This window comes from Grus americana, chromosome 2, assembly GCF_028858705.1.
Source record: "Grus americana isolate bGruAme1 chromosome 2, bGruAme1.mat, whole genome shotgun sequence".
Classification (NCBI taxonomy): domain Eukaryota; kingdom Metazoa; phylum Chordata; class Aves; order Gruiformes; family Gruidae; genus Grus; species Grus americana.
In genome coordinates this window covers 168288431-168842402 of record NC_072853.1, presented here as the reverse complement: position 1 = coordinate 168842402, position 553972 = coordinate 168288431, and the positions used below count along the sequence as shown (strand labels likewise).

The 553972-nt window shown below is 51.7% G+C and overlaps 22 protein-coding genes across 85 annotated transcripts; 15 read left to right on the top strand and 7 right to left on the bottom strand.

Moving 5' to 3' along the window:
* The first annotated feature begins 1866 nt into the window (after positions 1 to 1866).
* LRRC61 (leucine rich repeat containing 61) lies at positions 1867 to 3241 on the top strand. Its single transcript, XM_054818433.1, has one exon. The coding sequence runs from the start codon at positions 2005 to 2007 to the stop codon at positions 2833 to 2835; it is 831 nt and encodes a 276-aa protein (XP_054674408.1). The 5' UTR covers positions 1867 to 2004; the 3' UTR covers positions 2836 to 3241.
* A 253-nt stretch (positions 3242 to 3494) lies between these two features.
* Positions 3495 to 5554, bottom strand: RARRES2 (retinoic acid receptor responder 2). Its single transcript, XM_054818436.1, has 5 exons — positions 5282 to 5554; positions 4577 to 4678; positions 4214 to 4318; positions 3989 to 4118; positions 3495 to 3657 (listed from the first exon to the last, which is right to left on the bottom strand). Exons 1-4 carry the CDS (start codon positions 5444 to 5446, stop codon positions 4005 to 4007), a joined length of 486 nt encoding a protein of 161 aa, XP_054674411.1. The 5' UTR covers positions 5447 to 5554; the 3' UTR covers positions 3495 to 3657; positions 3989 to 4004.
* A 2004-nt stretch (positions 5555 to 7558) lies between these two features.
* On the top strand, positions 7559 to 18064 carry LOC129203612 (zinc finger protein 585A-like). Of its 4 annotated transcripts, none has more exons than XM_054818357.1 (5): positions 7559 to 7796; positions 10384 to 10552; positions 12128 to 12236; positions 12917 to 13030; positions 13392 to 18064. In XM_054818357.1, the coding sequence occupies exons 1-5, from the start codon at positions 7588 to 7590 to the stop codon at positions 16136 to 16138; spliced, it is 3348 nt and encodes a 1115-aa protein (XP_054674332.1). In that variant the 5' UTR covers positions 7559 to 7587; the 3' UTR covers positions 16139 to 18064. The 4 variants fall into 4 exon arrangements, with proteins under 4 accessions (XP_054674332.1, XP_054674333.1, XP_054674335.1 ...); XM_054818358.1 differs by lacking the exon at positions 7559 to 7796 and adding an exon at positions 10153 to 10232; XM_054818360.1 differs by lacking the exon at positions 7559 to 7796 and having other exon boundaries at positions 10525 to 10552; positions 12876 to 13030.
* A 3003-nt stretch (positions 18065 to 21067) lies between these two features.
* LOC129203635 (gastrula zinc finger protein XlCGF49.1) lies at positions 21068 to 24848 on the top strand. Of its 2 annotated transcripts, none has more exons than XM_054818435.1 (3): positions 21068 to 21171; positions 22117 to 22936; positions 23713 to 24848. In XM_054818435.1, exons 2-3 carry the CDS (start codon positions 22152 to 22154, stop codon positions 23717 to 23719), a joined length of 792 nt encoding a protein of 263 aa, XP_054674410.1. In that variant the 5' UTR covers positions 21068 to 21171; positions 22117 to 22151; the 3' UTR covers positions 23720 to 24848. The 2 variants fall into 2 exon arrangements, with proteins under 2 accessions (XP_054674410.1, XP_054674409.1); XM_054818434.1 differs by lacking the exon at positions 21068 to 21171 and adding an exon at positions 21345 to 21480.
* A 2222-nt stretch (positions 24849 to 27070) lies between these two features.
* Positions 27071 to 31063, top strand: LOC129202414 (GTPase IMAP family member 5-like). The gene is given in 5 exon segments (XM_054815073.1): positions 27071 to 27605; positions 28479 to 28614; positions 28616 to 29087; positions 29089 to 29118; positions 29120 to 31063. Coding segments are annotated over 5 exon segments (1395 nt in total). The 3' UTR covers positions 29342 to 31063.
* A 3121-nt stretch (positions 31064 to 34184) lies between these two features.
* Positions 34185 to 38635, top strand: LOC129203626 (uncharacterized). 2 transcript variants are annotated; one of them, XM_054818415.1, is made up of 5 exons: positions 34185 to 34384; positions 35040 to 35166; positions 35998 to 36111; positions 36588 to 36692; positions 37085 to 38635. In XM_054818415.1, exons 1-5 carry the CDS (start codon positions 34322 to 34324, stop codon positions 38302 to 38304), a joined length of 1629 nt encoding a protein of 542 aa, XP_054674390.1. In that variant the 5' UTR covers positions 34185 to 34321; the 3' UTR covers positions 38305 to 38635. The 2 variants fall into 2 exon arrangements, with proteins under 2 accessions (XP_054674390.1, XP_054674389.1); XM_054818414.1 differs by having other exon boundaries at positions 37040 to 38635.
* An 8722-nt stretch (positions 38636 to 47357) lies between these two features.
* On the bottom strand, positions 47358 to 54089 carry KRBA1 (KRAB-A domain containing 1). Of its 7 annotated transcripts, none has more exons than XM_054818386.1 (8): positions 53636 to 53795; positions 51929 to 52085; positions 51641 to 51790; positions 50813 to 50995; positions 50033 to 50224; positions 49131 to 49283; positions 48561 to 48722; positions 47358 to 48478 (listed from the first exon to the last, which is right to left on the bottom strand). In XM_054818386.1, the coding sequence occupies exons 1-8, from the start codon at positions 53651 to 53653 to the stop codon at positions 47721 to 47723; spliced, it is 1773 nt and encodes a 590-aa protein (XP_054674361.1). In that variant the 5' UTR covers positions 53654 to 53795; the 3' UTR covers positions 47358 to 47720. The 7 variants fall into 7 exon arrangements, with proteins under 7 accessions (XP_054674361.1, XP_054674362.1, XP_054674356.1 ...); XM_054818387.1 differs by having other exon boundaries at positions 51929 to 52049; XM_054818381.1 differs by lacking the exon at positions 51929 to 52085 and having other exon boundaries at positions 53636 to 54089.
* A 243-nt stretch (positions 54090 to 54332) lies between these two features.
* On the top strand, positions 54333 to 66945 carry LOC129203616 (zinc finger protein 282-like). Its single transcript, XM_054818377.1, has 7 exons — positions 54333 to 54444; positions 54833 to 55129; positions 55410 to 55536; positions 56568 to 56765; positions 58467 to 58721; positions 59482 to 59595; positions 64485 to 66945. Exons 1-7 carry the CDS (start codon positions 54421 to 54423, stop codon positions 65594 to 65596), a joined length of 2127 nt encoding a protein of 708 aa, XP_054674352.1. The 5' UTR covers positions 54333 to 54420; the 3' UTR covers positions 65597 to 66945.
* Positions 66946 to 72590: 5645 nt separating this feature from the next.
* Positions 72591 to 77445, bottom strand: LOC129203624 (zinc finger protein 777-like). The gene is made up of 5 exons (XM_054818408.1): positions 77353 to 77445; positions 76676 to 77071; positions 75899 to 76019; positions 74982 to 75101; positions 72591 to 74170 (listed from the first exon to the last, which is right to left on the bottom strand). Exons 1-5 carry the CDS (start codon positions 77374 to 77376, stop codon positions 73119 to 73121), a joined length of 1713 nt encoding a protein of 570 aa, XP_054674383.1. The 5' UTR covers positions 77377 to 77445; the 3' UTR covers positions 72591 to 73118.
* Positions 77446 to 79263: 1818 nt separating this feature from the next.
* Positions 79264 to 83946, bottom strand: LOC129203629 (zinc finger protein 777-like). The gene is made up of 6 exons (XM_054818418.1): positions 83728 to 83946; positions 83090 to 83216; positions 81705 to 81818; positions 81257 to 81385; positions 81035 to 81169; positions 79264 to 80510 (listed from the first exon to the last, which is right to left on the bottom strand). Exons 1-6 carry the CDS (start codon positions 83827 to 83829, stop codon positions 79723 to 79725), a joined length of 1395 nt encoding a protein of 464 aa, XP_054674393.1. The 5' UTR covers positions 83830 to 83946; the 3' UTR covers positions 79264 to 79722.
* Positions 83947 to 83982: 36 nt separating this feature from the next.
* Positions 83983 to 103632, top strand: LOC129202413 (zinc finger protein 777-like). The gene is made up of 14 exons (XM_054815071.1): positions 83983 to 84307; positions 84556 to 84993; positions 85486 to 85615; positions 85856 to 85963; positions 86152 to 86268; positions 86500 to 86613; positions 88773 to 89681; positions 90473 to 90536; positions 95299 to 95684; positions 95851 to 95958; positions 96878 to 96973; positions 97979 to 98095; positions 98274 to 98387; positions 100979 to 103632. The coding sequence occupies exons 2-14, from the start codon at positions 84616 to 84618 to the stop codon at positions 102022 to 102024; spliced, it is 3687 nt and encodes a 1228-aa protein (XP_054671046.1). The 5' UTR covers positions 83983 to 84307; positions 84556 to 84615; the 3' UTR covers positions 102025 to 103632.
* A 319-nt stretch (positions 103633 to 103951) lies between these two features.
* Positions 103952 to 112975, top strand: LOC129203630 (zinc finger protein 436-like). Of its 8 annotated transcripts, none has more exons than XM_054818420.1 (4): positions 103952 to 104048; positions 105022 to 105970; positions 107169 to 107289; positions 108851 to 112975. In XM_054818420.1, exons 2-4 carry the CDS (start codon positions 105605 to 105607, stop codon positions 109690 to 109692), a joined length of 1329 nt encoding a protein of 442 aa, XP_054674395.1. In that variant the 5' UTR covers positions 103952 to 104048; positions 105022 to 105604; the 3' UTR covers positions 109693 to 112975. The 8 variants fall into 8 exon arrangements, 7 of the variants coding, with proteins under 7 accessions (XP_054674395.1, XP_054674397.1, XP_054674401.1 ...); XR_008576093.1 differs by lacking the exon at positions 103952 to 104048 and having other exon boundaries at positions 104336 to 105970; positions 108851 to 110634; positions 110800 to 112975; XM_054818422.1 differs by lacking the exon at positions 103952 to 104048 and adding an exon at positions 104336 to 104687.
* A 3656-nt stretch (positions 112976 to 116631) lies between these two features.
* LOC129203622 (zinc finger protein 282-like) lies at positions 116632 to 121292 on the top strand. Its single transcript, XM_054818404.1, has 7 exons — positions 116632 to 116885; positions 117951 to 118352; positions 118442 to 118568; positions 119045 to 119158; positions 119710 to 119820; positions 119965 to 120084; positions 120209 to 121292. Exons 1-7 carry the CDS (start codon positions 116646 to 116648, stop codon positions 120931 to 120933), a joined length of 1839 nt encoding a protein of 612 aa, XP_054674379.1. The 5' UTR covers positions 116632 to 116645; the 3' UTR covers positions 120934 to 121292.
* A 2127-nt stretch (positions 121293 to 123419) lies between these two features.
* Positions 123420 to 129648, bottom strand: LOC129203619 (uncharacterized). 5 transcript variants are annotated; one of them, XM_054818392.1, is made up of 4 exons: positions 129465 to 129648; positions 126922 to 127320; positions 125408 to 125611; positions 123426 to 125088 (listed from the first exon to the last, which is right to left on the bottom strand). In XM_054818392.1, exons 2-4 carry the CDS (start codon positions 127307 to 127309, stop codon positions 124061 to 124063), a joined length of 1620 nt encoding a protein of 539 aa, XP_054674367.1. In that variant the 5' UTR covers positions 127310 to 127320; positions 129465 to 129648; the 3' UTR covers positions 123426 to 124060. The 5 variants fall into 5 exon arrangements, with proteins under 5 accessions (XP_054674364.1, XP_054674367.1, XP_054674363.1 ...); XM_054818388.1 differs by having other exon boundaries at positions 125408 to 125722; positions 126922 to 127556; positions 129465 to 129642; XM_054818390.1 differs by having other exon boundaries at positions 125408 to 125722; positions 129465 to 129642.
* A 3462-nt stretch (positions 129649 to 133110) lies between these two features.
* LOC129203617 (tigger transposable element-derived protein 3-like) lies at positions 133111 to 136383 on the bottom strand. 2 transcript variants are annotated; one of them, XM_054818380.1, is made up of 4 exons: positions 136261 to 136383; positions 135980 to 136085; positions 135583 to 135708; positions 133111 to 135450 (listed from the first exon to the last, which is right to left on the bottom strand). In XM_054818380.1, exons 2-4 carry the CDS (start codon positions 136011 to 136013, stop codon positions 133616 to 133618), a joined length of 1995 nt encoding a protein of 664 aa, XP_054674355.1. In that variant the 5' UTR covers positions 136014 to 136085; positions 136261 to 136383; the 3' UTR covers positions 133111 to 133615. The 2 variants fall into 2 exon arrangements, with proteins under 2 accessions (XP_054674355.1, XP_054674353.1); XM_054818378.1 differs by lacking the exon at positions 135980 to 136085 and having other exon boundaries at positions 136086 to 136377.
* Positions 136384 to 136636: 253 nt separating this feature from the next.
* Positions 136637 to 158627, top strand: LOC129202412 (uncharacterized). Its single transcript, XM_054815070.1, has 13 exons — positions 136637 to 136778; positions 136955 to 137353; positions 137997 to 138123; positions 139916 to 140029; positions 140258 to 140368; positions 142587 to 143502; positions 145965 to 146094; positions 150667 to 151047; positions 151819 to 152211; positions 153464 to 153590; positions 154374 to 154487; positions 155472 to 155726; positions 157534 to 158627. Exons 1-13 carry the CDS (start codon positions 136755 to 136757, stop codon positions 158625 to 158627), a joined length of 4185 nt encoding a protein of 1394 aa, XP_054671045.1. The 5' UTR covers positions 136637 to 136754.
* Positions 158628 to 165236: 6609 nt separating this feature from the next.
* On the top strand, positions 165237 to 170527 carry LOC129203628 (E3 ubiquitin-protein ligase TRIM7-like). Its single transcript, XM_054818417.1, has 7 exons — positions 165237 to 165713; positions 166777 to 166863; positions 167216 to 167446; positions 167834 to 167856; positions 168175 to 168290; positions 168629 to 168661; positions 169830 to 170527. Exons 1-7 carry the CDS (start codon positions 165306 to 165308, stop codon positions 170339 to 170341), a joined length of 1410 nt encoding a protein of 469 aa, XP_054674392.1. The 5' UTR covers positions 165237 to 165305; the 3' UTR covers positions 170342 to 170527.
* A 1547-nt stretch (positions 170528 to 172074) lies between these two features.
* Positions 172075 to 185340, top strand: CDC25A (cell division cycle 25A). The gene is made up of 16 exons (XM_054818416.1): positions 172075 to 172503; positions 175177 to 175262; positions 176731 to 176785; positions 177258 to 177293; positions 177443 to 177479; positions 177858 to 177959; positions 178354 to 178470; positions 179356 to 179475; positions 180109 to 180183; positions 180856 to 181008; positions 181478 to 181570; positions 181970 to 182032; positions 182162 to 182260; positions 182896 to 183026; positions 183369 to 183480; positions 184815 to 185340. The coding sequence occupies exons 1-16, from the start codon at positions 172352 to 172354 to the stop codon at positions 184953 to 184955; spliced, it is 1572 nt and encodes a 523-aa protein (XP_054674391.1). The 5' UTR covers positions 172075 to 172351; the 3' UTR covers positions 184956 to 185340.
* Positions 185341 to 211799: 26459 nt separating this feature from the next.
* Positions 211800 to 377331, top strand: MAP4 (microtubule associated protein 4). 25 transcript variants are annotated; one of them, XM_054818314.1, is made up of 26 exons: positions 211839 to 211932; positions 243062 to 243119; positions 254597 to 254650; positions 265492 to 265748; positions 275457 to 275522; positions 308959 to 309090; positions 313015 to 313125; positions 313734 to 313862; positions 314379 to 314453; positions 315732 to 315872; positions 317718 to 318350; positions 319318 to 319461; positions 320265 to 320435; positions 321569 to 325903; positions 350678 to 350778; positions 351691 to 351903; positions 353376 to 353553; positions 357040 to 357099; positions 357264 to 357586; positions 360063 to 360191; positions 361743 to 361835; positions 366458 to 366539; positions 368489 to 368601; positions 371224 to 371401; positions 371578 to 371598; positions 371684 to 377331. In XM_054818314.1, the coding sequence occupies exons 4-25, from the start codon at positions 265511 to 265513 to the stop codon at positions 371583 to 371585; spliced, it is 7653 nt and encodes a 2550-aa protein (XP_054674289.1). In that variant the 5' UTR covers positions 211839 to 211932; positions 243062 to 243119; positions 254597 to 254650; positions 265492 to 265510; the 3' UTR covers positions 371586 to 371598; positions 371684 to 377331. The 25 variants fall into 25 exon arrangements, with proteins under 25 accessions (XP_054674292.1, XP_054674288.1, XP_054674301.1 ...); XM_054818317.1 differs by lacking the exon at positions 254597 to 254650 and having other exon boundaries at positions 211800 to 211932; positions 357267 to 357586; XM_054818313.1 differs by lacking the exon at positions 254597 to 254650 and having other exon boundaries at positions 211800 to 211932.
* Positions 377332 to 378452: 1121 nt separating this feature from the next.
* On the bottom strand, positions 378453 to 415511 carry DHX30 (DExH-box helicase 30). 8 transcript variants are annotated; one of them, XM_054818346.1, is made up of 20 exons: positions 415494 to 415511; positions 410510 to 410561; positions 398735 to 398865; positions 396433 to 396543; positions 394038 to 394393; positions 393160 to 393286; positions 392328 to 392477; positions 391396 to 391548; positions 389092 to 389913; positions 387858 to 387936; positions 386434 to 386538; positions 385152 to 385327; positions 383915 to 384121; positions 383448 to 383529; positions 382756 to 382949; positions 382514 to 382673; positions 382076 to 382233; positions 381556 to 381659; positions 381267 to 381406; positions 378453 to 380586 (listed from the first exon to the last, which is right to left on the bottom strand). In XM_054818346.1, exons 2-20 carry the CDS (start codon positions 410538 to 410540, stop codon positions 380351 to 380353), a joined length of 3522 nt encoding a protein of 1173 aa, XP_054674321.1. In that variant the 5' UTR covers positions 410541 to 410561; positions 415494 to 415511; the 3' UTR covers positions 378453 to 380350. The 8 variants fall into 8 exon arrangements, with proteins under 8 accessions (XP_054674321.1, XP_054674319.1, XP_054674318.1 ...); XM_054818344.1 differs by lacking the exon at positions 415494 to 415511 and adding an exon at positions 414450 to 414517; XM_054818343.1 differs by lacking the exon at positions 415494 to 415511 and adding an exon at positions 414393 to 414477.
* A 6476-nt stretch (positions 415512 to 421987) lies between these two features.
* LOC129203615 (KAT8 regulatory NSL complex subunit 1-like) lies at positions 421988 to 453674 on the top strand. 5 transcript variants are annotated; one of them, XM_054818374.1, is made up of 14 exons: positions 421988 to 422448; positions 429797 to 429938; positions 432586 to 432768; positions 434796 to 434926; positions 441185 to 441380; positions 442969 to 443134; positions 443999 to 444163; positions 446807 to 446976; positions 448461 to 448579; positions 448810 to 448864; positions 449363 to 449459; positions 450688 to 450760; positions 451523 to 451679; positions 453165 to 453674. In XM_054818374.1, the coding sequence occupies exons 1-14, from the start codon at positions 422078 to 422080 to the stop codon at positions 453384 to 453386; spliced, it is 2247 nt and encodes a 748-aa protein (XP_054674349.1). In that variant the 5' UTR covers positions 421988 to 422077; the 3' UTR covers positions 453387 to 453674. The 5 variants fall into 5 exon arrangements, with proteins under 5 accessions (XP_054674349.1, XP_054674347.1, XP_054674351.1 ...); XM_054818372.1 differs by lacking the exon at positions 453165 to 453674 and having other exon boundaries at positions 451523 to 452832; XM_054818376.1 differs by lacking the exon at positions 453165 to 453674 and having other exon boundaries at positions 449363 to 449475; positions 450691 to 450760; positions 451523 to 452832.
* Positions 453675 to 456244: 2570 nt separating this feature from the next.
* On the top strand, positions 456245 to 550566 carry SMARCC1 (SWI/SNF related, matrix associated, actin dependent regulator of chromatin subfamily c member 1). 6 transcript variants are annotated; one of them, XM_054818352.1, is made up of 29 exons: positions 456245 to 456515; positions 464476 to 464595; positions 470491 to 470576; positions 471940 to 471966; positions 474203 to 474284; positions 475443 to 475535; positions 478652 to 478721; positions 480956 to 481025; positions 482777 to 482852; positions 484745 to 484870; positions 485589 to 485707; positions 486961 to 487085; positions 487873 to 487932; positions 488574 to 488611; positions 491203 to 491324; positions 496669 to 496740; positions 500164 to 500277; positions 500925 to 501078; positions 501383 to 501496; positions 503550 to 503609; positions 508179 to 508437; positions 509107 to 509268; positions 521003 to 521058; positions 522910 to 523024; positions 523905 to 524056; positions 528151 to 528285; positions 533347 to 533605; positions 546790 to 546966; positions 548533 to 550566. In XM_054818352.1, exons 1-29 carry the CDS (start codon positions 456249 to 456251, stop codon positions 548616 to 548618), a joined length of 3396 nt encoding a protein of 1131 aa, XP_054674327.1. In that variant the 5' UTR covers positions 456245 to 456248; the 3' UTR covers positions 548619 to 550566. The 6 variants fall into 6 exon arrangements, with proteins under 6 accessions (XP_054674327.1, XP_054674326.1, XP_054674329.1 ...); XM_054818351.1 differs by having other exon boundaries at positions 523902 to 524056; XM_054818354.1 differs by lacking the exons at positions 546790 to 546966; positions 548533 to 550566 and adding an exon at positions 535366 to 535606 and having other exon boundaries at positions 523902 to 524056.
* Positions 550567 to 553972: the final 3406 nt, after the last annotated feature.

Below are 553972 nucleotides of genomic sequence, written 5' to 3'. Positions count from 1 at the left end.
ACCCGCTTTGTCTGTTCTGTTCTCAGTCCTGGTGCGGGCCTTTCCCTCTCCCTTTGCTGTCCCAGTAAACTGTCCTTACCCCGACCCACCAGTTTTACCTTCTTCCTCAGTTCTGCTCCCCATCCTGCCGTGGCGCTCAGCTGCCGGCTGGGGCTGAACCACAACACCCGGTACATTGTCCCGGCAGAGGCAGAGCCGTGCCGCCCGCGGGTGCCCGGTGGCCATCGGAGCCGCGCCGGCACCACGTCAGCTCTGCCCCCACCGCGCTCCCCAGGCTGTTCCCGGCAGCGGGGTCCGAGCTCCCCGCCCGGTGCCCGGCCCTCAGCGCGGCACAGCACCGGTGAGAGGTGCGGGGCCTGGAGCACAGCGCCGTCCTGCCGGCCTTCTGCCCATCTGCCCTGCCATTTGTCCTGCCATCCATCTGTCCGTCCGTCCATCAGTGTAGCCATCCCTCTCTCTGTCCCATCCATCCATCCATCCATCTCTCCCTCCATCTCCACCCATCTCTACCCATCCGTCCGTCCATCCATCTGTCCATCCACCCACCCACCCACCCACCCATGTCACAGAATCACAGAATGGTTTGGGTTGGAAGGGACCCCAACGACCATCTAGTTCCAACCCCTGCCACCCACCCACCCATCCCTCCCCCCCGCCTCCCTCTGCCTGGCCCCCCCTCTGTCCGTCCCTCCCTCCCGTGGCGGCAGGAGTGCTGCTGGGGGGCTGGAGCAGGGGGGGACAACCCCGTGTCCCTGGGGTGTCGCACACGTGGGGCCTCTGGGGCCAGCAGCGCTGGGGGGGGGGGGGTGTGGGTGTGTGAGTGTGTGAGTGACACAACCTGGCCATGAGCCGGCAACGTGCGCTGGCGGCCCAGAAAGCCACCCGTGTCCTGGGCTGCGTGTCCAGCAGCGTGAGCAGCAGGTCGAGGGAGGGGATTCTGCCCCTCTGCTCCGCTCTGGGGAGACCCCCCTGCAGTGCTGCGTCCAGCTCGGGGGTCCCCAGCACAAGAAGGACACGGAGCTGTTGGGGCGAGTCCAGAGGAGGCCACGGAGATGCTGCGAGGGCTGGAGCACCTCTGCTCTGGAGACCTCAGGCTGAGAGAGTTGGGCTGGTTCAGCCTGGAGAAGAGAAGGCTGCGGGGAGACCTTAGAGCCCCTTCCAGTCCCTGCAGGGGCTCCAGGAAAGCTGGAGAGGGGCTGGTGCCAAGGGCAGGGAGTGCCAGGCCAAGGGGAATGGCCTGAAGCTGCAGGAGGGGAGATGGAGATGGGATGTGAGGCAGAAATCCTTCCCTGTGAGGGTGCTGAGGCCCTGGCCCAGGGTGCCCAGAGAAGCTGTGGCTGCCCCTGGCTCCCTGGCAGGGTTCAAGGCCAGGTTGGATGGGGCTTTGGGCAAGCTGGGCTAGTGGAGGGTGTCCCTGCCCATGGCAGGGGTGGCACTGGGTGGGCTGGGAGGTCCCTGCCCACCCAAACCAGGCCGGGGTTCTGCGTGGGGCCTCTGGGAATGGTGAGGCTCGGGGCTGGAGTGTGCACGTGTGTGTGCGCGCGTGTGCGTGTGCCGGGGCGCTGGGTGACATTATCCCACACACGTGCGTGCAACGGTCCCACGCGTGTGCGCGTGCCGGTGTGCCCCGCCGGGGAGGTGCCGGTGCCCGGGCTCGGCCGGGGGGGGGGGAGGGGGGGGGGGGGCCGGGGCTGCCGCGCGTCTCCATGGTAACGGGGGGGCGGGGCCGCGGGGGCCGCCGGGAGCCGCGGTCCGGTGAGTGCGGGCGGAGGCACCGGGGGGGGGAGCGCGGGCAGCACCGGGGCGGGGGCATCCCCACGCGTGAGCTGTACCCGAACCGCGCCCGGGACATCCCCCCCCACCTCCCTCCCCGGCCCCCGCAGCCGGGGCGTCCCGGGGAACGCGGGGCTGCCCCCCACTTCCCCCCGCTGGGCCCGGCCCTGCCCCCCGGGTCGCCCCCGTAGCCGCGGGAGCTCGACGGATCCGCGGGACCCCCCGGCCGGGATGGAGGGGCGCGGGGAGGGAGGCGAGGAGGAGGAGGAGGAGGAAGAGGAGGAGGAGGAGGAGGAGGGCGGGGGGGTGCGCATCACCCCCCAGCTGCTGAAGGCCAGCACCGGGGAGTTCGCGCTGGAGTCCATCCTGCTGCTGAAGCTGCGGGGCCGCGGCATCGCCCACCTGGGCTGCCTGGGCGACTGCGCCAACCTGGAGTGGCTGGACCTCTCCGGCAACGCCATCGCCCAGCTGGGGCCGCTGGCCGCCCTCAAGGCCCTCACCGTCCTCAACCTCTCCCGCAACCGCATCGCCAGCTTGGAGCCGCTCGGCTCCTGCCACAACCTCCAGAGCCTCAACCTGGCCGGTAACCGGGTGAGCAGCCTGCAGCAGCTGCGGTGCCTGACGGGGCTGCGGCGCCTGGAGAGCCTGCGCCTGCGCGACCCCCTCGCCCGCCTCGCCAACCCGCTCTGTGCCGCCCCGGCTTACCGCGCTGCCTTGGCGGACATGTTCCCCGGCCTCAAAGCCATCGACGGCGAGCGGGTGTCCGGTCGGGGCAGCGAGCTCTACCGGCTCTGCCGGGATCTCGACAGCTCGCTGGGGCGCGGCGGCAGTGGCAGCGCCGGTGCCGGTACCGAACCGCCCCGCACGGCTCAGCCCTGGGTGGACGCGGGGTTTTGGGAGCCGCGGCCGCCCCGGCGCAGCTCCATCATGGAGGAAGCCTACAAGCAGTTCGGGGAGGTGCTGCAGGAGTGCCGGGAGCTGAGCCGTCGTGCCGACGACACCATCGCCCAGGCGGAACGGGCGCTGAGCAGCCGCCCAGACCCAAACTCCTTCGTCTTCTGAGCCGCGAGCCCCCCCGGTCCCATGAGAGGAGACCCCACTACGCTGCTGCCATCCTGGCCCGGCCTCGCTGGAGGAGCTGCAGGGAACCTGGCCTCGCCTGCGTGCTGGGGGGCTGCCCCAGCCTCACGCTGTGCCGGAGCAGCACCCCACACGGCTGGGGGTGCCCGGGCTGGCCCCCACCGTGCTCCATCACCTCGGGGGCTCCTGGACGGGAAACGGGGGTTCCCTGTCCCCTGCAGAGCTGCGGCAGGAGCAGGGATGTCCCCAGGGACTTTAGAGCCATCCCAGAGCTCTCTGGCCCGGAGCAGAGACTGTGGGGTTGGGAAGCTGCACGTGGGGACCGGGGGACATGGTGGGGACCAGGGGACATGGCGGGGCTGTGCAGTAAAGGCGTGCTATCCTTGGAGATCCCTCTCTGCTGCATCATCCCGGGCCCCGAGCAGCCGGGGGGGACTCGCCTCTACCCACTGCTCAGCCTGGACCCACCGTGGCCCCGTCCCTCCTCCTGGGCAGGGGACAACGGGCAGGGGGTGACGCACCCAGCGCCAGAGGGATAGCTGACACGGACCCCCCACCGCTGGAGGGACGTGGGGCTGAGCCCACCCCGGGCCCCCCACCCGCAGCGATCCCCGGTGGGAATAACAGTGGTGACAGCGGGAGCCAGAGCCGGGCTTTACTGGGGAGCTGGGGAGCAGGGCGAGGGAGAGTGTCCAGGACCATCCTTTGGCGACGCGGTGCTGGGGGGGTGGCAAGCAGGAGGGGCCGGGCCGGGCCGGTCCCCCATGGCAGCGTCCATCTCCTCGGGCTGGCGGAGGCGGTGGCCTGGAGAAGGGACATGGGGGGGGCTGGCTGTGGGAGGAACCCCCCACACGCGTGTGCACTCCCCCCCCCTCCCCATGACGTTGTCCCTGTCACCCTGTCCCCAGGGCCAGCGTGCCCCGCCGGCAGCAGAGCTGTCTCGAGATGTCCCACCGGGTTTCTCCTGGCCAGGGACAGTCCCCAGCACCTGGGGGGTCCTGGGGGGGGTACCCTGGTCTGGCTCCACTCTCAGTGAAGGCGCATCCACATCCCACCAGCGCTGGAGATGCCGGAGCTCTGCCGGCAGGAGAGGGCTGCGTGTCCCCCACCCAGCCCCGCCGTCCCCGGCACCTACCGCGTGTGGCCGGCCCCTAGGCTGGCAGCCCCTTGGAGAAGGCGTACATGCCGGGGAGGTAGAGCACGTCTGCCGACTTGCCGGCCTCCTCCACCGCCCTGCACTCCGCCTCGTCCCGCTGTTTGATCTCCTGCGGGGCAGAGCGCACGGGCTGGCACCCACCACGGCACCGCGAGGGTCCCGGCAGCCGGTGGGGACCTGTGCCGGTGCCTGGGGACAGCTCACCTTCACCGCCAGGTGATGGCTGGGGCCGCAGTTGTGGTACTTGTCCAGCACCTTGGGGACGTCGCCGCCATCAAATTTGTAGCAAGCCAGGCAGGTCGGCTTCCTCTGGGGAGAGAGCGCGGCCCATCACCACCCGCCCCCAGGGACCCCCAGAGGGGGTCCCGGCCTCCCCCTGCCCCGCCAGGCCTGGGCACATCCCTGCTGCTCGCCCTGGCACGGCCACATCGCCACCGCCGGGAACCGTTGTCGCCTCCAGCCCTCCCCGGCACGTGCGGCACCATGGCGGAGGGACGGGGCAGGCGGGGGGCATCCGGAGGGGAGGGGGGACAGAGGTGCCGTGTCCCCACGGCAGCCCCGACTCACCCGGTTCTCCAGGGCCTTGCAGTTCTGCCGCGGTGCCCTCTTCCTGCAGGCCGTCTGCACCAGGCTGACCCGCAGCTGGACGAACGTCCCCGAGGGGTCTTCCTGCGGGGAGAGGGGGACAGCCCATCAGCCAGGGGGGGACGGGAGGGGATGGGGCCGGGGCACTGGGCGCTGCCGGGAGCTCATGCTGTGCTGCGGTCGGTGCAACGCCAACCCTGCACCGGGAGCGCTCGGGGGCTGCTCGGTGAGGCGGCCGCGGGTGGGGGGACGCCAGGGCACGGCGGGCAGGGAGGGGGGGCAGAGGGACCCTCTCCGGGTCCCTACAAGGTGGCTCCAAACACAGTGAGTGGCCCAAATCAGAGGGTCCCCGGAGCCCCCAGTCCCTCCCGAGGAACAGCCACGTCCGATCCGCTGCCGTCGGTGTTCCTGGCTGCGCCGGGATGGCCGGACACCAGCGGCACAGTTAATGAGCAGCCGAGCTCTGCCAGCCCCTGCCTGCACGTCCCCAATGACCGACCTGCCCGCACCGTGCTGTGCCAGCGGGTCCGTCCCCATGCCCAGCCGCCCCCTCCTCCGGGACACCCCAATCCCCTCCCCGCTCGCCCTCCCGCCCCCGCCGGCTGCCGTCTCGCCCCACCGGCAGCAGCAGCCCCCCCCCCCCCCCCCCCCAGGGGACCGAGGGCACCCGCAGCCCCCGGCGCTCACCCGCTCCACCGCCCCTTCCACCGCCTGCTCCTTGAAGAGGAAATGCACGTTGCTGCGCCCGTGGAAATATTCCAGCACATCCTTCACCACCCGCCGCTGTAACGGGGACTGGCTGGCGGCGGCCAGGGCCACCAAGCCCAGGCAGAGGGCTAGCGGGAACTTCATCCCTGCGGGGGGGGGCTGCCGGGGCTGCCTGTCCCCAGAGAGCCTCGCCGATTGACCCGCTGGTGATTTTGGTCTTTCATTAACCGATTTCCTGGGAACTGCCCTCTTTCCGCCCCCGGGCCGGCCCCGCAGGCTGCTTGCGCAGCCCCCCCAGGCATGGCCCCCCCCCCCCCCCGGCACGGCCACGGGGAGGAGGGGCTGGACACGGCTACTGCCGGCTGCGCAACGAGCCACACCAGACCAAAGCAGAACCGCGGCCCGTGCCCCGGGGGTCCTGGTGGCCGGCAGCGTTGGGCACTGGGGGGTCACACCCTCCCGGTCACCCCCCTCTGTCTGCCCTGCCGAGCCCCCCTGTGCCTCCAGCGTTCCCTTCCCACGTCCCGCTGTGAGGACTTAAACGCCCCGTTGTACCCAAAAGGTGCCATGCGGGGTGGGGGGGGGGGCTGCTCCCCCGGAGCAGGAGGTGGGTGCTGGTGGGTGTCAAGAGGATGAACGTCCCCAAAACAACGTCAACCGGCCGAAGCCTGGCCACGGCCCGGGTGTCCCTGTCCCCCACTGCGGGACACAGCCCCCCGCACCCCGAGAGAGGGGCCAGGGAGGAGCAGCCGGTCACCGCCCGCCCCACTGCTGTCCCCAAACGGGGCCCGTCACCCGGCGTGCAAAGAGTCGAGAACACCCGGAGCCGAGGTGTGTGTTTGTTCCACGTCTGCGCAGAGCGGGGTGCGCGTGGTCACTCCACAGCGCTCGCACACCTCGGGTGTCAGCCCGTCAGTATTGACACGTTGCAAGCGACCGTTATCAGCGCTTTCACATCTGGTTTTGCCATCAGGCTTGGTGACCCTTGGGTTTATCAGCCCTGGCGATGTCCCGGCTCTGCGTAAAGCTCCAGCAGCCCATCCAGCGCTGCGGGGGGGGAGCGGGGGCTGTTCCTCCTCCAGAGCTGCGGTTGTACCCTTTAGGATAGTTCACTCACAGTTCAAACAGCTCTTTGGCTTTACCAGGAATAGAATTCCCCTCGTGCTTCTGCTGGTGTTTCTTTGGGTTGGCGTCGTGGTTTAGCCCCGGGCAGCAGCTCAGCCCCACGCAGCCGCTCGCTCGCTCCCCCGGCGGGACGGGGAGAGAATGGGAGGAGTGACAGAACTCGTGGGTTGAGATAAAAACAGTTTAAGAGGACAAACACAATAATAATAATAATAATAATCAACCAAACCAAGTGATGAACAGCACAACTTCTTACCACCCGAAGCTGACACCCCCAGCCCCCGCACAAGCAAACCAAGGGATTCCTTCCCACGTCCCACGGCACGGAGGGGTTCAGCCACCCCGGGAAAGCCGGGCTCCATCACGCCTAACGGTGACTTGGGAAGACAAACGCCATCGCTCCCGACGCCGCTGCGCAAGACGCCCAGCTGCCAACACCTGGCCCCCGGCTGTAAACGGGACATGACGTCGCACGGTACAGAACGTCCCTTTGGTCACTGGGGTCGGCTGCCCCGGCCGTGTCCCCTCCAGCATCTTGGGCATTCCCCCCTTCTCCTCGGCAGGGCAGCGTGAGAAGCTGGAAAGTCCTTGACTGCTTGGCAACAACTAAAGACATCTGCGTGTTATCAGCATTATCCTCACCCCAGACCCAACCCGCAGCACCGCGCCAGCTGCCGGGAGGACACCGATGGGCCGCAGCCCTGAGCAGCCCGGCTGCCTGACGGCGTCACCCCCTCCCTCCTCCCAGGGCTGTGCCTCGCTGGCTATTTAGGGAGGCCCCGGCAGCACCCCAGCAGCACCCTTTGTGGCATTTCTCGCGCCTCCCCAATACACGGGCTCTGCGGCCGCCCCTCGGAGCCAGCCCCTGCGGCCGGGCCGGGGAGGGGATGGGGGGTGGCGGGAGGGGAGGCCGGGGGCCGCGGGACACCGCACCGAGCGGGGCCTCCCACCCGCCAGGGCTGCAGGGCCGGGCCCCGGGGCAGGCAGAGGCCCCCCCAGGACCCCGACGCGGCCCAGCGGGGGCTCCGCCAGGAGAAGCGGCCGTTCCACCCCCCCCCCCGGTACCGGGCCGCGGTGACACGGGAATGGCGGGGTGGGGGGACGCTCTGGGCCGCCCCGGGACACTCTATGATGGCGCCCGGGGCCGCTCTGGCAGCTCGATGGTGCCGCGCCCCGTGGCGCCGGCAGGGGGCGCTGCAGCTGCAGTACGGGTGCCGCCGCGGGACACGCCCGCTAACCCGGAAGCGTTCGCCAGAGGCATCAGGCGTGGCCGCCTCCTCCCGCCGCTGGGTGCGCGCCTGCCATCGTCGCCGCCGCGACGACGTCACCGCCGCAACTACGTCATCGCGTTGCGAGACGTCCTCCGTCCGTGAGTTTCCCCGGGCAGGCGGCTCCGGGGCCCGGCTGTGGCGGCGGCGGCGGCGGCGGCGGGGCGGGGTGGGTGTCGCCATGGCAACGCGCGGCCCGGCCCGGCCCGGAGGTCACGGTGCGGGGCCGGGCCCGGGCCCGGGGGTTGGGGCGGGTGCGGAGCCCGGGGGAGGGGGGGCCGTGCCGGGGGTCGGGCCGCGGGGCCCGGGGCGGGGGGTCGGGGCGTCAGGGAGGGACCCGGGGCGGTGGTCGGGGTGGGGGCCGGGGGTGCCGGTCCCTCTCCTGTGTCACGCCGGGGCCGGTTCGGGGCTTTCGGCTGCAGACCGAGCCCGGGCGTTACGGGGGGTGCGGGGGGGCACCCCGGTTCTTCCTCTGGCTGCTCCGGCCTCGGGCTCTTCCCTGGTGCCGAGCCGCCGCTGGGGACCGAGCCGAGGTGGGAGCGGCAGGGCTTTGCTTTGACCCGGATCCCGGTGAACCGCGTTCCGCCCCGGGAAGCCCCGCTCGGTGTTTAACGGGGCACTGAAGCCGTTCCCGGCACGACGGGCTCCGCCGGGGCCCCACACTGGCGGGAGCTGGGGAGCGGCGGGGCGGCCGCGGCAGCTCGGGGGGAATTTCCCTGTGAAGTCCTCGGAAAGGACGCGTGGGCCCCGGGGGGCTTTTCCCCGGTAAAACCATTTCCCGGGGACAGCCCCGCCGCGGTACCGGGCTCGGGAAGCACCGGCAGCGCCTGGCAGCCCGGCTGCTGTGGCCCCCGCAGGCGCAGGGCTCCCCGCCGCGGGGTACGCAGTGCTCCCGGCACCCCCGGGTGTCCCCCGCCATCACCGTGCCCGTGTCCTCGCTGCGTTTGCCTCCGACGGAGAGGCAGGAAAAGCTCCGTGATTTCCCGGGGCGTTAGAAACGGGATCAGGACGGGAAAACCGACGGAGCCGAGGGAGAGCCGGGCAGAGGCCTTGTTTGTCCTGCTGCGGGTAGCCCCCCCGGCCGCTGGGAAGTGCTGCCTGGCCAACTCGCTTTCCACAAAATTGATGTTGTGCCTGAAATCTGCTGAGCTGAGCGTTGGATCCGGCCTCTGTGGCCGCCGCCGTGCCTGGCTTTGCGTCACCGCCGCTGCGGGTGTCCTGTCCTTGCCGCTCGGCAGCGCGACCCAGCCGTAACCGGCCGCTCTGACCCTCTTGCCGGATTCTACCCGGCGTGCCGCCTGCCTCCTCGACCTCTCGTGCTCACCGCAGCCCTGACCCCTCTCCCCACCTGCCTGCGCCACGTGAGCCTGCCCACAGGCAGCTGCCCGCCAGCCTGGGGGCTTCCGGGCCGTGAACGGATACGGGGCCGGGAGGATTTTCATGGTTTTGGATCAGAATTCTCGCCCGTGCTGCCCCAGAGCTGGTTCTTCCCTTCGGGGTGCCCTTGTGGGGTTCACTTGCTGCCAAGGGGCTGGGTTTGTGCCGTGGATGCAGGGCTGCGTGGCTTTGAGGGGTGCCTGCCTGCACCCCTGCCGCCTTCTGCCTCAGAGAATTTCCCCCAGCACGCCGTTCCTGCCTGTCCTTGGCTGCGCCAGGTCCGTAACCAGCCCCGGGGAGCGATGCGGCTTGGTTAAACGCGTACACAAAGCGCTGGCAGGGCTGCTCGCTGGGGCTGAGCTGGCCACGGGATCATCAGCACTTGGTGGGACTTAACGATCAGGGGGCTAACGATGCCTTGCGTGGCAGAGAGCTGCATCCCCGGTGCTGTGACAGCCCCCCCGGGACGTGCCCCCCGATGGCTGTCCGCACTGGAGGATCCTGAGCCCCTGAGCGCGGTATGCTGCTGGGGAGGGTCGGGATCCCAGGCGACTCCCACGCGGCACAGCTCCGCTTCCTCTCGCCACCCAGATTCCAAAAATAGTTCTAATTAAGCCCAGGCGTTCGTCAAAGCGTCCCGATCGCTGCTGGGGCTTTTGCCGGTGATGTGGGACTTGTCCGTGGGTGGGGGGGGGCTTTTCTCCAAAGCATCATCGCTGCGTTATCCCCCTCCTCGAGGCACCGTGTCCTGCACGGGATGCTTGGGGAGGAGGGAACAGACCAGGCACCTCTAGAAGGGGCGGCTGAGCTGTTCCGTTCCCACTGAAATTGGGCAGAAAGCCTTTTCCTGGGCGATCTCAGTCGGGGTTTTGGGGAGGGAGGTTGGTCAGAGCCGGGCTGGGCGACCCTCGCTTCCCCACGGCACGGGAGCAGCCAGGGCTGCGCCGTTGCCGTTGTCCGTTTGCTGCGGCAGGGCGAGGCCGTGCCGGGGCTGGCTCCCGCCTGCCGGGAGCTGTAGTTCCCCGTCCCCGCGGCCGCAAACAGCGCTCGGCGTGCGGTGCCGGGCCTCTCGGCATGGACTACAAATCCCAGTAGCGCTGCCTGCGCTGCCTGCGGGAAAGCTTTACTGTAAACAGAATGAATCCAGGCCAGGCCCCGGGGTCAGCGCCTTCCTCTCCCCTAAAATAACTCGGAGGAGGGATACAGACGCCAGCAGAGCCTCTCCGGAGGCGGCCGAGCTCCTCCAGCTTTGCCTCTCGGCGTGCCGCGCCGCTTCCCCCGCTCACCGGCTCCTCTCTCTCGCTCTCCCAGGGACCCGCAGCAGCCATTTGGAGGAAGTCGGGGAAGATCGGAGCCCGCAACCGTGGCGGAAGGCGGAGGGGAAGGACGGCCGCCGCCCCACGCTCTCCCCGGAGCTGATGTCCTCTCCCCTCGCCGGGCGGCCCCGAGGGGAGCGATGTCTGCAGGGGGAGCGCCCCAGGTACACAGGGGTGGGGGGGCAGCGGCTCCCCCTGCGTCCCGGGGGAAAGGCGGGAGCAGGGCCAGCTCCGACCGTGTCCTCTGTGGCAGAGCAGAGCGCGCTGCCGGGGCGGTCGGGAGGAATCTCTGCTCCTCTTTCATCCCGTGACATTTTGGGGGGGCCTGTTGGGGTTTTCCTGGGGGCTGGGAGCTCTTCTGGTGCTTTTCTACTCGTCATTTAGAAATACCAACGCCCAAGGAGCCGCGCTAGCCCTGCGCGAGACTTTTTCTTTTAAATTGGCGCTTCTTAAAGTTACGGCAGCCGTCAGAGCGCGGGCTGGGCTCCGTGTCTTCTGGCATCTGCTCTCCTTGAGCTCCTGCCAAGCTACAGAGGAGTTTTGAGGGAAAAAGAGAGGAATCCTAGAGAGGGAAGACGGGTGGATTGGGTGTCGAACTTCCTGGGAAAAGCTGCTTTGGCTCCTTACAGAGGTTTCCTCCTTCGGTCCCAATCTCAGCTGGGTTGGGAGTGGGGCTGGGTGATCACACCCCGGCGAGGGATCCGCTTGGGAACCAAGTGATCGCGTTAGAGGAGGGTGATGAGCGTGTGGCTTCAGCCCTTAGCGAGTTCTGCTCGAGGGTTTCTGTCAAGCGATGCTCTTGCTGCCAGGGAAACTGAGGCACGGAGGAGAAGCAGCCTTCTTGTGCCGAAACCAGTCGGTGGCAAAGCGGGAGGTGTCCCCCGGAGCCCTGCCCTGCCGCCCCTCTGCCTGCTCTGCCTGTACCTCTCTGCTCCTGCTCCTTTTCGGGTTTCGGGGGTGCGAGGCCGTTCTGGGGGCCTGGCTGTTCAAAGCAGCGTGGCACGCCTGTCCCCCCGGGCAAGGCGCACACCTGGCGTGGGGCAGGTCTCACTGGAGGTGGCCCCTGGGTGTTGGGCGCTGATCCAAAAGCCCACTGCCCTCCTTCAGATCACAGAAGCGTCTGGGTTGGAAAGGATCACGGGGTCCAACCGTTACCTCAGCACTGCCCAGCCCACCACTAACCCATGTCCCCAAGCACCACATCTACACGGCTCTGAAATCCCTCCAGGGACGGGGACTCCACCACTGCCCTGGGCAGCCTGGCCCAGGGCTTGACAGCCCTTTGGGGGAAGAAAGGTTTCCTGATCTCCAGTCTAAACCTCCCCTGGCACAACTTGAGGCCGTTTCCTCTCGTCCTATCGCTTCTTCCTTGGGAGAAGAGACCGACCCCCACCTGGCTACACCCTCCTTTCAGGGAGCTGTAGAGAGCCATCAGGTCTCCCCTCAGCCTCCTCTTCTCCAGGCTAAACCACCCCAGTTCCCTCAGCCGCTCCTCATCAGACTTGTGCTCCAGACCCTTCACCACTTGGTTGCCCTTCTCTGGACACGCTCCAGCACCTCAATGTCCTTCTTGGAGCGAGGGGCCCAAAACTGAACCCAGCACTCGAGGCGCGGCCTCACCAGTGCCGAGTACAGGGGGACGGTCACTGCCCTGGTCCTGCTGGCCAAAAAACCAAAGGAACAAACTCCAAAAAAGCGATGGCGATCTGCTGAAACGCTTCTTCTCTCTCCTGGACCAGCCTGCCCATGCCCTGAACCTGCTCCCTTACCCCCGGCTGAGCGAGGTGCCGAGAGCCGGACACGAGCTGGATGCTGCCGGTGCGGAGATCCCGTCTGACCCCTGCACAGGTGACTGCCGAGGACGGCGGGCGGCACCGCGCCGGGCAGGCTTCACCGGTGTGGGAGGGGGGTTTGTGGATCTGCTTGCGTGTTCTCCGGTGCACAGCCAGTGCTGCGGTAACACCAAGTCCGACTGACTGCTGGGGACAGTCTCCTCCTGACCGGGCTGGGGGTGCAGGGGGCGACGCATGGATCGTACGTAAATGTGTCCAAACGCGGCACCGCTGGGAGGAATCCGCAGCCCGGGGAGGGTCCCTCAGCCCCTCTGCCAGCCGAGCTCCTCTGCTAACGCTGGAGACTCCTCTTCTGCGTGGGAGGCTCAGGGTGGAATTAATGGCATTTCTGCGGTAGCCTTTGAAATCCGATCATAAAAGCGTTTTGCGGGATCTAAGGATACGGGGGTGAGTGTGCAAAAGAGCGTGGAAAGAACCGTTTTCCAAGGAATGGCGCTCCTTCCCACCTTTCACCTTGCCGGGAGGAGGGAGCCGGGTGCCGGTATTTCCTTTCATCTTTAATTACACTTCAGGCAGCAGAAGCTTAAAATAGATGAAAGCGATGCCCCCAGGCTTCGTTAATTTTTGGCTTATTTGTGAATTAACGCAGGCATCTCCAGTATAACGATGTCTATGCCGAACGCGTGTTTTGCAGCGTGACAGTTCATGGTGACCAGCTCTTATCCCTTCAACCAGGCTACAGATTTTTCAAGCCCGGCGGTTTGTTCGGTATTAAACAGTCGGAGGAGCCGTACGCTGAAGGCCAGCAGATGCAGGAGGAGAGCAAGATCCTCGTGAGCCCCTGTGCGGGTAGGTGCTTCGCACGTCCCGGTGGAGGCCATGGGAGCGGTGGGAAACCAGCCTTGGTGGGGGGGCGTTCCTCTTGCGGCCATTTTGGGCCATTTTGCAGCCATTTTGGGCCGGTTAATGGCAAGTTTTTGCTATTGCTGCTGCCGCCAGCACCGCTTTTGGTGAGTCGGGTGTGGAGCGGGCTCTGGGAGGGGCTCTGATCCTTTAGGGTGTTACACACTGCAATGGTGTAGTTTTAGGTAGTCCTGCGAGGAGCAGGGAGTTGGACTTGATGATCCTTATGGGTCCCTTCCAACGTGAGATATGCCATGATTCTATGAAAGTCTCTGAAATTAATGTCTTGAATCTTTTCCAAATCTAGTTGAGCCCGGTCGAGTGAATAAAGTCGAGCAGCCTGATGAGAAACCCGGGGCGGCCGCTGGCTCCCTGGAGCTGTATCCCGCAGCCGCCGGCAGTTCCAGCCGCTGGTTTCACGGCGGGCAGCGTGCGCCCGAGCGGGCGGGCATGGAGAGAGACGGCGCCGCCGGCCTCAGCCCGCTCTCCACCCGGGTAGCCTGCTGGGTGCCGCAGCTTGGCGCCGGCCCTTTCCGCTGCGCCCAGTGCGGGAAAGGCTTCCGCCAGAAGCAAAGCCTCATCACGCACGAGAGGATCCACACCGGAGAGAAACCCTACAGGTGCGGGGACTGCGGGAAGAGCTTCAGCCAGCGGCCCAACCTCCTGACCCACCGCCGTGTGCACACGGGGGAGCGCCCCTTCCCCTGCGCCCAGTGCGGCAAGAGCTTCAGCCAGAAGGCCAACCTCCTGGCCCACCAGCGCATCCACGCCGCCGGGGAGAAGGCGCTGGCAGGGGGCGAGCAGGAGGACGGCGCTTCCAGCAAGCCGAAGCTGCGATCCCAGCAGAGGAGTTACCAGGAGGACACCCCCTTCGTCTGCCCCGAGTGCGGGAAGAGCTTCAGGCAGAAGCCCAACCTCATCACCCACCGGAGGATCCACACCGGGGAGCGTCCCTTCACCTGCTTCCTCTGCGGCAGGAGCTTCAACCAGAAGACCAACCTGGTGACCCACTACCGCGTGCACACGGGGGAGCGCCCCTTCGCCTGCACCCAGTGCGGCAAGCGCTTCACCCAGAAAACCAACCTGGTGACGCACCAGAGCACCCACACGGACCTCCGGCCCTACCCCTGCGGGCAGTGCCAGAAGTGCTTCAAGGACAAAGTCTCCCTCAGAGCCCACCAGAAGACTCACGCCCCGCGCCAGCGGCGCTGCCCAGGTCGCAGCCCGGCCGCCAGCCTGCCCTACGGGGCTGCGCCCACCCTGCTGCAGCCCGGGGGTCCCGAGCAAGAGGCCCCCTTCGGCCCCATGCCACCGCTGCCCGTTCAGAAGATCCCTGAGGGCCAAGAGCTGTACTCGTGTACGGAGAAGAGCTTTCCCCCGAAGGAGCCGCTCCTGCCGCACCAGCAGGCGCCCCTGGGCGAGCAGACTTTCCCCTGCGTCCAGTGCGGGGAGGGATTTTGCCAGAAGGTGACTCTCCTCCGGCCGCAGCACGGCCCCGCCGCCGCCGAGGCTCCCGGTGGGTGCGCGGCAGCCTTCGCCCACGGCCCGCACCTCCTGGGGCACCTGGGGGTGCAGCCCATCCTCGGGGATGCGACCCCCCCGGCCCCCCCAGCCCCCGGGGCAGAGAAGCCCTTCATCTGTAACCAGTGCGGCAACAGCTTCGGCCTGTGGCTCTCCCTCGTGGCCCACCAGAAGACCCACGCTGGGCAGAAGTCCTACCCGTGTCCCGAGCACGAGAAAAGCTCCGGCGACGAGCTGTCCCCCAAAGCTCTCCAGGAGAAGCAGGCGGAGGGGAGAGCCTGGGTGTGCCCCGAGTGCGGGAGAAGCTTTGTGCAGTACGAGCGTTTGGTAAAGCACCGGCAAAACCACCGGGGCAGAGGGCCCTACCGCTGCGACGTCTGCGGGAAGAGGTTCAGCCTGAAGACCAACCTGGTGACCCACCAGCGCATCCACACCGGCGAGCGTCCCTTCACCTGCGGCGTCTGCGGCCGGCGCTTCAACCAGAAGGGGAACCTGGTGACCCACTACCGCACGCACACAGGGGAGCGCCCCTTCGCCTGCACCCAGTGCGGCAAGCGCTTCGCCCAGAAGCCCAACCTCATCGCCCACCAGAAGACCCACACCGGCAGGCAGCCCTTCACCTGCCTGGAGTGTCCCAAGCGCTTCAAGAGCAAGCTCTCCCTGCGGGTCCACCAGCGCGTGCACGCGGCGGAGAGACCCCAAAGCGAGCCGGGCCAGGCTCCCGGCCTGCAGCCCCACCCCGGCAGCCCCTATCCCTGCTCGCTCTGCGGGGAGACCTTCGAGGAGCACGGGGAGCTGCAGCTGCACCGGCAGGGCCACGCCGGGGAGCGACCGCACGCCTGCGCCGAGTGCGGGAAGCGATTCCGACAGAAGGTGAATCTGGCCGTTCACCAGAGGACCCACACCGGCGAGCGGCCGTTCCGCTGCGCCGAGTGTGGGAAGGGCTTCAGTCAGAAGGCTCACCTCCTCCGGCACCGCAGGACGCACGCCGGCGGCATCCCGGCCTCCTGCTGCGAGGGGACCTGCCCGGCGCACCAGGAGGAGCCAGATGGGAGCGGCGCTCCCCTGGTAAAGGGCTCCGAGCCCCCCAGCATGCTGCTGCCCCCCTGCTCACGCGGAGCTGCTCACGGATCGCTGGCTCGGGAGGAGCTTCGGCCGGGAGCGCAGCCCCCCAACAGACCGGAGAGCCCCTCCGGGGCGGCAGACATCCTCCTGCAGCTGATGCAGGAAGACCACCACCTCGTGTCCGGCTCCCACCACCCGCAGGAGGGACCGGCGGGGCAGTGCCCCTGTAAGTGCACCGAGGAGGGGGAAGGCTTGAGCCCGAAGCCGCCGAGCCTGCCGCCGCAGTGCTGCTGCGCCGACTGCGTGAGCCAGCGGCAGCTGCTCCTGAAGCCTCAGCCCGACTGCCGCGCCGAGCTCTGGGGCAAGTACGGCGGCTGCGGCAGAAGCTTTGAGGAGAAGCGAGTCCTGAGAGTGCCTGAGAGAGCGCATGGCGAAGAGAAACCCTCGCCGTGCCCCAACTGCCTGTAACGCCTGCGCAGGCTGCCGAAAACCTGCCTCCGGGCGAGGGACTGGACCTCATCGCTCTTGCACTAAAAGACACCAAACCTAAAGAGGCAGCGGCTCACGCTGGGGGCCAATCGCTGACCAAACGAGGACAGTGCCGAGGGAAAGCCGCAAGCTGGGACTCGTGGTGCCTGCTGGGACACGGTGGTGGTGGGGACTCGGGAGGAGTGCGGTGGATTTGGGAACAGGAGGCTCGGAGCACCCTCGGTGGGTATCGGATGGGGTGAAGCAGGAGGCGGACTCGGATGCGCTGTGTGAGCCTTCTGTGTCACGAACATACCAAATCTGTGGAGGGGACAGAGCTGAGGAGCGGTGACAGGACCCCAGATCCGCAGCGTTTGCTCCTGCTGTGGCTGCACGGACCGTAGGGAGCGGAAAGAGCTGGGATCCGGGATCTGTCGGCTTAAAAACTGCTTCTGTCGTGCAGCAGGCCCGGCAGCGGCACGTCTGCCTGCTGCCGCCTCCGGGTTTGGCTGGGTGATGCACGGACCGAGAGACAGCCGTGGGGCAGAGAAGGGCCTCCGTGGGCCAGGAGCTTCTCCCAGAACCCTCCATCCTTCTCTTCCGGACTGGATGTCGTTCCGCAAGGACGTGTTTGGGATGGAGAGCCGAGGCCCTGCCGGCGTGGGCAGAGGAGAAGCAGCTTCGCTGGGCGGGAGGAGTGAGCTGCAGGAGGCAAGGAGAGCTGGGGAAGGCGCCGGGGCCCTTCTTGCCTTGGGGGTGGACCTCCTGCCGATGCTCCCCAGCCAACGCAGCGGGACCCGGCCTGTGGCTTCCCCGAGGGTGGAATGGAGGAGCTGGGCGAGCACCGGGAAAATTGGAAACAGCTGGGAAAACGGCCTGGAAGTGTCTCGGCCCACCTCTGCTTCCAGAAGGGACCCGGGAGAAGCGTCTCCTCGGAGCCCGGAGGGGCCACGCAGGGTGACGGGGGGGGTGGGGAAGGGGGGGTGTAGCTTGTGCTTCTCTACTTGCTCTGTGGATAATTTTTCTGACTAGCACCTCTTTCTGGTACTCAATTAACTTCTGAATAGGTAACCCAGGCACGCCGGGGAGCAGGAGTTGCTGTAGTCTGCCGGAGCCGTTGTGGTAGCTCGTGGTGGTGGCGTCTGCCCGTTTCCCTGCCGGCGTGGTGCCCTGGCTGCCGGCAGCAGCGGGGGGGGGGGGCTGTGGGAGGCACCGGTTGCTTGCTGGCGCTTGCCTGCCGGCGGTGCGGCAGAGCCCGTGGCACCAGGCGGCGAAGCTGGGGAGCAGCTTCATTGGGTGTCTGGGGAGGAAGGGATGTCGGGGCAGAGCTTTGGAAACGGGAACTGCGCCGGAACGATGTTCTCGCTTTGAAGTGCGCTTTATCTGAAAGGGGAAACGAACCTTGCCTGCTGCGCCTGAGGGGAGCCGTCGGCCCCAGTTGCGGCGTAGGAGCCGTGTCCTGCTGCGCTCGGCTCCGGCGCCTCGTGACTGCGACCGTTTGGCAAACGGTGAAAACCCGGGATGGTGTCACCGGAGCCCAGCTCAGTGCCGCGCCGCTTGCCGCCAGTGTCCAGCTACTCACCTGTGTTTTGGGGGTGTATCCTAAGGGGTGTAGCGTACAGAGAGGCTTTGTCACCTGCCAGGGGCTGGGGCGGCAGCCGAGGGGACACCGGGACGGTCACGACTGGAGCTTCAGCCGGGGTGAGGCACCCCGAGCCCGTGAAGCAGCCAGGTCGGAGCTGCCTGGCAGAGGGGTCCTGGCACCCAAAATCTGGCAGGCAGGGGTGGGCGTCCGTCCCTGTGCCCCCTCACCCGCTCCCCTGCGGGGCAGACGCAGCACCCTCCTCCCTTCTGCTCCTGCAGCATTTCAGGTCCTTGCAATTCTATTTTTTTGAGGTTATTTAAAATAAAAGCTTTCTCACAGCAGGCTCCTGGCTCCTCTGTCCTGGGAAGCGTTGGGGCCGTACAGTGGGATGAGCCCAGCCTGGGGAACCGGACTGGTCTGGGATAGCGGGGTCACCCTTAAGCTTGAATCCAGGCCTGAGCTTAGGCTCAGGTGAATGCGGTGCCAGCCAGCCCCAGCCACCGCGCCGGTTGTTCGTCCTCACATCCGCTTTGCTCCTCTTGTTTTGTTGCAGTTTAACTTACAGTCGTGCTGCTGGCAAAGCCGCTTGCTGAAGTGCTCTCAACTTCTGTGTCCCATGGCAAAAACCTCTGATGGGAACAGGGAAAAGGTGTGGGATTGTCAGCAAAACCTGGGACTTGCAGCGGTTTTTAGGGCTGTCCCGTCCCCACTGCCCGCTCCAGCCCCGGCCGGGGGCTGTGCTGACCGCCAGGCCCTGCTCACGGACCACCGGTGCGGCCACGGGACCAGGCCGGCGCTGGGCCCAGTTTTCTCTCCTACTGCGGGGCCGAGTGCCGGCTGGCTCCGGGGAAGCCCATCGGAGGGCATCGGGCCTCTGTTTGCAGCCATGGCCGAGGCTCCGGGAGTTTGTGGAGGCAGGAGAGTTCCCGCTTGGGGTTGCGTCAGGCTTCGTTACCGGTGACTGACGAACCCCCCCGGGGAGGAATCCTTTGCCAAAGAGTCGCCGGCCCCGGGCTCCCCTCATCCCACAGAGCGCGGCTCCCTCAACCTTCCTCCTGGCCCGAACCTGTCAAGGATGGGTGGTGCTGGGGGGAAGGTGTGGGGAGGGGCAGACCCCGGGCCGGCGAACACCCCCAGCCCTGCGCTTCTGCCAGAGCCGCTGCTGGGACCGCTCGGTTCAGCAGCGGTGATGAATCCAGCCATTTCCAACAGCTCCTCCTCGTGCCGCTGGCGGCATGACGGCTCTGCCTTGCCGGTGCAGGTCCCAGGAGCCTGGCAGCCTTCGCCCGGCCAGGTTTCCTACCAACACCTCGGAGCAGCGACCACGCCGGGGGGTCCTGCCCCAAGGATGGGTCTCCCGGGCCCCTCGGCACCAGCACGACCCCATCCCTTGCGCCTGGGGCCACAGGCGCTTTTGCCACAAGCTGTGCCCGGCTGTGCCGCTCACCGTGTGCTGGTGGGGACGTGGAAGCCGCAGCAGCCTCCTGCCATTGCCCTGTCACCACTCAGGAAGGGACGTCCCCTGCCCTGTCCCATGGCAGCCCCCGGCTCCACCACCTCCCACCAGAGCAGGAGTGACGCCAGCTCGGTGGCTTCCCAGCCACATCCCGGCTGTCCCCCCAGCCAGCTTCAACACTCATGGTCACGGTCACCTCAGGAAGGGGACACGTCCCCACTCGCCCCCCCGGCAACCCCAGCAGCCAGGTCCAGGCTTCGGCAGAGGTTCTGGGAAGGCAGGTGTGGACGGGGCCAGTTTTTGGCATCGCCCGGCCCTGGCACACCACGTCCAGGCAATGGAGCCATAGCGATCTTTGCCGATGGGCATCCCAGCCGAGCACGCTGCCCGGCTGCCAAGCACCGGCAAGCTGCAGCCTGCGGAGACCTGCTGTGCCAAGAACGGCTGCTGGGTCCCCAGCTGTGCCACGCTGCCTGTGCCGGGTCCGGTGCCCTCCAACGTCCTCTGCGGCTGCTGAACATCCCCAGGACACCACGGTCCGTGCAGCGCCAGGGTTAGTTACGGCCTGGAGGTGCTCGTGGCAGGCGCAAGGGCACCGCTGGGGCGGCTGGGGATGCCGTGGGACCACAACGGGCAGAAATGCCTCGTCCCTGGCTGTGCTGGGAGCCCAGGACCAGCATGGCCCCCGAACCAGGCACTGCACGGCCCACAGTGCCCAGCCACGGGCTTGGCCGCTCCCTTCCCCATCCCTGCAATTGCGGGGCAAATCTGTGCCGGTGCCACAGGCAGGGTGCCGGGCTCTGCACGGTGAGGTCCGCACAACGGTCACAGCGGTGGCTCGGGGACCGGTGGCACAGCCAGCTTTGTGCCGGGGTCACCATCACATCTCCCGTGCTGTCAGCAAAACGTCCCGGTGCTCCCAAGGACGGCTGGTGACTCTCGCTCCGGCACTGTCTGGCTGCAGCTCCCTGTTCTGGTGGGGGGATCCATTGGGACCCCCCGGTCCTGCCGGAGGGCAGTTCCCCGCTGGCATGGGCTGCCCTGCCATGCCGGCGCACACGAGCCTGTCCCGGTCTGGGAGAAGCCACTGCTCCCACGTGGCCCGGGGTGACTCGGCATCACCGGGATGTCCTGGCCCAGGACCCAGCCACGATGGCCACACTGCGTGTCGGATGAGGGTCCCCCGGCACCCAGGGAGCCCGGCCAGCGCAAGGGGGGCTCCTCCCCGTGCAAATGGCCCCAAACCGCGGCACAGGGGCTTGGCAACCTTGGCAGCCTTCCCGCCCACTGGAGTCACCCGCGGGCTCAGAGCCCACGTGCTCAGCACGCCGTGGGCACCGTGTGCCACCAGCCGGGCGAGTGGCCGAGCAGCCCTGGCCCCGGCTGCCCCGGGGGACACCCAGGAGTTCAAGGAGGTGAGGGCATGGGGGGCTGCGGGGGGCAGGACCCAAGGGGCTTCGCTTGTTCTTGTCCTGGGGCAAACACACACCGGGGTCACGGAACTGCCCCGTGTGCCAACGGCAGCGCCCGGGTCTGACGGGGGCCGTGGTTTGGGACCCCTCCGGTTTGGGTCCCCGGCGCTCCCCGTCCTGCTGGCCCCGCCATTCCCGCTCCTGCACCCCAGCTCGGGCAGCCGGGCCGGTTCCTCTGGTTTTGGGGCAATTTGGGCCAGATCCTGGGCCCCGGGGTGGGGTGACGTGTTTGTGGGTTGGGGGCAAGCGGCCTTGGGGGGGGGGGGGGGCCGGTTGTCCCCTGGCAGGGTGGGCGTCCTGACCGGGGGGGGGGGGGTGATGCTGCCCGGGGGGTGATGCTGCCGGGGGGGGGGGGGGGGGGTGCGATGCTGCCGAGCCCGGCCCTGCCGCCCCTCCGGTCCCCTTCGGGCGGAGCCGCCGCAAGGCCGCGGTGATGGGCGCAGGCGGGCGCCGGTGCGTCAGCCGGGCGGGCGGGGCCGGGCGGGGCCAGAGGGACGCGGCGCGGCGGCGGCTCGGGCAGGTCAGCGCCGGGGGATGCGCTGCGGGCGGGGGGACCGGGGGGACCGGGGGGACCGGGGGGACCGGGAGCCCCGGGAGGGGGGCGGGAGGGCGGGGGAGCGGGGCCGGGGACCCCCCCGCTGCGCCCCGCACGGCCCCTGCGCGGCCCCGCGGCGGCTGCGGCCCGGCCCGGCCCGGCCCCCTTCGGTGCAGGAAGCGCCGCGGACACGCGCGGAACCCGCCGGGTCGGGATGCGCCGGGAGAGCCCGAGACCGGGCCGGGCCCAGCGCATCGGGCCGCGCCGGGGCCGTACCTGCGGCGCTCGGGGCAGGTAAGGGCGGCGCGGCCCCGCTCGGCTCGGCTGGGCTCGGGCCCGCTCGGCTGGGCTCGGCTGGGCTCGGCTGGGCTCGGGCCCGCTCGGCTGGGCTCGGGCCCGCTCGGCTGGGCTCGGGCCGACTCGGCTGGGCTCGGGCCCGCTCGGCTCGGCTCGGCTCGTTCCGGCCCGGCGCACTGCGGCGCAGCCCGGCTCCCTCCCGGGCCTCAGCGGGGGGTCCCCGGTGTCCGTCCGCGGCGCGCCCCCCCCCCCCCCCCATCCGCCTGGGCCCGGTCCCGCCGGCCAAACCGCCACCCCCGGGGCAGCTGCCCGTACCCTGCCTGGACTTCGCAGGCAGCTGCCCGCCCAACCAGCCCCGGCCCACGAGGTCCCGGCCCGGCACACGCCCGCCTTCCCGCCGCGGTCGAGGCCCGGCCCCGGCAGCCTCCTCCTCGGGGTTCCTCACGGCCCCTTAGGGGAGACGCGGGTGGCACGGCACAGCCGGGGCTCGGCAGGGAACACGGACACGGGGGGTGGGAGCAGCCGAGGGGCTCGGCTGGTGCTGGCAGTCCCGGCACGCCCCGGTCCGACCAGTTCCCCGAGGTGCCGGGGCCGGTGCCGGGAGCTGCAACCGTCCCTGTCTGCGCTCCCCAGGGATGCGGGCGCCGTGAGCCCGGCAGCGGGTGCCCATGACGGACCTGGCTTCGCCCACGGGCGAGAACCCTTTCGCCTTCCCGGGCGGCGAGGAGGGCCTGGGGGATGAGAAGGCGCTGGTGATCCACAGCCAGGCGGAGGAGGAGGAGGAGAAGGAGTTCAAGTGCATCCTCTGCGGGGAATGCTTCGGCCAGCAGCCCAGCCTCGCCCGGCACCAGAAGCACCACGCCGGGGAACGCACCTTCATCTGCGCCGAGTGCGGCAAAGCCTTCAGCCTCAAGCATAACCTCATCATCCACCAGCGCATCCACACCGGGGAGCGTCCCTACCAGTGCGGCGTCTGCCAGAAGAGCTTCAGCCTCAAGCAGAACCTGCTCACCCACCAGCGCATCCACAGCGGCGAGAAGCCCTTCTCCTGCCAGCGCTGCGGGAAGCGCTTTCGCGAGCAGCGCTTCCTCCTCAACCACCAGCGCACCCACTCCGAGGACCGGCCCGGCACCGCTGCCGAGGTCCAGCCCGGCGGCAGCCGCTCACCAGAGCCGCATGAGGCGGCCGGCGGCCCCTTCGCCTGCGCCCGGTGCGGGAAGGGCTTCAGCTGCCGGAGCAGCCTGGCCACGCACCAACGCAGCCACTGCGGGGAGCGGCCCTTCGCCTGCCCCGACTGCGGCAAGAGCTTCAGCCACAAGGGCTCCCTGAAGATCCACCGGCGCACCCACACCGGCGAGACCCCCTTCTCCTGCGCCCAGTGCGGCAAGAGCTTTGCTCAGAAGGTCAACCTCACTGCGCACCAGCGCACCCACGGGGCCGAGGCCGCCCTCACGTGAGCCCCTCCACCCCGCCTCGGCACCCCCTGCCCGCGCCGGCCTCCCTCCAAGCACAGGTCCCGGTGGTGCCCACGCCACCCCCCTGCCTTTGGGGCTCTGCCCCTGCGCCCCCCCCCCGCCCCAGATGGTTCCCCTTCGAGGTGCTGTGAGAGTCCCTGGCACCCCACTTGCTCTCCCTCTTGCAATGGGGAATTCTGTCCCAGGGGAGCTGGGGGTCACTAGTCACTTCCCTGGGGTTTTAGGGCATGGGACGGCCCCATCAGCACAGCGTGGGGAGCTGCTGGCACTCCTGCTTGGGGTGCACAGCCCAGCTGGCCACAAAGGCAGCCGTCACTGGGTGCCAGCAGCCCTGCCTTGGCCTGGGAACCCCTCCAGCCCTGATCCTCACCCGCTTCCCGTCCTTCGTCCTTCTCCTGGGGTTTTTCTCCTGACAGTCACGAGGCCGGTCCTGCCAGCACCGGGGGCCTCAGGCCCTCCCGTCCCCCACGCCAGGAGGAGCCTCGCGCAGCCAGTGTGCTTCCCTGGGAGCCCTTCCTCCCTTTCGCCAGCACCGTGGCAGTGCAGCCTGGTGCCGTACCTTAAACCCCCCAGGCCAGGGCGAGAGAGCCGGGAGGAGGAGGAGGAAGAGGAGGGAGGTTTCCCCAGGGCATCCTCACATGTCCCCCTGCCCTGCTGTGGCTGCGGTCCGGCGTGGTGAACCCACTCACCACCCAGCATGGCTGGTGTGCCAGGTGCTGGCGCGGGGTAACCTCTGCTCTGCTTGCTCGCCCAGGGAATGACGGCTGCGACTGCCGGAGCGGAGCCGGATGTCAACAGCTGTCAGCTGCCGGCCACACGCCACGTTTCGTGGGGAAGGAGCTGCACCACCGTGCTGCCGTGGGCAACACCGGGGAGAGGGGCGTGAAGAGGAGAGCCCCCGCCAGCGCAGAAATCACGCAAAATAAAAATAAAATAAAACATAAAGCTCAAGGGTGGACACTGCTTCCCCACCGGCAGCAGCTCCGGCACGGAGGAGGGACTGCGGCGAGGCAGGGAGCTGCACCCCACTGCGGCGAGGCAGAGACCCCCAGCCCAGGCAGCGCAGAGGTCCCGGTGCAGTGCCGGTGGCGAGGAGCCGAAGGACAACCTGGAGGTGGCGGGGAGCACCCGCTGTGGGGTTGGGGCGGTGGGGAGGACCACAAGTGCCCAGCAGGTGGGAGGGCTCCGCTCTGGGGATGTGCCGACTCCAAACCGCGGCGGAGAGCTGGAGCCCGGCTGGGAGAGGTGAGCCGCAGCTGGGACAGGAAAACCGCCCTTCTGTTCCGTGCCGGGCACGAGCGGCTGCAGGCAGGGACCGGTGCATGGCACGGCCCTGGCTCCCAGTGACGGCAATGTCCCGGTTGCTGCTGGCTCCTGAGGGAGCTGGGCCGGGGCTCCCTCCCGCAGATCCCCCCCCCACCCTCGTGTCACCCCTTGTGTGACGCCCTACGCCAGCCGAGGGCTTCAGGATGAGCTTCCAGGGTGAACGTCCCCGTGGGGGGACATGTGGCGCTTCGTGGCACCCCGGCCTTCGCCCCACACCACCAGTGGCACCGGCAGCGCTGCCCAGCCCTGGGCAGGATGCTCTGCGTGAGTAACAACAAGCAGCCGAAAAGCATTTTCCAAACCTAGGGATTTTTCCCCAGAATGTGCCACTCTGTACAGGGCTGTCTCGGTGTCAGCTGCGGGTTACTGGCCAGCGCTGCGCTGCCCACGAGCTTCCCCTGGGCTCCGGTACCCTCAGACAAGAAGCAAAGCCCTGTGCGGGTGCCTGCACAGGGACCCCCCCCCACGCTGCCCCGTCCCCCCCCACCGCTTCCCTTGCCGCTGCTGTGTGGAAATGCAGGTACTTTGATGTGTATCATTAAATGAATTAAAGCCTGGAAAATCCCACGTCTCCATCTCGCGGGGAGCTTGTGGAGCACGGGGAGCACTGCCAGGCTGGTCGCAAACCTGGCAGGGCTCGGCCAAATCCTGCACCGGGGATCGGTGGAACATGTGCTGCACCTCCACCGTGCCAAGGGAGGGATGTAACTGGGACGGGCGGTGGCCAGGAGCAGGGAAACCCCCAACGTCAGCCGTACGCGAGCTTGGGGACCACTCCATGGGCTTGGGCCGGCGCTGCTGGCCAGCATGGCGAGCCTGGGCTGTGCCACGAGCTCGGCCGTCGCCACCAGCCCCCACTGCACCCAGCCCTGGGTGCTGCTGGCCCAGAGCACCTGGGAAATCCTTCTCATGCTTGGCGCTGCCGGAGCACCGCTCGTCGCTGTGTTTCAAGGATAATGTGCCGGAGGGGGTTCCTGGCACGGCTCGTACGGCAGGCACGGGGCATTTGCCGCCGGGGTGGGGAGCATGGCTGAAGCTCTGCCGTCGGCGCACAGGCTGTGGTGGGCATGAGGTTTCCCTTCCAGCACGTCCCGGTGCCCTACGGTTGTCTCTGCCCCACAAACCCAGGCAGCTCAGTCACCGTCCCAGCATGGCCCCAGCCCAGCACCTCCCATCCCTGTCATGTCCCTTGTCGCTGCCGGACTCTGCCTCTGCCACCCTTGCTGGTTTTATGGCAGCGGTTCCCCTTCGCCCAACTCCTGCCCTCGTGCAGCTGCCTGCACAGAGCACGCGTGCTGCCGGCGGGGAAAATCGCCAGCGGAACAGGGCCCCCGTGCAGCACCGGCACCCCGCGTTGTGCACGCATGTGGGGGCCAGCCCCATGTCCTGGGGTCCCCAAAATCCCTGGGATCTCTGGTTCTGTGGGACCACCTGGTCCTCGCTTGATCTCTGGAGTCACTGGATCCCTGGGATCCCTTAGTCCTTAGGCTCTGAGGTCCCTGGGTCCCCACGTCCCTGTGTCCTGAGTTCCAATGTCCCTGACACCCAATGTCCCAGTGTCCCATGTCCTGGGCCCCAATGTCCCTGACACCCGTGATGTCGTTGCTGTGTCCTAGGTCCCAATGTCCCCATGTCCCCTGTCCCAGTGTTTGAACACCCAGTGTCCCGATGTCCCCATGCTCCAGCCCTACTGCTCCCCATGCCGACACCGAGCGTTGTGGCTCCACTCCGGGGGCTCTGTGGCCGGTGCTGCCCCCCGGGCCCATGGTGCCCCGGCAGACAGGTACTGGGGCCACCAGGTACCAGCATGAGGCCAGAGGGTGGGCCCAGGCAGGCGCTGGGGACCAGGGAGGGTGCCAGCGTGCCGTGGCGCCTTTGAGCATCTGGACGAGGCCACGTCCCCGTGGCAGGTCCCAGCAAGCCGTGGAGGCAGGGGGGCCATAGAGAGGCAGGATGGGTGGGTCGCGCCTGCATGGATGGGAACGGGGCAACATCCCCACTGAGACCCCAGGGAGGTTTTGGGGAGAACCCCGGTTTCACAGGACAGGACACCTGCCCCGCCGGCAGGACGTCACTGCCCCGGCATGGCCGCGCTGGGATCCTGTGTACGGGCAAGGTCTCACTTTCTCCTTCCCACCCACTTTGTTTCCAGTAACAGGGGCTGAAACTCTGCCTCTTCCCCATTTCTGTGTGGTTCGGTGCTTTTGCTGCACCTGGCCGGGGCACCCACATCCTGCCAGGTGAGCGGAGCCGCAGGCAGCTGGAAGCCCACGGAGGGGGAAGCCCAGGACATGCGAGACCCCACAGAGAGCAGCACCCACGGCCCCCAGCGGTGCCTGAGGCTGAGCACCTTTCCTCTACGGTGGGCAATGGCTCCGGTGACAGCGTAGCTGTGGTGGCCTTGGCCAGCCTGGGCTGTGGCCAGGAGCTGCTGCAGCCTGTGCTGGGCTGTGGCTGTGGCTGGTGCCTGCAGCAGCGCCAGAAGCAGCACGGGGGGGCGGGGGGGTTGGCTGTCTGTGAGCAGGCATCGCCCTTGGACACCCTTGGTGAGCTCTGGCAGTGCAGGCATCGAAGCTTGGGGCTATGGTTTCTGGGTGGTGGGGCTGCTCCGCTGTGCCTCCTGGTCGGTGACAGTGGCGACACGATCAATGTCGGGAAGGGAACTGTCCCCTGGGGCTGCCCCTGTGACAGGGGCATCACCCCAACCATGCTTGGGCTCAGCTCTGCCCCGGCTTGGGCACAGCACTGGCACCCACAGCAGTGTGCAGAGGTACCAGGAGCACTGCATGGGCACCCACAGCAGTGTGCAGAGGTACCAGGAGCACTGCATGGGCACCCACAGCAGTGTGCAGAGGTACCAGGAGCACTGCATGGGCACCCACAGCAGTGTGCAGAGGTACCAGGAGCACTGCATGGGCACCCACAGCAGTGTGCAGAGGTACCGGGAGCACTGCATGGGCACCCACAGCAGTGTGCAGAGGTACCGGGAGCACTGCATGGGCACCCACAGCAGTGTGCAGAGGTACCGGGAGCACTGCATGGGCACCCACAGCAGTGTGCAGAGGTACCGGGAGCACTGCATGGGCACCCACAGCAGTGTGCAGAGGTACCGGGAGCACTGCATGGGCACCCACAGCAGTGTGCAGAGGTACTGGGAGCACGGCGCAGGCACCAACAGCAGCGTGCAGAGGTACCAGGAGCTTGCCAGGACTCCAGGGCACACCAGTCCTACCTGCCCCACAGCTTTTGCTTCCAATCATCATGTCAGACGTGTGGCCACGGGCCAGAGGTTTGTGGTCGGCGCAGGGTCACGATACAGGGGTGAGGTGTGGGGCAGGCAGGAAGCAGGGGGCTGTCTGTTAAGCATTCCTCCCCCCATGTCTGCTGTGTGCTTTTGCTCCTTTAGGGCCTGTCTTCCTGCAGCACAGGCAGCGTTTCGGCACCCCACAGCCCTGTGCCGTGGGGAGGAGCCGCTGCCGCCAAGGGTCTGCGTGCCATCCCAGCTACGGCACGAGGCCTTTGCTGTTGCTGCCATCGCTGCCGCCGTCGCTGCACACAGGCACTTCCTGATGGTTCTGAGATCTTCCAAGGGGACACGGTCTCTGCCACCACCCCCCCCCCCCCGCCTGCTTGCCCACAAAGGAGCCCGAGCTCCGGGCCAAGCCTTGCTCCCATGGGCAAGGGCAATCCCCTGTCTCGCTCCGTGCGCCGGCAGAGAGGCACCAGAAGGGACGAGCTCTGCGGCTGCAGGGGGGGGGAACTCCTGCCTCAGCGCTCGCTCCAGCCAGGCAGTGCAAAGGTACCAGGCTGGAGGTGCAGGGGAGGGAAACATGTGAAGCTTTACACTGGCTGGAAGGTTTTTTGCGGGGAGGAAGGGATTCCAGGCATGCCCAGGCAGCCAGAAGAGCCATGCAGGGAGGGAGCTGGTTTCTCCCTGCCTGAACTTCTGCCTGCACAAACCTGGTGTGGTGCCTGTTTTGCAGGCGGGAAGACCTGGAGAGGGGAAGCAGGCTGTGCGAGAGAGCTTCAAGGGTGCCCGGAGGATGTTACCGGTGTCCCCAGCTGCCCCAGACCCCCCGGCAGCCTCAGGGAGGGCCTCCTGGGGGACAACCCATGCAGACACCCCAGGGACCTGGCGCAGGCAGCACCGTGGTGCTAACAGGAGTCGGTGTATGTCTGCTTTTGTCCATGCAGCGTGGCCATGGCTGTCCAGTGTGCTGCCCGGGGATGGCGAGGGCTCAGCGACAAGGCTCTTCCTGGTTGGGAAGAGTGGAGCAGAGAAAAGCACCACTGAGAACACTTTCTTCAAAGAACACGTGTTCAAATCCAAGTTTGACCAAGCTGATGACCGTGAGCTGTGCACAAGCGCAAGGGCTCTGCAATGGCAAGGACATCACGGTCATTGACACGGCCGGTATTTTTCATCCAAGAACGGCCATCAGTGAGGTGTACAAAGAAATTACTCATTGCGTCAGGCTGTACTTGCTGGGCCTCCACACACTGCTGCTGGTAACCAAGCTGGGCCAATTCATCGAGGAGGACAAGGAGGCCATGCAGAGACTGCAGGATACTTTTGGCGCTGATGTTTTGAGGCACGCAATCATCCTACTCACCCATGCATAAGACCTGGCGGGGACGTTGCTGCACGATTACCTGCAGTATTGAGACAACAGAGCGCTCCAGGACCTCATCCTGCGGTGTGGGAGCAGGTACTGTGGCTTCAACAGCAGAGCAGTAGGTGCCAAATGGGAGCAGCAGGTTGTCAAGCTGATGGGGATGGTCTACTGCGTGGTGTGGGAGAACAGGGGCCAAGTGGTACAGCAACGACATGTACCTTGGAGCCCAGTTTAACGGAAGAGAAAGTGGAGTATCACATAGGGAGGTACAAAGCAGAGAGGAAAATGATGGAGCAGTCCAGAGCTACACCATGCAGGATAATTGTGGGTTGTGGGATAATTCTTTTTGTCCTTGCTCTGTTTTTCCTGATTTTCCTTATTTATGCTGAACTTCTTTATTTTTTCCTGATTTCCTTATTTCGTGGTAGTGATGAATCATAGAGTCACAGGAATATTGAGGCTGACAGGGACCTCTGGAGATCATCTAGTCCAACTAAAAAGCAGGGTTCCCCAGAGCTGGTTGCCCAGGACTGTGTCCACTTAGGTTTTGGACACCTCCAGGGATGGAGACTCCACCACTCTCCAGGCAGCCTGTGCCAGCAGTCACCCTCAAAGTGAAAAAAGTTTTCTGATGTTTAAATGGAATTTCACATGTTTCTGTTTGTGCCCATCCCCTCTCATCCTGGCACCGGGCACCACTTGGTCTCCATCAGGTGAGGACAGGATCGCCCTCAGCCTCCTCTTCTCCAGGCTGAACAGTCCCAGCTCTCCCAGCCCCTCCTCATCTGTCAGATGCTTCAATGCCCCAGTCATCTTCACAGCCCTTCACTGCACCCGCTCCAGCGTGTCCACGTCCATCTGGCACATGGAGCGCCACAGATACATGCTGCTCTCCAGCCCAGGGAGTCCTCATGTAATTATCACTATTTCCAAGGGAGATTATAAATTAAAATACTTCAAACCCACCATTCCTGGCCTGGCACCATCCTACCACGCTGCCACACACAGCCCTGGGCGCCCTGATTTACTGCTGTGCGTGCAGTCGCTGCTGCCACTGCTCTTGGAGAAGCCACCAAACGCTTGCTTATCAAGTGTGATAGAGACACGAGGGCTGGTTGGGAAGGGAGAGAAGAGATGGTGGCAGCCCTTCTCTGCCGGGCCAGGAGTGCAAGGGTGGCTGTGGGACCTGCACTGTTCCTCAGACCAAAGCAGTCCCTGCCCCAGGGCACGGTGTCAGGACCTATCACCCTTCCCCTGCCTCCGATGTCCATCAGGGAGCTGCAGCTGGGGTCAGCTGGGCAGGGGACATTTTGTTTTCCTCCCTAGGTCAGTGAAAATATGAGATGAGGGAAGACCCATGCAGATGGCCTGGGAAGTCTGGCAGGGCCTTTGCCTGCGGCACTGGGGTCTCTCCCTGGTGTCTTGGAGCTTTCAGCTCTGTCCCGCAGTGCTGGTCCCATGGGTGCGGACACGGGGGACAACAGTGATCTCCTCTCAGCTCCAGGCCAGTTCATCTGGGTTTCCTGTGCAATGCAGTTGCATTTCAGTGACCTCGGCAGAGCCACAGACGCCTTGAGGGTCGGCAAAAGGCTCCACAGAGCTGAGAGCATCAGCAAAGCACCAGGGTAAAAGAGGGGGGGTCCTCCCAGAGGGATCCACTGCAGAGTGGGCAAGAGATGGGTCTGTGCGGGGCCATGGCCGGGGCCAGTGCCCACGGTGGCTCCAAGAACAGCACTGGGAGTGTTTGATGCCGGCACTGGAGATGTCTCCTGAGCCAGGGAAAGTCCAGCCTGGTGGCTCAGTGGGAAACCAGCCCAGGGTGTGAGCCCGCTACCAAAGGTCCTGTGAACAGGCTTTTTCCATGGCTGCAGTGAGCTCTAGGCATTGCAGATAACAAAGCTCAGGGCAGGCGAAGGGAAGCATGGATAACCTCAGCTTTTGCAGAAAGGGCAGCTCCCCTTCCTCACCCCCGGCCCATCCTCCCTAAACAGGAAGGAGAGGGAGGATGCTGTTCCCCTGCCTGTGGCCCACAACATCCCCTGCAGTGCAGTGCCTGCTGAGTTGGCAGGGCTGAAACTCCTCTGCTCCCTGGGGAGTGGGGACTGATCGCCCTCCATTTGAGCCTCCCGGGGCTCAGCATCACAGTGAAAAACAGTTGTGAAAGGAACCAGCTACACCCTTTGTCACAAATGGGAAACACCATCGTAAAACTAACAGACCATAAATAAAACAAAAAACTGGGATAAATATTGCATTTCTAAATCCTGCAAGATATGGTCAGCCCTGAAGTGGTGAGGCAGTTGGACCAGATGATCATTATAGGTCCCTTCCAACAGAACTATTCTATTCTATTCTATTCTATTCTATTCTATTCTATTCCTAATTTCCTTTCTGCAAAATAAGCAAAGAATTAAAAATAAAGTATGTGAAAGACTCATGTGACAAGTTTAGAGGAAAAAAGCTTAAAGAACTTCATTAGAGTTAAAACAAAGGCATTTCTTTCTTCAAACACTCAGGCAGGACAGAGAACTGCTTTTTCATTCATTCGACTCAGATATTCATAGGGTGCAGATAACCACAAGAAGTTAATGTTCCTGTAAAGACCCGGTGTGTACTACTGGTACAAACAAACTTGAAAACAAGGAGTTTGTTAAAGAACCATTATGGAAATGCAATCAAAATTTCCATCTCTGTTGACTTGCAGTTCTTATTTGGAAAAAAACATTGGTCAAGCCTTATTCATGAAAATCATAACCCACACACACTAAAAGCAGGTATTACAATTTTTTTTTTTTCTCCTGGAATAATAGTAGCAGAATTTAAAATAATTTACCAAAGGCACCTGTGCATTTTATCCCAGAGTTTTAATTTTGCAGCTTCTGATGTTTATGGTTTTTTCTTCTCCAGATACACTGGCTGGAGTTTAACCATTGCCTGTGAAGTGCGGCAGGGCATGTTAGAGAGAATGTGTGTGGGAAGAGATTTCTCTGAATTGCTAATCAGCTGTGCTGAACAAACAGCCTTGTATCAGCTGACACTGAGGAGCCGGTTCTGCTCTCGAACAGCAGAAACTGCACAATAATCACAGAAATGGGCAAGTACAGAAAATATCATGTCCTCCCTATGGGATGCATTTTAGTTGGGTACTTCTTCTCCCCACAGCTCTGTGCCCACAGCCAACACATCAGCTCTGTCTTCCTCCTCCACACACGGGCAGGGCTGCCAATTTTCCTGGCTCAGCGGACTGAAGAGGCTTTTACTAGAACAAGTTTTGGCTTCAAAGTTGCCAGGCTGGGTGTCCACACAGCAAAATATAAAGGCTATTCATGAAGTAGCTGCACCTCCAGTAAGGCTGGGCACTCAAAAATGCCCTCATTTCCCATGTGAAAACACTGAATCCTGAGGTCCATCTAGTGGCTGCTCCCTGAAGGCAGAGCTGGTGGCAATCGTGCTGTTAGGGGACCAAAGGAAGGGGCCGAGTGGGGCACAGATGGAAAGAAAATTGTGCAGACGTTAAACACCATCCCCCATGGAACCAGGCCTGGGGCTTGCCCAGTCGTGGTCCTGCTGCAACAGGGATAAAGAAGAGCTGTGCAGTGGAGGCTACGGCGCAGAGAGAGCTGTTGATAAGGCGTAAGCAGGAGAACATGGCCCAATTCCCAGAGCAGAGGGAATGAGGGGGCGACTGGATCCTTTCCACTGCCTCCGTGTAACCAGTGGATTCTGCAAAACCATCCACACACAGGAGATCTCTGCAACCCACATAAACTTTACCTGAAAAATAACCAGAAAACCTGGTGAAGGAGCAGGAGTAGGTGGCAAAGAGTTCAGTGTTCACGTAGAGAGCGGCGGAGGGAACTGGGGTTGTTTAGTCTAGAGAAAAAGAGGCTGAGGGTTGTAGCCAGGTGGGGGTTGGTCTCTTCTCCCAAGGAAGAAGCGATAGGACGAGAGGAAACAGCCTCAAGTTGTGCCAGGGGAGGTTTAGACTGGAGATCAGGAAACCTTTCTTCCCCCAAAGGGCTGTCAAGCCCTGGGCCAGGCTGCCCAGGGCAGTGGTGGAGTCCCCGTCCCTGGAGGGATTTCAGAGCCATGTAGATGTGGTGCTTGGGGACATGGGTTAGTGGTGGGCTGGGCAGTGCTGGGGTAACGGTTGGACTCCGTGATCTTAAGGGTCTTTTCCAGCCTAAATGATTCTGTGATTCTTTGATTATGGCAGGGGGGCCCTGTCAATCAGGTTTTTTAAGGTGAAAGCATGGCTGTCACTCAGCAGGCGCTGGGGTAGGGTGAGCCCTCATACCTCCCTGGCCTTGCCAGAGTGTCACCATATGCAGGGATTGTGCTTCGGAGCTGTGCCCACTTCCTGAGCACTGGTTGTTCAGCCTCCAGACTAAACAACCCCTGTTCCCTCAGCCGCTCCTCATCAGACTTGTGCTCCAGACCCTTCACCACTTGGTTGCCCTTCTCTGGACACGCTCCAGCACCTCAGTGTCCTCCTTGGAGCGAGGGGCCCAAAACTGAACCCAGCACTCGAGGTGCGGCCTCACCAGTGCCGAGTACAGGGGGACGGTCACTGCCCTGGTCCTGCTGGCCACGCTATTGCTGACACAAGCCAGGATGCTGTTGGCCCCCTTGGCCACCTGGGCACGCTGCTGGCTCACGTTCAGCCGGCTGTCGACCAACACCCCCAGGTCCTTTTCCGCCGGGCAGCTTTCCAGCCACTCTGCCCCACGCCTGTAGTGTTGCCTGGGCTTGGTGTGACCCAAGGGCAGGGCCCGGCACTGAGCCTCGTTGAACCTCACAGAGTTGCCTCGGCCCATGGATCCAGATCCCTCTGGATCCCTCTGCAGAGCCTTCCTGCCCTCCAGCAGATCAACGCTCCCACACAACTTAGCGTCATCCACAAACTTACTGAGGGTATGTACCATAAAGAAAATAATTAGCAATCATTATCATGGAACAGCATTGCTAATAACGACTAGGATTGCTAAATAACTCACAATGAGGTAAAACTCGGGGTGCTCCGGGCTGGGAGGGGGCACTGCAGCCGAGGAGCCCGCACCAGAAGCGACCACACAGAAACTCCACCCCGCGGCTTCCACGACGGACCAATGGCGACGCCGCTGCCGATCACGTGAGAGCAGGGCGGTGCTTAAAATGGCGGCGCCGAGCTTACCGCGCTCACCATGTGCGCGCGGCCCGGCCCCGCCCCTTTAGGAGGGGGTGGTAGGTCACGTGCACAGCGAACACACTTCCGGTCGGCGCTGATCACTTCGGGGGGGCGGGGCTCTGGCCGGAAGCGCGTGGGGTAGCGACGGCGGGAGAAGATGCCTGCGCAGCAAGCGCGCGGTTGCTTCTGGGGCGCCACGTCACGCGGCCTACTTCCGGCACGGAACCGGCGGGCGCACCGGAAGCGCCACCGTGATGCCCCGCGCGGCGGCCCGGTGGGGAGCGGCCCTCCCGGGCGCCATGGCAAGGCAGACGCAGGTAGGAGCCGGGCCCTGGCGGAGGGTGGCTGGGCCGCCCTCCCTGCCCCTGGGCCCCTCAACGCCCGGCTCTGCACGGCCCCCTGACCCCTCACGCCTCTCCAGGGTGGTTCCCGCTGCTCCCCCTCAGCAGCCGCCATCATGGTGCTCTCTGAAATTCCCTCCTCCCGTGACACTTTCCACCCAGTCCCTCCACAACATTGTCCTTCTCCAGCCCCCCCCGTGCTACTGCCCCCCCTCCAACCCTCTGCCTTGTTCCCCGCCCCCGTGACATTGCCCTCTCCAGCCACCCCTGTCATACCTCTCCTTTGACAGCCACACGGCTGAGAGAAACCAGAGCCCCTTCCTACCTGCTCGCTATCCATAGGGCGTTGGTGGGATGGGCCCTTTGGGGTCACCGTGGACTGTCCTGAAAATAGACCCGAGCTCCATGCAAAAAGTCTTGTTAAAATGTTGTTCTCTGGAGATCCATAATTCCCCTCCTCAGGGTACGCAGTCTCCTGGGAAGTGCTGTCCGTTGGTGTTCCAAATCTCACTTTTTGGTAGCTCTCCCAGGGGTGGAAATAGCACCTGGAAAATTAAATCTATGTGAAACTCTTCTCCCCTGCGGCTGTGGGCCTCCGTGCGTGAACAAGGGTGCAATCCTTGTGTGGCAGGAACCAGTGACCTTCGAGGACATTGCTGTCTATCTGAGCCGCACAGAGTGGGACGCCATTGCAGAAGGGCAGAGGGAGCTGTACCACAGCGTCATGCTGGACAACTACAAGCTCTTGACATCCCTGGGTAAACCTGCGGTTTTAACTCCTGGGCTTGGATGTCAGCTGGGGGGGTGGAGGGGCATGGCTGGGGGGGCTTCTGTCATATTTGACTCCATCAGAACTGTGCTGCTACCAGCACTTTGAGGGGTGATCAGAGTCTTTTGAACTTTGGCTACAGGGTTGGGATAACTGCTCCAAGTACCTGCAGTCTGGTGTCCTGCAGTCTCTTTGGGAAAGCCAAGCGCAATATTTGGGTCTCTTTGAGCTGATGGCCACCTCTGAAAATGTAACTGCGGGTGAGCTGCCTGCCCTGAGGTCAGGCAGGGATCTTTTGGGGGGATCCAGGCTATGGGCCACCGACTCTGTCCCCTCTTCTGGGTGCTCAAGCTGCAGCGGGGCAGGAGTAGCCTGTACCAGGCAAGGTTCAGGGGAGCAGACCCATCATAGGACAGCAGAGTACTCTGAACCAGCAAGGTCCCTTCAGAGGACTTGCCTGCTGGCACCAGTACAGGATGGACGTGTCTGATTACCTGAGAGGACATCCCACACCTAGGAGCTACCCCTAGGATGAGCAACAGATAATTCTTTGCTGGGAAACCCTGTCAGCAGAGTTGGGAGTTGGTTCCCGTACTCCCATCAGGGCCCTACCCTTGTCCTTGTGAATAAATTTGTTACTGGCAGCAGGTCCAGTGTCTCTTTTGCTTTTTTCCCCATATTTCAGTGTTGTTTCAACTTCAGCTCTTCTGGTCACAGTGAAGAGCAGCTTGGCATGTCACAGAGAAGACCTTTGTTTTCTTGCGTTAACAATTTATTTCTACAGTTTGTGTTAGAACAACACCCTCTGCTCCACCTCCAGGTTACCCAGGCCCCAAACCTGACATTTTATACCGGATGGAGCGTGGGGAAGAGCCATGGGTCTGCACACCGCAGAGCCCAGTGAGGTGGGATGGACCCGACAGCCCGTCTCCAGGTGAGCAGGAACAATCCAGCCCCCATAGGACCACTTACCTCGATGGGGAGTGGCGGCACATTCCAAAGGCCACCCCAAGCTCCTCTTCCGTAGCTGTGACCAGTGTGTCTCTGGGGTTCCCACTTGCCCTCCTGCCCAAATCCCTCCCCTCTTCGCTGCCTGTTTTGAGGCATCTCCCCCATTTCCCTCTGGCCCTGCCGGTCTCCCTGCACAGGGCAGTAGCAGTGTCAAAGGGAAACGGAAGCCGCCTGTCTCCCTGCGCAAAGGCTGCAGCTCTGCAGAGATGTTGCTGATTATCTGCTGCTGCTCATCCCCCTCAACCCACAGAGAATCCTTCCCCTATTCAGTAACCTGCGAACAGGATTGTGGTTTTCTAGCTGCTGGTGGGAAACAGGGCTTCGTCCTCCAGCCCCATGGCTGTGGAGCAGAAGGGTTTCCTCCGCTAGGAAGGTGACATCCATCTGGTTTCCCTGCAGGACACGATGGGGACAGGAACTGGCTGGAGGAGCCTCCCTCAGGCTGGTGGCCTGGTGCTGGCAGGCGCCGTGTGTTGGAGGAGAGGACACAGAACCCCTGCCAAGGTGAGTCCTGGTCTCCCTCGACTCCCAGTCTCTCCTCGACTCTCCCTGGTGGTCCCTCCTCACCACCAGGCTCTGGAGCAAAGAGCCCGAGGTGGGCTCCAGCCCCTGTCCCCAGCTGCCTGTGCTGCCCCTGGTCATCGCTGCCAGGGCTTCTCCCACCCCTGCACAGGCAGCGTCCCTGGGCAGGGCTTGATTCTGCTGCCCATCCAGGCAGAGGCTGGGGATGTGGAGCCCAGGCAGCCCTGAACTGGGGAGAATGGCCCTTTCTCACTGGATTGGGGGCAGGCTGTCAACATGTCCCCCATTCCTCCCTTCAGCATGGTCCCCCTCCTCCTGTCCCATCACAGTGCCCCAGCCAGGAAGAAGGCAAACTCTTCCCAACCCTCTCTCAGCAGGAGGACGGTGCATGCAGTGGCGTCTCCGGTCTAGAAGACTGTTCAACAAGTTCAGGTGTCTCGGGGATAAGAGCGAGTTGCAGCCAGAGGAGGCTGGCAGAGGATCAGGGACGGTGGAAAGCCAAGATCAGTCACGGACGGTCTTCTGGCCTGGGAAGGAACGAGAAGCAGAGGATAAACAAGGGGTCACAGCAAACGTAACCCAACGCAAAGGATTCCCACTTCATCCAGTGATGGAACAGCAGAACAGAAAGGCAGATCCTTGGGAGCATCTGTGTGGTGACCACGGGGAGAGGTTTCAAAGGAGCGCCCCAAATAGTCAGTGCACCTTGGGAGAATTGACATTTTCACAGAGAAATGGGGAACTGTCTATCGAGGAGCTGAATGAGAGTATTTTGAAAGACCACTGTTACTGTGTGATAAATGAGACATGGCTCTTGCGTTGCGCCCCACGTCCATGTCCTCTGAGAGAACACGACTACTGCAGGAACCATAAGGTTGGTGTCTCTGCACTTAAGGACCATGAATACTGTCACGTGCAAAGGATTCGTTATCAGGGCAGAGTTAATAAAATTGTTCGTCTTACTGGTAAGGCTCGGGCCACGCTTCAAAGGCTGGCAAAGCGAAAATCCCAGATAGGGCGAATCATCAGGAAAGCCAAGCGAATTATGTGGCGTTACAACACTCGCACCCACAAGAGATTAGAGTTTCCCCAGAGAAAGACTGGCTGTCTTTCTGAATGCATTGCCTCAGCGACTGTCCCTCCTGCTAAGGCAAAAGACAACCCCACGAAGGGAATGCGTGGAGTGTTTTGTCGTCCTGCAAAGCAGGAGACTCTGCATCCCCAGCCTCAGAGGGAGGGCAGCTCCCAAGGGGGGGCATCAGAAGCACTTCGTGCCCCTGTGGTGTCTTTTGAACCCGTGGCTGCACCCCCACCCTCCAATGCAGCTGTGAAGGTGAAGAGGGAAGCGACGCACCCCAAGGTGTACGTACACCGCGAGGTGCAGAGGGCACAGCTGATCCGGAGCCCTGACACTAAGCAAAATGTCGAAGGACATGAACTTACTAATTCAAATTATGTATCGCTGCGTGATGCATATAAAGTGGTGATGCAGACTGTTGACCACATGTTGGACTCTGTATGCCAGAACTTTGAGCTCGGTGGCTACTCTCAGCATAAGGATGTCTGGCCCATCGTCATTCAGATCGACAGCTGATTGGCAGCAGGTCGGCAGCAGCTGTTGTGTCTGTCGAGGTGAACAGTCAGGACCTTCTTCCCTGCAGCAAAACCCAGTGAAGTGATTTGGGAGGATAAATGCTGTGAAAGGCATATGGAGGCATATTAGTGGGTATAAAACTCAGTATGCAGCACCTGCTGGGGAAACTGGGATTGTCTGGGAGGCTTCGGGGAAAAGGACAAGGGAAGCATCCGTGTGGATAAAGGAGGAAGCACAGGAAAACAGAACGAAGGGGGGAGGATGGGAAGCCATGTGTGAGCAGGCAGCTGGTCGGTGTGTTTTCTGTGCCTGATCACTGCGGTCTTTCCTGTCTTCTCATTAAACTCTCCTAAATTATTGTTCATGTTGTCACATCCCTGGTCTGTCCAGCAGCACGCGGGCTGCGCTCGCAAACAAAGGAACAGCCCCTCACCAGCCCCAGACGGGGAGGAATCCCCCAGGGTCTTCAGGGCACTGAACTTGGCTGCCATTAGTGCTTTGCTCTGCAGGCAGCGTGTCCAGCTTTACGGGGTTTCCCACTATTAATTTAAGCAGAGTGAATGGAGAGAATTTAGAGTACAATATTAAAGGAGGACTTTGGGGTTTTTTGATGAGACTTTGCAGCTATCACTTAGAAAAGGATGTGGGGACTTCGTGCAGAACCCTGCAGTGTTCCCTTCCTAAAACTACTGAAACAAAGCACCGTTCAGCAGATCTTTAACGGGGACACTGTTATGGCTGCCAGCAGAAGACTGCTCCCTGACGGGGAGGTGAAACTCCCTGAATAGAACTGTGGAAGGTGCCAGGAGGAATTGGTGGATGTGTAGGATGCCAGCGAGGGAAGCAGCAGCAGCTGCAGGCAGTGCAGCATGGGCGGCTGGGCTTTGCCAGTGGTCACGGGGAAGCTGAACTCCCTGGGTGAGGGAAGCAGGGATTGGGATCTTCTGGAGACGAGTCTTGCAAGACCAACAGTGCCCAGGGAACCACAACACTCATTCCAGAAACGCTGAGATTAGTAATATCAGAAAAGCCAAATTTGGTTATAAGTGTAGCAAAACTGGGATGAATTTGTAGTATTTTGTATCAGCAATAGCGTGGCCAGCAGGACCAGGGCAGTGACCGTCCCCCTGTACTCGGCACTGGTGAGGCCGCACCTCGAGTGCTGAACCGGTTCAGTTTTGGGCCCCTCGCTCCAAGAAGGACATTGAGGTGCTGGAGCGTGTCCAGAGAAGGGCAACCAAGTGGTGAAGGGTCTGGAGCACAAGTCTGATGAGGAGCGGCTGAGGGAACTGGGGTGGTTTAGCCTGGAGAAGAGGAGGCTGAGGGGAGACCTGATGGCTCTCTACAGCTCCCTGAAAGGAGGGTGTAGCCAGGTGGGGGTCAGTCTCTTCTCCCAAGGAAGAAGCGATAGGACGAGAGGAAACGGCCTCAAGTTGTGCCAGGGGAGGTTTAGACTGGAGATCAGGAAACCTTTCTTCCCCCAAAGGGCTGTCAAGCCCTGGGCCAGGCTGCCCAGGGCAGTGGTGGAGTCCCCGTCCCTGGAGGGATTTCAGAGCCGTGTAGATGTGGTGCTTGGGGACATGGGTTAGTGGTGGGCTGGGCAGTGCTGGGGTAACGGTTGGACCCCGTGATCTTAAGGGTCTTTTCCAGCCTAAATGATTCTGGGATTCTATGAAAAGCCGTGGCGATTAACTGGAATGTATTGGCAAACATAGCGCCTGGGCATGACGCAGATGGCATGGAAGAAGGGGTAGGTACTGTCCTGGTTTTGGCTGGGCTAGAGCTGATTTTCTCGTGAGTTTTGCTTGGGAGTGTGTAATGGGTCAGTCCCGGGGCCCGCCTGCCCCCGCGGAGCCCATTTGCTGCCAGTGCCCCCGAGGACAGGTGGGGGTGACTCCAGTGGGGTGAGCTGCTGGCCCAGCGCACCCCCAGCTGCCCCTGCCCACGTCATCCCCCACCCACGCGCCACGAGCCTGGTCGCCCCCGGGGCGGTGGCCGCGTCACCGCCCAATGGCAGAGCGCCCCCGAGGTCACGTGGGGCGCTGCGCCAATGACGGGGAGCCGCCTGGTGGCCGAGCGGTGGCGCCGGGCCGCCACAAAATGGCGCCGCCGGTGAGAGCAGCCAATCGCGCCGCCCGCCGTCATCACGTGGGATGGGGCAGCGCAGGGAGTTCTGGGACAGCGGCACGACTTCCGGGTCACGGGAACGTGACGTGTTTCAGGCACGAGGAAGGCGGGGCCCTCTACCGGAAGTGAGGAAGCGGATGTTTACGAGGTGAGAGCACACCCCTTCCGCCGCGGTTGCCATGGTACCGCGGGACGCGGCCTAGTGCTTCCGCCGGAACCGGGTGGTCGGGGCTCCGTCTAGCGGCTCGACCTGGGGCCGCCGCTCCCCGTTCGTATCCCCGGGCCCGCGGGGTCGGTGCCGGGCTCGGGCCTCCCCCACGCAGCGCCGGGGCGGGAGAGCGGCCCGGCCCGGCCCGGGCCTCAAGGCAGGCGAGGGGCCGGCGGCAGAGCGGGGCCGGGCTGCGGGGGTGGTTCCCCCCTGGGGAGGGGTCCTGGCCCCGGGCCGTCGCCGCAGCCCGTCCCCTGCTCGCCCCGGGTCGCTCTGCCGGAGCTTTGTTATGAGCCAGCCCGGAACGAGCCCCTCCCCGGGTGTGCGGGGTGTGCGGGCTGCCCGGGCACGTGTCCTGCCTGCCCTGCCTTGCCCTGCCCTGCCCCGCCCCGCCCCGCCTGCTGCCCCCGGAGCCCTGCTGCCCCCGGAGCCCTGCTGCCCCCGGAGCCCTGCTGCCCCCGGCTCTGGGCCTGCACTGCTGAAGGAGGGCGCGGTGCCTGTTTGGTGGGAGCCACTGACCCTTGAGGCCTCTTCTGAGGGGGACGCCATTGCAGAGGGAGCTGTACCTGGGTGTCACAGGGGACAACGACAAGCTCTTGACATCCTGGCTAACGGGCAGCTTTGACTCCCAGGCACAGCACTTCCATGGCGGGGGCTTCCTTCCTCTTCAAATCCATCAGGACTGTGCTGCCTCCAGCCCGTACGGGGTGATCAGCGTGTCATGAACAACTAACGGCTACAGGGTTGGGATAACTGCTCCCAGCACCCCAGGGGAGTTTTGTGCTGGCAACATGCAGGGTTTGGGTCTCTTTGAGCTGGTGATTGCCTCCGAAAATGTCACTGTGGGTGAGCTGTGTGCCCTGAGGTCAGGCAGGGACCTGGCGGGGGGGCCTGGCCTGGCCCTCCCTGGGTGCTCACACCGCAACGCTGCTGTGCTGTGTAAGAGGTGGTTGTGTCCTGGGGTTTGGCGTTTTCTTCTCCACCTTAACTAGCAATGGAAGAAGTAAACGTATAACGGGGCAGGATGTAACCAGGGGGGTGCAGGCACAGCTGTTAATGCTGAAATGGGAAAAGCCGGCAGAAGCGCTGGCATAAATCCTGCTGTGGTGCATGCACATAACAGGTGGATGGGCACAGACATGACCAACCACACAGGTCAGCACAGACAGAAACACGCAAAGGTGTCGACTTGGCCTGTTCATGCTTCACCGACCCATTTTGTCATCTTTATTCCCTCTCCCCTCTGTTTTCTTGTCCTCATTCCCCTTGGCCCATCAAGATCCCTTCCTTTCCCTGCCTCTGGGCCTTGCCCTCAATATCCCCCGATAAATCTCACGCCATCTCCAAATGTCCTTGTAGCTGGTAACTCCCGTCAGTGCCATCTCAGCGGGGCCCCCCCCCAGAAGTCACTGAGTTGGGGTGCTCCCTTCACACTGATGAGGTGACTGGCTTCCTCTGCCTGTCTCTGTTCCTCTGCCCCTTTGTGTTTGGGGAGATTAGCCTTTAATCGCACAACCTAACAGTAAATATTTCTGGAAATCAGGAAATCTGGGTGATTAGGCTGGGAAAGCCTGGCTACAATCACCCAGCTGCAGCTGTAATCCTCTGACCCAAAACTCAAAGTAATAAATTTAGATGAGGTCAGGAGAGATGTCTCCAGGGTCCCTGCCCTCCTGGGGGGCTGCGTCATGCGGAGGAAATAACCCTTATCACAGAGAAGGGCTGAATCGATCGAGCAGGCACAAGTGACGTGGGATGATGTCCCAGATCAAGAGATGCTCTCCTAGAGTTTGGGAAGCGGAGGGATGATTTACAGATGTCAGTGTTCTCTGTATTTATCTGAAGAAACAATTACATCCAAATACTTTCGTCACGAGGAAATACAGGTGCTGAGAGGCTGCTTGGGGCAGCGAGACGGGAGCAGGGCCTGGAAGCTTGAGTGGGACGTGAAGCTTCGGTGGGTTTGCAGTGGAAGGAGGAACTGGCCATGGAAGAAGTTTTCCGGAGCAATGATGGTCTCTCCATATCGTCAAGCCCCCAGCCTTAGGGTGGAGACCCAGCTTGAGCCAGACTGAGCTGTTACATGACAGGATGAAATGCGTGGGCTGATGAAAGACTAGGAGTCGGATTCAACGGATCGACGAATTGTTCTGGCATTAGTCTGCAAATCCAAGTGCTAGACCTCAACTACAAAGAACCAAGAATAATTCTGGAAATAACTTCCTTTGCTTGAGTGTCTGTAAATGCTCTAATGTCTCTGAGCTTTGGATTAAAGTGGCACGTGATCAATAAAATCTCCTTTCCTGAGGCAGCCGATCATGCTGCAGCCTCCTTTTTGTCAAAGAGGTAGATGATTCTCCTGATAATCACAAACTCTATGGTTGCTCGCTACAGATAGCCTTGGATCTAATGCAATGAGACCTCCCGGCTCAGGGTTTTTTCTAACTTATTTCCCCAGTTCCGCAGGGCTGTGCACCGAGGCCGGTGCTCGTGTTTTCCAGCTGGTCTCTCGGCAGCCTCTTTATGCTGCCTTCTGTGTAACCACTTCTCTGGATTTCTTTTTTCTTTAGTAAAGACAAACTTCCTAAAGACCCTGTGTCTCCCGTGTGTGGTTCCTCCTTAATTCAATTCTCTCTTCCATGACATTGTGTGAAGTTGTTCTCTCAATTCGTCCTCTCTCTAATTCCCCTTGCTGGTGGTGCTCCTTATTCTGCCTGCAGCATTCACATCCCAGCACCAGCAAATGCAGAGCAGATTTTGGGGGAGCTCGGGGCTCCCCTGACACCTGTAGCTGCTCCAAGACCCCGGTTGTTTGATGCCTGGGACTGTGGATGGGATGAAGAGGTGGGTAGAGGAAGAGGAGGAGCCCCAAGGTACCAGTTTTGGGGAGATGTCTCCTCCAACCCAACCTTTGGGGTAGCAGAGGGGGATCTTCCTCATCCCTTGTCCAGACAGGATGGTGCTGCCTGCACCTGCCCGTCCCTCCAGCCCCACTGAGGTCCCTTCCTCTCCACAGCTTCCTGCGGCAACAGCTTGCGGTGGGCAGCCGGACGCCGGGCTGGGCGCCCCGGAGCAGCCTCCACCACTGACATCAGGGGCCAAGGTCCAGGTGGGGGACTGTGCGGCAACACCAGGGCAGGCTGAGCCGGGCGGCCGTACCCCCGCACAGCACCATGAGGCTGTGGCTGCTCTGCAGCTTTGCTGCCGCTGTGGCACTCGTGGCCGTGGCCAGAGCCGACCACGGTGACTCGAAGAAGGTCGCACGGGGGAGAGAGGTTGGTTGTGTGTGTGGGGGGGTAAAACTGGGGAATAATGGGGCTGGGAGTGGGGGAGACTGTGGGGAGGGGAAACCTCCCCTGGCATGGCACGGCATGGCACAGCTGTGGCTCTGCAGGAAGCAAACCTTGTCTGCAGGGGACACCGGCTGCTCTGTCACCAGCACCCTGTGCTGAGCCCCCCGTACGGGGACAGGCCAAATCCCGGGAGAGCAGCTTTTCCACCCACCATGATCCCTGTGCTGCTCTGGGCAGCGTGGGGCTGAGGACAGGCTTGGGGCACCAAGGTCCTGCCGAGCCCTTCACCCCCGAGGGCCGACACCACGGGGGGGCTGTGGTCTGCAGGCGTCCCGGGGCCGTGTGCTCTGCCAAGGCCCCGCTGGCAGCTGCGGCGCTTGCACAACCAGCAAACATTTCATGGGCGGGGGGGGGGGCAAGGGGGTGAGCAGGGGAGGAGGGAGGCGGCAGATGGGCGCTGCGGCACGGGACGGTGGCTCTGCTGTGCCAATGGAAAGCAGGGGAGAGGCCAGGGATAGGGAAGGAGGGTGGGAGCAGGTTGTTTCCACAACACAGCCCAAAGCACGGCCAGGGATTGGGTGCCTGAGCAGGGATGAACCGGGGGAAGCTGGGGAGGGTTTGGGCACCGCTTGCCATGGCAGCAATCGGGTCCCCGTCCTGGGGCGGCAGTGAAGGGGGCTAGCTGGCTGTTTCCCCCTCGGCTCCTGCTCCCCTCAGCGCTCCCTGCCCAGGATCCTACCGAGATCCGACTTGGGGGTGCTTACGCAGGTACCAGAGGGACCTTGGGCAGCAGCAGGCTCCGGCAGAGCCAGTAACCATCCTTCCCTCTGCAGGGGATGAGCAGCGGGAGCCGGCGCCGGCCCCACAGACCCTGCTCGGGGTGCTTCTCTGTCCTGAGCGAGGTGAGCCGGTAGCGCTGGGTCATGGCCATGCCGCACCGCTGAGGTGGCTGCCACGGGGGCCAGGGGAAGCGGTGTGTGTGTGGAGGAGGAAGCTTGGTGCCATCAACTCCTCGGTGTCACCCCAGCGGTGTCCAACGGCCCCGTGGCACCGGACGATTCTGCACCCCCATCTCTCCCCACAGGAGTCGCGGTCGATGTCCTGGCGTGCCGGTGAGGACGATGAGGTTCAGCTGGGCAAGCGGGTGCGTATGGAGCCAGTGGCGGAGCGTGAAAGGTCCAGAGGTGCCGCAACGCAGCAGGTGGTGCTGGCCCCCGGCCCCAGAGCTGCCTGGAGGGGTCAGCCCACACAGCCCTGCCCGCAGGCAGCCCCTGGCTGTGTCCTTCCCGAGGCCAGGCTGGCCCCAGGCCTCCCCATTGCCCAGGGCTTGGGGTGATGCTGTGCTCACTCCCGCAGGAAAGAGCCAGGAGGGAGAGCAAGGACCCATCATGGCCCGCAAGACACCCTGGCAGCGTCCTGCTGTCGCGACAGGTAATGGCAGAGCCCTGGCAGGATCCCCAGCCCTGTCCGCTGGGCAGCAGCGAGATCTGGGGATGGGGACCCTGCCATCATGGGGACCCCCCGCAGACCCCGCTGTCTCTTGCAGGAGGCGCTGAGCGCCCGGACGGCACGGCGAGGAGCGGTGCCGGCAGCCAGGCACAGCTCTGTGCCAGGAGAGAGCCGGGGGCCTGGCCGCCCCCAGGCCATGCTGTAGGGCCCACCCGCCCCCTCCCAGTGCTGCGGCAGCCAAGGGGGCCTGTGCACCCCCCCCCAGGCACAAGCGAGCCTGCGCCTGTGCAAGCTCAGCGCACTGCCCCCCTCACGCACCCCCAAAGTGCTTTTCAGGGGCAGCTCCCCCTGCTTTGCCAAACCACCAAATAAAGCCAATGAGCCAGAGGGAGTGAGTGTGTCTGGGGGGACGGACGGACACGGTGGGTGACCCTCTGACGGGGCAACCCCAGCACTGGGGATGCTGCTCCCACACCGGCCCAGCTCCCACGCTCCCCAGGGTGGGGTGCCTGTCCCAGCCCACCCCAGGCACCCTCCTCCCTGGGGATCCTGCACCACTGAGGCTGGGACCCAGCACACACAGCATCCCGGGCACCCCCATGGCGCGGGGACAGGGTGGCACTGGGATGATCCCCTCCTGCTTGACCCCTGCTCACATCCCTCCTTCCCCCCATGCCGGCACTGCCTGCCCCTGCCCGCAGCTGGACCTGCCTCCCCAGCGAGCGCTGCCCCTCGCCCCCAGCCCCTGCCCTCACCCCCCAAAACCGTCAGCAAGTGGGGGAGGAACGGGAGGGTGCAGGGACAGCGTGGCCCCACGCGTGGCTCTCGGCCAGTGGCACGCTGGCCTCCACAGGTTTCTTGCCTCAGCTGAGCAGACAAGGACAGGGAGTCCCACACCCTGCCTAATTAGCGTTAATGAAGAAAATAATCAGAAGCAAATGGATGCAGCTGCACTGGTTGATGGGCTACCAGGCAACGCAGCAAACGGGAATTTGCAGCTGATCAGGCTGTAACAGGGGGGTTGAGGGGGGGACGGGCAGGGACAGGGGAACGCTGTGTGTGCATCCTGTCTGTGTGTCCTGTCCATGTGTCCTGTCCGTCTGTCTCTGGGACATGATCTCAGCTTTGCTGCTGGTTGAACCCACAACGGGGAAGGCGGCAGCCGTGTCCCCCAGCTGAGGCAGAGACCCCGGGTTCCCTGGCACCAGGCTGGGCTCCAGTGGCCAGGATGGAGGGTCCTGGCTGGGGCCAGGGCTTCTGACATCCCTTACAGGCCATACTGGGTGCTACTGGTCTGTACTGGGCTCCAGCAGCTGGGCAGGAGGGTCCTGGCTGGGGCTGCTGGCAGCAGCGGCTCCTGACGTCCCTTAAGAGCGGCCATGGGGCCGTTGGCTGTGACCTGTCCCCGTCCCCCACCTTGGGGGGCCATGGGACTCAGCACGGTGGTGGCAGTGGGGGGACACACACCGTCAGCCTGGGGGGACAGGCCGGAAAGGTCACCATGTCACTCGGCAGTGAGGGCTCGGTGCTGACGTGCCAGGCAGCACTGCAGGCCCCGCGGTGGGCTTGGTGCCGGCACAGGGGTGGTGGTGGCTCAGCGGCGCTTGCAGCCCCTCTCCTGCTTTGGCCCCACAAGCACCGCTTCGCGGCACAGTGGCAATGGCTGCCCGAGCCAAGAAGCTGCCTGGCACGGGAGGTGGGACGTGTCGGGGTCCGTCCGCTCCAATGAGCACCACGTGCTGCGGTGGGGAGTGCGGCACGGGCAGGTTGGCTGCCAGTTGAGAGGGGCCGAGCTGTGGGACCCCCATGGGTGCAGGCAGCAGCCCGCTCAGCCTGTCCCCTGCCCACCTCCTGCCCTGCACCCCAGGAACTGACCCGGCTGAGCCGTACAGAGCTTCCCAGCCCTCCCCGGTGCCCGCCGGGGTCACCAGCCACAGGAGCCATGGAGGAGACGGCGGCAGCGTCACCATCACTGTTTTAATGCAGGGATCAGGTGGGGGGACACCACGGACACCCACGGGGACTGTGGGGTCGGGGGCGAGCACCACAGCAGGGAGTGTAGGGTGCAGGAGGTGTCCCCCAAGGAAGGGTGGGCTCTGCCAAGTGGCCAGGACCAGGGCTGGCTCCTCCGGTGTGACCAGCAAGATGGCTCAGCCACCCCCTCTCCAGCTGGGGCCAAATCCTGCTGCGAGCAGCCCCTCTGCCTGGGCTCCAGGATGGTGCTGCAGGAATGCTGAGGTGCAGGAAGCCGCAAGGGCTCAGCACCACGCAGGAGCCAACATGGCACCGGGACCGGCTGCGTTGGGGAGAAGGATCCGGCACCCTTGGGCCGGGCTCGGTCACACCCCCACGGAGCCTCGGCCATGGCCGGCTGTGGGGCAGCGGGTGCCGCAGCGCAGCTCGATCGCCCTCCAGGCCCAGCGGCCAGCAGCAAAGGGTGCCTGGCGGCAGGGGGGGCAGGTGGCGGGGACGATGGCATGGCAGGCACAGGCCCAGCTGGATGGCTCGGGGCACCGGCGGCCTGCCCGCAGCAACACCAGCTTGTCGGTGAAGCGGAGCAGGCTGAAGAGCAGCAGCTGTGCCGGGGCGGTGGGGCTGCACCTCTCCATCTGCAGCAGAGCAGGAGCCAGCGGCAGGGCCAGTGCCGCCGGCAGCATGGTCTGCAGGAAGGTGACAGCGTCAGCACCTTCTGTCCCCTCGGGCAGCCCCAGCGGCCGCAGGCTGTTGTGCTGGGACCGGGTCTCCAGCACCTGGCACCGTCCCTTCAGCCGCTGGACAGCGAGGCGGAGGCGCCGGTGGTGGCGGGTGAGGGCGGCCATGTCCCGTGCCCAGCCCTGCTCCAGCCGCTCCAGGCGGCTCCGCATGCTCCACAACTCCCAGCGCACCGACCACAGGCCCTGGCACAGCCGCTCCAGCTCCTCTGCCAGGACGGCGCAGACCCAGCCAACCTCCATCATGAGGTCCTGGGCCTCACCGGGGGGCTCCTGCGGGGCCAGGGGCCTCCCCAAAGGACGCCTCTTCTTGGGCGAGCTCTCCCCGCTGCAGCCGCTGGGACACACGCCGGAGCCCGGTGGGGACGTGGCACTTGCCGGCCCTGCTGCAAGTCAGAGGGTGGGAGCTCAGCCCATGTCCCAGTGCCACCGGCCCCCTCCCACGTCACTCCCCCAGCCCCCCAGCACCTTCTGCAGAGGGTCTCTTGGTCGCCATCCCCGTGGCAGGGGGACGGGTGGGTGGCCGCGTGCTGCCGGCAGGGTGGTCGTCCCCCGGTGCAGCGGTGCCACACAACCCCGAAGCTTGGGTCTTGGCAAGGGTGCCCGGGGGCATCACTGGTGCCATCACCCCTGGGAAGAGGCACAGACACCCTGTCAGAGGGGGCAGCCCCCCAAAACCCCCCATCCCACGGTGCTGCCTGTCCCTGGGTGCTGGCACAGGGCCCCATGTGTGTCCCCAGCCCTGGGGGACGAGGGACCGCCATGCCCACCGGGTCAGGGTGACGCCGGGGCCCAGCCATCGCTCTGCTCAGTGCCATGGGGCATACGGGAGAGGGGACGTGCGGCCATGGGGTCATCCCTGCCCAGCACCGTGGCCCAGAGCCGCCAGCACCACGCACCCAGGCACGGCCATTCCCTCTGCCCTGGGGCTTCAGCCCCTTCTCCCACCCTGGGGGCCCTCACCCCCTGTGCCAACCCCCAGCAGGAGAGGGGCTGCCAGCACCCCGAGCCCCCACCACTGCCCCTTGTGCCACCCACCCGTTGCAGAGGGGCTACGGCCCCCGATGCCCAGCCCTGCAGACCCCTGGGGGCCGCCAGCAGCCCCCGGCCAGGCCGGGGTGGGCTTGGGGGTGGTGACGTCCCGCAGGCAGTTGAGCAGCCCTCGCAGGGGGCTCTGCTCCATGCACCCGGCTGGTGAGACCCCACAGCATCACCCCGATGTGTGACAGGCAGAGGGGACCTTCCGTCCTCCCTGAGCAGCACAAAGGTACCCCCAGGGACCAGACCCCAAAGGGATACCTGGCCTCTGCAGGGATCCCCCTCCCCCAGGGACCGGGCCCCCCAGGGATGCTCCTTGGGGACCTGACCCTGCAGGGGTCCCCTGCAATACCCCAGGGGATTGGACACGGACACACCCCCCCCCCCGCCAAGGATGCTCTCCCAAAGCACAGACACCCCCCAGGGATGTGCCCCCCCCCCAACTCAGACGCCTCCCAAGGATTCCCCAGGTACCAGACCCTGCAAGGATGCCCCCCAAAGCCCAGACCCCCCCCAGGGATGTCCCCAGGGACCAGACTCCACAGGCATATCACTCCCAAACCCCATCAGGATGCCCCCCAAAGCCCAAACCCCCCCAGGAAAGCCCCTGCTCTCCAGGGGCAGCACTCCCCAGCTGGGACCCTGGGGCTCAGCACCCCCACCCACATCCTCGCATGACCTTGCTGGGGGGGGGGGCTGAATTCCCAGTGATGAGGCACAATGCCCCCCAGGGACAGCGGGTTGGGCTGTGCAGGGAGGGGACGCTCCTCCCCCCACCCAGGGACCAAATCCTGCCCTGGTGTCCCACTGTGCAGCCCCAGCCCTGGCACTGTGTCCCCCAGGGCTGCCCAAGATGCACTGGGACCCCCCAAGAGTTCCCTGGAACCCCCCCAAGACCTCACCAGACGGCAGCGCAGGGCTGCAGCAGAGCCCACTGTCCCTGTCCCAGCCCGCTGCCTCCCCGGTGCAGGTGCTGGCGGAGGAGATGCCGCCCACAGAGCCGGAGCACCCAGCACCATCCCCAGATTGCGGGCAGAGGCGGGCAGCGGCTGCCGGCGACTCGGCTCGTGAGGGACCAGGGAGGGTGGCCGGGCCTGCGGGGCACACTCAGGGCAAGAGCCGACGGGACCCAGCTCATCCCACCCTCGCACCCAACACCCCCCGGCACAGCCCAGGAGCCACAGCAAGTGCCAAGCGCTGTGTGCCCGGCATCTGCCTCGGCTTGCTGGGCTCAGCACCGGCACCCCGAGTCCTGCCACCACCCCAGGGCAGAGCATGCTCATGGCACCCACCCACGAGGGACATGGGGTGGTACCCAAACCCCAGCGCCAGCGAGCACGGGGTCCAAACAGCTCCCTCCTGCTGCCTCCGCGGAGACTGGAGACCAGTGCTCAGCCCTGTCGTGCCATGCCGTGCCATGCCATGCCATGCTATGCCATGCTGTAAGGCGCCACGCCATGCTGCGCCACACCGTGCCACTCCATACCATGCTGTGCCGTGGTGTGTGCACCATGCTGTGCCATGGCATGCACTCAATGCCATGCCGTGCCCTGCCACGCCGCACGGTACAATGCCGTGCTGTGCCATGGCATGCGCTCAATGCCATGCCGTGCCCTGCCACGCTGCACGGTACAATGCCGTGCTGTGCCAAGGCATGGGCACGATGCCGTGTCGTGCCACACCTCTGAGCGAGCGTCTGCTGGGCAGAGACTGGCGACCACCGGGCTCTCCCCGCTGTCTCTCCCCGGGGCCATGGGACCTGCTCACCATGGGATGGGGGAGGCCAGACCCCCTCTCTGCCAGCTCCTCCAGGCACTTCTCCAGGCTGCGGAGTGGCCAACTCTCTGCTGGTGCCTCCGTTATAACTGCAAAAGCAAATTCCTGTCCCCGGCCGCCCCAGCAGCCGGGCATCCCCAGATGTGGCCGGGAGCAGGGGGCTAGGGACACACACAGATCCCCGGTACCGGCTGCCCACACCCCCTCACCCCCATGCCAGGGTCCCCAGCCCCGTGACTCGGCCGCTGCACGCACCGTCCCCGGCTCCACCGTGAGGCTCCGCCAGTCCCCAGCTCCTGGCACAGCCCAGCTCCACAGGGGCTGGGGTCTGCAGCGGGGGCTCATCCTGCAGGCAGGCAGAGTGGCCCCGGGGAGACCCCCCATTCTGCAGCGATGCCTGTGCCGGCATTAGGAGAAACCCCTGCTCGGGGCTGGGTGCTCCTGGGGTGCCAACGCCAGACCCCCTGCCCAGCCCTTCCACAGCTGGAGGGTGCAGCCCCCACTCCACCATCGCTCAGCACTTGGCTCCCACGGACCCTGTGCACCGCCGGGACGCACCCAGGTCCCTGAAGGCGCTGCCAGGGCTGGCGGGGGCTGTAGGGCGGCTTTGCCTCCAGCACCCTTGCACCCCCACCGTCACACACTGCTGAGCACCAAGGCAGAGCCCCCACATCCCCGGTGCCCAGCAGGGCAGGACTGGGCTCTCGCCCACCCGGCACAGCCGTGGCACTCACCGCCTGTGCCCGTCTGCTCAGAGCCCACTGTCGCGTCCTCACTGCCGGCAGCACCCAGTTCCGTGCCGGCCTTGGGACCACCGAAGAGAAACGTGGGGATCTCCTTCACCAGCTGCACCAGGGCACCGAGGGCTGGGCTGCCGGGGGGCCCTGGGGGACAGGGGAGGTGGGGGCACCAGGAAGGGCAGCCCCCCCGGCTGCCGGCTGCTGAGCTCTCCCTGACCAGAGGAGAGGGACCCCCACACCATCCCCATTCCGGCTGGGACAAGCACTGTGGCAGCACCCTACCAAGGGAGGCCAGCAGCCGGGATGTCCCCTCCGTCACCTCCCGGTGCAGCTGCCATTCCTCCAGCAGCTCCCACTCCTCCGCCGAGAACCTGACCGCCACATCCTTGAACGTCACCAGCGCCTGCGGGGACATCACCAGGGGGTCCCTGCCCAGCCCCTGCCGGGGCAGCAGAGCCAGGAATAAACCACACGTATCCGTGGGACATGGGGACGCGCTCGCTGATACTGCGGGGGACGTGCCGTGGGGCTGGGGAGCAGAGCCAGCTGGCCAGGGGAGAGGGAGAGCAGAAGCTGGCGGGTGCCAGGTACAGGACAAAGCCGCCGTACCCAGGAGCACCCGGAGTGCCTGAGCCCCTCGCAGAGCCGTGCCAGGCAGCGGCAGGACCCCCGGCCAGGCCTGAGGTGTGTGGGGACGGCGGGTGCAAGCGGCCGCACCGGGCTCCAGGGCTGGCACACGGCTGGGAAAGGGCACACCGCTGCGCCCATCCTGCGTGGGCACGGAGGCAAAGGCATCCCGGCACAGTTCCCAGCACGTGTGCTGACAGGTCCCTGCAACGTTTCACGCTCCGTCAGGGAGAGCGTGAGATAAACTGCCCTGACACCCTGGTATTTGCAGCAGGAGGCACTTCATCCAACCTTTCCCTCCCCGTGCCGGCTGGGTGGGGGCCCGACGCCACATGCGATGGGTGTTGCCGGCTCCGTGCCACAGTACCCGTCCTGCTGACATCAACCACGCGGGGATTTGCCAAGAGGGGGTTGCATTGAGTGACACCAGAAGGAGACGGTTTGCAGCCCCCCCGCCACAGCAGTCGCCCCCATCCTGCTCCCAGCCCCCATCCCGGGGGACGGGGACACCCCTTCCCCACGTCCTCCGAGTGGGAGACGTGTGTGGCTGTGGGTGAAGCTGGGCTTTGCCACCGGCCCCCCCCAGCAGCTCCCCCCTCCAGCACGGCAAAACCAGACTGAGCACACGCTCAGACTATTCACATGGGGGTGTTTAGTCCCCAGGGGAGACAGAGAGGGGGCCCCTCGGGGAGGCCGGGGCTCCCCTGGAGCTCCTTGGGTGCGTGGGGGGACAGACCTGACACCGACCAGCTCTGACGCATGCCTTGGTCGGCCCTTGCCGTGTGCCGAGCTGGGGGGGGTGAGGACCAGCCCTCAAATCACAGCAGCCCCCCAAGTCTGGAGCTGCCCACCCCCCCTTGCTTTGCCCACCTGAGGTCATGGCCACCCTAACAGCATCCTGTGGGAGCATTTGGTCCCTGCTCCTTGGGGTGGCCCCGCTCCCACCATGCCCAGGGCCACCCCGGTGGGACAGTGACCCCCCAGGGACAGGCAGCCATGGGCAGAGCCGGCAGCGCCCCAGCCCCTTGCTGCAGGCTGGACCATCTCCCAAAACTGCTCCGGAGGTCCTCCCCTCCCCGGTGCTCCTCCTCCCCGGTGCTCTCCCTCAACCCGGTGCTCCCCCCATCCCGGTGCTCCCCCATCCCGGTGCTCCCCCATCCCGGTGTCTCCCCCATCCCGGTGCCTCCCCATCCCGGTGTCTCCCCATCCTCGTGCTCCCCCCATCCCGGTGCTCCCCCCATCCCGGTGTCTCCCCATCCCGGTGCTCCCCCCATCCCGGTGCCTCCCCATCCCGGTGTCTCCCCATCCTCGTGCTCCCCCGATCCCGGTGCTCCCCCCATCCCGGTGCACTCCTGGTCCTACCTGCCGAGGCGCGGCCATGGCGCGGGGGGCGCGGGTCCGGTGTCCGCTCCAGGACGGTGGGCAGCGGCGGAGCAGCCCCGCTCCCGGCTCCCGGTTTCTCGCTGCCGGTTCCCGGCGGAGCGCGGCTGGATCTGCCGCCCGCCCCCCCCGCACGGCTCGGAGCGGGACCGCGGCGCCCAGCAGCCCCGGCCCGGTGCCCCCGCTCCGACCCCGCGGGGCCGCTGCCGGTGCCGGTGCCGGTGCCGGGGCTCACCACGACGCTGGGGCAAAGCCCCCGGCCCGGGGTGTCCCTGCAGAGGGGTGGGGGCTCGGGCAGGTCCCGCGGGGACACCATGGCACCGGGGGGGCTGGGGAGGGTGACACGGGGGGTCCGGCGGGGCTGTGGGGCTGGGCTCGGTGGCACCGGGGGGCCGGGACAGTCAGTGGGGTCCGGGGTCGGTGGCACCCGGGGGTCTGGGGGTCGGTGGTACCGGGAGGTCCGGGGGTCGGTGGTACCGGGGGGTCCAGGACAGTGAATGGGGTGGGGGGGGGGGCACCGGGGGTCCGGGAGAGCCCATGGGGTGCGGGGGGGGGGGGGGCACCGGGGGTCCGGGACAGCCCATGGGGTGCGGGGGGGGGGCACCGGGGGGTCTCCCGCCCCGCCCCGGGCCATGGCCCCGCCCCGCCTCCTCCCGACCGCCAGGGGGCGCCCCAGCCCCCTCCGCAGGCGGCTGCAGGCGGCGCCCCCTGGCGGCCCGGCGGGCGGTGCTGCCGCGGGGCGCGCGGGGCCGGTGGCGGCGGCGGCCATGTCCCGCCGGGGCCCCGCTCAGGTGAGGGCCGCGCCGGGCCGGGACAGGGCTCGGAGAGCGCAGGGTTCCGCGGGCCGGGTCCGCTTGGGCCCAGCGCCAGTACGGGCCCCGCCGATCGCGGAGCCCGCGGCCTCACAGCCCGGGGGAGCCTGGGGAGGGGGGAGCCTGCAGGGGTGCCGGTTCAGGGGTGTGGGGGTGCTGTCCCAGGGGTGCCGGTCCCGGGGGCTGGGGGCGGTGTCCCAGGGGTCCCGGGGCAGCCAGGGTCTGGGGGGTTCCCTTGGAGAGGTACGGTCTGGGGGGGTCCCTTCGGGGTGCCAGGGGGTTGGGCCCACGAACGGGTCCTCAGGCCCCGACCGCCCTTTGGCCAGGGCCTCCCCCCCACTGCCCTTCATGTTTTGCCCCCCTCCAGGACTCGGGCACCCCTAGGCGCAAGGCGGTGCAGGCCATGCGGCCACGGGCCGCTGCGGGGCAGGCGGAGGCCCAGCAGCTGCAGGAGCTACGGAGTCGGACGGAGAAGGCCGAGCGGAGGCTGCTGGCCTGCGAGAACCTGGTCGGGGAGCTGGGCAGCAACCTGGCCGCCCTGGGCAGCCTCCTGCAGGACTACGGGCACCTCCAGCAGCGGCTGGACAACGTGGAGAATCTCCTGAAGAACAGGAACTTCTGGATCCTGCGGCTGCCCCCTGGCTCTCGGGGAGAGGTCCCCAAGGTAATGACGTCTGGTCTGGCCCCTGGAAGCACCAGTGCCACTGCCATGGCTGTGGAGGGGGTTTAGGAAATGCCAGAGTGATCTTGGCAGTGGGCTTGGGTGGCTGAGCGCCTGTGAGTCCTGGACTTGCCGCACACAAGCCCTGATCTGGCCAGGCATGCTTTGCTCTGTGCCTTCCCTGAGCTCCAGCAACCAAAGCCAAGTCCTCGCTGCACACACCTGGTTTCCAGTTATCTAACTGCATCAGAAGTCACTGAGCACGTAATACTTGTGATTCCAGGTACCGGTCACATTCGATGACATTTCAGTGTACTTCAATGAGCAGGAGTGGGAGAGACTGGACCGTTGGCAGAAGGATCTGTACAGGGCTGTGATGAGGGGGAACTACGAGACGCTGATCTCCCTGGGTAAGGCACAGGGTTTGCGCCTCCGGATGAGCTGCTCTTGCGGGTAAGCTGGACTGCTTCCCACCACAGCCCGAGTGATGGCCTGGTTCAGGGGGGCTACAGGCCTGTAGCTGACAGAACCTCTGCTGGGCAGTCAGACCCACGTGTTTTCCCTCCTTCCTGCTTGTAAAGCGATAAGCAATGTAAGAAATGTCTGTAGTAAATAATAGTAGTGATAATAATACAAACTATAAATTATAAAAAATATCCATGTGAGATGTTGCTCCTAATGACTATGTAAGTGGATTCCAGGGTCAGGGGACCATCGTGATCTTCCAGCACAGTTCAGGATTTATCTGGGTGAAGTTCGATAATTGCATCTTGAACTAGTTCTTGTTTTCTGACTATTTACCCCTGTGTAAAGTGACAGCGGCATTTCCTTGTGCCATGGTAAAGAACTGACCTAATCATGCTCAGTCTTTCTAAGGGCACCCAACACGTTCTTGGATGATTTGACCTGTAAGATACTCCCCACCAAAAGCTGTCTCTTGGGCATGACTAGTAACGTGCTGCTCTGTGCAGCTACGGAGGTTGAGGCTTCACTTTTTTCAATTTTTTATAGAAGCAGAACAAACCTGTTCCTCTCGTGCTCTGTCTGATGCAGACATCTCTGCAGAGCAGGGAGTTTTCTATCCCTACTCCAGAACAATAGCTCAGAAGAATTGCTCTTCAAATCACTGCTAAAGATGAAATGGGGGGAAAATTTTAAAGACACAGCCTTTCTCTCTGAGATTTTAGTTCACATTCTGCTACTTAGATTCTCTTTGTACTTGAGCTGCAGCTGTGCTTGTGGGTGGATCCTGCCATAGGCCCAGGAAAGCAGCACCACCTTTCCAGTTAGAGCACGGATAATGTATTTGTGTCTGTCTGTACTGCCTGCTAGATCTGGGGTTAGGGAGAGCAGGGTCACTTCGAAATGTCTGAGAGTTCGACAGAATTAAGGTGTAGCCTAATAAAGCACGCTGTCCTCTGTTCCTCTGCCCCGTGAGCAGACTATGCTGTGTCCAAGCCTGACATCCTCTCCCGGATCGAGAGGGATGAAGAGTTCTGTGTAAAAGACAGTCAGAAGTCCCCGCTGACAGGCATCCGAGACGGTCAGGAGTCCCCACTGACACCAGAAGAGATGGACCAGGTGGAAGAGGCTTTGGGAGAAGATGAAGTCCCTGTGGAAGCTGACACTGATAAGTTAGGTGGGTTTAAAACGGTATAAGAAATTTACCAGACGTGAGTTGCCCTAGGTTTGCTTTATTGCAGCACTGGATGCACGGGGGAAACGGCTCCACCCAACGTGCATGCAGGTGATTACCAACACACAGGTTATATAGAATCAAAACCTACATATTCATCATTTTTCTCAGAAAAGGCAGTCCTATGATAATCATTTCTTGGAATTCATTTCCATATTCTCCTCGCCGTCACGCATGCTCAGTGATTTGAGTTGGTGGTCCTCAAGGGTCTCTGGTGGTCATCAGTGGTCTCGCACTCATGTTCGCTGGATAACCCTCTTCATGCAGGCATGCAGAGTATCCTCGCTGTGGATGCACCTGTCCATAACAACTTACTTCATAAGATTAATATTCCTGAACCTATTGTCCGGTTGGGTAGGGACTGTACATGGAACATAGCAGCATTGTACGTTGCCATGGTCAGTTAGCTTCATTACCTGTTACCTTGGTTACAAACTAATTATTCCAAGCTAATCATTCTATAGTTTCTGTCTCACGGCCTCTATCCCATGATTACATTTTCCCTTTTGGAAGTTTTCCTTCTAGGCCCTGAGTAGCTTTCTGGTTAACATAAATTTTCTTACAGCTATTTTCTACAGTGGGTGCCAGGAGGAGATGGCAGTTCCCGTCGCAGCTTTGTCAGGAGATGTCCCAGTAGTGTCTTTGTTAGAAATGTACTGCTCTGAGGGTCTGTTGACTGTATCGACTAAACCTCCATGGAGTACCTTGAGTCTTTCTTCCAAGAGGAACGTTTATGCTTGGTCAGGTGATAAAAACAGACAAAGCCTGTCAGGAGGGGCTGGGATTGAGTTGAGTGGTGCAACAGACCTTCCAGTGATCCCTTCCAGTCCTGTTTCTCTGCAGTTTGGCAATCCTTCGTCACCTGATTGCATGCATGAGCCCTAGGGCTTCCAGAGACGCTCCTACTTGCCTTGGTGAGAGAGGAGATGTTGTGGGAAGTGAGGAACCTGGGAACCTGCAGTGGGAGGAGGAGGCTGGAGCAGCTTTGCTAGTGCTGGGGGGGACAGAAGTGGTCAGGAGAGCTTTGGGGCATGGCATGGGAGAGTTGGAAAAATCAATTGTTAAGAGTGCGAAGGCTGGGTAAGAAGGTAGGAGATGCTAGAAGGGGACAGGCAGAACCTGACAGCCAGGAGAAGAAGAAATGTGTGGGCAGAGCTGTGATCAAGAGCTCCTCCCTGTAGGACTGAGGGGTTAGGGGTTAAAGAAGCCCCAGGAGAGGCCAGGCGGGCACTGGCGGGGGCAGAGGGCAGGGCAGGCTCTGTCCTTTTGGGATCATTACCCAGAAACAATACAAGCCCCAAGTGTGTGTTTGGGGGTTTGTTTGTGAAATGCTCCCAGGAGGAGAGGAAAAAGATGTTACACAGATAGAGGCTGTCCCTCTCCTTTGAGATAAAAAATGTTCTGTTACTTAGGTTTCCTCTGTACTTGATCTACAGCTGTGCTCGTGGGCGCATCCTGCCATAGGGTCAGGAGAGCAGCACCACCTTTCTGGTTAGAGCATGGATAATGTATTTGTGTCTGTCTGTACTGCCTGCTAGATCTGGGGTTAGGGAGAGCAGGGTCACTTTGAGAGTTCAACAGAATAAAGGTGCAGCCAGTTCCTAATGAAAGACACTGTCCTCTGTTCCTCTGCCCCGCGAGCAGGCTGTGCTGTGCCCAAGCCTGATGTCCTGTCCCAGATCGAGAGGGATGAAGAGCTTTGCGTCAAAGACAGTCAGGAGCCCCCACTGACGCGTATCAGAGACAGTCAAGAGCCCTCGCAGACAAGTGTCCGAGACAGTCAGGAGTCCCCGCTGACACACATGGGAGACAGTCAGGAGTCCCCACAGACGCCAAAAGAGATGAACCAGAAGGAAGAGGCTTTGGGAGAAGACAAAGTCCCCATGGAAGCTGACGCAGGTAAGTTACATGGGTGACAGGAGGACTTACTTCCCCAGGTCATTCCTGTCCCAGCTCTCTCAGGAGGTCTCCCAGCAGTGTCTGTGGGAGAGGGCATGGCAGGTCACCGTGCTTAAGAGAAACATTGCCAAGGAAAAGCAGAAGTCTTGGGGTGTGTTGTCAAGGTGCTGCCAGGGAAAATGGAAGGGGGGGGTCGAGGGCCCAAACACAAGGCAATATGGGAATACTACCTGTAGGATCGGTGGGGAGGGTTTAGGAGGGATGAGGTTGCTCTGCAAAGGCGACAACATGCAGCACCTTGGTGCCTTTTCTCCCAGCCCTCCCTCTGCTTTTTGTCTTTGTGTGCGGCTTCACTCCATTTCCTTCTAACACCTCACGTGCTTTCCATACAATCATAGAATCATTTAGGTTGGAAAAAAACTTTAGGATCATGGAGTCCAACCATTAACCCAGCACTGCCAAGTCCACCACTAAACCATGTCCCTGAGTGCCACATCTACATGTCTTTTAAATACCTCCGGGGATGGGGACTCCACCACTTCCCTGGGCAGCCTGTTCCAGTGCTTGAACCCTTTTGGTGAATAAATTTTTCCTAATATCCAATCTAAACCTCCCCTGGCGTAACATGTCATGATTTCTCAAGCCACAGCTTTCTCTGGCTCTTCTGCACACTCCCAGCACATCTGTGGTCAGCATCACGCCAAAACAGGAAGATGTGAGCTCTCTGCAGGTCTTTAAAATTACTCTTCTGTGCAAACAGACCCCCCCATCCTGGTGATGAATGTCATGTCCCTGAGTGCGCAAAAAGAGGAGCTGCGCAGGGAAGATCAGCCTGAGACAGAGATGGAAGAGGACCCGGCTGAGTCCAACAGTGGTGAGTAACTCTGTGCAGGGGAGACACTGGGTCCTGCAGGAAGGAAGCAGCTCCCAGCTCGCTAACGTGTTTGAAATGGGGAGGGAGAAGAAAGTTTCAGACCTCTCTTTTATTGCCTGGCAAGGGACAGGGCTGGTGTTGGGCATTTCAGCCCTATTGTCTCCACGGAAAGAACAACAGTCCAGTTGGGGTTCCTTCTATCAGAAGTTGGGGGAGAGCTGGTCGCAGTAGCATGCTTCCTTCCTCCAGCTCTGCTGCGTTATGGTAGAGCTGGCCTTGAGCTCCAGTGGCCTAATGCTTCCCATGGCATGGCCCTTGTCTCTGAGCCAGAAGCAGAGGGAGCAGGGGGTGTAGGAAGGGGGGGTGGCCGTTTGCGAACACCCTCTGTTCTAGTCCGGAAGCTTTGCCAAGCTAACACGCAGAGCACTTTGCTCTTCCAGGGACTCAGAGCCTGTTTCTGGCACTGGTGCATGGAGTTAAACGGCACTGGTTCTGGGCATGGCTGATGCCAGCTGAAAGGCCTGGCTGCAGGTGGGGCGTGGAGAGTTTGCACAACCGTTGGTATTGCACAGCCCTCACAGGAGCCAGTTTGCCTGCAACGTTTGGCGTTTGCTGGCAGTCCCAAGCTTGACAGAAGTGAAGAGCCTGGAGCCTCTCGCCACAGGGAGCTGCTCCAGAACCAGCCTGACCCGCAGCGGAGCAGCAGATCTCTGCACACAGGGGGTTTTCCTCAGGCAGGGAAACGCCAGGGGAGTGGAGAGACCTGCCAGGAGCCGGCAGCTCTTGTGGGAGATGCTGACGCAGCCTGGGCATTGCCAGAGCCTCGGAGGCCACCCCACACCTACACAAGGTGGCCCAGGGATCATGAGCAACCAGGAGCGCCACAACCAGAGCGGGCAAACAGGGCGTGGTGCGTCAGCCAGGGCGTGGCACGGCAGTTGGTGCGGGAGGGTGAGCAGCGAGGGCACCTCTTCGAAGGAGGGACGTTCCACTGGCCAAGTGGGAGACTTGAAGTACACATAACCCAGCAAGCAGGCCCCATGCTGTGACAGGTCAAGGGCACCCATCCTGCCTGAGCCTCGAGGCAGAATGGTGGGTGTTTGTCTGAGAGCAAAGGCTGCAGCTCCGGGTGGGGGTCTGCACCATCTACCCCAGTGGAGGCCGATGCCTCCACCCAGATGGAGCTGCTGGAGAGACAGGCTGCAGTGCAGACCTCAGGCTGCGGGAAATGCCTGGACCTTTCTCCTGGACCAGGGTCAGACCTGCCTACAGAAGGTGGAGGTGGAGGACCTCTTTCAGTGGTGGCTGAGCTGCAGGAGGTGGTGAGAAGGCTGCATAACACCAGGGAGGCTGAGAAGGAGTTAGCTGGTTCCAAGAGCAGTCTGAAGGAGACCCACAGCCAAACAGCCCAAAACTCCCCCACCAGCACAAACACAGAAGGGAGGGGGCCAGTAATGCAGAAGAATGGAAGCTTGTGGTGGCGAGGACCAGCAGGAGGAACAGACTATCAGAGAAGGGCAAGAGCATCTTTGGTCACAGGCTTGCCAAGCTGGTGAAGAGGGCTTTAAACTAAAGTTGCCAGGGGAGGGGAACCTCAGTCCATCCCACTCCTACCAGTCTGATGCCAGTGCCAGCAAGAGATGCCCAGAGCCGGGAGAAGGATCGCAGGTCAGCAGGAGAGCACCTGAAGTGCAGCACGAAGGAATTCCAGCCAGTCAGTCAGCTTCATCTGGGCCCAGCTGAAATGCCTCCATGCAAACGCCCGTAGCATGGGGAACAAACAAGAGGAGTTGGAGACATGCGCGTGCCTGCAGGGCTGTGATCTCATCGGCATCACAGAGACGTGGTGGGGTGGCTCCGAGGACTGGAGTGTTGGAATGGAAGGATACAGGCTCTTTAGCAAGGACAGGCAGGGCAGACGAGGAGGTCAATGACCCGTGGGAGTGCATGGAGCTCTGCCTGGGGGTGGGTGAGGAGCCACCGAGAGCTTATGGGCCAGGACTGAAAGGAGGGCAGGGACAGGGGACACTATAGTGGGGGTCTGCTACAGGCCCTCTACAGACAGATAGGAGCAGCCTCACGGTCACAAGCCCTGGTCCTCATGGGAGACTTCAGTCTCCCTGATATCTGTTGGAGGGACAACATAGCAGAGCACAAGGAATCCAGGAGGTTCCTGGAATGCATGGATGATAACTTCCTTCTCCAAGTGACAGAGGAACCAATGAGGAGAGGTGCTGTGCTGGACCTTGTTGTCACCAACAAGGAGGGGCTGGTGGAGAATGTGAAGCTCAAGGGCAGCCTCAGCTGCAGTGACCCTGAAATGGTGGAGTTCAAGATCCTCAGGGCAGCGAGGAGGGTGCACAGCAAGCTCACTGGCCTGGACTTCAGGAGAGCAGACTTGGGCCTCTTCAGGAACTTGCTTGGTAGGTACCATGGGACAAAGCCCTGGAAGGAAGAGGGGCCCAAGACATCTGGTTGGTATTCAAGGGTCACCTCCTCCAAGCTCAGGAGAGATGCATCCCAACAAAGAGGAAGGCAGGCAAAAATGCCCAGAGGGCTGCAGGGATGAACAAGGAGCTCCTGGGCAAACTCAAACCCAAAAAGGAAGCCTACGGAGGGTGGAAGAAGGGCAGGGACCCTGGGAGGAATACAGAGAAACTGTCCAAGCAGCCAGAGATCAGGTTAGGAAAGCTAAAGCCCTGATAGAATTAAATCTGGCCAGGGACATCAGGTGCAGCAAGAAAAGCTTCTATAGGTACATCAGCGATAAAAGGAAAACTAGGGAAAACATGGACCCTATCTGGAAGGAAATGGGAGACCTGGTTACCCGGTATATGGAGAAGGCTGAGGTACTCAATGACTATTTTGCCTCAGTCTTCACCAACAAGTGCTCCAGCCGCACTGCCCAAGTGGCAGAAGGCAAAGGCAGGGACTGGGAGAATGAAGAACCACCCACTGTAGGAGAAGATCAGGTTTGAGACCATCTAAGGAACCTGAAGGTGCACAAGTCCATGGGACCTGATGAGATGCATCTGCGGGTCCTGAGGGAACTGGCAGATGAAGTGACTAAGCCACTCTCCATCATATTTGAGGAGTTGTGGCAGTCCAGTGACGTTCCCACGGACTGGAAAATGGGAAACAACCCCCATTTTTAAACAAGGAAAAAAGGAAGGTCCAGGGAACTACAGGCCAGTCAGTCTCCCCTCTGTGCCCTGCAAGATCATGGAGCAAATCCTCCTGGAAACTGTGCTCAGGCACATGGAAAATAAGGAGGTGATTGGTGACAGCCAACATGGCTTCACTAAGGGCAAATCGTGCCTGACAAATTTGGTAGCCTTCTACGATGGGGTTACAGCGTTGGTGGATAAGGGACGAGTGACAGACGTCATCTGCCTGGACTTGTGCAAAGCATTGGACACTGTCCCACATGACACCCTTGTCTTGAAATTGGAGAGACATGGATTTGATGGATGGAGCACTCGGTGGATAAGGAATTGGCTGGTCGGTCACAAAGAGTTGTGGTCAACGGCTCGATGTTCAAGTGGAGACCAGTGAGGAGTGATGCTCCTCAGGGGTCAGTATTGGGACCGACGCTGTTTGACATCTTTGTTGGCGACATGGACAGTGGGATCGAGTGCACCCTCAGCAAGTTTGCTGATGACACCAAGCTGTGTGGTGGGTTGACACGCTGGAGGGAAGGGATGCCATCCAGAGGGACCTGGACAGGCTGGAGAGGTGGGACCATGTCAACCACATGGAGTTCAACAAGGCCAGGGTCAAGGTCCTACACATGGGTCAGGGCAATCCCAAGCACAACTCCAGGCTGGGTGGAGCATGGATGGAGAGCAGCCCTGAGGAGAAGGACTTGGGGGTGTTGGGGGACGAGAAGCTCCACATGAGCCGGCAACGTGCGCTGGCAGCCCAGAAAGCCACCCGTGTCCTGGGCTGCGTGTCCAGCAGCGTGAGCAGCAGGTCGAGGGAGGGGATTCTGCCCCTCTGCTCCGCTCTGGGGAGACCCCCCTGCAGTGCTGCGTCCAGCTCGGGGGTCCCCAGCACAAGAAGGACACGGAGCTGTTGGGGCGAGTCCAGAGGAGGCCACGGAGATGCTGCGAGGGCTGGAGCACCTCTGCTCTGGAGACCTCAGGCTGAGAGAGTTGGGCTGGTTCAGCCTGGAGAAGAGAAGGCTGCGGGGAGACCTTAGAGCCCCTTCCAGTCCCTGCAGGGGCTCCAGGAAAGCTGGAGAGGGGCTGGTGCCAAGGGCAGGGAGTGCCAGGCCAAGGGGAATGGCCTGAAGCTGCAGGAGGGGAGATGGAGATGGGATGTGAGGCAGAAATCCTTCCCTGTGAGGGTGCTGAGGCCCTGGCCCAGGGTGCCCAGAGAAGCTGTGGCTGCCCCTGGCTCCCTGGCAGTGTTCAAGGCCAGGTTGGATGGGGCTTTGGGCAAGCTGGGCTAGTGGAGGGTGTCCCTGCCCGTGGCAGGGGTGGCACTGGATGGGCTGTGAGGTCCCTTCCAACCCAAACCATTCTGTGATGATTTTATGAAATACTGCAGGCTGTCACTCTTTAATGATCTTTTTTCCTGCTATATCTTGTGGCCGTTGTTTGTGTCAGGGTTTTAGAGGTGGATTCCCTGGAGCCACTGGCCCTGACGACACTGCAGCAGACCACAGCCTGGTTCTTCCTGGGAGCAAGAGATCTGTCCACCAAGATGACATTGGGTTGCTCAGGGTGTGTGGGCTGTGGTGGCACCTGCACCTTTCTAAACTGCATTCTCGGATTTGTTTGTAACTCCTTTATTGTTAAAAGCCTGCTCAGTGCTTTGGGACTTAACCACAACCTTGGTTTGTCCTGGGAGCAGGAATGAGCAACACTTGTGTTGTTTCATTTCAGAGGAAGGCTTTTTAATGGAAAATGAAATGGCGTGTGGAGGGGCTTCTGAAAACATCAAGGTGAAGGAAGAGGAGCCTGAGGTGCTGCAAGAGGTTTCTGCACCTTCTCCTGACCCAGAGATCCAGAAGTGCCCCAAAAGTGAGCAGGCCAAGGCCAAGAGCAAGAAGAAGCCGAGCAGGTGTGAAAGCAGCAGCCTGCTGATGGGCAACTGTCGGCGCGGCTACGTGCGCGAGTGGTCGCACCCCTGCACCGAGTGTGGGAAGCGTTTCCGTCTGAAAATCAACCTCATCATCCACCAGCGGAGCCATGCCAAAGAGGGACCCTATGAATGCACGATATGTGAGATCAGCTTTGCGGACAAACGCCACCTGGACCTTCACCAGAGCATCCACATAAAAGATAGGGCCTTTGGGGCCAAGGTCTGGGGGAACGTCCACCCAGAGCTGAGGATCCGGCCGAGGAGGAAGTTCTGCGGGGCTTTCTGCGGAGGTGCCCACAGCCTGGGCAATGGGACATGTGCTGGGGGGCCCTGGCTCAGCCAGGCCAAGGAGGAGCAGGACAGAGGGAGCCTGTCCAGCATGTGTTTCTCCCGACAGCAGAGTCCTAAGTCTCGTAGGAAGCCTCTGCTGAAATGCAGTCATTGCAAAAAGAGTCTCTCTTGCACCTTCTCCCTTCAGCGGCACTTGCAAACCCACTTGCGGGACAGGCCATATTGCTGCTCCGCCTGCAAGAAATGTTTCACACGCAGAACTCACCTCTCACGCCACGAGAAAATACACGACCGCCAGAAAGCCCTGGCTGCACTCCAACAGCCTGCGACGGCCCAGCCCGCAACCGCCGTGCCAGCACCCCGGCAGCCCCAGCCACAAGGAGCCCCGGAGGCACCCGCGGGCAGGAGCATTCCTCGCTCAGCAGCTCAGGCATCCGAGAAAAACATTAGCCCTGTGGCCACCACAGCCAAAGCAGTTCCAGCAAACGTGCTTCTGCTTGGTCCTGAAGAACTCAGACCACCAGACAAGAACTGCCACATCCATGGCTGGGGTGGGAGAGCCGTCCAGCCTGTGGTTAGACTGGGAAATAGGGCAGTGGTATCAGGGATGATGGAGAAATGACAGCAGGAGAGATCCAAACTGCTTGTGTCCCTGGAGAGAAACTGTGAGCATTGATTTTGCACATGGTGGGGCACTGGGGTTGTGAACCATCTGCTGCTGGATTTTAGGAGCTTTCCTGGATCGCAGAAAGAATCAAAAGCTTGGATACCATGATAGAGAGCAAATTATAGAAGCCTCCAGTGATCCAAAATGCTTTACCATTCCTCAGACTCTTGTATCTCCTGGCTGATGCACAAAATTTTCCCAAGCTGACCTTCCTGGGAGATTACCAGATATGTCTCCTGCAGCCCAGTGAGAGGAATTGCAAACAGCAGCTGAGCTCACTCATTACTTGATGCTGGAGCTGACCCCTTGCATTTGGAAATACAATTACATGGTGAAGAGGATCGAGCTGGGGAGCCCGGTGGGATTCCTGAGTAGCTCTTCACTTCACTGACAAAGTTCCTTGACCAAGACGCCGGATGAAGAGAGCGTGGCATCTCCGAGACCACATCGCGTCCTGGCCATGCTTGTTTAATAACCCTCCCTGGTGAGGAAATGTGCTGATCCCTCGATCAGGTTGCGAACACGTGAGTGTTGCATTGGAAGATAAGTAGAACAAATCAAACCACAATATTTTCTGCTTGTGAGGGTGCTGCAGGTGTTTCTGAAGTCCAAGCAGCACTCCTTCCTCTGACAAGGCCAGCCTGTGAGAGCCAGAAACACCCATGAGAGTTCATTCCGTCAGGACCAGCCTGCACAGATGGAGAGTCACTTTAGAAACACTTCACGGGTAAGATTACACCTGCACTGCAGCAGCAGCCCACATGAGGATCCCTCCTTGGGGCTGCTGCACACCGACGCTGGCTTTTGCATGGGAGCAGCCCCTCTGCTCGGCCCCGCTGCAGAAGGAAGCCCCCACTCTCCAAACTGCAGGTGGTCTCCTTTAGTCATGTGCAAAAATCCCACCGTAACTAATCGTATGGAAGACCAGTTCTGCTAGCTACCTCAAATGTCGTGGAGAGAGACCTGCCCAGAGGCAGATGGGTAACTGGAGCCCAATAAGCGATGAAAGCCAGGCCAGGTGTGGCTCCGGTGTTCCCAGGAATCACTTGAACCACACGTGTCTGCAGCCAGAGGCCTGTGTGCGTCATGTGCGCTGCTCTCAGAAGCACGAATTGTGTGCAGATAGAGGAAATTGGTCCTGGTGGCATCGCTGTGCAGACCAAATGGAGAAGCTGTTAAGACTCTTGAGTTTAGTTTTCTGGGTGTTTTTTTTCACTGACTTGCTTGCTGTAATTATTTGACATCACTAAGTCTCTGTCCCTCTATGTGCAAGGGATGTGGGGAACCAGTTTGCTTATCAGATTTTTCATTCCTGGTCACTCATGAGGTCTGATGTGCTGCAGGGGAGGCTGCTGTGGGCAGCGTGCTTTGGGCGCTGAGGAAATGCCTGTGCCGTGTCCTGGTGTAATCCTCAGCACTGAGCGGTGCCCGGCCACCTCCCTGCCCTGCACGATGGACAGCAGCGTCAGAGCTGCTCCCTGGGGGGGGACATGACATCCCACTGCTCCTCTGGGCCAGTTTCTCACTTGATTACTGTCCCCCAGAACTGCAGAGCGTTCCTAGACTGTAGTGTTAGCCATGAGGAGGTGACAGTGGCAGACAGGGCGGCCCCGTGTCCCCAAAGGGACCATGGCGCTGCTTGCTGCCAAGGCCTGTAGGATACAGGGGCGGTAGATCCATTATGGTTCTGTGTTGACAGTGGGTCTGGCAGTGAGCCATGCTCCAGCACAGTGGCGTGGTCTGTAGTGACCAAGCTGGTTATCCCTGCCTGGGTAGAGATCCCAGTGACCCCCAGTTGATCCCAGTGACACAGTGGATGAGTCAGTTCGTGTGACGGTATTGCTGGTGGGCAATATCTCCAATGCCGGCATGGAGGGGCCGGCCACTCCCTTGGGCCAACTGCCCTGACCGGGGCATTTCTTCTAAAGTTGTGAGTGGGACCAGCTCTTCCTATGAAATCCCAAATCCCTTTCCCAGGCTATGAAATTGTTGTGGCTCCACCGCAGTCAGCAGCTGAGCACCGCAGAGGGATGGGGAGGAGAATGGGAGGAAGAAGGTAAAACTGGTGGGTCGGGGTAAGGACAGTTTACTGGGACAGCAAAGGGAGAGGGAAAGGCCCGCACCAGGACTGAGAACAGAACAGACAAAGCGGGTGATGCACAGCCCGTTCTGCCCTCCCCGGCCAGCTCCCCCTTATAGAGCGAGCATGACGTCATATGGTAGGGAATATTCCTTTGGCCAGTTTGGGTCACCTGTCCTGGCTGTGTCCCCTCCCAGCTCCTGGGGACAATTAACTCTGTCCCAGCCGAACACCAGGACAGTATCCACCCCTTACTCTGTGCCATCTACGTCATGGTCATGCCCAGACCCTACACTGTCCAACTAATCACCACCACTTTCCCTGCCTTTGAGATACAGAGAGATATACAGAGATATCACTCCCTTAGTGCATGGGCCATCTCTCTAAAATGCCCGTTGAGTTCATTTAGTCCGTGACTTCGGGCTCCATCTCTCAGAACCGTCTCTCAGGGCAGGAGCGATGGTGGGTGCTGTTGGGATGTTGCGGCTGCATCTGGAGCGCGCGGCTGGTGGATCTGGCGCGGCCTGTGCCCACGGTCTGCGGGTCGAAGGTGTCGACTTTGAGGAAGTTGCTGGGTGCCGGTTGCTGAGGCCAGTTCTGGTTCCATCATTGCTGCTCTTTGCTTGATTGCATCACAGTTCATCCTTCATTAACTGGGCGATTCTTACTGCAATACCGCTGTTATGGCATATAGCGATTGTAGTAGTGATGACATACAATGGCAGGGTATTTAGCAATTAACGTCACACAATTCAATTCATTGGCTGTTCTCACCCAAAATCAGATCCCCCTGAGGTACACATCAGACTTCCCCATCCTTCCGCATCACCCACCAAGCGTACCCAGGTCCTTGAGCCAAAGCAATCCCGCCGGATGGCTTTCACCTCCGTGAACTGGCTCGATTCACCTTCTCCTTCAGCAGTTCCACGACTCGTCGTGTAGGACTCCGCACAGCAGCCTTCCACCTCCGATGCTTTCCCACAGCGCGACAGGACCCATCAGTGAACAGGGCGTATTGCTTCTCGTTTTCTGCAGTTTATTATACAGTGGGGCTTCTTCAGCACGTGTCACCTCCTCCTCTGGTGACATCCCCAAATCTTTGCCTTCTGGCCAGTCCGTGATCACTTCCGGAATTCCTGGGTGGCTGGGGTTTCCTATTCGAGCCCGCTGTGGGATCAGCGCCACCCACTTACTGCCCATAGCATCAGCTGGACGATGTGTAGAGGGGACCCTCCCTTTGACCATCCAGCCCAGCACCGGCAGGCGGGGTGCCAGGAGGAGCTGTGCTTCAGGACCAACCACCTCCAAAGTGGCTCGAACCCCTTCAGATGCTGCCAAATCCCTTTTTCAGTTGGAGTGTAGCGGGCCTCGGATCCTCTCTAGCCCCGACTCCAGAACCCCAGGGGTCGGCCTCGCGTCTCCCCTGGTGCTTTCTGCCAGAGACTCCAGGTCAGGCCGTTCTCCCCGGCTGTGGTGTAGAGCACGTTTTTAACATCTGGTCCTGCCCGGACTGGCCCAAGGGCCACCACACGGACTATCTCCTGGTTAATTTGTTCAGAGGCTTGTCGTTGCTCAGGGCCCTGTTTGAAATCGTTCTTCTGGGTCCTGGTGCTTTTCCCAGTCATTCCCAGTTAGACTCACGTTGTCCTCCCATACAGTCGGCTGTTGGGAAGCCCCTGTCACTCCAGAAATACTGATGGGTTCTGCCCCTTCATGGCTCGATGGCATTCGGGGACGCTGTGCACCGGTGTCCACTAGAGCCTTGTCCTCCTGGGGGTCTGACGTGCCAGGCCATCGGATCCACACAGTCCAGGAAACCCGGTTGTGCCTCTCCTCCACCTGGCTGGAGGCAGGGCCCCTCTAGTCCTGCTCATCGTATTCGCCACTCACTTCTTGTGAAAATGACTTAGAAGTCCCTTCATGAGGATCATAAGTATGATCAGCCCTTCCACTTGGTCTGCGGAACTGCCTGCTGGGAAGTGGAACAGCAATTTTCCTGGAAGGATACCGTTTGTGATTGTGGTGCATTACAGTTCGCATCCTCCCGCAGGGCTAAGTCCCTCAGGGACTGGATACCTCTCTCCATGGTGGTCCACTTGCCTGGGTGACACACAACATCTTCACTGAAGGGCTACCTTTCCCTCATGCTTTGTCCATGCCCCCTTCTCTAGACAGGGATGTGCCCTGCCTCCCAGCCAACCCCTCCAGCTACATATGGAACATGACATCATATAACATGGAATATCCCTTTGGGCAGTTTGGGTCAGGTGTTCTGGCTGTCCCCTCCCAGCTTCTTGGGTGCCCCACACCTTCTCATTGGCAGAACAATGTCAGAAGCTGAAAAGTCCTTGACTGCTTGGCAACAACTAAAATATCAATGTTACCCACATTATTCTCTTCTGAAATCCATAACACAGCAGTAACCAGGTGCTAGGAAGAAAATTAAGTCTATCTCTGCCTAAACCAGGACCTTGGTTCAGCCGCAGTTCCTGTAACGGGGGTTGGGGTAGCCGCGGTGCCTGTCACTGTTGTCCCTCTCTTCCCCCTGATGGCACTGCCCAATACCGAGCAGTGTTTGGTAGATCCTGGCACAGGGTGGTGAGTTGTGCCTCTTTGGAATAGCCACAGCATTTTCCTTTCAAATGTTCTGTCCCTTCATCAGGGTCTGGTAATGGTTCGGGAGTGAAGTTCCAAACCACTGGAGGTGAGAAGGTCTCTAGATACCTGCCCATGTTCTCCCACATGCCATGCCACCAATGACAAATGGTGGGGCTGTGTTTCCACCCCAGGGCCATCGGGGCAGATCTCGGGGGGGGTAATCTTACAACAATTTTTTGTAACCCTGAACAAGACCTGGAACACATTCAGGAGACATAGCACTAGGAACGTGCTGGCCTGACCATCCCAAGGGTGTTCAAAATTCTCAAGAGCTGCTGTAACCAGTCTGAAGGGAGAAGGGGAGGTGAAAGGGGGGGGAGGGGAAGTATCCCCCACTGTCTTCACCATAGATTGAGTGCGATTATTAATCAATTCTGAGAGATGTCATCATTGTCTCAACCCTTCGGGCCCATGATGGGCACCAAAAAGGACTGTTGTGGTTCAGCCCCAGCCGGCAGCTGAGCACCACGGCAGGATGGGGAGCAGAACTGAGGAAGAAGGTAAAACTGGTGGGTCGGGGTAAGGACAGTTTACTGGGACAGCAAAGGGAGAGGGAAAGGCCCGCACCAGGACTGAGAACAGAACAGACAAAGCGGGTGATGCACGATGCAGTTCGCTCACCACCCAGAACCCGATGCCCAGCCTGTCCTCCCCTGCCGGCTCCCCCCTTATAGAGTGAGCGTGACGTCATATGGGATGGCATATCCCTTTGGGCAGTTTGGGTCACCTGTCCTGGCTGTGTCCCCTCCCAGCTCCTGGGGACAATTAACTCTATCCCAGCCAAACACCAGGACAGGAACCAATAAAGTATTTGTCTGTTTTTGGGGGCTGAGCTGGCGCCCCGCGCACTGTTGGTGAAGCAGTAGCGCAGATCACCCAGGCAGAGGGCAGCTCCAGCCTCGGGGGTTCCCTGGGGCATTGCTGGCAGCTCCCTCACACCCTCTACGTGCAGGGACGGTGCGGGGCTGTCACCCACCATCGCAGCCAGGCCAGGAGGACGGTGGCAGGCGAGGGGGCCGTGTGTGGGGCAGCTGGACCACGAGGCCCCACAGCCTCTGTGGGAGCCTGGGCCCAGCCTCTGCACTCTGTCCCGTCACTCTGAGGAGCCCCCAGCCACCTCTGCAGCCGCACAGGGCCACGCAGGGGGACGCTCCAGCCCTTTGCCGCCATCCCAGGCCTCGCTGGATGCCCCCCAGTACTTCCCAGTCCCTTGCACTGGGCCCAGCATCCTGGTGTGCTCCCCAGGGCCGGGCAGAGGGGCAGGATCCTCCCCCGGCTGCCGCAGTGCTCTGCCTGGGGCAGCCCAGGCCACCAGCCCCCCAGCTCCCGCCACCCGCCGGACCCGACACATCTGTTGACATGGCCGCCGAAGCCGCGGGGGGGTCCCCTCAGTGGATACGGGCACCACGACCTCGGCCCGTGGCGGCAGCTGTCCTGTGTGAGGGCAGAGCCACAGTGGGGGTTTCCCTGGGCTGTTGTCACCCACCACTGTCCCCAGTGTGTCCCCCAAGATGTCACCATCATCCTGGGTGCCTCCAGGGCATGCCCCAGGCTTGTAACCCACACACCCCAGGGATGTCATCGTCACCCCCAACCAGGGACCCCCGTGTCAAAGCAGGGGGACGAGAGTGCTGCCTGTGCCCCAGGGTGCTGCTGCCTGCCAGTGCTGCCCCCAGGGAGCCCCAGGGCCGGGGCGGTTCCACCAGGGACCCAGGCTGCTGGGCCCCGCGGAGCCATGCTGGGTGCTCCCACGCAGGGACGAGCACAGTGGGCGCAGGGGGCTGAGCCCTGGGGATACCCCAACCGCATTCCTCCCACTGTGGCCAAGGCGGCAGCCACCTTGTACTTCTCTTCCCTGGGATGAGCTAGCAGTGGCCAGGGCCCCGTCAGACTCAGGCTCCTGGTTTGCATTAGTCGCGAGGTCTCATCCCCAGGGTGCCTGACGCCGCTGGGCTGGGGCGAGGGCCGAGCTCTTCTCCCCAGAGCAAAGGGCCCCGCACGGTCACAGGTGATGGGAAGAAGCGGGTGACGGCGCAGATGTGGGGTAGCTGCCCATGGTGTGCCAAGCAGGAGCCGCATGCCTGGCTGCACCCACGGGAGAGGCCTAAATTATAACTTACCCCCCCCACGTACCCAAGCTCCCTTGGCTGGGTGGAGGCAGCGCGGTGCCAGCCCCCCCAAGCCTGCCCCAGGGCACAACAGGAGACCACGTCAGCCCAGTCTTTTATCTGAGTCTCTTCCCGGCTTGTCCGATGACCCCAACTGCTGCCCAGCCACAACGGCCTCTACCCGGGCCACCAAATGCCCCCACGCCACCTCCACGCTGGTAGTGCTTAAATAACCCTGAGTTCAACCACTCCACCCCCCACTCCGCCGTACCCAATACAGCTGCTCCTCAGCCGAATCCCCCCTCCACGGGGCAGCGGCACAACCCGGCTCGGCCCCAGGCACTGAACTTCCTCTGCTGCCTCTTGGGCCAGTTCCTTTACCCCCTGCGCATTTCCATGCCTGTGCAGCACATCAGCCTGCCTCCATCCTCCTCCTCCTCGAGACCCAGGTGGTGCAGAGCCCCATGGCAGTGCAGAGAGCCCCACGGCATCATGGAGAGCCTCTCGGTGGTGCAACGAGCCCTGCGGCAGTGCAACACCAGCTTCCTGGCGTGCCCCATCGTCGCAGGCTGGTGCACCTCTGCGGAGCAGCCTGGAGAAACGCCGCACCTTCCCTTCTCCAGCCCTCGTGCTACGGATTATCCTGGGTCAAAGCCTTGCAGGGGCTGGTCTTCAGCTCCCGGTCGTGGTTCGATAAGCTGGTGGCAGGAGAGCTGGCAACGGCGTGGACTTTCTGGTGGTGGTTCAGAGACTGCCGGTGCCGGAAACTCTTGCTGCAGCCATTGCACTGGAAGGGCCGCTGCTGGGTGTGCCGGCGCTGGTGCTCCTCCAGCGACGCTTTCTGGGGGAAGGTCTCCGCGCACTCGATGCAGCGGTAGAGCCGCTCCCCGGCAGCGCTGGCCCGCGCGGGCCGGCCTGCCCACCCACCCCGCAGCTGCACCCCGTGGATGCGCTGGTGCTTCTGGAGGTGGTGCTTCTGGATGAAACCCTTGCCGCAGGCGGGGCAGCGATAGGGACGCTCCCCGGTGTGGATGCGGTAGTGCTTGTTGAGGTTGGACTTCTCGTTGAAGCTCTTCCCGCAGGCAGGGCACTGGAAGGGACGCTCGCCCGTGTGCAGGCGCTGGTGCCGCAGCAGCGCGGCGTGGTGGGCCAGGCTTTTCCCACAGGCTGTGCAGATGAAGGAGCCGTTGCTCTTCCTCGCCTGGCTCTGCTGCCGCGCCAGGAGGTTGCGCTTCAGCCGGACGCTCTTCCATCCCAGTGGGAGCACGCGGGGCTCTTCCCCCATGGCGCAGGGACCCTCTAAGCTGGGCTGCGATGAGGCCACCTCTGTGGTGGTCTCTTCTCCCAGCGGCATTCCCTGAGTCAGGGCAAACGGCTGGCCAGTCCCCATGCCGAGCACGTGCTCTGTTGGAAAGGGCAAGCCCGGGGCAGGGTGAGCTTCCACCGGCACCACCATGGGCTTGACTTCAGGCTGGGCAGCCCCGTGTTTGCAGAACTCCCCTAAGCCCTCTCCTGTTGCCTTCTGTCCATCCAAGCCAGCGTGGCTCTCCCAGGGCACCGGCTGCTCCCGGCTCAGGGGAACCGCCTCTTCCAGTCTCACCGAGGGTGCCCGTGGCAGAGCCAGGATTTCAGATGCTTCCTCCTGGGGCTGCTGCTCTTCTGTCTTGATCACTATCTTCTCACCTGCTGAGAGACAGCAAGTCATTCCCGGCAAGGAAAGCTCTCCCACGCCCACAGTCCCAGTGCAGGAGCAGGAGCCGAGCTTCCCCTGCAGCACGTTGGTGAGATGAACCAGAAATTGCGCTGTTCAAAAGGGGGAAGGGAGGTTCCACCGAGAGCAAAGCGAGAGGAGGACACGTGAAGTGGAGGGCCTGTTGGCACCTCTGGGGGGTATCTGGGTGTCTGGTTGGACCTCAGGGACATTTGATGGACTGACAACGCAATATTCATAAAGAAACCAAAACAGAGGAAGCGTGAAGGGAAAGCGGAGGCTGCGGAGTCCTCTGTCCTGGAAGGAACTTTGTCAGGAATGGCAGAATTTACAGGGGTGAATCTGGGGAAAAGGATCAAAGCAAATCATCCAGGAGCAACAGGGAGTGTCTGGCTGCAGGGAGACAACTGTAGAGCCACCCTTGGGCTAAGCCTTGCCCCAGGCCTCCCTAATTTTCGCTCTTCTTGGCAAGCGGGCTCTTCTGGGCTTCCAGATTTGGTTTTAGAAGTTTTAAGGAGCCCCCAGTCACACGGCTTGAATTTCCAACAGCTTCCAACCCCATGCAAGACCAGAAACGCTCCCTGCAGGGATGTGATCAGCTCTGCTGGCCCTCTCTCTAGCAGGAGCGGCAGGGGCACTGCTGCAGGCAGGCTCTGACCCCCCCTCTGTGGGCGTGCAGCAGCGGTGTGTGGCAGCAGCAGAGCAGCACACCTGGCACAGACCGCGCCCAGGCTGTTCGTTAGTGCTCATTCTCATCGCTGCCGAGCAGCCGCTGTGACTCACCGCCACTGAGGTGCCCCGGCATCGCTCCCTTCTCCAGCAGCCCGTGGGTCCTCGTACCCAAATCCTCCCTGTCCTCAGCCAGCGGCAGCAGAACAGGTTTGGAGCTGGTGTCCCCGGGCCCTGGGAAGGAGGAAGCAGCGGTACAAACTGGGGACCAGCACTAGGTCCCCTCAATAAAGGGCTACTCTCGCACGACGGGAGCTGTGGGGTGCCCGGAGGGGTCCTGGGTTCCCAGAGCAGCGGCTCAGGCCTCCCAGGAGCATCAGAGAAAGCAGGCTGGTGTCAGCCAAACCAGGCAAATGATTTCAGTTTCCCCAAGAAAAAACAACTGTCAAGCACTCAGCCTTTGAAATTTCAGCCAAAACTGATTAGTGCTAAAATTTAGGACTGCCTGCAGCAAATCCCTACAGGGTGGTATATGTGCAGCCTGTGTCCTGGCAAAAACCTGTACAGGAATGCAGGTTGCAGGACACAGCATGGGCACGTCACCTGAAATCCCCACCACATCCTGTCCTGACCATGCAGGGAGGGCTGTCCTCTGCCCCCGCACACACTGTGCTGAGTCCCGGGACTCCAGCGGCCGCCTGCTCCTCCTGCAGTGCTCCTGCTCGCGGGGGCAGAGCCTCGCAGGGCAAGCCAGGGCTGACAGAGGGCCAAATCCTGGCAGAGTGAGTGCCCCCTGACAGCACTGCTGTGTTGGCAAGATGAGATGTTCTTCGGATGCACAGGGTGAGCATGAAGCACGGTTGTCACCCATAACGAACAAGCACCAGACCTTAAATGCGTAACAGCGTCACCTCTCACTACCTGTTCTCCCCCAAACGCCCAGGCAGCACAGCAGCCTACAGCAGTCATACGCTGGATCCAGCCCAGGGGACAATAAGGTGTCTGACACATGCGCGGAGACCGATCCTCACCAAGAGATGCCACAGCCTCGTAATTCCCCTTCATGGCGATCCTGTAGAGCTCCTTCTGCCGGCTGTCTGAGCTCCCCTGCTCCGGCAAACTGGCCCCGGCATCCTCGCACAGCGCTGGCACCTGAAACCACAGGAGGCACTGCCTTGGCACTTCCCTGCCTCGTCCGTCTTCCCCAGTCCCCACTGCTCCCCCAGGAAAGCAGACTGCGGGGTAACGCAGTGCAGGTCCACAGCTGCTACGGAAAGGCGCCGTGTCACGGCCTGAACCCAGGGAACAATTTCAGGATGGCCCAGTGAGGCTCAGTTGTTTCCCCACACCCACAACTGGGACAGGTTTGCAAGCACCTCTGGTCCCGTTGGTCCACACCAGCAGCCTGGAGCAGCCAGAGGAGCAGTAAGCCCCAATGCAGGAGCAGGACAGGTGAGAAGGCACCATCCCACTAGTGAGGTGACCAGTAGGACTCAACCAAGCTGAAAATGCTCGGGGGGATTGTGTTTTGCTCCTCCTTTTCACTGGGGACAGGAAAGAGCGGCAAGTGTCTGACTCTACCTCGGTGTGCCGGCTCTCGAGGGAGAGCACTGGAGGGGCTGCATCCATGCTGCTCTGCGCAGCTCCCCACAAGAGCCAATGCCACATCTCACCAGCCACACAGTCGCCTGGGGCACATCACCATCACCTTGGGCACGTCCCCATTACCTTGGACTCATTCCCATTAGCTGGGGCTCGTCCCTGTTACCTTGGGCACGTCCCCATTAGCTGGGGCTCGTCCCCGTTACCTTGGGCTCATCCCCGCCAGGGCCCGGGCCGGGCCTGGGGGCCCAGCAGCTGCCGTGCTGGAGCTGCCGCTCGACGTGCTCCAGCCGCCGCGTGTTCTCCTGCACCAGGGCGGCCAGGGCGGCCCATTTGCGCTCCAGCCGGCTGCCGAAGTCCAGCACCGCCTTCTCCAGCCCCGACACCTTCTTCTCGGCCGTCTCCGCTCTCCCCTCCAGGCTCAGCAGCCTCAGGGCCTGCGACTCCACCTTCCTCTCCACCGCCTGCACCGCCGCCACCACCGTCCACAGCGAGATCTCGGGCACCGCCGGCGGCTTGTCCCCCTCGGGGCCGGGGAGGGGACCGTGGCCGTGGGGCTGCGGCGGGAGCGGCTGCCAGGCCTCGGGCGCCCACTCGGGCTCCTGTTGGGGGAGGAGAGGGGCGATGAGGCGCTGTCCTGAGCGGGGGCGGGGGGCCGGTGTCTGGGGCCGGTGGGGCCGCGGTACCGGCGGGCCCGTCCCCTCCCGCCCCTCACAGCGGCGCAGGGCCCGGCCGGGCCCGCCGCCCCCAGCGCGGCACCGCGGGCAGACGCCGAGACTCGCCAGCAGCGGGGCCGGGAGCGGTTCCCTCCGCCCGGTGCCGGTGTGTGTGTGGGGGGGGGGGGTGTTGAGGGGAGCCGCCGCCGCCTCCCGCCCCCCCGTACCTGAGCGGGGCCCCAGCGGGCCATGGCCGCCCGCACTGCCACCGCCGCCGCGCCACAGCGCCCCCTGGCGGCCCGCCCGCAGCGCCGCTCCGCGCCCGCCCTCCTCGAGCGCCCCCCCCGCCCCGTGACCCCCGGGGCCAGGCCGGACCCCCCCAGTCGCGTCCCACCCCATCCTCATCCCATCCTCATCCCCATCCCATCCCCATCCCATCCCCATCCCCATCCCATCCTCATCCCCATCCCATCCCATCCCATCCCCATCCCATCCTCATCCCATCCTCATCCCCATCCCCATCCCATCCCCATCCCATCCCATCCCCATCCCATCCCCATCCCATCCCCATCCTCATCCCATCCTCATCCCCATCCCCATCCCATCCCCATCCTCATCCCATCCTCATCCCCATCCCATCCCCATCCCCATCCCCATCCCATCCCATCCCCATCCCATCCCATCCCATCCCATCCCCATCCCCATCCCATCCCATCCCCATCCCATCCCCATCCCCATCCCCATCCCCATCCCATCCCCATCCCATCCCCATCCCCATCCCATCCCATCCCCATCCTCATCCCATCCCCATCCCCATCCCATCCCATCCCCATCCTCATCCCATCCCCATCCCATCCTCATCCCATCCCATCCCATCCCCATCCCCATCCCATCCCCATCCCATCCCATCCCCATCCCATCCCCATCCCATTCCATCCCCATCCCATCCCCATCCCCATCCCCATCCCCATCCCATCCCATCCCCATCCCATCCCCATCCCCATCCCCATCCCATCCCCATCCCATCCCCATCCCATCCCATCCTCATCCCATCCCCATCCCCATCCCATCCCATCCCCATCCCCATCCCCATCCCATCCCCATCCCATCCCCATCCCCATCCCATCCTCATCCCATCCCCATCCCATCCCCATCCCCATCCCATCCCCATCCCATCCCCATCCCATCCTCATCCCATCCCCATCCCCATCCCCATCCCCATCCCATCCCCATCCCATCCCCATCCCCATCCCCATCCCATCCCCATCCCCATCCCATCCCCATCCCCATCCCCATCCCATCCCATCCCATCCCATCCCCATCCCATCCCCATCCCCATCCCCATCCCATCCCATCCCCATCCCCATCCCCATCCCCATCCCATCCCCATCCCCATCCCATCCCCATCCCCATCCCATCCCCATCCCCATCCCATCCCCATCCCATCCCCATCCCCATCCCCATCCCCATCCCATCCCCATCCCCATCCCATCCTCATCCCATCCCCATCCCATCCCATCCCCATCCCCATCCCATCCCCATCCCATCCCCATCCCATCCTCATCCCATCCCCATCCCCATCCCCATCCCCATCCCCATCCCCATCCCATCCCCATCCCATCCCCATCCCCATCCCCATCCCCATCCCCATCCCATCCCATCCCATCCCCATCCCCATCCCCATCCCCATCCCCATCCCCATCCCATCCCCATCCCATCCCCATCCCCATCCCCATCCCATCCCCATCCCATCCCCATCCCCATCCCCATCCCATCCCATCCCATCCCATCCCATCCCATCCCATCCCCATCCCATCCCCATCCCCATCCCATCCCCATCCCCATCCCATCCCCATCCCATCCCATCCCCATCCCCATCCCATCCCCATCCCCATCCCATCCCAATCCCATCCCCACACCAGGAACACAACTCCTGCCCATTAGTCCAGTCCATGACCCCCCCCCGTGCCAGGCGACCTCCCCATGCCCAGTGCAGCCTCACTCCCCCATCACATCCCACCGGAGGACCCCACCGGCATCCCCAGTACCCCCCGCCTGGCCGCAGGGCTCCCCAGGAACAGTCAGGCAGGGTCCCCTGGAGCCAGAGGAAGCCACATTCAACCATGGGAAGCATCCTGGTTTTTACAGCATCTTTTGGTACCCTCCAGAAAAGGAACAAGTCCTCCATTGCAGCAGCACCCGGTCCCACCCCCAGCGTCCCACCCGCCCAGGAACAAGGAGCAACCTGCGCACCGAGGGTCTGCACAGGCAGGGCCGGGTGCCCTCCATCCCCGTTGCAGGGCAGGAGCCAAACGGCACAGCCCACGCTCCAGCTTTCATCTGACCCACTGGTGCCCACGGTCAAGGAGGGCGAGAACAAAAGGTCCAACGGCATCATCCTGTTCCCGGGAGGACATTTCCCGGCTTCCCATCCCCTCTTCTGCTACACTTCCCGCTTCCGTGTCCATGCTTAAATGGGTGCCTGCGGCATAGGCAGCTGGTTCCTGCAGGGGTTACAGCCTCTCCTGCCACACGTGGATCCTCTGGTGCACGATCAGGTGGTAGTGCCACTCGAAAGTCTTCTGACACGTGCCACACTAGTAGGGCCGCTCACCCGTGTGGGTCTGGTGGTGGCGGACAAAGTCAGAGGCGCAGGTGAAGCTCCTGTTGCAGCAGGGACAGAGGATGAGGTGCTGGTTCGTGTGTCGTCTCTGGTGCAGGATCAGAAAGCTCTGGCTGGAGAAGTTCTCCATGCATTCGTTGCACGTATACATCATTTTCCCAGGCGACAGCGGGTATCTGTTGGGGCTGGGCTTCCCCCACACTGTGCCGCAGTCACTGCTCGGGGCTCGGGGCTGGGAGGCAGGGCACGGGGCCCGGCTGGAGCACTCCTCCGCCTCCGAGGGCTGGCAGAACCCCTTGGCCACCCGGGCCCGTAGGTGACGCCGGAATTTCTTCTTGGACATGAAGTTCCGGTCGCAGTGCGTGCAGATGTAAGGCACCCAGTTGCTGTGGCTCCGCTGGTGGATGATGAGGTTGATCTTCAGTAGAAAGTTTTTCCTGCAGACGGGGCAGGAATAGAATTTCTCGCGGGTGGAGTTTCGCTGGCAGGCCGCCGTCCGGCCCACACAGGAGCCCTCCATGGGCTCTGCCGGGGAGGCGACCGCGCAGCTGGGGTCTGCCTGTGCCGTCGCTTGGCAGACATCCGGTATCGCCTCCTTAACCGGCTCTTCGGGAATGTCTGCCACCGGAGCCTGGCCACCATTCCCTGAATCTTTCACATCCTTCTCTTCCAAACCCTTCAAGGGCATTTCAGGCACTGCCGGCTTCTCCACAGCCGCCTCCTCCTGCGGTACTTCCGTTGGGATCCCCACCTTGGCATCCGCTGGAAATTTTTCAGAACCCAAACATCACTCTTCCACATGGTTTTGAGGACAAAGCATAAATAGCAAGGGGTTTTCCTCCCACCCCCCCTCGCCTCCCACACGCTCCCCAGCCGGCAGCCGGCACACATCTCAGCCCTGCTCTGCTCTTCCAGCTCAGTGTCTTCACGCCTGGACTGCTACAGCTCATCCCCGCAGACAGCCCAAGGGCAGTTTGAGATGACAAATGTCACCTAGGTAGGATGGGGGGAGTCTTGCAGAAACATGGGGGCTCGTCCTGTGAAGTAAATTGGCTGGGTGAGCTGGTTCTCACCATGCCATGCCTGGTCCTTTACAGTTTCAAGGCTGGCAGCAGGATTCACTGCCAGAACCCTTTCTTGGCCTGTCTGAATCATGTCAAACCCTGTCCTGAAATTCCCAGGCCCAGAGAGCCCTGCGCAGACCTCCTGCTGCTCATGGAGCATGCCGGCAACTCCACGAGGCTGCTGGCCCCGCCAAGGAGGGATGAAGGGTTCTGTCCCGGTACCTGCTGCAAGGAGAGGCGATGGAGACCGGTTCGGATTCGCCGCTTCACGACAGCATGTGGAGAGAGGGCAGGAAGGGGACGGAGTTGGCTGGCTGAGATCTGCTGGGACAGCGGTGGCTTCATGAGGGACGTGTGCTGCGAAGGCAAGCAGAGCGATGATGATGCTGGGTGAGATACGGCCAGGCAGGGGCCCAGGATCCCTTGGGTTTGCCAGCCACTCACGTGCGCTGCCGTTCGCTGTGACTGCCAGGCTCCTGCTTTCCTCTGGGTCCCTACCGTTCCCCTCGCAAGACTCCTTTGTCTTCACCTCCAGCGGAACATCATCGCTCACACAGCTTGGGCGATCCAGCTCTGGGGAGGAGAAGGACACTCGGCTTTACCAGCAGCCAGCTGGGAGCTCAGAAGGGCAAGCACAGGGGCGGGTGTACCCCCAGCCCAGGCCCACGGGGCACCAAGAGCTCTGCAGCACACAGCAGCTGCCAGGTCAGGGAAGGGTTTCCAGGCTATCAATGTGTCCCAGCACATTCCCCATGTCCTCTCCCAGTACAGACTGTCCACAGCCATCACGGGAGACACCTCAATCCCTGTGGCTGAGGGCAGGGACCGCAATGGTCCCGGTAAGCACCCAGGAGCCAGGATTCTGGCACAGAAGAAACCCAGTGTCACGCACCTACAGCTGGCTCCGGAGATACATTTGCTCCCTCTAGGTCTGACTCCACTGGTGTGCACAGCTCTTCTCCATTTTCCATCCAAGACAAGAGTTCAGGCTTTGACAGGGCACAGTCTGTTCAAGAGCAAGACAGACATCAGAGGCAAGATGAGACAGTGTCTTTGCGGGTGCGCCCACAGCCAGTCAGCACAGAGCCAGTCCCAGACCAGAAAAGCTTCATCTCCAACCGGGGCAGCGTCAGTGCCAGCACACGGGGAGTTACGGACACAAAGACCAGCAGGCAGCACTTCTAGGGGGCAGTCTGAAAAGCACCCTCTGGCACGTCTGGTAACACCCCCAGCAACAACTGCTGGATTTTCTTATCCATCCCTGCTCCATATCTGGGAAATCCCTGCTACAGAAACCTCTTTTCTCCCAGAAATTCACCTTACAGATAGGAAAATAACCTGAAGTAAAGAAAAGAATTGTAAGACTCTTGACTGAACATTAGCGCAGGCACACCTCCCCGTGGCTCCGTAGCCTGCCTTGCTACCTGTATCTGCTCCAACCCACCAGGTATCGGTACTGCTGCTCATCACCAGCCAACAGCTGGAGGACGAACGGCTGACTCACCCCACTGCGACAAGAGGCACTGCCACGGGAAGGCAGGAGTCCCCTGCCCTGCTCTGGGATTACGCTCGCCCCTCGCCTCCTTGCTCTGCCTCCTCGGGCTGCGCTTGCAGGGGCGTCCCAGGGCAAGAGGGGGCAGCCCTGGCTGGGAAGTCCAGGCCCCCGCTCCTTCCTCTGAGCACTGGAAAGAATTAATAACAAGCACGAGGCCCTGGCTGGGCTAAGTGGGCTGTCATAGAATCATAGACCCATGGAATCATTTAGGAAGGAAAAGACTTTTAAGATTGAGTCCAACTGGACTTTTTGGAAAGCTCCTTTCCAGCTGTGAGGGCCACACATTTGAAAATCCAGCTAGTAGCACCCCAAATGCTGCCCCATGAGATGTCCTTCCCCGCCTAGCTCTCCCCATGCATCGAGGGAGCACGACCAGCCTCGTTCCCCACGCCAGGACAAACAGATGGCGCATCCACCACACTGGTGGGAAACCACATGAGGATCTAGCCAGACATGAAAGAGGGAATTTCTGTGATGAAAAGAGGGAATTTCTGTGATGAGAACCCAGGGAGCTCAGTGTACCTGGAGAAGACGCTGAGCACTTACTGCCCCTCCTGTGTGTACCTGCCAACCTCCAACCATTGCCAGAGGGGAGAGGGAATTGAGCGGATCATTTGAGAGCCGGAGATCCCAGTGAAACACAAAGAAGCAGAAAAGGAATCCCGAGAGAGCTCCCCGGGCCGTGACGGCAGCTGCCAAACCAGCACTCCATTTGAGCCTACACAGGGACACCAGCATCTCGTAGTTGCTCTCCATCACGGTCCTGTACAGCTCCTTCTGCCCATCGTCCAGGCTTGCCCACTCCTGCCTGCTGAAGTGCACCGCGATGTCCTCGAACGTCACCAGCACCTGGGAGCACAGGAGCTGGGTGGTAGGAGGGGGCAGCTCCCCCCAAACAGCTCCCAGCCCCTCAGACACCACCCCCCGGCCCTTCAACACCCCAAAAAGCAGTTCCCCAAAAGCCCCCGTAAGGAGTCCCACAGGTCCCTACCGGCTCCCAGCCCCCCAGCAGCCCACCGGCTTCACCCACAGTCTCCTCAAAGCCACCTCCGCCCCCTCAGCAGCCCCCCGAGCAGGTCCCAGCCCCTCAGTGGCCCCCCAGGCCCACCCCCAGCCCCCCCAGCCCCCCCTCAGCCCCACAATGGCCGGTAAGTGACCCCCCCCAGGCCCTCCTCCAGCCCCCATCGCCCCCCAACGGCCCCCTAAGTGGCCCCACGGCTCGTTACCAGCCCCGACGCCCCTCAGCCCCACAACGGCTCCACAAGCGGCCCCTCCAGGCTCACCCCCCGCCCCCACAAGCGATCCCCAGGCTCATCCCGCGCCCCCCCGGTGTCCCGTTCCCCCCCGCCCCGGTCCGTACCGAGGGAAGCTGCCGCGCCCAGAGGGGGGCGTCCCGTAGCGCCGCCTCCACCCGCTCCAGCCGCCGCTCCAGCTCCTCGAGGCGGGCGCGCAGCTCCGCCATGGTCCCAGCCGTGGGGACGGGCAGGGCCAGGGCAGCACGCGCCGCCGCCCCCAGCCCGCCCTCCCGCCGCCGAGACGAGCGCCACCCCCCGCCCGCCTCGCCGCACAGCGCCCCCTGCCGCCCGGGAGGGAACCGCGCACGACTCCGGTGTCACGCTGCGGGGTGGGGGGGTCGGCGGCCACGGCCCGGTGTCACTCCGGGGCGGGCTCTCCCCGGTGGTCACCGCGCCTTCGGGGTCACCGGCGGGAAAAGGCCGCCGTGGGGGACTTCGGAGGATTTCGTTCAAGCTGGCTGCCCCCTCAAATCAACCACTTCTCGGTGATTGACAGCTGTCAATCACTCTGGCGGCGCAGCGCTGCGGGCCGCCGGCCGGTAGGGGGCGCTGTGGGGCTAGCGGAGGCGGGAGCGGCGCCCCCTGGCGGCAAGGTAAGGCCGTGGCACCCGGTGCGGTTCAGGAGGCGGCTCCGGTCACGGCGCGGTACGTCCGGAGCGGCGGCGGGTTACGCGGCGGTGAGCGGCCCGGGGCGGCGGGGAGGGCGCCTGGCGGGGAAGGGCCGGGCTCGGCCCGGCGGCCGCACACGGGAAGGCAGGGTCCGTCCCGGTGCGCCGGGGCCTCATGTGCGGGGAAGGGCCGGGCCCGGTGTGTTGTGTCCCCGGGAGGGAGGGGAGGCCGGGCCCGACGGCCGGGACGGGGCGGTCCTGACCCGGCCCCCTCCCGCCCCCCAGCAGCTCCAGAGGACGCCCGGCGGCGGTGGGACCCGTGCTGCAGCCCGGCGGCGAGCAGGAATGGAGTCCCCGGACCCGACGAGCTTCTTCTCCGCGGTTCCCCCGCCAGCACCGGGCAAAGCCCCGAGGCCGAGCGGTGCCAACATCTCCCTGTGGACGGTGGTGGCGGCGCTGCAGGCGGTGGAACGGAGCGTGGACGCTCACGCCTCGCGGTTGCTCAACCTGGAGCGCCGGACGGTGACCACCGAGAAGAAGTACTTCGACTGCGAAAAAACGGTGGTGGATTTCGGGAACCAGCTGGAGAGCAAACTGGCCGTGCTGGGCACCCTCATCCAGGAGTACGGGCAGCTGCAGAAGAGGCTGGAGAACATGGAGAACCTGCTGAAGAACAAGAACTTCTGGGTGCTGCGGGTGCCCCCCGGGAGCGAGGTCCCCCAGGTAACCAGCGGCTCGTAAAGGGACACGCACCCACGACACGTCTCGCCTTCCCCGGCCGCCGTCTCCCATCTCCCGCGAGGCCCGAGACGGTCGGTGAGCCCCGTGGGAACGGCGTAGCTCGTAATCGCTCTCCCGTACGTACGGTTCCAGCGGGGAGCGGTTGCTCAGGTAGATGCTCGGGGTCAGCTGTAGCTCGCTGCAGAAGGACAGGGTGTTGCATTTTACCGTAGACGGGAGGTTCTTCCTCACACCGAGGGCCCCGCACAGGGGGAGGTGAGAATAGTGTGTGCATTCACAGATCGTTCCCCGGTAACTAGAGAAGTTCTTTTAAACTGAAGATCTGAGTAGTTACTTTCTTTGTGTCACCAGAATGCCCCGAGGCAGGAGGTTTGTTCTCTTTTCAGTACTTGATGCCTGGTAGCGATAATAAACGGGCGAGGAGGGTTCCTGGCCCCAGGTACCAGAGCCAGTGTGTCACTTCTGCCACTGCAGGCCCCGGCGGCGGCGTTTGAGAGCGAGTCCGCTTACTTCTCTGCTGCAGAGTGGGAGAACCTGGAGGAATGGCAGAGGGAGCTGTACAAAACCGTGCTGAGGGGGAAGAACGAACCTCTGGTCTCTCTGGGTAAGGATCGCTGGGCCCGCTCCCCGCAGTGCCTGGTGCCAGCACAGCCCGCAGCAGCCCCTTCCCTCGACCCGACGGGTTTTTCCCCGCTGGGGTGAGGTTGGGTGCAGAGGGCTCTCGGTGCTGCCGAGCGGTGTGTTATGGCCGATGGAGCCGGTTTGCGGAGCGCAGCTGAGCGCGTTCCTCACAGCGGGCATTTTGATGCAGCACAGGAACCTTCCTATCTCTGTTCCTTAACAGATAACACAGTCTCCGAACCTGACCTCCTGTCCCAGCTTCAGAGAGAAGCAGCGCCCTGCGGTGGGGACAAGGCGGCTTCGAGTGAGATGCCAGCAGAACCAAGTGCAGGCAAGAGATGAATTACAGCTTTATTCTCAGGTGTAATGTTTACGTGGTGTTGTCACCAGACAGAGGACGTCACAAGGTGATGGTCTTGATTTGCTACGGAGGGAACTTCTCACATCTTGGGAGGAGTGGCTTCAGGGGGAGTAACAGAGGGTTAGGAAAATCATAACGGGTTTGATCTTTCCTGTTAGCAGAGTCTCTGCTGTTTAGACTTGATGTGAGCAGCCAGGACAGCAGAGGAGGAGCGCAGTGCCCGACGGGACAGGAAGGCCTGCAGGGAAGAACAATGCTGGCTGAACCCGGACCCGGTGAGTGTTGTTCTGGACACACGGGCGGGGAGGATGCTCTCCTGAAATGGTGGGTAAAGGGGAAACCGCTTCGTTGCAGGGCAGAGTAGAGCTCCCGGAAGCAGGAATGGGAGATGCTGGAGAGAGGCTGTGTAGGAAAGCAGGGAAGCTGGCAGCAAACCCCCGGGCACAGCGAGGGAAGAGCCGAGCGGTGCGGTGATAACCAGTAAAGAAGTTTCCTCTTTACCTCAGCAGACTATGGCGTTCCAGAGCCGAACTTTGCGGGTGCTGTGAAGCAAGAGGAAGAGCTGTGTGCGGAGGAGCGGGGAGCCACGGAGGATGCAGAGTTTACCGAGCTCAGTGTGGGTGAGTTCTGAGCAATCCCACAGTGCGCTGTGCAGCTGGAGATGCGGGGAGTCCCCGACATTCCCGCTGTGTCTTGCTGAGATGCGGGGACTGAGGAGAGGCGGGCAGGGCAGTGAGGAAAGAGAAGGAGCCGTGCTGGAAAGAGAAAGAGCCATGCTGAGGTTGGGGAAAGTGGACAGAAAGTGTATGGACAGTTTTACTAGTAGGAAGATTAAAGAGCCAGATAGACAAGGCACTGCAGGTGAGGAGACAGGCATCCTTGGGATAAATCAAACAGAATACAAGGAATCATTAGGAATGAAGTCCAGAAAAATTCTCAAGGTCTTCTCCAAAGGTGATGTGACGCCAAAGTATCTGAGGAACTGAGTGAAGTTCTGCTCTCTCAGTCTTGAAAGGAATGCAGTAGGCAGGGATGCGGTGAGGTGGAGAGCTTCCGTATCGGGAGAGACTGAACGCAGCAGGAAGCCGTGGCAGAGGGGGATACAACACAGGCCTGTGCCTGGGTGAGCGGTGCGCAGCAGGAGCTGAAGGAATGAACCTTCACCTTTCTCACTGTCCAAGATTCAGGGAGCACCCGGTGAAACGAGCAGGCGTTTGCTTTAAACCAAGCAGGGAGAAGTCTGTTATCATACACGTGCAAGCTGAAGGACCTACTGCCACAGGGCACAGCAAGGGCTGAAAGCAAAGTGGGCTCAGCAGGGGTTTGGGCAGCTTCCTAGAATGGAATGTCACCTCCGGCTCCCATCCTGCTGTAGGGAGACTGTCCCCAGCGCTCGGCAAGGCCATGGCAGATGCAGAACTTGGCTCTTCCCTGCAGCCCCTGGGCTTCTCAGCACCTGGCCCAGAACGCTCCACTCCCTCTTGTAGGTCCTCGTGTCATCCAGAGCACATCTCCTCTTCTGGAATTTCTTCTGCTTGGTGGCTGCATCCTCCATAGAGGGAGCTATGCTCCAGAGCAGTGCCTCAACAGCTACCCAGAGGCTGGGGAAGGGACCGGTGAGCTGATATGGCTCTGTTCTTCCTAATAACAATGTAATATTTACTGGATTAGTAGACCGTCCCCAGCTCACCAGTCACTTCCTCACCCTCAGCCTTAGTCTCTGTTTATTTTCCTTATGCCACATCAGAGGTGTCAGTGGGGCTTGCTCAGTTTTTCATGGTATTTGTCCTGCTGTGACTAAATCTTAGATGCTTTTTCTCATGCCTCTCATGTAATCTCTGCGTGTTGTCACCTCTCTGCTGCCAGTCACTGCACAGCACTAGTGAACTAGGGAGTGACACTCTTCAGACAGGAGGCCAATCACTGTTTAGATTTTGCCATCACACTGTCGACAGCTTTCAAAATGGTTGTGTGTTGGCAGTTTCCATCCTTGATTTTTGACTGGTTTTCCACCAATGGGTCACATTCATGTCCAGCTCAACTGAAATTAAATGTTCAGGTAGGAATGAGACTCAAGAGAAAGTTTGAGACAGGTTAAGCGTGAAGAGACAACCCCAGACACCTAGCTCGGAGATGAAAAGCCACGAACCCTCAGAGAAAATGTACTTGTACTGTCTCAGTGAGGACTACAGAGGAGGCTTCCTCATTACATACGTATCCTGAGCAGTAGCAGGCATGTCTCGGGTCAAAACCAGCCCAAGTTCGTGTGTCCCCTACTACACAGGTGGGTCGCCACGTCCTGGGAGCGGAGGGAAGGTGAATCTCATGGAATGAGCTGGTGCTCTCTGAAGAGTGAGAAAAACTGAGTCATTAGTGCGCGGTGGGAGGCAGATATGCTGAGGGGGGAAGCAAAGGCTGCCCCAGGTCCATGAGATCTTGGCGCTTAGGAGAAGGAAGATGGCTGGAGATGATTTTGGAAACTGCTGAACTCTGCTCTCCTGGAAGGCAGCGCTTCCCTCTGTGCCCCCTCCCTCATGGCTTCTCACACTCGCTGCTCAGCCAGCTGAAAGGGAAGCATCCCTGTGCTTTTTGCTTGTATTCTCTCTTTTTGTCTTTCAGCTGGCTGTCGCTCTGTGAGCACAGCTGCCTTTCATGCTCGCTGTGTGAGAGGGGCCTGTTTGATTCAGGGGTGGCGAGGGAAGGAATGCGGGGAGGGGGGGGATTTCAGAAGCCTCTCGTGTCTCACACCAGTGAATGTCCCCTTTGTTGTTCTTGTCAGTTCCAGCAGATGAGGTGATAATGTTCAAAATAGAGCAGCTGGACTCTGAGGAATGCCCCCAAAGCTCAGAGCCCCCCGTGGCTTTATCCGAGGAGCCGGAGGAGCTGCTTTTCCAGGGTCCCAGCGAGGCGCTGCCCTTTGATAGTCAGTACAGCTCTCCTGTGCAGCAGGAAAACCAGAGCGTGAGCAGGCTGGTGCCATCCACTCCAGGGGAAGAGAGTCTCGGCGAAAGCAACACTGTCACCTTCTATGGGCAAAACTGCCCCAGCAAGAGACCTCACTCATGTACTGCATGTAGAAAGGGCTTCTGTCTGAAGAAGATGCTGATGACTCACCAGGAGAGCCATGGCACACAATGCAGCAGTGAGCATGCTGGAGATGGGGAGGGCTTCCTCCATCAGCAGCGCCAGCAGACCCATGTGGAAGACAGGACCCACGTGGAAGACAGGACCTCTGTGACCACAGAGAGGTTCAAGCAGAACCAGAATGCAAAAGCCCATGCCAGTGTCTCAGCCACAGACAAGGTGTACAGCAATCCCAGATGCATAAAAAGCATCAACACCAACGGCAGCTACAAGCCAGGTCAGAAGGGCCACCCGTGGGGAAGGCCTTACAAGTGTGACAAGTGTCAGGAGTGCTTCTCCCAAAAGAAAACCCTCATCATCCACCGGCGTATGCACTCAGGCCGGAGTGGAGGGGTCCTTTGGTGCTCATACTGTGGGAAGACCTTCAGTCACCCCTCCAATCTGATCCGACATCAGAGGATCCACACAGGGGAGAGGCCGTACCAATGCAACGAGTGCCCAAAGCGCTTCACCCAGAAGCAGCACCTCCTCCAGCACGAGAAGATCCACCTGCGTGAGAGGAACTGTGTGGTCGCACAGAGTGCGAGGCAGGCACCGCTACACAGCTTCTAGGCTGCGCGGGCTCACACAGCCCTCCAGCCCCTTGAGGAGGTAGGAGAGGAGAGAGTCTTTGCTGCTTGGCGTTACAGGCTCTCTGACAATTTATCCCAAAGATGCAAGCAAAGTAGAATTAGGATCCACCTTGGCGCCACTGCCTTTTTCTTTGTGGTGGTGATGGTATGCCACAATACCTCATAGTCTGTCCCAAAATCTCTCCAGAATAAAAGTGGTTTGGCCTCTCCAAGTTTGAGTCAGTTTGAACTGGTTCCAGCAAGGTTGAGTTTTTTGAAGCAGCTGTTCTTTTTCACCTGGAGTTTCCCTGGCTGCTCCCCTTGACAAAGTTCTGCTGCACTCAATTTCATGAGCAAGTTTGAGTTGCACATTCACAAAAGACTCCTGGCAGCTAAACACATGCACAGGATGAGGCCTTGCTGACTGCTTGTGCGGATGCCCCCTTTGCCAAGGAGGGGCAACCAGTTGGTTCCCAGCTCTATCCGTGCCTCAGCACAGGCCAAATGACATTTTCACTGCTGCTGCTGCTCAGGAAGCTAGCTGGAAAAGATAAGGTTCAGTTCCTTCTCTAGTGCTTGAAATTGGATTTAATTTGCCATAAATTATGATGATAGGGCCACATTCTGCTTGGAGTTCCGATGTGCACTGGAACATGCCCCAGCAGAGACTGGGTTTGCACTGCAGTAACTGAGGGGAATTTGCTCCATTGTCTGTCACCTCTGAGCACACCCAGAGTAGGTGGCATCGCCCAGACCCCTTCTCATACCGCTGCAATACTCCCAGTGGAACTGAATGGGGAAACCACTTGTAAGCCAGAGGTGGGGCGCATCTCTACTCCCAGGCTGAAGTGAGTGTTGGGATAACTTTCTGTGGACTGCCTGTGCATTAACACTTCTTTTCTTTGTATTTCATTATCACCTTCATCTCCCTCTCCTCCCGCTAGCTTGGGGTACAGATGTTTTTTGTTCTTGGGGATCAGCTTTCATCATATGCCAAACCGTTCAGAAAAAATCTCCTGCATACGAAATGTGTTGAGCAAATTGCCCAAATACGTAGTGCAACTTCAGGGCTGGCGTTGCTGCTTGACCTGTTTTAAACCTGCCACTCATTTTCCTCATCACTAATTGGGCTTTAGAAACCCCTCTGTCGTTCTCTGGTCCCAAAGTATCTGCCAAAGGGAGGGTGCAGGCAGCCAGCTCATCCCCATGGAGACAGAGATGTTCCTCTGGCTGCTGTGGCAGATGTTTTAGTCTGGAAACTTCTTTGGCCAAGGCATGAGGTCTCTTTCCAGGTCCTTGCTGTTCATCGTCACCTACCCTGCCAGCAGTGTAAGACAGGAGCACTCCTGTGCCTGCTTCGGCCCAGCCAGCCAGGCCAGATCAGAGCTCTGGGCTGTTTAATCTGAATCTTGCCCAGAGCAGATTGGGGTGAGCCTGTGGGAACCTCTCTGAACCCGCACTGTGGGAGCTGGCACAGAGCTACGTGTGCCAAAGTGTCTGCAACCACTGCAGCTGTTTGCAGGGTGACCAACTTTCTGCCGCCTTTTCTCGTCCTAGTGCTGCTGAGGTTTTTGATTTCACAGCTCCTGACGTGTCTGAGTAGGTCTGTGTGTGGTGAGCCCCTCTCTGTGCACGTGTCTGGGTTTTTTTTCCAAATAAGAAATCTGTGAGGACAGAGGGTATCGTGTTTTGTCATTTCTTGGTGTTGAGTTCAAAGCAGCGAACATGGACCGGTTCTTCTCTGCCATTTGGCAGGCTGAAGGAGCGTCTCTTGGCGGTTAGCAGTACGGGGCATTTGACACCCAGACAGGCAGTTTGGGTCTTGTCCAATAAGCAGGTAAATTAATCAGTTCTCCAGCAGTTTCCTGCTGAGTCCGGTTGAACTGCTTTGTTTTACACTTCTGTTATTTAGACTGCGAGCCTCCAGGGCAGGGAACTTGTTTCTATCTGTTTGTAAAATGCCAGTTAAATTTGCAGAAGTTTTGATTTTTAATATCAATAACATTAAACTTGAATGAATTAAAGCTGTGAACTTCTAAATGCTTGTCTTTTTTTGGTCTTTTTTAAAAATCATTTTACCTGCTGGTAAGTAGCAGTTTGTAGTACCTTACTGATGGAGAGACAAAAGTCTATCTTGAATCGGAAAAATAATGGGAGTAGGTTTTCATTCTTTTTTTCTTTTTTCAATATTGCGGTGGAACCTGAGCAGGAGCATTGTTTTCCGTGTGCGTCTCTGCAATCCAAACAGGGCCTGGATGGTAAGAGTATCTAAAAATAGGGTGTAAATAAGCTCACTATACAATTCTCATCCTGCAGGCAGATCACATCGATCCTGCTGCCAGCTAAAAGTTTTCAGCAACTGCAGCATTGCAGTCATTATCAGTTTAGCCCAGTTGAGTCTGGGAAGAGCAGGGATGTATTCTGAGATAAAGATGCAAAGATGCTGCCGCATAAAGCAGCAGAGGGGCACTTGCCACTGATTCCCCTGTGACCAGAACATTGTGAATCCTAGTTAGGATCACTTTGGCAGTGCTCGTTGGTTATTTTACAAACAAACAACTTCAAGTGCCTTTTCTGGGCTGATTCTGCATCTTACAAAAGGACAATAACAAGAAATGTCGAAGTCCTGCCATGTTGTAATCTCCTCCCAGTTGCACTATTGTGTACGTTCTAATGCTGACCTCCTACCACTTCATCATTATTGGACATTTTAGTTTTAAACATTAGTTAAAGAAAAAATGAAGAAGCTGTCATGCTCACATCTGAGAGAGATCTCTGCAGCCACAACTGTAAAAGAATCGGTGTTTGGATAGCGAAAAGATGGTCATTTTGGAAGTGTGAGCTGGGGAGGGTTACACCATCTCAACAGCACTCTCCTGTTCTTGACTGGGAGACTTCATATGTTAACCGCTGTCAGAGCATCAGACGCACCTGATGTGCTCCATACTTCATCACTTCCTGATGGTGCCTTTGATAATACAGATGAAGCAATATTTTGCACAGTAAGTCATAGTTTCCCTATTCTAGCCCAGCTCCCCTGTATTTCAGAGAGAAATATACATATTTATAACAAATCACAGAATTATTTTGAGATTTGTGCTGCTTAAATTGCAAAAATTCAACCCTGAATCCAAGAAGAAATGTCAAGTGACATAGAAATGCACTGCTTTTCCAAGACCAAGAGAAAGAAGAGAAATCTTTCCCTTGCACAGATAGTGACGCTTACAGGAAAGAGCAGAAGCTGCAGGGGAAGGCCAGAGAAGATGCGGTGATGGGGAAGGAGGGAGTTTTTTGGGAGCACAGTCTCCTACACCCACCCTGAGATGCATTGCGGAGTCTCCGCATCTTCCATGAACGAGCGCTGAGCTTTTATCCTCTTTGGGTAGCGCTTCTTGGCGTGCAACTTTTTCCCAACCTTCCATTACTTGGCTGCTATAGCTTAGGCTGGAGTATGACAGCAGCCTCCGCTGTGAAGCCAGATGTCTAGGCTGAGATATTCTTCACAAAAGAAGGCAAAGATATGCACGGAAAAACTGAGAAAAAAATAAACTGACCCAGGTGCACCCAGGACAGCAGCATCTCATTGGATTCTCAAGCTCCGGCAAATGCAAACTATTTTGCTTAAAAGCAGCTCAAGCTTTTGTTTGTTCATTTTGCAAGTATGTGCTGTTGTTAGCGCAACTCCATGATTTTTATTGCTTTATGACTTCAGATATTTGTTTATAGAAGCCTCTCCATGTCTTACCACATAGAGGTAGGAATTCTTTGCGTCCCGTGGAGTGCTGCATTTCGGAGAGGTACGCCGGCTCTCCCGCATCCAACTCCTCACATAATGACTAAACTCAAGAGAAGAGGAATATGTGTAAATACAGACAAGCCCTACTGTCCTCTGGCAGCCTGGCTTTTCCCACAGGTCGGTCCTTTGCCAAAGGGACCAGAACTATTTCACAATAGATGTCACCTAACACCATTCCCAGGTTCTTAAGCCTCTTTCTGTCCCTTCCTGGGGTGAGCCCAACATAACTCAGCACCATCCTGAGACTTACCTATAAAAAGAACATGCACATCAACCACATAGGTAACATGAGCAAGTGAACTTTTCACTTTGCAGTTTTGATCACCTCTTCTGGTAAGGGAGGTTCTGTTTTGTATAGCTGGTGGCCAGACAGTTCAGCAAACTTAGCAATTTAGCTGGATAAGGTGAGGTGGTGATTCCAAGTAGACTGTGGGTCACGTAGCGGCTGTCAGTCATAGAGGGAAGGCCTGGGAGTATCACCCAACCTAACTGAAGGTACCTCTGCAGGGACACCTGCAGTGCAGAGCCCAGATGCTTCTGGAAGACCTGAATTTGCTGAATTCCTCCGTGCTGGGTGTACTCTGAGCATAAGATCCAATAAAGGCTTCCAACTACTTCAGCTTTGTGCTTTTTTGTGCAACGTACCTGAGACATGAGCTTCTCCTGATGCTTGTGCAGACCAGGAGATCTGAGGGGATGCTGCAACTGCAGATGGGGCCATCAGGAGGGCTACCTCCCCAGGGAGCTCCCCCTCAGCGAGTTGGCAGAGCAGGAGCAGGGCTGTGCAGGCAGCATCCTGCAAACCACAGCCCAGGGCCAGGCTGCACCATGTGTCTGTCTCACCACTCCATCCCAGGGCCATGGTGGCACCTGGAGCTGTGCTGAGATGGACCACAGAGAACCTGCGCTGCGCCCCAGCATGGCAGGCCTGGACAGGCCTTGGGATCAGAGGGAATCCTGCACCCTCACAGCTCTGAGGAAATCCCGCGTCCCCACAGCTCTGAGAGGAGCCCAAACCCTCACAGCTCTGAGAGGACACAAAATCCTCACAGGTCTGAGGGAATCCTGCACCCCAATGGCTCTGTGGGGAACTGATCCCTCATGGCTATGAGAGGATCCCCAAGCCCTCACAGCTCTGAGGGGACCCCAGACCCTCACAGATCTGAGGGGACCCTGAGCCCTCACGGCTCTGAGGGGACCCTGCACCTTCATGGCTCTGAGGGGACCCCGAGCCTTCATGGCTCTGAGAAGAGCCCAAACTCTCACGGTTCTGAGAGGACACAAAATCCTCACAGCTCTGAGGGAATCCTGCACCCCCATGGCTCTGTGGGAACTAATCCCTCACGGCTATGAGAGGATCCCCAAGCCCTCACAGCTCTGAGGGGACACCAGTTCCTCACAGATCTAAGGGCATCCTGACCCCCTTGACTCTGAGGGGACCCCAACCCCTCACAGCTCTGAGGGGACCCTGCACCCTCTTGGCTCTGTGGGGAACTAATCCCTCATGGCTCTGAGGGGACCCCAAGCCTTCACGGCTCTGTGGGGGTCCTGGGCTCCCATAGCTCTGAGGGGACCCCTGGTCCCTCCCGGCTCTGAGGAGATCCCGGTCCCTCCCAGTCCTTCGGTGCCGCCGGCCCCGCGCTCCTCCGGCTCCGAGGTTCCCGCGCCCGCCCCGGCCCGCCCGCCCCGAGCCCTCCCGCCGGGGGGCGCCGCAGTGCGCGGCGCGGGGCGGCGGCAGGGGGCGCTGCGGTCCGGCCGCGGAGCGCGGCGGCGGTGGCGGCAGCGGCGGGCCGGTAGCGGCGGCGGGCCGGCAGCGGCGGCGGGCCGGCGGCAGCGGCCATGGCCGGTCCCCGGGGCGGGCGGGCGGAGGCGGTGGCGGCGCGGCTGCTCCGCCTGGAGGCCCGCCTGGCGCGGGCGGAGCGGCAGCTGCGGGCCGCGCTGGCTCTGCGCGGCCGCCTCCAGGCGCTGGAGCAGCGACTGGAGAGCGGCGGCGGGGCCACTCCAACGTCGGCGAGGAGCGGGGCGGCCGGCGGCGGCGGCGGCCGGGAGGCAGCGCGGCCTCGGGCACTGCGGGTGCCGGTGAGGCTGGAGGACGTGTGGGTGCACTTCAGCGAGCGGGAGTGGCGGGCGCTGCGCGGCTGGCAGCGGGCCCTGCACCGCGCCGTCATGAGGAGCAACCACCACATGCTGCTCTCCCTCGGTAAGGGCCTGGCGCTGCCCTCCACCTCGAGGCGGGCGTGTGGCCACGGCAGGCGTGTGGCCAGGGGTCGGAGCCGGAGGTGGGCAGGCGGTGGATCCCGGCTGTCCCCCTGCCGGGCCCGTGCAGGTGGGACCCCCGGCTGTGCCTCACCTCATGCCTCCCGCAGAGCCGGACGCCCCCAGACGTGATGCCCAGGCCAGGTCGGAAGACGGGAACCAGCCGTGTGCTCATGAGGAGGGGGACGGGAGAGGTGATCCTGCAGAGACTGGCACCGGTGAGTGGCTTCAGGATGACCAGGCTGTCGGGTTGTGGACTGCTGAAAAACCGGCAGCTGGGCTCTTTTTGGGACATCAGCCTCTCTCCATGGCACTTGCTGTGGTGAGCGTGGTCTTCCAAACTTGGCTATTGGGCATCTCATCCCTTCCACTCTTACCAGAATGCTACATCAAACCACCTTTTTCTCCTCTCCCGGTTGCTGAGCTGCCTGCGGTTGCCTGTGTCAAACCTGCGGTCCCCTTGCCATTCGGCCGTGTCGGCATTGCCAGCCAAAGTGGGACGACGTTCGGTTTTCCAGTCTGAAGGCTGGCTGTCAAGAGGACTTTCTGTTCTGTGTGCACAAACGCACACAACGTAGTTGTTTTTGCACACATGCGAAGTGTTCCTCTAATTCATTGATTGTGTTAGAAGTATAAAGGTAATGTGCAGAGCATTAGCTCATCTGTTTTTCCTTATGTATTTCATAGATTTTTTTTTTTGATAACTTTCATTCATAATTCTCACTAGTGCTTTTCTGATGGGTTAGAAGTGGTGTGCATTTTACCGAGTGCGACTGAAAAGGGAATGGCGTAACTCTGGCAGAGCCAAAAAAGAGAACTCGAGAATGAGAGTTGAAGTGGTGCTCTCCTCTCCCGGGGCCATGTAGAACGCGTTTTCCTTTGCTAATGGGCGCCACAACAAAATGGATATTACACTGGCGTGAAACTCTTGTGTGTTTCTGAAGCTCAAACATCTGCTGAGGGTTTCGTGACAAATATTTTAGGTCTATTTAAGAGACCTCAGTCAGCGAGAACTAGAACTGAAGTAAGGTTTTCTCTAGAACGTGAGCTAGAAAAGAGCCGCTGTGTCTGGGATGGAATGAGAACTGGAATTAATTTTGTGTATGGAATTAAAATAACGTTGGTTCCTATTAACAGAAGACAGCATAATCCATATTAAGCAAGAGGAAGAGTTGTGCACTGCAGATCAGCAACAGGGGGAGGCTGGAGAAGCTCCTGAAGAGCCCTGCCCGGGTGAGTAACTGCATACCTTGGAGGGAAAATGAAACAGAGGGATTAAATTCCACGGTGGTTTGTTGGTTTTTTTTTTTCCCACCTCTTCTCATGTATTCCAAATCTTTTATAAAAAGCTCACAAGTTCTGAACAGACTTGCTACCAGTCTTGACGGGTAAGGACTGGTATTTCATCTTTTCCTTCTCACGGCTATTTTGGAGTTTGCAGAGTATGTGGCTGGTTTTCATCCAAGCAGTGCAGTGTGGAATAGGAAATGTTTCATTCTCCCTTAAACTCCTTACTTTGCTTCCCTCAAGTTGATAGCTCTAAGCTGGTTAAATATCTGGTGCAAAGCGGGCGATCGGTCCCTTTTTGAGGCCGATGGGTTAACTTGGAGGAGGCAAAAATCAGTGCCAGAATGAGGTCTGTGGTTGGTGCCATCCACCGGACAGGGCTGTGATTGTGTGGAGGCAGCACTGTGTGCGCTCTTTCCGGCTCCAGGGGAATTGGAGCTGTGGCAGCTCCTCAGCTCCACATCCCCTGCAGCCTTCTCTTGCAGGGCCGCAGTGCCTCTCCTCCTGCGTATCCAGAGGCTTCAGGTTGCCTTTTCCCTCCTCCCTTCTTTTCTGTGGTTTTCCTGCGTACACGAGCGAGCGCACCCACTCCCTGGTGGTGCTGTTGCTGTACGGGGAGGCCGCGCAGCCCAGGGACCTGTTTCTTGTCTTCTCACGTGGTGGTACCTCTTTGCGTTACAAATAAACTATTCTGCTTTGGAGCTTGGCTGTCCTTACTCTTTACAAAGGGTAACAGGTCTACCTGTTGGCTCCACTGTCATTTCACTTGGCTTCCAGCATATGTAGCAAACTGGGATTTTTTAGACCTTTCCATCAGGTTTTATTCAGAAACTGGGCTTATGGGAGGTTGGCTTGGGGGAAAAGAAAAAAAACCCCAAGAGCAGGTTTCACCCTTGTGAAATCCTGAGCTTACGCAGTTATGATAAGCTTGTCTTGCATTTTCTCCTTTAGCAGAGCAAGCGTTTTATGAGCCTGAGGCTTCCAGTCAGACCAAGAAAGGCAAGGAGGCGTATGCCAGGGAGCTGCCAAGTACAGAGGGCGAGGACCTCCCAAGAGAACCTGACGCAGGTGAGGATTCCCTGGCAAAAACTCCCACGGCAGGAATTACCCCTCCGGTGGCTCTTTGTGTCATGTCTTCCCTGAGGCTTTGTCAGCACTTTTCTTATCTTTGTGAATTCCCGAATCTTCCATGCTCTGCATCTTTCTCTGGTATTTCTCAATTGTGTAAATTCTCCCTGATGAACAGGATTTCAGCCTTACACAACTGATGTTTTATCATGGATTAAACAAGAGGAGGAGCCACGCTGCCCTGAACGACAAGACTTGGAGAAAGAAGACATCTCTACAGATTCAAGTACAGGTCAGTAATGGATTTCTGCTGAGATTTCTGGGACAGTAAATCTAATTTAAAGTATTTTTTTATACTATATTAAATGTCATGACCTTATCATGTAAGCCATGAAAGAACTGGAACAAACCTCAGTCTGCTAGCTAATATTTGTTCACAAAAATTTCAGGTTCTGTCAATTGATGAGGCTCCTTCCTCCTTCAGCTGGCCTAAAACTGTCATAGGCGCTGTCTTGGGTTTCTATTTAGGCAAGCACAGTGGTGTGCTCAGGCCTTACGGATCAAGTTTGTACCTCCAGCTGGTTTGATGGTGTCTAAACCTGGTACCAATGAACATGGAGCCCTGACTTTGCGTTCCCAAGCAGGAGAGTTATCCTGCAGCAAGAGAGGAAGCAGCTTTAATGCAAAACAATTTTAGGACGTGCTGGTTAGAGATGTACATGCTAACATTCGTTCAGGGGAATTTTTGTACAGAATGCCCTTGGAGGATTGGTCATGCTTGAGGTGGAGTTAATAGAGGGAGATTCATCTTTGGATCGAGGTTTAACCTCAGGGAACGGGTGCGCAATTTGGGTGGGGATATTAATGAAATTTGGGAGATGTTAATGAAATACAATCTCCTGGGCCACAACCCGGGACCACTCCCCACTGAGGAGGGAATGCAGAGGAATATTTTGTGTAGAAATCAGTTGGTAGCCTGGAATTCCTTCATTTCATGTAAGTTATTTAGCCATTCATGGCACACGAGGAGGTTATTACAGAGAAAGTCAATGGATAAACTCGCAGTATGCCGGGAACTGCCAACACGAATGATTTTGCCCCACAGAAAAAGTCATCCAGGATATTGCCCTGGTGTAAGGCTGGATCAGCTCCACCTGACTCCTTCCCGAGGGAGACTTGTTCCAACTGCTCTGAGAGACCTCCCAGGGTGGGCTCCCCAGCTGTCTCTGTTCCAGACCTTCCCGTCTGTGCTTGCACATAACCTGGAGTTACTGGGGTGAGAGGACACGCTTAGATAATTACTATAGAGCAACTGGTGCCTTTTACATTCACACTTTAGCTTGGCCTGTGGTAACGTGTTTGTGTGCTGATGTCCCGGTACACAGGCGGAGAAATAAGAGCTCAGGATGTTTATGCAGCGCGGATAACTTAGGATTCAGCTAGCTGGCATTGCTGAGAGACCTGTGGTCCTTCAAGATGCTCAGTGGAGTCTTTTCTGTAGCAACTCACAGATGTTGGAAGGGTCACAGGTCTTAGGGGACAGAAAAATCACAGAGCATTAGAAAGCTGGGCTGAAGAGCCTTGGTGAAAATAATCTGGAAGATGAAACACTGCGTATTTGTCACAGGAAACAGTAGTTATAAAAAAAGAGAATTTGTGGGTCAGCAGAACAATTTTGTGCAATGACACGTCTAGAACTGTGCCTAAGTAGCTCTGGTGCCAGGTACATTTTTGGGTTGGATTATCAGGAGTCGTAAATGTTTTCTGAAGAAAGCAGGAGAGGCATCTAGGGGAGAGGCAGTCTGACCAAAACCTCTCACTCTGGGCGTGCTTCTGCATCGAGCCGGAGCTGTCTGGGGAATCACTTGTAAGGTGCGAGAGCTTCCTCCACTCAGCACTGCTCTGACCTCTCTGAACAAAGACACGGCAGGAGTGTCTCCCCGCAGAAGCCCAGTGTGCAGAGATAACGGTTCACGTACAGGAAAAGGTGTGCCCACACTGACTCGCTGAGCTGGCTTCGGTGCCTCGGCTTGGACCTTTGCTTCTCTAGGTGCTCGCTGGAGTGTCTGGAGAGCAGCAAGAGAGAGCACTGAAGTGTGATGGTGTCCGCTCTGTCAGGGAACTTAGACCTTCAGAGATTTGAATGAGAGGGTGACAATAAGACATTGCATTAGTGATTTTTTGTGTAGATTTAAAAAAAAAAAAAAAAGAAAAAATCTTCTATTTTCCTGGTGGTTTTGTTTCAGTGGAACGCTGGTACTTGCTCTCCCCCTCAGTATTAAAATCACAGAACAGTTTGGGTGGGAAGGAACCTCCCAGCCCACCCAGTGCCACCCCTGCCATGGGCAGGGACACCCTCCACTAGCCCAGCTTGCCCAAAGCCCCATCCAACCTGGCCTTGAACCCTGCCAGGGAGCCAGGGGCAGCCACAGCTTCTCTGGGCACCCTGTGCCAGGGCCTCAGCACCCTCACAGGGAAGGATTTCTGCCTCACATCCCATCTCCATCTCCCCTCCTGCAGCTTCAGGCCATTCCCCTTGGCCTGGCACTCCCTGCCCTTGGCACCAGCCCCTCTCCAGCTTTCCTGGAGCCCCTGCAGGGACTGGAAGGGGCTCTAAGGTCTCCGCGCAGCCTTCTCTTCTCCAGGCTGAACCAGCCCAACTCTCTCAGCCTGAGGTCTCCAGAGCAGAGGTGCTCCAGCCCTCGCAGCATCTCCGTGGCCTCCTCTGGACTCGCCCCAACAGCTCCGTGTCTGTCTTGTAGAGCTGGACGCAGTACTGCCACCTTATTTACTTTGTCCATTAGCATGACATGGCTGTAAACTTGGAGAGATACTCTTAAGAGGTTTCCTTGATTGAAAGACTCTGAAATCTATCTGTTTCAGTGCACAATGAAAACACAAAGAGGGACCCTTCAGCAGATTGCTTTGAAAACACGGTGTGTGACTCGGAAGTGCCAGGAAGACCTGGAGAGAAGTTTTCTGAGGATCCTAGACCCAGAGTGACATGGGATGGTCAGTGGAATTCAGAAACAATGGAAACAAACACCACCAGGAGCGGCCTTGGAGGAGACATTCAGTATGACCGAGGGCTTGCTGAGCATGCAGATTTCTTTAGCACTCAGGAAAACAGTGTCGGAAAGAGACCGTGCACGTACAATAAAAGTGAGAGAAACTCCAGCCAGCAGGAACATCTTCAGACTCCCCAGGGAGCCCAAGAAGGGGAGATGTTTCCAGGTCCTACGTGTGACAAGGGTCTCAGTGAAAGGGTGCTCCATCTGCTGCACTCGCAGCCGTGCGTTCCAGATGAGAAGGGCATCGGGCAGGGGGCTGCTCCTGCGTCCTGCGAGGGGCCACCCGCGGGGCCGCAGCTGGTGGCCCACACCAAGCGTGGACAAAACCCTGCGGGCGGAACCGGGCCTTGCAACCACAACGGCCTCGTTGGAGAGGAGCAGCCGTCTGCGGAAAGCGAGGAAAACTTCCCCGCAGAAAACCCGTTAGCCAGCCCCTGCTGGGATCACCCGCAGGACAGGTCAGAGGCCTGCACCAGGTGCAGGCAGCACTTGGCGCCCAGGGGCAGCCTGGCAAACCAGCAGCAGAGCCAGGGCAGGGGCAAGTCCTACATCTGCAGCGACTGTGGGAAAAGCTTCGTTTGCCATTCGTGGCTCGTTAGACACCAGATGACTCACACAGGAGAGAGGCCATACAAGTGCTCCGAGTGTGACAAAAGCTACAGGAGAAAGGATTATCTTCTAAACCACCAGCGCCGGCACTCAGGAGAGGGGCTCTTCCAGTGCCCCCTCTGCAGGAAAAGGTTTGTGCTCAGGAGGAGTTTCCTGAAGCATCAGGAAAGTCACATGCAAGAAACACATCTGACGCTGGCCAGTTGGCCCTGCACAGAGATCAGGGGGTCTGTAATGCACTCCATATAGAAAATCCCGGCCAGCCGGGGGTTCGCAGCCTCCTTGGCTGTCACCCTTGCTGGGCAGGAGGCATGGCCGTGGCAGGACCCCCCAGCTCCGTGCTGGACCCTGGCAGGAGGAGGAGGCTGTCGAACAGCCGTCCTGAGTCCCCTCCCGGGCAAAGGAAGGAGGTTGAGGGGTTATTTTCTGCAGACTGCATTGCAACAGTCTGTGGAGGTGTTTCATGGCTTCCAGTGGTGCCAGGAGCTCTTCTGCACATGTTGGAGTTGTGTAAGAAGTCTGCAGTGCTCAGAGTTACTGCTAGCTGTGAATCCACGCGGCAGAGAAATATGGAACAATTTGTAACACTTCAGACTGGAGAATACCTGAAATGTTATCCCTAGGCTGCTGAGTCCGGAGTCCAGGGACTGGGCTGAAAACAAATGAGTTAAAGTTACTAATTGTTCACTAAACAAGTGAAATGGCGTCAGGAAACACCCACCTGTGTGAAATGTTTTGAGAAGGGAAGTGTTGACCCTGTGGCTGTTTGAAAGAAGCCTCTTCCAGAAGTGGCAACTAGACAGAGGGGAGCAGAGCCTGAGAGCTTGTTCCCGCAGTTAAATCAGAGCTCCTGGGGCTCCCAGCTGCTGAACCCCAAGACAGGATTCCTGAAGGCTGGCATCCTCACCTGGAGTTGTAAAATGACCAGGAAGCCTGGATTGTGGTTTTAATTTTGCATAGCCTTAAAGTTGTGTTCCGCTCACTTGACCACGTTGTTATAGGTCTTCTGTGTTTGTTCAATTTTCTGAATCCTATGAAAACAGAAAATTTAGATGCTCATTAAACCTTCTCCTTCAGAGACTGTATTTTTGCTCATACTCACTGTCTCTTAATGGGAAGAGCGCTGTTGAGAGTCTGACATGTCGTGACATTGCAAGGACACGATTCATTCCTTTTCGTAATAAAAGAGTCTGGATATATCGTCTGTCACCGTGTTGTCAATGGTGTTGAGCCTCATGGAAAAAAAAACCCAATCAGCAGCACTGGCTGAGTCAGGCAAGAGCCCGTTCTGGTTCAGGGCTCCCTCACTGTCAGACAATTGTGACAAATTGTGTTACACAGCCTTTTTACATGCATGTTTCTGCTTAAGTTTTGTAAGGACGCTTTTTGTTGGTTGGAAATTTCTCTTTTTTTAAATTAAAATTGTTAGAGACATGCCATGGGTCGTTCTACGAGGGGAGGAGAAAAGGGGAGCAAGATTGAAGCAAGAGGAGAAACCCTGGGGCTGCTGTCCCCCAAAGGCCCCTTTGCAAGGCCAGGCCGTGCTTTAGAAGATGTGGGAGTAACGGACACAACGGAGCCGGGGGAACAGCGGGTTTCTCTTCAGGCTGGGGCTCGACCCGGGCTCAGCTCCGAACGCGCCCCCACCCCCGGGACGGGGACACGCAGAGCCAGGCCTGCGCTCCGGGACACCGCATCCCCCTTCCTGCCGCCGCCCTCAGGCTCCCGGGGCCCTTCCCACCGCCGGTCCTCCCTGAGGGGGTTCGGGTCTGCACCCCCCCCCCCCCTCCTGCGGTCACCGGACACGGGGCTTCGCCGCGGAGCCGCTTCCCGGGAGCCGCCGGCGCCTCGCCTCACCGCCCCGCTCCGCCGCCCGGGCCCCGCTGCGGCAAGCGCCGCTCCGCCGTTGCTATGACAACGAGAAGGCGCGGATTCGCAATCCCCACCTCTCTTCCCGGGAGGTCACGCTTGTCTCCTCCAATCAACGTCCCGTTTCTTCGTGTGCTGGCCAATAGGAATTAACGTGTCTGCCCACCCCCCCTCCTCGTGGCGGCCGCGCCGCACGTGCCCGTGGTGATTGGCTTTCGTGGGGCAGCGCGCGCCAATGGAAGGGCGGGGGCAAACGGCGTCCGACCAATGGCGAGGGGAAATGGGCCGGCCCACCCCGCCCAGGACTGGCAGCGCGTGGCGGCCGGCTCCCCGTCGGATTGGCTGCTGCCCGGTCGAGGGGCGGGGCGTGGCGCCGCGGAGGAAGATGGCGGCCCGGCGGGGCGGTGAGCGGTTCGGGGCTGGGGGCGTCGACCGGCCCGCGGGGGCTCGGGGGCTCCCGCCGGTGCCCTCGGGAGGCTCAGGGGCGTCCCCCGGGGTGCGGGGTCCCTGACGGCAGCCCTGCGTCCCGCTTCAGCACCGGCGGAGCGGAGCGGAGTGGGGTGGCGAGGGGCGGGAACGGCCGCCCTGGGGGGGGGGGGCGGTGCCGCGGGAGAGGCCTGTGCCCGCCCCGGTGTGCGGAGCGGGGGAGGCCCGTGTCTCCCTGCGGTGCCCCGGGCGCTGGAACGGGCTTTGCAGGTCACCGGGGTCCGTCGTGCGGGCGTGGGGCCGTGTCCTGTCCCCCCTTCCCCAGGCTGCCGTGGGGGCTGCGTGGGCGCGTTCCCTCGGGGCCCTGGCCCGGGCTCGCCCCGCAGCACGGGGGGGGAGCGCTGGTACGTGCCTCCTCCCGCGGTTGTGCAGCTGTGAGCGAGGGGTAAGGTGCAGACGCTCAGGGGGTGATGGCAGCAGGGCTGCTGCCGCTCCCGGTGCCTCGGGAGAAGCGAGGGGTGCCCAGCTTTCCTCCAGCCTCAGTTTACCGGAGCTTGGATGTCGGCCCTGGGGGAAACGGCGACCTCCACGACCTCTGCCTGCCCCACCGGACACTGGTGTGTGGGAACGGGTAGTGAGCGGTGCCCACAGCAGGGCTCCGAGTGGGCAGAATGCCCTGGGGCAGAGGTGCCCGATTTCCTCCTGCATCCCATACCAGAATGGGTCACCAACCGTACACGTTCCCAGAAACGTGTGTGGTGGTGAGAGTAGTTCCTAGCGTTAGGTCTGGGCTATGTTTGTTTCCAGAAACGTTCCCCGGGTGCTCTGCAGAGCCCTCTCTCTTCCTGGGTTCTTTTTGCAGGTGCGTGCCCTGATGATTTCTGTCCTCATCCTTTTCTAATGCAATGCCTCTTTGTGGTTTTCTCCTCTTTTCCATGTGCCTGCCCAAAGATCTCCTCTGTCTGACGTCCCCGAGGCTCGCCTTCTCCAGCACGCAGCTGATACCATGGGGAAGTCCTCATTCAGACCCCACGTGCAAACCCAAGTCTTCATTTTGTGGAAGTTATTTGGCTATCACCTTTTTGTTGCTGCCTTCTGAATAACTGTATGCTAAGCTTTGTTGTGGAGCGTGGGAGGATCCCTCATGGAGACGCAAATTAATGAAGAGCATACATATGTGTACATAGCAGAAGTTCCTTTAAACCTAAATCTGCATGGTAATGCTCCATTAAGCTGATTTTAAAGACTTTTCCCTTTCAGATTGTACGCTGTTGCTTTCTGTGTGCTGTGAAAGGGGACCTGGCTCCTCTTCTCCGTGTGCTGCAGACATCGGCTTTGGTGAGGTCTGTGTCTTTGGCGGTGAAGTTCAGCCCCCGCGTTTCGCTCCTCTGTGACCTCAGCGCTCTCTGTCTCTCAAAACCATGCTTTTTTCTTGAGAAGTTTAGGCCCATTTAATACTAAAGTTGATCAGAAACTCTTTAAACCCTCCTCCTGGCACATTATTTTTGGATTTATTCCTGTTTCTCCTTTTACAATGGTTTATTGCTCAGCGCTGAACTGTCAAAATGCCACCAGCGGGGTGTACAAGAACAACACCGTTACTTTCTATGGCTTTCCTTTACAAAATAAACCTCTCTTGAAGCAGTGGATTCACAACATGGGCCGGGATATGGGAACGCCATCCAAGCATCAGCGACTGTGTTCCAAGCATTTTGAGGACAGTTCTTTTGAAATTGACCCCTTAAAAATTAGAAAAAACAGACGTCTGCTGAAAGAAGCCGTTCCCAAAAAATTCATTTTGAGTGAAGACGGAAACTGGCTCGTTGGCACACCTCGAAGTTTCTGTGGTGGGATAAGTAATAAAACTCGAAAACGAATCCGGAATCCTGAGCACTCGAGGGTAATTAAGATGTTTGTTATTGTATTTACTTCCCTTAAATTAAAGGAGGATTTGCGCGTAAAGCGCTTCAAGGAAGTAGCAATCCGTGAAACGTGCTATGTGACAGTAAAGCGTTGCCAGCAACGCAGCGGGTTTTGTTTTTCTCCCTGGTATTGCAGAGTGTGGAGGTGGGAGGTCGGTGACTGGGGAAATTAAAAGCATCTTGGTGCTTTTTGTGCTCAAATTCTGATTTTGTGCCTAAATGTTAGAGATAAAATCTGCTGTTTGTTGGAAATGCAGTCCCACTTCATGCTGTAAAATGGATTCACTTCCTGCAGACCTGTATTTGTCCGTGACAGTCCTCATGTTTGGAAAAATTTCCTTTCGAGTCACTGACATGATTTGTCGGTGACGTAGTGCCCACGACGTGGGTGTCTGGGGCCGAGACAAAGGCTTGACTTCTGCTCAACCTTCTCCCCTGTGTATTTAATTTGGATTGCGATCCTATCTAGTGACAAATTAGTGAAACTTAATTATTTCTCTTGGCAGCGGATTTGTACAATTGAGTTTATACATGGTGGAAGCTGCAAAACGTCTGAACCAGTGAGACGTGCGTTAGGTGGAAAGGCGAATTAAAACATAGTCAAAGGCAAGCACGTACAAACACGGTACTCGGTAGATATAAAGTACAGGTACAACGTATGTACACAGTATGTACCTATACATTGCAAAAAATGCAGTATGCATCTTTCGGTATTCGTGGGGCTTAATTTTTTGTTTCTGTTAACTTTTATTGTTAGGGAGGAACTCTCGCAGCCAGATCGACAGGCTGTGGTACTGCCTCGGGCTTTATTTCAAATACACTCTGGAATATTTTCTGGTTTCCAGTGAAAGGAAGAGCCACGTTCCCTGATGGGACTGGGTATCGACGGTGACCCCAGATTTACTTTTGATGACTAATTTTTGACCTAGTCATTATAGTCATTCTTTCAGTTGAGTCACGTTATTTTTAAGTAATTTTACTCATTCTGAGCTACATGCAGAAATAACAGTAGAAGATTCGTATATGAAGTCCTTAATTAGTATGCTGGTTACATGTAACATGGGCATTGCTAGAAACAGCTGGCTGGTGACCACTCATTTAATTCCGTTTGAAAAAGAGGGGTTTCAAGGATTTATGACTTGCCAATGGCCTTGACTACTGAACGCTTTGGTTTAGGTCCCTGGGACATTTGATAATGCTGCAGCGCGTGAGGGGAAGGACTTGGAAGACTGGCAGAAAGAACTTCACAAGAAAGTGATAAAGGAGAATTATGAATCTTTAACCACCTTGGGTAAAGGTTAGTTTTCCCTTTCTCTAACAGATCTGTGCTGCTTCTGGTCTGGCTCTCGTCTAACAGTCACTCCTCAAATCCTTTGATTTCTAGTGGATTAATCTTTAGATAGGAATCTTTGATCCTGTGGACTTGTTAACTATAATTAAGTTTGACACTAATGCAGGCTGCCCAGAGAAGCTGTGGCTGCCCCTGGCTCCCTGGCAGGGTTCAAGGCCAGGTTGGATGGGGCTTTGGGCAAGCTGGGCTAGTGGAGGGTGTCCCTGCCCATGGCAGGGGTGGCACTGGGTGGGCTGGGAGGTCCCTTCAACCCAAACCAGGCTGGGGTTCTAGTTGTGAGGTTTTTCATCACCCCCAAATGCTGATGTACGTTGGGTTTTGTGATTCACTAAGAGCGAATGCAGAAATAGTTCAATAACTTGAATGGTGCCCTAGAAAATGAAGAAGTCTTGTTGGTTAGTTTTAAGTGCCCAACTGTACATTTGTTTGCAGTCATTGTTTTTTAAATTTGAAGGTGTGAGCTTCCACTGGCTCCAGGGCTTTCAGGCAATCCCTTGGATTAATAGAAGAAGAACCTGCTGTAATTAGGGGCTAAAAGTGCTTTTACTTGTGCTCTGGATTGGAGGCACAGAAGTGCCGTGAACCCCAGAGCCTCAGCTCTCGCATACTCTGCACTTTGTGACACTCTTCAGTTCTGTTTAAGAAACGCTGATTTAGCCTAACCTCATTCTGTTACTACTTCCCCACTTTCAAATTTGAAATTACATGAAATAATGAGACAATGTAATTCCTTTTTTTTTTTTTAATTCTTTACATACCTTCTTTTTTTTACAGTAGAAAAGGCAGAGTCTGCAGACAGCTGCCTCTATTTTTTTTGTACAGCTCTGATCTGTTAAAAAAAGTATGTGCTGTGCATTGCATGGGGAGGGATTAGCTGGGGGAAAACGAGTTTGTGTATCAGAAAGGCAGTTAGGAGTGAATCATAGCATACAGCACCAGACAGCTGAACTCTGCTTTTATGGCTGTAATCAATGCAAAACCTTCTACTTTTGAACACTTGACTTTTTGACCTTTTGGATATAATTTCTGGAATATTTTAAAGCTTGGAAAACAAATATTGCTCACTTGCTTCCCAGCCACCCTCTTAGATGCCAGAGCAGCTGTGTTTGCTGTTATCTCCTCGTTGGAGCTTTCCCCAGAGTAAAAGAGAGAGGTGCCTTTAGACAGTGGGTTATGCAAGTATTTGCTAGAAAACAGCGACACAGAGTCTTTTCTTATAGTTCTGGGAACAATTAGAAAAATGTTGTTCTTTGAGAAAGCAAAGGGCAGTATTTTTCATGTAAGTTAACAAAAAATATGTCACGTTACAAAACAAGGACGTAAGTAAACTACGGGGCTCGGAGAGGTAAAGTGAACAGGCTGACAAAGAGCTGTCTGTGGCAGCTTTGTGCAACGTAGCCTGTCTGCATCAGTACGATTAAAGTAGGTTAGGAAATATCTTGGTAATAATGGAAAACAATCTGAGGAAAATAATAACCATTATTTCCACGTTCTGTTCCTTGTGCAGAGTGTCCTGTTCCCAAAAGCACTATCCAGGCCAGAGAAGCACTGCGTGTCAGGGATCAGCAGGATTTTGAGGAAAGGGGGATTCCCGCAGGTGCGTGGTGGTCTGAGACTCACCAGAAATTCAGTTGGCAAAACTGCACAGGCTGTAGGATCAGAGGGAGGGGGGATTCTAATGCACCCCTGTTTTTTTTTACCCAGACCTTATTTTGTTTGTACGGGTGCAGCCACAGTGAACTGAGAATTTTTGGTTTTAGAGATTCGTGTTATACCAGGTCAGACAAAGGGAACGTTTGGAATCTCTCTGTTCCAGGCTGCGGTGGGACTGCGGTCGCATCCGAGTTGCAGAGTCACCCAAAGAGCGCAGAAAATACAGAACTGCATGGGTCATTTTCTGGAGGACCCCGAGACCTGACTTGCCAGATTTTGGGCAAGGGGGTGACGTCTGAGAGTCATCAGGATTCAGCAGCACATCAAGCAAATCCAGTGGGAAGCAGAAGAGGTAACAGTTCCCTTGAGGAAGGGGAACCTAATGAATTCAAAGAGATCCGTTTTTATCAGCAAACCTGTACAGGAGAAAGACCGTATCTGTGTACAGAATGTCAGAAGACTTTCAAACTGAAAATCGGACTCCTGAAACATAAGCAAACTCACACCAAAAAGAGTGGGGTATCATCGTACATATGCACAGACTGCGGTAAAAGCTTTGGTCGCCACACAGACTTGATTCGACACCAGAGGACTCACACAGGGGAGAGGCCTTACAAGTGCACGGAATGTGAAAAAAGCTTTATGGAAAAACCGAGACTCACCAATCACTTGCGAACTCATAACGTGTACATGTAATCTGTCTGCCAAAAGCTTTCCTGGGATAGATTTCCCATTCACCGATCAAAAAATCCACCTCCATCCAGAGATGATGGCTTATAGTCATATATTGATGATAGGGGAAGCTTTAGGATAAGACAGTTTTTAATAAGATTGAATCAAGTTCAAGCGTGAAAAGCATCTGGTTGGTGCCAGGCTAACAGTCATTGATTAGGAGCTGATTTTAATTAGCAGCTAGATGATTCATATCTGGGAGGAGGAGTTGTACAGAGCAGTGCTGACTGTACCAAAAGCGTTATTAAAAAAATCTTCTGGCGCACCAAACAGCACGTGCTAGAGAACGTCTGTAGTAATGCAGAAAAATGCTGGAAGCTTTTCAGGTAGGAGAAGGCTGAGAAAATGTCACGATCAGAACGGGATTGTCAGCAGAGCTGTAAGCAGGAAACGGAGCCTCTAAGAGCGTAGATTGAGGTGGACGGTTGGGTTCGATGAAGAACGGCAACCAAAAAAGCCAGTTAGTTCAGCAGTCACAGCCACAGGACAGCAGCGGCGGCAGTGAAAGCACTGCTTCATGGAAATAATGACCAGAATCAGTTGCGTCAAACATCTATTCACAATTTGATTTCTGAGATTCTGGAAAAGCGTGTGGGTATATTCTTAATGTACGTACAAAGTCTGGGTAACGTTACTCAAAGCAAGCGGTGGCTTCAGCTACAGGGAGGAGATCAGCGGAGAGGACGGGAGTCTGCAGAGGCAGCTTTTGTAGACCACGCATCTTCTCACCACAGGCTGGTGCTATTCAGCATTTTTGTGTATTCCAGCTGAGTGCGAAGAGTGAGGAAGTCATGTTACCGCCAGTTCAAGCACCTGCTTTGCAGTGAGCCCGTGAGTGAAGTCGATGTCCTCGGCTTCCCCTGAGGAACAGTAGAGCAAGAAACAGCTGGTGCTGTGGTGGAGTTTGTAAGTTCTGAAGGGGATTGGGGGAAGACACTTGGCCCCAAGGGATCCCTGCCCATCCCAAAGACAGGAGTAATGTCCCCAAGGCTATTATGAGAAGGAAATAATGAGAAGCCAGTGATAAAAGACTTTTCTGGACACCTTTTCCTTTCTTCTTCTCCCACACAGCTTAACCCCTTAGTGGTCAGAAGCACGCTGTGCGCTCCTCAGCGAGGATTCTTTGGAGCCAGGTGATTCCTTGCAGAGCAAATCCTGTAAAATGCCACCCCGCCAAAACTGCGGTTCCCTCTGTGACACAGTTGAACGCCTGGAATATCGAGGCTGAATCTGGCGTCTGGTCGCAGGCCTGCAGCGGTTCGTGGGCTGCTGGAAGTAAACCATGGATGAAAGACCTCGCGTAGGAAGCTCTGCCTCCTTCCCCCACTTGCAAGCCCAGAGCTAAGGAGCGTCCGACCAGGCAGAGTTGATCGCTTAAATCTTGAGATTTTTTTTTATGTGCTGAAAGACAAATAATCACCTTGTTTAGAGGTTTAAGTGGAGACACAGATTAAATGGAGTTGGAAAGCCCCGCAGGCAGTGTGGCTACCTGAAATGACGACAGTGTGTAGCGTTTCGCTTGCTTGAAATGCTGAGCGAATCTTAAACAACAAAATTAAGCAAAAATCTTGAAGCTCAGTAGTAAAACTCGGTGTCTCCCACGTGAGCAGCATTGGAAGATTAGCTCTTCTGCGGGCACGGTGAGGGGGAACAGCTACAGGGGTTGTGGTAGCTGCAGAGCATATTCCGTGGTCCTGTTCTTACAGCAAAAGTTCAGATGGGGGGGGGGAATCCAGAGTCAGAACCTTTGAATGACTTGTGTCCTGAGAAATGAGCTACAGAGAACCAGGAAGAGACTCTGTCTATGATTTGGTGAAAACTTTTGTCTCAGTTTTCTTTCTCCTGTAAGCAGAAGGGCTCCGGTGTGGCAGGTGGATTTCTCCCAAGATCCTGACCCTCTCACCTGAAACGCAGAGCACATGCGGAGAGAGATGTCGATGCGGAGATCCAGCAGGAAGGAAGTTTTGTTGGGTTTTGTTTCTGATATAGACCCTCCTTCCCGTTCCACTGATGCCGGTAGGAATTTTGCCTTGATTGAGCCCTGGCTTAGCCCAGGATGATTAAACAAAGAGTTTAAGTGCGAGAGTAATCGTTCCCTCCGCGTGTTGCTGTTATAAACTTCAAAAATAGTTATTTCTGAAGCCGTATTTAAAGATTCTGTTTCCAGTCTCCATGGAAAAATAACACTAAAAAGTAAACCACTAAAGATTTATGCTCAGTGCTAAGGGATGGGAAACGTTGCTGCGCAGAGGTTACTCGTTCCTGTACCCGAGGAGCATCTCACCGTAGAGCAAAGCCGCCTGCTCTCAAGACAACCGGTGACGTGATGCCCTCCCACGCGTCCGCTTTTACTGGCCAGGGCGTCTCTTCGGGTACCTTGGGCTAAGGTGCAGCGTTGTCCCCCTTGTCACCTTACCTAAATAACCTGCACGATGAACGTGCTGCTTAAATTTTAAAAAGAAGAAAAAAAAGTAGCGTTAAGGTAAGCGTCAGAGAGCGCAGCGAGATAAACAATTATTCCAGCCCAAAGCTTAGGCTGAGGGAGAACAGAGCAAACCTGACTGAAGCGGGGTAAGAATCGGGAAAGCCTTTAGCGCGGTGTCTGCTGGGGTGCCTGAGGTGGGAAACGAGCGGAAGGGATGTAGAAACTCACCGTTCCTTGCCTGAGTCACCGGGACACACATGGGAATCGTGAGATCCTCTGAATTCCTCTCTGGGAAACCATTTTAATCCTCCCGTAACAGGGAGAGTAAGAGTTTTTCATAGACTGAGCTGAGAATACTTGCCTTGAGAAATAACGTTCGTGCACTGGGAAACAAGTGACTGCCTGAACTGTTGGGTTTGTGCAGTCAGAGATTAAAAAAGGCAGATCTTTAGCAAGGTAGATTTTTTTTTTTTTAAAGAGAATCTCCAAGTCCTAAAAAAAAAAAAAAGGCAAGCTTTAGGTCATGCTTAATCTGCAAATGTAAAGCTTGCCTGCTGTGTAGCACTTTGTCAGGAGTAGCGTTGACAGAAACACATTTGAGAATGAAACATTTTTAGTTTTAAGAGCCCTTATGTTCTCTAAACGGTAGAAACAAGGTCAGGGTGTAGCATGTGAGGTTTTTCAGCCCTCTCTGGTTTAATTATGCGGTATGGATTGCCGTCTGAAGTGTCCTCCCCCTTCTGTTCTCTTCAGTTTGCAAATTGAGAGGTCTGGCGTTTCATGGTTAATGTCGATAAAAGATTATTTCCCTTTAAAGTTTCTCTGTCCTCATCTCTCCACTTACCCCTTCAGATGAAGGATCTCGTCTCGCGTGTTCGGTTGGTCCCTTGTGGGCTGCGGGTGCTGCCGGGACGCAGATAAACACAAAACTACAGGAGCTGAGGTCCTGTACGAGCGCTTTCTGGGAAGAGTGGCTTTTTAGTAAAAGCAATCAAAAAAAAAAAGAGAACCCTTTTCCCCAAAAGCTCCACCTGCCTCGGTGGGCGTTTGGCCTTACCTTGTTTATTATGCGTCGTTTCTATTCTGTTCCACGCGGATCCAGGCTGTGCCCACGTGTTGCATACCCCAGGCGCTTCCCGTTGCCCCAGTTTAGAGGCAGAACTGGAAATGGTTTCGTAGAGGTGCCTGGGAGACATCGAGTGAAACCAGTAAGCGGCGGGTTCCGAGCAAAGGGAAGGCGATGGTTCTCTACGCAGCGGCTAGTTCCGCTGGCGGCCTCCGTGCAGCACGGTGCTGCAGGTGCGGATGTTACGCCGGTTCAGAACTGGCTGGGTATGTTCCCAGAATTGAATAAAATGATAGAAATTCTTAAATACAGAGATGCCGCTTCTGGCTCAAGAGCTGCGGAGTGATGGAGAGGCTCCAACGTAAGCACAGCAGCTCGCTGGGGTCTTCCGCCCTTCCAAGGCGATGCCTTAGCTGCTCCTGGGCCAGGTCCGAGCCCAGCTGGATCTTGGACCTGACCTGCTGCCACTGGTCGTGTGGAGTTGGGTCCTCCTGGGACCTTTCGGGTGCCCGCGGAGGGACGTCGGGGGGCGAGCGGCTGCGCGGGTGCAGCATCCACCTCGAGGGAGCCCCAGGTCTGCGGCAGCTCATCCCCAAAATGGGCAACATTCACCCAATCCTGGAGACGCTCGGGGTGCTCCAATGGGGGACGTGGTGTCACAGCACCGACCCGGCCCCCAGGAGTGCCGGCAGGCGAGAAGCACATCCTCCTCCCGGGCTGGGGTGCAGCTTGGCTCGTACGGAGGGGAGCGATTCTCCTGGATCCCATGGGATGCTCCCAGCCCCTCGCTCCCCTCGAGGGGGCGAAGCCCCTGCATCAGACCATGCTTTTAATTCCCCACTGCCACTAAGAGTGAGGTCTTCAGCAAATGCTGCCCTGGGTGACCAAAGCTTCCCCGGGGGCCTTGGCATTCCCGGGGGAATATTACTTGTGTGGTAAGAGGCATTTGAAAACTCTCCGGGATAAAACAAGCCACCCGTGTGCCTGAGCTGCCACCGGCCGAATCCGTGGCTGAGAAAAAGAAACCCCCAGGTCCCAGCAGATGTTTTACATTTCTTCCCAGCGTCCCAGCACGGGAACTCTTGGTCTGCTCCAGCAGCAGCTGAGCACCGCCTCAGCGCCGGCTCCGGGCACAGGGAGTCTCCGACCCGCGTGAGCCATTGCAGGCAGCGCTGCCTGCTGCTGCCTGGCTCTCGATTTAACCTCCGGTTCCGTACGGCGCGGGAGCAGCCCTAACCTCAAATCTCACCGAAACCACGTGCCAGCCAGAGGCCTCGTGGGAGGCGAGGCTAAATCGAGGGGCTCGCTGCCCTGGGCGTGGGGTGCTGGGTGCCCCAGCCTGCCCATGTCGTCCTTTTTGGGGGGTTAGGGGAGCCTCTTCGGTCCTGTGCCCTCGCAGCGGTGGTGGGTGTCCTTAGGCATGACGGGAAACTCGGAGGAGATGCAAAGGAAACCCCGGCATGGTGGGATACACGTGGCTGTTCCCACCGTGGGGGACTTCGCAAAGCCACCAGACACGGTGCAGCCCCCAGGGACCAGCAGCAGGGACACGGAGGGTCCTTCCTCTCACCCCTTGCCCAAAGGGCTTGGTTTTGTACCCTGGTCCCTGAGGTCGCCCATGCTGAACAGCTCTGAGCAGGTTTTCTGGAGATGCTTTTTTTTTTTTTAATGCCCAAAACCACTGCCAGCCACGGTGACCGCGTGAGTCCCTGTTGTCTCCTGTATGTCAGTTTTACGTTTCCTCGTCACCCCGAGCTGCTGGGTGCGAGTGGATGGGGGGGAGCGAAAGAAACCGCAGTGAACTGCCGTTATTTGCTGGTTTCCCGAAGAAGCGGGGCTTACGTGACTGTGCCGTGTCTGTCTGCTGGTCCCCACCACCAAACCTGTCCCCTGGAGCCTTCCTGCTCCCCCGCGGTCGGGCCGGAGGCGCTGTGTGCCAAGCGCCAGGCGAGGGGATGCGGATGAATCCCGACACCTTTGGGACCAGGGTGGAGAGGGCACGGCGAGGGCTCCGCGTGCCTGAGCTGTTGTTTTTATTTTGCCGAAAACCATCGTTTCCCACCCCCTGCCTTAATTGCACAGAGAGAACGAGCTCCCCAAAAAGCTGGTAAGTGGTCCCCCTTGGCTCCCTGTCCCACCTCCCCCAGCTCTGGGAGCTCCCCGGCCCCGTGGTGCATCACCAGCTGCCCAACAGCCCACGCCTGGGCTGAGCCTGCACCCGCGGTCCCAGGGGACGCCCTCGGCCCCCCAGCCCAGGGCAGGAGCCGGAGACCCCTCATCCCGCCCCGGGCACCGGTGGGTGCCAGCTGCCCCAGCTCGGCCCTGGGGGCCGGGAGGGTGACGGCTGTGGGGTGCTGGGCCATGGGGCAGGGGCGTGGGGGCTTTAGGGGGCTTCGGGTGCCCCAGCTTGGGGACGCAGCGCTGGAGGGGATGCGGGAGCTATCGCATCCTCGAGCGAAATGGCTGCTCGGGCTCCCGTGACGCCTGCTCAGCCCGTTAACCCTTCTTGTCCCACTGCCCTCTCTGCCCGGAGGCTGGGGCCGTCCTGGTCCGTGTCCGGCAGAGGGGACCCGCTGCTGTGGCCCACCCGTACGGATCCTGGAGCACCGAGGTGCCGGAGGGGCTTTTCCTGGGAGGTTTGTTTCCGTGAGGGCAGGACCATAACGCTTCGCCCTGGTCCCACCAGCACCGGCCCCCGGTGCCGTTAGACCAAAGGGTCCCAGGGTTGGGGCAAGTGCGCAAGGGGGGTGTCCCCAAACCACGGACATCCCTGCACGGGGGTCTCCCATCTGCCTCTGCCTGGGATGGGGGTCCTGGTGTGGGTGGCCAGGGCTTCCCCTCGCACACCAGGCGCTCGCCCCACGGTCTGGGCTCACGGCCCTCGGGTGCCGCCGGGGGTTTGCTGGCAGGAGAGGGGGGGTCCCGGCAGCACATCCCGAGGGCAGGGTGGGGAGACACCCCCTCCCCCAGCCCCGACCTGCCACCCGCGGGGCCGTGACCCCAGGGTGCCGGTGGGCACGCGGTGCCCGGCTGAGTGGGGCTGCCGGGGGGCTTTGGGCTCAGGGCACCCTCCGGGCTCGGGGCTGGTGCCGGTACCGGAGCAGGGGCTGATGCTGGGGCCGGGGCTTGGTGCTGCATCTGGTGGTGACGCTGGTGCCGATGTCGATGACGGTGGCGGTGGCGGTACCAACGCTGGTGCCGATGACGGTGGCGGTGGCGGTACCAACGCTGGTGCCGATGCCGATACCAGTGCTGCCGCTGGTGCTGATGCTGGTTACTGGTGCCGGTGCCGATACTGGTGCTCGGTGCCCACACGGGTGCCCGCGCTCAGTGGCCGCTGGTGCCGGTGCCGGTAGGCGGCAGTGCTCCGCGCTCGGCGCCGCTCCCCCCCCCCCCGCCCGCTGCCGCGAAGCCCGGAGGAGGCGGATGCAATTCCCCGGCTGCCCCTGGCTCCTCGGCGGGGCGGCGGGGCCCGGCCCGCAGCGCGCAGGCACCGACAGCGGCCCCGGCCCCGGCCCCGGTCCCGGTACCGGCCCCGGCCCCGCCGCGGCGGCGGGCGGCAGCGCGGCCCCGCTCCGCTCCGCGCTCTCCCCGCCGCGGCCCGGCCCCAGCCGCCGGGGCCCGGCCCAGCACCGCGGGGCCATGGCCGAGTGGGCGCCCGCCCAGGTAAGCGCGGCCCGGCCCGGCCCGGGGGCACCGGGACCGGGACCGGAGGCGGAGCCGCCCCCGCCCGCGCCACCGGCGGCTCCTCGCCACCGCCCCGGGCCGGGACCCTCCGCGGTGCCCCCTCTGCCCCCGCCCCCCCCCCCCAACCCCCCCCCCCCCCGGCACCCCCAGCCCGGGGAGCCCCGGCGACCCCCTGCGCCCTCCGGCCCCGGGCTGCCCCCGGGGACCTGACCCGGGCTTGTCCCCGTGCCCCCGGGATGTCCCCGGGCACCGCTGACCCGGGATGCCCTCGGTACCCCCGGGATGCTCCGGTGCCCCCCGGATGCTCCCCGCGGGCTCCAGCCCCGGGATGTCCCCGGGCACCGCTGACCCGGGACGCCCGTGCGTCCCCAGGATGTCCCCGCGCCCCCGGTTCCTCCCGGCCCACCCGGCGCCATCCTCCTCCCGTGGGGGGGTTCCTGCCTGGGCAAGCCCAGGAAAACCCCCGCGAGGGGTGGGGTGGGGGGGTCTCTGCCCACGGGGCACCGTGCGCTGCCTGGCGCTGGCCGGTGTCCCACAGGACCCGTGACCGGCGCTGACCCCACGGCCACCGTGGCTTCACCTACGATCCCTCCCCGACCCTCCGGCCAAGCGGGACGCGTCCTGCCCAGCGGCACTGGCAGACCCTCCTCGTCTGCCCCTCACCGTGCCCTCAGGCCCGTCTGCCCTGTCCCCTTCTGGAGCTCAGCCCGAGCCCCAGCAGCTCCTCGCTTGCCTGGGCAGCACCGACCGCTCCAGGGGCCAAATCCTGCCCGGCCGAGTCGTTAGAAGGGGGTGGGCATGGCAGCGGCCGTAGGGCAGGTCCCCGGTGGTGGTGCCTGGGCCAGTCCCGCAGCCCCGGGCAGGCAGGGTGAGGGCAGCGCTGCCAGCTTTGGGCAGGTGGCATCGCACATGGGGGTCCCCGGCAGGGTGGGAAAAAGCTCCCGAATCGGGGGGAGCGGTTGTGCTGCCAGGGCCGGGGCTCCGGACACGACCCAAGGGATTGGCCGTGGGCCCCCTCCCACCCGCGTCCTCCCCACGGCCCAGGTGCAGGAGTGGAACGTGGAGGCCCCCCACCTGATGCCGCTGCAGCCGCCACTGCTGCCGGAGCGGGCGCACATGCGGGAGGCGCAGCTCCACTCTGCCGAGGCCTCGCTCTGGACCGTGGTGGCCACGGTGCAGGCGATGGAGAGGAAGATCGACCTCCTCGCCACCCGCCTGCTCAGCCTGGAGGGTCGGTCCGGCACGGCCGAGAAGAAGCTCCTGGACTGCGAGAAGACGGCCATGGAGTTCGGGAACCAGCTGGAGAGCAAGTGGGCCGTGCTGGGCACCCTCATCCAGGAGTACGGGCTGCTCCAGCGGCGCCTGGAGAACGTGGAGAACCTCCTGAAGAACAGGAACTTCTGGGTGCTGCGGCTGCCCCCCGGCCCCCGGGGCGAGGTCCCCAAGGTAACGGCTCCCAGGGGGGCTGGGGGTCAGGCGGGGGGGACCCTCGGCTCCCCTGGGGAGCGGGTGCCGCTGAGGGCTTGTCCCTGCAGGTGCCGGTGACGTTTGTTGACATTGCCGTCTACTTCTCGGCGGAGGAGTGGAAGAATTTGGAGGAGTGGCAGAAAGAGCTGTACAATAACCTGGTGAAGGAGAACTATGAGTCTTTGATCTCCCTGGGTAAACATCCCTTTTCGCCCCTTTCCCGGCAGGCCGGGGTGATGGCCGCGTCTCCCCGGAGGGTCACGGACGTGGGTGCCCTGGTCCCCCCGTGAGCGGTGGGTGGTGGCGCACAACCGCGGCTCCGGGGCCTCCCGTTTTGGAGGGCACCCGTGCAGCTCGTGCTGAGTGCGTGGGGACGGGATGATGTGCCGTGCCGTGCGGTGCCGGTGCCGCCGCGTGGGGCTGCCCGTGCCGCCCAGCCCCGGGGAGCTAGAGTGGGTCCTCGTCCCCCAAAATCAAGGGCCTGAGCATCTGCGCTGCGCAGGCCCCTGGCACGGACGTCCTGCCAAATTTAGGCAGGTTCTCCTCCAGGAGAGGTGCCAGGGCCTGGCAGCCCTGTGTGTCCCCGCGCGTCTCCCCCCGCCTCTCGGCGGCAGGGAGGGGCGGCGGGCGCAGCCCCACCACCGGTGCCAGCCGTGCCGTCTGCCCCACAGACGGTGCCCTCTCCAGAAGCGAGGCGCAGCCCCGCGCCGAACGTGGGGAGGGACCCTGCGTCCCCGAGCAGAGGGAGCTGGAACAGAGGGAGCTGCCGCCGGACGCCTGCGCGGGTGAGGCACCGGCCGGGAGCCAGGGCAGCGCCACGTCCCCCCCCGGTCCCGGCTGCCTCCCACCTCCTGTTTCTCCCACCCCGCTGCTCCCCTCAGTGACTGTCCCCGGTCCTTCCCCGGTGGTCCCGGATCCCCAGGGCCCAGTTCTCAAGCCGTGGCCAGACTCTGCTCCTCGCTGTGCGACCGGAGGCCACCGCGAGTGACCCTGGAAAATCCCCCCTGACTGATGCGCTGGGGGTCTCGGGCTCCATCACTGGGAGGTCCATGCGTCCCCCACCGCCACCATGTCGTGTCAGAGCCCGTGTCAGTGCCACAGTCACCCGTCCCCATCGGCTGTGCCATGGTCACCCCTTCCAACGGGCTGTCCCAGGGTCACCCGTCCCCGTGGGCTGTCCTGCGGTCACCCGTGCCCACATCTCCCCCGGGGGTGTTTGATGCCCCGTAACTGCTGTGGGATGGGGACGTAACGCAGCCGGAGCCCGGGGGTCCCGCACCCCGAGGTGCATTGGCCACGGGGTCGTGGCACCGGCCAAGTCTCTCCTTGTGAACAGAGTCGCTGATCTCCACCTCCGACATCCTGTCCCGGATCAAGCAGGAGGTGGCCTTCGTGGGGGAGCAGCAGTTCGCGGAGGAGCGGGGGATGCCGGCGGACCCCTGCGCAGGTGAGCCCGGCGCTGTGCCGCGCACCTACCAGCTGCCCAACACTGGCAGCGACCGCTGCGTTTTGGAGCCGTTGCCTCCCCAGCCTGCCCAGTGCAGGATGCGGCCCCCCTCGGCTGAGTCCCCGTCCCCATCCTTCCCTGCAGGCGCGGACGCCCTGATCACGGCGCACGACTTCTTGTCGTGGATCAAGCAGGAGGAAGAGCCCTGCGTCCGCGAGCCCTGGGAGCTGCCGGAGAGGGAGATGCTGACGGGTCCCGGTCCCGGTGAGCGATGCTGAGCCCGGTCCCATGGGACTGGGCTGGGGCTGGGGGTGGGGGAGCACCCACCCAGGCTCAGGGACGTCCCCGGTGTCCCCGGCACTGACCGGAGCTTTTCCCTCCCCTGCAGCCGGCGAGGGGCTGCTGGTGAAAACGGAGGAGCGATGCCCCCATGCCGAGCCCCCCGAGGAGGTGGGCTTGCCGGGCGGCTCCGGGGAGCTGCTCTTCCCCGGCGCCGGCTTTGGGAGCCCCGAGGGACAGGCAGCGGCGGCGGCGGCGGCTCTGCCGGCACAGCACAGACTGGGCAAAGCCCCGGGCCCAGAGCCAGGGCCAGGGGCCGAAGCGGCGGGGGTCCCCACCGCAACGCCGGGACCCGCTGAGGAGCGGCCGCACGGCTGCGCCGAGTGCGGGAAGAGCTTCAGCGGGAAGAAGAGCCTGCGGATCCACCAGCGGAGCCACGCGGCCGAGCGCCCCTACCCCTGCGCCGAGTGCGGCAAGAGCTTCAACTGCCACTCGGGGCTGGTGCGGCACCAGATGATCCACCGCGGCGAGCGGCCCTACAAGTGCACCGAGTGCGGCAAGTGCTACAGCCGCAAGGAGCACCTGCAGAACCACCAGCGGCTGCACACGGGCGAGCGGCCCTTCGCCTGCGCCGCCTGCGGCAAGAGTTTCATCCGCAAGCAGAACCTGCTCAAGCACCAGCGCATCCACACCGGCGAGCGGCCCTACCAGTGCCCGGCCTGCGGCCGCAGCTTCCGCTACAAGGAATCCCTCAAGGATCACCAGCGGGTCCACGGGACCGAGGCGGGCCCCCCGCCGCTGCCCCCCCCCGGAATCATGCCCCCCGGGGACTAGGGACCGCCCCGCCACGGACCGACAACCCCCCGGGACGGGGGCAGGCGCCGGCCACGCAGCTTCCTACCAAATACAGGCGCCCGGCCGGGGGGCACAGGGAGCCCCGGGGGTGGCCTCCGCCACGGATGGACACTCTTCAGCCCCCACCGCTCCCCCCAGCAGACAATCTTGCTGCGCTGGATGGGGAGCAGCCCCCTGCCGTGTCATCCCCCCCCCAGCCACCCCCATCCCCCCGCCTGCCGCTCTGCTCCCCGGCCCCCGCTGCTTATTTTTACTGCCCCCCGCCCCGCGCCGTCCCGCTCTGTACAGTGCTTGGGGTGTAGTTTTGTATGGACCATGCGATATGGAATAAAGTTGTGCTGGGCTGCAGCGCCTTCGCCCCCCCACACCCCCACCCCACGGGGTCCCCATGTCCCCCGGGTGCTGTGGCCACGCTCCCACCCGTCCCTGCGGTCCTGCGCCCCGGGAATGCGGCGGTGCCTGCAAGGCCAGGGATGGGGAAGGGGGGGGGGGATCGCGGCACAGCACCGCGCACGGGGCAGCGGGAACAGCGGTGCCATGGCCCCAAGGGACACAGGGTCTGCCGGCGGTCCCGGTGTCACCGGCTGCGGTGGCTTTGTGCCGGCAGGGCTGCACAGAGACCCCCAGAGCGGGGAGTGGCCGCGCCCACGCGTGAAACCCTGCAAGGTTCCGACGATGCTCCAGGGTGTGTGTGCACACGTGTGTGTGCACGCCAGCTGTGGGTGTGCGAGCGCTGCCAGGAGGCGGCTGTGCTCCCTGGGGCAGTGCAGGGCCTGGGTCCCCCCCCGGGCAGCTGCAGCCCCCGACCCACGGGGACCCCCCCCCCCTTATCAAACCCTTCCTACCCACTCTGGCTCACTGCCCACTTTCCCCGACACACGTGGGCAGCCGGCTGCGGCCGAGCCCTCCCCGGGGCACAGACCCAGCACCCACCTCCCTGCGCCCCCGCACCCCTCTGCAAGTCATTTCCCTGGCAATGAAACACAACCGGACGGCCCTGCCCCGCTCGCATCAGCTGCAGGCAGCGCAGGCAGCGCTCCCGCGTGTCCTGCCTGCACTTTGACCAGCTGACCCCCCCCCCCCCCGCCGGCTGTGCCCACCATCCCCAAACTGCTCCCCAGTCTCTCCTGCTCTCGATTTGGGGCTCTGCGTTATTTACACACGGTTTAACCGCGGCCGTGGAAAGCCGTGTCCCTACCCCAGGCACCCCGCGTCCCCCGAGCTGGGTGTCACTGTCCGCCCCCCGCCCCCCCCGAGACAGACGGTCACCCGGAGACCCCGGCCGGAGCCGGTGGCGCAGCCAGTGCCGCCTCTCGTGATGCTGCGTCCCGTGGCTGCTGCCCCACGGCCGGCGCTGGCGGTGCTGCCCCGTCCTGCCTGGGTGCCAAGGGAGCTGCCACCGAGCAGGGACGTGGCTGTGGGTCCCCGTGTGCTGGGGGGGGGGGCATCAGCCCAGGGTGGGCTTCTTACCTGTGCTGCCACCCCGACGCGCGCTGCAGCCGGAGGAGGAGGAGGTGGCAGTGTGTGCGGGGCTGGAGCTCCCTGGGGACCCTGCACACTCCTGGGGACCCTGCACACTCCTGGGGACCTTGCACGCTGCCCAGGGGACCACGCATGCCATCCCCGAGCTGCGACCGTTGTCCCACCGCCCCAGAACCAAGCAGGCAGCTGGGGCTGCCGGTTCCGAGCACGGACAACACATCCCGAGGCTGCAGGTCCTGTTCCCTTCCAGCTCCGATCCCAGGGTGCTGGGGTCCCCCAAATAAGTGGGGTGAAAGTCGGTGTCGAGCCTCGGGTCGTTCGCCGCACGCGCTTGCCCCGCGCAGCCCGGTACCGGGCTGCGCGGGGCAAGCGCGTGCGGCGAACGACCCGGTATCGCAGCGCAGCGCCCAGCCCGAGCAGGCAGGATCGGGGCAGCCCGGCACGGCAGCACCGGGGGATTTGAGCGGGGAGGAACCGCAGGCAGATGGCGAATTAACAGCATGACACAGCAGCCGAGAAGCGTTGGCACAAGCGAGCGGGGACCGGGGCGGCGGAGGAGGCTCAAAAACTTCCCCGGGGAGCAGGGAGGGCACAGGACCCACGAGCAAAAGGCAGGGCAGGGGCGTTGGGGTCTCCCCACGGGCAGGATCAGGCAGCTGCCTGTCTGTGGGGAGGACCAGAGCGGAGGATGGGGGGGGGAGCACGCAAGCCCCCCCGCCCCAGCCCCGCAAAGGGCTGCCTTCGCAAGGGCAGGATTAATCCTCAGGTGTCCAACGCGGGCGGCTCGGCACCAGGGTGGGCAGCGCTGCCGGCTCGGCACAGCACCACCAGCACCCGGCACAGCACCACCAGCACCCGGCCCAGAGGGGAGCGCGGCTTCAGCAGGCTCACGGGGCGGGGGGGGGTGTCGGGGGCAGCAGGACCCCTCCTCACCGCGCCACCCCAGCACCGAGTCCACACACAGAGACGGCTTTTCTGTTTTTTGGGGATTTTTTTTTTTTAACAGAAGTTTATGGTTATATGCAAATTAGGTCATTAAATGATTTGCATAAAATGTTCGCACATCAGCGACTAATTGTTCCTAACTCCCCGCCCCCCAAGGTAGTAATCCTACTGACTAGCGCTGTCACACGGCCCCGTTGACACCCGCGCACGCACACGCCTCCGCCGCGTGCCCGCTCGCTCACGCGCGCCTGGCCGGCCACGCTCGCGGGCCTTGCCCCGGGCTGCCCGCGCAGGCAGCGGCACGGCCGCGGGTGCAGGCAGGCCTCCCGGGCACTCGCACTCCTTACACGTGAGCGTGTATCGCCGTCTCCCTCCCCGGACACGCGCGTGCGCCCAGCACGCTTAGCACAAGGCAGGTGTGTGCAGCCCCGGCCGCCTGCGCCCCCGTGTACCTTCCCCGTGCTCGCGGGGGGCCCGGGCGTGCCGGCGGGGCAGGCGCCAACCTCGCTGGCGGCCGCACGCTCGCGCACGCCTCCCGCGACCCAGGCAGCTCCCACGTGCGCCCACGCACACCGTTCCCCGCGCGCACGCCCCTCGGTCCGTGGCCGGAGCCCCACGTGCGGGCGCGGGAGGGCCGCGGGCACACCATGTCCTCCGCGGGACAGCGTCCCGCCCGTCCCTAGCTGTTGGTGAGGAAGAGCCGTCTGTGTCTGGAGGCAGAGCCGCGCGGCCGGCCCCGACGCCGGCCCCGGCCCCGGTTGCCGAAGGGGCTTCGGCTGGGCACGGCGGTCTCTCCCCAGCCGGCGGTCCCGGCCTGCGGCTCGGGGAAGCTGGGCTCGGCTTTGGGCTGCTCGAGGAGCGGGCTGGGGTCCGGCCGGGGCTCGGCCGGCGGCGCCTGGCTCTGCCGGGCGCTGGCCCTCTCCTGGCGCAGGAAACGCAGCTCGTCGCGGATGTCCGTCAGGACGCCCAGCAGGCGAAACTGGAGCTCGCGGTCGCGGGCCCTCTCCTCGCGCTGGGTGGCCCGCTCCTCCTGCCACATGGCCAGCTCCTGGTGGTACAGCTGGTCCCACTGCTCCTCCAGGTCCAGCAGGTGATGGATGTTAGTCCTCCAGCTCTCCCGGCGGTCCTCCCGCAGGCGGGAGCAGCCCAGGCCGCGGGGCGGGCCGGGGGCAGCGGGGGCATCCCCCGGGGGGGAGGCGGAGGAGGGCAGCGACTCCTCGGTCAGGGCGCCGTGCAGCGGGGAGCGGGCCGGGGGCTCCTCTTCCGCCGTCGGCTTCTCCCAGGTGGGCCCCATCAGTACCCTGGGCAAAGCGCCCATCTCCGGGCCCGGGCCCCCCGCCTGCTCCTCGGGGTGCGAGGAGTCGAGCCCGCGGCCCAGGGGGGGCAGGTCGGACACCCCCTCGTGGCCCCAGTCCGAGTGAGCGTCCACGGGGTTGAGAGCGTCCTCGGGCAGGGAGGTGACAGAGCCCTGGGAGCTGCACCTGCGGATCAGCATGGCCTGGCGGGACAGTTTCATGTCTTCCTCCGCAGACATGGGGGCCTCGGGCCCGGGTTGCATCCCCACGGCCCCGCCGTGGCCCCTCTCCACCTCCCGGCCTTCCCGTTCCTCCTCCTCCGACATGGAGGCGTAGGAGACGAGGGACTCGTTCCGCAGGGATGGGGAAATGGCTGACATGTCCGGAGTCCGCAGCTCCGGTCCCGACTCGGCTGCAAGAGAAGGCAAGGCCTCCAGTGAGCCCCAGCCATTGCCCCGGCCCCCTGCCCCTCCCCGACACACGGACATCCCCCTCCCGGACACCCCCGACGGACGCAGCAGGCCAACGTGCCCCGTCTGTGCAGCCCTCGCACACCCCCCAGGCCCCCACGTGACACAGGGATGGCCACGGCTTTTGCCTTCCTTTGGATTTGCCGCCTTCTGCCACCGCAACCTTTCGCCGGCCGTCACGCTCCCAGCAGATCTCCAGCCAGACCCCGTGTCCTCCCTCCACCGCCTGAAGCCCCGCCGCAGCCTGTCCCGCAGCCTTACCCGAACTGCTCTGTCCTTCCCCTCGGCTGTACTCGCAGATGACGGAGGGGTCGGGGCTCTGCACCGCCAGCCGGGGCACGGCGGAGCCCTCCACGTCCGGCAGGGACGAGGGCTGCCCGTTGGTGTCGATGTAGATGCTGGGGTGGCTCACGCCGGGCTGCAGGTGCATGAAGGACTGCTTGGCCGCGCCGGGGAAGAACAGATCTGCGGGACAGAGGGAAACCAGCCTCAGCCGCTGCGACGATGGCACCGGCAGCTCACGTGCCCCCACGAAAGGGCGGATGGGGCTCCCCAGGAGAAGGGTCCCACGGAATTCTGCTGGGGAGCGACAGTGCGTAAGGGACAGTCACACCTCTGCAAGGTCAGCCTGCCTGATCGCTCACCCCCACCTCCCCCAGGACCGTCCTGAATGCGCCCAGCCCCGAGGGCATTGGCATCCCCCTAAACGTCCCGCAGGACTTCTTCCTTCAGCCCCGAGACCTTCTGCTCTGCAGCAAGACGAGCATCTGGTTCAGAGACAGCCCGAGCCCGAACTGAGTGAAACAAGACCCACACCACCCACCCGACCCCACGGAAACCCGACGGGCCGAGCTGGAATCAAAGAGGGGAGGAAGGAGCAGGAACAACTAACCCTGGTGTCCTGCGGGGACACAAAGAAGCCAGACACATCCCCTTGGTGGCAACGAAAGGGCAGGAGGGTATTTGCCTCCTGGCCAGTAACAGAGCCCAGCTGGTGTGCGCCCAGCACTACCGCAGGGCCGATGTCGGGTCTTTCACCAACACCTTCCCCCCAAGAATCTCTCGGGTGTCTGAGCTAAACAGGCGTTACACCAGAGCAGGACCAGCAAGAGGTTTGCTCTGCAGGCGGCGGAGGGGTGAAAGGCACAGCCCCATCGAGAAGGCACGGCCCGCCCCAGCCGCACACGGTGCCTGGGTACGAGACGCTGCGGGAGGACGCTGTGATTTCGTGCTGAAGCAGCTGCTCCTGCTCCCTCTGACCCCAGCTAAACATGGGGGACACTGACCCTGACAGGAACGGGGCAAATCAAATCCCATCCCGTGTTGTACTGGCTGCCTTTAGACAGTATCCAGCAAGGCCAGGCACGGAATCAAACTAAAGAAAGAAAAGGAAAAAACCCCAAAAGACCCGCTCCCACAAAGTCTGAGGTGTTCCTGGTGATCCCAGGTCATTTCCATGGTGGACTTTTAATTCCAGCACATGCAGTTTCCAACTCCGGTGGCTCGCTACTCAGATACGACAGGACCACAGCCCTGACGGATGCTGTAATCCCGATTCAAACCACGTACGAGAGCAAAACCCCAAAGTCTCCTTCCACGATCCACGCCACGCCAGCTAGCACAGAACGCGAACGCTCGGCAGACCGTGGAGCTCAGGGGGACCGCGGCCTGGTGACATTACCAGGCCGAACGTCACTTGGACAGCGCAGGTGGGGACGCAGCACGGGACTCCGCTACTCCAACTCTCCTCTCCCCGGAGAACCACCACGACTGACCTGGGTCTAAGACGATTTCGGGTTCCGAGTCGTGGCTGGCCTGCAAGAAGGTGGAAGCCACCATCTTCTCCAGGGGCGTGAGGCGCGGCTTGTGGAGGGGCCCGCCGGCGCGGTTCATGGGCAGGTGCTTCTTGGAGGTGATCTTTTTCTTGACGTCCAGCCGCAGGTCGCGCCACTTGTGCTTGAGGTCGTCGATGGAGCGTTCGGTGTAGCCCAGGAAGTTGACGCGGCTTTGGATTTGGGTCCAGAGCTGCTTCCGCCGCACGGGGTGAGCCCGCAGGGCTTCAGACCCATACAGGGCGCTGAAATGCCGGACCACATTCCAGACCAGCGTCTCAGTCTCGTCATTGGAGAAGTTGGCCTTCCTCTTCCGGCCAGACGCTGGCATCGCCTGCGAGGCTGCGGCAGAGGTGGAAGGGGCACAATTGAACCTCGGTCCCCACTCCTCTCTGTCAGCTCCTGGGGGGAACATGGGGCTGCGGGAGCCCGAGGGAGCCGCGGAGGAGGGAGCCGAAGCAAGAGCCCCCGAGGCATCCATGGCAGGGGAGGCTTGGGCCGGGGAGGATCTAAAGAGCCGCTTCGGCACACCACGCGGCAGGGGGGCACCTCATCCCCTCGCCCCGGCTCGAGAGCACCTGGGAGGGGAGAAAAGGAAAGGGCAGCGGTGGGTGGCGGCAGCACGGGGTGGCGGCAAGGGCCCCCGGCCCTCTCCAACCAGAGGCACCCGGGGACCCCCTGCCAGCTACCACGGGGGCCGCGGAGAGGGTCGTGGTCACGGTGCGTGCATTGGGACCGCGACAGAGGCCGCGGTGAGGGCCACGGCACACGCCTCGGGGTCGTGGCGAGCGCCTCGGCCACGGCGCGTGCTTCGGGGCCATGGCGAGTGCCTCAGGGCCACACAGACGGTGACAAGGAGCACCTCGGGGCCGGGCTGAGGGCGATGGGGAGCGCCTCAAGGCCACAGAGAGGGTCTTGTGGCCATGCTGACAGCAAGGGCGAGTGCCTCCAGGACACAGCCTTGGCAAGAACCCCAGGGCCAGGGCAGGAGCCACAGCAACAACTCCAGGGCCATGGCCATCGCCTCTCAGCCACAGCGAACGCCACAGCGAGGGACTTGGCCACGGTCAGCACCGCAGATCCACAGCAAGGGCTCGGTGATGGCAAGCACCTCAGTGCCGTGGCAAGGGCCACAGCCATGGTGAAATCACCGGGACTGCAGCAGGTCCATGGTGAAGGCCCTGGCCATGGCGAGCACTTTAGGTTCCCAGCAAGGGCCTCAGTGCCACGGCACAGATCTCAGCCACAGCACAGGTCGTGGGGCCATGGCGAAGGCCTTGGCCGTGAGAACATCTCAAGGCTGTGGTGAAGACCTTGGCTATGGCGCAGGCCTTGGCAAGGGTCTTGGCCTTGGTGAGACCCTCAGGGCCTCAGTGAGCGCCTCAAGTCCATGTGAGGACCTTGGAGCCATGGCAAAGTCCTTGGTCACAGTGAGCACCTCAAGGCCATGGCAAAGGCATTAGTGAAAGCCTTGGCCGTAGTGAACACCTCAAGATCCCAGTGAGGGCCTCGGGCCCATGGCAAAGACCGTGGCCACGGCAAGCGCTTCAAGACTGCGACAAAGACCTTCGCAAAGGCCTTGGCAATGGTGAACACTTCAAGCTCCCATTGAGGGCCTTGGAGCCACGGCAAAGACTGTGGCCATGGAGAGTGCTTCAAGGTATGGCAAAAGCCTTGGCCATGGTGAACACCTCAAGCTCTCACAAGAGCCTTCAGGCCATAGCTATAACCAAGACCAAGCCAAGTGCTTCAAAGCCGTGGTGAAGACCTTGGCAAAGGCCTTGGCCACGGTGAACGCCTAAGCTGCTGGTGAGGGCCTTGGGGCCACGGCAAAGACCAAGGCCATGGCGAGTGCTTCAAGGCTGGTGAAGACCTTGGTGAAGGCCTTGGCCGTGGTGGACGCCTCAAGCTCCCGTTGAGTGCCTCAAGACCCCGGCAAAGACCGTGGCCACGGTGCAGGTCCTGGGCCGGCAGCAAAGCCCCCGGCCACAGCGAGCACCTGAAGGCCACCTCACGAGCCTTGGCGAGGCGCTCCACCATGGCGCACCCCGAGTGCCACGGCAAGGGCCTGGGCCCCGCCGGTCCCCTCAGCCCCCCAGCACCATGGTAAAGTCCTCAGCCACCCTCAGCATCCCCAGGCCCCACTGAGACCCCTCCAGGGGCCTTGGCCGAGCGCCTCAGACCCTCACCCGCCCCCTCCCTGGGGCGACGGCCTCTCCCCCCTCAGCCGCGGGGGTGCCCCGGGGGGACGGGGAGGGTGGAAACCGGTTACCGGCTGCACCCCCAGGGCAGGGCCGGGGCCTTCAGCGGGCGGCTTTTGTTCGCGCTTCCGCCGGGCACCGGGGACAAAGAGGCCGGGGACGGTGCCTGGCCCCGGGGAGCGGGGAGGAGGGGGGGGGGGGGGGGCCGGGGGGCAGGCACCGTCCCCGGCCGCAGGCCTTTCCCCCCTCCCTCAACACCCCCCGGGGCAGGGCGGCGGCGCCTACCTGTGCCGGGACGGGCGTGTGATGGGGGGGGGGGGGGAAGCGGGGGAACGGCGGCGACGGGGCCGGGCTCGGAGGGGGGCTCAGCTCCGGCGGCGGCGGCGGGTAATGGCTCCCGCCTCGGCGGAACTCGCCTTCATTTCCTCCGCCTCCGAGCGGCGCGGCGCGGCGCGGCGCGGGCCCTGCGCGCGCCCGCCCGCCCTTGGGCGCCCCCTGGCGGCACCGCCGCGGAACTGCGGCGCGAAGCGACGCGCAAGGGGAGTTACGGGGGGGGGGGGGGGGAACCACACGCACACCCCCACCCCACGCACCCACCCGTGCACACTGCACCCCCGCACCGCGGTCACTGCCTGCTCCGCGGAGACACGCGCACCCCCGTGGTTGTGCATCCCGGTGGGCACTTCGCTGTGCAGCCCGTCCCTGCATCCCCCGCCCTCGGGTGCTGCGTGCACACCCGTGATTGTGCGTCCCCTGTGGGCACCCCCCCCCCCCCGGTGCATCCCGGCCCTGCAACCTACCCCCCCGGGTGCTGCGTGCACCCCCGTGACTGCACATCCCCGGTGGGCGCTTCCCTGCGCACCCCGTCCCCTGCACCCCTGCGCGCGCTTTGCACCCCCGTGTGCCGTGCACCCCGATGCCCCCACCCGCGGTACACATCGCCCCTCGCACCCCCGTGGTTGTGCATCCCCCGCGCCCGGGTGCCGCTTGCACCCCCGTGATTGTGCGTCCCCGTGGGGATTTCCCCGGTGCGCCCCGTCCCTGCATCACTGGGTGCCCCTTCCTCTGCACACCGGTGCCCCCACACTGTCCCTGCAGCCCCGGGGGGAGCCCCGTGCACCCCCGCGACTGTGCGCCCCTGTGGGCAGCCCCCCCGTGCACCCCGTCCCTGCACACCCCCGGGCGCTGCTTGCACCCCGTGATTGCACATCCCGGTGGGCACTTCGCACCCCCGTCACGCGCACCGCTGGGTGCCCCTTCCTTTGCACTTCGCTGCCCCCACCTTCGGGACTCACTGTCCCTCCACCCCCGAGGGAGCCCCGTGCACCCCCGCGACTGCGCATCCCGGCGGGTACTTCCCTGCGCACCCCTGGGTGCCCCTTGCACTCCCTTCCTTTGCACCGCACGTCCCCACCCACGGTACTCGTCCCTGCACCCTTCGGGGGGGCCTTTGCACCCCCATGATTACACGTCCCCGTGGGCACCCTTCCGTGCATCCCATCCCTGCACACCTCCCTGCTCGGGTGCCATTTGCACCCCCATGATTGTGCATTCCCGTGGGCCCTTCTCTGTGCACTCCACCCCTACAGCCCCCCCGATGCCGTTTGTGTCCCGGTGGCTAGTTCCCTGTGCACCCTTGGGTGCCCCTCGCAACCCCTTCCTTTGTACCCCGATGCCCCCACCCGTGGTACACACTGCCCCATGCACCCCCGTGATCGTGCATTCCCGTGGACACCCCCCTGCGCCGTGCAGCTTGTGCCTGCACCCGCCCGGGTGGCACTTGCACCCCCATGATTGTATGTTCCGGTGGGCACTTTCCTGTGCTCCCCAGGTGCCCCCTGTACCCCCTTCTTTTGCACCCCAATGCCCCCCCACCTCGGTACTCACTGTCCCTGCACCCCCGGGGGAGCCTCGTGTACCCTCGAGATTGTGCAGCCCCGGTGGGAACTTCCCTGTGCGCCCCGTCCCTTGCACCCTTAGGTGCCCCTTGCACCCCCATGTGCCGCGCATCCCAATGCCCCCACCTGCGGTACACACTGCCCTGCACCCCCATGATTGTGCATCCTGGTGGGCACCTCCCCGCACACCCTGGGTGCCCCTTGCACCCCCTTCCTTTGCACCCTGATGCCCCCACCCGTGGTCCAAACTGCCCTGCACCCATGGGGGAGCCCTGTGCACCCCTGTGATTGCACATCCTGATGGGCACCCCCCGTGCAGCCTGTGCCTGCACCCCCACAGTGCTGCTTGCACCCCGTGCACCCCATCCCTGCACACCTGGGTGCCCCTTGCACCCCCATGTGCCGTGCCCCCCGATGGCCCCCACCCGTGGCACACACTGCCCCCGCACCCCCGTGACTGTGCATCCCAGCAGGCACCGCCCTCTGCACCCCATCCCACGCAGCGCCCGGTGCCCCTTCCTTTGCACCCCAATGTCCCGCCCGTGGTACTCACCGTCCCTGCACCCCCGGGGGAGCCCCGTGCACCCCCATGATTGTGCATCCCCGGTGGGTAGCCCCCCGTGCAGCCCGTCCCACGGACCCCCCAGCTGCCCCCTGCGCGCCCCGTGTGCCCCCTGCCCCCCCCGGGGGGCTGTTGTACTCCTGCACATCCCGGTGCCCCCCCGGCCCCGGCCAAACTGATGGCTGCACCGTGAACGGCACCCCCAGAGCACCCCGTCCTCTGGCCCCCGTGGGTGCCCCTGGCACATCCTGTCCCACTGCACCCTGCGTCTTGGGGCGGGGGGTTGTACCCCATGTCCCATGCACCCTGATGGACACCTGGGTGCACCCTGCACCCCCGGCGGGGGGCCTGGCACCCACTGCACCCAGCTGGACACATCCTGGTGCACCCTGCCCGTGCACCCCTAAGGCTCTCAGCGCACTCCGTCCTGTGCACCCTGACGGTGCTCAGCGCCTCACGCACCCCCGGGGGTGCCCCTTGCACCCCGCCGGGCACCCCATGCACTGCACCCTGTGCACCCCCACAGGCAAAACTTAGCACCCCAGCAGGTCCCTGGGTGCACCCTGTCCCGTGCAATGGGTGCCCCTCGCACCCCCTGCCCCTCTCACCCCAACCATCACCTGGGTCCCCCTCACATGCACCGCTCGCTGCGTCCCAATGGGCACCCTGCCGCGGGCGCCCCGATGGGCCCCCCACCCTGGACACCCCAACGAGCACCTCTCGTGTGCCCCAAAGGGCACCTCCCCCCCGGGCACCTCTGCTCACCCTTCCCCTGGGTCCTGGCCGGGGTCCCCTCCGCAGGGGTGGCTGTGAGGGCTGGGTGCAGAGCACCCCCGGGTGCCACGGCGCCGTGGGGACACGTCTGTCCCCGCCGCGGGCTACAGCCCAGCCTGGTGGCCTCCAGCTGCGCCTGGTTCTCCATGCACACGTGGGGGGTCGTCCCTGCGCCCCGTCCCGCCTCGGGGACCCTGGTGCAGCGGCGGCCGGCGTGCCAGGGACAGGGTGCACGGTGGGTGCCTGTTAGGGCATGCAGTCCAGTGTACACGGGGGGGTGGGGGTGTAGGGGACCCCCAGGGTGCACATGGGTGCCATCCGCACCGCGTGGGACACGGAGGCTGGCACAGCCCGGCACCGCCGGCGTCCAGCCCCGGGTTCCTAATTAACAGCCACGACAGGGTCGTCAGCCAGGGCCCCGCCGCCCGTGGGTGCTGCTCCGTGGGTGCCGCCCGTGGCCCTGGCACCCGGGTGGGGACGACGCGGGTTGGGGTGCTGCGAGGGCCCAGGAGAGGCTGTGCTGTCACGGGGCCGGGGGGTCTGTGTCCCCAAGGCAGGGTGAGGGAGGGGAACGAGAGGTTTGGGGTGGCCCCGCTGCTCCCGGCAGCCCTGGGGGAGCACGGGGGCTCTACCCGGCCCACGGCGGGGCTGGATGTGACGTTAAAACATTACAACCGCCACGCGCGCTGCGCTTTGCTGAATTCTGCCTTTTTAATGCCTGCTGCAAACCTCCAGGCGCCACGTGGTGACAGCAGCCGGTGGCACCCGGTGCCCCCAAACGCTCACGGGAAGGAGCCACTGCCCCCGGCACGGGGACACGCCAGCACACCCCACTTCCCCCACCCCCAGCAAACACAATAACCCCACTCAGGGCAATTTCCCCCCTGGGGGCAGCTCCACGCCAGCTCCCGCCGGCTGCAGAAGCCACCCCCCGGGAGAAGGTTTCGGCAGCAGGTCCGTGCCCCCGGCGCTGCCCCGATGGATGACACCCAGAGCGTAGGGGCTCTGCAGCCCCCCCGCACGGCGCTCCCCGCCGGGCACCCCTTTGCCCCCGAGCCACGCGGACCCACAGCAATCCCACGGCACAACTCAGCTGGCAGCGCCGCAGGGGACGGTGGCTGGGCCAGTCCGGTGACGGCCCCGATGACCACCGGTCCCCAGCCCGGGCACGAGCGGGTTTGGGCACGTACTGGCCACTCCGCTCACTGCTTGGGAGGGGTGTCGCTGATGAGGGCTTGCCTGGCGCCGGCTGACACCACGTGCACCACATCCTCCAGCTCGTAGAAGGCCTGGAAGAGGTCCGGCGAGGTGGCCCGGCACTCCAGGTACCGCCGCAGCGTGGCCAGGCTCCCCCAGACCTCCCGCTCCGAGGGGCAGGGCTGCACGTCCTCGCCCTCCACCGTCCCCTCGTCCCCGTCTGCCTCCGCCGGCTCCCCGTCGCGCTCCAGCTCCTCGTCCGTCGGCGTGCGGTGCTCCGGCTGCTCCTGGCCGGGCGCCAGGGCGAGGGTCGGGGCCTCGGCGCCGGCGTCGGGGCTGAAGCCGGCGGCACGGAAGCAGCTAGCGATGAGCCCCGGGCGCACGTCACCCCAGGCTTGCGCCAGCATGTGCAGGGCATCCAGGAGGGTCGGCTGCCCCGTGCCGTGCTCCGCCGGCAACCGCCGCAGCAACCGGCGCCGGTAGTGGCCCTTGAGGTCGCTGGCGATGCCGCGGTCCAGGGGCTGGGCCAGGGCGGTGGCCGGCGGGACGAAGACCATCCTGACGTTGGAGAGCTGGAGGTAGGGGTGCGCCTCGTGCTTGGCGAGGAGGAGGACGATGCTCTTCCCCTGCTGCCGCATCCCTTCGTTGAACTCCCGCAGCCACTCGGCAAAGAGGGGGGCCGTCACGCCGGCCGGGCTGCCGCCGCGGTAGCTCCAAGGCATCTGCGCCAGGTTGACGCCACGCAGGCAGCGGGGCCGGGGGCTCTCCCCCACCGCCCGCAGCGGGACTTTCTCCGAGCCGTCGGCGTTGGCGCAGAGCAGGAGCGTCAGCCGGTCGCCGGCGCTCTCGCCATTGCCGGGGGAGGCGGCTGGGAAGAGGACCCCCGTCTCCCCGCAGACGTAGATCTCGGAGGGCACGTAGCTGCGGAGGAGGCCGGGCAGCACCACACCGGCCCAGTGCTCGGCCGTGGGCTGTTCCGCGTCCCCTTTCTCCGCCAGCGGTTTCTTGAAGGTGAGGTTGTGGCGCGCCCCGAAACGAGCCAGCCAGCCGCCGCTGGGCTCGGGGTCGGGCCGGCCCAGCGCCTCGGCGAGGTGTTTGGCCTTGAGCTGGAGGAGCGGGCCGCTGACGGGCAGGTCGGTGGCACGGGCGCCCTCCACCCAGCGCAGCAGGGCGGCCTCGAGCGCTGCGTCCTTCCCTTCCCGCTTGCGTTTGCGCTCGGGGTCGCCGTTGCGGTGCCACTCATTCAGGATCCGCTCCTTGTTCTTGATGATGCGGCAGATCTGAGGCTGCGACACCCCGAAGCGCTTGGCCAGCTCGCTCTGCGACACCTTGGGGCCCTCCAGCATCTCCAGCACCCGCACCTTCTCTGTCAGCGACAGCTCCTTCCGCTCCTTCCGCGGTGCTGCCGTCCCCCCCTCTCCCATCCCCGGGGAGCGGCCGGCGCAGTGGGCAGGGCGGCAGGGGCTGACGGCGGCCCCCAGCCTCGCTGGCTCGGCGAAGCCTCTCCCGCAGCGGCCGCAGGCGTAGACACGCTCCCCGCCGTGTGCCAGCCGGTGCCGCACCAGGTCCGGCTTCTGCCCGAAGCCTCGGCCGCACTCGGCGCACTCGAGCGGCGGCTCCCCCGGTCGGCAACGGCGGCTCTCAAAGGCGTGCGGCGGGGGGACGAATCCCCCGTTACCGGCACCGGGATTCGGCTCCGGCTCGGGGACGCCGCAGTAGCTGCAGCCCCGTTCCCGCAGTGGGGCGGGGAAGTCGCCGGGGCCGGCACGGTGGGACAGGGGGGAGCCCGGCGGCGGGGACGCCCCCTCCTCGCTCTTCACCTCCTTGCCCAGCCAGTGCCCTGCGGAGACAGGAGCGCGTTGGGGAGCGGCCCCCTCGCCGGGAATCCCGCGGGACCAAACCCCTCCGGTTCGGCAGGATTCGGCCCGCCACCCGAGCCCCGCTCCCACCCGGCCCCCGGTGTCCCGCTCACCCTGGGAGGGGCCGGCGGGCGCCGCACGCGGCTGGGGGCTCCGGTGCTCCCCGTAGCGCCCCGCTGCCGCCGCCTCCTCCCCTCGCTCCACCTCGGCCAGGATGTCCGGCTTGGTGACGGCGTAACCTGTCACGGAGACAAGAGCAGGGATGGCCGGTGATGCCGCCGGTGATGCCACCGGTGATGCTGCCGGGGATGCCACCGTGCAGCACCACAGCAGCCGGTCGCGATGGGCCTGGGCTGGCGTTCCCCGCTACGGCTCTCCCGTGGGGACGGGGACACCCACAGTCCCGCGGTGACCCCGGAGCTGCCCCGTGGCCGCCTGCTCCCGCCACCCACCGGGCCAGTGCCAGGCCGTGACCAGGGCTGGCGCCGGGCAGGACCCCCCGTGCCTCACCCAGGGCGACGGGGCGCTCGCAGTCCTCCTTCATGGCACCGGCACCGTCCCGGTCCTCGGGGGGACGCGGCGGCTGCTCCCGGTGCCGCTTCCGGCGAGGCCTCACCTGCGGGAAGGGACGGCGGTGGCTGAATGTTGCGCCGGGCCGGCAGCGACCCCGCGTCGCGGGCAGGGGGACGGGGCATCGGCCGCAGGGCCGCCTGTGGGGAGCGGCCGGGGCCGTCGAGCTCCGGTGGGGCCGCGGTGACGCGCCGGTGCCGGTGCCGATGCCGATGCCGTACCTGGGCCGGGCCCCGGCCGCTCCCGCTCGGTCGGGTCAGGCCGGGCCCGGTGCAGCCCCGGCCCCGCCGTCCCCGTCCCCGTCCCCGTCCCCGCCCCGCGCGGCCCCGCTGCCGGCGGCGGGAGCGCGCGTACCGGCACGCCCGCGCGCGCGACGCCCCGCCCCTCCCCTCTCCGCTCTACCCAGCTATTGGGCCGCCGCCAGCGGGCGCCTCGCGGATTGGCCGAGCCGTCGCCCAATCAACGGCGGGGCCGGGGCCGCGGCAGCGGTTGTCCCTGTCCCCCTCCCCTCCCGCTCCGCCGCTTTTCCCGATGCTGGGCGGTCCGCCCGCCGCTAGGTGTCGCTGCGGCGCCGCCCGCCGCCGCTCCCAGCGTGCGCCGCGCTCTCGGCATGGCCGCTCTGCCCCGCCGCTGCTGAGGAGGCGCCGGGCCCGCGCCGCTGCCCGCTCCGCTGCCGCTCCCGCCGCCGCCGCCGCCCGCCGCGCCCCGCAGGGCCATGGCCGACTGGGCCCCCGCTCAGGTAAGCGCTGCCGCCGCCACCTCCGCCCCCCACCGCCCCCTGCCCCGGCCCGGCCCCGTCTCCCGTCCCCCGGCGGTGGTCGGGCCCGTCCCGTTCCCCCCGCGGAGCCCCGTTCGTCCCGTGGCCGCCGGGACGGCGAAGCCCACGGAGCCGCGTGTGCCCCCCCCCCCCCGCAGGACCTGGAGTGGGACATGGAGTCCCAGGAGCTGGCCCTGGAGCAGCCCCTGCCCGCCCCCGAGCAGGGCCCCGCCGGGGAGGCCGAGCTGCCGGCCGCCGAGATCTCCCTGACGCTGGTCACCGAGATCCAGGCCGTGGACAGGAAGGTGGACGCCCAGGCCGCCCAGCTGATGAACCTGGAGGGGAGGATGAGGATGGCGGAAACGAAGCTGATCGGCTGCGAGAAGACGGCGGTGGAGTTTGGGAACCAGCTGGAGAGCAAGTGGACCGCGCTGGGCACCCTCATCCAGGAGTACGGGCAGCTGCAGAAGAGGCTGGAGAACATGGAGAACCTGCTGAAGAACAGGAACTTCTGGATCCTGCGGCTGCCCCCGGGGGCGAAGGGGGAGGTCCCCAAGGTAACGGTCCTCTGTCCTTGAAAGCGGGTTGTTCTGCGCATACCCTGCGCTCGCAGCCCCATTTCAGGGCAGCCGCGGTGCTGAGCGGGACGCTGTTTCCCTGCAGCGCTGTCTTTCCTTTACTGCTCGGCGAGAAGCACCAGCACTCGGGTCCCTTTGCGTTAGTTACGCACCGCTCGTTCTATTCGTTCCTTGCCAAAGCGCGTCGGCTGCTCTGCGCGGGGTCGCAGACTCCTGAGCGTGGCTGGAGCCGTGTTTCAGTCGTGCAGAATCGCGTGGCTCAGCCCCGTGTGCCTGGCGGGTTTGGTAACGCGTCCCCGGTTCCTCATCAGAGGCAATCGCAGCAGAAACCGCGTTTAAAAATGAAGTGGGAAAAGAGTCTGTGTTGGGCGCTGTGCGTGAGACGGCACCCGCAGTGTGAGGAAGCTGAGTGGGGGCGAGGTGCGGGCAGGTGATGAGGGAAAACCCCATCGTGTCCCTTGCGAGCAGGGGTGAAGCTGTCTGAGCCAGGCACAGGGGAAGGAGCGGGTGTTGCTGTGCAGAACTGTCCTGTGCGGTGCTTGAGGAGTTTGAATGAGAAAACGTTGCCGGGTGTTTTCTTCGAGAGGCAAAACAACCGAGCGTACAATGCTTCTAATTGCAGGTCCCCGTGGCCTTCAATGATGCTTCGTTTAACTTCTCTGAGGAGGAGTGGAAGAGCTTGAACGAGTGGCAGAAGGAGCTTTACAGGCATATCATGAAAGGCAACTACGAGGCCGTCATCTCGATGGGTAAAGACAAGCTGGGGTTTGCCCTGAGCCGCCCCATGCAGCAGGTTTTCCCGGGGCCTGGCGGATGGAATCACCGCTGTGCCCGGCAGGACCGGGGAGGGTGGAGGGTGTGCTGGTCTGGGAACGCGTGATGCCGGCTTTCACCAGCAGCCCTGGCCGTTAGTTCAGTCCTCCCCGGTTCATTTTGACGGTGGATGGACATCACGAGCACCGCTGCAGTGACCCCGTCCCCCTGACGGTCTCTGCGGCTGGTAGGAGCCAAGCGAGCACCTGGGTCGTGAGGAGGAGGGGAAGCGAGAGGACCCTCAGGCTGAGTAAAGATGAGGAAGGGGGGAGTTTCTTTGTCATGCAAAGGTCCACAGATCCACTGCGCTGGGTGCATCAGCCCGCTCGCTGCTTAGGGCAGTTACCGGTAGCAGGGGGGTGCCCTGCCTCAGAGCTTCCTTCCAGCCCTTGCTGTCCTTCAGCTGCAGAGCCCTTCCTAAGGGAGGAGAGCGAGTTTCTCAGCTGCCTGCTGCCTTGGTGCTCGCTCTGACCCCAGCCTCATCCCAGGGAACGTTTCTTGCGCGAGCTGTTGCGGTGTCTGCTCCTGTATTGCCAGGGTTAGAGCCTGGGGAGAAGCAGCAGGCGAAGGCAAGCTCTGCCTTCCGCTTTCCCCTCCAGCGGCTCAGGGCGGTGCGTTCGCAGCTAAACGAACGTGCTTTGCTCGCTCCTTCCAGTCCCAGCTGAGGGAATTCCCTCTGGGCAGCGCGTTGCCTTTCCGAGCACCTACGTGTGTTCTGAGAAATGACCTTGCCTTGGCTGGACGTCCGCGTGCAGTGGGTGGGAGCGCAGACACAGCCCCTGGTAAACAAGTATCTCCTCCCTGTGCTCAGGCCGCCGGTGTGCAGGCTCACCCGCCACCCTGCCGTACAACTCTGGGCGATCTAGGCCTTTCATCCTTTTTTTTTTTCCTTTTCTTCCTTTATTTTTTTTGAACAGAGGTCTTCTGCAGTCCCTGTGTGCAAGGGAAAAAGGTGAAGGATAATACTGCCCCCCATTCTCCTGGTTTAAAACCCAATCCTGTGTCCTGCTTTAGAGGTGCTGGAACATAACAGTCCCGCTGAAGGGGATCTGTGGATCTGAGCCTGGAGCTTAGAAAAATGTATCTGTGCTTCATCTGAAGGTTTCCTTTGAGTAATGAGGTTTAGGGGTTTGGCCCTCGCATAAGGCAAACGGATCCACCAGAGCAGCGGTGGAAATGAATACCCAGAGCTCACACTTGTTTGGAAATGAAGTTTTCCGCTCTCCGTCGTAGGAGAGATTGTGATTGTCCCCTTTCCCCCACCAAAATCTGCAAGCAGCCTGTGACTCGGACGAGTAGGATGGAGCGGTCCTGGCTGCGGCAATCCTGGGCTGGAGGGAACCGCATGGGGAGGGCACTTCCCCTGCTGCCGCTGGCTGACAGCTCTGGCGCTGCCCCTGAGCTGAAGTCCCCATTGTAATGGATCCGCGGACCTTAGCAGAGAGGAGAAGAAAGGAAGCCCGGAGGTAAGCACAGATGCATTTTCTTATTCTCCTCCTCACGCTGCAGGCTGGGAGGTGCTCCTCACCTGAGCAGAGTGTGCTCCTGCAGTCCGCTCATGTTCCCAGGGCCCAGACAAGGTGAGCGGTGCAGATGTGTGAGAGCATCTTCTTAAGCCTCTCTTTCCATTACCCGTCATCCCCAGCAGCGAAGGAAGGTTGGTGGGCGAAGGTTGGAGAGCCTCCTGCAAGGGCAAAGGAAATGTTCTGACCCTCTTCTTACGTGCAGATGCTGCCATTTCGAAGCCTGACCTCCTGTCGCGGATCGAGCAAGGAGAGGATCCCAACGTGGAGGATCAGGATGACTCTGAGGGAGGAGAAACCCCTACAGACCCCAGCACTGGTGAGCCATAAGGTTCCTAGGACTCGGTGGGGAGGTGGAAAGCAGAAACGTGGCTGCGCTCTTCCGCTTGCCTCTGCTGTTGAGTTTTGCCAGCTCTGTCCTTGGGTACAGGGGTGACTCTGCTTTCCTGTCGGCTCTTACCTGATGTCGCCACCTCTCCCGAAATCCTCTGTACAGCAGCTGGGAGGCGTGAGCGTAAACTCCTGTTGTTCTATCTCCTGTGCGCAGAGTTTTCCTTTCCTGGTCCCGATGACAGCTCGTGGAGTAAATACGAAGAGACTCTGGCTGAAAGCCACGAGGGCTCTGAAGAAGAGGAGAGCATGGAGGTCCCCAGTACATGTGAGTTAGAAGCACAGAGCTTCGTCGAGTGCTGCGCAGAGGGGGAGATAGAGGCGGGCTCGGGCTTTTGGCGCTTGCTGGGGATTATCCGGGGTGAGATCCTGCCCTCGCCGTGGTCTCTGCCAGCCTCGCATCAAGAGTCAGCGTGGGAGCTGGCCGGCAGCTGAGGCGGAGGGATAGCACACGCGCAGAAGAAGCTGTGGTATGCGAGCAGCAGGCTGTAAAAGCAGCTGTGGGCTGGCTAAGGGGTGCGCATCACCTGTACGGTGTCGCATCGCTCGGCGAGGTAGCGTGTTTGGTCAGCCTTGAAGTGGAGACGAGAAGGAGCATGCGTAGCACAGGCAAGCTTTGATGGTGTTGGCAACGAAGTTCTTAAGTGTCTTTTCCGCGAATATATAAAGTGATATTTTTCTCAGCTTTCTCTGTCAACCAAATGTGAGGCTTCTTGTGGTGCAGCAAAATGCGTGTCCTTGTCACCGCCCTGTCGCTCCAGCTCCCTGCTCTGAAGCATGGGGACATGCGAGCCACTTCGGGAAGCATGCCTTGCTAGGACGTGCCTTTGGCCTCCTGGTCTCATCCTGAGAAGCAGCTGAATGGTTCTGGCTGATGCTTTCCCAGAATTTCAGCCTGACGCAAACAAAGCGGCCCGTTTTCAAGCCACACGTTTAGATGCCTGGCAAAGAGACAAGCGGAGGCCGAGCCCCGTGATAGGGAGTGCCGAGCAGTCTTCTCTGGGCACGCAAATGCTCGGCACAGCTTTACCTTCTCACACTCTGCAGCAACCTGTGGTTTTTCAACCCTTTTCTCCACATCCCCAGATCCTCTGGGCTCTTTTCATCCTCCTTTGCCAGGGTCCTTGGCAGTTGCTTTGAATTACCATCTATATCATGGGAGATCCTTCAGGCCCAGGCACGGTACAAGTCTGGAAGGAAAAGAGGTTTTATTCCCTTCCTCTCATTTTTTTTGCCTTTACCTTAAACCATGTGTTCATAAAGACCTGTTCTGCTTCACCTCCTGCTGAGGAACCCACTTTTTCCCTTTGTCTAGCTATACATAGAGATCTCATCATTGTACTGTCTGAGCTTTCCCAGGAAGTCTTTACCAATGATCTGGACGAGGGGATCGAGGGCACCCTCAGTCAGTTCGCAGACGATGCCAGGTTGGGCGGGAGCGTTGATCTGCTGGGGGGCAGGAAGGCTCTGCAGAGGGATCTGGACAGGCTGGATCCATGGGCCGAGGCAACTCTGTGAGGTTCAACGAGGCTCAGTGCCGGGCCCTGCCCTTGGGTCACACCAAGCCCAGGCAACACTACAGGCGTGGGGCAGAGTGGCTGGAAAGCTGCCCGGCGGAAAAGGACCTGGGGGTGTTGGTCGACAGCCGGCTGAACGTGAGCCAGCAGCGTGCCCAGGTGGCCAAGGGGGCCAACAGCATCCTGGCTTGTGTCAGCAATAGCGTGGCCAGCAGGACCAGGGCAGTGACCGTCCCCCTGTACTCGGCACTGGTGAGGCCGCACCTCGAGTGCTGGGTTCAGTTTTGGGCCCCTCGCTCCAAGAAGGACATTGAGGTGCTGGAGCGTGTCCAGAGAAGGGCAACCAAGTGGTGAAGGGTCTGGAGCACAAGTCTGATGAGGAGCGGCTGAGGGAACTGGGGTGGTTTAGCCTGGAGAAGAGGAGGCTGAGGGGAGACCTGATGGCTCTCTACAACTCCCTGAAAGGAGGGTGTAGCCAGGTGGGGGTCGGTCTCTTCTCCCAAGGAAGAAGCGATAGGACGAGAGGAAACGGCCTCAAGTTGTGCCAGGGGAGGTTTAGACTGGAGATCAGGAAACCTTTCTTCCCCCAAAGGGCTGTCAAGCCCTGGGCCAGGCTGCCCAGGGCAGTGGTGGAGTCCCCGTCCCTGGAGGGATTTCAGAGCCGTGTAGATGTGGTGCTTGGGGACATGGGTTAGTGGTGGGCTGGGCAGTGCTGGGGTAACGGTTGGACCCCGTGATCTTAAGGGTCTTTTCCAGCCTAAATGATTCTGGGATTCTAAGTCAAAATACTGTGGCTTTGTATTCCAGCACGGCTTAGGTAGCTCCTGGGCGGGACGTGCAACCCCGTAGTGCCAGGTACTGTCTTGAGTGTGCAAAGCAGAGACCCCCTCTGCCCCAAGAGAATTGCGGTCTAAATAATGAGGGAGTTCTTATCTGAAAGAAATGACATGAATGTCTCTGCTCTGCCAGATGAACAGCAGTGTGATGAGGAAGGTCCCAAAAGCCTCGAGCTTCCTAGCTCGTTGGCGGGAAAGTGGGAAGAGGTTTTCTCAAGCCCAGAGGAAGAGGTAAAGCCAAGCGGCAAGAGCCGGAGCGGATCGACCCCGCAGCAGAGAACTGCAACGGGCAACGGGCTGAGGCGCTCCGCTCGCCGTGGGAGAGACTTGGCCAGGAAGGACGCTCCTGAGGACACGACCGCAGTAGAGGGGCCGTACATCTGCTGCGAGTGTGGGGAGAGCTTCCTGGACAAGCAGCTCTTCGCCACCCACCAGAAAGCGCACGCCAGCGAGGAAGCCTGCACTTCCCTGGAGCACGGAGAAAGCTTCAGGCAGAAATCCAAACCAACCCCTACGAAAGCCCAGGGGCCCTCCCGCTCCAAACCGTCCAAGCGCCCCGATGGGGAGAAGAGCTCTGGGTTCAAGTACGGCTTTGTCAGGCACCAGGTGAACAACATGGTGGAGAGACCGTACACCTGCTCCCAGTGCAAGGAGAGCTTCAGCCTGGAAGTGAGCCTTATCTTGCACCAGAAGCTCCATACGGGGAAGGGCGACGGGCCGCTGACGTGCACCTACTGCGGGAAGGACTTCCGAGACCTCTCCAAAGCCATCCGCCATCAGCGCATCCACACCGGGGAGAGGCCGTACCAGTGCACCGAGTGCGGGAAGAGCTTCATCCGGCGGGACCACCTGCTCAAGCACTGGCGGGTCCACACCGGGGAGACCCCCTACCAGTGCCCTGTCTGCGGGAAGCACTTCCGCTACAAAGAGTCTCTGAATTGTCACCAGAAAATCCACTCCCGCAATCCCCGGCCCATGGAGGATTCACAGCACAACCTGGAGTCGGCAACTCAAACCGGCCATTTCTGCGTGAAAAAAGAAACTAAGCAGTAGCGCTGCAGTGGGAGGCCGGGGCAGAAGGGCTCGCGGTTACGATAACGGTCTAGCAGGTGGACGTGCAGCATGATGGGAGGTGAACTTGTATCGCAGTTAATCCATGTGGTCATGCTACAAAGCCCGCTTTGTTGAAGCATCAAAGGAATTCCTCTTAAAAACTCTGATCGGACGGCCTAGGCACCTCTTCGACCCCGCGGGGTTCCGTGGGACTTCCATAGCGGCGTAGGCCTTGTACTAGTTGTCCCCTACGCAGGTTTGGATTTTGCCTGTAGAGAATAATCCCGAGCGATTCTCTGGGGTCCGTATTTAGCAGGTGTTTCCCCACCTATCTTTGTGCATATTCAGGAGTGACAAGCTTTCGCTTTCTTTTTTCCACTCGTTTCACCACAAGGCTGGAAGCGCGAGGGAGGGAGGGAGGGAGGGAAGGAAGGTGCCATTCCCAGGCAACTGGCCGCCCGCTCCCGTTGCGTTGCCGCACCTCGGACGGCAGCCCCGTGCTGCGAGGCCAGGGCTGGGATGAAGGGAAGAGAGGCGAGGCACGAGACGTGGTTAGGGGCACGACGCAGGATTTGTCGTAAGGCAGAGAAGCGGAGAGGAGAGAGCGGCAAAGAGCAAGGTGAGAAAAAGTCGGTGCAGGAGGAAAGGATGGGCAGGAGAAGGGGCTGAGGACATTGGAGCAGGAGGAGTCGGGAAGGGCGGCGTGTGGAGGCACGGTCGGGTAACGCACCCGAGGAGGACACGTCTCTGTTCTTCTGAAGGATGTTACCGGCACCAGTCGGGCTGTAGTTTCCCTCTGGCCCAAGGGAACGGAGCCGCTGGTCCGTCACACGAACTCCTGTCAATGAAGGCGATTTTATTATTATTTTTTAACTGGGTTTGGTCTCACACTCAGGTAAGTCAGATGAGTGAAAGCAACTTCTCCTAACCCCTGTAAAGAGCTGTTTGGTTTTTAGTTAATCTAGTAGTAGTTTATTATTATTATTATTAATTAATATTATTATTAATTATTATTATACTACAAGGAAACGTGTGGCACTATATTTCACAATTGATCTAAAACACTTAAATGTATGAGATAACTGACCGGAGTTTTTTCAGACGTCTGTGTAAATATTGGTTGACTTCTCGGAGCTAATTGGTGTTGTTCCTGAGGTGGCTGTAAGTGGTGTCTCTTCCGCTGTGTATCGTCAGCTGCTGGTTCGTGATCGTGTTTTGTAATAACTTTTGTAAAGTCTGTCAATACAGTGTTTCCATTCTGAAGCCCGTGTCGGGTGAGTGATGGCAGCCCCGGTCCCCTCGCTGGCCTCTGTGTTTCGTCCTTGCTCGTCCCTCTCCTGCGCCGACGTCTGCGGCACCCTTGCCTGGCACCCGCCTGTTATTTATTAGCGTTTTCCAGGTAACTCGCAGAACTGGTGAACCACACAAGCCGAGCGGGCTCTGCTCAAGTCTGTTACTATACACGCCGAGCATCCGCGGAGCCAGATCGGCAAAGGAGGCTGCTCGGCACGGCTCTGGGGCTGCCGTGGTCGGTGTCTGGCGTTCGGGGTTCGTGTTTTTAAGCTTTTTCTCTGCTGCTGCTATGGCTGAAAGCGAACTTCGGTTTTACGCAAGAATAAATGTGCCACGCGCAAATAGGGCTGCAGCCGTGGCTGAGGAGTCGCCGGCCGCAGCCAGGCTCTGCTGCAGGGTAGAGCTGGGACAGCCCCGCGCCGGGAGAAGCGCCGGTTTTGTGCGGCTGCGGCGCTGCCCTGAGCCTCGGAGCTGGGACGTCACGGACTGGCCTGACTGCGGCAGGCGAGAAGGGCCCTGGCGCGCTCTGCTGAGGGTCCAGCCGCCGACGCCGCGGGTTCGCCTCTCGCCAGACAGGGTGGCATGGCCCCGCAGGGCCCCGTGCGGTCCCGGTGCGGCTGGAGGGACTTTGGCACGCGGGGCTGGGCTCGCTCGTGCCCGCTGCCCATCAGAGCCACCGAGCTGGCCCGCGCTGGCTTTGCATCGCCGCTTCCTCTCTCGCACATACCCGAGCTCTTTGTACCAGGGCTGCCAATAAACTGTTCCTGCCAGGCCCGGCCCCGCAGGGCAGCGCCCCGTTTTGTCTCGCGCGTCCCGGGGAACGACGCGGTGCCGGCTAGTGGGGCTGAGCCGTGGGGCTGCTGGGGGGCAGCGGTGTCCCACAGTGTCCCAGCAGGGTCGGGTCCTGCCCTGCCACAGCAGCCCATCCCCCAGCGCTGTGCCCGCTTGGGCTTCTACCCGGTTGTCTTGCCACTGCCTGGCCCTGGGGACATGCCTGGTGGGGGGCTCCCCTGCTCCTGGGGTGGTTGGGGAGGGGAGACCGGCACGGCCCCCCCTGCCCTGAGGCTGGGTCTGGCAGCTCTGGGCTGCTCCTGGGGCTCTGCACCCCGACCTCGGCTGTTCCCGTGTCCCCTCTTCCACCCTCCCCCTGCTTGCCCCCCTCCAGTGACCTGGTCTGCAGCTCTGCAGGGTGGTGGCCACAGCTGCAACCGATGCGTCCCAAGCGCTGGCTGCTGGAAGCTCCCGTTTCTCCCCCGTTCCCATCCCGTTTCTCCCCCATTCCCATCCTGGAGCGGGTACGGGGCAGCCGCCCGGCTCCTGCTCCCCTCTGTCGCTGCAAGGAGCTGCCGGCCGTGCCGGGGCGGTGCAGCACACAGGGTGCTTGGGGGGGGGGGGATCGTGCTGCGCCTCCGGCAGCTCCCCCCAGGCTCTTCCCTGCAGAAGCCCGGCTGCCCTGGGTGAAGGCAGAACCCCCCGGTGCGGGGGGACGGTCCCGTCTCCCAGCCCTGCCCGCGGTGCAGCCTGCCCTCCCTGGGGGCAGCCACCGGAGCCCCCCCAGAGCTGTGACAAGGCCCATGGTGTTGTTCTGCCTCGGGACCAGATGTGGGACGTGGGCAGGGCAGCCCGTGGGGCCTGTCGGTGGGTCAGGGCCTGCGCAGGGACGTGGCACTCGCAGCCCGCGGGTTCCTGGCTTCGCTGCCGGGCTGGGCTCTGAGGGTGCTGGGGCTCCTTAGCCGGCCCAAACCACGCCGGGTGCCTGCAGAGCTGGAGCGAGTGTCCCTGGCTGAATCCCCCCCACCCCACTCTCTGGAGCTGCCAGCTGGGATGGGGCTGCCCCACGCAAGGGGGGGTGCGGAGACGGAGATGCCGGGGGTGGTGGAGAGGGAGAGGAGGAGGGAAAAGGGGCGAGCGCACAGGACGGCTCGGGGCAGGGGAAAAAGCATCGCCCTGGATCCGGCAGCCCAAGCCCAGGGTGGCTGCTGCAGCTCCATGCCCTGGCTCCGGCACATGGAGACATCATAAATATACACCTGTGTACTTCCGTGGTGCATACATGTGCTCTGTGTATGCCACCCGTGTCCTGGGCTGCGTGTCCAGCAGCGTGAGCAGCAGGTCGAGGGAGGGGATTCTGCCCCTCTGCTCCGCTCTGGGGAGACCCCCCTGCAGTGCTGCGTCCAGCTCGGGGGTCCCCAGCACAAGAAGGACACGGAGCTGTTGGGGCGAGTCCAGAGGAGGCCACGGAGATGCTGCGAGGGCTGGAGCACCTCTGCTCTGGAGACCTCAGGCTGAGAGAGTTGGGCTGGTTCAGCCTGGAGAAGAGAAGGCTGCGCGGAGACCTTAGAGCCCCTTCCAGTCCCTGCAGGGGCTCCAGGAAAGCTGGAGAGGGGCTGGTGCCAAGGGCAGGGAGTGCCAGGCCAAGGGGAATGGCCTGAAGCTGCAGGAGGGGAGATGGAGATGGGATGTGAGGCAGAAATCCTTCCCTGTGAGGGTGCTGAGGCCCTGGCCCAGGGTGCCCAGAGAAGCTGTAGCTGCCCCTGGCTCCCTGGCAGGGTTCAAGGCCAGGTTGGATGGGGCTTTGGGCAAGCTGGGCTAGTGGAGGGTGTCCCTGCCCATGGTAGGGGTGGGACTTGATGGGCTGTGAGGTCCCTTCAACCCAAACCAGGCTGGGGTTCGGGGGTTCTATATGTACCCATACATCCATGGCTGGCAGCACGGATCTCGGCACTCAGAGGAACACAGCACCAGTGGCCGCATCCTCATCTCCTTCTGACTGATAGCGATGAAGATCCACTAGCGGAAAATAAATATACACAATAAATATACATATACGCGTCTCCACGTGTCCAGAGTGGGTCCCTCCAGCAGCCGGGCTCAGGCACGCTCTCTGCCCGGTAGCTCCCCTGCATCCCAGTCTCCCCAGTAGCACAGGACATCCGAGCCCCGGGGCAGTGGCCTTCCCTATCCCAGAGCTGCTCCTGGTGTCCCCTCCCGATGGGTGTCCCCCACGGCTGGGAGCTGTGGCTCCCTGGGACAGCCTGGGGGGGGCCTGGGGTGGGGGGGGGGCCCTGCCTGCTGTTGCTCCCTTGGGTGGGTGGGGATGGGTGGTGGTGTCCCTCCCCGAGCCCCAAGCGTGGGTGCCAGCGGGCAGCCCGTGCTCCTTGTGCCGACACCGCGGCCGTGCTGCAGCCGTGCCCCCGTTCCGGCATGGCAGCGGTGATGGGAAGTGGCCTCATCCCGGTCCCCCTCGTCCCCTCCCTTTTCCCGCAATCCAAAGGGTTTCCTGCCCTTCCCTGCGTGCGGTCTCACCGGCTTCCCCCCATTGTCACCCCGTGCCGGGGGTCCCCGAGGTCAGGACCAGGAGCGGGGCCGTGTGCCATGGGGCTGCTGCTGCGCACGGGGCCCTGCCGGGGCTGTGTGTAGGCACGGGGCTGCACCGGGGCTGGGGGGCCGGGGGGGACAAGGTGGGATGGGATGGGATGGGGATGGGATGGGATGGGGATGGGGATGGGATGGGGATGGGGATGGGGATGGGATGGGGATGGGGATGGGGATGGGGATGGGATGGGGATGGGATGGGGATGGGGAGGGGATGGGATGGGGATGGGGATGGGGATGGGATGGGGATGGGATGGGGATGGGATGGGATGGGATGGGGATGGGGATGGGGATGGGATGGGATGGGGATGGGGATGGGATGGGGATGGGATGGGATGGGGATGGGGATGGGATGGGGATGGGGATGGGATGGGGATGGGATGGGATGGGGATGGGGATGGGATGGGATGGGGATGGGATGGGGATGGGGAGGGGATGGGATGGGGATGGGGATGGGATGGGGATGGGGATGGGGATGGGATGGGGATGGGATGGGGATGGGATGGGGATGGGATGGGATGGGGATGGGGAGGGGATGGGATGGGGATGGGATGGGGATGGGGATGGGATGGGGATGGGATGGGATGGGGATGGGGATGGGATGGGGATGGGATGGGATGGGGATGGGGATGGGGATGGGGATGGGGATGGGATGGGGATGGGATGGGATGGGATGGGGATGGGGATGGGGATGGGATGGGGATGGGGATGGGGATGGGGATGGGATGGGGATGGGATGGGGATGGGGATGGGGATGGGATGGGTTGGGGATGGGGATGGGATGGGATGGGATGGGGATGGGATGGGATGGGATGGGGATGGGATGGGGATGGGATGGGGTGGGGTGGGATGGGGATGGGATGGGGATGGGATGGGGATGGGATGGGATGGGGATGGGATGGGGATGGGATGTGGATGGGATGGGATGGGATGGGGATGGGGATGGGATGGGATGGGATGGGGATGGGATGGGGATGGGATGGGATGGGGATGGGATGGGATGGGATGGGGATGGGATGGGATGGGATGGGGATGGGATGGGGATGGGATGGGGTGGGGTGGGATGGGGATGGGATGGGGATGGGATGGGGATGGGATGGGATGGGGATGGGATGGGGATGGGATGTGGATGGGATGGGATGGGATGGGGATGGGGATGGGATGGGATGGGATGGGGACAGGACGGCACAGGACAGCCAGGACAGGACGGCACAGGACACAAAGGGCCGGGCGGTGCCGCCCCCCCAGAGCCCCGCCAGCCCCGGTCCGCGCGGAACCGCGGGGGGGCTCGTGCTGGGCGGGGGGGTGGGGGGCGCGGTTTCCATGGCGACGCCGCCCTCCGGCCGCCATTTCACAGGCCCGCGGGGCGCGAGGCCGCGGGGCGGGCGGGGGGGGGGGGGGGGGGGGGGGGCGCAGGGGGGTGGGGGCCGCCAGGGGGCGCCCGAGGGTGCGGGCCAGCCCCGCCCCCGGCCATGGCGGCGCCCGACGGTGCGGGCCGGGCGGGGGGAGCTGCCCCCGCGCCCTGTCAGGGCCCCTCGGCTCCCCGCCGCCCGTGTCGCACCGGTCTCCCCGCAGTTCCCGCCCAGTCTCTCCCACTTCCCCCTCACTGCCAGCCCAGTGCCCTGGGACCCCCCGGCGCCCCGCATTACCCCCAGTTCCCCCCAGCCCCCCCCCCAAACCCCCCAGAGCCTTCCCAGTGACTCCTCACCCCCCCGCCAGTTTCCTCAGCCCCGACCCAGTCCGACCCAGTTCCCCCCCAGACCCCCCCAGTCCCTCCGCACTCACCCCACGGTCCCCCCCGTCAGCCCGGTTACCCCAGGAACAGCCCCAGTTCTCCCCCAGCCCCTCCCCAGTTCCCCCCAGTCCTCCCTGGGGCTGCCCCAGTTGCTGTCAGCCCCTCCCCAGTTCCCTCCAGCTGCTGTCAGCACCTGCCCAGTTGCCCCCAGTCTTTCCCAGTTCCCCTAGCCCCCCCAGTTCCTCCCCAGTTCTCTCTAGTCCCTTGCCAGTTCCCCCCAGTCCTTCCCAGTTTCCCCAGCTCCTCCAGTTTCCCCCAGCTCCCCCAGTCCCTCCCCAGTTCCCTCCAGTTTCCCCCAGCTCCCCCAGTCCCTCCCCAGTTCCCTCCAGTCCTTCCCCAGTCCCTCCCCAGTTCCCCCCAGTCCCTCCCCGGTCCCTCACCCCCCGCTCACCCCTTCCTCCGCCCCCCCCCCCCAATTTCTCCCCGTCCCCCTCAGCCCCCGGTTCCTCTCGCAGCCCCGCCCCGCGCGGGGAGCCCACGGGCCCGATCCCGGGACACACACACACCCTCCCCCGGGCCGCCGCCGTCGGTTCCCCCCGTGACGGGGCCGGTGGCGGGGCCGGGCCGGGCCGGGCGGTGCCGGCGGGGGGGGGGGCCCCGACGGTGCGCGGCGGCGGCGCGGTGATGCCGTCGGTGCGGCAGGGGGCGCTGCGGTGGCGGCGGGCGCCCCGCTCCGCCCCGCCCGGCGCGGCCCCCGGCGCGGCCCGCGCGGCGGCGGCGGCCCGCCCGCCCCCTGCCGGCTCGGCGGGGCAGCGGCGGGGCCGGAGCGCCCAGCGCGGAGCGGCGGAGCCGGGACCCGGAGCCGCGCTCGGTCTCTCGCCGCCGCGCCCCCCGCCCCTACCACCCACCCCGCGCCTTCCCCGGTCGGGTCGGGCCGGGCCGCGCCCCGCCCCGCCGCGCCGCCCCGCCGCGCCCCCGCCCCGCCGCCGCCCCGCCGCGCCGCGCCGCCCCGGGCCCAGCCCGATGCCCGGCGGCGGGCGGAGGTGAAGGAGCGAGCGGGCGCTGGATCCTCCCGGCCGCGGCCCCCGGGGCCCCGGGCAGGGAACAAAGGGCCATGGCCGAGGGGGCTCCCGCTCAGGTAAGGGCGCCCGCCGCGCCCCTCCCGCCCGCCGCGGGTCGCGGCCCGGCCCGCCGCCGCTCGCCCGGCGCCCGCGGGCCGCACGTCGGGGCGGGCCGCGCCGTCGGGGCCGCGGCGGGAGGCGGCGGGGCGGGCGGCGGGGCGGGAGGCCGACGGGGGCTGTCAGCGAGCGGGGCCGCGGCCGCCCCCCCGGGGGGACGGGCAGGGCCGGGCAGGGCCGGCGGCGGCGCGGGCAGCCCCGGGGGGGCGGCGCGCCCGGGCCGGGCCGGGCCTCCGCGGCCGGCGGCGCCCGAGCTGCCGTCGAGGGCCGGGCCTGCGCGTCCCGCCGCACCCCCCGCGCCCGCACGGCCGGGCCCTGCGGGTCGGGGAGCACCCCCCGCCGCCCCCGGTGACAGGCCGCCCCCCCCCCCCCGTTTCACCGCCCGGTCCCCATGGCGACGGGGCGCCCTGGCCCTGACGGCGCCCGCCAGCCCCCCGGGGTGTCTCCTCGCCGTGCCCATGGCAACCGGGCCCGGCTGTCCCGTGTCACCCCCTCAGTGTCACCTCCCCTCCCCGCGCTGTGGGGCCCCCCCCGCCCCCCCGCGACGGGTCCTGCCCGTCCCGTGGGACCCGCACGGGGCCACCGCCATAAGCAGCGTAGCGGGACGTGGGGACGTCCGTGCCGCCCTGGGGAGCATCGGGCTCTGCAGCAGGCCCACCCCCCACCCCGGGGGTCCCCGTCACCCTGGGGGTGTCCCCCCCGCCGTGACCCCTGCACCCCTCTGCCCACAGGCGCCGGAGCCGGTGCTGCAGCCGCGCTGCCCCTCGCCCCTCCGGCCGCCGGCCGGCCCCGAGCGCACCTCGGAGCGGGAGACGCAGACGGCCGAGCTGTCCCTGACAGTGGTGGCAGCCGTGCAGGCGGTGGAGAGGAAGGTGGATTCCCATTCTACCCGCCTGCTCGACCTGGAGGGTCGGACGGGGATGGCGGAGAAGAAGCTGATCGACTGCGAGAAGACGGCGGCGGAGCTGGGGAACCAGCTGGAGAGCAAGTGCGCGGCGCTGGGCACCCTCATCCAGGAGTACGGGCTGCTCCAGCGGCGCCTGGAGAACATGGAGAACCTCCTGAAGAACAGGAACTTCTGGATCCTGCGGCTGCCCCCGGGCAGGAAGGGCGAAGTCCCCAAGGTAACGGTGTCCCGGTGTCCTGGGGTGCGGGAGCCGGGTCTGCGCCCGAAACGCTCCCAAAAGGCTCGTGGAGGGCAGGATGGTGGGGGGGAGACGCGGTGGGTGAGCGGGGACGGCCCTGGTGCAGGTGAGTCGCTCGCCGTCGGGACCTGGAGCCCCTCGCAGCTTCCCAGCGTCCCCCCAGCCGGCACCCGCGTGCGGCGGGAGATGGACACAAGGGGAACGTCCTCCCGTACTCAGGCCGGAGGTTTCAGTTCTGCTTCACCGCCCTGCGCACCCTGGGAGCGATTTACTCTTTTTTGGTTTACCTCCTTTTGAGAGAAACCCTGCAGATTTGTCGGTTCTTTTTTTTTGTTTTACCCCCTTGGTGCTGTGGTGGGGGTCTCCTGGACCGGGGAAGGAGGAAGCAGGGGCTGCTGCTGCAGGGAATGGGGAACCTCTGGGATTCGGGGGGAGGCAGACGAGCTCCCCAGGCTAGACGAGCATCAGAAGGAGCCCACCGACGATACTCAGTTCCTGTTTGCACTTCATGACCCTCTTGCTAAAAGAAAGTTTGCAGATGGGACCGTGTGGGACGTGGCAAAGTGAACATCGCCGCATTGCTGGAGAGAGCGGAGGGGGTCTGGAAGAGGGGGGTTTACACCCTGACACCCCATCAATGCAGCTGGGGAGCAGAAGCCAAACACAGCCCGGCTCGCGCATCCTGAATTTATCCTTAGAAATTATTATTTGGCAAACAGGCTTGAAAGCTGCGGTCTGCTCCCGGCCAATTTGCACACAATAACTAACGATAACTGGGAGCCCTTCAGGCCCGGGTAGAGTTTTCCCTGGAGTTCTGGGGTAATTGAATCTGGGTTTTTACGTCAGCTCATCAATAGAGATGAGGTCCAGCCCTAGCGCCCGATTTTTATCTCCTTTACGCTCCCTCCAGGCGGGCGCAAGCCCGGTCACCTCTGCAGAGTCGTCCCCGCCGGTGCAGGGACTGAGAGGAGGAGGTTGGTGTCGTTTGGAGAAATCCCGTTCTGGGCTCCTCACTGAGAACCGGCCGTTTGGCCGAGACCTTTAATCTCGTAGAAAGATGTACCCAGGAGTTGTTTTAAATATAAACCCCAACTTGTTGATGGCCGTGAAGTAGCTGAAGCCTGGTTGTGTCTGAGCGGGAGCGAGCTGCTTACGCCGCCAGCCAGAGATAACGCGCCGGGCTGCTGGGGAGCGAGGCGGGCGCCTGAACCCGTGCTGCTTGTGGTTGCAGGTGCCGGTGACGTTTGACGACGTGTCCGTGTATTTCAACAACAAGGAATGGGAGAAGCTGGAGGAGTGGCAGAAGGAGCTGTACAAGAACGTGATGAAGGGGAACTATGAGTCGCTCATCTCCCTGGGTAAATACGGGGTGTCCTGGCCCTGGTGCGAGGCAGGTTCGCCGGGGCGCCTGGCTGCCCACAGGCTCAGGCCTCTGCTGAGTCCTCCTCGGAGATCCCCTTGAGACACTAATGTCCCGTTTTAAAGGGAGACTTAAAAACCCGGGAGGACGTTTGTAGTCTGCGTGAGGGCATCCCTCCGGCAATGTCTGGGTTCGTTCCCGGCGTGGGGCCACCCGCGGGCAGGTGGGCTGGAGACCTCCTGGGGCTCCTTCCAGCCAGAGTTATTCGGTGAACAGCCAGCTCCTTCCCCGTGGCTGTTGGAAGGGCGTCCCTGCATCTTTTGGGCCAGCAGCGGCTACCAGCCCATGCACCCCTCTAGAGGAAACTTTTGCAGCGTGAAAAGTTGTCTGCTGCAGTCTTAGCTGCGCTCCGTTGGGGCACTTCCTGCCGAAGCTGCAGGAGAAATTCTGGCTCTGCTGGGGCCAGAGGTGAAAAGCGTTTGGCTTCAGGAGAACCAGGAATTTGCCTGACAAGTTCTAAAACCCTGCCAGAAAAATGTACGGGTTGGGTTTCTTCTCGAAGGTAGTTCCTCTGCGCGTGGCACCTCAGTTCCTGCCTCCGTGAGTCTCCTCTGTCCGTCCAGGGAGCCTGGCCTGCCTGCAGCACCGGGCGTTTCTGCCTGCAGACCCTTTGTGGATGCTCCTGAGTGTCCTCACGTGTCCCCCTGAGGCTGGGGAGAGGTAGAAGCCGCTATCAGGACTCCCTGTGCAGTAATCCCTCCATCCCTCTGTCTCTCAACAGACTATGCAATTTCCAAACCTGGTGTTTTGTCTCAGATCGAGCAAGGAGAAGAATCACGGGTCAGGAACGAGCAGGACTTGGAGGAGAGTGAGATCATGACCGATGCCACCGCAGGTGAGACGACAGCTTAGCACAAGGGGAGCCGTAGGTTGCGTTCAGAGGAGCTGCTCGCCCTGAGGCTAAAGCTGAGGGCCGTGCGTGAGGAGGTTGTCTTGGAGGAGCCTCCTGTACGAGCGGAAAAAGTTTGGCTGATTGGAGATTTGATGTCCAGGTACGGATAAACGTATCAGCCAGGGCAAGGGGAGCCTGGAGATTTGGGCGGTAGGAGCCATCAGCAAGGGAAACATCTGCAACCAGAGCAGGTCCTCAGGGAGCCGGTGTGCCCGGCAGGAAAGGAGAATCGGATCCCATTGGGAAACCCCACCCACCCAAGGGAGCCGTAGCCTTCCCGAAAAATCCTCTCCGCCCTCTCTGGTTGCGTGGATGGCGCCTGGGTTTATCCTTGGAGCATCCCCCCCGGGCAGGGAAGCCTGCTCCCATCCTGCACATGGGGACCCTGGGTGCCGAGGAGTTTCTCCAAGGGCAGGACACCAGGGACCAGAGTCCCGGAGCAACTCCTGCTCTGAGATAAGGGGGCTGATAAGGAGATGAGGAGGTGTCCAGGAAGAGAGGGTGTCAGCTCTGCTGCTGATCCCTGGCCCCGGGCTGCGGATGTGGGGTCGCTCTGTCCCCCTGCCCGGGCTCTTGGTCACGAGGATCTTGACGTTAAGTCGAGATCATCGGGAAGAGAAAAATCATCCGCTGCTGACCCAGCAGTGCGGCCGGGGCACACGGGGTGGCAGAGGGGTGCTGAGCTGCAGGCGCCGAGTCCCCGGGCCGGGCAGGGGTCGTCCCCTGTGCCTGCGGAATATCCCAGGCGAGAGGCAGGAGCGTGGCAGGGCTGGTTGAAGGGCAGGGGCCAAAGGGAAAGCAGAAGTGGCCGAGCAAACGAAACCCCTCTGCGGGATCAGCAGCCGGAGCCGGCGAGGATTGTTGCAAGCAGTTTCTTTGTCCTGGCTCCCGGGAATGACAGCGAGCGGGAATCTCTCTTTGCTGCAGCTGGTATAAGGGTTGTGATCAAAACGGAGGAGCTCCTTCCTGAAGACAGCCCCGAAAACCCCGAGCTGCGCGGAATGTCGGGGCAGTCGGAGGGGAGCTTCCAGAGTCCGGACGAGGAGGCAGCCTGCGAGAGCCCCTACGGCTCCGTCTCTCCTCCGAGGGACCTCCCGGCAACCAGCGTGGGTGACTCCTCCGAATACGTAGCTGACTTCAACGAGATCCAGAGGGTCATCGTTCACCACGGGAGCTGCACAGGTGAGACGCTGAGCCTCAGGGGGCTGTGGTGGGTCAGGCAAAGGGTTGGATGAAGGAGGAGAGTTAAATCTCCCCAGAACCAGCACCAGAAGGAAAGTTTCTGGCTGCAGCGACCTCAGGAGTGGCTGCAGTGAGACCTCAGGCCGGGAGGAGGAGTAAGCACGCACGTGGTGGATGTCAGAGCGCGGTCTCTTAGGGCACTCGACCTGCTCCGGAGCGGAGCGAGCAGTGGCTTGGTCCTCCATGGGTGGGAAAAGCCCGTGTTGCGCACGGAGAACAAGGGAAGACGTGTCCCAGGCAGCGGTTTAAGAGAGCCCCAGCGAGCCCCCGCTGCCAAAATCCCACCGGTGTGGAGGGCAGGACGTCGGTCGAGGACTCCTGCCCGGGTGCGAGTCATGTGGCGGAACGGTGTAAGCTGCTCGGGCGCTTACGCACCAGACTCTGCTGGAGGAACGTGCGGGGTCCTGCACGCCGACCGGCGTGAGGGCCGCAGGGCAGGACCGGAGGACGGGGAGGAGGGTGGCTGGAGGTGCGTGGTGTGCGAGCTGCCGGGAGGGAGGGGGAAGGGTGAGGTTATTTAGTGGGGAGGTGAGAAGATGGCACCGTGTCATCTGTGGAGGTCTGCCAGTTGGGTGGCAGGTACGGGCCAGGTCCTACAGACGTGCCTTGGGGGGAGGTGGGAAAGCGGGGAGATGGGCTGTTGGGAACGGGGGGTTCCCTGCCTTCTGGTGGCCTTGTGACGGTGCGACACAAACCAAGAAAGATTGAGTTGGGCTCTTGAGGTCCTCCTCAACTCCATCTCGTGGATCCCGTGGTCTCCTTGCGATTTCCTAAAGGAAACCAGCCAAACCACCAGTGGGGCTGGAGCCGATCCTGGTCCGAGAGCCAGCGCCTTGGCCGACGCTCGGGGCCCCGGCTGGTGGGGAGCGGGAGCTGCGGCAACGCTCTGAGCGGGGTGCGGGTGCTGGCGGCCAGCGCTCCAGCAGCAATAGCCCCGGGTCCGCACAGGGGAAGCTCCTCGCTGCGAGGAGGGGGGAAGGAGGACGTGGGAATGTGGGTTTTCCCCACGGACCCCTCCGTCGGAGGGGAGAGGGCGGCAGCTTTCATACATCCCGCACGTGTCGGCTGCCTCTTCTGGGGAAAGCGTGGCCGCTCTTCCTAGGAAAGTACATAGGCCTGGCTCAAAGTCCAGCGCAGGGTGACGCACGAGGGATCCACCGCGGGCCTTTCCTCGGGGCACGCTGCCCGCGTGTCCCGCTGCAGTGAGGCCGAAGGAAGGGGACAGTCCTAGGCTGGGTGCGTCGTCTGGGCAGCGGAGCTGGAGCCCGGCAGCCCCGTGCTGTGTTTCCGAGGAGCAGTGCCGTGCCAGGCGTGGGGAGCGGTGCTGGAGCCCAGCGAACCGGCAGCAGATGGAGCTGCTCCAGAAGCACTCAGCTGCCGGAGTCCTCGCAAATCGATGGCGCTTTTATCCCCCCCCACCCCGCCGTCTCGCAGCATCGTGGAATTGCAAAACCTTTTGGGAGATGGGTCACGCCACACCCTGCAACGGAGCCTGTCTGGGAGGCGCTTGGTTTGTCCTCCCTGTCGGGGGGTGCATGGGCTTGCCTCGCCCCCGTGAGAGGACGTGCCCCGTCCCAGGACGCAGGGCTCTGGGCCGCAGCCGCCTTGTGCAGGTAGTCTGGCAGGGCAGGCAGGCGCAAACAGCTGCAGAAGCCCGTGCAGATGTTTCTGTAGCAGCCCCCAGGTGCACAAAAGGCCGCCCCATCCCAGCCGATGACCCTGACGCTGTTCTGGTTTTCCCCTGCAGAGGACGGGATCGTGATCAAGACGGAGGAGGAGGGGGAGGAGGACGACCCCGACCCCCTGGAGCCGTGCGCCATGTTCTCAGGCAGGACCGAGCCGCCGGCGTTCCCCAGCCACGAGGCCGGGGTGGGCTGCGAGGCGCAGTGCAGCTCCAAAACGCAGCCCAGGAGCCTGGCGGCCGCCCGTGTGGGGAAGCCCCCCGCCTGCGAGAGGGACTCCGGGGAGATGAAGCCAGCGATCGCCCAGCAGCGGAACCGGACGAGGGAGAGACCCTACATCTGCCCCGAGTGCGGGAAGAGCTTCATGCTCAAGATCAACTTCATGATCCACCAGCGCAACCACCTCAAGGAAGGGCCCTACGAGTGCCACGACTGCGACCTCAGCTTCCGCAACAAGCAGCAGTTCCTGCTGCACCAGCGCAGCCACACGCGCCGCGGCGTGGGGGTCCCCCGACGCCCCGAGCACGGCCTCAAGCCCCAGCCGCGGCCCCCGCCCCCGGGGAAGCCCTACAAGTGCTCCGAGTGCGAGAGCAGCTTCAGCCACAAGTCGAGCCTCAGCAAACACCAGATCACCCACGTCGGGGAGCGGCCCTTCACCTGCGGCGAGTGCCGGAGGAGCTTCCGCCTGCAGATCAGCCTCATCATGCACCAGAGGATCCACGCCGGCAAGAGCGAGATGGCCTTCCTCTGCCCCCAGTGCGGGAAGAACTTCACCCGGCCCTCCCACCTCCTGCGGCACCAGCGGACTCACACCGGCGAGCGGCCCTACCAGTGCAGCCAGTGCGAGAAGACCTTCAGCGAGAAGTCCAAGCTCACCAACCATTACCGCATCCACACCCGGGAGCGCCCGCACGCCTGCGCCGTCTGCGGGAAGGGTTTCATCCGCAAGCACCATCTCCTGGAGCACCAGCGCATCCACACGGGCGAGCGGCCCTACCACTGCACCGAGTGCGGCAAGAACTTCACCCAGAAGCATCACCTCCTGGAGCACCAGCGGGCGCACACCGGCGAGCGGCCCTACCCCTGCACCGAGTGCACCAAGTGCTTCCGCTACAAGCAGTCCCTCAAGTACCACCTGAGGACGCACATGGGAGAGTGAGGGGCTGCCGACAGCTTCCTCTCCCTCCCCTCCCTCCCTCCATCCACCCCTCCAGCCCTCTTCCTCCTCCTCCTTCTCCTCCTCTTCCTCCTCCTCCTCCTCCTCTGCTCATCTCTCCCGCCCTCCCCTCACCCCCCCACCCCCGGCTCAGGGCATGGACATCAAGGAAGCTTTGTGTGGTAGCGTCGTCGTCGCTGGTCTGGTGGAGACGGCTAGGCTGATTGGAAATAAATTAATTAATTAAAGCAAGCAACGCGCGGCAAAAGTAAAAGATTATATATATATATAAAATTAACAGAAGCAGCTGATTTAGGGGGAATCCTCACCATCAGAAAAAAAGCAAACCAACAACGAAAGAAACCTGTACAGGGTGTTTTGCCGGAGTAGGACTCTTAACTGCTTTTTAAATCTACTGTTTGGTTTTTTAATAAATGTGGAGGAACTTTTTATTTGATAAGCAAACTTAGGATCGCCAAGATTTTTTTTTTTTTTTTTTTTTTTTTTAAAAATGCTCTGTAGGCTGATTCTGGCACAGTCACTTTTGTCTGGGAGCTCTGCAGAGGCGCTGCCTCGTCCCAGCTTTCGGGGCTGGACGCGACAGCCGCTCAGCAGCGCGTGGCGACAAGGAGCTGCCGGCCAGGGGGAGGTGAGTAATAAATAGATCCAGATGATGAGGAGGTTCTCCGTGTGTCTAGATTTGAAGCGCTGATAGGTGCCTGCCCGGCTCTCGGGGCTGTGATGCGCTCCTGAATTATACAATAGAATAAAATACTAGTTGCAGTAAAAGAACCTTTTTGCTGGTAGGACCCCATCAGCAAGGCTCCTCCAAACACTCATTTCTAGCGCTTAATCCTTCCGCAGCGGCAGACGCCTTTCCGGCGAGCGGCGACCCCGGGCGCCCATCCCTCCCGCCGCTATGAGAGCTGCACCGAAGGCATCGCCGGCTGGCGCGAGACGCGGGAGCAGTTCGTAGACGCGGGTCTTGCCGCGGGGCGCTGCGGGGCCGTGATGTACCTGTGCGCGCGACCTTGATGTGTTTAACTGCTCTTCTGCTCTCTCTGAAGCGCGCTGCGGCGAGCAGGCTGGCCTCGCCCTCGCCGGTGGCACCAACCGCGCGCTCCCCGGCGGCGGGAGCGATGAGACTCCTGCCCCAGATGGAGGAGCCGGTCCTGGGCTGGCTCTGAGCAAAGCCCCGGCCGAGTCAGGGCTGCCCACGGGAGATTCCTGTGGGTGGGACGTGGGTCGGTCTCCTTGCTGTTGGTCTGAGCTCCTGTCTCCAGCGGCTCGGTTCTCCGTGGTCCTGGCTCGTCCTCGTCGCAGCTCCCATAGCGGGGCTGCGGCTGGGTGAGATGCACCGGAAGGGCCGGGCCGTGGCCGGAGCGGTGACGCCGGCTTCCCGGCGCACACCGGGCTCCTGGACGACGGGTGCCGTGGGGGAAGATGGTGTCAGATCTCATGTTGGACAGTGGCATCAATAAACAGAGCGATGATGGAATAAGTTGTTGGGACCTGTTAATGCCTTTGCGGAACCAAAGTCCTCGCCGCAGCACTTTGCGGGTGTATGAACCCCTCCTAAATTTGTCATTTGCAGCCTCTTCCGGCTGGAAAGCGCCCGAGGGCTGCGCTGAGAGCCACCAGCCGGTCACCGGTGCGGAAAGGAGCATTTCGGGGCTGCCAGGGCCGGCTCCAGTCGAGGTTCCTGCGTTGCCCGTGCTGGGGTGCTGCTCGAAACTCCCTGGGAGCAGTTTGGGGTTTCGGGTTGTGGCGTGCAGCCTGGCGAGGTTAAACGTGCTGCGACGGGGCTGATATCCCGGGAGGGAGGCGCTGGCGCGGGACTGGGGGGGCCCGGCTGCAGCCCCCGGGGCCGGCTGGCTGCCCCGCGCCCCTCGGCAGCCTCCCCGCATCCCCCTCATCGGGACTAAATGCAATTAGGGGGGACAAATAAATTAAAAGCAGAACTGACTCTGGTCCTCAGCAGCTTGTGTTCTTCACGCTGGCGGTGCCACGGACCTGGCGCTGTCCTTTTTTCTTCCTAAAAATGGACGGGTTCAGCTGGTTTTTGGCAAAGCAGCCGCTTCGCTGCCCGTACTAGCAGAGGGGGCCCGGCTGCCCCCGCGCAGCGCCGGGACCTGCCCGGGGAGCCCAGGAGACGCGCAGCCCCCTCCTCGCCTTGGCCAGGCCGGCAGCGCCCGCGCTCTGCTCCGCGTCGCCGGGCCCCGTGCAGCAGTTGCTCTCCCGCTTGTGCTGCTCCTCGCCGGCCGCGCATGCACGTAGCTGCGTCGGTCGCTGGACGCTGCCGGGATTTAACAACGTCCAGGTGACCTTCAGTGGCTCAAATGTCAACAGCCCATCTGCAGCCGCAGCTCCCACGCCGAGCAGGGGACGCAGCCGTCGTGGCGGGCACCGAGCTCAGAGCGCCAGCGGCACCGAAAAGCTGCAGAGGTGGCGGTGCTGCGGGGCACAAACCTGGGGGCGGCACGTGCGGTGAGCAGCCTCGCCACCCCCCCCGCCCCGAGCCGTCTGCAGGTTATCAGCACCCTCCGCTTCGTTTCGTTGCAGGCGGGTTCGTTCTGGGTGTGCTGAACTATGGGGGGTTATCGGCACCGTCCTGCGGCGGGACCGACTCTTCGAGGGCTCGTGTCACCGCAGGTTTGGCACCGCCACGCTCGCCCAGGGTGCCGGGGGAGCTGGACGTGGCAGCACCCAGAAGGCAGCAGCCCTGGGGACAGGGGACGAGCAGGAGCCACCGCCGCGGTGTGAGGTGGGCAGCGTATCCCCCCCGCCCCGGCAGCGCCCCAGCGCCCGCACCGCAGCCCAGAGGCTCCGGCTGAGGGGGGAAACCGGGCTGGCACCCCGGCATGCCGCAGCGACGGCGAAGCGGGGGGACAGAGAGCATTGTGCCGACGCCACCGCAGCTGCCGGGACGGAGTCTGGGAAGCAGGCGGGGGGGTGGCAGGGCGCAGGCAGTAACCACCGGGGACGGGTGTCATTCGGCCGCTTCATTGCCGGGGACAGCTCGGCCGCCAGCAGCGCGTCAGGGATGTGCGGTGCCCCCAGAAGGGCTTGGGGACACTCCTCGGGCCCTGGCCCGCAACGTGCCAGGGGGGCGATGGAGCGGAGCCAACGGCTGCACACGGGGGGAGGGTTTTGGGCACCCGCTGCCCGCAGGGGCTGAGCCCAGGGCCGGCACAGCGGATACGTGCCCCCGCAGCCTGCAGGGATCCCCGAGGGGGCTCGTGGGGCTACCGGAGGCCCTCTTCTCTTCCCTAAGCGCCGCTGCTGCCCTCCGGGGGTTTCAGGGCTGGGGCGAGAGCAAAGGAGCCACCGGGAGAGCCACCGGCGGCCGTGGGGTGCAGGGGTGAAAGCCGGAGCCCCCCCGCCCCAGGGTGGCCGCTCGGTTTGGCGAGACTTCACACGTGCGGGAAGGGGCCGGCAGCAGGCGGCGAGGCAGCCGGCCCTGGGGAAACGGCTCACGGACCGGATTACGCTCGGCTCCCGCATGTCACAGCTGCCGCGCTGACACAATCCCTTAAACCGCATTAACCCCCAGCCCCGGCGGGTGGGAAGCGGCTCCTGCAAGCGCGAGGCCTGGGGAAGGATCCCGCTCCGGTCCTCCAGCCTGCCCGCGATGGCCCGACCTGGGGCGCAGCTCCCCGGCGCTCCCGGGCACGTTTAGGTTATAAATTATTAAACGTATTTAAACAGCCAGAGCATCCGAGGTGGCTGGCAGCGCTGTGCCGAAGCGCGCCGGCTCGCAGGCCTGGGCACCCGGGAAGGCTCCCGCTGCTGCGGGGAAGGGCAGCGTCCCTTTTTTAAAGGATTTCTGAAGCCGGGAGGTGGGAGCCCAGCAGCAGGCTCCAGGCCGCGCGCTGTCCCACGGGGTGCAAGGGGCGCAAGGCACGCTCTGCCTCTTGCACCAACGCCCGCGTGCAGGGCGGGATGAGACTCACGCTCACACTCACGCTCGCACGTGCGCCAGCCCTCCCTGGGCTGTGCCCGCCGGCTGCCAGAGTCATCCTCGCTCCCGCGGGCTGCCCACGGCCACGTGTGTGTGTGCGCAGATGTGGGCACACGCACCGCACACACAGGGGGGCCCTGTGCCCCCCCCGGCTTTTCCCTGCTCGTTCCTCCCTGGTTTGCACACGCACACACACGCTCACATGCGTGTGCTGAGATCCAGGCACACAAACATACAGTGGGAGAGACAGATACCCCCACACGTGTGCACACACAGAGACATGCATACACACGTGGAACGACACGGGGGCACACGCTGGCACACCCACCGACACTGATACACACACAGATGTACACCTACACAGCAACAAGCAAATACCTGCATGGAGACACACGCACAGAGACACACGTGCACATACATGCGCCCACACACATGCGCACACACACACATGCATACACATACATGTACAGGCAGACACATGGCCACGCAAAAATGTGCACCCACACGCAGGCAGACATGTACAAAACCGTTCACACTTGCACACGCACATACACAGAGAGGCACGCGTGCACCCGGCACATGCACACAGACACACGTAGACACAGACGCGCTTTACGCCCGTGCGTACACGCACATGCAGATGCATGCCCAGCCACGTCAGGACATGCAGGCACGCACACACAAACACACACACATACCCACAAACATGCATCCGCGTGCCAACACAGGCACATCTGCACAGATATACACACATGCGTGCCAACACACGTGCACAGATACGTCACACAGATCCATGTGCACATACACGTACATACAACATCCACAGGCACACAGGTGCATGAGTGTGTGTACACGTTTACATACACGCATGCACATGCCAACGCAAAGGCACACAGGTATGCGCGTGCACACACACACGAACACACATGGGCACACATACGGGCACACAGAGATGCACTGATGTACACACGTGTGCCAACACATGTGCGTACACACACATATATACACGTACATGCATGTACACATCCGTGCACACACCAACACACATGCACGCGCTCATGCACACACCGATGCAACAGGCATGCGTGCATGCACGCACGTATGTACACATCACACACGAGCGCACTCGCACACATACACGCACACAACTGCGCACACACACGTCAACATACACGCACACGGGTACGCACATGCAGGCACACCTATGCACATACGCCTGCGCTCACGCCTGCACCCCCCCCACGCCCGCACCCCCCCACCCCCCCGCCTCCATGCCCGCACCCCTCCCCACACACCCCCCCCCCACTCCCGCACATCCCCCCGCACACCCCCGCGCCCACACCCCTCCCCGCGCCCACACCCCTCCCCACGCACACCCCCTCCCCTGCACACGCCCCCACGCACACGCCCCTCCCCACGCACACCCCCTCCCCACGCACACGCGCCCCACGCACAGACCCCCCCGCCCCCCTCCACGCACACACACCCCCGCACACCCCCTCCCCTGCACATGCCTCTCCCCACGCACACCCCCTCCCCACGCCCGCACCCCTCCCCACGCACACGCCCTCCCCTGCACACGCCCCCCCACGCACACCCCCCCGCACACCCCCTCCCCACGCACACCCCCTCCCCTGCACAAGCCCCCCCACGCACCCCCCCCCGCACACGCCCTCCCCACGCACACGCCCCCCACACCCCCTCCCCTGCACACCCCCTCTCCACGCACACCCCCTCCCCTGCACAAGCCCCCCCACGCACACCCCCCACGCACACCCCCTCCCCACGCACACCCCCTCCCCTGCACAAGCCCCCCACGCACACCCCCCACGCACACCCCCTCCCCACGCACACCCCCTCCCCCCCACACCCCCTCCCCTGCACAAGCCCCCCCACGCACACCCCCTCCCCACGCACACCCCCTCTCCACGCACACCCCCTCCCCTGCACAAGCCCCCCCACGCACACCCCCCACGCACACCCCCTCCCCACGCACACCCCCTCCCCACGCACACCCCCCCCCCCCACACCCCCTCCCCTGCACAAGCCCCCCCACGCACACGCCCTCCCCACGCACACCCCCTCTCCACGCACACCCCCTCCCCTGCACAAGCCCCCCCACGCACCCCCCCCCGCACACGCCCTCCCCACGCACACGCCCCCCACACCCCCTCCCCTGCACACCCCCTCTCCACGCACACCCCCTCCCCTGCACAAGCCCCCCCACGCACACCCCCCCGCACACCCCCTCCCCCCCACACCCCCTCCCCTGCACAAGCCCCCCCACGCACACCCCCCACGCACACCCCCTCCCCACGCACACGCCCCCCCACGCACACCCCCTCCCCTGCACAAGCCCCCCCACGCACACCCCCTCCCCACGCACACCCCCTCCCCACGCACACCCCTTCTCCACGCACACCCCCTCCCCTGCACAAGCCCCCCCACGCACACCCCCCACGCACACTCCCTCCCCACGCACACCCCCTCCCCACGCACACCCCCTCTCCACGCACACCCCCTCCCCTGCACAAGCCCCCCCACGCACACCCCCCACGCACACCCCCCACGCACACCCCCTCCCCCCCCCCCCCCCCCCCCACGCCCCCGCCCCCCCCCGCGCCCCCGCCCCGGCCCCTCCCGCAGAGCCCGCAGGCGCAGGGCGCAGCCCCGGCCCCCGGCTCCCCGCCGCCCTTTCCGGGAAGCGGCTGGCCGGCGGCATGGCGCGGGCCGTGCTGGCGCTGGGTGACCGCCTGCAGGCCGAGGCCACCTGCCCCGTGTGCCTGGAGCTCTTCCTGGAGCCCGTCATCACCGAGTGCGGCCACAACTTCTGCGGCCCCTGCATGGCGGCGGTGCTGGGGGACCCGCCGCGCCCCGCCGCCTGCCCCCAGTGCCGCGCTGCCGTGGCCCCCGGTTCGCTGCGGCCCAACCGCTCGCTGGGCGCCGTGGCGGGGCTGGCGGGGGCCCTGGAGGACGAGGCGCGGCGGCCCCGCTGCCCGGCCCACGGCGAGGCCCTGGGCCTCTTCTGCGAGAGCTGCCGGAGCCTCCTCTGCCCCCTGTGCCGAGACGGGCCCCGGCACCGCGACCACCGCGCCCGCCCCGCCGAGGAGGCCGCCCAGGAGCTCCGGGTAAGGGAGGGGGGAACCGGGGAGGGGGGGCTCTGGGCAGGGGCTGGGGTCTCCTGGGGAACCGGCTGGGTCCCCTCGGGGCACGGGTCAGGGTGCCCTGCGCGTGTGGGCTGGGGTCCCGTCCGGGAACAGGGCAGGGTCCCCTCCGGGAACGGGCTGGGGTCCCCTTGGGGCACGGGTCTGGGTCCTCCAGGCACAGGTTGGGGTCCCTGTCCACTCATGGATTTGGGTCCCCATCTAGCGGCTGGCTGGAGTCCCCATCTGGGTATGGGTTGGGGGGTCCCTGTCAGGGTACAGGTTAGGGTCCCCACCTCGCCGTGGCTTGGGGTCCCCGTCAGGGTACAGGTTAGGGTCCCCACCTCGCCGTGGCTTGGGGTCCCTGTCCAGCCGCGGGCTGGGGTCCCGTATCCCTGCCGGTGGTGCTGGTTCTCCCTGGCTCCTGCTGCCCATGGCCTCCCCCCGGCCCGTCCAGGAGCGCAGGTCCCTCTCGCTGCTTGGGGGTCCCTTGTGCCCCACACGTCCCCAGCCAGGGACAGGGCTGGGGCCACAGCTACAGGGGACGAGGTGCCCCCCCGAGATGTAGGCTGGGGTCCCCCCGCCAGGAGCCTGCTCTGCTGCAGGGCATGGCTTGGAGGAGCACGAGGGGCTTTTTAATACTCCAGCGAATTTACGGAGTGCGTCTGAGACACAGCGCTGCCGTCGCTTCAGACCTCTTCCCACAAATCCCACTTCTAACACCAAAAGTTGTTTTTCCTAATTAAAAAAAAAAAACCAAAAAACAACCCACCCAAACCCACAGACTTCAGGGTTTCCACATGAAGCCGTTCCAGAAATACTTCCGGCCAAAGCAGCTGCGCACGGGGATCTCCCTAGGCTGGCTGTAGCGCCTGCTTGGCAGGGGGGGGGGATGCTGAGCTGAGCTCAAAGCCCAGCCCAGCGACCCTGCAGAGCCGTACTGTCCCCACGGGCAGTGACATCATCTCACTCCTGCAAATGTGAAATGAAAGCCCAAATTCACCAAATACACGTCATTTGGGGTTTGTTTTTTTTTTTCCCCCTCCAGGAGACACTCCAGAGCAACCTGGGTTTTCTACAAAAAGAGAAAGAAGGATTTAAGCCCGAAGGAGAAAAGGAGAGCGATGGCTTGCTGGTGTGTGTTTCTCTCTCGGCGCCCTCCTGCCTGCGTACCCCCGTGTCCCCACGGGCCTGTCCCATCGTTCCCTCTCCCCATAACATATTTCTCTCCTCTTCCCTAACAACACTATTTTCTCTCTCCCTCTGTCCGTCCCACCTATCCTTCTTCCATCCTGCTCTCGTTCAGACTTCGCAGTCAGCAACACCCAGACTTGCCACTCCTCTCCCCCCTCCGTTCTTCCAGCTTTTCCTCTCCCAAAACTCTTCTCCTTGTCCCCACGATCCTTGCCCCGCTCTCTGCCCCGTGCCCACGCGGAGGCGGCCGGAGGATGGCATGGCTGAGCGGCCTCCGCGCGGGTGCCTTGCAGGGGAAGGTGGCCTCGGAGCGGCAGAGGCTGCAGGACGCCTTCAAGCAGCTGCAGCAGTTCCTGCGGGAGCAGGAGGGCGTCCTGCTGGCCCAGCTCGACCGGGCACGTGGGCAGCTCGCCGAGGAGCGCTGCCAGTACGTCTCCAGTGTTTCAGAGAGGAAATCGCTGCTGGACACGCTGATTGCGGAGATAGAGAAGAAACGTGACCAGCCGGTGGTTGAATTCCTTATGGTGAGGCTGCCTTGCCCACCCGGGCGCTGTGACCCCCCCCGGCGAGGCTGGGGGCACCCGCTTGGCACCCTCTGCATCCCGCTGCCCGCGCAGCCCGGAGCCTGGGAGCAAAGCACGGCACGGTGCCGGCCGGCGTGCCAGCGGCCGGGCTGTGACACTGCGGTGTGTGGTGTGGTGTGGCTGGTGTGAGCCTGGGCCTGCAGTGTGAGCTGAGGGAATGCGAGGATTTGGGTGAGCAAGTCACCGGAGAGTCCCCAGGAGAGTGGTGTGACCCCCCCGTCCCCATCACCCCGCTGCACACAGCAGGGGAGTGACTGCGACTCGGTGCCGGGGGCCGCAGTCCTTCTCGGCAGTGCCAGAGCTGACCTGGTGTTTCCTCTCTTCCAGGATGTTGGCAAAACCCTGAGCAGGTACGAAAGGGGCTTGGCGTCGCTCTTCTCCCCCTCTCTCTGGGCAGAGGTTTGGAAATGCTGCAGGCGGCCGAGCACTGCCGCCGGGAGGGAGGTGGCTTTGCCCTGCCGAGTCTTTGGGATTTAACGTGATGTTATCGGCCGCCAGCGGTCGTTGCACCCCTGTTAAGGATGGGGTTTCCGTGCTGGTACCTGGGACGCGGCTCCCCTGAGTTCTGCGGCCGGAGGTTTCCTCTCGCTGTAGGGGGTTGTCCCCCTGTTTCTCTCCTGGCCCTGGCTGCTGGGGTCAGAGCTCCTCTCCGTGTTGTTCCCCCCTAGCTGCGAGGCGGCGAAGGCCCCGATCCCGAAGCCGGTTTCCCCGGAGCTGCAGAGGACCGTTCAGAGCCTCTCTGAGATGAGCCAGCTGGTTGTGGGTGCAGTGGCCAAATTCAAAGGTAAAGCAAAGAAGCGGCAAGCGATGCCTTGCCGTGTAGCTGGCGTCTGGGCCCCAGGCGGCCGTGCTGCTGCTCCAGGGCACCAGGCACTGCTGCGTCCACGCCGTGCTTCCCGTTGAGCTCAGCTGCAGTGGGAGATCGTCGCCGCCCACGGCCTCTGCCTGGGATTTGGGAGCCAAACACGCCTGCTCCAGACAGGACCCGTCTCTGAGATGGGCTCTGCTGGAGCCCAGGGCTGCTGGGGAGCAGGCTCCACGTCTGGCTTGCTGTCCTGATGGAGAGCAGGAAAGATCCCACAGGAGGAGAGAGCCTCATGCATCTTCCTTTCCTTCCTCTAGTGAACCTGCTGAGCGAGATGGACAGAGAAATGGGTGAGTTTTTGGAGCTGATGGGCACAAACAAGGGAGAAAAGCTTTCCAGAATGAGTTTCCTTACGTCCTGGGGGCAGAGATGGGCTCACACCACAACAGCTAAATCCAGGGTCTCTCTAGAGCTGGGTCCCTTCGTTTTGGCTGGGCCTGCTATAAAAACCCCAGGTCCGTCCCCACGCCAGGCAACACCCAGCGACTCTAACGCCCAGTGAGGGCCGGATAGCACGAGGCCCTCGGCTTCCCTATCTCTGGAGACTTTATCTTCTTTTGCTGCGATGCAAAGACTGTGACTAGTTAAGCAGAGGGGCCGTACGCATTTTGAGCTGGCTTTTAGGCGCAGATCAGAAATGCCTTTGCAGACGCCCGGGGTCCATGCAGTGCTGGCAGCATCGCAGGGCTCGGGGCTGGCTGGCGCCGTTTGTGGTGAGGCCGGTCTCTCCCCTCTCAGTTTTTGGGATGAGGGACCTGGCGCACAGGATGGGCATGCCTCGGTTTCCCTCACGCCGGGGTGCCCACCGTGAGCCGGGGCCCCAGAGGAGTGGGCTTAGCAGAGGGCCTGGGGTGGTGGCACTGCGCAGTGTCACCTCTGTGGCCTTGTGGGATGGCCACGGGATGGCAGCAGATCATCCCACATGAACAGGCGGCTTCTGCTCTGCAGTGACGTTGCCTGGTTGCTCCTTGGAGCGGGGTCGGGAGCTGTTTTTCCCTTTGGTGAGCATTTGTCCCCCTTGTCACTTGAGCAGGGACTGGCCTGGCACGCTGCTGCCTTGCAGGCAATGCTTCCTCACACCCACGGGGATATATTGCCCCCCCACGCCCAGCCTGGCTGCAGCCCCAGCACGCTTAGCCCCAGCAATATCCAGCGCAGGGTTAGCAAAGCAGGTTTAGCAAAGCCCGTTACATCTGTCCCCTGCGTGCGGGGACGCTGCCTGGCTCCATCCTGCCTCAGGGAGCGTTGCTTTGCCCGTGGGTCCTGGCGTGGAGGGCAGCAAGTGCCCCGTGTCCCGTGCTGCCCGAGGGGGCTGTGGGCACCGTGTGCGTGCACTCCCGGGGCATGCGTGCCCGCTGTGCTCACAGGACATGTCCCAGCCCCATGGAAAAGGAGGGAGAGGTGCTGGTTCACTCCTTGGCGGGCAACGGACTGACATTTCTCTCTGTTGTGCATTAGTGAAGGTGACGCTGGACCCGGAGACGGCGAGTCCACACCTGATCCTTTCAAGGGACCGCAAAACCGTGCGGCTGGGAGACAGAGAGCAAAACCTCCCCGACACCCCCAAGAGATTCACAGGTAGCCCCAGTGTCCTGGGCTCCCAGGGGTTCGTGGCCGGGAGGCATTACTGGGAGCTGGAGGTAGGGAATGGGGACAGCTGGGCCGTGGGGGTGGCTGTGGAGTCCGTGCGGAGGAAGGACTCACTCAACATGGCCATGGGGAAGATCTGGGCCCTGCGGCTGGGCTGGGATCGCCAGTACACGGCGCTCCACATGCCCCCCACCCCGCTGGTACTGAATGAAGAGCCCCAGAAAATCAGGGTCCACCTGGACTACGAAGCGGGCGAAGTGACCTTCTACAATGCAAAGAACATGGTGCAGATCTTGCAGTTGAAGGCCTCCTTCAGCGAGAAGGTCTTCCCATACTTTTGGCTCTGGTCACAAGAAAGCTACATCCAGCTGTGTGCCTGACGGGGTCGGATGCCTCCTGGTCCCCTGCCTGTGCCCTTGGCTAGCTGAGCAGGCGAGAGGCATGGGAATGACGCAGCTCCGCTTTGCAAACTCACTGCAGCTCTGCCTGGGCTGGATCCCCTTTGCATGTTGCTGCATGTCCTCTTGCCAAGTCCTTTGGAGCATTAAAGATATGTTGTCCTGCCTGGGGGGTGTCTGCATACTGTTATCCTTGCCAGATCTCACAGTGACGGTGTCCCACCTGTCCCTGTGGGCACTGAGGGCACACACAAATAAGCAGAAGAGAAGCAGGGAAGATGCTCTGGTTGCCCATGCCGGTCTTTGGCAGCACTGCCTGGCTTGCTTTGGCTTGGTGTGGTGTGCTCTGTTGTGGGCAGCATGGGGACGCAGCCACCCCACACCCAGAAACCCAGGGTGGAGCCGCGGAGCTGCTGATAGTGGTGGTAACTGCTCATGTAAAACTGTAAAAACTGTTGCTTGAAAGGAAAATGTTCAGGGAGGGGACAGGGCTGACTGGGGAGCTGGAGTGAGGGCACAGCCCGAGCCTCTCCAGGCTGGAAGAATGACAGCAATGGGGGTGTGATGGGAATCTCTGAGATCCTGGGCGGTTGGAGAGGGAGCAAGCGCCATGTTGTCTAATCCAGGAATGAGGAGCATCGTGTGAACCTGGTGGGTGGCAGGGCCCAGGCAGACAGGGACATGGATGTCTTGGAGGTGTGGGCTCTCCTGACAAGGCCTTTACGCCTCTGCGTCACACTGAGGACGCTGGAGCCAATGTGATAAGCCCTGCAGCCGGAGATGGCAGCCTCCGAAACCACCACGGGGAGATCTGGCAGAGCACATCTGCCAGGGACTTGGCATGACAGCAGAGGTCTGCAAACCCTTACTTGAGGAGAGGACACACGACCTGCTGGAGCCACGCCACACGTCCCAAGCTCCCTGTAAAATGGGACCATGTGTTTTGGAGCTGCTCCCCTTCACCTGCAGCGTCCACAACCGGACAGGCCTGAGGGACAACCCATGCACAGCGTCCCTTCCTTTTCACAGCACAACCATCGCCGCCTCCATCCTGCTCCGTGACCGTAGGCAAGGGGACAGGGCAGGGGAAAGGGAAGGTGGGGCAACGGGTCCTCTGAAAAGCTGGGTGTGTGTCCATTTTTAAGGCAAATAATACCTTCTCTTGAAGGCAGAGGACACGAGCGAGGTCTGGAGAGGTTATCTGGAGCGGCCTAAGTGCGCCTGCTTTCGGCACCACCCCGCACGCGATGCGTTCGGGTCTCTCCCGCTCCGATTTCACAAGTGCCGTCGCTCCACACGCCCAGGCTCGGCGCTGCAGGGATGTACGCTGGCTTCTTTTCACGCTGGTACCGAAACACCTCACAAAACTGGCTGCTGCTTCCCTGGTAATGCCATTTATTGTTCTCACAAAGATCTCGTTTGAGGAGAAATGATGCGGGAAGGGTTCCGAGGCTCAGTTACCTGTTGAATTTGTGTCGGTTTTCCCCTCCTCTTTCTCAGTTTTACCCGCTTCCCCTCAGGCCCAGGGGAGGTGGAGGCACGGCTGAAGGGAGACAGCCAGAGATATGGCGGCAATGGCGGCGCTCAGGGAGGCGGGGACTACATTTCCCAGCATGCAACGCCGAGGAGAGCAACGCGTGGAACGCGTTGCTCTCCTCGGCGTTGCATGCTGGGAAATGTAGTCCCCCTTCTGCACGCATTCATCTTGAGGCACCCTATTGGCTGGCTTCTCTATTGGCCAGAAGCGGCGTCAAACAGCAGTTGGAGGCGGGGAGTGAGGCTCCCGCCGCCGTTCTTACTGGTCAGAACGAGCGCGGTGGGCGGGTAGATTTGAGAAAAAACACTCGCCCCCTTCCCCCGTCACGCAGAGGGGGGTTTTGATTGGCGGAGGGGAAGTTTGGCGCCAGCTTCGGAGCGGGCGACGGGTAGCCGCTGGGGTCAAAGCGTTGCGGGCCGCGCTGACAGGAGGACGGGAGGGTTCGGCTCGGCTCCATGGATCCCACACCGGGCGGTTCTTACCGCCGCCGCCTCCTGCTTCTCTCCCCGGCTTCTCCAGCTTCACCCGCCGTGGTCAAGTCTCTTTTTCCCGCCGATCTCTCGCCGGTTTCCGACCTTCGCCTCACCATGGAGCAGCTGGGACGCGGGTCAGTCAAAGCGGGGGGGGCCCTTCTGCTGAGCGCCGTCCCCGGGCAGCCCCCCCACACCCCTTCCCTCCAGACTGAGGGCTTCTCCCCCCAAAAAAAACCCAACCCAACCCGAACCACGAGGCTCTGAGAGCCTATTCACCCCTTTCTCCCCTCCCGGACCCGAAGCGAGGCCTAAACGGAGCTTCCCCCTATCATGTGAGGCCTCAGGGGCCTCTTCTCCCCCGGGCCCGAAGCGAGGCCTGGGGGGGGGGGCTCTTCTCCTCCCCCCATTTAAAAAAAGAAAAAAAAAAAAAGGCAAGCAAGGCACCGAGGAGTTGTTCTTCTCCTTCCGTTCCACCACCACCCCCCGCAGCGAGGCCTTGAGGAACTTTTCTCCTGCTCCCCCCCTCCCCCCCAACTGCAAGGCTTCGAGGTTTTTTTTCTCCTTCCCTGCCCACCCCCCCTTTCAGAAGCAAGGCTTCGGGGATCTCATCTACACTCCCCCCCCACCCCAAAAGTGAGGCCTCGTGGATCTCCTTCTCCCTCCTCACCCCCCGAACCGAGGCCTCGAGGAGCTCTTCCCTTAATTTCCTCCTCCCTGCAGAAGTGAGGCCTTGCTCATCCCGCGTTCTCTCCTTCCATCCCCCCCACTCCCCCCCCAAACTGAGGCCTCGATGATCTCTTCTCCTAACTCTCCTCCCAAAAAGCGAGGCCCTGAGGAGCTCTTTCTCCCCTCCCCGCCCCCCCCCCCGCCATGAGGCCTCGAGAAGTTTTTCCTATGCCCCCCCACCCCCCCTTGCAAAACCACGAGGAAGGGAGGTTTCCGCGACTCCCTTAACCCCTGCCCCCCCCCAAGCCTCCACCCCTGCAGAGCTCTCCTCCCCACCTCCTGCTGCTCGGGCCCCCCCTTTCCACTGCCCCTCCACACACCAAATATCCCCTTTCGCCCTGGGGAGCCCCAAGACTGGGCCACACCCCCCCCCCGCTCCCCTGCCCACGTGTGACCGTGGTCCCTGTGCCGTGGGCCATCTTCCCCCAGCGGTGTCCCACCACGTGCCACCATCTTCCCCCGGTTCTGCTCGGGCATCCACCTCGCTCCTGAGCCCTTCCCTGTGCCTGGCCCCAGGACTGGGTGCTTTCCCCTCTCCCCCAAACGAATGCTGGTACCTTTGTGTCCGTGCCTCCTGCCTTCCATCCCACGTTGGCTGCATCATCTTAGCTCCTTGTTCTCCATGTGCACCCTTGCTCAGTTCCTGCACACTCCTCCTCTCTTTACTGTTTCATGTATGGAAAATGCTGCCGTCTTTGGGCTCTGCTGCTCCTCTCTCCCCATAACTCCGGCCACATAGTTGCTCAACCCAATTTTGCTGTTACCAGTCTAACTCCATCTTGTTATTTGTACAGTAACCTCCACAGTTTGTCCCTTACATGGCTCCTGTTTTGCCCTGGTTCACTCTCTGGTCTTGATGGCCCTCCTGGTATTTGTCCTTTGTTTGCTGTTTTTATATCATTCTCATTTCTGTAATCATCTGCTTTCTTTATGATCCTTCCCTCCTTCAGATTCCTGGAATTCTTGTAAACGATTTGCACCAGTCCCTTACACATTCATTATTCTGTCCTTCAAGTTTGTAGCCCCAGCTTGCACCCTGGTGCATTTTTTTTAATTAACTTATGATGGAGGAGCCACACTCACGTAGCTTTTCCCTTATTTAAGGTAACATAGAGTAAGGCTACAGATGATACGCATATCTCTCTGTATGGAAGCTGCTGCGAGCCCTGCCCACGTATGAAACGAATGTGTGTCCGATGTGGCTGAGCAGTCGGGCAGGAGAGCTTGCCTCCAGGCTCCCTGCCCACTCACAGAGCGACTGGCGTTGCTCTGGATGCCTCGAGCCCCTTCACCCACAGAATGATTTAGACTGGTCTTACAGTTACGTGAGCAGAGAACAACTTTCTTAGTTGATAAGACAAAATTTGAGCTAACTAATTATAAAAAAAATGCGTTTGAGTTAGAAGTTTGTTAATTTTTCTATGCAAAATGATAATTAAAGGAGTGGCTGCTGAAGAGAGGGTTGCAGTCCCGAGGAGGATAATGAGGTGATAGAGGTGTTTCTAGAGAATGGTTTGGGGGTGCTAATGTGATTCCAGGCACCAATAACCTATTGCACACTTAAATTGATTTAGACCTAAAGTTTTGTTGCAAGGTCTGTCACTTTGTCGTATTAGGACCTTCACAAGCTCAGGACAGGGTCTAAAACATCATTTCAAAAAAATCCCTCACGGTTAGTATGCCATGGAGAAAAGGTTGGTAGTTTGGTGCTAGGTGACCAGAAAGGCTATCAGAATGATTGCAATCACGCTCTGCCTGTCTCTGGCTTAAGCCTAACTTATAATATCATCAGCACTCCATGTGCAGGTTTCAAAAAACAAAACCAAAACCTTAAGTCCCGGTAGGCGTTAGGACTGGGCATATTTGTCGAGCGTGGTGATCTGGTGGTGGCATTGTCTGTGTAGTCAACTGTGCACAGAGACTGCAGTCTGCAGGGCTGCCAACCTGGGATCCTTTCGCTTGGCTAACGATATAGGTTGCGGGTTAAGATTATCTGTACCGTATATCTATGTTCAGGCACTCCTATATTGTATTTCTCACTTTAACAAGCATTTAAAACAAGTACGTAACTTCCTTTACAGTCAGCATGAAAACGCTGAGCAAGATCTGGGAAACAAGAATACTAACGGCTTGCAAAGAACAGTGTCGTCAGAATCAACAGACTCAGGTACGGCTTTCTCAATTAGTAAATAACAAGTAAGGAATGAAAGGCATCGTACCTTTACAGGGCTTCCACTGCAAGCAGCTTCCAGGGTTTGGATAGAGAACTAATGCTGCCTGCCTGCAATCCCTGCAGCCGCTTCTCGTCCTTAGGGTCTTGAGAGGAGGGAGGCAGGCAAACCCTCACTCGGCGAGCTTCTGCAGTTCATGGTTTGGGTTGTGGGTGGGGTTTTTTTTGCTATAATTGTCCTGGAGTACGTTAGGAGTAGAGCTAGCATGGAGGAAAAAAACAGGTTCTGCTCCCACTGTGGGGCTCTGCTGGCTTTTTGCTCAGGATGGCTGTTGGACGTGGTTGCTGACCTGCCATGCTTTGTACTCCAGCATGAGGTTTATCAGTACCGTTTTCAGATTGCCTTGATGTTCTGTTCGGCACATGGTAGTGGGTCAACACCTTATCATGAGTGCGTCAGCCTTTCCTGCAGTAGAGACGGCTGAGGGTGAAGGCTGCTAAAGATAGCCCAAGATAGGCTTCACCGGTGGATTGGATTCCCACCGTTCTCTGGTCTGTGGTGGCCTGCAGATATTGGCTTGGGAGTGTTTATAGTTGCATGTTGGGGCTGTGGGCTGGAAAATGGGAGATAGTGTTTCGTTCTTCATTGTTAGGGTCTGTGGCATATCTGCATTCAGCTCCGATGGGACTGATTTGAGTTTCTGCCCTCTGGAGGGTGATAACTTTGAAAGCAAGTTGTCACCATGTGGCTTCTCTCTTTAAACCCAGACTGTGCTAACCTGCTCTGCACGCTCAAGTCAAGGCCGTTGAGCAGGGTTTGTCTTGTGGCTTGGGGTTTTTCTGTGGCTTTTTCTTAACACGAGCTGATTGTTTATCTGAAACCCAGGGAGCTCCATCTTAGTACTGATACTTGCCGACAAGTGGGGTGGTGTGTGTTTTGGTTTTTTTTTTTCCCCCAGATGAGATGTTTTATCAGTGAAAATGAAATAAGCTATTATCCCGTGACTGGTAGAATCAGGGAAGCTTCTGATACTCCATCGGTCCAGCCCAGTGATGGAAATCAGTGTCTCCCTCTGAATTTATGCACCGGTCTGACCATGCATGGTACTTTCAGCCTTCAAAGGAACTTTATGAACTGCTAAAACACAAGTATAGCTTGCAAACCACAGAGTGGGATAGAATAACCAAGCTTGCTAAATCTCCGCTTTCTTCTTGTGTTAAGGTTTCTCAGGGCTAATTACTTGTTTTTCCTCAAGCACTAACACTGCATTATCCATGGCCAAAACCAACGGTACGGAGTATCTGTAAGTGATATTTATTTCCACGCCGAGGTGAGGCTGCAGATGGGACTTTCTGCATTAGTTTCCTACCTGAGCTCAGGGTCTCTGAGGAAATCTGTAGTAGTGGCCAATACTTGGTGTTTCTTAGACCTTCCTTGGTAGAAAATGCTGTCTCTCCTCTACAGGTTGTGCTTTGGATTCGCCCGGTCCTGCAACCTCAAACGATATCATGGAGGAAACGTATGTAACCGTGTGCTAACCTGACTTGTGGCATTTCACGTTGCACCATTAACAAGTGTAGACTAATGAGTCTGTATCTGCTTGTATATGTCTTAACTGATACTAAGCAGTTTACTCCGAGCTTCAAATTTGCCGCTCTGAATTAGACTTTTTTTCCTAACGTTCTATCCTCAGGGCTGGGGGGGGGATGCCCTTGGTCCCTGGTTTACTGAGCTTTTCTTCTTCTTCAACCTGGCTTGTTGCCTAAGCAATGCTGCAAAGAATTTGGGGAAAGGAGGGTGAGAAGGAGCCTAGCTAGTGTTTCAAAATCTAGGATGGGATAAGCTGGCTATAAATAGCTTTTGAGAAAGGCAGTGTCATCAATAATTACGTTGGCTTCTGCTTAGCATAACACTCCATGACTTACACACAAGGTTGATTTTTCGTGTAGTATCCTTTGGTGCTAACTGTGGGGCATATCGCTTGCTTTTAGGTTCGAGAAAGCAATTCTTGAATCTAGCAGACTGAAGTAAGTATAATTCTGTTTTAACTTCTTAGTCAGTGACTGTTGTAGCTTACGGAGTTTTACTGGGGGAGGGGAAAAAATGTGAGTTTTACTCTTGTTACTGTCTTTTAAAACAAAATGTTGAAATAAATTTTGGTTCTCTTTTGTTGTAGCATTCGAATGCCTTTCAGAAGAATACATTCACTGCCAGTAAGTGAGGGTGGTGTCGGTCTTGTATAAATGTTAAAAGGATTTAAGTGTCTTTAGTTGGATACATTCCATAACTTGTTAATTTTCTGGCTTCAGCCACAGCTGCTATGATACTTAATGAAAACTGTCAAAATTACAGCTTGTAAATGCCAAATCTCATTCAAGTTGGTGTGAAATTTCAGTGATGTGGCTTTGTCACAAAGGCAGTTGGAGCATTTAGGTACCTGTGTGTCAGCATAAATGACTCTTGCACGTAGTTTGCAGACATTTGTACTTAAAGACCTTCCAGTCTTTATTAACCCCTCTTTTGCCAAAAATGTAGTCGTGCAAAGACTATGTTGCACAATACGAACTGTTACCTCTGTGTGAATGTTGTAGCAAAGCCTCCTGGGATGCAGTCCTGCTCTGAAGAGAAACCATTCCGATTCTCTGGACAGTGATGCTTTTCAACTCTTGGAACAAGATGAAAATAAGGAGAATGTAAGTGTTGCTTTCTGCTGCCTGCGATGATACGGGGTAAGAGGCGGTACCGAGGAAGCCAAATGAGCACACCCCTTCAATAGTGGATGCGACAGCCTTGGCTGCCTTTAAAAATGATTTCTTTTGCAGAGAAGTTGACTGGCAAAAAGAATAAAAAAGCCTTAAGCCTGTAGGTTATATCAAGAGGATAAAAACTTGATTATGTTAAATGAATCACTATTGTAACATCTTCAATTTGAAAGCATTTGCCTTCAGACTATTCCTGTTGGCAGCGGGGAACTTAAATCCAAAACACCAGGTATTTTTAAAAAAAACTAAAAAGATAAAATGATCCTAGGAACTTAAGCTGTGTTTAATTTTGGTAAAATGATCGCTTTGCTCCTTTCTAATTCAGGAATCGTTTGAGTTCAAGAAGCCAACCAAACCAGCTTCTCGTAGTTCTATGCACGTCCATTCCCGTGACGGAAAAGGTGTTCCTGGACCGAGGCAGAATTCATCTCCAGCTCAGACAGTAAGTACTACAGTGTTCTTCACAACTAATTCTCATCTAATCCTCTGCATACCTACTGTCTGGGAGGAAGAAAAATTGCATCGTGGTCCTAAGACAATGCTGTTAATCACCACTATTTATGTGCCAGATAGAGAAGTTTTCCTATCTGCTGGATAAGAAACTGTCCTCACGCTTGGCTCATGAGATGGTCAGAAGTTTGAAACGTGGATTGTTCTGTAGTCTGTGAAAGATTAGTCACTACAGAGCTGAGATTATGCTGCAGTAAGTCGAGGGAGTGTGGACATCGATGTGGAATAGAGGAAGCCTGTTGGAAATTGTTTTCACTCTCAATAAAGTAGATACTTATATTGAGGCAGGTGCATTTGGAACAATGAAGCCAACTGTGTAGATGCAACTGGATCTTACATCCAGCTTTTACATCCAGGAAGAAAATATTACCTTATTTGTATTCTATTGCTTAGAAAAAGCAACTGAAAAACCGTGGGGGGTCCTTGCACAGAAACAGAGCTGGGGGGCTCGGTCTTGTCTCCACTCCTTCAATCTGGCAATATTGAAGCACTGCTGATCTCGTGCTCAGCACCTGCAGAGTTTATTGGTTCTCATTCCTATTGGCACCACCCATTTCTCTCCTTTGCTCCTTCACTGGCTAGCCTCTTCCAGAGAAGAGGGTTATTGTTAAACGAGGCTAATGAAGCAATCCCCTGTTGTGGGGATCAAACAGAAGTATTGGAACCCACTTTGGGGTTTGCTCAGGTCAGTGTGTTCAAGGCGGTGGCATAACCGCCATGTTTTCTGTAGTGCGGTGAGAGGTGTGACATCACCTCTGGTTACAGCATCCCGCAGTGAAGCGACGGCAGGTTGTTAGAACTAACTGTCTTGTCTCAGTTTCCCACGGGTGAACAGGAGAACTACAGGCCAGCTTTCCTGCAGCAGTCTTCTCTGACTTCCACTGAAAGCGAAGATGATGATGGATTCCTAGAGCTGCTAGATGAGCAAGACTTGAAGGTAGGTATGAAGGAAATATGACAGACGTTTCAAAACCGGCTCTAGCGTTAATAGTCTGCCAATGATATGTGTCCGTGGTGCACGTATGTTCTAGCAGAAGTCTGTGGTGAGTCAGCCTGCAAAAAGCTCAGTACTAGGGAACGCTGGGAGATGAGCTATCGTCATCTCTTTCAACTCTTATGTTTCAGTGTCTCCATCTTCTCTGCGCTATTTCCTAGTGCAGACAATGGGATTTACTTGGGGTGTGAACCGTAGTTACTTTGAGAATTGCTGCTGTTCCTATTGGCAGATGGGAACTGCATGACTAGAGACAATTATTGGAACAGTTGGTGTTTTTCTCTAGAAACTTGCCAAAAGAGCTAAAGGTGATATTTGTTTTCAAGCCACTTTTGTAGAAGACTGTTTCCAACTGAATTTGAAATGCTTATAGCTTTGGAGGAACAGCATTGTTAACAGAACCAATTCATTGATTATTTCATTGAGTATTGGACTAGTGATTGAGTTAAATTCCTGAAACTGCTCCGATAGCTGAAGTCAACCGGAATGTTTGCCCGAGCCTTGCAGAAGCTGTAGATATTTACAGGCTCTGCCCACAGTGAAATAGATGAAAATGAACTTTCTTTTTTTCCTCAGAACGATGAGGAGATGCCATCTGATGTGGCGAGCCTCTGGACTGCACCACTAGTCATGAGGAAAACGGACAATCGGGTAAGTGTTCTGGCAGAGCACAACAGAACAGAGATGTTGTTCCGGCAGCTGTTCTCACTACTGGGACAACGGATGGCACTCTCTGATCCTGTATCCCTAACAACAACAAACCAAGATATGGCATAACCCTCCCTCAGCATTCTGTTATCTCCAAAGCCTGTTTAACTGGAAGACTTTGTCAGCATGGAACAATGCTCGCTGTGTGCGGATGTAGGCGCTAGCTCTCTTTTTACAAAAACACTTCATAAATGCAAGAAGATCTTGACTTTCCTTATCAGATATTTGTTGACATATCTTGAATACATTCTGCACAGGCTCACCTGGAATGCCTGTAGCCCGATCTTCTGATAACAGACTGCGAAGGGAGTTTAGACTCCAGCAAAAAGCTCCTTAATCTGCTGATAGATTGGCCGCTAATTGGTATAAAGTACTCTGCTAGCACATCTTATTGCTGATGGTGCTCCTAACTCACCCAGTCCACGCAGCAAGAAACAAGCGTCACTGGAAGTGTAGGTTCTGAATTTAGATGACCCTACTGACATCCTGCTCTTGCTGAGCAGTGGCAGTGTCTTATATGAGGCAAAACTTGTAATAATCTGAAAGTCTGAGGCTTGCTTAATTTTTAACCTAAATCTTTGCTAGGCAACTCTTAACTTCTCTCCTTCCTCGTAGGCTAAACGATGCCGGTTGTTTGGCTCTTCATCTCTGCCTAGCGGTGCAGGAAGAACCACCCAGAAAAGGATGGAGAGGTCCCAGGAAGAGAATTCTCCAGGGAAAAGCAAGAAGAGGAAAAGCCTGCCTGGAACACCTTCTGAGGATTCAACGGTCGGTGGCTTGGCATCCGATGTTGTAACAGAATTGATTAGGGGAGGATCTAGCATAGGTGTCCGGTTTATGAAGGTTAATGGGGGAGGTTCAGGTGAATTGCTGACCGAGCACAGCTGCATTCTCTGGGCATCGTGTAGAGGGTTGGCGGGGCTGGTGCAGTAGTTGTGTCCTCCTGAGCCTGAGTTTTGCCTTAATCCAAAGGGGAAGCTGGATTTCCTGAACTAGTTCAGAGCTTTGTCCCTGGAGGGATTTCAGAGCCGTGTAGATGTGGTGCTTGGGGACATGGGTTAGTGGTGGGCTGGGCAGTGCTGGGGTAACGGTTGGACTCCGTGATCTTAAGGGTCTTTTCCAGCCCAAACGATTCTGGGATTCTACAATTCAGAGCGAGCTCTGAGTCTTCTGTTATGTTCTGGGAAAAGGGTGTCTCTGCTGTCAGTGCACTGATCTCTAACCTGTGTTCCTTCAGAATTTGAAAATAGTAAAGACACAATCCTCCACAGCAGAGATCGAAAGCATTTTGGACAGCGACCAGAGAGATCTTATTGGTGACTTCTCGAAGGTAATTCAAGTGATTTAATGGTCAAGTGTTAGTTCACGCGTGTTAATGGCCTCTCCTGGTAGAGATGTCTCAAACCAGCCTAAATGAAGCGCTTCTCTTCTTTAACAGCACGCACCCAAATAGCTAGAAAAGGCTGTTGGTGAGGAGACGGGTGCTTTCACAGCTTAGGCACAAAGCAATTTGTTTGTGGTTATTCAAAAAACTACAAAATCCCTCCAGTATAGGAACAAAAAGTAAACTTTTGGTCCCTGAACTTTAGAATTCTTAGTTTTAACTCTTAAGCTTTGCTGAAGAGATTCTTGTCAAGCATCTGTTAGCAAATGAACTGCTGGACGCTGTGCTGTCGCCTGTGTGGCTCGCACTTGGAATTTTCTCAGTTAAATGTTGTCTGTTTTCTAGGGTTATTTATTCCACACTGTCGATGGGAAACATCAAGATTTAAAATATATCGACTCAGAAATGGTATGTGTTCCAGGGACAGTAGGAAAAATAATTTACTGGGGAAAAACCCCCAAACCACAACACAAAACCATCTCACAACTGAACTCTTTTTTTTTTTTTTTTCTTTTTTTTTTTTTTTTCCTCTCCCAGATTGTGTCTGTGCTGACTGGGAAGTTTGCGAGCTTCATCAAGGAATGTGTGATAATTGATTGTAGATACCCGTATGAGTACGAAGGAGGACACATCAAGGTACGTTGACCCCGCAAGAGCAACGTAGAATTCTCTGAAGTTGCCCCCAGGGCAAACTGGGGTCACGGGGCACCGCGGGGGCCGCTCTCCCCAGCGAGCATCCAGGGCCACATGGATGTGGTATGGGTCATAAAGTGACTTCTCCCTCAGGAGGGGGAACGTTACTCTTTCCTTAGCCAGAAGCGGTGGCCTGTGTGGCAAGCAGGGAGATGGTTCCAGAGGAGGATGTACAACACTTGGTGTCCAGCATCCTGATATCTAGGGAAGCTAAAATTAGAATATTAAACTTCATTTAAACCACGGACCTTAAAGAACAAACAAATGGCTGTGCAAAACATAATTGACCTTGAAGTTTCCTGCTTGAGCAAGCTGGCTGGCCCTCTCAGATGCAATGAGATGGGAAATGCATCGGGCCACAGCCGCTGAAACGGCTGCCTGAGACAAGTCCAGGTCACCCAGAGTCAGCATTAGACTCCGTAATGTTCTGCTTGGGCTTGAAGCTGTGTTCCCGAGGGCGGGGGGCTTGCCAGAACTCCTCTAGGGAAGATGAGGAGACAGCGTGCAAGGAGTGGGACGGGTTTGTTACTGTTCTCCCCCACTCACCGTGTGTCCTCGGCACGACTCTGCCTTTACAGGGTGCTGTAAACCTTCATATGGAAGAGGACGTGGAGGACTACTTGCTTAAGAAGCCGATCCAGCCTTCAGAGAACAAACGAGTGATAATAGTGTTCCACTGCGAGTTTTCTTCCGAGCGGGGTCCTCGAATGTGAGTTGTCCCATGCTCCCCCAGATACCAACCGACTGCCGAGAGCAAAGCTTTTGGGGTGGCACCAGTTCCTGTGCCGGCAGGTTGTCATGAGCGGACGTTGGCCAACGTGACACAGCCCACGATGCGAATGGCTGCGTTGAAGCTGGGCTGGAACGCTCAGAGATGGGAAGGGAAAAGCTGTTAGCCACAGCTTTGCAGGCAGTGCGGCCTATCAGCATGTTCCTGATAGGCAGCGTCTTGCTTCCGTAACCCGAAGAATGGGAATTTTTGGGTGAGCGCTGGTTTCGCGTGTTGTTTGTTGAATGTGAGATGTAATGGAGGATCTCTTTTTTGCTACAGGTGCCGGTTTGTGAGAGAGCGGGACAGGCTGGGTAACGAATACCCCAACCTCCATTACCCAGAGCTGTATGTCCTGAAGGGGGGTTACAAGGACTTCTTCTTAAGGTGCCGGGTAAGTAACGTTCTCTTAAATTCAGCGCTTTCCCACTGAGAAAAAACAATAGATGAATAATACTGATGTACTCAATCAGACTTCTCTTTGGAGCAGAGTGGTTTTTTTGCTGGGGTAATTTTTCCTGCTCTGTTTCCCAGTGCCCTCCTGTACCGAGAGCAGTTAAAACTTGGCAGCGAGGTTGCCTTTGCTTCTCCAAGCCTGTTCCATACCTCGGAGCTGTCTTGCAGCCATAGCTGAAAGGTTTTTCCATTTCTCTCAAGAGTAAAATATAAAACTGGTTTCTGCTCTTTTATAATAACTAGGAGTTCAAAATGTCGTTTGGAGCAGGAATTGAAGACTGCTCAGCCTGGCAGGACGAGGAGAGGAGAGAGGCTTGACAGTAATTGCTGTATAACACATGAAACCGTACTAAAATAGCAACAGTGAAAAACTTGAGCTTTGAGTTTTCAGCCTCTGTTTCAGAAAAGGAAAGTAAAAAATGCCCGGCAGCTCTAACAGCGTTGTGAGGATGGTGTTTCTCCTATCACTTGGCTTCTGCTGCTCCAGCACTTGAGAGGCTGAACTCTCTCTGCAGCCAATTCTTCCTGCTGTTCTGACACAAACTCGACTGCGCCCTGTCTCTGTAGTCCCTCTCGGGCCCTCGCACTTCAGAGTAACTCTCAGATTACCTTCCTGCCCTGTGACCGGGTGTGTTTTCAGGGAGATGCGAGATACTTGGCCTTTCTGTGAGCAGCTGGGTGTGGTTTCCCAGTGGGATGTTGGGTCCTCCAGCGTTTGGGCTGCCTTGGGGGATGCCGGCGTTCGTGGCAGAGAGCTCTGTCCCATTTTTCGGCTCTCCCTACGATCCCTGGCACCCCTTGTGTAGCGGATGCCTGGGTTTTGGTTGGGGCCTGTGGGTACGCTCTCCCGAGGTGGGAGGACCGAGGGCCTCAAGGTGGCAGCAGGGGACAGCCGACAGCAGGCTGTGACACGCTGGGGCTGGCCACCCCAGGTACGGGTGTTCTTCAAATCTCTGCTGTTTTGAGGTGAATACTGGGTAGGCTTTGGGTGTGTGTTGGTGTCTGCCAGAACATTTGGGGTGAGAGCTCTGCACACGAGGCTGAAAGTCCTTGGTTTAACAGCTACCGCTTTGGAAGTAGCTGTAATCTGAATATCGCTTGGCTTTGGTCACAAGTGTCTGGTACGAATCCCCTGCTCAGCGTGAGGGGCTCTAGTTCTGCTTGTTCTGGTGGGAGCTGTTCCGATGGTTGCTACCACACTCTGTCGGCGAGTTTCAGAGAGATCATCGCTCTTGTGACGTATCCAAGTTCAACCGTCTTCTCTTTCCCCAGAGCTTCTGCGAGCCCCAGAGCTATCGCCCCATGCACCACGAGGACTTTAAAGAAGACTTGAAAAGGTTCCGCACCAAAAGCCGAACCTGGGCTGGTGAGAAGAGCAAAAGGGAACTGTACAGTCGCCTGAAGAAACTCTGAGGGCCGAACTGAACAAGCAAAGACTGCCCTTCGTGGGGGGAGGCTGCAGCGGGGGGGGAGACGTGTGCCTGTTCCTTGCGGCTGTCGGGTACCGGCTCTCTCCCCGTCTGACTGGGAACACCACGGAACTTGCAGCTGCGGGTTTGAGCCCAGCAACCTGGATGCTGGCTGGGAGCTGACTCTTCCCGATACGCTTGCCACGCTGCTTCGTGGAAATGGCTTTCCTCGTGTTCTGTGGCACCCACAAACTGCCCAGCAGTCTGCCCAGGGAGGGTGGGGAGAGGCTACACGGGGCTCGGCTGGTACGTGGTGTAAGCAGGGAGGGTATTTTAGTGCCTGTTATTTTTTAAATGCTTTATTTTATTTAAATACAGTCAAATGAAGCTAATGCCGCTGCAGTTGCATCATCTGGGTTATACTCAAACCTTGTGTCTGCTGAAGGGCAGCCCGCTGCTGGGGCGTGAGGGTTTAATTCTTTTTCAGCTGCAGCTTTGACTCTGTGTTTTGGTAACGTAATGCGTCGTGGGGAAGTACAATGGGAAACAGCTCCTTACAGCTGGAGGTCCCGCCTCACTGAGCTCCTGTGCTTCGCTGTGGGAAGCATCTTGAAGACAGTTTAAGGGGGAATTGTTTATTGTATGTAGAGATCGTGTTCACCTCGTTTTACTTCATCTAGATTGTTTTATTTCGTAGTAATTTGAATTTAGCTGCTGCTTTAGTTCTAGCAGAGTTGGCATTTGAAAGTAGGAGGGACTTCTGGGAACCGAGGGTAACTCAGGATTAGGGTGTCTGGGGTGGCAAAGCCGGTACTGGGACTCTCCCCAGCAGCAGCTCGCTGCCGCCCTCCCTCCCAGCCTGCGCGTTACTGTCGTGAAACGCGTCCAGCAAAGAGCCCGGCTGTGAGGAACCGCGCTAATGATCCTGGGAGGCCGTTCGGACACCGCTCCTGCTGCCCTGCGCTTGGCTTCAGCCACTTCTCCAGCAGCAGAACCACCTCCTGCCCAGAAAGGCAGGAAATAGAATTAATTCTTGAAGGAAGAGGAACTTCCTCGGCCGGTGTTGTACCCTGTCTTCCCCACCCCAAGCAGAACGCGTGGTTCCGTGGCACAGCAGTGCCAGCACTAAAACTGCTCTGCTGCCAATTGCTGGTGTCGCACAAGACCCAACTAACAAACCTTACAGGAGCGCAGTGATTTCAGGGTGTGCCGGCCGCTTGCCGCAGCAGCGCTGTGATTGCTGCAGCTCATCTTCCTCGCGCAAACTTTGGTGAAACGTGCTCCTGCAGCCTGGGAACGGTCCCCTGTCCTGGAAGCTCTGGGCTCTTCAGGAGAAAGCCACAGCTTGGCTCACGCCTTGCACAGCTTGACTCGCTCCTTGCGAGCTGGTCTTGTGTGCTGTTGTATCTGTGTCAAAAAATACTGAAATAGAGGAGCCTCGTGTGGAATTTTAACTTGATTTTTTTTAAAAAAAACCTGTTTCTTAAAACCTGAAAGGATGAATTCTGAACTCTTAACTTTCTCATTTAAAAACCCCACCTTAATCTGATTTTGCTGGCTTCCCTCAAAGCTGAATACCTTGAGGGGGAAGATGATAAAATGCTAAATCAGAAAGGGCGATTACCGTGTCTCACCTGGAAGGTTTTTGCTCCTGGCAGAAGCTGGGACGTGAGTCGGGGGAAGGCTGGTGGGTGCCCGTTGACACCGGCAGCAACAGGACTGACCCAAACCGCGTTTTGGCACAAGCCCCGTTGCGCCAAGCCCAAGTGGTACGCGATCGGTTTGGCAATGCGATGGCTGTGCAGGGGCTCTGGGTACAACTTTGTAAACCGACAGTCGCTCTCTGTGAAAGCCGAACTCGTCAGCCCTGTTCAGAAAAAGCAGATGGAGACTTGCCGGAGTCACGATGCTCTTTTTCTGAGGTCACTCAGCTGGAGCAAAACCATTACAGCAATCCCTGGCTGTACAGCTGCGCTTCCTGTGACTGCCCCTAAATCAGCTCCTTACCCCAAACTTCCCCATGCTCGGCCCGCTGACGGCGTTGTGGGCGTTGTGGCTGTCTGTGGCCCCGCGGTACCGGGGCACGCGAGCCGCGGTGTGCGCTTGGAGGGATTAGATGCGCCTGTAGCCCTGCAGGGATGGAAAGGAGCCCTGTGCTTTGTGCCCCCCCCCCCCCCCGCTGTGTTGATCGAGAGCCCTGGGGCTGTGAAGGAGGCGGCCGTGGGACGTGTGTTTCTAACGGGGATCTGTACCCCATCAGCCCGCAGCCGTACTAAAGGATTAAACTCCCAAGGGTTTGTCTAACTCAACTCGTCTTCCTTGGGGTAGGTGTGCTGGCGGGCTGCTCGGCGTCACGCACAGCTCTGAGGAGAAGCCCGCCTCGGCAAGCGCTGCCTTTCCTCTCTTGTGTTCTTTCCTTGTTGCTTCCGGGATAATTGAAATCACGGCTCCGATGGAAAATAGGCACGCTCCAGGAGTCGGAGCGGTTGGAGGGAGGCCGGTGCTCCGGCCTGGCTGGCGGAGCTGTGGGGTGTTTGGGTGCCCGTAGCTGGCACAGGCGGCTGGGTGAGAACCGTTCCCGGCCTCGTGTGGGGCCCCGGGCGCCTGGCGGGGGTGGCGGAGCTGGCACGGCCCCGTTCAGCCCCGGTGCGGCCCCTTCCCAGGCTGGTGGGGACTTGGGTCTGTAATCACGCCCCTGACTTGGGAAAAGCAGGGCTGCAGCCACCTGAGTTTCAAAGCAGCGTATTTCCGGCGTGCCGTCTGCGCGGTGCACAGTTGCAGCTCGCTTTTGGGTGAAGATCCTTGCGTGTGCTGGACGCTTTCCCGGTGGAGCACCTGAGAGGGCTGTTCCGGCAGGGATGGCAGTGGCTTCAGCAGAAAGCGGGGGGGATGAAGAGCAGGTGGCCGACAATGGGGTCAGCGTTAAAAGCTTCACTTAAAATACAGCAACATGACTTCAAATCCACCGGAGGCTAAAGCGGAGAACTGGTGGTTTTTTTTTTTTTTTCCTTGCCTCCATCTGTCATCCTTAAAACTGATGTTGAAAGCAGCTTACAGCTTCATCAGCTTCTACCGCGAGCTCCTGAGCGCCGCAAAGCTTAGTGGTTTCTGCCATATTGCTTTACCTGTTGTGGCCCAAAAGGACCCTCGCGTTATCTTTTTATCTCACAGCGTTTGTGGCCAAGAGAAAGGCAAACTGCAAAGGGCCGGCTGCCCTGGCTGTGCCAGCAGCTCCTTCACTGGGTCCCTGGGACACGGGAATTGGGTGTTGGACCTTCCCTCCAACGCCGCCTCGCTGCGGCTTTTCGGCCACTGCCTTGTGAAGAGGCGTTTTTAGCTACAACTGTGCTACCGGGCAAAGCCCTGGTTTGAAATCCTTTTGCAACTTTTCAAACAAACCTTTTGTCTTCACCTTTCTGCCTTCGTTATTTCCTTTGCCCGGGAGGGCAGCAGGATGGCTCTTCCCCGGCCTCGGAGCCTGTTCCTGCATCTCTGCTCCGGCCGACGACGGCAGCTCTCCCGGCGGGGGGCTGCGCTGCTCTCCCCGCTCTCGGCAGCCCGGCTGCTCTGGATCCCGACCTCGCAACAACTTGCTGTAGCGCTTTGTCAAGGGAAGGTGCCCCCGCCTGCGGCTCCCCCAGGCCAGGAGGAATTCTCTCCACGCGTGGCAGGAGCACAGAGCGTGCGATAACTCTGCCTGGCACCCGGCGTGGTGAAAGGGCAAAGTAGGATGGCTCTGGCTTGGGTTGAGGCAGAGGGGTTCAACGGATCAGCTAAAATCCGCTAATAAACCAAGCCTGCTCCTGCTAGTTTGGCAGCGGGGGAGCTGGATGTGTTTCAGGGCAGCGGCCGGGAGAGTTCTGTCTCCCCAGAGCTGGGGGGGTTCGTAGGGAGGAGCGACGGACGGAGTCACCGCTGGTGAAAATCTGGGCTGTACCTCGGTGCGGGCAATGCTTTTTGAGGAAGATTCACGCGGCTTTGCTGGGCAGAAGCTGCTTTGTTAAGAAAACCATTGGCTTCTCGGCTTGGCAATGGCTTTGAGTGACACGTGTGACTAAGGCGGCCGCTGGAGAGCTGGTGCAGGGGCAGCAGGGCCGTATCATTCCAGGAAATGTCGGTACTGGGATTTGGCCAGGCTCCACAGGGACATCCTGCCATCGCCTGGTCCCTTACCAACAGCCCTCTGGTCCCTGCTCTGCCTCGGGCATGGTTACACCCGATTGCTGGGGGTGGCGAGAGGACAGTCCCAGCTCCGGGCTTGCACCAGCGCCTCCATTTCCCCAGTAACGGTGATAGACGGGGCAGCTCTGCCCCAGGGAGCGGCGCCCGGCGCCCTCCCTTCCGTGGGAGCAAGGAGCGGAGGCTGCCAGCCCGGGCAGAGGGTGGAAGGTCCTTGTGAGAGGGCACCAAATCCAGGCAGGGCTGGAAACCAAGCTCATCTCCTGCTGGCCAGCCAAGCTTCAGGCGTGCCGGACAAAACTCCCCGTGTGGGTGCCAGCCCTTGGCCCGGCAGCGGCTGCATCCCGGTGCCAATGGGGCCGGCGTGCGGGAGGCTGAGCTGCGTGGCCCCGGGAGATGGGGCACCAGGCACGGCCGCCACGACGTGCCCGCACTGGGGCTCTGGCTGGGTGCACCCCTCGCTTCCCCACTGGGTCCGGCCACGTGCCCGGCTCTGCGCCGCTGGTGCCGGGAGCCACTGGGCCCCTCCATGCTCCTCGGGGGCCCACGCCGGAGCCGAGGGGCCCCGGGCGGTTGCTGCCTTTTAGGGCTGCTCTGGGCTGACGAATCGGCTGCCAACCTGCGCGGCGGCGCTCAGCAGGCAGCGGCACGCCGGGGGTCCTGGGCGGGTGGCACAGACCATCTGCTCGGCATTAAGGAACGATGGGTTTTCCCCGGCGGTGCCCCGGTCTCTTCCCCGCTGGGGCCAGGGCTGCGCACGCCGAGCGGCCGCTGTCGCCCCTGCGCAGCTCGTGCTCCCGGCTCTGCTCGGCCCCGCGGCTCTTGGCTGGCAGCCCTCGCTCTGCCCCGTGTCTTATTTTTAGGTGCACAGAGCTCATACCGTGCTCCCCTGGTGCTGCCTGCTCTTGGTTGATGCCACGCACATCCCTCCGTGCCACGGCCGGGCTGGGACGTCCCCAGCGCCTGCCCCAGCCCTCCCCACGGGCCCCATAACCCCAGGGTGGGGGAGCAGAAGGGCGCTGGGCTCACCCTGTGGTGCTCACCCTGGTGCTCACCCGGCGCTTTGCTCCAGTGCAATTTGCTCTCTTTTAGCGCGTGGAGGTGAGACGCTGCCAGTGCCACCCAGACCTCGGGGCCGGTGCAGACCCTCCGCCGTCACCTGCGCGTGCGAGCGGGGACCCAGCGGCCGGGTGGGTGCGATGCCCCGGCTGATGGAGGTCCCAGCCGTGGCTCCCTCGTGTCAGTGGCTTGCGGGCGTCCCCAGCCGTGCGGGACTGCGGTGCCCCTGTCCCTTCCTCCCGCCATGGGAGCAGGCCCTGCAAGTCACACAGAAACAGATTAAACTGGCTAAAACGAGATCGCGTGTCAGGGCTGGACGAGGAACCTGCATTTGGATTAAATCCGGTGCGTTTGTCTGCCTGGGGAGCTCTATCGAGAGGGCAGGTTTAGGCACCGTTCAGGGCCATCCGGCGCGGCCCCGGGGGTGGGCAGCAGCCAGGCACCGCGTGCCCCTTGGGGCAGGGACGCTGCCAGCACCCACTGGGCACCGCTGCCCCTCGCCAGCGGCACAAGGGCAGCCACAGCCCGAAAGGCCTCGTCCACCCTCGCCACGTGCAGGAGCATCCCTGTTCCCCGCAGGCTCCTCCCGCACCGCCCCGGCAGCGCCGTCCCCACCAGGATGTCACAGAGCTGAGAAAGCCACCGGCGAGTGGCTTTGCCAAAATGCTTGTGCTCCCGTCGAGTTGGGAGCCACAAACCCTCCTCCTCCCTCCGCCGAGGCAGCAGCGATGGTCGGGGCATAATTGTCCCCGAGAAGCCGTGGAGCTGTGAGTGTGGGACGTGAGTGGCACCAAATGACACTGCTGGCACCTGGAAAGGGCCGTGGGGGGGACAGATGCTGCTCCCCAGGTGCTGCCGTCCGCCTCCTCCCCACCCCTCCCTCCTCCCTTGCAGCAGCACCCAGGAAATTGATTTTCGCTGCCTCACAGGCGATGCCCGGACTATTCCTGGAAACCACCGGTGCCATCAGACCCGTCACTCGCATCAACTCTGCGCTGCCAGCACCGGTCCCCAGGAACGGGCTGCCCCCGGGGCGCGAGGCGGCAGAAGGGAGCGGGCAGGGGTCTGCACCACCGGGGGCTTCCTCACCCAAACTGCCCCCCCCCAGAGTGCGGGCAGGAGGGGAGGAAGGGCGAGCGTGCACGGGGGGAGGCAGCCGTGCCCCAGCCAGGCTTCACCTCCTGCGACGAGCGTTTCACGGTGCCACGGAGCCTCGGGCACCTTTGGAGAAGGGATGTCACCGAGGCGCCTGTGGCTCGGCCACTCGGGCCAGCGCGGGTCCGTCTGCCTTTGGGGGTTTTATCTGCTTTGGGGGGCACAGCCCCAGCGGCCGCAGACAGGATGTGCTGGCCCCAGGGGAGGTTGCTGCTTTCCACCCGCAGAAGACACGTCCCCGTTTGTTTCTGTTGGATGAACTCTCCAGCGACGTTTGCTGGGGCTTAAGGCTCGAGCAAGGAGCCATAAAAAGGGAGAATAACATCAGGAGAGGAAAGTGGAAGGAGGCCAAGAGGAACGCGGCCAAGTGCCCTTTCCTTCTTTCTCTTTCGCTCTGCGCGGGAAATCCCCAAGACTGTGGGCTGTGTCACATCCCTGTGCCAGGCGAGACACGGCCTCGAGCTTGCATGGCCCCGCCGCCACGGGCCACACGCGCGGAGGGACCCCGACGGCAGCTCGGGGGCCCCGGGGAGGGCGAGGAACCAGGGGAAAGCTCAGCTGGAGGAGGGGGGCCCAGGGAAGGAGCAGCTCCCGTCTGGAGCCGGGCTGAAACCGCGCTGTAGCTTTCGCTCCGCCTTGGTGGATGGCGGTGCGGATGACTTCTGCCACGGCGTTTGGTGGGACGGGTGGGTCGGTGCACGCTGGCGGAGGAGCCCCGTGGCTGGATCCAGGGTGTCTCCACCAAAGGAATTAAGCAGGGCGGGGAAGGAGACAGCGGCTCCTCTGCGGCGACGAGATTAGCGCGTGCAAACACCACCGCAGCGGTTGCACAAGCCTCTTCAAACAACAGCCTGGTGCCACGTGAAGGTACAACCCCGGCTCCGTGGCGCTCGTTCCTGTGCTGGGCAGGGCCCTCCCCGTGTGCCACGGCTCAGCAAACCCTGCACAAGTAAACCCCGGTGCTGGCGGTGCGGCGGGAAGTGCGGCGGGCACCCGGGGGATGCCGGCAGTGGCTCCGCAGGGTGACCCATGCAGTGTCCGGCCTCCGTGCCGCCTGGCCCGGATCGGCCGCTGTGGCTTGACGCTGAGCAGAGGCTCTCCAAGAAGCTGCGGCCCCTTCCTGGGCACAGGCTCCACATGCCAGGATTTGGCCGTCCCCCGGCCAGGCTCGAGGGTCTCACGCCCTGGGAGAGGGCAGCGGTGCGGGGGGAGAGCGGGGTTTGCGGGTGTGCCCTGGGAACAGCCCCCGGCCCGCGCGCTACGAGGGGTGACCTGGCCGCGCTGCGATCCTGGCCGCGCGCGACACCGAGCAACACCATGATGAGATGGTGTCGGCGCTGCTGCGGTTCAGCCCTGCTTCGCCTCTGCCCTCCTCCTCCTCCCTGGGGCAGGGGCAGCCCCACCGGTGCGGAGCGGGGCAGGAGCTGCGCCCACGCAGGTCTCCGACTGCAGCCACCCCCCACCGCAGCCCTTCTCATACAGGGCAAAGAGCAGAGCTGTGCTTGGGGAGGCAGCAGCACGATGAAGGATTCAAACCTATCTCCCACCGCCACGCTAAGCCATCTGGCACGCAGCGAGCTCCGGGGGGGACGACACACACACACACCCCCCTGTGCTCACAGGAACTCTCCGGGCATCACGGCGGTCCCAGGAGATGCGGGGTCTGCCCATGCAGAGCATGTGGGGCTGCGGTTGGGGCTTTCCTGGACACGGAGTCGGTGCTTTGGGTGCGGAGGGGCTGATTTTGGTCCTGGCTGTTACCCTGTTGCTGCAGGAGGAGCGGTGCCCCAGGCGCCGCACCGGGAACAACCAGTCGCACCCCCACCAGTCCCACAGACCCGCGTCCCCCTCGGCTGCTCCTCTCCCCTCCGTCAAGCGTGGTTGGAATTGGGTAAGAAGTTTGAAGGTTGTTGTGCAAGGCGGATCCACACACGCAACCGCCGCTCAGCCCCGTTTCCCGGGGAAGCCTGGCCAAAATTCACGGCAGGACTCGGAAGGAAGCCCCACACAGCGCCTCGATTCCAACGCCCGCAACGCAGGGAGCCCTCCGACAGCGCGTACGCCACCGACCGCTGCCCCCCGCGACGCTCGCTAAGGAGCCTCGGCACCAACCTGCAGACGCTGCCCTCGGGTGGGGTGTGCCCTGCAAAAACCGGAGCGGGGCAGGGGGGGCTCAGTGGCAGTGCGGAGACGCCGTGCCCCACCGAGCTGCTCTTCCTCCCAACAGAGGTGGGCCTGGCTCCGTCCATCATCGTGGCTGCGCTGAAACGGCTCGTGCCTTGAAATCCAGCCTGTCCTGCAGCCCGGAGGATCCCCTGAGCTCCCAAACAATTGCTGAGGAAGATAACGATCTTTTAATGGGAAGCAGCGCAGCCTCTTTAGGCTTGTGCGAGCAAGCCTGGCTCGCTGGAGCAGCGGGCGCACAACTCGGCAGAGCTTCTCACTGTTCCTTTCTCCCCCGGGGTGAAACCCGTCCCTAAAGCACTGCACCACACCGGTTAAAGCCCAAAATGCTCAGAGGGGGTGGGAGAGCGAAGCCCCGTGCCGAGTCTCCGTGCATCCGGCACTACACGTCGTGTGGTGCTGGAGTCCAGCGCTGCCCGTGCTCTCCGCGGCACGGACGGGTGGAGGATCTGCCCCGCTCCCTGCCCTCGCCAGCTCTGGCACATCCAGAAATCCCCGTTTCCCACCCCCAGGCTCACTCCCAGCCCCACTGCAGACCCCTCGGGTTTCTGGTTGGCTTTCAGACCGTCTCTGAAGACCACTGTGGTCAGACCGCGATATTCTCGATGACGAGGTGCCTGTCCTTTCCAAAGGAGGACTCTGGCTGCGCCGCCCCCGTGTCTCCAGTTACACAAACACGCACAGCCAGCCGAGCGGCAGCGGCTCACGGTGCCTTACCCTGCGCTGCAGGATTATTTTAGGAAACTTGGCGACAGCGGGGAGCTCACATCTAGCTGGCGTCTCCCCTCGCCCTCCCCTGGCCGCGCTGCTCCGGGGGTAAGAGAGAGAACGCGCCACGATCGCCTCACGCCGGGGCTGGGGAGGCATTCGGTGAAATGCCAAGGGCACGGCCAGCGTCCCCTTCCCTGCGTCTCGCCAGGCCGAGAGCCGAGTGGGGTACAGCGCCAGAGAGGGGGTGCGGGGATCCCTTCTCCAATCCGCCTCCCGCTCTCGGAGGGTCTCTCCTCACCTCCGTCTTCTCCCGTCAGAAACCAGCAGGCCTCGCTCCTCCCTCGGCCCGGGAAGGAGAGATTACCGGGGCAGAGCCATCCTTACGGCACCGCCTGCTTAAATGGCTGCCCGAAGTCGCTCTCCGGTTAGCAGCAGAAGCATTGCTCGAGGTCACAGCTTTGCTGTGCTACGGGCTGTACGTGCACACACGCACACGAGCACGCACACGCACACGTCCTACGAGCGTGCACAGCTGTCTTTTGGATCCTGCTGAGGCTGGTCAATGTATTACCCTTCCCAGCTGCTTGCAGCTGACCCGATAGCTGGCTGCGGCGCCGGTGGGACCATCGCAGTCGCTCACAATCTGGTTTTTGTCAAGAGCCGCGATGGCAGCAAACCTCTGCGCCGGAGGCTGGGGGGCTACGGGGTCCTGGGGGCAGCGGGCCGGGGCCTGGGGCTCTCTGCACTTACTAACGCCCTGCTCCTCGCCCGCTCTGACCTCACTCTGCGGCCAGGGCCTGTTCCTAGGGGATTTCACCCCAAACTCACATCAGGCAAGATCTGAGGTGTCACTTCAGCCCACCTTTTGTGCTGTGGGGTTCGAAGCAGCGAAGGGACCGCTCTCGGCTCCGGGTCCTCCAGTTCTGCCGTGCAGCAGAAGCTGCCACGACAGCTCGGAGCGGGGCCAGCAGGAGCGGGGTATTATCTCAAACTGCGGCAGCTGTTTGCAAAACGAACGTGTGTCCGTGGCCTAGGAGACCGTCTCTTGCCTGGATAGCTGACAGTTGAAATAAAGACGTCCAGACCGAGGAGACAAAGGCACGATTGTTATTGCCGCAGCACGGACGGGGTTCAAAGAGGCAAGTGGCTGTCGCGCACGGAGGCTGTGGCGGAGCTGCCGAGTCCTGGAGGGCTCTTGCGCGGTCGTTGCACGCTGCTAAACAGCAGCTGGAGCTTGTGGAAAGCAATTCCCCAACGCCCCTCTCAACACCGGGAAACTCCCGGCAGCTGGGACCTGATCCCGAGCGCGGAGGCCGGCAGTGCCTGTGCCGGCGGTGGGGACCGCAACGGGGAGAGCAACGCTGCAGCTGCTGGGAGAGGCGGGTTTCATGGTGGCCGGGGGAGAAGTGTGGGGTTTGGGTGCTGGGACGGGAAGAGAAACGGCCAGCAGTGCCTCATAGAAAAACGCTCTGGGAATTTCCGCGTGGGCTTTGCTGGATGCTGGCAGACCTGCTGACCCCGGGCTGTGCCGACGCTCAGGCCCCGTGAGATGCGGAGCAGCCGCACGTAAGCCGAAGGCTGTATCTGCCATGCTCCCTGTCTTCGTTGCCGACTGGCTGCCGAGCTGCTGTGCGAGCTCAAAGCTTCCGCGCCGTGCCCGGGATGCCGGCTGGGGACCGTGGGGCGCTCAGGTCTGCCCTTTGTTTGATCTGTCCAGCCCATGTGAGGGAGAGGGGGGGCTGCATGTGCAGCCCCTCACCCCGCAGAGCGCTCCAGCGCTGAGATGGGCTGAGCTCGCTCACCGGCCCCTGAGCAGCTCTGGCACCACGCGCCCCGGGTATCGCCGTACAGCAGTCTGGCTGCACCGTGGTGCTTCGGCGAGTCATCGAGCCTCAGGGTCTTATTTCCCTTCCCAGCTGTGTTTTATTCACCTTCTCACACACGGCCCGGTTTGTTGAGATAGCGTTGCTTCTGCCTGACAGAGCATCTTTCCACCAGCCCTGCCTCCGCTCCAGCGGGCCGGTGCAGCAGAGCCGAGCGGAGCCGCACGGACCCGGAGCTGCGCTGAGCGTGGCCGAATAGAGCAGGGAAATGGCAGCAACCTGGACGTTTCACAGCCATGAAGCAGGAGCTGGACTTGGAGCCAGACGCTCTTGTGCTGCCTCTTTTCTTCCCCAGATGGACGCACGAGTCCTTTTTTGTTAGAAGCGTGTTTGTGCGGAGTCGGGTCTGGATTTGAGCCTGGGCTCTGCCCCAGGGCTGCTCGGCTGCAGAGGGAACATTCGCAGACACAGGCAGCCGGCGGGTGGCAGGGAGCGCTGGCTGCTACGCGCATTCGCACCCTCCTGCGCGTTACTGGGGGTGCAGCAAGAAAGCCTGAGGGAAACAAAAAGCATTAGGTCGACAGGCCTTAAAGCAGCTTCCCCCCGCCATCTCTGCAGCTAAGCGCTCGCACTCGGCTTTGGGCCACAGCGGAGTAGAAACTTCTGCGCCTTGCTGAATACGTCGATGGCAAAACTGGGGTGCAGATGCCCGCTCTTCCTCCTGGAAGTGACGAGGAGATCCCTGCGCAGTAAGCCGGGCTCGCACTCCTCCCTCACCACAGGCCAGCTAGAGCAGACTTTTCTTTCTCCAGCATGATGTTGCTATTGACAAAAATATGTAGACACCCACCCACTCCTAAATAACTCAGTTATTTCCAAACAGAGCTGGTCTTTGCCATAATTTCCTGCGGTCCCCTGTGCAATCAGGCTGCCTCGGCGCTGTGGCGAGCCTTGTTCTGCTCTCCAGCGGAGCAGGCCTATCGAGAACTGCCTCTGCGGCGGATCTCTGGGCAGCCAGCTCATCCAGGGCTGGATTTCAGTTGAGTCACGGTATCATGTTGCTCGAAGCATCCATTACAAGACATTTTAATCGGCCCAGGAGGAGAAGCTGTTCCAGTCGAAAAGAACAAAATGCTTCAGCTTGCATGGCGCAGCTGCGTGCACGGGGACGGTCAGGACGTGGGACTCGAAGGAGTCTGAGGGACGCAGATTTACCGTGTGCTCTCCCCGCCACAACCAACGCCCTGGGGCGCTTTCCTCTTTCACCAAACTGCCACTGAGAAGATTTTCACTATTCAAATAACCGCAGCCGAGATTCGTACAAATGGTACCGCTGCAACATTTGTACAAATGGTAGTACTCACGATCCTTACTGGTTTTTATACGCCTGGCTGGACAAACTGGGCAAAAGTGAATTTTCAGCAACCCCCGAGCCTTGCTTTCCACAGCTGCGGGGATGTTCGTGGCGGGGACGACAGACGCAGGCACGAAAGCCCTGGCCTTTTCAGAAACGTGGGGTTTGGCAGCACCCCGAATCCCTCCCCGCCCCCCCGCCTTGTTGGTCCTTTAGCTCCTGGCTCCCGCGGCAGGCGGAGCCGTGCCAGCGGTGGCAGCCACTGCTGCAGGCACCCGCACGTCTCGGCTGATGACAGGGAGCAACGTCATCTACTCATTTTCAAGACCGCCTTATGAGGAAACAATAGTAGCAATCCTATACCGCACATCACCATGCATATGTATATGCATATGCACATCATTACGCATACGTCCATGCATAAAATAGCAACGTCGTGCTCTTTGTTTAGCAACTTTAAACGCTTTAAAATTAACGGCCTGTAAATGTCAGGACCAGACGTAATCACGGCAAGGCTCTCTGACAGAGCAGCCCCTGCACAACATCAGGGTGTCGTTTCTGAGCTTTTCTCGAGCTCCCCTCAGCTGTCCTGGCAGCAAAGAAGATATTTTTTTAACAAACATTAGCGTTTAAAAATACGCTGATTGTTTTCAGCTAAGCGTATTTTCAGTAATAAATAAACGGCAACGAACCAGCTAAGCGCCCCGCTCGCGCGCTTTCTGGTTTTGTGCGGTAGGTCGCTGATACGCCAGCCGTCCCTTAACAATAGATTTCCTTTTTTTGAACTGTTCTTTCAGTTTTGGCCTGATTTCCCTCTCTGAACAAGAGGCTGTCTGTCGTCAACTGCTAGAAGAGAGATTATCTCCCCATTCTTCGTGCCTGAGCATTCTGGCTGGGAAGCCCCAAGGGATTACCACAGGATCATTTGATAATAAATAGCCATATTTGTAATATTTGGTTACAAATCGTGTCCTAATACTCTTTAATAACTGGGCGTGTTTACCATACAAACACAACATTTTTCTTTCATCACAATCCCTCCAAGATTTCTCCCGACCTGTCTTTTAATCTAACCCCATGAGGAACCTCAGAAACAATACTTACATCGATGTTCTTTCATCATACTGCCAAATGAAGTTGTCGGTTCTCTTCTCCCAGACTAAAGCCCGACTCTGCGGCAGCGCGCGGGGCGTTCGGTACACAACCTTGTCAGCAAAGCCGTCAGCAGAAGAAAAAGAATAAATTATGTATTTTGCTCGAAAGTTTCCTCACTGGGCAGGCACCGGCACCGCAATGACCCGACGGGATCTGGAAGCTGCGGGGACTCAGGTGGTCCCAATTCCTCCGACCTCCCCAGCTCCAGCCCTTCCTCCCGGCGCCGGTGGCCCGCAGCCGGCCAGTAACACACAGCACGGGGACCGGGGTGGTGGTTTCTGGCCGGGTATGGCTCTACAGGCTTAACCAGAAGAATAGCAGAGGTTGTTTCAGTTTCTAACTCAGGGAAATTTCTTTAGCGACCAGCTAGCCGACTTTAAGTATTCCTTTGCTTTCCCACTGCTTAAATCGCCTGTTTCATGATTAAGGTTTAAAACTGCTGAGAAAGTGCAATGCCTCTCTGCTGCTGTCCCAGACAAAAAGAAAACAAACAAAAAAAGAAAGAAAGAGTAACCTCTGCTAAAATATATGAATGCGTTTTTGGAGGCGGTGATTATTTTCTTTAATCAACACAGGGCAGTGCAGCAATAGTCACACTTGCAGCTTTGTGCCCGGTAAAGCAGGGAAATCGGGTGCTCCGGAGCCCTCTGTCCGCTTTCCCTTTGGGACTACGGCCTTGGTCCCGTCACGCAGCGCCCGGAAGAGCCAGCCCAGCAGCTCTCCAAACAGGCCCTTTTCTTCTCTTCATATCCATGCACGCATTTGTATTTCCCCTCCCGTGTCCACGCAGCTGATCTGGAGGAGCCAGAGCTGCCCCCAAGGGTTTCCCCTCCGCTGCGGCTGCCGTAGCTCGCGACTCTGCCGGGGGCAGCGGCACAAGTCCGGTACCCCCGCAGGGATCAGCCCGCCGGGTGGGAGCCCCCGGGGATCCCCTCGTGCACAGAGGGATGCAGGGGTGTACGCCGGGCGGAGCAGACCTCATGCTGCTGGAAACGGAGGCAGGGCTCCTCGGGGGGCGGCAGGACATGGAGCAGCATGAAGAGCATCCCGGTGCTGCCGTGTGCTCGGTGGGCGCTGCAGGAGGACGGGCGAGGGGGAAGGCGGCAGCGGTGGGAGCCGCAGGCTCTGCTTTTTGAGCCCTGGTGCGGACCCGCTGAGCGCAGGCTCAGCACGCAGGCTGCTTCCCCCAGTCCCGCTTCTGCAAGAGACGTGACCCCGTTTTAAAACCTTTGAGCTCGTTCCCCCAATTTAGCGAGCCTCTGTTACAAACCTACCTTCATTCATTACCGCTCGGGCTGTTCTTGCTCTCTCCCCTTTCTAATAACATTGCATTCTCACCAATGCTTATTTGGGATGACTGTGGGAAGATTTTGAAACCAGATACAGGCTTGGCAAAACATTCATTATGGCTGTGGCTCATCTTCTCAACCAAGAAATTGCATATTCCCCAGTGCTCCAAATCTGCTTCCATTTGCTGAAGCAGCAACTTGACATTTAAGTCGTTTGGCTCTTCTCAGTGGTTTCACATTTTACTTCTCAGATTTCCTGAGGAATTTGTTGCAGACTAACATTTAATCATGCTCTGGTAGGGTGACAGCTCAAGTTTAGCAAAAATATTGCTAATGTTCAGATCTGGAATAATTTAATTCAAAAGCAGATGCTTTCCCAAAGCAAGGGATTTACTTAGATACTAATTTTAGGGAAATGTTTGGGCTGGTTACAACCAGCACAACTCCATCAGCATGTAAGGCTCCGTGCAGTGCGTTCCTGACAGTTGTGACAAACTGACGATCCCTTATTCTCTCTTCCAAAGTCTCCATGGCCCGGCAGAGGAGACAATAGGCATCGGAGCTTGTTCTCAGCCAGAGGAGAATTAATCCATTGACTTTTAAAACTGCTTTGGGGCTGACACCCAACACTGACAGTCGTTGTCCATTAACAAAATATGGGAGGGATGTCCACATAGGACAGAGCTTCAATCAGAGAGCGCCCTTTCCAAGACTCTCTCTACGACGAGAGATTCATACAGCTAAAATTAAAAGGTTCTCTGCTGGCTAAAAACAAGGACTATGAAGGTTTCCAAGTGCTCTGTTAGCAGGATCTGAGCATTGTCCTTGCTTCATCCAGTTTCATTTGGGGTTTATATAAACCACAAGCACGGTCTGCAGATCACTAGCTAGTATTTCTGCTAAAATCTTTAAACAGCGATTTAGTAATGATATGGGCCTCTAGGAACTGCACACAGCAAAGGCCGAGTGAGAACACCAGGAGAACAACTACTGCAGTTTCCTTCATGGACTCGTGACGTTTGTCTGGATACCATCTGACCCCACAGCTTTTCAAACTCCCTGTTGCCTCTGCAGTTTCTCCTGTTACCTAAAATTTCAGGTTGAATCCATCCTATCTAGGCTGCTGCTCGCGGACCTACTTGAGTAACTCCAGAACTTGGGCTATTTGAGGACTAGAGGATTTTATATTAAGCGGCAACAGTAGCATGTATTTCATTATGATGTGTAATGACCTTTGGGGATTGTTTTTAATTTGGGAAAGAACTCTTGAGTCATTTCAGGCTTTCAAGCCAGTGTCTCCTTCACTTCCATATGGCATCTGTATGTTCCTAAAGGTTTGCTTGCCGGCACCTGCCGCCAACATATTCAACTATACGCTTAAACGAGTTAATTGTGACACAGCTTTCTGATCTTGTGTCTTCATGGCTCTCTCGTAATCTTTTTCTTCTAAGACCATTTTTCCCAAGCTCGCTCTATCTGTACGATTCTCTGTCTATTGACCGATGCTGGTACTGAAGACTTCTATTTACAGAAGTCTTTATCACTTATTTCTTTATCACTTATTTTGTGGCATTTCATGCCCATAATTTTCCCAGCTGCTGCAAACCTTCTTCAAATCAAATCATTTGGGAGTAGTTTAGATGAGGGGGGCTTTGATTCCTCCAGAGTCTGTTTTCTTCCCCTTAAAAGGCAGTCTTTAATAGAGATACCACTTCACACTAATAGTGATTCATCCAGCTTATCAAAAACTTGAAGATAGTTGAGTTGGGCTATTTGGTTGCCTGGAGCCTTGTCTGGTGAATGCTTCCAATCACGTTCGATTCACAGAGGTATGCCTAAATATTCCTTAATTTCTGCCTGTCAACTGCTACGCTATTTTCTATGATTGCAGAATTCCTCTTCACTGCAAAAATTCCTCTTGACTGCAAAAATTAAATGCCAGAATAATACTTCAAATCAGTCCCCAGCAGCCCTCTTTTGCTGGGCCCCAAATACCTGCCTGCCCCCCCCCTAAAGAGTGTTTTACCCAATGACTCTCGTGAAATGCCGTTGCGGGGGGTGTGGGTGCTGTCTCTCAGCCTTCTCGCTGAGTTTGACTTCTGCAATTGTTCAGACTTCTACAGTCTTCTGTCTTTTCTCTCCCCTTCTTCCTTTTCTGAATTTCACTGTCTGCCAAGATTTTTTTCATCGGATTATCATTATTTTCCATGCTTTGTATGAACAAGTTGTATTTCTATGCCAAGCAACTGGAGTGCATTCCCCTCCCTCCCCCCCAAGTCTCTCATTTTTGGAAGATGAATAAGAGTTTAAATGGGAATTCTCACCCATAATAATGAGAGCTGCTGTCAGTTCCCCCAGCTCTCGTTTCTTTTTAAAGCGAGAGCAGAAAGATATGTAGAAAAAATATTGCAGTTTGTGCCCTTTAAGCATAAGCTTTGGATATTGTCTGGATTTTTTTCCCCCCTACTGGCAACGACGAAATTTCGCAATCAGGTCTCCAGGTCTGTTGTGGAGTCCCAAGGGAAGAAGTACTCTTCTAGAAACCCTGTTTACTTTGTCTCTTCCAGAAAGCTCGGGTTTAACAACATGGTAATTAAATTTTTATATGACAGATTGAGTTTCATCCTTCAGCATTTTCAGGCAATTTTTAATTCTAATGTCATCCACCCTCTGTTTTATCTCTAACCCAAGGAAGTCTCTGCTGCAGCCATGTCACGCAGCGCAGTGATGCACTTTCACTTTTCTCCTTTGGGCCAGTTTCTAGCAGTTACGCCCTCGCCCCAGTCAGTACTTTCCTTTTTTTTCCTATTACGATTTTGGATGTGAGATGATTCCTCGGAGATCACCTCTCTAACCCCAGTCTCAGGGGTTAGCTGCTTTTCTCTGGTTCGTATCCTCCACTCCGGTTTGGCAGCCAGGGTTTGGGAGCAGAGTCAGAAAACCTCCCCAGTTGCAAGCCTGAAAAACTCGTCTCAGTGAGGTAACACATTTGAAATGTTTGGAAGGTCCATCTTCCACAGCCCGATGCTCCACGTCTGCTAAGCTGGCCGGGCTTCGTTAGCTGGTGAAGGCAAACGACGGAACTACCCGCTCAGGTGCTGGGCAGCCAGTTCAGTCCAGCATGCCTGGCCAGTGCTGAGGGGCTTGCAGGGACCACGGGCCGTCTCTGGCTGGTCAAAGACTTCTCATGAGGCTCCCACTTGATGCTGCAGTGAGCTGGGCGATACGCACACGAAGATCTCTGCCTTCTGCTGTACTATAGCTGAATGATTTGTGTTTGGCGTAGGGACTATACTGCTGCCTCCGTTGGCTCAAGCTGCAGGGGAAAGAAGCTTTTGATCAAGAAGGGCTGAGCTCTGCCTTGCTGCTAATGTGACACTGCCTTTAATCCACGCAGAAGGCTTGCTTCTAGCCTAAAAAGATGTTTTTCATGCGATTTTCATGTGCGGCTCATAGTTAAAGCTGAAGCATATAAATGAAAGCTACACACCCTTTATTTGCATGTCTGAACTGATGAGTGTGCAAAATGGGACCAGCAGTGGCTGCGCAGCTGTGGATGAGCACCACGCATACGATCTTTCCATCCCGCGTGGCTTTCATAGGGTTCATGCAAATGGCCTAGCTGCCCAAACTGAAAATAAACAACAGAAAATGCCCTGGGAATTCTTCAGCCAAAGCACTCTCAGCCGTTCTGAGGAACCAAGGGGAATTTCATGGGAGTCAGGTTTCTGAAGTGACTGAGTCATCTCAGAAAGGGAACTTGGGCATCACTGTACATAGCCCTGTCCTGACTTCTGCCTAGTCTACGAGCAAAAGGAACAAGAGGTTAGAGATTCAAAAGATGAAGTATAATTAAAGTATTGGAACACAGATGAGTGATGTAAGAAATGTTTGCAAATGGTTAGTCTTTACAAAGACAACACTCATAGTCCTGCCTCATCCCACCACAGCAAGGAAGTTGGAGAATTCAAGAAAGTTCACCACAAGCAGGGAGGGCAGCCGTGGAAGAGAGCAGAGCACATGGTGAGACATTGAGAGATTGACCATCTCAGAAGAAAATTCAAGTCAGAAGTTCTGTGATGGAACCAGAGAAAATACTGAATGGCCAAGAGAAAGTACAGCAGGAACCTTCCATTTTGTTTTTGATGTTACACAAACCCAAAGAACTGGAAAGCCACACATTCCAAACCATTAATTTGCACATGTACCATTACGCCGTGTAACTTGTTGCCACAAGAAAGTCTTGCCACTGGCTTATTAGGACTCAGAGAGAGAGTGGACCACTGGGTCCCAGGAATGCCTGCAAAGGTGATAATGAGTGGTACGGAAAGTGTATTGAACCTCCTGTCCCAGAGCTTCAACCCATCCAGCAAGCAGAGCGCAGGATGAGATTCAGCGCGAGGAGATCACCCCCATTTTGGTCCGGCTGTGCCTGTTACAGCACGTGTGGCACCAGCTACCATCAGAGACAAGGCACTACACTAAAAAGATGGAAAGTTTGGTTGCTTTTCACAATTCCCTCATTTTGTCCGAACAATGACAACATGTCTCATAACAGGCACGGCGATCCCCTAGATACCCGTGCCCTTCATCCCACCACCCTCAGACCTGCTCCTTCCAGCCTCTAGATGAGTGATCGGAACTTTCCCCTCTGCTGCTCGCTGCGCCTTACCTCGTACCTGATCATATGAGGAAGGAAGAGAACGCTAAAATTAAAACAAACCCGTCCCTGACCCCTGAGACACTCTCCTTGTTGGTGAGGGATCTCACTTGCAGGAAACTTCTTGCAGACCTGGAGGGCCTAACAGAGCCGGGCTCTTTGCAGATTGCTTTTCCCCAGAACAGTCGTCTTCTGTCTCATCACACAGCTTTTGTCAGTCCTGGTTACGTGCTCCATCTAGTTCGGGCTGGAAGCTCCTCGGGGCCCAGAGACCTCTCACCCGCTCTTGTCCCCCGAGTGTCCTGTGCACCAGGAGCAGGACAGAAATAGCAAATCACCATCAAAGTGATCAGGAGTAATTTGTGAGCTGTGTGTTTCGCACAGCAAGGGAGAAAACGTCTGTGGCTTTCACCAGGGATAGCTGCATGGAGTGGGGAACGTGATCAAAATCCCCTCTCTCCCCCACTTGGTAGTTTGAGGAGAATAATTTGATTGAAAGGCAAATCCTTTAATCTCCAGATATAAATCAACAGAATGGCAGAATTGCTTAGGACAGAGCGTATCATATAGGGCATGTACTGTATGTCTTTTCCCTTTAAACGAACACGGGCCCTCCAGCTGTTAACCTATTTATAAAAGGTAACTCAAGGCTACACGCAAACTCCTGGGGACATTTCATTCTGTCATTACAGCACAGACTCAATTTTTCTGCCTCAGAATAATTGGGCTTGGTTTACGAAGGCCCAGGCTAGAGAAGAGATCAGCTCTGCCAACCTGATGCTGAAAGCCCTCCCCAGCATGGAGGAGCAGGGTTAAGCCCTCCCGAAGGCCCTGCACTTCCCAGGCTCTGCTTAGATAAAGAACGATGCAAATATCAGCTACTACACCATGGCAAGCTTCTGCAGGTTCTCCTCCTGCATGCGAAAGCCCAACGTCTGGGTTACGTGCTGTGTGTGGGAAGCGTCCCGCACCCCAGGTCACTCGCGGTAGGACCTATGGTGCAGGACAGCAGCTAGAGCCGTGCTTTCTGCCGGTGATCCTGGGACTGCAGAGCCCTCGCCAGTGGGACTCGCTCCCCCAGGCTCAGTGCAGCATCGCAGCCACCCTCCTCTTCCTCTGCGGACCCGCACACCAGGTTACAGCTGGTGGACAGATCCCAGATCAGGAGATCACGGGGTGTGCCAGCTGCAAGGCAAATCCCATGACCCGTCAGAGAGACTTGACAGGTCTCTGGGATGGCAGGGATCCCTGGCCAAAATTCCATGCCTTCCATTGTGCTGGAGTCAGCTTTGATGAGCATAACAGCCCTGGCTGGCTGGTGAATATCTGCCAGTGACCCACAATGCTTTTGTTGTGGCCGGAGCAGCGTCCTGCCTGACTCTGACTAGTTAGCTTCTACTTGCACGCCTAATTCATGATAAGGAAGTGGACGGGGAATGAAGACTGCGGCATGGGAGTGAAAGTTGCAGGCTAGTTTTGTAAGAGTACTCCAATTCTCCGAGATGCTTACAGGCATTCACTTTCAAAAGCATTCAGGAACCTAAACTTCCTGAAGATGAGTCTGTTGGGTGCTGCTCTAAGTGTTGAGGCAATTCTCTGCTCCACTCAAACGTTATAGATCTGGTTCCATGTTGTTTTTTCTTTATAGAGGCCACAGGTTCATTACTAACTGCCACTGACGAGCACTCATTTTTGGAAATGCCCCCTCCAAAGGCTCTGCTGCAAGTCTGAAATGAGTGAGAGATCAGAGGAATGACAGTGAACCCCTCAGCAACCAGCAGCTCTTAAAGCAGTATCCCTGCAGAGCCAGGAGAAACCCCAGCAGCCCTGCCCCACAGGCGCTTCTCATGTTGAGCGTTCACCTTTGGCTATCACGTCATGTGCTTTAAGAGAATGACAAACTCTAGATAAATGGGCAAGAAAGCTGCGTGGTTCATTACTGTTTCTCTCCAAGACGTTTGCTGCCAGTGCCCTGGAATCAGCAGAGCCACATTACCGAGCGTCCTTAATTTGCGCTGGCTCCCATCAAAGTGGCGATGAATGAGCATTTGCCAGAAATGAGCTCTCCCTTTCCAGCTCCCTCAGCGCTCACAAGTGACTCACATGATGTAAGTCAGGCCTACACTTAGAGCAGCCTAACTGCTGGCTTGCTTTACCTGCCCTGCTGGGCTAATGGGCCTGGCCAGGAGCGGCTTGTTAGGGAGATGAGCTGGTCCCCTTCCCTTTCCCCCATCCACTTTCACCGTCTGGCTTGATGAAAGGGCAGAGCCGTTGCCTACACACCTTCTCTCCTTCTGCCTCCCCCCCAAAAAAAAAGAACAATCCCCTTGCTATTACAAGGACAGACACACCTGTAGCATCTCATAGCTTTTGTCTCCCATACAACCGAGGAGAGTGGATCATGCTGCCCTCTCTTTCAGGCCAAACGTAGCTGAGAGAGGACTCAGGGAGTCTGGAAAGGCAGCTGGAAAAGCAAGTGGAGAAGTAGGTTATATTCTTTTGAGGCATAAAGATAAATGAGATGCTCTGAATTTTTGCATAGGGCAAGTATGTGGGGAGGCAACAAATGGAATCTGTCCTAAAGTTGCTGCCATAAAGCAAAGAGCAGACTTCAGATTTTAAACTAAACCAAGGAAGTTTCGTATTAAACAGTGCCCCACAAAAGCCATGCTAAACTTGAGTAGAATAACAAAGCACCATCAGTTTTTGGGCAAGCTAGGCATGTAAGCACAGTAGCAGCTAAGAGAACGTGTCAGCCAGTTGTTCACCTAGCAGCAAGCCCAGTTGGGATTTCATCCTGCCTTTACGTTGATGATTTCTGAAGAGTCACAGGAATTCACCTGTGTGGAGGATAGAGGTGCAGCTCATATTATATATCACCTTTCCTTCTTTCCTTCTCATCAGGAACAAATTATTCAGCCTTCAGATGTAAGCTGAGCTATGAAACACTCTCCTCCATCCTGCTCCTTCCAATGCCAATGATAAAAATGCAACTGGCTTCAGCTGAAACAAGACAGGTTCTAAGAAAATCAGGAAGCCCAGTTCTTAGTGTACTGAGAAGCTATGCGTAATAGGATAAAAACCCATAGCAGCTTAAGATGTGCAAGGAGCATGCCACAGATTACAAAAAAGAAGCTGTGGATGGGGATGAGACTACCAGAAGAATCTGTTCTCAGCTAGCAACGTCCATGGAAGAGCAGTGATAGGAGACAGCTGCCCGGACTGGCGTGCTACGTGCTGTAGAGACAGATTTACTTTGTTTCAGTGGAAGGAACCCCCACAGCTTTAGGGCTGATGCTAGCCCACCTCCCAGGGCTTAGCAATTCGGGTTTTGTAAAGTAGGAAACCCCTTGTGCAATGAAATACGGATGTTTGGATTATGGTGGACAGTTGTCTGCTGCAACGTATAGTTTATAATGGACACACCTATGGCATTAAAAGGCTACGACCTGCTCTGATTGATGATAGTTAGGTGTGCCTGGCTGGGACTAGGGTGAGTTACCAAAGCCATCGCTTGACAGAGGGGTCTGGACACTTCTGTCTCCTTAAAACACCAATGGTTTGCTCCTCTGTGACCACTGTGCAGTGAAGGTTAGGCTTTGGACTCTTAAGTTTCTCTTTGGGGGGAATAAATTCAGGGCTCGGTGAACAACCAGAAGTTCTTTTTGAAGCCAAAAGCAGGTCAGCCCAGTGGTCAGACATACAGCCTAACATTGCACTGATATAACCCACTACTTCAGAGAATCACAGACTCATTTGGAAAGGAACCTGACAGCCCACCCAGTGCCACCCCTGCCATGGGCAGGGACACCCTCCACTAGCCCAGCTTGCCCAAAGCCCCATCCAACCTGGCCTTGAACACTGCCAGGGATGGGGCAATTCTTGTATTATATAATACAACAATTCTTCTTGTACTACAATGTCTGTTCCAGAGACGCAGGAATTGCTGTCCTGCACTAGAAAGCAGGGTCTACCCCATCTCAGACAGCACCTAGCAGAAAGGCTCCAGAGGAGAAGAGAGGTGGATTTAGTAAGGAGAGAGAGGGATCTTTAAGTCTACGGTGATCTGAAGCCCAGGGCAGGCTGGGACAGCCCTGAAATTCAAACCGGCGCCCGATCCTCCCAAAGAAAGCCATTAGGATGCTATTTTATCTTGGAGCTTAAAAATAGCACATGGTACAAGCAGTTGTTATAGATATGCCTTTCATCAGGACACAGGATTTCCCCCCCTGTCTTCCCCTTACAAGCTCTGGCCCTGGAAACGTACCCACACTCTCAGCTTTGGGAGGAGGGAGACGGGCAGAAGCTACAACCTTAACTCTACCTGGATGGGGTGTGCCCCCTTCCACAGCCTGATACGAAGGGTGTTCCCTCCCTCAAGTGACCAGACACAGGAGACACACCTATTTTTGTTTTAATTTAGTCACCACACTTTGATTTTCTCATCTGGCAGGCCAATGTGTCCCATACTTTCATGAGATTTAGGAGCTCTGTAGCTCCCTCCAGTCAGATGAATGACACATCTAGTCCTTGGGCACATGCAGGAACCTTGCTGCCAGCAACAGGGGATGATCTCCCTCCCTCATGGATTAACTCACATAACAGGTTGTAATGGTTTAAACCATGAAGAATAAGGCTGAATGTTCCTCCTGCACGGCTGTTGTCACGGTACCCGTACTGGATGGTCCCACCTTTCTCTTGTCTGAGGGAGTTTCAGCCATGTGCACTACATGGCTTCACTAAGGGCATGGTGACCGCCTACGGTGGGGTTACAGCGTTGGTGGATAAGGGAAGAGCAACTGACGTCATCTGCCTGGACCTGTGCAAAGCATTTGACACTGTCCCACACAACGTCCTTGTCTCTAAATTGGAGACACATGGATTTGATGAATGGACCACTTGGTGGATAAGGAATTGGCTGGTCGGTCGCAAAGGATCACGGCCAACGGCTTGATGTCCAAGTGGAGACCAGTGACAAGTGGTGTTCCTCAGGGTTGGGTTTGGGACTGGCGCTGTTTAACATCTTTATTGGTGACATGGACAGCGGGATCGAGTGCACCCTCAGCAAGTTTGCTGATGACACAAAGCTGTGAGGTGGGTCGACACGCTGGAGGGAAGGGATGCCATCCAGAGGGACCTGGACAGGCTGGAGAGGTGGGACCGTGCGAACCACATGGAGTTCAACAAGGCCAGGGTCAAGGTCCTGCACGTGGGTCAGGGCAATCCCAAGCACAACTCCAGGCTGGGTGGAGAATGGATGGAGAGCAGCCCTGAGGAGAAGGACTTGGGGGTGTTGGGGGACGAGAAGCTCCACATGAGCCGGCAATGTGCGCTGGCAGCCCAGAAAGCCACCCGTGTCCTGGGCTGCGTGTCCAGCAGCGTGAGCAGCAGGTCGAGGGAGGGGATTCTGCCCCTCTGCTCCGCTCTGGGGAGACCCCCCTGCAGTGCTGCGTCCAGCTCGGGGGTCCCCAGCACAAGAAGGACACGGAGCTGTTGGGGCGAGTCCAGAGGAGGCCACGGAGATGCTGCGAGGGCTGGAGCACCTCTGCTCTGGAGACCTCAGGCTGAGAGAGTTGGGCTGGTTCAGCCTGGAGAAGAGAAGGCTGCGGGGAGACCTTAGAGCCCCTTCCAGTCCCTGCAGGGGCTCCAGGAAAGCTGGAGAGGGGCTGGTGCCAAGGGCAGGGAGTGCCAGGCCAAGGGGAATGGCCTGAAGCTGCAGGAGGGGAGATGGAGATGGGATGTGAGGCAGAAATCCTTCCCTGTGAGGGTGCTGAGGCCCTGGCCCAGGGTGCCCAGAGAAGCTGTGGCTGCCCCTGGCTCCCTGGCAGGGTTCAAGGCCAGGTTGGATGGGGCTTTGGGCAAGCTGGGCTAGTGGAGGGTGTCCCTGCCCATGGCAGGGGTGGCACTGGGTGGGCTGGGAGGTCCCTGCCTACCCAAACCACTCTGGGATTCTACAACTATGCCTGCTGTAAAAAAGCATGTTCTTTCATCACTGACCATCCTGCTATTTACATTTCATCCCTACATCTTGTTCTCTTGTCCTTCTCCTATCCTTCTGCACGCCAAGAAGGTTGCATTTCTGGACCAGAAGGGCCACAGTAGAATTGAAGCAAAAGCACCAATGGTACCTGTCATTCAGCCACCCAGAGGGGTGGGTGAACTCTCCATCTGTCCCTGCACTCTGTGTTTTACAGCAAACCTCCTTCCAGCTACGTCACAACACCAACGAGTCCTCATGTCCAAGATAGGCATGCACTTGTTCCCAGGAGGACGTCCCCTTCCCTGCCAAGTGTAGTCCTTTCCTACCCCACCTCACCCTCCCCGCCCCATGGGATCTCCTTCCTCCCCTGTCAGCCACCACCCACCCTCAAACTTTGTCTCTGAGAACAACTATTTTGGTCCCCAAAGGTGAGATGACAAAGCTTAGCTGGCAGGAACCAAAATGTGCTGCTTGCTGTGGCTGTTCATCACTGTGTGCCAGCTGTACACATGATAGTGCTGGGGTTGCTCCCTCTGCCTGGGGAGGGGACCTGCTCTTCCCCCCAGGGACCGCACCACCTCCAAAGCACTGCTGCAGACACCCCACCAGCACCCAGGGCCTCCCCAGCCGAGCTCAGGCCCCATCAGTGCCCGACAGCCCCACCTTCCCTCGCCATATCTCCTTGGGCCCTGCCCTGTCATCTCCAAGTGCCCTCACCGCCATCTCCCCTCACCGCTTCCCCCAGCCTCCATCTCCCCTCACCGCTTCCCCTCGGCTGCCTTCCCCCCTGGCCACATCCCCTCAGCCCCCTCTCCGCTTCCCCTCAGCTATGTCTCCTCAGCCCCCTCTCGTTTCCCCTCAGCCATGTCTCCTCAGCCACATCCCCTCAGCTCCCCCTCTCCTCAGCCATGTCTCCCCAAGGCCCCTATCCCCCTCAGCCCAAACTCCCCCAGAGCTCTCCCTCTCGGCCACCTCCCCTCTCTGCTCCTCCTCGGGCTCTTCCCCTCACCCCCGTCGCCCCACAGCCCTCCCGCTCCGCCGCGTTGCCCCCGGCCATGCCCGTTTCCCTCAGCCCGCCCCTGCGGCCCCTCTCCCTGCAGCCCGGCCCCGCCCCACCCCACCCACCACCATGGCCCCTCCGCGCCGCACCCTAACCCGCTGCCCTGTCACTGCAGCACCGCCTCAGCCCCTCCCGCCGCCCGCCCGGCCCTGTGCCGCCCGCGCTCGCGGGGATTGGCGGACGGCGGGCGCGGCGCGGCGCTATTGGCGGAGCGGCCGAGAGCCCGCCCGCGGCGCTAGCAGGGTAGTACGCTCGGCGTGAGGCTAGTGGTGCCTCTGTTCCCTCCTCCCCCGGCCGGGCCCGCAGGGGAGAGTGACACTCACCAGGCGGCTCCGTCCCGGCGGCAGCCCCCCGCGCCCCCCTCCGCCTCTGGTAAGGGCCGACGGGAGGGGGCTGCCGCTGCGGGGCGCGGGTTGGGGCCTGGTTGTGGGGACCCCCCGCTCCGAGCGGGGAGCGGGCGCGGCGCTCTCTGAAGCGATGGAGGGGCGGCCCGGCCCGGGCGCGGGGGCTCCGGCCTCGCCCTTGTGAGGGGGCGCGGGCGGCCTGCGGTCCGGCGGGGCGGGAAGGGGCGCGGGCGGCCGGGCGGGCCGGCTGGCGGGGGGCGGTAGGAACAACAGCAGCGTCCGCGGGTCTTTTGTGAGGGGCGCGGGAGGGGCGGCCGGGCCGCGGGGAGCCGGGCTGCGGCGGTTGGCAGCCGGCGGCGCGGGAGCGAGGGCGGGCCGGGCTGCGGCGCGGTCGGTGACAGGGGAGCTGCGGGGCGGGGGGAGGAAGGGCCCGGAGCATCAGGAGAGCATCTGCCTGGCGAAGTTTGCGTCTGGGTCATCCCGGAGGAAGTGGGAGCTGCCGGGGAGAGTCTTTGTTACGTGGAGGGAGGGGAGGCTGAGGTGATCCGGGGAGGGCTGCTGCTTGTGCAGCTGTGCTTTGCACAGAGTTCTGCTGGAGCTGCCTCTCCCCAGGCTCCTAGGAAACGCGGTTTTTTGGTCGAGGGCGACTCTGTGAATCAATACTTCTTGGTGGGACCCCTCGAAACTTTTTGTAACGCGATTTCCCCCCATCCTTCCGTGCTATCTTTCTGCTCGGCCAGTCTCCTTCCCTGCTTTATAAGGATTGTTGTTGCAGCAGGGGATATCCGTGCGGTAATTCGGTAACGCAGAAGGGATAAGTATTTGCAGAGTTGCTCGCTCGCAGCTTGGTGCGATGGGTGTGGCGAGCGGAGTGGATGCAGCAGACTCGAGGCCTATATGGTTGCGTTGCCCAGTCATCGGCAGATTCAAACAGCGATCTATTTATACAGATCGGGCCCGCTTTCAAGATGAGCAAACTTGGTTGAGAAAGAACGGTTGTAGTTTTAAGTATTAAACACGTGTTTACTACAGCGTGATATAAGATTGCTGCTAGTAAGTTTAAACTCAAGACAGTGAAGTTTTTGGTTCTGAAGATGCTGCGCTACTGCCAAAAGCTATTTCTAAGTGTATTGTGCTGTAGGTAGTATGCTTTGTTGTAAACTCTGCTTCTGTTAGAGAGATGCATTAAGTGCATGTGAACATGTTAAACCTGAATTTAGATGTTGGGGTTTGGGGTTTTTTTTTTAGGTTTTTCTTGATAACTCTTAGTTGGTTGTTCCCTCTCATTTCTTTCTCCTGACTGGGGAACAAATATGGATTTAACAAATAAACTAATTTATTTTAGCTTTTAAAAAAGTGTGGGTGTCTTTTGTGTGGGGGTGTTGTTTGTTTTTTTTTTTTTTTAAAGCTGGAATCCTATATTCGGTGAACTGTGTTCTTCCCAGCTTACAATTTCAGCAGAGTATCTGAAAGGCTTCTTGAATAATATAATAGACATCTAAGTACTTTCTCAGTGTTTCAGCGGGTGGAATAGCAAGCCTTGCTTGGTGCCTCCTTATGCAGGGCTCTGTCTGTGACGCTGCTGTAGCTTCTTTTTGTAAACTGAAGAGGCAGGACTGTGCTGGAGCTTTATAACTGCAAAGCTTATTTCCTCTGTGCTAGGGCTTGATTATTCCATCTGGTAGTGTGTGTTTTACTGGTGTTTGATATACAAGGTGCTGTTGTAGCTTGATTAACTCTTCCTTCATTTGAGAAAGACAAATAAATCATAGCTCAAAAATATTCAATGTAGCAATACAATTATGATAAAAGCGGTATTGGCTGGACAGAGCTGCCTGTGTTAAAATTGCTTTAAGTTTTTTGTTTGTTTGTTTTTTTCCTTATAAGAACTAGTGAAATTCTTGATTATCCTTTCAGATACATTTTGGAGGATTCATGGACTCCTTTTTATTTTTAACTTTTGCCCTCCTCACATCAGAAGAGATGGGCTTTTTCAGTTTTAAAAAGAGCTTAACTGGCTTGCTATTGCAATAGCAGCAATATCCTGTGTCTTCTGTTTTCTTTGGTAATAATTACACGTTAGTGACAAATAATAAGCTTGAAGGCAGAATAGTTGATCTGTTTGTGAATGTGATTGTTGACTCTAAAGCTGAAGGACGCAGATATTATTAAATCTGTTGTATGTGTCTCTGCAGAAATGACATCAGGGAAGTATCAAATAATACAAAGAAGCGTCAGTGGTTTGAAGATCACGGCCCTGCAAGTTCAGCTAGAGCACAGTGTTGCCATGGGCACAGTTTTGTGGGTCACCCCTTGTTCCCCCCGAGTCCTCGGATGATATTAGGAGAGGATTAGGTCACTCTTGTCCTTAAAGAACAAACGGGAAGCCTGTTGGTAGTACCCTTATGCCAGTGGATACTCACTGAAGCTTTAATAACTGCCTTTATCAGATTGTTTCTTAAAAGCTAATGACTCCATCAGTCGGTTTACATGTTGCTGGCCGGTGATCCTCGGGCAGGCTCCGAGGAGTGCTGAACACCACGGCTCAGCTCTGGGAACTGCAGAACCTCACCCTTGCAGGATATCTGGAGATCTGTTTTAACAAGTTGCCTAATTTGTCTGTGGGAAACTTTGAAGGTTATGAGTAGTGTGGTGTTGTGGGTAAATGCATTGCTTTAGCCCTTGCCCACTGCTTTGTATGAGTTGGCTGTGGGCATTGTGTAGAGTGGAGCAAAGAGACCAGGAGGCGAATAATCACACGACGGGCTCCCATAAGCTGTTGAAACCAACTTGGACTCACTCTGGTATCTGTGCATGCCAAGCCTTACAGTCCTGGTAAGTGTCGTTTAAAGATGGCAGTGCTGCTTCTGAAGGACTTGGGTTTAGAGTGCTCATTTGTTTCCCTTCCAGGGACACTTGACACTTAAGTCTAGGTTTTAAATACCAAAGTATTGCTTAAACTGTTTTTTTCTATCATGATATTAAACACCCCCCACACCTACAACAACATAAGCACAAGACAACCTGATCAGCAGAAGTACAATGAAAATAGAAGCAGCCCCTTTTTTGGAAGGGGCAGTAGGTAAGGCTGTGTGGAGGCTGGGACATGACTTGATTTCCAGTCTTAAGCTCATTTTATGAAGTCTCATGAATACTCAGTTTAAACAAATGAATTGCGTATTCTTTCTGGTGTTCGTAAAAAGGCTGACGCAGCCTTAATTTTAGCAAATGGAGCTATAATTATATTTGAGGTCCCAACCCCTGTAGTATTTTAGTGGTTACCTCTCTTCCCTAGAAATAAATGAATCTGAGCCATTAAATCAGATTTGAATTCTTGCAGAGTTCAGGTCTGGTTTGGACCCATCATTGTTAGCACTTGCTCTTGTGTACTATTCTTAAGTTTACCTCCTGTTTACTAAACTCTATTGATATCTTCAGCTGATAACTCGGTATTTAAAGTACACTTGTCTCTTTGTACATAGCACTGATGTACAGACTTCCAAATTCTGATATATGCCAAACTTATGACTAAGGGAAACCACTGGTCAGACAGGGTGTAACTCTGTCAAGATGAATTCAAGCTACTTGCAATTCAAATGAAAGTGATGGTTACTTAAAAGCCAAATAATGTGTAATTATATCTTGTTTTGGTCCAGAAAAATCCCAAATAATTTATTTTGCTAGTCCAGATGTAGATTGGAAGATAAAATTCCGGGCTCCTCCTCGAAGAATGAAGAGTTCAAGGCACGTTACTCATCATGTTGTTGCTAGTTAGATTGTAGACAGCAAAATTATATTTTGTGTATGTGCTTCTGGAGTTTCAAAGGCAATCTTGAAGGAGCTAATCTTGCTTCGAAAGGCAGATAGTTATTTCCTGTAGCTTCATGTTTACACTTCCTGTCCCAACTAAAATAGATCAATCTCTTGCTTAGTCAAATGTCTGTGTATATGGCTTCCTCATGTCTTAACAGTGCAGTAGAACTGATTTTCTTTGCATCTGTGGGTTTTTTTTTTTCCTTGAAGGCAAATTAAATTATGCTCAACTGTAGATCAGAGAAATACAGGTGTCTGTGATTACAGCAGACAGTGTGGTGGCAGAACAGCTTGAGTCCTGAGCCTGAGCAGTCATTGCTGCTGTCATCTGCTACAGAGAGTTCATCTCCCAGAGGAAGGGGTAGATGTACTTTGGATCAGGTTCTTGAGGAGGCGGCCTAAAAGCTGGGCTGAAGCAAAGCACAGCCCATGTGAATAATGCCTGCAGGTAGGCTCGCAGAGCAGGCAAACCCCTGTGTACCTTGTGGTGAATTTCTCCAGCCTCCTACAGCTCCAAGCCAATTTCAGGACTTGGTATTTCGCACGCGTAAAAGAATTTCTTGTGGGAAGGAAAGGTCAGTGAAATAGGTTGCTGTAGATGTTATGCAGATTTTTGACTTGGTAACAGTAAGAATAAGATAATTCTGGCTCACGCTAGTACCCTATGTTGCTCTTGGGGAGGCTTCTTAATAAAGTTTGTGAAATTTAAATTTTAGAACTTATTAAATATTAAAGTTATTTAAAATGATTAGTAATTCTAACTGCAAAGGTTTATGAACAGATGCTAGTGTGATGCTTAAGTAGTATTTAAGCTCTAGCAAAGTGTTTGATGCGGGGGGATATCTGTTCCCAAACAAGATTAGTCTTAGACTCCTCTGAATAAGTTGTTAAATCATGTGTGTGGTCATACCAGCCCGTATTTTGTAAACGTTGCTATGCTTGATACCAGAATGTATACAGTTGTTGCTCTAGAAAAAACAGGAGCTGCTGTGTTAATGGGAAGTCTAAGTCTACTACCTAGATGAAAAATGGATGCATGCGTAAATGATGGTATATCCAAACTCCATAATACATATTCTTCCCTTGAAATATCTGCTGGAAAGTGGGAGGATGGTGAGTTATTTATTCTGTTGCATGCATCCTCCCCCAGAAAAGGGGAGGGAAGGGTCTGATTTCTTCCCTGCCTGCCCAATCTCCTCACTATTAGAAAAGGGTATTTCTCATTGGTCTCTTAATCCTCGCCTGGCCTCTTACCGATTTTCCTCTGAGTGGCAGCTGCTGAATTAGTAGTTCTCCCAAGGACTAGCAAGACACTAACTTTGAGATAAAGCTAGCAATGCCCCTGTGATTTGGACAAACCTAGGAAAAAAAATTAGTTGTAGCTGCATTATTCAGGCAGGTTCGTGTAATGTAATAGGCCCTGTATTAGCTTTCCTTTGCGAAGGTTAGATTTCCAGTCTCTTGGAGCAGTAACCTTTTTTTGTAAAGAGACTTTACCATAGACACGCACAGGGCTGGAGCCTCTGTACCCTGCCCAAAATGATTGTGTTGGCATGATGGAAGATTTGATATGTGGGTGGAAATAAGGTTAAGTATTGGGTATATCCTTGCACGCTGGATGACGTGGCACACGTGGTATAGCTGGAGATTAAAATGGGATGAGCAGTTCACTGATGCTGCGTTCTGGCTATCAAGCTACTCGTGTAGCTGCAGGAAGCTTCTAGGAGAAGTATGCAGTTAATCACATCCATTAGCATGATTAAAATCCTGATTAGCCTGTGTCACTCACTCCCATTTTCCACCTACACTTCGCCCCTTTTTATCCAGAGTATTTGCAAGTATGAGCATAAGAGACTGAGAACAATGCAGGCTCCAGCCCAAGGGATGGTCACTGAGCTTCTAAATGTATTGTATGATTCTGGGCTTTGTGTTGTTAGAACAGGCAAGTTCTTTGCTAAGCCATACAGCTGCTGTCTGGACATAAAATCTTAAAAATCAAGCCTTCACAGATGGGATCCTCAGCAAGATTGTCAGGAATCCAGTTGAACATGAAGAAGGCTTGTCTTGCTAGTCAGTCAAGTGCTCATAGCTTGCTAATGTTTCATATCTAGTGTGTAGCAGTGTTTTAATTTTAACGTCTCCATCCATGTTTGATGATCTCTTTGTGTTGGTTGGCATGTTCAATCAGTGCTGTCCTTGCCTCTAATGCTCTGCAGCCCATTTTAGCCCTGGCCGAGTCAAATGGGGATGTAATTCTACGGACAGATGACCAGTTTTAGGCTGAAATTAAGGTTAGGGGAAATGCTTGCAGATGGGCTGATTGGATTTGGGCAAGGACTAATTAGAAGTAAAAAAAAGAGAGTTCATTTTGTAAATTCCGTTGTGCAAAAACTCTCCCTTTTTAAAACTTGTTGGGGAGATACTGTACAGGTTAAAGTTAGAAAAAGCAAGCTTCTTTCTGAGCATTAGGTCATACATTTCCAACACATTCCCGCCTGGGAGTGAGTCATTGTTCCTTTTGTAAAATTGCATTAGAGCTACATCATCCTGAAAAGCTGTTTTTCAGTTGAATTTAGGGTGTTGACACTTGCTTTAAACAAAGTAAACTATGGGAGCATTTATCAGATGAATTTCAAAGTGTGTTTACCTACTCTTGATTTACGGCTCCTGAAGTGCTAGAAGATGAGATCAATTCCGACTTGTTAGTGAAACCCCTCTGGTGCCGGGGATGTGCTGGGTTCCGTCCCCCTGCCCGCTGGGGTTCTGAACCCTCGGTGCTCGCACTGAGGATTGTAGCACATATGTACATATAACTTACCTGGTGTTTGTGAAAGGCTCAGAAGCCTCTGAAAGGGGCGGAATGTCACACGTGTCCTTTTACTTGGCCTTACTTCCTCTGCCCCCACTGGTCACTCGTTTCTTGTGCTAACTGTGCTATGTCTAACCGTAGCTCTTCGCTAGAGATACTCTGGCAGTTTGTCCTTCTAGGACTGTGATACTGAGGGCTTGTTTCTATATTATGGATTTTTTTTTTTCTATAACAAAACCGGATCGAGGTTCCAGCCTTCTTCCACGTTACACTTTTTATCACGCTATTATGCCAACAAAGCTGTACGTGCTGTGAAATGGGTCAGCGATCAGGTGGGATTTCTAGAACTATTTTTAGGACCCACATTGATATTGTTAAAGGGGAAGTAGAAACAACTAGTTGGAGAAGGTGATGCCAAGCATTCATCAAATTGGCTTTCTGTTGGGGAAAACGTGATGGAGAAGCACTGTCAGCGCCATGGCTGAGTAAGAGCAGTGCAAAGCGTTAAGGCTTGGGTGTGGAAAATCCAACCCCAAACCATACGTACCTTCAATTGAAGGGTGTAAGCTGCCAGGCAGGCAGGATGTCAGTGGAAATATGAAAGTTGTGCTTTAGTGACAGTTTTCCTTTAATCCCCTCTGGAAAGTACCATGCGTTTTCTAAGCGTCTAGCTATTAGTAGTTGAAACTTGAGTGGGTTTCAGGCATATTAAGAGGAAGAGGCCTGCTCTTCGGTAAAAGGCTGTTTATCATGGGTTAGGCTGAAGGCCTGCCTGGTTTAGTAGGGACTCTGATGGCGGTGACTAAAGACGTCTGCTCAGGAAGTTCTCTTGTGCTCTGTTCCCATGTGGGTAAGTATAGCGTGATCTACGCTTGAGTCTTGTGGAATTATTAATGATGCTGGATCTGAAATGCTGCTAGAAATATGGAGGGAAAACTATTGCAAACAGCAGCTTGTGGAAAGCATTTTTAATCTAATTGTTAGCACTGCTCACAGCAGTTCCAAGTGCTTGATCTTGCCTGCATCCTGATTACTGTCTGTATTAAGGTTCCCTTTCTGGTGGACAGAAGTGCATGAATCTTGAGTTTGGAACTTTTCTTTTTGTTGTTGCTGTTTTGGGGTTTTTTTAAATTTTTTTTTATTTTCCTCTCTCAGTCCTTTTCAGGCCTCTTCCTCTTTGTGTTGTGTATTTCTTTATTTTTTTTAATCTTGAGTATTCTACTTCTCCCACTCTTCTGACTCTGTAAAGGCTATTTCTCTGTTTCAGTTTTATTAAGTGTAGTGCTCTTTTTAAAGATGCTCCTATGGTTATCTACACTGGTCTTAAGGAATCTCAGAACAGTTTTTCAGCTGTCCATAGGTACCTAATGAATAGTAGTGAAAGTAATTGGAAACTTCAAAGACAAAAGCAAAGACAAAAATCCACGAGCCAGCTCCAGCAGAGGCTTCAAATTAGACTTTGCAGACTCAAGAAGCAAAGAGTGAGACAAAGAACTGAGTCACCGGCTCTTCCTTCCTTTTGACTTTGTGGTAGGAGTGAATTGTTTCTCTTTTTGGTCATGAATCAAAGCAATTAGAAAAAGAATTTTAGATGTTAATAGCTAGATGATTCAGACTTCTTACTTAGCAGGAGCTGTGGATTTTAAAGGGATTTAGATATGTAGTAGTAACTTAATATATTAAGTTATGACCTGTTATTGGATTCCTAACATAAAGTTATGGATGCACAGCTTCAGAAGTATTCATGTGGTTCTAACTTCATATATGCTAATGTTTTCTTTTATCCCTGAAAAGGCAGAGAGAAACCTCTGGAAAGAAAGGTGGGATGAAAAGGAAACCTTTAAAATGATCTTGAGATGCTGAAGGATATGCTTGGTCAGCCCAGCATTTGGTACTCGTGATTTGAGAGCCTGCGCTCCTGCTGAGGCTCACAGAACGCAGCTCCTGAGGTGTATGTTGGTTCCACCTACACCAGCACAGTTGGACAAAGTGATGGGACATCACCAACAGGATGTCTGTAAAACTAGTAATCGTTGTCAAGGTTTAAATCTCATGTTAAACGCTTTTGGGATGATGTGCCATAACGCTTGTCACCCACTATAAGTATCGGGTGGTACTACTGTGACACCACGATGATGGGAACTCTGTAGGATGCTGTGGGTGGCTCAAGCTATACTTGTATGTGTAACAACTTTGCATTTACATATGAAGCTACAACATACATAATCTGCAGTGTTCCTCTTTTCAGGATATCTTTGTGCTTAAAGCATATAGGTTATTTTTTCTTAGACTGTATTTTAACCTATTTAAACATTTTACGACATGAGAATTAAAGGATATATCCATCTCATGTTCTGAGGACTGGATATTTTTTTTTTAACTGGTCTTTTAGGTAAAATGTACTTTTTTTTTTTTTTTGCATTGGGATTTAGACAGAGCATGTGGGGCAATAGGATCAAGTGTCACATTGGGGATTACATATTTGTCCTGGAATGACCCTCTTAGTAGCTTGCATTGGTGTAATTGGTGAATGACTGGATTTATAGGGATGTATATCTGCATTAGCACTGGTTTGATGTAACTCTAGCTTATTTGCTTTGGGTCCAAACTATTTTTGGCTTGGGGATTCACTTTTAAGGAGAGATCATATAATTTGCCTCAAACTAGCATTTTTAGGCTTGTATTTCCCCTTAAAAGTAATGGTGATTTTACTAAGAGTAATAGTTCTACATCTTAGTACAGAAGAGTATTGTACGGCATTGTGTGGTTGCTGAAAACCAGATTTGTCCAATAAGCTTTATATTTGAGACCTGTGGATGTTAATGGTGTTTAAAAAATTGATCAGCTGTTCTTTTGTGGCATCAGTAGTCATTGTCTTGTTGTTAAAACTATAACAACTCTTTCACTCATGGTATTTTATATTATTGTTATGTGTTGTGGTCCTTTGCTGGCAGCTTCTATGAGATTTCCCTCTCCTAGAATGAATATTAATTTGAAAGAGTTGGGAAACGTAAAGAAACTCCTTGAGATTTCAGGCTTAGTTTTCTCTAGCTAAGATTTTTAACTTGCCAAATTACCAGTAATTGCTGGTATTGCTACAAATCGTCCCCTATGGGCACATCCTTCTACACTTGTCTCTAAACATAACTCGTGCAAGCTCTTCTGCATCTGACAGTGGTTATCTCTGGAGATGGTAACTTCACTAGGATTTTCGACGTTAACCTAGGCTGCAGTTCCCAGTGCTGGTCTGCAGTTAATGTGTGCTCCTCTCTGCTGGCAGAATCTCCTGGAACCACATCCAGGTAGCAATGGAGTTGTAAATGGTTGTGATGCACTAAACAAGAGAAGCTGAATTTGTCCACTCACAGCAGATAGCCATGTTGTACATTAAATCTCCTTACGTGTTGACAAAGGCCTTTGGTTCTAAAGCATTGATTTTTTAAAATTTTTTTTTCTTAATTACCATGAGTTGTGTTTGTGCTACAGGTTCTACTCTGCTACCCTGCTACTGCTGCGCTCCTCTCTCCGCTTCCATCATCTTTGCATCCGTATCAGCAGAGCTTGCATCTGACCCACGCTGCTGTTCTCCAAATCCTGTTTATAGCCCCTCTGAATGTATTGAATGTGGGGTAGCTTTCTTTTTTGCTTCAAAGATCTTTTAAAAAAGCTGTTTGAGGGTTGATTGGAGCATGTAATTTAATACAGTGCTCCTAAAAATCTTAACTCTGGCTGGCATCAGCTGATGCCACGTCTTATTTAAACGTACTGCAGACTTCTTGATGTTTTTCCCCTGGAGGATTGACTTCCTGTGATAAAAAGAGATTCCCTTTTAAAGTAGAGGTCTGTGGTTATATAATGAGAGTAGGAAATGGTCCAAAAGTGACACTAGGAGAATAGAAAAGTTATTTTGGTAACTGCCTGTTAGACAGGAGAATAGAAAATACACTCAGGGGTGTGCTAGCAACTTGAATTCTCTTTGGAAAGTGAGAGGAATACATTTAAGGAATTAAGTGAGGGAGTGACCAGGTCAGAGCAGTGGAAGGGAGGTTACGTTAAGGACAAAGTTGCACAGTGCACATCAAGGATTCCTCTTAAAAGATTTAACTCTCTCCAAGCTACATTCAATCTCCGCAGTAAGCTGCTGTGTTGTTCTCAAGAATAATGTCTCCAAGTCTGAACCTCTACGAGCCATGCTAGCTTTTTCTTTTTTGACTTGAAGACATGAATGTAGGATATTTTTTAATTTTTGTGTTATATGGTTGTATGGGGTTTTTTCCTCCCAATAATGCCAGACCAGGGAATTCCTTTCTTCCACCTGCATTTTCTGTTCCCCCTTACCAGTATGGCAATCTTGCAGAGAATTATGCAGTAGTCAACACTGTCTTTTTATGCTGTCGGTAGGGTGATATTGCAATTCCTAAATCAGATCACCTTTACTCAGTGGGGATTGCTAAGAGGCGGTGATATAAACTCACAGGAAAGCCAACTGAATTTTGGCAAGAGGTCATTAAACTTGCTGAGCCTTCCTCGTCTGCTCTTACATGGAGGAGTTCAAATTCAGTGCTGCATACGTGCTACAGTCCATACTGGCTGGCCGTTTTCTAAGTCTGATGTTCCTATGGATTTAAACTGGAATATTGGTTGTGGATTTTTTTTGTATAAGGCTCCTTTAAAGACATTTAAGATTGATTAATTCCAGATATTCACATTTTATTGTGTAATGAGATAATTTTCTGTCTTCTTGCTCATTGTGGTTTTGATTTGTTTTCACTTATTCTCATGGTTTGTGTCTGTCCTTGCCTCAAAGGAGGAATATGGGCAGGGGGAGGGAATGAGGCTACCATTAACTTAGTTCTCAGTTCTGTTTGTTTCTCTCCTGCTTCCTCAGTAACCTGTGCTAAAGCGTTGAGCTCTGGAATAGTGCTGGCACTTTAAAGTGTTGTCTCCAGTCAAATAAATGGGGAAATTGACTTCTCTGGAGCCACAATTTCAGTCTGGTTGCATATATGCAAATGCAATCTTGTAGAGGATACATTTATAGCTCTTGGGGGTACAGTCTGAGGTCAACATATCTAGAGTTTTGGCAGAGCTCAAGTATGCTGGTAAGCTCCAGGACACGGGGTACTCTTAAATGATGGTGTAATTTTGGCACAGTTTCCTTTTTTCCTGTATAGAAGTGAAAAGGGAGGTCCTAATTTCTGTGGGTGTAATAAATCCATGTGTGGAGACCAGTTTGAGAATTGCAATTTCTAAAGCTTGAACTTGTAGGTGTGGGCCAGCCGTTCTGGAATGATCAGCTGAGCCCATCCCTCTGCCTTCTAAAATCCTTTCTTTAATAGAAAGCTAACAAAGAAATTGCATGTGGGGAGTGGGAGGAACACAGATTGTCTGAGCGAAATGCTCTTGGCAGAGTCAGTCAGCTATCTTAACGAAAGCAATGCTCTCCGTCCTGTGCCAACAGGACCTAAATGCCCACTGATCAGCCCAGAACTGCACTTCAGCTGGCAGAGCTTGCCAAGACCAGAGTCCTTGTGCTTACCCTGGATCCCCCGGACAAGGTCTGTCTGAGGAACGAGGCAATAGGTAGTAATGGCTGCGTTTATGCAGCTTTCCTTCTGAAAGGACCCTTGACTGCTTTTTGTCTGTGACGTGCCTGTAGCAACCTTGGAAATGCCCAAGAGTGATCAAAATTAAACCGTTTCTCTTCCTTCGAGTCTGGGGTATGTTTATTTTCTCTAGTATGTAATTCATCTGTAGCCTTATTTTTCAGCAGCCAAATATGCTGACTGTGCCTGTTAAGTTTCCCAAATGAAATGCTCTGGCAAGCCTCACATCATCTAATATCATTTTGAGGTGCTGATGTAATCAAATGGTTGAACGTGGACTGAACAGGAAATTATATAGTGCAAAACTTGCTCTTAAAATCTGTATGAAATTAAAATGCATTTGTTCTTTTTATATATTTTTACAGTAGGCACTTGTGGTATTCGGTAATTGCACTTTTGCTCATTTTTTTTAATTGAAGAAATGTCAATTTATTGAATGCCTAAGGCTGGCAGGGGGGAATTGAGACTGATGTGGTGCATATCCTTAACATATCATCAAAACTTCAGTGGGAGTTATTTTTGCAACTATTCTAATAATTAATCATTGTGCTGAACTAATTTTGCAAATGTGAAGGGGGTAACACAATGAGTACGTGAAAATAGGTAATTTAAGTTGAAATGCATTAGAGCATCCTGATTGTAGAACTGTAAAACCATGGAGTTTTCTAAACAGTTGTAGCATTACTTAAAAAACCTTCACAATTTATAAATTGAGGATCAAAATATAAACACAGGTTCATAAACAATCCTCTGAGACAGTAAAGTAAAATAGAGGTAGCCTGGTCTTGAGTAGCTTACCTAGCACATACAGATCACCTCGAGTAGTATTGTTCTCCATACGGAATTTTTAACCCATACCCTTAAAGAAAGGTAACTTAAGTGACTTGGACATTCTGTCCTTAAATTATTTTAATTTTCAAATTAAAGATTGTTGGATCTAATTATTTATGCAACATAAGTTTTGGATTAAGCTTTACGATATTACTGGGTTATAAAGAGAAGTCAAACTACAAAGGGAAGCTGTATATCCACCAGCTACACTTCTTTCTTACTCATACTGGACTTTTTCCAAGTAGTTTTTTCAGCAGCTTTAGATTCAAGCTTAAACTTTTTTGTGGGATTGGGAGTAGGGGGAAAAAAAAAAGCTAGATCAGAGGAATAAATGGAATGTATTTGGGGGGAAATAAAAGCAAATATTTTAGCATGACCAGCAGAGGAGTAGGGCGAAGTAAGTCACTCTTAGTTATTTTGGTATTTTGTTGTAAGGCAGAAGACAGTATTACTCTCTCCACTTTCATAGCATAAGGGGGGGGGGGGGAAATGTAAGAACTACTTACAACAGGTCAGGGAAAAGGTTCATCTACGTGGATTTGTGCAGTGGCATGTTTTCTGTTTTATTCTTTACTCATCTCATTTTCCATGCTCAGGTGATGGCTAAGTGTGGGCTGTCTCGTCTTAACTGTTTGCACTGGAGCCTTGGGTGCTGATCAGCTGCTTTTGTCCTGTGGCCGGCGTGTGGGCGCGAATCGTGTGTGATTCTGTCTGGTGGTCAGATGCAGCATGCGGTTTCTTCAGAGTCTTCATCTATGCTCCCTGCACTGACCTACTGCAACAAAAAATGCCTTTCCTTCATAGAAGGCAAATAATCTGTAAACAGGCAAGCGCTGATGCTGTTGAGGAAATAACCAGCTCAAAAGTCTCTCTCTCCAAATAAAAAAGACTATCTTTGGTTACTACTGCTACCTTTGGCCTCTCAGCATGGTTTATCACACTTGTAGCTTGCAGGTCACACTAATCACTCTCACGTCCCTGCTTATCTCTTCTGAGAGTTTTTTCTCTTAACCTTTCAAAGTACAGGAGCCATAAGTTCGAGATGAAATGCTCTTCAGAAGCAGAATACCAAAAAAGAGGGGTGTATACTGAGGGAACCAATTTCATCTGCTAAACAGGGACGTAAACTGTATGTTGTGGAATTGATTCAAATCTTATGTTTTTTAGTCTCTCTTAGCTAGTTTTTACTAAAATACTTCTGTTAGTCTACTAATTTTTTTAAAAAATATTTAAAAAAATAAAAGTTCAGGGTGTTCAAGATGCTCACTGTATTGATCTGATTAAAGGCAGTCTCTTGCTTTCACGTTTCTTTTGTGTAAACTCTAGGTTAATTAAGTGACTCATTCATTCCGTCTAGCTAAAGCTGAAAGGCTGCAGAGGCGAATGAATTGCAGGCAGCAGATGCTTGGATGAAAGAAGAAACAAACCAACCACAGGGTGAAACTTTCTGAAGCATCTGTGTTTCCTTCTGAAAAGTGAGTTGAGAATAGGCAGCCTGTGCCTCACTAGAGATCTGCGGAATTGATCACTTCATAGAACATAATCAAAGTTTCTTTTGATTGCTAAATATGCCATGACTTCTAGTTTTTGTCTTTGTTCTTAATTTCTGTGATCTAGCCACTAATAAATGCCACCGCATTTAGATCTGTTTCAGTTGTTTGCTGTACAATGGCAAATCTTAATTCTGCATCCAGTTTGCTTTTGCTTCTTGTGGCCAAGATGAGAATTCCTGCATGACTGGAATGAAATAATGGGGAAGATCTGGACGGAGGTTCAAAACCTGGCATGCTCAGGTGTCAGGAGCTGTGGGTTCTGGCCTATGTCCCTCAGGAGTAGTTCTGGTTTTATCCAGCAAGCCTCTTGCATGAAACACAAAAACAGTTCTTGAAACAGAAGTGAACCCTAGAATGTTTCATATGCTTGAGTATATGTGTGGGATCAGCTCCTTTGGAGGCCTATGTGAGGATGTCGAACTTACAGATCTAGAATACTCCGGATATTTGGCTTAATCGATGGCTAGTGCCTCGAACAGGTAAAAGATCAGAACTTCAAACACTGAAGTTTTGTGTGGAGGACTTGGTTGTCTACAGCCTATCGGGCACCAGAGCAGGCTACGTTACCTTTCTTGAACTGCTATTTTGAAAGTAGGTGTTTCAAATCCTCTGAGCTGAACTTCAGGAGCCCAAGAACAGTATTTGGATTTTATTGGGGGTGGGGGGGAATGGTACTACGGCTACTACTTTAATTTTTTTTCTTGCTGAACGAGCAAGGATGAGCAAGAGTACCTTGCGCAATAGCAACCTTCTCCTTCCATACTGGCATATTCTTCTCTTTCTTTAGCCTGAGGCCAGGTATGGACAGTTCAGAATATTTTCTTGTTGCTTTTGGAATAAATGCAAAGCATAACTGAAGAGGTGTTGTAGAGTCTAAAAGTGTTTCTCCTTTCAAACACCAAGGGAAAACAAACAAACAAAAAAGCCCCTTGCAAAAATTCCTGATACTTGTCAGAAGTCATCCCCTTATGATTCTAATAATTTGGCTAAAATTTAAAATGTCTTATAAGCATTCTAAATCTAAAGTGGTAGAAATGTAGGGGGGGGAAAAAGGTGTGGGGGCTACTGAATATTTTCTGAATAATACAGCGAACCTTTCTGTAAAACATCATCTTTACTAATTAATCATAAAAATGAAGCTAACTTTCTGAAGTACAACAGCATGTAACAAAAAGCTTTTTGATAAAGTTTGCTGTTGGGAATGATCTCATCCTAGTGACCAACCGGTCACTGTGCAATGCTCAAACTATTTGCTGAAACAAAAGTATGCTCGTCGGCTGACCACTGAGTAATCTGTTTGGTCGTGTCGGAGGGAGCTGGGTGCTGTTCAGATGCATTCATGGCGTGGCAGCAGGTAGGAGATGCCGTCTGTCGAGCTTTTCACTTCAGTTTGGAGACGAGCTAATCGTTGGGGTGGGTGAAGCAAGAACTGCTTCCTGTGAATTGGATGTACTTATTTTTCTGGCAATCACACTTATTTTCTTTTTAAGACTCTATATGGAAGATTTTAATTAAAAATTATATAACAGTGATCACTAGTTTCATAGATTTATTTATTTTAAAGCATAGTACAGTGAATCAGTATGCCTTTTGTATGAAATTCACCCAGCTGTATGTTGCAGTGAACTTCTGTCTTGCCAGAGTAAGAAATGAAGAAATCTCTGAAGTGGGTTAGAGAGTTTATCTAACACTCCCTTTGGATTAACTTTGTCACAGACTTACACAAGAAAAACATTCAATGACTCCTGTAGCTGCTGCGTAGTGAAACTCGGAGTAAGCCCTGATATGTTCACTACAAAATATCGGCTGTCAGTGTATTTGTGCTGCTGTGATGGATGTCCTCTGGCCCTTTGAACCGAGACCGTTGAGAGGAGGACCCTTCCCCACATCACATAATAATGGAATTTTATTTAGCAGTGCAAGCTACTGGAAGTGGTGCATGGTGAAATGCTGCATACTTTCTACTGGTTTCCATTTTTAAAATTATAAAATTGTTGCTTTAAAATATGCAGTTGACTGGAAAAACTTAGCTGTAGTAAGAGCACAGCCCAGCAACTCAACTTCTGCCATTCTTGTGGGAGTGATGAATTCAGTGATGTGCCAGGAACAAAGTGAGTTTGATTCATTCCAAGTCAACTTTAAAAACTAGAAGTTGTAGCATTCATTGGTTTTGTTCTTTCAGTTTCTCACCCCTGTATGATTCTTTGTGGTTCTTATGTGCACTGAGAGCTGCTTGCTGGTTCCAGGTTAAAATGCAGTATCTGTGTGTAGGGGGAGCCAAAAAGGTTGGAGTCTGCTCAAACTCAAATGCAAATAGTTTATTTCTGTCAATTAATAAAATGCTGAGAAGTGTAAAAATAATGGAATTATATATGAGATGATGTATTATACCTGTCTTCATTTTAGTTGGAATTTGTCTTAAATTATGGAAGAACTAATTAGTAATTTTAGAGTCATAACAGCTTCTAAATCTGAATGCAGCAGGAGTGACTACATTTCACCTAGATGTTGTTGACTCAGAAATCCCCAAACCCTGGGTGGCATGGGAACAGAGCTGTTTATACAACTTCTTGTTCTGTTAGTAGCTGTCAGGCATGTTGCACTGGCCAGTTTCACTGAATTCCCACCTCCTGGTTACCTGTCATTAGTGGTGAACACAATATTTGGGAGCGGAGCCTGTAGGTGCAGGGTTGCCAGTCACATATTCGCCTATCCAGACAGCTGCTTTGGATCTTGCCGGTGAGCTGGAAATATTAACAACCCCCCCACCAAAACCCCAAATGCAAACAAGTGCAGTTCAGAAGTAACTCCTATGAAAGCTGGCCTCGCATGTTTGAACAGAAGTTGGTGGCCATGCACGCTGTCCGCCTCTGTGCCGGCCTCTGCAGCGCTTGGTGTGGCAGAGTGAGTGGGCACGGCTCCGTGCCTGACCGTGTCTGCGTACTCCTGGGTTTGTGTTAAGCTGGTTTAAGGGCCAGCAGCAGGACTGTACTATTTTGTGGCTCAGCTGGGATGCAAGTGAAACTGTGGATGGGCATACGAACAGCTTTTTTTTTTTTTTTAAATGAATCTGAGCCAAAAAGTTTTAAGTTCACATTAAAAGATGGTATAATTATTTATTTCTCAGTTGGCCTTTGCAGTAAGAACCTATGCATTAGACTGATAAGCTTTTCTGATTTGTGTAATGAGTTGAGTTGGCCTGAGCAGCACTTGATCAGCTATCTCAGCACAGGAGCATCAGGGTGTGCAGCTGGGGCCGCTGCTCTTGGCTACAGGGCAAACCTCGGCTGTTCTGGGACTGCTGCCCTGAGTAACTCACCTGCGTGCTTGAGCAAGCCTGGGCACCAGATTTGAGGCCCCTGTGTGGAGGCAGGAGAGGGTTTTTATTAGAAAGTTATTTCTGTTTTGGCACTGGAGCAGCCCTCAGGATCGTTTCGTTGGTCAGCTGGGGCTTGTTGTGCTGAAGACATGGTGTGTTCTCCCTCCAGTGGGTAGGCCTCTCATGCATCTTGTGGCTTTGCAGAGCTCTCTTCTTTCCGATAGCTGTGAGAAATAGAAATCAGCTGGATTAAGTATACTGCTGGAATCTAGCTTTATTGGTGCATCTGAAGCATTTTCACATGGGAATTTTTTTCATTCAGCTATAGTACAATACTGAATTTATTCATGTAGCTTTTGGCTTCTGAAGACCTTATTTGAGATTTTTAAAGCACTAAGTATATGCACTAATTTACTTGATCACAGTGTAAAGCAATGCATGTTGTACTGCTTTCAGTCTTGATGGGAAACTCCTGCTGATCTTACTACGTCTTCAGAGCAGATACTGCTTTCCTTGATAAGCACAGAACGGGTATCTGAGAGAACAGTTCCACCATGCTCCCTTTGTTTAGGGTATCATTGTCATGGTAACACTGACAAACTAATACTGCTCCTCTGCCCCAGCAAAATAAAATGGGGTCTGTGGGGAAGGAGTCTTGTAAAGTGCTGGGTCTCTCATTTCTTCTTTCCCCTCCCCCCTTCCCCCCGCTGTTCTCTATCTCACTACTTACTGTGATTGAATAGCAATTTGCAAAAATGCAGCAAAATAAAAGTGCTTGAGTGTCATGTCCTCTGCACCTCTAGCTGGTTTTGCCATGGCTATAACTACTGATAAGTTTAAAAAAAAAAATTAAAAATCATGTTTAACGATGCATTGCAAACTCTTAGGGCAGGGTAGAGTTAATGTCAGATGAATGGCCTTACGCTGTGGTGCTCTGCTTGCTTCCATCTTCCACAGGGTATTATTTACGGGCCTATCTGTGTCAAATACACCATTACGTATATCGTGTCTCGGATCTTGAACCAATTTGTTCATCTGTTCTGGTTTAACACAGCTGTCTGCACCTTGTTGTAACCTGTCGTCATCTGATGTTGGGTACTAAGGCTCCATCCCACTCTTTCACGCTGTACTGAACAAAACTGTTTTTGGAGGCAGTTGCATAATGGGAAATTAGTGTTCTTCCTCTGTTCCAGTTAATTTTTTGTTAGCTTTAGATTTTTCTTTAGAAACCTTAATCACTCTTACAGTTGTAAATAAACATCTGAAGGATTTATCGGGTGATTTCAAGGCTAGTCACTTTTGGATTTGCTAAGGAGTGACACTGTTTTAAAAACCATAAAAGCCATAGTTTTGATGCAGAGTATATGAATCTGTTCCAGTGCAAACTAAATGTTTAATCTCTTCACAAACTGGCTTTGAATCTTACTCCAACTGCTTGGTTTTTCAGCCCACTTGTAAGAAGGGAAACTTACCTTTTACAGATTGGCTTTTGTTTGTTTGTTCCAATGTGAGTCCTAAGGACTGCTCCTCTTGGAGAGACAAAAACGTCCTTTGTGGCAGGACTTTTATTTTTTTTTTTCCCCACATCACCTCAAAGTGTTAAGACTTACGGAAAACCCCAAAAGCTTGGGTAAGATGGGCTTCTTTATGCCTTGGAAATGTGATATGCAAGCTAAAAGACAAATAACTAAATGTTAATGATCCCCTATCTGGCTACACTGGTCTGACCTTTATCTCCCCTTCTTTCCTTTCACCAGGTATGGGTATCACTTTCTGCTTACACCTTACAGAACAAATCCACTCTTCCAGCTCAAATCAGAGCAACTAAGTCTTAAATGTTGGTGCTGCATGATAAATAATGGGAGAATGTTTGTTTTCTTTTGTTCCCCTGCACCCTCTTAATTCCCGAGTGCTCGTTTCCACAAGTGGCAGAGGTTGGTCTGTTTGTTGGAGATGGCTCAGAGCTGTCCTTGCTTCTTAGCTCTTAGGGTAGTGTACACTGTCCCTGCAGAGAGGAGGTGAAATGATGTTTTGAGGCTTCTCTTGAATTAACTGGGAGAATGTGGGGCGTTCCATAGGTGACTTCTGCACGGCTGGGATCTCAATGAGGTCCTGACAAAGTCTGCGTGTAGTCAGGAGTTTACCATTCAGTAGCTTTGGCATCTCAGGACACAGGTAGTGCTTAATTGTTGTGAATCTGGTCTTTTCCATGTAAAGCTTTTGAGCAGCAAGTCCTCTGAAAACTTCTGGAATATAGTCCTATTCTGAATGGTCTTGTTTTTAATTGATTATAGCACTTTACTGTCTGTAATGATTTTGAGTGTCATTAACTTTTCTGTTAGAGGATGCCCTCTAGTCTATAAGCAAATATTTTGATATTGGGTAACGGATATAGTCTCTGTGCTACTGATAGCCGTGACTCCTGGAAGGGGTCTTTAGCTTGAAGAAGGGGGGAAAAACCCCCAACCCAACAACCGAAACCCCTGCCAGGGTTGTCTTACAGTGCTCAGTACAGTTGAGTGGAGTATGTTTTCACATCCTTACAGAACTACAGCGAGGATCTGTAACTTTTCACCGGGCAATCCAGCCTCTGAAATAGCAAGATTTGAAATATTCAGCTGTCAAATGCAGGATGTCACTTAAGCCCTGACCAGTTTTAACTGTGTACTTGGAGAGGTGATCTGTCTCTGCAGCTGCACTGGCGCAGCATAAGCCTTGGGTCCTATCAATGGTCCTCCCCACTGACGGGACATGGGTGAAGATAGTCTTTGGGATGTGCAAGGCAGCAGCTGGTATATTAGCAGTAGATTCCAGAAAAGCAAGTAGGGAAGCTCAGTGATTTCTAGCACTTAAGGAGCAATGATCACGTGTCTGTGCACTGGGTTTAAATGCTTTTTTTGCCTTCTTCCTTCTGATCCATATTAACGTTGTGGCTCTTGAGAATGCAAAGAGAAATCTATTGATGCTGCAGAGATTCTAAACCTATTATCTTTGCGCAATGGAAAATCAAGATTACTGTGTTTTTTTAATGTATTCCTTGGTGTACTAGTTGCATTGCTGTCTGGCAGCATTAAAAAAAAGTTGTGTTCCCTCTGTCTAATAAGAGCTGATGATGCATCTCTTGTATCATCATTGGCTAAATAATAGTCCCAAAATTGATATGGAAAATGTAAAAGCAAAATCAGGTTCTATTGTGTTTTGTAATCTGCAATTACTGAATTTTGGCATGCCTAAACGTAAGTGTTGGAGACAAGGGGAATTATCACTTCCATCTACCTTTTTTAATGCAGGAGCTTTTGCAGACAGGGGAAATGCTGTTTGCCTTCTCTCCTCTGTTTTAAGAAATACTGTGCATGTGGCTTGCCCTGGGGATGCTTCTGTTCACCTGTGACTAATGAGGAGTGTTAGGTGTTTCTAATAAGGTCTTATCTGGCTGTTCTGACACCAGTCCTGCTGTTGGTACCCTTTAGAGCCATTCCGCTCAACTTCAGCTCCAATTTCTGTAACAGAGACACAAGGCACTGGAAGCCAACCTGTGAAGCTCGTATGTGCAAAGGTAATAGAAATCAGGTGGAAGAAGATAGAATTTCCTGTAAAGCAGCATCTGTGCTCAGTGGATTCCACAAAAAGCAAGCAGAAAGGTGCATGGATTTCTAGCACTTAAGTAGCAGTGTTATGTATGCGCGTGTTTTTTCTTCCAGTTTGCCTGCTTGCTCCTTCTGTTCATTGCTGCCATTTTGCCCCTTGAGAAAGCAGAAAAATCTCTCGATGCCCCATTATATGCTAGGGATGATGACCTCTATCTCTTGAAAATGTGGCTGCCTGTTATGTCTGATAGTGTGATTAGAAGAGTAACTAGAATTAGAGCCATGATGGAAGCTCTGCCCCATGGTTTGTTATAGAAATGTGTGGCCTTAGCTCAGAACTCTTCACAGAATGGCATCTGTGAAGAGCAACTGGTTCATAAAAGAGCTCACCGTAAAAAAAGGAGATACTGAATTTGCTATTGAGTGGATTCATCTTGCAGTCTTGCTCACCTTCTGAAGTGATAGCATGACTTTTTTTTTTTTTAAGGACATGGCTAATGCCTAGTTCAATTCCTTTTAAGTGTTCCCAAACATCTTAAATATTTAACCTAAAATACACAGGGTATTAAATCTGTCAAACTGATTTGCTCAGATACTGGTATGTATTTAGAGCACATCTGGGCATAAGAATTTGGTCTATACAAATGACCTTTTGCATGGAGATATCTTGTGGGTTTGTTTAACTAAATAATACGTATTTTCAGAGTTTTTAACCCAGAGTGCTGGTCAGGCTGCCAGCATGTATTCTGCTTAATTTTGGTACTTGATGGGTTTTGTGGTGTTGGTTGTATATTATTTTTCTCTCTAAAGCATTCCATGTAAAATCTACTGTCATAAACAAGTTTCCAAACTGAAAATCCAAGGATTAAATAAATGCTAAATCTCTCTGTCTTAAAGGTACTTCTAGGTCAAGACTGGGGCAGTTGCAAGTCAGGGTGGAGAAGCATAGATAATAGTACTGCCACATTTGAGTCCTGAAGTCCCCTTAAAACAACCCATTCACAAGCACCACGTAAAGCTCAATGCTGTTCTCTGCATAAATCCTTTAACATAAAAGTTATAGTGGCTTGATCGGGGGTTTTTTAAGATGCGCTGAGTGCTTAAGTGCTCAGTGAGGTCACAGAATTGCAGACTGGTCAGGGTTGGAAGGGCCCTCTGGAGATCATCTCGTCCAACACCCTGCTAAAGCAGGATCACCCAGAGCAGGTCGCACAGGATCACGTCCAGGCGGGTTTGGAATCTCTCCAGAGAAGGAGACTCCACAACCTCTCTGGGCAGCCTGTCCCAGTGCTCGGTCACCCTCAGAGGGAAGAAGTTTTTCCTCATGTTCAGATGGAACTTCCCGTGGTCCAGTTTGTGCCCGTTGCCCCTTGTCCTGTCGCTGGGCACCACTGAAAAGAGTCTGGCCCCTTCCTCTTGACACCCACCCTTTAGGTAGTGATAAGTGTTGATGAGATCCCCTCTCAGTCTTGTCTTCTCCAGGCTAACCAGCCCCAGCTCTCGCAGCCTTTCCTCACACAAGAGATGCTCCAGTCCCCTCATCATCATCCTCGCAGCCCTCCGCTGGACTCTCCCCAGTAGTTCCCATCTGTCTTGAACTGGGGAGCCCAGACCTGGACACACAACTCCAGATGTGGCCTCAGCAGGGCAGAGCAGAGGGGGTGGGGAGGAGAACCTCCCTGGGACCTGCTGGCCACGCTCTTCTCCATGCACCCCAGGACACCGGTGGTTGGCCTTCTTGGCCACGAGGGCACACTGCTGCTCATGGAGAGCTTGTTGTCCACCAGGACTGCCAGGTCCTTCTCCGCAGCGCTGCTTCCCAGCAGGTCACCCCCACCCTGTCCTGGTGCTGGGGTTATTCCTCCCTGGGCGCAGGACCCTACACTTGCCCTTGTTGGACTTCATAGGGTTCCTCTCCACCCAGCTGTCCAGCCTGTCCAGGTCTCGCTGAATGGCAGCGCAGCCTCCGGGTGTTGAAAGTTGGCAAGCTTCAACCTTGAAAACATAAGTAGATTTAAGTCTCACAAATTTTCATGCATTCTTACAATAGCAAAATGTCAGCTACGGTTCAGAATTCTCCTCCAAGAATTGTTATGCTTTAAAGCTGTTGCCATGGTGACATGTCATTGCTGAGGCAGTCTTCAAGGTCCCAAAGAAATGGGAAATCCAAACTTCTCTCTTGTTTGCCCACACTAGTACATTAGCCGACACTGCAGACAATGTTCTTTAATCTGGTATAATTAGGTAAAATTGCTGTTGGCACCTGCAACTTCCTTCTTGGCTTTCCTTTTCCAAAGTCAAGGAAAGACAGTGTTCATAGTCTAAATGAGATTACGGTGTTCTCCGTTCAGGGGTGGGGTGCACCAGCAGCTGGGTATATTTGATATACGTTTATGTTGTATGTATTTTTAAATGTGCATAGCATCACTGGCCACTCCATTGACTCTGATCTGCTCAGTGAGAGATTGTCACTTGTGACAGCAGAAAGGAAACAAAGAGCCCAGTTTTAGAACCATCTCAAGACTTGCCAGGTTAGGCTGTGGCAAAGTAACGGTGTTCTTTGCGGCCACTCTGAAAGGATGGAGTGTGGATGAAATGAGTAAGAGAAGGATGCTTTTTGTTTTACAGGTTGAACAGCCTGTTACAACTTGGCTACTGATGAACCTATTTCAGGTTTGTTTGCTGGGCATGTGCCCTCGGTGCCTTTTATGACTTGCAGCTAGAAGCCTTATGCTTCTTCCTTACCCTCCTTCACCTGTGTCTGGAAATGGTGGCTGGCTGCCTCCATGGAGCAAAAATGAAGCGTTAACTACAGCTTGAATAGGATTGAGCTCAAAGAAGTTCCCTTGCAAAGTTGAGACCAAGAGTTTCCACGCAGTTGAGAAATAAAGCTAATGGAGTACCATATATCACTGTGGGGAATGAGAGACAGAGGATCTAGGCAGCCAGTCAGCTCAGCGGTATTTCAGGTTAAAGAGGTGACAGTCGTAGGTTAGACACTGGTGAAAACTTATGGTCACCTCACACTTCCAGCTGTTCATTAAACAACCTTTGAAAAAGTGTAAGAATTGAGTCAGTGTGAGTGAAGAGGGAGTTGGGTTGGAAACTGAAGTTGTCACGGGGGGTGGCGGAAAACCACGGAGGAGATGCGGAGAGTTGCTGGTAGCCATGCAAACCTAGTGAATAACCTGTGCAAACCAGATGTGCCAGGTGTTCAGTTTAGAGAAAAAGAACCATCTGGAGCAGAGAGACTTTATAAAAGACTTTTTAAAAATGAGCAAAGATGGCAATGCCTGGCCTATTATTATTTTTTTAAAAAGTTATTGAGAGATAAGACCTTGCAGACAAGCCTGTTTCTTACAGTAGTGGGCTGGGGAGACTTTCTTGGTGGTATGTTCTTTCGTAGTGGTAGATAAGGATGAGCTGGACTACTGGAGTTTCCAGGAAGCTGGGATGATGTGAATATTAAATTAACTTAGTAAGTAAAAGCTTCTCACAGTCTGGCATCTCTGGCTATACCTGCACTAGTGAATTACGTGATGCTTTGTAACTTCCTGTAGTGCTGGAATACAGTGTCTGTGCTGTTTGTTTTTAGAATATTTCCTGTTGCAATCTTGGGCCTTAGGGCAAAATACTCTCCCAAACACTGGTGGATGCTAGTCAAGACCAAGACTGTTCCCAAGAGCGTTGGCATGTTTAACGCTAGGTTAGAGTAAGACTTCACAAGTGCAAATTTAGCTCTTTCCTGGGCATGTTTAAGTCAGCTCTGCCACTGAACCTCCTAGTGGGGAGGCAGTCTTCATGTTCCTTCGTGACTGCGGGAAGCACAATCAGTTTAGCAGCCTTTCATTAGAGGACAAGTGAAATTTGAATAATGAAAGCTTCTTTTTCTCTTTGTCCTCCTCAAGTGATGATTAGCGTTCAGCCCCAGCTAAGGCAAAATGGCCATTGGAGCAGCTCCAGTTGCATTTAGTTTAACTGAAGTGTGTTCCTCTCTGTCAGAGTTCAGGACCTGACTCGGGTTCTTACAGCTCCTTTTTCTGATGTGTATGCAACTGAGTCTTTACTTGATGAATCTCCGTAACATCTCAAATCATTCAAAATGCCTATCTCTGGTCTATCCTAGCCAAAAAAGATGGCAGGTTGTTGGATTATGCTGTCCAAGTGTGGGTGCAGGCGTGTGCTTTGACAAATAAAGCATATGACAGGAGTCACAGTGGATCTGTATTGATTAGATATAATAGTGGGAAGAATTCCTGAATTCTTAATACCTTTATTTTTAGATGTAATTTGGCTAGGCTGAAGACTTACTGTTCAATGAGTTGTTCCAAAAATAAATATTTCAGAAGAAGATTAAACTTGAATGTGAAAGACAGTTTTTCTTATGCATCAGTGTTCATGGAAGGAACTGGTCAGAAATCACTATTCTCCTTAAATTTGCATGCTCTGAATCCAAATTAGAACTGCTTTCACCAGAACTACTCATCTACACAGGAAGCTAGCGGTGCTGTTGGGAATGCAACTACGATAGCTAATTTTAGCTAATTTAGTCCTGTTAGTTGCAGAGCTCTTCAACTGTGAAAAGAGATACTTTGGTCTTGCTTAAATCACTTTTTTTTTTTTTAATACGCTCCTACTGAAAAGGAATGTGCTTTGTTGTTTCTCACCGGGGCATTTTCTGTCTTGGTTTTTGGTGTGGATCTGGATGTTTGTGTGTTAAGTTTTTTGGTGGTTTTTTTTTTTCTCTTCTCTTTAGACACATCTGACAGATCTATAGAAAGATTGAAAGCTCACTTCTGTCAAAGTATTTCATCTCGGCCTTCTCTGGGTGTTCTCAGCCTCTTGCCATGTGTACTGTGTTGTATGCAGTTGACTACTCGCCCCCGCCCTCCCCACGCTCTCTGGTTGTACACTAACTAAAGACCACTGGCTGTTGGAGCTTACCTCCTAATTAGCGTTTCTTGTACTGTCCAGCCTTTTGGGATCGTTCTGGAAGGTCCTTGGTTGGTCTTTGACACTGGTGATTTGGCAATCCGTGAGTCACTCTTCCAGCTTTCTGGAATCATTGCATGGTGTTTCTTTAGTCAAATTGCTCTTGACATACAAAAATCCACTGTGCTATAAAAACAGCTACACTTGTGCAGCTGCTCATTTACTGTCTGATTGTATGAACCTTGCTGCTTTTTAACTTTGTCAACCTGAATTGCTGCAGAAGATTCTTTGTTAAAGCCTGTCCCCTTTCATAAGGATGAAATGTGGCTATTGCCAAGGAGTATCTGCTTGCTTTACAGTTGAAGACCTTTTTTCTTCCTTGTGCTACCTGCAGTTGGGAATTATGATCTCTTTCTACAAGTAGTAAGAGTTGCGTGACTGCTGTGAAAGTCTGCCTCGCTGCTCATGAATGTTTCCTGAGAAGATTAGTCACTCTTAGAGTTCAGTGGGACTCCATCTTGTGTTTTGAAGGCTCTTTAAATTATTAGTCTAGCTTCAGTGCTTTCCTTCTCTCCTGGGAGCAGCTCTATTCAACCCTCTAGAATCAAACATAAAAGCAATCTCTTTCAAGTACTGTCAGCTTTATCTGAGATGCCTTATGCAAGTGTGGGAACAGGAATTTGATGCTTAACAAAAATTCATTGAATATTTGGCAGTGGTACCCACGAAGAAAAGAAGTCCATCGTATATTCTTGAATAAACTCTAGGTTTAGGATCTTGGTGAGTTCAGGTACGGGCAAGGAGACAATGTAGGGGCTTGTGGTTACAAAAGCAGTTTTCCTTGTGTCAAGGTGTTTTAGTTAATTTGCTGCTAGCATTATTCCTGTAGGAAAGGACTGGGATGAAAAATCTGAGATGCCTTACTCTCCGGGTTTCATGGCCACCACGTATATATAGCTCAGGGTTTACAAGACTTTGCGTACAAACCCATGGCATTCAACAGCGTGACACTGCTTTCCATGTGGAATGCTGTAGCTGCAATGTGTGCCACCCCGCTCAGCTTTTCCTATCAAGTGATCTTCATGTCCTATGCATATTTAAGACGGGGAGCTATTTAAAGGGAGCTGTTTATCTAGAGATTTGGAAACAAAGTATGGAGGGTGAGAGACAACAGGAAACAAAATGATGGAGTGGCTTTCTCTCCCAGGATATGGGAAACAGTCCTAACAAATGTGGGGATAAGAAAACAGCAAGTGTGGCTTGGTTAGAGAAATTGAGGGAGCCTATAAAGGCACCCGATATGAGGAGTGGCCCATTCTTTCTGTTAGAAACTTAATTGCTCTGAAGTACGTTCCATTTAGCTGGGGAAAGAGTGATAATCCTGGACGTAACTGGAGGTTTGCTCTGATTGAAAGGAGCACTATTCATACAGAAGGGTCTGAATTATTGGGGCTAGAGACTGTCTCATCATGATGATTTTGTGAGGTGGATGGAGGGGAATCACTTCTCTGCCTCTATCTCGCATCCTTTTTGGGTGGCTTACCAAGGTAAGTTGAGTGCTTTTCTCATGGCCCAAGGAGAGGTGGTAGTTTACTCCACCCTCAAAAGGGCTGCCACTGGCAACTGGCAGATACAAGTTGTTCCTAGTTAAAGTAGTAAGAACTTTCAAAATTATAAAAAGCAAAAATGAATTGTTCATGTTTGCCCTGAAATATGCATATGCTTTTGGGACTCCTCAGAATAGCTGTTGTATTATAGATGGGATGAATTTGATCAACTCTTAGGCGAGAAAGAAACAGAAGGTACAACACTGGGTAGTAAGCAGGAAGTAGTCTAGTGTTATTAATGGGACGCAGGCAATTCAGGGTGGGGGGAAAACCCATCTGTGTAGAAAACTGGATGAAATTAGAGAAGCCACGAAATGTTTAGTAATAAAAGTGTAAGGAGCTTGGGAACCAGAAGAGCTGAGGAACAAGAACTACTGGTGCAGGACGTGGAACTGGATATTATAGGGATAGCAAACATGATGGGACAGTATGCATACCAGGCATTACCTGTTTTCTGATAGTGCAGGCAAGATAAAAAAGAAGAGTGGGTGTGGCGTGGGATGTAAATGAAATAATGGACTGCTTTTCTGCTGTCGTGTTGCTTTTCAGTGTCACTTGCATAAAAATGAGAGAAATAAAATTGCAAACTTGGAATCAGGGGTGCAGTGTATAGACAGATATCTGTTAACATTAAAGTAGTTCCTGTAATATTTCTCCAAACTGGAAAATGATGATGGCTAATAATGGAACGTGTGAGTCAGTCTGCTGGCCAGGTGATAATGACTTTTTTTTTCTTCCTGCTGTTCACCAACACTTCTGTAAGTCGTTAGTCTTCCTCGATTTATTCTGTGAGGGGACAAGGTAAAGTCTCTCTTAGACACTGTAAGACCTAGCACATAAAAATCTTTGCAGCCGCACATGCAATTTTAGCAAATTTGTCAATTTGAGGTAAGACAGATTGTTTAGCACTTCTGCTTGTCAGTCAAGAACACCCATACTTAAGGAGAAAAACAATCTTTACAATTGTGGATAGGGAAGACCACTATGGTAGTGTAGGAATTCTTTCCTTCAGGGTTTATTTAAAGAGCAGCTGGAGATGCAGGTTTACCAAAGGAAGAAATGTTTTTGCCCAGACCAGGAAACTCTGGTAGATTTTACTTCACTGGGATCAGAACCATGGTTGATACAGCACTACCCAATTTGCGATAGAGTAGTAATGCCCAGCAGTAAAGAAGGAGCTAATACTTCTCACTTTCTTTAATGTTCTGCTGCAAAAGATAGGGCTGCGGGCTTTTTCTTCCTTCTTTTTTTTCTTTTTTTTTTTCTTCTCCTTAACAAATAAGGTGGAGTTTGCTGTTTTCAATACGAAGAGATGGGACACTCTCGTGTGTGAATGTAATAACCTGGTGGATCACAGCAACAGAGGTGGGATGAATGTCAGTGGAGCAGACCATCAGCCTGTGCGTTTAGGGCTTGATGCCTTCAGAAGTGATCTGGGTGTTCATCCATTGGGAGTAGCTGGGGAGAAGGACCCCAGTGCCCCAATTTATCGCAGACTGCAAATACTGATGTGGAAAAATAAAACGTGGCTTTACGATGTGCATTAGCAGAGTTCCCTCCTGTTGGAAAGGGGAGCATTAGTGTTACCACACAAATGAGCTCATTCGTAATCCTTGTGTATCTGAATCGTACACAAGATAGTTCTCCATTCCTTAATTAACTTGGTAACGCTCTTTGCCAGCCCTTCTGAAGGGAACAAGACTCTTTCAGAAGCTTTTTCTCATTCGTGGTTTACCACTTATTAAAGCTCAAATGATAATCTTCTCACTGGTTTGTTTTCTCGTTTAACTGAAAGCTCTGGCATTTTACTTCATGTAACGTGAAATGTGCATCTGCAGGGAGAGGAGCAAGCGTTGGTGTTTCTGTATGACTTTGCATTAATAAGCAGGTACGGAGATGATGTTTTGTTGTGAGACTGGCTTGATTACTTGTTATGGTGAAGAACAAGTTGGATGTTTCTCCATGTGGGTTGAAATACTTAACTGACTCTGTGGCGGCTTAGTTTATATTTTGAGCGCTGCATGGATAGTGCAGGGAGTATTATTTTGACCTTTTTTTTGTAAATGTGCTTGTTTTACAATAAAGAAACATTAATGAACAAAGTGTAAAATATTGTATGGAAAAATTGTTGGGCATAACACCCAGTAGATGAGGAGATGGTTCCCTGGTAAAGCTGGTGGGTTTAGCTTCACTGAAATTGTGGAAAAAATACAGAAATTAGCCTGCTGTGTGCAACTGAAATACAGTCCCTATTATTATTTTTAAATCTGGATCCCCTTAAAATATTAATGTAGGTATCACTAATGTAATCCTTAAAAGAATACAGCATATGCTTTTCTAGTTGAGTAACATGTCTAGCAATACCTGCAGGTTTTGCCTTGTGAATGTATTAAAAACTTTGCAGGAGAGTCCACTCTGAAGCTTGAAGTACAGAAAATGGCATAGAGCGGTACAACCTTTATTGGATTAAAAAGCTTCATGTTTACTTAATTCGCTTGTCTTGGACTAAAGCGTGACAGTTCTGCAGTAGGAAAGCCTTGAGTGCCTTGCGCAGCAGCTCTACATAATAATAACAACTGATAAATGGGGCCACAGATGTTTTTGTGCCTCTTGTAGCTTTGTTCGTCTCCAGTTGGATTAAAATCGACTTGTGACTCAACCCTGGCTGTCGCAGGTGGCTCTGCAGGTGTGTGATGCCTAACAGTGACTTTAAGAGCTTTTAAGCCATTATATGAGCACCTGAAATACTACTTAGTGGAGGGATGTCCTAATCACCCGGGATTACTTCAGCTTTAATGGTGTGTTTGTAAATAGCTATTAAGATGTGTGATGAGGGAAAAATTGCTCATGGTTTTCATGTATATCCTTAATAGCTTGAACGAGTGTTGATGTGAAATAGTAACAGCTAGACAGTATTCCTGTCGAGGAGCAAACATTAAAGCTGCCTGGATGACTGTGGTGGGACTGTAGCAAAATTTCTCAAGATTTAGTTAATTTTGAGTAACATAAATCATCTCCTAGCCGTCCCTCATAAGCTTACAGCCAATTACACTGTAATTGTATGACTTCCCCTTAATTGTGCATGCATTGTATTTTGCAGGTAAGCAGTTTCTGAGGACTGAAGGACCGACCTGCTAAAGGGAACACCTGCTTTTGAGGTATGAACTACTTTTTTGTAAGGACACAACACTAAATCTTTAATTAAAAGCAGAAGTTTGCTACAGCTATGCATACAAATAAAAATTTCATCTTTTCTGGAAAATACAGCTACCATCTAGAGTTCTGAAATGTCAAAATCTCCAACAGAAGTTCAGGAGCAAGGCTTGGCAGAGCAGGCAGCCTGGCTATGACAAGTGGAGTGTTAAATGGACTCTGGGAGAGTCTGCGTGCCTTTAAAAGGCATTATACGGAGAGTGCTGTGACTGGGGCTTCTGCAGAATAAACATATCCAAAATGCACTTACCTTTCCATTCTTTTATGTTCAACACTATTTACTACTATCTTTGCACCCTTCCTTTTGGGTATTTATTAAAGTTTCTGACGTTCCCCTGCTTCTGTTCAAGATAGCAGGACTGATGCGGGACTCAAGGGATGTCCTTTCTGGCCAGTTGGACCTTCTTTCTTGCTTTTTCTGCTGCAAAGGGCAGACAACTTGTTTAACATGGTCATTCAAATCTTTTTATGAGAGTAAGAGGACTACAAAAGATTAAAATGGGCAAACTAGGCTAAGAAAAAAACAAGTCTGATTTGATTTGTTAGGAATTTGGAGGCACGGATCATCCGAGTTTCTCGTCCTGCCTTCTTGTGTGGAAGGCACCGTAAAGCTATGCTTTCACTGGAGTCTATCATCAGGTCTGCAGTCAGAGGATGTTTGAGGTGCGGGTGCTCACATAGCATGTTCTACTGAAGGAATTGCAATTTCTTCATGAATTTCTGCATTGCAGTTTGATCCGCATGTCAGTGACTGTTCTGAAACGCTGCCTATTTCTTCAAGTTCTATGAGCAGTATCCGCCTGTTCACTAATTAATGCTTCCTTCCGCCTTAAGGTTAAGGTAGCCTAGAACGTAAACCAATGAAACAGAGGGCTCGGATTTGTACAAAAATGCCAAAGCTGTTACTGTCAGTCTGCCAGTACTTGATACTTGGCTGTAAAGAACGCAGAGGAGCCAAATGGATGCAGTTCAGTTACAGCTTGTTTTAACATCACCAACTGCATCTGCTGTGATTCACTAAAACCGTCCTGAAGTGACAGTAGCCTCACATCTCTCCTAAAACTCCGTTATGGGTACGGGATAACATTGTTCCTAAAATGCCTTATTTAGTCTCCTTAGATAATGCCATAGCTGCAAAGTTCTGTCTCTTCAGCTGGGCTGATGCTTTGGTGCATCCATTGAGGATGTGACTGGATCCAGGCACAGCGAGGGGTAGCCCCAGCACCAGTTGTTTATACTGTGTACTGTGGCTGTCTGCCAAACCATCTTAAGTCGGTCTCTGAAAGCCTCTTGACTAAAAGCCAAGTAAGATGGCTTATCTCCCTCTGGGTGGGATGGAGGGAGGGGAGGTGCCCAGAACGCTGTGCGTGCTTTTCTCTCTGCCCTCGATAGAGCTAGAGAGGTCACGGGAGGTGGCCTGTCACGTTCTGCAGGGAGCGAGCGCCATGCGCAGCTGAACAGAGAGGATGATGTAGGAGTCTAAGTGCCCTTCCTGCACGTTCTGGTCTTGAACTCTTTTTTTTTTTTTTTTTCCCCCTCCATTTCCACTTCACATAGCTTTGACCAATGTGGTCTTACGTCTGCCAGGCTCCTCGGATGTCTGGAATTGATCTCTGACTTCAATTTACTTGGTCATGTTGTTTAACTCCCAAGTTGTCTAAGGGAGTGAGTTTGCTATGTTATAATTTTCCCCCTTTCTTTTCTCCATTGTACAAAAATGAGAGTTACAACATGAGCTGCCTCCTAGAGTCCCAGGAATACATGGAGTCGAACCTCTCCACGCTTGTTGTTCCATGGTTTCAGGACATGAAACAACCAAACAGGTGTTTCCCACAGACTGTATTCAGCAGCTAAAAATGCTTCCTGCAGTAATTTATTTGGGAACATTTAATCCAAGCTCATTGACTGCCTGGATGAATAACGGCAACTTCCTCCCCAACATCCTTTGGAGGAGCCAGGAGAGCAGGCAGGAAGGAGGAAGTGCCTGGGCGAGTCTGGCACTGGCTGGTTGGCTTTGCTGGAGGACCTGACCGAGGAATATCTCGGGTCCCTTATGAAACAATAACCTGTTCGTCTTGGATTGTCACTCAGAAACAAATGGGTTCTTTCTGCTTACTCTCTTAGGAGCTCTTTCAACCAAGTACAGTTGCAGGTTTGGTCATCTTGCCACCTTAAACTATAAGTACTGACTATGACTTGTAGCACCTAGATCTTAAATTGGTTATTGTACTAGTTACATGTGTATAAGTGGGGAGAAAGTGCTTCTGAAAACATTACCTGTCTGATTAATTTATACTTTTTTGTATAACTGCTGTAACTGGGCAGAAACAAGCACAAAACCACATCTTTAGGATCAATTTTATTGATGAAAAGTGAACTAGATTGGGGTTGCTGCTGCTGACATAATTGTAGTAGGAGCCCGCAGCTGCTCCTGTGACTCCTGCTCCCCTCCTGCAGCCGACTCTGCCTACAGAGAATTCTGCTCAGAGAAGGCAGCAGATAAGAGTGAACTTCCTCTGCCTCTGTGCTTTAGCAAACCAAGGGTGACTGCTTGTCCTCCAAGAAGATTTTGTGGTTTGCTGGAGGAGGGGCTGGTGCATTATCACCTCCATTTTAAAGGGAGGTTGAGGAATTATGCACGGACCTTCTAGGTTGAGAATGCTGAGAACAGAACCGAGAAGGTTTAGCCCTTGAAGTAAGAGAACCCTTGGGAAGAAGGCAATGCTACCATGTCACATTACCACATATGGCTTTACTTCCTTTAAGCAATGTGGGCAGAACACTTTAGTTAAAATTTAAAAAAAGAAAAGAGTTTTTTTCAGTATTCCACTGAACAATTATTTATTTGGTCCCTTATCTTTCCCTTTTTGGAAGGGAAACTGCGTGTGTCAAAGGGCACAGTACTGTGATCCTCGGTACTGCAGCCATACCCGCAATAGGGAAGTGAATCGTTCTCTAGAGAAACTGATAGTCCGTACCTGATAACCTTGCGGGGAGACCTGACATTTCTTTTGTTGCTCTTTCTTTCATGAAAGCTCAGCTTCTGTTTTCTAACCAGTGCCTTGTTTTTCAGCCATCCTTGAATGTATTTATTATCAAGAGTACGGAAATGTAAATACAATAGTGGCTGAAGTGCAGTAGCTACTCCCTTCTTCCTCTGCTGGCTTCCTGCATGCATTTTGGAAGGTGGAAACTATTCTTCTGCATTAATTCATTTCAGAAATGACTGTTCTCCCTGTTGCCATCCCATTTCAAAAACCAGAGAGTATGAGCAAAGAGACGTGATTACTCACGTACGTTCCTTGGGACTGAGAAGTAACATGAGGCCTCTCGCTGTAGCTCCTGTCAGCGTTTTCCCATGCTCCGGCTTGGTGCAAGCGTTAGCTAACAGGACATCATGGGTTTCTCCACGCTAAACCTTTAACCAGACAAGCCGCACAGGCACCGTTTTAGTTGAACTAAGTCTGCATTCATCTGCTTGCATCATTTGAGCATGTTTCTTGGAAGAAAAACTAAAAAAATTGGAGCAGTGCCCTCACTGATGTGAGTGCATTTCTCACAGACTTAGCTTGCAGTTATTTTTGAGAGCTGTTTCCAGAATGTGGTTCTGCTTGGTGTAGTTGGGTCACTAGTAGCTAATATTGGTCTCTTTCTTAGGCAGCAATTTTGTCATTAAAACCAGCTCAAGATAATGGAAAAGGCTCAAATGGTGGAATTTGTTCTTTTGACTAACTCAGGAGGATTTAGGTTCAGCTGTTTGATGGGTGTGCGCAGTTAAAATGACCTCAGACTATGGCTGTCGTGCTTTTTTTTACAAAGTCTGTCATGAACTTTGCGTGACAGTAACAACTCTCTGGGAAGAGTTATTTATCTTCAGTTACCCAGGTCTGTCTTGCATAACCTGCCACTTTTAACGCCATTAATATATCTATACTGCGCTAAAGCTGCTCCCTTTTCAGAGTTGAGGAGTTCTGTGATGCTCTTACGGCGCTTGGCCAACTGCATGGCTGAACTTAGCTAAATAAAAATCCTTGGGATCCTCTCTAAGAATAAACGTCACGTGAGAGCAGGAGTGTTTCCCTGCAGTGAGAGAATTAAAATGGCGTGCTGGTAAGGAATCAGAGCAGCAGCTTAAGGGCTAGGCTGGCATCCCTCGCTGGCTGAAAGGGATAAGCTACGAGTCCAGAGGAAGCAGAAAGGTCTGGCATGTAACCTTTAGCTTTCCTTGCTGTTGAGTTTGTCCTTCCAGGATGACATAGTGCTTTCAGAATGTACTGCTCTTATAATTCAAGAGTCTGATAAATACCCTTATGAAGGAGACGTGAACACACTTGCTTAACTTCTAGTCTAGCAGTGTTTCATACTGGGCCTTGGTCTACAGCTTAAACACCTATTAATGTGCGATTGGGCAAATTTCTGAGCGCTCCTCTGTACCTGTATTTTTTCTTTTATGCCCCTTGATAGCATGGGAGGTACTGGGGCTGGTGTAGGCGTCCGGTAATGTTGCCTCAAGTGGGCCCGCATGTGGCTTATGTTCTGGCACAAGCAGTAATAGATGCTGAGATAATGTCATCTTGCAAGAAATTCCCTTGCTGAGGGAGAAAGTCTCTGCACTGCTGCCCTGCGGTGCGTAACGCTGGTAATGGAGCACGTGAGTGTGCCTTGTATTCTGTGGTCCCTCAGGAAAGTGTGTGTTCTCCTCTCTGGGAGTTTGTAGTGACTCACCGGACCTTTCCCCGCTTCACATACAATTCTGAAGCTAAATTATTGTTCTACCTTTCTTTGTTTTGAAGCTGTTAGATTACCAAACAGGAGTGCCTCTTTCTCTTGGATCGCAGGCAGGTGGTATTTACTTCCCAGGCTTCTAGCAAATCCTTTCATGAGCTATTGCAGCCAAACACTTCAGTTCTGCTTGCAGAGGTGTCCAAGTGTGTCCAGCACTTTTAAAGCTATATGCTCCTACCTTGTTTTAAAAGAACTTCTGATTTTTGTCTTTCTCACTTGTGTGTAGGCACAAATATCCCTACTTAGAAGTAATTCCTAGTAGCACAGAATATGTTTAATCTCTGTTATATCTATTGTGGAGTTGCCCCAAGAGGAACACAATCCATGTATCGAATTGTAAAAGGCGATGCAAAGAGCCAGGCCCTTCCTAGGGATGTTCTACTAACACACCACTGTGTAAAGACAGACTTGGATATCCCAAAGCTGTTCTTAACAGAGTGAGGAGGAGCAGGCTCCACAGCTCTGAATCTTCTAGGTGTACTTTGCTCCCACCTTCAACGTTTCTACGGACTTAATTTCAGAGCACCTGAGTGGCCTCCATGGAAATATAGAGGGACTGAATTTTGTTCCTGAGCTGAAAATCTAATGCATATGAAGCAAACGAAGTTGCTAATGCTTGGTAAATGGGCATGTTCACTTTAATTTAGTTTGCCTACATGGTCACAGAGTTCTGCTCTGGGTGGTGCTCTGAAACCTTGGCTGGGCACTAACAGAGCATTTGCTTCTCCTTTTTAAATGTCCGCTTCCATAGCGCTTTGTTGTGGTGTTCAGATGGCAACCCCCTACCTCTCCACTAGTGCAAATGTCTGTTCTGTTTCCAGATTCCTTTGGGGGCACATCTGTCAGTTCTCAGAAGCCTGAGGGGAGGGCAGGGTTCTCCAAGGCAACTGATGAGTCCATAAACTAACTCACTTGCTATAGCTAAGGTCTTGCAGAATTTGCAGGCAGCTAAAACCTGTTTCTTAGTATAGAAGTGTGGTTTGTTTCATTCTTCCAAAGTTTTTTGACCTTCCAGTAGTGGAAAGCTTTAAAGTATTGTTTGCTCTTTGCAAATCTACTTGAAAAAACATTGACAGGTTTGCTGTTCTGCTCATCTGGCTCTGAAACATCAAGGCGGTGATGAGTTGTCATTGATGAAAATAGTTTACTAGTCAACTTCCTTATTTTGAGGCTGCCAGTTCTGTGTCCTGATCGACAGGTTCTCATGCTATATAATTACATTGTCAAGAGAGGTGCTTATTTTAATTAAAAGTACAGTAGCTACTCTAATATAGTCACTAACATAACTGGAATTATTCTATATAGGTAAAGGAGTAAAGCTTGTATGTAAACTGAGTTCCTGGAAGCGGTTACTGTGTGTACCCGGTTGCCAAAGGAGCTGCTTCTGTTTTCACGGCAGTAGCTGTTGTAGCTGCTGTTCTCCATAACCTGTGATGGCTTATGCTTCTTGCTCAGATTTTACCTTGCTTTTTGAGTAACATTGACTAATGTGTTGATCTTGGGGCACTTCTGTAGAGTCAGTTTGCTTTCAGCAGATGGCATCCTGCCTTTTTTGTGGGCATCAGACTGTGCATGAGTAAGAGAAGCCACAAAGCTGATCTCCTGTAGCTCTACTTCAGAAGGTCTTGCCAATGACATTTATGGCTTGATTTATCCTTCTTAAAATCCCAGAATCGTTTAGGCTGGAAAAGACCCTTAAGATCACGGAGTCCAACCGTTACCTCAGCACTGCCCAGCCCACCACTAACCCATGTCCCCAAGCACCACATCTACACGGCTCTGAAATCCCTCCAGGGACGGGGACTCCACCACTGCCCTGGGCAGCCTGGCCCAGGGCTTGACAGCCCTTTGGGGGAAGAAAGGTTTCCTGATCTCCAGTCTAAACCTCCCCTGGCACAACTTGAGGCCGTTTCCTCTCGTCCTATCGCTTCTTCCTTGGGAGAAGAGACCGACCCCCACCTGGCTACACCCTCCTTTCAGGGAGCTGTAGAGAGCCATCAGGTCTCCCCTCAGCCTCCTCTTCTCCAGGCTAAACCACCCCAGTTCCCTCAGCCGCTCCTCATCAGACTCGTGCTCCAGACCCTTCACCACTTGGTTGCCCTTCTCTGGACACGCTCCAGCACCTCAATGTCCTCCTTGGAGCGAGGGGCCCAAAACTGAACCCAGCACTCGAGGCGCGGCCTCACCAGTGCCGAGTACAGGGGGACGGTCACTGCCCTGGTCCTGCTGGCCACGCTATTGCTGACACAAGCCAGGATGCTGTTGGCCCCCTTGGCCACCTGGGCACGTTGCTGGCTCACGTTCAGCCGGCTGTCGACCAACACCCCCAGGTCCTTTTCCGCCGGGCAGCTTTCCAGCCACTCTGCCCCACGCCTGTAGCGTTGCCTGGGCTTGGTGTGACCCAAGGGCAGGGCCCGGCACTGAGCCTCGTTGAACCTCACAGAGTTGCCTCGGCCCATGGATCCAGCCTGTCCAGATCCCTCTGCAGAGCCTTCCTGCCCCCCAGCAGATCAACGCTCCCGCCCAACCTGGCATCGTCTGCGAACTGACTGAGGGTGCCCTCGATCCCCTCGTCCAGATCACTGATGAAGATATTAAAGAGAACTGGCCCCAGTACTGAGCCCTGGGAACACCGCTTGTGACCGGCCACCAACTGGGTTTCACTCCATTCACCACAACTCTCTGGGCCCAGCCATCCAGCCAGTTCTTTATCCAACGAAGCATGCGCCCGTCCAAGCCATGAGCAGGCAGTTTCTCCAGGAGAATGCTGTGGGGAAACTGTGTCAGAGGCTTCACTAAAGTCCAGGTAGACATATCCACAGCCCTTCCCTTATCCTCTAAGTGAGTCATCTTCTCATAGAAAGAGATCAGGTTGGTCAAGCAGGACCTGCCTTTCGCAAACCCGTGCTGACTGGGCCTGATCACCTGGTTTTTGATATGCTCCTTGTGAAGTAAGGGAGCGGAATTGCTGAGCGTTAAGTCTTGTCTCTTTCTGCTGGACCACTTCCATGAGCTTGAATTGTTTCAGCTGTTCTACAGAAAGGTTAACTCAGATTTTTTGAGACTTGCTGCAATAAAACTCTTGATGTATGCATGAGATATGATATGGATGCAACCCATTAAATGCTATTTAATGGCTGCTTGTTGTACATTTCAATGACAGCTTGTTTGCTTAACTCTATTTCAGAATATATGTCCTCTGTGGTCTTTACTTTCCCTCCTGCCGTCTCGGATGCGTATATAGATGTAAAGCAAAATGTTGTGAGTTCGTGAAGGTATTGAGGGCCTGCACAGTGGTATTACAACTGTAATTAAACTGGACTGGATCTCTGAAAAATCATTTTTCTCACAGCATGACTTGAGCTCCTCCTTGCCTCCTGGTTTGTGGTTTCAGTGTTCGTACTGTATGGACTTCTTCCCAAGCAGTAAGAGAAGAAATCATCTCGGAAATGAAAGCTGGAGTTCTCACATAAGCTCAAGACCTGCTGTTCTGGGAGCAGCATATACAAGACTGATGTGGAGCAGGCTGAATTTAGAGGAGCTGACATGAGGGCTAAGGTGAACTGTTGTAGTGGAACTTCTCCCTTTTTGTGCACTCGCTAGTCTTCCTTACCAGCCATGGCAGTGAGATGATCTTGCAGGAAGAACGAGGAGGTACAAAATACCTAATAAAAATGAGAATTATTGACTGATCTACTACGTTAGAAATGTGCCATCTTTCCCTTCCTCCCAAGAGAAGGGACTCTAGCAAACGCCAGAAAGCCATTATTTTCTGGGTTTTGCTCTTAGGGAGGTAGAAGCTGCTTTCCTTTCTGATGCATGGTGCTATTAAAGGAAAGCAGCTGACAGAACAGCTGCTTGCCTTGCCTGTTTGGTTTGTGGCTTAGCAGTCAATATGCAACAGAGAAAGAAAGTGCTCTGCTAACAGGCAGAGTTTTCGTCCCCTGCCCCCACTTTGCCTGCCTTTCCCTCCGGCCTCTGCCAAGTGAAAACAGGAGACTCTTCCCCCCATGATTAATGAAACTCGCCTTTTTTGGTGCTGCCTCTGCTGGTGTGCAGCGCAGAAAATCCTGTCTTCTGTGAGACAGCCTGAAAACCAGCAAACAAGTATGGCTCTGGGGAGTTTCTTTTTTTAAAGTAGTTAAGGAATAGCTCATTTTAGAGCTAAAACTTACAACTCTGTGCAGAAGGTGGGCAGACTCCTTTATTTTCCTTAGATAAGCATTTATGATTTTTGGAGACGACATACCAGTCTTTTTTAGGTCTCTTATTTCAGTGCTTGTAGGCCTCTGCGGAGCTAGACACTTGAAAGTCCCTCACAGTTATTATCTATGAACTCATCTTCCATGTGGCTTTTTTGAAGGCCAGCCAAGACCATTAATCCCCACCTTCTAGAGTCCCTAATCCCTGCTGGGGCTTATAGGAAAGTTATTCTTGTACTCCCAGTGAAGCTGCTCTGGGAGAGCATCTATCCTGCTGTAACTTAAGGCAAGTTTATTAATGTGACTTTTTATCAGCTTGGAAACGGTACAACTCGTAATGTAGCAATCTAACTTGGCCAGTCTTACCCCATCTTGCTGAGTGGTTAATAGTAGCGAAATTGCCCAAAGGGAAGGAATCATTCAGGAGGTATTCTCTTATCTCGGTGTGCTTCAGTATAATTAACAGTAGTAAAATGCTCTTTGCAGGCACGAATACATGCTACGTATTTTTTTGGGAATGGGTGCAAGTGAAGTCAGGGTTGGAAGTGGTCTGCTGGGGCGATTCTCTGCAGTTGTATCATTCTTCCTCTTCTCAGCCTTGACATGCCTAAAGCCTCCCAGCTCTGATTTTTTTTTTCTTTTTTTTGGTCCAGTTGACCGATGCAAGGCCCTCTTCCCACATGAGCCTGTCCCCACCAGCCTTACTTGCTCAAAGACTTTTCTTTGGCTCCACGTAAGCTTCTCCAAACACTCAGAACTGGTTCAGGTGGGCTTCCTTCTGTTTGTTGTCACTTGTGATTTGGACGGGAGGGAAGTCTGAACAATTTTACCTTTGGTTCATGATTGTTCGCTCTGGTTGGTTTTGGTGGCATTGGTCAGTGCTGTCTGTGTTAAATCGTCTGTCGGGTGAAGTGGTTAATTAGGCGGCTCGGGGCCCTTGCTGTCAAAGGGAGCTGTGCTGCCTCTCCAACGGTATGTACCATGGGGAAACTGCAAAATTCATTTCGGGCTTTTAGACAAATTCTCTGGGATGTGGTGGAGTTACTCTCTTGGGTGTCGGGAGTTTTCTTTCCCACCCCGACACTAGGAAATAACTACAGGGAGAAAAATATCAGCCCAGAGATTTAAAAACCAATCAAAATAAATTGAACAAGAAAGAGCCCCTTTCATGTGACTTACCCTCTTTCTGTTTCACGGGGCAGAAGTTTACTTGCTGCATCCAGCTGGTGGCCACGTGTTGCTGTGCAGGATTGGGAATGTGGTGCTCTGGACAGGGAGCTCAGGGAGGGTCAGCAGCTCCTAGCCCCTGTGACTGCTGTTGTTTCAGCCCCATCAGTTGGTCAAGACAACTCTGGTGGCAATATGCTAACAAAAGCCCAAGTAGTGACAACACGTGGAAGCTTTTTTAGATAAATGCAGCTTGAAAAGCAAATACTTCATATACCTTTCCATGCAGGAAGAAGGTGAGGAGTAGTGAGAAACTAACATCTTTCTTGTGTATATACATGAAATTCTTGCTGTTGGAGCTGACCTTGCAGATTAATTCTGGTTGTCTTCGTAGTTTTACAAGTCAAGCTTTTCCTACCGTACTGACTTCTGGCCTCGTGCTGTAGACAGACTGAAGCAACTGCAAGCAAGTAATAACTTGTGGGTCTTTTGAAGCAGCAGGAGGAAGACCTCTGTGTATTAGCGAGCAGGATCGGTGGCTGCCTTTCCATTGCAGGACTAGTTGGGGCTCCTAGAGCTAGCTTCATGGAACCCAATGTAGTGTTAACTCTTAAATTAAGAGCAAGAAAATTACCTGAAAATTTGAATAAACAGGATTGGCCATTGTGTATCAGAGATGCAAATTCTGGAATTATTCCTTACTTTTTTTTTTTTTACATAGCATTGTCTCATTTCTATTCTTGGCAAAAGCCACAGCATGAATGAAATGCCATATGTACTGCAGGACTGCACTACTGTGCACTCTCCACACTACTTTATCCTCTCAGAGTCCAGGACGGAACTGGCTCCTTTCTAAAACTGTATGTGTGGCCAGGAGGTTGGGAGGATTGAGGTGGTTTGGTTTTAAGGCTGGCTTTCAACATGCAAACTGGAGGTGCTTTAGGACTTGTCCATAGGCTTTTGATCATTGGTTTCAGAAATATGAACAGTGGTCTTCAAAGAATATCAGAGTTACAGAACAGCTGAGGTTGGCAGGGACCTCTGGAGATAATCTAGTCCAACCCCCTCTGCTTAAAGCAGGGTCACCTGGAGCAGGTTGCCCAGAACTGTGTGCTGCTGGCTTTTGAACAGCTCCAAGAATGGAGAATCTACAGCCTCTCTGAGCAACCTGCAGCTCTTGAAGTCTTAGTCTGAAGTAACTGTACCGATAGCGTTGGTTATATGGAGAGAATTGATGGATTTCTGTCTGACTGTCTCTTTATTCTCAGAACACCATCATAAGAGGTGACCCAGGAGATTCCTGACAGTCGGATATTTGCCAGGTGAGAAATGGTCTCCTCTTTATTAAAATCAAAGATGAAGACAGCTAAAGTCAGTCATGTCATGTTTTTATTGATACCTACTAAGTCCTCCTATTCTGTCATTAAAGAATGTGGTATCTACAGGCACCTCTGTGTGTGTATATATTTAGACAACGCATAAACAAGAATTCTTACTGGTGCTCTTTCATTTGCGTGTTCCTTCTGCCTTGATCTTTGATGGAGCTCTAGCTAATTATTTTTATTTTGCATAAGTGCTGAATGTAGACTTTATTTTTAAACTGCTTTTACTTAATTGAAAATAATGTTAATAAGGGGCATGGAATATGCATGTTACCTGTCACTAGAATACAGAGATTCCTCGAAGTCCTGAAGTACTAGTAAGTATCTATTTATTTATTTCTGTCCCTCTACTAACAACAGATCTAGCTACAGTGATCAGTTTGTGTATGGGCCTTCCATAATAACTGAGAGTAATGCAGTCAGTCCTTTCCAGGCAGCTTTGCTGGATCAGAATTGCCTGCCTTGAACGGGAGGGGTGAACATTGAGCTGAACATAGTGGAATCTGCAGGAGAGCTCCTACCCTTGGAGGTGATACCTCATCAGGAGCCCGGCTGCATGGCTGGCTTGTCTCCTAGTGCTTGGAAGTGAATGCTTAGTGGGATGCGTTAACCGTCAGGATGGGAAGCAGCAAATTACACTCTGTTAAATAGCAGACTGAGAGGTTTTGGCTTGTATTGTCATGGACTGGATTACCAGAGACCTCTATTTTGTTGAACTCTGTGATGAAATCAAATCCTATACTAAATAACAGCCAGATTAAATGTTGGAGTGACCTAACTTCCTCATGGGACAGGTGGGTGCTGAGGCCCTGGCCCAGGTTGCCCAGAGAAGCTGTGGCTGCCCCTGGCTCCCTGGCAGTGTTCAAGGCCAGGTTGGATGGGGCTTTGGGCAAGCTGGGCTAGTGGAGGGTGTCCCTGCCCATGGCAGGGGTGGCACTGGGTGGGCTGGGAGGTCCCTTCCAACCTAAACCATTCCAGGATTCTATGATCACTATAGAAGCGTGTTCTTCTCGCTGGTGCAAAGCTTGTATTTTAAATGAGCAGTACAGAGCACTGAATTCCTCTTTGAAGAATATTGCATATGTAAGTACAAAGGTGGAAGGGTTGAGTGATGCAGTGATCTTTCCTTGCTTGAATAAGGCTAAAGTTTCTTGAAAAACATCATCCTGGATCACAAGGCTTCTGCCCTGGAGAGGGTGGACGAGCCACGCAATCTCGTCATGTTTATTACAGCTGTAAACGTATATAGACCTTTCATAAGGTGTTTCAGTGTTTGTAGCTGTTACAATAGTCTTCCTTCTAGGCAACTCCAGTGACATTTTTAGTTGTGTTTGGGAGCTTTTTGTTACCCGGTGTTGTGCGGATTGTGTACCTTACCTCAAACGCACCCTGCAGATCTGCCTGATGTTGAGGTGTAACTGCCATCACGGGGATGCGGAGCTGGTGCCTGATCACTCTGTTAGGCTGGGCACCATCCTCTTCAGAAAGGCAAATCGAGCTGGTTTTCCTCAAGTTACAATTTGTCTATCTGTACTTGAGAACTCAAGTAGACTTGAATTGTCCTTGTTGCCATCACCTCCTCCGGACGGCCTTCTGGTCCCAGCAGTTTCTTTTGAAGTTCCTTTAAAGAAAAATGGTTTCTTTTTTGTTAAATCAAGTACAGATAATGTTAACGTTAGTGAATGTCTACATCTAAAAAGAGCAGCTGTAAACTGAAATGTAGCTTTGGTAAACCTGGAAAGTGTTGGACTGTCAGCTTGCAGGCTGACTTTAATTATGGCTTTTACGTTGATAGTGAGTAGGAGATCACATGTGGAGAGAGGAGTTACTTTACAGCTTTCCTCTGGCTAACTCAGGATTCTGCCCAATTATCTTTGTAGACTTTATCATTTCATGAAGTGTAAGCTCTCCAAGCTACTAATGTCTGGAAGGCAGGAAGAAAATAGAAGTTGTCTCAAATCTCCAGAAAACCAAGAGAATCCTTTTAACATTACTGAAGAGGCATGAATACTGGGAGACTGTCTGCTGCCTTACTTTGCTAGTTCACTTGCCGTCTGAATAATTAAATGTGGTGAAAGCATGCTTCCCTGGCTTTATTGTTGCTTTCTTAAGGGAAGCCTAGTTGATGAAGATGTTTCAAGCTTATGGAGCAGAAATGTTCATTATAGACTCGTATGCAGTCTGGTTGTAGAAGCTGGATGTATTTGTAGTACCAATTAATTGCAAAAACAATGCTTTACTTTAAACAGTGGAGAAATGGCTTGTATTGTAAGTAATACTAAATAAAAACCAGAATTATGTAGACTCTTATGAGGCATCATGACATTGAAATAACTGCACTTTTTTAAGCTATCAACTTTGAAATTCTGAAGGTGCAATTTATAAAAGTCAAAGGTATGGCATTAAAAAAAAAAAAGGCGTTTGTCAGCTAGAGCTCGTTTTGTTCAAATGACTTTCCCTGTCGTAGTCTATTGGCCTCGCTGTGCTGGTTTCCGTTCTGCTCTGACAGTTGCTCTTTGTTTATTCAAAATATTAACATGCCCATGAAAGTGAATGACTAATAGCATTAACGAAGCACAGTTGGCATGCAGGCCGTGCTCACCACCCGCTGTGCTCGCAGCCCCCTGCCTGCAGCCATCCCGAGTGTCTTCTGCAGAGTCACTTCGATTGCCTCAAGTTTTCCTGTGTCTGTAGTACAGGTCCCAGCTGAGACCAGAACTGCTTCTCAACTTCTCTTTGTGGCCACTGCCTGGAAAAGTTTACAAACCCACCTGAAAGCTCACTGGGTTGGTTTGCCTCGGGTCTGTATGTAGATCGACATGCAGCTTTCACATCTTAGAGCCGTCTTGCTAGATGGGAAGTTGACTAACAAGTGTACCGTGGTCAGGCTTCTGCTCTTGTGGCTCTTGTGTTCATTTTCCACCTTCTTAGGCTTCTTTCCTTTTCCAGAGTAGATATATACGTGCATTCCACGTGAGATTTTACCTGAATCCAGTGTTTGTGCTCATATTTATGCCTACTCACAGGTTTACTCCAACTGTCCTCTCCCAAGTGAAAGACCAGCAGTGCTTGGAGCACTCGTTTCGTTTTCTGCTTGGATCTGTCTTGGCTCTTTGCGTGCCTAATGTGCAAATTCAGTTATCCGCAACTGAAGAGGCTACAGACAGCTTGAGAATCTCCAGGATTGTTTCGGTGCGTGTGTAGTGTCACTCGGAGCTCGTTTAACCTGTTCCATTGCGTAGGCTTTTTGCTACAGGAGAAGCAGCTCATGCAAGACTAGCGGCCTTGACTCAAAAGCTGAGAGAAAGGTTATTAGTAAGCTGGTACGTAGAAGTAGGGAGATAACAGTGGAAGAGGAAACGACTCTGAGCAGACTGCATTATGAGGAAGCAATAGTGGCTGAAGCTCTGCCCCGGCTTTGAAATTCTGTTGACAAGCTGAATCGCAACTTCGTTAAACCGATCTAAAGTGAGAAGTTAAAACATCATGTTTATTATCTTGTGTGGTGTAAACTCGAAGTGAACAGAGATTTGCATCAAGCCTTTGGAGCTATTTGGTTATTAGCATGCGGTTCAGTGGCACAGACTTCTTAGGGACACCTTGCTGTGTCCCCAGCCCTCCGCGGTGCCCTCGTGTCCATCGCTGCTTCCCGAACCCTGCCTGCGTGATGGATAGCGTGTGCTGCCGCTTGGGAGTCCTGAGTGGAAACGCCTGCGTTGTCCTTGTGTTCCTCCGTGCAGGCAATAAGAGGGACTTTTTTCCCTTTAGCTGTGTGCTTTTTGACCTGGTGTCTGTAGGAGCTGGAGGTTCTGAGACTTGTTTAATGTATTCTGTATACTTTAAAATTAGCCAGAAAGCTGTTGGAGAATTTGTGCTGAGGAGGGAAACAACCCTGTGAGTGCTTTGTCTGTTGTAGCAATCCAGGCGTAAACCCAACAAATACTGCAAATCTACCTTCTCTGTACTTGCCACTTCTTTTGTCCTCATAAAGGAGGGAGGTAATTACTTAAGCAGTATAAATAATAGCTGGAAACTCTCTTGCTGTACTTATGTATTGTCTGAAGGAGAATGTGGTTTTGTATGACAAGACTCTTACTGAAATCCCGATGTTGCTGAAAGTCCAAACATGCCTTTGAAATGAGTAATAAGATATTGTATGTGACGCCTTACGTAAGCGGACCCTTAGTGTGACACGGAGGTTGCAGCACTGGTGGTAGGGTGGACTGGAGCTGGAAACTGCTGTTTGCTTTAGCCCCAAGGTTATGGGAAAGTTGCCAACTGCACTCCAGTTCCAACAACTTCATTTAAAATTGGTGTTTGATATTTTTTTTGACTACGTAAACTTCTATAATCTTTATTGAACCAGTGGTATAATGATGTACATGGTATTGGGTACTTATGCTTGTCTAGCAGGTCTGGAGTATCTGGGCTGGACAGCCTTCCCTCCGCTGCTGAGGTGGTAACTGTGCATCACTGCGTTGTTGGGGAACTGGTTCCTGAATATAAACCTTTCCTTCAGGACACCCGTTTTGAGGCCATCACATTGGTTTTTCTAGCAAGTGAGTTGAGCGTGAATTTTAAGTGTTGTTGGAAAGGCTTTAATAAAGATTCCCTGACCCGCATCTCACTACATCTGAGAAGTTTCTAGTAATTTGAGTGACTTCCTGTGACTCAGAACATCCACAAAAATAAACTTACCTTTTTTTTTTAAAAAAAATCTCACTGATTCAGACTGTGCCAAAGAAAAACTATAAGAAAATTAAACTAGGTCATAGATTTGTCATGCCTAGCCATGGAATGTAAGAAACATCAGCAGCTTGGCTCACTGATGTGTCCTCTCCTTTTGAAAGACAGATGCAGACATCCTTTTCAGGGAAGACTCCCTTTAGGATATTGCAAAGGAAGATCATGGAACCCCAGACTGGTTTGGGTGGGAAGGGACCTCCAAGCCCATCCAGTGCCACCCCTGCCCTGGGCAGGGACACCCTCCGCTAGCCCAGCTTGCCCAAAGATGACTTAGCATATATCTGCTCCCTGCTATTCTGTTTTCTTATAGCCACTGCTAAGTGCTCATGAGAGCCTCGTCTAAGAAAAGCAAGCTGACTTACGGCAGGAGAAATGGGAATTATGACTGAGCTGTCCGTTTCTTCCAGTCGGGGATTTTGTTCTGTATGCAGTTAGGAGCTAATTTTAAAGGAGCAAGTGGATCTGATGAAATAATATACATGCTTCTCATAAATCAGAGTGTCTCCTTTAAACGAGCAACCAGAAGTGAGGAAATGTTGCTTCGTTCCTTATTCCTCTTAGATGTGCTACTTCTGCAAAGAGACTTCTCTTACCTCTTTGGCATAAAGGTTGCTTGAATGTTATTTTGGTAGAGGAGAATATGTAGTTAATACCAGTAGGGACGCAGCCTCTAGGCACCAGGAGCAGCGCTCAGTGGAGGAACAGAGGCTGGGTACAGGACAGCCGTGCAGCGGGTGAAGTGCTGTGTCACTGCGGCGCTGGCAGGCAGCAAGCCTCCGCCTTGCCTCTCCTGTGTACACTTCTCTGGGAAAAATCAGCTATTCCCTCTGCCAAAAAGCTGAGGGAAGTCAGTCAGCATCTCGTGCCAAGAATGATTCTGTTTAAACAGTTTACAGCTTTTCAAGTATCTTTTTTTTTTTTTTGTGGGCAACATCCCCTGCCCCCACTTGCCTGCTCTCCCCTTTTTCCATCTTCAGATGAGATGCACAAAATCTGGGTCAGACTGATCATTACTTTAAATTCAAAGACTGTGCATGCCCAGAGGCATGTACACAACAGCGCAGTTAAGGAAGCTACAAAATGGAAATACAAAGTTCAGGAAATAAATTCCACTCTTCCCTAGATGGGAAGCTAGAGGCAGTGGCTTATGCAAGTCAGTGTTGTTTGTATTCCTTCTACTTTCAGAGGCTGGCTGGATGGGATGATGTTTCTTGAAAGTTATTCCACTCGGTCACTTAAAGTAAAAACTTCTGCAAGGAAGCGCTGGTCTAATTTCTTTAGGATCCCTAGGATGTTGTCAGTCTGACTCTAAATGGGTTGGCAGAGCACAAGTTCTGCATACCGAAGCGAAGTTCAACCGTGTGGATGTGGTCGAGCATCAGGTAAGGTGTGGGAACACCCAGAAAGAGCTCAGAATACTTGAATTGGGTAAATAATAGGAGCTCTTTGGAATGAGATGCCAGGACAGGGGGTCTGAGGTAAGGGTAATAGATGAAAATAACTTTTCTCTATTTTTTTCAGATTAGCTGACAGGAAGATGGATTCTGTTTATAAAAATGAACAGGTTACTCACTGGGTACACAAGGATTCTGAGCATAAAAAAGAACAGATGGGGAAATACTGACTATAACAGATCAGCTGTTGCTGGAACATGAAGAGGTCTAAACAATCCTTTAGAAAGAAAAAAAAAAAAGAAAAAAGGTGTTAATTAAGGGAATATGATTTATTTGCTGTGGAATAATTTGAAGATTTCCTGGAATGGATTGAGGAATGTCTAGCTACAGGAAAACTCTTTTCCTCCTCTGTAGCACAGCTGTCACTGTGGGACTGATTTTTGGTCTGTTCCTTTCCACACCTTTCCTCTGAGCAAAATACTCAACTCGGCATTCTTCAGGGAGGACTTGCCTGTCCTCTGAGGCTCTTCTAGAGATAGAAATCTTGAGTCATGCGGGTTGGTGTTACAGCATTGCTGCTGTTACTCCCTCTGCTATTTAACAAACAAGAGGACCTCGGCAGCTGTCTCACAGCTGAAGAATTATTTAATACGTTTTTAAACTGCTGCATTCTGAAACCTCAGTCATTCCTCAGTTTTGCCCTTTCATCTTAAAAGTTATTGTCAGAATTCGTATTCCTTGTACTCTATTAATATCTGATTTGCGTGGCTACGTAACACACAGTGTATTAAGGTACATCTTGATGAAGATTCTGGAATGGTTCCTGTGCGTAGCTAACTTTGTTCCATATGAATGGAAATGGTATAGGAAGCATCTGTCTCGGTAAGCTGGTCAACACATGAACATGCTTCAGGCTTTGGTTTCTACCCTTGGGCAGAACCTGTGCACTGCGCTGATTTTCCTTTTGTCTTAGTTAACTGTATAAGCACAGTCCAGTCTAGCGGTGGTCCGGCTGTCCCTTCACCCTCCATGGGCTTTCTGGAACCAGGGTGGTGCTCTGCGTTAGGGCAGCCTGTTATTTGCTGGGCGCTTTTACGTGCCTGAGATACTAGTGCTGTATTTGCTACAGAAATGCAAAATGGCTTTTCTTAGTTACGCTGCCTTATTTATTTATTTTTATACAGAGTTTCTGCAGTCCTCATTAAGTTAAATCCAGACAAGGAAATGTCCTGCTGATAAGTCTGCGTAACCTCATTATTATTTTTCCCCAGAAACTAGATTGCTTTAGTGTCCCAGTTCCTATGTAGGTCTGAAATAGAGACACTGGCAATGCTATTTGATGGCAATATTTCATAAAGCACTACCCCATTAATGTGGTCCAAAAAAGCATGGTATGAATCCATCAGGTGCTTGTGACAGAATATTCATGTGCTGGAGGGTGCCCTGGGTGCGATTTAACCTTAATTTGGGTTAAGAATTCCTAATTGCTTTCCTAACCCCTCTCACCCGGCAGCTCCTGCAGCCACGGGGGCTCTGGAGGTATTTGCTCCATTAATTGAAGTGCAGTTGTTCAGGTCTAGAGGAAAGGTGGCTGAATATCTCCATGGAACAAGGACTAAATAATTTCTGGGCTAAGTACTGTGTGTAAGCTTACTCTGATTACAAACCCATGATTAGGGCCATGCGTGTTTCTGTGTGCTCTGGTGTTGGCTGTAGATGGTCCCTGGGTTTGGATCGTGCAGGGGAGGGGATGCTAAATGTTACGGGCTTCTCTATAAAGTAGTTGGCTAATAGTTTCCATGAGAGTGGGAGGATGGCAATGACTTGCCATTTGGACAGACCCTAAATTAAACTGTCAAGAGGAAATGCTCCTAAAAGGCCACTCCTGTTCCTGAAACTAAAATAGCAGGAATGTTTAATCTGAAGTGAACGTGTGAAAATTGTGAGCTGATGGTTCAGTTTATGGACTGTAGTCTACTGCTATTGAGCATCTGGAGCGAGGTTAAAGAGAGATGTTTTCCTAAATGCCATTTACATAAAGCGTCAGGTTCTCCATGGGTGAGCCTTGCTGTGCTGGCGTTGGTGCAGGACCAAATGCTACGAACACAAAGGACTTGCGACATCTGCCTAGTCTGACTCGGCCTGACCCGGCATGCCTGCTGCGGAGAACATGCCAGATTTTTCTTCTGGCACCTGGTGCGTTCACTGCAGCCTTTGCTTGCTTATTCCCCAAGTTACTGGGTGTTCTGCAGCTATTTTCTGACCGTAGTCTTGATTCTTGCATTTCTGAGTAGCATCACGAAGCAGCTTCTCACAAACTTTAAATATTCTTTTTCTTCCTTGATGAGAAGAAAAGGATGAAATGTTCATAGCTCTTTTTTTTTTTTTTTTTTTTTTTTGATGGACTGACCTAACTGCCATCATTTCACTTTCAAGTTGAAAGCAAGGCAGGACATGGTTGAAAAGATGGCTATTTAAGAGCCCCGCTTCTTCCTTCAAGAGTCTGGCCAATGCAAAGATAAAACTTCTGGAAGTGACTTACTTCCCTGGTTGACGCTCAGCGAAAGGTAACGCCGTCAGTTGTGTGCAGATCGGTGTGTCTCGAAAATAGTCAAGAACTCTACTTTTTTAACAAGACTCTTTCACTGAACTATAAAGATTTTTTAAATAACCATAATTCATTCAACTGCGACCCTGCAGAAAGGGTTAAGGCTCCAAACCTTTCACCTCTAGATTTCCACTAATGGTAATTCTTCGGGGCCTTTATCTAAAGCAACAAAAACTGCAGTTGCTGCTGAAGTCTGATCTAGCTTGAAGTCTGACCTTTTATTGTTAAAGAAAAAAGGAACAGATTTAACTGAATTAGTTTCCATAATATACTTGCAGGCAATTCCGTAGACAACAATATCAGTGTAATACCATTGTTCATAAGAATGTGAAGTATTGCCATACACAAGCTTGAGCCTGTAGGTATGTGTCGGTGGCTGCGTACTGCTGACGAAGAATTGCCTGTAGTTCAAGGAGTAGGAGCCTTTGTGGCTTTGGAACAAGAGGATCTGTGTTCTGCCGTCACCCCGTCGGCCAGTGGCCCTGGACTGCTGCGCAGCGGCACTTGGGTCAGCCCTTCGTTAACCAAGGCACCGTACAAATGCCCATTGTGTCTTCTTGTGAGTGTGTCTGTGCCTCTTCACGTATGCGGTTCTGTATCTTCAACGCTATTATTGTTTTTTCCTAATGTGGCTTGGTGGTTCTTGTCCAATATAGTGAGAATTAGGTTGTCAAGTAATAAATCACTTTACCTAAGCTCCTTCTTATCTTTTTGTTTGGATGAATTTGTTGTTGGAACTCTAAATTCTCTTCCACGTACTTGTTCTCTACTAATTCTGAAGCAGGCACTGCTGCACTGGCTTGCTGGCTTCTAAACCAGAGTAAACCTTTCAATAGGTTGTGCATCTAGCTGATAGTGTAATACAGCTCAGCACCAAATTGCTTTGTGCTTCCAAATGTAGACCCAAAAAGAAAAAAAAATTGAAGGCGGCTGAGCTACCGTAGTAGGAGTAGTAAGTATGACAATTTGGATACTAATGGCCCCTTCGGTTTTGGGTTTTCCAGTTTGTACCAGACACTTTCTGCAAATGGCTGAATCGTGTGCCCCGTTTTGGTACTGTTGCTGTTCTGATGGCACTGTGTGTGCAGAACTGACTGCCGCCGCTCTGCGAGTTACTGACGTGTGCCTTTTGTCAGTCAAAAGGAGGAGTTCGCCCCTAGAAATTCCCTGCAGTATTTGTTGGCTGTTGTTCCTTATAATAACTGCAAAAGGATGAAATGTCACAAAATAAATAATTGTTTATGGGTATATTTGTTAGGGCAACCAAAAGCTTTGGCCGCAAAACGGGTGAATCAGTTCAGGTACATTTTCTGTTTAGTGCCAGGAAGTTAAATTGAATGCTGAGATAGAATCCCCCTTTATCTTTTCCTCCCTGATTTCTTTCTGCTTTGTTTCCAATTTATAGCTTTATATATAATATGTACTTCACTATATTTTGTTCATGTAAGTGTTATTAAAACTTCACCTTCCAGCACAAATCCCAGGAGTAGAGCGGGTTTGTTGGTATTAGCGAGGTTCGCCAAGGACATAAACATGCTACAGGACCCTGTCAAAGGGATCAAAAGCATGACTGAAGTATACATCAGAGATTATGTAAAGTCCTAATCTCCATAGGGGAAGCTGGGTGGAGTCCAACCCAAGAACTAAATTCGCTTGCGTCATTTATCTTTCTGCTGCTGCGGATATGTAATTAACTCTCAGATCTGGGGTGAGGCAGAAATCAATGTAAGATTGGGTTTATGCTGGCTAGCTGATGGGGTTTCTTCTTATTTTTCTTTAAGGTTCTGATAAAACATCACATGCAATGTGATGTTCATGCCCTAAAACCTGATTTAGATGATCTAGCTGTTTGTTTCTGTGCTGGTGTGGGGGTTTTGTAAACATCTGGGAATCACTGCCTGCTAAAGCAAATGTTTCTTACTGTGTTATGGCCCAGGAGGCACACAGTTGTCAACATCACACTCTGAGTAAACTTAAAAGGTCTCTTATTAAAATATTTGTTTCTTTTTCTTCTTCCCCACCTCACTTTTCAGGTTGCGAAGGTGCTAAAGCATGGCTGACTTGGATCACAACCTCAGTCTTGCGGATGCTCTGACAGAGCCGCCTCCCGAGATCGAGGAAGAGGTGAAAAGGGACTTCATTGCCACTCTGGAGGCAGAGAAATTTGATGATGTGGTTGGAGAAACAGTAGATAAAACAGACTATGTTCCTCTGCTGGACGATGATGATGCAAAAGCTGGGAGCCAGGAGCCAAAAAGCAAACCCCATGCAGACGGTATTCAGGTGGAACGTAAGTGTCTAAAGCACAAGGCCAAAAAGCCGCATCACTTAAGCGTCACAGAACACTTTTGCTGATTGTAATATTGTGAGGCCTGCTAAAATAGGACTTTTATATGTTGCTGGGTTTAGCCTGAACAATTTACTTTAAAAGCAAAGGTTGAGATCAAATCCTGTCTCTTGCTTTTCTACTCTACCGTCTATTCAGTTCTTCAGCCTGTAAAAGAAGCTAGCATTACTACTCCACAGAAAATGCTATTATTTACGTTAGGATTTTGTGGGCTTCTTGGAAAAAGCACTGTCCAAAGCGTGTGACTGCTACGCTTCTATACACAGTGCTTTCCACCTCAAAATAGTAGCGCCGTGCAAGATACCACTGCTCTGGGTAACGGCAAATCCGGGGTGTAAAGATCGCTGACCTGCTGTCGCTGCCGAGGTCTGCAGATCGGCATCTCCGTAAGGCCCGCGCTGCGTGTGAGCTGCAGGCTCGAGTGTTACATAGCTGAAGCTTTGTTTCTCCGCTCCTCCAAGGGGCTAATTCTTTTGACTTCTCGCTGCATGAATAGCCTGGTTCTGTGCATATATAGTAAAACGTGGTGCTGTCTCTGCTGGTTGTGAACATTTACTAGCCCAGTTGATGTTTATTAGTGTTAATAGCTTTATCACTACTTAGAAAAAGGAGAGGTTTAAACAGATACTTGCTTCCCTAGCAGAGTAAAGAGGAAAGCAGTGAGATTTGGGGGTCATACTTTAGGTTTCTTTCTTAGTAAGCAGTTTCAATGCTTTGTGTCTTCACCTGCGTGATGTTCCCCCCAGCCAAGTGGGAATAGTCACCTGGGACGAGTAGTGCCTTGATTATTTTATTTTTTGACCTTGATCTAAGCTGTATAAAAGACGATAATGTTTCTTCTTAGACAGGTAACCCAGTGACTTCTTTCAGAAGAAAGTTTTTTCTTTTTTTGCCTTAATCCTGACGCTTATCAGCATTGATGGAAGTAGGATGTGCAGAACAACTGTAATGACCACCCACCAGAAGCACAGGACTTCCAGGACTACAGAACAGGGAATTGTACAATGGGGATTTCTGGTCTGTTTAAGCCACTGAATTGCATTGTTTAGAAGAGTATTGGGTGCCGTGTAATATAGAAAATGTAACTTTGAGCTTTCCATACGAACAGAGTTCATTAAACGGTAACAAACAAGTAGGAAGGGTGGAAGGGGGCAAAGAGATTATAAAACTTTGAGCTTGGGTCAATTCAGAGCTGTGTTACTGTATTCAATTATAGTAAATCTAATGGTAGGTGTTTGATATTTTAGCATTGCAGAAGTGGGAGTAACAGAGAAATATGAAGACTTGTTAACACTTTTGCATGTGGTTTAAGGGTATTTTAAAATACTGCTTTGTTCTAGAAGTTACAGATTCTGAAACACCTCAGCATCAGAATTTCTCAGCGTTAAAATCATGAGACAATATTAGTTTTAAATACAAGTTCCTTAAGTTGTGTCCTCCCAGACGTGTATCCCTTGAGCATTACCATCAGAACTCAGTATTTCAAATAACTTCAGATTCTTGAAGCAGATATAACAAGACCTTTTGGGTTTGCTTAGTAATTGAAACTCGCTGAACTGCTTGGTAAGAAAACTGTGTGCAGCCCTGAGGCAGAGACATTGGGGTGCTACCGCAGGTTGCCTTTGGGCCAGACTCTTCATCTGCATCTTTTGGCTTTTCTAATCCCCTTCTCCTCCCCAGTGCCTTCCTTGGCCGTACAACCAGTTGTTTGTCTGCTGGAGCAGAGCTTGTGTCCCTCCTACGAGGCAAGGGGGGATGCAATTTCTTCTTCTGGGGTTGGAGACTTGTTTTTCCCTTTTTTGGGATAGCCGGAGAACAGTTACGAGCATTATCTAAATCTTTGGCAAGATGAAAACAAGACCCTAACTGAAGATTTGTAGACCTTGCTTGCCTTGAGTGTGTAAGAGAGTGTTTTTCAGCTTTCCCACCTTGTACCAGGAGGGGAAGGGCTGTCAAACTCTGTGGTCTAAACTACCATCCGTGTACTACAGGACAGTCAGGATTTGATCCTGTTATGTCTTCATTTGTCTAATCTGTTTTTCCCTGAAGTGATGGGGATACCTGGTTCTTCCGTGAGATTTATTCAGTGTTTAGAACTGTTTTGTTTTTTTTTAAAAATGCAGTAAAGCTTAATGTACTTGCTCTTATTGAGGCCATAGAGTAAACGAGCCTGGGTGAGGTATTACAAGGTACTAAAGGGCTGTTAGGGGTTGTTCTAGTGCAGTGCTTTGAGTGTCACCTGAAGTTTTTGGGAAGGGGAGACTGCTACGTGAAAGGCAGCAAGAGTTCTATGTCCCAGGCTCCAAATATGACTGCAAATAACTTTGTTTTCCTGAGGGAGGAGAGTAGCTTTCATGGATCAGGCTTTTCAGCCCCCGCTTGTTAATTTATTTATGTTAAAAGGCATGAATGTGTTCAGACAGCACGGTCGCTGCTGCTGAGATTGCCTCTCCCCAGTCAGAAGAGGTTTAATCATACGTCCCGTCAGGCTCTAGCTGTTCTGTCTCCGCTCAAGGTTTTTCTTTCACTTTTTTCCTAAACCCAGGAGCCAGATGAGACGAGTTCAGTGATCAGACAGGTCCGCATCGTGGACCTGGGACCATGTGAGTACAGAGAGGAGGAGAGGGAGACGTGATGAGCAGTTGTATGGTCACCTACAAATTTGTTCTAGAACAAAGCTCTAATAACAGTTAACTTTTAAAATATCATTGGAAAGGCATAGCTTAAGAAGAAAGGGTTTTAGTCTTTCTAGCACCTGGCTGGACATCATAATTTGGCAAATTCTGGGGTAATCCTCTTAGGGCATTGGGGGCTTTACATAACGCCGAAGGATCGCTTTGGGTGTGTGCCGCGCTGTTTGCAGTTAGCTTTCCTTATCGGCTCCAAGGAGTTCAGAGGATACGTGGAGCTTCCAGTTAAAGTCACGGAGGCTGTAGTGGCGGTTTTCATTAGGGTGCTCATGTGAAGTAGGGGATACGCATCCCTAAGAGCAAAGGAAGAGATGTCTGGGTGGGGGCAGGTTCCAGCTGAAAGGGAAATACTGAGCTTTGGTAGCTTACAGCAGGCAGCAGTGCTCCTGTGATCTGTTTTATTTGAAGCGAGGACCAGTATTGTTTCTGAAATGTTTGATTGTGTTATTGTTGAGGAGTTGTGTACTAGCAGCTAGCACTGCGGCATAACTGTCCACGGCCTTGTACACGGTAAATGCAAGTTTTCCATTCTTGTACTCGCTCTATTCACAAACTTGGTGATGAATCTTAACTTTGTATACATTTTTTTAATAGGGAAACAAGTACTGAGCATGATGTAAGTGATGAAGTTTTTTAATTTGCTGTGGGCAGTGGCTTTGGGGCTTTCTTCAAGCACATGTGTCACCACGAGATGGCTCTGCTGGCGCTGCGTGGTGCTGCTGGACGGACACTGCACAGCAGAGCACGGCATCCCCCCCGATACGGAAACACAGCACAGCTCTGAGCCTAAAACCGGAGGCTAAACCACAACATTTCCCTTTCCTTTTACCTCCCTTTCCACACTAGGAGTAAGCACCTTTCTTGCAGAAGATGGCAGGCTTTGTTTTTGCCAAAGAAGGTTTAAACACTTTGTTGCATATGAAACTGAAGATGGAGAATGTTCCATATACCCCAGCGTCTCAGAGAGGTTAAAAAAAGTCAGCAAATGATGTTAAGATACTTGCATTTTTATCTTACATGATAAATGAAACGCCTTCTCCCTCTCAAAATCTGTCCATCCCCATTCCTGCCCCAAAGCTGTTAAAACTTCTGGTTAGTATAAATCCCTATATTGTCTTTTTGTACAAAACCCAAGTATTGCGTGTGATCTGAGTGCACTCTCAGATCTGTCAGCCGCTGGTTCAGAGACCCAGGCGATGCCGAAGGAGCACTCCTAATGTGTGTGGTTTGGATGTTCTGCCCCAGATTTCAGCTGCTTTCCTAGCATCTCGTGGCCTCGCTGCAGAAGCTGCAGGTTCGTTTCGGCACAGGGCCTTGTACCAGTAGTCTGTCGGGAGCATATTTCAGTGTGAGGGGGCGTTTTGGTGCTTTTTGTTTAAAGTGCAGATTGTATTGTAAAGCTGCCTGGGTCTCGGCTTGAGTTGCTTAACTACAGAATATACCTCTATTTTCTGTAGTATTGTCTATTAGTATTGTCTTGGTAAGCCAAACTGTTCTTGAAGCTTTTTCCATGTTTTATGAACTAAAACGGTGAAATCAGTTGTTATAGTTCACAATGCAAAATTAATCTTTCTCTAGCTCAATTGCTTTGCACTGATTTAGCACCACTCAGGTAATATTTGTGCTCAATTAAGTGCCGTTCACTGGGGGTTCTCCAACGTCTAGCCATCCTGGATTCAATCCCATCGTAGGCAGTGATCAGACAAGACGATTAAACCTTCAAGCTTCAGAGTGTGAAGGTGGGATGAGGGGAGAGGGATATTCATGGAAGTTAGTGCGGCAGGTCTCCTTTTCCTGCTCATGGCTGCGTATGCATCTGGGCTTCTGTTAGTGCCCTGTGACGGCATGCGTGCGCTTTGGGAAGTCCCGACATCCCCGAAACACAAAACCATGCAAGCCTTGGCTTCCATTTAAATTCAAATTCTTTTTAATTCTCATGGTTAGAGAAGATTGAGAATCCAAACCGAGTGTTTATGTCCTTTTGGGAGGCCAAAGGGCAAGCAGAACTCTAAGCCTTTTTGGGTTTTTGTCTAAGCTCTCTGACAAAGTTGCAATCAACCAAGTCTGCATGCACAAATATGTGCCAGGATGATAAAACACACAAAACAACTCTCATCCACAACCCCTCCATCCCACCCTGGCCTGCCAAGAGCTCTTTTCCACTCGTGCCCTCTGGTATCCCAGACCTACGGAGCAGGCTGCAGGGCTGATGGTGAAAACGCGCTCAGTTGTGGTTACGCTGCTGCGTGCACTATGCCAAGTCACTGCTGGAGATTAGGGGGTTTATATGGGCACTGTCCATTTGCTTGAGATTATCGGTTTAGCGAATGCTGCCTTAAATTTGTTTATATAAAAACAACCCTTTGATCCACTAGCCAGCTGCAAATACTATCTTGTGATTCTGATGAGGATTATGTAGTTACAACATCTTGACATGTTTTTGGTTTTATGCAATTTGGAATATAAGGGGAGGAGACCTGGCCCTGGGAAGGTTGCTGGGTGCATTCACACTTGCACTCTAGCTAACGAAAATAAGTTTGATTTGCTCTGAAGGAGCTGACCTTCAGAGACATAAAAACTACCAATGCTGGGTGAGTTGTTTGATTTGACCTGATTTTCTGGAAGCTTGTCTTCCAAAAAGGTAAAACTGTAAAGGAAAACATTAATTGCTCTTCATCCTTCCCAAGAGGTGCAGGAGGAAAGACATGGCATTTCTGATTCTTCTGCCCATTTGGGAACCCACCGTTGAGCTGAAAATCTTTTAGATTTTGCTCAGTTGAGTGTTCGATTTGCAGAGACCCTGGCTTGGCCGAGCACATGGTGCACGTGCAAGGGTGTCCTGCTTATCCCTGCGTGTTCGCAGAGCTTTTGGAGAAAGTTAAAAGCTGTTGCCTATACAAGACCTGCTTGCAGGTTCCTCTGCCGTTCTCATAACTGGAGCTTTTAGATCACTTCCCCTCGCGTGGCTCTGAGGGCAGAGAAGTGACCTGCAGCTAGCAGGGTGCGTGCGGAGAAGGAGCTACTGCGGTTACCGCTCAGCACGTCGAGAGCGAGAGGGATGCCGCAGTGGCTTTAACCTGTTCTTTTGCCCCAGTTCCTGTTGAAAATCCTACATGTGCTTCAACATGTCTTACTATTTTTTTTTTTTTTTTTCTCAAATGAGTGAGTATCGGGGACTGACTAAGATGAAGCTTCTCTGAAGGAATGTATTTGTGCTTTGTAGCCTGGAAGCCGCACAGATTGCGAGCCCTCTCAGCTCTATGGAAGGTTAAGCCAGAAACGCAGCTGGCTTTGAGCTGCCCTTGTTTTTATCTGCCATAGCCTTTGGTAGCCTTGACTAATGTTTTGGGGGGGTGTTTTGTTTGATTTGAAGCTTGCAAAGCCCTTGGTAGGGGGAGGGTGAGGTGTCCTGGCCTCTCTTTTTGATGGAAGACAGTTGGCTTGGATCGCTTGCTACCGAGGGGACCAGTCTCTAGGTGTAAACGTTTCCACAGACAAAGTGTTTATTTTCTGAATAGCTGAACAGCACTGAATTGCCAGCGGCACCACGGAGCGGGCTGTATGCAGTGCAGAGCTGACCTCAGGTGCATGCGAGCTGCTCATGCCAAACGCTACCAGAGCAGCCTTACAAAGGAACGGTTTTTTAGCGTTTAGCCCTATTTGCGATCGAGTCCTGTTCTTAACGTATGGGTGATGGTGGTGGCATCAGGACCAGACTATGAAACGTTTCATCAGCTGTATTGCCTGTGCAAGGTGTAATGACCAGGTTTGGATGAAATGGAAAGCAACATGTGATCATTTTGTCCAATTTAAAACAGAACTTGTACTCAAGTTTTCAATTACAGGTTAAATACTGAAGAAATAGGAGTGAGTTTGTGGCTCATGGTAGTGGGGGGGTTGCTGTTTATTTTCCTCACCACCAAAAGATTTTTTGCCGTGTTTAGCATGAGTGAAGGCTAGAGAAGGCTTGCGCAGCCTCTGTTACAGCGGCATCATCAGCTACCTTCATTAAACCCGTGTTACGGCACCCTTTTGAGCAGGACTTAAGACAACTTGTAACTCTTGCACTTGGGCTAAGCTTCCTGGCGGTGAACTGGAAGGTGCAGCACCGCGTAATTCCTCGGAGATCTCGTTGCAAGACCCTGGTACCCCACGAGACACCCAGCATGCCTTCTGGCAGCTGTGGAGCAGTGTTGTATAAACCATCCCGTGACCCTGACTTCTCCTTGCCTGAACTGCTCAGTAAGTTCAGTGACTGGCAGTAGTTCTCCCAGTTACTAGTTAAGACAGTTCTAGTGTTACAGTAAATACCAGACCTTGTAGAGACTGACAGCAGGAGGAGCTGGTGTGTTTAACTGCTAGGAAACAGGTCCAGGGATTCCTGTAGTATTTTCAGCTACTTGAAGAGGATGTAGGTGTATGTTTTTCTATAAGCCGTCTGGCAAGTTCATGTTGAATTTTCGTAAAACACCGGGATGAGCCACTGAAGTAACTGGGAAGGCTTTTCCTTTTGCTTTACTGAGGGTTGGATTAAGGCCCGAAGCGCCGTGTCTGAAGTACACTGGTATGTAGCTTTGTGTTACAACTGCTTGAGCTCAGGGGAGGGACAGCAGCAACTCCAGGTAACTGATGTGGGTCTCTTTGGGAGTGATTGTATTTATTTACTTACAGGATTTTTTTAATCCATTGCCCTGAATGTTTTTTCACAATAAGCAGAACGAATGGCCTGAGGAGCTGAGCTGCTGTTAGAGCTTGTGCTGCTTGTTACGCTTAATTAATAATACTACTCAGTATCGTTCTTGCAATGACTTCTCTTTTCTGTTTCACAACTGGAAAATGGGATAAATTCTTTGAAATTAAGCAGAGTTTATTTAAGAAGATATTAGAAAATATTTTAAGACTTGGTACAAGGATGATCCCTTCAATTTAGGTAAATGGCCTTGTAATATTCACCTGTCATGGTGACAGCAATATTGTGCTGCTGGCAGTCTGCACCAGTGTTAATACCACAGCACAATGCAGCTGCTTTTGTAAGGACCATCGTCTGATCTCAAAGGCTGTAATTTAAGAGAAATAAAATTCCTCAAGCAGTTTGCCTAAGCAATTATAGTTATCGACCCTCAGCAGCCCAGCGTAGAGATTATGGGGTGAGTAGAGAATTTCACTAGCATATTTTGAGGATTAGGAAGAACTATTTGAGTACTAGAACAAGGAATGTGTTTTAAAGAAAATTGTTAGTTAAATTCCTTATTTCTTCCCAAAGATGGTTTCCAAGCAGCATTTTCAAGAACATTACATGGTTGGAGATAGCTACCTGTTACAGAGTGGCTTTCCTAAGGCGGCCCGCTGAGCAGACGGCAAAGCCAAGTTTAGAGCTCAGTTCTTTGATTCCCAATTGCTGCAGCTATCGCTAGGTCTTGTATTGCTGCCGTGATTCCAAGTTTAGTGTGTCAATCTTGGTGCCTGTTAAAACTTTATCTGACAGTGTCAGAACAAGATAGACTAAATCTCTTGATGTTTTTTGGAATCGGTCATCTTCCCCCCTCAACTGCCCTTCTCTAAATCTCTCCCTGATACCTGCTTTAGCAATGTGCTGTCAAAGCTCAAACTGAAGTCTTCTGACCTTTTTTTTCTAATACTATTAGGATAGCTTTGTCTGCAAGAAACTTGTCACGATCTGAGGTGGACCAATATTTAAAAATTCTAGGGAATTAGTTTGTGCCTGGTGGCTCTTGTCCTGTCACTGGCCTCCACCGAGAAGAGTGTGCCTCAGGCTTCTTTACAGCTTCCCTTCGGGTGCTTGTACACATTCCCCAAGCCTTCTCTTCTCCAGGGTGAACAGACCCAGCTCTCTAAGCCTTTATTCCTATGAGAGATGCTCCAGTCCCTTAGTCATCTTAGTGGCCCTTCACTGACCTCTCTCAGGTGGCTCCATCTCTCTTGTACTGGGGAGCCCAGCACTCCAGAAGTGTCCCAACAGTGCTCAAGTGAGGGAAATGATCACCCCCCAACCTGATGACAAGGCTCTGCCCAATGCAGCCTGGAGGGCTGTCGACCTTCTTTGCTGCAAGGGCACGTTGTTGGTTCATGTTCAGCTTGTTGGCCACCAGGAGCCCAAAGGCTTTTCCTGCAGAGCTGCCTTCCAGCAAGTTGACCCCCAGTATATACTGGTGCCTGGGCTCATTCCTCCCTTGGTGCAGGACTTTGCATTTCTCCTTGTTGAACTTCATGAGATTCTTCTCTGCTCATCTCTCCAGCCTATCCAGGTCCCTCTGGATGGCATCCCAAGCCTCTGTGTATTAGCCACTCCTTCTGCTTTTGTGTCATCTGCAAACTTGCAGAGGGTGTGCTCTCCTCCATCGTTCAGGTTATTAATGAAGATGTTAAATGGTATTGGCCCCAGTGTCGACTGCTGGTGGGCTTTGTGCTAGCGATCACCACCCTCAGAGCCTGGCTGTTCAGCCAGTCTTCCATCCACCTCACTGTGCAGTTATCTGACCCATGCTTTGTCAGCTTGTCCTTGAGGATGTTCTGGGAGATGGCGTTAAGGTCAACAGCATCAGCTGCTCTTGCCTGACATCCACAAAGCCTGTTGAAGTTCATCAGCTTGGCTAAGCATTGTTTGCTTGAAGGAAATCCAGAGTCACAGTGATCTAGTGCTGGCCCTTAGGAAGGCTTGGTTTGAAGTCATGGTGTGAATAGATCAAGAAGCTTCTAGTTGTTATGCCTTGAGTCTCCTTCGTGAGACTAGATTTTCTGTGCTTGAAAAGCTCTTCCTTTTGGGTTTTAAGTTGCACTGCCTCAGTGCCATGTGGGTACCTTAACTTGTTTAAAAAATAATTCTGGGGGAAAATCCCCTTATCTGTGTTTGATAATGTTACAGCGTTGTTCTTAGTTGTTTTTAAGTTTTGGATTAAGATTAACTTCAGCCAGTGCTAACATTTCCTTTGATTTCTTGCAGATACTTCAGCTTCTGGGCCAACAGTTGTAGAAAATGGTGACCATGGAATAGAAGATCACCGCACAGGTACGTACTTCATGTCTGAAGGAAACATGTCAACTTCTTTATTTGTTACTGGACCAGTAAACCTCACTGTGACAAAATGCATTTTCTTTTTGAGTCGTATTTCTCCATAGAGGGTTGGTTTTGGTTTTTTTAATGAGCTTTTCAAAGAATTTGAAACAAAATAGAACTTCATTCTCTTTTGGGTTTGAAATTGCTTGTTGCCATAACGCCTCATTCTGAAGACATTGTATACTTTATCCATGGTGAGCGTTGGGAAGGCAACATCTAGGGCACTGATACCGAAAGGGCTTTCCAGTGACTCCCAATACTCACTAGCTGAACTCTACCCTAACCTGTGACCATGACTTCTGTTCCCCATGAGACCAACAGTGTCCTTTCTTCTCTGAGTACACCATCCTCTGCAGTTTTTTCATTTGTTAACTGTTAGCTGCTACTGAATTACACTGCTTTGTTTGTTCTGCAGCTTCCCCTTCCACCCCAAACGACCCTTCTGGAAATATCTCCAGTAGTTGCTTTAGCAGTGCCAAAGCCGAAACTGAGGTCTCCTGAACCCTTTTCCAAATAGCACTAGGATAGCTTTGTCTGCAAGAAATTTCTCGTGACTTAAGTGGACCAATATTTCAGACTTGTGAGGAATCTGGAAAATAATTGATCTTTCCAATCAGCCTAACATATGCTGTTAGTCTTTTAGCGCTAGCTCCCTTTTTTGAGACACTCTTCCTGTGAATTGAGTTTCCTATGAAATTCCAGCCGAAGTGTTTCGGATGAGCAGTGCCAAACTCTGCAACCAGTGGATTGTTTCCTTTGGTGGTGAGGAGGGTGTGGACTTTGAGAGGCCATACTGTAGCGCCTCTATTTTCTTGAGGGTAAAATGTTCAAAAGGCGATTACCAACACCAGCATGGCAAGAGCTGTTTATTTGGTCTCCCTTTTCATGATGTTCAGCTCCGTACAGATCATCACTAAGGCTGTTTGATGTTCCCAGCACTAACATCCCTGTGAGTCCATAGGTGTGGCCCCAAGAAAAAAAAATCCAGGAGATGATGATGAACGTATGGGAGTGGGAGACAGGGATGAATTAAAACACATTTTTGCTATAATTCTATTTAGAGTGTGAGCAAGTTTCATGTTCTTATTGAGGATGGGAATATAAAAATTGATCTTTGTACTTAATTTGCCATTGTAAATCTGATCACAAGGAAGCTGTGCATCTTTCATAATTCAGTATAAAACTGAAATTAAGAACATTTCTGAACCTTCCTAAAGATACTTCCTCTCTTTTTTATAAATACATACAACTAAAAAGAGATAGAAATAAAACCAGATTTATGACACTCCAGGTATGACTAATTAAATGCATTGGGATTTTTTTATTGAACATCTGAATAATTTTCTTGTTACTTAATGCGAGCTTTTCAGAGGTTTAACTCTTCACACACTAAATGCTAACAACTTTGATCAAAGATACTTTTATGTGTCTGAAGCTTTTTAATTTATTAATATGTTCCATCTTTGTGGGGTAGGGTTGTTGGGGTTTTTCTTGTTAAAGGCTGTCTAAAAGTGACATCAAAGTGGTAGAAAGAGCGTGTCAAAGGATGAAGAGTCATAGGCATCCAGTTAATTAGGTTTTTCAGAATAACAGAAGATTTATACAACACAACTGGTTCATGGACTCTTTCCCCCTACCCTGTCTCTACGGAATACTTGAAATATCCATACTGATACATTTGAGAGTCAGGGAGAAATGCTAATTTTTGATCAGATAATAGAGGTTTTTTCAGAGTTGGAAGAGCAGTTGATGCTCTGCAGGGATACAGGCACGTTGTTCCAGACCAGGTGCTGGACTGCAGGGATGCCTGGTTCTCCATTTGGTAGGTGGTGCTGCCTAAAGCCTTTTGTCCCTGCCCTACGCCACCTTCAAGGAAGGCTGATGCTCAAGGAAACCAGCTTTTTGCTCCAAAAAGCAGTGTTAAGAGCTACAGAGAGAGCTTTTAAAAGCAGAGTGGTGTTTGAGTTGGATTCTTAAACAGACTCTGGGGAAAGTATTGGGGAAAGGTGTAGTTAAGCTATCTGAAAATACAAATGTCTGCTTATCTCTCCGGTCTAGATCACAGGAAGCATTGCTACACGGTTTTTTTCACCTATCAAATAAACCAGGGTGATGACTTGCAAATGTTTTAGTGCAGGCAACATTATCTACAGACATCTGGTGTATGTGTATGCGGAGGTTAGAATCAGTCAGGACTGAAATCTTAGTGCTGGCTTGGCAGCCTGTGCTGCCTCCTGACCGGATGCCCCGCTCCCAAACACCGTTAATGTAGTAGATGGCATAAATCCAAACCTGATGTAACTCGGGGGCAAAACCCTATATTAACTGTTGAATCATTTTTATTAGAGCACTGATGTATTCAAACCGTTCATGCAGGGATGTATATAGCTCAGTATTTCAGAATGTGAAGGGAAAACATGAACGGTTGACTTTACGTTGGCTGTTTACTCGAGGGCGTAAACCTGCAACTGTGAGGCTGGGAACCCTCTGCACCCGTTTGCTGTCCCTGAAGGGCAGAGACTGGTAGTTTCTCTGAAGGGTTCAGTTCTTGGCAGCGCTGAGCCGTATGTGGCGATTGCTTACTTGCTTTGTGGGTTTTGGGGTGGGTGTTGGGTTATTTTTTTTTTTGAGAGCTACAGACCGAGGGCTCTAGCTTGAGTACTCAGCACACAGACTGAAACTCTCTCTAGTAAATCTGTTCTTCCTTATAAGGATAAATAGAAGAGCAGTTGAGGCAGTGTTCGGAGGGAAGCTGTGCACATCTGGTGCAACTCAAGTGAATCAGCGAGGGTGGTGGTGGGGGAAAATAGCTTATCACTGATGGCACGTAGGTGTTGAGTCAGGGAACCAACTGCCAGCGTTCCTGATGCCGAGGTTAGAGGGTGCCCAGCAAAACCCTAACAGCAGGTTTAAAACAACAGCAATGAAAAGTGTAACTTCTGAACATTTGCAACTCTGTATTGCAGGATATTTGCCTAGAGTTCAAAGGAATTATGCATTTAAAAAAAAAAAAAAAAGACAAATTTCTGGAAAGAAATCCATCAAGGATTGTCAGATGGTTTAATGCGGATACCTCTCATTCCAAGATCCTGTTCGTTATCTTGCTGGGAGCTGAGAAGTAACCTAGGGAAGTATCACTACTGGGTGTTCGTACTTTCCCTAGCTGGACTTTCTCTCCAACCAGCCTGCTTGTCTTTCTCTCATCTGAGATTGGGCCACAAAAATATTTTGTCACTGCTTTCAGTGCAAATTGTGCTTTTAAGCAGCATCCTGAGCTGCTGCTCTTTTGATAGCAATTTGTCACTAATCTTGATTTATCACAGCTAATTTTTGCATGTGGCACAATGTCATGCCGTAGCATGACTACTGATTTATTTTCAGACACTTCTAAAAGCGAAATTCCACGTGTCTCTAATCTGGCTTTTGGCAAATCTCCTGGCTGCACTAAATGAAATATTGCTTGTTGTGCAGTGTGCTACCTGAATGTTCATGTTTACTAATGACTTGCGCTTTTTTGCCCCTTTCCCCATCCCGTTTCCCTCTCCTACTTCTTTTCCTCTCTTCTATTTTCTCCTCCTAGAAGCCTAGACTGTCTCCTAACACTGGGGCTGCCACTGACACAAGACCAGTGTACTTTTCTACCCGCCATTACACTTCTAAAATCTTCAGCATTTTACAGAGCTCTTGCTTTACATCTTTGGACTTTACGTGTAGAAGAAACCAAAGGATAGCTGTGCTGTCGGGTAGCTGTGCTGTCAGCCGATGAGCCCTTCTCCTCCTCCCTCTCTGCTCTGCAGTGCTTGTTGAAACCTTCCTTTCTTTGTGTAAGCACAAACGTGCGTGATGGTTTTTAACTGCACTATTTCAGCACTCCCACTGTTTTTAAATCACAACCTCAGCTCCATTTTTAGTTCCTCCACTTTTAAATTTAATTTCTATCTTTTTTTCATGGATGCTTAATAACAGAAGGTTTGATGTTAAAGTTGCGCTTTCATAGCGGATGGGTCCACCATGACTGCAGCTCCTTTCCCTTCTCCCTGTACTCACCGCAGCCTTTTAGAATCATGCTGAGTTTTGCCTGTGTCCTTGCTGCTTTGAAACCTTCTCATAGGAGGTTTTTCTCTTTAGTGATGTCTTCTTCAAAACAGATGTTTTCACATCATAGAACTTGAGAAACAGATTAGGATAAACTCTGTTTACTGAGGTGCAAGCAGGTTGTCTCTGGTTTGAGAGGGATGGATTGTGGGGTTCAAGCACTTGCCATCAACTGGGAGTACACAGGAAAACGACCAACCCCAGTTCCTGCCCCAGTAAGCTGCTTTGCTGTTGTACTGCTTCCTGCAAGCCTGGGAAGTAAGAAAGAAAACTGCCTTTCTTCTAACTTCATACCTCTAGCTCTGTTTTGGTAATGGCAGCCTGCTTGGATGCAATTTTACCTGCCATGAAAAATAATCTGTCCCTTCCAAAACAGAGAGAAACGAAAGATCTAGGACTGTCACATCGATACTGAAATAATTATGCCAGTTTCCAGCAACACCAAAAGGGCCTGGTTTAACCTGAAACAGAGCTGCAAGAAGTCAGCAGGTCTGTTGCAATGCCTGCTGTCTCCATAAAGCTGCAAAGCTTTCCAAACACAAAAGTCTTAGGTACTGCCATTCAACAGATAAAATACCAAAGAAGGAAATAATTTGGAGAGGCTACTTAGTATTTGACATGAGACAAGCTCAGCCCGGTTTTTGTAGACTAGTGCGTGTTTTGTTTGAGGATAATCGTGTTGTGTAGCTAAGGGTAGTTTGCCTACAGCACCTGATAAAAGTACAGGATCTATTTGAACCCCAATCCAGTCTAAGGTAGGATGTGATTCTCCAAATTGCCAAAAGCCAGCTTGCCTAACAATGTTATTTTCTTGTTGTGAAGAGAGTAGCGTGCACCTGAATATCCCTAGTACCCTGCTGGTACCCATGACTACGTTACAATGCTGGTCTGCTAATGATGTACTGGAAGAGTATCACACCTCGAATGAATACTACTGTTAATGTCAGCACAAGGTTTTCTTTAAAGATCTCCCTCCAATAGTCTTGGTTTACTTTTTTGTATCTGAGACCTCACATGCTCCCCACCCAGGGTGACAGCGTCCGGAGCTGCTGCAATGAATTGTGTGTAGTGATGTGCATCAGGACTCGAGGCTTTTGTTCTCTAATTTGGTGGCAATTTATTGCTCTACCCACCATTCAAAGCCTCATTAGTAGCTGACATCCTTGCGGTGCCAATTTCTGAACAAGTGACGCTGTTGGCTTCTCCTCCGAGGTAGATAGCTGTCGTTTCTGAGAAAACCCCGTTGCGTACAGGCACCCGGCTGCCGAAGCTGGGCTCTTCCCTTGCCGGTCCGATGTGCCAACCTGGCAGAGCCACCACGCAGTCGCTTAAGACCAGCGGCCTTTGAGACCAGATCCTGACCAAAGGACAGAAATTAGCATTTTCCGCGTGTGCTAGAGCAAGAACGGTAACTGGGATTCAGGATACACTGGCAAGTACGGCTGTGACAGGTTGCCCTCTGTCTTACTGGTTTTACTGGAAGTGCTGCCATATGGTAGTGTGTAGCCAACAGCCCCTGCCTTTGACAAGCCACCAAAGCCTCGCCAGCTTTTGGGGTCTACAGGCCATCCAGGACCGTTCCTCCAGCCGTACTTCACACGTCGGGTCTGCTGCTCGTTCGCTCCTAAGGCCAGACGAGAGCAGTGGTGTGGGACGCAAGGAGAGGTGTTTGGTCCTTCTTGTCTTCCCAAAGAGCTTTCCTCTTGGGGGATTTTTGGTGTCTGTTGCCATAAAAGGAGATTGTTGTACTCTTGGCTTTATTTTTAAAGACCTCTTTGTAGCTATTTTTTTTTAATGTGGTTGATTTTGGAGCAAGGCAGCATCATGGCTAGTTTGGAAGTGTTTTACCTTGGTTCCACGAGTCACTCTTTCTGACCTTTTGCCTTAAGCGGGCTTAACTATTTGTGCCCTAGAAATAGAGAATAACTAATAAATTAGAAATTTTCAGATTGAGTAGCAGAAGGTTTCAGCTTAACTGAACATCAGGCTTTCTGCTCCTCCCACAGATGCTTTGTTTTGTTGAAATGCAGTGATGTTTTAAAGTACCTGCTAGAGGGGAGTTTCTAGCACTTGCAGCAGAGCTGGGGGGTGATCTGCCCGGCAGCCTCGTGGCACAGGAGCCCCGTCCGCTAACCAGGCGGCCCAGCAGTGTCCGGAGCAGAGGCAAGCAAAGATTGCTAACGCAGATGGGCACATCGGGCCTTCAGCCGCTGCCTCCGCTGCTAACATGAATAATTCATTCCATTCCACTACCACTTCCCCCCCCCCCCCATATTTTTATCTCTGTTTGTTTTAAATGTCATTAGGTTTACAAATATGAATGTGAACTGTAGACAGAGGAAAGAGCTGGTTGTTCCTGCTGGTTGGCCCTTCCCTACGGGGCTCTTCCCAAAGCTCTGCAATGTCACCATTTGCCGAAGCGTAACGTGCCTGTCCTGGGGGCCACGTGGTTTGGCAAGGGGCACGTTGGAGGGTCAGTCACTCCCAGAAAATGTACGTGTATCTTGCTGAAAATCCAGTGCAGTGAACGAAGATGCAGGAGTGTGTGTTTTGTTTTCCAGTTCTTATTTTCAGAAAGCCAGGTGTGGCTACCAAATGCACTCCTCTGTTTAAATTTCACATTACCCGTACTTTTCGCCAGTCTTTGGAGATGATATGAAACCATCACAGAACGTACCACAACTTTCGTGTGCTTACGAGCTCATCTGTTACCACGCCTGATTCTTCTTGATGATCCCAATGCTTTGTATGATGTGAAGCTGTATATCACTGTTGAATAAATCACCCTAATAAACGTCTCAAACTAACCTCTCAACAGTTGTACTGTGGTGAGAGTAGTCCTGGATTGCGCTGCTGCTTCACAGTTCGTATCTACATGTGCTTGATTAACCGCTCTGGTCTTATTTCTGAAAGAGGTAAATGGCTTGAACTGGAATACCTTGCTGTCTGGTTTGAGAACTTGTCTGTCAAAGAATGGGTTTAGTTAATACATTAAAATGGAAAATATTTCAATGAGCCATGTGATTTTGTTGTTGGGGAGGGACAGAAATAGAAAGAAGGAAAACATCTTCCCACGGCGCTCAAGGAATAGCGAGTGACCTGGGGATGGATGAGATGGATGCTCATTTCCAGGTTGGACTTCGAGGTACTTCAGATCGGCACAGATGAACTCCCTGGTAAATAATGCCTGGTGTTTGGGGCAGTGCCCCTCTTGGGGCTTAAGATGCCTGATTTTGTGAGGATTCACAGAAAAACGACATGTCTGTGGGAATGGTAATCTGCACTTAATATTTCTGAGGAGATGATGTATGCAATGGAAGCGTTTTAACTGCCACCCTGCTGAGGTTCAGTCTTTGTTATCTGACCCCTCTTGCTGTTGAATAAGTTGTTAGTGCACAAAGTTTAAAAAAAACAAAACCCCAAAAACCCAACAAACCCCACAACCCCCCTAAAAAGTCATTCCTTATGTTAGCATTTTGTAAATAGGCCACTTAGAGGTGTGCTTTTCTAGTTACAGCTATTTTTCCTTTTTTACCTGCCTGCTTATTTCCCATTTGGTGTGAGTTTTTATTTATAAAGGCTTTTATACTTTCTGGACTTAAGGGAGAACTTTTAGGGCTTTTCAGAATGGATCTGCATCCAACCATATTTGCTAAAGGAGAGTTCATGTTTTCTGTTCCTTCAGTTTAAAAAAAAAAACCAAAAAACCAAAAAAACAAAAACAAACCACAAAGTGAATAATTCAGAAGGCTTGTTTCATTCTGCAGACAGGCATGACTAAGGGGTTGTGTGTGTGTCTGATCTTTAGGGGGTGATTATTTTTAGCCCCAGACAGACGAGGGAAGGGGAGGGTGGGTGCACCTCAACGCAGCCTATCTGACAGCCGGGGCAGAGGTTTGGGGTGTTGCGCCCCTGCGCTCCCTGAGTCCTGGTGAGGATGCGGGCTGGGAGGCGAAGGCACTGCCGGGGGATGTGCTGCTTCCCCCTCGCCCCCGAGGGTGAGCGCGGAGGCTGAAGGTTTGCGCTCTGCGGGGTGCCCCTTCTGCCCTTGCAGCCGAAAGACCCTTGCTGCTTTCCACAGCTGGCGACGGAGTTGAGTAGCAGTTCGCGTAATCTCAACTCATGAGCTACTCCCGAGCGGTTCAGAAAGCTTAAAGAAGCTTGCCAGATGTTGAAGAGCTTGCGAACACTGGGAACGCGAGAGAAATGGGGGTAAATTTCCGTTCAGTGCAGAACTTTGCTTAGCAAATGCGAAGATCCCCTTCCGTACCTTGGATGAGATCAAGGTCTGTAACTCTCACGTGGCTGAGTGTTCGGTGGAGTGCCGTGCCGGGGAACGAAGGTGCCGTGCACTCAGATTGCAGGGAAGGATGACTCATGAGATCACCAGGGCATGCATCTGTCACTTCAATGTGCGTTTTATTAATACAGCTCTCCTGCGTACTAGTTTAATGTAGCTGGCGGTACTTGAGTTCTCGGGAACTGAAAAGGTGTATTGTGAGCTGCTTAACAATGGTCCTTTAAGTACAGAGAACGTCTTGCAGGAGCTTGGCATTACGATGTGACAGGTCTGTTCTAAAGGTAGGGCATTTGAGAGCTTTCAGTCCTTGGGTCTCTCTTGCTCTTCCACACCTCGGTGATTTGAATAGTTGCGCTTTGTGTGGAAGTGATGTAGATGTGTATTGACTGCAGCGAGGAGCATGTCCCAAAAGACAATCGCTTCTGCTACCAATTTTCTAAATCCTGCTTTCTGTTAAGATTCTGGTGAACATTCAATTCAGAATGCTGGTTTCATCTGCACCTTGGAATCTTTCATACCACGGGAATAGCTTTGCAAAACTGTGACTTTGGAAGATTAAAGTGGGGAAATGGATTTGTCTGTGGAGGAGCAGCCAGCTGCTACTAACACAAGCTTTTGTTTTTCAGATGACATTTTAGTGAAAAGAAGCTTAAGTATTATAGTGTTCCTCTGAGGTGTTTGGTGTGTTGTTGACCATTTCATAGAACTAGATAGGACCACTAATGATGGCTGCCTTGACTTCTGCAACACAGGGTGGTCCTCAGTAAGTTCCATGCCAGACCCATAACTTTTTTGTCATAAATACCTGAATTTGATTTCTTTCATCATCTGAAGGTTTTAAATCATCTGTTTTCTTGGGGTAAGTTCTGTGTAGTTCCTATCAGAAGTGTTCTTTTTATTAAAAAAAAAAACAAAACAACAACCAAGCCCCCCCCCAAAAATACACCCCAGAACCCAACTAACCACAAACAAAACCCCCAAACACTTCCTTATTTCTATTTTAAATTCAGTGAACTTGAAACAAGCAAAACTTTGAGATATTTACTTCTCGTACAGGCAGTTGCAGACTGATCAGCTCACCTCTCCGTTCTTTCAAGGGTATCTGAATGTTGTTGACGACGAGCAGCCGTAAGTCGGTCTGTCCGTGGTACCTTCGTTTGGCATTGACGGGCAGATTGTTTTGATTCCAGGATGATTTCTGAATCCCAGGGCGCAAAAGTGCATTGTGATATACACCCCTGTGCGTACGTATTTGTAACAAAAATCAGGCCGCCTCTGAGGACATAGAATCAACCTCTTTTGAAGATTCGGGATGCGCAACTTGCTCGTCAGCCTCTTAACTGCCTGGTACGGCAATGTTTTCTTTGGCCATCCAAGCAGAGGAGGCTCTCAGCTGTATGACAGTAAATGCACACGTACTTTATAAAAGCCCTGGGAATGACAGCTTTTGGGTTCAGTTTCCTTATGCAATCGTAGGAAGGTGTCACAGTGCGAGTGATCTCTAGGTGGATTTGATGGATGGACCACTCGGTGGATAAGGAATTGGCTGGATGGTTGCACTTAAAGAATAGCGGCCAATGGCTCGATGTCCAAGTGGAGACCAGTGACAAGTGGTGTTCCTCAGGGTTGGGGTGGGACCAGCACTGTTTGACATCTTTGTCAGTGACATGGACAGCGGGATCGAGTGCACCCTCGGCAAGTTTGATGACGACACAAAGCTGTGTTGTGGGTCGACATGCTGGAGGGAAGGGATGCCATCCAGAGGGACCTGGACAGGCTGGAGAGGTGGGACCGTGTGAACCGCATGGAGTTCAACAAGGCCAAGGTCAAGGTCCTGCACGTGGGTCAGGGCAATCCCAAGCACAACTCCAGGCTGGGTGGAGAATGGATGGAGAGCAGCCCTGAGGAGAAGGACTTGGGGTGTTGGGGGACGAGAAGCTCCACATGAGCTGGCAGCGTGCGCTGGCAGCCCAGAAAGCCACCCGTGTCCTGGGCTGCGTGTCCAGCAGCGTGAGCAGCAGGTCGAGGGAGGGGATTCTGCCCCTCTGCTCCGCTCTGGGGAGACCCCCCTGCAGTGCTGCGTCCAGCTCGGGGGTCCCCAGCACAAGGAGGACACGGAGCTGTTGGGGCGAGTCCAGAGGAGGCCACGGAGATGATCAGGGGGCTGGAGCACCTCTGCTCTGGAGACCTCAGGCTGAGAGAGTTGGGCTGGTTCAGCCTGGAGAAGAGAAGGCTGTGGGGAGACCTTAGAGCCCCTTCCAGTCCCTGCAGGGGCTCCAGGAAAGCTGGAGAGGGGCTGGTGCCAAGGGCAGGGAGTGCCAGGCCAAGGGGCATGGCCTGAAGCTGCAGGAGGGGAGATGGAGATGGGATGTGAGGCAGAAATCCTTCCCTGTGAGGGTGCTGAGGCCCTGGCCCAGGGTGCCCAGAGAAGCTGTGGCTGCCCCTGGCTCCCTGGCAGGGTTCAAGGCCAGGTTGGATGGGGCTTTGGGCAAGCTGGGCTAGTGGAGGGTGTCCCTGCCCATGGCAGGGGTGGCACTGGGTGGGCTGGGAGGTCCCTTCAACCCAAACCACTCTGGGGTCTTTTGCAGAAGTTGCTGCCTTTTCCATTTTCTGCTTAATCTGGGAGTACCAAGTCCCCATCGGTGGAGCGCTGCAAGCACCACACCTTGTGTCCTGGGGTTTTTTGTTCAGAGGAGCAAAACCACATTCCGGTGAAACGTGCCATTTGTGAAGGCGATTGCTTCGTGCTGTTTAGGCTCAGTTAAAGAATGGCCCCAGCGCCAGCAACTGAAGCCAGGACCGAACAGCTGAGGGTCTTCAGAGGGCTCTCTGCCTGGTGGAGACAAATTCCAAAAGCTTATTTGGGTTTATGTGAAACAAATTACAAATTTTTCTGAATTGCGGACTAACGCCTGTGCTAACGCCCGTGGCTTTGCTTCAGGCCATGACCCGGTAACGCCTCGGATGCTCTGTGGTCAGTTTTCACAAAATACAGACGTTTTCCCTATTCCCAACGCCTCGCTTGGGCAGCTATAGATTTCTCACCTTTAACTTGCCTGTTACATGTCTATGTACATAGTAAATAGAAATAACTTTTCATGGCCAAACTACTTAAAATTATTAATTATGAGTCAGAACACTTTCAAATTTCAGTTCTAACCCCAAACCAAATATTATGTAGTGTCTTAAACCTCGTGACTGTGGCCGCTGGCTGTCAGCAAACCCCAGTACCGTCTGCCCTCGCTATCTGCTCGTAGGAGGGCACGGAGCTTACCGGAGCAGTCGGGCGCTTTCCCGTAGAAATCTCAGCGTGACAAGGGAGTGTTTTGTGACTACGGATGACCTCTTTTACGTATGCTGTAAATACCATGCTTTCACTGAAACCTCCTGGATCGAACTTAAATGTAACTGATAGCCTTGGCGCTGTGACACGAGCTGTCTTTTTGGTAATTTTAATGAGCTCTATCGAGAAAAGAAATAAAATAATATTATAGCAAGTTATTCTTCGCTATGGATTTCGTATCTTGACATCACTTCTACCCTGACCACGGAGCAGAAGCACAATTTTTCTTTTGTATATTCTTGTCACTGCAATTTGGTTTTTATTTTGGAATCTCCGCATCAGGATCTTTATTTCTTCGCACAACAGTCCTCTAATTAGTGTTTCGCTAAACTAAATTTTGTGACTCCCAAATGCAGTAGGAAGGGAATAAATGGATGCTGCTGGCGGTGGCTATTTTGGGCTGGGAGCTCACATCTGATTAATGATGAAATGCAGCTTTTGAGCAAGAAGCGGCTGGCTGGTGGTAACTTCATCACAGAGTAAGCATCCACATTATGTCTGCTGCGTGTTGGATTGTAGGAGCCTCATGTTAAGGGGGTTTGGGTTGGCGGAGACTCTCCTGCCCACCTCAGTCTGCCGCTTTGCTGTCGTGAACCCTTTCTGTTTCCTGTCATCCCCGCTCCGTTCACCAAGTGTCAAAACCCAGCGCCAGGAGGGGGTTGGTTTGGGGTTTTTTTTGCCTGCGTGATAGTACTGCATCCCCTGTGGGCTCCTGGAGTCAGCAAATCACCATGTTAGCACCAGGGAATGATTTTACTAAATGTTTAAAGTACGTTCAGCACTCTACTCCAGGTTTTTCTTACCGCAGTGCCCGTTTTGGGCACTATTCGAGCACGTTGCAGTGGGGAATAGTTAAGATATTGTGCATTTCCAATGTTACTTGGCTATTACATTTGAAAATAATACGCTAGTTGCCTGTTTTTATGAACTCTATCTAAGCCTAAATTCTTTAATCTCCTAAAACAAGATGGAAAGATTCGGCTGGTTTGTGGTGTTGACGTCTTGCAGAGAGCAGGGCTGGCCAGAAGGGCTTCGCTTTTGGCAGTCACAGCTTTTTCTAAGGCTCAGAAAATATTTTTGTAATAATTCTACTGACTCTAGTCCAGGTGAATAAGTAGTTCATTCGTAACTGAGAAGCCAGGTGAAGACTGAAAATAGTAAAACCTCCCTTGTTTTTCCTTTTTGGCTGATAGTACTGGTAACACAAGGGATGAAAGGACTTTTGGCTCTGATGTCTTGCAGGACATCATGATTAGAAAAAAAATGGGTTGATATAGAAAGGTTTTCCTCTGTAATCATTTTTAGATAGAAAAAATCAAACTGTTTTCATACCTTTGATATTTTTTCCTTTCTACTTTATCAGACATAGTTAAAGCAAGTAATTTTCTGTAATAACTGTTCCAAATGTTGTTTTTGTGTGCAGTTTTGCACCAAAATGTAGCTGGACGGGAAGAAAACCCACAACAAACACCCCCCCCCCCCCCAAAAAAAAAACCAAAAAAAACCCCAAACCAAACAAAACCAAACCCCTCCAAACAAACAAAATCCCCCCAGGTTCCATGACCAATGTAACACTTACGTGGTTGTAGGGCGTAACTATAAAATCAGCTGTGCGCACAATTTGTAATACTGTCCTGCCAAAGAATGTTTTTTTTAGCGTAGGTGCTATGTCTAGTAGCAAGGTCTGAGTTGGCTCCCGATGGGTGCTCACTAACACAGGAGGGAACGGGAGTGTAAGATAGACCTTAGGCTGGCTGAGTGGAAATGCTGATTAGATCCCAAAGTTCAGCCCAGATCCCAAAGTTCAGCCTACCCTGACATAAATCGCTCCGCTGCGTTACATATGTTAAGTGCCGTGCTCAAGAAGCTTTTCTTCCTGGGCCGTAGTGGTGTTTGCTGCTTGTATCAAATCAGCTTAAGTAGTTGCGTAAGGAGCTCTGTTATTTGGAAGAAAGTGGAGCGTGGCGGGGCGGTGGGAACTGCTTTAGGAAATGCTCCCCTTCCCCAGGGACACCGGGGGATCTGCCGCCGGGCAGCTCCCTGCGAGGCTGAAGACACAAGTACGTAACTGAAAGCATCGATGTTCCTGGTGGTGTCACGGTGTGGGGAAACAAAGCCGTGAGATGAGGAAGGGATGAGGAAGGGTAGAGGTGGGAATTAGCGAGGATGGGGGGCTTTTCGGGAAGGCAGCGCTCGTTTGTACGGAGTATCGCTCTGGGTTCCTAAAAGACTGCTGACGCAGGAAGGACATAAGCGTTGGAACTGGGACAGCTACTGGGAATGTATTGAAAGCTCCCGTGATGACTACGAGTAAAAGGAGGGACCTTTTTTTTGTCTAAAAAATGCTGTTGCCATGGCCGTGTCTCTCCTAAATGGTATTTTCCTAGCAACCTGCTACTTCTGCTTTTCACTTTTTGCTTCTAAACTTTGATTCAAAGGTGGAACATATCCTGACTTCTTGAATAGGAAAAAAAAAAAGCTTATAATGAAGTAGTACATATGTCGAGAAGTCTATTAAAAGCTTAATGGTGAGGCTTAGTGAGATTTAAAAAATGTTAATACAAACCCTTCAGCTTTTGTAGTGTGTTTAAGAGTCATTCTAGCAAGCGGCTGACAGCTGGGTGAATTCATGTGGGTTTTATAAAGCTTGACTTTCCTGAGCAAGTAGCTGTTACTTAAAATATTCAAGCCATGAGCTTTCAAGCTTGTATCTTGAACTCAGTATCTTATTAGTGCATTTAAACCAACAGATTTGCGGAGGTATGCTTCAGATTAAAGCAATATGCAGACTAATATCCAATAGAAGTGACCCCTTTTTCTCGCTGTGCAAATTTCATCAGCCTTTACACAAAACCAACTTGATTGCCGTCGCTCAGAACTTTGTTTCTGCGTACCCAGAATATTTTTGTACACAAAGTCCTGTAAATGGTTGGACATTGAGGAAGCCTTCTGAAAACAGAGTGGTATTTTTAAAAGTGTTTTTGAGGTGGGCAGAAGAGAGACTGAGGTTTATTGCTGCAAACAGGTAGGACCACTTACCCGTACTGCTATATCATCCACAGTCAGACTTTTATTCTACACTTACTACCCAATTTTCCCTTAATTAGCCTGTCTTTCTGGAACTTAACTGCAGGTCGAAAAGGCACTCTATTTTTTTCCCCTCTTTATTGCCTCAGACAACATCCTTTTCTTTTCTTGCTTATTCTGATAGGTTATACTACAGGTTTTGCAGTGACCCTTTAGATCACCAGTATTTATATGCCGTGTAGGCTCGAGAGGCTTGTCAAAGGAATGTAAAACAAACAATGGTACCGGAAAACACACATCAAAATTAAGCTTAGTCTAAACGCTTTATTATCACCTTTTTGCTAGGTCGAGTTAATTATTTAGCTTAATAATAAGAATTTATCTTTCATATTAGATCGGTTAGCTAAATATTTGCCTTCGAGTTCGGAATGTGTCCAAGCCCCAGGATAAACCGCTGAGCTAAGAGCAAAAGGCAGGAGAGGCCGCAGCTCTGCAGCGGGGTGGTCACGGCACATCTGCAGGCAGGAGGAGGAGGGCGGCGGGCAGCTGCCGGCTCCGATTCCCGCCGGAGCTCCGGCAAACCCCTGCGCAGCGGAGGCGGGCGGGAAGGTGGGTTTGTGTGAAACGTGCCGCGCTGCTCCAAGCTGCTGTCTCCTCTTCGCCGTGCGCAGGCTCTCTCGTATAAAGCTCTTCCCTTTTTTCACCTCTTCTTCCTGGGGGGGAGGGGATTGCTTATTTGTGAAAACAACCGATTTAATAAGGGTTTATCCCGCTTACAAAAAAATCAGGAAGAATTGTGTGCTGGGATGTCGGAGTGGCTTTGAGAGGTCGTATGACATGGGCTAAATATGAACCTGGGGGTTAGGAAACTTCCCTAATCCTGGCTCTAGTTGTAGCTCCCTCGGAGGCCTTAGCTCTTTAATCTTCTTCCCTTTCAGTCCCATCACTGAAAATAGGGTAAGGCTGATTATATTGTGCATTTTATCTTTTATGGCTATGCCGCATCTGTTGTTATCCCAGCGTTCTCGTTTCGGTGGTGTTGACTAGTACCAGGGGTAATCTTGGATTAATCCGACCTTTTCTGGAAAAAGAAAATCTGGTAGTTACGAAACGTATCTGGACACGGTGAGGCTGAGCAAGAGGAGATCTTTGGTAGTCGGTAAAGTTTGTGTTTCTAAAATACTCGGGCTTTTGTCCAGTATAGCATAAAAGTTACCTGAATCATTGCTGAATGAGTATTGGAAAAGAAAAACTTGGTGACTTTCCGGAGTTACAAAACTCCGCGAGGCGTGAGGGCCGCTCGGGGTCCCGTTGTCCTCTCCTGGCCCAGGGAGCGGTGTCTGGTGCTCTTCTCCCTCGGGGCAGCGCTGCGAGTGAGGCTTACCCTGCTCTCGGAGGCTGTGCAAAATGCAACGTTTGGTTATTTTTTTAAGTACGTGCTCTTCCTTTTTGCGTTTCTGTTGATGAACGCTGTGTGATATCTCCTTTCCTCCGTCGGATGTATTAAAAGCTTACCTGGATATGTCAGAGTTGGTGCCTCCTCGCTTGAAGCTGCTCTTTTCCGCTGTCGATGAGGGCAGGGTCGTGGTTTCCGTAACGTGGAGATGCTGGGGTGTGTGAACAGGAGGCTCTTCCCGTAAATCCGGCAGTTCATTTTAGCAGCAGTGAAGGGCAAAATAAGCTCCTTCCTGGAGATGAGTGGGTAGAAATGGCAATTTCTTAGCAGGCATCTGGCTGTTCGCATTTAATCAATGCCTGTTAAACGATGCAAGACGAACAGCTCACAGGAGCGATCGTATAGCTTTAGGGCTGGAGATATTTCTGTAGGCAGTTGATGCTGTAGGCAACTGTGAAATTAGAAAGGCCTTAGCAAGGCGCAGAAGTGACATGAGACCCTAGGAAGTGAACAAAACACGATTCATCCCAAAAAAGAAATTATCTGGAAGGGATGCTTGATTTTGTTTTGCCATGTAACTTATGTTATTTAACCTCCTTCCTTTTAACTAGAGCATGCTATATTTGACCTATCTATTCTAAAAAAAAAAAAAAAAAAAAAAGGCTTTCTGTAGTTCTCTGTGACAAGTTAGTTTTTCCATGTCCTGAGGTTAGTCTGGCTTCCTGAAAAACCAGAGTCTGGCTAAACTTGCTGACTTTCTCTGCTCTTTCTGAACTGCTGGGGATGTGGCAGTTACTTGCATTTAAGAGGGTTGGTAGTTTCCTCAGAGGAAAACAGGACTAAACAATGGCATTTTATTCTTCCGAAGTCCTCTTTTCTGCGCAGATTAAAACTGGTAACGTTAACTGGTGGTTTACCAGGTTCAAGAGGAAAACGCACTGGTGTTTGATGATGATGCCACAGGGTGAGTTAGTGGGAAGATTGGGAGGAGAAGTGGAGTTTCCTGAGCCAACCATTAAAATTGTTGCCTCCCAACCAGAAACTGGCAGGCAGAGCATCAGGACCCGAGATGGGACAGTGTTTGCCAGCAGAAAGCTGTCGTGGGTCTCATCATCAATCTGTAATGGTTGTATGAACTGTTCCGTGTTAATGGGACTTGGCAGAGGAGAAGGGTTAGAGGTGTCCGGGTTCTTGATATGGTGCCACGCATTCCGCCTTAATTGGTACACAGCTTTTTGTGCTTTAAAATCTTTTTTTTCTTGGTGCCAGTTGGAGACGTGCTACCATAGAAGGAAATTTGTCAACAGGGTAGAAAGTCCAAGGGTGTTTCTGATAGCAGAGAACAAGCATCGAATCTCTAGCTCCAATATGTGCAGATAATACAAATTTGGCTCTTCACTTTAGTCCAGGGCATCTGAGATGTGACCTAAGAATGTTTTCTCTGTCTGAGAAAAGACGCTTCGGGGTTTGTTATTATTTAAGTATGGCTATAAGATAGGATTTGTGTTGTATTGCAACGTTATGGCGTCACATCGTCACCTTTCCCAGTTCAGATGGAGCGCTGCCATAGCAGCATCCTACTCGCTGCCGTTGCTCTAGCTGCAGTTACGGTCTACGAAGCGACAAAGCAAATACAAACCCAGGTAACCTTAAATTGCATTTTTAGGCAATGCAGTGGTAAGAGAAGCCAGCTTTTCAAATACAGTTAAGTAACGCAACCCTGCCCCTTTTGTAAAATGCAGAATTGCTCCGTGTCCTGGTTATAGCCCAAACCGATATGATTAAATTCTAATAACATAACCCAGCCTGCCCATTCTAATCGTTGTCTGTGGAAGTCATCAATCCCGCTGAGAAACTCAGGTGAGAATGATATTTTGAAAAGGCTAGCTGTGATTAATGGTTGAACTTGATGATCTTAAAGGTCTTTTCCAACCCAAATGATTCTGTGGTTCTATGGTTTTGCCCATTTTAGGGGGATGACACGTAAAGTCTAACTTTGGGGTCAAGCTCTGGGGTTCTGCAGCGGTGAGCCCCGGGCCGTGTCTTTGCTCGCAGGGTGTTTCACAGAGCCGTGTGCTGTGGTGGCTGAGCTGTCCCGTGCCGCCTTTCCTGTTGGCAATTGAGGCACTGTAGGTGCTCATTAATAAACTTGAACTGTCTGGTTTAATTCACTAACACCACAAAGTGAGCGTGAACCTGGGAAGATGTTCTTGGATAATCAAACCCAGATTCTAACTACTGTAGGTAGAAGAGTGATTTCTTTAATAAACACCCTGAAAAAGATGTGGTTTCCTGTCCCAGCTCACGGGCTGTTTCACTGCTTCCACTCCCCGATCATTACTTAGAAAGTTTCTTCGAACTTCCATACTGAAGATACCGTGGGAATGATATAAGCAGTTGTTCTGTACAAACATTAGCTTTAAGTTTGAGGAAACGCTTCCACCTCCCTAACAATCACCCCAGGAATCTGTTCCCTTTCCTTCTTTTTTTGCTGAGCTAAGCCACTTGAACTCATAGTCGTCATGATATTCGAGAGCGTGTTAATATCGTTGTCCATCGTCAGTCCCAAGTCATCGTTCTTTATCCCAGGACACTGATTAGAGCCACGTGATGTGTTTTGCTGAAGAAATCTTGCCGCGATCTCACGAGGCGTCAGTGCATCCCATTCTCTAATGGCCATCCTCGCCTGTCGGGCTCCTGCGTTCGCTCATCTCTTCACCACGCAATTGGGTCTTTCTGCATTTGATTAGTAAGCTCACCCTGTGTTTCTCTTTGAACTCCCTGTTTGTAGCATAAATCCTGTTAGTTCGTTGTTTTGGTCCCTTGTGTGACCTTGAATTTCATAATGTCAAACTTGGTCTCATCTCTACCATTCTGATACTCGAAATCACTGAATTTTTCCTGGGTGTCATCCTAACACTGTTTGCTGACTTTATCTTTTAACTTCATTTCATCAGAACCCTTTCTAATTTCTGAGATTAAAACCAAAAATGTTGAGCCTGGGTTATTCTGGATTCTGGATCTTCAAACTAATAACTAGTTACGTTCCTCCAGTAAGATAATTCCCCTTTTGACATTGCCTTGCCACTTGTCACTTAGCCAATTCTTTATTTACCTTTATGTCATTTCCTTGTGTCTCCAGTTTCCCTAACATTTCCCCTGGCTACAGATAAAAATACTTTGCTAAGGCAAGTCTTCCATGCTTTGTCTAGAAAATCTGTAACGTTAAATCTCTTATGTTAACACTACCTTGTTTTTCGATGATGCAGACAGCTTACCTTTCAAAGTGTCACTCACATAAAAACAGTTTTGCGAGGTTTTAGGGAGTGATCAGTGTCTCAATCTTACAACCGGAATGACTGAGTCTGCTTTAAAAAAAAAAAAAAAAGAGAAAAATCTGCAATTATATGTACGTGACTTGAAGTTTCAGATGGTTTAATGCAATACTGTATTCTACTAAAGCGATAGTCTCAGATTCAACATGAATGGGAACTAAATCATCTTTAAAAGATCCAAATTAGAGTTGCTCAGTTTAGTAGCTGAGAGTTGAGGAAGATCAGATTTACCTGGGCAGACCTTCAGTTAAAAAGAAACGTGTATACATATAAACTGATTATTGGTTTCAACTACCGGTTGTGGGTTTTGAGTTGAGGATAGAAGAGCTGGTCTTGGGGGTCGCATCAATTTTTGTACCTCTTGTTCTTTAGGCTGTTCATCGAAGCGATTGACTCGGAAGCTGGCCTTGAAAGGCAGTCCTGCTTGTTGAAGGAGCAATTGCAGGAATATTTAAATGGCCTGCTATTTGCTCTTCAGGGTTATGGTTGGTTCCATGGATGCCATCGTTGCTGAGACTCGTGCTGCTTTTCTGTCTCGGTAGTATCTATGGTCCTGCTAAGGTTGTTTCATAAAAGTGTTTCAGCACTAAATCTCGTGAAGTGAACAGACCTAGCCAGAGCAAGTTCCCTCGACGCGCATCCTTCAACATGATGGTTAATTCAACTTTTGCGTTTCAAGCCATACCTCCACAAAGAGGTTTTGGAGATTTGAGTTGTTTCCCCATTGATACACTTGGGAGTAACCTTCTGGCTAACTATGTCCAACACGTTTTTGCAGCCTTCGAACGTGCGTTGTGGTTGGTGCTCCAGGCGTGCTGGCTGTCGGGGCACGGCAGACACGCGGTGCAGCTTTGCAGCCCTCTCCAGAGCCCGGGACGGTTGCTGTAGACGTGGTGCGATGCCGTTGCCCAGCTGTGTTTCAAGGTCAAACTTTCTGTGCGCTGTTGTATTTTTCCTAAAATGAAAACAAACCAGAAGACTTGTCTGCCCTGACTGCAGAAATGCCCTGCAGTGCATTCACTGCGGTTCTCAATGCAGCTGGAGCGTCGCGGGCCATGAAAGTCTTCTGACAACCCTGGAAATGTCCGCTCTACTTACCGTCAAACAGGCAGGAGCGTTAGCGGTTCTGCTTTAGCTGTGTGCCCGAGACCCGGCTCTGTCAAGTGCATCTAGGTGAGACAATTCAATATTAGACCAGAGATTTGAGTAATAATATTATTTTTTCCTTGGGTCTGTGGTGTGGAGGTGGGAGCTCCCATGCAAGCACCAGCTCGAGTAGCCTTTACTTCTAGGTGAACTGCTTCCCTCGATGGCTGTCTTCAGCCTCGAGTGGCTTGTCCGCATGAATAAAGGTACTTCATTGGTTAGTTTTACAGCGAGAAAATAGTATTGACAAGATTCATTTAGCACCGCAAAACACCAAAACCTCCTTAGTGAGGAATTAAAAAAAATTCCTAGAAAACCAGCTGACTCTTTGCAAGACTGTAAATTATAATGATTTCAAAAGAGCACAGACAGCATGTCATTTTTCTCATTCTGTAAGCAGAAGTTTCCTGAATAAACAGTCATAGAATTGTAGATTCTTCTAGTATTATGTAAATGGCTTCATGCTTTGATGTCCCTCGTGTCATTAGTTTGACACTAGCTGGAATTAATGGCCATAAAACTATATTACAAACGTGGCAGATAGATTTCTCTTGACTGCTTCTGATTCCTCATGTGAGCTCGCCGCTTTTGCCATGGGATTTTAAAAGCGGAAAGTAGGTCACCGCGATGTGTGCGAACATAGGCTGAGAAACGGGCTGTAATCTCGGCATTAAACAAACATGACTGTAACGCTGAAGGGAAATTTTCTATTTTAAGCACTAATTTCCATTATCACTATCTCATTCTGCACAACAAGCATATGGGGACTTCTGTGTACATGCACCCACAGATGGGATTCGGGAGGCGGCAGAAAAGATAGAGAGATATATATGTGTGTGTGTGTGTGTATACATATATATATATGTATGTATTTATGTGTTTCAGGAGTGACAATGTATATTGTCACTTCTGAATGGCTCCTCTGCATCTCGTGTGAAGCAGGCGGGGAAAGAGCGAAAGTGCCAAAATATGTAGGTCAAAAGAAATGAAGCGTTTTGAATCTAAGCAGCAATCAAACATTAACAGTTCTGGGGATGGAATGACTGATACCGTGTGGTTGAACGCGAAGCGGTATTGTATTAAATTTTTTCAGAGTTCTCAGACTCCACGCTTATTTATAATGCATTCTTGTCCTCTGAGTGGCTTCCTCGCGAACAGCTCTGGGCGTCTGGTTTTGGGGATAAGTGTTGACTTACCATCTAGAAGTACCTGAAAGACATTGTTTGGATTTTTATTAGCTAGGAGAAGGGTTAATAAGTGAGCGCGGTGCTGGCTCTATTGCATGTTTTTACTTAGGAGAGCTGAATGAGGGTAAGGATAGAAAGTAAGGTGGAAAGCAAGGAAATATGGTAGAATTGGCTATTTTTAGGCAAGTAAAGGTACGAGCAGCAGGGAGAAAAGGATAGTGAATTCAAATTCATCTTGGGAGTCAGGGATCTCAGGAGTTAAATCTGTCGGGAAGATGAAGTGCTGAAAGACTAATGAAGGCAAATGTAGGCAAGCCATTCGTAGGCTATTGCTGACATGGCTGCGTCAGGAGATCTTCAAAGGGTCTGGAAAAAAGGAGGAAACTAATGAAAACGGAAGCTAGGACTTAGGACTCGAGATTTAAAAACTACACAGATTAAGGTACATAATGATTTACAACTACTGAAGTACAGGAGTCAAAGAGAAGGGCTTTCTTTTATTAGATGTAAGAGAAGGTTGAAATAAGACTATTCAGCAGAGATGGAGGAGCAAACGACGCAAAACAGACTGCGAGATTCAGGCCCTTGTCTCCTCTAGCTCTGTTCTTTTATTATTTGGTTTGATAAGCAATGCTGTTCAGCGGGGTTGGAGCACAGGTCTCAATAGCAGGGCTTTGCACATAACACAGCACAAGCAAGATCGGCCTCCGAACGAGCGGCAGCTGCCGTGGACTCGTGGGGATGGGGTGGAAGGTCCCAGGTAACGGAAGAGGGCCAGCACCGTACCTGGGGTAGAGACGTGAAGCGTTACTAATGTGTGGTGTCACTTAAATCAATGACAAGATATTGGAACAAGTGACGAAACAACCCGCTTAGAGCCAGCCGGAGAATGGCAGGGTAATAAACAGGACGCGCTGCACTCCGGAAGGTCTTTCAAGCTGCTTTTGTTTGATGGGGAGCAGATGAGGTGTAGGTGAGATGAGGTGCAGCAAGCAAGGAGGTTTCTTTACCATGACCCCAGTTTCCTGATTTGCTCATGAAAAGTTCTGAGATGAGACAATCAGTTTTGTGCCTGCCTCAGCTGGAGAAGTTGCTCTTGAAAAGTGCTTAGAGTGCATCACTTCCGAGTAGCTGGCTGGACGCTTCACGTACGGTGCTGTATGGACCTTTTCTGGTACGTCTTCCTGTCTGTAAATACTGACTTTGAGATGAACACACTTCAAGATCATGGTCATTCCATAGGCACTGTAAGTGCTTTTATTTATTTTTGTTTTCTTCTCTGGCCCTGATTACATTTGAGGAAGGAATTCAGCAGCAAAGCCCTTGGAGGTTGTCGGGAGAAAACTCGGGAGGTGTCACAGGTCACCGCCAAAATGCGGCTCAGGCCCGGAAAGCTGTGGCTGTGTCCTCGCAGGAGCGCGGCGTGCGGGGAGGTGGAGGCGGTTATTCTGCTCCAGTTGCTTTTGATGACGGCCGGGCTGGGTCGCTCTGTGCGGTGTCTGGCAAATGGGAGACAGTCTGGGGACGTGGGGAGTGTGCGCTGTGTAACCCACCCGTGAAAAGACATCTCAAGTGTAAAGCTTTTCTCACGAAGAGAACAGTAAGTGGTTGGTCTGTCTGGTCTGGGCATGGGATAAAAGGAAAGCCTGTGCTATCTTATGATCTTAAAGATGAAGCAGCACTTTGCCTCTGGCTGAAGAGAAAGTTGCAGGCTTATTTTTGGGTGAATGTGATCGGGTCTCAGGGCAGAAGGGTAAAGCTTAGAGAGCGTTGGCATTCCTCAACACGAGTTACCAAATCACCATCAGATGGTATGTAGGGGATATTTTCTTGAAGAATTGTACTGATTTTTTTTATACCTCAGGGGTTTTTTGTTTTTTGTTTTTTTTTTGTTTTGTGTTTTTTTTTTTTAAATCCACTCTTTGGTTCTTGGCTTTCCTGGGGGCAGAGGGCCCTTGCAGAAGGGCAGAAGCTTGCGTGCTACCTGCTTTTCTGCGCTTACGGTGACCTGGAGCCTCTTTAGCTGTTAGTCCAGGCTGCAGCTCAGCGTTCCCAGTAACGTGTCCCAGGGACCAGCCCCTCATCTCGGCTGGGCTGCGGGTTCTTCCCAGGCTCGTGCTGCTGAGCGGTCCTCTGGTCCTCAGTTCCATGGAGAGACCATAAACCCGGAGGTACCTTGCAGCACGTGTCCCAGGGTCAGGGCTCACGCGTTACCAGCCGTTCGTGCACAGCAGCTGCAGATCCTGCTCATTTTCCAAACTTCTGGGGGGGCATGTCTGGGGTCCAGTGTGTGTCTCTGGTAACGTTTTCTCATCCTTCCCCACCCACATCTCCAGAGGCTGAGATACCCGTGTCCCTGTTCAAGAGGCTACTTCGGTTGCCCTGGAGGAAAAGGACTCCCAAACCTGTCTTCCCTGAAAACCAAAGCCCTTGCACCCCTCCAGGGTGGCGGTTCGTGCCTTTGCATATCCCTGTTTGAAAGACTTGAGCATTAAGCACAGCACTGCCCTTGCTGAGCAAATCCTCGTGCTGGTTCCTTGCTGCTGCCTCTGCTCTTCTCGAAGGTTTCTGAAGTGCTGTGCTGTTTTCTGACCCTGGATTCATCTGGAGCACGGTCAGTCCTCTCAAAATGTGCCACTGCCACGTCTGAGATGCTGCTCCAGCCTCTCCCCCTACCCCGCTGGAAGACGTTATAATCCCGTGCTTGAACTGGAGCGTTCCCTGAGTCAGTGTAAAGCTGTTTAAATTTGGTAACAGCCCTTTCAGGGGAAATAGCTTTTTCCTGCTTGGAACAAGGGATGACAGCACTCTGGGTCACAGCTCGCTGCTGTAAACTGCAGTGTCACTGGCTCCTGGGGACAGCGTAAGGGACACGCTCTCCCTGCTCGGGGTAGTACCAAGCGCGGAGGGGCTGCAGTCCACCGCAAAAACTCTTTGGGGTTTCCTTCCTCGTGCAGCGTCGCAGCACCGCGCTGCACCGGTGGCTTCCGGATTGCTCTAGAAGTCAGGAGGCTTTTGGAGGACGTTAAAGCAGCACGGCTCGGTGTGAGAGTGAGATCCCTGTGCTCGGGGGCTCTGGCCAGGTTGGTAGCACGGGGGATGAGAGCTCACCGCCTGTTCTCACGTCTCTTGGGCTCTCCTCCAGTGCCAGCAGACCGGGTTTTGGACGGGCCTTTTATACCCACCATAAGGAGCTGGCGGTTCCCAGGCTGCGAGTCTTTTGCCTCAGAATTTTACTTATTCCAACTTTACACTTTAGTAACTTTAGGCAAGGCTGCCTGGTCGGGATGTTCCGGTACGTTCTGTAAGGGCTCCTCAGGTACGAGGCTGGATCCCAGGGCAGGGAATGGGCGAGTGCTTTAGCTGACTCAATCTTGGCTTTATTTATTGCTTTGGGGTTTCTACATGTAGAGATGTTCTCTTACATTGTCTGCACCCTGGGTTGGGCCTGTTGAACAGGTTTGTGGGTTTTTTGCATGGCTTTGGATTTAAATCTTCGCTACCAAGGCTATGTAGATGGCGTTAGGAAGGAACCCCAACTGAAACAGTAAAACTATCTTAGTTGTATCACTTGGCTCTCCAAAATCTCAGTTAAAACAAAAAACCAACAACAAACAATACCCCCCAAATGGCAAAAAGTAAAAATATTCAACCATGCTTCAAGTGCCTGTTGTTTAAAACGCCTGGTAACACGGGCAGCGTTCCTGTAATCCTCGTCTTCCTGCAGAAACACAAGTGTCGTTCTCTCAATTGGCCGAGCAGATACCCGCTCAGAGAAACCCCTCGTGGGAAGAGGAGTCTCCTAGGCAGAGCTCTCTGCTTCATGTGTGCCTACGACAACGCCGTGGAAATAAGTCTTCAGAGATTCTTTTCTTTAAAAATAGGACTTCAAGTGCCTTTGTTATTAAAAAACGTGGAGTCGGTCGAGTGCGGTTCTAGATGGAGGAATCTAAAGAGAGTATCTGGTGGAAGCTGCACTGTGTGGCAGTCCGGAGCGTTGTCTGTGATCTGCGAGACTTCTCCAGGAACGTCTGAGATGCGATAACAAATTACTCACTTCCTGAGCATCTGACATTCCCCGCGGGAAGCAGGAGCATGAGAACAAACATCGCTTGTAGAGCAATTAGAGCTGAGGGTGGGAGGTGTGCTCTCTGTGCATCGCTCTGGTTCTTGCTTTCCATTTATCATGAGGCAATCGCTGCTGAAAAAACGCTCTTTAAGAAGAATAAGTAAGAAAAAACCCCTATGCAATAAAGTAACAATTGTGGGGTTTTTTCCTTGCAGGTTTTTTTTTTTTAAAGGCAAAACATGAACCTTGTGTTGAACTTTAAAGTTACTGACTTTGCATCTTTTAAGTTAGGAGATACCGGTTCTGACAGTCGGTCACACTGAGCTTTATGGCATTCTGGATTATATAACAGCATGGAATTGCAGAAAGAAAGCAGTAAAATGCTTTTTGAATTGTCAGCACCATCTGAAATGCCCTGCAGTTTCTTGAGGACCTGTAATATATTCCTGATCTTCTTTTTCCCATCCAACTCAACGGTGGATTTTAATTTGCTTCTCACTGTGGCAAATTAACGTATTTAGAGTAATCTCAGCCAGATTGGGTTTCAACACTAGCTCTTGGTAGTTAAGCCTTCATCTTCTGCGAGGACAGAAATCTTTCTCTCCAAAAGCAGCGTCTGAAGTGCCTGCGAAGGCTCGGGAGGCTGGAAGGGACCTCTGACGTCTTGAGTCCGACACCCTTGCTCAAAGCAGGGAACCAGAAGAGGACTCTGCCCAGCTGGGTCATGAGTTAGCTCTGAGGATGGAGACTCCACAGCCTCTCTGGGCAATCTGTCCAGTGTTCAGTTTCCCTCAGAGTTTTATTAAAATAATAAATAAAATTAATTGGAGTTGCTTGTATTTCAGTTTGACAAGAGGCGGAGATTAACCAGTTTGGTTCTGGTCTGGGTAAATTCTTCTCCGTCAAGGCTGCCAGCTTTGTGCTTTATATATTTAGTAAGTGCAAAAAACTTCTTTTAATCTTGAGCTCCTACCCTCTTGGATAAAAATGTACAAACTTCCTTTGGTAGACTGGCTTATGTATTCTTCCATGGATTTGTCTAGGTTTATCCCTTAGGCGTGTCGGGCGTTAGTGAAGCTCTTCTCTAATACTCATTTACAGTGATTTTAAGACCCTTGACTCTGAACTGGACAATATTCTATTTTACAAAATAACGGAACTGTAATAAAATAGCAAGGAGGTATTCCTACGAGGTACTTCCCGTTTACTCCGAAGCCAGCGTGCACAAAAGGGAGCTCTGAGCATCTTTGAAGAGGAGCTGTGTAACCTTTAAGGTCAGGCTTCTGTATCCCTCACCCTACGTAACGCATCCGTGTCCCGAGCGAGGGCAGGAGAACCCAGAACGTCTTGGCTGCCCATAGAGGTGCCTACCTGATGTTCCACACGTCACCCCATCCTACAGAACGCCGTTGGTTAGCGTGCTGAAGGGAGCGCCTTGGGGCGTGTGCATAAAAAACATCAGAGAGGACACGCGGGCAAATAGCCCAACATTTCAATCGGAAGTTGCTCGTGTTAGTAACTGCCCCTAGCAGCCTGCTGAGCAGAGCAGAACCTCAGGCAGGAAATGAGAGCTCAAAACCTCACGTAGAATATAAAGGCGTGCATGTTTCCAAACCCCTGCCTTCTGACAACGGTGGCAGCGTTCCATACCCTGCAGAGGCGGCCTGGGCTTCCGTCTTCTTTGGGGTTGCTGAGAATTTATTGCGAGGCATGGCTCGTTCTGCCGACTGGTAAAGCTGTCGGTCTTTGGTGTGATTTCAGCAAGGCGTCCGTCTGAGATACCGAACCATCGCGGCGACCTGAGCGAATCAGGTCAGCTATAGGAAAGAAGCTCTTAAGCTTCTATTTTTCTGTTTCTTGGCTTGGTGCTGGCAGGGACGTCTCACGGCTGCAGACTCATTAATTTTGAAGATACTTAACCTCTAGCTAGAGAGCTGGTCAGTGACCTGTCGAGATTAGCATCTCCCGCAGCGAAAAGGCTTTATGATGGTAATCCTCTGCTAAGAGTGCTCCTTGCTGGAAGTTCTCTGCGTGCTGACCTGCGTGCTGGTGGGTACAGGCTTTCTTCCCTCCGGAGGTCTGAGCGCGGCAGGCCGCCCATGTCGGGAGCGTCCGTGTTGTAGGTTGCCAGAAGAGCTGTTTTGTACGGATTAGCTTCTGAATTGGCTTATGTGGCTGTGCCGATCTTGGCAGAGTGGATGATAAAACAAACAAATCAACGCTGTCGGCAGCCCTACTAAAGGTTTCGCACCCTTTCTCTGGAACCTGCCGCGGGATCAGTTTGGGGAGCGCGCTATTTGCATGGGATCCCTATTCTTACTTTCAGAAGCAAGTTTGCTTTGTAAGTATGTTCTTAATGGTATTTTTTTCTTTAAGTGAGACTTTGTAAGTTGTAGTCCTACATTGGTATATATTATCAACAGTCATAACGGGATTTTCAACCATCAGCAAGCTTCAATACTTGATAAAATTACTTTACAGGTTTGTGGGATCTGTCAAACTTACATTTTGTGTTGAGTATGTTATCTGCTGCTGATACATCTCAATAATACTTCCAGGATTGATTGTCATAAGAGTTTGGCTAGTCCTTTTGGTTTGCTTTTCTCTCTGTTATTCATTGATCACCTACGCAGACTGTGTGTTTTAGGAGGATCTGCAGAACTGGGTTTGGAACTGAAAAATCTTGTTTTCTACGGTCCTTGGGGCCCTGTTTCTGAGATCACGATTCTCGTGTTCCACCAAGCTTACTTCAAGAGGAGGAACTGAATCTCGGGATGGGGTGGGGACGACAAATTAGCTGGGTGGCAAGTAATGGTGAAAAACACTTGGACTGGGAAGTCAAGTCTTTGGTTCATGTGTCTAATGATTTGCAGAAGCAATTCACAACTGCTCTTGAATCACCTTTCATCTGGCTTCGGGGGCTTTCGCTACAACTAAGGGTTTGCAAATACCATTGTGGTTTTGCTCGACTGTTACAGGAGTTTGATTTCATCTGATGTGGCGTGTAACTGTTGCCCTTTACACTTCTTTTTGCTGCTGTACCGTCCTCTCCTTCCTTTTCTAGCAAGGTGTGTGGTTGAGGAGGTTCCCCTTCATTTAAAGGCATGAATGCAACCTGCCTACTAAAATAAAAAAACCCAAAAAAGTGGAGGTTTTACTTCTGGTTTACCTGTTGTGACCCTAATTTTATGGTCTTCCCCTGAGAGATCTATTAATAATAGCAATATGCCAATATGTATTTGTGGTGTAGTGCTAACAGATTTAGTTAAAATCTGTAGAGTTCAGTCGGGGTGTGCTCTACAGTTGACCAGCCTTAGCGTGGGTCCAATCCAAAACTCAGTTAAAGTCATCTTTCAGAAAGTTCACGTCAAATTTTCTTAACTGCTCCCAGGCTTCTTCCTCACACTGACAAGGACATTTACAGTCTCTTGGGTTTTTTTTTTTTGCTTTAAATGGAGTTTTATAGACAAATGAATGACAGGCTCCTGTCCAGAAGAATTTAGAACAGAATATAATTTAAATCCCTTGCTATTCTGCACCACAAATAATCGTAAATAATAATGCCTCTTGACACATGTAGTGACACTTTATCTTCAAAGTACTTTGCGAATCTAAACGACCATTGTCTGTCTTAATAAAGTATTTCCTGCTTAAATTGTCAGCCTTTAAGCTACCCTCCGACACCGGGATCGGGCTGATTTTTCTGCTGAGCACGAGGGGGTTGTTGCCACACGTGTCACCTTCCCCGCCGGCACACGGTTGTGCCTCGTCCGTGGCGCAGAGGAAGCAGAGCAGTCGTCAGGCTTGGCCTGGGAAGCTTCTCTATCCTCGCTGCTGAAGTCAGCCGTGGCAAATGTCGTCGTTTAGCAGAATAATAGCTCAAAGCCACTGGCAGAAAAGCAGCATCCGCCTGCCAAATCAGCACCGCTTTAGGATGCTTGTAGCATCTGCAGGGTTGTAGCACGAGAGGTGGGAATAACTCTGCCGACGGTCAGAGGCTGAGTGTGTTCAACAGCGGTTCTTTTGGTGGTGTTTACACCGACGTGACGTAGTGGAAGATCTCGTGTTTACTAGAATTATACTTCCCATTCTCTGACCCTCATGGTGCGTGCGAGGGTAAAAAATAAATGCGTTTTATTTCTATTTAGTTGGATCAGAATCTGAATAGGAGCTCTTCTACAATTGTGAACCTCCATTAGAGGACAACATTGCTCCCCGTAGCCATTGCCCATCTTGTTGTGGTGTGTCAGCCCCAACCTGCGGCTGGTAGGCAGCGTTCTCTGTACTTTGAATTTCAGTGGGGGAAAAAAAAAAAACGTTTCCAGTGTGTTACCTGTTCGGTTGTTTCTTGTGGGACACCTGAGTTCAAACGCTAGTGCCATGAGCAGTCTCGCGAATAGTCTGACTCGTTTCCCTTTGAAGATCCAGTTCCTTTTTGCTCGCTGCATCCACGGCACGGGGCACGCCTGGTACAACGTTTCTGAGCCCCCTTGGAAGTGGAGCGCACCTGGGACACCCGCGTTCGGGTCAGCGTGGGAGCTGGAAGCACCTCCGTTTGCACGGGGTGGGCACGGAGCCGGAGGACGAGCCGGCGGCCGCGGGGCTGCCCATCGGCAGCTCGGGGATGGCAGCGGTCCCCTGCCTGGGGGGGAAAACTGGTGCAGGCAGGGAGGGACTGCAGGCAGGGAGAGCCCACGTCCTGCCTGCTGCCAGGGGAACCGAGCTGCTGTTAATTGACCCCCGGTGACACCGTCTCCCTCTGAACGGAGGTGGAGAAGTCCTCGCCTGGTCCCTGTCCCGTCTGCCACACCGCAGTTCACGTAATGCCTCCAAGGGAGCTAAAGCTCGTTAATTCTTCTGCCTTTCCTGGGGATTATCTGAGAATTCCCAGCTAATGACTCAAAATAGGACTACGCAGAGCTCGTGCGCCCCTGACCTTGCAGAGTTTTAGACCGCGGGGACGCTGTGCAGCATTGAGCTCCAGAGCTGAATTACGAGCAGTAGTGGCTGTGCACGAATCTGAGATCCTGACCTGTCTCCAACTTCATGGAATCACCTCCTGTTCCTGCAAACCCAAAATCTCTGACCAAACTGCTGCGACCACCGATGGATTTGTACGGGTCTCGTTTCATTATGTTGTGATGTAAACCAAACAAAAAAACCCCACAAAAACCTTCTTTCATCTGACTCTTTCTCAATCGCTTTTTTAATTAGAATTATTACAACCTCTCTATGAATCTTTCTTCCCCCTTGCTACGAAATGCGTTTGCGACTGGCTGGCACCTCAGCCTCCTGAGAGGCAGCGGTTCTTGCTTTTACACGCCAGCGTTGCGGTTTTAATTATTCCTTCTGTGGGTTAACGCTGGGTTTGCGTTTATTAACTGCAATCTTGCACTGAATTAAGGGTCGTCTTCAGGGATATCTTCTGAGCCACACTATCCATTTCCTCCCCTGAGCTCCAGTCTTGCAAGTAGTATTGTTAGCCTAAACGAAGGTAAAAGCATTAAAGGCATAAAGAGATGCGTTGGCAAGAGACTGGCATGTCGCATTAGGGGATGAGGAAAGGAGTTTGTGTAAATCTTTTTGTGTTTGAAACTGGAAATCAGCGTGGGAGTCTAAAGTGGTTGATAGAAGAGTTGACAAATTCAGGTCTCCTTAAAATGAAAATTACTCTGAAAAGTCACGAGTCTGGGTATTTGTTTTGAGCCTTTCCCCTGCATTTGTCGGATTTGAAAACTTTAGGACATCTATTGTTATTTCTTTTGTACAACTACAGGATCGGGAAATGTCTTTGAGAGCTGAAACGACCGGGCTTTTTGCAGGAACAGCTGAGACCACGAGGGAGCTGCAGCAGAGTAGCCAGTATTGCCGCAGCTGACGTTCGGGGGCTTTCGTGTGTTAATTCTAAGTGTAAATCAAACCTCGCAGGTGTTAGCTCATTTATAGCTAGCCTTCATAGCCGGTGTGTATTGATACATCCCTTATTTACAAAGAGAACTTTATCTATGCCTTAGCGCTTTTTCCCATCCTGGCCATTACCGCTTGCTGCTGCTTTTGTTTCTCTGTTGAAGTGATTTAAAGTTGAAGTGTTAAACCAGGGGTCAGTGGAGATGCGTGTGGGGTTCCCTTCGTATCCAACGCTTCCCCCGCTGCGTAGGGGTGGTCAGCAGCACTCTCAGGGACCTCTCAGTCCCAGGACAGAGGTGAAATCCTCTTGTTCATGAAGATGTCGGTGCGGCTGGGACTGTTGGCGTGTTTCGTACGTCTGCGTACCGTGGCAGGGATGCTACGGGTTCCTGCTTACCCACTAGTTCGTCCCAAGGTGCTACGCTGGGAGAAGAGAGTAGGCTGGAGCAAAGTGGAGATGTAAATTAAAAAAACCAAACGCAAACAAGTGTGGAAGGTGAGGAAGAGGAGAGCCCATGGTGTGTCTTAGTGCTGCTGCTGGAGGGTATCTCAGTTCACAGCTGAGCTATCTTGCTTTGGTTTTCTAAACATCTCCAGCTGCTTGTAAGGACTTCAGGAAAAGGCTGGTCTGCATAATTTTAATATTCCTTGTGACAAACCTTATTGGAATAGTCTTATGTCATCTAGCTGCTTCTTTATTTCCCTGCATTTTTCTGTGGGGCATTTATGGGTTGTGAGAGGAGCGTGCCAAGGCTTCGGTAACAGCACACCGACCCTGTACACCCCACGTTGCTGAGAGCTGCTAGTCTCAGCGCAGTTGTTTTTAACACGGGCCAGCAGAGAAAGGTTAACGTTTTCCTTGGTCAGGAATAAACCATCAGGCGATGATGTGTTCAGAGCACTGTCTTTATTGTAAACCGGGGGAAGATTAGGCTTAAATGTGAAACATAAAGATGTACAAATAAAGGCCTTTGAGGTACTCGGGGAAGAGTTACTCACTTAAATCATTTGGAGTTTGTCCTCCTGGTAAAACAGAGAGCAAACCCATCCTGTGGGTACCGTGTGTCTGTGGTGGTACTGCCGTGTTTGTGATTGTGGTCAGATTTGGTGCCTGGGCAGGAGAGGAAGGGGCTTTGGTTCCCCTCCTCCCCGCTGTGACCTGATGAGCAGGTTGCGTTCAGCATTTCGGTATTGACGGACTCCAAGGCTTTGCTCAGCCTCGTAAGGTCAGGGTCTCAGGGTTCTTCCAGCTCTTACGTGAAGGAACAGCCTCCCTAAAGGCGAGGGTGAGAAGCTAGCCTGAAATGTCCGACATCTGAAAACAGGACAGCACGTGTGAGTGTGACGTGTGAGTCCACGCTTGATCTTACATGTGTATCAGGATGCAGAAATTCCCATTATTGTTTCTTACATGTGAAGAGTTGGATCAAAGCAGTAAAAAAATGAATATTTATGGTCTTTGGTTTGGCTAACGGCTGATGTTACCTGTTGGCCTCTGAATGCCATATCGTACAATAATCTATTTTAAATATTTTAGCTTAACGTTTCACTTTTGACTGTGTCATTTTCTTCTCTAATTTCAGTATTCCCAGGAGAAATCATGGATGAAAAGCTGTCATACAAAGACTTTCTCAATCGCAATGACTCCTGGACGATGGATGACAGAGACCTGTGCTTTGAATCGCAGCCCGTATTCAAACCCATGGAGATGGCTGGTATGGTTGTATTACTCGTGCACCCGTAGCATCACTGATTTTCTCAGTTGTGTAACATGCCAGAGTCTGAGTATCCCCAAGGGTGGTTTTATTCTCTTGCCTTGTACTCACGCCTGTGTTCTTTAGGATCTGTCTCTCTGTTTTCTGAAAACACGTAACATCTTGACATCAGACTTAACACATCAGTTTGCCCTAGAGCAGGGTCTGGCTGCTTAAAAATGGAGTTGCTAGCCCTCTGTGTTAAAGTACGCAGGCTGTGGGTGAGCAGGTTTCCCCCTGCCTTGGCTCATGTGGCGATGGCAGGTTTTGGTTGTCTTCCACGGTTTAACCGCTCTCGAGTACCGTGGCTTTCAGTGCAAACCTTGCCAAAGTTGTTGACAGCTGAAAGCCTGTCTTGCCCGGCGCTCAGAAATGCCGGTTCCAGCTGTCACGTAGCTGTGTCTGCAATGCAGGTCGGTCTGTTCCAGAGGCAGCTTGTGAGGCTGCTGACTCTCTTGAAAATTAGATGAACCTTGTATAACTCGCACCTGCAGAAAGATACCCTTTCACCCAACAGCTTTCACCCAATTTTCTCTCATTTTTGAGAAAGCTTATGGGAAATTACTTGCTCGCTCTTGAGGGTATGAGAAATGTGTGTGCTGCCCAGATTGTACCAGGCAATAAACCTGGGAAAGATACTGGCTGAAACAGGATAAAACTTTTTTTTTATATGTTTTTGAGCACTGTAGACCTGCTTACTAAATCGTTTTCCTGCTATCTGAATCTCACATTTACTAAGAGATTCTGTGAAGAAATTATATTTTGTTACAAGGGTAAGAAATGATTCATGGAACGACTGGAACAAAAGAGCCGCTGGTTTCTCAAACAGGGTGGTTGGGTTTTCCCTCCCATTGCTTTGTTAGATGATAGAATGGGATGGTGATGCAGTTACGCTCGATAGCTGGATGACAAACTCGTTGATTAGGAGGCATTTACGTACCTAGCCCATCACCCAGCATTCTTTTGGCCTGAATAATGTGAATCTGTGGGTTGTCTATTGCACAAACCCACAGTTCCTTAGGTCTCACGTCCTTAGAGTATCTTGCGCACCTGTACGTGCATGAGGTACCCCTTGTACGTCAGTACGGAAGGATTCCTCCACGCTGCTCTTCCTGGCGCTCTGGAAACAAGAGGTCCTGCTTAGGGACTAGTCGATGCCCATAACTGAGCAGAGGCACCAGAGGGGACAGACAGGCTCTATCAACTTGTCAGCAGAAGGAGAAAAATGTGACCAACAGATTCATAAAAGTCTACTGCTTTATTAAATATTTTTATCCGCACTGTTTGGAAAACAGCAGGATGATTTCCCTCCCAAGGAGAGAATTCTCTGGTCAGTGGTGTAACAGGTCTCCAGCCAGCATTACTGCAATTCCTCGGTGAGAAACACGGGCGATGCCAGCTTGGTTCAGCTACTGGAATGTTCTGCCACATCTGTGAGCAGCTGGAAGAGCCCGTTGGAATCCGCTCTGGACTTGGCTGTTAGACGCTACAAACGCTGCGTTAGGATCCGGCGGTGGTACCCAGCCCTGTGAAAGTAACAGTTATGAGCAAAAACTTACATATATATTTTACACACTACCTATAATAAAAGGACTCGATTTAACAATATTGTTATAATGTAGAGTGAATAGAAATCAAACATTACCGAATTGCTTGCAAGCTGTCACAGGGCCCTTAGTCACGAGTGTACCGTGATTTATCACTGTAACTATAGGTAAATATCTAAACATGCAGAGTTCCTGTTGAAATGATCTACAGCAAGATGGTTTATTAGTCCGCAGTTATTGGCAAATTTGAGCCACGTCTCTGCACAGCAAAGGATATGAGTGTCTGTGGAAGCGAGCCAAAAGGAAACTTCCCAAAATATTTTGTTGCTCTTACCTCCAGCTGCCCAGAAACAGCACTCTCAGATTGTTAACATTTCCCTGGCTTCATAATATTCAAAACAAGCTGCAAATTTTGAGTAAATAGAGAATTCTTTTCAGGGCTCATTGAATGCAAGACCTGGTGGTTTCCTGAACTGGCCGCATCCCATCCGTACAGTTCATCCTTACCACCCGCATTTCCGTTTTCGGTGCAATGTGTTTTGCTGGAAGCGTCACCTTGTCATCAGCGAGAGCAGCATCGCTTACCAGTCACAAAAATGCTAAAGCTTGCGTAGGGCCCAGCCCCACTTTGGGTCTGTGGAGGATCTTTGGAGATGGGGAACAAAAGTTGAGCCGTAACTCCTTCCACTTCTCCCCTTTCTCGCTCTGGAGCAGAGACAGGGTTTAATCTGGGTCACCCGTTTTTGCTACGTCATCGTCATCTAACTGCTGGACAGAGAGGGGAGACCATCAGCATCTCTTTTGCTTTTTAAATTGGTTTCAGTCGTGATGCTTTTTTTGTGGGTTTGGGGTTTTTTGGTGGTGGGTTTTTTTTTTTAAATTGGAAAAAAGGGAGATATTTAGTCTTGGTAATACTGTTTTAAACAGCTTGAAATTAAAATTTTCTACAGTTTCCTCTGAAGCAAGACATTGTCTTGGCATCTCAAACGGCCTGATAGACTTATAAAAGAATTCATGCGGCTCACCTGCGCTTGCCATCTTGGAGACCACGGGCACGTGAGCGTTTGAAGTCTGGCTGTCAGACAGCATACCTGGCGTAAAAAATGAACAACAGCCTTTAACTGAATCCCTTTTAATTGTGCTTAACCGGAAGAAATCTGTGCAGTGTCTGAAAGTGGGCGTGTGACAGCCGTTTCGGGAACAGAGGGTTCTTCAGTTCCGGGGTAGTGCAAGGTGTGCGACAGTCGTGAGGAATGGCACTCGTCTGCAAGAGGCCACTTGAGTCGAAACCTCTCGTTGCTCGGCTGCGCCTGTCTGGAGAGGGACACGCTGTATGTCTGGCACAGCCAGCACCATGTGTTAGGTCATAAAACACATCCGGGGGGTTGTAAACGACAGAATAATTTGTTTGAGAGGGGAATGCCACGCTTCCTTCCCCTCGCAGTGTCGTGCCCTAGACTGTATTATAGTACAGTGCCTAACTCATGGAAGGGTCGGCTTTTCCTCATTTTATTCTCAGTGAGGTCATCTCCCTGCTCTCGGACTCATGGCACTTGAGTTAAGTAATCCACCTTTTAAACCCCAGCATGGTGGTTCTCCGTCACGTCTGGTTTGAATGACCGTGCAGATTACTAGAGGGGAAAGGAGATGTGTGCGCACCAAAAATAAACCTTGTGGAAAAAGAATTTTCTCTTGCTGGATCCTCAGCTGCTAAACCACCGTCTTTTGCAGTTGATGTTGATATATCTACTTAAAACACGGACCAAAAGCAGAACAAAGCTAACACATGTCAGACCAACCAACTTGCAAGCGTGGACTAAAGGCCCTGACGGCCTCACCAGCATGTCTGGTCTGGAGCGAAGGGCCAAGGCTGTTCATCTGCCAGGGACACGGGGAAACGTGTGGTTTTCTTCTCTGCCTTGTAACTTGGTTGAAGTACTGGCCCACCGGTCAGTTTGTACTGGTGTAGGGTGTTCTTGGGGAGGAGAGCGTGTAGCTTCCTTGCTCCGCTGTTGGGTTAACTGATCAGCCGTCGTTCATGACTCGGGTTAGCTGTGTGCGTCCGTCAGAGAAACAGATGCTTGCTCCTTGAGAGGAGGAGACCAGTTCTCCATGCAACAGTTGTAATCCCAACCGTAGTCACTTTTCCCTGGGAAGCAGTCTGGGCAACTGAAATTCTAATTATGAAGGTGTTTGCCCTGGTAAATAAATTTGAAAGCAGCTTTCCCTCAGAAGTGGTGTCAGGTGCATCTTCATCTGTTTTTTTTTTAAATATCTTTCTCTGCACCGTGTCTTCCCCCTGTGTGGTGACACCGACTTCGTTCTTGTCTCCTGCCAGACCCCTTCAGCATGCACAGAGGGGAGAATCTGCCTGATTTATCATTTCCTACTGACATGAAGAATGTGCCGCTGTTCACGGGCCATGTTGATGCTTCCAGAGACATCCATGGTGAGTTCCTCCTTGGCATTTGTCCGTGAGGGTCAGGCTTTGGGGTTTTCTCTGTTGACTTTCATGTACCGAAAACTATTAAGCTGCTAAGTGCACAGACTATATAATCTCTTCACATGATTTTTTAAATTTTTTTTGTGCGTGTGCCTAAAGCCATTCCAATAACTACTTCCAGGAAGGTTTTTTTTTAGGCAGAAGGAGATGGGACATCTCGACAAGTTGAGTTGAAGCAGGAGTTACCAGTGGCTCTTGTCTTCATGGCTAGAAATGAAATACACGTTAACTTTGTCTGCACAGCGGTCTTCAGTGTTTGGACTGTTGGAGTTGAAGTAGTTATTAACGAGGATTCACGGGAGCAGAAGCAGAAGGCAAAATAATTTGCCTGTGCTTACTGTCTTACGCCTTGTTACAAAATTAGGTATGCATACGTGATTCACAGTGCAGGTTGTAAAGCTGAGCTAATTGGGAGAGTTGCTTACAAACTTTATCTAAACTGCTTGTGAGCAGAACAGAATAGTTTCTTTTCCAAGTGTTGTTTAGACTTTAAATTTTGGAGAGGAGTCATTAGGGCTGGCATGGTGATTAACAATGGCCTGTTCCTTCATTAGCACCACATGGATCTATGATGGTACCTGAACAACCTTTCTTGGGGCCCCTGTATTCTCCTGCAGAGGCTCTAGACCCGTCAGCCTTCATTGGCCTGGATTCAACTGCAGAATTTCTGCAAGACAAAGCAGGTGAGAACCAGATGTTTCGTTTTTACTGTCGGTCTTCCTAGCTGGGTTTGAAGGGTATGCGGTTGGGAACTCTTGGTTTCCTACTCCTGAAGAATCATGGCGGGGGACTGCATACATAAAATGAGTCGAGATTAGGAAGTGTCCTGTTGGCAGTGGCGGTTCTTGGTTCAGTGGGAATGTTCTGAAGCGGTTAGGAGGTCGCAGAATGGCTGAGGTTGGCAGGGACTGCTGGAGGTCATGTTAGCCAACCCCCCGGCTCAAGCAGGGCCACCTGGAACACGTTGCCCAGAAGAACTGAGAAAAGAACCTGCTCCATTGGGTCCTGGGGTCGGTGCTGGTTATAACTCTTCTCTAATGCAAGCTTTCACTAGCAATAATCGCAGAAGAACATGATGTTCCGGTACCATTCCTAAAGGGAACTGAGAAGTTACCTGAGAATGAACTCACAAACCAGCAGAGTCTTCTTCAACTGAAAAATAAAGCAGCGACAGGGCTAAATGTGTTTGTTTTCCATAGTGTCTGAAGAGCATTGGATGGGCGCTCAGCATGACGCGAAGGGACCAGATGCCTCTTTCTTTGTTGAGCCACCAGGTACAAACAGTTTTGATTTGATCTGCAGGAACTGTCTAGAGAGTTTCTGAACAGCAGAAGCAGAGCTTCTCTTCTTCTCTGCCTTTCCAAGAAACACAAGGCACTAGTGGAGTCAAGTGGGATCTGACGAAGAAATCACTGTTTCTGGTTCTCAGATCAATTTAGGATAGAAATGTGTGTTTTAGAGAGATGTTACCTAACATGCGTTTGGTGCTGCAGGGGTGGGGAGAACCCGGCATTTACATACTTTGCTTCTACTTTAGGGTAACAAATTTAATATATGCAGTTCCAAGCCCAACCGTCAGTAGATATTAGTGACATGCCCTTTTTTGGGGGGGCATATCCTGTAGCAGGGCTTTAACCCACTGAAAACATGCCATGGTTTTGGGGAATTGCGTTACCAGATGTAGATGTGTACAAAAAAATAGGTTCAGCAGCAAGCTCTGTATATTCCAGACTGTGTTTCCATTCTGTGCGTCTCCATTACAGTGAAGGCCCCGTAATTTCCAGTTGGGATGTGTGTTCAAGCATTGCTTCACACTAAAATAATGAGTAGGATGAATAAAATGTACTCTTGGAAAGAAACTCTAAAACTGGAACTTTACTGCTGTCTCTGTGCACGCTGGGTGCCCAGTCTGCTGCCCTGAGCGCTAAGGGCTCGTGTTTGCTGCTTCGAAGGGTCGGTGCAGCCGAGGGCACCAACACACGCGGTTTTGGCTCCTGCATAATCAACAGAATTTTAAACTAAATTCTAATTGCAAACCTGCGTATTCTATCCAATTATCTTTAGATTCTGGTTATAGTTAAGCCTTTGAAGCTCTACCAGGACATAATTCCGTTGCAGTTGCATGGATATTACAGTATTTGATCCAGAATGGGATCGTTCTTGCCGATTTTGGTGAACAAGCTAAGAACAGAGTAGTTCAACACTGGTCCTCGGTAGAAAGTGTTTCTGGAGCTGGCGGCTCTACGTAGGGCTCGGGGTAGAGCTGGGGTGCTTTGTAACTGCACGGTCCTCAACTTTGTCACAGCAGTTCCTTCTCCCAAGCTAGAATTGTTTTCCTAAGTACCACACAGACTAATCTGAAAATTGACAATAAAACCCGATTCTGTTTCTGCCCGACTCGACGGGGATGCTGAAGCGGGGGAGCTTACTCATCAGGATTGCTGCTGCGGGCAGCACCTGGAGAGGGTGATTCACATCCTGGCAACACCAGAAGAGAAAACTGTTTGCTAAGACCTTTCAGTGCTTAATCAAACTGCGTTTCGTATCCCCAGTGCCCCCCACAGTGACTGAAGCAATAAAGCCGAATTTTCTGGAAAGCCCTGCGGCGGTGGCTCCTGGTTTTGTTCCTGCTGCAGTAACAGCATTCCCAGGAGAGGCTGAAGCTACTGACGGACCAAAAGGTGCGGCGTCAGGTACAGTCGCCCCGCTCTAAAGATCAGTGCTGGGCTTATGCCCTTCGTGAGCAAGCTGTAATGGTGGAAGGAGATGGGATTGCCTCTTCTGAAGGAAACGCGGTGAGGTATTAACAAATCCCATCGTGGCTAAAAGCTTATGATACCTGAACTGCCTTGGTGAGAAATAACAAGTCTACTCAGCTTTTCAACCCTTGTGTCACAGTCCAGTAACTGATTTAATGATTCTTTACATTCTCAAATTTTTAGCTCCGGAAATACATTAAGGTGTGTCAAGAACGTGGTTATACCATGAGCCTCATGCTGGATATAAATACCTCAAAACCTGTCCATTTTAAAGACTGTCTTTAAAACAGAGGTTTTAAGCTATTTGTATACAGCATCGGACTTGTGGTACATTTTGCACCAGTCTTTGTCCAGTTTCCTTTTGCTTCATTCCGTGTCCTTTCCATGATTCATGAGGGAGCATCCCTACCAATTTTAATATCTATTTCTTTACTGTCTTATTCTTCCGTAAAATCGCAATCTTTAAATTTAATTTTGGAGCAGATCATGATACCACTTCAAATTAAAAAAAAAAAAACCCAAACAGGCAAAATCAAATGAAAGCTAGTGTGTAATGGATCTTTTTGGTTTGGTTCACTGGAATATTGGTTTTATCCAAATGGATCCTGAAGGGCTATTTTAAAAGGGACTTTTTCCATTTTTCTAATTTCTTTCCTTTTTCAGTTTAAGTATCTAATTCAAGATTTAAGATCTTTTCCATTGTTTGGGGAGGATATTTTTAGATGCGACTCAAACAATCAGTAGAAATTTTCTTTTTCTTAACATCTACTCAGCAACATATCTGAGATGTTCGGGTCACGGTGCTGCACTACGCAGAGCATGGGCAGTGCTCGGGGCTGTTGAAATTAATAGCTGCAGAAGAGAAACCTCGTGCTTCTGGCTTTCGATAATTTGTAAAAACTTGCCTCTAGACAGCAGAAACATTAAACTAAAACTGACTGCAAAAACTCCTTTAAGGGGATTTTATGAAGACACTAACTTTAAATGCAGAGGTTTGGTTTTGCTGTGAACTGACAAATGTTATTTTGAAGCTAACAGCTCAGCGTTTAGTTGATTTTATGTAAAAAATGGATGAGGCCAAGCTGGGCGTGAAGGAATGCAGGGCAGCGGGTGATTCACTGGACGGCAGTGTCTTTTGTGCCAAGAGTGCCAGTGCTCCTGCTCAAGTCGCAGCGCCATCCCACCCCTGAACAGCATAAACAATAGGTAAAATGAAGCGCGTACGGCTCTGGAATGCTTCAGGACTTTTTCCGCTGTTGGAACACACAGCTGGGCTCGTAAAGGTGACACCAAAAGTTTCTGTGTCCTGCTGTGTAGGAAAAACCCCTCATTGTGATTGCTGTGTGTGTTCTGTTGGAATATATACAGGAATATATGAATATATTCTGTGTTGCTCGTGGCAGATCCAGCAGCTCTGGTCTCTTGCCAGCTGGGTAGCATCAGGTGTTTTTTAAACAAAAACAACGATAGAAAAACAATTTCTATCATTTTTCTAATGACGGAAAAGTGGCTGATGTCCATTAGGAGCAGACACATGTCCAGCGCTGCTCAAGGATACGAACCACGGCGCACGAAGCTGTAGTAGGAAAGGCACTTGGGTGCATTGAGGACTCATAAAGACCGGTACAACCCGAGTGACTGGTGTAAGGGAGGGGAGAAAGCGATGCTGAAAGACGAGACAGGGAACGAAAGCCCCATCTTCTCTAGTCATAAAACCACCCTGTCAGGTATTTACATTCTGTGGTTTTTTATTGATTTCTGTGATCTGTGTTTCTGTAGCAGATGCAGCGTGTGTTCCTGCCTCGGACGTCCTGTCCCTTTCTGCAGAGAAAGCTGGGTCCGTTCTTGCAGGAGACACCAGGCCTCCTCAAGCTGCGGATGCTGGATTTGCACCTACAGCAGGAGCCAACGCTCTGCAGGCTGCGGAGGTTGAGTTTGCTGTCAGCGATGCGTCCGCCCCAGTGGCAGCTGCGGGCTTCACCCCAGCAGCAGATGCCACATCCCATTACGCTATGGATTTGGAGTTTGCCCCGGCAGCAGATGTGGAATCTCACCATGCTGGGGATTTGGAGTTTGCCCCGGCAGCAGATGTGGAATCTCACCATGCTGGGGATTTGGAGTTTGCCCTGGCAGCAGATACGAAATCTCATCAAGCTATGGATTCTGAGTTTGCCCCGGCAGCAGATGCAGAGTTTGCCCCTGCAGCAGAAGTCAACCATCATCATGCCATGGATTCTGGGTTTGCTCCTGTAGCAGAAGCCGAGCCTCTTCCCACCATGGATTCTGGATTGGCCCCTGCAGAAGCTGAGTCTGTCTCTGCAGCTGACGCCGAGGTTGCTGCATCTGAAGAGCTGATGACATCTGAGTCTTCTCTTGAGCAAGACAAGTCACCCTTCGGCAAACCTCTGGCAGGTGAGCGTGCACGCCCAAAGCTTCCTTCAGGCTTGCACTAGCATGGCAAGTGGTGCGAGGAGGCTGCTGTAAGTTGGCGTCGCACTAGCAGCACGCTCCTGGTGATGTGGAGCCACGCATAGTGATGGCCACATGGGTGCACAACGGTCTTAAGACTGTCAAGTAAAAAGCATATTTTTTTAGTAGTTAAGGTTATGATATGCCTTGCACAAAACATCTTAAGTGGAGGTCAGTTTTGCTGTCAAGATACAGACAGAGGAAGTGCTTCAGGAGGATTTTTTCGCTTGTAAAATATAAAACTAGAATATCTTAATGATTTTTTTTTTTTACTTGGCATTCTTAGCAGTGATGTATGTATTTTAGGATAGCCATAGAGACATTTTAGTTCATCCCTGTTAGTACTTGGTTTTGTATCGCTATCATCCCCAGCTTATACAGAAATCTCCACAGATCCTGTAGGACACAGTCTTTTCAAACAAAGGTTCTTTTCTTGAAAACGGTTTCTGAATTCACTAACAAATTACTGTCAAAATATAGGAAATTGTACTAGGCAGAAGCAGTACGTGTGGATTAATTGCAGAAGGAGTTGGAGCGAGATATTTTCTTTCTTACCTTCTAATGCTCTTTAGTTTAATGATAGGAATAAATTTCCAAAGAGAGAAGTTTTAACAAAAACTCCCTACTAGAGTGTAGTAACTGAGAGGCATAGGTGGGTGAATGAACGTGCAAATTCCGGACAATATGGGAAGGTGTGCTTTAGCACAACACTTAGGCTTTCAGGAGAGGAGAGCTGGTAGAAAGTGGTCCTCAAAAGCAGATTACCACTGTTTTGAAAGTGAGGAAAACTTTTCGTTTCTTGTGGAAGGGGAGAATTAGGTGAGGAAGTGTGTGGGGTTTTTTTAATCTTGCTTAATCTGATCTAAATTAAAAATAATATGAATTTTTATTCTTTACGTTCCCTTTGCAGAAGTGATTGCGAACGTGGAACAAGAATCGCTGGTCGCAGAAGCTTGTGTCGATCTGTTGGAGAAGGCTGAAGACAGCAGACCACCTCCCAGCCACCACGACGAGCATCTTCCCCAACAGACGAACCATCTTGCAGAACCAGCAGGTGAGAAATGCAAACCGTGCAATAAAACCGGAGCCAGAACTTCCCTATCAGCTAATTCTGCCCTGCCACCCAAGTTCTTTCTCACAGACACTGTTCTGTCCTTATCAAGGACAATGCAACAAAGGTTTCATTTTAAGAAGGTTATTGGTGTGTGCAAACATGGGGACTGTTATAAATAGATGGTAGTCTTTACATTTGAAATTACCCTCATATAACTTCTTTTTCTTCCTCATCCATAGTTGTTGTACCAATGTCTGTCATAATTTTTATTTCTATTGAAAATTTAAATACCATTAATTACATATAGAACTGTTCTCCGATGTAATTATGTCTTACAAATTAAAACTTGGTATAATTACGCGTAGCTAGGAATTTTGTAGTGTCTGCATGAATATATTCTCAGGCGTATATGAATACTAGATGATTAGCATTAGATGGGCTCCAGATTGATAATGGAGTGTATTCTGGATTTGAATTCCAGTGGGAAGCTAGTATAGTCTGAATTCAATTGATTACAAAGAGGGGGGAACCCCCCCCCCCAAAAAAAAAAAAACCCACCCCTGCGCTTAAGCCCCAAGACTTCCTGTTTTACCTCCACCTTGGCATGTCTGCCAAAATATAAAATTGCTGCTGAAAATGGGATTGTGAGGAGATAATATGTAGTAGGCTACCCTATCTTATAACCTTCATCCCTATTAAAAATAAAACTAAAACCTCTACCCTTCTCAAGGCTTGCTTTTAAACTGCAGGTTGCCTGTATGCATAAGAACTGAAGCATTCTGTTCATATTTTTCATATTTCAGTGCCAGTAGAAGCAAAAGAAGCCGTTGCACTAGAAAATAAAGACCTCCTTCCAGAAAAATCTGTTACTACTGCGGATGTTACTGTTACAGAGACACAAAAGGAGGCGGCTGAACACAACCATGTCCAACACGCAGAACCTCAGCAAGAAAAAACCCTGCCAGAGCCCACAGGTAGAATATAAATAATAATTCAATTTTAGAATGGAAATATCCTCTGTGAACTATTCACCTTTTCCTACTGACTGCGTTGCCACTTGAGCAAGCAGACACCTTTTTTGCACCAGGCAGCTGTGTGGTTCTTTGCATTCATCGGTGATTCTGCTTGCGCTTTGCCTCTGATCCCTGCCCTCTTAAATCGTCTTTCCCCTCTGTGTTCACCGGACTAAAACCCTAAATACGGGTGCTACTAGTATTTTGTCACTGGGACTGGTTTGTATCTCCTCTGCTGCAGAATTTAAAAGCTCACCATCTTTTTGCCATTACTGCTAGCTTTTTTTTTTTTTTTTGGGTATTAAAAAGGACCATTAATTCTTATTACTATATTCCTAGTGTAGACCTCCTTCCAAATTGAGTTTTGTAATTACCAAATGAAAAAGTAATTTTTTTTCCCGCTCCGCTAACCCAGCCTCTCCCATGAGCTGTTATTGCTTACACTTGTGACCGGAGGCTGATTTGTGGGCCAGGGCTAGCTGACAAACGACTGATGCTCTCTCTAAAATCAGTGGCTTGTAGCTAAGGAAACCTCGTGCTGCCTCTAACGGAGTACAGCAAATGACTTCTGTTTCGGAGGTTCTGCCTTCCGCTGCTTCCACCTTGGGTGCTGGGGGAAACTTAGCTCCTTTGCTCCCCCTTCCCCATTCCGCCCCTTCTCTCTAGTCTCATCTTTCCACTAAACTTAAATTTTCACATTTTGGAAGGACGCCAGTTAGGGATATAAAAAGTGTAGCTGTTATCTTGTCTTGCTGAGACAAAATGGATCCTTAATGCATTTTTAAAAAGAGACAGCATGTCCTTACAAGAACTGTTGCTTTTCGGTGGGGTAAGAGCATGTATCAGGAATTATATATTTTTAAATAGCATTGACGTATTTATCGGTAGTAGTTTAAATAGGTTTTGCGTGTACACGTCTGTCCCAGCCCTACCGAGGTGGATTTAGAATTAGTGTGGTATCGGTGCTGAAAAAATCTGCATATATGACTGTATGGACTGTTTTAGATGGCTAAAATCACATATAGAGTATATTTTATTATTTTTTTAAAAGCAAATAGTTGCTTCGATATTTGAGCAGGCTTCCTGTATTCCAGGTCTACCTACCGCACAAATAAGGCAAGCTAACAAATCGAGTGAACGCAGGTTTGGCAGAGCAAAACCTGCACCAGTGCCTATTACAGATGTACCAGAGGAACGTCTAATAGGTCTCCCTCAACAGAAGAGTTCTGACCCAAAAGTAGACCCCTATTCTGTAGTGGAACTTGGATGTGGTGCTGGACCATCCCCTCGCGCTAGGGTTGCGCATAAAAAGGCAACTGAGCAGCCATCCAGTGTGCTGTCGGAGTTTGCGGAGAGCTGCAGAGATGTACCAAGGGAGAGCTGGGATTTGGAAGGTTCTCTGGCCATTGTGAAGAAAAAGAAAAAGAAACCAAAACAAAAGAGAAACCAGCTGCCGAGAACAATGGAGTTCTGGGATGAAAACGTAACAGTCTCAAAAGCTCCTAGAAATCCTCTGTTTGCTGTTGAATTGCAAAAAGCAGATGTCTGTCCCGTAGCGCCTGCTGAAGCTCGCAAAGAGCAGTCAGTTGCCTCAGGAGGCAGAGCTTCAGCTATGCCAAAGGACGCTAAACTAATATCTGGGAGTCATGTCCTGGATGATCAAAATGCTTTCTCAGCGCCAGCACCAAGACAGCAGGCTCAAAAACCCAACGTGCCGTTAGAATCTGTCTTGGATGCAAAGAATGGAGATGTCACGAAAACAGAAGAAATGAGAGATGACGGCTTGATGTTGCAATCTAAAGGCAAAAGAAATGAGGTTCCCTTGGAGCAGGCAGGCAAGACTAAGGTGGGGGAATCTGTTAGAGCAAAGGTGCCCACCAAGCCTATGGAAAGAGATTTTCTTGATAAAAACGAGAAGACGGAGTCTAAGGAGTCAAAGCGTGCTGACCTGACGGCATCTCTTTCAGAAGCGATCAATCTAAGCAAAATAGAGACTCCTTTCGAGTCCAAACCTCCAGAATTGCTCCTTTCTGAACCAGATAAGGAGGCAAAATGCACATCTCCCAGGCGTGAAGCATTCAGTGACGCTGTCCGCTGTGAGCTTCAGGCTTCCAGCAGGTCACTGGAAGAAGCGGCAAAGGAAAGAGGTAGTCGTGAAAAAAGCAAAGGGCTTGAAAATGAATCCTTGAAACAGCCTACTGTTCTAGAGGCTGCGGCTCTGTCCGACAAGCTTCCTAAGGAGCCGGAGGCAGCTGATGGAACTAAACCAGTGTCCTCTGATGAGTGCATGGCCGTTGACTTCAGTGCTTCAGAGGGAGCATTGAAGACCCCAACAGATGCTACTAAAATCCCTGTTACACCATTAGTTATACCAAACCCCGAGGAAGTTACTGCTTCGCAAAACAGAAAGGCTGACGGTTTTTCCGAGCAGCCGTTTCTTGTGTCGGCTAAGTCTGATGCAACCAAGCATCCCGCCTCCGCCGAAGCAGCGGACAGAGCGACGGTAGCAGATTCCCCTGATAAAAACAAAGGGAAAGGATTTACTGCGTTAGAGCAGCAGACTGGAAAAGATCCCAGTATTGCACGTGGGATGGACAGACCTAAAAAGAGGCGTGGTGAAGGGAAAGTTAAAAAAATCAAAAGCTTCTCTGAGCAGATGATGCTTTCGGAGGATGTGAGCAAATTTAGTGATGAAGTGAGGACAGATGAGACTATAAAAGAAACAACTGTCCCTGATAAGGGCAGGGGTTTTGCTGCAAGAGGACATCCGTCAGTAAGCTTCACACACACTTATCCGACAGACAAGCCAAAAAAAAGAGGTAGTGACGGAAGAAATAAAAAAGGTGAAAAAAGTTTTTTCCAGCAGCCATTTCTTGAGAGTAAGATGGACCCAGGTAGTTTTCCTGACGAATTTGATAAAACTAAGGAAGTTAGTGATAAAGGCAGAGAGAGGGGCTATATTACTGCTGAGTGTTTTCAGGAGAATGCATCAGGTGTAACCAAAATGCAGAGGCCCGTTGAACTGGTAACAGAGGAGCCTAAAGAAAATGTTGGAAAACGTGAACCGGCTGATTTGGGTGCTTTAGACCAACTGTTTCTGCCGGAGAGTAGGAGAGAGGAAGCAAAGCATCTTGCTGTGGCTGACACGGTCAGCAAAACGAAGGAGGTAAATCTGATGAGTAAAGGCAAAGAGGCTGGAATTACCTGTGCAAGTGACTCAGCTGTGATAAATTCTGATGCCACGCTGGTGGCAGACAAACCTAGAAAGAGGTGTAGTGATGGGAAAAGGAAAAAAAGTGAAAAAAGTCCTTGGGGACAGGCAGCTGTCCCGGATGCTGGGGTGGAAATGAGCAGTTTTCTGAGCAAAGAAGTAGCTGGAAGCGCAAAGGAAGGGACCTTTGATGAAGGTAAGGTGTCTGGTTTTGAAAGAGAGCTTTTGCTGGAGAACCTGACAGGAATAACCAAGGAGGTGCTGGAAAAGCCTGAAATACAGGCTGGCAGTAGAAGTTTCTCTGATCAGCTGGTTCTTTCGGGTCATAAAATAGAGACAGCAGAGCCAGAAATAGTCAATGCTAAAGAAACCTGGCCCGTGAATAAAGATAAGGAACTAGATACAGGCGAGCCTCTCCCAGAGCACAGGACAGACGCAGCTGCGGCGCGTGGTCCCGCCGGGGAGTTGGTGATGGACAAACCCAAGAAAAAAAGTAGAGATGTGAAAGGCAAAAAGGCTGAAAATAGTCTCGAGCAGTCTGTTGTACTGGGTCCAGGTAACATCCCTGCAGTGGGTGAAGAGGTGGGAAATATTAAACAAACTCAGGCTTTTGATAAAGGCAAAGAGCCTAATTCCAGTACTTTAGCGCATCTGCTAGACGAAGTACAGGCTCCTGCTGCCCCTCTGGAGCCAGAAAAATCACATGCAAGTGATAAAGAGAAATGCAAAAAGATGGAGGCCAGCTTGCAGCAGCCATGTCTTCTGGAGCCTAAAGCAGGCGCAGAGCTGTTTGCTACTCCTGACGTGGAGATAAGTGACAAACCTGGAGCAGAAAGTCCCACTCCTTGTAGCAAGGGGGGTGGACTTCCTATCCTAGAGCATCCCGCAGGGGCAGATCACAGTTTGGCCACAGTTACCGATAGATCTAAAAAGAGGGGTTATGATGGAAGTAGTAAGAAGGCTAAAAATGCCTCGGAGCAGCCCGTTTCTCTAGAGCCAAAAACGAACAGGAGAGAAGTGCAGCCTCCCGTGGGATATGGAATGGAGGACATGGATTTTGTAGATGAAAACAGAAATATTAAAAACTTTCCTGTTGGCCCTCAAATGCTTTGGAATAATAAAGGAAGCGACTTTGAACCCTTTGCTCAGGCTGCAGTGCCTGGCCCTGATCACACCGGCAATGTTTCTTCTGGCTTCCCAGAGCAGACAGAGGAGGGCGCGAGAAGTAAGGGGCTTCCTCCTCCTGAAGCTGTAGCAGAGAGCAGCAGCAACGAGCCTGGATCTGGTGCTAAGGAGATAGAGATGCAGAAATCTGGTGAGCAACCGATCAATCTGGGCCAGAAAGAGCCTGGAAAAGAGGTTTCGAAGAAAGACGGTAAAACCAAAGAGGCCGGGTCCCAGGATGGGAGCGAAGCAGGTAAACCACTTTCTTTGGATTGTTCAGTTAAACGGGACATTAAATCAAAGAAGGACGAAGTTCACCTTTCTGCTGTGGCAAAGGTGGAAGATAAAGAAATCAGACCCACTGATAAAAAGTACAACACTGACAGCACTTCCTCAGACCTTCCTCAGAAGGTGGCAGATCTAAAAACCGGACCAGCTCCTGTAGATGCCAAAGGGACGGAGAAACTCGAAGCAACCGTCCCTTCTGCAGAGAAGGGTGCTGGGTGCGTTTCCCCAGAGCTTGCAGCGATACCAGAGAGCAAAGCAGAAGCAGCCGTGTCGCAGGTTGTGGCAGAAGCGCTGATGGAGAATAAAGCCGAAGAGGCTGAGCTGGATGGAGGTAGGAGTGAGCAGAGCTTGCTCAAGTATCCGGGCGGTTTGGACGATAAAGCGGCTGAAGCAGAGGCTGCTGGTTTAAATCTTACAGCTGCCCAACCAACCACACTGAGTCCTAAAGAGAGCAACAAAGGGCTCGCTCAGCCCGCAGAAGAGGATGCTGCTCACGGTGGGGAAGCTCACCTGAAGGATGCTGTGGCGTTGAAGCCTGAGGTAGATAAACCTCAAGCCGCAACTAAAGAAAAAGAAGAATGTGACCAGAAAGCTGTGAAGGAGGCAAAGAAGGAGAGAGCTAAAGCAGCGGAACAGATAAAAGGCTACATGAGACCCACAAAGTCAAGAGGGGTGCCGACTCTGCCAGCCAGGTCTGCCGCTCCAGACCGAGAGAAACAAAGGCAGCTGAAACCCACTGGTATGAGCCGGCAGAGGCAAGAAAAAGGTGTGTGTTTGCGATTTGAGCTAGCAGCAGTAATCCAGACAGCTTGCGTGCAAGACCGTGCTATTTGTCAGTGCGTTGGCATGAATACGTACTTGTTAATCCTATGTGGCACAAGCGAGTGTGGCATGACCGGTTTTTGGCTGATCTTACAAGGCTGTTAGTTCTGCTTGCCTGTCTCACAGTGCTAATTCCCAGAGTTTGAAGGATTGACAGCTTGGTCTACGTTCGAGAACTCTTGATTACGATTAGTTTTTATTCATTCAGAGTTAATTTTACCTATATATTGCAGAATACTTAAGTAAACTTGCCCTTTTTGGTGTTAAGTTACATTAGCTTCTTGTCATCTGAGACGGAAAGTGACCTTCATCTGCGGTGCACCAGTGAGTCGTCGTGATTGCTAAATAGCACTGAATAAACGCAGTATTTCTGTGGTAGGAAACGTTCTCGATCGCTGTCGTGTTGCAGGGTTTGGGTTTAATCCTACCTCAGGCTGACTGCAACCATCTACTTTTCCTCCTGCGATTGGTTAATGACTTTTTCTTAAGCTACCTTGAACCGCTACATCTACAAAATGTGCTTCCTTCTAGAATAATGATCTTTACTAAAGCAGAGCTGTAACAAAACAATAGTGGGACTGCTATAGATTTTAAGACTTTATCTCTCTGTTGAGACTATGGATGGACTGGGAAGCGGTTTGGACTGTTTACCCTGGCTGTTGTCCAGGGAACGAGATCCCTGGACTCATAGGAAATGAGATGGAATTAATTTCATAGAATTTAATGAAGTTCATAGGAATTTTGAAATGGAGAATATCGTATGGATAGAGATGCGATAAAAAATATTCTTGTACTTTTGCTCATTCTAAACCTTCCTCAGAAAGGATTGGCATCTTCTCTGTGAATTCCAGCCTGCTGAAGCGGGCTGGGGAAGTTTTTCCATGCCCTTAGGTGCTCCTAGTTTCTGCCTTGTCATCAGGCATGAAAGTTTGTTCCTCTTTCTATTTCTGCGGAGTTCCTTGCTGCCAGTTTGCATGATGCAGCCACTAACTTAACAAACATAGAGCTCAAGTGCGCCTTAACATGCTGGTCAGGTTTTTGAGAGGTTTTGTAATTTTAATGAGTGTTGCATAACCTGAAGTAGTTCTATTTTAGTGAAAGTGGTGTTCTCTGCATGAACTTGTGCCTGCAGAAGTAATGTTCTTTGGTGCATGATGCTACAAAATAAAGGGAAAGCTAAAGGCAGCATCTTTTTTTAAAAATAATTCTTTAAAGCTTTTCCATTGTCTGCTAGAAGTCTTTCTTTTCCTTTCCTAACTGCTGTATTCAAGGGAGCAGAGTTTTAGTAGCAGATCCATGCAAAAAAAGGAAAGCTCCTCCTGAACATTTTGCACAGGTAAAGCGTGTACGAAGTTGAAGGATTCCTGGCTCAGAGTAGCGCATCAGCGTGTGAGTAAGTCGATACATATTTCACATCTATAAGTTGGCCTGACCTAAGTTTGCACAGGACTTTAATAATATTCAGTTGCTTTCATCCTTTCAGCGCTTCATAGACTCACGCTTGGTTTTTTTTAAGAGAGGCTCTGAATGACCGAGCTTGTTTTGGAAATGTTGGTTGACACATTCCTACGGCAGTTTAAGCCCCCGGCATCGCTTCGGGCAGTCTCATGGTGACCGTGCAACATCTGGGCTGAGTGACAAAGCCTGAGTTGCGGTCGTTAGCAGGGAAGCGGATTTGCTTTGCCATCCAGATACGTTACCGAGGCTCGTCTCTCTTTCCATCCGCTGCCCAGCTCCTAATGCAGTGGCTGTTCAGTGAGTTGCAAAGTGCCAGCAAAACCCAGACTGAATCCCTGAGTTGGCACAACTGGTGTGGAAGTGCCTTAGGCTGGATCCCAGGGTGAGACTGTGAACTCATGCATCAGTTGAACGCAAGTTCAAGCCAGAAATCAATGAAGGGAAGGTGTTGAGATTTCAAGACCGTGAACGTGAGTGTGCTTGTTTATTGGGCAGAGAAGGAGCTAAAGGGATCCGGGAGATCATGCGAATGGTTGTAGTCCAGACTTCACTAAGCTGACGGGGCCGTGGACTGTACAGACCTCGTACGTGCCAGTTTATCTTCCCGTTAGGATAGCAGTTCACTGCTCAAAGGATTTTTGTTTTTACCTGTCACCAGAACTTGCCTGACACTTCATCTGTATTTCTCAGGCAGGACTGTGAAGCTCATACTCTGCAACATCTAATATCTGCCCATGTAAGCTATTTTTCTTGGTTGTGGGCAGTCGGCGATCTAGTATTGGAATAGCGCATGTAGATATTTTGGAGGATCTTTTGCTGAAGTTTAGTAACTGAAACCTCTTTAGCCAGGCTCCGTGTCTAACACTGCGTGTGTTCTAGAATAACAGGACGGCTTTCCGAAATGCATCAGCTCCTGTATGTACTGCTAAAATAGGTACCAGCTCTGTGATACAGCTCCCTTGGGAGTCATGGCAACTGTGATGCTGCAGATTTCTCTCACTGACGGAAGTCGTGTGTATCTTTTATAAACTAGGCCTGCAAACTTCTTTAATTTTTATATTTTTTTTTCTAATTTTGACTTTGCAGCTTAAAGTTAAGAAACGTTGGATGTAGGGCTCTTCGTGCAATTTAAATTTAATCCCTTATCCATCTCTAGGATTTATTTCAGCTTCTCATTTTTGTTGTTGTCATTGTAAGAGCTGCCCCAGATTCTTCTGGAAAATTATTTTATACCTTTTAATGTTGGGAGGCAGCTGAGATGATAACCAAAACATATCGGACATTATCGGCATTTAAAATGTGACTGAGCCTTTATGCCGCTACTTGTGTTAAAACTAAAATTGGGACTGATGGATAAAAAGCAGGGTTCTAAAGTCTGCCCTTCGAGCAGGTGCCCTGGCTGATGCAGGGCTGGGGATCCGATGCTGAGGGGTGGTTAACAGGGGAAATAACGGAAGGTTTCATGCATCCAGCGTTGAGCCGTTCGATTCAGGTTTACCGCTAGCATCCCTCTTCCCTTTACTCCTTGTCCTGGTGTTCGGCTGAGATAGAGTTAATTTTCTTTCTAGTAGCTGGTACAGTGCCGTGTTTTGGGTTTAGGATGAGAATAACGTGGATAACACACGGATGTTGTAGCTGTTGCTGGGTAGTTGCTGTGTCTGCACCAAGTCCAGGACTTTTCAGTTCCCAGGCCCTGCCGGGGCACGCGAAGCTGGAGAGCGGAGCCGGGCCAGCTGACCCGGACTGCCCACAGGGATGTTCCCTGCCACGTAACGTCCTGCTCCGGATATAACGGGGGAAGCTGGCCGGGAGGTGGGATCGCTGCTCGGAAACCGGCTGGGCATCGGGGGTGGTTGGGTTTTTCCCCACCGTTGTGGTGAGCAATTGCATTTGTGCATCGCTTGGTTTATTATTATTGTTAGTATTGTTATTACCATTATTATTATTCTCCTCCTTTGTTATCCTATTAAACTGGCTTTATCTCAACCCACGAGGCTTTTTTTTCCATTCTCCTCCCCATCCCACCAGGAGGGGAGGAGTGAGGAGCGGCTGCGTGGTGCTTGGCTGCCGGCTGGGGCTGAACCACGACACTCCTCAAGCTGTATGTTGACATTGGGACTGTCAAAAGATTATTTCTTTTTTCTCCAGTCTGTCCTTAAAAAATAGTCTATTTTAAAAAAAGAAATTAATTTGTTTCAGTGTTTTGGGTTTTGTAGTCTTACAGGTTTTGATTTGTGTAAGCTCTTCAGGAAAGGGCCGTCCATCTCCGTTCTGTCTGTTAGAGGGATGCTCCAGTACTTAATGCCGTGGGCTTTGGCGCTGGCAGAGTAACGAGCTATTGCACAACCACGCTGTGGTCTAGGCAGCGATGCTTCTGAATTATTCTCCCAAACGTGGACTGGAGGGGCCTGCTGGAGTGGTCATCTGACGCTTAGTTTCCCTCTTTCCTCAAAAGCTTCTATCGCAATCTCTGCCGCTGCCTTCTGCAGGCACCCTTCCAGCGCCCGTCCTTTCGGCGGAGCCGATGACAAGCTGTCTGTGCAGCCCATTGGCGCAGTCGCCGTGTGTAACACAGTCCATAGTTCTCAGTATGACAGCTCCTAATCCCTTGTGTGTAAATAAGGTACGTTTAAAAGCAAGAAATGCCGTCCCTGCTTAATGACAGTATTTGCTTTTCTTCTACAGCCACAATGAAGCCCTCTCTCTAAATATTTTCTTTTCCCGACTGGTTTCCGTTATACTGGTGTCATTATAACGTTAAGTTGGTTTAGCATTTCCGCAGTAACCTTTCATTCACATACCATCTGTAATTCTCCTGTGGGAGCCCAAACTGTAATTGGGTTTGTCTAATACGAGCTAATCGGCTACGTGAACGCGATGGGCCAGCGGGCTAACCGCATCCATCCTACCTGAAACCGTCACCACGAGCGCAGCCGTGGACAAGTACCTCGTAACGACGGTGGTACTTCAATAATGCTTTTGAAATGGTCGGAATAACATCGTATTGCAGCCTCTGCGTTAAGACAGACCTGGTATTTATCCCAGGTAGGTGTGGGAGGGAAACGGAAGCCAAGCGAGGGCACCAGCCAGTTCTCATGTCAGAACTAAACGTGTTGATGAAGCACCAAGAGAACTTCGCTGTTGTCTGCTTTTCCTCTACGTTTTTACTCTTGTATGTTTGTGGTTGGTCGGTTTTGTACTGTGTTATGTTGATGCTGGGCGGTCTCATGCAGCAGCTCTCATTTTCAGCTGGCACCCCATAACCTTTGGCTAGCACTTCCTAAGTTTTGGCTTCTTCCTTTATTTTATATTCCCGCTCATCCTTGACACACTGATTTTTCAAGAAAAGCTGGGAACGAAACAAATGTACTTCTGTTTGTAAATTCTGCCAGGTTAGGAATGTTGAACACGTTTCCGTAGGGATGATGATTAATTTTCGGGGGATATCTGAATTTCAAGCCTCATCTTTCCTTGCTGCTGCTGGTAGTTCATTGCTTGCACGTTGTTCGGTTGACTTTGCTTTGCCTCTTTTCAGTTTCTGCTATCAAATACTCCTGCAATAGCCAATATTTTGAGTTGGAGTGCTTTTTAATTCTGGTTTTGGCTGATCACTAGGATTTTTAATGTATTATATGTCGATTCTAAAATAAATGGAATTTGATCTGCAAGTGCCCTGACCTATAAAACATGAGACTCGTGCAGCTCCGCACCTTTTAAATGCTAAACTTGTAGTGCGAAGCTATGGTGGCCAGAGTACGACATATTCTGCTTCGCCTTTTTGTCCTTTAGCCTGGCTTCTTCCAGACTGCGAGATGAAATGAAGCGTAGGTGAAATCAAAGTTCAGCAGGTAGTGTCAGACTTGAGGCTTCATCTGTTGCTGCTTGTTTTACACGCAGCAAGCGTTTGAGCAGCACAACGTGTGTGTGTGTGAACATACGGACGAGCGAGTGTATAAATTGCAGTTTTACGGTCTTGGCTTTTATAGACAGAGCGTATCCTTGACGGTTCTGGTCAGTCCGATCACTGGCTGTTGTTGGTAATAACACTTAATTAGAGATCACGTTAGTTGGAGATGCTGGTAAGGAGTAGCTCATCATCCTGGAGAGTGATGTTGCCTTAGAAACCAGTGCAAAGGATTGCACAGAAACGATTGCGTTAGATTAAAAAAAAAAAAAAAAAAAGCAAAGGCATTAGAAGGGATAAGTAATAGCTTGGGGAGTGAAGCAAAAATAGAAACACTAGGCTGATTCATCTGCTGAGGCTGGAAGCTTGCAGATTGGGTATTAGTCGTGACGTGTTGATGTAGTGATCTCGGTCTGCTCTGGTTATTGGCACGCTCTCGGCCCGGGCGGCCGGTTTTACCTGGCAAAGCCCAGTGGAGTGGGTACGGATTCTTTGCAGATTCTTCAGCGCATGGGTATGTCTTCCCTTGGAAAATGCTCATGTTCAGAGAAACGATATAAGCATCAAAATATATCTAAGGAGCTCAGCTAAATGACTACAGATGTGTTTGACGTTGGTACTGGGACGTGCGCTGTACGGGCTCAGCCTCCCCGACAGGCTCATTCGTGTCACCTGCACCTGTAAGAAAAGACAGGATTTAATGATGCTAAGAGGATGTGAACAGGCAAAATAAAACCTTTCTCCCCGTGAAACAGGCTGCTGTCTCGCCACTGGAAGGTTGAGAGAAGCTCCAGGCTGTCGGTGAATCTCAACGTCCAGAGCTAGAGCAGGGTCTGACTCCCAAGAGCTTATAACTATTTCACTGCCATGACCTGACACGTTCTTGAAAAGAAAGATGGTGGAGAGCCGAAAGGATTGTGAACCCCCAAATTTGACACCTGAAGAGTATGAATTCTTCCTCGAAGTTGAACTAAGGGTAGAAGCAGTGGATGGGCTTCTGTGGTGGGTTGACCCTGGCTGGAGGCCAGGTGCCCACCAGAGCCGCTCTCTCACTCCCCTCATTCACCAAACAGGGGAGAAAAGGCATAACGAAATGCTTGTGGGTCGAGATAAGGACAGGGAGAGATCACTCACTAATTGTTGTCACGAGCAAAACAGACCAAACTTAGAGAGGGAATTCATCTGATTTATTACTAGGCAAAACAGAGTAGAGGAATGAGAAATAAAATCAACTCTTAAAACACCTCCCCCCACCCCTCCCATCTTCCCGGGCTCAACTTCACTCCCGGCTTCAACCTTCCCCCCCTCAGCGGCACAGGGGGACGGGGAATGGGGGTTACGGTCAGTTCATCTCACGGTGTTTCTGCCGCTTCTTCATCCTCAGGGAGAGGACTCCTCACACTCTGCCCCTGCTCCAGCACGGAGTCCCTCTCATGGGGTGCAGACCTTCAGGAGCAAACTGCTCCAGCGTGGGGTCCCCCACGGGGTCACAAGTCCTGCCAGCAAACCTGCCCTGGCGTGGGCTCCCCTCTTCACGGGTCCACCGGTCCGGCCTGGAACTTGCTCCAGCGTGGGCTTCCCACGGGCCGCAGCCTCCTTCAGGTGCCTCCCCCTGCTCCGGCGTGGGGTCCTCCATGGGCTGCAGGTGGAATCTCTACACCCCCTCATCCTTCCTCCACGGGCTGCAGGTGGAATCTCTACACCCCCTCATCCTTCCTCCATGGGCTGCAGGGGGACAGCCTGCTTCACCATGGCCTTCACCACGGGCTGCAGGGGGATCTCTGCTCCGGTGCCTGGAGCTCCTCCTGCCCCTCCTTCTGCACTGACCTTGGTGTCTGCAGAGTTTCTTACATCTTCTCACTCCTCTCTCCGGCTGCAAAAGCTCTCTCTCTCTAAGTGTTTTTCTTCTTCTTAAATATGTTATCACAGAGGCGCTGATTGGCTTGGCCTTGGCCAGCGGCGGGCCCGTCTTAGAGCCGGCTGGCATTGGCTCTATCAGACACAGGGGGAGCTTCCAGCAGCTTCTCACAGAAGCCACCCCTGTAGCCCCCCCGCTACCAAAACCCTGCCATGCAAACCCAACACAGCTTCCTTTCAGGAGGTCTCTAACTTACCTTTCTAACCCAGCCCCCCTTTAGCATCAGCCCTTTCTCGTTTGAGTTGCTTTTCAAAAATCTGTCCAAGTCCTCTCATTTTCTGAACGTCCTCCCACCCTTTCCTGTGTATCCTTCATTGACTCGTGCTGCTTCTCTTAGAATTCTTCAGGAAATGTAAGCTTTGTCAGAACCTAAAGGAAGAGTTGGGACCAAAGCTCCGGCGTCAGGGCTGCTGGGTTGTTTGTGCCGAGTGTTGGTGATGCTGGTCTGGCCAAAAGCTCAGCGCAACGCCATGGCGTAGCTCCAGAGGCAGAATATTAATAAATTCCAAGGGAAAAAAAGGGCTTTTGGGAGGAGGTGGAGGCTAGGGCACTGGAATGGAGAATGGGTATCTGGAAACAGCATGCTGTGGGCAGGATGAAGGTGTTGAAAGGCTCTCAGCATATGAGCTCTACGTTACGTCCATTAATGTCCTGAGAGGTGAAGGATTCAATCACTTTAGAGATTTTTCATAGCTAAGCATTCTCCTGCTTCTCAGCATCCCAGGTACTGAACACAGTTCACTTCCTGCATTAAAAACATTTCTTAAATAAAGTAGCAGTGGTGGTTGTTACGGGCTGTATGTTGGCATTGAGTCGGGCTCTTCTTTCCCGTGATACAAATCTCTCCTGTGATCCTGGGCTCTGAAGCACCAGCCCCTAAATCAATGTGGGTTTTCTCCTCTGTCTATTGTAAGTGTTTGCTTTTTAAAAAAAAAAAATTTCAAATAAAAACCTACTGGGTGGTTTCAGGTGGCTTAACAACCTTGCCTTCGATCCTGGTGAAGCCGTTAAGTGATTTCTGATGGATTGAGATTTGCTGGAAACATCTTGGTTTGGAATTGAGGGAGCGAGAGAGGAGTAACAGTAATGACATGGGTTGGACGGTAGGTGACGACATGGGTTGGATGGTAGGTGATGACATGGGTTGGACGGTAGGTGACGACATGGGTTGGACGGTAGGTGACGACATGGGTTGGACGGTAGGTGACGACATGGGTTGGACGGTAGGTAATGACATGGATTGGATGGTAGGTAACGACATGGGTTGGATGGTAACGACATGGGTTGGATGACTTCAGGGCCTGCCGTTTGGGGAGCAGACAGAATGCTCTTAGAGTGAGCAGGCGCTGGCAAACATCAGTCCTACCTCGGATACAGGAGGGAATGCAAGCCTGGAGCTGAGGTCCCGTTTTCCGCTAGCGAGGCACCTATGAATATTTTAAAGTACAGAAAAATTGTTGAGGCCTTTTGAGAAAAGAAGCTTGTGGGTGGAACTATTCTGGTTAATTAGAGGGTGTCATGAAAGATTCAGATAACTTACAGTTCCTTAGTCATTGTTTTTAAATATAGCAGTGTCTTAAATCCAAAGCTTAAATACAAGTAGATAAATGTGTGGATTGTAGCATTTCTCAGCAGCAGGTTAAATTCAGGGGGCGTAGTGTAGCTTGCAATCTCTGGGTGTAAAAATACATTTATGCTCAGTTAAACTATAGCAGGGAGTCCTTTAACTGCTTCAGCTATAAGGACAACATTTTTCTCCTGGGCTGGAGTATACTGGTGCCTGTAAAGTATTGTAACCCCGGTTCAAAGAAGAAAATTTCCCTTAGTTGAGGATTAATCTGTACCAGGCGCTTAAGAAAAAAAGACGCCTCTGCAGTTCGGTGCTAATGCAGTAGCAGGGATCCGGGCGCTGGTGGCCGAGTGGCTAGGAGCAATCTTCAGCGCGCTCGGGTGGGCTCCCAGCTTAACCAGGGAAACAGCGTCCAAACCGCGAGTTGCAGCTAGAAAAGCCTTGTCAAGGATGCTGGGCAGGGGGGTTTGCAGGGTGGCCCGGTACTGCGCTTAATATGTGTTGAGACTGGTTTTGAATAGATTGACACGACGTGTGAAATGCTGGGCGTGCATTAAGTGCAATAGAAAAAATGCAGCTCAAAAATATTGTAAGAAATGTCCACATTTCAAAAATAAAAATAAAAATCAAGTGTACAGCATTTAGGACCACAAACCCTCTCCTAACCTGTTCCATTTCGTCCTTTTCAGTTTTGTCCGCTTGCTCATGTGAGTGCCAGTGGTTTGTGAATTGTGAAATCCTCATTACAGCAACACTTGTGATCACTGTTGACTCCAAAAGAATATGTTAAATTCACTGAAAACAAAGCCCTTGTGCTGAAAGAGGTCATTCTGTGCTGTAGGGTTTGGGGGGGGTTGTGTTTTGGTTTTGTTTAAGGGGAGGAAAATTGCTGACCCTAGTTCCTAAATATCCCTAAGAGTGGTTCATCAGCAGGAATTAACACTTATAAACGCATTGATCATAATGGGGTTTGACAGTGAAAAAGGAGACGGCAATATTTCCCAAAACGTGTAACAGCCCAAGAAATGCTGCTCCCAGGAAAATCATTTCGCCGAGGGTATTAACCCCCCCCGCTAGCGTCTAGCCACGGATGGGTATTTCTGATACAGAAGTGTATTCCTCCCGGTTTTTACAAAAGGATAAAACCTGACGTTTTCGTTTGAACTAGCGGCAGAATCCAGTAAATGAAAGCGTGCGGCAGGCAGGGGGTGGGGAGAAGGAGTTTTGTCATGAACACAGGGGGCACGGTGTGTCGTCACCGACAGCAGCAGCCTGCGAGCTCGGCTCGCTCGGAGCTGCTCTTACAGCCGCGGGAGGAAGCGGAGCGATCGGAGATGTCTCTCTCAAACAAGCAGCCCGCATCGCTCTCCGAATACAGCCAGCTGTGCAAAAGCAAGAACACGGAGAGCTTCTCGGAAGCCTTCCGCTGCATGGAGTCCCCGAAAGACTTCGGCAAAACTGAATTCGAATGGCAGAGGACTGAGGGGAAGCTTAATGAGATTGGCTTGAATGTAAACTCAGGGGGACCGATTAAGGATGGGCTCGTTAAGAACGCTGGCTTCACGGATGAGGACAAGCTCTGCTTCTTTGAAGGAAAACTAGACAAAGAGCTAAAAATAGCTCAGAAAGACAAAAGAGAAATTGAGGTGCAAGGCAGAAAATACCAGGCAGCTGCAGGTCACCTTGAGAGCTGGTCTTTGATTTCTGAAACGTTTCCTTCTGCAGAAGGGAACTTCGCAAACCCTAAAACTACAGATTTTCATGTGGGACAGGCAGGAGCTGAAAAACCTGGTCCTGGGCTGGGTAAAAATGAAGCCATCACCGACCAGGAGAAGGCAGCCGGTAAGGCTGGGATGGAGACCAAATGCCAGCCAGACCCAAACCTGCCCAATCTGTCCGTGTCGGAGAGCGATCCCGGCAAATACGTGAAGGAACAGGAAATCAGTGTCTGGAATCCAAATTTCCACCCTATCCTGCCTAACGATTCGGGGTCTAAAGAAGCAACCGTGAAAAAAGATGGAGCCCCCAGCTATTGTGTAATTGGGGTGGTAAACGACAACTATGTGCAGAGCGGATTTGCTTCTTCCTCGACGGCATCTAAGCCAGAACCTCCAACGACCACCGTAGAGCTTGCACAAGATGACTCCAAAAGTAGTTACTTTAATAATGCCGCTGAAATGGAGGAAGAGATGGAAGACAAGCTGAGCTGTGCAGACGACAGCAATTTTCTGAACAGGGCTGCCCACCAAAGGAAGGCGATGAGGCGTGCAATGTCAGAGTGCTCTCACTTGTCGGTGCCCCTAACCCTTAACCTGGCTGATAAATACCCTGAGCCGGTGCTTAGAGAGGACGTCGCTACTGGTCTGCTCTCTCCTAATAGCAGCCTGACCCAGGGCTCGAGCCCCACGGCCAGAAAGCCGGGCGCCCCGATGAAGAGGTCAATGACCGTGTCAGAAGAGCAAACATCTGTCTGCAGCTCGGGTCCCGAGCAGAGCCGTGCAGGGCTGCCCAGCCTGGTGGTGAAGGAGCATCAGTCCCTCCTGGCAGAGGAGCCGGCTGCCAAGAAGAGAGAGGAGTGGAACAGCGGCAGCAACTCGGTCAAGAAAGAGCTGAGCAGCCCGGGTTTGTATCACAGCAAGCTGGAGCAAATCCCTGAAATCAGCGGCCAGGACAAAGAGAGGGAGGAGGCGGCGGTGAAGAGGGAGAAGAGAAATGCCACCGATGGAGCTGCTGGGTTTGATTCTCCGAAAAGCAAATGCACCGAGATGGAATCCAGCAAAACTGCTCCACTGGAAAGAAAAGAAATCGAGGTCAGCGATGTGCAGAGCTCTCCGGCTCCCAAGCAAGGAGATTTGCCACGTGATGGTATGTTGCTAATTTTTACCTCCCTGGGGAGTGAGCAGGCAGTAGCTAGGAAGCGGCTAACTGACTTTACAGACTGCGGGCAGAGGGTGGGCGGCTCAGGACACCTGAAAAGACCGACACGGTTCAGGTTCCGGTAGTTAGAACAAAGGATGTATTTTTGGATAGACAAAAATGGAGGAAAAAATGTAAAAAAACCCAATTGCCTGGCTGGTTCCACAGCGTCTGTTGCAGCACCAGCCCTGAATTGCTTGTGGGATCCTAAACCTGACGAAGAGCTTGTAAAATCTGTTGTCTCCTCGCGGGTGATCGGGCTCTCTTTGGCGCCCGCTTGCCCCTCCCTTGGCCAGCGTGGCTCCCCATCTCATTTGCAGGCTGTATTGTTCAGCGAGGGCATTGCCAAAGTCAAAACCTTCCAACCTGTGCTAAAAGATCTGCGGGTTGTGCTTTTCCCTGAAGCTTTTTAGCACCTTTTGGTATTTCTCTTTGAGGGGGCTGGCAAGAGGAGATGGGTAGCAGGGTTTCTGTAGTGATGCTCTTCCTAACGGTTTCGGTGCTGACATTCCAAGTGGAATTTCCCCATCGCTTTCTGGAACCTCTTTCCCAAAAGCCCGGCTACAATGGAGTCTTTCCCGTTGCTGAGCGTCAATAGCAGCTTGTTTTATTTTGTAGTGTTCTGTTGTTTCGATAGTGCTGTGATGTATGAGGTCAGTCTTCCCGGATTTAAAATCTGTGAGAAGAGTAGTTAATCTTTGTTCTCCAGCCTGGAACAACATCTCCGTCCCTCTTGCCAGCCTCAGCCAGCAATAAACCTCCTTTTTTTCCCCAGATTTTGGGTGCGAGGATGGTCTGTGTGCTTTGTCTGTTGCCCGTATTAACGAGAGCATTGCACGGGAAGAGGAAAGACAATGTGTCAGGGAATAAAGACAAGCGACTTGCATGAGAATTTTTGCATCCGATGGCTTCTTTTGTAGCCGTCTGGTTTGCTTAAACCTTCAGAGGACTAATATAAAACCTGAAATCGTAATACCCCGGTGTGAGAGGGGAGAGTAACGTGCAGGTGGGGAGAGGTAGAGCTCCGAAGCGCTTCGTTTGGGCTGACGAGCCGGGCTCTGGGCAGCAGCGAGCGTGGCGAGGCAGCGGGAGCAAGGTGCTGTGCTAGGAGAGCAGTGATGCGAGCGCTCTTCCCCGGTTGTGCGGTGCGTTAGTGACACCCAATGGTCAGTCCCTGGGCTCCCGGCTGCCTGCGCCAGGCTCTAATCACCATCCTTCTTCCAGCCGTCGGTAACGGAATCGTCTTCTGTCTCTAATTCGAGTCGTGCTTTTCTCTAATAATTTCTCTGAGATGCTTCAACGTCCCGGACTCGGGGTCAGAGATCTGTAGAGGGCAGCTCTGGCGATGCAAACCTCCCCGCTCCGAAGTGCCAACACATCTTCTCTCCTTCCCTGGCCGTTATCTCAGCATTACCTTGGTCCTTACAGTCTGCTTGGTGCGCAGATTTTAAATAACTCCGGCAGTCGTGAGATGAAGTAGTGTCAGTTTTGGTGGCAGCGAGGCATGGATGGCAGACATGGGTCCTTCGGAGCCCGAACAGAGATGTCGAGTCCTTTTGCGCAGGCAGGAGTCACCGGCTCTCCTGTTGAGAGTCGCCGGAGCGATGCAGCGAGCCCCTGGCTGCGAGCCGCAGCTGGGGGAGACCCCGGAGATGTGGGTGCTCGGGCGCGAGCAGCAGCTCTGCAGCCGCGCGTTTGCCTGCGCAATTCCGTACTTGCACGACAGGCTCGTCAGACTTCTCCGCAACTCGGACGCGGCACGAGGAAACGCGATGTTGGCAACAAATCGGGGGGGGGGAAGAAATGTCCCATATTTGTGCACACCTTTCATGTCACGGAATTTCTGGGGTGGTGGGGTTTGCTGTCATCCGCTCTGCGGCTGAAGTTTAATTGTAACGAGGGAAATTAGCAGGGAGGTTCGTATTTTGGACAACCAGGAAACCAGGTTAGGCTAGGCTGGCAAATTCTGTCGAGCTGAAGAGGCGACCAATTTCAAAACATGGATATGTGGGATTTTTAAATCAGAACCACATTTAAAACATAATCTGAAGTGGATTGACATGTTTTCCCCAGAGGGGCTGAGCATCAGTGATGTAAAGGTCACTGGAAGATACGAACGCTCGGGGTCTTCTGGTTGGGTTGCTCTTTGCAGATGGCTGATTTGTATTACCAAGATTTTGTTAAGGTTTAAAATTTTGTGCCCTCGCAATCTTTATTTCAAAAGCTAGTTTATCATCCTTATAACCGTAGGTCTGAGCGTGACCTGATGCAGTAAAATCCAAGTTGGCAGCTTGCAAGCTTTCCTGGGCAAGAATATGACAGAGTGGTAACTTCTTTTTTACTCTCTTCTCCAAAATCACCAGCTGGTTAGGTGAGGTTTGGTTTGTTCTGTCGCATACAGTGCCTCCGTAAGAAATCAGCTCGGCATTTATTCTCTCCTGGATGAAGCCATAGCAGTAGAAACAATAAAATGTTTTCTTTGCTTTATATATGTGTAGCTTAGAAATAACTTTTGGAATGCAAGAGAAAACAGATTAAGATTCCTTGGATGTTTCTGAAATGCTTTGACTTTCTGTGATGAGCTTTTGGTTCCTCTCCCCTGTTACTAAGCAGAGAGGCGGTTATAATAGGAACAACTCAACCAAGCAAGCAGGCTCGGCTCTAAGTGTGGAACTGATTCTAAACCTGTCCTTTGCATTTTATTCACGGCTAAATTACCCATTCATATCCTTATCGACTTCCCCTGCTTCGGTCTTGGCATTGACCTCGCAGGTCTCCTTCCAGTCACCAGGCAAAGCGTCCGAACCGGCCAGCACGTCTGGTTTCGCTGATGGAAATGGGTTTTTCCTTCTCCTCGTTAGTGCCTCTGTTTTTCTGCTTTTCCTATCGGTTCGCTCTGAGCTTAGCACTTACATTCAGGGTAACGACGCGTATCGTCGCACCTTTTTTCATGCTAAGAATTCTTGAAAGAATTGTCCAGCCTGATTCTAATCATTTGAATGACATCTCTCAGAACTTCTGCCAAAAGTAGATTTCCTCGCTCCTGCCCAGCCAGGGTGTGGCTGGTTTTTTTTGCTAAACCTCTACTACTCCTGGTTTTTTAAGGGGACCTGGAATTGTACATAAAATATGACTTTCTTGCAGGTGGTGGGGTGTTAGTATGGTGACACATTTAGTTTAATTTCATTCTATAAATTGTCAGAGGCATACCCCTTCCAACCTCCCGCGTACCCACGCAGGTGTTTTAAGCAAGGAGAATCCTGGCTGCAGATGAATCCTGATCAGAGCTGCAGAATTCCTTCTGGTCCCTTATTTCATCAGCAGTCGCTGCAGATTCTCACCAGAACAAGCGGTCGCGTTGTTTCCTGCACTGAACAATAGATTTAATTCACGGTCACGGTGTGTATAAGCTGTTGTGTGATTTATTGCACGTCCCTAATATGTCACCTCCGACAGGATCACTTAGGTGAGCGATGTCATTCACCACTGCCGTCGCCTGCTGCCTTTTCTCATTTTCTTTGCATTTCCTCTAACTTTAAATATTTTCTGCTCTGAAATACCAGAAATTCCAGGCTCTGCTGGCCCACACTCGGTCGGGACTGTCACCTCAGCAGTTCGGTATATGCATCAGAAAAATTGTCTCGATTTTCTGACTCGTGTTTCTTTCTAAATCCGTGAGCAAGGTGTGCAATCCAGCGTAACTTCTGCACCTCCTGCAGGTCTTTTTGCAGCTGAACGCTTTGTGGTTTAGGTAAATATAGAATCCGAGACTCCCAACAGGACTGAGTTGGGCTGGGATAGCGTATCGTCTCAGGTTTACACAGATTAAAGCTAATTATGGGCTTAGGAAATATCAGCCCAGCTACCCTCATAATGGACTAACGATATTGTCCAAGTCATGTCAGCGGTGTGGATGGTGGCTTGCTGACAAGGTTCCTTGCCAGATGAAATCATGCTTTTGATGAGAAAGAGAAGAAGGAAAGGATTGCAGGCTGCAGGAAGGAGGGGAAGGGGAAGAGGCTGGGGATAAACGGTGCCTGATACGGGCTGGGGATACTTCAGTGAAATTCTTACTTAGTGTATCCATGTTCAGCCTTAAATGTAAAATAAACATTGGCATCTCTCGGGGACCGAGTTTAAAATTGATGCTGGAAGTGTTGTAATTGTTATTGAAATCAGATGGGTTCCCTCTTCCATAACATCTTTCTTAAAAATAGCAAAACCTACTGGCCGTTCGAGGGAGACCACCCTCGAAAGAGAGGTTTGGAGCAGGTGCACAAACTTTCCTCTTCCCCTTTCTCCGGGGAGAAGAGCAGGAGAAGTTCAGCAGCCGAAGACGGGTGGAGGGCAGCACGTGCCGGTCTGGCGTGGGATGTGGTTTGTGGCCGTGCACTGCTCATCCCTGAAAATTCCTGGCAGGAATTAAAGAATGGGAATTTCTACAGGTGGTCCTCAGGGTATGCTGGTTAGGATAAAAGCGTATAAAATGTCGTGCTTCAAGTCCAAGGCCAGTGGTATATCAACAGATACAAGGTTAGAAAGACCTCTCAGACTGGCTTCTCCGTGGCTTGTTGTTGATATCAGATGACATGCAAGAATTTGATGTTGGACTAGTTGGATCATTGGTAAGATCTCATCTTTGTGCTTAAGTGTTTAGAGGTGGGATCGTGCTTGTCATTGTTTTGCATTTTGAAGGGTGTGGAATTGCAGTTTGATGTCTCCAGATAGTGAAAATACCCGGCATCCCCCGGCCCAAGCTTGAGCGGCCACCTGGAGATGCTCTGAGGTTTCATCAGCGTTCAGACCAGCCTTAGGGACAGAGGGAAACAGGAATTCAAGTGGTGTTTCTTCCCTGGCGTTCCTCTCCTGGAGAGGAGAAAGCAGATGAGAGTTGTATTTCTGCTTAAATCGAAACCTCTTACATTTGTAGGTAGTTTTGTCTTAAGAGCCTTAAACAAAAAGGCTTTAATTGATGGTGATTTTTATGGTGGAGCAGCAGCTTCTGGGTGGTGATGGATGAACAAGAGCGAGCTCGTGCCTCTCTGCAGCGTTTCTGGCAAAAGCCGCATTTGACGTGGTCTGGTTTTGTTTCCGAGGTTGTTTACGTTTCAGAGGGAGAGTAGAGATGGGCATTGCCTTATTGCTTAATCCAGTTCTCTTAATGGATTTTCAGTTGATGACTCTTAATCCCTATGAGAATTATGGAGCTGTTTCATTGAGTGGTGTTTTGGTTCAGCTCAGCCTGCTAAACGTCCCTTGCTGGGGACGTGGAAGACGAGCGCCTGGGCTCGTTGAGCAGCGTTTGATTGCAGCAGGTTTTGCATTCAGATACAGACCCCGTGAGATGGGGGCTAACACCTTCCCGAGTGGGAGAGGAGAGGATTTAAGTGCTACAGCCTCAGGTCCCCACTGAAACGCTCGTTTAATTAGTGAATAAAGGGGAGAAAGGAAAACAAGATGTAATATCGTTAACAGTCTTCCAGATGCACAGCATGTCATCACTGCTGGCCTTTGTCTTCACTGGAGCTTTCGCTTACCGCAGACGACAGAAATACTTGCTTTTGGCCTTCCGAGGTGAGCCTGAGCTGTGTCACACTGGGGTCTGCACCTCGTCCTCCTGACGCCGAGAATGAATTTTTGGGAATGCTTATTCTTGCATGAGCTGCTGCGTGACATTTGAGAAACACGGGCACGCAGGCTTTTATTCTGAGTTCCGTGATTTATAAAACAATGCAGTAACATGGTTTAACTTCACAAAGGTACTCACGGGTATGTTTCTATAAGAACTTTTTCCTAATTTCACTCCTTCAGGGAAGGAAATGCGAACAGTAAAGCTTTTCAGACTTAGCGCCTGGTTTTTTCCCCCACAGTAACAGCTTTCACGAGAGAGCTGTTACCGCAAAACCGACTGCGAAGGGATCTGAAAGACTTGCAGGTCTGTGTTTGCTCTCCTCTCGGGTTCCGGCTCCGCGGCGCCTCGCGCAAGCTGTAACCCTGATGGTTTGGTTTCTGTTCGTGTAGAGGAGGAGCGGTAACGCTGCCGGTGCAAGGACTTCCTAGATGTCAGAAGGATGCTTGTGTGTGACTTTCCTCCGGCAGTTGGAGTTCTAGGAATTTGGAAGGGAAGAGAGAACAAACTAGAAAAAAAATATATCAATTTATAAATTCAGGATGCACTTTCATCCTGAATAGGATGTGTAAATCCGCATGTTGTCCTCTGCCTCAGAAAGGCTGCGATAGAACTAGCAGTATGATAACTAAAGGCATCGTATTAGAGAAGTTCGTATGGGGAATGGCCGAATAAACTAAGACTCTTTAGCCTGGGAGAGAGAGAGGACTTGGAGAGGGAGATGGTTGTGATTACTGGCCATAAAGTCATGAATGACATAAAAATTGTGAACAAGAGAAGACTGTTCAGTTTTTCCGGTGTAAGAATATGGGTCATCAAGTGCAAATAGCAGGAGCAGATGAAAGCAAGTGATGCTGGTGAGCACTTTACAGTGAAGCTGTAAAAAATCCTGTGCCAGAAATTTGTGAATTGTGGTTTTTTTATTTTAGGGTTTTTCTTCTTTTTTTTACCGTGAGGCTAATCAAATATTGGAGCAGAAGCCTGAAGATGCAGAATCTCCTTCCCTGGAGATGCTCAGAATATGACTGGACAAAGCCCTGAGCAATCTGGTATAATTTGAACCTGCTTTGAGTGGGGGATTGACCTCCAGACATCCGTTCCAACCTCCGTTGCCCTGCCAGTCTAATGTTAAATGATTACGTGGGCTAAAAAGCCGTTGGACAAGCGAGGAGTCTCTAGGCTGCAAGTCACAGGATGGCGGGAGAGGTTTGGTTTGGAGGAGGAGGAGGAGGGTGGGGGGTTTTTTCTCCTTATGGTTAGGAAAACTATATATAGTTATTCATAATCAGGCCTTGGCTTCAAGAAGACATACGATTAATTGTGTACAGTGCGGGCATCCGCCACTGCGTAGCTGTAATACAGAGTCACTTGGACTGGAACAGAGCTCTGGAGGTCTCTGGCTTAACTCCCGACTTAAAACCATGTGTAAGTAGATCAGGTTGCTCCGGGCCATGTGTGTCCCTTCCAGGTCTGAATGTCTCCAGGGCTGGAGATCTCACTTTGGGCTTCTTCCAGTCTGTGACCTCCCTCACATTGGAGAAGCTTTTCCTTATATTGGGAAATTATACCGGCCATGGCTCTCAGCAGCCTGATCTCCTGGGACCTGCTTTGAGGGATGGGGTGGGCTGGTGACCTCCCAGGTCCCTCCAACCTTTCACTGCTCTGAGAACCTGCATTGCTTGACCACTTTGTTACGTCCGTGCGGGCAGATCACTGGATTCTCACGATAACCCTGTGCAATGGGTATTAACTGCACTTGGAGCAGCAAGTTCAAGGTTAAAACCACAAAGTTCTGTCTTCGCTTTCAATAGGTGGGTTTGCAATCCTTCTTTCTACGTTAGGCTGGTACAGCTCGGAGGAGTGGGGTGGCAGGTCGTGTCGCCCTACCCTTCCTTACCGCGTTGCTCTGCTGCTTCATTCAGAAGCGTGAGGGTGATCGTCACCTCTGCTGTCCTTTCCTATTGCCCGGCCGTTCTGTTCTCAAACAGACTTCAGCAGCTTTTGCCCCCCCTTGTTGCTGCTTTTGCGGAGCCCCCCTTAGCACCTGCAAAGCTCCGTCAAAGCACTGACTTTGGTTTGGCTTGGTCCTTGGTCTTTGGCAAAGGGCGCCTGTGGTTTTCAGGCAGCAGAGCTTAAAATCAGCCCAACTCTCCATCATCATACTTTTTCGCTATTCATTTGGAGAGAGGTTCTGTACATCTTTGTGATACGATGGGGAAAATGCTCCATTTTCTGACCTCCTCCTGATGAGAGGAAGGCTTCCCAGAGGGAGGGTAACCAGAGGAAAAGCTTTGACATCAGGATCCTGTGGTTCAGCAGATGACAGTTTGCTGTGGGTGCAGTGGAATGGGTTGGGGCTGAAGGACCAGTTGTAATGCATGGAAAGGTGTTCTCCTGAGCTGTGCTAGTGCTGCATAGGAAACTTTGGAGAGAGACTCGCTGTTCAAACAGGGAAGCTTTTAAAAATAAATTATAGACAGTCTATTTACGCATTAAAGTTGAGCCTCGGAGGACAGCTTTGGTCTTCTATGATGTCCAAGTGGACACCACTGACGAGTGGCGTTCCTCAGAGGTGTTGGGGGACGAGAAGCTCCACATGAGCCGGCAACGTGCGCTGGCAGCCCAGAAAGCCACCCGTGTCCTGGGCTGCGTGTCCAGCAGCGTGAGCAGCAGGTCGAGGGAGGGGATTCTGCCCCTCTGCTCCACTCTGGGGAGACCCCCCTGCAGTGCTGCGTCCAGCTCGGGGGTCCCCAGCACAAGAAGGACACGGAGCTGTTGGGGCGAGTCCAGAGGAGGCCACGGAGATGCTGCGAGGGCTGGAGCACCTCTGCTCTGGAGACCTCAGGCTGAGAGAGTTGGGCTGGTTCAGCCTGGAGAAGAGAAGGCTGCGGGGAGACCTTAGAGCCCCTTCCAGTCCCTGCAGGGGCTCCAGGAAAGCTGGAGAGGGGCTGGTGCCAAGGGCAGGGAGTGCCAGGCCAAGGGGAATGGCCTGAAGCTGCAGGAGGGGAGATGGAGATGGGATGTGAGGCAGAAATCCTTCCCTGTGAGGGTGCTGAGGCCCTGGCCCAGGGTGCCCAGAGAAGCTGTGGCTGCCCCTGGCTCCCTGGCAGGGTTCAAGGCCAGGTTGGATGGGGCTTTGGGCAAGCTGGGCTAGTGGAGGGTGTCCCTGCCCATGGCAGGGGTGGCACTGGGTGGGCTGGGAGGTCCCTTCAACCCAAACCAGGCTGGGGTTCGGGGGTTCTATATGGTTGATAAAGTAGCTGTTCTACAGTCTGTTCTTTTTGGGGAAAAAAGGACACCGTTCTTAAAACCATTGCATCATCTCCTTGGGTTGCTCTCTAAGACAGTACAGTTCTTGTGGCAACTCACCTGCTGCTGATAACCACCGAGAGAGTGGCAGCATGCGCAGAAGTAAGAGGTTAAGGATAAAATATGTTAAGAGTCTCCTCAGACACCAGGGTTTTTGTGTAAATTACTCGTATCGAGTGGCTGCTAGTACCGAAGTCGGGAAGCATTGCCTTGGGGGCGTGATGCCTACCCCACGGCTGCGCGGATGCCCCCCCCCGCTTTATTTGCTGTTAGAGGCAGAATTATAAATTTCCTCATTAGTGGTTTTTTATGTCTCGCCCTGCCAATGAGAGACAAATATACGTTACGTTATCCGTAATTTTTAAGATCTATAGGAAGAGTATTGTCTCCTTTTATAACAAGGAGCTGAAGCTTATTTTTTTGGAGCGTCCGTTTTGCCACAGATAATCTCATTTTTACTATTTATTCTGAAAAATCACCACTGCTTATTTGTTAGGAGTCTTCTTCCCTCTGACTTCAGTTTCATCTGAACACCGAGTGGTCTTGTTTGCTGGGTCCTTCATCCGGCGATGGCACGTATCTGGTTTCTGGTGACAAATTTGTTTTAAAAATATGCTTCTAAACTTGTCGGCCTCAGCGTGCCTTTGCCACACACACTTGTTGCTTTTGCAACACCGGAGGCTTCAACCAGCAAGAGGGTTCAAGCTATGGGGTGCTTTGGGGGTTTTTCGGTGAATTTGAGCAGGTTTTAGATGAGAAGGCAAGGCTGCATCCGCCCGTGTCAAACTCCTCCTGCAGCAGATGAGAGCGAAACCTCGTCAAGGAAAGCATTGCAATTATCTGTGAGATGCAGGGTAGTTGTCTTTAGCATTTTTCTCCGAACTGACCTGTTTCGTCTAAAGTCACCTGGAGGCAGATCGGTACCATAAATACGGAGTGGCCGAAGCCCGGCGTCCACGTGAGAAGTGCCGGGCCACCCCGGGGTCCCTCCTCCGTGCAGCGCGTTGGGAATCCCGACCATCCCTCCTTCTGCCGGCCGGAGCGCGTCTGAAGGACGCTTGGTGTTGCTGTTAAGGGAGACGTAAGCACCGCTTATCGGGTTTGCTCTTTCATAATTGATGTCTGTAAAACCCCAGACAAAATTCTGGAGTTTGTCGTTTGTGGGTTGCGGAGTCATTTGTTTTCTCTGGCGCGCCTAGATGTGAACGATTTCTTCCAGCGTCACTCTTAGAAATTGCGAAGCAGCGGTGCCTTGCGGTGTTGTGAACTGACACCTACAAAAAGGTTGATTTCCACCATTAAAAACATACTCGGTGAGTAACGGATGGTGAGCTGAGCACGAGGATGGTCGTACAAAATGGCACGGCGCAGCAGGCAGAAAGTACCCGATGGCGGGGTTATGCCTTCGAGTTTGTCAGTGGGAGACGCCGGAGTGGAATGTCCTTCCCTCTCTCCTTCAAGCCCCCGTCCCCCTTTCCCCCAGGAGTAATTCGGCTCTGGGTGCTGACTCAGCAGAGCTGAATTTTCTCCGTCAGCGAGCAGCACGAGGAGCAGGAGCTGTGGCGGCCGGAGGAGCAGCCCTGCTCGGGCTCCCAACAAAACATCTTTGACGTGTCTTTCAGAGGTTTGTTGCCGTGCTTGGGGGAACAAGCAAACTGAAAAGTTTCTTAAATAATTCTTGCAGACTAATGAACAAATTGGATTAAAATTTGGCAGCTTTTCCTAATATTCCCTGTAACTAGGAAATCTTCCCAGGCAGTTCTCTGCGCTGTATGGCAGAGAATGGCCTCATAATTAAACGATGAATGAAAGCAAAGGGTCGTTACACAAATGGAGGCAGCGCAGAAGGAAACCACCCTCCTGTAATCCCTTGGGGCTGGGTACCCCGCTATGTCCGAGGCTACGAGAGGTGGAATGTGGGTGATGGTCCTGGTGCCCGACATGGGAAGGTTCCCTGCCCAGCTCTCCTGGGCTTATCGTCATTATTATTATTTATAGATGCAAGTTGCTTAACCTCTATGCGTGCTACCCTGCGGTGTAGCTCCACCTGCTTCATGATGCTACATTTCTGGTTTACATTAAAAAAAAAGAAAAAAAAGTCCTTTTTGTTTTGTAGAACCTTAATGTACTCTCTGATGATTTTGTGCGTCGAAGTTATTCACTCCAAATTTCTTGTATAGTAGCCTGTATTTGATTAAGTACCAAGAAATAACTTGAAATTTGTGTTGTCGTTAGTTGAGGAGCGTGGAAGCTGCTGGAGTTTAAATCCTGATGCCTGGGAAGTTGAGGTTTGTTGAGGAGCCGCGTTAGGTTCCCTGGGCACAAATTCACGTTGCTGCGCGGATGCCGTGATATCAAACGAGAGGTTTACTGTTGCCGCTGAATTAGCTGAAGTAATAACAACAGGTAGTAGATGAAAGGTAAATTCCAACGGAGGGAAGGTCGCCTTGATGTCGGAGATATTTGAGACTGGCAGGATACAAACTGAAGCCGTCCCGGGAGCAGAGAGCAGTGCGTGGACAGAGGGTTGTTATTCAGAAACAAGTCTTTTCTGTATGCCTAGGATGCTAAACCCAGTGCTGCAAAACATTTAGTGTGACTTGGAAGCTAAATGGCTGGGGATGGGCTAATGCAATGCAAGGGGGGAAAAAAAAAAAGCTGCTAAACTTGTCCTGGAGTCAGAAAAATAACTAACAACGACAAACCGTCCTGCTGTTGAGCATCGCCGGGGCGGGCGGAAGGCAAGATTTTATTTTGTTTCAGCGGTGGCATTTGTACTGGAATTGAACTGTCCTTTGAGACTCTGCTTTCAACACTGACAAGCAAGAAAATGTGCGATATAAATAGTAATTTTTCCAAAGATGTGGAAAAGACCCTTTTATTATTGTTGAAATTGGTACGCTATTTTCTGATGGGCCCTTAGCATGCACCACAGCATCGCAATCTGTTGCGTTGCTATAAAAAGAAGCATCCGACACAGACAGGCTTTATTTTAATCCCCAGATGACAAAGGAAAAGGCATAAATTTGTGATGGGTTGTTTGCACCGTATCCTTCGTAAAATTCAAATGCCGCAGGAATTGCAGGGGAAGACAGCTCATAGCAGGGTGGCTGTACAGCAGCACCGCCGAGAATTAGTGTTTTAAAGCTCTTTATAGGGAACTTGCCTCTTGCACGTCTCAGGGTGCAGAGCAGCATGATGGTGCTGCTGTGGGGTTTGTGAGGTTTAGGGAGAAAACTCGGTGAAGCTGCTACTCATTGTTTTGTTACATCGTTTGCTTTGGAGTGCAGTAGTTACCCTTCCGCTGGTGGCTGGACAATAGAATCCTAGAATCTTTAAGGTTGGAAAAGACCTCCAAGATCATCAAGTCCAACCGTCAACCCAGCACCGCCACCAAAACATGCTTTAGAGACTGGTTTGGCGTGACACGACGGTTTCCACGCTACGGAGGGTCGGTATGATCCACGCACGTGAGAACGAGATTTCGGTGTTCCCGCTTTGCTGCGGGACCTTTCGCGTTAGCGGTCCGGCTCCCCGCGGAGAGCTGCGACGCGTGGGTGCGGGCAGAAGAAAGGTCAGGAAGAAACGGCCGTAACCACAGGGAGAGCTTGGAAACAGTGCCCTGCTTCAGGATAAGTCATAGTGTCAAACCTGGAGGAGGTCAGAACTTCACCGTTAGCGTTCCTGCAATTTAATTTAATGACTTGAAAGACGGGAAGGTGTGCTGTTTTAATTAAACAGGGAGTTTCCTTCATCGGCTGTCTTTTCCCACTGGAATAATATGAGAATTTGGATGCTAACGGCATCTGGATGAACCTGCCCTGTCTCAGGGAGAAATCTTTCTTCCTGTCGATATTCTGGTTTGGGGGGAATTTTCCAGAAACAGCCAACCTGTAACTGTTTCAGTTCTGTCTCCTCCTGCTACCGTGTTGAGTAATACAAAACCAAAATTATATCTTAAAAAACCCCTCAAACTTAAGAAGTCTCTCTTCCTTCCCCCCCCCCCCCCACCAGTGAAAGCAGAAGAGACCAAACCAGTTGAAGCTGTGACAGGGAACGACATCACAGCACCTCCCAACAAAGAGCTTCCTCCCAGCCCTGAGAAGAAGACAAAGGTAGGTGTCGTTTCACGTTCAGTGTCTCTGCCTCTGTGGTTCTTCATTTGCCAGCTTTTCTGCTTCTTAAGCTGTGGCAACACAAGTTCTGTTTTCTGAGCTGCCATTTTACCGAAACAAAGACACCCAGTTAGGAAGTTGCAAACAAACAACTCGGCCCGTCGCAGTGTGACCGAACGTGGATGTAATAAATGTGTGGTAAGCTTTATTTAAATTACCGTTCCCTGGTCGGGATCGGTGGTGTAGAAGTGGTAAACGCGTATGATAACGCTTCTGCCGCGCTGATACTCTCCTAGCTGTTTGCAGCACGTGTATTTGCATTACAATTAGCATTCAGAGCTCTTGCTCAGGGTCTGATACTCTCTCATTTTAGGGCTGTTTCTGAAACACGAGAGAGCCCTGCTTTCAGCATTCGGCAAAATCCACCCCCAAATTCTTAGAGCGGTGGCAAGGGCGGGGGGTCCTCGTCCCCGTGCGGGCAGCGGACGTATGGCCACGGGAGTTGATCAGATGAGGATTTAGAGCTTGCAATCCGCTGTGCGCATGTAATTGGAAAGCAATGTCCCGGGTATTGCACGCAGGACTAGGTGCCAGGAACACCCAATTACTAATCCCGGCTTTACCAGCGATTCCTTCTGTTGCTTTGGATGTCGCTGGAATAAATCCTGTTTGCTTTGAGTTGAATGGCAAAACTCCACTGGGCTCCGAAGGCAGCCCTCCTCTGCTGCTTCATTTTGGTCTTTTTGTTGCGCTCAGAAAACAGAAAGCTAATTATTTTTTTGTTTGATTCATTTAAAATATCATTTTTATGTTCTTGCAGCTCAAAAGTTTTGGTTTACAATGCGCTATTTTTCGTTGTATTTTTTTGTTGTTGTTTTTATACTGGATTTTGCTTTTTGAAAAAACGTAAAGCCTGCCGCATCCACATCATCTACAAAGCCTGCCGCACCGAAAGCCAGGCCCCTGTCCGCTACCAGCCCCAAACGGCCAGCCTCTGCCACGCCTGGCCCAAACAAAAAACCCACGAGCCCTACCGCAGGTCCTACTGCAGCCACCACTACTAAACGCCCAGCCACCAGTACTACACGTCCCTCCACCTTAACTCCAAAAGAGACTAAACCAAAGGTAAGAAACGACTTGCTTTTGTCTGGGAGCTCCGAGAACTTACTTACGTGTTAACGTACCAGCTGTCTTACCCAAGAGTCAAAACGTAATTCTGGTGCTAACCATGGGAGGGTGAGATCAGGAGCGTGATTCACTGTGTTACGAGAGCTGCGGTTAGTAGTATCAGCTGCCGTTAACCCACTTATGGCATCAGATCCCAAGCATTCAGTTGTGTCATCGCAGAGGAGAAAACTTGACTCCGTTACCACGATTTTCCTTGTGAGCTGTCGTGAAGTACACAAGATAATTCTTTATTTCTTTCCGTTACTAAAGGAGGAGGGGGTTTTAAATAGCCGTGCACTACGAACATGGGATAACTCTTAAATCCAGACAAAAGCATAGAAAAAGCGAATAGAGAGCTGCGATACTAATATTGGGGGGGGGGGGGAAATCAGTTTGAACACTTCAGTATTTCCCACTGATTGTCTCTTTATGACGTCCAGCCTTTAGAAAAACTGCAGAAGGATAACAGATAATACACTGATGTGCTTAGGAAATAGTGGAGATTTATTATTCTCCAGTAAGAGAAGATTTGTGGACAATGGTTAGTGTTGCATCCTAAAGCTGAAGTAGCGTAACCACACAGAATGTTAAGAACGGGAAATGTCCCTTGAATTTTCCCAGTCTTAACTTACTGTATAGTAGAAGAATTCAAAATGTTAAAATCTATTTCAGAAGCTTTCCATCGATGTTTAAATGCTAGGGTTTCTACTACACACTTAGCTTAAATAACTGCGTTTGGGTGTCTTTTAAAACCAACTACCCAAAAATAACAGAAAGGGTATGACAGCACAGGCGTAAATCTGGACGTTTTCTGTGAACCAGTGTCTTCAGTTTTGTGGAAGTTTTTGCATGATTGTGACTCCCTTTCTGATGAAATCCAAATCTCATCTCACTTGTTTCCATGCATTAACTCGATGTTTTAATACTTAAGAGATCAGTTTACAAACAAGTGACTTACCAGGGACGGGCATGAAACAGATTTCCAAGTGAGGAATGAACCACAGGCACCGAATTCTTATGTCCACAGTGTTTTAATAAACGTCGCCTTAGCTTAGGAAGCATTTCTGCTCGGGAAGGAGAGAGATCTCTCCCAGAATTATTGCTAGTGGAGTGATGTTTCCCATTTTGTTCAGAAATCAAACCCCCGTTCACATCTGTAAGTGGCCTCTGCACGGTGATGCTGGAACGGGTCTGGATGGATTCTGATGTTCAGCAGGGTCTGTGCTCTGTGTCCTGCACCGACTGCGGTCGGTCACTTCAGCTTGCCTTAACCGTATTTTTAGTCTTCTGCATTATAGTGTTTCAGCGGTCCCTAGCTTACGTTTTGAAGAATTTAAACAATTTCCACTGATTTCAGGCTTTTTGTTGGCAAACGCTTTGAAGAGGCTGCCAGTGCGATACCGGCTTTAATGTAGCCTGTTCATTTTCAGGTTGCAGATGCGAAGACCACGGACAAGCGGACCTCACTTTCAAAGCCTCCATCATCTGCCTCTCCTAAAACTACCGTCAGGAGCACCTCTGCTACTCCTAGGACAACGGCCGCATCGCCAGTCACTGCAGCTGCTGCCGCGAAAAATACTGCTACTTCTCCGCCGAAGAGGCCAACGTGTAAGTGTTCCCTTGGTTTTCTTCAGGAGACCGCTCTTTCTAACCAGCTGCCGGTTCCAGTTTGAGTAGCACCCTTGGGTCACAATGAGATGTCTTCCTCACGTACTCCAGTACGCCGACTGCTTTTTTTTGTGTTTAGGTTATCCTCTGGCCCCAGCAGTTTATTAAAATTAGTCTCTAATAAACAAGCTTGCAATCTTCAGGCTCAAAAAAGAAAAAAAAAGAAAAGAAAAAGGGGGGGGGGGAAGCCCTTGAAATGTCGCGACTCGGGAGAAGCCGCGGCTAAGCCGTACCTCTGAGAGGTGTGAACTGGCTCCGCTGTCAGTCAGGGGTTGACCTGAAGCTTAGCGATAGCTGAAACCTCAACCCTTTGAATACAACACAAGACAGGATCTTGTGCCAAGGCACAGAGACCGTAGGTCAAACCTTTTTCCTCTTCCAAGAACAAATCTGAATGACTTTCAAGGCCAACGTGGATCAGCTGTGTGTGATCCAGGGTTAATACTATTACCGAACATGCTTGATTTCAGAAAAAGGATGCTATTACCTCTGTGTTTTGCCATAGTAACAGAATAAACACTAAAACCAGTTTAAAACTTGGGAAAAGCAAATCTCCAAAGAGGACTTGAAGCACTCAAGCTAGTGCATCTGAAAAACAAAAAAAGGTTGAACAAAGTGGAGGTTTTTTACGAGTGCGGGAAGAATTTGGAGCTGAAATGACATCAGCTTCATCAGAAAACTGTATCCCACTCCTACTGGTGCCAAAGAGGGACCTTCCCATCAGTTTAACACGCTCAGCGTGAAACATGAGCAGCATATTAGCATCATGAAAACACTGTTTTCACCCATTTTAATGGAGCTTGAGAGATTTAACGTCAGATAAAAATATAGTTAAATGTTCTCGAGTCTTTTCAAATGACTAGACCTCATTGGCAAAATTTGCCAATAAACATATAAAACTAATAATGCGTATTGGTTGCTTTGTTCCCTGAGTCCCAAAGCATGAATTCATAACCCGTCCTTCCCAAAAGAGGAGTAGCGTTTTAACTATGTTCAAATATTTTAGGCTAGATGTACACTCCATGCTTTATGCTCTAGGGGAAAATCTAATTAATCCTGCGTAGAGGAAGCCTTGCGCTTTCCAACAGCCGTGTATCTTAACTGATCCTGTGGACGTCCTCGTAAGATTAATTTTGTGTGGTCTTTCATTCAAACTGTAGCCCAGAATGCTTAATACGTTTTAATGAGTTCGGTTAATGTCTCCTTCCAAAATCGAGAGACAAAGAAGTGTTTTCTGATGACATTTGAAAAGAGACGGAGTCAGCGATGCAGAGCTGCAGGAAGGGTGTTCCAAGCGGCAAGATGTACAGAGGAAGAGGCTTCTGCACCAGCGAGGGCGGTGGGCCGTTGCCAAAGCACAGTGAGAACTGGGTGGGCGAGGGAGAGATGAGGTCAGCTGGAGAAACTCCATCAGGAGTTCGAGCTGGTCTGTCTGGATCTGGAGATGCAGGGGGGAGTCGGGACTGGTGAGAGAAGGGAAGAGGAGAAAGCAAGGGTGTGCTAGAGGGTGAACAGCGTGGTGGGGCCTGAACGGGAATCGCAACGAGCCGAACGCTAACGATTCCGTTTAGGTAGAGCACGTGCAACTTCAGCTAGATCCATAGATGGAGGCGACGGAGAGCTGGACCTCTCCTGGTCACAGTTCAGTTTCTCATTATGTGGCGTTGAGACGGATAACAAGTTTCTGGCTAAAGCTGATGTCTCAGAAGGACGTCTGTTCTTGCTTTTCAGGTTCAAAAGACAGAGACTCTCACTTCCTCGTGGTTTGCTCAAATGTTTAATCATTCTCACTGTTTAAAAATGTGTGTGTGGCGGCTTGTTTTGAAATTATATGCTTTCACTTTTTCAGATATTGAATGCCAGCCACTTTCTGAACTAAATGAGGGCCACAGGCTATGCAGTGCTCGATTATTATTTTTTTTTTAATTATTATTTTTAATTTTTTCCTATTTTCTCTCCTCCCTGTAAAAATGACTTTTATGTTTGTACAAGACCACTTCTCTTCCAGATCAGAAAAAGCTCAAAGTCTTTGACTGTCATTTTAAACCGTTTTCCCAGTAGCTTTATCATTCTCCAGGTTTTCGACATCGCATGCTAACACCACAGACAAAAGTGTTCCAGCATTTGGCTCCCCACTGACACGAGCAGAAATAACGTCTCTTTCTATAGAAAGGAACAACTTAGTCCTCTTGCCTTTGTACAAAACTAAGTCTGTTCTGTCCATACAGTTTTTCCCAATTAAAGTTGGGATCTCAAGGAATGAGATTAGGTTGGTTTGACAGGACCTTTTTTAAGTGTTTACTATTAATTATATATCTGTCTTTTAGACCTTACTGAATTACCCAAACGTGTTCCGTCTCGCTAGCTAGTGTCTTCTCCGTGGTGTTTTAACTGAACGCTTTTACCAAGGTCTGGATGGGGCGATGCGGAGTAACCTGGCCTATGGTTATCTGCCTCTTCTGCTTGCTCTTTTGTGTGTTGGCATTCCAGAAAATACCCTGCCAGCTACTTGAGTTATCTAAAAATCTAAGACTGTTAATGGAAATTAAATATTAGAAGATGGGGTTTTTCATAATTTCTCACTTTGATTTTTTTCCATTTGGTTTTTGTTTTTAATGTTGCCTTCCCTTGGCTATTGAATTGAAGCAGATTTTAGCCAAAGTTGTCCATCATTGACAGTAAAAAAGCTAGAATTTCATTATCAAAGAGCTCTCTAAAATAAGATTCTGTTGATATTTTTCAGTCTGCGATTTTTCCTTGGTCAACTTTGTGTATGGTTTTATTCTGCTCTGAGAAATACAGACGCGTTCCTGGTTTAGACTGTCCTCTATGTGGAATGTAATCGGGTCATGGTCGTTCGTGTTTGCCCAAAGGCGTAGTTCAGTTTATCGATTGATTTTTGGTTTTATACAATTATAATAGGGACCAAAATACATGCAATAATGTCTGTGCAAGAAAGTTGGCATTGGTTAGAACTGATGTAGCAATAACACCAAGGGTGTAGATGGACAAACGTGGCTTTGCTTTTGCTATTTAGTAAAGAAGGGAGCTTTGGGTTTTTAAGGAATTCAATTGGGACGGGATTAAAATAATGTTACTGAGTGCCATCAGATTCAGAGAGTTATTTTCAGAAAAAACCAAAATGCAAACCATCCCTCAGGCGTGTGGCAGCATCGAGTGGTGAATTGATCCTTTTGCTGGAAAACGTGAGATTTGCTGTCGTAATGAGGAGGGCCTCAGGCAGGTGCTCGGACGGAGCAGTTAATTCCTCAGATGCTTTATTTCCAGCGGCACGTGAGAAATGTGGGTAAAGAGGACCGTCGGGATGTGAGGAGCTGCAGGGAGCCCAGGGACTCCGGACTCCTCGTCTGTGCAAACTGGTGCCCGCTCTCTGAAATATTAATCGGCGTGTTTTCTATTGGGCAGCTATCAAGACGGACGCGAAGCCTGCAGATGTGAAGAAAACCTCTGCAAAGTCGCCATCAGGTAACTTTGTTCAGTTTCCATCTACAGCAAATCCTCCTTGTTGGGGGCCATGTTTATTAAGCGGCCCACTGCACGTCTTTAGGACTCCGAGGACGTTTGTGTAAATGGCACCTGACCCATCTTTTTCCCCCCTTTCCCTTCAATTATCACTGTGATAATTGTAGCAGACTTGAGCCGCCCTAAGAGCGCTACTGGAAATGCAGTGAAAAGTAGTGCCACCACTCCTTCTACCACCGCCTCCAGCGCGCCTACCTTACCTGGAGTAGCTACCAGTCGTCCCAAAACCAAGCCTGCTGCAACCAAACCCACCACAACCTCAACCCCAACAGCAGATGCTAAAAAACCAACCACTAAGGCTCCGACTAAACCCAGCGCTGTTTCCAAGCCACCTCGCCCGACCAGCAGCGTTTCTGCTCCAGACCTGAAAAACGTACGTTCCAAAATCGGATCAACAGATAATATTAAGCATCAGCCTGGTGGAGGAAAGGTAAGTTTCCTCAAACTCGATAACGATATGCGCTTTGGAACGGTAGCTCTTAAGCATTAGGGGTGCTCTTTGCTAATTTTGGTGGCTGTATCCTCACTGCTCTTCTCATTTATGCTCTGCAGAGCTCCTCTTTGGGTTCTTGGTTTATGCACAAGGCATTAACAAGGCAGCGACAGTAGTGTACAGAAGGAATCCGCCTTAAGAGCCTTCACGGTCTTTACTGGCATACGTACAGGAATTCAGAACTCCGCGGGTCTGTTTTTCTGTCGTACGTCCTGACGTAGAGACCAGTTGGTATTGAAAGCTCAAAACCTTGTCTATATTCCAAAACTTTGCCTCTGAATAGAGGAATTGAGTCTGCTGAATGGTACAGAAGGTGGAATAACGCACTACGATGCAGGAAATCTGGATTCAGAAGCAAGTTCCACAGCACCTTTCCCAGGTCTAGGAACGGGGACTCTGTTCACCTTGTCAGGCCTAAGGCTGAAATGCAGTGGGTCTGCGTACGCTGCTCTTTGGATGGCCACAGGAAAAGGAGAGGGCAGTGTTGGATCAGCTGTAAGGACAGGCGTGTACACAGGTAAAACTCGAGGCTCTCAATCGGTAGTGGGCTTAAATTACACTTTCACTGTGAATATCAACCACATAAACAATAAAGGTTTAGGGATAGACCTGTAGCCCTCTTCTGAGGGTTTAAATAAATTTGTGGATATGCATAATCATAAAAGCTTTATTGGCTGTTGTATAACAGATACACCCATCTTTACCTGGCCAAATGAGTTAGCAGCTCGCCCGTAGTCAGAGGGCTTTAATTTCCACAAAGTGGAACGAATTTGCCCGCTTATCTTTGCTGCAGGTCTGCAGTAATGAATAACTCGGGATAGAACTCTAACCCGATGCCAAGAGAGCACGTTTCATGCTGGGAGCCTTAATCTCCTCTCAGGCACGTTAGTCGAGGGCGTTCTTGGGCTGTGATGATGCATGTCACAGGCAGCATCGATGTAGCATCGATTTATTCTTCAGCGTTAGGAGTATCTTAGTCGTACAATATCGTAACGCAGTCCTCGGAGCTTCGAGCTCTAGCGGACAGAAACTTCCACTCCCCAAACCAGAGTTTCTGGAAACGGCAAAGCAAGTCCGCTGAAAAACGTGGAAGCAAGCAGGAGGGTCACCCGTTCGTACGCTGTATATTGTAGCTTGAAACCAAACAGAAGTTCAGAAAGCCGCCTGCCATCTGGTCAAAAAGAACACGTGAGGTTGTTCTGTTATTTCCAGCTGCGCTAGGGTTGTGAGGACTGCAGAGCTTTTTAGCTTACAGGGTCCTTGTGTCAGCTTAAGGGAATTTATTTTTAAATTTAATTGGACTGTCCTTTATTTTCTAAGTATTTTCATAGGACTGTTAAATCCTAACAGTTTTAAAAGAATTGTCCTTTTCATAGTCTTATTTACGCTGGGATGGTTTTAGAGTATGAGAATGCCTTAGGAATGCTGGGTTGGTTTTAGTTTCCCACTCTGTTGCTGGTAGGTTAGTGAAATACAGGATTTATGCTGACCCCCACAAAAAATGCAAGTTCTGCTGCTCTTATCTGGATCCAGATTAGCAGAAGAATGGATATTCTAACGGATATTCTCGGGTAGTTTTTTTTCTAAAAACCTGTAAATTTTCCTTCAGTTTTCTGCTTAGCTGGATTAACCAGGCCCACCTCCACTTCGTAGACTGGTTTGGGTGGGCAGGGACCTCCCAGCCCACCCAGTGCCACCCCTGCCATGGGCAGGGACACCCTCCACTAGCCCAGCTTGCCCAAAGCCCCATCCAACCTGGCCTTGAACCCTGCCAGGGAGCCAGGGGCAGCCACAGCTTCTCTGGGCAACCTGGGCCAGAGCCTCAGCACAGTTAAAAACTAAGTCAGCCGCTGATCTCAAAGCCCGAGTCAAATCGGTGTGGGTGGGAAATGCGAAATGGGAGCACAGCGTATCTGTGTCCAGCAGAGCTCTTGGAGCTCGAAGGCGAAGAGAACCAGCCAGTGGATGTGTTTGCCTCTAAGACCTGTATGATGTCCTCCCCCATGCGAAGGAGGTGGTCCTGCGCTGCTGCTGGGTTACTAAAAGATTGGGTTTGATTTTTTGGCAGAATATGATGTACTGGGGTCACCTGGAGACCTGCCATCGTGACCGCTGGGGAGATGCCTCGTGAAGGGCACCCACGAGCTTTCTGAGAAATGGAGAACTTAATTATTGCTTTATGACCCCAGGGTGCCTGTTTCATCCCGTGTCTGAGTGATGCCGCTTCCCCTCCACCCCCTTAGCTTTATTGTTCCTGGGCATGGGATTCTACTTTGCCTGAGAATTACAGCGTGTCAGAAGTTCTCCTGGGTCATCTGTGCCACTAAGTTTATCCGGGTAGCTTGTGTTCCCGTACTCCCCTGCCCACACTTTTGCTTTTGCTGGTTGAAATCATCCATTTGTCTCCATCTAGGGGAAAATAGAGAAAAAGCCAGAATCAGCCGCTGCTGCGCGAAAGTCTGAACCCAATGCGGTCTCTAAAATGGCTACTACTAAAACAACCGTATCAAAAGAGGGTGCCCCAAAACAGCCCAATGGGAAAGTGAGTTTATTTCAGACTTTTCTCTGTGGGAGATGAAGGCAAACATTTCCATTTTGAGTCACTCTCCCTTCCACTCTTCTGCTTTCTCCTGTCAGTGTCACTCTTCCTTGCACAGACACTTTTCCGACTCTTTCTTGTAAACCCTGAGATGTTCTCAGTTACTGTACACGTTCCGAGATCGCTGTCGTAGGTACCTTCTCCGTGCCTGCTGTAAATGTACATGTTTTCAGAGCAGAGACCTCCGTTTTCACTTTGAGGTAGCTAGGCCTGACTTTGAGCCGGAGGTTTCCCTTAGGACCGGTTCTTCGCACGCAGCAGTAGTTTGTAACGAGGGAGAGAGAGATTTAGTTCAGTGTCACTTGCTTTCATTAAGATTGCAGAATATTAAGGATTTAATATCTTTCCTGCAATATTCCTGGCCCAGTTGCGTCCAAACTCTTTGACTCCGTGCGTTAGGCGGTCACCAGTTGGTGGTCGTGACGTCATATTTTGTCACAAGTGGATGGGGGGTGAGGCCGGAGCGCCCGCAGCGCTGCTTTAATTCGGACAGTATCGGGCAGAGCCTGTTAACGACCGGACGGGATTTGCAGCCCTAGAGAGGTCAGTAACGCATCATCAGCTGCCGCGCCATGAGTGCGTCCTCAGAGCTGCTGTTGCGCTGAATCCAGTCTTTCTGAACTGGCCAAGGAGCTTTTGGAAACCCGCTGAAGTGAGAACGTTCTGGTGATTCCTTTTGTGCTTCGAATTTACTGCCTCGTTCTAGAAAGTGCTCTAGATACAGCTTCTGCCACGTTTTGTGCTGTTAAATAACTCCCAGACTAAACACGTGTCGTAACTAACCTTTGTAAACACGGGCCTGTCACTCTAACTCAGTTACTACCTCTGTGAGTAAAAGCTCACTTAGTGTATTCCTTTTGCGTTTAGAAAAAGTCCAAGTCATTTTAATGTAAAGGAGAAACAATTCGATTAACCTAAGACTCGTCCGATAAAATTTAACTGAAGGTTTGACAACCTTCATCAGAAGAATTGTTTCTCAGAGCGGGCTTTCCTGCCCGGAGGCTTTGAAAGACGGTACCCACGGCCAGAGCCGATCCAGGCGGATGGAAGGGAAGCGCAGGCACGGAGCAGCTCATAGCGTTGTTGGAAGTGGAGACCCCGCGGCCCTGCTCCGTGGAGGAAGGCGGCAGCCGAGCTGGCTCTCCCTGCTCTGGGGCAGCTCTCTCCAGAGAGCTCCCGGGAAGCTTCCCGGGGACGTAGGGGAAGGCGGGCGCCCACCCGGTGATGCTGAGCCGTAGAGAATACGGGATGCGGTCTTCACGGTAGTGCTTACGCTCTCGCACTAACACTGTCTGTGCAGCCTCTCGTTTCGTTCACTTTTTTTTTTTCCTCACTGTCCTCCTCAGTTGCTTTCACACCTAATACTAAAGTTCGATTGAGTTTAACACAACTCCTTGTTTATCCACCGTGTTAGAGCATCCACTCCAGCCTGCCGTATGACGACTCTAACCAGTCCTCTTCCCTTGTGTTGTTTTCCATTCTGTAACGTTCCAGGTCCAGATAGTCTCCAAAAAAGCGAACTACAGCCATGTTCAGTCCAAGTGTGGTTCCAAGGACAATATTAAGCATGTCCCTGGAGGTGGGAATGTAAGTATGGGCTCTGGGCAAGCTGTCTTTCTACTAACTCCTTCTCTTGTACTATGTTTTTATATGTCAGTCTTACGAATGCTGTGTTTCAGGCAGAAAGGCGTAGCAGAGTTTCAGGGCTTCTGGAAATCCTGTAGGCTGGAGAATTTATTATTTTTTTTTTCCCCCGTGGGATGCTAGGTTGAACGTGTGCGTTCCGTTTCATAGTACTACAAACACACCGGACCGATTTCTCGCGCGGTTTACGTGGTACTCGCGACCAAATGTAGGACGTGCGCATCGCTGACCCCAGGAGTTAGTTCCCCATGGATTCCCTCTGCAGTCAATGGAGGCACCTCATGAGGCCCCTGACCTCTTTCAGATGTCTGATTTTTTTAGATGAAATGAATTGCGGCCTAGAAGTGCCTGGTGCTCCTCTCTGGCTACCAGAGCAAGCCTGGGTCAGATTAATTTCCCTTCTTGTTTCACAAGACGGGAGACTTCGAAAAAGGAGGAGGAAGAGACTCTGGGACTTAATCTTTGAGCTGCGATTAATTTCTAAATTTAAAGGCTACTGGTATCTCTGGCAGCAGAGTTGAGCTTATTAAAATAGAAGGCTAATCTTGTAACGTCTGTGTGTAGGTTTGGAGTATTATATCCTGAAAGCGTCTGGCAAAACCCCCGCGTTAACTCTCTAGACGCTAAAGCTTTTGAAACCACCACTCTGGTTTGGCAGGCAGATCGGCACTGCCGTAGCAGCTCGCTGCCGGGCTCTTCGTGCTAGGGGTAGTTTGCAGAAGTACAAAGGTCAGATGGTTTTGAAAAGGCACTGAAGTACTTAAGCCCAAGGAAGTTTTTTTTCCGTCGGTGTTTAAATACGCCGGGCTCCTGAGGAGACACGTCCAGCTATCGCATCTTGCGACGCTTTCTCTGTGCCCAGTGCCAGCATCGATGAAACTCGGGGCGTCCTTGCTCTGCGTAGTGTTCCAGGCGCAAATATTCCATGTCTGGGCCAGACTTAATGTTGCCGTACAGCCAGCACGATCTGTTTGAGGCCTGGCTGGTGCAAACCACTGCGGCCGCTTTTCCTGGGAAACATACGTGTGCTCGGCTAGCTGGCGGAACCTTCACACGGCCAGTTCTTCCGCAGATCTTTGCAAGAGGCAACCAAATCTGGGCTCTCAACAGACTTGTTCCCCACCGGTGGGATTTACCGTTCTTATTTGATATTTCCGTGACTCCCCCAACGTTTATAGGAGTGCATACACGTGCGTACGCAGCTTCCCGTAGAAATATTCATGCAGGAGAATTCTCTGCGCCATAGAAAGAAAAACCGATGCCGAGACCGTGATAGCAGTTAGGTGCTCTCATAATACTTTTTTTTTTTTTTTAGCTATGCATGTTTCTGTTCCTACGGCATATTTCATCTGGCTTTGTCACCCAGGTTTGGAGCAGCCTGTCTGTACACGGCGCGTGTTGTGTGGCAGAAGTCCCTTTGGCTGTGCTGTTAAAGAGCAGCTGCTGTAACTTCACCGTTCCCGCACGCGAAGGAGCTGTATTTTATGAGCCGCTCTGATTTTGCCACCCCTACCTTGCGTAGCCTTTTAGTGGACGAGTCTCACGTGTACTTTTTCTTTTTTTCTGAGGCCAACAGAAACGTGATTCAAATGTGGGGGATGTTTTTCTTGCTTGCTTAACTACATTAGTGAACTGTTCTTCCCTCTAATGAATCACCAGCCCTGTCCTTTCCTCTTTAGTGTCCTGTCCTGGGGACGTTCCCAGCTCTAGGGGACGAGTGCCTGCCTGCTTGCTGCTTCTCTCCTTCCACGCTCTCCTTTTACCACTGCGCTTTTTCTCCTTGCTCAACTACTTAAGCTTTTTGCTTTGAGAATAGCGACCGAAGTGCTTGTTTCCAGGTCCCAAATGCCCGCAGACCTGCCTCAGGCGGTCGTTCCCAGCCACCCAGCGCCCCAGCCCAGCACTGCCTGTCCCACTCTGATGGCCGGTCCAGCTTCCTATAAAAGCGTTTCCTTGTATTCACTTTTATAGCCGCGCGCTCCCTTTGGGATGCTGCAATATTAGCGTCCTCTTCCAAAACCTCTTCTTGTTCAAATCGTTACGATGATCACTTCTGAGAGAAGACTTCCCGATGTCTAATTCCTGAACCACGCTGCTGATGGGGATGCCTGGAAAATCCTTTGTTCTGGTCCGTTGCTTCAGTAAAGGCTTTTAGGAATCCTGCGGGCAAGAGCTGTGGTTCGTGGCAAATTACGATTCAGCTTTAGGGTTGCTCTGGTAGGAGTGATGGCCATCTGCTACGTGAGGTGGTTCCTAGCTGGTACGCTCTGTTTGGGTACCCCTTTTGCCCTCTGTACACACGACTAACTTCTCCCCTCCCACATACCCAAGAAGACGTGTTCAACAGCAGTAGATATTGTTCCTACTCACGTTATATTTGCCAAAAAATATCTAGACACAAACATAGTTGGATTTCCTGGGTGAAAGCTTTTGTTGTGCTTTGGTGTTTTCCCCCTCTCTTTCTAAAGAAAGGGACAGTAAAGAGGTAGATTTTACAGACCGCAGGTAGCGTACAAGTTGTTGAAGGTTTAACAGCGTGGTTTGGAATGTGCATACGCTTCTCTGCCCTTTGGCTTGACCTGCTTAGATGGGTTGGGAAGTGGTCAGAGATAGAAAATCTTAAAAGGGATGAGGACCGCGCTTCCCACGCGAGCCTCTGCATCCAGCTTTCAGACCTAAAGTTTTTTTCTGGCACCAGAGTCTGAGTATTTGCCTCAATAAACGCAGGCCCAAGCCTTTAAACGTGCTTCCCATTGCCAACTCAAACCAACTAACGTTAGAAACCCTACCAGAAATGCTCTTCCATTTGGGTGTAATTGTTTGGATCCCCGGAAGGAAACATGAGGACTCACAACTGGGTATGTCTACCCTAGCTGGTAACAAGCATTATTAATTTAAAATGCCTTCTGTGAGGTAAATTTTGTTTTATTCCAGTTCCAAGCAAACAAGTACTCGTTATAAAAGCTGTAGTAACTTTACTAGCAACCCCCGAGGAAATCAGATTCAGCGGCCATGATCTCACCTTTTCGGGGTGCCTGGCGTCACTGAGTCAGGGTACACGAACGTGGAGCAGCGTAGCAGGGGGCTGAACTGTGCTGTTCTACTGATTCTGAGCAAACAAGACACCAGGGCTTTGACTCATCCCTCTTCACAAGTACTGGGAGGATTCGTGCTTCCTGAGAAAGAGGTACTGCAAATTATCACGATAGTTCTCAATGAGCTTTTAGAGTAGCTGGTGAGTGAATGAATTCTCGTCACATTCAAGAAGAAAGATGTTCGTTTTCTCTGCGAGATGAGCTGCAGCAGAACTTTCTGTGCAGCTGGTGGTTGCTGACACGACGGGGGGAGGTGATCCTCTTAACATTGCTACCAAAAAACCCCAGATTTTTCCCACAGAAAGTTCTAGTGTCAACCTAGTAGGGGGTTAGACCAGATGGCCAGAAGTTCCTTCGGTATAAATTGTCCTGTGTTTGTGTGAAATGAAAGATCTCCAGGTAGTTAGGCAAGAAGTTCATTCTGGAATAGAGGAATTTTTCACCCACCTGGAGCTGCAGGAGGGATCTTAAAGATGTCAGAAATGGGGCTCTGTACAATGCGCTCCGTCCAGGTGTCGGAGATTAAATACTTTTTGAGCAAAAAGACATAAAACCTGGGACGTTTTGACTCCGCCTTTGTCCCACCCCAGAGAAGGCACTTCTCCCCAAATTGAAACTGATGTCCACAGACACCGCGCTAGAATATTTGGCTCGTTGACTTGGAAGAAGGTCGTTTACTGAGTCATATCTCGGGATTTCCTGACTGCATCACCGTACATTTTTTTCAGTGAAGGTTTTGTTTGCCAGTATAGAGTCACTGGTAGAGCGATGTTAAGGGAAGTAATGCTGGGGCATAGCTTCCCCGCTCCTCGTGTTTTGTCTTTGAGAAGGATAGCTTCTTCGAGCGGCTTGTTCCATCTGGGCACGATGATCCTTCCTGGTGTCCTGTTTTCGGGAGGGAGGACAGGCCGCTGAGAGGAGGCTGCAAACAAAGCCTAAAGCCTGGCAACTAGGTGTGCGTCACTCGGCACGTTGGAGACGGTAGAGGGAAAAAGTTGGAGCTGGTGGCATGTCCCTGGCTGAGCAGAACCGTGAGGTGACACCTGCCCTGGAGCTGCCCAGGCAACGGCCCGTGTCTTCAGAGGCAGAGCCAGCGCTGGGCAGAAACGGTCTGGGGATCACGGCCATGGGATTGGCTTTGTTTCGGTGCCTCTCCCAAGTGCTTTTGTACTCCACGAACGTGCCATGAACTCAAGACTCCCGTTTCTGGTTTCCGTCTGTTAGTTTTATCTGGTCTGGATTTCTGTCTGCTCACATTAACCACTTCTGGCTGGGGCAGGACTTTGAGTAACGCTAAAGCTGAGTGTAGCGTTCGGCATGCAGCGGCTGGGAAATCACCAGGAGAAAATGATGCAGTAGGAGAGGGGTGCAGGCTCGTTAAGTGTGACCTGACGTTTGAGATGGCCCGCGGGCCTCCAGCTTCGCAGGAAATGTTTCTTTGTGTTGAGTTCTCTCTTTTTGCCTCTTCAGGTGCAGATCCAGAACAAGAAAGTTGACCTTTCCAAAGTGTCCTCGAAGTGTGGCTCTAAAGCAAATATCAAGCATAAGCCAGGTAGAAATTTTACTGTTTCCTCATGATTTATCTGCGGAAATTGCAAGTCATTTAAATATAGTCCTGGATGGCGACTGAAATAGCTTAAGGGGTTTGTTGCTTTCAGGAAGTATTTCTAGAAGTACTGTCTAGCTGCTCAGCAATTCCTGGTGGCGTCATCAGTGGAGAAGGGCATTAGGAGATGTGGGGTGTCATCATGCCTGTGAAGATAATCTCCTGCTTCAACTCAGTTCTCTTTTTTTTTTTTTTTTTCCCCTCCCCATATGAAGAAGAAGAAGAAGGGGGGAAAAAAAAAAAAAAAAAGGTGGATACTTAGCATGACCATTCCAGGAGTCTGGAAGCTTACAGAGGGCTTTGGAGCTCCCTGAACGTGTCTGCTATGGAAGGATAAAGGAACTTCCCTCCAGTTCTTCCAAGCAGACACGAGGGTCTTTTTAGCCTTCAGTTCAGTAGCAGCTCCTGCCTTTGATATAAAACACTTCTGGCTCTTTAACGACACGTTACGGCATGAGCGTGCGGGAATGACGTGCTCCCCACTGAGAACACAGCACTTACTCTGTGTGAATTCCTGCAAATTCGGGTTTCCCAGCCAAGCAGTGACCAGCCCACCGCGCAGCTGAAGCGTGGGCAAGCCTCAAGTTCAAGGTCCTGCGGCTGTAGGCAGGTTGGTTGACCTGTCCCTTTGCAGCACCCTGAAGTACGGTCGGGTCGCTGACTGCCGCTGGTTTGGCTGTAGCGGAGGACAGTTACCTGCAGAGGAAAACTCCTGGCAGTCAAACGTGGGTGCACGAGGGACAAAGTTCGCTGGCCAAAGCTGAGAACAAACGCTACAGGCTTGTCTTTGTCTGCTCCTGGGAGTTTCCTGCACCCTTTCTGCCAGCCGGTTCGGCTGAAAGCAGTTCAACCTTACACACCGAGCACCACGGTTCAGTGCCTCAAAACGCGCTCCCGCTTTGAGAACGGCGTGCCACAAACATGACCTCTGTTTGTTCAGTGCTCTGTCATAACACGCTGTGCGCGACAATAACTGCTCTTGTCCAGGGCTGATTAAAGCAGAATAATCCATCCAGAATTATCCATTGTCAGATGTTTTCACTGATTTTGTTGGACGGAATCCGTTGGTTTCCATCATTGGCCATGCCAAGCTTCCAGAGTGCTGAGGACTGAGTATTTAATGATGTCACTGGGACGCAAAGTTGTGCTTAGCAATATCTAAACAGGGTTTTTTTGAGAAACCTAGTGGAATATGGACTGCACGTATGGTCTTACATATTAATGGGAACTGCAGCGTTCTAAATGGAGGAAAATCTTGCTGGCAACGCACGGTTGTTTTTCTGACCTTCAGGTTCTCCTGAACCTGGTGTCCATCCAGTGCCCACACTTGGCTTCTCCCTGCCCGCGCGGCTGCCTGCGGAGCGGTTCAAGCAGTGGGTCTGTGTGGCAGGGAGGGAGCTGTTGGTCCAGGCAGCCCCACAACTGCCCGTGACGGATTAGGAGTGGGAACGAAGCGAGCAAAGGAACGCGGTTAAGGAAAAGGAGCAGAACGTGTCCCAGCACCGACGACTATGCAGATGGGCCCAGCTGGCAGGGACCTTGGCGAGGGGAACGGGGCGGCACTGGCATTTCCCATCTCTGCTGGGGGAGGCAGAGTCACCAGCAGACGTAGGGAGGCAGCCGGCACGTGGGTATCTTGCAGCCTGTCTGTCCGGACGTGCGGTTCCCCGCCCGAGGGCACCTCTGGAGCTTGGCCGTGCAGCCCTGCTTGCTTGCAGGTCCAGACCACCAACTTGGATCCTGCTGGTTTTTAAACTGAACCTTAACTGGAGAGAGGCTGAGACAGCAAATGTATTCCTCGGTCCTGTCCCTCCTCCGGTGGGGTCCCCAGGGGTTCTTCGGGTGGGACCGTGCTGGAGCCGTTAATAACTCACTCCTACACAACCTTCTTCTAGGAGGAGGAGATGTCAAAATTGAGAACCAGAAGCTGAACTTCAAGGAGAAGGCCCAAGCCAAAGTGGGTTCTCTGGACAACGTGGGACACTTGCCAGCAGGAGGAACCGTGAAGGTGGGTGCAGCGAGCTCTGGCACATCAGGGTAGGGTTTAAATTCGGTGGTTCTCCTTGTCCTGCTGTTGATGTAGTGCGGCTTTTCCACCCCCGACCTTTTATAGCCATCTACTTATTTCTGTGGCCTCTGTTGTGAACCCCAGGAGCAGGTACGAGTTGGAAAGGCGAGAGCTAGGAGCGCTCGGTGGCCTGCCCGCACGGGCTCCCTGCTAGGCGTTACTCGGAGGGCTCGTGCTGCCCATCCGCACCCTTCCTCTCGGTCTGAGAGCAGGGACCGCTCTGTGAGCTGTGGGCCCATCAGAGAAGCTGCCTGTGGCCCTTCCTCCCTTTGGCTTTTCTCTCCCCGCAGTAAAGCTGGTGGGATCCAAGTGTGGTGGGAGATGGCGCCCTGCAGCTCCGGGGAGCCTGTTGGAGCCCATCCCCTGTCCCGCAGCCCAGCGGCCCTTTGTCTGAGCTGACAAAGGATCGCTGCGCTCTCGCTGCTGGGATTCAGCGCTTCTCCCCGTGAGAACGTAAACTGCCCCCGGCCTCGGCTCTGCAAATCGCAGGTCTCGCTACAGCGATGCGACGCCCGTGCTTAGGGCAGGGAAATCACCCCCGCTCCGGCGACGGATGCGCGGGCTCGACCTATCACGCCACGTGAGGATCAGAGCAGTGCTGGGGATCCTGTTTAGGTTGTCACCGCTGCTTCTGAATTGCCTGGGAGCTCTGGAAGCAGAGAAAGCAATGCCGCGCTCCGGCGACGGAGCTGTTAAAGTGCGATCTAGCCTTTGCCCCCAGCAGGATAAACAGATGGAGGGGAAGAAACCCCGTCCAAGCGCCGAGTTCCCTCGGTCGTCCCTGCATTGTTTTGTTTGAGCACTTTTGTGTTGTGGAAGGGTTTGGAGTTCAGCCGGGTTGAGCCATTGTGTTAAATGCCGTGTGAATCTGAAAGCAATAATCCCTGTCCTAAAGAGCAGATCACGCAGCAGAATTCACAAGCGTATTTGGTATGTGCTTAATCATCCCCCTACAACCGGGCAAGAGGTGACCGCCAGAATATTTGCTGGGGACACATCAGGACTCGCCTGTCTCCAGTCTCCAGTCCTTGATGTAAACATCACCCTGTCAAATCGGGGCTCGGTGACAAGCTGGCAGGAACCGGCGAAGCTGCCGGTGCGCTGGGGGGCATGGGGAACTCTGGAACGGTGCCAGCGTACCCCGGAGTGCCCGGTCCGTGTCCCGGTGCTATTTGCTGTCGCTAGCCTTTTCACTGAGGTTCTACACTCTCACCTCTTCACAATTAGTCTGATTATTTTTAGCATTTTTTCCCCCCATCCCCATGGGTGCAAAGAGTCTGTTGATGACGCTCTCACCCAGTACATTTTGGGGTTCCGATACTTAGCCTTGCAATACAGAGACCAAATCATTTCCCTGTTGCATCCCAGAGCCCCCCCGGCAGTGCTCTCGTCGGGGCGGGTGGCACGTGGGGGCTGGCACACGCGCACTCAGCTCACCGTGGGGATCGTCCAGGTCCCTGTAGCTCCCGCAGAAGCACCCAGATATCAGCGTTGCTGTCACTTCGTGGGGGGACGTGGACCCCAGAAGGAAGGCCAGGTGGTTTTGCTGCTTGTTGAGTACGTCGCATTGCTACCTGGGCTGCGGGGCCCGACTCGGTCTTGAGGAGAGCGCGGCAGCTTCGTTCCCCTGGATAAGACTTTGTGGGGCAAGGGCCTGGGGTCAGGGCTTAGGACGGGGTGGGGGCACCCTCTCCCCAGACTGAACGTGGCAGCAAGGGGATGTCCTGGCTGGATGGGTTGCTCCTTCCCGGAGCTGGGCCGGTCCAACGTGACGACATCTCTGTTTGCCGTGCCCGGCAGCGTTGGTGGCGTCTGAATGTCTGTCCAAGCGGCTCTGCATTACTCTGAGCTCCCACCAGTGTGTAAGTCCCTTCTCTAACAGTGGGAGGACTTAGCTCTTCTCCAAGGCTAGTAGAAGTCGGTGACTCCAGGTGGGATGACCGGCTGTGGTAGGAGAACAGACCAGGACAGGGTCTTCTCTGAAGATGCACTCCCAGTTCGTAGTCCAGCATCAAGGTCCTCTGTGCAAACTCGGCCTTCCCGTTTCGGGATCTGCCGTGTATCGTTTGGGTCTGGTGTGTAAACATGGCCCCAGGTACCGGCGCCTGCTTCACCGCAGCGTTCCCAAAGCGCCCGCTTGCTTCCGACCCCATAGCGCTCCGCTCTAGTCCTGCAACGTGCCTTGGTCTGCCTTCGCCGTGGCTGTCCTCCGTCACCAGGGCGTTACGGGCGTGCGTTTGGGGAGAGGGTGCCGAGCTCCGGACCCCGTGGTCGGGGACGCGGCGCCCGCGCTCGGACGAGCTGGTGGGGAGCGGTGCGGGGCCGACGGGTCTGCGGGGACCAAAGCGCTGTGAGGAGCTGGAAAGTTGGTCAGGACGGTGGCTTCCAGGGAGCGGAGGGGCCGCTTCCCACTTCCCACCCCCCCGCGCGTGTCTCGGCAGCTGGGGAGGGCAGAGGGGGCTCCAGGAACCCACACTTCACAGACACACACCCCCCCCTTGCACCCCCGTCTCCTATTGACTCGTCCCTGTCGTCCTCCCCCCCCCCGTTGTCTCATTGTAGGCTGAGGGCAGCGCGGAGCCAGGGCAGCTCCCGCCAGCCCCTCAGAACGGAGAGGTGACAGCGGCCCAGGCAGGCAGTGAGATGCGGGAGAATGGCGTAGGGCCGGCAGTGCCCACTGCCCTGAGCGGTGGTGACCAAAGGGAAATTCAGAGCTTCGAGACTCAGATACAAGAAACAAGTAAGTGCCTGCGCCTTCTCGCTGCGGGGGGGTGGGGAGAGCGCTGCAGCAGGGCAGAGCAGCCGCCCCCGGGCACTGGTCACGCCGCTGTAATCTCAACATTGAACTGTTTGTATCGATGTCTGAAGGGTTTTCTTGCCTTTTTTTAATTGAGAAAATTGCCTTTTATTTTCCAGGCATCTAATGATGACATTATGGTATCGTCTTCCATTCCCCTCCTGTCCCCTCTCCTCTTTCCTCCTCCTGCCCTTCCCCTTCTCACCTGCCCTTGTGTCGCTGCAGATTGAATCTCACAAGCTGACGTTCCGTGAGAAGGCCAAGGCTCGGACAGACCACGGAGCGGAAATCGTCGTCTCCAAACCCCCCAACCTTTCCAGCAGCACTTCCCCCTGGCGTAGCACATCCGTCAGCGAGAGCCTGGGCTCAGTCGCCTCCTTGTCACCGCTGCAACAGCCAGCTCCCCTTGCGGCGCTTTCTCAGCAAGGCTTGTGACCCCTCCCGGCCCCGTCTCCCGCGCGCTCCCCCCCAGAGTGACGCAGCTTGGCTCTCTTAACCCGGCGTCTGGCTTTAGATGGGAAGGGGACAGCGTTTAGCAGGGCTAGCGTCCCTTTCGGCCGCGCTCGCTCCTCGAAGCATCCTGGCTGCTCGCCCCTGCCCGAGCGTGCCGGGCTCTGGTGGTCCCTTCTCGGCTGGCAAGGGGCTCCCGTCCCTCTCCGCGCCTCGTCCCGTTGGCTTTTTAGGGGATACTAGAGCGAGCGTTAGTGTCGTGTTTAGGGGACGGGCATCTAGGGACTTCAGGCGGTGTCTCGCTGTCCCGAGCAGCGGGGAGACGCGTGGCGAGCGGGGGCGGCGGGGGGCTGGTAGGAGCACGCCCTCGCTGCTGGGGCTGAAGCCAGGCCAGAGTTAATAGGGATAAGCTGTGATCTTCCTTCCTTCCTTCCTTTCTTTTTTTTTTTTTTTTTAAAAAACCCCAAACCCCAACCTTTTCCTCCTTGCCGCTTCAGTTTCTGCTGATCCCGTTTGATGATGATATATATTATACACACACGTTAGGCTGTTTTAACTGTTGACTTTAACCTTTTATTCTTTGTGACGATGTGTTGATGATTTATCGTGCTACGAACCCATGCTAAGTTTCCTTTTCTCTTTCCTTCTTTTCCTAACCGTAGGAGAGTAGAGACATTAACCGCTGCTGCAGTGCTGGCTTCTTATTGACATATCCAGCAATTGTAACTTTTTCGTTGTTGGTTTTTTTGGTTGGTTTTTTTTTTTTTTTAATATTTTAAAACGATGGAGCAAATTCATGGGATTAAGCCATGTCTGAAATGAAAGGCACAAGAATGTGTTAAAGGAAAACTTGCTCTAACAGATCAGATGAAGCCTGTGTTGACCGCAACGAGACGTGTTGACTCGCTGCTCGTAAAACCTCCGGTAGGGCCGAGCCGCCAGCCCCGGGGGATGCCTGGGACCTCCTGCGCGTTAGCAAGGCAAAGACAGTTTATTTATTAACTTGCACAGCCGAAGCCCTGGGATTTGTATTTTTCCGGCCAGGGCCTGAGGTCTGGAGGAAAGGCAGGAGGCTGCTTTCGCGGCGGAGTTGCAGGTTAACGCAGGCCGTGAGTTCCGAGGCAAAAGCAGGTCTGTGGCGCGCGCGCGCGGTGTTTTCACGGAGGCTGATGTATGGATAACCGTATGGTCGGGCTTGAGCGAGTCTGGTGGGAGGCGGAGGCGGGGAAGGAAGGCAAGGTCGCCTCTCCCCCCCGGGGCGTCGGGCAGGGGGAGCGGCAGGGCTGGGAGGGAGCAGAGCCCTCGGCTGGGGCAGGGGCCGCAGGTTTCCAGTGCCGGGGAGTTGCAGCTCTGACTAGGAAGGAGATTTACCTACTCTTGGAGGTGTGAGCTCCTCGTTTCGTGTTGCAAATGACACTAAAGAAAAAAAAAAGAAATGTAAATAAATTTAAAAAAAAAAAAGTGTTCTTGGGTCGTCAAACTAATTTAAAGCGAAAAAAAAAAGGCGGAATAACAAAACACTGGGATCAAAGTGAACTGAACCAGGCGCGTGCTAAGGGGGGGCTGTTCAAGGAGGGACAGAGGGAAGCCTGCAGCTTCTCATGCTTGTGGGAATATTTCTTTGGGAAGCCGACAATGACACGATAACCCGGAATCTGTATTTACACACAAAGATTCTTATTGCACTTGTATTTTTTATATTAAAGTTTGCATGATTTCTAATAAAATGGCATTAAAATGTACTAGTTTGCATCAAAGTCGTCTGCTAGTTTCATAAGTGCTTTTTCCTCTGAATACAAATTTAAATAAGCAATGCAGATTTGCACCTGAAAGGGGCGGTTATATATACCCCAGAAAACTCCCAGTGTTTCCCTTCCTCTTCCTCCTCTTCCTCCTCTTCCTCCTCTTCCTCCTCTTCCTCCTCTTCCTCCTCCTCCTCCTCCTCCTCCTCCTCCTCCCCACCTCTCCCCTCCTGTCCATGCCACATCCCTCTAATCCCAAACCAGGGACCGCGGCCGAGCCGGTGGCTCCCTGCCCTCGTGTTGCGCGGCCGGCCCCGGATCGCAGCACTAACACCGCGGGCTCTGCCGAGAAAGGCTGGAGCTGGGGAAGGGGCCCAAGCCGCCCTCCCACCCCGCCGGGCCTGCAGCAGCCTGGGCAGGCGCCGTCTCCAGCTCCGGGCCGGGGTTGGAAACCTCATTTCTCAAGCGAGCGGAGCTGTGGCGTGACGCTTTGACCCCCCCTCCCCCCCCCGCCGGTCCCGGGTGCTGCCTCCGACCACCCGCTCACCCGCATGCCGCCCTCCGGTATATATCACTGCCCCTTCGCTGACGCTTCCTTCTTTCTCTTACTGCTAAATTCTAAACACCAGCTCGATCTCGTCAATCTTGGGTTGTATTTTTTTTTTTTTCCCCCAACACTTGAATTTGAGGGGAAGTTCAGAGGAGAGGGACGGAGAGGAGAGGAGAGCAGGCTGATCCCCTCACAGGAGAAGGCAGAGGCTGCGCTTCCCTTCCCCAAGCAATAAAGTCGATCTGCTCCGGGCCAGGGCAGCTGCGGGAGGGCAGGCAGGGCTTGTCGAGAGGGTGCTGTGCCCGCATGGCGTGCGCGGAGCCGCGCGTCCCTGCCCGCGACAGGCAAACGCTGCCTGGCAGCAGGCTGAAGCCGACCTCCAGGCTCACCGCCGGGCAGCAGCCGGGGCCCGGCCACGGGCTCGAGATGGGGACGGCGAAGTCCGGTGGTGGTGGTGAACCAAAGAGGAGGTGGAAGCTGAGATGTCGCGTTCCTCTTGCTGCTCTGCCCTGGTGCCGGGGGGTGTGAGATGCCCGGCGGGAGGGAGGCGGCCGGGTGCTGGTCTTGGTTCAGGTGCGGCGGGAGGAAGGCAAGTGGCAACATTGCACTTTATCTTCTGAGATTGCAAAAAAAAAAAAAAAGAAAAGCAAACCCCTAACGCCCTGCAAAGGGACAGGAAGGCCACCTGCTCCCCCTGCGTTGCTTTTATCTGATTTACTGACTGCTCGGCAGGCTCGGATAAGGCTTTCACGTCGGCGCACGGTTGCGGCGGCATTCAGGCCTGTCTGACCATGCACAAACCTTCCCAGACTCTGCTGCGGTTCAGCTGAACGCTAACCGACCGACCTGTGCTTCTGTGCCACTTTCTCTAACACTTGTTGTGCCTGTGCTTAGCTGACAAACTAAATCCAGATACACTAATTTGGTGTGGTTTTTCTAGGACAGCTTCAGTTTTAATACAGATTTTTTTTTTTTTTTTTATTTTATTTTAAGGAAACGGCTGTACATATTGCTAGCCTGGGAAGAGAGCTGTGTGTGGTGAAAATGACTTTAGGTTCCTATCATCTGGAGAGAGGGGAGTGAGCTGGTTAGTGCTGAGACCTTAAACGAAGATTGCAGAGAAGCTGCTGGCTGGCCGAGCGCCCGCCCAGCTGGGCAGAGCAGGGGAAGGAGCTGTGGGCGCCGTTGGCTTGATCTAGGGCTGGAGCTAGCACACTCTCTTGTGGGGAAGGAAAAAAAAAAAAAAAAAAAAAAAAGTTGTGGTCTGACTTAGATGCAACTTGAATGTACACGTTCCTGAGATGCCTCGTGTGGGTCCTCGCTTTCCCACAGCTGCACTTGGCATGAGGCTGCGCTGGGGGAGGCAGCGTGGGGCAGAGGGGAGGGGTGGGGGGGCCAGGACAGCTGGGTGGCTGCAGGGAGCTGGGAGAAGTCGGGTGCTGGTGGGCTCGGTCCCTGCTGGATGGGGCACAGCGGTGGCGTGTGCAGGCTGCGTGGGCGGTGCATGAGCTTCGGGCAGGCTGGAGCCTGGTCCTGCCTCGGGCAAGACCTTTCCTAAGCTGAGGGTCGGGGTGCGCGTTGGCCTGGAGGTGTCTGAGCTGCCGAAGTGCAAGCAGAGCGGGCTGCGGGGCAGCGGGGTGGGAGCTGCGTCCCGGCAGGCGCTGGGGTCTCTCCCCGGCTGCCGGTGTCTGTGCTCGGGCAGGCAGGAGGCTTCCCCATGGCCCGGGCTGCTCACCCTGGCGTCTCCCTTCGTATCAGTGGCATATACAGTTACTTTGGGGCTTTTTATACTGTTAAAGTACATTCAAGTAACCAAGTTTGTGGGCTTGAGGCCGCAGGAGCAGGAGGCCGGGAGCCACAGCTGCCCCCAGCGCTTGCCTCCCCTCGGGTCGGAGTCCTGACCGCAAACTGAATGTAGTTTTCTATGCTGATCCTCGCTGTTGTCCCCACGTAGTGTCGGGGTGTGTGTGTGGGAGGGCTCTAGGACCCTCATGTGTTTGTGTCGTTTAGGCAGACTTTCTAGTTTTCTTGGATCACGACAGGAGCTTGAGGTCAGTGACGTCCTTGGGGGGGGTGATGAGGGCTCCTGCGTCCGCCCCACGCATGGAAGGAGGGATCAGCCGAGCCCCTCCTGAGCCATTCATGGCTGGTCAATGCTGTCCCTGCAACAGCCCGAGCAGCCACAGCTGGTGGGAGGACAACGGCCCCCAGGCTTGGGAACAATGTCACCCGAAAGCCGTCCTGGCAGGGTGGGGGTGGAAACCAGCAGTGGAAAGCGTGCTCCATCTCTCCTTCCTCCTCACTGCCTGAAATCCAGCTAGAGTAAGCGGTTGCCTTTCAAATCCCCCTCTCCCAGGAGTCTCGCTGGCCACCAGCTGGTGTCTAGAATAAGTGACCAGACACGAGACTCCCATCTTGCCCCCGTTGTGATCGTCCCACCCCAGCATTGAGCGTTGCCTGCAGCTTCGATTACCCCGTAACAGCGGTACGACGAGTAATGCCATAGTGGGGAAATGGCCGGGTGGCTGGAGAGGACGGAGTGGCTGGAGACGAGGGCTGGGGGTGCAGGACCGGCGGGGGGGGGGAGCTGATCCTGGCTCTTGGCTCCCTTCATGGGTTCGGGAAGTCACTTAACCTCTCTGCCTCAGTTTCCCCATCTGCAAGGTGGGGATGATACTCCTTACCTCATCGGGCTGTTGTGAGGCGTGAGCAGTGTGTAAAGTGTTCTCTAAATGTGACGTATTACTATTTTATGTCATAGGCTTATTCTGTAGCAGCACCGTCTCCCCTGGGGCAGTGGGTGCTGCCCGAGGACGGGTGCCGGTGCCGTCAGTGCCGCTGGGGCAAATGCCGGTGCTGTAGCTGTGCCGGGAGGGAGGCGAAGGCTGGGGCCGGGGGTTAGCGCGTGGGTCTGAGGCCTGAGACAGCAGCTTGGGGGGGGCCGGGTGGGGGCCGGGGCAGAGCCCCTCCTGCCTCAGGCCGAATTCATACCGGTTTGCTTCTGCCTTTCTGTCGTGCCCTCCTGCGAGGGGCTGTAAGACTGTCGTCTCCTTAGCAACATTTCCTGACTTGATGTTGTGATTGTTACTATTGTAAAGGGTTGAAATAAAGCTTCTAGATGTTCCTCCTCAGCTTGGGCCTGAGTCTGTGTGTGTGGGGGGGGGACAGGGAAGGCTGGGGGAGGGTGATGGCACAGCGGCCACCCACTGTCCTTCTGCTGGCAGAGGCAGAAAGCCAAGGGTGAAGCTGTTCTGTCTCAGGAACCTTCCCCTGTCCCTGGCTTTGCTCCTCTGGGCTGAGGGGGCTGCTGGGCTGGCACCAGGCAGGGGGAGCCCTGGGGGTGCTGGGGGCAGCCCCCGGGCAGAGCAGCGGGGCTGGGACAGGCAGTGGGCAGAGCCGCCCGCAACCACGGCTGGAGGTTTCTCCCTTCTGCCCATCGCACCCGGCCCCTCTTCCAGCAGCGGCCAAACCTGGCTGCAGGGCACGCGGGGGGTCCCGAGGGGCCACCACCACCTCCGGAGCTTTTTTCTCTTGTCCCTTCCACAACCAACTGCTAAGTTCTTCTAAAGTTCAGGCTTCGACAACTTAATGCAAGCAGAAACAAGGTATGGAAAAGGGGAACCAGGGCTTCTGTACAGTGGGGCTCCTCCACTTGAAAAAGAGGATTGAGAAGCAATGGGATCAAGGTCTGCCCGTTACGGCTGGCACGGCAGAGATGGCTACAGGGCAGCAGTGAATGACGGGCCCAGGAACAGCCAAACACAAATGAGGAATCTGAAGCCTATATCCAGTCACCGTACAGTTTCACTGGTGTATAAACCCAATCAGGTAGGATAGGAAATAGTTTGTAGGGAAATAAGTCCCTGGCTTATTTTTGTTTTTAACCCTTATGAGCTAATTTTAAAAGTATAACTCAACTCCCTGACCAGCCAGCCCGCAGGGCCCCTGGCCCAGTTCTGGCCCTGGCCGCCCAGGGAGGCTTTGCCCAGGTCCCTGTGCCCAGCGCTGCAGCAGCCGGCTCCTCTCCTCCTCGGGCTGCCACGGCCGCAGTGGTTCCCTCCCGGCCCCCTGCTCGGTGCTCCTGGTACCTCTGGGCCCCGACGGCTCCTCAGTGTCACACCCCACCCATGGAGGAGCAACCACCACTCGTCCTTCCAGGCCCAGGAAAAGCAGCAAGAAAACAACAAGCAACTTTGCTCAACCATTAAAAAAATAAATAGGAAAAAAAGAATGAAGAGGACAGAGGCAGTTACTACTCTATCCCTTTTTATTGTCTTTAATCTATGTTGTAAAAAGATCCAGTATCACATAACAGCCACTGAAGTATCCCAATATCACACTAGTTCTGAACCATTTAGACAATAGCTTAGTCTTTTTTTTTTTCTTTTTCTTTTTTTTTTTTTTAAACCTGCTGGAAGGGAAAACCATACTGCCCATTATACAGGCCAAAAAAGAAACAAACACTGGTCAAATAATAGTGACAACCTCAAGCAAGTGAAATGAAGATGAGAAGTTCTGAGCGAACACAGGCTGCAGGCCCGAGGCCCCGGCGCCGGCTCCGCCACCACCGCCTGCGGGAGCGGGGCCAGGAGCTGCCCAACAGAAACGGCCCCGGCCACGAGCCCCCGGCCCTTGTGCTTTTTGCCCACAGCCGCTGGAGCCTCCCACACAGCCCCGCTCCAGTCCATCAGCTCAGATGGCAGAGGGCACAGCTCTGTTTAATTAAAGCCCATGACGAGTAAATTAAATCTTAGTAGAGAACAACTGGGCCCCGAGGAAGGCAGCTCCCATCCCCAACGCGGGGCAGAGGCTGCTGGGCAGAAGCCCTTCGCCATCGTTCCCACACGCAGAAACAGCCGCAGCCTCGCACCCGCGCTCAGCTCACACGTTTCTGCCCCTTCCTGACCCAGCGGAGCACGGCCGAGCGCGCCCCGGCTGGCGCGGTCAAACCTCGCCTTGATTTCAGATACAAAGAGCATAAGAAATGGTGAATAAAAACAAACGATCCCCGGCCCCGTCACTGCCTTTTGCCCAGCTGCTGGGGAAAGCGGCACCATTCGCAGCCCTGCAGCGCTCCCGCCCCGTCAGGGCACAACCCTCCTGTGAAGTGCTTGTTCCTCTCCCGCAGTGTCCAGCTCAAGGGCTCGCATGCGTTACAAACAATAACGAAGCCTCACAACAGCCCTGTGAGGTAGGTCGCTGTCTTCGTTTGACAGGGAATCCAAAGGCCAAGCTGGGATTAAACTCCAGGTTTCTTATTTAATGCTGTGCCTGTCACAATCCTCCTTCCACAGAAATATGGTCCCTGTTCATAGAAAACAAAGAATTTTGTGCCTATGCTCCTGGCTTCCCGCAGGAGAAAGCGCTCACAGGCAGACTGCCGTCTACAATCAGGTCCTGTGTTGCACAAATTACAGGGATCCGGCCTCCTTGACGTAGGGAGAACAAGAAATAAAAAAGAAAAAATAATAACAACAACGCAAGAGGACAAAAAGTACAGGCAGATTAGGAACGACAAGTCACATCTCACACTCATAACGCCACGACTGCGCTCGCGCTGTGGGGTGGCAGGGCCCCGCTGTGAGGCTCAGAGATCCCGCGGGGAACGTCACCTCCATCCGGCGCCTTCAGGGCTTCCTCCCCTCCGACATCCTCAGGGCAGCCGGCGCGGGGAGAAGACGACAACGCTCACCCCCCCTGCGCCAGAGCTGCCGGATCCACGCTCCGCCCGGCTCCCGGAGCAGGCACAGCCGCAAGCCAAGACGTCCGTCCTCCTCTTGAGCCGGGAGTAGCTCTCGCACCAGAGCTGCTCCGGCCCGGCCCTGTGGGGATGGGGCAGAGGACGGCCCGCAGCAGCCGCGTCCTCGCTGTCCAGGTCGGGGGCTGACGCCGTTAAGAGCGGAGGAGGCGGGTGTCCACAAAGCTGGCGGCAGGGTCCGTCGGCACTCCCAGTCCATTCCAGGCGGTGCTGCGCTGGTTCTTCCTATGCGGTGACCATGCACGGAGCCGACAGCAGGAGATTCAGACAACATTAATCTTCTAGGATGGAGAGAGATGACTTCACAAGGGATAAATAGAACTTTATTTAAATAAACATTTGTGAACATCTTTATACAAATTACAAGTCCCCACACAATCCTCCAGCTCTGCCTAAGCGCCAAAGCTGCCAGGAGGGCCTTTGAGCAGATCCACCAGGATGTCGAGCAGCTGGCTGTGCTGGTGGTGCAGGTCCCCGGGGATGGCTGCCATCTCATAGCACAGGCACGTCTCCACCATCTTGGAGAGCGACACACGGAAATCACGCAGGAGGCGGATGGTGTAGGAGTCTCCCTCCAGCACCAGGAGATCGCTGTCTGTCAGGGAGACTGTTGCTCGCCAGCCATCATCTTAGTGGGGAGAAGAGAGGAGGTGAGAAGCAGGAATGGTGCTGACCTGTCCCAGCCTGTGCTGACCGCTTGGCCCTCTCCACCACCAGTACCAGGGCAGCTCAGGTCTGCCCCACACTCATTTTAGCCCAGAGTCTGGGGGCTCAACTGGGTCAAATAGTTCCCACAAAAAAGTTTCCCACAGGAGGTGACCGACTGCACAGCCCATCTGAGCTCGAGGGCTAGACACCAACCGCAGCGCTGCCAAAACCCCACGCGCTGAAGTGACACCTCCACGGGGAGAAGGGCTCGCTCCCCCCCGCCACCAGCCAGGGCTGCAGACCAGCCCAACTCCTCATTCCCAAGGACAAGCCTCCAGGCTCGCTCAGCCCACCTCTGGCTTGCTTTCCTCGGCTCCCTGGAGAGCTGCAGCCGAGAGTGGCTCACAAATCGTTGCTTTTGTGGCCCCACTGCAGCAACACCCAGTCCGAAGCAAGAGGCTTCGGGAGCAGGGGAAGGCAGTCGGCCAAGGGAAGAAGCGGAGCTGCTCATAGTAGAGATCAGGGGCAGCCGCCCTGCAGCCCCTCGGACCGTGGGAGCGGGGTGCCTGGGGTGTCAGGTGCAGCAGGAGCAGCCTGCAGTGGCACAAGGGGACGTGCGGGTTGACGCACGGGCCCTGCGGCTGCTGCAGCAGCACTCACCTCGGACATGGATATCCGTGTCGGTCATGAGCAGCACGGCCAGCGGGTGGACCTGGGAGGAGTCCCGCACAAACACCCCACCGTTGGACTTCACCGCCATGAAGTATGTTAGCCAGCGGCTGTACAGCTTGGATGCTTCCCTGCACAGGGGAACACCTTTGTCAACCGCAGGCAGAGATGTGTTGTACTCTGGTACCGGCACACGTGTCACAGGCAGTGCCAGGGTCCTTGGCACAGCCGGTGCCGTGAAGCGGTGCGGGGTCCCCACAGACACACACAGGTCACCCACCTGTTGATCGTTGACTTGTGGAGCAGAACGGTGCCAGCCTTTGTCCGATAGGCATAGCTGTTGGGTTTGAACTTCCCTTGACGGGTCACTTTGCCTTGTCTCACCTGAAACGAGAAGAGCATCTCCACCACCTGCCCAACCAGCAGGCACTGCCCACCGGCAGCCAGCCTGGCTTTCCCCACAGCTCCCTCCTGCGCGCGTAGAACGTACGTGGGGGTGACCAGACCTGGCGGTCACCAAACACAAGGGGCAGCTAACAGGAGGAGGAAGATGTCGCCCCAATGGCTCCCAGACCAAGCTACAAGTGCCCAAGCATGGCCCTGTGCAGGCTGGGGTGGCCGCTCCTCACAAGGAGGGATCTGGGACAGCGCTGGAGCAGCAGGCAGCAGCGCAAGCAGGCAGTGTGCCTAGGACGTGTTCCCAAGAGAGCACGAGCGTCTCTGGCACCTCCATGCTTCCCCGTGCTACCTGCAGTGACCAGCGAGGCCAGGAGAGTGATGGCAGAGCGGGGAGCCGCTACCTGGATGAGGTTGGGGTAGAGACCAGCCATGAGGACTCCCTTGACCAGTTCTTCCTCTTCACTGTACTGGTTACATACGGATGAGGGCATGGTGCAGTCAGATGGGGATGACACCAGGAAGGCTTCGTAGAGGTTCTCGGAGAACTGCTTGACAAGGCCTACAGGGAGGAGACAGCCCCAGGAAGTGAGATTCACCCTCTCCTTCACCCCCCCATGAACAAAATGACCTCAGCAGGGCAGCACCAGCTCTGGCCTTGGAGGCTCAGCCTCGGTGCTAAGGACAGGAGACCCATCCTGCCCGCAGTCTCCTGGGCACTCCTAAGTGTGCCCACGCCAGCAGTCTTCTGCCCAGTCCTACCCCATTTCTGCCCCATGTTCTTCACCAGTGCTTCAGCCTCTTCAGGGGACAGAGGGGAGAAGGAGGCCTCTGGGACTCACCATTGATGAAGCGAAGGCTGGGGCCGTACAGGTAATAGTCCTGCAGGTAGTTATCCCTGGCACGACTGTCTCTGCGCCTCAGCACCTCCTCCCAGCCTGCCACAGCTCTGACAAACGCGAGGTGATCGCTCCCACTCTCCCGGCTCAGAACAGCCTTGGCCTGGGAGACGGACACACGTGTCAGCCAAGCGGCAGCCCCTTCCCTGCCTGCTTTCTGCCTTCCTCTGAGAGGGGCTCCTCACCTTGTCCACCTCTGCACGATTTTGCAGGCTGCTGCTGAAGGGGTCCCGGGTGAGGCAGGAAACGATGACGAGCAGAGGGTGGAGGCAACGGTAGATGGATGCCAAGACAATGGCCTTTGCCAGCCGCGGGTCTGTGGAGATCTGGGCAAGGCGTTTGCCCAAAGTGGTGAGGGCTTCTCGCTGGTCCAGCACTCCTGCAACAGAGCCGCCCATGAGGGCGCATCCATCAGCTCCGAGCGGGGCCAAAGCGGTGGCCGGTGGCTTCGGGGAGCTGCCAGGAGAACCTGCCTACCATGCTGGGAGGATTTGGTCTAACCTCCAGAAGAGGCACTGCACAGGTGCCCACAGTAAGCACCCAGAACCTCCCAGGTCTGACTGGCCTGAGGCCAAAGAAAAGGCTGTAGCAGCCAGATGACAATCAGCGAGACCCCAGCTGTGAACTCCAGATCACAACTTTCCTTCTTCCTCTATCATCCCCCCGCTTTTTTTTTTTTTTTTTTTAAACCTTGGGAAGTTCTCCCCACTTCTTGAGCAAATAAAATAGCACTGCAAGGCGTGCGGTTTGGGAAGTCCCACTCAGCTGCCATCCCTACCTAGGGACAATCCTGCTCAGTCTGTCCCACAGGATCCTGTGCCAACTCCCACTTCCCATGTTTCCGTCACACCCACAGCAGGACACAGCATTAGCTCACCGATCTCCTGCAGCAAGATCACTGCTTCATCCACAGCTTTGATGTCAGGGCTGTCCAGAGCCTTGGAGAGAAATTCAACTGCCTGCAACACAGCGGGGGGAAGGGAAAAAGAAAAGAAAAAGGGCGTGTTTCCCATACGGGAGTGTGGGAGAGCCCTCAGGAGCCCACTGCCCTGCTCCAGGGCCCCAGACTGCAACACGGTTCCCTCTACAGGGATATGAGCTCAGCCCTCGCCATTCCTCCCGAGTCTTTTAGACATACTCTGTAATTTAAGTAACGTATGCATTTCCTGGTCTTAACTTCCCTAGACAGCACTGCATTTAGGAAAGCAAGAACGAAAGCCATCAGCATCTCGGGTTTTTCCTACTCATGTTTGCGGTCATATCACATCTCTGGAACTGGCACCGGGCAGGCCACATCCTGCCGGTTCAGTCAGCTGCAGTATCGCAGGCATGTGCTGTGCTTACTGTTTTCTCTGGCATGTGGATCTTGGCCTGAACCACCAGGTTCTCCAGTGGGGTGCGTAGGATCTCTGGAACCTGGTAAGTTGGCATCTTGTCCAGGCGGCTGCGAGGGAAGAGGTGATAGGCAAATCCCGACTGACAGCGGCCAGCACGCCCTCGCCTCTGCACCACGTTTGACTTGGACACCCACACCGTTTCCAGGCAGGACACCTAGGAGAAGGAGGATTAGGTATGAACACTCTCACGGTGCTCTGTCCTGTTTCAACGCAGCCTTCCATCCAGCCCACAGACCTCCAAGACTCCTCACGACCGATCACGCCCTGCCCAAGTGCAAGGAAAGCCTTCCCCACTCCCCTGCATCCTGCAATGCCGGTGTCTAGCAGGCAGCGGTGTGAAGGCCCAAGCCGCTCGGTGCAGGGATGAGACCGTGATGCCATCTGCTGGCCACCTGCCCTGGCTCCGCGGCACGACGCCCCCCAGGGACCACCCCCCATCCTGCCGGGGGCTGCCAGCCCAGGGGGGTCCCCACCTCCCCCACACCAGTCCTGCGGTGTGCTGGCATTGCGAGATGAACTGGGTTAAAACAGGGCAAATCTAAAAGAGTTGGGTTTAAACTAGAACTGTTCCAAGGTGTGAATCGCCACCCGGCCCTGTAAGAAGAGGTTCCAGCACAGGGAGGGGAAGGGGCAGCAGTGTATAGCCAGAATCCCTTCTTCCAAGGGTAACAGCGGCACGGCTGCCTTCACGTGGTTATGAAAGTACAGGCACAAGAGCCTTGGCAGGGCCTAACACCACCAGAAACACAGCCCGAGAGCAGTTAACCTCCCTCCCCCTTAACGCTGACTAACAAGCCATGGCATTGGCATCAAGAGAGCTTCAAACAAGAGCAGTTTATGATGAAATCATAGAAAAAAAAAAAAACAGAAAGCAAATGGAAAAGCTACAGATGTTAGATGGTGTAACAGAGATGGGAAGGGAGCAGGATTTGCCTTAAATTTCTTTGAAGACACCAGACTTTTGTCTGTTCAGCTGAAGTCGACGGGGAGCCTGGCAGGGAGCTTGGTAAAGGCAAACACTCCCTGAATGACGGGTCAAACACTCGGTACCCAAACCCAGTGCCCCAAGGGCCAAATGGGAAGCAGCTCTATCACCCCGTTAGTGGCATCTCACATGTTGCTCTGAAAACATCCATAGCTCCAGTATGTCTCAAATGCACTTAGGGGCAAGAAAGCATCCGTACCTTGGTCTTTAGGTCGTAGCGTTCCTCCTTGTGCGTGCCACTGTCTACCACGTGGACAATGTCGTTGATGGTGATGGAGGTCTCAGCGATGTTGGTGGCTAGGACAATCTTCCTGACACCGGGTGGAGGCCGCTGAAAGATGTTTTGCTGGTCCATCATGGGGATGTTGGAGTGCACTAGGAGATAAAAAACAGTCAGCCCTGCTCTGCTGAGCTGCTTTGCAGTGCAAGGCCAGGGTGGGCAGAGATTCTCAGCCTTCTTGTACCATCACCTCCCGCTGCCAGAAAAGGGGGACAGAAATGGGGACACCACTTGTAAATGTTCACTGTCAGCAGTTTCCTGCCAGCCAGACCCCAGGAGAAATCTTCCACACAAGGTTTGTGAAGGCCTCATTTCAATTGCTTCAACCTATGGCTCACATCAGCACGAGCTCCGATCACCTCCCATCCCAGAGAGGCTAATGGCACCACCAGAACATCCCTGGGCCCCAGGCAGAAGTCCCACTCCCTTCCACTGTCCATTTCTCCAGCTCTCCCTTTTCAAAAGGGCAGGGGAATGAGGTATCCTCATTGTCATTTGGTTTCGCTTGGTCAAAAGTGGTTATCAGCAAGGGCCTGTAACTCTTTTATATCACATGTTTGCCCTCTTACAGATCAGCGATGTGGAGAAATTCTCAGCAACAGCACAGAGCAGCAGGGGAGCGCAAGAACACACAGTTTTCACAAAAGAACACCTGCATTTATTAGCAACTGAGCCACTCAAAATTGCACTCCTGCATGGCCTTATTTGAAATTAAATAGGGAGGACTGTTAAAAAACAAACAAAAAATGCCAAACAAACCAAGCCCAAAAATCCTACAGCCTTGCAGAGGAATACTGGCTTTGGTTATAAATTTCCCTCCTGGGACACAGAACATTAAATTCACTAATCAAAGCTGAGCTACAGGGTACATCTCCATCCCACAAAACAGGTCCTGAAGATCTTTTCTATGTAGGCTCAGCATGCAGCCACAGCAACGCAGAATTTGGCCATTTCCTCTTTGCCTAATTCTGAATTGCTGGAGGCAAAGAGGAAGCCAGTTTCTTTGATCACTTACAGGTTTGGATGGCTTCTGCTAGGAGTCATTCGTGCTTAACATGCACAATTACACAAGCAGAACATGCATCAGAGCGCACAAGCTTGCGCCGTATCAGAGTGCAAGAGCTGAAAGGGTTCATCAAGTCAACTGGCCTATCTGTTCTCCTGAATCCTGGGGAGAAAAGGTCTGGCACTGCCATCTCACCTGGTAAGACGAGGTACCGGCTGTTCTGAGATCCGAGCATCTCTAGCAGGCGCTGCTGCACTCCTTTGATTTCCTGCCAACCAGGGAGGAAGCAGAGGATCCCACCTGAAACAGAGCAAGAGTTAAGCGACCTAGAAATCCAAGCACTTTTCCCCAGCTAGAGACACAGAAACTTCTGCTGCACAGAAGGGATGCCTGTTATTTCCCCCAATTCCACAGCAACCTTTAGCCCAAGAGCCCAAAGAAAAGTAGGGCCCTGGTCTGTGATGTCCCCTGCCAGCTCATCTCTAAGGAAACCTGTGTCATATTTATCATGAACAAATGACAAGTACAGCCATTATGAGAAGTCAGACCCATGGGAACCTTTGTCTAGACTTCATACCTGCTATGCTGTATCTGCTTCTGTGAGCTCCTATGGGCAAGGTTTTGAAGCCAGAAAGAAACCAGGTGTCCTGGTTTCAGCTCAGATAGAGTTAATTTTCTTACTAGCAGTGGGTATAGTGCTGTGTTTTGGATTTAGGATGAGAATAACGTTGATAACACACTAGTATTTTAGTTATTGCCAAGCAATCAAAGAATTTTCAGCTTCTCATACTGGCCCACCAACGAGAAGGCTGGGGGCACCCAAGGAGCTGGGAGGACACAGCCTGAACAGCCGGCCAAAGGGATATTCCATACCATACGATGTCATGCTCAGTATATAAACTGGGGGGAAGCAGGCCAGGTGCTGCTGCCTGGGGACAGACTGGGCATCGGTCAATGGGTGGTGAGCAACTGCGCTGTTGATCACTCATTTTCTATATTCTGTTATCATTATTATTTGTCTTCATTTCTACCAAATGTCTTTATCTCAACCCATGAGTTTTACCTTTTTCTTTTTGATTCTCTCCCCCATCCCACTGGGTATGGCCGGGGGGGGGAGTGAGCAAACAGCTGTGTGGTTGTTTTAGCTGCCTGCTGGGTTAAACCACAAGACCAGGCTGCCTGTAGTTTGAGAGTGAATACCTTCTACTAGCTTTGAAATACTTAAAACCCTTAGAAGCCAGCTGAGAGTCCTGCCTTCTTCACAAAAACATTGCCTCCCAGGCAAAGATATTTAACAGGGATGGCTCTCCCCAGAAAAATAACTGAGTTGTGCAGCACAAGGTTGCAAATGCTGGAGCACAGACAAGTCTTCCCTTCACCCCAGGAACAGCTGCATCTCAGGACACTAAGACTGGGACACTGAGGACTCCAACGTTGTAGCCAAAGGCTCAGAATTAGCTCACGCCACGCTGCTCGAGACCACTCATTTGAACAGGAATTCAAGGTGGCCTTGCAGAAGTCAGCTCAGCGTCATGTTTTCTCTGCACAGGGTCTGGGCTCTGCAGAGTTCACTCCCCCCCCAGCAAAAGGACAGAGCAAGGGGGCAAGGCAGAACCTACCTGGTTCTCCGTGGGCATCAATCTGGAGTACGAGGTCGGTGATCAGATCAAGATCAAGGACACATTCATCATCCGATTGCTGGATAAAACAGAAGGACACATGCAGGTAAGTGAGCAGCAATCTAGCAGACAACAGAAAGGCACACAGCCTCCAAGAGCATCTTCTGGAGAGAGCAAATGCCTGTACTTGGACAGCCTGCCCAAGACTAGGAGCCAGGAACCTCAGGAGCCTGGTTTCGGCTCCATCTGGAACCTGCTCTGGTCACAACTGCTGCCAGTTTCCTCTGCTGCGCAGTGAGAACGCACAGTCCCTTTCCCGTTCTCCCGACTTGGAAGCTGAGATTTGTGTACATCTACTGAACAGCACCTAACAAGTCACAAAAATTAACATGACATTTTGGGGGTACAAAACTGTGCCATGTGCACCTGGGACTTCAAATCCACCAGGTGCAGAGCAGCAGCTTTTATATCTCTCAGTAATTTGGAACATACCTATCAGGGCAGCTTAGAAAGTGCAGGTAAAAATAAATCCCAGCCACAACAGAAACCCTGAAGGCAACGGGACACCCTCTTCAGCAAGTTCACTGATGATACAGAACTGGGAGGGACCTCTACAGGCTGGAGAAGCGGGCTGACAGCTTCTAGTTCAGCAGGCTGGGCTAGATGATCTCTAGAGGTCTCTGCCAGCCTCAACAACTCTGTGACTCCACGACCCACAACTGAAGTAAGATTACCCACAGCAAAGAGTACACGTCTGGAGGGCGTTTTCCAGAGGAACAGTAAGACCAGTTGCAAACAGCAGCAGTCAGGGAATTTGCTCATGCAGGATGGTGAGCACTTAGGTAACAGACTGCTGTAAAGCATAACCACCGTAGTCTTGGACTAGGGTTGCACAGAGCATGCAGACGTTCGATTCTGCATCTATGTACATACATACACAAGTACAACGAGCTGTTAGCTTACTCAAACATATAAGCTCACATTAAAGAGGGACAAAAGTAACTTAGACCGAAATCTGAAGTCACCTTTACCCATAATTTAATCAAAATACTCTGGAATTCTACTAAGCTGACTTTACCTCACAAGGGTTGACGTGGAATTAAAGCTAAGCAAACACTGTCCAACGACCACAGGAAAGAGGGACCAGTTCCAGGCCCAAACTCTCCCTGCTGATATGCCAGAAGTCAGTGCCTCATCCAAGGGAAACAGCTCGAATGCCACGCTGCATACCCACCTTGATCTCGTAGTGCCGGTGTCGGTGCCGGCCCAGCTTAGCCAAGATCTCCTCCAGATAGTACTCCTTCACTGGGTACATGAAACCTGGCACCTTGACCACAGGGCAATCCCCAAAGTAGTGCGAGAAACGCTGATTGTCTCCCGTGGCACTCATTAAGACCAGGCGCAGGTCAGGGTTGAGCTTCTGGATGCCTTTCAGCAGGATGAGCAGGAAATCAGTGTTGACATCTCGCTCATGGACCTCATCGACCACAACGTGGCTGACGCCCTCCAGGCTGGGGTTCCCCTGCAGCTTGCGCAGCAGGATGCCCACGGTGCAGAAGAGCAGGGCTCCTCCCCTGGCGGGTGGCTTGCTCTCCAGTCGCACCTGGTAGCCCACGTTCTTCCTCATGTTGGGACCCAACTCTTGTGCCACGCGCTGGGCGACTGAGATGGCGCTGATCCTCCTTGGTTGAGTGATCACCACGTTGCAGCGGGCGCCACGTCCCTCCAGGATGTAGTGTTCCAGCAGGAGCTGAGGGATCCTTGTGGTCTTCCCACAGCCTGTGTCTCCTGCTATTACCACTACAGGGTTCTGCTCAATGGCTGATAGGATGGTGTCCTTGTGAGGATCAACTGGCAGCGGGTGGCTCTCCTGCCACGAGGATCCTCTCCTTTTCCAGAGGGCCAGGAGATTCTGGCTAAGGCGCACTTCCTCTGCTTCCAACATGGGTATATATGTCTTCCCCGTGATTGCATCACTTATCGCACCAGATTCTTTGCTCAGGTTCATCATGTCATCGGCAATCCGGGGCCTGGATTCCCTGATGTCCACTGGATACTGGGAGAGACGGAGAAAGTTGGCAGGGACAAAAAGGTTAGTACTGGTCCCGAGAAGGACAGAAAGAAAAGAGTGCCTGGAACAGGTTCAGCCAGACTGGCTTTGCCAAAGTCTCTTCAGACTTCAGGTAACTCAGCCACTTATATTCTGAATTGAGGTTATTTAAAGTGAGAATTAACTTTGGCAGCTCCCTGCATTTTCCTCATTGCGTCCCCTATTTTTCAGGGGGCTATTAGCACTGGTGCCTGAACTGACAGGCACAAACCAGTAACTTAAGCTCTCCAAGTCAGAGGCTCCACTGCATGTAAGTGATGCAAAGGCCCCCTCAAAAACAACGTTTGGAAACTATCAAGTTACACCACCACCCTTCTCTCCCTCAGGAAGCCCAGACACGTAACTTGCACAAAACATAAGCATTCAGCTAAACCAGAAATATTCTATCTTGGCAAAAGAAAAAACAGAAGTGCCACATCCCACAGGAAGAACTAAAAGGAGCAACAATGGGTCAGGAACCATCTACAACACAAATCAAAGCATTGGCCCAGATGTTCACAGGATTAGAAGTTCAGCTACAAATCAGTACTTTTGGATTCAGCCTTATTCAGAGTCGCAAAGCCAAGTCTTCCAGGCACGGTGTGACAGCTCACGCTCGTGTAAGCACGGGAGGCAGACCAAGTCCGTTCGAGATGCTGCTGTTTTTCTAACTCCTCTAGCCCTTACAGTTCAGCCACTTACAGCAGGTCATTCAGAGGCGGCTGCTGTCTTCGGCACAGGCTTGGCTCTCCAGGACATTCACTACTGCTTCGTGTACGTTACAGTATCTGTGAAATACTGTAAAGATCGCCTTAGATCTTTATTGTTCAGGCCCAAGAGCACTGCATCAGTGACTTGCCAACTTCCAAACATGGGCATTATTTTCAATTACTTCAATAAGCTACGTGCATTTGTACCTGAGCTATGCTCAACTTCCTCTAACCTTAGCACGAACTCCTGCTTCGACAGTGAATGCTCCTAAGGAACCCTGTCTTGGCACTGCTTTGGCTCCCACGGGTGCCCGGGGACCTGCGCCCACCACTAACTCACAATACTGCGAGATACACCCCCCCCCGAGGGAAACATAAAAATACTGGCACCTGGTCCTCGCAAAGCTGCGAGGCACAGCCAGTTCAATGGAACCAACACCTGCACAAGGCAGCATTCCTAAGGCTAGAAAGGAGCTGTAAGCAAGCCAAAACCGCACTCCGTAACATCCCGAAAGCCCAATAACGCAGAGAAATGTCACAGACGCATACAGAGAAGGCCCCCTGCCCAGGAAGTGTCTCCATTCCCCAAAGGTCAGCAGAGACTGATCAGTTTTTCCTGGCAACTATCAAGCCACGAATTCCCTCAACATTTTGACATGAAACTTTCAACCCACGTGCAATTCCTGAAGTTAAATGGGACCAGCCAAAGGCGATTCTCAGACAGCTGAGCAAGCCTTACATGATTCAGATAGTTCTCAATCTTGCGCAGGGTTGCTTCGGGGACTTTGATGTGGCAGGGCTTCCTCTGGTTCTCACCAAGCTCCCGGAGTGAAGTCATGTTGTACATAGCATGGCTGAGGGGGTTGTTGTTCTTGTCCACCAAGCCAAGGCTCTGCAGAGGAAGAGGCAAACACCACTGTCAGGCACAAGACTGCTGCATACAAAGTGCTGGTACACAGAGCACACGGGTCCTACGTGTTCGGATGGGCTAACTCCTTACCCCATATCCCAAACTCTACGCTTCCTGCTTTTGCCACAGCAAGAAACAAGCCATGATCCCATCTCAACTCTGGTGAAACGGACACGCTGGAGCCAGGTGCTACCTGCCCCCAACACAAGGTTCACAAGAAGGAGTTAAACAGACCCACCAGAGAAACAGCAGCCAGAATTATATCTAACAAAACCGTCTTGCAAGGGCTGTTAACTCTCTTACTATGGTTCTGGTACATTGTGGCAATTCAATAATAAGTCCTACGCTATTTTCTTAGACTTCCCCTCTGTTGACTTTAGAGTCTGCAGCAAAACTATTGCAGCAACGTCTGGGTTAGCCCACCTACAAGAATGGGAAGATAGTCTGTCTCAGTAGACAGCAGCAAGGTGGCCAAGAGAACAGGCTGATGCTTCCAGGGTGACCCCTACACGTCACTTTGTTGAGGGCTCAAAAGAAGCACAACAGCCTTAAAGGGATCATCACAAATTAGACACTAGAGGGGCACAACAGCAGTTTGGACCGAATTCTAAGGTTCAGAAATACATGTTTATTAAGCATGAAGTCAGAGATCAGTAAGTTTCAGGCACCACCCCATTAGGCTCAAATATGGTAAGTCAGGTGCAAGGAGCGTCTCTCCATCGACACGTTAGATGTGGGATGCAGGAGTCGTGTGCTCTTACCTTAAGCTTCTGACAGGCCAATGCTGCTGCTTTGTTTTCCGCCTCCACCTTGCGACGGCCCTTGGCAGCAAAAGTCATTGGACAGGGCCAACGGAGCGTGAGCTTGCAGATCTTGGTCTTGGTGCCTACTGTACGGAACTGCATGTATTCCTAAAAGACATGTAAACAACATCAGATTTGGGGAGGTGTTAAAAGCTTACATAACTAGGCAGGCATTTCAAATACACCCCAACGTTTCTAAGCAGAGCTTAAATTGGTTTGGTTTTTATTTTTTAACAGTGTACTAGAACAGGTTTAGTGCACTGAATTCCACTCCCCCAGCTCGCAAGGCACCAGATAAGAAGTGAGAGCACAGAGCTGTGTGCAGAACATCGCTGAGAGCCGGCGGGGTGGAGCGCAGCTACTGTTTGCTAAGGTCTGGAAAGGAGGTGGGTGACACATACCGAGGAGGAGGATCACCGGATACTGGCAAGGATTGAGTTGTGGAAAGATTCTGTCAGCACAGAAATTACACATTGCTCTGAGTAACGCAAACTTGTGTTTGTTGCAGATATATGGGGAAATGCAAAGCTATCGCCTTAGAAAACATTCTCCTTCATTCAGACAGCAGTTCCTCTACTGCCCTGGCCTCAAGTAACAACATTCCTCATGCTTCTATTACGACTTTTCCTCAGTTCTCACCACAAAGTCTTTTCCTTACTCTTCAGGCTGATTTTTCTAGGCCTAGTTTTAACTTCCTTTCTCTCCTCAGTTCTCAGCTGCCCCAAAAAGGCATCCAAAGTGATTCCAGTCTTTGAGCTTCATCCCTGGCAGAGGTCAAAGAGCAGCTTACCTTGACTGTGGAGGAAGAGGTTGCAATCTGAATCACTTGGGCCAGGAGATTTTTGGGAAGTGGGAACTGCGTCAGGGCACGGATGGCAGTGTTGTCGTCTGTCATTTCAATGGAACTCCCTCCTCGGCTAGATGGAAGGTGAGAACAGTTTGATATACAAATATCCACTCTGTGCTCAGACCTACCTCACTTCAGGTCTGCTACTGAGGTCTGAAACTGAGTAGTTAAAAGCACAGATGACTTTTCATGTGACAAATTAAGCTGTATCTTGCTACTAAAAATTTGTCAGTCACAGAACAATCACCCAGCCCAGTAAAGCCACCTACTAAAAAGCAATCAAACCTTTACACTAGCACTACAAACCAGATAGCAGCAACATAGTTAATAAATATTTCTGAATCCAAATAACGTCCCTAAAAATGACCACCACCAGGTCCTTACTGATCTCACTCCTGTTGTCCTCATAAAATATGAGGTCAAACAAGCAACCCTGGTGATGAAAAGGAACAGATTTAATATTGCCCTCAAAACAAGGGTGGTCAAAAAAAGGTTTAGCTGCATATGGACAACTTCTGGGAACAGAAACCTCTTTAGGCACAGAAGAATAAGAAAGGCAGGTAACAAAGGCAGCCTACCCAAAGGGCAAGGCTGCAGAGAAGATGCCTGTGCATTCCCTTGTGACGACAGCCAGGTACAAGATCAGGCTGCCCCCGCTGCTGCAGTGGGGTACAGCAGTCAGTGTTCGGCCCATCTACAGGCCACACCAGCAACGGGGGAAGCTGCAGCTCAGCCATGAGGAACTGCAGACGCGCAGCAGCTACAAAGAAAAGCCTCTCTCCTTTACTGCCCTGGATTAGCAGCTATCAGGGCAGATGTACCTTGCATCTCTGCCTGGGATACGAGCGTCCTGATGCGCCATAGGTAGATAATCAGAAACATCGATTGCTTCTTCTTCCAGCTCTCCTTCCTCCAGCTCTCCTTCCTCCAGTTCCCCTTCCTCTAGCTCTTCTCTCCTCATTGCTTTAGGCATCCTGCCCTGTTCCATGGGCTGGATGGAATCGTCCGGCTCCATCCGTCGCCAGCAGGTTGACAAGTCGGCAAGAGAAGGTCCAGACTTGGAGCGCCACTTGCCCTCCGAGCACCACCTCTCATCAGGACAGCCAAGCTGGTCGGCAAGAAGCCGGTACTTCGCAGCATCAAAGAGCTCATTTCTGGGGCCCAGCAAACCCCAGCCCTACAAGAGACAAATGCATTGTTAGCTGCAGTAGAGACACAGATATGGGTAACTCTGCAGGAAACCAAAACGCGTCTGGTAAAGGAGAGAAATGCAGGAGCAATTTCTTCATATCCCACAGAAAGAGAAAGAAAAGGGACTTTCAGAAACATAAAGCTTTCCTCCTGTCATTATTTCTTAAGAAAGGGAATCTGTTCACTAACCTCACTTCCCAAAAGCACAATTGCTTAGCATCATATGGCTTGTTAGAAAGTGTGGGCCAAGACTTATTGGTATTCTACAAACTAGTAACTGTATTTAGCATTCCAAAGTTTTGAAACCCACCTCAGAGCATAAAATGCCTCTTTTTGGAAAGGCTAGCCTAAACAAGTATCATCTGCGATAATGCAAGATGAGAATTCACCTCCTTCCCTTTCACAGGAACAGTTATCTGTATAAGCAGTAGTAAGACCTCCCTAACCCAACAGTTTTTGAAACGGAAGAGTTCCTAATTACTGCTGGCCTACCACCTACATTTAGGACTGAACTCTACACTAAGCTCCAGACATATCTGGGAGCGCAACACACGCCATGTCTCACCAGACCACTGCAATAAATTAAAAGTTACATCTTTTGGCCCCTCAATGGCCCCATATTAGACACGGCTGTATTATTTTGTGCTGTAGGAGTGCCTAAGACAGCAAGAACTCGCTTTGTTAGCTGCTGTGCTCAGCGTCACTATATTCACACTCTCTGCACCAATTAGACACCACTGCTTTTCTTGAACTGATGACTATTTATTTAAAGCAGCATTTGTAGCTATTTCTATAGCTATAATCATCATGAGGGTCTTCTGTTAGGTTATAGATTTAGCTGGCAAAGTATCAGAGTTCAAAACTCTGCATGCTGAATCTACGGTTTCAGGGTTTTGGGGGTTTTTTTTAGTTCTATACTGAAAATACAGTTTAGTCATTTCCCAACATTTGAAGAATAATATAAGTGTAGCGAGGAATTTTTTTCCTTTGAAAACTTCCAGGCTCTCAAAGCCAGCAACAATGTGTTGGCTGCATACTGACTAGTGAACAGTACAAGAATATATTTCCAGTGAATATTAACTGAACAAGCATCAACCATGCTTCAAGCAGAACGAAGTCAGGCAGTGAAACAAGTTTTGCTAATCACAGCATTAAAGAAATGAGCCTAAGCACAGAGGCCAGCTGAAGAAACTGCTAGTTTTAGTGCTGTAATTCTTAACTTCTAAAGGCTTCATTTAAGAACTAAATAGTTATTTCTTAATGTAGGTTTCTCAATCTACAAGCAAATCAAAAAGCTCTTATTGTTATAGCATCTGCAGCATCTTTTCTAGGCTCCTTAGTAGGAAGGTATCATTGTTCCCACTCCACAGGTGAAAGGGAAACACCAAAAGCCAGCTCACCTGCTCAAGGTTACAGACAACAGTCAGTGGCAGAGCTGAAGACAAAACTGCATCCTATTCTCAGACAGCTGCTATGTAGCACCACATCTTAAACAGCAACCTTTATAACTTTACTGTACTTGCTTGATACCGGCTGTGCACATATATTGACCATTTCCAGCCATAAATGAGTGGCAGACTAGCATAACTTGAAAAGAGTGATCGTAAAACAGAACACGTAATTGCCACACTATGGCTTACCTGAAGAGGAAGGTACTACACTAGCAAATACACACAGGTAGTGTGAGTTAGTGAACGGTAACAGCAAATATACAGGAGTGAAGCTCTACTCGCCTTAGATGCTGAGACTAAGACAGAAGCTGATTAAGGTCTAAAGACATAAAGAACAAAGACCAGAACCCAAAGAATTTAGCGAGTTCATGCCTGGCTGAAGCAAGTGGGCTTTTAAGCTCAAATGGATTCAGACAGCTCAAGAGTTCACGCTCTACCCTCGATTAACAGATGGGCCAACTAAGAAAGCAAACAGGCAAAGAGAGATAAAAGTCAAAAATTGTATAACCAAAATGGACAAGGCCTGCACACTCAAAGGCTTGTTTCTTCAAGCTAGGGAGGAACATAAACTCACCTTGAAGAGCTGACATGCTGCAGCTGCTGCCTGCCTCTCGGCATCAATCTTCTTGGTCCCATAGCCTTCCACTTCCACATTCTTGGGCCACTTTATATGCAGAGTGACTTTCTGAAAAGCAAAGATAGCCAGTAAAGCGAGACAGTACAGAACAATCTCTCCCCTTCACCGGTAGCATACCTACTTCAAATGTCTCTGAACTGCAGGCAAAGAAGAGGTCTACAAATGAAAATCCCAAACAAACTGCTTGTTTGGTCCCTTTGTGGGAAGCTCCATTCCAGTAATATTGAAAGAAAAGCCTGAAAAAGGGCTGCAAGGTGCCCAGAGCCACACAGAAGCTGCATGGCTGAGCCAGGCCCAGAGGCCAGGCTGACGTCCAGCGCAGTGCCACGTACTCTGGGCCGGAGCTTCACAGGCTGCAGTGTGTCAGCTCAGAGGATTCAAATGCCAAGAGCTCATTACAAGAACAATTCCGTTTCTGAATAACTGTTCCTACGTACGCTGCAGCATACCAGACCATGCCTGAGATGCAACACGCGCTCTCCAACACATTTCCAGTTGCACTGGCAAGCAAAGCTTCCTAACTGCTTATTGTAATTTTAACTAGCAGCATATTGCATCACAGTCGCACAGGCAGGTACCGTACTCATCGGGCACACGAGAACCTAGCCTGCAGTTTACACTGCCCAGCACAAGCTATTAAGAGAAGTAACGGTACCACCAGAGCTCCTCTTACACCAGTACAGTTGGATGAGAGCAGCTGAAAAGCCTGCAGAGGCAAAGAATGCTGAAAGCTGAACCCTGCCCTTTTTTAAAAATTGCTCCAAATCAAGAACTCGTTCTACTCCAGGCCCTGCAGATGCTGTAGCTGAGTTTCAGCAAGGCTCAAAGGAGGGAAATGCCTAAGGAATTCTCTCCTGTTTCTGCAGCAAAGATGAAAGGTGGCATTTACGTCTGCTGGGAAAACCCCACCTATAAGGCAAGAGAAAAGGCTCCTGACTTTTCAATAGTCTACATCTGGCTGGCTGCCTGCCACCCAAGTCTCATCTTACTGTAGGAAATTGCCATGTATTTTGCCTAGGGGCTCAGCATGAAAAGGCACAGACCTACTGAGAAAAAACGTTGTCTCATGAAGGCCAAGTTACTCGGTGCTCAGGAAAAAAAAACTTGCTCACTTCCAACCGGGACTTCTCCAGTTTGTCCCACCTGTCCTTCTGTCCTCACACACTTTCTGGGTCGGTGCTTTGGTTCTTGGTATCCAACCATCATTTCCTCCAACAGCTCCTCTATTCGTTTTTCGGGGTTTTGGTGTTTTTTTTTTTTTTTTAATCTGGAGTTATCCTCAAAGTTAATCTATTTAAGGTTTAGCAAGAATGTGAACTAATTATGCAAACTAAAATGATGAGGCATTTGTTATGGCATTCCAAAATTTAAGTCAGAAAACTGCACTACTGCCCAAGGAAGAGCAAGAAACACAAAAACACAAATAATAAAAGGAACTCTAAAGTAACCATTACTAATGTATTGCCTAAAATGCAGGGATGCTTAAAAAGGATGTGGTAATAAAAACTGTCTGGGAAATTTTAGACAGAATGTTATTGGAAAATGTTAATCCATCAGAACTGAATCTTTTCCTGGAATGTAGGTTGCAGTTAAACTTCAGCTGGGAAGGGCTTTCTGCTCTAGAATGAGCACTGGTATGATAAAAGGAGGCAAGCACTTGAACACAGAGCACCCATCAGTTAAGAACTTCAGCTCAGTTTCTAGCGCAGATTTGGATCTAGGCCTCCCACAAGCCAGTCAGTGCTCAGACTACTTGGCAAACTGTTGGAATTCCTGTTTCATTTAACAAAAAAAAGGAGTCTGTATTTCATTTTGGCCTTAAGTAGTATTGGAAGCCTCCCTCCATTGCAAACAAATTCTTATTTTCTGGTTGTAACTGAACATTTTAGGCTTAGGCATTTCTTCTAGTAGAATCTACAATAAAATCTAGGCCTGCTAAGGTCTAAAAGCTTAAGGTTTAAGCTACTCAAAAAAAAATTCCATCCTTCTACACACAAATGGAAAGGGATAGGACCTGCATTTATATACCTATTAAAGTATGCCAAAATAAAGAGAAACAGGAAAAAGTGAGAATATTTCTTGTAAGAAAGATTATCACGCAAGTTTTACGTGGAATTAAAACACTTCTATAATTTTCTCTATTAAAGAGTTACTTCCAGGATTAGCAGTATCCTTTGCTCGCTTCCCACTCTGTGTGCACCGACCTGCCCACCAGCCATCCCCAGCACAACGGGATTACCTTTTTTCTTGGCCCATTAGTATGGATGTACACCAGCTTGTCCCTTGCATGAGAAATGCCCAGGGCTCGTCCAATCACGCTGTTGAGCAAGTTTTTAGGCTGTGGAAATTCCTTTAATAAGTCTCTGGAATCTGAAAAAAAAAAAAAAAACAAAAAACAAACCAAAACCTAAATGTCTTCTAATTCTTGTGCAGTCCTGTTCAAAGACATGTTAGAACACCTGCTTCACTGCAGCTCTGTGAGCATTTATGTCTCTAAGGTTACAGATAGAAAAGTAAGCAGAAGTATTAAATGGTTCACCTATGATGTCTCCAGGCATCAGCAAAATGGTACACTGGAGCGCAAAGTCTCCTGAGTGCCAAATGTAAGATGACACTGCAAATCCAAAATGGGTAACAATACTGTATGTCCCATACTTCTCCTAAAATGCACAATTATTTGTTTCCCCCTCTTTTAAATGTATGAATATTCTCTAGTTAGCCTGTCAGTGCTGCGCTTCTAACTCCATGATTAAGTGACACAAACAGTCACGTAACAGTTTGGAAAGACTTTTTCCCCCCAAAAGAATACAGTATCAACAGAAAAACCAACAGACTACAGATACCTGTTGAATCTGAATACAAATATCCTAGCACAGAATTCAAAGCCCAGATTAACGCATGGAGTTGGTGCTGCTCCCTCACTGTGGAGGCAAAAGCAGCTGTCTGTCATTCTTTGACATGGAAAACAAACTGAGCAGTAACTATTTTGAACAGGCTTTGGTATTTGCATCCCCCTCCTGAACCATGCGCATCACCTCAGGGTTAAATCAAGGGTCTTGACAACGCTCAAGCTGCACGTTACATCCAGCCATTGGTAGTAATGTGAAGTAATGCCTGGGGACTTCTCTCTGAATTTACTGAGATGGCTTGGTTAAAGGCTGGGCATATGGTTTTGTACCGAATTGCTCAGAGAACCCTCTGTAAAGAAGTTTGCCAACACAGTCTTTGGAGGTAAACCAGCCCAAGCAGGAAGGCACGAGGCAGTGCACGACAGGTAGGACTGGCTGGCTGGGCACAGGTCCCCTGCCCTGACAGGGCAGAAATATTGTGCAGGCTACAGCACTTGCAGGAAGACAATGTTAACGGTCAGTTCAAACCACTCATTTAAAAAAATAAAAATAATAAAAATCACACTGCCCCCAGACAGAGCACTGTCACGGCCACCTCATGTTCCAGCCTCCTCCCCGATGCCAACACCAGCAGCTTTAGCTGGCGAGGAAGCGGCTCTACCTCACCTCTCACATGCATCGTGGTCACATCCAACACTGTAGGGGAGAGCCTTTATTTTGAGCAGCAGCCCAAGCACAATCAGAGTAAGTTTAACGTGACAACAGCTCCCACAAACAGGCAGATCTAACAGCTCACCGTTGCGGCGAGGGGTAGGTGCCACTTCTCCCAGGCTCTAACACTACCACTGCTCCAGCTCTGGCACAAACCCAGTTGTGTGGAGAGATGATTTGCAGCCCTAATCCAACAGAAAGTAAACCAGAAAAGTGGAGTACACTGGTTTTTGCTGGGCTCAGAAGCAAATCAGCCAACTGCACAGCCCTGCGGGTACCCAAAACCAGTGCAAGGGAACAGGGGAGAGCAATGGGATCTCCCACTCTGGCAGCAGCAAGCGCAGCTAAGCCACTCGCATCCTGTGTTCACTCAACGCCACAAATGCACGCTCCCCCGGCAGTCAGAACTTCATTCATCTTCTTGCAGATCATCAACGGGTTTGGGGACAACTTTTTAGAAGATTTCTAATTCTTTACAGGTATTCAGAGGAAGTTTCAGCAATGAATCACAAGTCAGCAACACACGATCATCGGTACTGCCAGAATCTGGAATTTCAGATTGAACTACCAAATCCGAGGAGAAATGACCCAACAGTTGCACTTATTAGAGCGTCACCAAGATCTGCCATCCCATTTTGCTAAAAGCTCTGACTGCAGAGTTGCTATAATGAAGGTACACAGTAACTGGCTCCAGAGAAGAAACCAAGCATTTAAGAGACAGGCTCTGGAACACCAAGCATTTAAGAGACATTCTCCGAGAAGCTGCTCAGCAAGGGAAAACTGAAGTTGGGAGGATGTATTAGGAAGGCTCACCTGAAAGCTAACCAGTGGGGAAATCACAGGAGTTTTAGGGAAGGCAAAAGAGTCATGTTGTACCACAGCAGACCCAATACTTGTCTGACTGTGGGTACAAGGTAAGGAAGAACAAAAAACCATGTTGCTGATCATATCATCCCCTCCAGCAAAAAAACCCCAACAAACAAACAAAAAACCAAACCAACCCAGCATGCTGATCCAGAATTCAGAAAAATACAATACTCATTACTGGTGACACTCAGTTTTGAAAGTTCTTCCTCCAAACCATAGAACCACCAGCTGAATCTCAGAGAAACCTCTTCCAGAAACCAAACAGACCAGATACAGAATGAATTTGGGCTCCTCAACACATACAGGGAGATACTGAAATACAACCTCCGTGGCCTGTGATAAGGATGTCGAGAGCTGGGTATCACCTGAAGACAGGTCGCATTGTAATTTGACAATTGTTTAATTCTGACTTGCAGCTGGAACCGGCTCAGGTTGGTGTTACTTTTCAACCCAGTATGTAGAGGACAAGCTGGTATTTAGAGGGGAGAGTCAAAATGACCAGATCAAAACTGCTGCTCTCCTTTGACAGTATCAATATGGAAAAGACTGTGCAACATACAGTGGGCTTTCTGCCACTCTCCTATGAGCGATGGTCAGCCACAATATCTTCCATTACAAAGAATAATAAAAAAAAAGCCTACAGGCTGCTGTTTCTCACACTTACTTGGGCAAAACTCTTGGACAATTAGAGGGGAATACGCAGGAAGTACTCTGATTTATGAACACTATTTGTCTATGAATTACCTTCTATGTATCGGCCAGGAGAGCTTGAAAATGGTCTCAGCCTAACAAAGAACTACAAGACAATTTTCTTTAATTATACAGTAAATGTGATAGGTCTACCTACTCATACAGCAAGCACTACTAGATTCAGTCTTTGACCTGTTCAAGAAAACTGGAAAAGTGACTAAGATTTTGGCACTCTGCAGTTCTATTCCATTCCACATTGCTGGGACACATGGAGGGAGGAGTAGTAAGACAATTCCCAAATGCGCTATTAACTTCATTTAATAAATGAGAAATTAAAAAAAAGTCTCTAGCACCAGCCTGTATTATTTGGCCTCTAGTTGCTTCCCCTTTCAAAAACAATACCCTGAGAAATTTTGTGGTAAGGAACAGGCGGAGGTAAGAAGTACATTCTTCTTAAACGCCCCCCAAAAAAATGCAATTACCAAATGACAGAGCCAATTTCTCACATTCTGAGGTGACTCCTCAGTGAAGACTAAATATTTAATCCATTCTAGAGCAAAGAATAGGATCTCTAAATAACAAAGCCTAGTTCTGGCTTGCAGATCAGACTCTGAATTACCAACCGAGACACAATGTATTCTTCACAGCTGACAATGCCATATTCAGCAGTACCATCTGACGTATCAACAGCGACTCTAAGGCTTGATGGATTACCCTCAGCCCATTCTTATCCCAAATTCGAGAGCTGAAAGGATCTTATCTTGCATGAAGCCATGCTTCACTTGTAGTTTTTAAAGAAACAATCCAAAACTGCAGAACTGGATTTGCAGAATGTTTCCTTCCCTGCCAGACTGGATTTCTTGGCATCTTCCTCCAAAGAGCATCTTAGTTCTCTCACTGCTGAGAATGGATTTTTGGGTAGGAATCATATTAGCAGTAGTCACAGCCCCGCAGAAGCAAGGAGTATAGCCTAATACTACCCCCAAAAATGGAGTTGATTTTCATACCCAATTCCTATCAAGCCAGGACCACATATGATGTCCATACCACAGCTCCGAGATCACAAAGGAGTATCAAAAGCCTGTCTCGGACAGCAGACAATTCAGGGTGGGGTTATCAGAGAAGCCAATTAACTAATTTCAGTTCCTCAAAGCCAGTGAGTGCTTTAGCTTAACTTGATTGTAAAAGTCAGTAACTGCAAGCAACACTGAAACAAAAACCAGCCCACCAAACCCCAAACTCCCAGCTGTAGTAGCTAAGCCTTCTATTAACCCCAACAAATCTGACAAGTAAAGACATTGTCAGGTACAACAGGAACACAACTAAAACAGCTCATAGTCTTGTTCAAGGAAGATAGAGGAGCATTAGATCAATTTCAACAGTTTCTATCTTCCTTCAAATTCCCTTCCCTGGAGAAGCAACAAACAAGCATCCCTGGAGAAGCAACAAATGAGCAGCAAGGGCAAACTATTAAATACAACACTCATCTATAAGCCCCCGCAGTAATAAATTCAAGTCAGTGAAGAATGCTCCTAACTCATCAAAATTCACAGGGAAGGAGAAAGCCCTGTGGCTCCATAACATCCATTTCATAAGGAATTAGCCTAGGCATGTTTTACTACGGAGAGATGGAGACACAGAAGGTTCCACCTGGCAGTTTAGTTTGGAGTACACCAAAACAGAACTATTTTTTGGGGGGGGGGGGAGGGGGTTGGGGGTTTTTTTAACCATCATCTAGCAACCCTGACCAAGGCTCCTTTCACGCACGCACAGTAATAGCAAGCACACACAGTTCTTGCCTAAACAAGAAGAAACTTAAAAATTGGTAAAACTGACAAGGCTTCTTCAAAAGCAAGTGAGATCACCATAGAATGACTGATGGCGAACCTCCATCCTCAGAGATGCTCAGAATTCGGCTGGACACAGCCCTGATCAACCCGCTTCAGTCTGGCCCTGCTCCGAGAAGGGAAGCAGGCCACACGGCATCCAGAGCTTCAGTCCAACCTAAATTCTTCTGCAATACTATGAGACGGCAAATTTAATTAGTCTCAGAGAAAAGATTCTTTCGCAGAGCAAAACAGAGGTCAAGATCACATAAGTCTCAGTAACGAGCCACTCAGAGAAGTACCACAGACCTGACTGAGCAGGCAGAGAAGCTCTCTGCATCACAGTCTGCTCTAAAACCCCACCATCTAGGCCAATGAAACGAAGCCTTAGATTTTAATACCAATACAACAATGCCATTTTTAAGCTGGCCTCAGACCAGAGTTGATTTTTCCATATTTGTATCCAAGGCTTGAAACAAAAGCAGTCAAATGAGAACAGCTAACGAGACATCAGTTTACAAGTTGAAGGCTTAGAACTTGCCCTCATAAACAGTTTTTTTAAATTACTTTTATGATCTTTATGTATTCGAGTAGCAGCTGCACAGGTAGGGCAGACTTACGACGAGACCCCAAGAACCTTTTAGTTGCTCATCTGAAATGATTCTTCCAATATCGCCAAACTCTCACCAGCAGAGCCTTGCACAGTCAATCCACCCCACACACTGGAAGGATGAGGCCGATCCCAGCAAGCTCTCCCCACGTGGCCCTCACACGGCTGCCGAGTGTCCCCACTGGCACCCCCGGGCTCGAGGTGACCTCACAGGCACAGCCACGACATGGAACCGCACCGGCGAGCCACTGATGGAAACAGGCACTCCAGGGAAGTGAATGGAAGCCCAAAGATAAAGTACTCAAGTACTCTCTGAAAATGCATGTTAGAAAAAGTGCTGACAAACGAAGTACAAAAGAAGAAAGAAAAAAAAATAGAATTGGCTTACTACTTTTCTCAGGCAACACCTGAATCAGCTCATTAAACAATAATTTGGGGTGGTTTAGCATTTACTTTTGAAATTAATTTGCTCTGATGAACAGCTTGAATGCAACAATTAAAGACTATCTGACTTGGAACTAACAGATAAAGCTCAGCACGGCTTCTGAAAGGAAAATGGAACTAAGACCGAAAGAATTCAGAAAACTACAGAGAGAAAATTAAAAAAAAAAAAAAAATGCTGGAGGGTGGGAGGAAAGCACAGAACACAGAAGGACGAGGGGAAAAAAAGTTTTTATGCAATAATAAACCAAACTTCTAAAGTGGAAGAGTACAGCCTAAAAATTAAACTCAAATCAAACCAGTGACTTTAAAAGGGAAAATGCAGTAGTTCAAGTCACAGCCTAGAAATGGTAAGCTCCAGCACAAAACTACTCATATCTTTCTAAACTAGAAATGTTCATCATGCTTCATAATGTAATGAAAAGCAATTGTCAAGACACAACATCAAAACATGCTTTCAAATATTCTTTTAAGAAAGTAACAATTCCTTGTGAAGACCAGGGGAGCATTTACCCTTCAAACGCCTGAACCCCATGCCCCTCACACACCACTCTATTGGGGGCTGAAGGACAGACATCCAAAAGAGAAAAGAAATTCTCCAAGCTTTAGGCAGAGACATCACCCCCGCCAGATTTACGGACACCGCAAATACCAGGTTTTACATTAACGAGAGCTGTCCATATCTCGACTAGCGCTTCATGCGTCTCGGGCAGCACGACTACCTGGTGGAAGGCCAGACCAAAGCCCTTTGTACACGGAACACGGATAAAGCGACGCTCAGAACCGCCCGCAGCCTGCTCCCGCAGCGTGCTCCCGCTCTGACCTAACGGAACTTGCTGCACGGCGACGGCAGAGCAGTTTTCCTGGCGGATGCTCGATGGGCGTGCTCTATCCATCAGGATTGCTAGCGAAAGACCCATTTATGATTCTTCCTCTCGCGTCAGGCCACGGCGGGCGATCAGAACCAGCGAGGACTTTTAGTCAGGGCCGGCTCGGCCCGGCTTCCAACCGGCGACCTTGAGCCGAAGGGCTCCGCACCCCTTTTCTGTTTTCGGGAGAAACCCAACTCTGCCCGCCAACAAAGAGCACCGCACACCCGCGCAGCGCGGCGGGGGCCGCCACAAAGGCCTCGGCCCTCGCTGCCCCGCCGGCGGCTGCCGGAGCTCTCCGACCCTCCCTTCCGCCCCCCCGAGCCGCACCGACCGCGTCCGGCCCGTTACCTGCGGCGGCAGCGGCGGCGCAGCCGTGCGTGCAGACACCGCCGCAGCTCGCCGGCTCCTCTCCCTTGCCGCGCATCCCGGCGAGCAGCCCTTTCCCCGGGGCAAGGCGGCTCAAGGCCCGCGCCGCTCTCCCGCGATGGCCGCCCGCCCGCGACGCGGCTCCGGGTCGCCCCTCCCAGCCGGCGGGGGGCTGCGGGCGGCCCGATGCGGCCTGGCCCAGCCGCCCGGAGCGAGAGCAGGCCGGCGGGCGGCGCGGCCCGGCTGCAGGCGCGGGAGGGGGGGGGGGGGGAAGGGAGGGACGTGCGGCGCGCTCACGCTCCCTCCTCCCAGCACCGGGCAACGGGGCTCGCTCCTCCCTTCCGCTGCGTGCGGGGCCGGCGCGGCGCGGCTTCCCCGGCCGCCGGGCCGCGCACACCGGGGGCGCCGCCGGTTCCTCCCCCCGCCCCGCCTCGCCCCCGGCTCACCCTTCACCATGGCGGCGTCCTCCTCCTCGGCGCCCGGCAGCGGCTCCTCCTCCTCCTGCCTCCCCTCGTCGGGGCTCTCGGGCGCCGGCAGCCGCGTGCAGAGCCCCCGCGTCCCCGGCGCCGCCCGGTAGCAGCGGCAGAGGCGCAGCGGCCCGGCCGAACCGCAGACCGCCGCCGCCTGCAGCAGCAGCCCCAGCGCCGCCATCTTGAGATTGCCCGGCGCCGGCTTCAGGCAGGGCGCGAACAAGAGACGCGGCCGGACGCTCCGGCGGGAAGGCACCGTCCGCGCCGCAGCGCCCCCTGGCGGCGGGGAGGACCCGGCGCAGGCGAGCTTCCCCTTGCACCCCCGGGGCGGGGGGGGGGGGAAGCCGAGCCCACGGGTGGGAGATCACCGGGCGGCGTGCGTGCGTGTGTGTGTGTGTCCACGCCACCCGGGGACCGCTTTGACACAGCCAAGGAAGGGAAAGAAGGGAAAGGGAAAGGGAAAGAAGGGAAAGGGAAAGGGAAAGAAGGGGAAGGGGAAGGGAAAGAAGGGGAAGGGAAAAGGAAAAGGAAAAGGAAAAGGAAAAGGAAAAGGAAAAGGAAAAGGAAAAGGAAAAGGAAAAGGAAAAGGAAAAGGAAAAGGAAAAGGAAAAGGACCTGCTCCCGCGTCCCTGCCAGAACACGTGGAGGCGGAGGGCGGCGGAAGTTTACCGGAGGCGCCAGCCGTGCGAAGGCAGGGGACGCGCACCGCCCGCTCAAGCGTTAAACCAGCAGAAAGCTGTTTTCTTCCTCTTTTAAAACAAACAAACAAACAAAAATCAACTGCACTTGCAGCATTGAGCTCTACCACCCCTGCCTGGAGTTGACTGTCCTGACGCGCGCGCGTCACGCAGAAACAACACCGCAAGTCAACGCGTGCGCTCGTACACTGACGATATGTCACGCGATGGGATATAGGTTGTCCGAAAGGAAGGGTTTTGTGAGTATTTTGTAAGTGTCACAAAACCCCCTCAAAAATGGGATGTCTTCAGGCACCCTCAAAGAAACGTGACCACAAAGAGATGAGTCATTTGCTCCAGGATCCGAGCAACCTGCTGATGACACTGCAAGCGCAATCCATGGGGCAGTCCTCTGAATAAGGATTTTATTTTAGAGTCGTTACCAGCCTTCTCTAATTAGAGGGGGGAAAAAAAAAACCCCACACGTACAATTTTTACTATGCTTTCACCAGTGTTTGGCTACTCCTGGTTTCACTCCTGCTCACGTTTCTTGCAATCCTTGCATGTTTACAGGCAAAGCAATCTCTCTGCTTGTTTTAACACAAGTGACCGCAAGAACGATTCAGAAGCTGCCCTGGAACCTGAACGCCGCTTCCTGCGGCGAACTGAGCATTCACCCCGCCTGGACCCTAACACGCATCTTCAATTCATCTTCAAGTGTGTGTTACTAAAAATAAAGTCCCGTTGCAGCCTGTTGTTTACTAGCATTTGGGATCAACTCTGAAAAACGAAAAGTCTGTTAGGAAGCAAGACAGCACTTTCCCTTCTTACACATTCCTCCCTACTTGAAGTCGACTCCCCTGTTATTTGGTTTTATACAAATGATTTTGTGTCTGAAGCATAAAATTCTCAATGCTGTAGTGCTGGTTGAAATTGAAACACTGCAGGGTTTTTATTATTATTATTTTAAGCCAGGATTGTTTTTCTAAGCAATTAATAGATATAAATTTTATTATCTCTGGCTGCAACATACACCTGGGACTTTATTAAGTTGTGTGTTTCTTTAAACCAGGGTATCATTTTTATTACTTTGTGAATATTTTGTGTGTAAACCAAAAATTTACATGAATGGTTGTTAAAGCATCATGATGAAAAAAGGGGGGGTTGGGTATTTTTTTTGGGGGGGGGGGGAGTGTTGGGTTGTTTGTTTTTAAATCAGAACGAGAACTCTGATAAACCACAAAAGGACTAACCAACCTAATTATACACATAAGTTTTACAAAGCCTGTATCCCACAAGAAGAAGTTCAAGAAGTGGAAAGTTATCAAACAAAGCCCTACATAAAAAAAAACCCCAAACTTTGGAAGAGCATACATGAACACTCAAAAAAAAAAATCTTACTGAACCAAATTTGCCTTTTCCAATATGCACACGTTTTAGAACCTCTGTGAATTAACTAGGGATTTGTCTGTGTAGTTATTTTTTACTAAAAAAACCAAACAGAAAAAAACCCCATCTTGAAGCAGCAACAGAAGACACAAAGAAGGGCCCTTTTTTTCTTTTTTGAAAGACATGAAAGCTATTCTGACAGTCTAGTTATAAAGGCTTAGATTAGAAATTTTAAGAGCATTGGTCCACTAAAAAGGAAAACAATCTTGCTAGACAAGTCACTCAATTTAAGGAAATGAATTCTATGTAAATCTTTCGATAGCATGTTGCAGGAACTCTTTCAGAAATCAACTTCAGTTGGTTTGGAAACAAAAGCTTCAAGGAGGACTAGAAAGAAAGGGTGGCTGGAAATGGTATGTAAACATGAATACATCCTTCTGGGAAGACAAATCTACTGTGAAACTACTTAACTTGAGATAGTTGCTGGTTTATTTAGATTTTCCCAAGATCTAGATGAGGCAATATGCTGTCCAGCAGTGAAGAAAAAAAATAATCATCACGGCTACTAAGCTGTTTCACGTCGTGAACATCAGAGAAGAAACACAAAAGGTAACAAGAGCCCTACGGAGATGAAAACCACGGCTGGAGACAACAGTGATTAAAAGCAAAACAAACAAAAGAAAACAGATAAATAAAGCACATGTCTGGGGAAAATCTTGGAAACACACAGTCAGTGGGAAGGAGAAATCTGGGAGAAGATGCTGAAAGACAGCGTGCTGGTGCATGGCAAGTTAGACGTTAGTAGGGCTAGTGGTTTGTCACTGTAAATTATATAAAAAATACCTTATGAGCACAGAAAAAATAGTTGAGACTCAATTTATTAAAAAATTCCAGAAGTCACAGATTCCACATATTCAATCCAAAGATCTTTATTTTGCAGAGATGAGCGTTGAACAGCATATAAATAATCGCTTACAGCCATCCTCCCAGGCTTTGCCAGTTCAGGCTCACTTGGATTCATCTTCTCTAGCCAAGCCTTTGCAGAGGCAGCAGTGCTATGCGGAACCTCGTTAACAACCCTCGTTATGTTAAAGTCATCCTTTTGGCCCAGAGTGCAAGTGTTACAGCACCCAGAGCCCCAAACCCAGTCTGGCCGTAACAAACCACTAGCCCTCACAGGAAAAGTTCCTTCTCTCTCAGACTCCAACCCAGGTCACACTATGTGACACATGAGAGGGTTTTTATTCCCAATTAAAATTATTTTGTATGCAATTAACGCCCTGGACATATAAAGCATTATGGGAAATTTTGTTTTAAATACGGAACTCACAATATTGGTGACTCACTAGCATGGCAGTGTTACAAGAATGGCTGGTACACTGTTGTGCTCCCCAAGCGCTAAAGCAGAAGCATGACGTCCCTGAGACAGGAGGTAGTGATCCATTTTCAGCCATATCTGGAATATTTTATTCCACTCTATGCACCTTATTTTAAGACCAAGTAACAAGAGTTCAGAAAAGAACAACAGAAGAAAACAAAAACCAGCCAGTGACTGGAGGGATTTCTTAAGAAAAAATATGATCTAAAGACAGAGGTTGGCAAAGCAATGACAGGGAAACAAAGGACACGATAGCGGTTGACAGATATTTAAAGTACGCAGACACCAAGGAGAAAGCACTTACTGAATCGGTACAAAAGGATGCAGGTATGTTTAGGAGGGTAAAATTAAAAGGGGGGAAAAAAAAAGCCTTTAAGCTAAATAGCAAACAAGCCTACATTGTCATCTATTGGATAACACAACAGGTCGTCTCCCCTTCCAAATTCTGTTGTTTCCCTGAAATACTCTTACACTTCCCGCAACACGTAACTCATGTGCTACACTCCCCCAGACAGAACGCAGTTACAGTGGTTACCACAACCACCCTCACTTTACACTTCAAGTGCACGTTTTGTACACTGGAGTCCCCTCAGAAATAAAGCGTCTCTGACATGAAAATTGGCATCACAGGTTACAGAGCTGTCACTAGTTCAGGTATGGTCAGCTCAACTTCCCTTTCTATCCCTCACGCACTGAGAAGGAACTCTGACAAAGACATTTGTAGGACAAACCTCTCATTTATCCAGCATAGAGAAGGACAGTACTGTTTCTTACAAACTAAATTTTCTTCACCAATCTGCTGTAGTATTAAAGCTCTGAACAGAGAAAAAAACCAAGAGTTGAATTGAAGATTGTCTCAGGTCCTTACCTTTAAGGGAATTCAGCGAGAACATCTCCATCACAGTGAAAAGGGTTGATTCCTAGGAAAGCAAGAGGTAGCGAGAAGAAAAAGGAAGTTAGAATTCATATTTCCTTTGAGATGTTTCAATTCTTAGCCCTTTTGAAACTAGCTGTCTTTAGCACCAGACAAAGCTGATAGTGCTCAACAAATTTCACCTTGCTGTTTCTATTCTGCCGGTTTCACTTGAATCACGCGTGTACTATTTGCTATCCCGTTACCACTGGCTGCTCAAAGGGAGGAAGTGTCTTCTCAACCAGTGGTTTGGAGGTTTTGGAAGTGCTTTGTTTCTGTGATGATACTGATTTTGGGACATTTTTTAAAACCTTTTTAAGTTAGAATGCCAGAAGTGGGTAGACTAAAGCCATTATTCCCCCTTTATCAAGTAAAACAAGAGAAGAAAGAAACATGTACTTTTGATAGTGTTCTTTGCTGAAGTTATGTTAGATTTCCTATTTTAATTTCTTATTAAAATAACTTTCACTCAAATAAGAAAAAAAAAATCAATTTTGTTTTGGGGTGCTTTATCTGTCACGCCGAACATTAAACACACTTCAGGCATTCTTGGTAACAGAGTAACAAGGATTTTCCAACAAACTTGGATCAGTGAGGGTCCTCACAAAAAACTAACATTAACTACCCATATTAATGGCCATTCCTCTGCTCACAATTCATATCCTACCATTAGTACGCTTTCAAATGATTCACTTTTGCTTTCACTGAAACTAATGACAAAAATACTGTTTACTTCAGCAATCAGGGCCTAAAACAACACCATTTTCAGAACAGAACTCTGTGGACACGACACCTTGTTCAGCAAGTCACCTCCCTATGGGCACGTAGAACCAACCCTGCTGTGGCCGACGAGGCCATACTTTGTCTTTTTCAGTGACTAAATAAATAAAAAACACAGTTAATTCGACTTGGTTAAAAATGGAAACCCATCCACGCTGTAGTAATTAACAAGATTGGCAGAGGAAAACATCCTTGGTATAACTAACTCATTGCACTGAACAAAGTTAGAAAACTCTTTTGTGGTAGTCGAGCAAGATTCTTAAGGCTGAAGCATTCAACCGTGGAGCCAAGTCACGGGAGGAATGCAAATTGGAAGTGCAAAGACCACATAGCAGGCTCGTGCCCCCCTCACGTAGAGATCGTCTTGGTCTAGGTACGAACCATCTTAAAGCCGATAGTATTTCTGATACATTATAGGAGTTCAATATTACTCCGACACCAAAGTCCTTGAACACTCTGAAGTCATTGGAGACAGCCAGGAGGATGACAGGGAATGTTGTGATATATTCTGAAATCTGAGTCACGGAGGCATCGGCTGCATCTTCCTCCCAAAATTTTAAGCATGACAAAAAATGGGGAAGCTGTTTGCTTGCAGACTGAATGTGTTCCAGGGAATACAGGAAAGTCAGTCCTCAACAGCTTTCTGGGGTAACGTACCATTCAGGCAGAGAAACTGCAAGGCTTACCTCCAGAGCACAAATTAGTGGAAAAGAGAACAAAGAACATCTCACCCACACTGGGATGGGCAGAAGGGCACTTCCAAAAATAAGTGCAAGATAAAGTTGAAGAAAATGGTCTTTTGTGCTCAAGACCAAGAATAAAAACCAAACCAACCTGAAAACCCTACATGGATGAGCTTACAAGATTACCAACTGAGAGTTATTACTTATAATTGTGCCTGTAGATCCCCAGTTGAGGTGGGGATCCATCCTGTATGACCAGTAACAGCTAAAAGAGCCAAAGCCCGACTGGGTGGGAATAGGGACAGGGAAGAGAATAAAGGCGTAGAGAGATGTAACAATCCAGGCGAGGTCCATGAACAGAATCGAGCTCTTGCTGTCCACTGACGAGGATCTCTTTTAAATTACGTGGAGGAGTTTGAGTACTTAAAGCTTGAGCATCCAGTAGGAACATGGTCACAGCAGAGAGAGAAGAGCTTGGATAGATAAGCTTAGGTTTAAGGTACAGGTCATTAAGAGATCAGCCCCTGCAGCACCATCACTGGATTACTCAGGACCAGATCTGGTGGATCTGAACAAAGAGGATCCTGAACTGGGAATCAGGTTTAGCACAGCCGGCAGCCTGGTGGAAAGCCCAGGTTTTCATTGCTGAAGATCCTGATACAAAAAAAAAAAAAGCGTCCAACCACAGCAGCTGCTTCAACCTTCATGGAAATGGAAGGGGATGCATGAACATCACTGAAAGGGGGACACATTGGAAGATTCAAAATATAATAAACTCTGATGGCAGGAGAGAGATGTGGGGCCTCATCGGACACTGGATTTACGAAGAAGTGGAATATGATGACACAGGACTATTACGGACAAGGCAATGGTAGATTTGGAATGAGAGTCAATCATGCATGATGACGCCATCGGACTGCAGAGTGCCTGATGCCTCACACTTGGCAAAACTAGAATCCCAGATGGCAAAAGAGATACTAAAAGTTTGTCAGCAATAGACTTACTGCCCTTACTGCAAAGGCAAGGAGTGAAACCAGTGAATGCAGCGCTGGAAACAGATAAAATCTCAAAGACCCGGGGATCGGGTCTTCGTTGAGTTTCCTTGATCCACTTGAAAATAGCTACACGCATGTACAAGGAGCAACCACATCACCAAGAAGAAAGTACATCAAGATGCAGTGAGTATCTCAGAATTTCTGATTGTTGTCTGCTGTGATATTCCCGCAGCGCACGAAGAGGAACAGCCCCACGTGCTTTGTCATGAGAACAAAGGAGAAATTGTGTTGTCTTACGTATCATTCACCCTCAAGGATCACCTACACTGGGGTGCACGCGAAGCGAAACGGTTTGACTTTCTGCTATTTGGGCCAAAGGAGCAGTAGATCTGTGCAAGAACCCTCTCTTTCCTAATCCTAGTTCTGCAGGACTCCCACTGCTGAACTCTGACAAGCTGGAAGGGGGGACAACAAAGCGCTCGAGGTAGAACTGGGCGTTGGATGCTCTTGGGCACCCACCGCTCATGAGACCAAGCGTTATGGAGTAAACGGGCAATCCAGCATCAGGGTTCCACTGACTAACGGGGCGAAGATGGTGCCACCAGTGACAACAGAGTAAGTTACAGAAGGTAAGGGAGGGACACAACCAAGAAAAGGGCCGCGAGCCGTGCTGGAGAGCAGCTCTCTAACAGGACCGAAGGCTTCCTCACGGCACAGATCAGAAAACCAGGGGAAAGCCCAGCTCCCCAGGCCGTCTCCGGGCCGTTTCCCGAAGCGGGGCTCAGCTCCTCCGTCCAACCGGGGCTCTCCCCGCCGGCCACTCGCCCGAGCCCCGAGGGGAGAGGCGCCCGGGCGCTCTGCTGGACGGCTCCGCACCCCCGCCGGCTGCGCTCCCCGGCTCCCCGCGGCGGTACCCGGCAGCGGCGGGCAGGAGCCCGCGCCCCCGCCCCGCACACGGCCGGTGCCCCATCCGCCGGGTATCTCCGCCCGGCCCGCCCCGCGCCGCCCGGCCGCACAGGCCCAGGCCCCCGCACGGCCCCTTCCCGCGGGCCGAGGCTCCCCTCAGGCCGAGGCTCCCGCCCCCCTGGGCGGGCACCGCGCCCGGGCTTGGCCGCCGCCCGCCCCCCACCACCCCCACCCCGGCCCCGGGGCTCGGCGCCGCTCGGCCCCGCCGCCGCCGCCGCCCCTCGGCCCATCGCCTCAGCTCCGCGCGGCGCGGCCCCGCCGGTCCCCCCGCTGCCGCCGCCGCCGCCACCCGCCCGGCTTCGGCTCGGAGCCATCCTCCCCCTCCTTCCCCTTACTCCCGCCGCCCTTCCTCAGGCCGCGGCCCCCCCGCCCGGGCCCCGACCGCGGGTTCCGAGCCGCGGTCCCGCCACGCACCGCGCGGCCCGAGCCCCCCCGGGCGGAGCGGCGCCGGTCCCGCTCCCCGACACCGACCTCCTCACAACCAACTCTCTGGCGCCGGTCCGCCGCCGCTCGGACTACAACTCCCAAGAGCCCCCGCGATCCGCTTCCGGGGCGCCGCACGCTGCTGCCGCCGCCGCCGTCTCTTCCGTCCCCTCCCCCGGATGTGAAACCTCCTGCTCGCTCTCCCCGCGGCGAGAGGCACGAGAGTGCGAGGCCGTGCGGCTCACGCGTGGGTGCGGGGTGGGGCCTGTCCCCATGGCAACGGCTGGCGCCAATGGGCGGCGCGGCCTGCGGGGGCCCACGGTGCGGTCCCGGTCCCTGTTCCTCAGTGGGGCCCGGCCCGGCCGCTGCCGTCGCCTCCGCGCCCCCCGCCAGCCTCAGCGCCGCGGCCGTTTGTGCCGCCTCCTCCGCCTCAGCGCGGGGGGCAGCCTTGAGGGTCAGTGGCTGGGGCCTGGCTCCCTGCCGCTGGGCCGGGGCGGGGTGTGGAGAGGCCGCAGGCCGGGGCCGCTCCTCTTTCGGCTTCCCGGAGCCCGATGCTTACGGGGAGACACGGCTGTCCGTGGGGCTGCAAGGCCGGGCCGCGTCGTGTGAGCGAGAGACCGGCTGCGGTGCCCGGGGCGGGGAGCGGCGCTGTCGGTTGAGGCCCCGGGGCCCAGGGCTTGGCCTGCTGGGCCCGAAGGGCAGGGCGGGCTGCCCTGGACTGGGGCCGGGTTTACCGGCCGTGTGCACGGCCTGGGGCCGGGGTGCCGTTCCCGCGGGGCTCTGCAGCAGGGAGGAGAGCTGCCTGAGCTGGGGCTGCCAGCGCTGATGAGCTCAGAAGGGAGAAACCTGCTGGGGCCTGAGGCTCGGGCTCGGCCTTTGGGTAAAGCCGTTGTCTGTGCTGGTGGCGGGGAGACCTGGAGCTCTCCCAGCCTCAGGAGCGCTGTCTGTAATGCCGCCTGATTCCATGTGCATCATTAATATATCAAGATATTAAGCAGCCACCAGCCCTAACTGCTGTGTTAATATTTAACCAACTGGCTGTATGTGTATCTATAGGTAGGAACTTACTCCTGATCTTAAACGTTCACTTACTGGTTAGAGTCGAATCTGCTGAATGTCCACAGCGCAGGTGCCCGCTGTCCTGGAGCAGGCTTACTACGGACTGAAACTGGAGTGGGCTAGTTCCTCCTTCCGCACAGGACAAGGCCCCTCACTGCTTCTTGCTGGAGTAACCCTAATGTGAGCAAAGAGAAGCAATGTTTGCCCCTTGCGTTACCAAGGCCCTGGTTTGTAGTAATCACCTAATTAAATGCTTGTGTGAGGTTCCAGAGACTGCCAAAAGATACCGAGTAAAATAGTGTGGAAGTTTTACGCTGTATTTCCTCGCTTTTCACTGCCGTTAGAAGCCAGAACTGCAGGAGCATGCATGAACTGGTTACGCTCACGTTCTCAACAGCCGTGAGCCAAAATGTGTCTTTGCTTTTACAGAATGCTGAAGTCATGCGGAAGCGATGGTGAGCTTCGTTAACGGTTAGCAGAAAATGTGCGATGAGGGTAGCGTAATTTATGAGGGAATTGTGCTGTTGGTAAAAAATGAGGGAAAAGTAGTTGTTGTGTGGGTGTGCTGATGTCCTGTTGTATGATTGTCTGGCAACGTGAACTTGGACAACAAGGCAAAAGGTAGGCTTAAAATTATGGAAAATGTTAATGTCTTAAGCTCTGTGTGGTAATCTAACACTAAACGTGCTTTTGCTACAGGTTTTAGCAATGACTACCTAACAGCTTATCTGCATGAGCGTTCTTGTTTTTCTGGCCTGTTCTATTCACTGTGATTTTTCATATCATGGAAGGGAAGTCATCTAAGGGTAAGAGTGTGTCAAACTGGAATTTCCCCCAAATTTATCTGCCTGCTGGCAAAACCAAAAGTCTAGGTAAGACAGACTGAAGGCAGCACGTGGGATGGGAGGAAGTGGCCAAGAATTTAGAAATTGTGCATCTGTAGCACATGCTGAGGCATCATAAGCAAGCTTAGGCAGTGTGGGTTGGATGAGCGGACAGTGAGGTGAGAACTGGCTGAATGGCAGAGCCCAGAGGGTTGTGATCAGCGGTGCAGAGCCTAGTTGGAGGCCTGTAGCTCGTGGTGTGCCCCAAGGGTCAGTGCTGGGTCCGGTCTTATTCAACTTATTCATCCCTGACCTGGACAGGGGACAGAGTGCACCCTCAGCACGTTTGCTGACGATACCAAACTGGGAGGAGTGGCCGACACACCCGGAGGCTGCGCTGCCATTCAGCGAGACCTGGACAGGCTGGAGAGCTGGGTGGAGAGGAACCCAATGAAGTCCAACAAGGGCAAGTGTAGGGTCCTGCGCCCAGGGAGGAATAACCCCAGCACCAGGACAGGGTGGGGGTGACCTGCTGGGAAGCAGCACTGCGGAGAAGGACCTGGCAGTCCTGGTGGACAACAAGCTCTCCATGACCAGCAGTGTGCCCTCGTGGCCAAGAAGGCCAACGGTGTCCTGGGGTGCATGGAGAAGAGCGTGACCAGCAGGTCCCAGGGAGGTTCTCCTCCCCACCCCCTCTGCTCTGCCCTGCTGAGGCCACATCTGGAGTTGTGTGTCCAGTGCTGGGCTCCCCAGTTCAAGACAGATGGGAACTACTGGGGAGAGTCCAGCGGAGGGCTGCGAGGATGATGAGGGGACTGGAGCATCTCTTGTGTGAGGAAAGGCTGCGAGAGCTGGGGCTGGTTAGCCTGGAGAAGAGAAGGCTGAGAGGGGATCTCATCAACACTTATCACTACCTAAAGGGTGGGTGTCAAGAGGAAGGGGCCAGACTCTTCCCAGTGGTGCCCAGCGACAGGACAAGGGGCAACGGGCACAAACTGGACCACGGGAAGTTCCATCTGAACATGAGGAAAAACTTCTTCCCTCTGAGGGTGACCGAGCACTGGGACAGGCTGCCCAGAGAGGTTGTGGAGTCTCCTTCTCTGGAGAGATTCCAAACCCGCCTGGATGTGATCCTGTGCGACCTGCTCTGGGTGATCCTGCTCTAGCAGGGCGTTGGACGAGATGATCTCCAGAGGGCCCTCCCAACCCCAACCAGTGTGCGATTCTGTGATCCCCAGCTACTGCACCTTTATTCAGAAGGTGGAGCATCAAGTCCAGCCATTCCTGTAGACTCTGAAGGCCGAAAGGTTAATGGGTAATCTTCACCCCCTGTGGTGTTTACAGATAAGAACAAGGACAATAAAAGAAAGTGTTAAGATAAGGGCAGTAACTTATGCTGTTATTACCGGCTTAGCTTAAGAAGCCTGCATAATCATTCAAAAGTCATCTGTTAGGTAACAAGTAAAGCAATTAGTTTCTGGGGGCTTAGAATGGAAAATTGCTTTAATACAATGACTTTGTAAAGAATATGTCAAGCCATCTAAAGCATGATTATTTAATTACAGTTCTCCACTTGCTTCCAGCTGATTACAATATTTTTACTAGTATTACTTTGTAGTCCCTTTTTCAAGTAACCTAGGAGGTGCTACAAAGGCTGGTTTTAGACAAGATCTAAATACAGTTTATCACTCTGTGTAACTGTAAAATGAAGATAAAACCATTTTGAGGTTTTTGTTGCCAAGCTTTGTTTATCTAATAATCTATTTCTGTTCTGAAAAAAACCCTTAACAATACCATGTCCAACAGAACTAACTGGAAACAGTCTCCTGTGTATTGCTCTCCGGTTAATCAAACTGCTGTACATCCACTACAGCTCCCCTCTGTATCCCTGCCCCGTCCGCCACCGTGCATCCCTTGTCACTTTACCAAACAGCTCAAGGTTCTTCACTCTAATATCTTTAGATCTTCATTTAAACACCTAAAAATGAATGTATTTTCCCCAGCCATATCCCCTAACCTGCCCCTTCTCCATTAACCTCTGCCCATGTCCCTTCACCATACAACAGACAGCAAGGGGTGCAAAAACCAGGAAAATCTCTGTGCGACCGTTGTGTGCAGACTGCCCGAGCCTACACCACCGCGTGTGGGAAAGGGGCTGGCTTTACTCCTCACTTCCACAGGAGAACTCTGTATCTCTGCTTTTTTTTTTAAATGCCTCCGTTGAGCTTATTTGAAACTGGTTAGCAAGTTTAAAATTTATCAGAAAAGGTGCCAAGGGGTCAGCAGTGTCTGAGGGACAGTGTTGCTTTAGGAAAAAAAGACATCCCTGTTACCCATCCTTAAATGAGACTAGAGACTTATCCGGTTGATATGTCTCTTTCCTAAATGAAGTTCCTCACAACTCATGAAAATATTGTATTAAAAAAAACCCCGAACAACCAAAAAACAAGAAACATTGAGATTCTGGGTTTTGAGACTGAAAACCATTCAGTTTTTTTCAGAATGATTCTGTTCCGTTTTCAATGAGTGCAAGCAATGAAGCCTTGTTGTAATTCTGGTAGAACATCCTTTTTAATTTGATTTTCATTTACTATCTTCTATTATGACCCAGACATTGTGGCTCTCATTCAATGAATTAAATGAGTCACTGATATTCTTTTTAGAATCTTTTAAGATCTAACACCTTTACAATCCAGTTATGTTAGATGACCTTGCAGGCTTGCTCATACTGTTCTGTGTGTGGTCATACATGGCTTTTTTTTTTCCCCTTGTTGCAGTTCTAATAAGGAAGGACCTAACGCTCTGTTAATGTAATTTTATAGAAGCTTATTGTCAGAAGAGCTCAGACTGCTGCTCTTCCTGTCACAATACCTGGAAGATATTGAAAAATAGCATACAGCAAAGTATTTCCACTTTAGTTCAAGTTTTCTTAGGCTTTTTCTATATTAAAAGGTTAATACAGTTTTTGGAAAAGCTGTGAGGATTAACTTGAAAAGTTACTGTGAGTATTTGCTTGGAGGGCCAGTTTTCATTAATGCAACTGTTGAGCTCCTCGTTGTTACTAGAAAGTCAGGAATCTTTCTTTTTTTCACCAGAGGATGCTTCCAACAGCTGCTGCAGTGATGTGGAATCTTAAAGGCAAACTGCTGTAGCTTAGTAAAAGTCAGACACAAAATCGTTTCATTTCGCTTAGGGATGAGTTACAGAAACCAAACTGTTGAGCAAGTGAGCAGAACTACCCAAAGAAAATGCAGAGACGCAAGTAAACCAATCTAACTAAACAGAGTGCCTAAAGAGCTCTTTTGACTCAAACTTAATTATTTCATAATTGGAAAGGCTGGATTCTCCGGAAGCCAATAACATAGGCTAACAAGCAATGTATAAGAAAATTTCAACTTCTGATATGGAATTTGATGAACAAATCATAAAGTTATTAAAAGAACAGCATTTAAAAAATGCTAGAAGCAGGAAGCTGGTTAAAAAAAAAAATCACAAACCTCAAAAAGGAAAATCTGTCTGGCCTCGTATACTAGTTGTAATCAACGGAACAACTACGAAAGATCATTTCCTGATGCCCTCGGTTGTGAAGGAGGATGTTAAAATTCTCTGCTGTACCTTTTAAAGCTGCTGCTAATCTGAGTAACGTATTACATGTCAGAAAAGCATACTGGAGCATACTGATAAATTGCTTTTTAAATTAAGTCCAAGAATTGTGATAGAAAATTGTGCAGTCAAGCTGCTAAAAAAATAGAAAAAGTGCCTCTAATGGAAATTGTTAGACTGGATTGTCAGCAGATAATACATCATGTCTTAATTTTTTTATATGAAACTCCCTGCTTTAATTTCTAATATCTCTTTATGGCTCTCATGATGAGACATGACAGGATGTGGGTAATTCTGGGGCAGTAAAAGTTACATGGGCTGAGTTCTCTGCTGGTCAAGGAAAAAAATGATGGATTTCCCCCCTGCCCCCAGTATGAAATAGTTATAAAACACCCAGTGGTGTCTTACTGTATGAAGTAACTTTATAATCTGTTCCCAATTAAACACTAGTATTAGAAATAGAAAAAACTTGATTCCTTGGAAGTGGACTGGCTCATTAAGGATTTTGGAAAAAACCACCTCCTCTTTACCTTCTTAAATGCTCTTTTTCTTGCTCTTTTTCCATTTTTTGCCTTTTCTTAGGTACCTTTTTGTGGTCTAATATTTGTTACAATGGATAAGATTTTCTTCTGAATTAGATTGGCCTAAAAGTATGACAGGCAATGAATGACACCATCTCTTCAGCTGCAGCTGTACTGTGAACCTTTGGGAAAAGGTTTTGCATGGGCAAAGGAGACGATTGTGAACCTTAAATTCTTAGATGTTGCTTTTGGCTTTTTGCTTTGGCAAAAAAATATTTAGTCAGATATTAAATAACAGTTTTAGAAACTATGCTCTCAATCTGCTACATCAATAAATCAAGCTGCCACAGCCCCCTAATAAAAAGGGTAATAAATATAGGGTACACAGTATAGGTACATGGGGACCTTTTCAATAAAACTTCAAATAAAAGTATAACTGCCCCTTCTCGAAATAATGTAAACCATCCCACCTTCTGATGAGCACGTGTGGAAGCATTGCTTGTCCAGTCTTAACGTTTCCTCTGGTGGTCTGTGTGCTTTGGGAGCGCTCTGCAACTCCTTTGTGTGCTTGTCAGGTCTTATTTTGTATCGAACAGACTCTTCTCCCAGTACTGTCGTGCAAACCCTGCCTAATTGGTGTTCTGCTTCACGGTGTTATTCTACAGAAAACTAGAAAAGGGTGAATTCGGGAAGATGTTGGCTAGAAGAGCCTAGGGACAGTAGACGGCAACGTATCCCTGAGACACTGACTTTGGTCTTCGTTTCCCCTGCAGCGTCCCTCACTCGATGGAGTACTGCTGAGATGCGCCGATGTAAAGGATTATAGTCTTAGCTTTTTTTTTTTTTTTTTGCTCAGGTGTGTAGTGGAGTTTTTCCAGTTTTTTCCCCACTATTCTGATTCCCGATACTGAGAACTGGGCTCCACAGAGCTGGTGGTTTTGCGAGCTACCTGCTGTGGAGAGCTGGTTCCTCCCTACCGTGGCCCAGCTGCAGTCGCCTCCTTCCCTCACGCCCAGGCAAGGTGGAAAGCCCTCAGGGAGTTGGCCGAACGTTGACTTTTCATTACTTGGGCTGGATTAATCACTGGCTGAGATGCTTTTATAAACGGATTAGCGTGTAAAATGCATCAAGGGTGGAGGAAAGGCTCCACTGTGGAAACAGGCCTTGTACTGGGTGTGTTGTTTTGCTCTGCCCGGGGCCGCGCCCTGTCGGTGTCCGGCTGAGGAGGATCGCTGCTGGCGGCACAGCGCCGGGCCGGGCCCGCTCAGCGCTCGGGAACGCGCCCGGTGCAACCGGCTGCCGCGCCGGGACAAGATGGCGCCCATCCGCCAACAACCTGCTCTCACGGCGAGACACACCTCCGCTGCCTTATATGGACTCGGGGGGTGCGGACTGACAGTTCTGATTGGCTCGCCAGCCTGCGCTCCTCTCCACTCCTTCCCCCCCCCCCTCAGCACGTGCTGGCACTGTTTACCCGTTCTGGTTGGTTCTGCGGCGAGCGCGTGCTCCAGCAGCCAATGGGCGATCGGCGCCGCGGGAGGAGGCGGGGCTGTTGGGGCCGCTGTGCGCCTGCGCAGCGCTGAGGCGCGGACACTGGCGGGGCCCTGGAGGTGTCCGCGGCCGCCTGAGGCGTAGCCCTGCCCCCCCGCCCTCCTCTCCTCCGGCCCGCATGGCGGCGGCAGCCACGGCCCCTGGGCTCTGCCCGCTGCCCACCGGGCGGGCTACCGCAACGCGGGGCCGACAGGCCGCGCTGCGGAGCCGGGCGTGGCGCCTCCGCCGCCGGTTGCGGGTGCTGCAGGCCCGGCAGGTGGAGCGGCACGTCCGGCATCAGCTGGCCGGGTTGGCGCGGCACCTGGGGCGAGTGGGCCTGCCGCCCGCTCTGGGGCCCGACCTGCGGCTGCTGGCGGCCAGCGCTACCGCCCGCCTCCGCGCCACGCAGGGCGTCTGCGACTCGGACGCCACCGGCAGCAGCAGCGGCTCCGGCGAGGAGAGCGAAGCGGACGGCGCGGGGCAGCGGCGCCCCGCCGCGGCCTCCCCAGAGTGAGTACGGGGGTGCCGCGGCCCTTCCCCGGGGAGACGCCTCTTGCTTATTTCCTGCGGCGTTTGTAGAGTTGCTTAAGGAGTCCGGCCTCTCGCATGGGCATTTTCGGGTTATTTAAGTCTAAAGCATCGTTTTAATAATGCTTCTTCTGAGTATCGGCTTTTTTTGTGGTAAAAGAGTGAGAAAACCTTTTTCTGCCGTCCCCACTTATCATCTGGCAGTTTCCCCCCAGCTCTGTTCTTTAAACCCGAAAACGCCCTCCGTGTCGTCAGGAAGGGACGGCTCCAGAGCCCCCGTCGTGGCTTTGGTGGAGTTGGGGGTAATGCCGGGGGTGAATTTCAGTGCGTGGGGGCAAACGTGGTCTCATATCTGCACTTTCCTCCCGTGGAGGGGGCAGCACTTGGAGTCCTGCTGGGAAGCACCGGTGGAGAGCAGTGGTGTTGGTCCAAAGGCAGCCAGGGTCATAGAATGGGACCTGAGGTGGGCCCATCACCCATGGGTGCCAGAGTAGCGGGACTGGAAATCATAGAAACATCACAGACTGGTTTGGGTTGGAAGGGACCTCCCAGCCCACCCAGTGCCACCCCTGCCATGGGCAGGGACACCCTCCACTAGCCCAGCTTGCCCAAAGCCCCATCCAACCTGGCCTTGAACCCTGCCAGGGAGCCAGGGGCAGCCACAGCTTCTCTGGGCAACCTGGGCCAGGGCCTCAGCACCCTCACAGGGAAGGATTTCTGCCTCCCATCCCATCTCCATCTCCCCTCCTGCAGCTTCAGGCCATTGCCCTTGGCCTGTCACTCCCTGCCCTTGGCACCAGCCCCTCTCCAGCTTTCCTGGAGCCCCTGCAGGGACTGGAAGGGGCTCTAAGGTCTCCCCGCAGCCTTCTCTTCTCCAGGCTGAACCAGCCCAACTCTCTCAGCCTGAGGTCTCCAGAGCAGAGGTGCTCCAGCCCTCGCAGCATCTCCGTGGCCTCCTCTGGACTCGCCCCAACAGCTCCGTGTCCTTCTTGTGCTGGGGACCCCCGAGCTGGACGCAGCACTGCAGGGGGGTCTCCCCAGAGCGGAGCAGAGGGGCAGAATCCCCTCCCTCGACCTGCTGCTCACGCTGCTGGACACGCAGCCCGTGGCTGGATGGGAGATTTCATCTTGTATTCACCTCTTCATCTTTCTTGTGAGCTTTCATGGGGTTTTCTCTGAAAACTTGTACACCAAGTGTTCTTTATTGTATGTGCTTTTATGGTACACTCTCTTCTGTGTTGGTTTTGCATACATTAAGTCAGAAATATTTTTAATAAACCTTCGCAGTGCTTGCTGCTTCCTAGCCTAACACTGTTGTATCCATCGTGGTTTAAGGATATGAGCAAGGTCAGATTTGTAGGAAGACATGAGCTTTTGTTAGACCCCCTGATGTAACTGGGGGTGGGGGGCAAGGATAAAGTTTGGCCCCACTTTGATAAATAAAGGCAGAATAGGGCTGTTTTGTGGTAATGTAATAGAAAGGAGCTAACCAAACTGGTGCTGGTGTAGGAGACAAACAATATGAAAGAAAGCTTTTACCTTTATGGAGGTAAAGGCTTTTCTAAAGCCTTGTCTCTGCACTGACAATGGTCGTGTGTATTATTCCAAACCAATTTAAAGTGCTTTTGCAAAGGGAATGTGCATGAAGCGCACTAGAAAGCAGCACGTCAGCTTGGATGTGGCAGGGCTGCTGATCTTGGTGGTGGGCTACGTGTCTGCGTTTCAGAATAAACATACAGGACTTTAAAAATTATCAGTTTTGTTTTCTGCATGCGAAGCGGTCGCTAGCCTGCAAATTAGCTATGCTGAGAACAAGGGTCTCCACTGTTTTTTTCAACTTTATACCCAAAAGTAGCACTTGCATGGCGCACTGAAGAATGCAGTTTGATAAGAGAAGCCATTTAACATCTAGCTGCTGACAAAAGGGATGGCCTGTGCTCTGCCCTGGCTCTGCACCCCTGTTCGAGCACTGCCATCTCTCTGGCTCCCAGGCGACTGTTTCATGGTGTGAAACTGTCAGCTCTGTAGAAAAAATGAGTTTTGTTCTGTCACTTTGGCTCCTGAAGCTGGTGTTTGTGGGTTTAGGTGTTTGCCGAGAGGGGCTCTTGGGCGGAGGAGAGGGGAGCAGAGCTGCCTCGCTTGGCTGCCCCTAGCTCTTGGGAGGAATTAATCACTTTTTAAGACAGAACCAAACCAGCAGTGGTTCTGTATGGTAATTTAAAGTTGATTAGCACAGATTGTAAAGCCAGGTGATGTTTTATTCCTGCTGGATATATCTGCTGAGCTGTTTGGTGTATGTATCAGATCCTCTAAGGAATGTTTGTGCCTTGTGGGGTTTCACCTGTGAAGCGTGAAACACCAAACTGCTGTTTTCCACAGAGGGGAGATGACAATTAGCCTTAGACACCTATTAAGATTTGGTTGTGTTGTAGAGATCCTGGGTTAGTCTTTTACTGTCTTGTTGAAGTAACTGCTCTCTGAGATAACCTGTTCAGTGGAAACTCATAGCGGGAATGACTGTCTTGGCAGAGGGAAGGAGAGTAAAGAAAGCTCTCTTAGACTTACATATTCTGCCATTTCCTTCTGTAACTTATTCTTTATCTGTCTGTCCATGATAAATAAAATGTTTTGTATGTTAATCATCCTCGTTCCACTTGAGAACCTGCATGTTGTTCAGGTGGAAGTCTGTAACGCTGCACGCTCCCTTCCCAGTAAGCCCTTGCATTCCTGTCTCCCGTGGCCCTCAGAGCTTTCCTGAGCATCAGCAAACTGGAAGTGACCCAACTCTGCTTCCCCTGGCACTTGGAGAGCAGCAATGAAAAGTAACGAGGTGGTAGCCCTTTGGGGAGCAATTCCTGTAAGGACAGAGGACCCCCAAAAAACTGCAAGGGAGTTTGTTGGAAGCTTTTATCTGCCAGGAGGCCAACAAGGTGGCAGAATAGAGGGCATCAGCCAGTGAGCTAAGTCTTTCTATAGATGTTTTCCTGCTGCCCTCTACTTAAAAAAAAAAAAAAAAAAAAAAAAATTAAAAATGTGAGAACTGATTACTTGGCAGTCAAAAATGGATCAAAGAATTCTTCTGTGTAAATCCAAGATAGCAACTTCATGAAATGATGCCTTTCCCAGCATAGCACCAATCCTCTTCATCTTCCTCTGGCTTGTTTGTCCAGATCTTTCATTGCACCTTAGGAATGTGCAGTATTTAAAGACACATGCTATATTTCAATTTTCTTCCTATTGATTTGCCATGTAGTTTCCCTTGGATTTTTATGGGAACTGAAATGTTTCAGAGGGGTGTTGTACATTTATATTTATTTGTAGCAAAGGCATGTTAAGGTGAAGTTTTTGTTTTCAAGTATGTTTCCTGATTTTTGGCTTAATTCTAGTCTTGAAAAACAGAAACAAAACCCAAACTTGCAGAAGAATATTCTAAAAGATACTGATGTTGTTGAATTATTCCCCCAGGAAATACTGGGCTTTTGCTACTGCACTCTTTGTATTGTGTTAGGATTGTTTTAAGTCACACTACAATGTGTATTTCCTGAAAAAACCTGCTTGTTTGGTGAATGGGATGCTGATGACTGAACAGACAGCTGTTCAGTGTTTTCTCTGTATTTCTGTCTATGGCTTTGCCATATCAATTGCATGCTGTTGAAACATATATTTCTTAATAAATGACAGTGCTGTCTCTGACAAAGGCTATACTGTTAGTGGCTACAGCGTTCTTCAAGTCATAAGCTCCACTGATCTATATATGCATAAAACGGGGAAATCTGCTACCTCAATTGAAAAGTATAAGGTAACCGAGCCACTTTATTTCTGTATTTATTTGGGTGTTCTTTTTTTTCTTCTCATGTAATACCCTAGAAATGTACTGCCTGTTAATCACTGGAAAATGGATTCTCCTGCACGCTGTGAAATAGCAGTTCTGTACCATGTCACGTACCTTGTTTGGAAGTTTAATCAAACTCAGTTCCCGTGTGACTTATTTCAGTACCTGTCTGTTTTCTGCTTCTCTCTAGGGAAAGAAAGAAAAATCTGTTTGACAATTACCTAACCCGTAGTTGATTTGGTACTGAAGTGTAGCAATTCTTAAGAGGGCTGTGGGAAGCTGTGACATGTCAAAGATACTAATGCATTTGTTTGTTTGACAATTGCGTAATGATAGTAGTAAATGTAATTTAAATTTAGCTAATTGTTGATATGAATGCTCCTGCAGGTTGTCTTGAATTTTTTCACAATGCTTGGTATCTGATCTAATTTATTTTATGACTTTCCCCGAGATCAATTTGGTACTAATAATTTGCTATTGTTACACATAGACTCCTTTTCATATTACAGGCGTTTTCTTAATTTTCTGTACGACTGGCATCTGAAAAGCACTGACAGTGCAGAAGTTTCAGGTTTAAAACTCTAATTGCATCATATTATTTTTGTTTGGATATTCTGGGCACTTGCCTGGATTTGAGAGAGTCGGTAAGATGCATATAAAGAATGCATTTGTGTACTGAATTTGTTAAAATTCACTCTTCTAGAGCAATTGGGAAAGATTAACCCATATCTTAAAGATATGAATGGAAAAGGCAAGTAAAGCTAGTATGCCGTGCTCTTCAGGAAGAAAAATGAAGGCTGCAAGCCAAGCAGCAACCTGGTATGAGTTGCACCTTTGCATCCCTTCTTCCTCCTCTACGTTAATGTGTCCAGGACACTAACATCTTCCATTGCCCCTCCCTGCTACCATCTGTCATTTTGTTTAATCAGAGAGGAGTTGGAAGGAGTTCTGGTGGTGCTCCAATTCCGAATGGAATTATAGCCTGAAAACTCTTCCCTGGTATTTAATTTCTTTTTAGACATCTTTAGCTCAGAATTACTTTTAAACTTTTTTTTTTTTACTGGCCGCTTTTGAGCAGTGCTTGTTTTTATCTAGTAAGGTAGGCCTGTTCATCTTAATTTCTGAATGTTGCATTGCCACATTTGAGGACAGAACGGATTAGATGCTCCAGTGTTTCCAGGCATTTGAAACAATATGCTCTTGCTGTAGTATGGAGGGAGGAGGGAAAAAAAAGTCCTGCTCTTTGGAAGGGGAAAATGGTAGTGTTCAAAAAATGAACTGAAAAAAAAGGAAATGTCTGCAATAAAGTGGATTTTAGGCTGGAAGGTAAACTCTACTTTGAATATAGCATTTGGGTTGATAAACTAGTAAAAGCTGCTCTGTTTTCAGGAGTGCATAGCAGCTACACTTCCTGGGGGAAAACCTCATTGCAAAGCGTTTGGTCAGACAAATTGTGCCTTGGTTTCCCTTTGGCATGAGCGCGTCAGTCGGAAGAATCTCATTTGCTAATGAGCTAACTGGACTCCTTGAAGTTGCTTCGAAGCTGCATCGTTAGCTTGGGGCCCCTTCTGAGTTTTACCTCTCTGCTCACACTGATTCCCAATTGTTTCTAGAAACTTTTAATTTAAAGAAAATCCAATGCTTTTCTTTGAGAGATCTGATTTTTTTTTCATCTAGTCAGTGCTCTGTTCTTACATTTGATATATTGCTCTAAATAATCCTTTGACGTGTTTCTTTAATAAAATTAGAGTTCTTGAACTGTAGCCACATCTGATGCTATGCAGATACAGCATGCTCCCCACACTGATGAAAAGGAGCCTCTTACCATTTTCCCAAAGTGTTTTTAGCCCTAATTGTTATCTGGTCTTTGCTCTTTAGCCATCGTACTGTTGAGGTAAAGTGGGTCATGAAGAGACCCACTTTGCTCTGAAGAGAGCAAAAAAAGCCCACCATGGGCTCAGCAACAGAGGTTTGAGTTGAATTACATCAGAGTGTGAAGCAAGTGGTCTTGAGTTACGAACAGAAGATTAAACTTATGTTTTTATCCCTATTCTTTTGCAGGCAGGTTCCTGCCTGCACTCAAAGATTTTTGAAGTTATTGCAAATGTTTCGTGCAAAGGCAAAGAGCATACACCAGAGCTTCAACACACTTCCATTTTGAAGTGGTGTTTGCATTAGCCATTGTTTCCAACGCTAAAGTGAGTGAAGTACTATTGTGTAGCTGTGTTTTGCTTATATTATGAGGATTATTTGAATGTTTGCTTCTTTTAATCTCCATAAATTCAGATCAAATGCTAAATGTATCTAGGAATGGTGAGCTACAAAATCTTTTGTAGAAATAACAAAACTCTGAGAGAGTCTTTTAGCCCCAAGGTCATCTTAGGATTGCAAATTTATTTATGGGTGTAGGTACTGAAAGAGAAGAACACTTTCACTTCCTAAGAACAACCTCTTGGCAGGATCCCCTGCAGCCTGCAAAGGCATGTGGTGTCCTGTATTCCATGGCTGAGATGTCAGCTTTCGCCTCCGCCACTGAGAATTGCCCAGAGCCCCAGATCACTGAATTCGGAGCTGACTCCTAAAACTCCCCATTGTGGATGGAGAACGTACTTGCATCAAATAATTTCCTCTGTGGGAAAGCTCTTGTCAGCAAACTCCACCCATGTGTTTCCATTTGTAATCATATAATGGTTTGTGGGGCTGTTTAGTAAGCAGTATAACTGAAACTGTAACACTAGAATTATGAAAAACTTGTTATGCCAGGTGATTTTTCCATTTCAGCAAAAGAAATTCAAACTGCTTATTAGATGCAGAACCTTACCTGCCTCTTTTTTTTTTTTTCTATAGGTATAATTCATGTGCCCAGTGTTACAGCGGGTACCACAGGCTGTCGTTTTTGCTGGGCAGACAGCTTCTTAAAGTGCCGTAGTGTGGGTTGTCAGTGCTTGGCTGTTGTAGCCTAAAGGTTCCGACTGACAAGCAGGGATGCTTTTTGGGAGGCCAGTAAGGTTATGTCTGATGCTTAAACACAGCCCATCAGCTGCTAGAACATATGGTGCAGTCCTTAAGGTAAATCTTCATTCAAACAGTAACTTCCAGTGAAGACAATACTTACTCTTACTTTGAGTATAAATAATTGCCCTTCAGGCAATTCCTCCTGTGATTTCCCCATCCTTGAATCTGCAGAGGAGAAAAGTAGTTTCTGTGCTCATCTAGGAAGAGCTGGACTCCTACATTGGTTTGTGATAGTCAAAACCAATGATACCTGCTCCTTTTTAGTGTATTTTTTGCACAGTTGAAGAATTGTACTGACCGCTCTATCGTGGGGATGGTTGTAAATTAAGGCAGGAATTTGTGGGGAGAAAACTCATTTGTCCTGTATCCACCATGAATTCTGAATCACTTTTAATACTGAAAGTGTTCTAGAATTTCTGTCAGATTGTGTTTTTAGTGTTGAAACTGTTAAATGATAAGCCCAGGTGAACTTTCGCTTTTCAGGCATCACCATGCGGAGTGCCAGTGGGCGATGGAGAGGGCAGCCATTATTTGCCGTTGGACGTGGCTGCAGGCTCAAATCTCCGATTTGGAGTATCGAATAAGGCAGCAGACAGATATCTACAAGCAACTTCGTGCTGCCAAGGTAATTTTAGCCTTCTGTTTCATGGCTTGGGAGATTCTCTGGAAGCTGTTAACAGGCTGTTTTTTTAGCAGAATGGTATTTTCCCTGTAGAAATAAGGGTAAGGGGAAAAAGTTTTTGAGTTAGCCCTACACCACTAAGAGGTGTTACCTTTGTCTTTTGAGGGTTGTGATTTCTATCTGCTTCACAGATAGTAAGAGCTTGCCGAGAGAGGAGAGGCTTCACATCATCACTCTGTCCAGGCAGAGTGGCTCTTTAATGGAACAGGGCTCCATGGTGGCATAAGCCGATGAGTTGGTCCTTGCAAGTGTGGGTTTCTAAACTGGCACAGTGGCACCATCAGGGGTGCTCACAGGCACCACTTATGTTTCAAGTCTTAATGCCTGCTGAAAAGTATTATTGTTTAAAGCACGTGGATCTTTAAATCTCAGAACGTTGTACACAAGTTTTATGCTTTCCTTTTAGGCCATGACCTTTTAAAGTTTCACTTTTAATATCTTAGCGTTGTGGTAGAAAATAGATAGGATGAATACTCGTTTCTTGACTAGAATGATATTTACTTCTACGTGACTAGATTTCCTGGGGAAAAAAACTTAAAACCTGAAATGTGTTTTGGGGTTTCCCCTTTTAAGAGCCACTCAGTCCACTGCAAAAGTCTCTGGACACACTTGAGTTAATCCTTGCAAAGTGCTTCTGAACTTCTGAAATAACTCTCATGTTCCAATTTGAAATTATTTTAATCTGACTTTCAGCGTAAACTGCAAAGCTCAATTTCCCTAGCCTTGGGGAAAAAAGCAGAATGTAAGTATTTTTGCTTGACTTGGGTGTTTTCCTTTATCTGGAAGATAAACTGTTTTAGTTATTGTCCTTATATGTGTCTGTTTCCTCTGGATAAATGCACTTTTCTTTTGCATCAGCTTTTGTAAATCAAATATGTTGATTGACTTTTTTGATAAATTTAAAACTTATTATTCCACGGGGGCATAATGTGTCTCTGACAAAGATGAAGAGCATTGCCCCTGTAGCTTTACTCCTCGTACACTTTTGTAGGTGCTCCTGCAAGATCTCGGGTGAGGAAAGCCTTAATTTATTGGCATTTTTGGTGAGGGTTGCCAAAGAGAGGGTCAGTCAGACCTGCTTTGAGTGCAGGCTTAGACTAGATGACTGCCAGGTCTACTTTCTGATCTAAATTGCTCTTTGATTCTACTCTAATGCCATGGAAAATAATGATTCCTCAGGGCCCTAGACTTTCATAACATTAATCTCTAATACAGCGCAACAAGATGGAGGAGAGTACTAACGTTTCAGATACTTCGAATCTTTTCTAAGTAACTGGAATTTCTTAGCTGTATTTCAGTATTTGTTTAAACAGATTAGCTCATGATTATCTTTAATTCACTGTAAAGCAGTTACAGTTCTCAAGCAATTATGATGTTTATACAGACATGGATGCAAATGCATGAAATAAGGTAATTGTTTTACAATTGTTTTACATAATATTTTTTTCCATTCACAAGTATGTGTATAATTATACCACAGGTGCTATAAGGTGTAGACTGCAGAGTGAATAACATTATATTTTCCTGTAAGAAATGCTAAATTTCTAGCTATTTTCTATGAATCTCTTACTGAAGAGACATTTTGTTGGTGTGGTGAACTATTAAGCTGCTGTTGAGCAGAGAGGAGATTGTCAAGAGAAATAGGTTGGTGTGTAGAGCGTTGTGTGCATGCCACAGGGCATACGCTGGTAAGAATGAAGAGGACGTGTGTGACTGGAGCAGTAGGAACTGAACTGCAGAATGGCCAGCTCTCCTCACCCGTTATAAAAAAGGAAATGAAATGGTGTGAAGAGAAGATGTAGTCTTAATCATGGCAATCATAATCTTTTGAGCAGCACTCATTAATTACAGCCATGTTATTCTAAATAGTCTACGTGCTCTGAATAGTCGTCTACAATAGGAGTCACCAGTGTCTGCTGGTCCACGACCAATGATACAGAGCAAGTAACGTCCTGCAGGGGCTCCAGGAAAGCTGGAGAGGGGCTGGTGCCAAGGGCAGGGAGTGCCAGGCCAAGGGGAATGGCCTGAAGCTGCAGGAGGGGAGATGGAGATGGGATGGGAGGCAGAAATCCTTCCCTGTGAGGGTGCTGAGGCCCTGGCCCAGGGTGCCCAGAGAAGCTGTGGCTGCCCCTGGCTCCCTGGCAGGGTTCAAGGCCAGGTTGGATGGGGCTTTGGGCAAGCTGGGCTAGTGGAGGGTGTCCCTGCCCATGGCAGGGGTGGCACTGGGTGGGCTGGGAGGTCCCTGCCCACCCAAACCATTCCAGGATTTTACGCCTTGATTTCCTTTTTGCTGATCTCAGTTATACCCCACTGTGAGCAGCGCTGGAGGACCTTAAAAGCAGCATTTAATTGTGAGCTGTGGTTGTAGACAGCTCTTTGAGGAAAAACAGACAGTGTTGCTGTTGGCCTAGTAACATTTCCTCCTTAAATTGCTTCCCCTAGGTTAGAGAGAACACTTCCATTTCTATGGCAACTTTATTAATTCAAAATTAAACTCCTAAGCTGTTTCCTTCCCTCTTGGAGCATACTTAAGAAATCTGTTGTGCTGTGGCTTCTACAAGTGGAATTCAGTGTCGCTTTTTATCCCCAGGGCCCAGTAGTCCTTGGTGGTGACCGGCAGCCTGGAGACCTAATGAAGAAGCAGGGCCACTTGGGTTCTGTGTCACTGGTGGCCTCACAAAAGAATAAGTGGCTCTCGCCTTCATCTTCTATCCCAAGGCGCCCTGTAGAAGATGCCGTTCCCTCCCGTTGCCTGTATAATATGCAGAAGCAGGTCAGTAATCAAGAAACACATAATTTTGCAGTGATAGAAGAAACTCTTAAATCAATAGCGGTACGATTTGTGGAAGCAAGCTTATAAATCACATCAAATAATTTGGTTTTAATGTACTACTATAATGTTTTTTTAACTCAGTTTTGCTATTTTTTCTTATAATATTGCATCAGCTGATATCAGTTTACCATACTTTGTTTTTGACACGTGATAATTGAACTTGCTTCACCTTTTGTTTTTAAAAAAACCTCTGGTACTTCTGTGTATTCCTAGAGTCCTCCAGAAATAAATAAAACCAAAGCAAACCAAAACCACAAAACAAACCCCACAGAAACCTACTTTGAATCTTAATTTACTGTGCAAGGTCTGTGGAAAGTGGTGGAGTTTGCAGTCATAAAAAACCCCTTAAAAACAGTTTCTGATCTTAAGTGCTTGCTTGAGTCATGGTGTTGATGGCATTCTGACTCCCGTTGTTTGTAGGGTGGTTTTAAAGACCTTTTGAGGATGATGTGTCCAAGTAGTGTTTGGAACCTGGTATTTCTGGGTGGTGGTGGGTAACTTCTGGTGTACAGGTCATCAGACCAAGCGACTTAACAGGTGCTGGTAGTCCTAACTTGTGTGAAGCTATGAAGGGTCAACTGTCACACACCACAGCTGTAGAGCAGGGAAAATTCTTATGTTTCAGAGGAAATGGGGGAAAAAAAAATTAAGACTCCTCCTTTTCTTGAAAGCCAGCTTTAACTTTTTCGTTTGCAAATTCTGAGGGAAGAAGGATATTCTGATGTGTGTAAGGGTGAGCTGCAGAATCTGAACACTGCAAATGAGTAACTGAACTCAAGATTGAGCTTGATAGGTTTAAGATGAATATGGGATGATTCATTAGTTTTTTTCATTGTCAGATAGAAATATCTGCTACAAGGAAGTATAGTCAATAGTTAGTCAGATTGGAAACATCCTGTGGCAAAATGAAATTGTCCAAAAAGGGAATAAACATGTTAATGGAAGCTCTACCAATTGAGCACTGTGCTCCAGATGCAGTCTGTGGCTCGATAAATCCCTGTGTTAATCATTCCTCCAAGTGACAGAGCTGTGACGTTGATAGCTCAGTGTGCGGAAAACTGTACTTCTGTTGCTCTTATCTTTATGAGGTTTTGTTGTTTAACGCTAATGTAGACATACGCATGCAGTAAACTGAAGGTATGGGGGTTTAATTGTGTGGAAATCAAAAGGATTTTTGGGTTTGACACAAGTCAAATGAGTGTGTGTGAACCATCAGATATTCTTAAATAACAGTAGTATCTCATTAAAACTTCAGAAAGTTTCTATGGAACTAGTACAGCATTTAGTACAGATTTTAGTACATTATAATCTTTTTGTCTCGTGGAAAAGGCAGAATAGCTCAAAAGTCATGGAATCCCAGAATCGTTTGGGCTGGAAAAGACCCTTAAGATCACGGGGTCCAACCGTTACCCCAGCACTGCCCAGCCCACCACTAACCCACGTCCCCAAGCACCACATCTACACGGCTCTGAAATCCCTCCAGGGACGGGGACTCCACCACTGCCCTGGGCAGCCTGGCCCAGGGCTTGACAGCCCTTTGGGGGAAGAAAGGTTTCCTGATCTCCAGTCTAAACCTCCCCTGGCACAACTTGAGGCCGTTTCCTCTCGTCCTATCGCTTCTTCCTTGGGAGAAGAGACCGACTGTTTTGATGTCATGCTCTGAAAATGATCTCCAGCATGTAAAACAGAACTACAAGCACTACTGTGATAAGTATTTTGTGATGGTTAAGAATGCATTTAAAATATGAACTTTGATTGGGAGATTGTTGCTTAAAATACAATTGATTAAAACTCATGTTTACATTGGACCGATTGAACTTTAATGGCATTTATAGTTGCAGAATGCTCCCTAGATTACTCTGCTTTTTGGGTTTTCTGGGCTTTTTCTCCTCTCTACCCTCATCCTTCTTCAGATTCATTATCACATTAAGCTTTATTGAGTTTGAGATTTAATTTTTCTCTTGCAGAGTTTTCACTTTACAGAGTCTTTGGGAAACCCTCTGTGTCCATGTCCTTCCTCCACCCCCAGCAATGTGTCTCCAGCACCCCTCCAAGCCTGCACTGCGTCACCCCGCAAAGTCAACGGAGTGTTGAACTGGTTAGTTCTCTTCTTATGGGTTGATCAAAGTCACTTCTTATTCACGGCATTGCTGATAGACACTAAGAAAGACATCTTTAGGTGGAAGACTTTTGTACTTACAGTTCAGTTCTAAAAATATGAAATAAATATGCATGTCTGTTGGGAGGATTCTAGAGGGGAATTTCTTGTAAGAAGTGATTATAAAATTACCAGTTGTGATCTGTTGTGTAAAAGAACAATAACCAAAACCCCCAAACTGCCAAATACATAGATAGTGTTGCCTGTCTTGTAGGCAGCCTGTTGGAAGATCATAGAATCCTGGAATGGTTTGGGTGGGAAGGGACCTCCCAGCCCACCCAGTGCCACCCCTGCCATGGGCAGGGACACCCTCCACTAGCCCAGCTTGCCCAAAGCCCCATCCAACCTGGCCTTGAACCCTGCCAGGGAGCCAGGGGCAGCCACAGCTTCTCTGGGCACCCTGGGCCAGGGCCTCAGCACCCTCACAGGGAAGGATTTCTGCCTCACATCCCATCTCCATCTCCCCTCCTGCAGCTTCAGGCCATTGCCCTTGGCCTGTCACTCCCTGCCCTTGGCACCAGCCCCTCTCCAGCTTTCCTGGAGCCCCTGCAGGGACTGGAAGGGGCTCTAAGGTCTCCCCGCAGCCTTCTCTTCTCCAGGCTGAACCAGCCCAACTCTCTCAGCCTGAGGTCTCCAGAGCAGAGGTGCTCCAGCCCTCGCAGCATCTCCGTGGCCTCCTCTGGACTCGCCCCAACAGCTCCGTGTCCTTCTTGTGCTGGGGACCCCCGAGCTGGACGCAGCACTGCAGGGGGGTCTCCCCAGAGCGGAGCAGAGGGGCAGAATCCCCTCCCTCGACCTGCTGCTCACGCTGCTGGACACGCAGCCCAGGACACGGGTGGCTTTCTGGGCTGCCAGCGCACGTTGCCGGCTCATGTGGAGCTTCTCGTCCCCCAACACCCCAAGTCCTTCTCCTCAGGGCTGCTCTCCATCCATTCCTCACCCGGCCTGGAGTTGTGCTTGGGATTGCCCCGACCCACGTGCAGGACCTTGCCCCTGGCCTTGTTGAACTCCATGTGGTTCGCACGGTCCCACCTCTCCAGCCTGTCCAGGTCCCTCTGGATGGCATCCCTTCCCTCCAGCATGTCGACCCACCACACAGCTTTGTGTCATCAGCAAACTCACTGAGGATGAACTGAAATGTTGTCCCCTTTTTATAAAGGGATGACCAACATGTACCTTGCCTGTCTAGGTTGAGGTTGAATGCTGTACAGCATCCTGGTGACCTGATTTTTATTTTTGAATTAGTGGATTTCCAAGTTTTTTGAGTCTCCTTGCACAGAATGGAGAATGTTTGGGGTTTTTTTGCTTAAGTTTTCAATATATAGAAGTAAATCTTGCCTGTCTCGTTGGTGACGAAGAGATACCCAGATATTACCATTTTAACTCTTTATATTTTTATGGAGCCTTGAATCTGTAAGAAAAAACATATTCCTGATCATTTGTTAAACACTGGGAGGGAGCATGTGTTAATTTTTAATTGGGAACTTCTGTTGTTCAGTGTTTTCATATGCAATTAGTAATTTAACTAGCACTCAGCTCGGTTTAATGTTTGGGGCACATGTCCTGTGTGAGCAGTCAGTGAGCTTTCAGACGCTCGGTAGCAAGAGGCAAACTTTAGTCCGTAGAGTTGCTGAACGAGCTTTTCACCAGTGGAGTGCTGGATGTAGCGGTTCAGAGAAGCTTTCTAGAAAATACACCCATGAAATATGGTGATTGTCCCAATAATTGACTTTCATGAACAGCTTTGTGGTATCTCCTTGGGGTTTAGGCCCTTCTCTTTGCGTAGCTTTTAATTCTTTCCCTTCTGTTTCACCTCTCTAAAGACCGTCTCGACCTAGGAATAGTACCAATTGGGTTGCAATTTGCATCACTTCAAACAAATATGTCATCAAGTTTATGGCAAGTTGCTAATTAAATTGAGTAAAATTTGGTGCACTTACCACTCATTCCTTGATGGATTTTTCTTACGTTTTCTGTAAAGTCATCATCATTCCATTTTCTGTGAAGCTACTGAAAAAGCAGGATACAGTTTGTGTTCTGCTGCGCAGTAGAAAGACTCGTTGAAGGCTGCTAAATACACGGGGGCTACCTAAGCTAAGTGTGGTTTGAGGTTTTATTAGAGAAGAGTTTGTTTTCTTTCATAGATGGCTTCCATAAGGGCTGTTCTTGCTGTATTCAGTTAGTAAAACTAGCTTGCATTTTACCAGTGGTAGTTTCAGCCTACAATTGATTGGACTGCAGCAGAATGAGGGAACAGAAAGTATTGATTATTCAAAGCAGACACGTAATTCTGTGTTAACCTATCAGTCACTGTAGCAGAAAAAAATTCTTGGCAGATTGGCCCTGAGCTTTGAGCAGTAACATTGCTAATCTTCCAAAGGTAGATACTTTAGTAGCTGTGCTTTGATTCTGGGCTAATTCTGCAGATAATAAACATTTCTTTTGACTTGAATTGTAGAAAACCAGAGGATTCTGGAAGTATTAGACCAAGTTATAAATGTCTAAATCTATGTAAATGGCTATTTTAATCCACAATAACTTGCAGTGTTGTGTAGTGGATCTCTGTCATACTTGAAGAGTTAAGAAGTATGTAGTCATCTTAAACCCAGCTGAAATAGTACTTTCTGCTTCTGTATTCCATGGCATTTTATGCTTGCTACCTTTGCAATTAATCTTCTTAATTGCAAGTAAGGCATTGTATGTTCTATTATATGTAAGTTAGCAATTTTGATAATGAACTGAATTGGTAGTGCAGGTTTCCGCATGTGAAAAACCAAAAGGCTGAAGAATTGGGATGGTGGGGATGCCAGGCAGTCGCTGTTCTTTATATAATGCCTCCAGTGCCTGGCTCTGCTGATTCCATGGAAGGTCTGAAGAGGAAAAAGCAGAGGGAAGGTTGAACTATTCCCTTATCAGGAATGCATGGCCGCTCATTGGGTGGGCTGTTATTAATTATTTTATTAGAAAGAATGTGAATTTCTAAAGTGACCTGCTGGAGTTGGTGAAGTTCTGATTGTGTAGGAGTGATGGCTGATTGCGGTGCTGCAAAAGGTTGAACAACCGCTGCTTTGTTTGCTCTGAAACAATCGCCACCGTGGTGTGCAGGCAGGAGCCGGAGACCCGCCGGCTGAGTGCCAGGACCCGCAGTAGGATTTAATGGCAAACCTTAGTGTTGCAAATGCCCCGCTGAGTTGTAGCGATTGCTTCTTGACTCTAGCTTAGGTTGATGGGGAAATGTGTTTCCCTTCTGTTTTACCATGGTGCTTGGAGCTGTCGTCTTCTGCTGCATAACGTGGGAGCCTTGCTCGTTGGTTACGTTTGGTCCTGTTAATTCCAACTTGTTACTGTGCATCGCTGTAGCTGGGTTTTGCAAATACAGCGTTACACTGTGTTTTCAGTAACGCCTAAGCATGTCTTGTCAAGTTAACTTGGAGAGTTACAAGTTCTGTAACTTGAACAGACTGCTTAAGATCATAATGAAATGGCTGATTTCTTCTGGTGCCTTTTAAGACTGTTCTCAGTGCTGTTTACTCTCCTGTAGAGTGGGCTGGGGGCTTGCACCGGGGGGCAGCTCCCTAATGGGCAGACTCTGGAAGAATCATTGAGAACTCTTGTTGCGTCCAGCTCACATCCCAAGATAAAGGTGAAACTCTTAAGTACCCAAACTGGAATTTGTGTCAGATGCTAGGAATTCATTTGTGCCTTGTCAGGGAAGAGACCAAAGGGATTTGAGCGTACACTCAGAGTCAGAATTTCCAGTTTGGAACTTGTTAAAAATAAGTTCCCGTGCAGTGTAGGATGATCTGTCTTTGGTCACTCCTAAATGAGCAGATATATGTAATGCGATCCCAAAATTTAAATGCTTTGTTTCTTCAGATTTTTATTTTTTTCAGTTAAATTACCCTCTGCTTGTGGTGGAAACACTGCTAGAAGTAACTTGTCTTGTTTCTGTTAATCTGGTAATGGCTTTTGAATGCTGCTTTTGGAAGGAAAACTGTATCTTGTGTGGATTTGAAAGCATGGGTTTTTACAGGCGCTGCCATTTATTTTTAAAGTTTCTTAATACAGAGCTTTATTCAGCAGTCAGAAGAGAGCAAGAGCCCTAGAATCCCTCTGTATTTAACTTTGATGTGTTGAACCTCCTGTTTAACACCGAAGGTAACAAATTTCTCAAACTTTCACACTTATTCCCGAGAGTTCCTCGGAGGCAATGCTGAGACTTAGTACAATGCACTTGAAGAGTGCAAGTTCTGGGATACCTCGAGTGCAAGTTTAAAAGTGCTCTCTAGAGTTAAGCTTTCAAAATGCCACTGAGACACACCCCTGAGTCATCTGTGATAAACTGAAAATAATTTTGGATTTTCCTAGTCTGATTATCCCTAGCTTTTATAGGATCACTGGGTGCACTCCTAATTAAAACTTCACAGTGGAAATCTAAGACTCTTTTGTGAGAATAAGTATATTGAGAAATTGTGAATAAAATTACCTGTGTGTAACTTTTTCCATGCTATTGAGGTGTGGAATGCTATACAATAAAAAAAAAGTATTAGAAGTTAATTTTCTTTGTGAGACAAATAACAATAGGACAGATGCAAACACATGAGCGAGTACAGGGTTTTTGATAGAGATGAACCCCGTAGCAGTGGTTCTGGCCATGATCTCCTTTCCCTGTTGTTCCACCTCTCTGGAGTGAGAGTGGCAGTGAGCTGTAGAGTGGTGGCCTGGTTTCAGAGGCCAAGACAAATCCTCCAGGCTGTTACAACATCATCTTAAACAGTCACTTTTTGGGTGAGGTGACCTGTTTGCATCACGCAGGCACTAAGTTCTTTCAGGTTTGGGCAGTGACGTCTCATTACAGTAACCCTTTCCTCCTCGTCGTGCTACCCGAGCTATCTACTGTGGAAGTTACTATGGTTTGGAATTGTTCAGGTCTGAAATATGTACACCAATTTTCTGCAAACCTGTGTTTTCTGCATAGGGCAGCAGGAGGCATGAGGCCATTGGGAAACAGTGTCATGTGGGTCTGCTGTAGGCTTCAGGGATTCATGTACCCTTTACACAGAACTAGTTTGGGTTTACTTGTGAACATCAGTAGTACGTATTTTTGTGGAAGACTTTCTCACTTGCGTTTTGCTTCTTACTGTTGTCCATAAAATTTTGTTTTCTTACTGGTTTGTGCAGTAAAGAGGCGACGGGGAAATTTGGGTCTCTTTAAGCACGTATCTTCCTACAGATGTGTTTTCTCGTGTACGTATATTAAGAGCTGAATAGGATTTGGCTGATAATTCTAAACCAAAACCAAATGGACAACAGTATAGAATGATCTAATTTGGATGGAAATCATCAACTCTTGGTTGCATGAAGACTGGCAGGGAGGCTCAGGCTTTGCCATCTTCTAAAGACTTGTCACCAACCTGTACCTCAGTTCAGCGTCTGGTGGCCTTGATCCCTGCCAGGCAGTCCTGCCCTTCAGCACAGAGTTGGAATATCCAGCTGGGACTTTTCTGCTTCACATGACAAAAATAGAGTGTAAACTGCTAGTTTTACTGAATGTTTGCTATGCAAACCAAGAAAAAAAATCATGCATGATTGGGACCTGCAAATGTAACAGATAAATGAAGTTTTATAATACGGATGCATGACCAATTACAAAAAAGACCTTTTATGAAGGCACTGTTTTACAGACAGCTCCAGAAGAAACATATACTGAAAGGCAATAAACTTGTATCTGCTGCTTTAAATATAATCTTAGATTTAACCCCAACTCCATGATAAACAGAGACAGATGCAGAGAATGTTTGCCAATGTTTTCAGGTTTAATGGCTATCTTTTTTATGGGAAGTAAATGACTTTGTTCTTATCAGATGATAAATTCAGCTGCTGACTAAAGCTCTTTGGAGAAAGAGTGGGTGTTATGAGTAGCTACCACATCTGCTTTAAGACTTTCTGTCCTGATGAAAATAAAGCTGTTAAGACTGTTCAGTGTCCGCTTCCGTTGCAAATGAAATATTCAGAAATCTGCATACCCCTTGAGAGAGAACGTAGCAACGACTGAAAACGTGATGAGAACACAACCGGTAGGCACTAGCTGCTGACATAAATGCTGTGGAGCATTTGGGCATCACAGCCACACCACCACACACAGAATTACAACTTCCTACTCTTGCTCCGAGTGAGTTGCTTTTCGCTTGGTTGCAGTTTGCACACTGGCTCCTCCAGCAGCAGTTCTCTGACCAGCATGAATGGCAAAGAGGGATTTGGCAAACAAAACCCACTTCACAACTTTGTTGCTGTATCGGACAATACCTGTGTCGCTGCTAGAATCCGCCCAGTTTGCACGTACAAGAAGCGCAAGCTTGTCCGAGCTACCTCTGTTTCTCACTTCAGCAGGAAGGTAAGTGAAAGTTTTGCCACTAAACTAGGCTGTGGTTTTGTTTAGAATGTGTGGGTTTGTTTATTTTGAGCAAAACCAGTTGGACTCCTTTTCTGAGCACTTTTCTAAAATTCATGTAGAATTTTAGAAGAAATTCCCAGATATGTCAAAAAAAGCCACGAGTTCTCTACTTAACTGTGTTTTAGAAACCAATTCTAAATTTCCGTTCTTAAAAATCAGGCAGCTTTTTTTCTGAGTAACGATGACCAGAGCATACCTCAACCTTCTGCCAATTACCTCTTGTAGTTGCTGACCTTGGAATTGTCCAGGGAAAAATAAACCACCATCACCACACACAAAAAAAACCCCCCAAACCACAACACAAAACCCACCAGCCACCCAAAAATAACTCCCCAGCAATACAGAACCTTAGTTAAGACTCCTCAAGCTGGTGTGTGATTGAGCGTAACTGGGTTGTGGTTATTTGAAGGCTGAGCTACCAGGCCTGATGAAATAAGTGTTCCTTGGACACCACCTCGCTGTCGGTTACCTGATGATTAAAAGGTGTTTAATATGTTAATTCTGCCAAACCAAGAACTTAGTTGAGGGATTCTCATATCTTATTGGCTCATTTGTAGCCTTTCCCTCAAATGTTGATTTACAAGTAACGGGTATTTAACAAGCTGCAAATTTAAGACAAAAAGACTAAAAGTTGTGGTACTTCTCCCAGTCTGATCTTTTGTTTCGCCAGAGCGCAAAGCCGGTATGATTTAATTCAGTCTGCTTAGGCTATAGGTAAAAGCGTTATTAATGCTCCCTCTCCTGGTTTGACTGATATTACGGAACCTGATATATCGATGGGGAAAGGATGTCGGGTGTGTCTTAGCGACAGTGAGGGGAGGAATGGTGGAACAAAGACATCAGGGCTGTTGTGGTTGCAGCTTGTGCTCCAAACAGGCAAGTAGGAAAAGTGGAAAATAAGACAATATTGGTCAGAATGATGGATGGTGCTGGTGGTGGATTGCTCGCCTAACAGTTTTTAATCGTTTCTTTGTAAGCATCAGAGCTACAGAAAGTCTTTAAGGAAAATGAAGAACAACGGGATGGGAAAAGGCACAGAGGTGTTTGAAGTTTTAAAAAGAAAGTAATGAAGTGTGGCTTCACTGGAGTTGCAGAGGAGCAGCTCTGGCTTGGAAATTACTAGTAAAGAATCACACAAAATTTGTGCCTCAATACACTGAATATTTTTGATGAGGTAGTTCATCCACGGTCAGAAGGAGAAACAGCCTGTGGTAGTACTCTTGCACACTCTCTTAACGTTGATCCTGGCTCTTGGCTTTATTTTTCACCCTCCAAATCTGCTGCTGGGTTATGGGTTTGGGGTTTTTGGTTTTTTGGTTGTTTTTTTTTTTCCCCAGTTGTGCTGGGGAAGGATTATGCCAGAGATGCTTTTCAGTTTTTCAAAACTTGCTTGGCTTTGCTTTTTTAGTGAATGGAAACTAGTGTACCTGGAGGAAGCAGACTGGAGATACTGGATCTGAACTTCAACTTTACTTAAATCTGAAGCACGTTTCCCTTTTTAAATGTTTGATCGCTGTTCTTCTGCTAGCCGCTGAAACCTCTGACTGTGAAGTGCAGCTGTGAATGGCCCAACTCCTGCATCCTGTGTAGCTGCGAAGCCCCTGTCCAGACGATAGACCCCGATACCATGTCCCTGGAAGAGCGCATAGCCCTCCTGGACTCCGGCTTCCACCCCATTCTCTCTCTATCTCATGGTGAGTAGCTCACATCTTACAATGGGGAAGAGATCCCTGACTGTGCCACTGCCCTCCTTGCTCTTCCTCCATACGTGCGAGGAGGTTCAAAACATGCTGACAGAGTTTTAAGTGTGTTTCTAGAAGATAATGAAAAATGTCTGGTGGCGTTCTGCATGGTAACCAGACGCACCTTCAGCCCAAGGGGGGCGGTTGGTGGAGATGTCTGTGTCTCGGCCTGCACCTGAGGCCATTGCCATCTCTAGTTCAGTGTAAGCTAGATGACTTCTTTACAGTCAGCTCTGAGTCCTCTGCAGCGAGCGTCCTACCTCTGGAGGCTGGCGGAACGACTGTTGTGAGCTCCCGTAAGCCCCTGCCCTGGTCTGCTCGCAAGACTCGGAAGCTAAGGCCGGTTCTGACAGGCTGCGTGGCAGTTGGTTGGTGGACTGTTAGCACCAGTTTGGAGTGTGAAATCACCGTTTGAGTGTAAGCACTCAGAACGCTTGCGGCCTTCTAGATGTGCTCTGTGGTTGCTTTATGAACTATGCTCTGTGGGATCTTAACGTTTAATTTCTGCTTAAATAACTGAAGCATGATAGTGGCTGCAGCACTGCTAGTGCCTTTAGCCATGGAAGAGCAAGAGCGTGCACTAAGGAGTTTGAGTAGGTTAAGGGACAGTGAGGAAAATACTTCTACTGTGCAACTATGAGAGCAGGTGTGAGAGCGCCTGCAGCCAACCCCTCTTGCTTTGGTTAGCTATGTCATTCCTTCTCTTACCGAAGCACTGACCGGCGTGAACCGCTGAGGATGCGTGTGCAGCACTGTGTATATGACAAAGGAAATTTTTTGGTGCTTACCAAAATAACTTGGATTTTCTGCTTTCAGGCAACCCTCTCCACTTGCACTTTGAAACCTTATTAAGAGAGGACGGACTGCAGAGGCTGCTGAGCCGTGAACTCAAGACTCTGAAGATGTCCCATTTTGGACAGAAACAAGATCCGACTAACAGCGCGTTCCCAAAGCTACGCTCTTCGCTCCTGCTTGCCTCCCGTAAGTTTAGCAAAATGGGACTTTGAGAGGAAGTTAAATTAAATGCGGGCTTTTAACCAGTCAAGGTAGAGTGGAGAAAGTAGCTCGCTTTCTTCCAGTGGAAGCTAATTGTAACTCTGTTCTATAGTAATGGCGAAGTGACTGACTCCAGCATCTTGCAAACTACAGCAGTTCTGACCCCTTGGAGGGACACAGAAATTCTAGCCTTGGCCAAGTCATTAAAACCAATACATCTTGCCATTCTCTGTGTTTCTTTCAAGGGAACAAGCAACCCAAAACGAAGCTTTTATGAACCTGTGTTTGAAATGAGAGTAGATAATTTTTTTGCCTGGCAAAATTCTGGTGGTTTTTTTTCTGCTGTGATAGCAATTGCTGTTCGGTTGTGTGCTGCTCTTACTGTTTTGGAGGGCCTAACTTTTTTCATCAGCCCACCAGAGTTGATGATTTTTTAAATAGGTTACAGTAGTTAAGTGATAGAAGACTTTAGCCAGTTTCAAGATGGGAAGAGGGAAACCCAGCTAAGACACATCCTAGTTTTTAAATGAACTAGGGCTGGTGTTCTGTTTGGCTTTCTTTAAAAGGCACATTTTTATGCCAGATCATTTTTTGAAAGTAACATAACGTGCAGGCTGTGAGCTGGCCATATTTTTGACATTCTTATGGGATACTGTTGCTGCATGTGGAATACTTTTTATGTTCTGTGGTTGCTGATGCAAATTCTCATGAACAAACCAGATAGTATTAAAAAAACCAAAAACCAAAACAAACTAGAACAAGCAAACAAAAAACCAAACCAACTTCTATGCCAAAAGTACATCAGCAGCCTCAGGCTGCATGTTTGGCCCTAACAATTTGAGCTACAACTTGATGTAATGATGTTGAATCAGTCTGAGCTGAGGTTACTGAGTGTTGAATGGGGATGGATGTTGTTTTTGAAGAGAAGTGTGCAGCAGAGGTCATCCTTCCAATAATCAGCTCAGGGAGTAATGAAGGTAGAACAAGCAGGTGGTTAGAATCCCAGAATCGTTTTGGTTGGAAAAGACCCTTGAGATCACGGAGTCCAACCGTTACCCCAGCACTGCCCAGCCCACCACTAACCCACGTCCCCAAGCACCACATCTACACGGCTCTGAAATCCCTCCAGGGACGGGGACTCCACCACTGCCCTGGGCAGCCTGGCCCAGGGCTTGACAGCCCTTTGGGGGAAGAAAGGTTTCCTGATCTCCAGTCTAAACCTCCCCTGGCACAACTTGAGGCCGTTTCCTCTCGTCCTATCGCTTCTTCCTTGGGAGAAGAGACCGACCCCCACCTGGCTACACCCTCCTTTCAGGGAGCTGTAGAGAGCCATCAGGTCTCCCCTCAGCCTCCTCTTCTCCAGGCTAAACCACCCCAGTTCCCTCAGCCGCTCCTCATCAGACTCGTGCTCCAGACCCTTCACCACTTGGTTGCCCTTCTCTGGACACGCTCCAGCACCTCAATGTCCTTCTTGGAGCGAGGGGCCCAAAACTGAACCCAGCACTCGAGGTGCGGCCTCACCAGTGCCGAGTACAGGGGGACGGTCACTGCCCTGGTCCTGCTGGCCACGCTATTGCTGACACAAGCCAGGATGCTGTTGGCCCCCTTGGCCACCTGGGCACGCTGCTGGCTCACGTTCAGCCGGCTGTCGACCAACACCCCCAGGTCCTTTTCCGCCAGGCAGCTTTCCAGCCACTCTGCCCCACGCCTGTAGCGTTGCCTGGGCTTGGTGTGACCCAAGGGCAGGGCCCGGCACTGAGCCTCGTTGAACCTCACGCAGTTGGTTAGCGTGGAATAAATGTGAGGAACGTACTCGCAGATGATTGAATAATGGGTTGTTACAGGTTCTATCAACTGGTCAGCAGCCATTTGACTTGTAACTGATTTATCTTTCTATACTTCCTTCCTTTTTTCAAATATCTAGCCACAAGAGTACACAAAACCTATTATTATTTATGGGCAGCATGTATGGGTGTGTGTAGACACCTACCATGAAGAGTATGTTCTAATGGATAATGCAGTAATGCAGGGTGATTTTCATGTATTTTTAACTCTAAGAGCATCACAGAACTAGATTTTTCAGGAAGGATTTGACTAGTGGAGTAATTTGGCACAGTAGGTTTGGAAGATTGCTCCACTTGTAATACTCAGCATGGAATAAGCCAGTCACAAATGGGAGAAAGAATAAAAAGTTAACTGATGTAGAAAAAGCATATCAAGCTGAGGCTATGTGGGACTTCAGAGAGAAGAGTACATCTTAAAATCCGTGTGGTTTGTCGTCGGAGTGATCATTAGAAATGGGATCAGCCTGACCAGTTCAACAGTGAAGGAAGCTGAGTGGCTGCATTTTGGACTGAGAAGTGTGGTTCTCGGTGGCTGTAACCTCTACTGCAATCCCACTTTATTTTGGAAACACCCACCAAAAGGAACATTTTTGAGCTAGCATCCCCAGTGCTGCAGAGCACTGACACCTCACTTGGGGCTTCTGTTCCACGTTTATTCTCTGATGCTGCTGTCCCGCTCTGTTCCCAGGGCAGGCTTGGTCACCCTACGGGGGTAGCAACACCACCAACCAGTCCCGAGTCAATCTGGCTTCACCTTGGTTTTCCATTCATGATTTCTTAACAGGTTCATTGTTTGAAGGGAGAAGGCAGCCTGAAGGACCGTCCAGTCACAGCTTTCCTGTTTGCAGTCCTTGGGCACATAAATATGGTTCTCTGCACCTGCTGTCCTTGTGCCCTAAGCCTCCTCCAGCCCCTTCTGCCAGCCAAGTCCCCTTCACTGGCAGCTCCGCAATGGTGAGTTGAAACAAAAGCTGTGGCAAATGAATCTGAAAAGAGGTAGCCTTGGAAAGGAGTTGGGGAATACCCCTCTTACCCAGCAGTGCAGGGCGCTACGCACCCGATGGGAATTCAGATGAGTGGTTACTGCTAACGGAGGGCTGGGAGATGCATTTGGATGTTGGTGTGAAGCCGTAACAGCTACTTGGTTCTTCTCTTTCCTCAGGCAGTGTGTGGCTGGCTAGGTGCCTGCTGCACTGCTTCCCTGGCCAGACTGGCCGGTTCCAAATTTAGTACTGACAATATTCTACTGATTCCCTTTTTTTTTTTATAAGCAACTAGCTGTATACATCTAATGTTACAGCTTTATTTGGCTACAAATGAATAGTAGAGAATTAATTGCTATGGACTTCCCCATATGAAGCAGGAACATCAGCCAAGAGATGATCTTTAACATTTTCTTGTTTTTCTAGAAGTAGCGGAGGATTAAAAAACACATCCTGCAACAACCAACCGCTTATCTAGGAAGGCACCAAGTAACTCCTGGCTCTCCAAGTATGTTGAGCAAAGGAGACCTTGAAGGATGAGGGCTCAGGCTTGCCATCCTTCCCAGTGCTCTCTTCCTCTCTTTGATAGCTAATTGTTAGATTTTTAAGGATGCTTCTGAGTAGTGCTGTGTCTATTAAGGTTTTTAAATGAAATTACATCAGTAATAAACCATAGCTAACCTTGTGGCCACCAAGAACTTCAATTTGTGGTTGGTTGGCCTCTCTACCTAGAAACAAAAGGATGTTTGTGTGAGAAAGGAACAAAAGAACTGTGGCATCTTGCATATCTTATGGCTTGTAACTAAAGGGGACGCTTCCAGATTGCAGGTCTGATCTCCAGCTCCGCAGGGAACCGCAGTACATGGAACTCCTTATAAACAGATCAAAATGATTTCAAAACTATTTAGGGGTCTTCTCATCCCACTGTTCCTAGGACATTGTTCCAGAGCCTCGGTCCTCAGTTTGGAAATACTCTGACTTCCAGTCCAAATGCTGTGATGTTTGATTTGTCTCCACCTCAGGACGGCGGTGTTCTTCCGTGGGTTACTTGTTTTACTTTTTCCTTCTCAGCCCTTATTTTGCAAGGTGAAACAAGTACAGCTCCTTTAGTCTGCCGAAATGACAGGTTTTTATTTCTTGAATCATCATCATAGCCTTTTCCTTTGCCTATTTGAATTTTTTTTTTTTGCTACACGGATGACCTAAAAATATCCAAAGTTATAGGTGAAATCCCACCCTCCGAGGTAGGTAAGTATTATCCTGCTTCATATAGGAATAACTCGAACCATAGGGGTTGTATGTTGTGACCAAAATATTGCTTAGCACCAGTGACGGGAAAGAGCCCACTGCGCTTGCTGTTCCGGAGAAGTTCCATTCCGTGGTGTATTTAAATGTGCTTTTGCGCTAATATTGACTTTCTGCATGGGTTTTTCTCTTCATTCTGTGTTTCGGCAGTCCTCAAAAAGGAGAAAAGCAGAACGTTCCTACGACATAGACAACATTGTGATCCCGATGTCGATGGCAGCCACCGCTCGAGTGGAGAAGCCCGAGTACAAAGAGGTGGTAGTACCGAGGTACCTACAGAGCAGGCCTTCGCAAGCCTCTCCCCTGTGGCTGCAGGAGGAGTGGCTCTAGCTGGGCAGAATGAGCCATGCCTCTTAACAAAATGACATAAGAAAATTATTCCTAATGGATTTAAAAAAAAGTATTTCATTAAAAAAAGTGGTTACTACTGTTTGGATTTAAATGTTAGTACCAAATGGTTTTCCTTGAAGTGATCTCTAGCTTGTGTTGCCCCTTGCAGCTGGAGGATAGTGGAGCTTGAGGAACTGCCACCTTTCAATCAAGCGGACTCTGAGGTAAGAAAACAGTTTTGATGATTTGTCTCAAATGTCTGTAGCCACTCTGAGAACGTGCAGATGGCGCGTTAGGAGCTCTAGTGTCGGTCTTTACCAGTTATTAAATTCAGCCAGCTCTGTAAGCAAAGTCGCTGTACGAAGCGCTGTTCAGTTCTGGTTGCAGTTGCATCTGAAGCTGGTGAGAGGCCAGCAGAGATGAGGCTTGCGGTGGTGCGTCAGCTGCAGGCAGAACAAACCCTTCCATTGTGCACGGTTTCATGCCCCGGCAGCTATTTATGCGGTGCACACAAGAGCCTGCATCTGTCTCCTGACAAACAAGTTCCCAATTCAGTACGTAATGGAAAGTACGAAAATGAGGCGGTGATACGGAATGTGTGTGCTGGTTCCCAGACAGTCTGAATGGGCTGGGTGTTGCTTACCTGAATCTTTAGAACAGTAGGCTTGGCCTGCAGGCCAGACTTTGTGCTCTAAGCATTCAGACAGAACTTTTCTTCCTAGTTGGAGGATACTTCTGATGAGATGTACTCCAGCCATCACTCCAAATATGAAGATCTTGAACGAGCCCGCTGGGATTCCTGGGCAGCAGCTACTTCCCGTAAGCGAGGGAGCAGGTACTGTCCTTGCTAGCAGGCACAGCACGAGGTGCTTTATTCGTTAATTTTAAACTGTACGGAGATCTTGAATCAAGAAGCTCCTTCTAAATAAAGAAATCATTTTGCTCATATAGTTAAAACCAATTAAAACGGGGCCTAATCAGCAGAATAGTAACACAGCATGTCAGTCCTCTTACAAATAAAATTCGTACTAAGCTCAAGCTCTTGTATTGAGAGCTTTGTCTTAACTGTAGTGCTTCGTACTTCTCCCAAACATTTTTCCTCTGGCTTGCTTCATACGTTTGACAGAACTTGTTGCTATGGAGATTGTTTTCAACTCGTTTGCTCTATCTCCTTAACTTGTGACCTGTTGTCTGGACCAAGAACAATGTGTTGTGTGTCCAGAGACACATGTAAAAGTTGAATTCTTCTCCGCCTTGCCTTCAGAGGCACAGTAGTAGGTCTGTGTCTGTTTTTGTTATATTTTGAGAGTTTATGTTTTTGAGATCCCCGCCTCTATTGGAGCGGAAATTGATGTTTTCACAAGCTGTTGAGCAGTAGGGTGGGCAGAGGGACTGATGGGTCATATCGTTTGGAAAAAGGCCAAAATAGTGCAGTCATACCGGGGAAGCATGTTGGTGTTCCTCCAGGTAGCTCCAGCAGTTTTGTCTCTAGTAGTTAGTGTGGTTTTCTGTTGTGCCCTACTTCTTTTCACAAGGGTTTACTCTTAATGCTTAATTGTTCTCTTCGTGCTCGGGATGAGTGAAATGGACAGTGATTGCCCGGGAAGCCATGAGATGCTCTTTGAAGAGATGACAGGAGTGAAAGGGCTGTTTAGTTAAAGCACTAACTGGGCAACATGATCTCATCTCACCATATAGAGGGGATAAAGCTTACATTTTTCATTGTACAGTGACCTTATTTTTTTGGGGGGTTTCTTGTTATACATAGAATCCCAGACTGGTTTGGGTTGGAAGGGACCTCCCAGCCCACCCAGTGCCACCCCCGCCATGGGCAGGGACACCCTCCACTAGCCCAGCTTGCCCAAAGCCCCGTCCAACCTCGCCGTACTACTTCGCTTTATGTCCTCCAACAAAGCAGATGGCCAGTGGGCTGGGCAGCCTCTCCAGTTACTGGGTTTAATTGCCTTAACGAGCTGTATGTGCACTCTTCTACTGGCTTGCACAGCCCTGAGACTTGCAACAGTTTGCGATCCCTCTCTGCCCACAGTAGGACCAGAACGGTGCTGTCTTGCAGTGAAGGTACCAGATCTTCCCTGGAAATGCTTGATGAAGCAATGCAGGTGAGGTTATGCTGTAACAAATGTCAGCTGGCTTCAGCTTGCGTGGTCTTTTCTAAAATGATTTTACTGGTTATATAAAGTAAACTTTCTGAAAGCGGCATGAGCCTTCACACCGCTCAAAAGTTCGTTCAGTTTGTGCGTCTGCTGAGACTTGGGCTGGCTAAAAGGATTCAGAGTGGGATAAGTTATTCTTCTTTGTCATAGTTTAAAAATCTAAACCACTATTGACCCAGAGTTTGAGATCCTAGTAGATGGGACCAAGTCACCTACATGACAGCAAGTAGTTTCAGGCAGTTGCACACATCACGGGAAGTGCTTTGGCAGAAGGAGTTAATGTCGTTAAGGATTAAATTCTGAAACTACCAGAGGAATCTTAGGAAGTCTTACGAGCGCAGTCTTACACTCCATACCAGATCTGTCCTTGGTCTGGGCTCAAGTGCACAGCGCTGGCGTTGGAAGCCTTTTCAGATAGAGACTATGAGAAATAAGGGATGTGAGCGGAGATGGCAAGGCAGTGGTCTCCATACTGACAGAAAGCTGAACTGGTGATCCTGGAAGCGTGGTGAATAGCGCGCAGTGTTCACTGCTCTTAAAGCTTGGCTTTGCTTTAGCACCCAGCAAACTTGGAGCGAGCTTTCTACATTGAATCTGCTGGGCTTTCAGGAGATTGGCATGGACAGGGAGGAGGCGGTACTGTCAAGTTCTTTGGGTGTTTGGTTCAAGGCTTTTAATTTCAGCAACTTCTCCCTTTTCACTTTACAGAATGTACAGCCTTGGGAGCCTCGCACGTTTCCACTTTCTGATTCTTTGCACCAAGGTCTTCTCCAGTGCACCAGTGAAGGTGGCTATGAACAGGCTGACTCTCAACCCCATGTCTCTAGCAATGTCATACCCAGCGTCGCAGGGATGCAATTTTCAGGTACACACCTGCAAACTGACAGCAATAAAAGCACAGAGGAGTTCGTGGTCCAGCACTGCAACCCGGGAAAGCTCGTCAACGACGATACACCCGAGCTGTGGTGTGTATGAAGTCAGCTGCGCGTGCTGTGGTGTCAAAAGCCCATCTGCTGGACTGGTGCACAAGCAGTGTGGTACTGCTGCGTGTCAGACTCCCTTTCGGCAGCACATGAGGAGATTTCCAGCTGAGGAGGGGTTCAGGCCCCTGGTGGAGCTGTGGTGCTGGACCTCCAAGGCACAGTGCTTTTAAAAAGACTGATTTCTGGTTAGGCCTGCAAAACAAGGCTCGGCTGCCTGATCACAAGAAGGTTAGGTGCTGCTCCAGACAGAGCAACGCTGGGTAATGCATAGAGGAAGGGAGATTTGAGTAAAAGGAATCCCAAGAGTAGAAAGAAAACAGCGTTGTTCAGCCTCGATCTTTACAAAAGTGCCTACCAGGTGGCTGTCAGGTGCTTTGGTGGCTAGAAGCAGGTTTCAGGGTGGTGCTCGCTCACTCCCAGATCACTTTACAAATGCCAAAGAGGTCTGAGGGAGTCTTGTTGTGAATTTGATCTGAACCACAGACCCAGTGAGCAAGAGGGAAGGAGGAAGCTGTGTGTACTCTAAAATGCAGCTTTGAAAAATTACTCTTGTAAGTACATGAAAATCAGGTTCCCCTGGCCCTGCATAATTGGAATTTTGTATCGGTTTCCTCCACAGAAACTGCAGGTCCATCTCCTAACACACAATTGCCTTACAGTATCCTTGCTGTAACAAACCGGGTGTGACTTTCTGTGTCTTTTCTGGATTGCTTCGCTCCTTGGAGTGAAACATTGTCTCAGGGATCTTGGCAATGAGCCACTGAAAAGCCATACAGCTGAGAAAAACGTGTATTCTGGAACAGGCATCTCCGGCTGTTTCCAGATGAGCTGTTTTCAGGGGGTGAGCTTCACACTGGATCAATTTGATAAATGTCCCACCGGAATGTATGAAAACTAACACTGCTGTTAAGAATAACTCAAATCTGTACTAAGGTGACCAGGAACTGTGTTCCAGCTTGCCTAAAACTCCTCACTTTATTATCTTGAGTAAAAGATGTTTCTTTTCTACATTCTAGAGCAAAAAAAAAAAATAAAGTTCTTATTAGCAGTTAACCATGGAATACACTCACTCTGCCTTTTGGAACGGTCTCTGAAGTTTAGATTTCTGGATGTGTGGTTGTTTTCCAGAGATACAGAGAGCGACAAGTGTCCCTTCTTGCAGGTACTCATGTCTGGGTTGGAGCGTCCAGGGGCAGGGGGAACGCTTGCAGCCTAGAGTAAGGCCAGGGATGGTTTTCTGTGGGGATTGCGATTTTGATGAAGGAGCTTTTTTGGCTATTTGATAAAGCAGCAGTAAAATGCCCAAACATTGCCTGGTTATCTTCCGTGAAGTAAATTGTGTGATTCAGTGATACCTTCCTGTGCAGGGGAGAGGCTGCCTTTCTCTGGAGGGATCCTGCTCACCGCAGCCTCAAACTGGTAACCGTGGCCTGGCAGCAGGGTGCGACCCACCTGGTTTGTACCAAAACACGTACGGAGGGAGTGGAATTACAGAGAGTTCAACAAAAAGCTGCAGTGGAGCACTACCATGCCCGCGTGCAGGTTTCTGTTACCAGTCATGTGGACCAAGGACTTTGCTCTTCCTTTAGTTGGTTTGAAAAAAAAAAAAATGGGAAAATTGGAGAAGCTGCCAACTTCATCATTCTCTTCTGGAGATGAATATAGGAGCAAATCATGGGAATGTACTCAATTTGTTGTATTTTGTAATTACATACAGAGTTTTTGCCTGTCACTTTTTGATTTTTTTTTTTGTATTTTGAATGGTTGAATTCACAAATAAAACATTGGTAGAGACTTGGTGAAAGCTAAATGTTTTTAAAAGAGGAAATTTGGGGAGAATTGCTTCATAATGACTCATTACATTGAACTAGATGTGATTATGAAAAAATAAGTAAAACTTCTGAATGCAGCCAGCACTGAAGGCTGGGTGCAGATTTGTTAATTATATTTTAAACTGTGATTTTTGCAGCTGTAATGAGCGCTACTGTGTGAGCTGGCTGTACTCCTGTCCCTCTCCTTGGGGCTGCCAGCTGCATCCTGTGGGATTGCCGCAGGGTTGCCTGTTTCTGAGTACCCTTGATGAGATGTCAGTACTACCAGCTCTGCTCAGTCGAGCTCAGGCACTACTCACAGCTTTGTCTTCTCCAAGGCTGCCTCGAGGTTACGTATAAACCCCTCAGCCCTTCCTCATCGGGTGTTTCATCAAGGTGTGCACTGTTCCTAACACCACTGAAGATAATCCAAGTGTTCCACTGCTGTGGAGCTACACAAGGGCTAAAACTGACTGTAGGGTAATTACATATACTCCCTAATCGCATCTCTCCACTGAACTCAAGGTCTCTGTGCAAACTTTGAGCTTCAGCTCACAAATAATCTGCTTGTCGTCTAAGCTTCTCCCCTGGTGACTGCACACTCGACTGTCTCCTAAAGCAGCTTGTCAAATCCCTGTTGCCCCTCAGCTGGTCCTGAAGTGCCAGCCGTCTTCCTCTTTGTGTGCAGTACACAGTCGGTGTACCCTGGTAATGGTACAAGGGGACTCCTAAATTTGGAAGACAGAAAGGACCGATGCTGTGAGGTGCCTAGGTGTAGGACCAGAATAGCATTCCCTGTGTCCTTGACATGTGCTTCTTACACAGCACATCAAATGTCTCCCAGATCCCACTGGATGAAATCTTTTGATTTCGTATTTTTTTCAAGGTTCAGATTGATCAGATTCCATTCTATCTAAGGGACTTAGCCCTAGCACAGAAGACTGTGGTTATAAGGGAGACAGACCAAGATAATCTTCCATGTAACTGAAATATGTTTTCCATAGTCCCTACAATCATGAAAATCAGCATCTGCATTCATTTTCTTCTGGGAGCTTTTACAAAACATTGGGGGGGTGTAGCCTTCACTGAGGTACAGACAACTGCCCCCTCCTATTCCTGCCTCTCCCTTCTTTTTGACATTTCCTCACCAAGATTTCAGGAGGGGCATGACTGCAATTATGACCTCAAGAATTTCTGCTCACAAAGGTATTTCTTCTCCTGTGCAGCAACTTGGGTACATGGAGCTGCATGACCACAAGTTTCTACAGGCTGTGTTAGGAACCTGGCCAACAGCAAGCTGCAGTTCAAGGGGCTCGGGTTAGATTTCCCCATAACCCATCTAAAAAATTGCTCCTGATTGTGGTATTTTCACTTTTGTTTCAGATAATTACCTGGGCAAGAGACTTTTGGAAGAGCTGCCCTTTCTAGCTCGGGTGCAACAGTGAATTAGAACCAAGCTACCTGTGAGCTAGGCGTTCTCCACCTTCTTTTCACGAGCTATCTTGTCATTGTTGGTACTTATGATGAAATTCTTCAAACCTTGAACGTTAAGGCTCCATTTCCCTATCTTCCACTTCTTTTTTGGTTCCACTGGCACCAATACTGTGCCTCTTTCCACAGCAATAAAGTTATTTCCTACACAAGAGGAAATCTAATGCCAAAAAGGTGGCATCAGAAATTTCAGTCTGATAGTGCAAGCAGAGTGCCAGGATGCACTGAACAGAAAAAAAATTGGTTTTTCACCCTACATATCCAACTCCTCTCCACTGGCATAACGTCTGTCAGATTAAAAAGGAGTTATGCATCAGATCTGCAGCCTCCAAAGCTACTGGGAGTAACCTACGTACCTCACCCTGCTCCTGTGTGAAGGCAGCAGAGGCTGATGCACAGAGGAAGAAGCAGAGGTGATGAGAGCTGCAACAGCACTAGAGAGGACACATTTAAACAAAGCTAAGAAAACACTTGAAGTCATCAACGCGCCCCTCGTGCAGCAATAAAGCAGAAAGATTTGAAAAGTCACCACAAGGTCACCTGGCTGTGGATGGATGGGGCTGCTGTCAGGTGAGAGGGTCAGATCTCTCAGGACACCTGAGCAGTCCGCCTCAGCCGGCACCGAGGGCCCCTTCCCGCGCCCGGAGCACACCGGCAGCCCCCCTCAGCCGGTACGGAGGGCACCGAGGGCCCCTTCCCCCGCTCGGAGCACACCGGCAGCCCCCCTCAGCCCGGGTCTCTCGCCTGTGGTGAGGCCGCGCAGACAACCGGCGCGAGGGCGGTGAGGTGACACGCATGCGCCGAGGCTGGGCGGAGGGGGCGTGGTCGGAGGGAGCGCGCGGGGACGCCTCGGCGCCTGCGCAGAAGTCGGACGCCTCTCGCGCAGCGGGCCAAGAAAAAAAAAAAAGGCCGCCCGCGCATGCGCCAAGATGGCGGCGGAGCTGCGTGGGGGAGGGGCAGCGGGGCGCGGGCGCTGAGGGCGGCAGCGCGCGGACACCCGGCGCCGCCGGCAGTGGGAGGGGGGAGGGGCTGCACCGGGAAGGGGGAGCGGAGCGGACCGGCGCGCGCAGCGGCGGCGAGGCGGGAGGGGGAGGGCGGGAGAGGGTTCCCGAGCATGCCCGAGGGGGCGGCGCTTCCGCCGTTCGACGCATGCGCGGCGTGAGGCGGGTGGGAGGCGCAGGGCCGCGGTGGCGGCGCTCGGCGAGGGTAACAATGGCAGCGGCGGTGGCGGCGGCCGGCGGCGGGACGGGGCCCGGAGCCGCGGCGGCCGTGGCGGTGAGCGGCGGTCCCGGGTTGGCGGCGCTGTCGGTGGCGCGGCGGAAGGACGGCGGCCCTACGGGGAAGTTCTGGGAGAGCCCGGAGACGGTGTCCCAGCTCGACTCGGTCCGCGTCTGGCTGGGGAAGCACTACAAGAAGGTGCGGCCCGGCGGGGGGCGCGGGGACCGGGCGGGCGATGGCGGGGGGGGGAGGAAGGGAGAGCGGCCCGAACAAAGGCCCCGCGGCGGCCGAGGGGGCGGGGGTTTAACGGTCCCTTCCCGCGGGGGCGGGGGAGTTCCCCGGCGGCACCCCGAGGGGGAGGCGGCGGGGCGGGGGGGGGGGTTAGGCCCGGTACTGCCGCCGGCCTTTGTCAGCCGCGGCCTCGCCGCCGCGCCCAGGCCTCCCGCTGCGGCCCGGCCCCATGGGGCGGTGGGGGAGCCCCAGGCGGTGCCGGGGGGAGCCGGTGGTGGGGCCCCGCTCTCTCTCCCTCGGCTCGGCCGCTGCCCCGCGTCCATGTTTACACCGAGGCGAGCCCCGGCGGTGACTTTCTTGTGCGGGCAAGTCCCGGCTCGGCTTGCCAGGATTTAATACGGGTTTTACTTAAACCGCACCCCTGAAGTGTCGGTGTGTTTAAAAAAGGAAGGGGGGGGGGAAGCGCCACTCGTGCTGTTCAGAACGGCGTGTCACCAAACCTGGCGCGTGTTAAAAGCTCTGTGCGTGCCACAAGTTCACTCTTTGGTAGTGTCATTGCTCACTCTGTGTTGTCCTTGTCGCCCTCTTCCTCTTTCCTAGAGTTCGCTGTGTTCTCTGTTTCTTTCCTTTCTTCTCAAGTGTTTTCCTTTCAATATCTACGCCTCGAAAAATTACCTGACGTGACCTTTCCAGAAGACAAATATATCTGTCTAGACAGCTTTGTAGCAATCCTGGGAAGAGCATTAGCTGGGGCAGAGCGATGTCAAGGAGAGATGGTGGACAACCTCAAGCTGCCTTAGTCTCTGTATTTACCCGAGATTTGCAGTCCGTCCCTGTGTTCTTCAGTAGCTCTGGTGTCCATAACCCACGGACGAGTTTGCCCGTTGCTCTGCGGGTGCCGTCGATTGGATTAGTTACGTGGCAGTGCTGTGAAAGGGGTATCTGAACTGAGCTGGGTTAAAAACCAGAACAAGTTGAGGTGTGTTTTACCGGTCCTTCCGCATAGCTGCTTCCAGCGCGGCCACGTACAGTCGAATTGGCGCGTTGGGGGGGAGGTGGTAGTTTGAGGGAGCAGCTCAAGCTATTTATGTTGAAGTTGTAACACAAAAGCAGATTTTTAGTTTGGATTGTGCTTCCTTGCTGTTTCTAGACTTCTGGGGAGGAGCGTTCTTTCATTTCATTTTCATAACGGAATACCCACAAGAATACAATAAACTTTTGAAATAACTTTGAACTGGCACCTGCCATTTTGCAGAAGAGCAAGTCGCTTAATTAAAAGCATTAACGGTTATTGTCCCTTGCTCTTGTGAATCACAACTATCTAGATGAGCTGGTTCTCACCTTACTGGCCTGGCAGTGCTTCTTATCTGTAGGTCAGGACTGGGAGCTTTCATTTTGTATGCCAGAGAAAAACTCCTTTATTATAATTGGTTTACATGGTATTGCTGGTTGTAAAGATTAGATGGTTCTATCTGTTTCATAAAATCTGGAAGGTAATTGGGCTAAGAGGAAATCTTTACTGGGTGAGTGAATTTCAAAATTCACTGTGTAAAATCTGTTAGAAAAATGGAAAATTATTTTTAGTTTGGGAAACAAGGAAACTGATACTACTAGCATTGAAAGCTAAACTGATACACTAAAGCGTTTAAAGATGTATCCTTAATACTGTACATGGAAGTGGCTAATTCCTTTTTGATGTGTGATAAATGGACTCTAGTTCATCTTGTGTCTATTTTCATCTTGCTGTAGGTGCACGACTTCTTTCAGAAAAGTACACAGTGATTATAGCTGACTTTTGTCCAGTTTATACTCTTAAAAATGGATACGTGCACGTCTTGGCAGCGGTGAAGCCATCAGCTGTAGTAGGTGGTGTGTTCGGCTCTGGGAGCTCCGGGGACGTTGGGGACTAGTTGGAGAGAATCCCAAGAGCAGCTGTGAGCTTGGTCAAGGATCCACGAGTCACGATGGGCATGGAGAGAGTCAGAGAATTGCAATTATATATCTTCTCATTCTTGTCTCTAGATTAGACAAGTCTTCAAACATCTGAGAGTTCATGTCTCTACAGTATAATGAAAAAAGTGAGAGGATTAAATAGTAGTATGGAAGACTTGTACTGGATGTTGGAAAACTCGTTAACGGGGAGGGAGCGGGCTGCCCAGGCGGTGTGCTCAGTTTGGGTCAGATCTGTTCAGGATAAAATCTGTTGGGCAGTGATGTGGGTTTTGAACCCTGGCATTGCTGTGAAAGGACGTACTGTTTTCCTGACGCAAACCTTCCGGGCCCGTTTCTTCTTGGGTAGAGTATTGGCCCTTCCCTGGACGTGCAGGAGGACGGCGTGCATCGGGAGCTTGTGCTCGGGAGGCTGGGGTGGTTGGGTAAGGGGTGCCTGTAAAGGTAGAACGAACGCTGGAGGGGCTGTTAGTGACAGCAAACATAACGACAGAAAACAAAATCGTTTATTCCAGACTTCCTCCCGCTCCCTATTTGTGTGTGTGTGATGTATGGAAGTCATTTTGCACTATTTCTCTGTGTTGAGAGGTGCAGAAGATACCCCACTTCTTCCCATCGGACTGCAGCACGGATGTTTGAGCCTTTCTGCCCTGTGAGTTGGAAAAGGGTTCGTGCTGTGGTTTTCAAAGCCTGGAGGAGCTGACAGGCTTTCATAGCATTTGGGTAGAGTAACTCTGGTGACATCAATATGTCCGCTATAAGTAGAAATTTGTAGTTCAAAAGTAAACTGGGCAATTCACTTTTTATTGTATTAATGCTCAGCAATCTCTATTATTATGCGTTGTTTAGGTAGTTCCTTTGATGTTAAGCAACAAATTGCTCGTACTAAAATGCCTTGTCATAAAGCAGAGTTATTTCTTGTATTTAAGGTAACTTCCTAAAATAGTTGAGGGATGTTTTTGTACACATATCATGAAGGATGCAGAAGCTAAGCTTAGCCTTACAGCTGTAGTCCCTAAGGACTGTTCCCAATGTGTTCATCGTGTCCAGTTCGGCGTATGGGCCTGCGGGAGGTTCGGTGGCTCTGAAAGCTGTGCCCTGCCCCTCTGAGACGGGACCTTGGAAACCTGGTTGTGTGGGGGGCAGGGAGGAGGGTGTTGTGGTTTGGCTTTTAAAGAAAAAGTGGAATGTTCTCTTAAAGGGTGAGTTAGAGGAGAAGACAGCATGTGCCGTCCGTATGGACACTAAACCGTGCAGAGTACAAGGAGGTACTTGGCTACTCCTGGAGTATCAAGGACCCGCTTGCATTTGTACCGAGTGTAGAATAAGAAATTTTCTTTCCTCATTAAGAGTGCGGTGCTGGTGCAGGGTGTTGGAGCGATACTGGTGGAGACGTCTATTTTGGAGCAGGACGGTAAGGACGGGCAGCAGCGTGGGATCCCTTTATGCCCTTCTATTAATAAGCCTCGGGCCGAGAGTGAGGAGGGACGAGCTGCTTCTTGGCAGCCGTTAGGAAATGGCAGTTGTTCGCCCGAAGATGTCTGTTTGGAGACCACCTGCTTGTTCACCGCCAGCCGGGAGCGGCATTTAGAGGATTTGTAGTTATCTTTCATCTGGCTCTGACTTCTCATCTCACTGCTAACCTTATCAAGTATTTTGTCAGGGACTGACTTCGATTTAATCTGAGGGAGGATTTTCTCTGTGTTTGCAGCTCTTTTGTGTTCTCGCCTTTAAAAAAGGAACAAGGATTATAACCTAAATCAAAATAATTTAATGTTGGTTTTCCTTTCCCTGTTATTTAGTGATCTGAGCTGAAATGTTCTTTGTTTTGGGGAAGGGAAAGGATTTTGTGCATTAGGGCTACAACGCAGAGCCATGATGTGGTTATTTGAGGTCAGTAACCACATCACAACCGGGTGTACGAATCTGTCCCTCACGTCTGTGACAAAGGCTTTCCGGGGCAGCTGCAATGGCAAATCTTGCTGGTGAAGGGACGTGATTTCCTCTGCTGGCGGTTACTCTCTTATTCTTTAATTATTTGAGTTATACTGAAAGGCTTCTGACCATACGTGCTTTGTGCGTAAGGAGATGTGGGTGGTTTTGTATTTCCAATTGACGTGGAAATTTTAGAACAATCTTTGCTGTCTCAATGGGGCGTCGATATTTCAACACTTGAACAAAATCCTCTTAGGCCAAAGCTGTGTATCTAGGAACAGAGCACCACTTCTGTCTTCTGGAATTCGCTCTTTAAAAACCTTTATTGGCTGCAGAACCATTTTCTGATTCTGTCTGCCGTGGAGACTACTGGAAAACTTGCAGATATGTTGTGACTCCAGCCCTCTGTGGTCCCCTCAAACCCACTGCGCATCGATCGGGAAATCATCTTACCAATTCTGTGGCTTTAACGATCGTTTGTATTGCTGTTTGGTGTGCATAAGTGATCGAGAGGAGCCTCTTGGCTTTCCTTTGGAAGGGGTTTTATTTTTCCTTTATTGTTTAGGGGAAACCTCAGGCAAAGGAATGAGTTTCCTGTAAAAAAAAAAAAAAAAGGCAAGGTAGTGGCAGTGCAAAATAGAATCAGGGGTTCCTAATGTTATCTTCCTTTCTGATAGCTTCCAGCTGTCAGTGCCTCCTGCAAGAGGTAAAAATGGGATCTGCAAGTAAAGAAAGAAGTGCCTGAAAAATTTCCCATCTCTAGGAATAGGCTTTCCCAGGCATATTCTTGTGTAAATGTTTGGGTTTCTTCTGAAGGAAAATGTTTAAAAAAAAAATACAGTGTTACTATTTCACTATTAGTAGGAGCCTCAATGCTTGCTGCCTTGTTGCATTTTATGGTGCTTTATTAATTTAAAATATTGTGTTAAACTTGATGCAGAAAGCTTTAAGACTTTTAACCTCTACAAAAAAAACCCAAACCACCAAATGTAGCACTACAGAGTTTTTTTTTTCCCATTAAATGAGTTAGAACGGTTACGAGGGTTTTTCTCTATTCAGTGTTGCTGGAATGATGAAGGCTGTGTAGCTTCAGAGAAGACATGCAAAAGCTACTTTTGCGGGTTTTTTTATGTTCCTGGAGTATGCCTTCCTTGTAAACTAAAGATGTGCTTCTACGATGTACTCTGTTTTACTGGGAAAAATTTGATATCTGTTGATCTAGATATATATTTAGAGAAAGTGCTACAGCCAGGTGGGCAGGCTTAAATAGGCAGGCTTAAGTTGGAACCAGGGGCTTTGCTTTTTGAGCACGTTTAACATGTATGGCATGGGAATGTGTTAGACCAAAGCTGTCTTGGTAATCGAAGTAGGATTATTTAATATGAAGCCTGGCACTTGATCTGCTGTGCTTTTGTTTTCACATTTGTGCAGATCCTAAATCAGTAGTTTAGCAGATACCCATTTTGCCTGTGCCTTTTAATTTACATTTGGTTGATTGTGTGGTAATTGGCGTAGCTGAACCAAAAGCTCGGAGTTTTATTTGGATTTGAATAAGGTGGTGGTGCAAAAGTTGAACGTGCAAAATGATGGGAGCTTTAGGGCTGTCAGCTGTGATACACTATGTCTGTGCACATCCTGGGTGTGATAGTCACTTATTTTAAAACTGTACAAAAAATAATACAAGATAAATCTTTTATTAACAGCTATAAAAATACACTGCACTGTATGCATTTTGGTAATCATCCTTCTTGGATTAGCAGCCCTTAGGACACTGCTAAAAAGAGTTCTGGCAGATCCGACGATAGGGATTTAAATATTAAGTATGGACTCAGCAACGTGCGCTGGCAGCCCAGAAAGCCACCCGTGTCCTGGGCTGCGTGTCCAGCAGCGTGAGCAGCAGGTCGAGGGAGGGGATTCTGCCCCTCTGCTCCGCTCTGGGGAGACCCCCCTGCAGTGCTGCGTCCAGCTCGGGGGTCCCCAGCACAAGAAGGACACGGAGCTGTTGGGGCGAGTCCAGAGGAGGCCACGGAGATGCTGCGAGGGCTGGAGCACCTCTGCTCTGGAGACCTCAGGCTGAGAGAGTTGGGCTGGTTCAGCCTGGAGAAGAGAAGGCTGCGCGGAGACCTTAGAGCCCCTTCCAGTCCCTGCAGGGGCTCCAGGAAAGCTGGAGAGGGGCTGGTGCCAAGGGCAGGGAGTGCCAGGCCAAGGGGAATGGCCTGAAGCTGCAGGAGGGGAGATGGAGATGGGATGGGAGGCAGAAATCCTTCCCTGTGAGGGTGCTGAGGCCCTGGCCCAGGGTGCCCAGAGAAGCTGTGGCTGCCCCTGGCTCCCTGGCAGTGTTCAAGGCCAGGTTGGATGGGGCTTTGGGCAAGCTGGGCTAGTGGAGGGTGTCCCTGCCCATGGCAGGGGTGGCACTGGGTGGGCTGCGAGGTCCCTGCCCACCCAAACTGTTCCAGGATGATTTCGTGCCTCCCACTGGAGAATTTTACCTCTTGTAACAAAGGCAAGAGACTGGCACCCTTCCCGCTGAGCTGCAGCACCTGGCAAGCCAACGCAGAGGCTGGGGTGGGTTTTTCAGTAAAGATATTGGATTAACTGGGGCATCTGAGTGAGTCATATGCTCTGTTTTGCCTTCCTGTCTAAGATAATAATTCCAACAAAAGATTTCTTAAACTGCTCTGGTGAATTCAGCTGCAGCACACAGAGCTTGTAGTCCAACAATCATAAAGAAAATAGTTGCTAGCAGAGAGGAGCACGAAGGTCTAGAGGTTTTTTTAAAACGCCTAAGAGCAAAAGTCTTTATCTTCAGACTGACTGTTACTGCTGCTTCGTATCTTTGTGGTAGCTGCTGAGAATTGATAAGAGTTATTAATTGGATAAAATAGTCACAATTGCCTGCCTTTCCAGGGGGAGGGAAGAGGGCTTAGAAAAATGCAGCGTTGGAAATGTGGCCTTCTGTTCTTTATAGTCTCATATTTCTAGATTAGGTTTTATACACAGGGCAGGACACCTGGGGAGTCGTACAGGTATTTGTGTTCTTCGAGTTGCTAAGGTTTAGTTCTCAGATCTGTCTGCCTCTTCACAAATGGTGGAGGAACTTGCATCTTGAGGTAGTCAGGTACTGTAAAATACTTATAGAAAAGTCATATCTTTGTGGTGTCTTGCTATGTAGGTGGTGCTTTAGAAAGCTTAGTTAGATTTGGCTGATACTTAACACCACTCCTTTAAACTTTTGAGGGTTCTGGCTCTCAAAATTTTTTTAAAGGGCTTTAGAATAATCTGATTTTAGGGAAGAGTAAAGACCTTTTGTGTTATCTTAAGTGTTACCCTGGTAAATGACCCGAGGGTGGCTAATGTTACTCCATATTCTACATGAACAAGTAATGTTTGTTCTACTCTTGGAAGTCTTCTGGCATGGTGAGGAGATTACATCCAGTAAGTGAATATTGTAATATTAGGAGTAATGAAAACTCGGCAGCTGTGGGAGTTTTCTTACATTCCATGCTGTGATTTCCCCTTTTACGTATATGTATTTTTTTAGAAGTGTAACCCTGGGAATTGCTTATGTTGTTGCAAAGCATTGCAAATGTAGTTGTCCAGATCAGTTTTTCCATTTGTACGTGATGTGCTAAATAGTACAAAACGGATGCTTTTAGGATTAATGTGTAGTAGTTGATTACAGAAGGAGCGTGTAAAGTTGCTGTAGAAAGCTTTGTGTATGTGTGGGCCAGAATTAGCCTCTTCCTTTATTAGGAACTACAAATCAGATTGAAGTAGTTAATACCTATCTGTAAAACACCAGCAGCCGTGATGAACTGGCAATGATCCACAGGTTTGTGCTGTATTTTAAGACTAAAGCTGGAAAAATGTTTGTGCTTGGTGCTCCTCCTGTGCACGCACCCCCCCTTCCCAGCCACACAGTGATTTTAGATCTTAAACTGTGCTCTACAACTGATAAAGTGGTCTGGGGAATTAGTAAACCAGTCTTTGTGTGTTATTCTCCTCTATCCCAAGTAAGTGTGTGGGTTTTTTTGTCTTTCAGTATGTTCAAGCAGATGCTCCTACCAATAAAACACTGGCTGGGCTGGTGGTGCAGCTGCTGCAATTCCAGGAAGATGCCTTTGGAAAACACGTCACCAATCCTGCCTTCACAAAGCTTCCTGTGAGTATTGGGGTTAGCCCACCGCTATTGCAACAGCGGATTTTGTTCTTCCTCCGGTGTCTGTGCTGCCGGTGTGCTTTCAGGTGATTGGGAGACCTGTGCTTAGTCTGAAGCCTCTGGAGAGGGTGAAATAGCACACTCCTCAACAGCGGATTTTCAATGTAATACATCTGTTTTCTATACATTTGGAAATGATTGCCTAAATACTGTGGAAGGGTTGTAATTTCTAGTAAAATTCTATCTAAACTTGTAAATTTTAAATGTTTGGACTAATGCATCCTAAACTGACTGACTAACATGCACTTTCTAAACCAAACAAGTTTCCATTGAGCATTTCTGTTGATTAAACTTCAAACTTGTAATGCTGTCAGTGCTGAAAAAGGGCTTTACCGTGTTCTTTAGTAGCGTGTAGTTACCTAATTAGCCTGGGATAGTTTTCCAGTCTCTCAGAATATTGGTATACAGAAACCTATATCAACATTTTAAGAGGTGCTTATTTAAAGTTCAAACTTGGCACGTCTTCAGCAGTAGTGTCCTAGTGATTGTGTTTGGAGATCAGCCCCGGTGTGCGTGGAACCCTGCCTACCACCAAGTGAGCGTGAACTCTGAGCAGCTGGTAGGGGGAAGAGGGACGCAGCAGATGGTAAGCCCAAAGTAACAAGGGGATCTCGGTTGTGGAGGGCAAGGGCTGCAGCGTGGTATCGAGCACCCAGTTGGCCGATTTAGGATGGGTTTTGTGGGCCAAGACAACTGTTGTAAACGTGTATGTAAGTGTTGTGGGCATCGGCAGGGAGGTCTCTGCTCACCTTTGCCACAGAGTGCTCACTGGGAACCTGAGGTCGTGCGATCTAGGGTTTTCAGATATACATACTGAGTTGGAAATACTTGATTACAGTGTCATAAACTGAAGTTGTTCTGAAAACTATTGAGTACTGCTATCTTCTTTGGTCCACTGCTTATGGAATAGAACCTTTTCTATTTTATGGTGATTTTTTTTTTCCCCAAGTGTTTTGCTTATGTAACCTCTTTTGTGAAGAGTGTAATTTCAGGCCTGTTTCCTTCAGAAGAGGGGGTTTCAAACTTACTTATGGGGTGAATCTCTTGGCACTTAGGAACGTACACAGAAGCACCATGAGACGGTGTTAAGATGTAGCTCACCGTCTCTTCTGTTCTGATACCTCAGTGGTAATGAAAAGCTTTAGGGGACAGAGGTGAACGTTGCGGTGCTTTACTTTGATATGGCAGTGTAGACCATAAAACTGTACCTATGTTCAACATGTTGATAAACTGTTTGAGTGCTCTCAAGTCTATAATCAATTTGTCTTATCTTAAAAATGGGTAATAAAGATTTCGGTGCCATTGTAAATATGTCATTCCTGTGTTTAACTATTCTTGCTGTTTCGAAGGTCTAATCTGATCAAATTTGCTCAGCTTGGGCTTACACCGGTTGGATCTCTCTGCTCTCGATTACTTCCAGCAGAAGACAACTCATGAGCGCATCTTCCTTTATGTTGTTTGTATGAGAAAATGCGATATGTACTCTTAAGAGGAGTCTAGCTTTCGCTTTTTCAGACATGTAATTCAAGATGTGGTTCAGGCTGCTAAGGAGGTTTCATTGTTCTACCGTAGCACTTTGAAGACAGGCAGAAGGCTTCAGTTCTACAGGACTGTGTGTGACTTGGAAAGAGAGGGGGGTCAAAGGGATGTCTCCAGTGACATTGCTAATCTCCAAAATGTATTGAAAAGCTATTGCAGACTTCCACTGAAAAGAAACTGAAGGCAGAAGAGGTTAAAAGTCTGTGGTTATCTTGGTGACTGTTCAGTATTACCGTGTTCCTGGCAAGGGAGGATCTGAAGAGATCGCGCTTGTGTGAAGGAAACAACCCCGAACCCTCAAATCTTTGAGTGCTAGGTACCTGCGATTTGTGACTCCTGCTCACAGGTACCATCACTAAAGGCTGCCACTAACAGCCCGTTCCTTGCCTGATGCCGTTCTCCATCAATACACGCTGCAGTGTTTCCTTTGTCAGTGCAGTTTATTGGCGATTAAGTGTTGGTCTTGAGAACTGCAGTTGTTGCAAAACACAGGGACGTGGCTCACCAGTCAAACCAAGGTTGTTCCAGTTCCCGTTAGAGCCTTTATATTTATTTTCCAAGTACTAACCAGTGTGCCTCACCCTGGTTCTCTGAAGCATCTGCTCCGTAATGCTGGAGCAGTCAGTGACAAAGGGAAGCTGGTCTCTTCCGTCAGTGTTGGAGGTAAACCTCTCTGATAGAGACTGCATCTAAAGCACTGCAGACTAGACTAGTAGTCTAGTATTTCAGCTTTCTGTTGAAATAAAGCTCAAACTTTTTACTTGGTGCTTTGAGTGGATGAAATAGACCTTGCATGTGAGAGAGGGGTGTTAATTCTGTGTTTAAGCTCCTGTTCTTGTCAAGGATGCTGTAGAGTACAGGGTTTGTGAATAGATCTAGAGTAAATGAAGGACTGTTACAGCTGGACTTATGTGTGTGTCTTCTCATTATTGCGTTTAAAGACATATTGTCTCACCTTACTGATGCTCAAAAAAGGAAAAGCTGATTAATTCTCTTAAAGGCAGTTTTGCATGTTTCAAATAAAGGGTGTATTAAGATATTAACACTTAAGACAGCAAATTGTAAGGCCACTTGATCTTCATTGGCCTTGTGATGGATTTGGGGTAAAAATGTTGGAGGGGATCTGATTTATTGACTGTTGCATCTCTTCTGCAGAACAGGTTTTGTCTAATTGTTAAAAGCAATTTCCTTTATGCTACTAGCAACAACCACAGTTTAATGAGAGGGTCTTGCTGAAGTGTGCTGACACTTTAAAAAAAGTGACTTAGATCTATGAAAGAGATTTGTATACTGTTTTTCATGGTTACGTATTGGCTGAACATCCTTTGTGTGGTAGTAAAATCCTAGCTTGCCAGAATTGCTGCGATTGCTTGTGCTGCCGGGGGCTCCTGGATCGCCGAGCCCTGTGCCAGAATTGTCCCAGTAATGCAGAACGATGTGACCTTGTCGTTGAACGATTTCATGGGGATGACTGGCAGGCAGCTTGATCGTAGAATCCTAGAATGGTTTGGGTAAGCAGGGACCTCGCAGCCCACCCAGTGCCACCCTTGCCATGGGCAGGGACACCCTCCACTAGCCCAGCTTGCCCAAAGCCCCATCCAACCTGGCCTTGAACACTCGATGAGGGGGGAGCTGCAGCAGCACCTCCTAACGTGAAGTAGGGGCCGTTGGGTACAACAGTGTGATCAGCAGCTTCCCAAAATGCCGCTGAGGCAGGCTTTGCTGCCGTGATTTCATTCAGTTGCACGATACGGCTGGCATGTCAGCAAAATGGGGATGGTTGATTCTGGATGACCGTATGTATGTAGGACAGCTGAAGATAAGTAGCAGCAACTTGCATACTAGCACTGCAAAAATATTCTTTACTATGGGTCTTACAGCTTCATGTTCAGATTTTTTTAGAGCAGCTAGCAATTGCATGCATGTTTGTAAACCAACACTTGTATTCTCGGAGCCAAGTCTTATGGCAATAAAATCATTCAGCGTGTTAAAACACTTTGGTTTAGTTCAAGCTTTTGATCAGAGACTGCTCCATCCATAGAGGACTTCTATTTGCTAAGGGTAGTACTGAAATGCATGCAAGTACCGTATGGCAGCCCTGAGCTCCCTTCATTACTTCTGTGCACGGTAGGGCTCTAAACAGATGGTAGACCAGGAGCAGTTCTGTTGTTGTTGAATGCTTATGAAGGATCTTTTTCATGTTGTTGTTGGACACTGGTGTATTTGATATCTCTCAGAACCGCTGTGCTTTCCATTAGCAGCTCTAGAGCCAAGGAAAGCAATGTTTCGTTTGGATCCCGTGCCACCACGATAGCTGCCTGGCTGCAGAATGAATTTTAAAGCGCTTGTCGGTAATGCTAAGACTGTAATTTGGTGTTCAGTCTGTCTTAGCAAATGCTCCTGAGGTGTAATACAATGGACTTTTAAAGACAATTACCTGTTGTGATCTAAAAAGCACAATAGAAGCTAAATCAGAAACATTCCTAACGTAGAAAAACCCGAAGGAAAGAAACATTCCTAACGAAGAAAAACCGCGGCGTCTCCGGCTCTGTGCTCTCTCTAGCTCCAGCGCAAGGCAGCTTGCAGAACACCGCTGGTGCCTGAAGTCCAGCCGTTAAGCAACTCTCCAAACCCTCTTTTGTGAATTGTGCAACTTCTTTATTTTTCCTGAGAAACACAAAATGGACCGATCTTGGCCTATATGTTTAGGATATGTATGGAAGGATAGGTTTTGATTCCTATTCCAGTAAATAATTGGGCATCTTGCAGTGAACGGAGCAACACCAGAAGGGGCCAACTCCGGAGTGTCCTTGGCCCGGCCGTGGGGCACTTGTCGGGCTGGGAGGTGTGCGGCTGCGTTTCCAACGAGGATCTGCCTCATTTTGTCATTTCAGGTTATCGTTAGATCAGCTTTCCGTACATGTATCTGAAGTTGTCTGGGAAATGGCCCTGTTTGCCCAAATGAGCTTTTTTTTTTAAAGTCCTGATCCTATATAAAAGTTGCTAAAAGCAGTTCAGTGCTGCGATTAATAGAAAGGTTTTCCAGGGTGCTCTTACTTCAGTGCATGTTTCTAAATTAATTTGTACATCTTACAAGAACTTAAACCCCCCCAAAATAATTAAAAAAACCCCAATACTTTTTTGTGGTTCAAATTGATTTATCAGTCATATTGGAAAGGAATCTGTCACTGTAAAGGCCTGCTGGACAGAAACAGCATTTTTTGTTCTGTTGTTTGTTCTGTTACATCACACGTTGCTTTCTTTATTGCTGGTTAGTTCATCAACGCCGTCGCATATTTTTCTTCTTCCCGTTCCAAATTCTGTATTGAGAACCTCGGATCCCCCGTGTGCCGACACGCTGCGAATCGTGCTTGGAATCGATTCTAGCGTTGCCTTCCTCAGCCCTGCCTTCAGCTGAGCTCTCCACTTGTCTTCCGTTTCTAAGGTGACTTTGACAGTAGCTTACTTTTTCCGAGCATGTTACAAATATCCTGACCAGAGATAGTAGTAAAAGAGCAAAGATAATTCCAAACTAAAATTTGTCAGAAAAACGTACCTTTTTGTGTGGGAAACAGTCCTGCTTTTTTTTTTTTATATAACCCTTTAGAGAATGGACTTGGTGGGACTCAGAGCTTTACAGTCTCCTCATGTTGCTGTTTGAATTTCGGTTCTTGAATTCGGAGTACCTCTTTACGAATACACGCCTCAGCTGTCCTCTACTGAAATTGATAGTGAAGAAATGAGTTGGATTTAGTGTTTTAGGGCAGATCTGCACAGTGACCTCTTCAGATCTTGACAAAGAACTTCTTGCTGTGATGGAGGAGGGACACGAATGGAGAGCTGTAGGAGCTGCAGTGAATGTGGAGCCCGGCTCTTCGATGTTCATTTCTAATGATTTACTTTAGTCTGCTTAACACAGATGAAGAGCTTCTTAACTGACAGCTGAGATTTTAGGTTCAATTTACTGTGAAATGGATGTTCAAAGAGCAGTTCTGATTCCTGTTTTACAGCTGCGCAAAGAACGTTTTGCAAGCTACTCACGTAAGGAAGGACTCGGAGCTTTCAGATATATCAGGTTCTGCTTGCAAACGCGAAGAATTCTACTTAAACCAAAATGATTTAGTCTTCCTGAAACATTCTTAAAGGAGAATGTGAAACTCCAAAAGTGATTCATCTGAAAATTAAACTATGTGTTTGATAAGTTAGATGTCTAAAACTCAGCTAACAAGCATGTATTCATTTAAAATAATTACATAAAGGTGAATGTCATTGTGTTTTCCCTTCTCTTCCTGGTTCTAGGCAAAGTGCTTCATGGATTTCAAAGCTGGAGGTACATTATGTCACATTCTTGGTGCTGCTTACAAATATAAGAATGAACAGGGCTGGTGAGTTTTTATTTTGATTTATACACCTTTTGCATGAAATTAAGCACATGAAATGCCTATGCAAACTACTTAAAGTTTAATACTTCTTGGAGAATCGGGTAGGCAAGGGAGTCAGAGATGGGAAGAGGAAATTTTTTCCTGTTTTGCTGATGGTAGCTTTAAGACACTCCCACACATTTCTAAATTTAAAGATAAGTTGTCCAAGTTTAAGGTCTTGAGCCTGCGGGTTGGGAGTTAATTACAAGCTTGAGCCTTTTCTTTGCCATGTATTTGCGGTATGACTGAGCAAATTAACCAGTATCTTAGAATTGCTGTCTCCCACCTATAAGATGTAAATCTTTGCTACTGTATTGAGTATAGGTTTTAGTTATAATTGGGAAAATGTGAAGTATTGCCTAGATACCAATAAATGCTACGTTTTCCATTGCTTCTCAACCTCCATAAACAGGGAGTGTAAGTAGTTAGAAACATTGCTCGTGTAGCTATTGACGCTAGTATTGAAACTATTTATGTGACATCCCAATAGTGCTGTGGCCTGTGTGTTTTTCTAAGTTAGAGTCCTCTTTCCAAGACAGCAGTAGCATGAGTTACTATATTTGAGAACAATGGAAAAAATCTGAGGATGAAAATCTCATAGGTAAAAGTAAGTGGAGATTGTTCTTGTAGGTGAATTTAAATAGTTTCTGATCTGATGGTGTGCGGACCTGTAACAGCGTTCCTGGAATTGACTGTGTTTGTTACCCACAGGAGCAAATTAAAAGGCAAAAATAAAGTTCTGGTATGGCTCGTTGGTTTTAGTTGTTTATACTCGTATCAGCTAAATGGATATGAGGTGGATATAGCAGAAAGATGCTATGAGTAAACGGCCGTCAGGTTTTTTCTACTCCAACATTGGGAACGCCCAAGGCATGATACATGTTTGTACTGTTCTGTGTGACACATCTTTCAGGAGTGTCTTGCTACCCCTCTGCCTTTATATTAAAAAGTTAAATGGCTTCTACTTCACGAATACTTAAACATTCCAATGTTTTTAAAAAAATTCCAATGTTTTTAAAAAAAAAAATTTAGTTTTCAGTCATTGAAATTTGTCAGCAAAACTCAGATGCGTGATTGCCTCCTCTCTTCTCACTCTCTTGCTGATTCCTCAAAACTAGTGTGGGTAGTGTCTTGTGTTTGTGCATGTGGGATGTAGAGGGAAGTAATACTGGAATTTAACTCTGAGGATCAGACTTAGAGCTTGGAATGTATCCTTCACTGACTCAACCAAATAATATGTGGTGTTTTGCCTGAAATATGATTTATTTTTTTAATGGTATGCATTGTCGCTCTTGCTTAACCTGTTTGTGAATGATCTGTCTTATAGGAGAAGTACCTTTCCTCGTCATAATAGGTATGTCAGAAAAATGCACTTACCCAGTGCAGCTGGACATACCTTGTCTATCACTGCAATTCGAGTAGTTGTTTGCTCAAGCCTGTCAGAGGGGATCAGTTAAACTCAGGACAGAAAGTAGTAGTACTGCTTGATCTTACCCAAACGGGCAACTAAAAAAAGTGCTATTTCTTAATATATTGACACGCTTCTCTTCCAAGTATGGGTTTCAAATGCAGGCAAAAATGTGGGGGCATGTAGAGCATTAAATGAATGTGTAATGCAGGTTTTAGGCAACCAAATGTAATAATTTTGGTCAAACCTGAATGCCTTAAGTATCTTTGCTTCATAGGTACTGAAGACTTTATTAGGTGTCTAGGAAAATAGGTTAGTTCGTGTGTGTTTGGCATTTATCTTCCTTCACTTCCTTGAAACTATCACGTTCGAGAAGCGTGTGTTCTGAATACAGACTATGAAGCTGCTGATGGCTGAATACCGGAGAAGTGGCTTGATCTCGGCTCTTAAATTCTATGTGTTATAGGTGTAAAATACTGTATTAAATAAATTGTGTTGTGCGGTGAGCTAACAAACTTATTAGTGTCTGGCCCTATTTCTAGAAGTCAGTGTAAACCTTTCAAATGCACAACGCTATTTAAAGAGGTTATGAATGTCTTTTAAAATTGAAAGACGGTTCCAATAAATATGCCACGAGTCCATAATAATGCTTTAGGACAGAAGCCATCATTCACTAATAGTGAATATTTGTAGTGCCGCCCAACACTATAGCGTATTTATGCAGTACCACCTGCGAGGGCATCTTCTTCCTGAAAATGCTGGAGAGCCTCAAGTGAAGAAAAGCATGGTGGTGTCAGCTGAAGTGTCTGTTTAATTTAGTAAATATTGATGTGATGCCATCCTTGTGTGGTAATGGGTTTTGTGACTAAAAGTCAGTCTTTGGTTTACCTTCATTGTCTATTTATAAACTTTAAAAATTGATTTCATGTGTTACCGGAAACAAGCATCTGTCATTAGATATGGGCACAGGAATAAATTCTTCTATTTCAAGTTGGGGTGTTAAGTTAAAGCGTATCAGTCCCTGCACGGTAATTACGTGCATGGCTTTTTCACGGTTAAGTGTACAGGGTACTCCTTATTTTATACGGTGAAATCCTTCCTGCCAGTATTGCCACTCCTGAACACCAACTGGGCACCCCAGTTAAGAGTGGTTCCAGACTCTAGCAACAGCTTTTTCCAAAACTTGGGAGGTACAGAAGTGCACCAGACAGTGTTTGACATCTAAGAGTCAACAACCTGATTATCTAAACATGTCGTCGTGCTTGGGGAAAGGCTGACCTGTTAGGGGTCGGGCCCAAATCTCTTTGAGGCCCCTACAGCACTGCTTCCCCGGGCTGGTGGTGATGAGCCAGTGCAGACACCGGCGTTGGTGCTGCTCTTGTCCCACCTCTGGGGTTCTGGGGGCTCGCCACTCAAATTCGCCATGTGAGTTGATTCACCCGTGACTTCTGAATATGTGTACGGTTCAGGTGGATATGGCAGAATGCCTTTGGGGGGCTCTCATGGTTCTTTCCAGTAGAAAGTCTCAGATTTTGTGGTGTCCAGCCCATTTCTGGTAGACACTTAAATCTGCATTGTTATTTCAAGAATTTTGATTCCTTTGTCCATGAGGTAGCAAACTTTAAAGTAGTGGAGTCCAATAGAGATGATCATAAAATGCTTACATGGATTATGAGCTACCTGTATGCTGGGGAGGGGGGTGGCTTGTTCTCAAATAGATAAGTAGTTTAGAAAATCTCAGGCAAACGAATTGCTGTGTTTTTCCTGGATTAGAATCTGGGACTGGTGGATGGTGCAACTAGAAGTAAGAGAAACGTGAGAGTTTGTTCATGAATTTTCTCATCTAGTTGTTGAAATCCATTGTGAGCATTTGATTCTGTTTCTGTTTATCCTTTGTGACCGTAGTGGAATGCACAACCCTGCTCCGGGGTTTTGTTGGACGATGTCAACCTTCATTTTTCCTAAACATTTCACAAATCAGTTGCATTTTGTTGATTTGGTTCATTGTGATTTTTCTTGCTTGTGAGGGCTGCCAAGTGAAGCAAAAATATTTGTGATTGTGCTTTAAGTGTTCTTATGTAGCTACCATGATATACTGTTTTTGATGTGGAACGTGAAAGATTCTTGACCGCTGAACGGACGAGACTTGAATTTAATATTTTTGAATGATTTTTCTTAACAGGCGGAGGTTTGACCTGCAGAATCCATCCCGAATGGATCGAAATGTGGAGATGTTCATGAACATTGAGAAAACACTAGTGCAGGCAAGAAGCTCATATACAAAAGCGTTTGTGTTCACGTGCTCAGGGGAAGGGGTTCACTAGCTTTTTGTGTACCTCAGTTGTGACCCACTGAAGTGTTTCATCCTGGATTTCTATTGGAATATTACATGCTTCCCTCTCTCCTCCACCCATTTTAGTCACAGTTCAGTGTTATCACTTGAAAACTTTGAAATGTTGTCATTGATACTCTGCGGTTATGCATAGGGTGAGAAAACCTTGTTTGTAAGGTAGGAGAAAGCATCCCGACTGTCTCTGTCTTCCTGTGAAAGTAGCACCTTTAGGACTGAGTGACTAGTTCTCTACGTATCCATTCAGTTGCTGACTTTCAGCCTGATAGAAGTTTGACTTTTTTCAGGGTTAGGGTACATTTTAGACTCTCTGGCTTGCTTTATCGAACAAGTTATTACCAGAAGAGAGCAGATAACAGCTGTATGGAATCTAATTTGAAGTTACATTTTTTAAAATGCTGTGTGTGGGTAATAGAATATTTTTTCCAAACTCTAAACCCAAGCTCAGCGTATCATATAGTCAAGATGTAACTTTCAGGTGCTTGTCAAAAATAGCAGGGACACCAAAAAGAAACAATACTCTTACTATAAAAGCTATTGCTGTTGTACGGTGATTTCAGTACATACTACATGTTAAAATCCGAAAGGAGATGAATGTATACGTGTCAACATTGTAGAAATGCATCAATCTGCATGCTAGTGCAACAGGACAGGTTCAGATTTGGAAGCTAACACACAGGGGACTTAAATTCTCTTTCAAGCAAAGTCTTCCAGAGCCTGTCAAAAATTCTTTACTGGAAACCATGTCTTTGAAATCAAAGCTGTTGTGAAAGTAGCAGCATGAGAATAGCTGTGTTGGGTCATGTTCCTTTATTCATGATAATGTCTCTGACGGAGCTAGCAGCAGATCTGCAGAGACCAGAAAGAAACCCAGGGCGAGACTTTGGCAAGGGAGCGTGTGAAGGAAATACTGCTGTCGTGGTGGTTTCTGGAGCTAGAGTCGCTGTGCCGTTTCACAAGCCGATACGTGCTCCTTTGGAGCTTTTTCAAGCATTGGTGATCTTAATAGGAATTGTTTGATTTATGTCACAGGTAGCCTACTAATTTCTTATTTAACTTATTGTCTCACCAGAACAATTGTCTGAGCAGACCGACCATCTACCTCATTCCTGACATAGAATTGAAGCTGGCTAATAAATTGAAGGATATTGTCAAACGTCACCAGGTAACTGTTAAATAGCATATCTTAAAACAAATGCTTTGTCAGCTGTAAGATAAAACATATTTGCCCGACTTCAGCATATCAGTTACATCTGGATTGTGCCTGACGACACAAGTCACTTAAGACCAGATGTTCACCATTTGTAAAATGCTGTTAGGAGTTATCCCCACATGGAGATTAAGTCATCACTCTGGTCTAAAAGCAAATCTGAAATTGCTGTTGAAGTGAAAAGTAGTTACGGTGTCTGGGTGAGTTGGCTGCGGGCCCTGGCTGATTTAATGTTGAATACCTGCTTATATAAAGCAGAAGCTCACTGTTTGTCCAAATCTCAGACCAAAGAAGGTAGTGTGTAATACAGCTGTTCTAGTTATGTGGGGGCAAGCAGAAGGAAGTTTTAATCTTAAAATAATCACTACCTTTTTTTGCTTTATTTTACTTTTTTTTTCTTTGCTTGTGCTGAACGGAGCACAAAAAACCCCCCGATTCTCTTGCTTCTTAGGTAGTCGGCGTATTTCCAAGAGAGTCAGCATCTTGCCATTGTAATTTAATACACTAAATGATGAATTGAACAAGATGAATAGCTTCATCTTTTAAAAATGTAAACAATCCTTTCACTTGTCTTGAGAGGTGTCCTGGAATGTGAACTCTAGATGGTCTGGTGGCCTTTTGTGTTGCAGTAATTCACAGCTGTAGCCAAAGTAAACTGTTTATTTTCCAGGTTAAATATATTTCCTGTGTTGTGATTATGAACCATTGTCTCAACTTCAGTTGTGTAATTTTTCACAAGTTACTCTTATTTGGCTGGTTCAGGATGCTTGCTATTGCTTAAATTGGAGTTAATTATTCTGTTTTCCTCTCATAAAGGACTTCTGTAGGGAACTCAAAGCATGCTGTATCTGTGAATGATTTAAGGGACTTTAAAGCAGGCAGCTTTGTCTCTAAAGGATGTGAAGAACTGAAAACAGAAATTGCCCCTAATTCTGCTTTTTGGGCTTTCTTCCTTTCCCTACCTGAATTCTCATCTTGTATTTGTGTTGCTACCTGATCTTGCTTGCTATCTTGATTTTTTTTGTTGTTGGGTTTTTTTAACCTGTTGCTGTTGTCTTTCCTCTACCCCATCCCTAGTACCTGCAGCTCCCTCCTCTCTGATGTGCCCAAGTCCTTGCTGCTCTGACCGCAGCCTGTGTGGATGGGTCGTGTAGCTCTTGCCCCAGCACAGCGGCTGGTGTGATCTCTGGGCTTACAAAAAGAGGTGTCCATAAGGCGTTCTCTCTGCTGAGGAAGATGTTCTTTCCAGTAGTCAAACTTTTTCTGATTTTTTTTTCTTTATAAATGTTGAGGATTCTTCTGAGAAGAGCCAGAATAATAATTTAGGAACTTGAAAGCAGGTAATGAGTGAGATTTAGCATTTATAGCTATCTGCTTCAAGAAAAGAGAACTCGTCCACCTGGCTATGTCTTCAGCTTCCAGTCACATTCAGTTTAACAGAGACAGGGAATACACCTTACAATCTGTTTACATCTTCCAGAAGGCTGTTCTAGTGTAAAGTTATCCACCCCTTCGTTTTCAGTCAAGATAGCATCTAAGAGACTTCCTGTCATGTGTTGTGTACTGGGTTTTTTAAAGCTCCGTAGGAAAAGGATAAAACTTAGTGATCTGATTCACCAAGCTCAGATTAGATATCTAGAGAAACATCTTTAGCTCATGGGGACTGAAGGGAGAACTTCCATTATTGTCCCTTCAGCACTTTGCAGGAGGCTCTTTCATGCCAGGGCTCTCTCCTCCTTTGACTGCTTTTAAATTCTTCTTACTTCCCAGCTTTCTCTTTTGCTGTTGCTCAGAGCACCTCCTCTCCCTTCACCCAGTTTTAGGAACTCTTGTTGTTGTAGGAACTCTTACCCTTCAGCCCCTGATAGCAGAGTAGTCTCCGAATATTGCTACCATCATGCAATGCATCTTCATGCCTCTTTTTTTTTTTTTCCTCATTTTCTTCCCCTTGATGCTAGTGGCTGTCTTCGAAAGAAGTTACTCACATATTGTTGGCTGTAACCTATCCCATGTGCTCTGAAGTCCTTTAAATAAATCTGTCAAGCATTTATGGAATGTAAATGTTGAATAACGTTTTCATACAAACTGTTCCAAAACAACTCCTCTGCAGAAGAGTCTGCAGTCTGTGAATTTCTGCTGTCTTTGGAAATAATTCTTCATGTACGGAGACTGGAGGTGTCTCTGCAGCCTGTGGGAGAATCCTGATGGCTCTCCACGTGAGGGAAGGACAGCGTTTTCTCGACTGACGTAATGCTGCTTAGCATGGCATGCATTGAACAGATATCTAATTATGTGGCAGAATTATCTTGCATGATGATGTAGGTCTGATAGGAATATAATTATGGCCTCTACTCGTGTAGAGAAATTGCTTTCTGTACCGCTGTGTGTGGCATCCACATTAGCGTGAGAAGTACATATGTTGCTTCTTGCACGTCAAGAATATGATGTCCTAAACCACCAAGAAGAAAAAGTATGTTCGTATCTGAATATTTGATGAACAGTTGCATCATGTTAGTGTTACTGTTTCTGATTTAATCCCTTTGTCCTGCGATTCAGGAGGCTTTTTTGAAAGAGTGGGTCTTTATTCTGTCCCTTGATATACAGCATTTCTTGACTACTACGGATGTTCTATTCAAGGCAGCCATTTCTAGTGAAGTTTCTCATAGACTTTATCTTACATAAATGGTAATATTTAGAAATTGCTTTGGATCAAAATGTGTACTTAGTGAAATATCTTACAGGTGCTTTCTTATAAAATACTCACCAGTAGGTTTGTATGAACTGATAGTTGAACAATGTACAGTGAGAATTGGGGCAGAAGGAACTAGGAGGAAGAAGGATGTGAGATGAAAAGAGCAAGAGATGCCAAAGTAGTTTGGCAGCAGTCTCTTAAAATAATTGCCTTTTTCTGGCACTTCACAGAGGTGGTGTTCTTTGTACTTGTGTTGAGGTTAGCTTTCAGTATTTCTGGGTTGCATGGGATGTGGGTAAAAAGAAGGAACCGAGATGTTCCAGGTAATATGTTGAAGGTTTCTCATGCAGTTTCCTCTCTTCTTCCACCTTTCCCACAGGGAACAGTAACTGAAGAGAAATCAAAGGCTACCCACCATGTTTATCCAAGTCCTACCTCAATGGATGATGGTAAAGTTGCTTTCCAATTTTTAAGTGGAAATAGTCTTGTAACTAAATTCCATTAGCACTTAGGGGAGCTTTCGCACAGCCTGCTCCTGGGAGCCACTGGGAAAGTACTGCTAGGATTAACAACCCCAAATAAAATCCTTGGGTGTCCCGCTTCTATCTGTTGGGTATAGCAACCATTTTTGATGCAACACTTTCGGATTAAGGTGTGTATTGCTGACTACTCTTCAGTGATTGCATTGGAGATTGAGATATTATTTATTGCTGAATGCAGATAGATGTTTTGTTTGTCCTAAATATCTTGCAGGCTAAAGGCGAGCAAAGCTAAGGGTCTGGAAGAACTTAAAGAAATTAACTTAGATTTAAAATTAAAAGGAAAGACAGTGAAAGTAGAGACCTTAAAGGCAAAGTTTTCATTAATATTTTTTCTTCTGTGGTATCCCCCAGTGCGTAAGTATGGGTCACAATGTTGTGTGAAACATTATTAGGAATCAACTAGATGTGTGAAAGGTAGGTAGATGCTAAAGTAAATGAGAATCGAAAAACTGTCTGCCACGTTCTCGTCTTTCTGGGTGACACGTTGGGAATGCTGATACGCGTCATGGCGTGGGGTTTGGCAAGGTGGATACCGTAACAGTAGACTGATAAATGGAGTTTGTTGGCTTTATTATAATATGTACTCTATATGAAGCACATAGGTTCCACAAAAGTTTAACAGTTGCATCCTTCAGCAAATAAAAAATTGCTGTCAATTATTTTCATCTTAAATACATTTAATTGTCTAGTGGGTCATTGTTGTAGAGTCTGAGCTTCGCTGACAGCTTTTTGGGATATGCCCTGGCATCTGCTGGCCACTAGATGGAAATGTTCGCTTTCTGTATAGAAACGATCATGGCTCAGTTGTCCTCTGGTGCTTCTCTGTGTTCTGTACTGGTAATAGCATGCCTGGCCACAGGTTTGTATTTATTTTTCACCCCTTCAGGTTCTCGGAAAAGGGTTGAGCATAGCGAGTTCCATCTGTCCTGTAGTCGGTGAACGTGCATATGTGCTGGGCAGAGCGCTCTCAGCCCCTGAGTGTACTAAGATGAGAAAACAGCCATGAATTCAAGCAGTGTAACTTCATACAGGTTCAAATCCTCAGGGCTTCTCTTTTAATCCTGCTCTGGGACATATTTTTGCTATTTGGGTTGCAGGGGGTAGATTATTACATTGGGTCAGATGTGCGGTTTAAAAGGGAAAAAAAACCCAAACAACCGTTTAAAACACCAATCAGACCGAGCGTATGCCTTACTGCAAATCCAGCCAAGTATTGGTGTTGCGCAGTAAGCATTAAGTCTGTATTAACTTGAAGCTCTTATTAGCACTGCTGTGAAAGAAGAAAGTTGAAATCCAAGTTTTGTTAGACTCTTGGAAGTGTTTTATTAAAATGTTTCACTGGCACTCTCTGCCCTGACGTTCTTCCTTCAGAATTTTATTCCTTCAAGTCTCTATTATTTTTTCTTAAATACCTGTTGAGAGTAGAATTTAGCACTGGGAAAGAGGGTCTTTTGAAATAAAACTAAATCAATAGAAGGAGTTAATGAGGGGATTCAGATGTCTAAGGAGGACACAAAAAGACAGAGGGGAAAGAATTACCACCTGACAAGAAAGCATTTTGGCAGAAATTTAGTCTTTTTTGGTGTTACAGAGATTTAAAAAAAACCTGTCAGATTGGAGCCTGTCTCTCTCTCCATGTTACTTCTACTGTCTTGTCTTTACAAATCCCTTTGGAGGATTTGCTCTGTCCCACTCTGAGCTCCAGGCCCGAGGAGTTTGGGGACAGGACAGGACGAGATGGGCTGGCAGAGGATGGTGCTTCCGCCTGTCAGCCAGAAATGCCTCTTGCTTCTGTTGAGAAACAGATGGACTGTTTCAAGCCTCACTGGATCTTAATCTGGTGTGTGCTAGGGTATGAATGCATGCGGCCAGGAAGGGAAACGCAATAATTCTCAGCATTAAAATCACTTTACTGATGTAGGGTCTGTGTCGTGTGCAGGCAGAGCGCACGCGTGTTCCGACGTGGCACGGGTAATGCAGGCAAGTGTATTACTGTGGCAGGCCAGGCCACTGTGATTTCACTGCAGTAGACTTTTATCAGAGATGATTGCAATAACTTTACTGTGACTATGGAAAGGCAGAATTGTGTTTAACGTGCTTTTCAATCAGATTCTGACACTAGATCTCTTTCCCCTTTGCAGACGAATGGTTGAGACCTGTGATGAAAAAAGACAAGCAGGTGCTGGTACACTGGGGCTTTTTTCCAGACAGGTAAAGAAACGTGGGGGAAGAAAGCATACCCCAAATCTTCTTTACGTTTGTTGAAGGAAAAGTGTTGATTAAAACTTGCAAGTAGGAAAATCCCCATCCTTAAACAAGCTGCTCCTGTAGCTCACTGAGTCTTGTCTCTGCTGAGAGCAGTGCTGCGTGGCCGTCAGCAAAGAGCCTGCATGGGGGATGTCCCAGCCCTGTGCGCTCCAGCTGCGCTCTGCTCTTGTTCTGTAGAACGTGACGGGCCCAGACCTACCTCACGCCAGCTGTTCTAAAAATGTAACCCAAATACACGCTACTGCATTGCTGTTGTTCCGATATTCAGTGATCTTACATCGTTGTTTATATTACAAAACAAGCAGTAGTTCCCTTATGGAGTATAACCACTCATAATTCAGCGTTCCTACTGTTGGGTTTTTTTCCTTGCTGTCAGAGACTTGAAAGGACTTAATGAGTGGTTTAAAACTGACATTTGCATACCCACTTGAGATACTGGCAGGTGAGTGAGCTTAGAGAAGGAGTTTACTTTTCTGCCGAGCCACATGTAAGGCTGCAAGTTGAGCCAGACTTCCAAAGGGTGAAGTGAGCCTTTCCTTCAACTTATAAGACTTCAAAGCAAAGAGGGAGAACTTGTAATCGCCTGGTTGAACCTTCTTCAACAAAGAAGAAAGGTTGCCTTCGGTCAAGTGAAGTGATGGTTGCAAGCGTATCTTTGAGAAAGCTGCCTTGTGTTCTTTGGGGATGTTAAAAGACAGCGTATGTACTGTTAATAACTTAAATGTATTTGTAATAATGGGTTTCTGAGTCCAGGTTATGGAAAACTCAAAAGATTGGTAACCCAGTGTTAATTTCTGTTTAAATAACTTTTTCAGGGTACTAAAATCTCCTGTGCATGCACAGAATTCTTGGGAACCGTGTGTGTGTCAGCAGAAGAGGGCAAACAACAATCATACTTAAGTTTCTCTCTTCATACCAATGGAGAACCTTTAAATATTGTTAATTTATATTGTATCAGTAGTCAAGTTTGTGTATTGACTCTGTGTGTGTATATATATTTATAAATAATATGCATAAATATATAAATATTATATATAGATCGTATATAAATAAATGTAAGCTAAATGAGTGCTATATACACATCTTTTCTTACCTATGACTTATTCCAGTTGCTCAGTACATGTCTGGTGTTGATTACAAAGTATTTTGGGTTTTGCTGTTGCTGAGTGCAGTTTCTTAGTATTTATAAGTAGACTCTTGAGGGAATAGCATGTGCAAAAGTGACTGTAAATAATACAGGGATTCGCTAGGAGTAGGGATTGGAGGAGAGGGTGCGTGCTCCTTTCCTCTAGGAACCCAGTGTCTCTTGCTTTAAACTCTTAAGAACAGAAACAAGTTAATGATCTTAATGCCAGAGTTTGAACAGGTGACTCAGAAACTGCGTTTATATCCCTAATCTAGAGTAGATCTGCAGTTTTGAGCTGGCTTCGCCGAGATGGCTTTTAAATTCCGAAAGTGAAAAATATGCGTTGAGAAGCCTTGGACCCCTACCTCTTCTGCGTGCACTATTCCTGTAGCAGAAATCAGTGATTAGTCCTTTAACTTTGCATTGAGTGGAAAGGACTTTGCTCTTCTATCCCAGCAATGTGATTTGCACATGTCAAAACTGCTGAATAAATATTCCTGCTGCTTGCTGCTTTCTGGTTGACCAGCCCAGGGGACCAATTTTGTTTTCTCTTGACTCCTCTCATTAGCTATGACACTTGGGTTCATGCCAATGAAATTGATGCTGAAATTGAGGATCCTCCAATTCCTGAAAAGCCGTGGAAGGTAAGCCTCTCTCCAACAGTTTCCCAAAGTTACTCTATCGGTACAGCTCTTGCTCAGGTGCTGTTAGATAGATGTTTGAACGTGCTGCTGCATAGCAGTGGCTCTATTTCCATATATACAGAAAAGCAGAGTGGTATTTCTAGAGCCGTCACAAAAATGTCCAAAACGTCTCCAAAATGCTGTTGAAAAAATACTTTATTTTGTGAGTGAAGAGGACAGACTTATGGATCCCTGATAGTGCCAAAATTACCACGTTTATTCTGGCCTGACCTGAGGGGTTTTGTGTTAAGGGTATGTCCTTCCTGTACTGCTGAAGGGCAGCCGTCTCTGGGGTGACGACTCATTAGAAGGCATAATGGCATTGTGCGGCGTTTAAGGAGAGGAAGTGGGGAAAATACTTGGGTTTTGGGGTTCTTTTTTAATAATATTGTTAGAGAAAAGAACTATCAGGTTAGAAATGTGAGGTTATTGCACGCATGTATTACAGGGCTTAAAATGTATTTTGTGTGCAGAATTAGGGGTTGGATCATATGGAAATTAAGAAGCTTCTTTAAGAGAACAGATCGGAATTTTTGAAGTCTGTGGTATAATTGAAATCTTGCTCTTCTCTTTGAATTACTGTAATGGCAGCTTTATTTCCAGCAGATCCAGCTATTGGGATCAAAACAGAGCTGCGGTTTGGCTGACAGATTGTGTGTGGCCATGGGCTCCCCCGTCCCCTGGTTTCATGCTGCTGTGGAAACTCTTGAGTTTGTCTTAGCTCAGCACCACCGCAGATACCAGCTTCTGTATGCTTAGTACAGGGCACGGTTCAAGTTTCTTGATTTTTACTAAATTTGCTAAAAGCCTTGGCATCGCTAAAGAGCTGCAGTGTACGAATGTGGCTGTCCCTAGAGTTAGAGCTACGTGGCTGAGGAAATCGGTAGCTGTTTAAAGAGACTCTGAGGGTCATATCTCACCCTTCTGCATGGAAGGGTTCCCTTTAACGGGAACTCGGCTCTTAACTGATGTCGTAATGATGCAAAAAGCCAGGCTTCTCAATGTGTTGAACATCACATGAGCATTCAAACCAACATCAGCAGCCTTATTCAGGTTTTCTACCTAATTAGTTTTCTTTCTACAGAGATGATTTGTCTCTGATTTAACTCATTGCAAGGGCACAATACAGAGCAGTTATAATCAGACAGTAGTAAATACTGCTTTATTGGCCATTTATTGGACTTACTCCTTTGTACATAACACGCAATGATGTTGTTCTCTGTGTATGCTGTTGATCTGAACAGCAGAGTTAGAGCAGCTCAGGTCAGAAAATAACTTGATGTCTGTTCAAACACTACTTATTTGGTCCAAGCAGTTACCTGTAAATAACTGGAATACATAGACTTTTTTGTATAAATCATACCAAAGCTAAAGAATTTATTTTCATTATTCAGCCACGTAAACTAGAAGTTTATTTGAAGATGGATATTTTAAATAATCAATCTTTTCTTTCCAAGATATGGCCAGCTCTTCCTATTTTTTGTCGTCTTTGTGACACAATATATCTGCTAAGGTGATCTGTCTTCTACATAGATGATTTTGATGGTGATTTTCAGCAGCCAAAGCATGCTCTTAATACAGAGCCGTTGTCCCAGAGAATTGACCTCATGCTTCAGAAGGCTTAAAGATGACTGGGGAGCAGACGTGGCGTTCAGTAGACTTACGGGCATGTTCATCCCTTGTTATGTTGCCTCATGAAGCTGTCATCTATTATGTGTAAAGCCATTACGAGATACTGGGAAGTGCAGACCTCGATAACAAAGCTGCAAGTGTTTCCTTCATGCAATTAGGTCTATCACGGAGTTTTTGTTTGAAAAACCATCAGCGTGGTGATATGTCGTTCTGTTCTTTAGGTTCACGCCAAGTGGATTTTGGACACAGATATATTCAATGAATGGATGAATGAAGAGGATTATGAGGTAGATGAGAACAGGAAATCAGTGAGTTTTCGACAGAGAATCTCTATGAAAAACGAAGAGGTAGGTGATTCTCTGATTAGTGAGTGGCCTAATACACTAATACGCTTCATCTCTGTGTAAGTCAAATTTTTTGGCACTCAAAGTTGCTAAAATTAAGCCAGTTAAACAGTTTGAGGTGCCTCTGATAATGCAGTCTAGTTAAACGTTTTCCTGATGTACGTCCTTTACCCAGAAGTGTAAGTGTGCCCTTTGATTTTTAGTTCTTCCCCCCTCCCTGAGAATGGTAAGGGAGGAACCCACTCTGCTTTCTCATAGCTGAAGCCATGGGTTTGTTAAACAGCGTCGGTTAATATTTGATTTCTGAATTCTCTGTACCAAAATACTTGTTAACTAATATTTGTATGCCTCCCAATGCAGGAAGTTAATTAGGACTCTGAAAACATGTTGCTTTAACCTTGAGGCCAGGCTGCTCACTGGGAAGCCTCTCCTGGTGTTAAGGGTATATTGAACAAGTCACATGCTGGCGTTTGAATCTCGCTTTGTTTTAAAAGCGCAGTTCTCAAGAACATAGCCATTGCAGTGTCCGGGGGGCGGCTGCAGAAAATGTACGGGTTTTCATGTTGACAAATGGAAATATTCTGGAGCTGAATGTGGTGCGTGTTGTGATCTTATTGCTTTTAGCTTCTCTCTTGTAGGATGCATTAAAGAAGAGCATAGCCTACAGCGTTTCAATAACTGTAGTATTTGGGATGAGCTAACTCCTTCACTTCTCCAACAGCCTGTACGTAGTCCAGAGAGGAGAGACAGGAAAGCAGCAGCAAGTACAAGGAAGAGAAAGCATTCTCCTTCTCCACCCCCCACTCCTGTGGAGTCAAGAAAAAAGACAGGGAAGAAAGGGTGAGTGTCTAAGTCTTGGAGTTTGAGGCTCATTTTCTTTACAAAATACTTGTGGGGTGATCTCTGTCATCTCTTGCTTGTCTCACCTTGGATTGCAATAGAATAATTATTTCTACAGTAGACTTGTGTGATTTTTTTTTTTTGCTTGTGCAGTGTATGTAATTTCTTTACTCCTCTGTAGAAATGTGTTGCCTGCAGGTGGAGCAGAGTCTAGTGCAAGTTGTCGTGTCATCCGTCAGTGACGGGGTTCACTGCGTCAAGAGTAGAATTTACCAAATGAAAAGTTACTCAGCTGCTTCTAAAATAACTCAAACTAGTTCTGTTAGTGCAATCATGTAGTACATGTATGCTTTTTGAAGTATAGCCCCATAAATTACTGCATTTGATTGAGGAGGTTTTTATCTACATAGCCAGGTATTTTAAGGTCCACTTCTCGAATGCAACTTTAACTGAGTAGCATTTGTGATTACAGGTGGCCTACAGATTGGGGGTTTTTCAGTGGCAGTTTGAGCTCTAAAAAAACAAAAGGCTGGTATTCTATCCAAATAAAAGCTTATTTGTGGGAGTTCACGTGTGGGTATAGAGGGGAGCACTTTTGAACTACAAATTCGGGTCTTGTTTAATAGACCTGTTGGGCTCTGCTAAGACAAGACTGGAAATTTGTCTGAGGTGAGAAAGAATTAGTTCATAATCTGAATTAATTTTGTCCCAAATGTAAAGTCTGAGTTAGATTCTGTCAGGAGAGGCATGGGTGATGCTGCCTTTGTTCCCGAAATGGCTTCCCCGGTACGCAGAATCGCTCGTAGAAGCCAGCCTTTTTTTGTTAAATAAGGCAGCATGGCTTGAAAAGGTCTGTTGCCTCTTCTGTCCTGCGCGGCAGATGCCATTATTGCAACTCTTGAAAGGACAAACGTAAGTGAATCACTGCTCCCTCCAATCTCACTAGTGTGCAAGTGCTGCTGGCATGCTGGAGACAGTTTTGGGTTGGAATCGAGATTTATATACAGTGGTGGTCTCCAGTCTGGAAACAGTGGAAAACAGCATTTTATTTTATTTAATTTTTTTTAACTTACTTTGTTTTAGTAATATACAGAGGATATTTTTCATTAACTCCGCCAGCACCACTTCCTACAGCATTCATGTTTTCAAGTGTTTTAACCCAGTCCTTTAGTCCTGGTATCTGAAGAATAATGTCAAGATGAGAACATCTGACAGTTGCAGCTAGCAGAGAATTTGTGTTTGATCTCTTTTAGACAAGCAGCCTTGTATGGGAAAAGGAGAGGGCAGAAAGAAGAAGATGAGCAAGAAGATCTTACAAAGGACATGGAGGATCCCACGCCAGTACCTAATATAGAAGAAGTGGTACTTCCCAAAAATGGTAAAATATGCATAACTGGGTTGTTTGGATGTTAAAACAATTGCTTAAACTGCACTGAAAAAAAATACACATGTATTTTGTCAGATCTTTGAAATACTTTGCAGCCATGGGGCCAGGTGATCTGTGCCCATCCAATTTTCTCTAGCCAGGGACTTGAACGTGACAGCTGAGAAGGGCAGCAGATTCACCTTGTTTTGGCTTTTTGAAATAACATGTACGAAAATCCACGTAAACGTTTAATTTCCCCTATTTTAGGACTGCACTCACCCATTACACAGTTCATGTTTTGGGGTATGGAGTTTTCTGGAGGTAAAGAATTGTATGCCAAGTACCCAAGATAAGCGCCTCAAATGAGTGGAAACTCTAAGAACATCCCAAACGCATTCAGTGCTTAATCATTTCCAAAAAAGTGTTGATCTATGCAATACCTGTTAAGTAAAGTCAGACAATAATTCCTTCTATTAAGTCCTTGACACCAAGCCTTTTTGGGTGTCACCCCATTTGGTTTTTACCTGGTTTGAACTTGCGTGTAAGAATTGTTGCATGTTGTACAGGTGGAGAAAGTACAGTACTTAGTCCACTAACCGCATGAATAGAAGCTGCTTTGTGTTCAGATGGGAAATTACAGAGAAATCAAACAAACGGGCTGTTGTACTTAAACTGCACAGATGAACTCTTTTGAACTGCAAAGACATCACCAACAAAACTGTTGATAAGATAGTAAAAGCATGCTAGACTTTGTCTTGTCTAAGAGTTACTCATCAGAGTTTCAATCTTGCTTTTGTAGTGAACCCAAAGAAAGACAGCGAAAACACGCCTGTGAAAGGAGGAACAGTAGCAGACCTCGGTAAAACAAACACACTGCACCCTTCAGCACCCCCTCCCCTCAGGTTTATAGTAAAGTCTTGCTTGCAGGCCAACAGAATAAATATTTTTAAATCTGTCAATTTTAAAAGGCGTCTCTACTATTTTATTGTATTAATTCAGGTTTCATGTGTGTTCGAGTTGAAACATTGACTCTTTCATTTGCCAAGGCTGTTCCCTTATAGGCACTTTATTTTTAATGACATACAAGCTTTTTTCTGGTAGAATTTTTCTTTTCTTGCTGGGAATCAAGGTGAATCACCGGTTCCCTGAGCTTTGCTAAGCCTTTGACATGAGAAATACAAAATAGTGTCCCGTGTCCTATTATCCGAGGCTACATCTAGGGCACTGCGAAAGGCGGTAATTAGGTATGGATTCCTGAGTGTGGAAAAATTCTAATTATCCTTCCTCTGTATTCTTATCTGTTCCCTTGGCTGGGATAGTTGAGTGCCTGCATAAGGATGAGATGGCCTTAATGATGTGTGGTCCACTTTGCGTTCCTCCTCACTTCCCTTCTAAAACAAATCAAATACTCTTCCCAATTAAGCAATTGCGTTGCTCAAAAGGCTTATGAGCAATTGGACGCTTTTTATTAGTGTAATTCTCGATGCTTTTACCTTTCAGATGAGCAGGATGAGGAGACAGTGGCAACTGGAGGAAAGGTAACAGCAGCCATTTCTTTAGGTTTGGTAGAAACTGAGATCGTGGAATCACAGAAGGGTTTGGGTGGGAAGGGACCTTTCAAGGTCATCTAGTCCAACCCCCCCCACGGGCAGGGACATCTTCAAGTAGATCAGGTTGCTCAGAGCCCTGTCCAACCTGACCTTGAATGTTTCCAGGGATGGGGCATCTGCCACCTCTCTGAACAACCTGTGCCAGTGCCTCACCACCCTCAGCATAAAGAATTTCTTCCTTAGATCTGGTCTGCATCTCCCCTCTTTTAGTTTAAAGCCATTACCCCTTCTCCTATCAAGATCTTCATCTCCTCTTTGGTAACTTAGCCTGTAATGTTTTTCAGGTGATATATGATTAAATTCATTACTGGTAGGAATGTTGGCTTGCTATTATAAAAATTCTACAAATGCTCTGAGATTATTTTGTATTTTTCAATCTATTATATCAAAAATGAGAATGAGGAGACAGATGCAAGGTATTTCCAAAGAAGCATTTTTGAGGTGCAAGACTTTTCAAAGGTTATGCTTTTTCTTTAGGTTTCAGAACTAAGTCTAAACCCTGGATAGGCTTCCTGATCATTTTAATAGAGTTGCTGGTTTCTGTATTGAATTGCAGTGTTGGCATGCCGGGCACTATCTGTAACCAGTGTATGACGGCTGCCTGATCACGCAGGTCAGAAGAGATCACGTCTGTGTTAGACTCACACAGCTGCAGGCCTGCACAGGCACAGACGTTTGGATGTGTCCTTACTTATACACATAATCAAGAAAATCGGACTTTCCGTACTGACGTATTTCTAGTTCTCCCGTATTTCAGTTCATACGTCCCACCTGTGTATGTTTTCAGAAATGCTCAAAAATCCTTTCCCCATGTTTTAAAATGGGGAAAGATAACAACTCTAGGTCTGCAAACCGCTGGCTAGCTCGTAAGCGACCTTTCTGGTAGGAGTTAGGCGCAGGTATCGCACTGAGGAGCAGTGGGTCAAGCATCTAGGTACAGCCATGTGAACAGAGATCACCAAAACGCGGTTCTTAGGCAAGCACTGTTTTCCAAGTTAGGGAAACCAACTTGGAACATGACAGTGGACTTTTTTTTCCAGTATGGGAAATACTTTTTTTTTTTTTCTCTCCTCTCTGGTGTAACTTCTCCATCCCTGGCACTGCAGGACTTAGGCAGCAACCTTAGTATTTGCTCCCTGTTAGATTGGCAGAGGTTTGCTTTTTATCTCCTATGCTTAATGGTGTTTTGGGGAGCCTGTGGTCTGTTTCTCTGTTTAGTGAATGCATTTTGAGAGGAGAGGGGTGTTGGAAGTAGGGGGGATGATGAGAGGAAGGACTTCTTTTCTGCATAGTTAGTGTCAGATCACTAAATATATTTAGAATGATACCTTGTTGTCTTGGGGGGAATTTAGTCCCCAGAAAGATACATCATCAATACCAATGGCTCTTTAAGGTCTTGCTTTAGAGCACTGGTTATTTTTAAGTCTGTTCTCTTTTTGTGAAAGCTGTCTGGATTAGTAATTCAGGGAAAGAAAAACATTTAACGTTGAGTTGCCTGCCAGCTTTTCAAATGGCACCTGAGGTTTTCTGGTAGAGTTCATATCACGTCCTGACCCTCCTTCTCTGCTACCTCCGTACCCTTCTCTGTATCATTTTGGATCAGAAGTGAACGTGTGCTGGAGCTCAGAGCAGCTGGAGTTCACGGGAGGCTTCTGTTGTGAAGCAGCAGAAAGTGACCAAAGGCTTCTCCTCTGCTTTTGGGAATCTTATAAAATCTTGGTGACGGATGTCCTCACACCTCTACGTGAGCAAACTCATGGGTCTGGTCATGCCCTGAGTGGATGCAAACGCAGGGACACGCAGAGTTACAAGTTGCACTCAGTGTCTTTCTTTCACAAGAGAGAAAACCCCAAAACCAGCTTTAAAATTGATCAAAGTGAGTTTATCCAAGCAAAAATCCAGCGTAACGAGACACAGTTTGGCAGACACGAAACTATTACTGCTGACAAGTGTCTCCCAGTGAAACTAGAAGTAATGAATCTGATTTCCTTCAGTGCTCTTCTGAGGAACGAGAAGGTTAATGGGGGAAGAGTGGCAAAATATACGACCCGTCTTAGACGATACTGAGAGCTGGTGCGGTGTCAGTAACTGGAGATGGCAGCAAGAGCTCGGCTGACAGCTCACAAAGTGCTCTAGATTTGTGCTGTATTCATCACACGTGGCTGCAGTATACTGCGGAATTGAAGTGCAGTGTTTTCTCCCATAGTTAGAGCATGCTTAATTTTACAAACAGGATGCAAAGCATGATCTAACTGTACTGCAAGTACGTACTTGAGATTTGAGAGCTGACTCGGTGAAAACTTCTTACTGGCCTTATGCGTGCTTTAATATTTTCATGAACACAGATTGCACTCTCTCTGGTCCCTGAGATTTTCCCTGTTGAGCAGAGATTGCGTCAGGAAAAGTTTATTCTGTACAGGATTGGAAAGCACTTGGTTTGGGCTAACTTTGGGCTGGCTGAGAGTTGTTAGGTATGTCTCTTGTAACCTACTAACCGTTGTATTCCCTCCATGATACAGGAAGATGAAGATCCTAACAAAGGTGATCAAAGTCGGTCGATTGATCCAGGTGAAGATAATGTCACGGAACAAACCAACCACATCATTATTCCGAGCTATGCATCTTGGTTTGACTACAACTGGTAAGAAAATAATTGGGACTGGGAGAAGCCTTAGAGTTTTGGTGGTTATTTCTCAAATCAGGCTGAGAGCGGAAAGAAATGACTCCTGTTTAGGTCTAGTTCCCATGTGTGGGTACATCTTTTCCATTTATAAATCTTTCTGAGCTGACTTCTGGCGATTTTCAGGGATTGGGAATGGGGAAGAGAGAGAATTTCAAACAGCATAGATCTCCAGTTGACCTTCTCAGCATTTTTTGCTTTACATTGATTTCCCCCACACACCATGGGAAAATAAGTCCTTTCTCTTCCCTACTTCTTTAGTCCTTGTATGATCTTTCTATGTTTGTATCTACTTCTGAAACCTGGTGGCTTTTTATTTTGCTTCAGATCTTGACTTTGAGGATAAGTCACTGATTATACAGGGATATATATTATTTGTTTCATTTGGGAATCCTCCATGGAGACAGAGGTTTGTGGTGTGCTGTGACCAAGTAACTCTCTATAGTAGCCCTAATGTTCTCTGTATACTCAAACTTTTGTAGTGTGGGAACAGAAGCAAGTGATTGGGAATGAAAATTCCTCCAAGTTAGACTCTGATGTAGTATTTTTTTAGTATTATTTTTTAAATACTGCTTTGGAAAGAGAATAAGGAATAGTCAGTTGCCTGGATTGGCTGTCATTTGAGCATGCATTTTTGTCTTGGCTCTAGGAGTTGAGACGTTGTTTAGGCTGGAATCTAAAAAGATGTGCTATGACGCTGGAGCATTAGGATTCATGGTCAACTTTCACAAGTGGATAACTTTTGTTAGTAGTGAATTAAGGTGAGATCTGTAAGGATTGGTTTGTTTTCCAGCTCTGGCAAACTTTGTCAGTCAACCTTGAGTCAGTTGCTTGGTCTGTGTCTGCACTCATGGCTTGAGTTGACCTAAATCCTCATAAGTAGAACCATCCCTTTTCTTCGTCCCCTTGCACTCTCATTTTGAGATGATCCTGGAAGCAGAACGCCAAAGATCATGTACTCTGAATGTACACGTGATCCGCTTGCTTTCTGAGGTGAGGCCGTACTGTGTTCAGTTTTGGGCCCCTCGCTCCAAGAAGGACATTGAGGTGCTGGAGCGTGTCCAGAGAAGGGCAACCAAGTGGTGAAGGGTCTGGAGCACAAGTCTGATGAGGAGCGGCTGAGGGAACTGGGGTGGTTTAGCCTGGAGAAGAGGAGGCTGAGGGGAGACCTGATGGCTCTCTACAACTCCCTGAAAGGAGGGTGTAGCCAGGTGGGGGTCAGTCTCTTCTCCCAAGGAAGAAGCGATAGGACGAGAGGAAACGGCCTCAAGTTGTGCCAGGGGAGGTTTAGACTGGAGATCAGGAAACCTTTCTTCCCCCAAAGGGCTGTCAAGCCCTGGGCCAGGCTGCCCAGGGCAGTGGTGGAGTCCCCGTCCCTGGAGGGATTTCAGAGCCATGTAGATGTGGTGCTTGGGGACATGGGTTAGTGGTGGGCTGGGCAGTGCTGGGGTAACGGTTGGACTCCGTGGTCTTAAGGGTCTTTTCCAGCCCAAACGATTCTGGGATTCTATGAAAAGCTCGGGGTGTAGTTCTGTTACACAGCATGAAACACTCTGCTGATGCATTTCATAAAGGGATAAAGAGCTGTGGAGCTGCTGTAGATCAGGAAAGGCAACTTGGCGTAGCTCGAGCTAATCGAGATATACCAAGGCAGGTATACCTGTAGTCTCTGTGCTTCAGTTCCTTGTTGGTAAAGTGAAGGTATAATAATAAATCCCTACTGAGAAAACTGCGACAGTGATGACATTTCGTCATGAGATCACTCTTATGCTATTGTACAAGTGCATTTTGGGAGTGGCTGGCTAATAACGGTTGGTCAAAAACTCTCGATCGGCGCATTCGTAGTAGCAGCAGGAGTTGTAATGGCACTCCCGGGAGGTGAATCTGGCTGTGAAACACAGCTAAAAGACTAATGAAGTATTTCTGAGCAAGACTAATGAAGTATTTCTGAGCTGTCCAGGGTTTCGGCTGGGATAGAGTTCATTGTCCCCAGGAGCTGGGAGGGGACACAGCCAGGACAGGTGACCCAAACTGGCCAAAGGGATATGCCATCCCATATGACGTCATGCTCACTCTATGAGGGGGGAGCTGGCTGGGGAGGGCAGAACGGGCTGTGCATCACCCGCTTTGTCTGTTCTGTTCTCAGTCCTGGTGCGGGCCTTTCCCTCTCCCTTTGCTGTCCCAGTAAACTGTCCTTACCCCGACCCACCAGTTTTACCTTCTTCCTCAGTTCTGCTCCCCATCCTGCTGTGGTGCTCAGCTGCCGGCTGGGGCTGAACCACGACACTGAAGAAAGAGAATAAACTTCATTTTGCGTTGGGTGTTCCTGTTCTGACCTTGTAAAAGGCAACCTTAAATCATCTCTGATGGGAGCAGTGGACGTCCGCAAGGTAGCAGGATGATGTGATTTAGATCCTGGTGCTCCAGAAACAGCACGTTAAGCTGATTTGGATTTGAGGCTGAAATAACAGCACAGCTGTGAGACTGACATTTTTCTGTCTCTGGGCATTTTTTCATTTAGAAATAGTTTTTTGGAATTCTAGAGAACCAGAGAGCATATACAGAGCAGTGCCCCACCTCAGACTGCAGGTGCTGCTGCTCTTGCTGTGCCAGCAAGATGCTTCCTGGGATGTGTGAATATACAACCAAACCACGCTCTGCAGCCCCCCAAATCGGAAATATTTCTTTAATGTGTCCAGTTGCAACTAATTTAAAGCAAGCTGAAGAATAATTCTAATCTGCTTGTCAAAACATTTTATAAACTGCTGTTTTGGAATAGTCCTTGCTAAAATTAATGTTTTACTTAGTAAAAAGATAAAATTTATTTAATGCTCAATTCAGTTTCGTTGTAATCTCTTACGCTTTGAGCAACTTCATTGTGAGAACTAGATAATTTGTTACTAAAACCTGAACAGTTTATTGGTTAATCTTCATCTTCAAGTTGGAGTATTTTCTTATGAATGGCAATTTAAGAGTAAACAGTATCAGCGTAAAAGGACAATTACATGGTATGTTAAAAGCTGAACGGATAGGAGGAAGATTTGTAAAGGATATATCTTTCTGTGTTTCCTTTAAAAGTAACAATTTTTAAAGGACCGTTGTAGTTCTCAAGATTTTAACATGCAGAAAGCGTGTGCCATTCTACAAGCTTCTGTCTTAAGTTACTCTAACAAGCCCTGCGTTGCTGGCACTTTCTATAAATGGAAATTTTTTTAATCTTGAAGCAATTTCCCTACTTAGTAATAGGTGGGTTAAATCTTAGGGCCCTCAGAGTTTCCATATTAAGTCAACTTTTTTTTTTAAAGATTAATCAAGGTACATATACTCTGGCTCTTCATATTATAATTTTTCTTTGCAGTCCAAGTGCTCTTATATCACGCTCTTTGGCATGGGTTACACATGATCTTGTTGATTTGCTGCTGATAGAACTCCAAGGGTGCCATCACCATGCAATTAAAATGTTTCAGGACCAAATTTCTTTCTTTATGTTAAAATAAATCGTATCACTTCTTCCAGTCTTTTATTTAGCAAATATTAGAGTGGGATTTTATCAGTTTCTGCAGTGTTATTTACGTTGTCAGGTTCATAGTACGTGCAGAGTGGAAGATTCTACTAAAAGAACATAAATACTTCACATGGAACAGCTATGGAAGGGGGAAAAAAAATTAATATATCTGTCAAATAACTAAAGTTGAATTTCAATCACAGAACCCCAGCCTGGTTTGGGTTGAAGGGACCTCCCAGCCCACCCAGTGCCACCCCTGCCATGGGCAGGGACACCCTCCACCAGCCCAGCTTGCCCAAAGCCCCATCCAACCTGGCCTTGAACCCTGCCAGGGAGCCAGGGGCAGCCACAGCTTCTCTGGGCACCCTGGGCCAGGGCCTCAGCACCCTCACAGGGAAGGATTTCTGCCTCCCATCCCATCTCCATCTCCCCTCCTGCAGCTTCAGGCCATTCCCCTTGGCCTGGCACTCCCTGCCCTTGGCACCAGCCCCTCTCCAGCTTTCCTGGAGCCCCTGCAGGGACTGGAAGGGGCTCTAAGGTCTCCGCGCAGCCTTCTCTTCTCCAGGCTGAACCAGCCCAACTCTTTCAGCCTGAGGTCTCCAGAGCAGAGGTGCTCCAGCCCTCGCAGCATCTCCATGGCCTCCTCTGGACTCGCCCCAACAGCTCCGTGTCCTTCTTGTGCTGGGGACCCCCGAGCTGGACGCAGCACTGCAGGGGGGTCTCCCCAGAGCGGAGCAGAGGGGCAGAATCCCCTCCCTCGACCTGCTGCTCACGCTGCTGGACACGCAGCCCAGGACACGGGTGGCTTTCTGGGCTGCCAGCGCACGTTGCCGGCTCATGTGGAGCTTCTCGTCCCCCAACACCCCCAAGTCCTTCTCCTCAGGGCTGCTCTCCATCCATTCTCCACCCAGCCTGGAGTTGTGCTTGGGATTGCCCCGACCCACGTGCAGGACCTTGCCCCTGGCCTTGTTGAACTCCATGTGGTTCACACGGTCCCACCTCTCCAGCCTGCCCAGGTCCCTCTGGATGGCATCCCTTCCCTCCAGCGTGTCGACCCACCACACAGCTTTGCGTCATCGGCAAACTTGCTGGGATCTTTATCTTAGTTTATGTACTGCACAGCACCTCGTGTGTTGTTAGTTCTGCTCTACCATACGTAGTCAGTTTTTGCTCTGTGGTTCCTTGGAGTGCAGAAGGGAAGAATTGAATTTTAAGATGATGTTTAGTTGCTCCAAATATCTGTACTTGGGATTTTATTTTCCCAGTTGACCAGGGAAGTAGTAGCGATGTTCTCGAAGCCAGCTGGTCTCCTCCCTGACGTGTGAGCACTAGTAATTACTGTAGATCCAACTTTGGGATTGGACTCAAAGCACGCACTTGCACTCCCATCTTGTAAGTCTGTACCAGGAAAGCTTGGTTTCTTTGAGGGATCGGCACTTGGAGTGTTTGCACCAACTAGGTTGGAGAATGGAAGGATGCTTCTGTTGGAACGCAGAGCTGGTGAAGGTACAGGTGAAAACGTGCTGCTGCTCCCCACTTTTCCAAGTTTGATTAGGGTTGCGTAGTTTTGCTTTGATCAGTGAATGAATTTTTTTATGCTTTTTTAATGCAACTTTGCTTATTTGATGAAAAAAGCCAATTTCAAAGGGTCATGCTAGAATAGTAGGGTTTATTAAAAAAAAAAAACACAAAACAAACCCTTGCTATAAATATTCTCCCTCAAAATATTCATTTGGATGTGTGCAGAGTACTCCAAGATTATTTAGTATTTGGCATCTGAATCGTGTATTTTTGTTACAGTATTCATGTGATCGAACGTCGTGCTCTTCCTGAATTCTTTAATGGAAAAAACAAGTCCAAGACTCCAGAAATGTAAGTAAAACACGTAAATATAGGCGTATCAGAGTGCGGCAAGATAAAGGAGCTTCAGGTTTCGTGAATCCTGTGGTCACTTCAGCTGTGCATGTGTTAAGCAGATACTGTCTCTAGAGATGTGAAAGAAGGAGAAGAGTACCTGTACAACCGCTGCTTACAGTTTGGTAATGTCTGCGTTACTGTTCTAAAGGTACAAGTTTAAATATCAAAGTAACAGTTAATAGTGGTTATCCAGGAAAAAGAAATCTAGTTTCTCCCAAGTAATACTGGAACAAATATTTTGAACATTTTTTGTGTGGTACAAGACACAATCATCTGAAAAATTTCATGATACTGTAAAAACTTAATAATCCTCCGTATTTTTCTCTCTCTTCTCATGCCATGCTATATGTTTGCAACTCAGGAGTTTTGTGTGTAAGTGCTGATCGCTGAGTTTGTTGTAGGGTGCTGTGTCGGACTGTGGAACGGATTTTGCACAGTTCTCTGTGGTGATTTCATGGTTCCCTGAGCAGCTGATGGGTAATTCTGAAAGTGCAGGTCAGGGTTGGAAAACGAATCTTTGCAGGCCTGAGATGTAACTGTATTTTCAAATATTAAGTAGTCCGATCTAAATCGGAGAGTTGGAGTTGTGCATTGCAAGAAGAAAAATATTTTTTTTTCTTCTATAGCTGTTCCAAACCTTCTTGTGACATTGGAATCCTGGACATGCCTGGTAAATCTACGTGGAGTTCTCTCAGTTGAATTCAGATCCAGTTTGTACCTGTCTTATCTTGTGGGATCCGGTACCTACTGGAGAACTTAAGTGTTCTTAATTCAAAATTATACACACCCAGTTGTTCAAACAGCTTAAACAGCTTTCCTGGAGCTTCCCTGAAGCTGTTTGAAATAAATAAATAAAGCTGATTATTGTCTTGAGATAGTGCAGGTTTTTTCATATATCAAATGATTAACTTCTGATCTGACTTAGCAGTGTAACAAGATAAGCTGCTGATTTTGCATCCAATGCTTATCTTGAGAAGCTACTGCAAGGCTTGTTATGTGTGCTAGTAAAAGTGCACCTCCCCTTAGAATTTTCTGTTATAACAGTAAATTTAAGTTATTCAGAACAATCTTGAAAGGTGGTTGATTAAAGGAAGATGGTCAGCATCAGGCTTTTGAACAATGTGCTTGTTTCTATTAAAATTATAATCCTAACCTCCCCCAAAAGGAGAAGACCATTGTGTGCTTGTCAACTTGGACGAGCGAAACTAGGCTAGTCGTGTTCGCTTTATCTCGGTATCAAATCTTGGTCTAGTTCCAAAGCAGCTTTTGGGGATTTTAACCCATTTTTTTAGAATTAACTACTAAATGAAGCATTTGAGGTGTATTCTCAGTATATTGTCTCAACGTCAGCAAAGCCGTCTACTTTTCACACCGACCGCTTCTTCAAACTAACTGTTTTCCTGTTTCTTCTTGGTGCCGAGGATGGTGGTGATACCATCCTGCGTTGCTCATCCGGCAGGTGAACAAGGCGGACTTCAGAGAATGTTCTTGTGCTTCAATCTCCTCTTCTCAGGCACGACTGTTCTTTTGTGAGGCTTCTGATCTAATCTCAAGATAAAAAATAGAAAGTAAGCTTTTTCAGCCTGGAGGAGGATTGGGAGACCTTATAGTAGTTGCCCAGTGCACGAGGAGGTTACTGAGAAGATGGAGCCAGGCTCGTTATTAGGGTGTTGCAGAAGAAAAATTAAGTCAAATTGAAACACAGCAAGTTCTATCTTGATATAAGGGAAATTTTTCACTGGGATGGGGAAGTTGGGAATGTCCGTCCTTGGAGTCTGTCAGGTCTTGCTGGACAAAGCCCTAAGGAACCTGGTGAAAATTCAGTGCTGACCATGGTTTGAGTAGGAGATTGGCTTAGAGACCTGCTGTGGTCCCTGGCACCCTGAATGATTTTCAGTCTGTAGTCTTTACTGGCAACTTCTCTGCATGTCCGAGTTGCAGAGGTAAGCCTAGGTGCATCGGAGCGATTCCAAATTGTGTTTGATCCAAAATGTATTTGACACTAACTCTGCTCCATCAGTTTTACTATTCAGCGTATTTTTGATTTGGGGTTTCTAGGGCTTGGTGTCTCAGACCGCAAACAGATTGAATTGTGAAAGAACGCTTTATCTTTCATATTTGCCATTGATGTGGTCGTCACGTGTAATCCCATGCTTCCTTTTTCAGTTGACATAATAACATCAGGTCTCCTGATACTCGTCCGTGAGCTGCTACTGGTTATTGCCTATGAGTGAAGCAAGCTAGGGACTCCTCCCAATCCTGATGTTATCCTAGAGATGTATTTTTGTTGCCATTTAGGGATTGCAGGAGTAGCATGTGGTCTTGGCTTTGTGTTTTCTTTTTAAATAAAATAGAAGAATCCTTCTGAATGAAAAAGTCTTGCCTCCAGCTTAGTTTTCAGGCCAAACAAAATACCATGTTTTGAAAGCTCACGCAAGTTCATTCTTGTGACAGTAGTGCCTGGGGGTGGTTTCTGTCTTAAAAGGGATTTTAACTAAATACTAGTTGACTTATCTTTCTCGCTGTTGACAAGTTTTAGCTGATGGGTCATGTCATTGTCGAAAACAGGCTCCTTTCAGGCTAAACTTAGGGATGTTTCTGTCTTAGGCTTCTCTCTTACCCGGTTACGTGACCTTAACTAATTTCAGCAGCCAAGACTGCTTTAAAGTACCTGTCCTCAACCAGGTGGTCACCCAGTCTTCTCCAGGAGCATTCAAAAATGTTCCTGATCATTCCTTTATGGAAAAAGCTCCCTCTTTGATTCTTGCCTACCAAACATTCAGTGTGGAGGAGCCCAACACCTAGTTCCGTACTTTTCCCCAGCAAGTTTCCTATATAACTTGGTCAGGATGAAGGCAGGACCATCTGCTTCTCACATGTTTGCAGCAGAGCTGCAGCAAAGGCGTGAGAGTAGGAGCTTACATTCCTCTTTGTATTACTAGTGCTGGAAGAGCAGATGTTTCAAGGAGTTGTCCTGTCCCTTACCTTCTGACACTTCTGGTGTTAGACTTCTTAGTGCTGCTTTTGGTTGCAATTTTCAAAGTAGTCAAGGTAGCCATTTGAGTTGCTTAATTTTTTTAATTTTACTTGCCCACAACTATTTGCACGCTTTGTAATTTAAGTGTGCTTCAATGTGCTGCTAATCTAAATACAGATAAAACCCAGAATGAAACAATCTGGGAGAAATGGCTCATATTCAGTATAAAAATAAATTCTACTTACCTATTGCTTTTGATACCGATTCATTAACTTGATAAAAATTACCTCTTGCTGTTTGCTTGTCAGTAATACAGGTGTCTGGAGAAGGCGAATCCTAAAACGCATTCTAAACTTTGTTAAACATCAGCATACACGAACTACATATCGATTGTCTTTCAGATACCTGGCTTACCGCAACTTCATGATTGACACCTATCGCTTAAACCCTCAAGAGTACCTGACCAGCACTGCCTGCAGGAGGAATCTGACTGGAGACGTGTGCGCTGTCATGAGGTAAAACCGGGGCTCTTTCAGCCACCGCCTTCACGTTAACAAAAAGAAATAGGAGCTGCGTCAGAAGTGGAAGTGCTCCAGGATGACCGCACGGATGTGGGCAATAGCCATTGTGCTGTTGATCAGCAGTTTCCCCACTTTTTTTGGTAACCAGACTATTGTATGCTGTTCTTTATTTATAAGGCTCTGTTTGCTGACTCGTGCCTACAGAGTTTGGATCTTAACTTGTGATTATTTAGGTTCTGCTCTTTAGTAAGTATGTGGAGGTTTTTTTTCAGAAATTCCAGTTTTGCAGCTGTTAGGTCAGTGTTCTGGTTGTGCAGCCCTCCCAGTCCATACATTGTCTGCAACTGGTTCCATGCACACAGCCCTAGCTTCGCTTTGCCTTTGTCCTTAATTCCCTGTTAGCTATAACAAAAATGTCATGTTTTGTTTTATGCAACATGCTGAAGTGCACTCAAGTCCTCACAAAGCTCATGCTATGTGACTTGTATTGCTGTTAGTGATTGGAGAAGGATTATAGAAGATTCTGGATCTGTGTCGGATCCAGAAACATAAACTTTGTCCTTTGCTGTCTCCTTTCTGCAGCGTCAAGCATAAACAAGGCTCCAGTTTTTCAGATTTTAATTTGTCGCGTTGTTTTATAGAGTACATGCCTTTCTGGAGCAGTGGGGTCTCATTAACTACCAAGTGGATCCAGAAAGCCGTCCCATGGCCATGGGCCCCCCCCCGACTCCTCACTTCAACGTGCTGGCTGATACACCCTCTGGACTTATGCCTCTCCATATCCGCACTCCGCAGGTGAGCCCGCAGGTCGCACTAACCTGCGTTTGCCTCGGCTCGAGCCAGTGCCGTGTAACATCTCGGTAGAATAATATACACACGATTTGCTGAAATGTTCACTTTTATGTCTGGGTTGAGAGTTTCAGGCACTCGGAATCCCCAAAACAAGTCTGCTAGCATTGTGTGCAAGTGATATTATGTAAAGTCATCTCTGTAAACTCATGTTCAACTGATTGGTTCAGTCCGTGTTCTGCTGAACATTGGTCTGAAAACCTTGCATAACTTTCAGTTCCTGCCTTTCTCGTGTAATGTTTGTTCACAGGTTCCGGCTGCTCAGCAGATGTTGAGTTTTCCTGAGAAAAACAAGGAGAAGCCTACTGATCTGCAGAACTTTGGACTTCGCACAGACATTTACTCAAAAAAGACTTTAGCAAAGGCAAGTATGTTGGGATTTTTTCCCCTGCACCATTAAGATTTCTTCCTCAAGTGTCCTCCGCAAGATGACATTGAGATGACTTCTGTCATCTTACATTCCTGTTTTAGTTTTCTTCTATCTCAATGTAGAACACTGATACGTGGTTGTGTTGCAGATCCGGTTTTGTAGAAATAAAGACATGTGCCTGTCCCAAGCTAGTCAATACTGTCAGTCTCCAGACACTGAACTCTTGTTATATTATTGCATATTTTACCTGAAAAGTTCAGAATCAACAAGCTGTCCAATAATGCAATACAGAAACGGAGATCTTTCAGCAGGGTCTTTAACTAGCCTGTTCTCCAAGGCTCAGCAGGGTTTTGCAGCCTGAGAGGACCTAGCAACAAAAGGTGTCACAAAACCATTGCAGGGGACGTTTTAGCACTGTCACTGCAGTGTGTTGTATCGGATAGTCGAAGTTGTGAGGTAGCATTGCAGTGATGTCAGTAATTCCGTAACCTCTTGCCTTCCTCCTGATACCTGGGTGCGTACCTGGTGGTGCTCGGAGCTGTTGCAGGAGTACCATGTTACTGCTGCCATGGAAGCCTGAGTTCTGCCTCTCTTGGGCTCACATCAGGCTCATTCTGTGGAACTGGTTTCTGTAAGTGCAGCGTTCCTTGGCCTAAGAGATCATGAGATAGCAGTTTAAAAAACCCAGCAAAACGAAAACACAAGAGATCAGGATTTATCTATAAAGCCTATCTGTCAAGTTTCATGGAGGAGTGAGTTTTTTATATAAGTATTCACCAAATTCATAAATCTTTTACTGGTTCTAGACTCTGGTTCCCTTTACAAGCATCTATACCAACGAACTTGAGCAGATTTGTTTGCAGAAGTTGATTACCCTTTTTTTTAATGTGTGGCAATTGCTTTTTTGGCTGTTTGTACCAGCCTGTTTGAGAACTGATCAGCTGCTGGATGATTCCCTTTGATTAATGCTCTGTGGGTTAATGATCTGTTTGAAATCTGAGAGAGGATAGATTTACTTATCCCTCACCTTAGATAAGGGTCTTTCATAAGCAGGTGACAAGCTGCCTTTGTCTTTGACATGTAATGGATTAGGGCGTCTGTAATCATGGGAGAGGAAGTTTTCACCAAAAGTTTTGTAACTTTAGGGCTATTTCAGGAGTTCGCCACCAGGTATAGATTTGGGAGTGGCAACCTTTGGAGCAAGTGATTGCTAAATATGCAGCTTATCCTGCTGTAATTACTCCATCTCTTCAGGTAGCTCATCTCACCTGTAAAGATTTAATTTTTTTACTGAGTTACTGCTGAACTGTTTTATTTCTTGGACCAGCATGCACCTTACGCAGTCCAGCCCGTCTGCCTTGGAAGCAGAGGTTTGATGGGGGCTAAAGTTACATTTAACGTAAGCCCGGTTCTGTTGAGAAGGGTGTCCTTTAAGCTGAGAGAATCCCAAGTTTGCCTGAATCGAGTAAAACTGTCTCCACGATGGACAGCAGCCTCCTTCGGCTGTACGGCAGCTGGTGAGGGGGTTAGATGTTCCGTTGTGTCTGTTGGCTGCCGCTGTCCTTCAGTGTGAACTGTAGTTTTCGGTGTAGTCTGCTCTCTTCTTGGCTTAATTTTACTCCCCAAAGTCAAGCTGACCGGAATGCCAGCAGCGCTCCCATGGATTTTTATTATTTAGGAAAATCTGCTTTTCTGTTTGCTGTATGTGCAAGCAAAGGTAGCCAGGAGAAAAGGGTGACAAATCACTTTAGCTTGGAATAAAAGGAGTTGTGGGTTCTAGACGTGTTGGGAAGGTGGGATCCGTAACCCCCAGCCTCCACGGAGGCTGCAGGAATGTACTCACCTGCGTGCCTCAGCTACGTAAGTAAATCATGTGAACCGAACCACTGTACGAGAGAACCAGGGACTGGTTACCTCTAGTATGAAAAGGTCCATCTTTGAGTGGATTAAATAATAGATTCTTCCCTTTTCCTTCTTAATGTGCTCTTCTAAAAAGTTCTGTGCAAAAATGCCTGGTTTTCACTTTTCCCCCCTCTGTCTTTTGTAGAGTAAAGGTGCAAGTGCTGGAAGAGAATGGACAGAACAAGAGACATTGCTGCTATTAGAAGTAAGTTCACGAGGGCAAACTCAAAAGCTGGGAAACCAACACGTGCAGGATATTACGTGCTTTAAAAAAATCTACGTGTAGGTTAATGCATTTTTTTTTCAAGTGGAGTTAGATGACAACTGCATACCTTAACAGAAATGGGAATAGCGAAGCAGAGTTTATAGTGGGAAGCGATCTCTTGGGACTCAACTGATGTAGCTGGAGAAGGAGGGTGGTTGAGTGTCTGTGAGCACGGCTGCCCCTCTGGCCCTTATGCTTATGGCTCCTGAACTGGTAGAAGGTTACAGCTCTCCCTCCAACCCGTACCTCTGTATTTTTTGACCATCATGGCTATGAGAATGTTAGTACTAAAAAGGGATAACATCTGTGTACGAGAGGGGCTTCGTGTACTTTAAGGTTCGGTTCTGTCTGACTTGTATCTGCAAAGCAGAAATTAAGTGTTAAAGAATGTTTACGTAAACTCAAGAACAGATCGTGCAGTGCAAAGAGGTCTCTTCATTAAACGCAAATTACAGTATGAAATAAATGCCCTTCAAGTAATGGTTTACCTGCCACTAAGATGAATATTTTGAAATTCTGATAAATTTAAAGGTTCCTGGCTGTGCCATAGCATGTTAAGGGAAACTGCTAGTTTTTGAAGTTTAAATAGTTAGGAAACAGATGAGTCTGTTTCCTGTCTCCTGCCACTAAGAGGAGAAGCTTTTTATTTGGTAGCTCCCTAATCCCGTACATCTACTCATTCCCTCTGCCACATAGCTCCACTTGATGTATTTAAGGTTTTTCTGGAAGTCTACAAGAAATATGCACAAGATGACTCAAATCACATTGGTACTGTAAAAATAAGGTCAAAGAACTGTTAGTGCAGTAGAATCCCACTTTATCCCCAGACTGCTTAATGTGATGCTCTTGAACCAGGCGGTAATTGTCAGGTCTCGTGCAGTCCCAGTCTAGGATGAAAGCCATCGCATGAGCTGCGCTGCAGAAGTATATTCCAGTCTTTCGCACTCACATCAGGACAGCGTTGTTTTTCACGGCGCTTCGTCAGAAGAAGAATCTCGGTAGCCTGAAATAATTAATGTGCTGCCACTTCCTATAAAGAAATTCTCATCTACCTAGCTTTCTTTTACAGGAACATTTTCTTGATGTAGAGGTTGGGTAGTTGAGGGGTTTTTTTTTTTTCCCCTTTATGTCATTCAGGGTGCTGGTATAAGAATTCTGATTTGGGTTTGGTTTTTTTCATGTTTGTTTTTACTTGCAGAGAGTGCTTAAACCAGACGCAATTGCATGATTGTTCTGGCTTTTTTGTCTTTCCATGTGTCAGTAAAGCCATTGAGAAGTTAATTTCCTAAGGAAGAGCATGGACAATGGATCTTGACAGTGCTTGATGGTGCTGAACAATACTCAGCTTCTGTGTGTGGCTGCTTTTCTGAGCTAGCCCAAGTGCCTAATCAGCAGCGTTCTTAGACTCAGCCTTCACAGATACAGAAGTGTGTTCATCAAATAACCTAATGTTAAAAGAAGAAAATCTCTTTTGGCTAAGACACACTCTTTAGCTGATACCGTTCTATTGGCACATGGAAAAATTTTGCTTATTGAGTGAAAACAGCTAAGGTGTCTTTCACAGCGTTCTTGTATGGAGAAACAAGACTAATATCTTGATATGCTGGCTTCTGTGCTTACCAGTATTAATATTTAAAATTCATTCTTTTGTATGTTTGTAGCTTATGGTGATACATAGCAAGTAACAGCCTAATGAAATAATCCAGATGACATATTCTTCTTTGTTTCAAAAAACAAACAAAAAACCCCTAAGTCTTGAGATTAGTTTTATTTAATGTGAGTTTAAATTAATAATGCTTTTGTTCTTCATTCTTTGTGGATTTAACCTATAAATAAATCAGTAAAGAGTATATCAGTTCAAGCATAAGTAATTCAGCTGTAACAAGCCAGCTCAGTCCAATTAAATCCTCAGGGTAGCTTTGGGCAAACATATATGCAGTGAAGTTCCAAAGACTAAATCTTATCTAAAATAATTATTGTCCTTCTGCCTGTTGACTGAATAAATTGGGGGGAGGAAATACCGTTTCTCTCTCAGAATCATCTTACCTGCCACATTGCTTCTCCATATCTCCACGGAGCACTATTCTTGCATAGTTAAGTGCATGTGCAGCTATTTATAGTAAGGAGAACTGTTGTGAGAGCTAGTTTGTCTAGCAGAAAAATAGCAAGCAATGAGGGAGAATGAGGAGAAAAAAAAAAAAAGAACAATCCCAAACCCTTCATGGCCATGAGAAGCAAAGCTGCTCTTAAATGCTAGTGTGATTAAAAATGGATAGACAGTGACACATAACTTGTAGGACTGAGGTGGTGTTAATAAAAGTGAAATGAAGGTTGAATGTTGAATAAAGTACAACCTAGTGAACTAAGCAGTTTCTTGTTTCTTTAAACACTTGGCCAAGATCAGACAGAGGTCAGGAGAACAATTCCTAAGCACTTGGGGACCATCGATTCCAGTGGTACGGACTGGGCTGTCCAAGGTACTCTGTCCTTTGCTCATTCCCAAACCAAATTATTCTTTCCCTTGAGCTTTCAAAACCCTGCGTGGTGTCTAGCTCATGGGCTTCGACAGTCCCTGTATTTTCTTTCCAGCTGAGCTCTGCTGGAGCACAGCGTTCCTGTGGTCTGGTATTCACCCAGCGTTCTAAGGGAAGGAGCAGGGAACTGGTGCCCTTCTGAAGATAAACTGGGGGTTTTTTTCCCCCCTCCCCACCCAAATTAAGCAGTGAGACCTAGCTATGAGAGGGAGAGACTTAAAACAACCAGGTAAAGCCTTAAATCACTTTCACGTCAGGGGCTAAAAGGTTCCACCCGCTGCAGGCAACTTGGTCTTTTTTTTCTCCAATTTGTTCAGTGCCTGTCGGATCTCTAACACGTTTGGATTTAACTCATCTGTCCTTTCAGTTAGTCTACTTCCACATCTTTGAAAATGCTACTCAGTTTGTGTTTTCCCCAACTGATCCGTGACATGCCCGAGGCTCCTGTTCAGGCAGACCACTTTGGCAAGAATTCTCACAGCTTATGGCTTAGCTGCAAAAACGCTAAACCGCTTTTCCTCCAGAACTGCTGTGAAGAAAACGGTATGTTCAGGAACTCCTGGAGATTTTTTTTTAAAAAATATTTTTTAAGTGTTGATGGAAAAGACTGGTTTACACATAGTCGTGCAGGTGAATGTCTTAATGCGCAACCATCACGTATACAATAACTTCTACCTGTCACTAGTAACTCTGCTGAACCACGCAGCATACTAACTTGGTGTTCTTGTGTGTACTGCTCAGACGTGTGGGATGTATCCTCATCGTGTTATCTGACAGATACCTGCAACTCAGATAAATAGGAAGGTGTTTACCACCCTTGCTCAGGCCTCCAGTACTGTTTTCAGAAGGCTCCTGATACGCCCTTGGAATTGTCGATCCCATTTTCATTTTTAAGTTTAATGTATTTGGCGGAAAAGTCAAGCTACCTTTTTTTTTTTCTCCTAGGTGACTGGACCATTAATCATCTCAGTAATGTGAAAGTTAGCAGTTGAGGATACTTAACTCTTATTGTATGCTGTCCAAATGCTTAAATAGCTAAACAAACAGGTTTCAGGGGGGAAAAAAAAAAGGATAATACTCTATTAGGCTACCATTTTGGGTTTTTGCAGTGGTCATTTGTTAGTGTTTAAACAACTGGTGCAGAGATGGTTGGACTCGATCTTAAAGGTCTTTCCCAACCTAAATGATTCTGTGATTCTATTCTATGGCTTCGGTAGTTCATTGTCATTAAATTTTGTTGAGTTTTCTTAACCAAATTATAAGATCTTTGATTTAATCTGGAAATTCTTACTTTATCAGGTGGCTTACCTACATAATAATGATTTGTTAACCTGAACTTAAAAATCAAATTGGTTAACAGTTGCTAGAGAACTGATCTCTTCTGGCTTTGTGATACAGAATATATTTTCCTCTTTTCCCTGGTATATTGATTTGCTGCTCTTCCATTTTCATAACATCTGTTGGATCTGCAAACTGGAGTTCACCATCATGGCTAGCGTATGTGTGTGAAATAAATCCTGTTCCTGCCCTGAAGCGCTTAGTGTGTTAAGACACAAATGAGAGAACACAAGAGTGCCCTCAGGGGAAGTAGTTATGGGAGTTAAAAGAATTGGTGAGACTTGGTAGGATAAGCAAACTTACTTCTCTGTAAAGCTTTTCATGTGAAAGCAAAACAGGGAAACACTAACTATGCAAATATTATTAGTAAATCTTCTGACCATTCTTTTTGCTACAGGAACAGCATCTCATGTGATGATCCTTGCAGCTTAAATTTAACTGATATCCCAGGGAGATGTTCATATTTCCTATGCAGAATAATTTTGCTACCAGAAAAAATACGATTTTAAATAGTTGTCTGATCCTGATTTATTGTTTCATCACCAAAATAACTAGTATTGAAAATATTATTGCATAAAGTAAGGGGGTTTTCCGCCAGAGTAGTCAATGTATATACAACGATTTTCATCTTTTGCAGGCTCTGGAGATGTACAAAGATGACTGGAACAAAGTCTCAGAGCACGTTGGGAGCCGTACCCAAGATGAGTGCATTCTTCATTTTCTGAGACTCCCGATCGAAGACCCCTATTTGGAGAACTCCGATGCGTCCCTGGGCCCTCTGGCTTACCAGCCCGTACCTTTCAGCCAGTCTGGCAATCCGGTAATGAGTACCGTGGCTTTTCTGGCATCGGTGGTGGATCCCCGGGTGGCGTCAGCCGCAGCGAAGGCCGCCTTAGGTACGGGTTTGCCCCGGCAATTTTTTTTTTTTCACTTTGTGTTTACAACTTTGCTCTCTGTTAGTCTGCTCTTAAAATCGGCTGTTTCTAGAGTTTCTTCAGGCTGGGTAACGAGTTGTAAACCCAAATTTACACGTATATAGAAAACAGGTCTACTGATACCCAGGTTTGTGTTCTGTTGTTACCGAAACTGCCGTTTTACAGGCAAGTCAGAATAGTTCTTAAAGGCCGCTGAATGTCTACAGATGGCTTGCATTTCCCTCTAGTGCTCACCGACTATTGATAGGGTCTGCAAGCACCGCCTAGTAGTTGGTGTTACTGTGACCACTGTCGTTAGTTTAGCTATGCGTAAATGCACAACGCTAAACTTCCAGTTTTCCTGTTCTGCTGTGTGAAATTATCTGCCAGGTATATGTGTCCTCTAAGAAACTTGATTAGATAGTGCCTTTCACTTTTCTCCTTATTTTTCCACGTAAAAGACAATTTTACATAATTGGGAAGAGACTCTTCCCTACCACATTTGAGAGAGAAAATTAACTACCTAATGTGAAAAGAAAGAACTTACACATTTGAGAATTTGTCATGAGATTTATTGATCTGAGAAAGCAGTAATTTCTAATTTGCTTTAAAACCCTCCCAATATAACACTTTCTGTGTAATTTTTAACAGAGGAGTTCTCTCGAGTCAGAGAGGAGGTACCGCTGGAGCTCGTTGAAGCTCATGTGAAGAAAGTACAGGAAGCAGCAAGAGCCTCTGGGAAGGTGGATCCAACATACGGACTGGAGAGCAGCTGCATTGCCGGAACAGGTCCAGATGAGCCAGAGAAAATCGGTAGGCTGTCCATCAAAATGCAGAAATTTCTGCAGATGAGGTTCCTTAGGCATTTTCCTCTGACTCAAACCGTAAGTTTGCCTCCGATACGAGATGGGAATCGCGGGTAAGGAGAGCGTGACAGGTCATTGCGCTTCTGCTTGCTGCAGGATTCTTAACTCTTGACACTGAATTAATGAACTTAAGACCAGCTTTCGTTTTAGAAATTTGTTTTCCTGCTCTGACTACGTGGAAATGCCGTTGCTTAGGATGTGTAGAGTTGAGTGGCCAAAAATACCAGAGCAGAACCTTTCATGCCAATTCTGCGGGGATTAGAGCAGTTAGAGGATGCTGCCTTTCTAGCAGTATAGTTACAATAAAGCAAACTGAGTTTTACCGGCCCTTTGTGCTGCAGCTGAATCTACAATGTCGTATCACACCTGTTGGTAACCAGTTTCATGTAGGTCGTGTATTCTGAATACGTTGCTGACCATGGTGGTAGCAGGAGAGGAACATCTTATTGGTACACCGTGATGCCACAGTTCTCGGCTCTGGGGGTTGTACAGTACGCTGCCGTACAAACAAGCTTAGAGCTCCGTTTCAGTTGAGCTATTTTCTGTAGTATTCGGTGGATATTCTGGTAAAAAGTCTGTTATCTGCAACTTTGACGGGTGCAAATTGTTTATCCATTCCTGTGGAGAGTAAAAGCATATGTTGTGGCAAGTCCCAGTGAAGTGAAACTCTTCCTGTTTAACTCTATTTTGCTTCTCCTGCCACAGTAAAAGGAGTAGACGCGCACATTTTGCTACAGACCTGCTGACTTTCTCCTCTTGAGTTTGATACAGATCTACCAGCTTCTCTGTAGATCTTTATTTTTCTCTGCAGCATTGTTGGCTGCTGTTTTGTTCAGCTCATCACAAATCATTTTTGTGAATTTAGTGACTAGATATTTAAAGACACGTACAGCTTTGGGTAAAACCGAACAGAATGTAATCTAGATTGACTGGAAGGTTTGATTTGGGCTGTGCTTGGGCATCTCATAGTTGACCTGCTGTCACCCCATCTAGAGACATGAGCAAGGTGCCAAATTGTGTGATGGGATCGTGAGGGACCTGTGTTGTTCTAGTGCTGTTCAGTTACCAACTGCTACTCTTACGTGTGAAGATGCGCGTTTACTGTTTATGGAACTTAATGTCCATTGTAAAAACTACACTTTTAAATTAGATTTAAAAGTAACACTTAGCTCATTAAGATATTTTTTAAATAGGAAAGAAGTTAACAGACCACTCAGTCCTTCTGTTGCAAGGGCAGGTGGCAAACGGAGACCTGGTTACGGAGAAGGCTGAGGTACTCAATGACTTTTTTTGCCTCGGTCTTCACCGACACGTGCTCCAGCCGCACCACCCAAGCGGCAGAAGGCAAAGTCGGGGCTGTGAGAATGAAGAACCACCCGCTGTAGGAGATGATCAGGTTTGAGACCATCTAAGGAACCTGAAGGTGCACAGGTCCATGGGGCCTGATGAGATGCATCCACGGGCCCTGAGGGAACTGGGGGATGAAGCTGCTGTGCAACGATCCATCGTATTCGAGGAGTCATGGCAGTCCAGTGATGTTCCCACTGACTGGAAAAGGGGAAATATAACCCCCACTTTTAAGGAGGAGGGGGAAACGAGGAAGACATGGGGAGCTCCAGGCTGGTCAGTCTCTCCTCTGTGCCTGGCAAGATCATGGAGCAGATCCTCCTGGAAACTGTGCTCAGGCACATGGAAAATAACGAGGTGACTGGTGACAGCCAACACGGCTTCACTAAGGGCAAATCGTGCCTGACACATCTGGTGGCCTTCTGTGATGGGGTTACAGCGTTGGTGGACAAGGGAAGAGGGACTGACGTCATCTACCTGGACTTGTGCAAAGCATTTGACACTGTCCCACACAACATCCCTGTCTCTAAATTGGAGAGACATGGATCTGACAGATGGACCACTCGGTGGATAAGGAATTGGCTGGTCGGTCACACTCAAAGAGTTGTGGTCAACGGCTCGATGTCCAAGTGGAGACCAGTGACAAGTGGTGTTCCTCAGGGTCGGGATTGGGACTGGCGCTGTTTGACATCTTTGTCGGTGACACGGACAGTGGGATCGAGTGCACCCTCAGCAAGTTTGTCGGTGACACTGAGCTGTGTGGTGGGTCGACACGCTGGAGGGAAGGGATGCCATCCAGAGGGACCTGGGCAGGCTGGAGAGGTGGGACCGTGTGAACCGCATGGAGTTCAACAAGGCCAGGGTCAAGGTCCTGCACATGGGTCGGGGCAATCCCAAGCACAACTCCAGGCTGGGTGGAGAATGGATGGAGAGCAGCCCTGAGGAGAAGGACTTGGGGGTGTTGGGGGACGAGAAGCTCCACATGAGCCGGCAACGTGCGCTGGCAGCCCAGAAAGCCACCCCTGAGGCAGCTCAGTGCCTTGGGAAGATGTGGAGTACGTGCTGAAAAGGGAACGCTAATGTCTGGAGTAGCTGCTTCTCCCTGTTCTGCAAAGCTCTGTTGCACAAACTGACAGCAAGCGTCACAGCTCTGTTGAAGGGGCAAGGCTTTGGGGTTTACTTTCAAGTCTACTAGTAAACGAATCTAGGCATGACTCCATCTGGGACTAAGTTTAATTTGATAGTTATTTTAAAATAAGCGCAGCTTAAGTTACATTTTTTTCTTACTGAGGCTTCGTTTCCCTTTTCCATGCTCTCCAAGTACGGGCGTCACTGAGGTGCGTTAAGGACCTCTGTAACACGTACGCTGCTTTGAGCCTTAATTCGTAATCCTGCGGTGCGACCGTGGAAGTTTCCCGTTGCTACCTCGCTGGTGACATCGCTGCTCTGTGGGTTAGCCCTTTCTCTAGGAGAATTTGCACACAAGTTGCAGACAGATTTTTGAAGTCCTTGTCATTTAACGTGGGGAGTTGGAGAGCAGATGACCAGAATGCGATTATTTCTGAATGAGCTGTGCGGTGAGTTCTCTAAGTAATGCTGTCCTGTTAATGCGATTTGTATTGGGCTGTGACTAATGGAATAAATTAGGACAACAGCAGATGGTTCTCCCTGGGGGAGCTGCTCGGCAAGAGTGAACTGGGTCACTCAACAATCTGCGGTGCCTTCCACCTCCAAAACAGCTTTGCCCTGGAGGGCGCGGGGGAGTCCATAGCTTGCGCTCGCAGAGGTGTGTGTAATACGTTGACGTGCGGCGTTGTCGTGTGCGACTCCTGAAATGGAGCTGTGCGTTTGCATGGCCAGACCTGAAGTTTTATATCTAAATGTCACTACGGAGAACTAAAAATATCTACTTAGGGTTCCATGCTATAATTAAAATTCATCAGTTGTTATATTTTAGAAATAAAATATATCATAGCTCTGTAATAGTTTAAAAACTCTTTAATATTGGTGAATTATAGGCAATGTGGAACGCGGAAGGGGAAAGCACGACTGGAACAGATTGCAGGAGCTTACGTTAATATCCAAGAATCTCCTCTTAGGTCTTCGTTGTTGGTTTTTCTAAAAGCTGATGATGGTTCCTTTTAAATTGCTGTAGTAAGGCTTCAGCAGAGTTAAGAGGAGGCTCAGGTGGTTCAGACGGTAGACATCGTCTTTCGCTTTCAAGGTAGTGCCCCACGCTAGGTTACGGAGTCCGGTAGGTGAAGATGTTCTGCATCTGTTGTAGTCCAAGTGACTTGAGGAGAACAACCCAGGGATGCTGGCTCTTCAGGCTTGTGGTTAAGCTCCAGAGAAGGGCAATATCCAGCCTGTGGTACTTAGTAGCTCTAATTACGCCTCCACTGAGTATGTGGGCTTTCTTAATGGCTTTCCAACGGCGATTAGCGGCACTGGCTGCAGGTACGGGCACTGAAAGACGCACGAGGTGGTCTCCCAGGTGCCTGTGCTGGAGGCAGTAACGTGTGCTTTAGGTTTTATTCTAACAGGTATTTCACTCAGAGTAGTTCCACTGGCACACGTGTACGGGTGCTTCACGCTGTAGCTCGTCTGTGACAGTGAACGCTGAGGGAATGGTGGTCTGAGCTACTGGCTCTGCTACAGCTGTAAGTGACTCGAATGATTAAATTTAACATTTTATGGACGACTGTAGCATTCTCAAATACGCGTACTAGAACACTACACGCAAGTATACATACACACGAGAAGTTATTTTCCTTCATTTTTGGCAGGAGGCTTTCTGTCATGGTCTCCAGGGTGTGCTTTAACTCTGAAATAATGCAAGCGTTGCTAAAACGGGCACGCTCCGAGTACTTCAGTCACTTTGCGTGTGCCCAGGTGTCTGTGAGCTACTTCTGTGCCGCTGGAGGATTGAGCCCATCGATCCTCTTGCGACGGACTCGTGCAGCTCGCACGAACGAGAGCTGCAGCAGCTTTCTGTGGACTCTCGGACCTTCTCCGTGGAAGCCCACCTGGTTGTTGTGCTGTTTGCCTGTGAGCTGTGTGAAGCAGAAACAGAGGAAGCTTTGGTGGCTGTGGAGTCCTGACTTAGTGGGGAAAATGTAAATTATGATTTAGATAATAATGTCATTATCATGTTCAGACCCAGGATTTTTCCATAGCTGTGGCATATTTCCTCTCAAATATTAATATTCCAGCCTGACTTTTGGCAGGTTCTGTGTGTTGCCTTGGTGAAAACAAAGGAGACCAGGGTGTCTTGAGGGTGTCTTTAAACTATTTGCTGAGCTGAAGCTCACGCTAGTGATTCCGTGCGTTTATATGTGGGGTTTTGCTTATTGTTCCTCTGATGACAGTGGAGGTGCTGTATCTGCTTACGCTGCAGGTGTCTGTTTGCCGGTAATGCAGTAAATTCCTACCGTGAAATATTTTATCATTTTACTTGTCGACCTAAAGTCAATTTAACTTTTCCGTAAAGTCTCTGGGCTTCATCAGAAGTCAGTTATAAGTTCTTCATGTATTAGAAAACGGGGCTCTGTGTTCTTGGTGATAGGACACAAGACAGAACAAGCTTCCATGGAGACGGAAAATACTTGGTGCTTCAGGTTTGAAGAAGGGCATGGAGAGGCGATGTTTCCTCGTCTGCAGGTGGCTTCTCCCTCTTGAAAGGTGTCTTGTGGTGTCTCTCAACCATCTGCCTCTTGCTGCTTTAAGAAATCCCGATAATTTGATTGCCCACAGCCTGCAAGGTACAATGCCAAACCTGGCAAAGAGGGTTAAAGAGCATCGTTGGTGCCATGGAAGAGGGATTACAGGGTCTTTCTCATTTAAATTAAGTCTTCCCCTTTCGTAATAGGGACATGCATCTCCAGCAAATCAATTCCTGTTTGCATTGTCAGTTATATATTTTCATTAACCTTATTAGATCATGCAGGAAAATCAGTACGGTTGTGTTTGTATCGAACTGAGAGGCAGGAGTCATTTCTGGCATTCTCGTGCAGAAGGTCAGAAATGTTTTGGGTTTTTTCTGGTCCTTTCCTATTTGAATTGGAGATTAATTTTTACAGGACTCTTAAATGTTTTGAGGTACTTCCAGCAGTCTGTAACTTAAAAGGAAAAGCCTGCTTCATCCTGGGTAAACGTATTTAACCCCCAAACTAATAATTGATAGCTCTAATTTTCTTTTTCCTTACATATCTAGGATTTCAGCCTGGTCCCCTCAATGTACACAAGCGCAGAATGGCTTCTGTCGGTGGGAGCCGCAGAGGCATAGCACTGTCACTGCAAATAAGGGCTTAGTAGCTAATACAAGCAAACAGTTTTCAAAAACCATTGACTACAACCTGCCTAAAGTTGTCATCCTAATTTTAAAATAACATTTATTACTACAGCCAGGACTAGAAAACCTAGGTTAAATCAGGATGTTTGCAATAATCTTACTGTCACACATACATACCTTCTGACTCTCTTTGTAGCTGAACGTGTCCCTGCGTAATATAAAAGAACGCTGTTTTGGAAGGTCTCTCTCAAATGTATTATGACGCAAGGGAGAGTCCAAGGGCAGTTTTCCCTACTGCGAGATGCTCTATGGGCTTTTTTCCTTTGAGAAAATTTTCTCTAAAGGGGTTGTCCCATTTGCTGTGGAACTTTCTCTGCAGCTGGAGGTGGTTGACAGCCCTTACCATGGTCTACAGATTGGTCTACAAATTTGCCCAGAAGGTTGTGGGTGCCTCTTCCCTGGCAGTGTTCAAGGCCAGGTTGGATGGGGCTTTGGGCAAGCTGGGCTAGTGGAGGGTGTCCCTGCCCGTGGCAAGGGGGTTGGAACTGGATGATCTTTAAAGGTTCCTTCCAACCCAAACTTTTCTATGAAATAAAAAAGGAATATTTAATAAAACTTGCCCCAATACTTGCAGAGAGTGAATAGGGGAACACTTAGAATCTATGATAATGCTTGACGTGCAGTGTGTTGTAAGGCTACACAAAGTCATCCTGTGCTGGTGTCTTCAACTTACAACTCCCTGAAAGGAGGGTGTAGCCAGGTGGGGGTCGGTCTCTTCTCCCAAGGAACAAGCGATGGGACGAGAGGAAACGGCCTCAAGTTGTGCCAGGGGAGGTTTAGACTGGAGATCAGGAAACCTTTCTTCCCCCAAAGGGCTGTCAAGCCCTGGGCCAGGCTGCCCAGGGCAGTGGTGGAGTCCCCGTCCCTGGAGGGATTTCAGAGCCGTGTAGATGTGGTGCTTGGGGACATGGGTTAGTGGTGGGCTGGGCAGTGCTGGGGTAACGGTTGGACTCCGTGGTCTTAAGGGTCTTTTCCAGCCCAAACGATTCTGTGATTGTAACTGCCACAGTGACTCACCCATTGCTGGATGCTGCTTTTCTGAAAAACTTTACCTGAAGATGGGAAACCTTGAAGTGCATTGTAATCGGAAAACAAACCCCACCACATCAAAAATTGAGTTTAGAGTAGAAAGGCAGATCAGTCTTACCTAAAAGACTCAAGAACAAACTGACTTTTTGAGTAAAGCAGAAAAGTTTGTGTCTTGCAGGACTTTATGGCATTTTATAGGAGCAACTTAGATGATTACTGCCTTACAGCTTTCTTGGCGTGATTCAGTCTAGCAAGGAGTACTGTCACCTGTGAAGTTTTGCGTTCCTGAGCAACTCATGTGTAGTTGTGTGGCAAGAACCTTTGAGGGAATTCTTCCCCTCTCAGAGTATAAACGTGAAGCTGCAGGTTTCTGGGAGAACTGCTTTGGACTAGGAGCCTTCGACAGATGAGATGGTAGCCCCACGGTCGAGATACTTGCTGCTGGTACAGGATGCTGAGACTTGAGTCTCTGCTCAGCCTGATTCTGTGCTGGAGAACCTGTGCTCCAGGCTCTCATCTTCCAGAAGAATGAACAAATTATCAAGTCGTGAGCTTTAAAGAGACAGATGTCTCCCGGTTTTGACTTAAAATTGTCCACAGACTAGAGCTTTTCTGACCTGTTTCACTCTGACTTGGGGTTTTGCTGGAAGCAGAACTTCAAAATTGCTCCACTTCTCCCTGTAGTTAAGTTTTGGGTTGTTTATACAAAATAAGAGACTTTTTTCTTTCAATCACACTGTATCCCAATACTAGGAATCTTGGAAGTTCTTGGTGTTTGGGCTAAGCTGTGCCGGAATGAAAATCTGTGAGTTGCTGTGCAGTATTTTCCTAGTTTGAGCTCATGATCTTCCATTCTACCGACCCAACCACGCTTGGGGTGTTCTGCACTTTCTCTCTCTGTTTTTGGGGTAGAGGAGAATAAAGCTTTCTTTGTATTCAAGCCCAGTTTGGAGCTCTGCTTCTAGGCTTGAAATAGCTGTCTGGCCAAATCTAATCTAGATTTCCCCAGTGACATTATTGGGTGACTGAATCCCAACTCTGAGATAAAACTTCTGGGGAGGTATGTCCCCAGTCTCCATAAATTGAATTATGGTGGCAGATACTTCAGAGAAGTAGGTTTATCATCTTAAAATAAGCCAAGAGGAAAACCATTATCTTTCAATCAGACCTTTTAGTATGTTTTTCTATGTATGGAAGAGACTTTTGTAAAAGCTTCTGTAGAGAACTGTTGCTACTAAAGCCGGACATTGTGTACATCTGTCTTCCTCCAGTGCAGCACCCAGGAATTACCGGTAAGATAAGGATTACAGAAAATGAACGCCCAACACCAGCTAATGTCTTCAGAAGCTTAGAGATGGATCAGGGCTTTTCACCAAGAGTTTTATCTTGGTTTGGCAGCATGTGTTGGAGTCCATGATCTAAATAAGCTTCTCTAATGCCTCTGTACACTAAATTGTACCAGAATTTTTGTTCTCGCGGGTCAGAGATCCTAGACAAGGAGTACGAGATTGTGCTGACACTTCCCTCTTGTTCTTGCGCAACAGCCGGATGCTGCAAATAGATCGTGATTTCTTGGACTTTTTAAACAACGCCTACGCAAAATACCAGGAAGTAATACTTTATTCAGACACCTTCATGGTATTCTCCATCAATATGCTGCTTGTTATCTGCTTATTTCAGAGGTTTGGTGTCGTTAGTAGGAACATTTTAAATAAATGCTTTGTAAAGGAATAACTTAATGAAGGGTTAGCGGTGAGAGATGCGTCCGAAGCGCAGGAATGTACTAACTGCTGCTAAAGCACTTCTCTTGAGGTGCATGCATCCAGCACGTGGTACTGTGCTTTTTTTATTTATTTTTATTTCCTTTTTCCTTCCCCATTTTGGTCTCACTTGTATACCAGTTAGGCTAGTCTTCTATTGTAGATGCTGACGTTGGGGTGATTAACTGGTCAGCTGCTACTCAAAAAGCGATCCGTAACGCAAGGGTGCCTGGCTCTGTTTTGGCAGAACTCTTCAGATATCTCTGTAATAGCGGTCTGAACACCAAACAGACAGTAAATAAGAGGTTACAAGCCTGAAGAGCTCAGTCTAGTCAGCCAAAAAAAAACCCACTGTGAGCACTAGCAGGAAGCACGTAGTTGTGTATTGAAGCCAAGGCCTTCTCACGCCTGGTGGAAAGGCACCTGAAGGTGCTTGTGGTCAAGGTCAGGTTTTTATGGGCATCTGGCAAACTTGTTCTGGGTTCTGAATATGAAGGCGTAAGAGGCAGCGGGTGCTGTCCAGACCCACGCATCCGTGGCAGTGCGAGAACCTGCCGAGTGTCCAAATAGCTCATATTATAGATTGATATTTAAACTCACCATGAGCCGGCAACGTGCGCTGGCAGCCCAGAAAGCCACCCGTGTCCTGGGCTGCGTGTCCAGCAGCGTGAGCAGCAGGTCGAGGGAGGGGATTCTGCCCCTCTGCTCCGCTCTGGGGAGACCCCCCTGCAGTGCTGCGTCCAGCTCGGGGGTCCCCAGCACAAGAAGGACACGGAGCTGTTGGGGCGAGTCCAGAGGAGGCCACGGAGATGATGCGAGGGCTGGAGCACCTCTGCTCTGGAGACCTCAGGCTGAGAGAGTTGGGCTGGTTCAGCCTGGAGAAGAGAAGGCTGCGGGGAGACCTTAGAGCCCCTTCCAGTCCCTGCAGGGGCTCCAGGAAAGCTGGAGAGGGGCTGGTGCCAAGGGCAGGGAGTGCCAGGCCAAGGGGAATGGCCTGAAGCTGCAGGAGGGGAGATGGAGATGGGATGTGAGGCAGAAATCCTTCCCTGTGAGGGTGCTGAGGCCCTGGCCCAGGGTGCCCAGAGAAGCTGTGGCTGCCCCTGGCTCCCTGGCAGTGTTCAAGGCCAGGTTGGATGGGGCTTTGGGCAAGTTGGGCTAGTGGAGGGTGTCCCTGCCCATGGCAGGGGGTGGAACTAGATGGGCTTTGAAGTCCCTTCCAACCCAAACCATTCCAGGATTCTATGATATACTTGTAGCTTCTTATGAGTGTTTCTCAAATGACTTGTACTCTTCTGTTTTGACCTCAGAGGAGAGGAAGACTTCTTTGGTGAGACACTAGATGAGATTTTTGATGACCAATTCAGAACCAGAGGCTGCAGTTGTGTAGGTGAGCTGCTGCTGCTCTCTGTAGAGGTCTCTTCCTGAGCACATGCTTGGCACACTTTTCTTTTTTCCGTAGGGAAGTACTTCATGACTCCAGTATGGAGTATTGGCTGGGGCTGTCTCCTGTGACTCCTCAGAAGATTCAGGTCATGGTGTAAGGTTGAGGCTTCACCTCCTGGAGGAGTGCAGGAAATTGTTATTGCCCGGAGAACTCAACTGGTGGTTTTACGGAGAGCCCTGCACATCTTACGACGTCTGTCAGCAATGCCTGAAGCCACTGGGGAGAAGTCAGAGCTCACCCAGTGCCGTTGTCATCTTCAGCATTTAGCACTGAAGGTGCAACTCCAGCTCTGGTTTCTCAAACATCTTGGAAAGTGTTTTAAAAAGCTGGGAGTTGAGCAGGCTGTCGTGTGACAACATTGTCAGGAGTGTGTCCATCCAGCCACAGCTCTGTTGCTTATTTGTTTGGATGACTGTATTTCGGATGCGGGGGAAGCTTTCAGAGCTTTCAGCTGGTAACTTGTGTTCTTTTCTTGCTTTTTGCTGAAATGCGATTCGTACCTTGGTTAGCACCTAGGCAGCTCCACTTGGGCTCTTGAGCTGCTTTTTTTTTTTTTTTTTTTTTCCAGTGAGAAGGCAAAATAAGTGTTAGGGTTTAACTCGGATTATTTCATTGATCCACTTTTCAGTACAAACCCACAAGTCTTGGAATATTACAGCTGAGGAGGAAGCAAGAGGATGAACCGATTGAGGTCTGAGTGAGAGCACTGTCCAGGACCATCTGCCACAGCGCTACACCTTTGGGCCGGTCTCTTTGATTTAAGCTTCATTGTTCAGTTCAGACTCCAACACGCACTTTGAATGTATTATTGAGGGCTTGGATACAATGGCAGAGTGCTTTTGGGAGAAATGTGTTGGAGGAACAGCACAAAGAGCCATATAGGACTGGAGAACCAGTTGGTCGTCGTCTTTATGCGGAGCAGCAGATACGCAGGGTGTGAAACGAGGTTTCAGTGCTCACGGTTTCGTGGCAAACCAGTGCGGAGGATAACTATTCACTGCCTTCAGCTCCGGCGGTTTTGGGGCCAGAAATAACAAGATCCTTAGTGTTTAAGAACAGTGTTAGTGCTTTAACAAATTTGCTAGTGCTTAATGTTACCCTGGTGCTGGAATAATTATTTTGAAGTCTGCTTTGGAGAATTCTGGTGTTTGCACCACCTGCAAAATGGAATTTAAATCTTCGGTTGACCTGCAGCGCGTGACAGTGCCTCTGGATAGACCTTTCATGGAAAGCAGCTCAGGGGATCTTGCGCTAAGGAGGAATTACAAGTCTGACAGCACCGTAATTGAGGTTAATCACATAACTGACAACCATCTCCAGAATCAAATTGGCTGTATTGGGAAAAACACTGTATAATACTGCGACTTACAGATGGGAATTACTGTATGACTCGAATACTGCAGAACTGTGCATTGAACTGTCCTTTAGGTAGCTAAAATTGATAGATTTGGTGGTTTCTTTCTACATGGGTAAACTGGGAGTTTCAGCAGAGCATAGATATCTTAATGTTTTGTCCTGCTTGTTGGACCAAAGAGAAAAACCAGTTAAATTTGCAAGCAAACTTGATTTTAATTTTTTTTTTAAACTAACGTTAGCGTAATAAGCTTTTAGTCTTCCAGGAGTTTGTGTTGTGTGACTTTCTTTAAACCACTGTCGGTGGAGAACAGAAAATTTTTGTTAACCTTGAAATAAATGTTGAGTATAAGAAACGGATGTTATGGCAATTCTAAATACTTCATTGTTTTCTCAGATGGAGCCGAAGAAGAAAAGATGGAAACGGAGACAAATGGACAACAGTCTGAGAAGGTAAGCTTGGCTCAGTACGCTGGTTCTGAAAAGAGTTCCAGCTCTTACACACCTGAATGACTACGTCCTAAAATGCCTGGTAAGAAAGGGAGGTGATGGTGGGGTGACCCTGATGGGTCAGGGTGTGTCTGTCCATAGGGAGCAGTTTTCAGTCTCCACAGTGTTCGATTTTCTTCTGAGTGATTCAGTCTCAAACCATACAGAGACATTCCCATCTGCCCAGGAAAAGAAACGAGACATCGGTGGTGTTTCTTAGTCCTGAGGAAAAAAGATTGGGACTGGGAGAAACATAAACTGGGCGATATCAAATGAATTGGAGACTTAAGTTGCGGAAGGACATTGGTACGTTACGGCTCGTGACTTGTGGTGGTCTAAAGCAAGCATCGCTTTGAAGTCTTGCCCTAGAAAACTTTTATTTGCCTTCCCAAATTTGAACACAGCTTTCAGCTCTGACAAGACCAGAGAGATTACGGCTGTCCGGGAAATGAGCGGGTTGTGCAGAGCTGAACAGAGAACCCAAGTGAAACAATTGCCCCAGCCGCATCGCGAGTACAAGTTACCGATTGTTCGATCTGCGGGATCGTGTGCGGCTTGGTGGATGTGGGGGGATGAGATCCGGCTGACTAAATGAAGGTGCCCCAATCTGAGCTGCTCAATAAAACTCCTCGTTGCAAGAAGTCTGGGCTAGCTCTTGGTTATAGGTGTGTGTATATGTACTCCTGATCTTAGATGTGATGCATCCTGCCCAGAAAGATCAGATATTTAGAAATTAATTCCTTCAACCTGTTGGTAGTGCCTACAAGAATGCAGTTCTTTGGGGCTCTTTGATAACCCCATGTCTACAAACACAGGACCTCTTTTCAGATAGTCTACAATAACGACACCGACTGTGATTGTTTCACACCTAAACTGGAATTAAACTAGTATCCTGGAATTAGAACATCACCCTGCTAAATAACTGGTGGTAGGTGCTTATCGAGTCTGCAGCAACGGGCAGTATCTCTGTGTTGCTTCATCAATGAATGAGGTATAACTAACGTGATGGTTGCTGTGTATAGACTTGATGTTACTTCTTGCTCTGTTTCCAGATGGTTCTTTTGCTGCCTTGCTGATAAATAGTCGGGTACGCTTAGGTAGATGTAAGCGTAGATGATTTCTTGGTCAGTGTTTGAAAAGATGGATTGTTCTGTAGAGCAGAGTAAATGAGAAACATACAGGTCAGCTTGGAGTATTTCGAAGGTGAAAAGGATGCTTCCAGTCTTAGGCATGAAGCTGCTGCTGATTTCGTTAATACTATGTTAAGGCACCTGGATTTTAACGAGAAATACTTACATTCCGTTTTGCGAAGGCTGCTCTCTCCCACCAGTTCCTGGACAGAAGCACCTTCCTGTAGCATGTAATTCAGTTGTAGCATTTATTGCCACGGGATGCTGTTGTGACCATGAGTTCCACAGAATTTGGAGCTGTGTGGATAGGTGAATACGGTATAAATCATTAACCTGGCAGGCGCTGAAAAGGATCTAAAACTTACACACAAGCTACTGGAATAGATGGGGCGGCACGGCAGGCAGAACGTGTTCTTATCTGTCACCTTAGTTCAGGATTTCTTGTACCTTCAGATGAACCCAGGTTGGCCTGGGTTGCTGAATCTGGTAGACTTTGTCCCGCATAGCACTTACTTTGTTTATTCAGATTTCAGTTACGATTGTTAAAACGGGCTTAAGTAGCAGCCAACCTTTAAAATTTAATCTCTTCCTTTATGATAGTGAATTAATTTGAAAGCTATAAACGAAGTTAACAGTGAATGTCTTCTATAGCTCTCATTCTTCAACCAATTTTCATCCCATTTAGGTTGAAAACAAAGCGGAGAGTGAAATTGAGGAAGGCGATAAAGTACAAGAAGGAGAAAATGAGAGGAATTCCGAAAAAGAGCAAGACAGCGACGTGACTGCAGACCCCAAGCCAGGTAATGGTTCCCAGCTGTTCCCCAAGCTGAGAGAGCTGTAAGAGCCTTCCTCTGAAGTGGTCGGAAGAGTCTATAAACTCAGCCGTGGCAGAAATACTTCCTCTTGCACATCAGGCTGCTTCATGGTTCACTAGTAAATATTCTAGTTTAATTTCACTGCAGAGCTCAGGCACTAAATTCTTTCCTGAACTCATTTTAGACCTCAGCTGAGCTTTCCGTCGCTGCCTGTAGCGACTGGGTGACGAAATTGCAGTAGCGAAGTGCGTGTAGGTCATACAAATTATTTTCTTTTGCCTGTATTGCACGCCATTTGATCATTTGTGATGCAAAGAAGTGGGACTGCTCGCTTCTACCCTTAGAAGTTAATATGGTTAGCTCGGTTTCCCTGGGAAGTGGTGCGGAGCCTTTATTTTGACAGGCTGAGGAGTACTCGGGGGTTTTTTTTCTCTATATAAGACATTATTTATTTTTAACGTGTTCCCCTTGTACCACATAGTTTTTTCCTGGAACTTACATGCAGTATTTTAGCACCAGGTAGAACAAGCAGCACTTGGATTTGATGAAATAATGGGAGTTGATTTGGAAATGCAGCTGAAATTGTTCTGATGAGACTAAGCTGATGGCAGAAGATGAATTGACAGGATGGAAACTAAAAGCATTTAAAGTTGCCCTATTTGTTGGATCAGATCCTCTTAGGCTAAAATTGTTCCCCTGTCGGCATTTGGACGAGTAGCAGTACTATAACGTAGGAATGTGACAGTTTGTGGATGAATTAATGTGACTAATAGCAGTGTGCGTAGTGCAATTCCTGTCCCGGTGCGATACTGTTAGCAAGGGGAGAACGCACGTAACGGACTTGGCGGGAAATCTCTTCCAGAAGAAAAGGAGGCAGAAGAGAACAAGGAGAACGTTGATGCAAGCAAAGACAAAGAAAACGAGGCTGGGAAGAAGAAAGTGGAACATGAAATCTCGGAAGGAAACGTAGCTACAGCTGCAGCTGCTGCCCTTGCCTCAGCTGCCACCAAAGCAAAGGTTTGTTTTGCACGAATATCCATTGGCTTGCTTTCCAGTTCACATGAGAATTCTTCTCAAAATGGTCCTTTGTGCCAAATGTGTGCAGTTTCACGTTCTAATCCCTAATACCTTGAAGGAGCACAAGTGCCATCTTCAGTTTCTTCTGCTTGAACTCCTAAGTACAATTCTAATTTAGCCTCTTCTATGATTGCAAAGTCGAACATCCCTAAGAAATAGTCCCAAAATGCGTTTGTCGCTTTTGGAAAGACTTTTTTCTGCCCGATAGGTCTGGCTGTAGTGGTGAGGGCACAGGTCTGGGTGACAAAACCCTTACGTTGCCTTTTTCGCTGTGCCCCCGGCTGTTCTGCGGACGTGACGCAAGCCTCCTGCGCTTGGACTGTCTGTAAAACCAGTGCGATGTTCACTTCTAGCTTTTCAATTTTTATAGACAACTTAATGATTTTTGTGTGAAGAGGTACTGTGTGCCTGTTAAAAGCACGTTCTTGTCTTCCTGTCATTAAACTTCTGTTTGTTTGGCTATAGTCCCTTAATGAGCTGTGGGTTTTGTGTCCTAACAGCTTTTCTTTACCTTATAATTACTAATTGCATGTTGTCTTTCATTTTCTTTTTGCAGGAACCAGACCGCCTTCACTTCTTTCAGAATATCTTTTTCAAAATCAATTTTCTCTTTACTTTTTTTTTTAGTTCTAGTTTGGCTTTCTGAATCACTCTTGGATTCAGTGCTGTGTTCCATGTCACGTACTTTACAGAAACCAAAAGCGAAACGTGGATGGTGTTTATTTCCCAGCGGACTTCTAGAACACGAGGTGTCGCGTGTGTCGTACTGACTCTTGCAGTCTCGATCTTTGACTCTTTAGCTTGAGACTTTTTTCCCCAACCATGTCATACATATTGAGGACAGCGTGCTGATAGGTGTTGTCACGATGATGCAGTCCCTCCTTGATGAACCCATGAGGTTTGAAGATATTTTTAGTTACTACCATTCAAGCCAGGTTCTAAAACCCACGCGTTTCAGCATTGCTTAGTGTCAGAGCGAGGCACCCGACCTGTGCGGAATCCCGCTTTGCAGCCAAACTCCGGGTTCGTTATTTCGGTGAAGTGCAGAGTCCGATCTGGCTCCCTTGTGCATCACTTCGCCAGTCTGCGTCCGAACCTACGGTGCTCCAAGCACCGAGCTCTTGCTGAGAGTAAGTTACTTTCAGTTCATCAGACTTACCTATATTTTCAGCCAAGTTGAGGAAGAAAAACCAACCCTGGGTGTATATAAGGAGGCATGAAATTTAATCTCTCTTTTACGGAAGGCTGCTTGCTCCAAATAAAGATGATCTCCTACTTTCCTTCCTCTGGTGATAACGAGTGCTAGAGGGAGAAGGGACTTGGCTGATGGCAGTTTTCATTATGGTAGTAATAATATTCTAGCAGAATTTTAGCTTTATATTACAGGAGATAATATGTTATAATTAGGATGTTCAGACTTCAGAGTAGAATTCAAGTTCAACAGGGATTTCTCTTCCCGCTTAAAAACCCAGACAATATTAAGGCTTTCAGTGAGCCGTATCTTGTCTGAGAGAGTAATTCCATTCTTCACAATAAACTCCAGACTTGGTCACGTGAAGAGCCAATACAAAATCGTTTTCCTTATGATTTTATATCAGGGGAATCTTGCAGTTGACTTCTAAGGAGAAAGAGGGGTTAAAGGCAGGCACTTGAAGGTTTTTGTCCTTTTGAGATAGGACAGCTTATTGCTGAAGCCACTTACGTGAGAAACGGTGTCGACCTGCTGCTCACGCTGCTGGACACGCAGCCCAGGACACGGGTGGCTTTCTGGGCTGCCAGCGCACGTTGCCGGCTGACGTGGAGCTTCTCGTCCCCCAGCACCCCCAGGTCGTTAACGTGTGCGTGCTAGGTCGGCAGCTAGTCTTGTGCTTCCTCCCAAGTTCATCCGTATTCATCCAGGAATTTCTGAGCAGCGAAACTGAAGTCAGGACCTTGTCAGGGGGCAGAAGCCGAGGCAGTCGCGGCCGTGCTCGTGTCGAGCGCTCCGGGTTTCAATAGCAAACCAAAGGGTTGTTCTTCACCCACCCTCAGCCAGAGGCCAGGTCCCCTGGCTGGCTTAGTGATGCTCAGGTCGTTCAGAACCGCTGCGTCCCAGGGTAACGTCACGTACCATCGTCGTCTTGGCTTATTTGTGACTTTAGCTGGATGCAGCAATGTGTTTTATCAGACAATTTAAATCCCTATTAATTTTGCCCTCCTGGGTTTTTTTGTCGAGCGCAGTCAGTAGTGACCCCATGGGTAATGCCAGGCTAAGGAGCGGTCTCTTCAGGAAAAACTGTGGTGACGATTTCCTTTCTAATGTGTATTTTGAGACCTGTCTTTTACCTAATCATGTGCCTTGCTGATTTTGTGTTAATCTGGTTTCGTTATTAAAATTTCACACATCCAGCAAGGCAGAATGACTGTCAGAAGGCTGTGTGTATCAACAAAGGCACTTCTGTCACTCTGACTTTTCATACAAATGAGTTTGTTTTACTAAACAGTATTAACTGGTGCTAAATTTTCTGGTTCTGTCAGCCGCTTGTTACTTTTTCAGATGCGTGCACCAGTGCTTGGTCTGTATTTAACTGAATAGCCTACTTGAATTTCACAGCGGTGTGCTGTGAGATGAACTTGGGGGATGGCTGGTTCTCTCAAGCTGTACCTGATTTAAAATTAAACTTTGAGAGCCTTGAGTGTATGTTATCTGGATTTACTGAGATTTGCTTTATTGCTGGTGGGTTACCAGAGGTCAATGCTGTCAAGTGACACGACAGTGATGGAAATGATATCATACGTTTTTGAGACATTCTGTTTATAATTAGGATTACCAGGGAGTTTTCTAATGCTGCTTCTCTCCAGCACAGTATTTCTCCCAGTTCTGAGCCAGAGTTTGGGGCACAGATTGTGAAAGATGAGCCTGTCTGCAGCTTGAGCTGGATGAGCTCCAGCTTTCTCTTTATTCCTTCTTCCCCTCGGCCCTCACCTTTCCCTTCTCAAAAGCCCGCCCTCCTTCCCCTCAGCCCTTGGACGTGTCCGTAAGGCTTCGCTTGGACACTGTGGTCGGAGGCATCCTTTGACTATTAATTCAGCAACTCCCGAGCAGTGTTCATGATGGGTGTTTGGAGTGTATTGTCATTTTGTACAGCAGGCTTTTAACAAAAGCCAGTAGAAGGCATCATTTCCTGCTTGGAAAATGCGAAACACTTTCATAGGCTGTCTCATGTATCATATATATATATATCTCCCGTAGCATTTATGTGCAAGCGTGTATATGTAAATGGGGTAAAGCTAAAGCCTTGTAAAGAACCTATTTGTCTTTTTCTGGCGTTCGCTTTTGCAGTTTAGATACAGCTTTGCCTTCAGCTTTCTTCTGCAATAGGGATACGATGCAACCTGGGTATAAAAGGAAACTGGAGATTTTTTTTTTTTTAAGTATTTTCTTCTCATATCCATGTAGATTTCTCTGCAATTTCTCCCTAGCCTGAGGTGGAACTGCTGCGCTGAGAAAGCTGCTGGTTTGGTGGTGTGGTGCTGCATGTAATGGGAATATGCTTAATGACATACGTAGCTTCTCATTTACTCGAGCAACAAATATTTTAATGGCAAAGGCATGCAGGAGTCATCTCACTGGTTTTGTGGGTCGTTCCAGGTAAAAGCCTCCTCTGTGTGTGTTGGTGGAAGCTTTTTGGATGACCTACAGCTGACTCGGTACAACGTCCCCTTGCTCCCTCATTTGCATTTCCACTGAAAGCACGCTCTGTTGCGCAGCGCTCGGAAGGCTTCGAGGCAAAGCTGGATTGCTTATGAGTCCTGAGCACCCACAATACCTCTTGTATTAAAGCTTGACACCTATTTATTTGATTAAAAGCTTAATAATCTTCCAAGGGCTTCTGTTCCCAAGCATCAGATTGATAATCTAATGTCCTGTTTTCTGTCCAGAAGTGGAACAGGATGCTTGAAACTAGATGCAGGCGTAGTTGGCTTATTTGTTCCCTTAAAGCACTTTATTTTTGTGAAATGCCTGTAAAGCAAAACCTGTGTTTTATCCTCAGCACCTAGCAGCAGTGGAAGAAAGAAAAATCAAGTCCCTGGTTGCTCTTCTGGTGGAAACGCAGATGAAGAAGCTGGAGATAAAACTTCGCCATTTTGAGGAGCTGGAGACCATTATGGACAGAGAGAAAGAGGCAGTAAGTAGGGGAGCGTACTAATCTCTTAAAATCTGCATTAAATCAGTCACTGCCAAGATGTCTGTATGCTAACAGCTGGAAAACTGCCAACTTCAGCTGTTCCTCACCTTTATGCAGGTCTGTCTACTTCAGCTGGAATTCATAATTACCCCCTACGGTAGCGTTTGAGCCCTCTCCTCCTTTATCCAGCATCTTCTCTTTACCATCAGCGGCAGACTGGCGGTATCCTAGATTTGCTTCCTAATCCTTTCTTCTGTCATCTAAATATGAATGTGGAATTCCTGCTGAAGGTCCTCAGCCTTTATGTAGGTGTTATCACATGAAAGATACCTGATGTAAGAATGACCTTTGCCTGTAAAGAGAGTGAAATGGGTGGAAACCTTGCTTCCCGAAGGGAAGGGAAACCGACTCTGCCTTTCCTTCCTGACACAGTTTAGACTGGAGATTTGGGGTTAAGCATGTAGTTCAGGTGGGTGGTTTTGGTTTTTTTGGAGGGCATTCTCAGTAGCTCTTAGGAAAGTCCTCGAAGTGAGATGCGGTAGCAGAAGGATACGCACTCAGGAGTAACAGCTTTTCATTTTGTGGTGATGAGGGATTTGCCTGAGCTGGAGGGGGCAACAGCAGCTTCAGGAGAAGGGAAGGAAGCAATGATGTCAGGAGATGGGAAAAGGTGGTTGCTCATGGGGAACAGAAGAGTATCAAAGGGTCCTGCTTGGCCAACCTGATCTCCTTCTATGAGAAGGTGACCCACCTAGCGGATGAGGGAGAGGCTGTGGATATGTCTACCTGGACTTTAGTAAAACTTTTGACACAGTTTGCCACAGCATTCTCCTGGAGAAACTGCCTGCTCATGGCTTGGACGGGCGCATGCTTCGTTGGATAAAGAACTGGCTGGATGGCTGGGCCCAGAGAGTTGTGGTGAATGGAGTGAAACCCAGTTGGTGGCCGGTCACAAGCGGTGTTCCCAGGGCTCAGTACTGGGGCCAGTTCTCTTTAATATCTTCATCAGTGATCTGGACGAGGGGATCGAGGGCACCCTCAGTCAGTTCGCAGACGATGCCAGGTTGGGCGGGAGCGTTGATCTGCTGGGGGGCAGGAAGGCTCTGCAGAGGGATCTGGACAGGCTGGATCCATGGGCCGAGGCAACTCTGTGAGGTTCAACGAGGCTCAGTGCCGGGCCCTGCCCTTGGGTCACACCAAGCCCAGGCAACGCTACAGGCGTGGGGCAGAGTGGCTGGAAAGCTGCCCGGCGGAAAAGGACCTGGGGGTGTTGGTCGACAGCCGGCTGAACGTGAGCCAGCAGCGTGCCCAGGTGGCCAAGGGGGCCAACAGCATCCTGGCTTGTGTCAGCAATAGCGTGGCCAGCAGGACCAGGGCAGTGACCGTCCCCCTGTACTCGGCACTGGTGAGGCCGCACCTCGAGTGCTGGGTTCAGTTTTGGGCCCCTCGCTCCAAGAAGGACATTGAGGTGCTGGAGCGTGTCCAGAGAAGGGCAACCAAGTGGTGCCAGGTCTGGAGCACAAGTCTGATGAGGAGCGGCTGAGGGAACTGGGGTGGTTTAGCCTGGAGAAGAGGAGGCTGAGGGGAGACCTGATGGCTCTCTACAGCTCCCTGAAAGGAGGGTGTAGCCAGGTGGGGGTCGGTCTCTTCTCCCAAGGAAGAAGCGATAGGACGAGAGGAAACGGCCTCAAGTTGTGCCAGGGGAGGTTTAGACTGGAGATCAGGAAACCTTTCTTCCCCCAAAGGGCTGTCAAGCCCTGGGCCAGGCTGCCCAGGGCAGTGGTGGAGTCCCCGTCCCTGGAGGGATTTCAGAGCCGTGTAGATGTGGTGCTTGGGGACGTGGGTTAGTGGTGGGCTGGGCAGTGCTGGGGTAACGGTTGGACTCCGTGATCTCAAGGGTCTTTTCCAGCCTAAACGATTCTGGGATTCTAAAATAGAACAAAGCTGAACTGGCAAATCTGATGATGAAGCGCGATGGAGGAGGAGGAGGAGTTGGATAAGCCAAGCAAGAAGGTTGTTAGATGCTGTCCCCAAGCTAGCGAGGCAGTGAGCCAGGGCACGGGTCTTGATTGAGGTCTAACCAGCTGAAGAAGGTGGTGACACTAAGAGAGCACATACCGAGTGCGTCCCAGGCAGGGTTGTATTTATAGTGTAGCACTGTTAGCGATGCCGTACTGGAGACCTGTGCATCCCTCAGATGAGGGTATAACGTGGAAGAGATGCTGTCTCTGCCTGCCAGTGGCGGGGTTACGCAGCAGTTACGAGGTGTTCTTTCAGCTATAGTGCAACAGGCTTTCAGAGAAGCGGTTTCTCTCCAGCCACTCTAAAGATGACCCAAAACTTCATTTTTATCGGACTGGTCATTTTTTTTAATTCTTCTGTTGCATAGCTTCCTCATTTTTGTCAATAGGCAATTACTCTAGATGTGTTGAAATTATCAACTCATAATTCTAGGGGTTTTCACATTTGCCCTCCCATGCGAATTTAATGGAATTTACATCCTCGCTTTGGCGTTAATCACACTGATAGAGTTTGACAAACTGTGGTCTTCTGTTGTAGCAGAATGTCAGCAGGAATTTCTAGATTGCTCAGCATCCTCAACCACTTCAGTGTGGTGTTTGCCTCTGACACTGATTGGCAGCTCAAGAAATGGACCTAACTATTTTGAAAAGGTTCTCTGTAGATTTCTTTCTTTGGGGGATATATTCTATTAGTGACAGGTGGGGTTTTTCCCATTTTGAGGCATATGACATTTTCCTTTTTAAAAATGTGCATACAAATTTTTTCCCTTGGCTTTCTGGTAGTTAAACTCAGTCTTTTCACCTGTCATTGTAGATATTTAGTGGAATAATTAAAGCAAAAAAATTCCTCGGTGCCATTGCACGCTATGCGTATGTTATTTGCTGCGACGACTTTTTATTATAGTAAAGGTAAGGCGATTCTAAGTGTTAAAAGAAATCAGTGCTGTGGACTGGAGGGTGTTAGATTTTAGGCAAGACACATTTACTTCAGCCTTTAAGCTAGAGTAATTTCAGTGCTGCCAACTCTGTGTCTAACCAGGGATCCTCTTGGTAGGAGCCTTGTTGACCCAGAATTTATAATAGCACACGAACGCTTTCTTTACCCATTTCTGTTCAGGGAGGAGTTACTTGCTGAAGGTGAAATTGGAGTACAGTGGCGGTTATCGTATGAGTATACATTAAGTGCTTGTAATAGCTCCTTCTAATTGTGAATCGCTTTCTAACAGTGCAAAAACACGCTGTTGCAAATTTGAAGATCGTCGAGAGCGTAGTATTCATGACTGCGTACCTAAAAATTTGGCCGATTTCATGGATCGGGTTGTGTAGGGAGGTTACGTGGCAGACGGGTGCATGCTGATCTTCGTTAAGGTGCCTAGCCTTGCTCTTGCCTGACGTCCGCTGCAGATATAACTCCGTTTTGGGAGTTGAAGAGCAAATGCGAGTTATTGATAGAGTGTCCAAGAGAAAAGCGTGTTACTACCAATTGTCTTAATGCTAACGTGGGGCTACGACAGCAGGTTGTGTCCGTAAACCTGCTTCTGAACTTATTACAAGTACAGAACCAGGTGGTTTGGGCTCTGCATCGGTTTTAAGACCAGCTTGTGTTTGTAACTTGTGTTTTTACCTCTTTCCTCTGTCCACCTCCCTTTTCTCATCCTGAGGGGAGAGAAGGTGTGGAAGAGAACTTTTCGCTGGTTTTCCAAAGTACAAGGTGTGTGTTCAGAGACTGGATGCTCTTTGGGGATGCTTGCAAAGACTACTGCTTTTTAAACCGTGGCAGGAGTAAGGTACCGTGAAGAGAGCAAAGCGGGAATACAGAAGAATATAAAAAGTACGGTGCAGCCGTACTCCTTGCCTAAGCCTTTGTTTCGGGTCACTTGCAGTAATTCCTCTCTGAACTGCCTGCCACCTCCAGAATCTGTTTCCACACATGCACAATTACACCATCGGTGTACGTGTCTCTTCATTTTATCAAGTTTTTCCCGCTGACGTATCAGATTGGTCAAGGAAAAAAGAATCATGGCAGCATGAATAATCACATTGTAGTCCCTACAAGCAGAAAACCGGCCCCCAACAAGGAGTATGTATTATTCATTAGGCTCTGTCCCCATCTGGTTCCGGTGGTGAATGCGGGCTCTGTAGTATTCTGTTGCCATCGGTGCTTTGTCAGCGGGCAAACTGCTAACACAAAGTATTGATGGAGCTTTGGGATTTTTGGAGAACTTCTGCTAGGTGGAAGTCTCCTTGGCAACCTGCTTTTCGGCTAAATTATGGAGTATATCTTAAAGCGCTCACTAAATATTTGTAAACTAGTCACAGAAATCCATGTCCAATTGCTTAAGAGTAATAGATATAAAAATAGGTTATGATGTCTTAAATAAGTCGAATGCCATATGCTTCCTTAACCATGACAATGACAAGGCGTATAAATGCCCAATAGTAAGAAATATTTTCTGTAGCTTCTTTATCTCTTCATTTTGGGCTTGCTTACTCTCTACATGGCTTCATCATTAAACAAAGTAACCTGGTTTGTGTTGATTGGCCTAAATTGTGTGAGTTTTAGAAAAATAATACTCTCAATAACGCAACTCATTGTGGTCTGGATATAATGATGTCCAGGTCCTACACTCAAAATGTATGGCGTAGGATTCTGCCTGTAATCACTGAGCTCGTGCTGTCACACACTATGCTGCTTTGGTCTTTCCCTGGAAAATCTCTGTAGTTTCCTGTTCCCCTCGTTCCAACGTGCAAAAGATTGAGAGACAAATGTTGAGTTTCTTCCCGAATTGTGTTCAGGCTGAATGCTCTGCACCGTACTTACTGAGTAACGTGTTGGTTGTATTACTGAGAGATTCTTCAGGACGTACAAGGGGAGTTCAGCTGTTCCAGCTGGAAGAAGGCCTGGACCCTTTACCAAAACCTGCTGCAGTTCAGACGTTGTGTATTAATAGGATAGGTGATTTGCAGGAACGTGTTTTAAAGGTGTAGTTCTTAACTATTTTCTTTGCTTTGCCTTTCTCCCCCCCTATTTTTGACATAGTTAGAGCAGCAGAGACAACAGTTGCTGACAGAACGCCAGAATTTTCACATGGAACAGCTGAAATACGCTGAATTAAGGGCTCGCCAGCAAATGGAGCAGCAGCACAGTCAAAACCCCCAGCAGTCTCACCAGCACCCCAGTGGGCCTGGGATGAACCCCCTTGGGGCACCAGCACACCCCGGCTTACTGCCTCATCAGCAGCCCCCACCGTACCCTATGATGCACCACCAAATGCCGCCGCCTCACCCACCGCAGCCAGGTAAGAGTCGGAAGGAGAAAAATCCCTTTACGTTGATCGCCGTTCGTAATAGAGTAAAATCAGAGGATGTTTTGTCGCCAGAGAAAGTTGCGCAAGGTGTAAGGGATGGTCTGTGTTATGCAGCGGTTTATAGTGGTGCTGTTTATAAAACAGAAACAGAGTTTGCTGGAAAGATGCGCTTTGCTCGTACTGCAGCTTCGTTTTACAGCTTTTGTCTCCGTACCAGACGTGCGGATGCAGTTTGGGGAGGAGGTGTCTTATCCACGCGTGCGAATACCCAAAAGGAGGGAATGGAGGAGAGCGCCGGGCTCTTCTCGGTAGCTCCCAGCGGCACGGCAGGAGGCAATAGGCACAAATTAAAAGCCATGAAATTCCATCTGGACACAGAAAAATACTTGTTTTGTTTGTTAGTTTTCCTGTGGGGGTCATCAAACCCTGGAGCAGGTTGCCCAGCAAAGCTGTGGAGTCTCCATCCTTGGAGACAGCAGTCACACCAAGCTCTCAAGTAAAAAATGGAGCTGCCGCTAAACGTCATTTTCAAATGTTTTTAGCTGGTTTGTATTTCCTTAAACTTTTTTTTATGCCCAGCGATCTCTGCTCCTTCAAAAGCAAGAATTCTCTCAATTCTCCAGTTCATGACACACCTAACTGTGTAAAAAAAACCTTAGGGGAAGGGACCGGAACGAGACGCAGATGAGAGTCGCAGAACCGCGTTGGTCGGAAGGGTCCCTTGAAAGTCTCAGGCTCGGAGCAAAGCCAGCCGGATCAGACTGCAAGGGACTCATCCTCGCGAGGCTTAGATATCTCCAAGGGTGGAGATATTCCTAATAACAAAGGATGGAGGCGGCGATGTGGCTGTGCCTCACCATGTGAGGAGGAACATCCATTTATTCCAAAGAAGTATTTGTGTTTAATGGCGAAACTAACAGCCCTACTGCTGAGTCACAACGTTCCTAACGGCATTCGCAGTCTCACCTTTAAACCATTTTACCGTTAAAAGGGATCGGGACTACGAATACTGTACTTTTGCTGTGAAGATGTTTATGGGAGTTAAGTTGAAGGCATACTACACTTGCTAAATGTTGTTGAAATGAGAGTTTAAAATAGAATAGCATCACCTGGCATGGAGTAACCTGATTGACTCCAGCAAAGGAAAACAGGCTTGGTCAAGTGTCAACTGCTTGACCAAAAACCATTCTAAAAGATGACTTAATTGGCTATTAGCCAAAAATATTTCGGAAGGTCTTGTATAGGCTGCTGCTGAAGAAGCTAAAATGTTTGGGGTATGATGATAAACCAGGATGTGGTAACAGAAAGCGCACAGGAGCGGGAGTTTTCATCTGGGGAAAAGTCCTGTGTTACGTGTAGGTTTGGAAAAGAGCAGAAGCGCGCAGTAAACCGCAGGATTTGCGGATGACCGTGAAAACGTGAGGCATCTAATCACAGAATCACGGAACGGTAGGGGTTGGAAGGGACCTCTGGAGATCATCTAGTCCATCTGCGGAATCTCCGCAGTAATAAAACTTGATTTGATGAACAGATGCAGAGCAGTGCTCGTTGGAGAGGAAGGTAGGAGGTAGCCACCTTGTGATCTAGGCGCGTAAGCCAACTGTCTTTTGAAGGGATCAGAGTCGGTGAGTTCCTGGCCTTGTTGTGCTCTCATGGACAAAAAATGCTGACATTGTTTGGGGAGCTGTTTAGTTTTTTGCTGAAATTGAGAGTGTGATAAAATATGGTCTCTCTTTTTTTTTTTTTTTCAGATTTAAATAATATTCTAGCTCAATTTGTTGCATGCTGTATTGACAACTCAGGTCTATTCACTTTGCAGCAGAATGAAGAAACACTCTGTGAAATGGAAAAATGGCAAATTGAAAACAGATTAAAGGGGGGAATCATTGCATATCATTAGACTAGCTCTTACTTACAACCTGCTGTTGAGACTGAAAATGTTACAAGATTAAATGTATTGTTGTATTCACTAGGGGACTAATAAAACTTGATTTCTAACACATTCACATCCTTGGTTCACATAATACCTTATTGCTTCAGCCCCAGCATAATCATCCAGGCCCTCCGTATCCCCAGTGACCCCTTTCAGTGTCTGTCGTGGGGAGTGCGGTACTGTGGTAATTAGTCAGCACGTCTCTCTCTCAGATTTGATTAAAGTTAGTCAATAGATTGACTTTTCCACCACCCCTCCTGTTAGACGGTGGCAAACTGATGGATGAGGAGCAGCTTCTGACTCCGGCAACAGTGAAGCATCTGGTGCCGTGCCGTGCCGGTGCAGGATGGTGCCCTTTGCCTAGTGTGACCGTTCACTGGTTTGATACTTTCGTGAAGGTGAGAATTCAGAGGCCCTTTGAGAGGCTTTGAGTCAAGTTTGACTCTGCTGCTTCTCCTGTGTCCCGCCTGATCTCACCTGGAAAGCAAAGCGGTCTGTTTTCCTCGGGCTCTTAAGTTTGTTACAACTGCTTGGGAAGTCCACAGCTTCATACCAGAGCTCTTTGGCTTCTCGGTGGAGTTTTGCGTAACTCGAGGGCAAGGAGAGAAAACGTTCGCTGTTTCCTCGAGTGAGTTCAACGCTTAAACTCTGATCCAGTCCTGGGGGGGGGGGGGTGGAAATAGTAACTTGGGGATCCTTCAGTCTCACAAATTGATCTGATTTTCCATTTGGGTAGTTTAAGATGCCCAGAGTTTGACTTTCCTTCACAGATCAGTACATTGGCGCAGGGTGACTCTGCTGGAGAGATTTCTGTGGCGCGAAGTTACAGTCTCCAGAAATCTTAACGGCAGACTGAAGTGGTCAGCAGTTGCGTTTTGTGTGCGCACACCCCCCGCGTATTATGTACGTTAAAAAATAATCCCTTATCACATCGTGTTGGTCGTGGAGAGGGACCGTTCATCAGGGAGTGCCAGGCCAAGGGGCATGGCCTGAAGCTGCAGGAGGGGAGATGGAGATGGGATGTGAGGCAGAAATCCTTCCCTGTGAGGGTGCTGAGGCCCTGGCCCAGGGTGCCCAGAGAAGCTGTGGCTGCCCCTGGCTCCCTGGCAGGGTTCAAGGCCAGGTTGGATGGGGCTTTGGGCAAGCTGGGCTAGTGGAGGGTGTCCCTGCCCATGGCAGGGGTGGCACTGGGTGGGCTGGGAGGTCCCTTCAACCCAAACCGTTCCAGGACTCTCTGATTCTGTGCTGAATGTGTTAAATACTACAGAACCTCTGTCATATCCTACATATCTTCCTCACTTTGACATTCTGAGGGCAACTGGTGTATTTATTTGACTTGTAGGTCTTTGAGCGTGAACGGTCCGACGCTCTCATGACAGACCTGTACGTACATAGGTCAGCAGCAAGTTTTGCTGCGCGGTTGCTCATTTGGGATCCTTTGAAACAAACTGGTGAACTTCACCTTCCTGGCCACGCATCCGTGTCAGGGTCCTCCACTGCATGGGTCTCTTGCAGTCTTGGTAGAGGGAGCAAAATTTGGAGGGTCTGGGTAGATGAATTTCACCTCGCAGAGGTAATCCCTGCTAGAGAGGGCTGAGACATGCTTGCAGGAGAAAACTTGAAAGCTCTTTCTTGCTGCTCTTAGCCCTGTAGATGAAGCTCTGGGTTCAGAGGTGCTGGTGTACAGCTGCCCAGTGCAGAACTCGACATGCTTTTGTGAGGAGGAGTATTTTCCTTACCTGCGTTCTCAGCTTCTCTCCAGTAACGACCAGCTTTCCCAAAGGTTGCCCAATTCGAGCCCAATTTCAAGAAGCCTCAGCGGTGAACGCCGCGGTGTCGTTCTTCGCTCAGGTATAAAGAGGTTATTGGAGACTCAGAGAAGTCGCTGCCCGCTCGTCTGACCGCTCTGCGGGAAGAACAGACCCATTCGCTTTGTGTTGGAGAAAAATCCTGAAACAACGGAGCTGTGAGTGAGAAGCGCCGATGAGCAGCCTTCCAAAGCACAGCCCCGACGGGAAGCTGGGGATGGAAATACCCTGCACAGTTTCCTGTTCGGCTGCGTGGGTTTAACTCCAGACTTTACCTTGGTTCTCACTGATGTTTTCAAACAGGTTTCTGACCTTAATAGTGACTAAAAGTGTTTGGTTCAGTAGACCGTGAACAAAATGCTAAGTCGGATGTCTTTAAGGTGATTGACGAAAGCTGAGGAGATAGATGGTAGGAAACAAAGTGATTAAAGGGTCTGAAAAGGCATCTATAAATGGAAGAAGAAGAAAAAAAATTCCTGCTTATGGCTTTTCTGGATTCAGAGGCAGAAGCAGTTTAAGCTAAATCTCTTAACTAAAAGTTAAAGGTAAAGCTCTTTCCGGAAGAAAGCAAGCTTAGATGTCAGTCTCCAGAAGCAGCTCGTGAACATCTCCGGTCGAGGGTCAGTCCTTGCAGTGAGCCGCTGTTCATCGGCGTGGCCGCATCTGGTTCTGCTGGACCGTACAATTCCTTGGGACGTGCTGAAGAGCTGCAATCAGTCCGGAGGCCAGCGCCCACGGGCAGGTTTGGTGAGAGAGAAATCAAGATGAGCCAGGAGAGCTCTTCCAGAGAGGAGAGCTGCTGGTGAATTCCACGTAGAGCAAAAATTTTGCAGCGGACAGCACGTGACACACAGCCAGAGTCATCTTAGAAGCTTTTGCTGCTTCTCCCATGGCTTTGTTCTTTCCTTTCCCTTGGAATGAAGACTTTTAAAACACAAAAATAAAGCGGGATTCCAATTTCACCGTGAAAAGCTGTACCTTGTAATTATAACAGAAAATAAAATTCCCAGTTTCTTCCTGTGTTACCAGCCTCGCTGCTGGTTGTATCGTTCGAAGCGCCTTATCGATTTCTCTTTGTGCGCTGCTCTGCTTATCTGTGAAATGAGAAGTGCCTCGTGGTAGTGATACTTGTGGTGTGTAACACGAGAGGCTTCTTGAAACTCTTGGAGGGAGAGAGAGAGATGTGTATTAATAGCTGTCATTAATTAACTCTCCCTTTCAAGAGGGTTTTCAGCTAGTAAATGATTTCTGACCCAAAGCAGAAATGGAGTAAGGAGGTAAGGAAACGCTTTCCATTACAGCTGGATGAGTAACTTTAATAACCTTTCCCCCCCAATATATTTTGCATAATTTTCTGTCGATGGCTGAAATATTCAAAAGAATGCTTTGTAAGTAATTTTGGTCTTGCGGTTTTTCAAGTAAGGGTTGTGCGTTTCATTACTTAAAACTTGTGGGTTTAAATCAAGCTACTGAATGCTATTTACTTTCCTGTTGGACTGATTGCAATTCCAGGATTTTTTTGGTACAGATAAGGATTTTTGAGTTCACTTCCTTTTAGTAAACATTTTCGAAGAACTGACAGTGCTTTCTTTTTTTATCCATCGCAGGTCATGAGCTTTGCTAGCAGGAGCCACGCAGGGAGTAGTCAGATAAAAGGAAAGCAGGGTCGTACGGGCGGTAAATGGCTTTGCGGTGTTTATTCATCCACAGCGCCGTAGTACGGGCGTAGTTGTGGGTTTGCAAGGTGTTTCGGTGGTTGGTAACGCAGAAATACTAAAGCCACGTCGGGTGCTCGCAGGTATGTTCTTGACCATATGAAAACCCGGCCAGGCAAGAGGTGTTATGGGGCTAGAACAGTAAATAAGAGTCAGCCAGGGGACAGCGATTCCTCTGAGGATGCTGGATGGTATTTTAGTGACTTGCACCGGACTGTCGTGTTAACATCTGCAGAGCTTCTCCGGTAAGCGTGAGCAGCTCCGAACTCCTTACAGGAATGTATTATTGAAGATCCATTAATATTTGAAGGTTAGCGGTGCTGCCCTGCAGAACGGTTGTCCTTGCTGCTGCGACACACGGAGCAGCTTTTTGACAGAAGTGTCTTCCATCGTACGTGCTTTGTCGTAGAAAGATAACGGTGAGCCCTCAGCAGGGAGGTCGTTGCGGACGTCGGGGCCCCGCGAGCCCGGCACGGTGCTCCTCGGCGTTCGGAGGTGTCTGACTTCAGCACGCCGATGCCTCCGTCGTCAGCGCCGGGTGAATCACGCCAGAGGGGAGTGACAGAAATGCAAGTGAAGTGGAAATTCTGCCTCTCCCCCGAGACGCCATGCTAAATGAGTTATTGTGGTTAATTATTCACAGTTCTTGGCTATGGGACTGTCTGCCGCAGTGCGTGCGGGGAGAGGACGTGCCGAAGGAAAGGACGTGTCTGGGAGGTTGGTTAGAAGTACGGATTTCCAGGTCTTCTGAAAACCGTTCCCGGTGGGAAGGAGCACGTCTCGCAGTGCTGCGGAGCTGCTCGGCCGTGCAGCTAGCGGGCGTTCCCTGGGGCGGTTCTCTGCTTCTTCCCGTATCGGGATGTGAAACCAGTCAGCAGTAGGAGAGCGAGATTTCGGCAAGGCACGTCCCCTACGCAGATCAGAGGAATGTCGGAGTGCGGCCTGCTTTGCCCCTCTCCGAAATCCCGGCCGCCAAAGGAGACTCCCTTCACGTAGGACCGGCTGCGTTTGCAGATTTTCTCGTTGAATGGTAAATAGAGAGGGGTGTACAGGAGGATTGGAATCGGCTCCGAGCTTTGTGCATCATGCTCCGTCGGCTGCTACAGTGAAACAAAACCGCTAAAACTGTTTCCCACTCCAGTGCCCCTCAAGTAGCTGATTTAATAGAGGTAGAGGCTTATTTAATAGAGATAAATACCTTGGAGATCCTTTAAAAACTGTTCCTCATCCGTTTCACTGTAACGTGAATCTGCAGTTGGCAGTTTGCTAATAGCGGAATGCTTCAGAGCACGCATCAGAAAATGTCTACGGTCTCTAACGTGTAAAGGGGCTTTTTTTTTTTTTAGTCTGCTAAATCTCGTTTTATTGAACCTTTTGGCTTTATCTCTTACCGCGCCAGCTGTTTTTAAGCTCTGCCCCTTATGTAGGTCACAATTCCACATTTTATGCTTGAGCCGCTGTCTTGAAGCGGCATCTCTTGTAAAATGAAAAAAAAAAAGTATGATCTCTATAGAAATAGGAATTCATTTTTGCCGTAGCGGCAGTAGCATTTCCCCTTGCTTAATCCCAGTTTGGTTGGGTATTGTTTGATTACTACTCAACTTCAGCATTTTGGAGTTCTGGTATGTGATAGGATTGTTCCTCTGCAAGTACCTTAAGCTACTTTTAAGATAAATTTTTTGCATACCGCATCATCAGAAAGGGGAAAAAATGGACAGCCAGCCCTGTCCTCCAGCACAGAGGAGCTTCTCAGCTTATGGGCGTCTTCAGAAGAAACTGCAGTGCCACTTATTTTTAAATCTCCAAGATTTAAGAGAGGAAAAAGCTCTACAGGTTCCTCGATTCAGGTAGGACAGTGCTTCCCAACAAGCATCGTTACGAGATTTGGAGTCATGACACACTTTGAATTTATGAAGAAACAACTTTTTTTTTTTTAAAGTTGATGTAATTTCTGTTTAGTGGTGATTTTAGCTTGACTGTGGTTGATTTGAATATAAAACATAGTCCCTGAATCTTTGCTTTACTGCAGGTTTGACAGCCTGTGACAGTCGCCAGGTCCTACACTTCCCCGCAGTCACGGCTCCTTGAACCTGGCCTTGAACCCTGCCAGGGAGCCAGGGGCAGCCACAGCTTCTCTGGGCACCCTGGGCCAGGGCCTCAGCACCCTCACAGGGAAGGATTTCTGCCTCCCATCCCATCTCCATCTCCCCTCCTGCAGCTTCAGGCCATTCCCCTTGGCCTGGCACTCCCTGCCCTTGGCACCAGCCCCTCTCCAGCTTTCCTGGAGCCCCTGCAGGGACTGGAAGGGGCTCTAAGGTCTCCCCGCAGCCTTCTCTTCTCCAGGCTGAACCAGCCCAACTCTCTCAGCCTGAGGTCTCCAGAGCAGAGGTGCTCCAGCCCTCGCAGCATCTCCGTGGCCTCCTCTGGACTCGCCCCAACAGCTCCGTGTCCTTCTTGTGCTGGGGACCCCCGAGCTGGACGCAGCACTGCAGGGGGGTCTCCCCAGAGCGGAGCAGAGGGGCAGAATCCCCTCCCTCGACCTGCTGTCGAGTCAACCTTCATTGTGCCAGTGAATAACACCCCTCGTGACTGTGAACGTCTTGTCCTTTTGCTCCGAAGCCCTCTGCGTCCTTGGGCCATGTTTTATCTCCAGTTTCTTGTTTGGGTGAGGCCCCTGCCACCCTTCTGCCCCCAGCAGCTTGAGTTGCCCTGTTTCTGCTTCTGCGAGTCTGCCTTTGCCTCTGCGTGTTTGTAGCTGCAATTGTTTCTTGCGTGTGTGCGTGTGTGTTGAAAATGTAGGAGTTCATTAAAAATAAAAGATCTGCTCAAAGCAGAGTTCTTAACAGCATAATAATGTTGTCTCGATGCACCAAGTGGCTGCGGTTGTTGTGCGGTACCCTTTCAGAGTACAACGCCGGAGTCACAGCGTGGGAGGAGTGCGAGGATGGGGACGTACGATGAAGCAGCGCTCATCTCGTTTGTGTGAGCTAATCTAGATCCGGACACAGTTTCCGATGTTAAAGCTTGGTTTGCCAGCTCCATTGCTCTGTTTTCCAGCAAACTTGACTTTTCACGAGTAGGTTGTGAGTGTTGTATGCTGGGTGAGCCCAGAGGTTCACACCACTGTCATAGATGCCAAATGCTTCGCGAAGACCCCAAGAAACGGGGTAAATGCAGACCAAGCCTGTGGTAGTCGTCATCCTTGAGCGTTTTGACGCTCGGTGCTTAGGGGCTGCTTTGAACTGGTGCGTTCGTAGCCACCAGTAGACCCACCCGCTGCCAATCTGCTAGTTCCACGCTGTAACTAAATTCTGGGAAGGCAGGTTTTTAAGAATTTCGATGGCCACTTTGAACTCTATATTCAAGGACATAAAGGCTGCCTGTTTGCTTTTCCCGTACCTCTTCTGATCTTGGACACGGAGTAAGCTGCCATCCCTTTTCCCATACAGACTTTCTCCTAAGTACCCTGGTGGGCAGTAGTTGTACGCCTGAGTCTCTGCACTGAGCCCGAATTTAATTTCTCTATTAAATATGAGAATTTAATTTCTCTATTAAATATGAATTTGAGTCCGCTAGAAGACTTCAGACTGACCAGGAACGTCCGTACAGTGAGGCAGGTGCTCAAATTCCCTCCTTGCCTGTGAAACAAAACCAGCCCGCAGCGTTCCTCTGTTCTGGGCTCTAAGGATCGACTGTGCTTGAAAAGAGGCTGCTGAAGATCCAAGCTACTCTTGGAGGACTTCTCGCGTAGGGAAGTGGAGCAGAAGTAACTATTTTGGGTTAGGAGTTGTAAGGACATTTCATAAGTGAACAGGCTTGTTGGGCATCGGTTACTGACGTGGCCAGATCAGCCCCCTCTTCTTCTGCGTCGATTGACGTTGCTTGTGATACAGGATTATTTTTTTATCTTTTTTTTTTTTTTTTTAATATTTCACCCAGAACTTCCGGCAACTGAAATTCAAGCTGCTGTGATTGTAGTGCCACAGGTCGTCACGTAACATTGGGCATGTCAGAAGTTCCCACATCTGTCTCATGCAAATCGGGGAAAATCCCGACTTCCGGAGCTTGACCAGCTGCCCTCGCGCAGGCGCGTGCTCCGACAGGCTGCGTGCTTCGGAGCCGATCTGCTCAGGCTGAGTTCGTGCGTACCCCAGGCTGGTTTCTGCCGTGCGGGATGGAGAAGAGCTGCTTGTCTACCTGCTACGCTCGTGTTTGAAGCTCCGAGCTGAAGTTTCCTGGAAGCTCAGTGTTAGTGCAGAACCGATTACAGAGAGTCTGCAAATGGGCGATTTTGGGCCGTTTGCAAACCCGGCGGCGTTTTGTCTCTCGACGGCGCTGATCCTGTAGCCCTTGACCCACTTCTAACGCTAATGGATTACCACGTCTTTAAGTCCGTGCCTGGCTGTTGCTTTCGGTGACAGCGTTCTCGCGTTGCCTGCCGTGCCCTTTCTGCCCACTCCTCATCTCGGAGGAAGCCGGACCAAAACAGATGCGCGGACGCCAGCAGCAGTAAATTCATGCCGCATCTGCTTAAATCTTCAGTTATCTGTGTATTATCCGTTGAGACGCTTGAGGGCAGGGCTGCCGTTCGGGAGGAACGGGTTGGCGGAAGCCTTGTGAAACCCAGCAGGGACAAATGCGGAGTCCCGTACCCGGGAGGACTGACCCCGAGCAGCAGCTCTGCGGAAAAGCCCCTGTGGGTGCCGGTGGGCAGCAAGCCGAGCGTGAGCCGATGGAGACCGGCAGTATCCCAGGCCGTATGAACAGCACGGGTGGCAGATTGAGGGATGCGATTCTCCTCCTCCTGCTCAGCAGTTGTCAGACCACATCTGGAGGACTGGGTCCCTCGGTACGAGAAAGGCATCGATAAACTGGAGTGGGTTCAGCAGAGGTGGTCCAAGGGCCTGAGCACTTTCCCCATGGAGAGGCTTGTTCAGCCTGGAGAGGAGGCTTTGGAGGGACCTACCAGGAGCCTTACGATACCTCTGAGGAGGTCTTGACGAAGATGGGACTCTTCATTGATGCGTGCTGGGAGAGAGACATAAGCTGGAATAACGAGAGGTTTCAACTGGATGTAAGGAGGTCCAGCACTGAAAGAGGTTGTACAGAGAGGTGATGCTGTCTCCATTCCTGGTGCTTCTAGAGATTGGTCAGGTCTTGACAAAGCCTTGAGCAATCCCATCTGACCTCAGAGCTGACCCTGCTTTGGGAGGAGGTTGGATCAGAGACCTCCCGAGGTCCCTTCCAACCCGAGCTGTTCTGTGACAGAGATAACGCTTCAGTCCTCTTGCAGCCTGCTGCTGAGGAGGGCAAGGTGAATGGGCCACGTGGAGGAACGTCCAGCTGAACTTGCCTGCAAAGCGGTTGGGCTTTTGATGATCTTAAAGGTCTTTTCCAACCAAAATGATTCTATGAAAAGGGAAACTAGACGCTGGGGCTCTTGTGTATGGGACTTGGTCACCCTGAGTTAGCCACAAAGGCATGCCACATAATTTTAGGAAAAGTCCCATGTGTTGTCCCTCCTTTAGGATGTTCAGGATTCCAAGGGCCTTCTTCAAAACGCCTTCACCATCACCAGAGCAGAAAATATTTTATCCTGGGGACAAAGGAGGGGATTAGAGGCTTTTCTGTTTGGCATCTGCTGCTCTTTAATGCATAGTGATGGAAGTGCCACGATGTGCGCTGCAGGCTGCTGATCCGCAATGGAGTGTGTCCAGGGATGAGTTTACAGCGTTCTTCTCCCTTGTTAATGGTTGAGAAATCTGATGGATTCTGTAGAGCTCCATATCTGCTGCTTGCAGATACGCTAGTCTTGCTCCTGTGACCAAGCAGCGTCGGGCTGGCACATGGACCTCTTGCTTGCATGACCAGGAGCTCCAGTATTTTGTTTTCATGGTTTGGTGCTTCAGAGTCCCTGTGAATTTAAGGTGGTTCAGCCCCTCTGCCACGGATCCCCAGGACTGTGTGAAGCCAGTGGGCTGTGGTGTGTTGGATTCTCTTGCACTGGGACTGTTGGTGGCTCTGGTTTCAGAAGCAAGTACTCCCTTAGGCTGTCATCCTGCCTTTTTGGGAGGATAGCCTGTCTTTCTCAAAGAGCACCTTGCCGGTTTAAAGTACCGAGGAACTATAGGCAGAGACCCGCAACCAAGGGCGAGACAAGCCACCAAGTGCTTTAGATATCCAAGACGTGCACCTTCTCGAGGGACGTGGCACCAAGCACCGAGGAAGTGGAGCGAGTTCATCTCTTTGGTGGTGTTTTCGAGAACAGTTGTTTAGTAGTTATTCCTGCGTGCTTGGAGCGCTCTTCAGTGTTCCCCTGAGCTTTCTGCAGAAGGGCAGCGATGGAGAAGGATTTGGGACGGCTGGTGGGCTTCCCCTCTGAGAGCCGAGGTCCTTGGGCAGGGGTGTCTGTACAGGCATTGAGTAGTGACCGTTCCCAAAGAGCAGGGTTTGCTTTTGGTCACGAGGGTTATTTTACAGTGCAGATCGTTGGTCTTCTAGGTCATAAATAGCCTAAATTGCCCTAAATTGCGTTGAGGCACAGCCCAGCCCAGCGTTCCTCTTCGACTAAGCTCTGTCTCCTGCCCGCTGTGGCTGTATGAACTTCCCGGGGGGGTCCCACCCGAGCGGAGGATGCTCGCTGAGAGCTGTAACCTGCTGGTTCAGGCAACAGCTTGTGAGCCGCTGCGATTTCCTGACACCCTAGAAAATGGAAGCTACAGGTACCAATAAAACACTACTCAGAGCTCTTGTTCCGAAGCTGAGCGTGAGTAAGAGTTCATAGCGTTTGTGCCCAAGTATTGACTTGGTCCCAAATCCAGAACTCCCACTTTCTTGGCTTTGTCCACCGGCGTGGTTGTGATGCTTTTTATGCACGTTCAGAGCCTTTTTTTGGGTTGTTTTTTTGTTTGAGGGTTCTGTCATCACACTTTATTTCACCTAATTGCCTGGGGTTTGGGTCAAATGAGCTCTTCTGAAGGAAGCCTTTACAATCCGTGCCTAATAGCTGCTTTTCTAGCTAAAATACTGTACCTTTATGTAAGTGTGTAAAAGTAAATGTAATTGGATTATGCAAAATAATCTCTTCAAATGAGGTTTTAAAGCATCAATCAGCAAGTTGTAGGTGTCCGAAACTGGGCGATTCCAACAGTTCCTTTATGCACCTGAAACCTCAAGGTCTCTTACAGAGCCGATACACGAGGAGGACTTACTGGAACCCTCCCGCACATCAGAATAGGGGTTTTTTATAGTGGAAATGTCTTTGCAGTCCAGTTTTTAACTGTATGATTTGAGTTCTCCCGTTAAATTAATCCATTAGGCTTTGTGGCTGCTCTTTTTCAAGTGCTTTTACTTTGATGCCTCGTTATTCCAGCGCAATTTGTTGCCCGCGCCTTCATTTAGCTTATTCTCAAACGCCTCTTTAGTGGGGGTTCACTTCAACTGTTGGCTTTTGAGTGCGAGCGTTACCTTCCGCTTGCTGCTTGCGCTGATGTTTTCGAGAGATGACAAGCGCCCCGTGGCTCTTCCTGAAGGGAGAGCGGTGACGTGGTGGGGATGAAACGGCGTTTCCTTTGGTCTTTGGAGCACGTATGGAGTTGGCTCTCCTGCACAAGACTATTTTCTCCCCGCTCGGAGAACAACTAGACTTTGTTTTTCTCTTCTGATGGCTTCCGTGTTTCACGCGAGTCTCACGATCGTGTCTCTTTGCTGCTCTTGCAGGTCAGATGCCGGGGCCCGGTTCGATGCTACCCGGACAGCCCATGCCCGGCCGGATGATGCCGAGCGTCTCAGCCAACATCCATCCCGCCGGCAGCGGTCCCCCCCCGCCTGGCATGTCACCCATGTCAGGAAATCTAATTGGACCTCGTGTTCCTCTAGCAGCTCCAAACGGCATGTGTAAGTGGATCTCCAGCGGAAACCCTGGTGAAGGTACCTGGGGTGGCTTTTCTGTCGCTTGCCTTGTTGCTGGAAGAGGCGTTGTGGCTGAAAGCCCTTTATCTGCTGCAGGAGTGACGGGCTCCGTGCGCGCTGGCAGCCAGAGGTGTGCTTGAAGCTTTAAGTGCTTGTCTCCCCTCTAGGCATCCAAACATACTCCATAGTCCTTTATTTTATTTATAACATCCCTTCTTTTATTTATAGTGACGCTAAGGCTCTGCGGTCATCATCAAAAACTTCTCTTGACTTAAAAGAATGCACAGGAGAGGTTTGGGAATTAACTGTAGCTAAATCCTTAAGTGGCGGAGGCCGGAATATAATTCAGTTCAACAATACCGTACTGAAAACCTAGCACCATGAAATTAAAGAGAGGGAGTCCTGATTAGGGAGAAGCAAAAGGTACATTGGGAGCGTTCCTTACGTGGTATAAATACCTACACCGCTGAAAATGAAGTTGATTTTATGCCAGCCAAAAAAAGCAGCCGCAGTGAGTAGCCGCTGCGTGGGTGTTAGTTGGAGGAGGGCGAGGACGTGGCCAAAGCTGGCGTGGCCGGTGCGGGATGCTCCGTCGTGAGTTCCTCGACACGTGGCTGCGTTAGGTGCAGCCTGGGACAAGGTGCCCAAAACGTTCAGCGTAACTGTCGGCACGCAGGCAGGAATTGTGACCGCTTGTAGTACCTCTCCCAAAAAATAGTTGGGAAAAGCCATCCCGTTTTGGCTTTGGCTGAAGGGAGTTGCTGAGGAATACCGACTCATCCGTGTTAACCAGCATGAGCATGAAATTCTTTCGTTCTGATGCTATTTTTGTTCAGACATTTGCTCCTTATTCTTCTGGTGCTCTGGCTTTCCTTAGTTTTCCCTTTTTCTGAGCCTCTACCACTGGGAATATCTTATGTCAGGTTGTATTCCTGCTTGCTCTCTTCCCTGATCTTAATTTCTTCTTTTTTTTTCTTCCCTACTAAACAAGTCAGTCATGTTCCATTAGCATCTCCTCTCCGCGCATGAAAGCTGGCCTTTTGTATTCTCCGTTTCTTTCTTCCTACTTGCTGCATCTGTGGATTCCTCTACTTTAACCTACATACGCTGCTCAGAGCTTAAGTGCAGGCTCTGTTTATATAGAGTGTATTGTTCCGGCTGTTTAAATAGGAGAGAGCTGTAATCTAAAGGCTGGAGCGCAGAGCTGGGAGATGAGAAGTGCTAATTCCAGCTCTGAAAGTTGCTTGACGTGAACTTTGCGAGCTACTGAGCTGCATGCCTGTCACCTTTTCTGTAAAATATGGCATTGTTTTCCCTCTGTGAGAGCCCGTGGTCGAAAAGCACAGTAAGACGTGCGGTGGAGCTTCACGTGAAGCTGAACAGATGGAGAAGCCGCAGTCGTGGCCGTTTCTGGGGCCGCTTCTTCCTGCTTTCTCCTCGGACAGCCGCGTCTCCCGTGGCGTACGGACGTCTGGGCGTTCACGTCGGGTTCCTTCTCCGTGTCCAGCCGCTCCCGGTGTCCTGCTCACTGTTCCTCTGCTCTCGTTGCAGATCCCCCTCCCGCACAGCCGCCTCCGCCAGCGGAAGGGGTGACCCCACCTCCGGCAGGAGCCCCCCCGGCCTCAGCCGCTCCTTAAGCAGCCACGGACAAAGGAACTTCTACAGCAACATAGTGGTGACCAAAAATGAATTCCTCAGTTACCTTCTGTTCCCTCGGGGGGGTTTTCACCTCCCGTTGGTCTGCCCCGGTCGGGTGTGTGTGCCTATACATACACAAGCACACGTACACAGCATCTTTTCCTCCCCTCCCCTCTCCCCGCCGCTCGTAACCTTGGCAGTACTTGGCGTTCCTTCGGGAAAGCTGGGATCAAAGATGCCGGTAGCGCCTCCCGTGTTGCTGGTGGGAAGTCCTTTCCGCTTCGGTCTGCTTGCCTCTGGTTTCCTTCGTCTTGGTGTTTTGAGCTTTGGCTTCTCCTGGGGAGGGTTAAAAAAAAAAAAATAAAACCCCCAAACTTTTAAGGTGGAGGCATTAACTGAGCTTTAGGATGTAGCACGTGCCCACTCCGCCTGGGATTTAATGTTTTGGGCTCTCCAGGTAGAGCAAAGCATCAAGATCGGATGCCAAACCAGCGTTTTGAGCAGAGAAGGAAAACAAGGGCGTGCTGTAGCACAGAAGGTGCAGGAATGCCAGCCGCGTTCGTTACAGATATCCGATCATTAAGGACAGTAGCCGAGTCCCGGGGCTGCCTCGCTAACTTATTAAAGAAAATATTGATCCAGTGCGAATCAAGCTAGGAGTGAATCATTTGGAATAAAACCACTCGATGGTAGGAGTTTTCTTGCTCCAGTTTTTACCTTTCTTTTGCCTTTGAAGGTGGTAGTTGAGCCTTCCCTCTGAGTAGATTGGTACAGTAGCCAACTGAGGAATAAACCCATGATTTTTAGTCCCTCTTTTTGGAGCATATACTTTTTACTTTTTAAAATGAACAAAACAAAAAAAAAAAAAGTAGATAGCGAAGAAGTGCTAGCATACGGGATTGGGTTGGGATGGCTGGGGTGCGAATGCCAGAACTACCTCCTGCGGACAGCCGAGGTGGGCAGAGCCGGCGACCGTGGTACGCGTCTTCGGGACAACTCGGACGTCACCTTCCGCTTGCTGACCTTCCGTGGGGTCGCGGGTGAGGGAGCAGCTTCAGCCGGCAAAGCCAGGAGCGCTCGTTGAGCGAGACCGCCGGCGCAGCACTGCTGATGCAGACCTCCTGCCCGCCAAAACTGCTTGTTTGCTCCTCGTTAGTGACCGCAAAACAATCCTTTGCGGCCTGCGGTTCGGGTTCTCTGCCCTCTTCCCGGCATAAGAGCGTTTGACGGGTTTCCTTGCCAGAGGTCTAAAGACTGCTCGCCCGTTTAAAGGGTGGCTTTCAGCGACCGGGCGCAAGGCGGTGGTCTAAGGCTCGACCAGAGAGAGATCTCCCAAATAATCTGAAACCTACGGAGCCGCCCCTGCCCTACGAAGGATTCGCTTTGAAGAGCGCTCGGGCGATCGACCCATCGATGTTAACGGTTGAACTTCCCAGGTCCCGAGAGCGCGTGAGTGTGGAGTAACCGTTCCTGGGCTGCCTGCACATCCGCTGCGCGCTCAGACGATCGTCCGCAGCCTCGTTACCTCCCACGTGTAGGAACGACGCTTTCCACCGCCGAGCTCTGAGAACCCACAGTGCCTAGCAGAGAACGGTCGGGGCCTGCCTGCCTTCCACCTCCACAAAGGAAATTCGTCCCCATCGGTACCTTTCCCTCCAGGGTTTTTGGGGTGAGCATGGGATTTTCTGGTTCAGACCGTAGTCCAGTTTAGAATAACCTCAGGTTGTTTTTAGCGTGATCAACTTCAAATATAAAGGATCCAGATGGAGACTATTTTTTACTGTACTAGCGCTGATCCTACAGAGTACCTGAATTCTTGACACTGTCGTGTTTCTGTATAAATAATACATGTGCTGACTTTTTCATCTGATCCTATGTATAGGGCCGGTTTTATTCCTGCAACACAGCCACCCAATTTTGTGAAATAAAAAAAAAAAAAAGTGGTTTTTGTACAAAGCTTGTGCCGCTTTTGTCTGGAGTCTCCTTTCCCTCCGTGCGCGTTGTGGATGAGCTGAGAACCGTTCGTACGATACGGGGCTATTTTGGGGCTGCGTCTTAACTACAACGCAGTAAATACAAAGCCCGAGCTTGTTACCCGGCAAGGTGGGAGCCACCAAAGTAACGCAGAAGGCGAAGGCCCTTCACAGTGCGCTTTGGAAAACGGTATTTCAGATTTAAAAAGCCTAATGAACGTGGACGAAGTAAAACAGCGTTTGGGGCCCAGTAGGATTATTTCTGTTTGATTCCTGCTTTCCCCCTGACTCGCCGCGCTATCTTGGACGAGTGCTCAGGCTCGCGTTCCCGGCTGAATCGCACACTGGAAAGCAGCGCTCTGAAGTGGCAGATTTTAATAGAGGAGGACTGGGCGCGCTGACCTAGCAGGGTCCTGCTGTTCCTCTATTCCCAAACCAGCTTTGCCGTTAATTGTTTAATTCAGATTCTTTTGTCCTCTCCCGCAGGGCTCCGGAGGCTGCCAGCCTAGTTTTGCCTTTTTGATTAAACCGAAACGGGGAATCCAATCTGGATTATATTCTAAATTCTCCTGGTACTTCACCAAGTCAGGGCTTTTTCCTCTGAAGCAGCGTGCTAAGGGCACTTCTTCCCGGGCATCCTAGGGGCGTAATGCCCGCGGTCCCCAGCCCCCTGAAGGAGGAATAGCACGGGGGTGGAGATGTGCCCAGGCCCAGGACACCCCACGAAATCCCCATCCCCGACTGGGGATTCCTCTCTCGCTGGCGTGGGAGGTCCCTGGGGCCGGGGTCTTCTGCTGAGTGCTGTCGTGGTTGGCTCCGTAGCGCTCCTCCTGCTTGGGGCCAGGCAGGAAAGGTAAGGAGCTCTTTCCGCTCCAGATGCCTTCAGCAAGGCTCGTCCCTTGCGATTGCACCCCTCTCCTCCTGCGGCACCGTTGGCGATGGTCATTTTTCCTCCTCTCATCTTGGAACGTCCTTTGCCTAAGGAACGTGAAGAATATGATAGGTCATTGAGTCCATTCTTGAGTAGTTTTTTTCTACTTATGGACCTTTAACTCCTTGCAGTCACAGAAGATGATCTGGTTGATGATCTGGATCAACCTGGTCTCGTTGAAGATGGCCCTGCTCGTTGCAGGGGGGGTTGGACTAGATGACCTTGAAGGGTCCCTTCCCACCCAAACAATTCTGTGATTCTAAGACGACTGAGGCCGGGCCGTTGTCTGGACAGTAATTAAAAGCGAGCGGAGGTCTAGCTGCGGTTTGGGACCACGCTTGTGCCGTGTGGGTGTTGGACCCCCACAGCTGGCCCCAGCGATGGGGTGGGAGCGAGTACCAAAGGGCTGGGGCCACCCGGGGTGCTGGGGCGCGGAGCGGGCTGGGTTCGAGCGAGCAAATCCGTTCCTCTTCGCAGCTCCGTAATGACACGATAAGCCTGCAGGCAGGTTTAGGACAGGGCTCTAAACCCGCTTGGTGTCGTTGGAGACCGAGATGTCATGAGGGTAAATGGAAGCTGTTCTGCTGCTGAGCCCTCTGCCCGCTGTCCCCTGCTCCCACACGCTGCGGGGGGTGGATCTTCACCTGGAGGATTTCCCGGGGCCGGGGACGATGTGCAGGTTTCTCTCCTTCGCGCTGTTGCCTTGGCAGGAGGAGCGATGGGGCAGAGGAGCAGGACCAGGCGTTCCCACCCCTGCCTGCCCTCCTCTCCGCTCCTGACGGCGTCCCCAAGCTCCCCGTTGCGGCTGTGTCCCGGCGGCGATACCAGCTCCACCATGCGGCTCCTAAAAAGTTGCGGTTTTATTTTTCTTCTCTGACTTAAAGCCAAAAATTGGTTGGGACGTCTAAAGAGTTTGGCGTGCTTAAATACGCGAGCGCGCGTTGTCCTCTGCCGCCGTTGTTTCAATTCCTGTGCTTTTTCTCGTGAGAAACTTTAAGAGGAAGGATTTGGCGAGGCTGGAAACTCCGTTTCACGCTCTGCAGGTTTCGTGGCACCGCGTACGATGTGGCGGGGGTTACCCCGGCGGGCAGTGCCAGACCCCGGCGCCCATCCCAGGGACTAATCCCCCAAATCCCGGTAGGAATTGCCCCAGAGAATCGGTGGCAGCGCGGATCCGAGTGACCTGCCAACGGCTCGGCCGTGCCGGAGCCGCTCCCTTGCCCGGCTCTCTAGGAACAGCGTTGCTCTTTGTCTGCGCCGTCTCCCCCCGGCTGCCTGTGCTGCCCGCCGGGGAATTTCCCCTTTCATCGGGACCTCCCGCCGCTGCCGCGGGTCACGGCGCAGGGACCTGTGTCAGCAGCCCTGGGAGCTCTCGGGCGGCGCGGTGTCACATGGAGGCTGCATCGAGAAGCTGATGAATTGGGATTATTTTCCTAAAATCCCTCGTTTTCTCTCCTTCCGAGCTGACGTGGCTATCAAAACTCCTAGCAGGCTCCCAGGTTCCTAGCGCTGGGGTGCTCGGCGATGCTGCTGTGACCCCGGCTCGGCGCCGAGGTTGCCAACCCGGGTCCGCGTTGCTGAGCCGAGCGAGAGCGGGGGGGAGGAGCGGAGCTGGGGCGCCTGGCGTGCTGGAGCAGCGGCTGAGCCGCCGGCCAACGACCCGGACCGGCCCCTTCCACCACGCAGGTTCAGCCCAGTCCCAGCCGGGGACCCCGAGGGCCGTCTCCTTGCCAAGCGCTTGGCCACGGGCTGTCGGAAGAGCCACCGGATCCCTGCAGGCTCCATTGCATGGAAATCCCTTGTTCCTTCCCAGCGCTGGGGACCAGGACCTTACGGAAGAGCCGTTGAAGCAGGGACAGGCTCTGCCCTTGGGGGATGCTCAGCGCAGAGCCGATTCCTGGTTCCCTGCTGCTATAATTTTGGCTTTCCCCTTCCAAATGAAACAGAGCCCGCGTCTTGGAGCTCGTTAACCATCCCTCTCGCCACAGGTCACGGTTAAGGTGTGCGTTCACCGCTCCGTGCACCGCCGGGGTTCAGCTCTTCTGCCCTCCTCAGCTTTTTTTTTCCCCCTTCCTTTTCCTTTGGGTGAGGTGGTGTCTTCGCTCCTTGTCCTTAGCTGTGAAATAGCCGCTTTGACTCGTCCTGGTTTTCAGCAGTAATAAAAGCAAAACCTTGAAGATGAAAAGCGTTTCTGAAGTGCATTTAGTGCCCGCTTTGCAAGTATTGAACCGGTTCCTTGAGCTGGGAAGGAGCGGTGGAGAAGGTGCCGCTGCTTGCAGCTGGCTTACCCCGGTCCACGACGGTTTTATTTGTCGCTCCTCGCAGACTCTGAACGTTTGCAAACGCAAAAGGTGTTGAACACAACTGATGGGCGCTGCGCTCCTTCCTCGGGACGCAGCGATGCTCGGTCCTTGGGACGCCGCTCTCCGCCGGTTCTTCTCCCCAGAGC

Coding starts and splice junctions, on each gene's coding strand:
- CDC25A (XM_054818416.1), top strand. CDS start 172,352: ATGGATCCCACACCGGGCGGTTCTTACCGCCGCCGCCTCCTGCTTCTC. Junction 176,786..177,257: donor AACGATATCATGGAGGAAAC/GTATGTAACCGT, acceptor GCTTGCTTTTAG/GTTCGAGAAAGCAATTCTTG. Junction 178,471..179,355: donor ATTCATCTCCAGCTCAGACA/GTAAGTACTACA, acceptor GTCTTGTCTCAG/TTTCCCACGGGTGAACAGGA.
- LOC129203617 (XM_054818378.1), bottom strand. CDS start 136,164: ATGCCCCGTCCCCCTGCCCGCGACGCGGGGTCGCTGCCGGCCCGGCGC. Junction 135,709..136,085: donor ACCGCCGTCCCTTCCCGCAG/GTGAGGCCTCGC, acceptor TCTCCGTGACAG/GTTACGCCGTCACCAAGCCG. Junction 135,451..135,582: donor GCCCGCCGGCCCCTCCCAGG/GTGAGCGGGACA, acceptor CTGTCTCCGCAG/GGCACTGGCTGGGCAAGGAG.
- LOC129203629 (XM_054818418.1), bottom strand. CDS start 83,829: ATGGCGGAGCTGCGCGCCCGCCTCGAGGAGCTGGAGCGGCGGCTGGAG. Junction 81,170..81,256: donor CACAGCGAACGGCAGCGCAC/GTGAGTGGCTGG, acceptor TTGCCTTCGCAG/CACACGTCCCTCATGAAGCC. Junction 80,511..81,034: donor ATCGCCTCTCCTTGCAGCAG/GTACCGGGACAG, acceptor AAAAATTTCCAG/CGGATGCCAAGGTGGGGATC.
- SMARCC1 (XM_054818351.1), top strand. CDS start 456,249: ATGCGCGGCGTGAGGCGGGTGGGAGGCGCAGGGCCGCGGTGGCGGCGC. Junction 474,285..475,442: donor TTGAGAAAACACTAGTGCAG/GCAAGAAGCTCA, acceptor TTGTCTCACCAG/AACAATTGTCTGAGCAGACC. Junction 521,059..522,909: donor ATGGACAACAGTCTGAGAAG/GTAAGCTTGGCT, acceptor CATCCCATTTAG/GTTGAAAACAAAGCGGAGAG.
- LOC129203622 (XM_054818404.1), top strand. CDS start 116,646: ATGCAATTCCCCGGCTGCCCCTGGCTCCTCGGCGGGGCGGCGGGGCCC. Junction 119,159..119,709: donor GCCGCCGGACGCCTGCGCGG/GTGAGGCACCGG, acceptor CCTTGTGAACAG/AGTCGCTGATCTCCACCTCC. Junction 119,821..119,964: donor GCCGGCGGACCCCTGCGCAG/GTGAGCCCGGCG, acceptor CCTTCCCTGCAG/GCGCGGACGCCCTGATCACG.
- KRBA1 (XM_054818381.1), bottom strand. CDS start 53,969: ATGGTGTCCCCGCGGGACCTGCCCGAGCCCCCACCCCTCTGCAGGGAC. Junction 51,791..53,635: donor CCATGGCCGCGCCTCGGCAG/GTAGGACCAGGA, acceptor CCTGTCCCCCAG/GGCCCCCCGGCAGCCCAGCC. Junction 49,284..50,032: donor CAGCCCTGCGCTGCCGTCTG/GTGAGGTCTTGG, acceptor GGGTCTCACCAG/CCGGGTGCATGGAGCAGAGC.
- LRRC61 (XM_054818433.1), top strand. CDS start 2,005: ATGGAGGGGCGCGGGGAGGGAGGCGAGGAGGAGGAGGAGGAGGAAGAG.
- LOC129203624 (XM_054818408.1), bottom strand. CDS start 77,376: ATGGCCCGCTGGGGCCCCGCTCAG. Junction 76,020..76,675: donor CTGGCGGGGATGAGCCCAAG/GTAACGGGGACG, acceptor CTGTGGTTTCAG/GTGCCAGCGCTGTGCGAGGA. Junction 74,171..74,981: donor GCCGGGGCACCTCAGTGGCG/GTGAGTCACAGC, acceptor GTCTCTCAGCAG/GTGAGAAGATAGTGATCAAG.
- LOC129203619 (XM_054818388.1), bottom strand. CDS start 127,459: ATGGATGCCTCGGGGGCTCTTGCTTCGGCTCCCTCCTCCGCGGCTCCC. Junction 125,723..126,921: donor CGAAATCGTCTTAGACCCAG/GTCAGTCGTGGT, acceptor GCTCCCCAGCAG/AATTCCGTGGGACCCTTCTC. Junction 125,089..125,407: donor GGAAGGACAGAGCAGTTCGG/GTAAGGCTGCGG, acceptor CTTCTCTTGCAG/CCGAGTCGGGACCGGAGCTG.
- LOC129203628 (XM_054818417.1), top strand. CDS start 165,306: ATGGCGCGGGCCGTGCTGGCGCTGGGTGACCGCCTGCAGGCCGAGGCC. Junction 166,864..167,215: donor AGGAGAGCGATGGCTTGCTG/GTGTGTGTTTCT, acceptor GGTGCCTTGCAG/GGGAAGGTGGCCTCGGAGCG. Junction 167,857..168,174: donor GTTGGCAAAACCCTGAGCAG/GTACGAAAGGGG, acceptor GTTCCCCCCTAG/CTGCGAGGCGGCGAAGGCCC.
- LOC129203635 (XM_054818435.1), top strand. CDS start 22,152: ATGACGGACCTGGCTTCGCCCACGGGCGAGAACCCTTTCGCCTTCCCG.
- LOC129203616 (XM_054818377.1), top strand. CDS start 54,421: ATGTCCCGCCGGGGCCCCGCTCAG. Junction 54,445..54,832: donor CCCGCCGGGGCCCCGCTCAG/GTGAGGGCCGCG, acceptor GCCCCCCTCCAG/GACTCGGGCACCCCTAGGCG. Junction 58,722..59,481: donor CCCCATGGAAGCTGACGCAG/GTAAGTTACATG, acceptor CTGTGCAAACAG/ACCCCCCCATCCTGGTGATG.
- DHX30 (XM_054818340.1), bottom strand. CDS start 406,378: ATGGCGGCGCTGGGGCTGCTGCTGCAGGCGGCGGCGGTCTGCGGTTCG. Junction 394,394..396,432: donor CAGCATGTCAGCTCTTCAAG/GTGAGTTTATGT, acceptor TGTCTCTTGTAG/GGCTGGGGTTTGCTGGGCCC. Junction 382,950..383,447: donor GATCTTGCTGCAGGAGATCG/GTGAGCTAATGC, acceptor GCTCTGTTGCAG/GAGTGCTGGACCAGCGAGAA.
- LOC129203626 (XM_054818414.1), top strand. CDS start 34,322: ATGCCCCGCGCGGCGGCCCGGTGGGGAGCGGCCCTCCCGGGCGCCATG. Junction 35,167..35,997: donor CAAGCTCTTGACATCCCTGG/GTAAACCTGCGG, acceptor CTCCACCTCCAG/GTTACCCAGGCCCCAAACCT. Junction 36,112..36,587: donor ACCCGACAGCCCGTCTCCAG/GTGAGCAGGAAC, acceptor GTTTCCCTGCAG/GACACGATGGGGACAGGAAC.
- RARRES2 (XM_054818436.1), bottom strand. CDS start 5,446: ATGAAGTTCCCGCTAGCCCTCTGCCTGGGCTTGGTGGCCCTGGCCGCC. Junction 4,319..4,576: donor GCAAGGCCCTGGAGAACCGG/GTGAGTCGGGGC, acceptor CTCTCTCCCCAG/AGGAAGCCGACCTGCCTGGC. Junction 4,119..4,213: donor GCCATCACCTGGCGGTGAAG/GTGAGCTGTCCC, acceptor TCTGCCCCGCAG/GAGATCAAACAGCGGGACGA.
- LOC129202412 (XM_054815070.1), top strand. CDS start 136,755: ATGGCCGACTGGGCCCCCGCTCAG. Junction 140,369..142,586: donor CATGGAGGTCCCCAGTACAT/GTGAGTTAGAAG, acceptor CTGCTCTGCCAG/ATGAACAGCAGTGTGATGAG. Junction 151,048..151,818: donor CCGAGGGGGCTCCCGCTCAG/GTAAGGGCGCCC, acceptor CTCTGCCCACAG/GCGCCGGAGCCGGTGCTGCA.
- MAP4 (XM_054818313.1), top strand. CDS start 265,511: ATGGCTGACTTGGATCACAACCTCAGTCTTGCGGATGCTCTGACAGAG. Junction 357,587..360,062: donor ATCAGCCTGGTGGAGGAAAG/GTAAGTTTCCTC, acceptor GTCTCCATCTAG/GGGAAAATAGAGAAAAAGCC. Junction 360,192..361,742: donor CAAAACAGCCCAATGGGAAA/GTGAGTTTATTT, acceptor GTAACGTTCCAG/GTCCAGATAGTCTCCAAAAA.
- LOC129203615 (XM_054818372.1), top strand. CDS start 422,078: ATGGCGGCGGCAGCCACGGCCCCTGGGCTCTGCCCGCTGCCCACCGGG. Junction 441,381..442,968: donor TTTCTCACTTCAGCAGGAAG/GTAAGTGAAAGT, acceptor TTCTTCTGCTAG/CCGCTGAAACCTCTGACTGT. Junction 443,135..443,998: donor CATTCTCTCTCTATCTCATG/GTGAGTAGCTCA, acceptor TTCTGCTTTCAG/GCAACCCTCTCCACTTGCAC.
- LOC129202413 (XM_054815071.1), top strand. CDS start 84,616: ATGGAGTCCCCGGACCCGACGAGCTTCTTCTCCGCGGTTCCCCCGCCA. Junction 86,614..88,772: donor GTTTACCGAGCTCAGTGTGG/GTGAGTTCTGAG, acceptor TGTTCTTGTCAG/TTCCAGCAGATGAGGTGATA. Junction 96,974..97,978: donor TCCTGAAGAGCCCTGCCCGG/GTGAGTAACTGC, acceptor TTTCTCCTTTAG/CAGAGCAAGCGTTTTATGAG.
- LOC129203612 (XM_054818357.1), top strand. CDS start 7,588: ATGGTGCCGCGCCCCGTGGCGCCGGCAGGGGGCGCTGCAGCTGCAGTA. Junction 7,797..10,383: donor TTGCGAGACGTCCTCCGTCC/GTGAGTTTCCCC, acceptor TCGCTCTCCCAG/GGACCCGCAGCAGCCATTTG. Junction 12,237..12,916: donor CCCGTCTGACCCCTGCACAG/GTGACTGCCGAG, acceptor CCCTTCAACCAG/GCTACAGATTTTTCAAGCCC.
- LOC129203630 (XM_054818420.1), top strand. CDS start 105,605: ATGGTTTATTGCTCAGCGCTGAACTGTCAAAATGCCACCAGCGGGGTG. Junction 105,971..107,168: donor GGAATCCTGAGCACTCGAGG/GTAATTAAGATG, acceptor GCTTTGGTTTAG/GTCCCTGGGACATTTGATAA. Junction 107,290..108,850: donor TTTAACCACCTTGGGTAAAG/GTTAGTTTTCCC, acceptor TTCCTTGTGCAG/AGTGTCCTGTTCCCAAAAGC.